This window comes from Caretta caretta, chromosome 2 (assembly GCF_965140235.1).
Source record: "Caretta caretta isolate rCarCar2 chromosome 2, rCarCar1.hap1, whole genome shotgun sequence".
In the NCBI taxonomy this organism is placed as follows: Eukaryota; Metazoa; Chordata; order Testudines; family Cheloniidae; genus Caretta; species Caretta caretta.
The window spans coordinates 47,473,310-48,050,025 of NC_134207.1; the positions used below are offsets into that span (position 1 = coordinate 47,473,310).

General features: G+C 41.3%; 2 protein-coding genes across 6 annotated transcripts; both read left to right on the forward strand.

Moving 5' to 3' along the window:
• Positions 1-182,696: 182,696 nt before the first annotated feature.
• On the forward strand, positions 182,697-434,072 carry MMP16 (matrix metallopeptidase 16). Of its 5 annotated transcripts, XM_048841148.2 has the most exons (12): positions 183,240-183,367; positions 230,395-230,508; positions 296,239-296,387; positions 302,649-302,663; positions 307,307-307,429; positions 333,257-333,561; positions 358,911-359,072; positions 364,637-364,854; positions 402,477-402,615; positions 412,134-412,284; positions 417,682-417,797; positions 422,327-434,072. In XM_048841148.2, exons 2-12 carry the CDS (start codon positions 230,452-230,454, stop codon positions 422,659-422,661), a joined length of 1,770 nt encoding a protein of 589 aa, XP_048697105.1. In that variant the 5' UTR covers positions 183,240-183,367; positions 230,395-230,451; the 3' UTR covers positions 422,662-434,072. The 5 variants fall into 5 exon arrangements, with proteins under 5 accessions (XP_048697108.1, XP_048697102.1, XP_048697103.1 ...); XM_048841145.2 differs by lacking the exon at positions 230,395-230,508 and having other exon boundaries at positions 182,698-183,367; XM_048841149.2 differs by lacking the exons at positions 183,240-183,367; positions 230,395-230,508 and adding an exon at positions 205,624-205,760.
• A 105,433-nt stretch (positions 434,073-539,505) lies between these two features.
• On the forward strand, positions 539,506-542,363 carry LOC125630998 (uncharacterized). The gene is made up of 4 exons (XM_048837190.2): positions 539,506-539,697; positions 539,829-539,936; positions 540,747-541,100; positions 541,764-542,363. Exons 3-4 carry the CDS (start codon positions 540,794-540,796, stop codon positions 542,069-542,071), a joined length of 615 nt encoding a protein of 204 aa, XP_048693147.2. The 5' UTR covers positions 539,506-539,697; positions 539,829-539,936; positions 540,747-540,793; the 3' UTR covers positions 542,072-542,363.
• Positions 542,364-576,716: the final 34,353 nt, after the last annotated feature.

A 576,716-nucleotide genomic window follows, 5' to 3' on the forward strand; every position in this document is an offset into this window, starting at 1 on the left:
CCTCTTGGTGCATAGGCAGGTGCAAGATAGGAAGCATTCCATACCTGCCCATCAGAAAGTCAATAGGTGTAAGGTTGGTGTAAATCCTCTATGATTTTATGATAGGTGTAAATCCTCTATGATTTTAAGAGGAGCTGTGAATTTATGGTCCCCTTTGCATAAAAGTCCAGGTTTTTGTATTCTAACGAAGGAACCACACTCAAACTTTGGTTCCTTAGCACCCCGCCGCTTGTCTGTGAAAGCCTTAGACTTTGCTTGGTTCTGTTCAACTGTTTTTCTCACATCATCCTTGTTTGGGGCATCAGGTTGTGCCTTTAACAATCCAGCAATGTTCAGTTTAGTATTCATCTGTTTCCCATGCAGTAACTCTGCGGGTGATCTTTGCGTTGTGGCAAAACTGGGTCAAGGTTTTTAGGGTGACTGGGCCATCTCTTTGTGAGAAATTCGCGTAGTTTTTGTTGAATTGGACACGCTGAACAAGCAGCTTGAAATTGTTCTCTTGTACCTGCAGTGAGAGTGCTTATAATAAGCGCAACCACTACATCCTCATCCTCCAGTGGACCATCTGGTGAAGGAAAGGCAGGTGAGAAAGGTAATCAGCAACCTCATTTTGGTTTCCAGGCTTATATTCCAGTTCATAATTGAAAGAGAGTAGTCTTGCAGACCATCAAGCAATATGGTATCCTGCTCTTCCCAGTCCTTTTGTGGTGGGCAACGTCGTCAAAGGGCTGTGGTCTGTGCGCAACTTGAACGTGCAGCCCCACAGGTAAGTTCTCCATTTTTCAGTAGCCCAGCCACAAGCAAGTGCTGCTTTTTCGACTGTAGAATATTTTCTCTCAGCATTACTTAGTGTCCTTGAAGCAAATGCAACAGTCCTCTCTATGTTGTCTTCATGCAGTTGTGTGAGAACAGCCCCAAGTCCATAATCAGAAGCATCAGTAGTTACAATTGTGGGCAATGCAGGACTGAATAGTGCAAGTACTGGACTATGTACAATCAAGTCTTTTACCATTTCGAAACTAGCTTGTGCATCCGTTGTCCACTCTAAAGTTGAACTTCTCCATATTAATTCCCATAATGGTTCAATGACAGAAGCATAATTGGGAATAAATTTTGCATACCAGGAAGTAAGAACCAAGAAGGAACGTAAGGTTTGCAAATCTGTTGGAGGAGGAGCATTTGAAATTGTCAGGATATGATCTGGATCAGGTTTTAGTCCAGCCTGTAAAATTGTATGCCCCAGAAAGGAGAGTTCAGTTTGTCTAAATTTGCATTTGGACATATTGAGCTGGAGGCCTGCTGTGCTGATACAGTTTAGTACAGACTGCAGGTTATTGTCATGCTCCTCAGAAGTATTTCCAAGCACAATAATATCATCCAGATAGCACTGAACTCCATGCTGATTCTTCAGAATCAATGACATCATTTTTTTGAAAGGCACTTGAGGCAGATGCGAGACAGTATGGAACACGTTTAAAACAAAATAGTCCCTCATGTGTAATAAATGCTGTGAGGTCTCTGCTATCTTCATGCAACATAACCTGGTGGTATGCACTCTGCAAATCAAGAGTAGAAAACACCTTTGCTCCACGGAGTTCTGCAAATACTTCTTCTATGTGAGGAAGAGGATGGCTGTCAATCACAATAGCTTTATTTGGCTCCCTTAAGTCCACACAAAGGCGAATGCCTCCACACTTCTTCTGCATCTCTACTATAGGTGAAACCCATTCCGAGGAGACTATCTCTTCAATAATGTCCTTTTGAACAAGTTTTCTAAGTTCCTCTGAAACAGCTTCCGTGACTGAAAATGGTAAGCACTGTAACTTCTGTCATACAGGCATCACATTATTCCGCATTTTAACTTTATGCAGAAACCCATAAGCACAGCTGAGTTTCTCCTCAACCTGGTGTTGGGTCCCAGCTGAAACTTGTGTGTACCGCAAGAGTGCTTTGCTGAGGAAGATCAATTTGTCCATTAACTACCCTGAGATTTAAAGCAGCCAATAAATCTCTGCCAAAGATAGGAGTGCCTTTGTGGACAAGGTAGAACTCTGCAATTACACAGCAATCACCAAAAGTAACTATTACTGGTAGGCAGCCATGTACTGGAATATGTTTTTTTTTTTTTTTTTTCAAATAGCACACCAAGTGAAGTTTGGGTTCAGTAAGAGGCACATCTTTAAAATAACGCAGATAGATGGAATCAGGTAGTATAGATACTGCTGAGCCGGTGTCCAACATTAGCTGAATAGAGTGTGGTTTGCCTGAGGGTATGGCGGAAACATTTACAGTGCTCATTATCTGTTCTGGAATATGTGCAGTAGTGATTTTGTCCACGCTCAGCATGGTAACATCTGGTATTGTAACTGTATGCACCTGTTGATTGAACTGGCTACTGCGACATACTTTAGCAAAATGTCCAATCTTTTTGCAATGATTGCACTGAGCAACTTTTGCCAGACATCCTGTGAGGCTTGCAAGGTGTTGAGGGGATCCACAGTGAAAACATGCTTTTACTGTATTTTGAATTTGCTGATTTGGTGGTTTTTCATTAGTTTTCCTCTTGCAATTGTGTGTCTGCAGTGGTAGTGAACTTTTCTGCAAAGGAGTCACAGCCTGAACTGTGCCTCCTGTATCCATGCTCATTATTTTGGCTTCAGCTGTAGCTGACTCAATCTAGGTAGCAATGGTTATTGCTTTTTCTGGTGTAAGTTGTGGTTCTAGAAGTAAGCGTTCTCTTACATGAAGCATGGTTGTTTTCTCAATGAGCTGGTCTATAATCATCTCATCTGCCATATTCCCAAAGTCACAAATTACAATCAGACTCCTCAGGGAAGCAATATACTTCATTATAGTTTCCCCTGCTTTCTGCTCATGCTGGCAAAATCTGTAGCGATTAGCTACTACATTCACTTTTGGCACAAAAAAATTCTTTAATGCAGTGAGTGCAGTCTCAGATTTTTCATCTGCAAGGGGAAAAATGTAAAATATATGCTGCCCTTCTGCTCCAAGGCAGCAGGTTAGCAGAGCACGCTTTCTTACTTCAGAAATCTCTGTAGTACTGATTGCAAGCAGATAAGTCTCAAACATATGGATCCAGGTAGTAAAAACAATTGGAGGCTCACCTGGGCTTTGCAGAAAGGGTGCAGGTGGATTCAGAGGCAGAAGATCCATTCTCGTCGTCAAAATATTGTATCAACCAGGTAAGGTACTAACAAGCTTCAACAGGACTTTATTTTCAAAGTGGAAACCTCTTTACCAAGCTGCTGCTGCTGCACCCTCTGTAGCTTTCTCCCAGCCTCTCAACTCCTCCCCCTCCTTCCTGTTTCCTGTCCTTTCAGACTCCCAACAGCCAGTGCCCCCAGTTCTAATAATTACAAGCAACATCTAAACACCACATTATTGTACGTGTAGGTAACAGTAAATAGGGAATTGTAGGAGAGAGTTGCTGGAGGCCAAATTTAGGCTAAGAGATTAAAGTCCAAGACCTCCATGGTAGCGTTCTCTGAAATGCGTCCAGTACCACCTGAAGGGCCAGGAACAGAAGCAGGACTGCAACATCTCAATGCATGGTTAAGGCAATCCTGTATGAAGGAGGCATTTAAGTTTATTAGGAACTGGAAAGGAGTGGCCTATCAGGAACAGATGATCTCCACTTAAACCAAAACAGATCCAGATTGCTGGCATATAAAGTTAAAAAGGTGGTAAAGGTATTTTTAAACTAAGGGCTAGGGAAAAGCCAACAGGTGCTGAGAGCACACGGTTCAGGCAGAAGCAATTCTTGCTCCAGTCCTAGGTGGAATGCAGGATCTGGTCCAAGTGGTGAATATAGCTGAACCACTCAGTAATAATGACCATAATATAATTATATTTAACATTCTTGCAGGGGGGGATACCAAAAAACTCACTACATTAACATTTTATTTTTAAAAGGGTAGCTACTCAAGAATGAGGACGCTTGTTAGACAGAAGTTAAAAGGAGCTGTCACAAGGTTTAAATGTCTGCAAGCAACATGGGAACTATTTGAAAACACCATAAAATTCTCAAACTAAACGTATACAAAAAGTCCATCAGAGGACCAAAAGAATGCCACCATAGCTAAACAGCGGAGTAATGGAGGCAGTTAGAGGCAAAATGTCATCTTTTAAAATTTGGAAATCAAATCCTAGTGAAGATAGTAGGAAGGGGCACAAACTGTAGCTGGTTTCATGGAAAACTATAATAAGGCAGGCCAAGAACAAATTGAGAAACAGCTTGCTAAAGATGAAAAAAAATTTTTTTAAGTACGTTAGAAGCAGGAAGCCAGCCAAACAGGGACTAGGGCAATTAGATGATCAAGGTGATAAAGGAGCACTCAAGGAAAACAAGGCCATTGCACAGAAGCTAATTCTTTACATCAGTCCTCACTACAGTGGATGTGAGGGAGATACACATGTCAGAGCTATTTTTTTTGGGCAAAAAATCTGAAGAATTGTCACACAGTGATGTGTCAAATAGAAGAGGTTTTAGAACAAGTTGATAAATTAAACAGTAATAAGTCCCCAGGACCAGATGGTATTCACCCCAGAGTTCTGAAGGAAATCAAATATGAAATTGCAGAACTACTAACTGTGCTATGTAACCTATCACATAAATTAGCTTCGACTGGAGGATAGCTAACATGACACCAATTTTTAAAAAAGGCTCCAGAGGCAATCCTGGCAATTACAGGCTGGTAAACCTAACTTCAGTACCAGGCAAATTGATTGAAATACAGTAAAAAACAGAATGATCAGACACACAGATCAGCATATGTTGAGGAAGAGTCAACATGGCTTTTGTAAAGAGGAATCACACCTCACCAATCTATTAGAATTCTTTGAGGGAGGTCAATAAATGTGGACAAAGGTGATCCAGTGGATTTCATGTATCTTGACTCTCAGAAAGGTTCTTAAGCAAACTAAGCATTCCTAGAATAAGAGGGAAGGTCCTCTTGGATCAGTAATAGGTTAATAGATAGGAAACAAAGGGTAGGAATAAATGGTCAGTTTTCAAAATTTGAGAGAGGTAAATAGTGGGGTCTCCCAAGGATCTGTACTGGGAACAGTGCTGTTCAATGCTCATAAATGATCTGGAAAAAGGGGTACACAGTGGGGTGGCAAAATTTGCAGATGATACAAAATTACTCAAAATAGTTCAGTCCAAAGCAGACTGTGAAGAATTACAGAGGGACCTCACAAAACTGGATGACTGGGCAATAAAATGGCAGATGAGATTTAATGTTGATAAATACAAAGTAATGCACATTAGAAAACATAATCCCAACTATACATATAAAATGATGGGGGTATAAATTGGCTGTTACCACTCAAGAAAGAGATCTTGGAGTCATTGTGGATAGTTCTCTGAAAACATCCACTCAATGTACAGCAGCAGCAGTCAAAAAAAAAAAAGAGACAATATCAGGAACTACAGTAAAAGCTGTTTTATCCGGCATGTTGGGAGAAGGGGGGGTGCTGGTAGGTGAAAAATGCTGGTTAACTAAGAGGGAGGGAGTTTGGGTGCAGGAGGGTATGCAGGGTGCCGTATCCAGGGGCCACTCACCTTGGGTGGCTCCCCACAAGCAGCGATCTGTCACGGCTGCTCCTAAGCGAAGACAGACCAGGCAGCTCTGTGCGCTGCCCCAGCTCGCAAGAGCCGCCCCCGCAGCTCCCACTGACCGCAGTTCCCAGCCAATGGGAGCTGCATTGCTAGTGCTCGGGGTGGGAAGGGGGCAGTGTGCAGAGATGCCTGCTGCGCCTCCGCCTAGGAGCAGCCAGGACAGGTCGCCGCTTGCAGGGAGCTGTCTGAGGTGAGAGGCCCCCAGATACGGCACACTGCACCCCTTCCTGCACCCCAAGCCTTCTCCCACACCCAGATTCCCTCCCAGAGCCCGCCCCAACTGGACTATAAACCGCAATTTCATTGAAGATCAGAAATGCCAGTTTATAGAGCTTTCTGGTTGGTGAAGTGCCGTATAAAACAGCTTTTACTGTATTTGGAAAGGGATGGATAGTTAGACAGAAAATATGTCACTATATAAATCCATGGTACACCCACGTCTTGAACACTGTGTGTAGTTCTGGTTACCCTATCTCAAAAAAAGATATATTAGAATTGGAAACAGTACAAAGAATGGCAAGAAAATGATTAGGGGTACGGAATAGCATCCCTATGAGGAGTGATTTAAAAGACTGGGACAATTCAGCTTGGAAAAGAAATGACTGACTGGGGATATGATATCGGTCTATACAATTATGAAAAGTGTGGAGAAAGTGAACAGGGAACTGTAATTTACTCCTTCACATAACACAAGAACCAGGGTTCATCCAATAAAATTAATAGGCAGCAGGTTTTAAAATAATATAAGGAAGTACTACTTCACACAGTGCACAGCAACCTGTGGGCCTCATTGCCAGAGGATGTTGTGAAGGCCAAAAATATAACTGGGTTCAAAAAGAATAAGATAATAGATAAGGTCCTGGAGGATAGGTCCATCAATGGTTATTAGCCAATATGGTCAGGAATGCAACCCTATGCTCTGGGTGTTCCTAAACCTCTGACTGCCAGAAGCTTGAGACTGGTTGACAGGGAATGGATCACTTGATAATTGCCCTGTTCTGTTCATTCCCTCTGAAGCATCTGGCACTGGCCACTGTTAGAAGACAGGATACCAAGCTAGATGAATGATTGGTCTGACCCAGTATGGCCATTCTTATGTTCTAAATTCCAGTACAGTAATCTTATAAGCTTTAAGCTATAGGCAATAAAGAGAAGTAATGTGTGACCGCTGAAGATGGATAGTCAAGTGCTATATTCCCAAGATGCTCAGTGGGCAAATCTAGTGGTAGTTTCAGTAACAAAACTTATATCCTACACAGGCCCTGTACATGGTACCTGCTGACCAAACTAGTCTAAGAACTGCATGAAAGGTTTCAACAACATGGAATAGTCAGACTAATTAAATCAGGGTCTTTTAAAAACTCTCTAATATGGTCATTGTACAAAAAATCATTCCTAAAAATTGCTAGTCCTGAACAAGTGTTCTATCAAGACATAGATCATATATCATTAGTGACAGGTTTCAGAGTAGCAGCCGTTTTAGCCTGTATCCGCAAAAAGAACAGGAGTACTTGTGGCACCTTAGAGACTAACAAATTTATTAGAGCATAAGCTTTTGTGGGCTACAGCCCACTTCATCAGATGCATAGAATGGAACATATAGTAATATATATATATACGTATACATGCAGTTAAGTTGGCAATTTTAGAATGCCAAATCAAGGTGGAGGAGGAGCTGGCCCTTTATGGGGTCTGGGGCTCATTGTCTCCTGTGTCAGGTTTAGTCCATCTCCCCAGCTGGAGGGAAAGAATGAAAGGACTATATGACTAGAGTGGGAGGGTGTCATGTAAGTAAGAAGCAAGCCTGCAGGGAGCAAGAATCAGCAAGGAAGGCTGGTGAGACTAAGCCTTGTAGGAGAAAAGTCTCTGCCGGGACAGGACAAAGAACCCTGCACTGAAGGTTGTGAACCAGCAGGAGGCTGGGTGAAAGATCTGAGGTGTTTTGAATTTTATATTAATAAACCAGGCTTCCTAAAGGGGAAGGTTCTTAAGGAAACACTTGTTCCATGAAGACTGGCTAACAGAGTGCGGGGAGTGGGGGGCAGCAGCAGAGTCTAAAGCCAGACCCACCATGATGGGCTACCCAAGGATAGTGTTCTGATAGATCTATCTGAATTGCAGTGAGTGGGCTGCTAGGCAAGCAACCCTTTTCATAAATTTGACATCAGAATAAGGGACTCAACTGCCTGTTTGCTTCAATTGTAGAGGAAATTAAACCACTGATGCTGGTGGGGAAAATGGAAATCCCTTCCCATGAAAAGTTTCGCAGTATTTATTTACTTGTGCCAAATCAGGACACAACACTAAAGTATCATTTTACATTGAATCAGCATTTTTGGTGTAAAATCATTCCATTGTAACATTTCTGGCCAGCTCTAAGAACTGCCAAGGGTCTCTTTACTTCCAAAGGAATATAACACACTAACTCAGTGATAGTCAGGTCCTTAAGGGTCTTGTTAAAGAAGGCTTGTCATAGAGCCTGGTGGGACCTTGCAGGTATAAATAAGTCAAAAAGCAGCCAGAGATTATTCTGAAAAATAATAAACATGTAGGAATATTGGTTAATTTTGGCATGTGGGGGTGAGAGGGAGAACAAACCAAACACACAGTGCTAAGATATCCCTTAGCCTAGACCACTGTTGATTTGACACTGCTCAGAGGCTGAGCTGTCTCAGGTCAGCGGCATGTTGTTTTCCTTTACAGTAAAAGAATGCATGGAGTGCCCAAGTACAAGAAGCATTAAACACATAGGGGAAAAAAATTCAGAGGATGTTTTTCTTTTACTGGTTTCATTTTCTATACCACAAAGCTTAGTGCTCCAGGCTTTATGGAAATAAGTGTTGGCTTAGTTCAGTGAGAAATACACTTAGCAAGTTAAAGAACCCCACTACTTTGAAGCAAATTAATTACTAGTGTTCCTACTGTACTGTAATAGGCTCAAGCCATATAGAATGTTTATAGAACAGAAGAATAAGAAGTTAGTTCCTGGTTCTTAACTTCTGTGATTTGTATGCCATTAAAAAGCCTATTTTGAGCCAGATGGAAGCTGCATATAGATACTGATCTGTGGCAAATGAGTCTCTGCCAAAATATGGTACAATCACACAGCCAAACTTTAAAGATAAGAATTATGGCCAAAATTTTCAAACCTGGGTGCCTAAAGTTAAGCTACTAAATCCAACAAAGCAGCTGAAAAGCAGAATTGTTCCGAGCAAGTAGTAAACAACTAATTTCTTAGGTGTCTATTTTTCCTGCAAATTGCAGAGTGTTATATTGCTGCTTCTGAGTTGACCGTATACTGTAGCAGCTGGCAAGTAACCAGCCCTGCAGAGTGAATAGCTATGTTTCAATTAGAATAATTTAAAAACTTTCCTGGCAGGTACTTAGACACTCCATGGAACTACAGTCCTATGTCTACATAATGCTGAAGATCCATCTGCAAAATATGCCATGTGTCACTTTCTTGATTTAAACTGGATAAGGAAGGGAATATATAAGAAAGCTGAAAAGAGAGGAAGGAGAGAGAGAGAGAAGATGTGGCATTTCATAATTTTTTGAAGGCAAAGCACGACTATCATTTACTTTGTGCCAGTAGGTTCCATACTTTCTCAGCTACAGTATAGTAAGCTCTCTCTCAAGTACGTTTGATTGCTAGCATCTATTTCAGTAACTTCCCCACAGGACTTCAAGTGCACCAACTCTTTCACAGAGTTGGTTGAAAACTCCAGAAAGTATTTTTTGCAAACAAACCATGTTTGACTATTTTCATGAAAATAGTCAACATTTTGAGATTTTTTTTTAAAAACGGACGCTCTGTAAGGTGGCTTTAAAAAAACCTGCAACATTTATAAACATTTTGAAAATGTTTGAATTGATTAAAATGTTTTCAAAAATCTTGCAAATCAGCTCTGATTCCACCCGTTGTGGATTCAGATTCCACCGTTTGTACAGTGACAAGGGAGAACACAGGACCTTTGGCTCTATTTGCACACTTTCGAGCAAATCTAACATTTCCTCTAGCAAAGGTCAATAGCTTACTTAGACAGTTGTTATTCATGGGACACGCTAATATTTGCAAGCTACTACCAGGTAGATAACTGAAATGGCTGTGATTAGTGTCACCAGCATTTACCAATGATTACCACCTCCATTTTTCCAAGATGATATTGTGTTTTTAAATGGTGCCCACCATACCAAGGCCCCAAACCTGCAAAGAGCTCTGCCCAGGCACAGGGGTTTGCCCACGCAGAGCTCCATCCAGAACTGGGGCCTTAATGCTCAAGTGACTAAGTCATACAAGACTCCAAGATGTTCCTCACCTCATTGCTGAAAGTGAACATATGCGGCAAGTGGAGGAAATTTCACTCAAGGATCTCTGCAGAATGGAGCAGCAATGTGCCCTTAGAAGAAACAAATGTGCAGAGAAGTTTTGTGCAATACTGGGCTTAAAATGCTGGTGGCTGACTGGAACCCACTTTTAGTTTCCAAAAACTAAATCTGTATGAATGCTCCCACTGGTGCTATTGCTGCTGGGAAACCTTTGGGAAAAAAGGCTTACTGTAGATAAGGACTAATTTTGTTTTCTTTTAAACTGTTAGGTTTTCTCTCTCCAACCTCTTAATTTCTCTTTCTCTTCAAAACATCTTCCTTTTCTGATCTGGCCACATCTATTGATTTTTTAAAAAAAACCTTCAGTTATTTTCACCTCCTTTCTCTGTCCCAGTCTCTCTCTGAACTCCTTGTACTTCAATATCTCTTCGACACTTTTTATCCCCTCCACTATTCTCCCGAATGGTCAAATCTTGTCTTCCATTGCCCAGTCCAGATTTTTCCAAACTTACCTTCCTCCACATTGATCTCCTCCATCAATCCTTCAGTTCTTCTCCTTCTCTTCATTCCCCCTCACTCCTGCTAGTATACCCTAAAACCTATTCTGCTTATACTGTCAAGGGCTGGGAGACAGTTGAATGATGCATCCAGTGTCTGCCACATTCTTCATGCTATCTCAGTTTTCCTTCTACCTGTTCTCCACTGTGTTGTACTCAGAGGCACCAAGAGGTAAACCAGATCTGGTATGGGTCATGAGAAAGGGCACCATCTACAACACAGCAGCAACTGAAACAGCAGTATCTAATAGATGGAAGAAGAAACTGAAGCAAAAACATTGCTCAGTTCCAGACAACCCACTGCCGCATGAGATTTTAAGCAGGTCTATGACAGAGTCTGCTAAGAGAACCACAATTAACTTCAAATGTGATGCTTGACAACATACACTAGAAAATCTGTACAACAGAACTCACCACTTAATTCCTCATTAGTTCTACTAACTCAGGTGGCTAGAATACAGTTAACTGTGTTGTGGAAAACGAGTCACACCATCTGTTTGGTTCATAGAATCATAGAATATAAGGGTTGGAAGGGACCCCAGAAGGTCATCTAGTCCAACCCCCTGCTCAAAGCAGGACCAATTCCCAGTTAAATCATCCCAGCCAGGGCTTTGTCAAGCCTGACCTTAAAAACCTCTAAGGAAGGAGATTCTACCACCTCCCTAGGTAACGCATTCCAGTGTTTCACCACCCTCATAGTGAAAAAGTTTTTCCTAATATCCAATCTAAACCTCCCCCACTGTAACTTGAGACCATTACTCCTCGTTCTGTCATCTGATACCATTGAGAACAGTCTAGAGCCATCCTCTTTGGAACTCCCTTTCAGGTAGTTGAAAACAGCTATCAAATCCCCCCTCATTCTTCTCTTCTGCAGGCTAATCAATCCCAGCTCCCTCAGCCTCTCCTCATAACTCATGTGTTCCAGACCCCTAATCATTTTTGTTGCCCTTCGCTGGACTCTCTCCAATTTATCCACATCCTTCTTGAAGTGTGGGGCCCAAAACTGGACACAGTACTCCAGATGAGGCCTCACCAATGTCGAATAGAGGGGAACGATCACGTCCCTCAATCTGCTCGCTATGCCCCTACTTATACATCCCAAAATGCCATTGGCCTTCTTGGCAACAAGGGCACACTGCTGACTCATATCCAGCTTCTCGTCCACTGTCACCCCTAGGTCCTTTTCCGCAGAACTGCTGCCTAGCCATTCGGTCCCTAGTCTGTAGCTGTGCATTGGGTTCTTCCGTCCTAAGTGCAGGACCCTGCACTTATCCTTATTGAACCTCATCAGATTTCTTTTGGCCCAATCCTCCAATTTGTCTAGGTCCTTCTGTATCCTATCCCTCCCCTCCAGCGTATCTACCACTCCTCCCAGTTTAGTATCATCCGCAAATTTGCTGAGAGTGCAATCCACACCATCCTCCAGATCATTTATGAAGATATTGAACAAAACCGGCCCCAGGACCGACCCTTGGGGCACTCCACTTGATACCGGCTGCCAACTAGACATGGAGCCATTGATCACTACCCGTTGAGCCCGACAATCTAGCCAGCTTTCTACCCACCTTGTAGTGCATTCATCCAGCCCATACTTCCTTAACTTGCTGACAAGAATACTGTGGGAGACCGTGTCAAAAGCTTTGCTAAAGTCAAGAAACAATACATCCATTGCTTTCCCTTCATCCACAGAACCAGTAATCTCATCATAGAAGGCGATTAGATTAGTCAGGCATGACCTTCCCTTGGTGAATCCATGCTGGCTGTTCCTGATCACTTTCCTCTCATGCAAGTGCTTCAGGATTGATTCTTTGAGGACCTGCTCCATGATTTTTCCAGGGATTGAAGTGAGGCTGACTGGCCTGTAGTTCCCAGGATCCTCCTTCTTCCCTTTTTTAAAGATTGGCACTACATTAGCCTTTTTCCAGTCATCCGGGACTTCCCCGGTTCGCCACGAGTTTTCAAAGATAATGGCCAATGGCTCTGCAATCACAGCCGCCAGTTCCTTCAGCACTCTCGGATGCAACTCGTCTGGCCCCATGGACTTGTGCACGTCCAGCTTTTCTAAAAAGTCCCTAACCACCTCTATCTCCACAGAGGGCTGGCCATCTCTTCCCCATTTTGTGATGCCCAGCGTAGCAGTCTGGGAGCTGACCTTGTTAGTGAAAACAGAGGCAAAAAAAGCATTGAGTACATTAGCTTTTTCCACATCCTCTGTCACTAGTTTGCCTCCCTCATTCAGTAAGGGGCCCACACATTCCTTGGCTTTCTTCTTGTTGCCAACATACCTGAAGAAACCCTTCTTGTTACTCTTGACATCTCTGGCTAGCTGCAGCTCCAGGTGCGATTTGGCCCTCCTGATTTCATTCCTACATGCCCGAGCAATATTTTTATACTCTTCCCTGGTCATATGTCCAACCTTCCACTTCTTGTAAGCTTCTTTTTTATGTTTAAGATCCGCTAAGATTTCACCATTAAGCCAAGCTGGTCGCCTGCCATATTTACTATTCTTTCGACTCATCGGGATGGTTTGTCCCTGTAACCTCAACAGGGATTCCTTGAAATACAGCCAGCTCTCCTGGACTCCTTTCCCCTTCAAGTTAGTCCCCCAGGGGATCCTGGCCATCCGTTCCCTGAGGGAGTCGAAGTCTGCTTTCCTGAAGTCCAGGGTCCGTATCGTGCTGCTTACCTTTCTTCCCTGTGTCAGGATCCTGAACTCAACCAACTCATGGTCACTGCCCCCCAGATTCCCATCCACTTTTGCTTCCCCCACTAATTCTACCCGGTTTGTGAGCAGCAGGTCAAGAAAAGCGCCCCCCCTAGTTGGCTCCTCGAGCACTTGCGCCAGGAAATTGTCCCCTACGCTTTCCAAAAACTTCCTGGATTGTCTATGCACCGCTGTATTGCTCTCCCAGCAGATATCAGGAAAATTAAAGTCACCCATGAGAATCAGGGCATGCGATCCAGTAGCTTCCGTGAGCTGCCGGAAGAAAGCCTCATCTACCTCATCCCCCTGGTCCGGTGGTCTATTGCAGACTCCCACCACTACATCACTCTTGTTGCACACACTTCTAAACTTAATCCAGAGACACTCAGGTTTTTCTGCAGTTTCGTACCGGAGCTCTGAGCAGTCATACTGCTCCCTTACATACAGTGCTACTCCCCCACCTTTTCTGCCCTGCCTGTCCTTCCTGAACAGTTTATAACCATCCATGACAGTACTCCAGTCATGTGAGTTATCCCACCAAGTCTCTGTTATTCCAATCACGTCATAGTTCCTTGACATCACCAGGACCTCCAGTTCTCCCTGCTTGTTTCCAAGGCTTTGTGCATTTGTATATAAGCACAAACAGTTCAAACAGTCTGAGGTCCTTTTATTTGAATACAAGCATGCAGGGAGAAGGAGACAGAGATGGTCACACGCAGTTACCACCCTGGTCTCTCTCTCTGTCCTGCCCCTATAATACCAGTCTTGTATAGTTTTTTTTCATTCAAGTCAAATGATACATTTCCTTAATTTTTTATTACTCAAGCATTGTTAATAAAGCCTTATAAGGAGCCAAAGTAAACAGTATCATATAACAGAACGCCACTAGCCATCACCTTCAGCCCCCAACTAAAACCTCTCCAACGCATCATCAATGATCTACAACCTATCATGAAAGACAACCCATCACTCTCACAGATCTTGGGAGACAGGCCAGTCCTTGCTTACAGACAGCCCCCAAACCTGAAGCAAATACTCACCAGCAACCACACACCACACAACAGAACCACTAACCCACGAATCTATCCTTGCAACAAAGCCCATTGCCAACTGTGTCCACATATCTATTCAGGGGACACCATCATAGGGCCTAATCACATCAGCCACACTATCAGAGGCTCGTTCACCTGCACATCTACCAATGTGATATATGCCATCATGTGCCAGCAATGCCCCTCTGCCATGTACATTGGTCAAACTGGACAATCTCTACGTAAAAGAATAAATGGACACAAATCAGACGTCAAGAATTATCACATTCAAAAACCAGTCGGAGAACACTTCAATCTCTTTGGTCACTCGATTACAGACCTAAAAGTGGCAATTCTTCAACAAAAAAACTTCAAAAACAGACTCCAATGAGAGACTGCTGAATTGGAATTAATTTGCAAACTGGATACAATTAACTTAGGTTTGAATAAAGACTGGGAGTGGATGGTTCATTACAAAAAGTAAAACCTTCCCCATGTTTATTTCCCCCCTCCCTGCCCCCCGTTCCTCAGATGTTCTTGTCAACTGCTGGAAATGGCCAACCTTGATTATCACTACAAAAGGTTCCCCCCCTCCCCCGCTCTCCTGCTGGTAATAGCTCACCTTACCTGATCACTCTCCTTACAGTGTGTATGGTAACACCCATTCTTTCATGTTCTCTGTGTATATAAATCTCCCCACTGTATTTCCCAATGAATGCATCTGATGAAGTGAGCTGTAGCTCACGAAAGCTTATGCTCAAATAAATTGATTAGTCTCTAAGGTGCCACAAGTCCTCCTTTTCTTTTTGAGTATCATAATTAGCACTGTGCTGGCGCACTTCATTATTATCAAGATCTGCAGTTTGCTTGTGGCAGTGTTTTGTCTAGGGGCTTTTGCAGGTTTGGGGGGGTTGCATATAGTGGACAGCTAGGGACTTGAGCTAGGCTAGAGGTTGGCCTAGTTTGTTATCTGGGTCAAAATACCACAGCCCAGCATATGTAAATGCTCTTAGCTTAAGCTAAGTCTTACAGGATGCAGGCCTGTAGGCCTCTTGCGTTACCGCTCTTGCCTATGCTGGATATAGTGCATAGATCTTGTCACAGAGTGGGATGGGGTCAGGTCAACAATACTTTCCCCCACAACTGCAAATGAATCTGTGATCATACTACCCTTGTACCTCATGAGATCATGCATCCGATGAAGTGAGCTGTAGCTCATGAAAGCTTATGCTCAAATAAATTTGTTAGTCTGTAAGGTGCCACAAGTCCTCCTTTTCTTTTTATCAGATTTATGGGAATCACTGCTTCTAAAGACAATCAACACAAGCATCAACAGACCAACCTAGTAGCCAAATAGCAGTGTTTTGCACTTCCATGCAGAAGACTCAAGCGCACTTCCCACTCTCAGTTGCTGGGGCTACAAATGCTGATCACCTTGTGGGCAGAAAAGACACAACTTGCAGCAGGTGTGTTCATGGATTCTAACGGGAGTCTCCTGCAGTAGTACACTGAGAACAAGGTGGCTGCACATAGAGCCACGAGGCTGAAGGCTGGTAGTGTAAAGGGGACATGAGTGATCATTTAAGAGAAAATACACTAGTGATCCAAGTCCCACCATCATATAGCCTGCTTTGCAGCACATGCTTTACTAGATTGTACCGTATATATGATTATTCACCATTCAAAGTCCCCTGCAATACCCAGGTAAAACAGAGTGAGTTAAGAAAAGAGTGCACAAGAGTACAAATTTAATTAAAAATCATGAAGGCTATTATTCTGAGACACATTTTCGTGAAGTAGAGTGACTCAGCTATGATAGTTATATAAATTGACGCCGGTAAAATTCTAATAATCAGTTTGAAGTCATCAGAAGTTTGTTATTTACTTCACTTGGACTAGGATTTTATTCAAAGAGTTAGTTTCAGAACAACTTAGTTAGCTTATGCAAGACTTAAAACATGTTATTCAATGAGGAATGACTATTACCATAATATTCAATGATTTCACAATAGAAATGTGCATAAATGAACACATCTAAAGGTGTTTTGCACCTCAGTGGACATTAACAGGAACTGTATTTGTGGTAAGCCCCTGGAGAAGGGGAAAAATCTTGGGGAGGAAGGGTTGAAAGGGAAAGCTTCATTGCATACTCACCCAAACAGGAGTTACTCCTGGGGGGATTTTGCATCACTGCACGTGCACAGAATTCATGTCCCCCACAGATTTCTTTGCTGCCCCACAGAAAAATGACTTCTGACAGGAAAGCAAAGGGAAGACTCAAGAGCAGTCACATGTCTTCCCTGGTAGTGCAGGCAGGTTGGTTCGGGTGCCCGAAGCAGCCGGTAGAGACGTAAATTACTACTTTGGGGGAGGCTGGGCAGTCATGCATGGGAGAGAGAGAGACACTGTGTCCCCTTCACTCACTGTTTCAGCATGCTCGGCATAGAGGGGCCAGGCTTTGGGATGTTTCTATGAAGGTATGTGTGGGGCAGGCTCTGCCCCCTCAGACAAAGCAGAATGTAGTAGCCTTCCTGCTTAGTGAATTGTTCCCATGGTCTCTGTGAATTCCCCCAGCAGCCTAAAACAGCTGTAGAAGTTTTAAGGCTCCTTTACATTGCCAGACTGGTGTAAAGGACAGCATGGCCTTATAAATGCTTACGGTGCTTTAGTGATTAGAACTGGTCTAAATTTTGGGACTGAAAAAAATTCCTATCAAAATGTGGTCCATGAACTGTTTTCTACTGACCTTCCTGGAGATGGTCAGTAGCCAGTATAAATTGTGAGTTTGATTCTCCAGCCCTCACTTTCGCTTCAGTTGCCTATGATGTAACACTGAGCATATTGCTGCATATATTTGTTGACTAATAACTAGAAATAAAGCATCAAACCTAGCTACGTTACTGTTAGGCAAGGGGGGTTGAGGATTTTCTCCAGTACTCCCCACTCCCATTCTCCATTCATTGTATTGTAGTTTAAATAGTTTACTGAATTAATTGAAACCAGAGTGGTTATACTATGTTATTTTGACAAATAAAATATGCAGAATTTTGAAGAATTTTGAAATATTGTTTGCAGAATTTTGAATTTTTTTGGTGCAGAATTCCCCCAGGAGTACTCTAGTCTAGTCCTCTACATAATTAAAGAACAGGAAATGTTCATTTTATATCTAAAGTGTTACTTAATAATCCATATAGTGTAAGATCTTTAAGCATTTCAACATCCTCTATCAAGAATGTAATGAAAATGGATTAAGGTCATGACTATGATGACTGCAAGGTTGTAGTTCATGTTTAGCTATGATATGGTGGGTGTTTGAGCAGTATGTTCTGAGTATGTAATGAGTCAGAGTTGTCTAGTTAAACAGTTGGAAACAATTCAGCATAACACATTTTTCCTCCTGCTAATTTGTCACAGGAAAACTTTGTCAAGCTCTCAAATCACAGTCCTGATCCCCAGAATAAGAATGGAACCACGGATTTTTTCATTTCCATTTCACAGTTTGCAGTGCCATATGCTTTACTGTGTTAGTTGAAGGATATCCTCTTCTACACCATGATCTGTCCATCTATACATATCTTTAAAGAGATCAGAGGCTTGACTTTATCCCCCCTTGCATCCTGTGTAGTCAACGGCAGCTGTGCAAAGGGGGTGCAAAATGCTACCATTCTGGCTTAGTAGAGTTTTACCCCCACTTCGAATGGATGGAACTGAACACACAAGGTGCAAGTGTAACTGCCTTCTGTTCAGGCTGTCAGGAAGGACTGTGTCAGGCCTCTAGTCCCAAAATAAAAAACTCGACCAGTTGGTTTCACTTAGACAGTATATACAATGGGAACAATTCATCTGGAAAACAGATTGAAATCCCTAGTTTAAGTAGCCTACTATAAAATATACTGAAAGCACTAAGAGGAAAGATAGTTGGTATGACTTAAAAGCTTTAAAAACAAGTTTGCTCACTATAATACACAGAGGAATAATTAGGCTCCTACTAAATCATCATTTGTAAGTATACCCTACAAGTCAATTCACACTTACTTGTGTAGTCATGCTACCAAGTATTCCAATGTGTGGGAAAAGTGGGTTGGACAACCTGCTTTCCTCAACCAGCCCCACCTCAAGTCTTGTGAAAAAGACAGAGAGATTCTCTACCCGCATCTTGGAACCAGAACTGATAACTTTCCTTTTCATTTTGTCCTTTCTTTCGTTGGCTGGTCCATTGCCTCTTTTCCCACTGCTATCAGCATTGTAGAAAGAACATGTGACTAATCCTAAAATGGGCTAGGACCAATGAACAATCTTCCCTGACTGACAAAAAAATCCTCTAAAATATCATACAAATGTAGGGCTGGAAGGGACCTCGGGATGTCATCTAGTTCAGTCGTCTGTGCTGAGGCAGGACCAAGTAAATCTAGATCAGGATATTAGCCTTTTTTTGCAACTGCATCTCATTGTTGACTCATTCAATTTGTAATTCACTATAACCCCCAGATCCTTTTCTGCAGTACTATAACCTAGCCAGTTACTCCCCATTTTGTAGTTCTGCATTTGATTTTTCTTCTCAAGTGAAGTACTTACTTGTCTTTATTGAATTTCATCTTTGTGAATTCAGACCAATTCTCCAATTCATTAAGGTCTTTTTCAATACTAATTCTGTCATCCAAAGTGCTTGCAACCCTACCCACCTTGCTGTCATGTGCAAATATTATAAGCATAATTTTCTCTCTGATATCCAAATCATTAATGACTATGATCCTTTCCTAATGGCTCACCATACATCAGAAGGCCACCCTCTGTTTTTGTCAGGCTCAGGAAAATATGCATTGGTTGGTTGCTCCATATGTGATATTAGAGAGTTTGTCAGTCAGCATAGATGGGTGCTGTGATGTCACTGCATAGAATGATAATGCTAAGAATTACAAGCAGTCACCGTTTCACCAGTCTGAGTATGCAAAGTATTTAGAATCAGAGAATCATAGAATATCAGGGTTGGAAGGAACCTCAGGAGGTCATCTAGTCCAACCCCCTGCTCAAAGCAGGACCAATCCCCAATTAAATCATCCCAGCCAGGGCTTTGTCAAGCCTGACCTTAAAAACTTCTAAGGAAGGAGATTCTACCACTTCCCTAGGTAACGCATTCCAGCGTTTCACCACCCTCCTAGTGAAAAAGTTTTTCCTAGTATCCAACCTAAACCTCCCCCACTGCAACTTGAGACCATTACTCCTTGTCCTGTCCTCTTCTACCACTGAGAATAGTCTAGAACCATCCTCTCTGGAACCACCTCTCAGGTAGTTGAAAGCAGCTATCGAATCCCCCCTCATTCTTCTCTTCTGCAGACTAAACAATCCCAGTTCCCTCAGCCTCTCCTCATAAGTCATGTGTTCCAGACCCCTAATAATTTTTGTTGCCCTTTGCTGGACTCTCTCCAATTTATCCACAGCCTTCTTGTAGTGTGGAGCCCAAAACTGGACACAGTACTCCAGATAAGGCCTCACCAATGTCGAATAGAGGGGAACGATCACGTCCCTCGATCTGCTCGCTATGCCCCTACTTATACATCCCAAAATGCCATTGGCCTTCTTGGCAACAAGGGCACACTGCTGACTCATATCCAGCTTCTCGTCCACTGTCACCCCTAGGTCCTTTTCCGCAGAACTGCTGCCTAGCCATTCGGTCCCTAGTCTGTAGCGGTGCATTGGGTTCTTCCGTCCTAAGTGCAGGACCCTGCACTTATCCTTATTGAACCTCATCAGATTTCTTTTGGCCCAATCCTCCAATTTGTCTAGGTCCCTCTGTGTCCTATCCCTGCCCTCCAGCGTATCTACCACTCCTCCCAGTTTAGTATCATCCGCAAATTTGCTGAGAGTGCAATCCACACCATCCTCCAGATCATTTATGAAGATATTGAACAGGACCGACCCCTGGGGCACTCCACTTGACACCGGCTGCCAACTAGACATGGAGCCATTGATCACTACCCATTGAGCCCGACAATCTAGCCAACTTTCTACCCACCTTATAGTGCATTCATCCAGCCCATACTTCTTTAACTTGCTGACAAGAATACTGTGGGAGACCGTGTCAAAAGCTTTGCTAAAGTCAAGAAACAATACATCCACTGTTTTCCCTTCATCCACAGAACCAGTAATCTCATCACAGAAGACGATTAGGTTAGTCAGGCATGACCTTCCCTTGGTGAATCCATGCTGACTGTTCCTGATCACTTTCCTCTCATGTAAGTGCTTCAGGATTGATTCTTTGAGGACCTGCTCCATGATTTTTCCGGGGACTGAGGTGAGGCTGACTGGCCTGTAGTTCCCAGGATCCTCCTTCTTCCCTTTTTAAAAGATTGGCACTACATTAGCCTTTTTCCAGTCATCTGGGACTTTCCCCCGTTCACCATGAGTTTTCAAAGATAATGACCAATGGCTCTGCAATCACAGCCGCCAATTCTTTTAGCACTCTCGGATGCAACTCGTCCGGCCCCATGGACTTGCGCACGTCCAGCTTTTCTAAATAGTCCCTAACCACCTCTTTTTCCATAGAGGGCTGGCCATCTACTCCCCATGCTGTGATGCCCAACGCAGCAGTCTGGGAGCTGACCTTGTTAGTGAAGACAGAGGCAAAAAAAGCATTGAGTACATTAGCTTTTTCCACATCCTCTGTCACTAGGTTGCCTCCCTCATTCAGTAAGGGGCCCACACTTTCCTTGGCTTTCTTCTTGTTGCCAACATACCTGAAGAAACCCTTCTTGTTACTCTTGACATCTCTTGCTAGCTGCAGCTCCAGGTGCGATTTGGCCCTCCTGATTTCATTCCTACATGCCCGAGCAATATTTTTATACTCTTCCCTGGTCATATGTCCAACCTTCCACTTCTTGTGAGCTTCTTTTTTATGTTTAAGATCCGCTAGGATTTCACCGTTAAGCCAAGCTGGTCGCCTGCCATATTTACTATTCTTTCGACTCATCGGGATGGTTTGTCCCTGTAACCTCAACAGGGATTCCTTGAAATACAGCCAGCTCTCCTGGACTTCTTTCCCCTTCATGTTAGTCCCCCAGGGGATCCTACCCATCCGTTCCCTGAGGGAGTCGAAGTCTGCTTTCCTGAAGTCCAGGGTACATATTCTGCTGCTTACCTTTCTTCCCTGTGTCAGGATCCTGAACTCAACCAACTCATGGTCACTGCCTCCCAGATTCCCATCCACTTTTGCTTCCCCCACTAATTCTTCCCGGTTTGTGAGCAGCAGGTCAAGAAAAGCTCCCCCCCTAGTTGGCTCCTCTAGCACTTGCACCAGGAAATTGTCCCCTACGCTTTCCAAAAACTTCCTGGATTGTCTATGCACCGCTGTATTGCTCTCCCAGCAGATATCAGGAAAATTAGTCACTCATGAGACTATGAAAGTCTCCCATGAGACCATGAGATTTCTACCTACAGTCTTCCAGGCACTCCCCTCAGGATCTCTGTGTGTATATATTTATGACATACAGGAAAATTCACATTTTAGGAACAGCCTGCCTTTTTTGTTTATCTTTATTCTAATTTTTTTACCACAACTCAGCCATCTTCTTCTTCTGGAGATTTAAGTTTGTCTCAATCTGATTTTCTTATCTTTGGTTACTTATTCTAAACGATTACCGCCCATGGTGTAAACACATCTTAAAAAGGGCAAATCATCCTTCCTAGTCTTCAGCTGGAGATTACATATACCTTTGAAACATCTGGTCATGTCCTTGCTCCTTGCAGATTGAACTACACAGCCACAAGTGAACCCACAAGAAGCTGTGTCATCACTGTCATTTACAAGAGACAGCCATAACCTCTGGTGTAAAGAAGTTCTGAGTTCCCCCCATTTTTAGATGATTCCCACAGTTTCTGAACCCCTTTCTGGTATCATAAATGTATACCATCTTTATTTATTCATGCCCTGGTGCCTCTCAGTAACATATACACCGCATGAAACACTCCAATATTTTAGTCAGATGGTAATACTGAGCCTAAAATTCTTTCTCAGGGGAGGATTTTCAAAAGCAGCTCAGTGATTTAATTGCTTTTGAAAATTCCAGTATGATTTTTATTCAGTCCTTACTCCGGCACATTCCTACCAAAGTTAGTGGGACAAAGGCCATGTCTATATGTACAGCACTGCAGTGGCCAGCTGTAGCATGTCTGGTGAAGACACTCTATGCCCACTGGAGAGAGCTCTCCAGTTGGCATAACAAAACCACCTCCGCAAGCGGCAGAAGCTATGTCAGCGGGAGAGCTTTCTCCCTCCGACACAGTGCTGTGCACACAAGCACTTATGTCAGTGTAATTTGTCTCTCAGGGAGGTGTTTTTTTCACATCCTTGAGCAACATAAGTTATGACGACATAGGCTGTGGTGTAGACATAGCCTGAGTAAATATGGAGTTAAAACAAGGCTCCTGTGTGCTCCTGCATGAGAATTAACTTTGAAATTTATGTATTTTCAGTTTCCTCCATCCTACAATGTAGAAAGTTTCTTTTGACTTATTCTGTTCTGGGGTTAAGCTGCCAAACACTCCAGCCCATGGAAGAAACTAGGGATTGCCCTCCTGTATGTGCCGATCTCCATGACCTCAGTGGATGTTAGGGATTTGTAGGAACCAAATGAAATTGGCACAGCTGGCCCTTTTCTTTGCTGCACCAACTGGCTTCTGCCATTTTGAACTGTAAGGGTCTAACAGGATTCCTGATTCCAAAAGAGCACCCTCTAACAGAAGCCACTAAAGTCAATAGAGATTGACTCCTGTGATGCAAGGAGGTTCCTTTGAAAAATCCCAACCTATAGTTAAGGGATTTAAGCACCCAAATCCCCGTAGTTTCTAAGGGATTTGGGTACCTAACTTGCAAAGCCTCCTTTGAAATCCCATTTGCAGTCTTCTATAACCCATGCCACCAGCTTTATGACAAGGGCCAAGAAATAGTTAACGGTCTTTTACCAGGAGTCCTGTGTGTCACCCCTTTATTACATGGTGTTAGAACAAAAACTAAATCTTCAGCAAAAAGGAAACCACCTCACTTTGGAAGGAAAACTGGCAGAGAGATGGAGGAAATGGTTGCAGCACTTCCAACTTTTTTTTTTTTTTAAGCAAATGGCATTGCAAAGTCAGAAAGGGTGACACCCTTCACACGGCTGCATGGGGCAGGCCACCAGACATTAGAGATCTACAATATTGTCCAATGGGAGCATGAAGGGGACTGCAAAGTGCTAGACAAAGCCATGATAACATTTCATGCACAGTGTAATCCACACAGGAACATCATATGGACTAATTAGCAACTATGTTATTTGTTGTATAACTGATCAACCAGGGCAAAACAAAGATACGGAAAACTTCCATTTCTTCCAAAAAAGTCAATAGTTGGAGGACTAGTGGAAACTCTGCTTCCCAAAAGAAAGTGTTAGCAAGGAGCAAAATAAATTAAATGCATCGATTCAAAATATACCAAGGCATACAGAGAAGAGTAAACAAATGGAAGAGGCAATTATAACAATGCAAAGGTGTCTAAGCCCTGATCTACACTACAAAGTTAGGTTGACACAGGGCAACTTATGTTGACCTATGTCAGTATCTTCACTAGCATTTCACTCCTGCCAGTGTAACTTGCCCACTACACCAACTTAGTAACTCCAGCTCCATAAGAGCCATAGAGTCCATGTCGATGTAGTTAGGTCGATGCAGTGTCAGTGTAGACAATGCGTTGCTTATATCGACTGTTGCTAGCTTTCAGAAGCCATCCCACAATGCCACACACTTGCAGTTCAATCAGTGCAAGCACTCCTGGTGAGGATGTGCACCACCGACACAAGGAGCAAAGTGTAGACACACACAAGTGATGTAATTACTGCGGCAGCTGTATGCCACTGCAAGTTAAGTCGACTTAATTTTGTAGTGTAGAGATGCCTTACAACAAGGAGAGCAGTGCCATGTACGTAATAAGAGCACACATCAATGCCTAGTCAAATAGGTAACTTTTCTGCTTAATGGAAATAGCAAATAATTGATTTTTTTTTAAAAAAGCCACCTAATGGATTTGAGGGGTCCATACTCAGTATTATTAGATCACCACAACACACCACACAACACTTTATTATGTTCTCTGCTTCCTCCACCTCAGTAGACCTGAAGTACTGCAGAGCAACTAGAAAGGTAATTGGTGGGCTTGGGGGACATGCCTCAGAGGTGGAACTTGTCTCGTGCAGACACCTCTCTTCTCGTGGAGGGAGCATGGGACCCTGAGTAAAGACCTCTTGGTTCAAGAGTAGCTGAGAAAATAAATTGTGCTTACAGCATTGCTAATTACTGTTAAAAAAACAAAAGCAAATGTAGCAACATCTACTTGGTCCATGCCAATCTTCATTCAAATAGTTAAAAATGTTTTCTGTAAATGAAAAATAAAAGTCCTACTACACAATGAAAGGAAAAGTTGCCTGGGGTCAATGTGTTTTACCATTTGTTACATGGCCTTTGGATCTCACTTTAATTTTAGACATTTGAATGTGAGAGCTAAACATATCTCCTCAAATAATCCTTGATTGTTTCCTGCCTCTTTCACTTGGGGCTTGTCTTCACGTGCCGCAGTACAGTGGCACAGCTGTGCTGCTGGAACACTTTAGTGAAGATGCTAGTAAACCAACGGGAGAGCTTCTCCAGTCGTTGTAGTTAATCCACATCCCTGAGAGGCAGTAGCTATGTGGGTGATAGAAGCTCTCCTGTCAACACAGCACTGTCTACGCTGGGGTTAGATCCGTATAACTACATTGCTTCAGGAATGTAGATTTTTCACACCCCTGAGTGATGTAATTATACTGATATAGCTTTGTAGTGTAGACCTGGCCTCAGTTTCAGATCCTCTCTCATTGTTTGCCCTCCAAGGTGAGCCCTACCTGAGTCACATTGCCTTGGAATAGTGCCTTGCTGCTATTAGAGAGAGAATAGTGCCTTGCTGCTATTAGAGAGAGAAGTTGTGTAATCAAGAAAAAATGTAAAGACTATTTGACTCCATGCTGGAGTTGGCTTCACCTAGTTCCCAGACATGCCAGTTTTATTTAGAAGCCGAGTGGTGGAAGATTTCTGTGCTCTGCACCAGTGCTTTCCTAAAAAAAGAGCCCTCAGGGGGCTGTCATGATGTAGTTTGTGGAAGGGTTCCTTGCTAGAATTGAGACTTCAGCACCTACTCACAGTTTTTAGCGTATTCAAGTCAGAAAGACGAGACCACTGGCTTCCTACAAAAATTGCTGCCATAGGCTACATGCTTTTAAACTAATGCATTTTTAACAGAACTGTGCTACTTAATATTTAGTTACACATAGCATGGTTTGTATCAGCATTAGTGAACAGCCACGCTGCCCTATGTAGTGATCCCGCCACATCTCAGACTAAGCAGGGTTGGGCCTGGTCAGTACTTGGATGGGCAGGTGACAAACACTTAGGACTTGATTCTCCAGGGGTCTTGCACCTTGTGCAGCCATTTATACCTACATGAAAGAAAACCTAAACAGAATGAGTGGACCTGATTCTGAGCTGCACCTCGCAGGAGATACAATGCAGGAGGGCACCAGCCCAGGATGGACACCTGTGCAACTCCTGAATTCTGAGCTATGGTAGGGATCTGCTCAGCTGCCTGGGGCTGTCGATCCTAACTTACAGTGGCTCCACACAGCTGCTTATTGTTTGGCACGGTAATTGCCCCTGGCCCCTGGAAGCACTCCCTTGTGTATCACCATTACAGCACTTTAGAATCATAGAATAGAATATAAGGGTTGGAAGGGACCCCAGAAGGTCATCTAGTCCAACCCCCTGCTCGAAGCAGGACCAATTCCCAGTTAAATCATCCCAGCCAGGGCTTTGTCAAGCCTGACCTTAAAAACCTCTAAGGAAGGAGATTCTACCACCTCCCTAGGTAACGCATTCCAGTGTTTCACCACCCTCTTAGTGAAAAAGTTTTTCCTAATATCCAATCTAAACCTCCCCCACTGCAGCTTGAGACCATTACTCCTCGTTCTGTCATCTGCTACCATTGAGAACAGTCTAGAGCCATCCTCTTTGGAACCCCCTTTCAGGTAGTTGAAAGCAGCTATCAAATCCCCCCTCATTCTTCTCTTCTGCAGGCTAATCAATCCCAGCTCCCTCAGCCTCTCCTCATAACTCATGTGTTCCAGACCCCTAATCATTTTTGTTGCCCTTCGCTGGACTCTCTCCAATTTATCCACATCCTTCTTGAAGTGTGGGGCCCAAAACTGGACACAGTACTCCAGATGAGGCCTCACCAATGTCGAATAGAGGGGAACGATCACGTCCCTCGATCTGCTCGCTATGCCCCTACTTATACATCCCAAAATGCCATTGGCCTTCTTGGCAACAAGGGCACACTGCTGACTCATATCCAGCTTCTCGTCCACTGTCACCCCTAGGTCCTTTTCCGCAGAACTGCTGCCTAGCCATTCGGTCCCTAGTCTGTAGCTGTGCATTGGGTTCTTCCGTCCTAAGTGCAGGACCCTGCACTTATCCTTATTGAACCTCATCAGATTTCTTTTGGCCCAATCCTCCAATTTGTCTAGGTCCTTCTGTATCCTATCCCTCCCCTCCAGCGTATCTACCACTCCTCCCAGTTTAGTATCATCCGCAAATTTGCTGAGAGTGCAATCCACACCATCCTCCAGATCATTTATGAAGATATTGAACAAAACCGGCCCCAGGACCGACCCTTGGGGCACTCCACTTGATACCGGCTGCCAACTAGACATGGAGCCATTGATAACTACCCGTTGAGCCCGACAATCTAGCCAGCTTTCTACCCACTTTATAGTGCATTCTTCCAGCCCATACTTCCTTAACTTGCTGACAAGAATACTGTGGGAGACCGTGTCAAAAGCTTTGCTAAAGTCAAGAAACAATACATCCACTGCTTTCCCTTCATCCACAGAACCAGTAACCTCATCATAAAAGGCGATTAGATTAGTCAGGCATGACCTTCCCTTGGTGAATCCATGCTGGCTGTTCCTGATCACTTTCCTCTCATGCAAGTGCTTCAGGATTGATTCTTTGAGGACCTGCTCCATGATTTTTCCAGGGACTGAGGTGAGGCTGACTGGCCTGTAGTTCCCAGGATCCTCCTTCTTCCCTTTTTTAAAGATTGGCACTACATTAGCCTTTTTCCAGTCATCCGGGACTTCCCCCGTTCGCCAAGAGTTTTCAAAGATAATGGCCAATGGCTCTGCAATCACAGCCGCCAATTCCTTCAGCACTCTCGGATGCAACTCGTCCGGCCCCATGGACTTGTGCACGTCCAGCTTTTCTAAATAGTCCCTAACCACCTCTATCTCCACAGAGGGCTGGCCATCTCTTCCCCATTTTGCGATGCCCAGCGCAGCAGTCTGGGAGCTGACCTTTTTAGTGAAAACGGAGGCAAAAAAAGCATATACTTTAGGGGAAGTATAGATTATAATAGCATAGCCCTTTTTAACAGCTGTGAATTAATTTACATTTGGTATCAAAATGTTTAATACAAGACTGAGGTGCAGTTTATAGCAATCAAAATCAGTTTATTTTAAGCATGACGGTTACAGATAGGAATGACAACCATTTCCTAGAAAAATCAATTTAACACACAATCTACCATTCCTGCTCTTCCATTAAGAAAGTGACAGTAAATGCAGCGTACTCATCATAAAGTTTCTTGGAAGCATTTCTCATTGTTTCCTTCTGTGTCTCCAATAGGTAAAATCAGTAAAGAGTTATTGTAGACAACTTTAAGTAAACACTGCCTGTTTCAGTTTCTCCCTCCCAGGCCTATATTCAGAGGTCTTCTCATGCCCTGATTCCTGGACATTTCTATATTACTGACTAACCAAAGGAGGCATTTTAAATAGGGTTGGCATCAGCTGATGGCTTCATTTATACAAAAATATGTTAATCACTAAAGCACTAACAAATGGATGTTTTCAGAAGGCTACCAAATATGTACAAATATAACCTTCACAGCCAGCTGTGTATTATTTTTTTCTTGTGCAGAGCCTGGGGATGAAAGGTACTTTATAAGTGTATGTACTGATGTTTTGTTTCAACCTTGAGCCAAACAAAATCAGCTGTATAGTATATGTGTGTGCTGATGAACTCACCTATTCACCATACAAGTATGACAGGGTAAGGACGGTAGTTTTAATATTGAAGAATAAATTCTGTACATCCTTGATACTCTACCTAAATTTCTATAATTATGTGTGTTAGACATGACAATTGAAGATTTGAAATATAAACCTTCCTGTAACCCAAATACTTAATTACCTAAAAGTAAAGAAACCAAGAGGATTTTAACGTTATGTTCATGCCTTAAAGTAAGAACAGTTTCTATAAGTGAAGATCCAACTGAAAGTTACAAGTCTGTTTAAAAACAAACACTAAAATATAATGTACATCAACTGTCCTCTCCCCCTCCCTCCCACATACAATGTATATGGCAACATCAGGGGCGCTAAAGATTAGAAGACAGGTACAGAACTTAGAACACTTTTATTACGAATTACATTTTAGGATACCTATACAGACATCCAGATTAACATTTCTTGGGGGATTAAGTTAATACCAGCAGTGTCACTCTGTGTCAAAGCACCTCAAAAGCACGTTATATCCTCTATGGAACAAACCAGTAAGGGGGATAATGGTCTACTACTGCTACCAGCTAATGGAATTACACCTTAGGTCAAGTAATGCAGGTCTACTGCAGTGATGAGGGTCCAGTTTTCAAATCCTGATGACAACCCATGCAATGGGATCATTAGACTATCAAATGGTAAGTAAGTTGAAAGAATAATTCATAGCAAATAGTTTATTGCAATTCTCATTTTACTTTCCCCCAAATGTCTGGAAGCAACTTTGGTAACTCTAAATACACTGAAGGAAAACCTAATAATCTTTATAAATACATTTTAGGATGGTAGCTTGTAGACAGTTCCAAAAATTTGCTAATCGGAATTTAAACTTCAAACTCAGTCGATTAGCTTTGATTTAATACATAGGTCACCTGGTATCATTTCTGTTCCCTGACTGCATGAGCATAATAGTTTCTGGTGCAAATACATTTATAAGTCCAAAATTCACTCCTGGCAAACATTATCTAAAATACAATTACAGTGCACTGCTTCTGCAAAGTTTCTAGCTAATAAGTGTCTGGTAGAATATTTGCAGGAAGCCAATGTAAAGAGGGACATGAGCACAGGGGAGGCAAATTCAGGTTTTTATTTGAATAAGTAGTCACTAAAAAAGTTGTGGCATTAATCTAGCTCTATTAGTAAGTGTAGGTTTTGTTTCCTTGCATTCTCTTTAAATTCTGCCTGACTCTTAAGGCAGAGCAACAGATAATAAGAGTTACCCCCACTTCCCACAAGTCTTCCCACTAATGCCTTGCCTTCCTACATGTTCTTATTTCAGTCTTTTCCAGTCCTGCACTCTGCTGGTCAGTTGTAACAAAACCATCACACACACACCACTACTAGAACTCTTGTATTCAAGTTCCAACCCCTTCCTTCTCCCCCCACCAAATTCTAGTAGGTCCAATATCTTCAGCGGGCATCATCATTCACACAATAGCAGCACATTACCCCATGATTCTCCCCTCCAACTCTCAAGCGAGAGGAAACTGACACCTCACCAATCTTTGCTGGCCGTCACCTTTGCACTGTAACCTGCACAGCACAAGAGCCAGGAAACGTGTTATCAGCTCATGCTGGTTCCAAAACAGCATTCAAGTTAACACCACCCATGTAACTACTGCTTTACTTTACTTCTATTTGCTGCCATTAGAGCATCTGCTTCTTCCTGCCTTTTGTGCCTCCATAAAATTGAAAGCGTGCCTTTTTTTTTTGGAGGCCATGGTTAGCACTGGTAAAGAAGATACATTGTTCTTGCCAGCTCTTGGGTTTCTCTTCCCTTCCATTTTGCCACAATCACATCTGACTTCAATTTCCTTTTCAGATTTTTGTGAACTCCATCTGGGGGCAGGGAAGGGGGGGGGGGCAGGGAGAGAACCTAAAGAGTTAAAACGTATAATGAAATTGATTTTCATCAATTCACTGTTGATAGTTTTTTTTTTACCATTTTCTGTTTTTTTCCATTATCCTGTTGGCTCCATAGCCACCTCCTAACTTTTCTGGTTGGCAGGGTGTACTCTGCTGATCATGTCATTAAGATTCAGATTGAGACCATATGTTTCAGAAAGCAGAATTCATCATTGACCTTTAGCCCTCCCCTCTGATGTGAAATACGCACTGTTTTCATACAAACCTCCCCACTATTTTCAGAGAGGCAAATAAATTTTACTGGTTTTCAGGGCATATTAACTGTAAAAGTCTCCACATATCTCTGCAACAAAAAAACTTACCATACATTACGCTTACACATTGATTTTGTTTATTGCATTTTGAGAAAAATTTCCTACAGGTGAATGCAAATTAAACAGAAGCCTGACTGTCACTACAGATCTCAGAAAGGATACCTGATATTAAGGTGTATTTTGACAGCTGTAAGTTAATATATCAGAAGTGAGAAACTGGGATATCATGAGAAATTCAGATCTTTGTTTTTAAAAGTGTATGGGCTAGATTCTCTGCGGCAGATATTAGTTGGCAGTTTTATTGAAATCAATGGTGTAATGATGATTTACACCAGCTAAGGATCTGGCCCACATGTTCTTAAAATATGGTTTTATCCTGAAGAGCAACTAAAATTGGTGTATACTTAACTGATCTGTGCCTGCTGCATACTGACAGTCACATCTACCTACTTCACTGATTAAAATAAGTTGTTACTGCTTTTTACTCTTGTTAACACTGCAGAAGCAACACCTATTGGAGACTGTAGCAATTTTTTATTCTGGTTCATGCAATATCAACAGAAATATTACCAAAGTTCCATTTCATGTTGGTGATGCAGGAGACAGAAGGTACCCAGACTGACTCACAGATTCCAGGTTGAATTTTCAGGGCTGGAATTGGAATACATTTTTTTTTTTAAACCAAGGAAATTTGATCTGGGTTTCATATGATTTAAATGTTGAACTAGTCCAAATGCAACTTTTGCAAAGTCACATTTCAGAGTAGGACCATGCTTTAATGTCGCCAAGGTTTGCTTCTTCCATTTGGACTATATTATAAAAATTGTGCTCTGCCTTTATACACTTTAATTACCTTAACAGACTTTTCTTTGGACTGCCTGAAAGTGTCTTAGTTCAACTTCCCTCTGCTCCACTTTATTTTCCAAATTCAACAAAACTTCTAATGCTAGCTCCAGCTGCCTGTTTATTACAGGACTAATTTTCAAGGCTAGTTATTTGCTTTTAAGTCTCTCAAAGGCCTTACCCTTTCTTATGCCATTGTGGTTGTTCCTTATACACAAAAAATCATGCACAGTTCCTGTATAAGATGATTTGTTGTGGATAACAGTAATTAGTTGGGTCACCCTGATTGCACTCATTTTGTGATACCATTTGGGTGACAGCCACTATGCACAAATAAAAGCAGGAGCAAAGCTGAGACAGAATTGGAACAAGGTCAGGTGCAGGGCAGCATCTAGGCCAGAGCAAGGCTGGATGGAGATCAGAGTCCAGGCTAGAGCAACACAGGAGCAGGGCTTGGAATATGGCCAACACAGCAAGAAAGAGAGCCCACAGCTACACTCACTGAACAGCCGCTAGCCCTTTGCTGTTGTTGGGCTTAGGAGCAAGCCATCTGACTGCCTTAGCCAATCCAATGGTTCTTCTGTGGCCCAGCTGCACGCATTGGACAGGGCCAGCACAGCTGCACGCCTTCATTTCTGACACAGTCTTTATGTCCAGGAAAGACTTGGACACCCCAGGTTACTATTATTCAGTGATCAAGTAGTTATGCCCAATGAAATATGTCTATATGTGGTCTAAAATAGTAATCAAAGACCTAGCCTAAGGGCCATTCCTACAAAACTTCAAATACTTAATTGGAGTAGCCATGAAGGCAAGTGGTCCTGAATCTTACTTTTAGATTGAAATTTTATAATCTACAGCAGTTGGTAGAGTGGGGAGAAACTTCTGCTTTACATTGTGCAAAATATTATGGTATCATCCCACAGAACTACCTTCATGCCAAAACAGGACAGTCGGGTTTTGGTGCACTCTATTCTGAACGATTTCTGTTGTGTTTGATTACTTTCCAGCTGCTCAGGGCTTGTTGGAGGAAAAACAAGATTGTCTGGGAGTTTGCCTAAGGACTGAGAGAAACTGAGTAAAGTCTTCAGAATTTGTTCCAATGGGAATTACAACAGTCCTTGGTGCAATCAGTGGGAGTTTGCTTGAGAAAGGACCTCAGGATTTGACTCATTGATAAAATGCACTAATTCTTCTTCTTGGCATATGCACAATGTTCCTTGAGTGGCATGTTCCTTGGTCCACTGGTTGGATCATTAGATTCCCTGGCCTGGGCTGGGTACTAATGGGGAGTGTGACATGAACATTGATCCATGCCCCCCATACAGTAATTGATTTAATGTAAAGTATTATTGGGGAGTCAACTGAAAAGTACATTGTTATTTCTAGGTCTTGTAGATTCCTTGGAGGAAGACAGAGTTTGTTCTAATGCAGATTTTCCTTGCGTCCCTGCAGAATTTCATTTCCATTCAAATAAATTTTATTTCAAACGTCTGTTATATATAATGATTATCTGGATGTTGTCCTTAACGTTTTATGTCATTGTATATTTTGTGGTTCTCGACTTAAGCAAAAAATATTGTTCAGATTTAATTTTATAGGCTTATGTATCACCACCATGTTTCAATTTAAATGGAACAGATTAGCAAGTCAAACAATAGGCCATTTCCCAGCACAAAGATAAGACTCTGCTGTATGCAAATATGTTTGCAAATGTGTCTCATAATCTTGGATTTGAGTTTTGGAAACCTGCAGTCAATCTCCTACTTACATCTGTGAACAAACATATAAGCAACTGGAGGGCTGTTTAGACTAAACAGATGGATAGTCCTAGTACGAACAGATTGCAGGAGAGGCAGAGTGTGGGATGCAGCATCACCCGCCGTGAACTGCAAAACTCATGCTGCCTGAGGAAAGGCATCCTTTCTATCCAGCAATTAAGGCTCCACATCTTGCCTTTCCTGGGATGGAGACAAATTCCCTCCTCCACCTTTCTATAAAGTAGTTTAATCAGCTGGATTCATTTGCATTTGGCATCTGTATTGAGGAAATGGCATCCTAATAGTTGCCAGCCTTCAGGGCATGCTACAGGCCCATCTCTTTTGGGGAGATAAGGGCACATTTAGGGCTGGTGTCTATAGGGAAAGGAGATAGTCGCTGGTCTTGATTTCATTGTGATTGTTCATTTTCTTTGGCTGGGGAGTGAGAAGGAGCTGCTGGCTTTAGATTAGATTTGATTGAATTTTTAATTCTTTGTAAAGGTTCCTTGAGCCCGAATGCTATTATGGGCAGACTATACCACCATCTAAACTGAACACACTGTACAGAAATGAGCAGGTAGTAATACCAGTCACCTTACAACTCATCTTCCTTGCTCATTGATTTGATCAGGTAGCTCTCCTCTTTGAATCTCTCCACAGCTCCATATCCACCATCATATCAAATTTTAAACTTCTCATTGTCTTCAAAATGCTGCATAATTCAGCCTTTTCCTACTTACCCTGTGTTTTCAAGTTCCATGTTGCTCCCCAGACACACACACTGGTGCTCCCGACCTTGCACACCTGCTTGCCAGCAGCTTCTCAGACAATCACATCAATGCTTTCTTGTAGACAGTCCCTATAATGCTTAGTATGACCACCTGAGCTCATCCAAAAGGTCCCTACCCTGACTATGTTTAAATTGCTCTTAAAAACACTAATTTAGTGGACTTGTGTATAAATTATACATAATTTGCTCATTCTTGTTTTAGGTCCTTTGTCCCTAAGGGCTGTCTACTTACTGGTCCTTAGATAGTGAGTTTCTTAGCACAGGAATTGTTTCTTTAGTGTTTTGAGAGCACCTACCATATAGTTATAATAGTATTAATCCTAACTCTGAATGCAGTTGAGTCTATGATATTTTAGTACAAATGTGTAGGGATTACATTCACATAATGTAGAAATTAAGCAACTTTTAGGGGTAAAGAATGTAGAGATGTTCAAAGGCTGGTCGGATACAGTATCGCAGAATAGTCTCGGGGTAGAGAGAAGGCCAGTTCTTAAAATGGTGTAAGCTGGCATATCTCCATGGAAGTCAGCAGAGCTATGCTGATTTATACCAGCTATGCATTTGGCCTCAATTTTGTGCAGGTTCTGAAAATGAGGCATGCATGATTTCTTCCCCAACTCTTTTCAGAAGTCCAAGTCATTTATCAGATCTAGCTACCTCCCTACATGTATACCTATCCGAAGTTATCTAGTTGTTCATAGCATACATATCACCAGGGCTGCTGAGCACTTAAAGAACTCTTTCTGATCTGTCCTGCTCAGCTGTGCACCCTCGCACTCACACAGTAACAACCCTAGATATAAAGGGATGACAAATCGGAAAACCAAGAATATCGCACTCCATTTAAAAAAAAGTCTTTCATATTTTATATTTCTAAAATATTCAAAGCTTTGTTTCAGCAGCAGCTTTCTGAGCATGCTATAATATCCCTTTAGCAAACCCTCTTTCATGCCATAAGGAATAAAGATTTAATCTGGAGGAAAAACCATATGCTATTATTTAAACATTGTTTCAGTCTTTCTAGTGAAAAGATGAATAATTGAAGGGACAAAGGCCATTATGTTTTGTACTTTTACTCTCCTTTTTTGAATATTGAAATCCTGGTGACATTTTTGACAGTGATGTCAAGGACAAATGAGAATAAATGTATTCTAATAATCAATAAATTCATTCAGTGTCACCATTAATATTGCTGTGTGAGTCATGCCGGTGTCTTTAATAATAATAAGGCCCTGATATTACAGTAGTGTGACATGAATGCAAACACTACCAAAAAAAAATGGTAGCACATTTACAGTCACTCACACAGACGTAACCATGTTTACACATAGGATACAAGGCAGGAGGGGAATAAAGCTCATAATGTGTGTTGATTTTTAAAAAAAATGATTAGATCTGTGGTTCCCAAACTTGTTCCACCACTTGTGCAGGGAAAGCCCCTGGCAGGCCGGGCCGGTTTCTGTACCTGCCGTGTCCGCAGGTTCAGCCGATCACAGCTCCCAGTGGCTGCGGTTCGCTGTTCCAGGCCAATGGGAGCTGCTGGAAGCGACGCAGGCCAAGGGACATACTGGCTGCCGCTTCCAGAAGCTCCCATTGGCCTGGAGCAGCGAACCACGGCCACTGGGAGCTGCGATTGGCCGAACCTGCGGACACGGCAGGTAAACAAACCGGCCCGGCTTGCCAGGGGCTTTCCCTGCATAAGTGGCGGAACAAGTTTGGGAACCACTGGATTAGATATTAGGGTTTTTTCATCTGTAATGTTACCAAGAGGGAAGAGATGGCACCATTATCTTCTTTTGCTTCACCAATTACCTATTTTTGTAAAAGGTTTAACTATTTGAATGTCTATACTGTGCCATGTATCTCGAATAGTCAGTGTATATTCAGTTAAAGGCAGTAGATCCTCCGTTATCTGCAATAAGCGCTATATTGAATTTTCAGTTCTGATGACAGTATAATATCAGTTGGGAGCAGCAGTCAGAGGAGATAGAAATTCAGACTCAAAGGAAATATAAGTGGGAACTTTGATATTTTGATTTTTCACATGAGAACCTCTTTATTTTGTACGTGATGATTTCTTTACATCATTGACATAACAAACTCCCCAAAATGAACTGCCCCCAAACCCAAATTCAAGAAAAAGCTGAATGAAAAATTACACAGAATGAAAAAAAGGATGCCAAAAGATAGGGCACTCTGTAAGAGAAATCTTGTGTCCCTTAATAATATAGCACAAACAGCAAAGCAGATGTCCAACAGTATGAAAGTTAATATTTGTTATGTTTCAGAGTAGCAGCCATGTTAGTCTGTATTCGTAAAAAGAAAAGGAGGACTTGTGGCACTTTAGAGACTAACAAATTTATTTGAGCATAAGCTTTCGTGAGCTACAGCTCACTTCATCGGGTGCATTCAGTGGAAAATACAGTGGCTGTAGCTCACGAAGCTTATGCTAAAATAAATTTGTTAGTCTCTAAGGTAGCACAAGTCCTCCTTTTCTTTTTGCGAATATTTGTTATGCTGCAGACACAAAACAGGACCCACAACTGTAAACTTCTAATGTCTCAGATCTTTATCTTCTCAACCTCCAGAATGCTAGCTCATAGGAGGATGTTATGGATTTTTAAATCAGGTTGCTCTGCTACTTTGTAAATATTAATTGTGTGTATATGTCAATGTAATGAACATGAAATGTGCCAGCCAAGCAGTCCTGGAGAATTAAGTCATTTATTTGTCCTTTGATCAAGCAGAGTGCTGGCAACGAAAATTTCTCCTCAATGATTTGCAATGTTCCTCAGCTCTCACCTGGCAGAACAATGTTTAGGAGTAGAGTAGTTTTGTATTTGTGATAAAGCCAGGACAAACAGCTACAAAAGGGGGGTAGTAATTAGTCCCAGGGGATTAAAAGGCCCCTCCTCTCCACTGAGGAGAGAGAACCCAGGGCAATAAGGTTCAGCTGGAAAAGGGGTTGCTAGGGAACTAATTAGGTTCAGCTGACTCCAACTACTTGGGACCTTTTTAAACCCTCCCCTGGGTGGTAGGAGGGGGAGTGAGGGAGTGAGAGGAGTAGGGAAGTTGCCAGTAGGCTGTTTGCAGCAAGACACCAGACCTTCCCAGCAGGGAGGCTGCACTCGCTCCCCAGAAGGGAAGGAAAACAAGCAGGAGGGACTGACTGAGGAGAGGAGTAGCAGGACCCTGTGCCACCTATAAGGATTTGCCTTGCCCCAAACCTGAGTCTTCAAGACTAAAAAGGACTGAGCCTACTGAGGCGAACAAGGTATTTTGCCACATATTGTTAACTCAGGAATGAGGATGGTCTCTGTATTTGTGCCTAGTACAATGCCAAGCCAGTTGTCAAGACTTAAATTACATGAAACAATAATTGTAGCTACAATAATAAATGATGAAGAATAGTTGAGGTTCCAACTGTCACCTCTGCTGAGCTTACCAACAAGAAAATTTGCCAGGTATTTACAACTGGAGAGTTCCAAACTGTATCATTTGCAGTGGAGTTCTTATAGTAGAAGAAGTCACATTATAACTATCCACTGCCCTCTTGCATAATACAGGCCATAGATTTTTCACCCAGTAATTTCTCCAGTCTAGGGAATTATTCTTCCCTGCTATGTAAATGAACATTATCAAGCCCATTAATTTGTGGCTTAAATAGAGTAGTTTTTTTTCTTTTCTTTTTTTTTTTTTAAAAAGAAACCTACTCTTGATTCAAAGACAAGAAGTTTAAGGGAGTTTTCAACATCCCTCAAACCCATTAACAATGTTTAACTATCCTCACTATTTAAAAGTTGCATCTTCTTTCAAGTTTCAGTTTTTCTAACTTCAACTTCCAAACATTGGAACTTGTTATGCCTTTGTTCCCTAGATTAAAAGGCCTCTAGTTACCTCAAATGAGATCGCCTGGATATTCTACTGTGTCCCAGTGGCTTGAGGATACCAGAACTGGATACAGTACTCCAAGAATGGTCTCACCAATAAGAGCGTAAGAATGGCCATTGTGTCGACCAATGGTCCATCTAGTGTAGTATTGTGTCTTCTGACAGTGGCCAGTGCCACGTGCTTCAAAGAGAATGAACAGAGCAGGGTAATTATCAAGAGATCTATCCTTTGTCATCCAGTTCCAGCTTCTGGCAGTCAGAGATCTTGGACACCCAGAGTATGGGACTGCAAGCATCTTGACTAATAATCATTGATGGACCTAACCCCCCTGAGTTATCTAATTCTTTTTGGAACCCAGTTATACTTTTGGCCTTCACAACATCCCCTACCAACAAATTCCACAGGTTGACAGTGTTGTGTGAAGTAGTACTTCCTTATATTATTTTTAAACCTTCTGCCTATTAATATTATTGATGAACTCTGGTTCTTGTGTTATATAAATGTTATTCCTGTAAATAACACTTCCCTATTCACTTTCTCCACACTAGTCATAATTTTATAGACCTCTGTCATATTCCTGCTCAGATGTCTCTTTTCCAAGATGAACAGTCCCAGTCTTTTTAATCTCTTCTCATATGGAAACTATTCTGCCCCCTGATCATTTTTGTTGCACTTCTCTGTACCTTTTCCAAGTCTAATGTATCTTTTTTTCAGGTGGGGTGACCAGAACTGCACGCAGTATTCAAGCTGTGGTCGTACCATTGATTTATAAAGTAGCATGATGATATTTTCTGTCTTATTATCTGACCCTTTCCTAATAGTTTCAAACATTCTGTTCGCTTTTTTGACCTGTTGTTCATTGAGCAGATTTTTTCAGAGAACTATCCCTGATGACTCCAAGATCTCTTTCTTGAGTGGTAACAGCTAATTTAGACCCCATCATTTTGTATGTATAGTTGGGATTATGTTTTCCAGTTTGAATTACTTTGCATTTACCAATATTGAATTTCATCTGCCATTTTGTTGCCCATTCAGGCTGTTTTGTGAGATCCCTTTGTAACTCTTTCCAGTCTGCTTTGGACTTAATTATCTTGAGTAATTTTATATCCTCGGCAAACTTTGCCACTTCACTGTTTGCCCCTTTTCCAGGTGATTTATGAATATGTTGAACAGCATAAGTCTCAATACAGATCTTTGGGGGATCCTGCTATTTACCGCTTTCCATTGTGAAAACTGACCATTACCCAATGCTCAATGCAGAGTTGATGTCACCTCCATACTCTTTTTTTGCTGGGGAGGTGGCATAACTGAGAGAAGACACAATGAATATAAATATTTTTTGTGTGCAGTCTTGATTGAGTAACTTAACACTTGCCAGTTCCATCTTGTTACCTGGTGTCTGGGCCTAAAATCAGGAAGGAAGCTTTTTTTCCTGGATGTCCTTGTTTCTTTCTTCCTTAAAGATCTAAGGCCCTATCCCTACTGTCAGAAATGGTTGTTATTACACTTCCCTTTCTAGACTTTTTGCAACACATCTTTGTAATATGTCTCAAAATGGATCTAGTTAACCTCTGGGCAAAAGTCACTGGGTCCACTAACACTTGGCCAGCTGGTATTCCCTGTTCTTGCATTTCTTATCCAGATCTGATTTTTTCAGGCTGTTTCATTCTTTGTTCAAAGGTCAAATGATTTATCAGTAACTGGTTATATCTTGCTTTTTGCATAATTTGCTTTAAATCTGGAGTAAACTCTTCAGTGCCATGAAGTTTTTCAGTAGTTGTCACTCACTTATCCATTTTAGTAGAAGTAGTTTTAAGTTTCTTATCCACTGAGATCATTGTATTTTGTAAGATCTGTGTTTCAGCGCATAACATATTTCAGAGAACATACATTTTACTGTGGTATCTGAAACAGTTTCCAATAGAAGTTTGTCAAACCTCATGGTATTAACTTTTGGCTTTCACAACTTGCCACTCATGTTCTTATCACAACACAACGTTTCATCAGGAAACTTACTTCCCCTAGATGAATTCAATTGCTGAGACATGGAACAAAAATTGGACCTGATTCACCACTACACATTCCAATTTATGCCAGTACAAAGCAAATGAAAAAGTCTACTGTTGTCAGAGGCAATGGGGTGGATATGCCAACTGCAGGGATATCCACCAGAGAAAGTACTAAAATGAGAGCTCTTTGCAGCCAAACACAATAATTTACTTTGAGAATGAGACCATTCAAGAGTAAGGAGTATGTCTTGGGAGAATCACAACAATAAAGAAACTTTTTGGGTGAAGAGAGGGCAAATTTTGCAGCCTAGCAATGATGTATATGTGCTTATGTGATCACTTCCTGTTTAATACTCCCAGCAGGAATTACTTTCTCTTCTTAAGCATTATACTTTAGTTCCTGTTAGCGCCTATCCTTCAATCCTAATTCATATGAATCAATGTACTTTCCCCTTCAGTAAGGACTCCAAGATCAGGCTCTCTCAATTCAACAATTTTCTAAATTATATTTCATTACATGGGGGAAGAGCCTTAAAAAATCCCTATTTTTTTAAAGTGGGGAGATTTAATGGGTACTGTGTTTTGCCCTTAAGATTCTTTTAAACTAGAGTTGTGTTCTTGTTTTAATATGAATTAAAAGCTTGTCAATTAACTCAAGTCAATTAACACAACTGTAAATGCTAGTCTAGACACTCCACAGTTTTGTCACACATCTACCCTAAATTTAGTCTCCAAACAGCGATCCGACATACCCATAGTCCCTTATCTCTCAGAGATACTGAGGTTCTTATGTGTTACACTGGTGCCATGGGCTCTTTTTCAATGTATTGTAGTATCTTCTCTCAAGCTGATAATATAAAACATAATTTAACACTCTTGATGTTTGGGCTCAACAAATCTTCATCTGTACTTTTGTTCTTAGTATATTTATTGCTTGGGCTTTCTTGTTGTTCCTGTATAATTTAGAGAAATTTTTATTAAGGGAGGCCATAACTTTTGGTTCAGAAAACAGTAAATAAGGAGAATTTCTCTGTATCGCTAACATGGTGTTTTAGATTTTTAGCTCATTTAAAATTAGCTTTCAGAGCATACTTTTATTTCCCAGATTACCACCAACCATTAAACAAATTGGAGGATTGGGCCAAAATAAATCTGAGGTTCAACAAGGACAAGTGTAGAGTCCTGCACTTAGTACATCAGATTCTTTCTTCCTGCTACAGGCTGGGGATCAACTGGCTAAGCAGCCATTCTGCAGAAAAGGACCTGGGGATTACAGTGGATGAGAAGCTGGATATGAGTCAACAGTGTACCCTCATTGCCAAGAAGGCCAATAGAATATTGGGCTATATTTGTAGGAGCATTGCCAGAAGATCGAGGAAAGTGATTATTCCGCTCTATTCGACACTGGTGAGGCCACACCTGCAGTATTGCGCCCAGTTTTGGTCCTCCCACTGCAGAAGGGACGTGGACAAATTGGAGAGAGTCCAGTGGAGGGCAATGAAAATGATTAGGGGGCTGGAGCACATTACTTACGAGGAGAGGCTGAGGGAACTGGGGTTATTTAGTCTGGAGAAGAGAAGAGTAAGGGGCGATTTGATAGCAGCTTTAAATTACCTGAAGGGGGGTTCCAAAGAGGATGGAGCTAGGCTGTTCTCAGTGGTTCCAGATGACAGAACAAGAAGCAATGGTCTCAAGTTGCAGTGGGGGAGGTCTAGGTTGGATATTAGGAAACACTATTTCACTAGTAGGGTGGTGAAGCACTGGAATGGGTTACCTAGGGAGGTGGTGGAATCTCTATCGTTAGAGGTTTTTAAAGCCCAGCTTGACAAAGCCCTGGCTGGGATGATTTAGTTGGTGTTGGTCCTGCTTTGAGCAGGAGATTGGACTAGATGACCTTCGATCATTCTAGTAGGAAAAAAAAAGAATTAAGCCAGACAGCTAAAATGTGAAGGGAGGGCTATTTCATGTTTGAAAAACATACTAACAAATTTTAAACAAAGAAATGGGAATGTAACCATTTCTTGCTGCAAGAAATAGCAAACACCTAAAAATCACAACTGCTAGTACGTAAGAACATAAGAATGGCCATACTGGGTCAGACCAAAAGTCCATCCAGCCCAGTATCCTGTCTGCCAACCGTGGCCAATGCCAGGTGCCCCAGAGGGAGTGAACCTAACAGGTAATGATCTAGCGATCTTTCTCCTGCCATCCATCTCCACCCTCTGACAAACAGAGGCTTGGGACACCATTCCTTACCCATCCTGGCTAATAGCCATTAATGGACTTAATCTCCATGAATTTATCCAGTTCTCTTTTTTTAATCTTAGTATTTTAACACTCTCTTTACTTTTGTATAGAGCAAAATCATACTTTATCAAAATCTTCTAAAGTTGCTGTCTGCTTCCTTCCAGGCACAAGAATCTCATTCTTCACTTGAAATTGCTATATCAACTGTTTGATCAGGGGGAAAAAATGCTAACACAACTTTTCCTGTGACTCTGAATTGCTAAGCTGTCACTTACTGGTGGATCAATACCTAGGATTGGCAGTGCTCTGTCGAGACCTGGTTTATTAATACATTATAGCCATAAAGCAATTTGAATATGTTACAATGGACAAAGATTACCTTCTGGATTTTCACATTTAGGCAGAGAGTTGGATAAAACATATAAATACCGTTGAGCATGAATGAGGCAGAAGAAGCTGCTGTGAGCTCCTTTTGTTAACAGAGCTGGCCATTAGGCCCAAGAAAGAAAATATAATCTTTCCTTTTTTGTAAAACAAGTTAAGTTTCTAGCCTTTTTCCTTGCAAAGATGGCCTTGAAAATGTGAATTGATGTAACCCAATTGTAAAGTGTGCAAAGGAACAAGCAGTTAGACTCCATTTCTGCAGCAGCATGCTGAGGAGCTGAATGATTCTTCCATCCACCCATTGTCTGCCAAGACAGAGCTTACACCAGTTCCAGATGATAAGAGGCCCTCTGCTGCTCTAACACCTAATGAGGCTGGGTAGCTGAGGACAAGTGAGCAGCAGCTGATTTGCTATAGATGCTACTCTGGGTATAGTGCAAAAATGGAGCAACTGTATCTGGCATGAGCTGTAATCATTGGTGCAGAGGTCTGTAACCTATGCAGGCAAAAAAGATCAACACTTGTGTTTCAGCATCCCATGTACTTACTGCAAGTATGTAAGCAAGAAGTATTGAGAAGGCACCAATATATAACAACTTTCCAAAATAGTGCCATCATGGTAACCAATGACTTACATGCACTTATTCTATTTCCAATATCAATAAGGATTATGTACATTTTTAAAAATTAAATGACAGTATTGCTGCGCACCTTGAGTGGGACAGTACTTCCTGAGCAAACTCTGTGAGCACCAGAGCCCACATAAGTAAAAATTGTCTCCGATGGATAAGTGAGGATAGGGAGGAGCCAGCAGATTTCCAATTGAGAGACGCCTAATGTGAGCTGTCAATTGGATTCAACATACTCTATTTTAAATGACAGAGTTAAGTAGATGCTTTGGTTGAGGCTTTCAAAGTAAGTGCAGGGGAGTTAGTCACACATCTTCACTTAAAATTAATCCACTATACTGCTTTGAAAATCTCAACCTTCACTAATACCAGCTGCTTTGGCAATTAGCCAAGGTGGTAAAGCCCTTCAGAAATAGAAAGTGTTAAATAATATTATCTGAATAGCTAAGATCAGCATAAATATGGCAGCCATTCTTTGTTAGATTTATCTTAATTGCCTGAGCTGTCTGATTACAGGCTTTCATTCTCTATTTAGAGAAGTTATAGTCCAAGGCAGACACTTCAGAAATATGATCTTGGGTCATACTGAGGGTCCATATAAAGGTTAACTTGGATATACAGAACTTGTTGAGAGGAGGCATTGTGGTCTAGTGGATGGCATACCAGCCTAGGACCCCCAAGAGCTGTGTTCTATTCCCAGGCCTGCAGAGTAACACTGAGCAGGTCACTTCCCTGCTGTGTGCCTCACTTTCCCCATTTGTAAAATAATTGGGATAAAGTGCTTTTGAGTTCTACTGACAAGAAGTGTACAACAAGATAAGTGCATTATGGAGAGCACAAATAGTATTCACTGATACATGACAGATTCCCCTTGGTTTCTTGGATTTACCTTTCTTAACTATGTTGGTGTGATGCTAAGCCTTAATTTGCTCCAATATCCAATCAGTTATGGGTTCTGGAGAGTCTCCCATCCATCCAGAAGATGTAGCCTTCTCTGTGGTGGGATTTGAGGCCTAAAGTGAATAAAACAGGGGTTCCAAAGCTTCACATCAGTCTGGAGTGCTCTGAACTAAACATGAAGAAGTCAACAATATTAAAAAGAAGTTCTTTGTATTAATGCTAGTTGTTGGGTTCCTCATACTGCAGTAGCTCCACTGGAATTACTTTGTGGTGAAACAATATAGTACTAAGACAAAGTTTGAGAGTACTGGAATGACAAGAAAGCAATTTTCAGTGTAGTGTACAAACAGTGATACATAATTCTCAGGATCATTTATTCTATTTTTATATGTATTCCACACAATAAGATAGGAAGTTTGATTTTATTTCAAAAGAGAAATGTGTAAAATGTTACTAGAGTTTACATAAAATACAGCATCATGGCTTACGAGGAAAATATAATACGCATAACAGGTAATAGAAGTCTGTCATCCTCTTACATTATTTATTTTAGTTACAACTATAAGGAGCTACTTATGAGCTTTTAGATGTATGTTTAATCTTTCTACTGATAATATTCACATCTAAGGTATCTGATATGCTTCTAACTTTTACCCTGGAAATAACAGAATGAAAAGTATCTGTATTTATGAATTCATCCTTTTGATCCATAGCTTCAAATTGCATATTTGCTATTATCTAAACAAGACAATAAAAGCCTTGCAAGAAAGTGCTGATTACTGTATAAAGGGACAGCAGCAAATTGTCAGTATTGTTGTCACTGCTGCCGTAGTCTGCTTTCTTGTTCTAAATCCCTTGGTGTGACTGCGGTTCTTCAGGCTACATGGTGTTTCAGAGAGAAGCAGGATGAAGTCTCCAGCTTTCAGAGAGAAGCTGGATGAAGTCTCTGGATTTCAAATCACAGCAATGCCACAGAAGAGTAAACAAACTGTAATTGACTCACTTATTTCACATTTAAAATTTCACCACAGCATGTTAATCTAGGGTACAATCCTTCTTTATGCGGAGGAGAGATGTGCAGTGCTGCATATGCAATATCAGTAGATGGGCAGCCAGCAAGTGCATTCAAAATCCAGAGTACCATGTTCCACACAGTGTACTGGAGTCTGTGCCTTCACTGTCTTCTTCCTGAGTGTAAAGTACCCCAAAGAGAGGATGCTGCAGGGAAGAGATTGAGTGTTTCTGGAATAATAATGCTGAGCTGTGTCCCACAATATGGTAACGAGGTGCATAAATGCCATTTCCCAGGAAAATCGGTATTCTTATGAGGAGCAGAAGTACAGGTGGGGCCAGGATGCTTCACCACCAACTGCCCAGAGTGTGCAGGGTCGTTGTGATTTAATAGCACAGTCCTATGTAAGAGACCCCTCAGATTCTTCTAATATACCCAGCTCCCTTCCCATCCCTTCTTTAGTGTTCTTTTGCGTATTTTCACCAATATGTTTTAAAACTTTCACATTATTTTAGCAGCAATCACTCCCAGAAATAAAGGCAGAAAGGAAAAAAAAAAACATGGACATCAATGGAGCTGTGCCAGTTTACACCAGCAGAGAAACTGGACCCTTGTTTACAGTAATTTGTAAGTGTGAATTTGAAAATAAGGGGCCAGATCCTTAGTCTTCTTGAGTCTCCTTTTGTGCTGCTTTCACAGGCAGCTGAGGATTTCTCCATATCTGGCTTTATGCCACCTGTTTTCCTGCTCTCATCAAGTGAAGGGGGCATGTTGGGGGCAACATAAACATTCTTTTCATGTAGTTTTTTAATGCAATTTCCTACTTTTTTTTTTTAAGGACGTGGAAAAAATCCAGAAATTCCATTTTGTCAACCCATCTGCAGGGTTGGAACCTTTAGATATAAAACACACACCTCTTCCAGTTGAGCTATTGCAGCAAGTGATAGCAAAATGTTGTCACCCTCCATGTAGAGACCAATCAATGGAGAGAGATGAGAGATACATTTTGCCAGTGGTTTTTACAGATATTTGCTGACAGCAGAGGAATATTAAGTCTCAGGAAATCTGGGTTCAATTCCAAGTTCTGAAGGGGAGTGTGTTTAGGCCCTTCCTCCCCGGCTCCTGTTTCTCCCCATCCTTGTCCGTCATCTCCTGACTCCACCTCCCATAGCTTCTCTCAGTCTCCTTTCACGTTTTTTTCCCCTGCTCCCTGGGGCACACTGAGAACACAGGATAGAGTCTCCCTGCTCTTAACTCCAGTACTCCATGCCACAGCAGACCCTGGCAGAAAGGGGAACCAACTACAGGGTAAGTCCTTCTCAGTCCTGGTCTCCTCAGGGTTTCAGCCCAAATGGTTAAAGTTTGGCAAAGTTATAAGCAATGAAAGTGGGGTCTTATAATGGAAAATGTTAGACTAACTAAACTGTAAGGGTTGCTACCAGCTCTACCTATTAATATGTATAGATGTTTGATACTTAGCTGGGAACTGTAATTCAATTAGAATTTTGTGGTAAAGAACAAAATTTTGAATCTTCATAATCAGCAGGTCACTGGCCCCTGGCCACTCCATGTCTTTCAAAAGCAGCAACAAAAGAAACAATATAAAATCCAAACTGGAACAAACAAACAGAAACTGAGTGGAACATGTTTATTGTGAGTATCCCGTCTATTTGTTTGCCAAACTTTGCTTTTAAAAGCAAGGCTCTGCCCTCTGGATGAAATTCATCCTTGTGCACAGGGCCAGCAGAAAGCTTATGAACCACTAAACACCCATTTAAGGGTTTGGGGTTTTTTTCAGTGCTTAAATGAAACATAAGAGATGCATTGGCTTTGGGGTGAATTTCACCCTCAGCTAATAGGTTAAGATTATAAAAGATTCTGAAAATGAAAAACACACAACACCAGAAGAAAGAGTTAGTTTTGCTCTCTAATCATGCATAGAGTATGTTACTATCCAAATATCAAATTTCTTATTCAGATCTTCTCTTGTGTTAACTATGATGCAGATTATCTGATTAAGTTATTAGCTCAAATATCCTCAAAATATATATTAATTTAGGATTGAAGGATATAGAATCAGACTCATAGACTTTAAGGCCAGAAGGGACCATCATGATCATCTAGTCTGAAGTCCTGCACATTGCAGGCCATGGAGTCTCACCTACCCACTTCTGTAATAGACTGCTAACCTTTGGCTGAGTTACTGAAATCCTCAAATCATGATTTAAAGATGTCAAGTTACAGAGAATCCACCACGTACACTAGTTTAAACCTGCAAGTGACCTGTGCCCCATGCTGCAAAGGAAGGCAAAAAAACCCCAGGCTCTCTGCCAATGGTGGTTAGGGACTATTTAGAAAAGCTGGACGTGCACAAGTCCATGGGGCCGGACGAGTTGCATCCGAGAGTGCTGAAGGAACTGGCGGCTGTGATTGCAGAGCCATTGGCCATTATCTTTGAAAACTCATGGCGAACCGGGGAAGTCCCGGATGACTGGAAAAAGGCTAATGTAGTGCCAATCTTTAAAAAAGGGAAGAAGGAGGATCCTGGGAACTACAGGCCAGTCAGCCTCACTTCAGTCCCTGGAAAAATCATGGAGCAGGTCCTCAAAGAATCAATCCTGAAGCACTTGCATGAGAGGAAAGTGATCAGGAACAGTCAGCATGGATTCACCAAGGGAAGGTCATGTCTGACTAATCTAATCGCCTTCTATGATGAGATTACTGGTTCTGTGGATGAAGGGAAAGCAGTGGATGTATTGTTTCTTGACTTTAGCAAAGCTTTTGACACAGTCTCCCACAGTATTCTTGTCAGCAAGTTAAGGAAGTATGGGCTGGATGAATGCACTACAAGGTGGGTAGAAAGCTGGCTAGATTGTCGGGCTCAACGGGTAGTTATCAATGGCTCCATGTCTAGTTGGCAGCCGGTATCAAGTGGAGTGCCCCAAGGGTCGGTCCTGGGGCCGGTTTTGTTCAATATCTTCATAAATGATCTGGAGGATGGTGTGGATTGCACTCTCAGCAAATTTGCGGATGATACTAAACTGGGAGGAGTGGTAGATACGCTGGAGGGGAGGGATAGGATACAGAAGGACCTAGACAAATTGGAGGATTGGGCCAAAAGAAATCTGATGAGGTTCAATAAGGATAAGTGCAGGGTCCTGCACTTAGGACGGAAGAACCCAATGCACCGCTACAGACTAGGGACCGAATGGCTAGGCAGCAGTTCTGCAGAAAAGGACCTAGGGGTGACAGTGGACGAGAAGCTGGATATGGGTCAGCAGTGTGCCCTTGTTGCCAAGAAGGCCAATGGCATTTTGGGATGTATAAGTAGGGGCATAGCGAGCAGATCGAGGGACGTGATCGTTCCCCTCTATTCGACATTGGTGAGGCCTCATCTGGAGTACTGTGTCCAGTTTTGGGCCCCACACTTCAAGAAGGATGTGGATAAATTGGAGAGAGTCCAGCGAAGGGCAACAAAAATGATTAGGGGTCTGGAACACATGAGTTATGAGGAGAGGCTGAGGGAGCTGGGATTGTTTAGCCTGCAGAAGAGAAGAATGAGGGGGGATTTGATAGCTGCTTTCAACTACCTGAAAGGGGGGTTCCAAAGAGGATGGCTCTAGACTGTTCTCAATGGTAGCAGATGACAGAACGAGGAGTAATGGTCTCAAGCTGCAGTGGGGGAGGTTTAGATTGGATATTAGGAAAAACTTTTTCACTAAGAGGGTGGTGAAACACTGGAATGCGTTACCTAGGGAGGTGGTAGAATCTCCTTCCTTAGAGGTTTTTAAGGTCAGGCTTGACAAAGCCCTGCTGGGATGATTTAACTGGGAATTGGTCCTGCTTCGAGCAGGGGGTTGGACTAGATGACCTTCTGGGGTCCCTTCCAACCCTTATATTCTATGATTCTATGATTCAATCTGACCTGGGGGAAAATTCCTTCCCGACCCTAAATATGGTGATCAGTTGAAACTTGAGCATGTTGGCAAGACCCACCAGGCAGAAATCAGGGAAAGAATTCTCTGTAGTAATCCAGAGCCCTCTCCACCTAGTATCCCATCTCCAGCATTGGGGATATTTTGTACTGGCAGTCACAGATGGTCCTCATGCCATTATAGGCATATTCATCAGTCCAACCCCTTCATACACTTATCAAGCTCAGTCTTGAAACAAATTAGGTTTTTTTGCCCTCACTGCTCCCCTTGGAAGGATGTTCCAGAATTTCACTCCTCTGTTGGTTAGAAACCTTTGTCTAATTTCCATTTGTTTGTTTTTTTTTGTCCATATTGGTGTTTAACATAAATAACTTCTTCCACCCTGGTATTTATCCCTCTGATGTATTTATAGAGCGCAATCATATCTGCCTTCAGCCTTTGTTTGGTTAGGCTAAACAAATCAAACTCTTGGAGTCTCTTCTCATAAGGTAAGCTTTCCATTCCTCTGATCATCCGAGTAGCCTTTCTATACACCTGTTCCAGTTTGAATTCATCTTTTTTAAACTTGGGAGACCAGAATTACAGAGTATTCCAGATGAGGTCTCACCAGTCCCTTGTATAATGGTAATAACTTTTCCCTATAGTTAGTGGAAATACCTTGCCTGATGCATTCTCAGACTGCATTAGCCTTTTTCACAGCCACCTCACATTGGCAGCTCATAGTTATCCTGTGATCAGCCAATACACCTTGCTCTTTCTTCTCCTCTGTTGCTTCCAACTGATAAAGCCCCAGCTTATAATAATAGTTCTTGTTAGTCCCTACATGCATGATTTTGCATTACTAAATTTCATCCTATTTCTTACTCCAATTTTCAAGGTCATCCAGATCTTCTTGTATTATATTCCAGTCCTCCTCCATATTGGCAATACCTCCAAACTTTGTCATCCACAAAATTTATTAGCTCACACCCACTTTTTGACCCAAGATCATCAATGAAAATGTTAAATGAGACTGGTTCCAAGATCAATCTCTGAAGAACTCCACTTCCACAACATTCATCCAGCAAATGAACTCCTTCCAGTATGACAGTGAATCTTTCAGTATGACCCATTATAGTCTCCCCTTTAACCAGTTCCTTATCCACCTTTCAATTCTCATATTAATTCCCACTATTTTCCAATTTAACTAATAATTGCCCATGTGGAACTGTATCAAATGCCTTACGGAAATTCAGATATATCAGACATATTTCATTTCCCTTTTCTAAAAACATCAGTTATCTTCTCAAAGAAAGAGATCAGGTTGCTCTGGCACAATCTACCTTTTGTAAAAACATGTTGCATTTTATCCCACTTAACATTTAACTCTATGTCCTTAACTATTTTCTCTTTCAAAGTTCGTTCCAAGTCATTGCATACCATTAAGGTCAAACTAAAAAGCCCGTAGTTTCCCAGATCACTTATTTCCTTTTCTTAAAAATAGGTACTGTATTAGCAATTCTCCAGTCATAGGCTATGAGCCCCAAGTGTATCGATTCATTAAAAATCTTTGCTAATGGCCATGTAGTTTCATGTGCCAGTTTCTTTAATGTTCTTGGATGGATATGATCCAGGGCATCCAGTTTGATCCCATTAAGCTGTTTGAGTTTGACTTCCACCATGGATGTGATCACTTCTGCTTCTATATCCTACCATTCCACTATTCCTAAGTATCTTATTACCCTTATTAAAAACTGAGACAAAGTATTTGTTTAGTATTATCTTTAATCTGCACCCCATCTTCAGTGATTAGCAGACCCACTTCTTCTTTCTTTCTTTTGTTTTTATTTATATGGCTATTGAACCTTTTACTGTTGATTTCAATTTCCTTTGCAAGGTCCAACTCTGCTTGGCTTTTGGCAGTTCTCAAATTTTCCCTACACTTTGCCGCTAAGAGGTAGCTTCTGATCATTGCTGTTCCTTCCGATCTTAAGAACATATGAATGGCCCTACTGGGTCAGACCAAAGGTCCATCTAGCCCAGTATCCTGTCTTCCAACAGTGGCCAGTGCCAGATGCCCCAGAGGGAATGAACAGAACAGGTAATCCTCAAGTGATCCATCCCCTGTCGCCCATTCCCAGCTTCTGGAAAACAGAGGCTAGGGAGCCATTTCTGCCCATCCTGGCTAATAGCCATTGATAGACCTATCCTCCATGAATTTACCTAGTTCTTTTTTTGAACCCTGTTATGGTCTTGGCCTTCACAACATCTTCTGGCAAGGAATTCCACAGGTTGACTGTGCGTTGTGTGAAGAAATATTTCCTTTATTTGTTTTAAACCTGCTGCCTATTCATTTCATTTGGTGACCCCTAGTTCTTGTGTTATGAGAAGTAGTAAACAACACTTCCTTATCTACTTTCTCTACTCCAGTCATGATTTTATAGACCTCAATCATATCTCCCCTTAGCTATCTCTTTTCCAAGCCGAAAAGTCCCAGTTTTATTAATCTCTCCTCATACAAAAGACGTTCCATATCCCTAATCATTTTTGTTGCCCTTTTCTGAATCTTTTCCAATTCCAGTATATCTTTTTTGAGATGGGGTGATCACATCTGCACACAGTATTCAGGATGTTGGTATACCATGGATTTATAGAGAGGCAACATGATATTTTCTGTCCTATTATCTATCCCTTTCTTAGTTATTCCCAGCATTCTGTTCACTTTGTTGACTGCCACTGCACATTGAGTGGATGTTTTCAGAGAACTATCCACAAGGACTCCAAGATCTCTTTCTTGAGTGGTAACAGCTAACTTATACCCCATCATTTTATATGTATAGTTGGGATTATGCTTTCCAATGTGCATTACTTTGCATTTATCAACATTAAATGTAATCTGCCATTTTGTTGCCCAGTCACCCAGTTTTGAGAGATCCCTTCACAATCTGCTTTGGACTTTAGCTATCTTGAGTAGTTTTGTATCATCTGTAAATTTTGCCACCTCACCGTTTACCCCTTTTTCCTGACCATTTATGAATATGTTGAATGGGACTGGTCCCAGAACAGACCCCTGGGGGATACCACTATTTACCTCTCTACATTCTGAAAACTGACCATTTATATCTACCCTTTGTTTCCTATCTTTTAACCAGTTACCAGTCCATGAGAGCACCTTCCCTCTTATTCTGTGGCAGAGTACTTTGCGTAAGAGCTTTGGTGAGGGACCTTGTCAAAGGCTTTCTGGAAATCTAAGTACACTATGTCCACCGGATCCCCTTGGTCCACATGCTCGTTGACCCCCTCAAAAAATTCTAGTAGATTGGTGAGGCATGATTTCCCGTACTAAAACCATGTTGACTCTTCCTCAACAAATTATGTTAATCTATATGTCTGACAATATTGTTCATTATTGTTATTTATCTTCCATTCCTTGTAGGCTTTCCACTTAATTACCTGTTTGTGATGCTTGGTCTGCAACCCTTCCCTATGAATTTTTTCCTCTTGCTTGGGATGCAGGCTTCAGCTAGCCTCTGCAACTTTGACTTAAAGTAATTCCAAGCCTCCTCCACATTCAAATCCTTGAAATCTTCAGTCCAGTGCATATCCCTAGATAATTCCATAAATTTTTTAAAGTTTGAAATCAAGGCTCCTAATTGCACACCTATTTTTGTTTATCTTTTCATTAGCTCATGATCACTGGAATCAAGAGTGTCCTCTAGAACCAATTCTTCTCTGAGGTCCTCACTACTCACCAATACTAAATCTAAAATGGCCTCACCTCTTGTTGGTTTGGTGACTTTTTGGTGAAAAAATCTGTCAGCTATCACATCCAGGAAAATCTGGGCCCGACCATTACTAGAAGCACTTGTCCTCCAATATGTATCTGGGAAATTAAAGTCTCCCATAATGATACAATTCACAGCAGTACTTTTCCATTAAAAATATTAGAAGTCTCTATTCATACCCAGTTTGAATCCTGGGGCTCTGTAGCATACCTCAAGCACTACCCCAGGGGTGCCTCTGGTATCTTCCTTCCCCAAAGTGATTTTGACCCAAACCAGTTCTGTTTCGTACATTCCATCACTTCTGATTTCTTTAGTCTGCCTCATCATTAATATCCAATACTACTCCACCACCTTCCCCTTTATTTCTGTCTCTCCTGAACAGCACTGTGATGGGGTGTATTTATCCTGCATGGCCCAACTGAGATAAACCGCGTAGTGGGTGGAAGAGGCCTTGCCCCCTCACTTCTGCTGCGCATGCTCCAACTGGAAACAGAATATAAAAGGTGTTGCTCAGCTCAGTGTTGGACTGAGGAAGAGGATGGATGCAGAGGAACCCCTGACTCTTCAGACCAAAGAGGTGGTGGACCCTGACTGCACCGGGGAGGGCCAGCCAACCACAAAGAATGATGGGGATGCTGAGCCATGGCCAGCCAAGGAGATGGCTGTGATGGGCTTTGCAGTAGGAAGTGACCCAGGGAATATGTAAGGAGCTAATACTTGAACTCCCATTAGGGAGTTTACCGGCCTCACAGGGCTCTGGGTCAGAACCTGGTGGAGTAAGTGTGTAGGGGTTCCCTTACCCTACCCTTCACTTGCTATTAGGCATGGCTGCAAGGGGCAATTGACTGACTGTTTGCTCTGCCCCATCCAGGGGACCAGAGCCTTTGAACAGCTATTTTTTTGCCCCTGCCAGGCAGCCAAGGGACTATAAATGGTCCATTTGTTTCACCCTGCTTGGGGCCCCCGAGTTCCTGTTGGTGATAGCTTGACTCCACAGGAAATCTCTGCTACTGTGTGACTGACCACTAAGCCATGCTACCCTGAGAGCAAGGGCAGCTTTAAGGATTCTGGCCACTAGCTCATGCTACCCTGAGAGCACGGGTAAATTTAAGGACTCTGGCCATTTGGCCACGCTACCCTAGAGACAGGGGACATCGTAATGACTCTCGCCACTTGATCTGTAGCTACCGCTTTAATTGTCTCCCTCAACTGACCCCCACAAGAGGGTGTATCTACCCCATGACAGTCACATACCCTTCCATCACTGTACTCCAGTCACGGGTACTATTCCACCATGTTTCTGTTATCCCTATAATATCTGGTTCCACTTTCTACACCAGTATATCTAGTTCCTCCATTTTGTTACCCAGGCCCCTTGTACAGACATGTTAATTATCTCTGCTTGGCTTCATCCAGATTCCTCACCTGATTAGGTAGTCATTCTACTGCCAGTATCACCTACCTGACTGTTAGTGTCATTGGTACTGTCTTTCCTCTTGATAACCATTCTCATGCCCTCTGCTGTTCCTTTCTCCATTGCCATATCTTCTCTTACTTGATTGGAATTGGGGTGGAGACTATATGAGCATCTCCCCTGAATTCCTAGTTTAAAGCTCTTTTAATCAGTTATGCCAACCTCCATCCCAGAAGTCTATTTCCCTCCCTACTCAGGTGGAGTCTAGCTCATGAGAACAGTCCTCTGCCCATGAATGGTGGTCATGGTGGACAGGGTTAACGGAATAGCCATGAGAATGATTAAAGGATTTAAAAAAAAAACATTTGTTATAGTGAGATCCTTGAGTCTGCCAATCTCTTTATCTTAACAAAGAGAAGGTTAAGGGATGACTTGATTATCGTCTATAAGCTACCTCCATGGGGAACAAATATTTAATAATGGCCTCTTCAATCTAGCAGAGAAAAGTATAGTATTATCCAATCTTTGGAAGTTGAAGCTAGATGAACTAAGACTGGAAATAAGGTGTAAATTTTTGACACGGAGGGTAATTAAATATTGGAACAGTTTTCCAAGGTGAATTCTCAATCACTGAACATTTTAAAATCAAGATTGGAAGTTTTTCTAAAAGATATCCTCTGGAATTATTTTGGGGAAGTTCTGTGGCCTGTATTATACAGGAGGTCAGACTAGATGATCACAATCGTCCCTGCTGGCATTGGAATCTATGAATCTGTAACTAGTATAGTAACATGTAGCTTTCATTCAGCCATACAATAAAGGCAACTAACCCACACTAAAATATCTAACAAGTAAACTCCTGGTATAACAAGTAGCAAAGGGAGAACCTCACAAAGCGGAGAATCAGGATTCAGTTTAGATAAATAGCCAAATGGTTTAAGGCTTATCTAAAGAGTATAAAAATGAATGGAACCTTTCCACGATCTCTTTGTATATCCCTCCCTGCTTGCCTCTTATCTTTGATGTGGGAAGGATTCAGCTTCCCTCTGGTGACTGCTGTACTCATCAAAAGATTCTGTTTACCTCCCATTGTGTTAAACCAACCTTACACCCAGTAATTAGGTTGAGAAAACCTAGTGGTGAATTAGGCGATGAGAGTTAGTGTCCAGTTCTTCATCCATCTTTGCTTTACTACCCTTCAACCTCTAATCTCCCTGTCACAGGGTGACACTGGCCCTTTAAAAGAGAGCAGGGCCAGTCCACCTGTGCCACATCAGAGAGTGCCTGGGCCATGTGAATGGGAGAGCTGCCTGACGGTCAATCTAATAAAGAGCAGGTGAAAGCTGTCTGGAGACAGGAGATGGTGTCTGGGGAAAGCTGTAGAGTCTAGGAAGATATCTACAAGCCTTTCCTGGAGAAAGGGATGAATTGTCCTGAAGCTAGTGAGGAGGCAGTCCTGCTGAACTTCAGACAGCCAATCCCAGAGAAGGTTTATAGAGGGTTGAAGGCTAAAAGCAGTAGAGGGAGATATGTGGTGGCTCTCTGAGCTGCAGGGCCAGAAAGGACTGAAGGCTGGGAAGGAGGCACAGTGAATGTGATGCTGACATACCTCTCATAGCAAGGCCCCATACCTCACTGAACATTTACAAATGCATAGCTGGAAACCAGTCTTGCTTACCTGTATGTTAGCATTATCAAAACAGATATTAGATGTTAAGTTGATAAAAATATGTTTAGACTTTTTGAAATGTTTGTAGGATGCTGCATGTACTGATCTCACTTATAACCTTTATAGCCCATGATATAAAGTTATATTGGATATTTGCACTGTAAACCTCTATAATTATATAACTAGGGCCCTACCCAATTCACCACCCATTTTGGTCAATTTCACAGTCTTAGAGTTTTAGAATTAATCAGTTTAACATTTTCAGATGTTTACATCTGAAATTCCAGGGTGTTGTAACCGTTGGGGTCCTGACCCAAAATGGGGCCGGGGGGTCGCAAAGCTGTTGTAGGGGGATCATAATATTGCCACTCTCACTTCTGTACTGCCTTCAGATCTGAGCTCTGAAAGCAGCAGCCAGAGAACTTCCTGCAACCAGGGGAGGTTCCTGGAGGTGAAGGTGGGTCTGATCTCCCCCATGCTGCTGGGAGCACCCCAGCCAGGGGCTCTTAGCTGCTTGTTGTGACTGGGCTGGGGTGGGACGGGACTTCCTCTTCCCTTGCATGGCTGCTCTTGGGGAGGTGTGGGGAGATTAGACCCACCTCTGGGTACCTCCCTGGACTGCAGGAAGCACTGCGGCTGTGCTGCCTCCAGAGTCCAGCTCTGAAGATAGTGCTGAACTGAAGGCAGCAGCCGCAGAGCTTCCTGCAGCCAGGGGAAGTACCGAGAGGTGGGTGTGATCTCCGCATAAGAGCAGGCATGTAGGGGAAGAGGAAGTCCTGTCCCTCCCCAGCCTGGCTGGGATTAGCAGCTGGAGCCTGGTGCACCCCAGCCCCGTCCTTCCCCCTTTCCTCCAATAGCTGGATTTCGTGGAAGAGGTCTGATTTCATGGTCCATGACATGTTTTTCACAGCCATGAATTTGGTAGGGCTGTATGTATAATTCACCAATCAGGAAGAGAAGCATTAATCAAGGTAAAATGCTCATCCTGTATAAGCTGGCCCATTGAAGGCTAATGAGGTATTGTGTAGCATCAAGGGACAAAGGCTCTGTTGACTGCAGTCCTAACTTCCTCCAGGATGAAGAGACCTATGCATGAACTCATCCCATCAGTTTGGACCCTGGGGTGAAGGGGATAAAAATCCCTGACAAGGAGAAACTGGATTATTTAGGCTGTCTGGACTCTGGGGGGCAAAGATTGCTAAACATAAGCAAGAGATCTCCATGCTGCTTAGCATGGGTTAGCCCTAAAAGACATTCAGTGCAGACAGATTGCTACAACTCTGTCACCTTTTGGAACCATAGGGTGTAACTGATTTATGTATTTATGCATGCTTGCTTTAACCTGTAAATAGCTCTGTCATTTCATTTTCCTAGTTAATAAATCCTTAGTTAGTTTACTATAGGATTGGCTATAAGTGTTATCTTTGGTGTGAGATCTGAGGTACAAATTGACCTGGGATAAGTGACTAGTCTCTTGGGACTGGAAGCAACCTGAATCTTTTGTGATCTTTGGTATATTGCAACTAGGGTGACCAGATGTCCCGATTTTATAGGGACAGTCCCAATTTTGGGGTCTTTTTCTTATATAGGCTCCTATTACCCCCTCACCCCCTGTCCCGATTTTTGATACTTGCTGTCTAGTCACCCTAATTGCAACCAAAGATCACTAGGTCCAGATTGCCTGGGAGGTAATAAGTTAACTCCACAAGGGTTATATATATAGATATATAGATATAGATATACTTGAAAAGTCTAAGAACTATTTCTAGGAACTCTGCAAGGGGAAACTGAGGTAGGTATGCATGTCATTGTCACAGTTTGTTTAGGAGGATGCTACAGGCAGGGGGCATCTTATGACACTCTCCCATTTTGAATTTATAGTAGGCATTTTCTTTTCCTTAAGCACGGCATTTGGCTCTTATCTTAACCTATTTATTTTAAGGCCATCTCTAACAGATCTCCGGATCATGCTGTCATCTCAGTTTATCTTCCACAGTCTCTGAAAGTCTTTCCTATTTTGGTATCATCTGCAAATGTTTATTTTTTAGATCCTCTGTGAAAAAAATTGCCCTTCGATATGACTTGTGGCACAAGTACATAACTTAATAAAACACATAAAATGTAAGTAACTCTACATCTTGTCAGTGGCAGAAGAAAAGATCATCCCACACAGATAAAGAAGTTCCCCTCTCACTTCATCATAGAATATCAGGGTTGGAAGGGACCTCAGGAGGTCATCTAGTCCAACCCCCTGCTCAAAGCAGGACCGATCCCCAACTAAATCATCCCAGCCAGGGCTTTGTCAAGCCTGACCTTAAAAACTTCTAAGGAAGGAGATTCCACCACCTCCCAAGGTAACGCATTCCAGTGTTTAACCACCCTCCTAGTGAAAAAGTTTTTCCTAATATCCAACCTAAATCTCCCCCACTCCATCTTGAGACCATTACTCCTTGTTCTGTCATCTGCTACCACTGAGAACAGTCTAGACCCATCCTCTTTGGAACCCCCTTTCAGGTAGTTAAAAGCAGCTATCAAATCCCCCCTCATTCTTTTCTTCCGTAGACTAAACATCCTCAGTTCCCTCAGCCTCTCCTCATAACTCATGTGTTTCAGTCCCCTAATCATTTTTGTTGCCCTCCGCTGGACTCTTTCCAATTTTTCCCCATCCTTCCTGTAGTGTGGGGCCCAAAACTGGACACAGTACTCCAGATGAGGCCTCACCAGTGTCGAATAGAGGGGAACGATCACATCCCTCGATCTGCTGGCAATGCCCCTACTTATACATCCCAAAATGCCATTGGCCTTCTTGGCAACAAGGGCACACTGCTGACTCATATCCAGCTTCTTGTCCACTGTAACCCCAGGTCCTTTTCTGCAGAACTGCTGCCTAGCCATTTGGTCCCTAGTCTGTAGCGGTGCATTGGATTCTTCCGTCTTAAGTGCAGGACTCTGCACTTGTCCTTGTTGAACCTCATCAGATTTCTTTTGGCCCAATCCTCCAATTTATCTAGGTCCCTCTGTATCCTATCCCTACCTTCCAGCGTATCTACCTCTCCTCCCAGTTTAGTGTCATCTGTCCTGCTTGTCATCCCTCTCTCGTATGCCATCGTACCCTGGAAGCCAAAAGACAGGACCTGATTCTGATCCCTCAGTTTCACCCGAATAACTTCATTGGAGTCACTCCTGATTTACACCATGTGTTTGAGAGAAGAATCAAACCCATAGGTTGAATATATCTTATTTTGTCCTCTGAATCACTAACAAAGATGACAGGAATATCAGTCCTAACCCAGAACCCTGTGTTTAATCAGCGTCTAATCTTTCCCCATTTGAGATTACTCTCTTTGTTACTGATTTATGAGAAAAGAAAAGGAGTACTTGTGGCACCTTAAAGACTAACAAATTTATTTGAGCATAAGCTTTCGTGAGCTACATGCATCCGATGAAGTGAGCTGTAGCTCACAAAAGCTTATGTTCAAATAAATTTGTTAGTCTCTAAGGTGCCACAAGTACTCCCTTTTCTTTTTGCAAATACAGACTAACATGGCTGCTACTCTGAAACCTGCTTTATGAGACACATTTGTATCCATACTCTGCATCCCTCTAATTTTAGATCTTAGCATAGAACTCTAATATAAAGTCTTTACCAAAGCGTAGATAAACTTAATTTACTGCATCACCTTTGTCCATCAAGATTGTAATTTTATCAAAGGAAACGATTGGCACTGTTTAGGATGGTCTGATTTTTATGAACATGTATTGCTTATGATACAAAATGTCCACATCTAAGTGCTTACATATTGATTCCTTTATTATTTATTCTAATAACTAATATAGTAGTAATAACTTACAAACCTTTTTATACTGTGGAAAACCATCATTTAGTCACTGATCTCACCCCAGGGGATTTTCATTACCAATTGTTTTAGAGGAACAGCATTCATTCATTTATTCTTATTACATTTTAACCAATTTTGCTTCTGGGTCTTTAGTTGGGTTTTTTATTATGCTGAATTTAGTCCTGCTGAAATGTGACAATACTGAACTAATCTGTTTATTCACTAAACGGGGACAGTTTGAGTGCAAACAATGCAAGTTTCTACACCAGAGATGGGCAAACTTTTTGGCCCAAGGGCCACATCGGGGAATAGAAATTGTATGGCGGGCCATGAATGCTCACAAAATTGGGGTTGGGGTATGGGATGGGGTAAGCACTCCAGGTGCGGGCTCTGGGTTGGGGCTGGGGAGTTTGGGGTGTAGGAGGGTGCTCTGGGCTGGGACCAAGGAGTTCGGAGGGTGAGAGGAGTATCAGTGCTGGGGTGGGGGTGCGGGAAGGGGTGGAGGTTCTGTCTGGGGGTGAGGACTCTGGGGTAGGGCTGGGGATGAGAGGTTTGGGATTCAGGAGGGTGCTCCGGGCTGGGATCAAGGGGTTTGGAGAGCAGGAGGGGGATCAGGGCTGGGGCAGGAGGTTGAGGCATGGGGAGAGACTCAGGGGTGCAGGCTCCGAGCAGTGCTTACCTCAAGCAACTCCCGGAAGCAGTGGCATGTCCCTTCTCCAGCTCCTATGCAGAGGTGCAGTCAGGCGGCTCTGCATGCTGCCCCATCTGTAGGCACCGCCCATGTAGCTCCCTTTGGAGCGCCGGAGGGGGCCATTGGAGCACATAGGAACCTGAGTGGGGCCATGCGGCCCCCGACCCAGCACCCCGGCTGGAGCGGGGCTGAGCCTCGTGATACGGCCCCCGAACCAGCGCCCTGGCCAGAATGGGGCAAGCCCCAGACTCCACTCCCAAGTGGGAACTTGCAGGCCGGCTTAAAACAGCTTGCAGGCCGGATCTGGCCCACGGGCCGTAGTTTGCCCATCCCTGTTCTCCATACTGCCCTCATCACTATGCCCCAGGCAGTTCTAGAGGATCCACCTCTGGGCATGAGAATGCTATCCAGTTTCCATGTCCTTGGCCTGACTCCAGAGACTGTCAATGGGATAGCCAGTCATGGTCCTTCTGGAGGTTGATTCTATGACACAGATAGCTATCCAATAAGAGCTTCATGGAGACTGCCGACTCATTTTACATCTGGCTGAGTGTCTGGTGTCCATCACTTACATTAATGAAAAGGGATTTATAAATCACTCAGATTTAAATACAAAATGCAATTATCTCCATATGACACACAGTCATTTTTCTTCTAGGCTCTATCAAATTCCTTAGTACTATTTATTTAGTTTATTAAGTACCAGCTCTGGGGTTTGAGATGTACAAGACCAAACGCAACCCGAGATACGTGTTTATAATCTGAGGCTCCCTTCCTATGAGCTGCTGAATCTCTCTCAAGAGCTGTACAGCACCCTCAACTCCCATTGACTTAAAAGATTGTTGAAGATATATGACAACCTCAGGCCCTAGGGTACAGATGCAGATAAGCAGGACATCCTGGAAGACTGAAAGGAAGGTATTTACTTTATTTCCACCCCCTTTTTTGTATTATTTTTCCTGGTACATAAAGTCATGTCTACATTCATGTGCACCATAAACAATTTATAAGTCAATCTAATAGTTGAGCTCCAAGTGAGAGAATTTTATATGATTTGACATGATTAGACATGACCATCCGCCAGCAATGCCATTAACACCCTTGCCCACAATCTTTGGCACCCAACACCACTTTACAGCTATGAAGAGTAGTGAGGTACAGGTATTTCATGGAGAAATCATGGGAAGCTGTTGGCTCCTGAGTACAAAAAGCATAATCCAACTCCCATTGAAATCAATGGGAACCTTTCCATTGACTTAATTAGGAGCTGGCATGGATTTTGCAAAGACAAGCTCTGAGTACTGAGATTTGGAAAAAAAATCCAACCTTTTTCTCATTTCTAGTCTCTACAGGGGCAATACCTGGACTTTTTTAAAGTCTATGAAAAAACCACTTCCCCAACCACACACACAAATTATAAAATTAGCATGAAAAATGTCAAGTAGATACATAATTTTCTGATATTTGGCCATCTCACTTCTCTCAGAAACTCACTAGGCACAAAATGAAATGCGTCAAAAACATCAAACATTGGATTAAACAGGGTATCAACACTATTTCATTGCTCTGTAGTTATCCAGGCAACGATAGGTCATTTGCTTATTGCACTAACCTGTGTAAAAAGTATAAAAAATATGGGTCTGTGTTGCCTCAGGCATTGCAAGTGAATCTTATGAGTTATTGAAAACCATAAATTTTATTTGCTAGTATCACTAAGGTCAGCTAGTTTGTGATAAGGTGGAGAATATTGAATCACTGCCTTTCTGAATCTTATAATAATATATGTGACCTCACTGTTCATTGTCATTTATAACCTCCATATGATTACTCTTATTTAATTTGCCCAGCATTTGTCTTTTATATGATTCAATAGTATAATTTTATTATATTTATTAAAGTGTGTTTGTGTATGTCAGTAATGACAGAATTCTGTCAAGTATTTAGCGTGCCTGGCATTCTGCAGTACTTCTGTGCTATTTTCTGTAGTAGAAGTTAGAGATTGTGACACTTAATTGGGCCCTGAAAGTATGCTGTAATGTGCTTGGGTATAGTCTAGTTTTCTCAGATTTGTGTTTGTGGTTGACTCATCCATATTCGATAATTGGTCTAATTAGCAGGGGTGGTAGGACCTGCACTGCATGGCTTGGCATTATGTGGCTCTTATTCTTTATTCAATTCATTTTTCTAGTTTGTACCTCTGCTGTATTGGTATCTGTATTTATATGGTATCTGTACTATATATTTATAGTATATTCTCCAGCTTTCTCTTTTTGCCCTTTTGTAGCCCTTTGTGCAACTGCCTTACTTTTCAATATTTCATTATGTCCTTGCCATTTAAGGATTTTTTTTTGCTGTCTTGTATGCTTTAGTCCTTTCCCTAATTACCATTTCACTTTCCTTGTTTCACCATGGAGCACTTTTCCTATCTTTCAGTAGTGCTGGTATCCTAGGAATAGCTAGGCTGGCTGTCTTTATGATTCCCTTTGTAACATTGCAATATAATTCTGCAGTATCTTCATGTGTATATTGCTCATTCACATTCCTCACTTTTGTTTCTACAGAGTTTTTCATTTGCTTTTTTTAGCTTCCAAATGGGGATATTATCCTCGTCTTTGGTATTTCCTTTTCCTTGATACATAATTAACGTCAGGAAATGGTCACTACCCATTGCCTCCTCTCTGTAAATTTCCCAGCTGTGTTTACTTGCTGTAGTGCTAGAAGCTATTCCCAGATCCAGGCAAGAGAGGCTTCTGGGTGCTACATTCAACCGGCTTGGTGCTCCATCAGTTAATATTACTAAATTATTGTCTTCCCAAAATTGCTCTAGACATCTTCTGTTTATATCATTTTTCTTACTTCCCCACAATCTGTTGCGACTATTCAGATAACTGCAGATAATGAACAGGCATGTGACATCTGCAATTAATTCTTTCCAGTCCATAGCCTCTAGTTTCCTGAATGGGTTATAAACATTATAAAGTCTTAGAGATGCAAAATTGTTTTGTATGCATGTCTCAATAGCTTTATAGTCAGAATTTATTTAGCTTTTTAACCTCTACCTTAAGGTAGTTCAGGTTCTTCTTAACAAAGGTGCAGACACTTCCATCCTTTCCTATTTCTCTGTCATGTCTACTATATATGCCATATCCCAGAATTTCATAGCCATTTGTTTTCTATTTGCCAAGTCTCTTATATGCATATTATATCAGGCTTTCCTTCTGTATATTTTTTCTTTAATTCTTGCCAATGCACTATAGAGCTACAGGCATTCCAGTTGAGGGTAGTCACCACCATTCTTTTAACCTTCAATATTTCCTTCCCGTAGGAAAGTATGAAGTTATTCACCTGATAGGTTGCTAGTCCATAGGTACTTTTCAGCTGTTTTAATTACAATTCTCATTTTCTGTTTTCTTTCCTGTTTGTTTGAGATGTACAATTTATTACTTCAATCATAAACTCAATGAATCTTTCTGTTTCTATAAGTAGTTTGTCACCTCCTTTTATCCCAATGTCGCTCATTACTTCCTTCCTATTAATTTGTTGCTGGCTATTCCTTTTCCCCTTATCAGATTTCCTTTTTTCCTCTTTTTTTTTTCCTTTTAGGTATTTCCTAGTAGCTTCTGCATATGAGATGTTGTTAGTAATTTTTTTTTTGGGGGGAGGGGTATTTCTCTATCGCTTTGCCTCAGTACATCCCCTACATCCACAGTTGCAGCATTTTAGTTCTGTCCCTTCCTCACAATTATCATATGAATGTTCACCTCAACACTTACTGTGCTGTATTTTCCCTTTGCAATTATTTGCTACATGACCAAATACTTGGCACCTGTAGCATCTCACAGGAGGAGGAATACAGGGCTTATAGCATGTCTGCACTTAAAAGTCTACACTTAAAATCCTCAGAGGTGTGGATTTTTCCCATCCTTGAACGATGTCGTTTTACCGATCTGATTTCCTAGTGTAGACCAGGCCTCAGTCTGGTAGCATTCTTCCCTTAAATGTGACCAGCACAGGTCTCGAACACTTGCTATTACAACATTCTGCTAATTAGCCTCCTAGGAGTTATCACCTTATCTTCAATCATTCCTTGCTTTATTTCTTCTTCTGACATTTCAATTGGCGTATGTCAAGGTTCCTCCCCCACTCTGAACTCTAGGGTACAGATGTGGGGACCTGCATGAAAAACCTCCTAAGCTTATCTTTACCAGCTTAGGTCAAAACTTCCCCAAGGTACAAAATATTACACCCGTTATCCTTGGAATGGCCGCTACCATCACCAAACTAATACTGGTTACTGGGGAAGAGCTGTTTGGACGCGTCCTTCCCCCCAAAATACTTCCCAAAACCTTGCACCCCACTTCCTGGACAAGGTTTGGTAAAAAGCCTCACCAATTTGCCTAGGTGACTACAGACCCAGACCCTTGGATCTTAAGGGCAATGAACAATCCTCCCAACACTTGCACCCCCCCTTTCCTGGGAAATGTTGGATAAAAAGCCTCACCAATTTGCATAGGTGACCACAGACCCAAACCCTTGGATCTGAGAACAATGAAAAAGCATTCAGTTTTTACAAGAAGACTTTTAATAAAAAATAGAAGTAAATAGAAATAAAGAAATCCCCCCTGTAAAATCAGGATGGTAGATATCTTACAGGGTAATTAGATTCAAAAACATAGAGAACCCCTCTAGGCAAAACCTTAAGTTACAAAAAAGATGCACAGACAGAAATAGTTATTCTATTCAGCACAATTCTTTTCTCAGCCATTTAAAGAAATCATAATCTAACACATACCTAGCTAGATTACTTACTAAAAGTTCTAAGACTCCATTCCTGTTCTGTCCCTGGCAAAGACCAGCATACAGACAGACCCAGACCCTTTGTTTCTCTCCCTCCTCCCAGCTTTTGAAAGTATCTTGTCTCCTCATTGGTCATTTTGGTCAGGTGCCAGCGAGGTTACCTTTAGCTTCTTAACCCTTTACAGGTGAGAGGAGCTTTCCCCTGGCCAGGAGGGATTTCAAAGGGGTTTACCCTTCCCTTTATATTTATGACAGCGTATATTACCCATCTTGTTCCTGTGAGGAATTTGGGTATCTGACAGCTTATTTTTATTGTACATAACATCTTTGTCTTAAGGAATTTCCCTATTTGTTTTTTGTTTTTACATTCCACTAACAAGGTTATTCCTTAGATCTTCCTATCTCCAGCACTTTTTTGACCCACTTTGCAGTCCTCAGGGGGTTGATATCCCCTATCTTTATGTCCTTACCTAAGGATTTTACTACTATTTAATTCTCCTCATTTCCCCTTCCTGTCCATTGGCACCAACAGCATGGGTGTTCCAGGGCTGGAGCACCCACGGAAAAAAATTTGCAGGTGTTTAGCACCCACCGGCAGCTAGCTCCTCCCACCCCCATCAGCACCTCCCACCTGCCGGCAGCCCCACAAATCAGCTCCTCCTTCTCCCTTCCAGGGGGAGACTCAGGGATGGGTCGTGCTCAGGGGAGGGGGCAGAACTGGCTAGGAAGAGGCAGGTCTGGGGCAGGGCCTTGAGGGAAGTGGTGGAGTGGGGGCGGGGCATAGGGAGGAACGGGGACAGGAAGAGGTGGGGCAGGGGTGTGGGTTTGGGGGAAGGGGTGGGGCGGGGCCTGGGGCTGAGCAGGGATTGAGCACCCTTGGGGAAAGGAGAAACCTGGCTCCTGTGTTCCTGCCCTCCTATTGGGTGGCCTTTGTTCTGGTTTCAGAAAATCTACCCTTTTCCTTTTCATGGTTTGCATCCAGTCTTCCTCAATGCTTTCCATAGCCTCATTGTCTAGCCTGATGTCCATTTCATTTGTTATCTCTTCCCTCTCACTCTGCCTAGCCTGTCAGCCAAAGCCTCAGCCAGCAACAGCTCAGCCAGCCCACAGTCTACCAATCCCTGGCTCAGCAACCCCAGCCCTATCACAGTCCCTCTCTCAGGGGCCGGAGCTGCCCAATCACAGTCAGCAGCCCTCCAGCCCCTTCTTCTTTGGTTCTGTGGTGCAGTAGACTCACTTCCTGAATCTATATGACCACCATGCACTGTACTTTGTATCTTTTTCATGACTAAGAGCTTGTACTTTTCCTGGTACTCTTAAGGAATTGCAGAAGAGCTTTTTTTATTGGCCCCATTTTCCTTGTATTCTTGATAGATACTGGAAGGAAAATTTCGGTTAACTTAAAACCTCTGAGTTTTCTATATAAACACCTCCTTTCACTGGTACAGTCTATTCACTCCCAGATGAGATGATCTGTTATTTCCTGAACCTTACATGTTATACATAATCCATCTCTATGCATGTTAAATAGAACTAAATTACTATTTAACCCACATTTCCCTGTAAAAATTCTAAATAGAGCCACTTCTCTCTTCCTGTCAGGGCCTTGGATTATATCAACATTTTCAACTGTTGGGCATAATTCTCAGAATTTTTTCCCCTTCGTTTCAATTGTCAACAGATCTTGCCCTTCCTTCCTTAGCTCATTTTTGATTAGGTGTTTAAATTTCAGTTTGCTAATGTGGGGATTCCTCAGTCAACTTCTTTGTGATTAATAGCGCTTTTTCCCTGTGGGTCCACCAATTTGTTGCCTGCTATCTCTCCATATGCTGGGAGCCATGCTGTTACTATGGTTATATCCAGTTGCACCAGTTCTATTGTTAGTAGTAATATTTCATTAATATCATTTCTGCTGTCATATTTACCACTGCAATTTGCTTGAAGTCCTAATAAGGAGTTGAGCAGGATGGCCACATCAGCTGACTGCACATTTAAAGCCCAGTTTAGTACTAGCATAATACTGTTAACTCAGTCATAAAGACAGCTATAAAGTTAGTTCGCCATATGGTTTTCTTGACTCTGAGTGAGGGCATGCAAAAAGCTGTTCCCACTCTCCCTGTTCCTTCCTCTTTGGGCCATCTGTATTTATTTGGAAACAGTGTCCCCACTTCTTCAAGATATAGAAGGTCAATATATTTGTGATATTTATCAGTCTTCTCCTTTTGTTTATTTAATCATATAATTTCATTATATAATTCCATGTCCATGGTTTTCCAGTGATAGAGCGTTTTCCCATAGATATGGATGTCGCTCTCTTTCAGTCCTTTCTTTTCATTTATTTTATCCACTTCTGTACCCTACTTACAGAGGGAATTTTTATTTTTTTGTCCTACCCAGCCTTCGCTTAATTCCCAAAAATCATTATATTTTAAGATTCATGTTGTCATTTTCACTCTTACCTAGTACTTGGGCCCAAAAGGTTAAATCTAGGAGCTACATTTTTGGAAGCAGCTAAACTATTCTGGCTGAAGCTTTCCAAAAAGTTTCAGCCTGAGGCAGACACACTTCATAGAAAAGTTCAGGCCAGATGGTGAAAATTTGTCAAAGATAGTACACAACTGAAAATGGGGTCTTATATTGGGAAGCGCCAGGCATTCTAAGTAATAGGCAATGCTACTGGCCCTACCTATAGTTAGACTTGAATGTGTTTAAAATTAAGGGGTTCCAGTCTCCACTCCAAATGGACATGCAATTCCCATTTATACTTATAGGGTGCTCTCCAGAGCTGCGAGTACTGAGCCTGACTTCAGTCACAATGCCATGAGTGGCAGGTATAACAGGCCAGGGAAGGCTAAGCCTAGCACAACTGCTGCAGACTCACTGCCAGACACCTGAGCCATGGTGGCCCTGTCCCTTCCCCTTCCTCGAGGCCCCTACTGCTTGCTGCTGCTGCCTGCCTACCACTGCTCACTGCATCCCTTCTCCTCCAGGGCACAGGAAGGAGCAGGGAATGTGGCGAACCAGCAGTGGGCAGGAGGGTCTGATGGGGGAGTGAGGTGGCTCAGCCACGTGCTGGGGCTGGCCTGGTGCAGGAAATGGGGCTGGCGCCTCGGCCTGGCCAGCAGCCCAGCCTGGTGGCTTGGCCTGGCCCACGGCTTGGCCCAGCGGCTCGGCCTGGGCAGCAGCTCAGCTTGGACTGGAGGCCCGGCCCGGCCGGCAGCTCAACCTGGCATGGCCGGGACCAGCAGCTGGGGGTGGGGCAGAGGCTCAGCCTGTGGCTCAGGGTGGTGGCTCAGCCCAGTGTGGCTGGAACCAGACTGGTGCTCGGGAGAGGAGTGGTCTGTTGTGGCTGGAGTGGACACACCGGGGCTCCCCTAATGGTGGGGGAGGGCCCCTTCAGGGCTTCTCCTGTTATGGGGGGTGGGTCCAGCATGCAAGGGGGCAGGCCCTCGGGCAGAAGGGGTGCAGCCAGCGAGCTAGCCTGTGCAAAGTGGGGATTCACCTGTTGCCCAGGCACGATCCCCTCCTTGACCCTCCTCTTCAACCGCACTGGCCTCATCAGATGACTGAATGTAAATGAGAGGCAGGGTGAGAAGGAAGCTGGAACCTCTGAAGAAGTCCTGGAGGAAGCCCTGGGAGATCAGGGAGGAAGAAGAGCCCATTGCTCCTCTAACCCCCAGACCTGGTTGAAGAAGCCCTCTCTGAGGAGCCGGAGCTACAGCAGGAACCAGAATCTGAGTTTGACAAGTTACAATATACCCCCACACTCCCTGGAAATATCCCCTCTTGCTCCAGTGACACATGCCTGAAGCCAGCCCCTCACCACATCCAACCGCACTCCATCCTAACATTGTACACGAGCAAGACACAGCTGTAAATCAAACATTTGATTGAAATCCCATGAACCACTGTAAAGCATTTAACAGAAGCTATAACAGAATATCAATGAGTGGTCCCTGTGACCGTGCACTTGTTGGCCAGCACTCTGACCAGCGATAGTCCCTGGGCCATGCCGATTGTGAGGAAAGGGAGGTGGTTCCAAAAGGGCCCAGGTAGGGAAAGAACAGTTCTCTGATATTTTATAGTTGTTCAGGACCCCAAACCACCCCTCTTCCCACCATCTTTCCTTCCCCTTGCAAACGGGAGCTGTGCGGAATGGGGATGGGGATTGCTGGGTGTGGGTCCGGGAAGGGAAAGGGAACCATTTGTCTGACGAAAGTCAAAGCAGTTCTTTTTCCCTGTGGCCACTTCAAATGTTTGTTACTGTTCCCAGTCCCTGGTGTGTGGTCTTTCCCTGTGCCAAGCCATTCTGCAGAAGCCAGGAGAAGCAGAGGTGGGTGGATGAAGCATCTGCTCCAGCTGTTCCACAGACACAATGCTGTGTCCCTTAGCAGCGGAGAGGTGACTGACTTGTGGGTGTTAATCCAAAACTTCAGGGAAGAAAATACACTTGTGATGCTATTCTTTGTTTCCCTGTCTCTTTCAATGCTGTTCGCTGGACACAGGAGCCTGTCAGGGTTCCTTCCCCACTCTGAACTCTAGGATACAGATGTGGGGACCCGCATGAAAGACCCCCAAGCTTATTCTTACCAGCTTAGGTTAAAAACTTCCCCAAGGTACAAACTTTGCCTTGGCCTTGAACAATATGCTGCCACCACCAAGCGTTTTAAACAAAGAACAGGGAAAGAGCCCACTTGGAGACATCTTCCCGCAAAAATATCCCCCCAAGCCCTACACACCCCCTTTCCTGGGGAGGCTTGAGAATAATATCCTAACCAATTGGTTACAAAATCATCAAAGACCCAAACCCCTGGATCTTGGAACAATGGAAAAAACAGTCAAGTTCTTAAAAGAAGGGTTTTATTAAAAAAAAGAAAGGTAAAAATAATCTCTGTAAAATCAGGATGGAAAATACTTTATAGGGTATTCAGATTCAAAACACAGAGGATCGCCCTCTGGGCAAAACCTTAAAGTTACAGAAAACAGGAATAAACCTCCCTCTTAACACAGGGAAAAATCACATAAAACAAAAGATAAACTAATCCGCCTTGCCTGGCTTACCTATACTGGTTGCAAATATTGGACACTTGGATTAGGATGGGTTGGAGAAGATGGATTTCTGTCTGGCCTCTCTCAGTCCCAAGAGAGAACAACCACGTAAACAATGAGCACAAAACAAAAGCCTTCCCCCTCCAAGATTTGAAAGTATCTTGTCCCCTAATTGGTCCTTTGGGTCAGGTGCCAGCCAGGTTAGCTGAGCTTCTTAACCCTTTACAGGTAACAGGATGTTGCCTCTGGCCAGGAGGGATTTTATAGCACTGTATACAGAAAGGTGGTTACCCTTCCCTTTATATTTATGACAGGGCTGGACTTTCTGGAGATGTAGTGGCGGTTTGTGGGTGGGTGGGCATTCTCTGTGGTTCTCTGTTCCTCTTCCATGGGTGGTCGATCTGCTATCTTAGAATTTCCCCTCAAATTGCCATGCAGTCCTCTAAGCATAATTCAGCAAAATTTTGATGTAGCAGAAATTCAAGCTTGTTCTTCTGGTTTAACATCAGGGCAAACGTGGTTGATCCACCTTTGTAGCTCACCAAATCCCTTCAGTCAGCAATATGTAGAAGGGTCACCATTAGCAAAAAACATCTCTCTGGCAAAGGTGGCCGGATGTTCTCTACTATACTGAAAAGCCACTTCTCTTTTCCATTCCAGTACCTTCAGGACTGCTCTGTTCTCCAAGTGGTGGCCAACCTTTAAAGAAGAAAAAGGATGACTGATAACTACTCTAGAAGGAGCCAGACTACACTCCAACCAACTCACTGATGCACTGTAAACCATTTTGACCCTTAACTCCTTCCTCACAGGCTGCAAAAAGTGGACTGACGAGAGGAGGTTGTAACAGTAGCATTCCTGCAATGCTAAAAATATATCAATATTGTGGCCTTCGGCAGCAGACTTGTGTTATATGCAGAGATTTCTTAGGTTCAAAGGAGAAATGAAGTATAATGCTAGCCATGTGTTTGACTTGTCAGGACATTCCCATGCCAACAGGGAACCCATTCCAATGGGAAGGCAGGAGCAGAGGAAGACACCAAACGACCCTGGAGGACCAGCTTTTTGACATAGACAGAAGGAATCAGGAGTAGTTGGACTTTTTTAGGGCAAGGGAGGATCGGGCTCTTAGGCAGAATGAGGCATGGAAAGACAGCAGAAAATGAGATCATGCCCACAAGGAATGGGAGTATGAATGGGGGAATAGGATCATACAGTCATGGAATCCCTGGTCCACATAAGGCGGGGGTGAAAGACTTTTGGGGCCCTCCCACAGTAATTTCCACTGTTCCTCTCCCAGAACAGGTAGCCACCACCTCCCCTGCATCCATCAGCTGCCACCCAGCCTGCTGCTGAGGCAATGAATCCCAACTCCTCTACTACTGGGAAGGAGCATGCTGGATGCCCAGCACCACATCCTTCTCAGTCACCCAAAACCCCTCTCTCAGGGGAACCCTCCGGAGCATCCAGGAAGGGAACAAGGAGTCCAATACAGTCCCTATAGCCTAGGGTGACCAGATAGCAACTGTGGAAAAAATGGGATGGGCGGGGGGGTAATAGGCACCTGTATAAGAAAAAGTCCCAAAAAACAGGACATCTGGTCACCCTATATATAGTCCAGCCCTTGTTTGGCCCCCAAACCCGTGCAGGACACATCTATGTTTGTTCCCCTCCACAATATTTTGGAGCAAGGGGGAGGGCCAGGGTGGAGAAATGTGACACAGAAAGTAATGTTTGCCCACTTCTGAGGGGATTTGGCCCTTTTTTGATTCATTTGTTCCTGTTACAAACCATTTATCTCTGCATTTGATGTATGCATGTAAATAAAAGTTACTGCTCACTTCACTTGTGTGTGCACCTTGTGTCAAGGTTCTTTCCCCACTCTGAACTCTAGGGTACAGACGTGGGGACCTGCTTGAAAAAAACCCCTAAGCTTATTTTTACCAGCTTAGGTTAAAACTTCCCCAAGATACAAACTATTTTACCTTTTGCCCTTGGACTTTATTGTTGCCACCACCAAGCATCTAACAATATATAACAGGGAAAGAGCCCGCTTGGAAACATCTTTCCCCGCAAAATCCTCCCAAATCCTACACCCCCTTTCCTGGGGAAGGCTTGATAAAAATCCTCACCAATTTGCATAGGTGTACACAGACCCAAACCCTTAGATCTTAAGAACAATGAAAAAGCAATCAGGTTCTTAAAAGAAGAATTTTAACAGAAGAAAAAGTAAAAGAATCACTTCTGTAAAAATCAGGATGGTAAATACCTTACAGGGTAATCAGATTCAAAACACAGAGAATCCCTCTAGGCAAAACCTTAAGTTACAAAAAGACACAAAAACAGGAATATCTATTCCATTCAGCACAGCTTATTTTATCAGCCATTTAAACAAAACAGAATCTAACGCATATCTAGCTAGATTATTTACTAAGTTCTAAGACTCCATTCCTTTTCTGTTCCCGGCAAAAGCATCACACAGAGAGAAAGTTTTTTTTCTCCCCCCCCCCCCCCCCAGCTTTGAAAGTATCTTGTCCCCTCATTGGTCATTTTGGTCAGGTGCCAGCGAGGATATCCTAGCTTCTTAACCCTTTACAGGTGAAAGGGTTTTTCCTCTGACCAGCAGGGATTTTAAAGGTGTTTAGCCTTCCCTTTACATTTATGACACCTTGTTTTCTGAGTATGAGCAAAGTGATACTTCCCTGAGGTTTGGAATGAGGTAGCAGGATTCACAGCACATGACTGTGATTTCTGCAAAAACCTGGAAAGGAAAAGAGAAGTGGCTTTTCAGTATTGTAGAGCACACCCCGCCACCTTTGCCAGAGAGATGTTCTTTGCTAATGGTGACCCCTCTACATATTGCCGAGTGAAGGGGTTTGGTGAGCTACAAAGGTGGATCAACCACATTTGCCCTGATGTTAAACCTGAAGAACCAGCTTGAATTTCTGCTACATCAAAAATTTGCTGAGAGATAACAGGGAGCCACCATTGTCAAATGCGTGACAGTGGTGTACAGTTCCAGCAACATGAGCAAGTCCATTCCTAGAGTGTCTCCTGTGACACACAGGACTCTGGGATATCGCCCCTTAAATGTTGGCACTGACAAAGCATACCAAAAAGGAGTGGTGTGGATGAGGGTATATGCCTGTGCACAGCACATACCTATGCCCAGCACAACATATGTGGACCCTCTGTGTGGGTATGGGGTACACAATCTAGCAGTACACAGATAAGTAACTGCAGTGCGGACATTAACCTTAGTCTCCCCCGATCAGATACTATATGTCCGGTTTATCATGATGGTCCTGGAAAATCTCTAGAAGTGAAAGTGAAATAGAAAGAGTATCTGACGTAGCATCTGCAGAATTCCCAAATGGCAGCAAGCCAGCTCCTGAGCATAATACTGCATGCTTCATAGTATTCTTGATGTATCACAGCAAATAGGCTTACCTCCTGCTCATGAATTACAGGGTAATCTTGTACAGACAGAAATTGAGGATGCTGAGATAAAATGCTCATTGAATCCTAAAACTGAGAAATTAATTTTAATTTCTGCTTTCTCATATCAGAAATAAAAGTCATTGAATTGCATAGTCTAGAAGTGGCAGACAATCTTAATATAACAGAGTGATATTGAAAACTTATTATATACCAAATATATCGGACATTTTAGCTGGTAAATGTGAGTTCTCACTTTAAAATCGAGATGATTATAAACTTAGAACTTGGATATTTTCAAGACTAAGGAATTAACTGTAAGTGCAGAGGTGATATTCAAAATAAACAAACATGAATAGTGCACTCTGTGGCTATATCTACATTATGGACCTTACAGCAGCACAGCTGTAAGGTCTCCCATATAGCCACTTTTTGCTGGCAGGAGACAGCTCTCCTGCCAGTGTAATTAAACCACCCCTAGCGAGCAGCATTAGCTATCTCAGCAGGAGAGCCTCTCTTGCTGACATAGCGCTGTCCACACCAGCAATTTTGCCAGTGAAATTTTTGTCGGTCAGTGATGTGTTTTTTTTAACACCTCTGACCAACAAAAGTTTTACCGACAAAAGTGGCAGTGTAGATGAAGCCTGTATATCTGCCTCTCTTTTTGGTCCCACTTGGATCTCTTTCCATGCACCATATTATTTCCTTCAGTAGCACTCTGGGTCTCCCCTTCATCATCAACATAGTCCATTCCTGATCTCTAATCAATAAATGTCCCTGACTTCTCTACAGCTGTGGTCCCACAAATCAATTGTACAAATCTACCTTTCCACTCCTGATATCTTCCCTTCTGTCTAGTCTCTTTGAGTCATACCATGCCAGATGCTCAGCTGATGTAAATGGGAGCAACCACATTTATTTTGGTGGAGCCATTTTTATTTACACTACCCAGGCATTTGGTCCCTAATTCAGCATGTCTCACTGCCAGCTCAGGTTCATGAACATGATTGTTGACCTCCTTATCTTTTTTCCAAAGCCTTCCCCTCTGCCTCGTTTTCAATTTCTGTTCACATCACCACCATTTTCCTGTCAGCCTCTTCAAAGTTCTGGTGTGGTGTGTCCCCACCACCCCCCCTTGCCTTTTTCCCACCTACCTGAAAGTCACCAGATACTTCTGTAACAGGGATATTTATATGTTACTGGACAGAAACTTTATACCGGTTGTTATAAATAAATGGTCCAATGTTTCTGAAGGCAACTAGTAACAGTAAAAGTCTATAATAACAAGCTTATTTGCGAGCTCCTGCTCCTATAATAGCTAGACTTGCTAGAACACAGCTGGTAAATGGCATTTAGGAACATAGGAATTACTTCAGTGTTGCCAACTCTTGTATTTTTCATAGTTCCCAAAGCCAGAAGGGACCATTCTGATCTAGTCTGACCTCCTGCATATCACAGGCCACAGAACTTTCCCAAAATAATTCCTAGAGCATATATTTTAGAAAAACATCCTATCTTAATTTTTAAAATTTTTGGTGATGAAGAAACCACCATGACCCTTGATAAATTGTTCCAATGGTTAATAACCCTCACTAACAAAAATTTACGCCCTATTTCCAGTCTGAATTTGTCTAGCTTCAACTTCAAGCTATTGGATCATGCTATATCTTTCTCTGCTAAATTGAAGAGCCCATTATTAAATACTTGTTCCCCATACAGGTACTTACAGACATAGTCACCCCTTAACCTTCTTTTTGTTAAGATGAATAGATTGTGCTTCTTGAGTCTATTACTATAAGGCAGGTTTTCTAATTCTTTAATCATTTTTGTGGCTCATCTCTGAACCCTTTCCAATTTATTACGATCCTTCTTGAATTATGGACACCAGACCTGGACGCAGTCCAGTAGCTGTCATACCACTGCTGAATACAGAGGTAAAATAGCCTTCTACTCCTACTCAAGATTCCTCTGTTATCCAAAGATTGCATTAACCCTTTGGGACCCAGGATCACACTGGGAGCTCATGTTCAATTGATTATCCTCTCTGACCCCCAAATCAGTTTCAGAGTCACTGTTTCCCAGGATAGAGTCCCCCATCCTGTAAGTATGGCCTACATTCTTTGTTCCTCAATGTGTATATTTACATTTAGCTGAATTAAAATACATATTGTTTACTGGAATTCAAAGTCGCAAGTGATCCAGATCATTCTGTTATCAGTGACTGCCTGTTTCATTATTTACCATTCCCCCAATTTTTGTGAGAGTGCAGATTTTGCCGTTCTGTAGAAGGACAGCAAATAAAGCCAAAGTCCCTAAGTACAAAGGAGTATCATTTGTAGCATTCTGGATGTGCATTTCCTATGGGCAGAAGCATGTATGTATTTCTGCACTTTCCTTACTGCATGATCCCCGCTGCACTTTCACTGCTTTCAAACCAACTTCCTTTCAAATTACTACCCATAACTCCTGTTCCCTTTACCCTAGCCTTTTCTTAGCTACATGATTTGGCTCCTAGTCAGCGGTATCCATTGTTCTGTTCAGTGAAATCACCTTTCCGAAGCAGACTGCTATGCTTCCCAACCCACTGTCCTTGAGCGCAGCTGTCAAATTAAGACTCTTTTAATATGTCATGTTTACTAGCTCAGTGGTCTTATTTTATTTTCAGGAACTATTATGTATACCTAATGGAATCCTGAAATGCCTGATTTAAACCCACCCCACAGTTTTCTGTCACAGCCATTATCCTTTCAGCAGAGAAGAAATAGATGAGGCTCATTACAGACTCAGTTGATACTGTTCCTTAATCATCCAGTGGGGTGGCTGTTGATTTATCCACAGCTATTTAAATTCCAGGCACACTCACTCATCAGGATCTAAGGACATGATCCTCCTCCTATTTAAGTTAGTGGGGGGGAAGCCCCATTCAGTGGTGCAGGATCAGGGCTTAAGCATATGACCTACAGCTCTCCTCACCTTGGGAGGTGAACAACTGGGACCTAGAAATGAACTGAGGGGATCAGTCTGGCAGTGCTGAGTATTAGGCCAGCCCTCGCCAATTTTCTATAAACAAAATATTACTTTCTTCGGTTACTACATTCAGAATGACTTTCCTGTAAGAGTATCCAGATTTGTCTCACAAAGTGTTCCATGTTCTTAAATTTGATGACAAAAATCTTATTGATATGTGTCAAACAATTATGCAGATGTTTAGAAACTGTGATCTTGAAATATTTTACTTCTAAAATATAAAAATATAGCTATCACAACTTGATTAATGGAGCCTTGCAAAATTGCCAGGAACATGCTGCAGGACCTTAGTTTGACAAAAGCCTCCAGAACATAGCTCTCTGCCAAGGCCAAAGTCTGGGACACAAACTATGAGGACTAGAACCAGAAGGGGCACATGCTCAAGATTAGCACTGGAAACTTAGAGCATTGTGAGAATCATTTCTGTAACATAAAAAACATTGGATACATTCTCAGTTTCAGGAGTCAGCATTGCTGAGGTCAATAATTTGCAATAATAAAGATCCAGATAGCACTCACTTTGTGTAAGTCACACACAAATTTGTGTCTAAAATAAGGGTCATCCATTGTAATAAGGGACAGGGCTAGAACAGTCACTACATTGGATTTATTTATATAACATCTTTAATTCCAAAGTGCTGACCAAAGATGTATTAAACTGCTTCAGAAAGCAAAACTAAGGGAAATGTAATGCAATAGCGAACAATAAAATTGACAAATAAACTCAGCCAAAGAGGATCTACATAAGATGTAAAATTGCTAGTATAGACTATGACATACATTATACTGTTGCTTTTGGAAAAGCAAAGGATGCTATTTGCATCGTCCATAAGGACGGAACATGCAATTGCTCATTTCATTGATTCAAATCTCCAGTGTTAACATTTATTTTAAGCAAATGTTGATGCTGCTTCTATTGTCCACCCTTGCATTCTAAAATTAGTTCTTTTCTCTGGTAGCAGAAATCAATATTACAGAGAAACTGCTTGTATAGTAAAGCTGGTAGCTTCTGAACTACTCTGGTAATGTATTTCACACACACCCCAAAATGTTTTAACACCCTTTCCATTGATGATTCACGCAAAAAGAGATAGATTTTAGTTATTTCAATTGAAATTGGAGTACTGGATATTGAATGCAATCAATAGTATTTATGCTCTAATAATATGAACATTTGGAAATTATACATTCTTTTTTTTAAAAAAATCAAGTTTTAAATGTCATAATGAGTGAAAGTATTTTTCTTTTTAGACTCTTATTTAGTTTTTAGACAGGTAAAATTTATATTTCACTTTTGAGGCCCAGAATTAAATGTAACCTTTCTGTCAGGTGGAGTTGGCAGCAACCAGGGCTGGGTTCAATATCTAGGGGTTCCTTTTCAACAATACGACACAGAACCAGCTCAAGCCCTCACCCAGTAACCTGGGAAAATTAAACAGCACCCCTTGGTGCCTCTGAGAGGCAATACTTCCCCTCGTGCTTAAAAGAAACTTTTAATAAAAGGATGGAAGTCACCCGGCATTAAATATGGAAAATGCTGCAAGCAAGATTAATTAACATAAAACCTTAAGCAAAAAATACCCACCCCAGAGTACGCTGGGCATTGTATTTTGCTTCAGATTCTTGAGTTCTACAACCAAAAGTTCCTTTAAAGTACCCCTCTCTGCTCCTTCACCACACCCCACTCAAAGTGTTTGTCCTTGGTCATTGAAGGCCCAGAGTTCAGAGGTGTGTCTGTGTGAGTTCACCTCCCATCCTGGTGTGGGGGAGAAGGCACCTTGCTTGCTCCACCATCCAACCACTTGCTCTGGTATCACCACCCTGCTCCACTCTGCCGGTCGCTCACCATTTCTTTGGCCACCCTACCAGCTGCTCGCCAGTCTTCTGGTCACCGTTCTGCTGGCTGCCCTGCCAGCTTCTCCTCTGACCACCCTGCCAGTCGTCACTGATGCAGACTGTCACCTTCTGCTGCCACCTGCTTCTCTACTGTGACCTCTGGAGGTCGATTGGTCTCCTGAGGGTCCAGCCATCTCTCAGTATTTTCAGCTCTTACTGGGGGAACTTCATTGCTGAAACAGCCTGGGCAGAAACACGGTCCTACAAGAAGTGATTTCAGCTCTAGTGATCACTTAACAAAACAAGAGACTCCTAATGGAGTCTTAATTAACTCTATCTTTGAACGGCAGGGAAGGGCAGGGTAAACCAGGCCTAGGACTCTTAAGCGGAGCCCACATCTCCTGGCAAGGACACCTGTCCCCACCCCTTCTCTCTCTCACAGGATACCACAGGGGTCTGGCATCCAAGCCGCCTGTATAGCAAGTTCAGTTCAGTTGAGGGTGACACCTCAGTCAGGACAGGCTAAGCACAGTTCTGCTGCCCTTTACTCATACTCAATAAGGGTAACAACATTTCATTACCCTGCATTCAGTACCGAAGCAATTTTTTAACTCAGTACCAGCCAAAATCAATTATTTTTGCAACACAGCTCTATCTGCTGGATACCTAGACCGAGTGGGTGTGTGCATGTAGATACAGTCCGGTCCTGAAGACTTTTTCCCCCCATCAGCTAGCTGTCAGGGAGAGCTCATTCAGATCCTGCTACATAAAAATCATACATTAAGACTAGAATAGGGCAATTTTTAAATATATAAATCAAAAAATCTCTTCCCAAATATTTTACCTGAATAAAAGAACTCTAAATTGTAGTTTTTTTCCTTAATAGTCTTCTTGAGCAAACTGGTTCATATGCTGCTTGGGATCATGATTTTGAATATTAGATGTATGCCTATTTCTATTCAGCATGAATTTTAAATATGACCAGAATTCAGAAATTCTTTTGTACACCACATGCAGTGGGATATAGTTCCTAAGGATGTTGACATCTCCTCCACATCCACAAAGTGGTCACCATTTGTAAATTCATAGAGTGAAAGACAGATTAAAGAAGTATGAGCCAGGTAAACCATGTGAAGTCAGGACCTACACAACTTTCTGTCATCTCCTCTTTTTCAACTATGGACATTCTTATATGTCCTAAGTTCACATACTCTACCTGACCCCTACTTTTTGGGTTAAAAGTCATGTTGCCTTTCCAGTAGATACAGTCTCAGTGAGACAACTGATGATGTAGTTATTTGTCCCTCAGCCCATGAATAGGTCAGGTTGATAAGAAGTACTTTTTCCTCTCTTTCTCCATTTCTTTTGTCCCTGGATCCATGCGGCATTCCTCCTATAAACTGGAGCTAATAGGCTAAAGTATGTCCTAGCTATTAAGAGCGATATCTGTGTGTATAGAAATGGCATCAGTTCCAGGACACCATTACATGCTATCATCAATCCCAGCATCCAAAAAAACAAAGCACAAAGAACTTCAGTAATGTCCTCAAAACCAACAACCTGAGGCCTCCACAATTTGCAAGCCTGGCTCCCCAATAGAGGGTTCTTCATGCCCTGTGGGCCATGTAGATATAACCTTCCTGTGATAGTTTATACTTTCTTGGAGTTAACATGCTCATTGTTCAGTTTGTTGGAATCTCTATGGTTACATTTTACTTATATGTAAGTGCGGGGTCATAAAGTTCCCTAAATTATTTATCAGAGGACAGATATCTAGCTTGGAAGGTGTATTTAGTGTAGAGCAATTATTTTCTTTAGATGATTTTAAAGCTTGTGATCCACTGTTTTGTAGGTGGTGTATGGGGCTTGATAATTCTCCTGATTATACTAGTGTTATCCTCCTAATTTTTATTCCAGTTAAAATGATAAGGAAAAATGACTGACAGTACTCTACATCCGTCAAGCAAAACGTAAGATCATAGATAAAGGAGAAGAAATTGAATTCCTCATATCCCTTACACTGATCTCTAAGTATAGCTATCACATATATAGATATTATGAGCTATGTCTTGCTTGATTAATTTATATTTGTCATTTTTCCCTCATCTTTTCCATTGGGGTATGTGTAGGTTTTATAGATATATATGGGGTGTGTGTGTGTGTATATATATATATATATATATATATATACATGCACAACATATATAAAAATGCACACACCCACGCTTTAAGATAGAACCTTTATCATAAGGTTTGTCAGGCAGAACTTTTAAGCTTACTACGGAGGAGTGGAAAGCCTAGTGTATTTCTCTGCAAAGGGCAGAAGTTAAGCTCCTATTCTGGAGTTAAATATTGAAATTGCTAACCAGAAAGATGGTATAAAAGAAAGCCAATGGGAAGCTAACACTTTTTTTTACTACATCTTTAACTAAATTATTCATCTTCTCAATCAAAGGAACATTACCTTTTGGCTGTAATACAACATCAGGTTCATGGCGGGGTGCCAAACTGTTTCTATAACTGTGAATTTACCTGCAATTAGCAAGTAGAGATTTTTTTTCTCACATGTTTGCAAAATAAAGACTACAGGAATGCAAGATTAGAACTTAGCTGCAGCTGTCTTACCTGTGTTCAAAATTTCCCTATGAATGCACTGCTTGAAATTGTTTGAAATAGCTGTATTTTTAACACTTTAATTAGCCTTTAATACTATGGATACAATTAAAACCTGTAAATCCTATACCGATCAGCCTTCACAGACTTCCTAACTACTAGATAAATTAGCAGGTGTCCTCAACATCTGTAAAGTAGCACATCACTTTTTAATCCTCCCCTCCCCCCACCATATTATAAACATTCTATGTAATTCCTCTCTATCCCATTTAGGGAAATGGAAGATGTGAAAAGAGAGCTCTGGGATGTTACATTTTTCTGCTTATGCTGTCCCATAAATAAATATGACATATTATTGACCTTTTGAACTGTGTGGCAATTGTTAACAAGAATGAGAGCTCGTTAGGAATGTGATTTTCACCCAAAATACTTCGCATTTGATGATAGCATTGCGAAGAGGTATCTTTTTCTCTGATTCTTTAAATACTCATTTGAGAAAAATGATAAAAGAAATACCTCACAAAAGTATAGGAAAGTGGCCACAATGGGTGGTAATTGTTCCATCCTTTGAATTACAGAATAATAAGGATTTTCATACTTAACTAAGGATCAGATCCGGAACACCTTACCCATGTAAAAATTCCCTATTCAAATAGTAAAAATTGGCAGAATTAGGTAGAAAAAGCCAGATTTTTAAAGCTTCCATTGAGAGTTAGATGCCCAAGTACCTTTAAAAATCTGGCTCTGAGTACATATTACAGTATATGGGCCAGATTGCTCTCAAGAGGCCTTTCCTCTTTTTGTATCCCACACACAAAGACCAGGCATAAGAACAATTTCTGCTCTCTGGGAGTATATGTCACCATTCAAAGGGTTACGTACTTGTGCTTACCACAGCAATGGGTGCAATAAAAGCATCAAAGATAGATAGTGTGCACGCTTGTACTATGCATTGGGGAGCTGAGAGAGAAATGGTGTTCCTAAATCACAGTCCCATCTGGAGTTCCCTGCACTGCAATCTTGAGTGTAACATTACAGTCTGGGCCCATGTATTTATATGGTAGCCTGCAACAGCTTCTAAGTTAGATGGGGCCTTCTGTGTCATCTTTTTCGCATTCCTAGTAGAGGATTCTATCATGCTATTAAAATAAATGCTAGGGCTGTCAAATGATTTTAAAAAATAATTGTAATTAATCACGAGATAAAAAATAGTTGTGATTAATCACAGTTTTAATTGCACTGTTAATAATAAAATACTAATTTAAATTCAGCATTGAAGCATGTCCTCTGGAATGGTGGCTGAAGCATGAAGGGGCATACGAATGTTTAGCATATCTGGCACATAAATACCTTGCAACGCTGGCCACAACAGTGCCATTTGAATGCCTGTTCTCACTTTCTGGTGACACGGTAAATAAGAAGCAGGCAGCATTATCTCCCATAAATATAAACAAACTTGTTTGTCTGAGCCATTGGCTGAACAAGAAGTAGGATTCAGTGAACTGGTAGGTTCTAAAGTTTTACATTGGTTTGTTTTTGAGTGCAGTTATGTAAGAAAATTATAATTCTACATGTGTTAGTTGCACTCTCATGGTAAAGAGACTGCACTACAGTACTTGTATGAGTTGAGCTGAAAAATACTATTTCTATTGGTTATCTTTTTATAGTATTTTTATTATACATATTTTCACTGAAAAGTGAGAACTGTACACTTTGTATTCTGTATTGTAATTGAAATCAATGATTTGAAAATGTAGAAAAAATCCAAAAATATTTATAATAAATGTAAATTGGCATTCAGTTATTGTTTAACAGTGAGATTAAAACTGCGATTAATCGTGACTATTTTTTAATCTATTTAATTTGTTTTGCGTTACTTGCTTGAGTTGACTGAGATTAATTGGTAGCTCTAATCAATTCAAACCTCTCCAATACATTAAAGGTGGGGCCGATCCTCCTGCCTTAATCCTGCCCCATTAGAGGTACGACAGTGTTCTAAAGTAGTGGATGATGGTTATGAGTCAGAAGAACTGCAATATTTTTATTGTTAATGCACTTAGCTTCTTCTGTGCTCTTTAAAGGGCTTTACGGAATTACACATTATGTATATTAATAATAGGAATCATTTCAATCTACCATTGGAAAGCATCCACTTTTGAAGAGGTACATGACAGACATTATAATTGTACCCATCAGGAAAGAGAATTGTGGTGGTATTCCAGGTTCCACTCACAGAGTAAATATCACCCATGTGACTTGCCAGAGTGTAATGCTCCTCCCAGTAGATTGTGGAAATGTTCAAAATATGTTTGGCTCCCACTCAGTGGGGCTTGAATATGCCCATGGGCTTTGCTAAACTCCTTGGGTTTCTTCTTGATTGGGGGTGTGAGTCTGGTGCGGGGGCGAGTCGTTGTGTCTTCCAAATGCTATCTACTGTGGCATGAAAAGGAGATGCCACTTGCAGTAAATTGCCTACATCTGTGATCCTTCCTCTCCTTTCTTAGAGGAGGGATGAAATAGTTAACAATATTGATATTTAAATTATCACTGGACAAGGTTAGCACCTCATTCCACTGAATGGGGGCAGTTCACACTCCTCAGAACAAGACAAATCATCCTATAGTATGTGCGGAACAGAGCAGTGTCTGTCATATACTTGGCACAAGAGTCATTGTGCCATTGCAGGATGGATTAGGTTAGGGTAGGCCTCCTTAAAGCAATGAAAGATCTTTATGGTGTCTTTGAGAACGACTATCAATGCATGCACTTACTACTGACTACAGCATACACACCGGGGAGCCGGCCACACCCCTAGCAGGCAGACCACATGCCCTTCGGTGTATGGTATGTAGGCTGGTGCATTAAGTCGACATATCCTTAGTAGTCTCCATATAGCTATAGGAGTATCCTTACCTGTGGATCGCATGAGGGAAAAGCCTTCCTATGCTCTCTCACTTCTGTTAGGCACCAGGGTAGCATAGGGCAACATTTCAGTCTGGGTATAGTTACTGACATACACACGCACTTGAATAACTTTGTCATAAACCTCTCTCGATCTGGGTAAATTAACCTGTGTTAAATTACATAAGATTGAGCTGCCAAGACTTTAACTACAACATACAGTCAAAACTGATTAATGATACCAGTCCATGCCAAAAAAACTAAGATCATTTGTTGTCTTTTATAAATAATATAGAAATTATTGCCATCTGCACAGAAGAAGAAACATGCTGTCTACAAAGAATTAGTAAAAGTTCCTAACAGATGAAGAGCTAATTGATCTTTAAATTATTCATAGAATTCCTCCGGGTTCTCATTTGCCCCAGGAGGTTCCCTCCCTGCTCTTATTATAATGCCTTTATCACGATTATAATTTCTTATGAAGCTGTAGCTTTTGTCTTGTGTTTGAATGAAGGATTGAGTCCATTAACATATCGATCTTTTTTAAAAAAGCAAAGATCTGACTAATATGATGACATATAGAAATCAACAAGAGTTTCTCAAGTTACTGTGATTTTGTAGTAATTACACTGGTATTGTCAAGAAAGTGAGGATAGATCCATCCGCATAATTATCGCAGTCAGCAAACCTGTATTTTCACTGACTTCATCCTATTCTTTATTAAAATTCCTGTTAGCCCTAAATAAAATAAATTCAGCTAGATGATTAATGAGCTCAGCCTTGGTCTGTGTGTAATTTTGTATGTATTTCTCCATCATGAGAATATTTATGTATTGTGTCTAATGCCATAAGTCATTTTTCCAGAAGGTCCCTTTTTATCTCAATATTTTAAAGCTATGACAGAGCTAATTATCTGTCTCTTGGAGATAACTGTAAGAATATTCCCAGACACCGTATCAAAAAAGAAAAGCTCCACCTGGCTTTCTGCTACTATGTTCACTAGCTTCCCTTCAGTGGATTTGTATTTGGTCATTTTTAGTTTTTGTAAAGACAAAGGAGTAGGTCCTCATCTGGGGTATATTGGTATAGCAGAATGAGAATGTGATTCATAGCATCAACATTCAATGATAACCTCATTGTTAAATTAAAGAAAATATTGTATCAGAAACTGTTATTGCAATGATGGCCAAGTTTTCCAAACAAGGTATCCAAACTATGTGCCAAATATGTGCAAGTGGAACTGCAGGGGAAAGCCCGTAAGAAAAAAGTTGTTTGTGCAAACACTGGTTTGTGTGAAAGTGTTGCACATCTTTACAGATGAACATATTGCTGGCACTACATCGCTTATATTTTTAAAACCTGTCCCTAACAGTAGATGATGATTAAAATTAGGCAATGCAATTAAATTCAAGACTGGGAGTCAACGCTGTATATACAACTCAATATTTTGTGCCTATGTATTATGACATCTTGTTTATCTCCTTATAAGATCTCTAACTATTCTGAGCCACCGCAGGACTTAAGCAAGATAAAGGGCCTGGTTCTCCTTTGGGATCCACCCACTGGGGCTTCCCCAGCCAGCACAGAGCCAGCATGGAGTCAGCATACAGACTTTATTCCAGTGCCAGTCCTGCCTTCTGCTATAGGACTATCATGGGGGTGAGCCGGGCAGGGACAGAGATGAGCATTCTGGAGGAATGGAGGAAAGTGTAGTTGATACACATTACACTCCATCTGTTCTTTGCTTCCCATCTTTGCCTCCCCACATCTCCTCACCTCTATTCTTATCCCATATGCAGATATGGAGCACCTTTGCTTTAGCTAAAGTGTTTAGCTTTAGTTTTGTCATTTTGTTAGATCCTTATGGCTGCATCCTCTGTTTTGTGTGGGTTTTTATATATACTATGGTGGTGCCTAGAAGTCCTGGCAAGGAATCAGAGCTTTGTTGTGTTAGGTGCTATATACATAAAACAAAGAGTCCTGGTCCCAAAGAGTTTTCAGTTTACACCAAGAGAGTGGAATTTTCACAAATGTTCAACATTGGCCTGACTCTGCTCCCATTGAAATCAATGGCAGTTTTATCACAGACTGAACTGGAGCAGAGTTAGACCAGTGATGAGTATTGCTGATGCATAGGTGCGCTGTGGGAAGTAAAGAGAATGGAGGGGCTCCTTCAAGCAACCATGCAACTGCAGGATAGGCCTCAAACCAAAACTCAAAGGAATCAGGCTACTGTGCCCACCAGAACATCAAAGTCCAACTGGAAAGTGGAGGGGCCATCTAAGGGACACAGTTGGGTTCCCAGATGAGCAGTCTGTAGATTGCAATGTGCAGCATGTAACAACTGGTGATGCATGCAGACCTTGTTCCTGCGCCTACTGAAGTCAATGGCATTTCTCCCAATGATTTCAATTGTGCAAGATCAAGCCCTAAAGAAGCAGCCAGATGTGCCCTACCACTTTCCCCCCTTCTTATCACTCAATGCTCCTGCTTCGTGCGAACAGAATATTTCTGGGAATGTGTACACAGCCAATACCACTCTGCTCTCCCCTGTCCACCTTCCCACAAGGTTCCAGATAATAAGGATGAACATTTTTCCCTTTGTTTGGCTTAACAAGAATATTTAATAAAATTAAATGTGGAATAGAAAACTGTTTCAAAACTCTTTATTTGGCATCACAACAGTTCATTTATTATGTCTCTATGTTGTTACACTGTTACAAATGTGTGAGAGAGCCTCCCAACAGAAAGGCAACATTCAGATAATGGAATGGCCTCTTCTGTAGATCCTATCAGTATCAGCAAACAGTTTGTGATGTGGAGTCTTAGGCCAGGTCAACACTACAGCTTATAGCTGTATAACTACCTCGCTCACGGGTGTGAAAAAACCACACCCTGGCCGATGTCATTATACCAACCTAACCCCCAGCTCCCGTGTATACAGGGCTATGTCGACAGGACAGCTTCTCCCATTGACATAGCTACCACCACTAGCTATGCTGATGGGAGAAACTCTCCTGTTAGTTTAAGAGCATCTTCACGTAAGCACTTCCGTGGCACAGCCACATCAGTGCAGCTGTGTCGATGCAGCCTTTTAAGTGTAGACCTGCCCCTATGCATATTGTTTGTATGAATGTCCAACACCCAGATACTACAGCTACATTTCAAAGGCAAATAACTTGAGTGAAGAACAAAAATTAATGACCTCAGCACAATACAGAACATGTGTTCACAAAAGCTGGAGGTTTCTATTTTTATTGGCTGTCTTTTTTTTTTCTTTGCAGTTGAAAAAAAATCAGAGGTGATTATTCTGGATTTTAAAACCAGCCTGGTTTAAACCATTTTTAACACAAGCCTTATTTCACATGTTTAACAGCTTATGTTTCAAGTTTCAGCCCAATGTGAATTTAAACAGCTGAACCATAAACCTGTTAGAGAAATGACATTTTAAAGGAAACTATTCCAATCTGCTCCTCCTTCTTTTCCCCTTTTGACACTTACCCAGCCCTCACGACTGCTACTCCTGTTCTCTAGGATACTCTCTATCCTCCTGGCTACTTTCTGGACTTTCACTGATGCTCCCAGGTTCCTTCTGACCCTGGTCAGGTCAACCAGCTACTCCTTAGCCATTTCTAAATTATGCTCATTCTGCTCTGCTGCTTCTCTGCTCTCATCCTGTGAGAAGCAATGCTGTCCAGTGATTAGTACAGGGTGCCCACTTGATGTTGGGAGACTTGTGGGCCTAATCCAGCTCCTTTGAAGTCAATGACAAAACCTCATTTGACTTCATGGGTGAAATCCTGCCTCTCTTGAACTTAATAGGAGTTTTACCATTAATTTTAACAGAGCTAGGATTTCAACCCAAAAGTATGGAATGGAGCCCAAGTGTTTTATTCTCAACTCAGCTACTGACTGACTGGGAGTGACGTGAGGGACTGATTCACTTACACTCTTTGGGACACATTTTTAAAGGAGTAGGTGCCCACTGGAGTTAGGTGCTTAGGTGCTTTTGAAAATCCCAGTAAGTGCCTATCTGCAGCTTTAGACATGTAAATATCTTTAAAGTCTTGCCTTTTGTGCCTCAGCCTCCTCACCTGTGACATAGGAATAGTAATACTCATCTCCCTTTTTAAAATGCTTTGGGATCTTCAGCTGAAAGGTGCTTTGTAAACTGGATTGCTTACTCTCTTTCTATCCATTCACATAAAATATGAGAGGTAAGAGGCATCCAGCTGAGTCCACAAAGAAAATATTATACTATATATGAAACGCTATGCACATTTCCATCAATATATACTGTGTTTCATATATAAAATCAAGAGGTCAGAAAGGATACCAAACATCAAAGTCCTGGATTTGAATCCCTAATCACACAGACACAACTTCAAAGGGCTGGTCACCTCATACATATGGATGATGTGCAACTCCTCACACCATATTTTATGGACAGTTGAAAACAGGAGCACGTTTGCTGGAAGGCCAGTAAAAACAATATTAGGACACACTCAAAGCTCACCTGAAAAGCTGGTCAAGTCAACCCAAACACATGGGACACTACTGCTGCGGACAGATCAGGATGGCAGCAGACCTGTTGAGAATAGCAGAACACAAAAAGCCAAAGAAGTCTGAGCAAAGAAAGCAGGCTGTGGCAAAAACATGCAGCCATGTCTGCCTGATGTGTGGACTCATCTGTAGATCCCTCATGAGTTTACATTCACACAAGAAGATGCACTGAAACAAAGTGACTCTCATACAATCAACTATGATGGGAAATACCAACAACAATATACTGGGATTCAAGGGCTTTCAGTCAGGCCCTGTGTGAAGGAATAATTAAATTTTGATTGGATTTTCATGTAACACACTGACATGCCATTCCATTTGCTGGGACTCATGCACTCATAATCTAGGAATCCAAAATACCATCCAAAATATCCATGATCCTGTTGCTGATGATTCTCCTGACCTGGTTTGCATCCAGGACTGGTGTTACCTTACTCCTCATACCCAGGCACATTATTCACCACATGCCCAGAACAAGGGAGGACAAATCTTGTGATGGACTAGCCATTCTATTCCCTTCTGGGTTCAAAGGGTTCCCAGGGGAACTAACAGAGATTCTGTCTGACGTGGTTAGGTTTCCATGACTTATTGTCTTAAGGCTTTCAACTTCTATTTGGCAATGTCTCTGACAGGATAGCCAAAAACCTATCAGAGCATTCCACCTCAAATTTCTCACAGTTTTCTCTGATCCCAGATACAGCTGGTCATATCCTGAACTTGATCCCTGGGCTGGATTTGAACATAAGAAATGCAAGACTATTCCTGAGCAGACAGTTTTATCCTGTTTTTACTGTTTATTTTGTTTGTAATTTGCTACATTGTCTCTCTGCATGGGCTCTTAGCAGGAGGGAGTTTGGCTGAGAAATATCAGAACAGCTTTGCAACTCTATTATTCTTTAGTGATAAGGGAGGCATGCTTCTTAATGTAGTGTTCCAACATATGTTTTCTTTGTGTGTGGTGCTTGTCCATATAATGTACCTAGATTTAAGTCTGCATGCTAATTTTATATCTATAGCTGGTCTAACTCTTCCCATCCTTTCACATATTCCTACCCCTATTGCCCCCCACATGTATTTTTCTGGTAAGTCGCCATTACTAAGGAAACAGCTTCATTTGTTGTTTTACTTTGACAGGGTGTGTGTGTGTGTGTGTGTGTGTGTGTGTGTGTGTGTGTGAAGGTTCTCTAGTATTAAACAAATATCTTCATAGAAGTGCAAGGAAAATACCTATTGGATCATCCTGTCCACCTCACTGCCAGTATACAATTGTTGCACACAGTACTTTCCCAGTTCCCTGTCCATTGTAACTCTGAATGGCTCCAGTAATGAGGCTTCCACCATTTGTTTTGCAGACTATTGCACAGCATAATTGATCTCACTGTCAGGGCATTTTCCTTTCAATATTCATACTAAAATGTCCCTTTCCTAATTTTAATATGCCTAGTGAAATCTCCATTTACTACACTAAATAATTCCTCTGGTCCTCGGTGTTTACTCCTTTCAAATATCTATAAACTGTTTTCATGCTCTTCCCTCTCTCAGTTGTGGTTTAGTTAATGTAAAATATAACTTTTATTTATCTTTAATACTTCTAGTACCCTACTCATTTTTGTTGTCTTCCTCTGCCCTCCTTCAATTTGACAGTGTGGTCATTGAAAAACAAATTCAAATTGGCTTGGAGATGAACTGAGAACTGGCTAAAGGCCGGTGATTCATTACTGCAAAAATCAACATCAGTGTATTGAGCTGGGGGAAGATGCTACTGAAATGCCAGAGGGGTTAATATTAGGTTCTGTCTTATTTAATTTCTTCATTAATGATCTGGAAAAGGGCTGGGGGGGGGGGGGGGAGTGTTGAAATTCACTGATGTAGAACCAGATAAAATGTGATCTTCTGAAATACTTCATAATTACAACAAGGCAAGGCAAGCACAAGATTTTTTTAGTTATGTTATTAAGATGCTCAAGAACAATGTCATTGTCTTGAACAATCGAAATGGCAGCACAAGCCTCATCAGGCATTGCTGAAAAACATTGAGACAGTTTTGGCACATGGTGTAGGTCAGGCCTAAATTAACTCTTGGTTTTATGTTTGTTTAACTCGACAAATCCAATATTAATACTGTATATAATATTGTTCAAAAAGGTTACAAACACAGTTAATTTGTAAGCAGGCAAAGAGCGCATCTTAAAAATCCAAACATATTTTTTCTACGTTTGTAACTCTAGTAATACACATTTTTACTCTAGGAGGCAGTGTGGACCAGTGGATCAGTCAGTGGAGGGGTAGCAAAGAATTCTAGCTGTCGTTTTGCCACTGATTATTATTAATCATGTTTAGGACAGTGGTCCCTAAGGAACAACCAATGTACAGTACCATTGTGCTAGATGCTGTACAAACACAGAATAGGAATCAGTCCCTGCCATGAAGAGCGTACGTTCTAAACAGACCAGACCAGCAGCTAGTGGACAAATGGATATAACACAAGGAAAGAGAACAATGGATGGCAGCAGATGTCATATTTGTTCCATGTTTTTCTTTAGTGGGGGTCAGTTGGAAGGGAATTAGCTAAATTGAATAGCAAGAGAAGGCAGGGGGGCATTTAAAGAAGGGGAAAGACTGGGGATGAAGGTATGAGGTCCAATGTGGAGTGAAGCTGGAGGTAAAGAGACTGTGAGGAAGGCGATGGCAGAGAGTTGGAGCAAACAGACAATCAGCACCGGGCCCTGAAAACTTTAGAAAATACTCTGAGTCATTTGGGCAGGATGTGTCACACTGTCATGCCTCAGTTTCCACACCTCTATAAAGCGATCCTATGACCATGTATTAACTATTGGCAAAGGTGTTTAGCGCCTGAGCTAGCAGTTTATTTATACAGGTAAATAAATAAAATGAATTAAAAAATCCCCACCAGAGCCTAACTTATTGTCTTCAAATTAAAACCAAAACGAAAAACTCTTGCACTCAGACTTTGTTTGCTCTTTATCCTCAAAGTATATTATAGCGAATGGTTTGTAATGAAAGACAAATATCACCTAACTCAAGCAACACAAACACTATTCTTATTATACTGCTTACTGAATGTACATTTCAGAACTCCTTCAACTGCCAATTTCCTTCCTTGAAGATTTCTCTGTGGATGGCAGAAGCAATGCATGGTGAGAGACTGAGCTTCACACAAATGTTTGAGTGAAGAATTTGTCTCTTGCCCCTAAACATGTAAAGGTATTAATTTTTTAAAAAACGACATTTACCAAAACAAAGGCTGAAAAGAGGATATTGGGTTTATTCTCCAAGTTTTTACACCTTGTAATTGAAATATCCCCTTTCACATTGTGTAATGCAAATAAAATACGAAATAAAAATAAAGGTAAGATAAACTTCAGAATACCTCTAGTCTGGACTTTTTAATAAGGTGATTAAGAAATTTGCACCAACTAGTTCCAGCAGAACTTGTCCGCCGGCAAAATCCTCAATCCCTCCCAATGAGGCTTCAGAGCGGGATAAGGTTGAAACAGCACTGCTGATGCTGAGAGAGAATTATAGTGATATAATTAATATCCACGGCAATGTTCCAAAATCTGTCAGCAATCTTTGTCATGGCTCACCATGAGATACTGATGGCAAGGCCTAAGACGTGTAATGGAGTCTCATTGAGCTGGCTTCGCCCATTTCTCTTGGGGAGATCCCAAAGCATTTGTGGTGAGCAGCATCTTTTTCTCACTGAGAACTCTCACCTCTGGGATGCTGCAAGTCTCAATCCAGTCCCTTCTCTAGGTGAAACAACTAGTTCAGATTTTGAGATTCTGGGACATCAGTGCCCACAATATACTGATAACACCCATCGCTACATCTTGTTCTGAAACATGGACAGCATCATCACTTACGCATTCCAGTGCCTTTGCGAGAAAAGTGCCAATACTGAAATGCCTCAAGGATAGTCTAGGTAATATAGAAGTGATGTTGCCAGGAAATGTGAATCAATTGGAGGAAAGACCAGGAGCTTTGACCTCACCTTCCATTGAAGATGTCTGCCCCTGATTGTCAAGACAATGTGCAGGTTCTGGGTCTTATTGGAGTCATTACTAATGCTAGGATAAGAGAATTGGTCAGAAGTACCTTTCTCTATAAGCTATCTGGGGACATAACAGCTTACCTCTGAGGCAAGACAGACTACTGTCATAAAAGCCCCCTCTGATCTCCCACAGTTTCCCCATTAATTTCTGAATATGCTTCCAGATCCTGGTGCCAGTCTTTAGGACACTCAAAGGCACAGGTTCTAGTTAGCATCAAAGACATGGCCCCCATAATACCTTTGACTGACAAGCACAGTGCTGCTGACAGAGCTCAGAGTGAAACTCCTAGAGTGTCTGAGGCCAAGTGTTCTCCCCAGCTGGCCATCAACAGTGGAACTCCAGATCTTACCATATGTAGGCTTCATCTCTTTATATTCATCTGTTTATTTGTTTCCTTCACACTATAACAACAACTGCAGAGTAGCCAGGCACACTTTCTTCATGAGACAAGCAAGTTAGATCATCCTCTCTTAGTGGCAGTAAAAGCAATGAAGAGATGGCTTTTGCCAGTTTTATTCTGGACCTCTAATCTTATATTCTTTATTTGTATAAAGAAAATGCATTGCCTTTTGCACTACGAGCTTTTACCAAATTGTTTTCAATTGCAGCAAACATGGTTCCATTAGTATTAAAATGTTGTAAACACCCACTAAAAGGTTTCTTCTTATCTTTATTTTACTTTTAGTATGACTTTACTAGTATCATTTCAGAGACAACACAGCACTGAGCCCTGGGGCTGTGTTTTCCCACTGATTTGACAGATAAAATTTATTATGTTTATAAAATACATCAGTATGTTCATAAAGCTTGTTAAGAGAAATAAAAGAATCTTTGTGTTACATAACATTGTCTTTCTTCAGCATTTTAATTTAAAGCAACTGCAGCAATAAAGGGGGAATGTATTTCCTTTTCTGTGTTTAACTTGCGAAACGTAGGCTGTGCGTACCAGACATGGGTTGCTCCATGAATTAATAAAAACAAACTTAATTTTCATTCCTTCTACTTATGAATAGTGCCAGTCTTATATTGAGAAGTCTGTGCTATTATGTGCTTAAGAAAATACACAAATTAACAGCGAGGCTGCGGGGGCGGACATTTCTAAAAGCTGTTTGAAATAGACTGCACGGTAAGGTACTAAGCTGTTGCTTTGTGTTTTATATTTTTAATTTATTTTTTAGTATCACATTTTATTTGAAGGGATTGCCTTCCAAAGCATAGTGTGGAAATTGTAATAGAATGGCAGATGCCTATATGGTGATTCTACTTTCCTGAAGACACAAAGGCCACCAACAAAAACATAGCAAAACTCCCAAGGTTCACCTCACCTAGAGGTCCTGAGTCTGACGTTATTGACACCAGGGCAATTTAAGAGTGACTCTATTGACTTCTTGGATTTGAACCTGTGTAAGTAAGACCAGAATCCATTTTTCTCTGTCATCACAGTCCTTTATATGTTCAAAAAAGGGCCTCCTGCCTTTAGGCAGTAGTAGACAGTATCTTCACTCCCTCTGATTAGCAGAAAAATGTCTCCAAATGTCAGAGAATGGGAAATGGACCGTTAGTGCTAGTGTCTAAAAGAGCTCATGTCTAAAATGTCTCTCATTCTTTTTAAAGTGAATTTAGTGCACATGGAAGGTGCCATCTTGATGATTCTGGAAATCCCTTGGCACAAAATAGATGCATTAGATGCCTGGGCAGTGACAATGGAAGTTTCTCGACTGTCTTGCCAATGTGCCTCAAGCCTGTTGCGTGGGGACTGTCTCTAGAGGTGAGAAATTATTGAAGTCTCAATGGCCATTTGACACTGGATCTCATTGCTACGAGTGTCCAAAGGGGGGTCAATTATTATAATCAAGATTTTTAATGTGAGCACCTGTCCACTAAGACAGAGACTGTAAAATGAACAGCCACCAGATGGTAACAAGTTGATCTATGTGAAAAACTTGCAGATGTGTTGAATGCTATGAAATGAGCTGTAATGCAAGCAGTACTTCTAGTAACTGCAAGAGATTAAATTAAAAACTAATTTTAATCTAGCTGAGGTACAGCAATGATATAATGAGTGGATTCCCAATCATAAACCGTTAGAATTTCAAAGTGTCCGACGCATGATGGCTCATATTGATTCTCCTCAGTGTCACTGGCTGGTTCACAGTTAAGGTACAGCCATACCACTGAAATGAGCTAAGATTATAAAGACGTCACATTATTTCTCATCTCCTATTAGTTCATATAAATATAGAAAACAAAAATGTATCCCTAGAATTTCCTTAGAATTCAAAAGTAGGAGACTTACAGACAGAAATATCTCTTAATCATTACACTTCTACCAAACAAAATATCTACCTCTTCTGTTCCTTTTGGGCCTAAGTTTCAGAGGAGCTGAGAACCGTCATTGCCTGTTGTCTCCATGGGAAGTATGGGTGCTCAAAACCTCTGAAATCAGGTCTCACTTGATTTATACAACTCATAGCTGGGTTGTGATCCTGCATTCCTTGTGTATCCAGAATTTCAACTGACTTCCAGATCACAACCATATACAGTGATATAGTTTGACTAAGTATTTGTCTGTGATAGAGATTAGAAGCATTTTGCTTTTGCTGATATACACTTTAGCTTCTTTGATGATCAATAGAAGAGGTAGAAAGCTAAAGACCAGACTGTGACCCAGGCTTTACTTCTGTACTGGCGGGCAAAGGAACAAACAGGAGTTATCTGCATTGTAGGTCAAATATGGATATAGAACAGCCACCTGTGGGGAGTAGCCAGAGCCCTGGTTCCTTTCCACGCAAGTCACCTGCCAGCACAGCTGAAATGAAGTAGAGGGAAACTAAGCTGCATTAGGGAATGGACTAGTGCAATTTACTTCCCCCATGCAGTAGGGGTGAAGAACGGACTGAGCTGTGACTCTCAGAGTTACAATTTAGTCCCTGCTCTGCTCCTGGGGCCTGGCAACTAGAAGTTGCTGCTTCCTTGTGGGGGACTGCAAGTTTCAAATCCCAGTCCTAAGAGAGCTCATCAAGGCCTGATATGAATGAAAGGAAAAGATGAATGAAAACTTTATTCCACATTTCCTCGAGATGCGAGAGGGAGGTCATTCTAAGATCTCTGCTACATACAAAATTTCCCCACTCCACCTCTCCTCCATGTCAAAACCTTTCCTGCTTTTTCCTCCACCTCCTCCCAAACCTTGGTTTTCCAGTCATCCCTACCAACTCTGCTTCTTGCTCCCTCACAACCTTCACAGCCACTGCTCCAACTACATCTCCATCAGCCTCATAGAGTGAAATCTCCTTGAGATTTTATTACTACAAAGCTCCAACAGAAGCTCATGAAAGGTTGTTTTCCATAGTGATCTGGAAATCATTGACTAGAATTCCATTCTGAATGCAATCCCTTCACTTAAAAAGATTTTCAGAAGCAGGAAGCATGACCAAAGCATAAATGGAGAAAGAATTTTTTCCAGCCCATCACTATAAGTTACTAATTGCCGTGTCCATCTTACGGTAAGTGCCAATAAAGATTGGATATTTACCAGTGGCAGTTGTTAAATTTACAGAGTAATTCAGTATTTCCTATGTGAAGTATAGGGAGTACCACAAATCCCACAATAAAGATAAAGACTGTGGTGGTAAATGTCCATTCATCATAGATTCATTAATTTCATAAACTCCAAGGCCAGAAGAGGTCATTGTGATCATCTAATCTGACTTCCTGTCTATGACATAGAACTTTCCCCAAATAATTCATTTTTAACTGGACCATATTTTTTTAAAAAATCCAATCTTGATTTAAAAATTGCCAGTGATGGAGAATCCACCACAGTCCTTGGTAAGTTGTTCCAATTGTTAAATACTCTTCCTGATAAAAATGTACAGCAGTATTTCTATTGGGAGCCTCTGTCATACGTTTGTAATATCGGAACAACATACAGAAGTAATAAATGAGCTGTTGTGATGCCAAATACAGAATTTCCCCAAAAAAGGGAAAATGTTCATCCTTACAATCTGTAACCTTGTGGGAAGGTGGAGTGGTGCGAGAATTGCATTAGCTCATTTTGCCACAGCATCACACTGGGCGCTCATCTTCAGCTGATTGTTATCCACAACCTTCAAATATTTGTCAGAGTCACTAATTCCCAGGATAAGGTCCCCCATTGTGACATATGCCCTCCATTCTTTGTTCCTAGATGTATACATTTAGCTATATTAAAACACATATTGTTTGCTTGCACCCAGTTTACCAAGCAATCCAGATTGTTCGGTATCAGTGACCTGTCCTCTTCATTATTAACCATTCCCCTAACCTTTGTAATATCTGCAAACTTTATCAGTGATGATTTTATGTTTTTTTGCAGGTCATTGATTAAAATGTTAAATAACTTAAGGCCAAAAACCTATCCCGGCAGGACTCCACTAGAAACACACCCACTCAAAGACAATTCCCCGTTCACATTATATTTTGAGACCTACCAGTTAGCCAGTTTTTAATCCATTTAATGGGTGCAATTTTATTGTTTTACCATCTTACTGGTGTGGTATACTTTCATTTTTAATGTTGCCCAAGCTATTTGCATATTTATAGGAAACAGAAAAAGGCCATATATATAAACTAGGCATAGTATGCCTGAAATTCTAGCCCAATTGAAATCAATGGGAGTTTTGCAATTGCCTTCTGAAGGCCAGGATTTCACAGAATTTATATTTGCTCTCTGCTTTATTAGGTGAAAACTATGTGCTACACAATATCTGAAACTGATAGTAAAGTGTACTAAAATTACCTAAATCACTTTAAGGTGCAACTTGCATTGTAAAAGGCAGAATAATCACTGCTTCATAGAGTCTGTGGCAAGAACAGGCCATTCGATCAAATATTGTATGCGCGTCTAAAGCTGCATGGAACTACATGGCACAAGTCATGGTGAATCCACTGAAGTTCTGCATATTACGACAGAGTCCTAAATCTATGACTAGGAATGCCAACATTGCAATATAAGTGCTCCCCATAGTAAATAGCAGTGTGATACGGTCTACAAACCCCACACAAAATACAAGTAGGAAGGGGTTTAGAATCCTCCCTGCCTGCAGACAGCACGATCAGCCCTGCCCTGGCTCAACTGTGAGAAATATCCTTTATAGAGACCGACAAGGTGGGTGAGGTAATCATTTTTATTTGACCAACTTCTGTTGGTGAAAGAGACAAGCTTTCAAGTTATAGAGAGTTCTTCTTCAGGTCACAAAGAGCTCCGTTTATCTTGAAATCTTGTTTCTCACAGACGGAAGTTGGTCTAATAAAAGATATTACCTCACCCACCTTGTCTTTCTAATAACCTGGGACTGACACATACAACAGTGCATACAAATTATGGAGAGACAAGCGCACAGCTGCTATAGCTAATGAATGCAAGCCTAATGAATGAGGGAGGAACAGGACAGGAAGGGAAGGGGCAAAAGAGCTTGGGATTTCAAAAGAGCATAGCACCAGGCTGCCTCTGAGAAACTTATAACCCCTTGGAAGTACCAGGGAGGTAGACAGAGATGAAAGTCCTGAGGACCAAGGGCTTTTTTTGACTCTTTTTTATTATGTTTTTGACTCTGCCTTTTGTTGTTGTTGTTGTTGTTGATTTGATTTAAACCACGGGTGCCTGGGTCCATGACCAACCCAGGATGCTTGAAGTGGGACTTGGCGTAAGGCAGCGTCCATCATTACTGACAAGCAGAAAGATGACAAATTATAGTCTATATTCTGAAAATTGTTTTTTCTTTTAATTTTGTGATGGTTAATGAGCTTGTTTGTTCATTTTTTTTCATTTCAAATAGTTACCAAAAGTGAAGTTACAAAGCTCACATTTCCTTCTCTGTCAGAAATGTAAAGAGCCAGTCTAGATGTGAGAGTGGATGTAAGTCAGTTAGTCAAAACTAGCTACCCAAAACACTCCTTTAAAGGCCTGAATCAAATTAAAAGTGTATAGGTGGACATATCTCTCATTGTTTTAGCTTGCTGATATGGATAGAATTGTTCATCATAGAAATAAAGGGCTGGAAGGGATCTTGAGAAGTCACCAAGTCCAGCCACCTACACTGAGGCAGGACCAGGTAAACACAGACCATCCCTGACACGTGTTTGTTCAAGTTGTACTTAAAATACCACCAGTGATGGGGATTCCACAACCTCCCTTGGAAGCCTGTTCCAGAATTTAACTATCCTTATACTCAGAAAGTTTTTCCTAATATCTAACCTAAATTTCCCTTGCTGCAGATTAAGCCCTTACTTCTTGTCCTAGCATCAGTGGACATGGAGAACAATTAATCACAGTTCTCTTTGTAACAGCCATTAATATATTTGAAGGCTGTTAACAGGTTCCCCACTCCCACCCCCAGTCTTTGTTCCTCAAGACTAAATATGCCAAGTTTTTTAGCCTTTCCGCATAGGTCAGGTTTTCTAAACCTTTTATCGTTTTTGCTGCTCTCCTCTGGACTCTCTCCAATTTGTCCACATCTTTCCCAAAGTGTGGCACCCAGAACTGAACACAATTGTCTAGCTGAGGCCTCACCAGTGCCAAGTAGAGCTTGGACAATTACTTCATGTATCTTACATACAACACTCCTATTAATAGACCCCAGAATAATATTAGCATTTTTTGCAACTGCATCACATTGTTGAGTCTCACGCAGTTTGTGATCCACTATAAGTCCCAGATCCTTTTCAGCAGTACTTCCACCTAGCCACTTATTCCCCGTTTTGTATTTGTGCATTTGGTTTTTTCTTCATAACTGAAGTACTTTGTGCTTGTGGTTTACTTTTTCTGTTTTGTTTGTTTTTAAAGAAATGAATAACCGTCTGCTAGCAGCAGTTTGTGCTCTGGCAGAATTTTAGAAAAGGAAGATGCCTCCTGAAAATACCTTGTGGTTCCGGAGTGTGTGGGACGGTCTCATAACGGAAAAGTTCCTGGATGATCTGACACAGCAGGAGAGTAGGCATGGCTACCATTTCTAGAATATGAAAATAAGACGAGAAACAAAGATTTGGAAATGGCAGACCTGAGCCAAATCCTCCTCTGGTGTTAACTGATGTAGTTCCATTGACATCAGTGGAGCTGCACAGATCATACAGGGTGAGGGTCTGGCCCATTATGTTTCTACTAATTATGGGCCTGGTACAAAACCCAGGGAAGTCAGTGGGAGTCTTTCCACTGCATTCAGTGGGCCCTGGATCAGGACCTAAGCCACTTGGGATATGTCTACACTGCAAGTGAAAGTGTGATTGCAGCACAGGCTAGCTTTAATCTAGCTAACATGGGTAACAGTAGTACTGTAGCCATGGTAGCATGGGCTTCAGTGTGAGCTAGCAACCAGAGTACAAGCCCACTGGGGAGCGTGGGTACATACTGCCATTGCTAGCCCTGCTGGAGCCCATGCTACCACATCTATGCTATTATTACCTGTGCTAGTGAGTTTAATGGTATAGACATACCCTGTGATAGCAGGTTGATATCTAGGAGGATACAAAGAAATTCCATGTCCTGCTGTAAGAAATTTCACTGTTTCAAAGTATGGTTTGCAATATTTTTCCTATATCTAACCAGAGTTTGAGGGCTTCCTGTATGCTGAATGTGATTCAGTTCCCAGCTCTGCAGGTTAAGTCAAAAATCCCAGTTTGATGTGTGCCAAGTTTCTTAATCTTTTTGAACCAAGCAAAGAGGTAATTTACTATGGAGTAATTTCCCTGGGGGAAAATTGGAAATCAGTAGAGAAAACACATAAAATGACCTTGTCGTAGTGGGTTGCCATATACCACTGCTGGAGATTTCTGAACTTTACAAGGTTTGCTGGTGTGAAAGGATCCCAGGATTGTAGACAACAAGACAAAGGATTAAACACCACAGGGACAGAACTAGGTGAATAAGGGTTTGTTTGGATTAATTTCAAGGATAAAAATAATAGCCGACCATGCCCTATTTTCCATGCCATATCCCAGTAGGGAAGTGTAAGTGCCCTCACACCAGCCATACACCTCTGGAGAATCACATGTACATTGAGGCAAGCTTCCTGGGCTCATTACACTGGGTGCTGGGCCAAGTTCTACCACCAGTGTGATTCAAAATGGCTGCTGTGCATTGGAGAATATGATCCTCTATGGGCTGTCTGTGTCAGCATTTGGATTTAGTAATATTAAAGGTCCACGTTTCTTTAAAAGAGTTTCAAGATGTGTAGTGAGACAATGTGGAGGAGGTAATACCTTCTATGGACCAGCTTCCATTGATGAAAAAGAAAAGCTTTCAAGCTATTCAGGGCTCTTCTTCAGATCTTGGAAAGGTATGCAAAAGGTATGTCTACACTGCAATTAGACACCTGAGGCTGGCCCATGCCAGCTGACTTGGACTTGCAGGGCTCAGGCTAAGAGGCTGTTTAATTGCTATATAGATATTCAGGCGTGGGCTGGATCCTGGGCTTTAGGACCCTGTGAGGTGGAAGGGTTCCAGAGCCTGGGCTACAGCTTGAGGCTGAATGTCTACACTGCAATTAAACCGCCCCTTAGCCTAAGCCCTGTGAGCCTGAGTCAGCTGCCATGGGCTAGCCACAGGTATCTAATTGCAATGTTGACATACCCATAGAGTCACAGTTAAATACAAGGTAGAGCAGGTTGTTTAGCATAAGTAGTTAAGCCGTATTCTAAGAGATCATTCAAGCTGAAGTGGCCTGGTCACATCTCTGCAGTTAGAGGCTAAAAAAAAAAAGATTCATTTTGTACCACTTTTATGGTCCTGATAACTGTTATAAACCCCTTTATGTCACTAACAATGGTATAAAGTTCAAGCATTACATAAACAACATTATACTGTGCTATGCAGTGGTGTTGTAGACGTGTCAGTCCCAGCATCTCATGGTGACAAGGTGGGTGAGGTAATAGCTTTTATTGGACCAACGTCTGTTGGTGAGAGAGACAAGCTTTTGATCTTACACAGAGCTCTTCGGAACCTGAAGAAGAGTTCTGTGTGGCTTGAAAGCTTGTCTGGTCCAATAAAAGATACTACCTTACCCACCTTGTCTATCTAATTATACTGCACTAGCAGATATCCCTAAACTCTTCCTACACCAATACCATTGTTCCATAATAACTAATATGCAGTACCATTAGCTCAATGTGAGAAAAGGCAGAAAGAACATGTGCACCTTAACAAAACAAGGCAATATGTGGCACAAACAAATATGGATGAGGTATAATATTTTATTTTCTCTGCTTTCAGAGGTCCTTAAAGTAAATGACAGTTTGGTAAGTAGAGGCTAATGGAGCTAATTGCTACTAATTAAATTCTCTCTCCTCTATTCTTTAAGTGAACCAAAGTCCTTTGTGGTAGGTGCTTTTCATTTCCCCCTGCTCTCCAGTAGCCCAATGGAGAGCAGCAAAGAGTGGCAAAGCAGGAAAGGAGGAACTAGCAGGAGGCAGTACCTTCAGTACAACACTATAGAGGGCAGTCAGGGAAGGATAGGCGTGTGGCCTTCTATCCCTAAGGACATGTCTACACACAGAAGTTGTAATGCTTTAACTATACCAGTGTACTTAAAGCGGTATGACACAGTTCTACCAGCATAAAAATTCTGGCAGGTATAGCTTATTTCTGTACGTGAAGGGCAATAAGCTGTATCATAATAAGGTACCTTTATACCAGTATAATTGCATCACCACTAGGGCTTTTACCAGTATAGCATTTTGGTAAAAATATCACACCCTAACTGGTACAGTTATAGCAGTGTGGACTAGGCCTTAGGGCATGGCTACACTTGCAGATGTGGAGCGCTGGGAGTTAAACCAGCCTTCAGAGTCTGCAGCAGGGAAAATGCTGCGAGTGTTTACACTCTTAGCTGGAAGCGCACTGGCATGGCCACATTAGCAGCTCTTGCAACGCCACAAAGAGCAGTGCATTGTGGTAGCTATCCCAGCGTTCAAGTGGCTGCAATGTGCTTTTCCAATGCGGGGGGTGGGGTAGAGTGTGACAGGGAGTGTGTGGGGGGAGAGAGAGTGGGTTTTTGGGGTGTCAGCAAGCTGTCTTGTAAGTTCACACCACCTTACCCCGTCCCCCACCTCTCTCTCACACTCACAGCAAGCCACATTCCACACTAATGGCTTGCTTCGTCTCGGAGCAGTACGACCGCTAGCCATTGTCATCTCCTGGGTGCTCGGCAGAAAACGGTGCAGTATGACTGCTGGCCATCGTCTTCTGCTAGCTGCAGATTAAAAGACTACACGGCCGGAAGGACTGAATCGCCATGAAACGAAACTTAAAAGGGAAATGACTTGGCTGAATCACTCCCATGTTTGCCCAGGCGCCCCTGACCTCATCGAGGTCGGTTAAAAGAGCACCCTGGACTACGTCGATGACAGCTACCAGTCATACTGCACTGTCTGCTGCCAAAAGGCAATAAACTGTTGCTGTGTAGCAATGCAGTACCGCGTCTGCCAGCACCCAGGAGACATACGGTGACAGTTAGCTGAGCGGGCTCCATGCTTGCCGTGGTATGGCGTCTGCACAGGTAACTCAAGAAAAAAGGCGCAAAACGATTGTCTGCCTTTGCTTTCATGGAGGGAGGGAGGGAAGGGGGGGGCCTGACGATATGTACCCAGAACCACCCGTGACAATGTTTTAGCCCCATCAGGCACTGGGATTTCTACCCAGAATTCAAATGGGCGGCGGAGACTGCGGGAACTGTGGGATAGCTACCCACAGTGCAACACTCCGGAAGTCGATGGTTGCCTCGGTACTGTGGACGCACTCCGCCGACTACATGTACTTAGAGCATTTGTGTGGGGACACACACATTCGACTGTATAAAAATGCTTTCTACAAAACCGACTTCTATAAATTCGACCTAATTTCGTAGTGTTGACATACCCTAAGTGTCTTGCCAATGTGGACGGGTCAGGAGTTAGGGCACCTGAGGCTGTTTTAATGCATTCTAACTTGCAAGTGTAGCCAAGCCCTTAGAGAGTTCCTTCATCCTCTGAAAGATGAGCTGGCTGCAGTGTTCCAAATGAAATGATTTTTTGCTGAAGCGTGAATTTTTTTCCAAAAATGGATTTATTTTTGAGAAACCTTAGTGTCCTTTTTGAAAAAAAATCACATAGATTTTCAGTTAAAATGATCAGTAACATTGAAACAGTTATCAAAATGGTTATCGGTATTTTTAATTGCCCAACAATCAGGCTGAGGAGTTTCAATGACACTTTGGTAAAAAAAAAAAAAATTTAAATTACCAAAAAAAATAGTGGGGAAAAAAGAAAAAAAAATGCGTCTGTCACCTGTAGAATGGAAACTACTTTGAAATTTCAAAGTTTTCCTGCCAGGTTGTTTTTTCATTTTGCCTCTGGCTCTGAGCTCAGGGCATGTTCATAGGCTGCCGGTGGGGTAGAATCAGAGTACCCCAGAGTCTTGGCATAGATGCATCCTCAGTGTGCAGCTCCACCTTCCCTTCAGGAGAAGCACACTGGGCCACAGTGAGAGAAAGCTGACGCAGAGCCAGCAAGGAGATGGCCAGCCCATGGTTTCAAGGAGGCAGCAGGTACTAAGGATCTGTGACCAGGGGAAAAGGGGAAGTGTATGTGTGTTGAAGGGGCTTGATCTGTAGTGAAAGGAGGCTCTAGGACAGACTGGGATATGGCAAAGAGGGTAGGTGTGAAAGAAGGACCAGAGGGTTTGTGGCTGCTGGCTTTTTTTTTTCAGGGGGGAGGCATGGGGCAGAGTGGTGGGGGGCAGTTTGCTCATCTTCAGAAGAAGCTGGAGAGCAGTGGTGGCAATTAGAGCAGACAAATTATTGGGGGAGGGGCCAGAACACCAAATTCATTAGTCATCTGATTGATTTTTCCTTGGAGATCAGACATGACTCTGTAAGTGTGTGGGTGGGAACATGGTGAGGGGGGCAGGATGGTCAGCCATCCTGTTTAAAGTTTCTATCTGATAGCCAAGCTCTCCACCACTACTTATTTTGGACACCAGCCCAGTTTACATTTGATTCATAGCTCAGGGGTTAGAAGGAAACTTTATCTTTGAGCAAGTTATTTATTCCAGAACTGATTGCTGCAGGATTTAGTGCACCTTCCTTGGAAGCAGCTGGTGTTGCTCACTGTCAGAGACAGCACACTGATCTAATCCATACTGGCAATTCCTGTATTCCATTCTTTTGTTCTGCCTGCATCAATTTCTTGTGTAGTTTCAGCTAGTTGTAAAACTTTCACTTCCTGCTCTAAATTGCTGTACTCCTGCAGCAATGGTGGCTGTTCTTATGTAATCCTTATGTCCTCCAGAGAAATGACGTGATGCTTGTTTAAGCTGTTTGGAAAGTGCTTTGAGATCCTTGAAGAAAAGGCTCTATAGAAATGCACAATGTTATTCACAGATTTGTGTAATTAAAACTAAAATTACTGTTATTGTTGGTGAGACCATGTGGGTGAGGTAATATCTTTTGTTGGACCAACTTCTGTAGGTGAGAGAGTCAAGCTTTTGAGCTTACACAGAGCTCTTCTGGACCCCGAAGAAGAGCTCTGTGTAAGATCGAAAGCTTGTCACTCTCACGAACGAAAGTTGGTCCAATTAAAGGTATTACTTCCCCCTTCCCCCTCCGCCCCCCCGCCCCGCCCCAGTCTCTCTGACATCCTGGAACCAACACAGCTACAACAACACTGCATAGTATTGTTGGTGTTACTTGTATTGCAGTCGTGCCTAGAAGGGATCAGGGCCCTATTTGCCAGACACTGTACACACACATAATGAAAAAACAGCCCCTTACCCAAGACCCTTACAATTTACATTTACAAATTATCCATTATAGCTGATCTACTAAAGAATCTATCTACACTGTCCAAAACAAACATTCCAGGTTCCAGGCAATTGTAAATATCCAGTGAAAAAAGAGCAGATTTTCTTTTTAAATTCTGATGCCAAGTTATGTCGCATGAAATTTAGAAAAAAGCCCATTAGTTCTAGACTAAACACATCCCTGCTATATTTTTTAACGCAAATTCATGTCAGCTAGTAGAAATGAAGTGGACACTAAATTGTCTGCAGTATTCATTATCTGGGGCACTGCAGACTAGACGCATTCTTTTGGAAAAACTGAAGCCATCTACATTCTAAAATTTGACTCCAAAGAAAACTGTGTGAAATGAGACCATTCAATAAAGACACATACCTTCAGAAGAAGAAAAAAATTGAGCCAAACAACATTTTGCAAATGGCAAAGAATATTACTCGTCTCCCTCTTGTTATGGATTCTGCCATGCATAAGTATGGATGGATTCATGAATATGCAAATTTTCAGCATTATGTTGGGTCCCACTGTGATTCCTGCACATAATTAGAAGCTCATCATTAATGATTTATGAGTGGCTGCCATGCTATCAGCGCTTAGAAATAAAAGGAAACTACTGTATGCATGTTTTTATTTATATTTTAGCGGCGTTATTGCTAATAGTAGTCAAGTTATGGAAGGCCTGCAAGCAAAACATTAGCTCTTCCCTCGCAAAAGAAAGGTTGTAACATATACAGAGACAAGGTGGGTGAAATAATATATTTTATTGGACCCAGTTCTGTTGGTGGAAGGGACAAGCTTTCAGGCTTCATAGAGCTCCCCCTCAGGTCTTGGTAAGGAGGAAGAGCTCCTTGACCTAAGGAAGAGCTCTGTGAAGTTGTTGTCCCTTCCACCAACAGAACTTGGTCCAATAAAAGATATTACCTCACCCCCCACCCCAGTCTCTCTTATATTGTAGGATTGACACGGCTACAGCACTGCAAACATAAAGTATATGAGACTTAGATGAATTGAACAGAAACAAAAGAGCAGCAGTGGTGGTGGAGGGGAAGGAAAAGAAGTTCTCTAACCACAGAAGTAAGTGATGGTGGCAGAGAGGACCCAAACAGCATCAGTGATTCAAATAAAAATTTCACAGTGCTGAGTAAAGAAAAATCTACTTTATTGTTTTCCCAGTGATTTAAGACAAAGGCTCAACTGCAGAGTAGAGTAGAGTAGCTGAGTGCAGAAGGAATTAATGTTTCTTTTCAAAATATTTTGTCTCATTTTTAGACCTTTCCAAAACAACTCCTTTATCTACATAGTGCAAAGTAAAGATGGATGTCGGGGAGGTTGGATTGTCTTCTCTTTACCCTGCCCCTAGACTCTCTTTCTAATTCCTTCACTTTTCTCTGGTTCTCGTCAGTTGAGTGGAGCTGGTTTGCACAGGAGCTGCCCAAGAATTTTTTCCCATGTGTCGGGAATTATCTGGCTGTTCCGGCCTGGCAGTATTGCATAATAGTGATACTCTGGGGCATAACGCCTGCTGGTGAGAGTTCAAAGGGGCCACTTTGCCCAGCGGCACTATCAGGGGCAGAGTCATGTAGCAGCAAGAGTCCAAGGGGGCACTTCTCCTCACGGTGCTATCAGACAGTCACCTATCAGTGAGTGTCCAAGGGGCCGCTTCGCCTAGCAGCACTATCAGGGGTAGACAGTTGGCACAGTTGGTCTTGTTGTTCCAGACTAAGCTCTGGTCCCACCAGTGTGGGACTTGGGTTCAGCTGAGGTCCCAGTTCTGGTTCTTGTGGGTACAGGATTATCAACAGATTTTCCTGGGCCTTCCAGGCCTTCAGGAGGTTAACATGGTATATCCGCATCTCCTTTTGCCACTCCGGTAGACAGATTTCATAGTCCACAGGCTCCACCTTCTGAATTACCTCTAAGGGATGTTGCCATAGGGCCAAGAGCTTTGATTCCAATGACAGGAACAACAGAAACCCTCTTGTCTCTTGGTTTGAACATCCGCAGTCAGGCCCCCGGATTGTACAGGTGCTCCTAGGTTTGTTGGGCTCTCAGAAGGTTCTCTATGGAGAATCCATCTGTGGTTAGATGTTGACAGATGTTTGGCTGCATGTGTGTTTTCCCTCTGTGTGCTGCCCCAGCCCTGCACAGACATCTGGCATGGCAGACCTTGAGCGAACTGTCCAATGACCACAAGATTCGTTAAGGGATGAAGGCACCCAGCCAGGTTTATTGTCAATGACTCAAAGTATTAGTATCCCACAGATGCTACCGGACCACTATTACATGTACACCCGTAACAATGGATGCAGCTCAGTCAGTGACGGGACTGTCCACTGCTCCCTAGGCTGGCATAGATACTCCCTCTGAGATACAGCTTTAAACCCCTATACAAACAAGTTAGTACTGCCCCTTTGACGTAGTTAGTTACTGCTCCCTGACATTGCTAGTTATTACTTACTATCTTGTACATGTTGGTTTGATTAAAACATTTTTATTACGTACTGTTATTCTGACCTTATCTTTTAGGAGGGGTCAGTGTGTTCCTGTTATTCTTGGGGAATGGTTTTGTACCATTTTTGATATTGGGATGTTTTGGTACCACTTGATAGCGGATGTGTTTGCGTGAGCACTCTGTGACTAGCACTTTTTAGGAAGGTGTATTTCTACAATATCAGCCCTGTTTTTGCTAAATTTTGTGAGCAGGTCCTGTCTCCTACCAGGCCTTTAATACAAGGGCTTATAGTCTCAGGCTTTCTTCCTACTACATTCCCCAATTTTTTTTTGTTTTTGTTTTAATGGGGAGGATGTTTACCCATTGTTTGGGAAAAGCATAATGCATGGACTGAAGATGACCCAGCGAGCTAAACACTGTTATTTTGACATTGTTATTTGCATGGATTTCAGTGTGCTATTGAAACGCTCTACCAGCCCATCAGGTTTGTGGATGGTATATGGATGCCTTGAAGGCCTAGCTCTTCAGTACTCTTTAATCAGCTTCGATGAGAAATTGAACCCCCCGTCCATCAGAATTTCTTTTGGGATCCCAAGCTTGGTGAAGACCTTCATGAGCTTGCCTGCTGTGGTGGGTGCTTTCATCATACACAGTGGGGTGGCCTCTGGATATCTGGTGATGATCACCAGAATGATTCAGAATCCAGATGCACATTTCTCCAGAAGTCCCACTAGGTCCAGCTCTATCTGCTCGACAGTACTCCCACTACAGGGAGTGGGATCAGGGAAGCCTTTGGTATCCCTTTGGATACTGTGAGTTGACATTCAGGGCATGAGGCGCAAAACTCTCCCACTTCTTGGTGGATGTCTAGCAACAACAAAAAATTGTAGCATTTTCTCTCACCCCAAGTGGCTGGTGCATGGTACTGAGTGGGCCAGGCATAGAAACTATCATCTCTGACACTTGTGCCTCCGTCTGCTTCTCTGGGTTCAGCCAGTGCCAGCAGTGGTCTCACAGACATTGAGCCACCACCCATGGGTGGGTTCTGGGAGGATACTCTCTGTCTGTACATCTTGGGGTTGATTACCAGTTGGTCGAGTATTGTCTCCTTCACTTTGGTGTAATCTAGTACTTCCACAGGGTCCAGGCTTAGGTATGCCGCTTGAAGGGGCCCAGTCAAGAACAGGGCCACCAAGGTAGCCCAATCCTCTGTTGGCCAGCACACCATGGTGGCTACTCACTCAAAGGTAACCAGGAAAGCCTTGGGGTCATCTCTGGCGCCCATTTTCGTGAGCCTTATGGGTAGTCCTGCAAGGATGGTGTTGCCTCCAGGCGCTGTTGGGCTGCCTGCTGTAGTTGGCTCTCCAGCACCCACTTTAGGAGATTCTCTGGATCAATGATTCCTTGTCTTTATAATCTTCTAAGTTCCCTGCTGATCCTTTTAACAGCACCCAGTCGTTGCCCGTGTTGTCCACCTTCAGTTGAGGGTTATCTCAGACTCCCAGGCCAGCAGTATCACTTAACAGCGATATTCCAGGGAGTAGTGCCTGCTGGTCAGAGTCCAAGGGCCCACTTCACCTAGCAGCAAGAGTCAGGAAAGTAGGGGAACCCATGCCCAGCCTGCTTCACCGGGTTCTGAACCAGAGCCCTTCAAAACAAGGTGCCCTGACACAGTACTCTGGTCCCAAAACCCCAAAGTGTGTTCCATGGTCTTGTTTCCTACCCTTGTCCCAGTCACTTTGGTTTCATGTCCAGGGTTGGATGTGCGATGTCTCCCGTGTGCTTTCTGTTTCCTCTCCAGTGGCTCCTCTGCCGGCTACAGAATGCTGTCCCTCTCAGCTCCCATGGTCAGCTGGCTTCCTGTGGTGCAGCTAGGTGGCTCAACCCGGTAACTGCTTGGAGTCCTTGCAACTTCCTGGCAGAAGGCTGCTGCACATGACCTCTCTCCTCCTCAGTCAGCCCAGACTGAGCTGAGCTACTCCCTTTTGAATGCTCCCATCACTGGGACCATGCCCAGCAGGAGTGAAGGGGGCATGGCCACTTGGGCCCAGAACTGTTCTTTAACCCTTGCTTTGCCAGTGCGGCATTGGTACACCCTGTCACACCATGACAATCACTATTAATCCTTGTGGAGCCATCCCTGCTGCAGCCAGTGGCTCCATAAGAATGGCCACACTGGGTCAGACCAAAGGTCCATCTAGCCCAGTATCCTGGCTTCCAACAGTGGCCAATGCCAGGTGCCCCAGAGGGAATGAACAGAACAGGTAATCATCAAGTGATCCATCCCCTGTCGCCCATTCCCAGCTTCTGGCAAACAGAGGCTAGGGACACCATCCCTGTCCATCCTGGCTAATATGCCATTGATGGACCTATCCTCTATGAATTTATCTTGTTCTTTCTTCAACCCTCTTATAGTCTTGGCCTTCACAACATCCTCTGGCAAAGAGTTCCACAGGTTGACTGTGCATTGTGTGAAGAAATACTTCCTTTTGTTTGTTTTAAACCTGCTGCCTATTCATTTCATTTGGTGACCCCTATTTCTTGTGTTATGAGAAGGAGTAAATAACACTTTCTTACTTACTTTCTCCACACCAGTCATGATTTTATAGACCTGTATCATATCTCCTCTTAGTCATCTCTTTTCCAAGCTGAAAGGTGCCAATCTTATTAATCTTTCCTCATATGGAAGCCATTCCATACCCCTAATAGTTTTTGTTGCCTTTTTCTGAACCTTTTCCAATTCCAATATATCTTTTTTGAGATCGGGACACATCTGCGCACAGTATTTAACATGTGGGCATACCACGGATTTATAGAGAGGCAATTTGATATTTTCTGTCTGATTATCTATCCCTTTCTTAATGATTCCAAACATTCAGTTAGCTTTTTTGATTGCCACTGCACATTGAGTGGATTTTTTAGAGAACTATCCATAATGAGCTAGTTTAGACCCCATCATTTTATATGTGTAGTTGGGATTATGTTTTCCAATGTGCATTACTTTGCATTTATCACATTTCATCTGCCATTTGGTTGCCCAGTCACCCAGTTTTGTGAGATCCCTTTGTAGCTCTTCGCAATCTGCTTTGGACTGAACTATCTTGAGTAGTTCTGTATCCGGGGCCGGTCTAGGTTTTTGGCCACCCCAAGCAAAAAATGTTTTGGCTGCCTCCCACCCCAGCCCTGGGCTCTCCACTACACCTCCCTGCTACCCCAGCCCTGGGCTCTCCCCCACCCAGCACCCCCTACGGCCCCATCTCTGGGTTTCCCCTCTTCCCTCCACCAATGCCCGCCCCCCCCTCCCAGCCCTGGGCTCTCACCCCCCTCACCCGCATCCCCTGCCGCCCCAGCCGTGGGTCACTGGTAACTTGCTCCCAGGGCAGGTCATAAGCATCCCACTCATGACACTAGCAGGGGCGGAGCCTGCATCCACCCGACTCCTTCCCGGTGCCCAGGTGGGCTCTGACTCCGCCCACTTCCCCTTCACCTCCAGCCGGTCCGGTGCTGGCAGGGTAGGGGTAAGCAGCGGGGCTCCCAGGCCGTGCCTCAACCCAGAGTCTCTCCAGCCAGGGCTCCCGCCTCCAGGACCAGCTGGGAATCGGGAGGGCAGAGCTGGGGAGACTGAGGAGCTGGGGCAGGGCAGCCCCAGAGGGAGTGGCCGGCGGGGAGCGGAGCCCCAGAGACCGAGACGCAGGCCCCACTCGGCAGAACCCCGGGCACTGGTTCCCTCTATGCCCCGCTGCTGCTGTTGCTCTTGGCTGTCCTGCTGCAGCCCCTGGATGGCTCGGGCCACTTTGCCCAGCCCCGGCTGCAGCGCTGTGGGGCAGCCACCCTGCGGCACTTGCAGGTGGCTCCGTGCGCCCCGCGGGGCGGCCGCCAGCCCGAGTGCCCTGCGCTCCCTGTGTTGGAGCCCACTGGATGGCTCAGCCACGGCCGGCGGCGCGAACCACAGCAGCCCCAGGGTGCCCCCTGCACATGACGCGCTGTGCTGCTGGACCCCAGTCCCGGGGCCACCTGCTGTGGCTCTTCCCCCTGGACTTCGGCGTCAGCTTGGGGGTCAGGACAGCATCTACCTGGGTGAATGCCCACAGGGCCGGTCCCCAGGCAAAAAAAAAAAAAAAAGGCTGGCTGGAATGCCACCCCTGCAAATATGCCGCCCCAAGCACCTGCTTGCTTTGCTGGTGCCTAGAGCTGGCCCTGTTTGTATCATCTGCAAATTTTGCCACCTCGCTGTTATTCATTTTTCAAGATCATTTATGAATATGTTGAATAGGACTGGTCCCTGTACAGACCCCTGGGGGACACCACTATTTACCTCTCTCCATTCTGAAAACTGACCATTTATGCCTACCCTTTGTTTCCTATCTTTTAACCTGTTACCGATCCATGAGAGGGCCTTCCCTCTCATCCCATGACAGTTTATTTTGCTTATGAGTCTTTGGTGAGGGACCTTGTCAAAGGCTTTCTGAAAATCTAAGTACCATATATCCACTGGATCGCCCTTGTCCAAATGCTTGTTGTCCCCCTCAATGAATTCTAGTAGATTGGTAAGGTGTGATTTCCCTTTACAAAAACCATGTTGACTCTTCCCCAACAAGTTATGTTCATCTATATATCTGACAATGCTGTTCCTTACAATAGTTTTAACCAGCTTGCTGGTACTGATGTGAGATTTAACGCCTGTAATTGTCAGGATCACCTCTGGAGCCCTTTTTAAAAATTAGCTATCCTCCAGCCATTTGGTACAGAAGCTGATTTAAATGAAAGGTTACAAACCACAGTTAGTAGTTCTACAATTTCACATTTGAGTTCCTTCAGAACTCTTGGGTGAATACCATCTGTCCTGGTGACTTATTACTGCTTAATTTATCAATTTGTTCCAAAACGTCCTCTAATATCATCTTGATCTGGGACAGTTCCTCAGATTTGTCACCTAAAAAGAATGGCTCAGATTTGGGAAGCTCCGTCACATCCTCAGCCATGAAGACTAATGTACAGAATTCATTTAGTTTCTCTGCAATGGCCTTGTCATCTTTGAGTGCTCCTTTAGCATCTTTATTGTCCAGTGGCACCACTGGTTGCTTAGCAGGCTTCCTGCTTCTGATGTACTTACTTCTTTTTTCTTTTTTTGCTATTACTTTTTGTGTTTTTGGCTGGCTGTTCTTCAAATTCTTTTTCAGTCTTCCTAATTATATTTTTACATGTCACTTGTCAGAATTTATGCTCCTTTCTCTTTTCCTCCCTAGGATTTAACTTCAACATTTTAAAGAATGCCTTTTTGCCTCTCACTGCTTCATTTACTTTGTTATTTAGCCAAGGTGGCCCTTTTTTGGTTTTCTTACAATGTCTTTTAATTTGGGATATACATTTAAGTTGAGCTTCTATTATGGTGTCTTTAAAAAGTTTCCATGCAGTTTGCAGGGATTTCACTTTTGGCACTGTACCTTTTAATTTCTGTTTTGCTAACGACCTCATTTTTGTGTTGTTCCCCTTTCTGAAATTAAATGATACAGTGTTGGGCTGCTGTGGTGTTTTCCCCACCACAGGGATGTTAAATTTAATTATATTATGGTCACTATTACCAAGTGGTCCAGCTATATTTACCTCTTGGACCAGATCCTGTGTTCCACTTAGGACTAAATCAAGAATTGCCTCTCCTCTTCTGAGTTCAAGGACTAGCTGCTCCAAGAAGCAGTCATTTAAGGTGTCAAGAAACTGTTCATCAGTTCCTACCATATTTTATCATCTTCCATCATCTCCTCCTTACTAGGACATAGAGCATCTCCATTAATATATCCTCCCTAAGGGATGTCTCTGTCTGAACCATGTGTTCCTCTGCACCTGTTGGCTTTCCCCCAGCCCTTAGTTTAAAAACTGCTCTACGACCTTTTTAATTTTAAGTGCCAGAAATCTGGTTCTATTTTGGTTTAGGGGGAGCCCATCCTTCCTGCATAGGCTCCATCTTTCCCAATAGTTTCCCCAGTTCCTAATAAATCTAAACCCCTCCTCCCTACACCATTGTCTCATCCACGCATTGAGACCCTGCAGTTCTGCCTGTCTAACTGGCCCTGTGCAGAAACTGGTAGCATTTCAGAGAATGCTACCATAGAGGTCCTGGACTTCAATCTCTTACCTAGCAGCCTAAATTTGGCCTCCAGGACCTCGCTCATGCCTTTCTCTATGTCTTTGGTACCTACATGTACCATGAACCACCAGCTCCATCCCAACACTACACATAAGTCTATCTAGATGTCTCGAGAGATCCGCAACCTTTGGAGCAGGCAGGCAAGTCACCATGTGGTTCTCCAAGTCATCGCAAACCCAGCTATCTATGTTTCTAATGATCGAATCGCCCATTACTAATACCTGCCTCTTCCTAATAACTGCAGTTCCCTCCTCCGGAGAGGTATCATCAGTGTGAGAGGTTACCACAACATGATCTGGGAGGATGGGCCCAACTATGGGATCATTTCCCTCTGCTCCAGTTGGATGTTTTCCTTCCCTGAGACTTTCATTCTCCTCAACAGCACAGATGCTGTCAGACTCGGGATGGGACCGTTCTACTGTGTCCCGGAAAGTCTCATCTCTGTACCTCTCTGTCTCCCTTAGCTCCTCCAGCTCATCCATCCTGGCCTCCAAAGCCCGTACATGGTCTCTGAGGGCCAGGAGTTCCTTGCACCAAATGCACACATACGCCACCTGCCCATAGGGACAGGTAATCATACATGCTGCATTGAGTTCAATAAACTGGAAAGCCCTCACTCACTTGCTGGGCTTCTGCCTGCATTCTCTTTTTATTACTGAAGCTTGTTTCTTGGTTGATGTTTTGGTTTTATCAGGGGGTGTTTAAGTTAAGTTTAAAGAATGTTAAGTGTATCTAGCCCCCCCACTCTCCCACTCCCCATCTAAACTCCCTTGCAAAAATCCGCTGTTAGTGGCTCTTGTTCGCTAGCTCCTCTGGTCACTTAGGAGCGGGCTTTTTAAAGCCCTGGTCTTCCTGAGTAGCCCTGGTCCCTGATTAAGAGTTGATGGGTGCTAAAGGGCTTAGGGATCAAAGCCTCATTAAGAAGCTCTCAGCCTTGCCTAGCAGATCGCTAGGCTCAGCAAACAAACAGACCACATGGTATAATTCAGTCAAGCAGCAAGCACACCACAAACACCGACACCCACACATGCACACACAAAACAAACTTACCCCAAGGGTCACATAATTGCTGCTCCTTCACCTGGGGAACTTCCTCGCAAAAATCCCCAGTTAGCTGCTCCTGTTCGCTAGCTCCAGCGTCTCAAGCAACAAGTTCATGTCACACTTGCCCTGGCAGAGCTGGTGAGAGGGGGTGTGGGGATATTATACCAAAGCCCTGAGCTCAGGGATGTCCCAAAAACATCAGTGGCATCTAGGAGGGAGTGGGGCCCCAGATTTCTCGTGACGGGCCTGTGCCATTCCCCATCTCTGACAGGGGATATGAGCTGCTGGAAATGAAGTGAGACCACACAGGCCCCCAGCAGTGAACCCTGGTGCTGGAGCCAGTCCCACAGCAGCAGTAAGGAGAAGCAGCCTTGGCCTTCCCACAGCTCAGTGTGCCTACTCAGGTTTGGCCCCACAGTCCTTCCATCATGCTGGAGGGATGGCAGCACCAAAACTGAGGGAGTGGCATTGTGACCTGGTGCACAGGACTTGCAATGCCACTCACTTAATTTTAGCCCCCACAGCCCCTCTGTCAAAACAGATGGCTGGTGTGGCCAAACTTGAGTGGGCAGTGGGGCACCCAGTGCTGCTTCTCTATGCCACTGCCAGTGGTATGCCTCCTGTGTACAGCTGTGGGCGCCACTGGGTTTGTACTTGCTTTCACTGTGACCCAGAGGTGTGCTTCTTCTGTTCAATTTCAACGGTCGATCAGGGTCTAAGGTCCCATGTCCACCCTCAGATTCAGGTCCTTCTGTTTGAATTATGGACAAGACTAAAATCACACAAACATCAAAATATATGAAAGTTTGATTCAGATAAATGTCCAAAAGTTTGGAACCTTCTCTAAAGTTTGTCCACTTTTTCTAAGGTCTATGGTTCCTTCTTCTGACTTTGCAACAGTATCCCAAGCTTTATTCTTCCATTAGGCCAACCAAGTAGGCACTATCTTCTGGTTCTTCATTATTGCCCCACTGCACTCCTTCTCTACCTTTCCTCGCCTCCGTGCTAACAAGAAGAGGCACACGTTAGATGCTCCAGAAAGAGCAAACTCTACTGTGCAGTCACCTCACTTCTTGTGGGGATAAATGAGACACTTCAAAGAAAGTTGTATTCCTCAATATAAACGGGTACATTTATTGTATGCGCTTGCTACTGAAAAAGTACTAACTTACCAAATACCTGTGCTTTAACAGTTCATAGCAGAGTTTTCTGCAATGTGACTGGGTTGCCTCTTCAGCACGCCCTTGTGACACATCAGGGGACAACTCACCCAGCTGTGGGTCTCCTCAGGTAGGTCACGGTCTCTCTGAGGTCTGAGATTGCAGGGCTTTGGCCAAAACACATTTCAGTCCTACCCTTTCTGGGGTGTTAAGATCTAAAGGAATCAGGAAAAAACAACAACCCACAACTCAAAACAGGATCACCCAACAAACCTTCAGTGGGATCCCACCCTTCTGTTCAGGGCTTGTCTCCAGACTGACTGCTTTCACTGATCCCCCAGTGTCTGATCATCCCTTTTAGCAGGCTCATCTGACCAGAAAGCGATTTCCCTCTCTGGGCTGCATCCAGACTTTTCTCCCATCAAGAGAAGCAGAGCTCCATTCTCATTCCTGATCAGCTCTGAACTAGGCTGGGTCTTCTCCTTTTAACTCCCCTCTCTGTGCCTCACCTTCGTGGCAGGTGCAGTTGCGTGAGGCCAGTTGGGACCACAACTTTTCATTAACCCTCTCACTGCCAATGAAGGGCTTATCTGCCCTATAACATACAAGGAAATAATCTAGCAGCTATCAGCATAGGGAAGTGGTCAATAGGATCGGTATACTAACTGCTGACTAGAGCTGGTTGAATTTTTTTTTCAATTAAAAATGGCCTTTTTTTCCAAAACTTCTCAGTGTTTCAATTAAAATTTTTTAAATTGTTCTTTTTTTAGAAGAAAGCTAAATTTTGTTTTTAAAAACAACAAAAAATAATTGTTTTTTGTCAAAATTTTTCACTGAAAATACCTGCCATTTTCCAACCAACTCTACACCTGGCCAAAAAGCCATTTTTAGAATAGCGGTTGGGGTGGTTTAACTTAGATAGCTCCACGTAATCTTTTGGCGTGCTTTCACCAGCACATGAGTATAAGGGCCCAAACCCAGATCACAGCCCCTTTTGTGCACTGTGTTACATTTTCAGCCTACATCACCCCTTCTACATCTCCAGTGATAAGAGGGAGTTAAGATGCATTTTCACTAAAAATAAAATGCAACAAAGCCAGTAAGTTCTACCTTCTAAGCTCTTCCAACCTTAGGCCCTGACCGTGCAACCATAGCTATGTAGAACAATCCCTCCAACCACGTGGAGTCCCACTGAAGGCCCATCTATACACAGGTGCAAGGTCTTTTGGTGTTTAATATAATAATGCTACCACTTCCACTATGGATGTATATGACCTGAGATTTCTAAGGATAAAACTGTTCTGCATTAAATCCTGACATAGTGTATCCTTTCCCAGTAAATCAAACTGCACAGTCTGGTGACATAGGACAAGCATTCCCACATGTGATATAGGGAAAATTCAATCTTCAGTTCTCTGCTGAATCATATAAAGCATGAAATGCAGTCATTTACACTGAAAATGATTCTTGTAAATTGATAACCACCATATTTTTCAGATTCATAAATACAGTATAGAAAGAGTGTAAAATTTGAAATGTAGTAGACAGTGGTTATTACTTTAGGCATCCTCGTTCTTTGCTATAAAAAAGTCAACATCATTTCTGTTCTCTGTCATTACAACAGATTGCCTTTGATTTCTACAACAGGTAATTCTCTTTCTGTTTATCTGAGGGAAGCATAGATACATTTTTCCACCTTTTGATTGTTCACTTTGCCATTAAAATTCTATCAGATGAGGTCTGGTGATGATCCTTGCATCAAAAGCTTATAATTGGACTTTCAAGGTATGTCTACACTGCAATTAAAAACCTGCAACTGGCCCATGCCAGCTGACTTGGGCTGTTGGGTCTCAGGGTAAGGGGCTGTTTAATTGCAATGAAGTTATTCAGGCTTGGGCTGCAGCCCAGGTTCTGTGTCCATCCCACCTTGCCGGGTCCTAGAGCCCACGCTTCACCCTGAGCCTGAACGTCTACACTGAATTAAACAGCCCGAGCGCTGTGAGCACAGGTCAGCTGGCACAGGCCAGCCATGGGTGTCTAATTGCAGTGTAGACATACCCTCAGTGAGTAGCAAGTTCTTTTCCTCTTAGGTGATTTTTGAACATGATGCCACAACAAAAGCTAGAGAGCTTGGACATATAACAAGTTGAATATCCCCAACCAAGAACAAAATCAATTACAAATAAATATAGACCTTTTCTTATACACCCTTGTAATCATATAGAAACATATTTATTAGAAATGGATCTGAGCTGCAAAGTCCAGACATGGGTGTTTGGCTTACTCCCATCTTTAATATTTATTTGATAAATTAAAACTATTTTTCTCTATATATTAATAGACAAAAAACTTTGTTGTGGAGTAGTGAGGACTGCTACAGACACAGTGTCTGATACAAACCCACAAACACAAGGAAATGAAAAGTTAAGCCACCTAACAGTACATACTTCTGCTGCTCCACCCACATACACATCGCCAAAGCCATCATACACCATAGATCAATCACTGCAGCTTTAACTCTGCACCCCTTTCACCTGCCTGCACATAACCCGTTTACCATTTTCAGAAAGGATTGTGTACAGAAGGTCAGTTAAAGGGAGTGATGGAAGGTGGGCAACCCCCATCAATCTTTCTGGTGTACACCCAGCCCAGTCAATCAGGATTGTGTGTGCCTGCTCACCATCAATCTGGTTTGGGTGAACAGTGATTAGCTTTTCCGCTACCACCAGAAAATGGCTAAAAATTAGCCTAAATCCAACACTGCATTTTTATAGCTATTATCCATTTCACCAGATCTACTAAAGAGTCATCTCTTTGCCAAGTTTTGTGTGAGAGACTCTTTTAAAAGATTTATTGGTCAACAAGGAACAGGGATTCCTATTGACAGTTTTCGGCCACAGCCTACATTCAAAGACTTTCCTATTAAAAATTTATGAAGAGAAACCAACCAAAAGCTACAGAGAAAATTCAGAGAGCTTAAAAAACAACTCTGTGGGAAATTTCCTACTAATTGGCCACCTGCTTATAGAGAAAAACAATTTATGCCCCATTTTTAAGGTCATTGTGGAACACTGCCTTAACTGTGGTGTCTCTACTTAGCACCTCCATAATGTCCAGAGGAGGCATAAATAAATGCAGACTCCATCATGTTTCCCATGTGCATGGGAACCTGACTATAACAGCTTAAGTGCCAATAGAAAAAGCTTAGTTACTAGGATCTTGGTTTGCTTTGGCTTCCAATTCATGACACAGGTCTTTTTGACATGTTTCTATTCCTACCAGGGAAGCAAAGCAAAGTTGAAATATTCACATCATCCAGCTCAGCAAGAGATTAGGTATGCATGGTCTCTGAGGCAGAACATGGTCTGAAGAAAGGAAGAGCTTGAGGGAGTCTAAAATGGGAACAGGAGGAGCTGCTGTTTGAGTTTCTGGAGCTTTCAACCTCCCTGACAGTGGGTGCAGCAGGAGCAGAATTTGATGCAAGAAGATCCACATCTTCTAAAGGACCATGTCTCCCAACTGGATCACATCAGCAGCAGATAAGTAATAGATTATCCATGTATTTTGGATAATAGCTCTCTTTCAGAAATCTTAAACTTGTCTAAAACCTAAAAAATTGCAGTGGGTATTGCTAATTTTAAAACTGGGATTTGTCCTGATTATTTTACATTTTTAATAAAGAGATACCATGGCTTTTCCAGTATGGGATGCAGGATCATCACTGTGTTCTATCCAGCAAAGTTTAGAGTGTTTATGGGCTCAAGACATTTGTTTTGCATACTCCTGGAGAAGCAGGGATATTTGTTCAAGAAAGAAAATCAGCAGTCTCAGAAGTTGTTTCAGAATCATTGCCTTGAGATTCAGTCTTGGACACAGATCAGTGTGTGTGTTGTGATGGGGTATACAAGCAGTGGTGAGCTGGAGCCGGTTCGCACCGGTTCTCTAGAACCAGTTGTTAAATTTAGAAGCCCTTTTAGAACCGGTTGTTCCGCGAGGGACAACCGGTTCTAAAAGGGCTTCTAAATTTAACCAGCCAAAAGTGGCGCACCCAAGGGGAAAATTTGGTGGGTACAAAGCACCCACTGGCAGCTCCCCGCCCCACCCTCAGCCCCAGTTCACCTCCACTCCACCGCCGCCTCCTCCCCTGAATGCACCACCCCGCTCTGCTTCTCCGCCCCTCCAGGCTTCCCGTGAATCAGCTGTTCGCACGGGAAGCTGGGGCAGGTTGAGAAGCAGGCCGCGGCTTCCCACTCAGGCCCAGGGAGGCGGAGGTGAGCTGGGGCGGGGGGGTGTGAGGAGGGCCTCCCATGCCGCAGCACGTAACCCGGGTGGGTGGGGGGGCAGATGTGCACAGGGGAACTGCTCCTCCCCCCAGCTCACCTCCGCCACCCTCAGCCTGAGCGGGAAGCCGCCGTCTGCTTCTCAGCCCTTCCCGGCTTCCCACCGAACAGCTGATTCGTGGGAAGCCGGGGATGGGGTGGCGGAGAAGCAGAGCGGGGCGGTGTGTTCAGGGGAGGAGGCGGAGCGGAGGTGAGGTGAGCTGGGGCGGGGCGAGGAGCTGCCAGTGGGTGCTCTGCACCCAACAAATTTTCCCCATGGGTGCTCCAGCCCCGGAGCACCAAGGGAGTCGGCGCCTAAGGCGCCACTTCTGATGTGATCAGTGCGGGAGCTGCCACTCCCCCTGCTCCCCCCCCAGCTACTCTCCCCCACCCCTAGGAGCCAGAGGAACTTGCCGGATGCTTCCTGGGAGCTGCCTCAGGTAAGCACCGCCGGGACTCCCCACCTCGCCCCCCGGCATGTGCCTCTGGCTCTTAGGGGTGGGGTGAGCACCCACTATGGTGGCCCACGAGACCCTCCTGCCCGGTTCTGGGGGCAGTCAGGGGACAGGTGAGGGGGGTGGATGGGGCAGGAGTCCGGGGGGGGGGTGTCAAGGAACACAGGGAGGTTGGATGGGGCAGGAGTCGCAGGGGGCAGGGGTGGGCAACGACCCCCTTGTGGGGTGAGGAGGGAACCCGTTAAGATTTTGTCAGCTCATCACTGTATACAAGCCTTACATTGCAAAGGGCTATGGAGCTGCTCTGGGCTCAGGCAGCCCCACCCTGCCACAGCAGCAAGGTGTGCACAGGCTGGAGGAGGGGCTTAAAAGGGGAGCAGCTGAGTGGCTCACTTATTGGCAGATCAGGGAAGAGAACAGACCTTCAGCCCCTGAGGAAAGGACTGACTGAAGGTAGGAGCTTCCCAGGTGGCTGCTCCCTGATGACCCCTCCTTGAGAGAAGGGAGGCCAGATTATGATGCACCTTGAGAAAGAATCATTCCCTTCTTTTTTCCTATTAGTTCAGGTTTTTTGCATTAAATCCCTTTGCTTTTTATTCCTGGAGTACCCTGGAAGGGGAGAAACTTTAAAGCGATCCGGCTGGTGGGCCAAGTTGCAGGAAGAAACAGACCACTGCAGAGGTGTCCCTTCCACTGGCAGGAGTTACTTGACAGAAAAAGAGTTGTTGTGCCATCTTTGACCATAAGCAGGCACTTGCGGTGAGTAAAACTCCTTCACTGTGTGCGTGTGTGCCCATGCGTGCATTACTTGCTGCTTTCATGTACTATTCCAAGACCAAAACTTTGGTTTTGTTATTTTGATCAAGAGAGCACTATCGTCACTGATCCTGCACCTGCATCCATATGAGGTCCCCTTGTGTCCCCCTGATGCCCCACTGACACCCACAGACACAGGATCTAGCACATGGATCCCACTGAAAGATCTGGATCTTCCATATAAATAATAAATGTCTGGATCTTCCTAGGTTTCTTAGATTTGGGGATTTCTACAGATTTTGTGGGGTTTTTTAAATACTGTTTATAGCAACTGCAGAATCTAATACCCTATTGGTCTGATCATAGATCTTTGGCAGACTGGTCTTTCAAAAGTGGCACAGAGCTGCCACCTGCTATATATGGTGTTGACTTGTGGGACCAGTACTGTGCAGTGGAAATTTTATCTGAAATTACATGAAAGATCCTTCCTTAAAATAGCTTTTACGATTGTTCTTCCTTGGGACTTCATGTACTAGATGCTGACTAACGTAACAACCACTCTTTTAATTTACTTTGTTCAAATATGGTGCAAAAGGGCTCCATGCAAGAGCACTAATGAGTAGTGTTTATAATATAGCTGAGTGAATGAGCTGCAATTCATAATTTATTCAGTTAATTCATACTTTCTGCTCATGGAATATTTGCAAGCAGATTTCAGTTCCCTCAAATTTATTTGTTAGAATTAAATAACATTTTTTAAACTTGCTTTTACCTTTGATCACAAACTGTTCTTGTAGCATATTTGATATTTATACTGGAGTGCCATTAATTGATTTGGTCAGATAAATCATATGGTATGGGTTTTATTTCCTGTCTGGTAAGCATTCAAGCAGTTTCAGAGGTGCTGGAACAATTTTTATAGTGGGGGTGCTGAGAGCCATTGAACCAAATTGTAAACCCTGTATATAATGGAAACCACTTCAAGTGAGGGGGTGCAGTAGCACCCCTAGTTCCAGCAGCTATGAGCAGTTCTGGTGCAAATATTCACACATGCAAATGTAGAAATTGCTTTCAGATTGTACTCACGCATGTGACTTTGAAATTCACGTTTCACAAACATTTTTGAAAGTAAAATTCATTCTCACAAACGCTTAAAAAAGAAAAAGGAAAGTGACATAAATGTAGTTTGAAGTAAATGTATTTAAAAATTCAACTAAAGATTCACAGAATAGTTTGCACTATTTGCTCTGCTCTGGTTTAGAACTGTCGAACTAAGAGCATTTTCATTTTTCTTTTTCCATAAACTATGAACTAAGTAAGGTCTGTGAACTGTCATTCCCCATAAGTCTCCTACATTTATTGAACCATTTAAAATTGTTTTCTGTGTGCTATATAATTGTATGTCTTTTTGTAATATTTAAAAATCAATAAAATGTAATATTTAAAAGAAAAGTCTTAGCATGAATTTTTCATGTGCAAATTCATCCATAATCTGATTGTTTTGAATATGACAGTCTAAGGCTTTGTCTAAATACTTGAATAGTTGACCATGTACATGCTTGCGCGTGTTCTCCGTGCCCTCAGAACCTCCACTTTGGCTGTGCTGGAGATGGATATAACATTATATACACATGTATACCCACATCCACACTGCCGCTTTTGTTATGTGACAATAGCACAAACGTTTCAGGAGGCAGTATCCCAGGGTTCTGTGCATTACAAGAGACTCTCTAGCTGGATCTGAGAAGATGGGGTTTTCAAACTGTGCCAAAGCTGTCGATGGCACCCACATGCAAATACTTAGCGCAAATACTTAGCGCATGAGTATGTGAAATGTTGTTGACTTCATCACAGTCAGTGCAATTAAACTAGTGAACAGACAGTGTTCTGAGCATTCAAGAAGGATCAGGCCTGTGAGTAGAGCTGTGCAAATAATGGATTTTTGAGGTCATTGGCAATGTTGGGGGAAAAAAAGTTCCTTTTTTGCCAAAAAGGAAGTTTTTAAAAATTTCCAGAAAATCAATATATTGGGGAGAAGTTCATTTTTGGTTGAACAAAACACTTTGCTTGACCCAAAATGAAATGTTGCATTTTTTAAAAGATTTCTTTAAAATAAAATTGAAGGAAATTTTGAAACAGTCATTGATAATCAAAAAGTTTCCTTTAGACAATTGCAAAATAATACATTTTGAATTTTGGGGGGATTTTTTTTTTCGTTTTTTTTAGCCAAAAACATTTGGTGAATTTGTCGTGAATTTGCTAAATGTTTTGATGTCACCAAAACTGCATTTTTTTTAACCGAAAAAATCATTTTGGCTGGAAAAAATTTGCACAGCTTTACTTGCGAGTTTGGATTCTTCAGACAGGTGGGCAGGACCCAAGTCACAGATCCCAGAACTCTCAGTACCATTAGCTATTCCAGGGATGGGAGTGATGGTAAGTCAGAATGATGCCAAAGAGAAGACTTACCCCCCGTGCTTCACATCGTTTAGGCACATTTCTCACGGGGCGAATCCCTCATGCTTGTGGATTTATTGAGCATGGTCGAGCCCTTCTTTTCTCAGCAGTTGAACACACACAAAAATTACCCTTCTACTGCTGGAAAGAGGACTCCCAATTAATGTTATTTAAGGGAGGAATTAAAAATATCAACACCACTTGATTAAGAAAATTCTTCTTCATCTTCCTCTTGTCCCATCAATCAGGGTTGGCAGCTTTTCTGCATCTCCAACTGTTCTTGTCAAATGTATCTTTTTTCATGTCCTCCTTCAGGGTCTCAGACCACCTTTGTCTAGGTCTTCCTCATGATCTTTGTCCTATGACTGCTAGTTCTTTTACTCTCTGGCCAGCATATCCCATATCTTGTTCTCTCACATGACCCAACCATCTCAGCTGATACTCCCTCAGTTTTTCTGGGATAGAGGCTACCTGCATTATGGCTCATACCATTCCATTGTGTAGCCTCAGTTCTCATCTCACCCAACATCTGCTGGAGCATTCTCATTTTGGTGGCATGAAGGTGTTGGTCTTTTCTCTTCCTCATTGGCTAGCATTTCAACCCATAAATCATGGCTAGCCTGAACATAATCTTATAGACTTTTCTCCTTAGTCTCCTTGGCATATTCTCATTGTAGAGAATTTGTGTAAACTCCCTCCATTTACACCAAGTGTTCTTCATGCAGTTCCTACCATCCACATTCACATTGCTGTCATGGCTCAACATTGAATCCAGGTATTTAAATTGTTGCACAGACGGTAACTCTGTGCCATCTGGCTGCTCGTTGTCCCTCTCAATGGAACATTGCATGTATTCCATCTTTGGTCAGCTGATTCATAAGCAATCTTATTCTAATGCAGCCATCCATAGTTCTAGGTCCCTTTCCAATCTGTATTTCTTTTTCTCAGCACAACATAATGACATCAGCAAAAGCAAGCTCTGAAGCCTCTCCTCTAATCTCCTGCGTCAAGGTGTCCATTACAATCACCACTAGGAATGGGCTTAGGGCTGATCCTTGATGTAGACCTACCCTCCCAGTGAATGACTCACTGTAGCCACAGCTGCTTCTCACTACAGTTGTGTTACCCCTTGTACATGTCCTTGGTAGTCTGAACATATGTCTCTGGCAGATTGTGTGACCATAGGCATCACAAGAACAATTCTCTAGTAAAAAGAAAAGGAGTACTTGTGGCACCTTAGAGACTAACCAATTTATTCTCTAAGGTGCCACAAGTACTCCTTTTCTTTTTGCGAATACAGACTAACACGGCTGTTACTCTGAAATTCTCTAGTAATTCTGTCATAAGTCTTCTCTAAATCCACAAACACTATATGCAGTTCCTTGTTTCTCCCTGTACTTCTCCTGCAATATACAAGCTGCTAACACTGCATCCATTGTGGCATAAACTTGAATTCGTTTTTGTTTACTTGATGACCTAGCTCCTCCCAAAGTCTTTTCTTGATAATTCTTTTGAGCTGTTCTCCCCATGTGACTCATGAACTTGATGGGTCAGTAAGTACTACATCTTTGCATTTCTCTGTTTTGTTTAAAGATAGGAAGAAATGTGTTCCTCCTCCATTCATTTGACATTTTTCCAGTTCAGAGGGTTAAGCTGAAAAAGTTCATCATCACCACTCCTTCATATACTAATGCTTTTAAATGCCTCAACTGGGACACTGTCATGTCCCACTGCCTTCTCCTATTTAATCCTCTTCAGTGCTGTCTGAGTCTCCACCATGGTGGCAGGTTTTATGAGGTTGTTGCTTACACATACTTCCCTCAACAGTTTCTTCACATTCTCTTCAATGAGCAGTTTCCAATAAAACCACTGCCACCCCCTAATTTTTTTCAGGGTCTTCCACCTCCACGCTGCCATTTCTATCTTTGGCACATTTCACAGCTCCTCTTATGCTTCTTTTTCCTAGTCTTGTCTAATCTATATATCCATTTCCCCCTTCCTTTGTTAGTAGTCCAGTGTATAGGGCTTGAAATGCCTGACCCTTAACTCCTGCAACTGTTCTTTTTTCCACTTTCTTTTCCAGCTTGTATTCCTCTAACTGTCCAACATTCTTTCTTTCTGCCATTGTTTAAACCTTTCCTTCTTCTTTACTGCCTACTGCACATCACTGGACTGTAACCACATCTCCTTGCCATGAAATGTCCCTCCTTTCATTTGGCCATGGGCAGCTTATGCACTTTTTATAAAATGTTTGGATATTTTCCCCAAAATCTTATTGGTATCGTCATGGTCAATTTGGTCATTCCCCAACCTCTGTAGTACTTCATCCTTAAATCTAAGACTAACTTCTCCACCAGGAGCCTCCCCTGCTTTTATCCTTTGTTGCACAACTCATATTTTGTCTTCCACTAGTCTTTTCAGACAGAAATCTACTACAAGCAATCTCTGTTCCTCTGCAATCTGCTCTCCTGGGATCACTTTAGCCTCTCATGTTTTTTAGATCTCTTACTCTAGTTAGAAAGCAATAGATCCAAGACCTGTAGATATCACTCTTGTGTGTAATGAAGTGCTCCTCCTTTATAAAGTACGTATTGACAACAATTAGGCCATGGGCTCTGGCTAACTCTAAGGAAGCTAAGATATCCTCACCAGCTTCATTTGTGGTTCCAAAGCCTAATCCTCCATAACAATCTTTGTGGCCCTCACTGTGTTTTCCCACCTGCCCATTGAGATCCCATCTGACAATCAAGTACTCAGCTTGTGGTACTTCACTTATCACTCGGTCTAGCACTATCTGGAATTCCACCTATTCATCAATCATACAACCAACCAGGAGCATTTATCCTCAAACATTAAATATTTGTAATCTGCCAAGTCCTAACCTAACTGTCATTAGCTGGTCATTCTTTCTTTGGATGTCTACTACCTTATCCTATAATATTTCTGCTGTGGTAATTCCTTCTCTGTTCCTACTTGCTACTGAGCATTATTTTGTAACCCTCCCTGGTATTCATGTATTTTGACCCCTTCCATTTTGTTTCTTGTATACACACAACATGCACTCTCCTTCTTTTCAACATCTTGGCTACTTCTCTTGATTTCCCAGTCACTGTTCCCACTTTCAAGGAAGCCAAATGTAGCTCTTTGGCTCACTTCTTTAGCTACATATGCCCAGAATGTGGTAGCCTCTTCCTACTTTCCATAGCTGTCACATGAAGTGGTCATTTGTTGCTTCCATGGGATGCCCTAGCATTATACTGGTAAACTCCCTGAAGACAAACTTATAGTGCATGTGTGATTGGCACAACTTTTACAAACAGCTGGGCATATCTGATGTTCTTGGCTAGAAATTGGAGTCTCTTCTCTGAGATGGACTGTCTACCATGTCTACCAAGCCCCACCTGCCCAGAGGAGTCTGGTTATAAGGCACCGTACACCCACCTTTCACATCCCCACTTTCAGTTCAGAACATATCCATGTTGAGAAGGCAAGTGGTAGGAGTTGTCATAAATATAAAGGGAAGGGTAAACACCTTTAAATCCCTCCTGGCCAGAGGAAAATCCCTTTCACCTGTAAAGGGTTAAGAAGCTAAGACAACCTCGCTGGCACCTGACCAAAATGACCAATGAGGAGACAAGATACTTTCAAAGCTGGGGCGGGGAGGGGACAAAGGTTCTCTCTGTCTGTGTAATGCTTTTGCCGGGACCAGAGCAAGAATGCAGGTCAGAACTCCTGTAAAGAGTTAGTAAGCAATCTAGTTAGAAATGCATTACATTTTCTTTTGTTTAAATGGCTGATAAAATAAGCTGTGCTGGATGGAATGTATATTCCTGTTTTTGTGTCTTTTTGTAACTTAAGGTTTTGCCTAGAGGGATTCTCTATGTTTTGAATCTGGTTACCCTGTAAGGTATTTACCATCCTGATTTTACAGAGGTAATTCTTTTACTTTTTCTTTTATTAAAATTCTTCTTTTAAGAACCTGATCGCTTTTTCCTTGTTCTTAAGATCCAAGGGTTTAGGTCTGTGTTCACCTATGCAAATTAGTGAGGATTTTTATCAAGCCTTCACCAGGATAGGGGGTGTAGTGCTTGGGGGGATATTTTGTGGGGGAGACATTTCCAAGTGGGCACTTCCCCTGTTCTTTGTATAACACTTTGGTGGTGGCAGCTTTTAACCTAAGCTGGTAAGAATAAGCTTAGGGGGTCTTTCGTGCAGATCCCCACATCTGTACCCTAGAGTTCAGAGTGGGGAAGGAACCTTGACAGGAATTTAGCTGTCAGAGGTTATATATTATGCCAGCTGCATGGGGCACTTCTAGGGAGTGCGAGCTAGTACTCAAACTCCCTTTAACGATGACAGCTTTTTTAGGAGGTTGATTTCTTGATTAAGAAAATTCCTTTAATTGCTGAGGTAAAAAGCTTGTGGGTAATTCATACTTAACTCTGTCAGTCACATTGAAGATGGCTACATGGTGTTACATTGTTCTCCTGCCACCGCTGTTTAATCCTGATGCATTTTTCTTCATGGTTAAATGATGGATTCTTCTGGTAACATTGAACCTGTTCTCACTATAAATATTTTAACAAAAATGACAGGGCAGCCTTCGGAATTTCTTCAGCAAATCTTTTTTCAGATATTATTTATTATTCCACTTGCTATAACACACAATCTCAGTGACAAGTTTCTTCTAATGTAATTATGTACATTAAGCAATTGTATCCATATGGCTGCATTTCCAGGATCCCTTTTCAAATGAAATGAGTCACAGCGTGTCACGACTGGAACATGGGTGGTCTGACCTAGTGGTCAGTGCAGGAGTCAGGAGTCAGGCTGGATGAGATACCAAGAAGTCAGAGAACTCAAGAAGTCAGAGTCTGAGACAAACCAGAGCGCAAAATCAAGAGTCAGATGTCAGGAGGCAGATAGGGTAGATTATCAGGAGATCATCAGCATATAACAGGAGAAGATATTGCAGGGGACACAGTCCAAAGCAGGAATAACTCAGCTACATGGATAACTTCCTGTTTCTATGCTTGGTTTAAATAGATGCTGGGAGCCAGTCAGGACCCCCCAGCTAGGGTTGCCAACCCTCCAGGATTGGCCTGGAGTCTCCATTAAATTAAAGATTAATCTTAAATTAAAGATTATGTCATGTGATAATCTCCAGGAATACATCCAATCAAAATTGGAAACCCTACCCCCCAGCATTCCACCAATCAGAGCCCAGGACTGGAGTCCTCTGTCAGAGTTCAGCTTCTATTCTGACCACTGTTAACAGGTCAGTGGGTGGCAGGCTGGAATTGACTCACTTCTAAGAGCCCTGTGCCCCAGGTTTTAAGACATGCAGTCGCTGACACAGTGGACCCTCTTAATTACAGGTGTTTTCAATTGCTTAAAACTTTGCCAGACTTTAACTGTTTGGGCTGAAAATTTCCATGCTAGGTGTCTACCTCAGGCTAAATTGTTTTGGAAAATTTTAGCCATAATGGTTCAGCCATTTCTCAGAACTGTATGTTGAAAAATACATTGTCATACTTGTTAAAAAAAAGTCAGCTTTTTCTTTGAACAGCTTTGGCACCTCCATGCTTTAAAGGAGACTTAAATAAGGCAGAAGAATACCCTGTGTATCAGGGGTGTGCCTTTTGCCATCCCTGTAAAAAAAACTGCCCAAATTTGGCCAAATTATAAGACTTTGAAAAATCACAGCTCTCACATACTCAGAGATGGCTTATAGGTTAGCTGATAAATTCCCTGAAGATTCCATCTGCACTTGGCATGCTCCATCCCAGGACTGAGCAGATTCCAACACTGCATGTTAAAATGATGCCAAATGGACTTTCTGGAGGTTTTTTTTCAGTTTACTTCATTTAAAAAACTCAGGACATTACATACAAAACCCTCTGTTAAAAGAACAGAGATTAAATGCGTTGGCCAAGGTCACACACGACATTTGTGGCAGAACCACGAATTAAACCTGGATCTCCTGAATCTCAGATTAGTGTCCTATCACTGGACCAGCCTTCCTTCCTCTTGGTGCAGTCCCTCCTTGTCAATGCATCTCCCCTCCCAATCCCCTGCCATTGTGTTCGCTAGCTGGTCCAGCATCACAGACTCCATCTCTGCTACTGGTGGTTGGCTCCATATTCTGGCCTGGGCACGGTAGCTCCTGGTTTACATTGTGTCCATGGGGCTTTAGAGAATGGTGCATTCATTCTGCTGTCTGGGGATCAGGCAGAGTCCTCTAATTGCCTGATCCATGCTGTCTTTTGGCAAAAATGCAGTAGTATTTCCATTCATCCTACCTGTTAAGGGTAAGGACCGAGGGAGGGACAGACACATCCTTGAGATGAATGCATGGCTTGCAGATAATGTTGATGGGAGGGCTTTGGCTTCCTCTAACATGGGATGCTGTTCCAGGAAGGAGGATTGCTGGGAAGAGATGGAATCTACCAGATGAAGGGGAAGAGCATCTTTAGACACAGACTCGTCACTCAAGTGAGAATGGCTTTAAATTAGGTTCAAAGGGGGCAGGTGACAAAAGCCCACAGGTGACCTATAAAAAAAAGCAACCTTAACAGAAAACTAAGTGGTGGGAGGGATACAGAAAATGACAATAGGGTCATAGGAGCAACAAGAGGATATCAGTGGAGGAATCAGCTCAAAATCTTAAATGTGGGTCTAGATGAAAAAAACATGCTTAAAGAGTGCTTATCAATTCTTCACTATCCAGCTGGAAGGACATATCTGCAGGGTTCTGTCCTGGGTCCAGTGACTATTAGTGACTTGGATAATGAAGTGGAGAACACCAAGATGGGAAGGGTTGCTAGCATTTTGGAGGGCATTTTGGAGGGCAGAATTAGCATTCACAAGGACCTACATAAATTGGAAAATTCGTCTGAAATCACAAGATGAAATTTAATAAAGACAAGTGCAAAGTACTACACTTAGAAGCAGAATAATTGCCTGGGCATTAATACTGCAGAAAAAAAGATGTGTGTTATAGTGGATCACAAATGGAATATGAGCCAACAATATGATGTGGTTGCAAAAAAGGCAAATATATTTCTGGTATATATCAACTGAAGCATTGTATGTAAGACACAGGAGGTAACTTCCCTGCTCTATTCAGCATTGGTGAGGCCTCAGCTTGAGTCCTGTGTCCATTTCTGAGTGCCATAGTTTAGGAAAGATGTGGACAAGTGGGAGAGAGTTCAGAGGAGAGCAACAAAAACGATAAAAGGTTTAGAAAACCTGACCTATGACAAAAGGTCATAGGCATGTTGAGTCTTGAGAAAAGAAGATGGAGCGAGGACCTGATAAGTCTTCAAACACGGGATGTTATAAGGGATGTTATAAAGAGGATCAATTGTTTTCCATGTCCAATGAAAGTAGAAGTAATGGGCTTAAGCTGTCACAAGGGAGACTTGGGTTAGATATTAGGAAAAACTTTCTAACTATAAGGATACTTTATTGCTGGAACAGGTTACAAAGGGAGGTTGGGAAATCCCCATGATTGTACAGTTTTTAGACCTAGACAACACCTATCAGAGATTGTCTAGGTAAACTTGCTCACGCCTCAGGATGGGAGGATGGACTATATGACCTATCAAAATCCCTTCCAGCCCAACATTCCTATGATTCTATGACAATTATTCAATCTAGAAAAATATAGATAGAATTAACTTTCTCTGGATGCTGTAAACTCCATGAAAAAGCAGTGCGCAGTTGTATTTCTCTGCAATGACTTATTCATATCAATGAAGAGAACATAAAGGATTTGGCTTTGGATTTTTAACAGTTACTTTCTTCATTTAATAAATGCACTTAGACACGATGAGCTATTGTAACTTACTATTTTGTCTGACAATGCTTTAGAAGTGTGAGATCAACTGAAAAATTCTCTGAAATTAGATGCCCATAGACGAGTGGTAAAGAATAAAATGCGTGTGGTTTAGTATTATATTTAATATCTTAATAGTAAATGTGTGTATATGTACACAATAGTATATGGGATATATGACAAGGAAATAATTGTTTCCAAATCTGCCCATGATTTAGTTATATCAAGAAGACTTTGTGGGATTATTAGACTAACAAAAGAGATACATCTGCTTCACAATGGCATACAGCATGCTATTGCTCACACACAATGCACATGCTCCCTAAGGGCTGACGGAGGAGCTCAACAATGAAATCCAGAAAATGGGACCAAAATTAGTCTTGGTGAAATGAAAAACTGTTACAAAAAGTTATACATGGGTAGAGCTAATCAGAGCTGTAGGTGTGAATATTAAAGTCTAAATAACATAGATGAATACTTATTGTTTGTAAAGTTATTTAGGCCATCAGAAATTACATTAAGCAAGTCAAAAGGGGAGTGTGGCTTAAATATACCGAGTCTTCAGGATATAAATGTAATTGTGAAGAGCAATCATTTAGTAAAAAAAGGGTCTAAAGCCAGTGAATCCTTACAGTAATGACATTGGTTCAGAAAGATTCCTTTACCAGGAAGTGAAGTAAAAAGATGCTCCTACCAAAGGAAAGAGTGATGTTATTAGAATTATTTTATTATAATGCATTTTATACAAGACAATGCCAGTGGATATAATAGTGATATATGACAGCTGCTTAGTCTGTCTGCATTACTACCTAATCCCATGCTGCTTCATGGTTATTTAATGAGAAGCAGGATTGGACTGTCCCAACAAACCCTGCAATATAACAAATACAATAATACTAATACTTTAAAAGTATAATTAATCATCATTATAGACTATATTTGCCACTGAATATATCAGTAAAAAAACCAAGATATAGCCCCAGTCTAGAGAGGGGATGGATTAAACACTGTTTCTAAATGCAATATAAGATCAGGAAAATGCATCATTATATCTTCTACTCATTATAGCATCACAGCAAGTACACAACGCTCCACTGTGGTAGAAATCCTCATAGCCAAAGAAAAGGGGCAAATTCTGTTCTCAGTTACACCAGTGCAAATCTGGCATTCATCAATTCAACCACTGAAGTTTCTCCAAATTTACATTGGTGTAATTGATAGCAGAATATTACCCTTTCACTTTAATTATGTCACATTCCTTCATGTTTCCAATTAGACCTTTTTCCTGACCTAAAATATGGAAAGCTTGCCTTGTAATAACCAGGGCTTTGTGAATTCTTTGTTATAATGGTAAATGTTCATAGGCAGTAGCAAGCCTTTCTCTGCTCCAGCTAGATGCTTGAGATAACAAAACATTAAACAGGAGCGCTCTCTCCCAACAATATTTGTTGTGCTTTCTCACTTGACATAAATGTCTCATGTTTAACAACTGCTACTGGTGGCTATTTGTGCTGGTAGTTCAGATCTTAAGGGAGCTCTGTGCCAACCCACCCTAGGAACTGGCACAAGACATGTACTGCAGATGTCTCAGAAGTGGCACATGTACAGCTAAGTGTAATTTGGGGGGGGGGGGGGGCGGGTAGCTCTGCAGTGCTAGCCAAAGGTTTGGGGAAGGAGGCCTCCTTTTCTCTACATGCCTCTTTTCTGGCCAGATTCACAGCTGGGATAAACAGGCACAATTCTATTGAAGGCAATGGAATTGCACCCATTTATGCCATGACTGAATGTTGCCCTTACTCGCAGTCTCATTACTACAACAGAGCAATTTGGAGTCAGTCATTGCCAGCCAAATATATATTTTACTATTGCCTCACTAATCTAGACTGAATTTCTGCCAAAATATCTATACCAGAGTTAACTGAATAAATATTACAATCAATTAATGTTTTAATCCTGAATCCTCCACTGAGGAAGCATCCCGCAGTACCAGCTTTCCCTTATAGATATTTTCTTATGGAAGACTTAGACTGAGCTGTCTTCCATATATCCTTACTGAGAGGCATGACCTATGGCTCTAGTCTGATTGGCTTCTCCTTTTTTCTCTTCATGCAAACCTGTTGCCTCAATGGCATATTTATTGCTGCTCTTGCAGATATATGAACTATCCCAAGCATAACCCGACCACAAATGGTAGAAAACTCACTTTCATCAATCTCTTGCTGTGTTCCTGGAACTATAACTGGCCTGGCCCAAGCTTCATAAGCTTATTATGTCAATGCCCAGGCTGTACAAAAACATCAGTTACACGGGGTACTAATCTGTTTATTCTGTACAGTAAGATGTACACTATTTTCACAATACAGCTTTCACAGGGGAAAATGGTTGTTTGCTACTCACTGATACTTTGCTATTGGAAAGGCCACTAATCTGTCTGGCCTAAGGATTCCAGTGTGTAAAATTGTCATTTCCTAGCAGGTGAGCAGATGATGCAGAAAGCGGAGACCTTTCAACAGCTCTGATAAGTTTATTTTGAGGAAATCCTTTGTTTCACAAATAAATATTAAAGCACCATGGATTGGCCTAATGACCAACTGGATGTCACTGTAGCCTGGCCACATGGAGGGCTCATCTTTGGGATTAATCCTTCATGGTTCTGCTGAGGATGGGGATTTTGTACAGCTGACTCATTTGGCCTCTTGAGGAAGATGCAGAGCCAGATCCTGGCCCCCGTTCCACTTGCTTTGTGCTGCTTTGGCAGCCAACAAGTGGAAAGCAGGTTTAACAAGCTAGTAAATGATTCCCTCAGCATAGAAAAATGAGTGATGAAGGGCCATCAAAGTCAGCTCTGTTCTACCCCTCTCTTCTGGCCCTGGTACAAGGGGCATGGATGGGAGAAAGGGGGTGTGGCTGAAAGTGCCCTGCTGTTTGGCAGTCTTGGACTTCTGGAACAGAAGCCCTTGGTGTTATGAGAGAACTGGATTTGATATAATATGTGCATCTTGAAGTGAGAACACCACAGAGTCAAAAAATCTGGCCTTGCTTAGACAGACAAAAGCAGCTGAAGTGTGTTAATAACAAGGACAGATTCATTGGGGGAGGAGGGAATGTGGAAAATTGACCTTGGTCTGGGTGCCTGTGGCTGTAAGGTTTTTTCTCTCTCTCTCTCTCTCTTTTTTTTTTTTTTTTTTTTGGAAGCTGCTTTGTTGTTAAGTAGAAATTATTATCTTTGCTGTTGCTACAGAAACTCTAGCCTATTAGAAGTTATTATGAGTGCTTTGTTTTGAGTTAAATATAAAAGAGTTCACTTATTATGTGCATTTGGAGAAGCTTGGGAGAGTGGTTTGGATTTTGTATGAGCAAGGAGTCTGGCATCACGCTCCCCAGTGGCTAGGAGAAAGGCTTGCCACAGAAACCCTACCGTTGAATCACTTGATACCACTTCAAACTTCAAGTAATTATTTTTGGGGTGCTTCAAGATTATTGCTAGTTTTGATGTGTGCTTTGTACTCAATAAAAACAAGGATTTTGGGGTCGAAGCACTCTTGTGTGTACCAATCATTTATCAGATAGAGGTGCTGTGTCCCCCACTGATTTATTTCCTGACATCACCTGAAAAACGGAGATTAGTTACCACAGCTTTGGGTTCAGATAAACTTGAGCAACACTGGGGACTATTGCACCTGGCATAATTTAGAGCAGCCCTAAAACCGCTTTACATTGTACCTCTTGAATAAACCACTACTTAGTGGTCAAAGATTAGGGAGAGAGCCTAGACTCTGATGGCTAGCATATACTCTTTTTCACACCACTGCCTTTTTCTCAAGGGACAGCACAACAGTCTAATCTGTTAGTCACAGAGGGAGTGCTTTATGCAACAGCTGCTACTGAGACACAGGAAAGAGGAGTGGGAAATATTGATAAGCCACTTGTTACCATAAGCCTGATTCTGTAGTGGCTTGGATGGAACCACAAAAACATTTTAAAATGACCTAAAGCAGTGTCCCTCTAGCTAAAACATTAGTACTTCTCTAAAACCTCTAGATGTGCAAGGCTAAAATCTCTTTCCCAATCATATAATTTTCCCGTTTCCAATCCTGTGTCTGATTGCAGCTGTTTAGAGGTTTGGAAAGTTAGAGTAAATCTTCGGGACATGGATTAGTGGGCACAGGTCCAGTGAGACAGTCAAAGGTGGGGAATACATGAATGTGTTAAATCACTCTACAAGCTGTCACATGGCTGTGCAATTTATCTGTCCTTCCCCATTATGTGCTAACATTGGGGGGGATGAAAGGGGAGGCAGCTGTCTTTATAGAATCAGACATTAAAAAGAAAGAGAAATCAAGTTTCACAAGACAAATAAAGGTATCCTCTCACATTTCAAGTAATGTATTATCCCAGCATATAACACCACAGGATCATGTGATAAAATAACTTAAAGTAGCACCATACTGATTCCCTAGTGAAACCTTCTCAAAGTTTGTAGGTGTGTGTGATGGGGCATACAAACCCCACACTGGACAACAAGGGATTAAGGAGCTACCCTGAGTTCAGCCAGCCCCACCCTGCTATACCTGCAAATCATACACAGGCTGGATGAGGAGCAGATCAGTAAGAAGCAAGTCATACTCAGCTGGAAGGGGAGCAGATGAGCTCACTTGTTGGCAGATTGGGGAAGAGAACAGACCTGCAGCCCTTAGGATAGGGCTAAATAAAGGCAGGAGCTTTCCAGACAGTCACTACCTGAGTGCCCCTTCTTGCTGATCCAGCTTGTTGTTTACAATAAGGCCTCAATAAAATTCTCAAGAAGGAAAAAGTTAACAAGGAACTATGAAATAATAAAACATGATGAAAACCCTTGAATAACCTTTAAACAGATCCAGGGAGTAACACTGAAGTCATGGGTACTACTCTGATAAGGACAACCAACAGTAAGGGTTTTCAGGCTCAAGGTGATGGATGCATATATGTACTGGTTTATGTATATCAATGACTGGGTCATAACCACACTTATTTATTGAGGCTCCGTTAGATTGATGGGGTTGCTCATTGTGAGGTTGCCGACAATGTGCCAACTTACCATGCAAGTCTTCCTTCCATGCAATGCGGGATCAAACTCTTAGGGCATTATCCTGCAAGGTGCTGGGTGCCTTCAATATCAATAAAATGGAGAGGCTGGTCTCTCTCCCTCATGTTCCCCATTTGTAACATTTGGATAATAGTACTCCTCTTTGTAAAGCACTTTGACATCCTTAAGTGAAAGGCAGTAAGTGCAAAATGTTATCATCTTTAACTAGAAACACAAAGGTGGTAAAGTACATTAGCGAGAGCAAATACACTAGGACAGCTCCTCAGAAGTGCCTGAGTAGAGCTCAGAGTGCCTAGGTGAGGAATTAGCGAGAAATATTTGCAGAAAGCCATTTTTCTGCCTCAGCCCTCGACACCCATCATAGTAGCCTCTGGGGACTGATTTGGACCCTGTGTAAGTTACAGCAGCCTCAGGATTGCTCTAACTAGTGCTAGTTAGAAGAGCCTTCATGATTATTCCACCAGTTGAGGTTCAGTAGAGCAACCCTTACAACACCCCTAGTATGCCTATACCAGGAGAGAAGATTCCGGCCTGAAGACTCCCTTACACAAGGGAAATCCTCACATGTCCCTTTGGGATAGCTTTAATTTCCCTTTGTGTAGCCAGAGTGACACAAAGGAGACCTAGTATGGGCAGAATCTGAATCTGTGTGTATAATACAAGTGCTCCAAGGTGGCTTCATCAGGTTGTGGAAGGAAATGAGATCATAACATAAAAGGAGGAGATGAGTAGGTATTACCTCAAGTGTGAGGACAGGCCCCACCTTTAGAAAATGCCTGAGTTATGCATGATGCCATTTAATCCTTAAAGTGAAGGGAGCATCAGTCATAGAGACTCTGGTCCAAGTTCATTCCCCATTGAATTCACATTGAAATCTGTGCATCTCTTTTACCTGAATACTCTTCTCAGAGAGGCATACTAAAATTAAAGTCCCAATTGTGCAAGCACTTATGCACATGCTTAACTTTAAGCATCTGAGTGGCCCCACAGAAGTTAATGGGACACTTACATGCTTAAAGTCAAGCAGATGTGTAAATCACTTGCAGGACAAGACCAAAATGTGCGTAGAGTTTTAGTGCGTGGTAGAGAAGTCCCCAGAGTGTGCCATGATTAATGCAACTCAAGTCAGAGGGTCCACATTCCTGGGAGAGATTGTTATTGAGGGGACACCCAGGGAACAAGAAATGTGCGGAGTTAGACTGGAAGCAACTCAGCCATATGTTCGGAGCAATGCACAGGGTTTAATAAAGTTCCACGTGTTTAACTTAACCTACATTCAGCTATAATCTTTGCTAATGAAACAGAATCAAAGCATCATGAACAAGATATGAGTAAATCAGAAAATAAAGATTAAAACATAATGAGTACAAGCCTGGCCCCACTAAAGTCAATGACAAAACTCTCACTGATTTCTGTGGACCCAGGATATCCATGATATTATAGACCCCTGTTGTACACAATGAGCTCATCTGCATTTCAATCCTATATTTTGTGAGTTGAGTAACAGATGGATAACCTGATGAGTAACCTGGTCTTCCTCTAATTTTGTCCGGTTTTTTTTTTGTTTTGCTGACTGACTAAAGCAACTTATTGAACATTCATTTACTCGTCTTTCAAGTTTCCCTGTGTTTCATATGTTGTTCTCAGAAGGTAGCCTCACTCTAGGACGTAGTGTACAATATTAAAACTGGGTGAATTAGTTTTTTAAAGAATAATAAACTTGCCAAAAAATGCATTTTGGGGGGGGCATCAAAATCATTAATGAATTCTGGTCAAATCTGGCAAATAATTTCATACAAAAAACCTTGATTTCTTTTTTGAAATATTGAAACATTTCTTTCTCAAATTTTCAAAATGAACTGTTTTGACATCTCATTCCAAAACACAATTTTCAGAATAAAATGTTCATTTAAAAATGTCATTTTGAGTCAACATTTTGAAAATTGAGCTTAAGCTCCTAAAACACTTATACATTTTTGAAAAAAAAAATCTCGAAACTTTATAGCTCCCAGTTATTCCTAGGGTTACTATTGGTATATATGTTCTTAATAAATATTTATTTATTAAACATTTTTAGAATAGTAGCTCCCAATACTCCTGTCAGGACTGAGGCCTTATTTTATTGGATGCTATACAAACATGAATCAAGAGACTATTCTTGTCCTCGAGGACTTAGAGTCTAAAAGCCACATAACCTTTCAGATGTTAAATTTCTGAATGAATGGAAACAGGCTTTATACAGTATTTTTGACACATACAATTTAAGTAAATGCATTGCTGAGAGCGGGGAATATTACAACAGTGAACCTTCAACTAGTTCTAATAATAAAATCTAGCCCATGATGAAAACAGCCAGTCAGTGTGGTAAATTCAATGATTATAATTTATAGTCAGCAAAATTGCGGCCTTTGTTTGTAGACAATACAGCCCAATTTTCTTCTTGGATTTTCTTCAGTGCACTACTGCCTGATTCAAGATCCCAGAAGATGTAACTTTTCCTGGACTGAGTAACTCTGAGTTTAATACAGAAATCCTCCACTTTTTCATATGCAAATAAGCTCTGTAATATTGCCATCTCCTTTGTTCTAGCTTTGGTACTGATACCATAAAAAATAGTAGTTTTTGTTCAACCTGTGAGATATCTTATTGCTTGGGCTGTTGTCAAAATTTCTGATTATCTCTAAATCTAAAGATGATGTACTACAGCGTCACAGTCCATAAAAGCTTTTGTGCATTGCTGTACCACCTTAGGTGAATCTCAAGGAAGGAACTGGGGTTTACTTCTAGATTTCACAAATCTGTTCCCTACCTTTTCTCCAGAAATGAGCTTGCCATGTTTGATAAAGTAGCTCTGAAAATGGCTTCTGCAGTTCAATATTTGCTCTAGTTCAGACCTTTTCAGGCTTGTAGATGTTGCTCTGTCACCATGGAGACCCCTGGTAGGCAGTGACTCTGTACTTAGGATCACATTCTAAAGTGCACTTAAAGTGGGGATATGATGGGGTATACAGAGGTTAATGAGAACATGTCCACTCAATCAGCCCCACCCTGTTACACCCAAGCAAGGTGTCAAGGCTCAAGGGAGGAGATTAAGAAGAAAAAGCCAAGCTCAGTGATGGCTGACTGGTAGAAGGAGTAGGCCTCTTGAGCTAGCCCTGTGAAGGAAGGTCTGGCTTGGACCAGAAACTAACTAGAAATGGCCTGGAAGGAACACCTGGGGCTAAAGCCTAACCAGAGACCCCTAAGTGTCAGAGCTGCCTTGGGGAGGAAGGCCTAGTGTAGAACCTTTTTGTTTCTTTTGTTCCTTAACTAGTTTGGATCCCCTTTGTTTTGGGACCTGCAGAAGAGTCAGCTGGGAAAAGACTGTGAAGGGCATAGCTGCAGGCCCCAGTAGGAAGCAGCCCAGAGACACAGCAGAAGGTCCAGATAAACAGATGTCTTCTGCTTAATACAGGATCCCTGGGCTGGAACCCAGTGTTGAGGGTGCACCTCGGTTTCCCCACTGGCCCACCTATTATGGGGGCATAAAGATCCCAGAGCCAAGAGCTGGCAGGCCCAAAAGCCTGAAGTTGAGCCAAACCTCTGGTGTGGTGCTGTCGAACTGATGGCGTGCTGGACTTGAGTTTCCCTGGAGGGGGAAGGACTAAAAGTGATCTGTCCAAAGAGCCAAGTCACAGAAAGAGGTCTGCCACTGCAGGCCAGAGTGGCATCACCAGGGAGCCCCAAAGGAGAAGGAGATTCACTATTCCACACCTACCCCTGAGGGGGCACACCTGTGGTGAGTAGACAGTTCCACGAGGGCAAACATTCTTCTTTTTCACTAAAAGTAGGTAGCCAATTAGCATGACAGTTCAGTTTGATTTTTAAGTTTTTTGAATTTTTGTTTGGTTTCTCTTCATACTTTTTTAATAAGAAATCATTCAACTTGAGCTCTGGCTGAAAATTGTCCATGACAGTACTACCTTTCCTTGACTTTTATCTTTTAAAAAATATTTATATTTCTACACAAAACTTGGTTGAAAGGAAGTTTATAAGGATAAAGGTTGAACTTGAAGGAATTTTTTACTGTTCATGTTGTAACTGAAACGTTATGCACTGTGCACACAAACTTGATTGTCTGGTAGGATAGGGAGGAATGCTGGATGTATACATGCCTGAATTGATGGGAGTGTGGTACACACACACAACCTGATTAACGGGGCCTGGGCAAGTGCAGACATGCTTGATATGGGTGAGTGCACATAAAGCCTTCTTGGTTAGGAGCTATGCATTGTTGTCAGGTTTTAGCCTACAACACAGAAGTACCCATGCACAGCTGATGATGGATAAAATACTTTCCATCACCAGCTGCACTCCTACCTCCCGCAAGTTCTCCCCCCCCCCCTTCGGTTTCCACTCTGAATTAACCTTTTAAAAAAACCTAAGGAAATTAATACACAAATATACTTTGCTGTGAAGTAGTTAGGGGTGCTACACACAGCATGCCTGATACAAACTTAAGCAAGGAAATGAAAAGTTAAGCCTTGTGTGATGGGGTATCCACCCCACACAGAATTGGAGGGGTTAAGATGGCCAGGCTGGCCAATTAACTCCCCAGAATACACCTGTAGGAGGAACTGGGGAGCAGGGAATTAACTGATTGCATGCAGACTCCCCTGTACAGGCACAGATGGGGCCTAGGCAGGCAGGCACTCCCTGAGTGGAGATAGCTTGGAGGTTGGCAAGCACAGAGAAAGGGGATACCAGGTAAGTAGGAAGAAGCTGAGGAAAACAGTAGCAAGGGGTAGGACTGTGCAGAGACCTTGGCTGTTCATTATAGGGTCCTTGGGCTGGAACCCACTGTAGAGGTGTGATGGGATCCCTGAGATGCAACCTGGACTGTGGGACTACTGAGTCCTCCAAACCCACCAGCCTGGGCAGTCTCTCACAATGTGATGCTTATGTCAAGCTCTGACAGGCACAGAATTTACACAGACATCCACAGACAGGGACACACCCAACTGAGTTACATAAATGATCTTCTAGCCACTCATGAACCATCAATAGAGAGGCTTCAGCTAATTCCCCCCAGCTCCAGCCCTATACACCAGACCATCTTACACTGGTCAGGCTTCTGACCAGTGTAAGCTCATTGCCTAGTTTGCCACTCTGACAAAATGGTAGTGGACGTACAGTAGCTCTTGTCTCCTGAGCTGAGATTCCCCAAGCACTTCAACTACAAACACACTGTTTTAGATAGAATATGAAACAGATTAACTACAGAAAGATAGATTTTTAAGTGGTTATAAGTATCAGGCCTAGAGATCAAAGTTGGTTACTTAAGAAAATAAAAAATAAATTCACAGTCTAAATTCTAACTTAAACAGACTAAGCAAGATTTGAATCAAATAGTCTCTCACCCTAAAAAGAAAAGGAGGACTTGTGGCACCTTAGAGACTAACCAATTTATCTGAGCATAAACTTTCGTGAGCTACAGCTCACTTCATCGGATGCATACTGTGGAAAGTTTAGAAGATCTTATTATATACACACAAAGCATGAAAAAATACCTCCTCCCACCCCACTCTCCTGCTGGTAATAGCTTATCCAAAGTGACCACTCACCCTAGCAGATATTATAATCATCTTATAGTTTCTCAATACACAGACTGGACCCCCCTTCCATCCTGGGACCAATCTCCATAGTTCGAAGTCCTTGTCTTCAAGACAATCTTCCAGGTGTTGAGATGGGGGGAGAGAGGCTCAGTGATGATGTTACTGTCGCTCTTTTATACTTTTTTCCAGCTGCTAGAACAGTAGTTCTAAACCTGTGTACCATTGTGGGCTGCATATGTGGCCCACAATATGTTATGTGGGCTGCATCCAATATTACCTGTATGTTCCTGAGAATGTCACATGGGCTACAGCTCTGTGCTGATTGGGCTGCAAGCAGCCTGCAGGCCACGGGTTGAGAACCACTGTGCTGGAAAGATTCTTGCTGTGATGTGGGTTAGTCTTCCCCCATGGCATACATGCCTTCTCCGAGAAGTCTCTGGAATTGTGGATTCTTTTCTTGCTGGGTCATCAGTGCCTGTCTGGCCCTCCTTTGTTGCAGCTGAAAGGCTGGCTGTGGGCATCTCCCAGCTGCACAACGTATTTCAGTAGCACATATAGTAGTACTTCATAACTTCACATACAATGAAAGTACATTCAATCCAATAGGGTATTATTCAACAGATCGAGATTTTTAAAATGATACCTCACAAGGCACACTTTGTACCAAACATATCACAGTGGTGAATGTGAGGGTTCCAGGGTGCTACTTTGAGGTACAGAGTGTCACAAGAGGGTGGGCCTGGATTCCCGTTCTAGCCACTGGGAAGTGGCAAGGGCGTTGGAGACGCCAGCCAGCCAGTGGGTCTGGAAGGGCTTTGATTTCCCAGAATGGGAGGACCTTAGTGATCTGGCTGGAGGGCCAAGCCGTGAAGAGGAGACCACAGTCTCTGGAGTGAGAGGGGCCACAGATCAAGCCAGGTCAGTGGAAGACACCGCCAGAGGGGGTGCACAATGCCTGGCAGAGCTAATTCCCAGGACGACCAGCAGGAGGCACCACTAGGGGTGAGTGAACCTGTGACACCACCTCATAGTACAGATCCTCTATTCCACCACCCACAAGCACACACCTTACCAACAATGGTAAAAGTTTTCCAGGTAGCTTTTCCAGGTAGTTTTCTGAGTAGCTGATAAGCCCAATTTGGGCCCTACCAAATTCACGGCCATGAAAAATGCATCACGGACTGTGAAATCTGGTCTCCCTCCATGAAATCTGGTCTTTTATCTGCTTTTAACCTATACTACACAGATTTCATGGGGGACACCAGCGTTTCTCAAATTGGGGGTTCTGACCCAAAAGGGAGTTGCAGGGCGGGTCGCAAGATTATTTTAGGGGGTTGCGGTATTACCACCCTTACCTCTGCACTGCTTTCAGAGTTGGGTGGCTGGAGAGCAGTGGATTTTGGTCAGGCATCCAGCTCTGAATTGGGCATCCTGCTAGCACCAGTGCAGAAGTAAGGGTGGCAATACCATACCCTGCCACCCTTACTGAGTTGCTGCTTTCAGAGCTGGGTGGCCGGAGAGTGGCAGCTGCTGACTGAGGGCCCAGCTCTGCAGGCAGCAGTACAGAAGTAAGGATGGTAATACCATACCAGGCCCTCCTTACTTCTGCGCTGCTGGCTGCTGCTGGCAGTGACTCTGTCTTCAGAGCTGGGGTCCCAGCCAGCAGCCGCTGCTCTCCAGCTACCCAGCTCTGAAGGCAGCACCACCATCAGCAGCAATGCAGAAGTAAGGGTAGCAGTACCACAGACCCCCCCGCCCCCCGCCTACAATAACCTTGCAACTGCTCAACAACCCCTTTTGGGGTCAGGACCCCTACAATTACAACATTGTGAAATTTCAGATTTACATATCGGAAATCATGAAATTTGCAATTTTTAAAATCCTATGACTGTGAAATTGCCCAAAATGCACTGTGCATTTGGTAGGGCCCTACCCATGTGCTCTGTCTATAATTTCCCAGCATCTAGGTTGCAAGTGAGAATAAGCCTCAAGGAAAAAAGCTGCATCTTATCTTTTGTTCTCCTTTCCTGCCTATGTGTGTTTGTCTTCTTTTGTCTTAAAGAAAACAGGATTGGATTGCAACAACTCAAGAACACCTGAACTTTCTTTTTACCTCTAAAAACAGTTAATACCATCTCTAAGTTCTTCTAAAAATATGATTTTCCCCTATAGAACATTCTACAGAATTCAAGGGAAAGAATAAGGGAAATGGTTCAAATGAAAACCTTACTTAATTATTTAAACTTCAAATGCTTTCACCGATTTTTTTTCCCCTGTGCATTTAAAATATGTTTAATAGTGATTGTTACAATCGAGTAAGCCAGTGATAATTTGACACAAAACCGCAGACCACAATTAACTGGTTAATATTGTACCATTGAACAAGGGTTTTATTAGCATGTAATCCATTGTTGGGCTGAAGACTCATCAGTACAACAGTGCAAAGGTGCCTGAAGGCTAGAAACTCACTTATTTTTAAGAAAAGCTGAGATTCTCATGACTCCAGGACCTAGAACTTTAAGAGAAACACTGTAGGTTGCAAGAGTTGGCAACACTACTTACAACTACCTTTGTTTGCATGTGAACACACACACACACACACACCTCTATGCTGTACTGTGTGTTCTTTGGCTATAGTTGAGTATATGTCTCGGCTTCAAGAATTTTATACTGTATGCAAGACACACACCAGTAATGATGACAACAGAGAAAGGTAACTGTAATGGAGTGAAGGATGAGGGTTAAATAGTTAAAGATTCTTTTATTTTCTGCTTCTTTTTGCAAATAGGAAACATTTGGCCTAGTCTTGAATAAGGGGAAGGGGGGCAAAATCACATTGGTGAACATCAGTTCAACCCAGGATTATTTATAATTCTAGAGTCTCCAAGATTTTCAGTCACCTATTAATTGGCCTTAGTAAAAGCATTAGAGATCAGGAGGAACACCAAACTCCTATATGAGGCACCTGTTTCTCAAACTATAACCTGAAAATTGGGGACAAAAAGACAGAGCACAACTGTCCAAACATATCCGTGTCACCATCCTGTAAAAGAAATCCATCCATCAGAGAGGTGTCTATATGAAATATTAGTAGAATTATATTAGTAGAATTTTTACTCCAATGCTCTGAAGAAGTGGGGTTTTTTACCCAAAAAGCTTATGCCCAAATAAATCTGTTAGTCTTTAAAGTGCCACTGGACTCCTTGTTGTTTTAGTAGACTTGAGGCACTTCTGAGTAGAAATGGGAGGCCCCTATGGTGCTGCTGCCAGTTTTCCACAGAAACCGTTCCAATATTCAGCCTTAGGCCTGAAATATCCATGAAAATCATCTGTTCTCTCTCACAAGCAGAGAGACAAGGGTATTACGCTACCTGCTGCCAACTTGAATTAATAACTAATGCAATGCCAGGGCAATTAAAACTCTTAACATTTTAATGTCTGCATTAAAAACACCCCATGATTTTATTAACCTCCCTCCATTTTCCCCTGAAAATAAACTCTTCCATGTCCCCATTTTTTTTTCACCAAAAGCTATGTATTACATATTATGGAGCCTATTTTGTAACACTGCATTACACCATTGTTCTGTTAGTGTAATTCCACTGATAACACAAAGGTGAATCAGACCCTATGTATTTACTACACATTACTCCGGCATCTTATTTATATTTTTGGATATAAACTGAATATACATGCAGATCACCTTGCCAGATATTGATCTGAGTGGCACGCAACTTGCAAGGATTTGGGATTCGCCATGATAAGGATGACTCCAATGTCTTACATTTTACCCTAAGTCTGAGATTTCATATGCTTTTTATTTCGCCTAAATGGTGTATTCTTTGAAACGTCCATGATTAGCTATTTCATTCTGTGCACTTATTAACCCACCCCCACAAATTAAATAAAAGTTCTCTACACATAAATGTAAAACAAAACTAAATGGTTTTGTCATACCAACCATAAGTAAAAATACAAGTATACAATATAAATCTGTTCTGCAGATGTGCCTAAAACTGTAAGGATATGTCTGTGTTCTTACATAGCCAAAACTTATACTAACCTTCATACGATAGCATTGTGGTAGTGATATGTTTTAGGTGAGAGTGGATTTTATGGATTTAAAGGTCAGAAGGGACCATTAAGTTATCTAATCTGACCTCCTGTATAACATAGACCACCGAATTTCACCCAGTGATTTCTGAAAGGCCAGTAACTTGTTTAACTGGAACATATCTTTTGGAAAGACATCAAATCTTAATTTAAAATGGCACAAAAATCCACCACAGCCCTTGGTAACCTCTCCCAATGATTAATTGCTCTCACTGCTAAACTGGTGTGTCTTATTTGCAGTTTGAATTTCATTATAAGCCTTTCAGGTGCTTAAAAATAACCTGGGCTGACATTTCACACTTTTTTTAAAGTCTAAATGGTATATGCTTTGAAACCTGTAGTAATTTATGTACAATTCTGTGTGGCTGTTTGAGTTATTCAAAACATCATTGTTGCTATTACTTATTATGATACCAAATTCTAGTTTTGGATACACTTGTGTAAACAGAGATTTCCATCAGTGTAGACTTAGCCTCTGTGTGGTTACCTATATACAGACAGATGTGCATATGAATACATACCTGTGAAAACACTTGTACCTATTTTAAAGAAAATGACCAAAGCATGGAATACTGACATGCATTCACTCACTTTTCCTCTTTTTTTTTTTTTTTTTTAGAAAAGACAAAGATTATGTGCGAAATCGTTAATGCCGAGCAGCTCCAACAAAGATCAGGGCCTCATTGGTATAAGCGCCACTGTGGTACGAGGTCCCTGTATCACCTTATATGCTCCACAGTTAGGGAAGAGGTAAAACATTTTCCTCAACTGTTTAGCTCCACAGATTTGCATGACAAGGTATGGCTTTTCCTCCTACAGACCTCCCAAGGTACATGGGATTGTGTGTTCTTGTGGTGTCAAGCCCAATTATCACCTTTTGTTTGGTAAGCCATTATTAGCATGTTGTAATACCATGTACTGCATAGATATCAGAGCTCACTTTAATACAGATCTTTTGCTTATCACTACAGTATTTGGTGTCACTTATTCCACCCACCTGTGTTTCTGCTCCAGATCTCTTATGCTTTTCACTTTAGCAAGAGTATTTCATGCCGCTTTTAGTAAAAGCTTCCTGAAAATATAGATAAACTGTGAAATATGCACTGCCCCAGTTAACCTTGACTGTAACCTACTTCACAGAGTCAAGGAGATTAAAGAAGATATTGCCCTTCTAAATCCATGCTGTCTATTTCCCATTAAGTTTCTGCTTCTCTGAGTAACTTCTGTTTATCCCATTGAAGTTCATATTTGGGAGCTATTGAGGTGAAGATAAGAGTAAAAACCTTCTTTAAGTCCTCCTCATACAAATTAAATTTAAGTGATATCTCCTGGAATTGCTGCTGAGTAAGTTCTTCCCTTATATGTCAAAGAGAAACTCTGCAAAATTGTATACTGTCCTAGTGACTGGGATGTTAGCCAACTGAATCTTTCATAGATGACCATTACAGCAGAAAGCACTTTACAGTGATGCCAGAACTGCGTGCTAGTTGCATATAATCTATTTAGGATGAAATGACATATATAAAAGGCTATGCACATGCCTTTGTATGTGAACACTTAAATAAATTAGCATTATACAGGAGTAACACAAGCCTACTAAAATCATGCAGGAAGAAAATGATTACAATAACAATGCTTTATATTCCAAACAAATTCTAGATCACAATTCTCCATCCTATTGTGTTTCCATAAGCGGCATAAATCTGTACCATGAGATATATTGAACATATTTGGGCACATCTAACATCAGTGTTTTGTTATTAGTAGGGCTGTATTTTTGCCATGAAGATATTTCAGAAAAGCAATAGTAATAGACAGGTGGTAGTGTAAAGGGGGACAGTTGCAGATATAAATTAAAAACACCAAAGGTCACAGACATCATTTTGGGACAGTTTACAAGAATCAGTGGGGTATGATCCGGAAGTAGGTAGTAGTAGCAAAAGATACTTGATGGTTAGTCACTGGTTTAACAGATCATACTTAGGGCTGGATCCTTCAATGGGACTTTTGATGGGCTTAAGGTCTGTACCAGCAGAACACGTTGCACCATCAGTGCCTTATTTAGAAGGATTGTGCCGAGATAAGAGACACGGCAGCCAGTGTTGTGAGAATGGGCTGGAAGAGTTGGAGAATGGGTTAGATCTGACTGATTTTTCTGGACACCAGTGCAGAAGATGTGGGAATGAACAGATTGGGTTCGTGGTCTGTGAGAGCATAGCAAGTAAATGGAAAGGTCTTGAAAGGGAATATAAGGTACTTTTCTAGTGCAGTTCATTTTACATGAATATTGCAGGGGGTGGGGGGTATGAATTCTGAAACCACAGAATCCATAGCAAAAGTGCAGACTTAGTTGCCAGTGAAAAATGGTACTTAAACTTTTATTTCAAATATTTATCAATTTTTTTTAAGGATATTGGGATTCTGATCTCACACCGGTGTAAATCAGGAATAACTTCCCTATAGACAGTGTATAAACACTGCCGTATGGGATCAAAATCTGGCCAATCGAAACTGACTGCTCACAGAATACCTAAATGTTGAATGGCTTTTATTGTTTCAGGTTCTGTGTGCTAAGTAATAACATAAGGGTTGCATGTTTTAACATTAAACTGGCTCTTTTTAAGATAGCTATTTATAGGGATGCTGCAGTTGCAGGCAGCAGCATATGCAAACACACTGATTTCCTAGCATCTCCTCCAAATGCTTTCCTCCTGAAACCTTTGTCCCAAGTTCCAAGCACGTTGCTATGCATAGAATAATGTCAGGTTTCAGAGTAACAGCCGTGTTAGTCTGTATCCGCAAAAAGAACAGGAGGACTTGTGGCACCTTAGAGACTAACAAATTTATTTGAGCATAAGCTTTCGAGAGCTACAGCTCACTTCATCGGATGCATTCAGTGGAAAATACAGTGGGGAGATTAATGTACAGGAGGACATGAAACAATGGGTGTTACCATACACACTGTAAGGAGAGTGATCAGGTAAGGTGACCTATTATCAGCAGGAGAGCGGGGGGGGGGGGCGGGGGTAAGAATCTTTTGTAGTGATAATCAAGGTGGGCCATTTCCATCACTTGACAAGAACCTTTATTATCACAACAAAAGGTTCCCCCCCAGCCCCTCCCATGGCTCTCCTGCTGGTAATAGCTCACCTTACCTGATCACTCCCCTTACAGTGGGTCTGGCAACACCCATTGTTTCATGTTCTCTGTGTATATACATCTCTCCACTGTATTTTCCACTGAATGCATCCGATGAAGTGAGCTGTAGCTCATGAAAGCTTATGCTCAAATAAATTTGTTAGTCTCTAAGGTGCCACAAGTCCTCCTGTTCTTTTTATAGAATAATGTGTGCATCAAGTATGATATTATAAGATGTAAGTATCACTCAAAGTAGCCGTGTTGTCTTTTGATGAGAAAATTATATTCAAGTACCATACCAATATTTGAGCTGATGTTAATTGGTGTTGCCAAGTCCCATGATTTTTTTTTTCTTAAAACCCCAGCGCCTGAGGCCAAGTGATTACATGAGACTCTCAGCTTTTAAATTGCTAGCCCTCAATGTACCTTCAAAGGCTTAAATGTACCTTCAAATATCAGGAGGCATAGAAAAATCCCCCAACTTCATTATGTTTAAAATGTCATGATCTCTTAAATTTTAACTTTTCATGATTTTAAGCCGGTCACAATGTTTTTGGGGTGACTCATGAATTTTGAATGCCTGAAGTTGGCAATGCTGCAGAATACTGGAGGTTGTTGCAGGGGCTTCTTCTTGTGCCTAGTAGAAGTGTGTTTAAATAAAAACCCTCAGAAGTTTTAGAAAATAGGGTCCTGTTCCCTCTAGGCTGTGCACGTGTGCGCGCGCACACATAGATCCTAAACCTCACACACACAGCAAAACACTGTGCCCACAAACATTTGTACAGAAGCACAACAATTTGCACAGAAGAAATTTTTTGCACACACGGCCTGTCAAAAATTAGAGGGAACATTGGTCCAGGTCAGGGGTGGGCAAATGTTTTGGCCCGAGAGCCACATATGGGTATGAAAATTGTATGGCGGGCCATGAATGCTCAACTGGGGGTTGGGGTGTAGGAGGGGGTGAGGGCTCTGGCTGGGGGTGTGGGCTCTGGGGTGGGGCTGGGGATGAGGCATTAGGGGTGCAGGAGGTTGCTCCGGGCTGGGACAGAGGGGTTCAGAGGCCAGGAGGGGGAATCAGGGCTGGGGCAGGGGGTTAGGGTGTGGGAGGGAGTCAGGGGTACAGGCTCCCGGCAGCACTTACCGCAAGCAGCTCCCAGCAGCCAGGGCCGGCTCCAGGCACCAGCATTCCAAGCAGGTGCTTGGGGCGGCAGTTAGAAAGGGGCAGCAGTGTTTCCGCGGCGGCAGCAATTCAGCGGCAGCTTCTCTGTTCCGCCAGCAGCAGCGACAAATCGGCGGCAGCTTCTCCCTTTTGCCATCTGCAGCAGCAGTTTTTTTCACTGCTTGGGGCGGCAAAAACTGTAGAGCCAGCCCTACCAGAAGCACAGCATGTCCCCCCTCCAGCTCCTACATGGAGGTGCAGCCAGGTGGCTCTGCACACTGCCCTGTCCGCAGGCACTGCCCCTGCAGCTCCCATTGGCCGCGGTTCCCAGCCAATGGGAGTTGTGGGGGCAGCACTTGGGGCTGCCCCCATGTGTAGAAGCCAAAGGGGAGCTGCTTCTGGGAGCCGCGCGGAGTAGGGCAAATCCCTACTCCCTGGCTGGAGCACTGGAGCAGGGCAAGCCCCAGATCTTGCTCCCTGATGGAAGCTCGAGGACCAGATTAAAACATCTGGAGGGCCAGATGTGGCCCCCGGGCCATAGTTTGCCCACCCCTGGTCTGGGTCCTCAGTTGGTTTTGAGCTGGTGTTGAGCCATATATAGAACTATGCCAATTTACACCAGCTGACGATCTGGCCCATATGTTCTGGCTAGCATTCTTCTCCCATGCTAATGGGAGAAGGGCTGTTAGTTCCCAAGATATGTGGGCACATCTTACTGTAATTACTCAGGCAAAGTCCCCACTGAGGTCAATAGGAATTTTGCCAGAATTACGACTGCTGGATCAGCCCTTTTTTTGAGCTACTTCTAGTCATACAGGTACTCCACTGTGTTCCCACACAAACACTAAAACTACCAGTTGGCGTACTTTGTAAAACACTTTGTGTTGCTTTGAATATGAAAGGTACTGAATAAAACCAAAGGTCGTTATATTCAACCTTTGAACAAGGAATTGTACAAAAACAAAGCCAAGAATGGAACCAAGGTCCTCAATATATCACAAGGCACAAGACATTTTAGATTTCATTCTCGTCCATTTATTAACTTGAGCTGACAAATTTCAGTCTCTGGACAAACAACTCAAAGAATGAATGACGCAGGGAAGAAAGGTAAGCAGCAGGATACGAACCCTGGACTTCAGGAAAGCAGACTTCGACTCCCTCAGGGAACGGATGGCCAGGATCCCCTGGGGGACTAACTTGAAGGGGAAAGGAGTCCAGGAGAGCTGGCTGTATTTCAAGGAATCCCTGCTGAGGTTACAGGGACAAACCATCCCGATGAGTCGAAAGAATAGTAAATATGGCAGGCGACCAGCTTGGCTTAATGGTGAAATCCTAGCGGATCTTAAACATAAAAAAGAGGCTTACAAGAAGTGGAAGGTTGGACATATGACCAGGGAAGAGTATAAAAATATTGCTCGGGCATGTAGGAATGATATCAGGAGGGCCAAATCGCACCAGGAGCTGCAGCTAGCGAGAGATGTCAAGAGTAACAAGAAGGGTTTCTTCAGGTATGTTGGCAACACGAAGAAAGCCAAGGAAAGTGTGGGCCCCTTACTGAATGAGGGAGGCAACCTAGTGACAGAGGATGTGGAAAAAGCTAATGTACTCAATGCTTTTTTTGCCTCTGTTTTCACTAACAAGGTCAGCTCCCAGACTGCTGCGCTGGGCATCGCAAAATGGGGAAGAGATGGCCAGCCCTCTCTGGAGATAGAGGTGGTTAGGGACTATTTAGAAAAGCTGGACGTGCACAAGTCCATGGGGCCGGACGAGTTGCATCCGAGAGTGCTGAAGGAATTGGCGGCTGTGATTGCAGAGCCATTGGCCATTATCTTTGAAAACTCGTGGCGAACGGGGGAAGTCCCGGATGACTGGAAAAAGGCTAATGTAGTGCCAATCTTTAAAAAAGGGAAGAAGGAGGATCCTGGGAACTACAGGCCAGTCAGCCTCACCTCAGTCCCTGGAAAAATCATGGAGCAGGTCCTCAAAGGATCAATCCTGAAGCACTTGCATGAGAGGAAAGTGATCAGGAACAGCCAGCATGGATTCACCAAGGGAAGGTCATGCCTGACTAATCTAATCACCTTTTATGATGAGATTACTGGTTCTGTGGATGAAGGGAAAGCAGTGGATGTATTGTTTCTTGACTTTAGCAAAGCTTTTGACATGGTCTCCCACAGTATTCTTGTCAGCAAGTTAAGGAAGTATGGGCTGGAAGAATGCACTATAAGGTGGGTAGAAACCTGGCTAGATTGTCGGGCTCAACGGGTAGTTATCAATGGCTCCATGTCTAGTTGGCAGCCGGTATCAAGTGGAGTGCCCCAAGGGTCGGTCCTGGGGCCGGTTTTGTTCAATATCTTCATAAATGATCTGGAGGATGGTGTGGATTGCACTCTCAGCAAATTTGCGGATGATACTAAACTGGGAGGAGTGGTAGATACGCTGGAGGGCAGGGATAGGACACAGAGGGACCTAGACAAATTGGAGGATTGGGCCAAAAGAAATCTGATGAGGTTCAACAAGGATAAGTGCAGGGTCCTGCACTTAGGACGGAAGAACCCAATACACAGCTACAGACTAGGGACCGAATGGCTAGGCAGCAGTTCTGCGGAAAAGGACCTAGGGGTGACAGTGGACGAGAAGCTGGATATGAGTCAGCAGTGTGCCCTTGTTGCCAAGAAGGCCAATGGCATTTTGGGATGTATAAGTAGGGGCATAGCGAGCAGCAAGGTTTACCCTGAAAGAGTGTAGCCACAGTTTTATAAAATGTGTCTTTTTAAATACCGCTGTCCCTTTTTTTTTCTCCACCAGCTGCATGTGTTTCAATGATCACAGGATCTTCTCCTTCCCAGAGGCTAGTGAAGCTTAGAAAGAAAAAAAACCGCACTCGAGATGAAATGTTCTCCGAGCTCATGGTGTCCTCCCACACTGACAGAGCACAGACGAATGCGTGGAGGCAAATAATGTCAGAGTGCAGGAAAGCACAAAATGACCGGGAGGAGAGGTGGCGAGCTGAAGAGAGTAAGTGACGGGCTGAAGAGAGTAAGTGGAGGGCTGAAGAGAGGGCTGAAGCTCAAATGTGGCAGCAGCGTGATGAGAGGAGGCAGGATTCAATGCTGAGGCTGCTGGAGGACTAAACCAGTATGCTCCAGTGTATGGTTGAGCTGCAGCAAAGGCAGCTGGAGCACAGACTGCCACTACAGCCCCTGTGTAACCAACCACCCTCCTCCCCAAGTTCCATAGCCTCCACACCCAGACGCCCAAGAACGCGGTGGGGGGGCCACCAGCCAACCAGCCACTCCGCCACAGAGGATTGCCCAAAAAAAAGAAGGCTGGCATTCAATAAATGTTAAAGTTGTAAACTTTTAAAGTGCTGTGTGGCATTTTCCTTCCCTCCTCCACCACCCCTCCTGGGCTACCTTGGTAGTCATCCCCCTATTTGTGTGATGAATGAATAAAGAATGCATGAATGTGAAGCAACAATGACTTTATTGCCTCTGCAAGCGGTGATCGAAGGGAGGAGGGGAGGGTGGTTAGCTTACAGGGAAGTAGAGTGAACCAAGGGGCGGGGGGTTTCATCAAGGAAAAACAAACAGAACTTTCACACCATAGCCTGGCCAGTCATGAAACTGGTTTTTAAAGCTTCTCTGATGCGTACCACGCCCTCCTGTGCTCTTCTAACCGCCCTGGTGTCTGGCTGCAGCCAGGTGATTTGCCTCAACCTCCCACCCCACCATAAACGTCTCCCCCTTACTCTCACAGATATTGTGGAGCACACAGCGAGCAGTAATAACAGTGGGAATATTGGTTTCGCTGAGGTCTAAGCGAGTCAGTAAACTGCGCCAGCGCGCCTTTAAACGTCCAAATGCACATTCTACCACCATTCTGCACTTGCTCAGCCTGTAGTTGAACAGCTCCTGACTACTGTCCAGGCTGCCTGTGTACGGCTTCATGAGCCATGGCATTAAGGGGTAGGCTGGGTCCCCAAGGATAACTATAGGCATTTCAACATCCCCAACAGTTATTTTCTGGTCTGGGAATAAAGTCCCTTCCTGCAGCTTTTGAAACAGACCAGAGTTCCTGAAGATGCGAGCGTCATGTACCTTTCCCGGCCATCCCACGTTGATGTTGGTGAAACGTCCCTTGTGATCCACCAGAGCTTGCAGCACTATTGAAAAGTACCCCTTGCGGTTTATGTACTCGCTTTGGTACTCCGGTGCCAAGATAGGGATATGGGTTCCGTCTATGGCCCCACCACAGTTAGGGAATCCCATTGCAGCAAAGCCATCCACTATGACCTGCATATTTCCCAGGGTCACTACCCTTGATATCAGCAGATCTTTGATTGCGTGGGCTACTTGCATCACAGCAGCCCCAACAGTAGATTTGCCCACTCCAAATTGATTCTCAGCTGACCGGTAGCTGTCTGGCTTGCAAGCTTCCACAGGGCTATCACCACTCGCTTCTCAACTGTGAGGGCTGCTCTCATCTTGGTATTCATGCGCTTCAGGGCAGGGGAAAGCTAGTCACAAAGTTCCATGAAAGTGCCCTTACACATGCGAAAGTTTCGCAGCCACTGGGAATCATCCCAGACCTGCAACACTATGCGATCCCACCAGTCTGTGCTTGTTTCCCCGAGCCCAGAATCGGCGTTCCACAGCATGAACCTGCCCCATTAGCACCATGATGCATGCATTGGCAGGGCCCATGCTTTTAGAGAAATCTGTGTCCATGTTCTGATCACTCATGTGACTGCGCTGACGTCGCCTCCTCGCCCGGTATCGCTCTGCCAGGTTCTGGTGCTGCATATACTGCTGGATAATGCGTGTGGTGTTTAATGTGCTCCTAATTGCCAAAGTAAGCTGAGCGGCCTCCATGCTTGCCTTGGTATGGCGTCCACACAGAAAAAAGGGGTGGAACGATTGTCTGCCGTTGCTCTGACGGAGGGAGGGGCGACTGACGACACGGCTTACAGGGTTGGCTTCAGGGAGCTAAAATCAACAAAGGGGGTGGCTTTACATCAAGGAGTATTTCAGGCAGGACTTTACGGAGGGTTCCAATAAGAAATGGTGCACCTAAGTTATTGTTCTTATTGGAACAAGGAGGTTAGCCTGGCCTCTGATTGATACATGACTAGATTTACCTCGCTGCACCTTCTCTGTGAGTGACTGCAGTGTGACCTAGAGGAATGAGTCCCCTAGATGGGGGAGAAGGCAAATGAGTACAAAACAAATCTGGTCTATTTCTTGTTTTGATCCACTCCATCTATCTTTTACATCTTTGGCTGGCAGCAGACAGTGCAGAAGGACTGCATACCATCCACATCTCATGGCTGCTCGGCAGAAGATGGTACAGTACGACTGCTAGCCATCCTCATCTCTTGCCTGCCCGGCAGAAGATGGTACAGTACGACTGCTAGCAGTCCGTATCGCCTGCCTGCTCACCATAAGACGGTTCAATAGGACTGACTGCAGGACTAAAGAGAATGACCTGGTCAAGTCACTCCAAATTTAGTCCCTGCGCCCATGTCTGCCCAGGCGCTCCCAGCCGACGTGGCCAGGAGCACCTCGGACACGATGAGAACGGCTACCAGTCATACTGCACCGTCTGCTGCCAGAAGGCAATGGGTTGCTGCTACTGTGTAGCAATGCCGTACCGCGTCTACCAGCACCCAGGAGACATACGGTGACGGTTACCTGAGCGGGCTCCATGCTTGCCGTGGTATGGCGTCTGCACAGGTAACTCAGGAAAAAAGGAGTGAAACGATTGTCTGCCCTTGCTTTCACGGAGGGAGGGAGGGAAGGGGGGCCTGACGATATGTACCCAGAGCCACCCACAACAATGTTTTAGCCCCATCAGGCATTGGGATCTCAACCCAGAATTCCAATGGACAGCGGAGACTGCAGGAACTGTGGGATAGCTATCCACAGTGCAATGCTCCGGAAGTCGACTCTAGCCTCGGTACTGTGGAAGCACTCCGCTGAGTTAATGCACTTAATGCACTTAGAGCATTTTCTGTGGGGACACACACACTTGAATATATAAAACCGATTTCTAAAAAAACGACTTCTATAAATTCGACCTTATTCCGTAGTGTAGACATACCCTAAGTTGTTCAAAATATTGTGAATACCTCAGTAGCAATATGCAATATTAAAATTAGTTCCATACAGCTATATTACAACTTAAATCTAGATTTAAAATAACCATTTAATGTGGACATGTGGTATGGTACTCAAGGAGAATCACCAACATTGTCAGCCTTTTAAAGGGGCACTGCTAATGGTTGTAACTCCATACCTATTACTCTATTATAAACTCTGCATCTCAAAACTGTTATTATTAATCATTATGACATGCCTTTGAATTTTTGAGGCTAATAAAGTTATTTTGGACCAAAGAATGTTCCATGCCCAAGTGTATTATTTGTATAATTCAATACCTGGTTGAAATCCCTCTGAAATTTATCAAGAGGCACTATTGTGTCTTTTCTACATGAAATAATGATAAAGGAATATCAAGACTGAAATAACCACTAGTTTTTATCTTGTTGTTCATTGTAGTTGTACATCTTTTCATAAGTTTTATATACCTGGGAGTGTGATTCTGAAACCAGTCCCATTTACAGGAGAGGAAATTTAAAACGTTCCAACTTTAAACTGCTTGATATTAAGTTGCCAGAAGTGTTCTAGTGTGCTTTCTCTTCAGCATAAATATTACACAGATATTTCTCCACCCCACCCCCTATAAAATTATATGGCATAAACCATCTACTATGATGGAGAACCTGGTAAATGTCTCCCTTCTGAAACTACCATAGATCTTCCATTTCTTGTAAGATTCTGATTAGTCTCCTAAAATGACAGTCGTCTGTGTGTTGGTGAAAACTGCGTATTATGTTTAGCGCCAGCCAATAACCAATTACATGGATTTGTAATTTATCACACAGATATCACCAGCGCGTATCATCTAGTTCCACACACAAAAATGTATTAATATAGAGTTAAGTTACTAATACATGCTGTCAACAGCAGGAGTACAAATTAGTTTGCTGGTTTGGGTTTTTTGACTTCATCATAAGATATATTTTTGTCTATAAATTTCCTTACTTTTAAAAAATTAAACATTTGTTTCATATAACAGTGAACTAAGAGAATCCTAAGGAGAATGCTACCATGCAATATTTCTAATGCTTTTGATACATACAATCTACTTTCAATTTCTTAAATTTTAACTTTTCAGGGTAGATTCACCACTGTATCAAAGCCCTATCAAGCAACCAGAGCCCAGCAGCCTGTTAAATTGAGTTTACAGCTTCTGTTCCAAATCCTGTCTGGAGTGCCCTCCTGCAGCAGGCCACAGCACAGCAATGGCATCTGCCTCAGTTTCTCTCCTTAAGAGTCCCCAGAAATTGTCCAAACAGTTTCCCAGTAAAAATACCCCAACGGGATTAATTTATTCCAAAAAAAAAAGCCCAGTACACATAAAACATAACCCAAGTCCCATAAAAATACGCCACAAAGAGCTAGAGTCCTGGCATCCCTCACCATGCCCCAGCTCTTTGTATGGCTCTGATATCCTTCACCACAGCTTTCAGACCTCTCTCGTCCTCCAGCTTCAATTCTGCAACCCTGAGAGCCAGCAGACATCTTCCTCTGCTGTTGTCGGCCTTCAGCTGTTTCCCTCCTTCTCTGGTTATGGCTCTCTGGCTCAGGAGGGTCAGCAAGCCAGTTCCTCCCCTGGCTTCCTAACCCCCAGTCCCTTTCAGCCTTCTGCACTGGCTTCAGCTCTTGAAACACAGCAAGCTAGCACCTCTGCTGGCTTCATATTTCCTCCTTTTTTCCAGAGTTTTCTGCAGCTTTCCCCAGAGACAATCTCCTGACTCCCAGGCAGCTTTCACTTGCCCTTTTTGCTCACTGATTCTCACAGACTGCTCTGACTTACCAAGTCCCCCTTCTCAGGGCCCTGATCCTTTATCGCTCCTGGTGTTGCCCTGCCTATTTAGCTGTCCAAACTGGGAGCACCTGTTCTGGCACATGAGAGCGGGTCCTGCTTCATTTACAGGGGTCAGCCATTCTCTTAAAATGGCCCTTACTTTACAATTGACTTACTGGTTTAGAAGGCTGTGTGAGCCCAGTACTATGTGAAGGGTGAGCAGTGTGACCCTAGGTCCTGAATCCCAATGTCTCTGTAGGTCAAGTGCTCCTCAGTTTTCTTTGAAGTGCTTTTTCAAGGCACAGCGAATCCAAGGTGGCATCTCTTGAGAGCAGGGAACCTTTAAAGAGTAGTAACTGTTGGACCAAGTAATTTACCAGTGAGAATTCTTGAAATATATGTCTAGTCTCCCTCATATTTCTGAGTCATTAAAAACAGCAGAATTGTTTAATGCAAATTAGCTGTACAGGAAGAGTGGTGAGTAGTTGAGTTACCTATGCTATCACAATGGCCCCACTCAAGGCTTACCAGAGCTGTTGACCTGAGCCTATCTGTAGGTTTATATGGGCCAGAACCACAAAGATACTTAGGCACATAAACCCCAGACTTAGGAGCCTATATCTGTTTTAGGCAACTAAGTCCCAGTTTTGGATCCACTGCAATCCACAGAACTCCCGCTGAACCCTGAAGGCACCTAAACTCACTCAGTGCCTAAGTTTTCAGGATAAAAGTTCCCTTGAATCCTAATTTTCAGTCTCTGGGCATGCGCACTGCTGCTTTCCTCTAGAGGTCCAAATGCCTGTCTCTTTCCTGAGCCCCAGAGCAATGCATGAACCAAGGAAGACAGGCAGCCTAACACCTAAGTCACATGCAGGGCAGGCATGATCTGGACTATAGACTCATTCTCTCTCACTCTCTCTCACCCTCTCTCTGACCCAGTGACTTTCACTGTGGATAAATACTTAAATAGACATTTGGCCAGAGAAAGAGTCAGAGTTTTCCCCCTGCTCTAATCACTCTAATCACTGTGGGAACCCTACATCTGATATCTGGGATATTGAGTGGTTAGAGAACTCTCCTGACCAGAGGGAGATTCTTGTTCAAATCCTTTTTCACCTTCTGGCAGAGTGGGAAGTTGAACCTGGGTCACTCCCAGGTAAGTGTAATAACCACTGGGCTAAAAGCTAAAAAAACACCACTTACACCTCCTCCTCTCCTGTTTTGTATGAAGTCAGGCGGGTGCCTAACTCATTCCCACAGGAAGCACATAAGCCACCTGACTCCAGTGTCTGGTTCCTGCTTGTGGATCACTAAGCAGAAATAGACTCTGCCCTGTGGCTTTGACTTAGACATCTATCTACATAAGCTGGATTATTGGCATCTCCTATTGGCTATCTTAGACAGCTGGCTTCTTCCCTAGCATGCTGGTTTTTGTGGATCACATTCTAAGGCACTTATCTCTCCCCATTCATTGTATAGGGAACCTATGCATCCAACCCAGGCTTGTGGTGTTCCAGTGATTTTTTTTACATCCTTGAAATATAGGAACCAAGATGCTCAGCATTACAACTCCTAAAGTCCATTTGTGGATCTGGGCCCATAGTCACAAAAAATAGAAAAAAATCCTTAAAACTTAGCTTAATTGCAACTAACTTCTTCAAATACACTCTATGCACAAGATTTCAGTTAATTTTAACTATATAGAAAGTTTGAAGTGTCTGCATTATTCCATTGTTACAATCATCTGGGACAAAGAAAACACTGACACAGATGCTAAGTTTCTTAAAGGACTGGATTTTTAAATTAATTTTAACTCATAACCCGATGAATGGATTTCCTTCTATGTTTTCCAAAATTCCTTTTGTACTCAAAGAGTAACTATCATAAGATAGGGAGCTTACACTGTATTTTTTCAAAACAGAAGTTGAATTGCTGTCTTAAGTACAAAATGGAACTCAGTCTTTACTATGGAGTCAAAAACAGTGCCTCTAATACTCAGAATCTTAATTCTGACTTTTCATTCCTACATTATTTAATAATTTAATGACCATGAGCACCTCAAAGTTAGAATCCCCATGTATGCTACACCAGACAGAGAGAACAGATTTCTTCTATATATTTAGATTTTGACTTAAAATAATATCAGATCAACAGTGCAATGCGCTGTACCAGACAAAATCTTAAATAGATATTATGAAGTGTAAAGGTAAACTATATATGCATGTGTATAATTATACTTTATATAACCAAATAAATGATTGGGTCAGCCTTAAAACTGTGTAATTTTTCAGTAGTTTGATGTGTGCTTTGCAGGTGTTTGGATTATTGAATGGAAGCAGAGTGTATTAAAGAAGATATCTGTGCTAGTATATTTACATAGATAGTAGTAAACTAATGCTTGGAAACTGATATCATGTTAGGTGTAAAAAGTTCCTGATTATTTTATGATTTCCTTGCTCTTGATGTTTCCAGTTTTGAGGAAATACACTTGAGCAACTTTAAATGAAGTTTTTGTGATAGAAGTTCCTACTTTTTAAAATGCAATTAGGGACACTGAGGATTCATGACTAGAAGGCTTGCATACAGGTTAGCCGGAGAGTGGGGTTGTGATCCATTCAAAGAATTATATTGTCATATGGTGAAAGTGTAACGGAGAAAACATTTTTTAAAAAAACAAAGCTGCATGCATGCTAAAAAGCTTACCGGAGGTCAGCCCAACTCCAACATCAGGCTCTGCTAGTGTCAGTCCTTCAAAATTCACAACTGCGTTTTCCCTGTGGTTACAAATTCATAACTGTCTAATATTCAGAACCAGAACTCAGCCTGGGCAGATCAGTTATTTCTTTATAGATCTCAGATCTTTGATCTTGTCTTCAGGAACAGGTAATGAGACACTCCTCAGGATGTAGCTTCATAAGGCTGAGTTTAGGCATAACTGGAGGAGGAAGAATTGTAATAACCTCTCCCTAGATATTTCCCGGAAATACACTTTATGCTAATTATCCCAAAAGTCCATTCTGGTCGGGTACATTTTCAACCTAGTCCTTTGAACTTCCAGGTCTCACATCACAGCCCCCCTGTAGAGAAGTTAAATGCAATCTGAGCCAACAACAAGATATAAACTTTGCATTTAATGCAAAGGAGCCCAAAGACACTTAAACTTCATCCAATAAGGTTGCCCAAGGATATGCAGAAAATTGAAATATTTGTCACATATCTCCCCATTAAATCTGCACATGCTTGTTGGTGAAAGCTTTAATCACTGCTTCAGCTTCCTCTTTCTAGAGCTCAATCAATTTATCACCAAATCCATTTGTCACATTAGCAGAAGCATCCAACTCATGTGACAAACAGACTTGATGACAAATTATCATAAGAACAGTCCTACTGGGTCAGACCAATAGTGCATCTAGCTGAGTGTGCTGTCTCCAACAATGTACAGAACAGGGCAGTTGGAGTGATCCATTGCTGTTTTTCCCCTCCCTGGCCCTGGCAGTCAGAGGTTTAGGATCATCCTAAGAATGGGGTGGCATCCCTGACCATCTTGCCAGTTATGGACCCATCCTCCAGGAACTTATCTAGTTCTGTTTTGAAGCCGGTTATACTTTTGGCCATCACAACATCCTACGGCAATGAGTTCCACTGGTTAATTGTGTGTTGTGTGAAAGAGTACTTCCTCTTCTTTGTGTTAAACCTACTGCCTATTCATTTTATTGGGTGACTCCTGGTTTTGTGTATTGTGTGAAATTGTAAATAACACGTCCCTATTCACTTTCCCACACCATTCATGATTCTGTAGACCTCTATCATGTCCTCCCATGTCATCTCTTTTCTAAGCTGAACACCCCTAACCTTTTTAATATCTGCTTGTAGAGAAGCTGCTCCATACCCTCTATCATCTTTGTTACTCTTTTCTGAACCTTCTGCAGTTCCACTATATTCTTTCTGAGCTGTGGTGACCAGAACTGCACACAGTATTCAAGATGTGGGCCCCCTATATATAGGGATACAGTGATATTTTCTGTCTTATTTTTGATCCCTTTCCTAATACTACCTAACATTCTGTTCAATGTTTTGACCATTTCTGCACACTAAGCTGAAGTTTTCAGAGGACTAGCGATGATGAATCCAAGATCTCTTTTTCTGAGTGATAACAGCTAATTATTTTTCAGTAAGAAAATCTACTTTCATACACCAGCTTCTGCCCTTCCAATATGGCTTGAGCAGAATTCTTTTAGCATTTCATGTTCTGTTGAAAAAGTCTTATCTAATTCAGAGCAGATTAATATGACTGATTTGACTTTTTTTAAGTAAGAAAAACAGGCCTAAAGAATCCAAGTGCATCCAGGGGTGTGCACAAGGGGGGGGGGGTGCGGGAGGGGAGCAGGGGCACAAACTCCTCTGTCTCCTGACAGCCCCTCTGGCACTGAGGCCACAGAGGGGGGAGCACAGAACGTACCCCTCCAAAGGTGGTCACATATTTATTCCTGTGCATGCCCCTGAATGCATCTGCCACACAGAGCTGTTGAACACACCAGCTGGTATTTGGGTTTTAAAGTACAAACTGCGTCTTCAACTTTCTCTTGCTGGCATAGTCCAGCTGTTGCTTATAGGCTTACCCAATCAGAGAACAGAAGTAAAACCCATGTGACTTATCTAGTACTAAAACCATTTGAAAATATTTTTGATGAATGCATTTGTGACTGTGGTCACTGGAGGGGTCACCCTGAGAATGCTCAATCCAGGCAAACTTCAAAGAATGGGGCAGACAATCCCCCAAACTGGTGGTTTGTTGTTATAATTAGATTCCCCAAGCCAGTCACAAAACCGCTTCTGTAGTACCTTCCTGGTTACCAAGAAGCTAAAATACAGTCCCCCTTAAGCAATTCGGGTTTTGTCTCCCACCCAGACAGCCAAGTCCAATATTATCAGGAAATACTTAAATTCTTATTCACCATATATATATAGTTCTACCAGCCCCAAGAGATCAGACACATTACCCACCAGGTTGACGAATGTTTCAGATTTTACACAAATACATGCTTACAGCAAATTCTTATTAAATAATCTAAGATTTAATTAAAAAGGAAAGAAAGAAAGAGTTACTGTGGTTAAACGATCATTTTACATGAAGATATCAATAAAGTTCTTAGGTTAGTTTCATAGTATAGATGGTTAGGTTGCTGATTTATAAAAGTCCTTCCAGAATCACTTCAATGGGCTATAATCCAATAGGCAGTCCATGTGTAGAGTTGTTTCAAATTCTTCTATGAGAATTTTCAGGGATATTCCAGAATAGGCCTAGAGATTTCAGTCTTGTGGTTTGAACTTCCCTTGACAAAGTTTAAGCAGATCTGAGATTAAAAGGATCAGGCCCTAGAGTTCTTTTATAGTTCTCTAGCAGGCTGTGATAGCCTCTTGACAGCAGACATGACAGCAGGCATTCCTTGGATGAAGAATAGGTAATATACATTGTTGCTTTGAAGTAAACTCTATTTCCTAGGCACACAGCAGTTACTAGTTGCATTCATTAGCATAAGGTAATTAACAATTGAAGCAGTTCATAGACAGTTTACTACTAAACTTCAAGGAAAAATATAGACAATATTATTACACCACGAGTTTAATGTAAATGTTAATATTCGTTTTGATCTCTGTGTCGATAGAATATAGTAACAAACAGAAACAGAAGTTTATCATCTACAAGCTAACTAGTTCACATTGATAAACTTCTAACAGATACAGGTAAACAGACATACAATTGGTATCTAATTTACTGACAATACAGGCTTACATTTTTAAAAAGTTATCAAAGCTGGGTAAAGTTGACTAAATATCTACAATAAATGGCCTTGTTTACCATTTCAATACTTTTCTAATGTGTTCTTAAAGGTTGATTTAGGGTCACTTAGCCTGCGGTTTGCTTAACCCTCACTGGATCAGTGTCACAGTATTCAAGTAATGAATTCAAATAAATCATGATCTACTTCTGCATATTCCTTAATCAGAAGCAAAGGATAAATTCACCTAATTAATTACTCTTTTTTTGCAGATAATTCACTTGACTGTAATATTTCAGGCTGCTTTTTCTTAATTTCTGTTAAATGCAGTGAAAAGTTGGTTTTCCTAGATTTTCTACTATTTCTCTTTCGTCTTGTTTGCATAATTTGTATATGGATTCATTATGTAAATGACATAATTTGCTGATCAGACTGGTGTGTTGTGTTTGTGTTTTGTAAAAGATTTAAATGCAGATATAATAGCACCAAAAACATCCAACTAGACATTCAGACTATGCATGTGGACAATTGTGCATTAGCTTTACAGAACAAAACAATTTAGCAGACTTGTGAAAAAGCCCCTAATATGTTATCCACAGGACTTTAATTTGCAGTCTTTAGTGGTGGTTGTTTCTACCTGAATAAAAACTGTAGGAATAGGCCCTAGATGTCCTATTAAAATATAACCTTTTCCAGGTGGAGTGAATACTGCAAATGACCAGAGTTGTGTTTCAGACCGCTCATGTTAACCACTTGAATGTATTAGCAATATACTGTATGCCTCATCCAAGTCAGTGGGAGTCTTTCTACTGACTTCAAAGGTTTTGGATTAGATCCTGAAGTTTGTTCTATGGTTCATTCCTTTGTTCTTTCCTCACTTCTAGATAAATATCTAAATACTCCAGCTTTCTCCTTCAAATCTTCCTCAAAGCAGCTGCTTCACTCGTGCTGTTTTCTTCTTGTCCCATCACTTCCTTACGGAATGGAATTAGCACCATATTTCATAAATGTCTACTCAGTTCTCGGTTCTCCTTTTGCCAAATTTCACAGAGCAATTGGATGAATCATCGCTCCTCTAGCCTGTCCTTGGTAGTCACAAACACACATTCTTTGGAATTTAGGGATGTCCTAAATGAGATACTGTATCCTTTTCAACCATTTGCTGAGTTCTCTGCATTTTCATGACTGCTGAGTGTGCCACTGGCAGGTTTTTCTAAATATCATTGTCACTATCGCTTTCCTGACACAGTATAGACCACAGCAGGATTCCATCACTAGCACAGTCTCTTCCTCCAGCTCTTGTGTTGGTTATTATATGCTGTTTATTATATTAATTGGGTATAATCCAAATCCCCACATCATTTAACTTCTTGTAGTGCTAGCTCCTAAAGCAAATAATCAGGCTTACTAATAAAGATGAGGAGTACTTGTGGCACCTTAGAGACTAACCAAAGTGTAGATCTACACTTCCCACAGTGTGCATCCGATGAAGTGAGCTGTAGCTCACGAAAGCTCATGCTCAAATAAATTGGTTAGTCTCTAAGGTGCCACAAGTACTCCTTTTCTTTTTGCGAATACAGACTAACACGGCTGTTACTCTGAAACTAATAAAGATGACATCATCACCATATTGTCAATTGCTGCATTTTTTTTCATGATTTCATTTTTATGATTATATTGTGAGATCATTTTGAACAACAAAGTAAATTTGCATTCTATATAATACGATCCATCGTCTACAGCCAAGCTCTGCGATACAACCGCATTTGCTCCAACCCCTCAGACAGAGACAAACACCTACAAGATCTCTGTCAAGCTTTCTTACAACTTGATAGCTCAGTGGTTTGAGCATTGGCCTGCTAAACCCAGGGTTGTGAGTTCAATCCTTGAGGGGGCCCATTTAGGGATCTGGGGCAAAAATTTGGGATTGGTCCTGCTTTGAGCAGGGTTTTGGACTAGATGACCTCCTGAGGTCCCTTCCAACCCTGATAGTCTATGATTCTATGAACCTGAAGCAAATACTCACCAACAACCACATACCACACAACAGAACCACTAACCCAGGAACTTATCCTTGCAACAAAGCCCGTTGCCAATTGTGCCCACATATCTATTCAGGGGACACCATCACAGGGCCTAATAACATCAGCCACACTATCAGAGGCTCGTTCACCTGCACATCCACCAATGTGATATATGCCATCATGTGCCAGCAATGCCCCTCTGCCATGTACATTGGTCAAACTGGACAGTCTCTACGTAAAAGAATAAATGTACACAAATCAGATGTCAAGAATTATAACATTCATAAACCAGTCAGAGAACACTTCAATCTCTCTGGTCACACAATCACAGACATGAAGGTCGCTATCTTAAAACAAAAAAACTTCAAATCCAGACTCCAGCGAGAAACTGCTGAATTGGAATTCATTTGCAAATTGGATACTATTAATTTAGGCTTAAATAGAGACTGGGAGTGGCTAAGTCATTATGCAAGGTAGCCTGTTTCCTCTTGTTTTTTCCTACCCCCCCCCCCAGATGTTCTGGTTTAACTTGGATTTAAACTTGGAGAGTGGTCAGTTTAGATGAGCTATTGCCAGCAGGAGAGTGAGTTTGTGTGTGTATGGGGGTTGGGGGGATGTGAGAAAACCTGGATCTATGCAGGAAATAGCCCGACTTGATTATGTAAAGAGTTGTCACTTTGGATGGGCTAGCACCAGCAGGAGAGTGAATTTGTGTGGGGGGGTGGAGGGTGAGAAAACCTGGATTTGTGCTGGAAATGGCCCACCTGTTGATCACTTTAGATAAGCTATTACCAGCAGGACAGTGGGGTGGGAGGAGGTATTGTTTCATATTCTCTGTGTGTATATAAAGTCTGCTGCAGTTTCCACGGTATACATCTGATGAAGTACTCCTTTTCTTTTTGCGAATACAGACTAACACGGCTGTTCCTCTGAAACCTGTCATAATTTCTTAATGTTTACTGAGTTGAACACACCATGCCTTTTTGATACGGAAAGAGATGTGTTTAAGAGTAGTTGAGCAGAGAATAGATCATTTTGCTGTATGCAGTTTCTTAGTAGTGGCTTGCTCTTTAGCAAATAATTCAGTCCTTCAATATCTTTGGGATTGTTCTATGCAAAACTCTGGAATTATAATTATGAAGAAATCCTGCATTTCTCCTGTCCATATACTTACAGCACTCTACAGGTTTTGTGCTACGAGAGCTAAGGAAATAGAGGACTCACATAGTTCCTTAAACATCAATCATTACATTTACCAATTTGTAGATGAACTTTATCTGTTTTTAAATGATGAAAATGGAGCCTGCAGTACTTGCATTTATCCTCAAAAAGTGGAATGTTGCAGTTTCAACAAGATTAACAATGTTATTGCCCTCTAGTGGGCTTCTTTATTTGCAATTGTGTAGTTATCCTGATATGAGAGGCTTTAAAAGCACATGCTTTGTGACACATAATTACAAGTGTGAACCAGAAAATATCCTTGATTTGAAAATATCCTATGATTTGATTTTAGTGGATTTTTTCTATGGTCACAAAACATATGTTATACTAAAGGAGGGAAACATTTATTTTACTATATCAAACAATGAATAAAGTCTGTTGTTCCCAAGGATTCAAAATCCACCCAACAGAGGCACCAGCCAAGCAATCAAACAGGATTGCATAAACCTCAAATAGTACAATTAGACTGAGTTGGTGATTGTCACTTGAATGCTACAATACATGTATTAATCAAACTCAATCATCCCTAGCCATTATTCATGCTTTACTGCAACTTCAATGCTTGGTTTAATGTTCCAAATTAGCCAGCATATAAAAGGGGCATGTCGTGTGTTGGGGATAGCAAGCAAGCCTCATATTTAATTCCATCAATCAAAAAGTGAGAGGAAGTATTGATAAAGAAAATAAAAGGAGCTATTGTCAAAAATATTTTGAAAAATTTTCAGGGCTTTTTGGATTACAGTAGAAAGGCTAAAGTTGAAAGGGCCAGATTTACAAAGATATTTAGGTGCCTAAAGTTGCAAATAGACATCTAGTGGGATTTTCAAAAGCACCTAAGCATGTTAGGTGTTTAATTCCTATTGGTATCAGTGGGATTTAGGCAGCTAACCGGCAGAGGCACATTTGTAAATCCCAATAGGCATGTGGCTGCATCTTTAGGCACCTATATACCCCTGTGAATCTGGTCCTTACACCAAAGAATATGACCTATATGTTTCATGTTTTAATTTGGATGAAGGAGTTAGAGTGTTTTGTGTTTTGATAAGATCTACCTTTTAAAAAAAAACAGAAAAATAACTTAATGGGAGTAAAGTGTAGCTTCACAAATACTGCATCTCTGAATGGGTTTTGAGTTTTGTTGTTGTTTTTTACCACTAAAGAGGACAGAGTATAATAATTTACCTCTTTTTAGGTGTGCTGTGGCTATTTTGACCAAAGACAAGGCTTCTTTCACGGTCATAAATAGCAAAACAAATGCCTATTGAATTATTAACTATTTCTCCAAACTGCTTAGCACATGATACAAGCAGGGCCACAACTCTGAGAAATTCTGATCTAGGTTACATTAGTGTAAATCCCAGTGCCCTTACTTTGAAGTAAATGGAACTATTCTGTATTTACACTGGTAAATAAGACCACAGTTTTGCTCTAAGAATGGAAAAAAAAGTCAAGAAACTAGACCCAGAGTATTTAATTTGCTTATACTTTATGAATAATATTTAAAACTTGTGAGTTTAAAGGCAGACAGAACCTCCATCACTCACTCACAAGGAATTAGAAACAAATTGCTGTATCCTGTATTTCTCACATTGCTGTAAATATACATTAAATCTGGCACAACAATAATTTATACCTCTTCTGCTTCAATCATTTGCATGTATAGTATGCTCAAAATCACATATTATTTTAAAGATTATGTTGAATCTCTTGTTTAAATTGTATTTGCAAATTGTTTAATTTGCCAACAATGATCTCACTTCTATATACTGGCTGTTGATTTTGGCAAAAATAACACTTATACTAGGGTCCTCAAATGAGGTAAATAGGACTGTGAAGGTTGAATCCTAGCCCCATTGAAGTTAATGGCAAAACTCCCACCTTATTTACTAAAGTACATCAAAATCTGATTTTTCAGACCACTTCAAATACTCACTTAAAGAGACATAGGAAGGCAACGGGCAATGCATAGGTTAAAGGGAACTTGCAGGGAGATGACTGTTCTCTGTCATTCTATTCTGGTCCATTTCTCCATTCTTGCATCAACATATTCCTGGTAATCTCCCTTTGAAAAATATGCCCCTTGAGCTGCCATCACGTAATGTGCAATGCTGAAATCACATCATTCTGATTGTTGACTTCATCCTCCCTTTCCCCATCTCTGTTACTTCATCTTTTCCTTGGCCTTTGCATCAAACCAGGATGTTTTCAGGATGGCATCATGTTTCCTCCATTCACTTTGATGTGTCACCCTCTCTTGCTTTGTACATGTAATCAAACTGATCTCTCTACATGTCAACAGAGCCACTCGATCTTCCTCCTTCAACCAGACTCACCACTTCTTTATTCCTTTTTCTACTTCTCTGTTGATTGTATATCACTTCCTTTTGTGCTCCTAGTTCCTTACTATGTATGGGCCAGTCTGTGACAGACTTTTGCATGGGTTTCATAATCACAGTACAGAGACTGCACCCGCCTTGCACCTGTGGGGTGCAAATTGCTCCCCCAAAATGGGGAGGAAACAGGCTTATTGCTTGGAGGGGGTGTGGAGCAAGCCAGATGCACAGGGAATGATGCATGAAAGTTGCAGTCTGACCCCCTCACTTCTCCTCCAGTCTCCCCCTTCCTCCTTTTTCATATCCTTTTATTTCCTTCCTCCATTTGAGGACATGTAAAATAGTCAATAGGTAACTTTTTGTTAAGACATGGCTTGCAGTAGTCCTATAGATTACCTATTCTGTCTACACAGGAAAAAAAGGAAATGCGGTAGCAAGTCTCTGAACCTGGGTCCACTGACTTTAGGCTTGTGGTGCAGGGCTAAAAATAGCAGTGAAGGCATTTGGGCTCTGGCTGGAGCCTGGGCTCTGAAACCCAGAAAATGGTGGGGTCTCAGATCCCAGACTCCAGCCCAAGCCACATGAGCACAAGTTTGGTTAACCTAGGCTCTGAGATTTGCTTTTGCACGGGCTTTCTTTTTTGTTTTGGCTTGATTTGGCTTTTTTGCTGTGTAGATAAGTCTTCTACAGACAACAGCCACAGTAATAGACTTCAGTAGTCTTCAATTATGTAAGCCTCAGGAAATATCCCAGTGCACCCTTGGGAATACATTGTCATCTGTACAAAATCTGTAACGTTTTAAAACTTCCTATTGATGACCAGTGAAATATTCAGTGTTACACAAAGCACTTGCATTAGATGTGCTGCTTGGTGTACGTAGGAGTCCTAAAAAACTTGATGATGAAATGGATAATAATCAGAAACATTTGAAAGCAGGGAAATCTAGGGTTCCAGTCTGGTCTAATACATTGACTAACAGCATCACCTCAAGCAACTCACTTGGCCAACTTGGGCCTGTGTCAGCAGTACTGTGAAACTGGGTAAAAACACAACTTTGAACAAAAAACAGATGCAGCAGCTGAATCACTTCTTAGAAAAGAAGAGAATTATTCCTTTTTGTTTCTGTCCAAACCAGAGCTGATGTCTCTGGCCCAAATGTCATAGATGCAGATGCAGTGATTTCTAGCTCTGTGTTTTTAATCTTTGATAAATCAACTTAAAGTTCATGCAGTTCAAGATTCCATGTGATCTCCTTGGCACTGTATCTTGGCACAATCCCACCGTAAATCCTTTTCCCGTAGTTCCATATGCAGAGGAGACCATCTGCACATGGATTCTTCCCTCCCCACAGGTGGATAAGCCACCTAACGGGCCCCATCTACAAAGGGAGGAGTTGGGGAGTCCTTGGATCAAATGACTGAGCAGGTTAGGGAGATGGCTGGGATACAAGGTGGTTGCATATCATCTCCCTTCTAGCTCCAGGGAGATTACAGGGATAAAGGAAAAGCCTTGGTTCTCACGCTATGGGGCTCCGGGAGAAGCTTGAGCCATGGGGAGAGGAGTTGCTGAGAAGTGCAGAGATGCAGCAGATGTTGCTGGCCTCCTCAGAATATTTGGAGGGGGAAATTCAACCCTTAAAGCCTAATCCCCAGTCCTGTATAATTAGTTGCATAAAGTGCTTTTGCTTTGCTTTCTTCTCTTCACTGCAGGCTCCTTCCTTGAGCTGAAGAAGTTCCCAACTATGTTGTATTGAGTTGTCATGACTAATAGTTCTGTTTTACGGGTTCAAAATTCACTTTTCATTAATATTCTCCAGAATTTACTTAAAATTAGCTCCTTCTGCCAAAAAAAAAAAAATCCTTCTAGTTCACTAGAATATTCATGGAAAGCAAACACAAACAGGAAATGAGCACAGCTGAAGTGAATATGTTTAAAAATTGAAGTGGTTATTTGTAAAAAACCTTTCCTCTGTTCACCAGCTCCAGTTAATGGAAGTTACTTGCATAAGTCCCATAGCAATATGAGAAGGAAACACAGCACAATGTCATGCTCCTTCATGTCTCATTTTGTGTGCTGTTTTAAACAGCAGGGTTGGATATTTTGCTCTGCACAACTACACTTTCTACTGCAAAACTTAAACCAAAGGTTCCCAGATTACACCATGAACCATCAATGGCAGTGGCACTGGGACACTTTTTAGAGTGGGGGTGCTGAAAGCCAGTGGTCCCCAAACTTTTTACTTTGCACCCCCCTTACTCCTGTCCACACCCCCTCTCCCCAGAGCTGAGGCCAGGACTGGATCATGGCTCTGGGAAGGTGGGGAGACGCAGACAGGGGTAAGAGGGCTGAGGCTGGGACCACAGCTGGGGCCAGGAGCAGAACCCCAGGAAAGGGGCTGGTGGCAGGCAGGAGCCCGGGTGCGGGGCTGGCAGCAGAGCCCTGAAGCAGGGCCAGCAGCATCAGGACCCTGGGCATGGGGTCGGCAGCTGGGACCCCACACAAAACCTGGGGGTGCTGCAGCACCCCCCGCACTCCTCATTCCCACACCTATGATCAATGGCTGGTGGTTCAGAGACAGCTGAGTGGTCATACGATGAGGGCTCCTTCTGTTTCCACCTACTAAATGCATTAAAAGAAAGCTCAAAAGGACATTATATATTTCCTAATAATTTTAGCAGTGAAGCAATTGCTTTATTGCCAGAGATTTTATTCAGTTGCTAACAGGAGTGGAAGTGGTCCCCAAAACAAATCTTTATTAACACATGGCTAGTGCTTTGAAAAGGTTTGGGATCCCCGGTTCATGCCATGAAAAGGTCAATGGGGCATCTTACAAGTGGTCACATTCTGAATTATAGTGTCTGCGGAAGGTGAACTTCACCCTTTCCCCCTCTAGTAGAGGCAGAGTTTGGGTGCTGTACAAGTGATGGTTATTATTACACCCAATCAACTAAGTAAGAAGTAAGATCACTTCTGAAAGCTACACATGCTGTACTTATCCAACAGTAACACCCCAACCATACTACTGTCATCATCTCACTCATACTAGCCAGCTCTTACCATCCCAGTCAAGTAAATTTTTAACCATTAAATGAAAAGCTTGTTTCCTGGAGCAAAAGAAAAATGTGTCCTCTAACAATCAACAAAATGAGGGAAGAAAGTATTAATATTTCAACCATTGCTCCCACTGAACAGTCAATGGGTGAGCATGCAAGGATACCCAGCATATGAAGATCTTTCCATCCAAAAATAAAACTAATATAGTTGGAGAAAACTTTAAATTGTAGTAAATAATCTTAAGGTATGAAGTGGACAATTTAAAATACGGCCCGAGTATATAATCCTCCTCCTTGAGATGTGGAAGAAATTACTATCTATATAAAGGCAGAGTTCTATATTTTAACGTAGATCAAAGACACATTTTGTTTGGGTTTTGACTTAATTAACACTTGGTTGTAATATATGAATAATTAACATTACATTTTACTTCTTTAAAAACTTGATGATAACATAATTTACACAGACGAGTTACGAGGCTTCCCCCCCTCATCCACTCTTCATGCATTATCCCAGATCTTCAGCCCACATTCTTCCCCACTTCCCCTTCCCCCCCCCCCACTACAGATACCAATCAAATACATGGAATTGACTGGTATCTGTAGTGCATGGAATGGGAATATTTTATCACCATAGCAACAAAATGCCTTGTTGGGGATCAGAGCACTCACCTAAAATGTGTGGAGCAAAAAGTTTACACAGATTTTGGGCGTGAAGCATCATAGCTCAGAAATATAAAATGTGAAGAACTGATTGTATTCTACTGAAGGGTCAGGAGAATGAAAATATCTGAGCAACCATTAAATTACTGTGATGCCCGCTGCCATGATCTCAAGTATCACCAAGTAGTTTGGTACCCAGAAAATGCATATCTGGTGTCTAATACTGTATTTTTTCAAAGTAATGGTTAAACAAATATGTGATATATGTTGGTGTACCATGTCACCTGTATTTATTATCCTCCTAAAAGGGAAAAGTTGGGGTCAAAAGTTGGGGTTAATATGGGGTCAAGAAACTGTATAGTCTGTTCAGAAAAAAGACTTTAATTTTGTTAAGTATCTTTAAAATGGCTAGTAAAAATGCTTCCTAAATGTATAACAGCTGCATTCTTGGACCTGAGATAATAAATAAATAAATTAGATTTAAGCACCAGATTCTACAGACTGTAAAGTTACTTGGTATACATATTAGTTTAACCGAAGGAAGAACGTAGCCCTCAAAATCATTATTGCATTCCTCACCATTTATATTTTTTACCTGCTCTTGTTGGATATTTCTGTGTGACATGCTGGCAATGTACGTGGTTGTGCTGTCCTATGGGAGACTATCCAGGTCAGTTCTAGACATGTAGACATTCAAATCAATGGAGCTATGACAATTTACACTACCTGAGGATCTGCCCTGTAAAATAGAATTTGACCCCTTTGGTAAATATATCTGGTTTTGGACCCAGTAGACCTGAGAAAATAATATGGAACAAATAAATTATTATATATGTTTCACCTCTTTTACTGTTCATGAACTATCTGTGAACAGATTGCAACATTATTGTGTGTATTTATTTCTCAAAATTATTTGCAAATGTCTTTAGCAAATTATTTTTAGTCTGGAAGTCCTTTGCAAAACAGTTTATTGGGAATGTTCAAATTTTGTACTGTGTTCTTTAATCACCTAATTCATTTGATTGATTTGAAGAATGTACCGAACAAATAAAGTACAGACCTTGAATTGCATATTTGATTGTAAAATTAGCAATTTGAAATGTGACCACGTACGCAATTTGAAAATAAACTCCCACTCTGTGAATACTTGAGTATTCAAGCTTATCATTTTTATTTTTGTGAATATTTCCACTAGTAAAGCTTGTTCACAACATTTTCAAAAGCCAAGATAAAAATGAACACAAGAACAGTCAAAGCAATTTTAAAAGAAAATTTTAACAAATATATTTTTTAGCATTTCCTCAGCTCTATTACTTAAATAACAAAAGAAGCACAAACTGTACAAAGAAAAATAAGAGTTCTTTGAAACCATTGTTTTGTGCATTCAATTCTATATTCATTTGTGTATTTTATAGACACAGAATATATATATAAACACACAGATTCTTTTAAGCACTATACATATTCCAACATCACGGACACATACACATGTCTGTGTGATGAGAAAGCAAGAAGTACATGACCTACAATCCTGAATTTCCCTTCACTTCTTGTCCAGCTCTCTGGTTATCTATAATGGAAACATAAAACTCTGCTCTTCCTAACAAAAGAAATGTGCGCTCTCTCTGCCCTATGCCCATGTGCGCGCACACACAGTTGGAACCTTCTTGATGTGTGCATTACAACTAAAGCAACTACTTTTGTGCTACTTTCCTGCTGAAATCCCCAGTGTCTATCTTTCCTAGTCAAGTCAGGGCCCATTCCTTCAAGGTCCAGAGCACTTCCTACAGGACACCATGCGCCTTCAATACCCCCCATTTTGTTAGCTAATAGAGCTAGTTAGGAATTTTCCTTCAGAATGATTTTCCAACAGAAAATATCCTTTTTGCAAAATTGGAAATTTCGTTGTGAGGAAATTTATTTTTTCCATCAGGAAAATCAAAATGACAGCTCCCCCTGGAAAGCTATTGTCAATTCCACCTTAAGTTGCTAATTTCATCTACAGTGCTCAGCCTCCTGGCTTTCCCCACAGAGAGAAAGTCAAATTGACTGACAGCCAGCAAGATGGAAAAATTCTATGTTGCTTCTCCCAAAATGGATTTTTTTTCTAAAAATCCCTTCCCATGAAAGTTTTTATTTTGAAATGTTTGTCTCAATTTGGGATGAATTTTTTCAAAAAAACATGAAATTTCAGAGGAAGAACTTTCCATTTTTCACCTGCCCTAGTCATTAAATAATTTACTGTAAATCCCCATTAAAATTAATGAGAAATAGGCAGCCAAATCCTCTAGGCAGCTTCAACAACCTTAGCCTAAAAGTATGGCTGCACTGTTTAGAAGCCTCTGTGAGGTTAAAGGTCATATGTTTATACTGCCTCTTCTTACCCAGGCCTAAGTGAAGGAAATATGCTTCAGTTCTTTATTGGGGTGTCTCTTGATGCTATGAGTGTGAAGTGTTGTCCACTCTTGCTATTTTATCATGAGTCTTGCAATATTGGGGGGGAGAGGAGGGTTGTTTTGATTTTTGTTGGTTGTGAGGCCTGATTTGTGATTTTTAGAACACTTGGGATGGCAGTACTTACTGTTTAAAAGTCCTCTGGTTTCCTAAGGTTGCTATTCATATTTGTAAGAGCGCCAGCTGCCTCCTAAGTACTCCCTCATGGCCAGAGGTCACTCAGCAGCATCCTGCCTTTGTTTTCCCCTCTTCAGAGCCCCTAATAACTCTCTCAGTCCAAAGGTAATAAAATCATTCCCTTTCTGGGGGTCCAATTTATTTAGTTCTCTGTGTACATGCTGTCCCTTCCGGCCTCCCAACCCAGTTCAGTGTCTCTCTCTCCCCTTAAGTAAGCAGTTCCTAGCCTTCCTTCCTAGAGCTGGGTCCTATCACAGTCACTCTCAGGCTTTTTCTGGCTGAAGTCCAGCCTCCTGGCTCTGACTACTCAACTCCTTTAAGATCAGGGTCTTCCTGGCAGGAGCCTTCCCCCTTCTTGGCAGCTTCCTGTTGCCCTTTATAGGGGAATTCGCTGTCTTCCATCCATGTTGTTACCATGGCACAGATGGGCTGGAGCAGTTCTTTCAGTGATCCTTGTGTAGTGTCTGCTTGGTGTGGAGTTCTTTTTTATTATTATTATTACTTTCTCTTTGTATATGGTAATATGTAATATTTTTGTAATTCTCTTTTATGTTTTATGTGAATCAAGGTGTTTTTCTTGTCACCTTTCTCTCTCTCATATAATGCCTATACGTATCCCATCATAAATCTAAATTGTGAGAATGTTAAAACTGACTGTTTAAGCTCTCAAAATTCAAAAACTTACAAAGTTGAAGCTTCAGAGTAGCAGCCGTGTTAGTCTGTATCCGCAAAAAGAAAAGGAGGACTTGTGGCACCTTAGAGACTAACAAATTTATTTGAGCATAAGCTTTCGTGAGCTACAGCTCACTTCATCGGATGCATTCAGTGGGAAATACAGTGGGGAGATTTATGTACACAGAGAACATGAAACAATGGGTGTTACCATACACACTGTAAGGAGAGTGATCAGGTAAGGTGAGCTATTACCAGCAGGAGAGCAGGGCAGGGGGGAGGCTTTTGTAGTGATAATCAAGGTGAGCCATTTCCAGCAGTTGACAAGAATGTCTGAGGAACAGCAGGCGGTGGGGGGGGGGGGAGGAGGGGGAGGAAATAAACATGGGGAAATAGTTGTACTTTGTGTAATGACCCATCCACTCCCAGTCTTTATTCAAGCCTAAGTTAATTGTATCCAGTTTTCAAATTAATTCCAATTCAGCAGTCTCTCGTTGGAGTATGTTTTTGAAGTTTTTTCGTTGAAGAATTGCAACTTTTAGGTCTGAAATTAATGCTGCTCCCTTGTACATATGTATTACTATACAGTCGTTGATTACATGATCACCTATTTCTCAAACAATACAATAAAAACACATAATTTTGGATCCATGCACTATGAACCCTCTATGTGAGAAGGCCTTTCCCTTGTCACTTGCAGGCCTATCTCTAGGAGATAGGTACCACTCTCTTAGGTGGGTTCTCTCCCTTGGTTCTTGCAGGTTGGCTTCTTCACATGTTTTTTTGCAAGTGGACTCTCTTCAAATTCATTTCCTGTTATTAATGGTGCTCTCTTCTTACCAGAACAGTGTGGAATCTTCTTTCTTTAAATAGTTCCTACATTGCTCCCAAATCTCTCACAAGTAGTCTGTAAATTAAGATGCTCTGACTCAGGAGCCCCAGGTATTCAGTGATTCTGAGTCCAGTGAGTTCACCTTTTGGGCTGCTTTTGCAGTAGAACTTTGCTCCAGAATTTAAGCTTGCGTTAGACAAAAGTGTTTTGCTGTCATGGTGGCAAGGATATCTGATGTTGCCCGATTGCAAGTGCAATCTGATGCACTGTCTTCCCAAATTTACAGCACAACAGCTCTGAAAGGTGCAAATCAAACCATTCATCTCATTAGCTATTAACTGAAATCTACTGATTTTGACTTAAATGTCAACTTTAACTACTTTATTGCTGTTCATTTTGGCAGAAGCATCCAGCTCAAGGACTCACACCATAATCCCCAAATAACTCTTTAGTAGCCAAATTTCAAAACTGTCCTGCTAGCTGTCAAAACCTCAGTTTCCACCAACAACTTCTTTTATGTTGTTATAGTGTCAATACAAAAACACTGAAAGCTGATAATGGGGGTGGGGGGGGGAGCGTACAATGAATTTAATTTGACAACAAAATAAACCACACAGGAGGAACTTAACATGGTAAGCTTGTTTGTTACTTTTTAATTGATTCATTAAAAAAAAGTCAATTTTAAAATTTAAATTAAGCTTCTGCAGAATTTCCATTCCTCTGAACCTGGGTGCCACAAAATGCAGGAAACATGCCTCAGAATTTAGGTGCATCTTGACACAAAGTTATAGGGGTCTTATCCTTGTCCCATGAAACCATGTATGGGACATCCCACCCTTTGTTTTTATCCTAAATAGCTGCCTATTTGCTTCTTTCTTGACCAACTGGCATCCTCTGGGAGATCTGTTGATGCTCTTAGAAGAGTTGTAGGAGTTTCTGTCCTTTCACAAATTGTTCTGCTGTGCAGGAATATCCTCTCAGGTCTCCTTGCTGTTCGCTCCTCAGCTTCTGTACGAGTCGCCTGTTGCTACTGAGCATTATTTATTTTTGTTTCTTTCTTTAGCTTTTAACAACACCTATCTCATACTCAAGGGGCCTCACATAAATTAAAGGGATGATATTCAACACAAACTATTAAGATTTTACAATCATTATTGAACTGGCATTACAGCATTACCACAAGCTGAGTGAGTAATCATTGTCACAATCCCAGTGCCATCTGGTTCATTTGTGAGTGCACAGGCATAAAGAGCCCTTGAGTTGAAGTCATGAATGTGGAGAAATTGTTGGGAGATCTGAGGTTTAAAAAGGAGTCTTTCCTGTGTTAGGAGCACCTATTTTTAGAGGTAAAATGCCACATAACAAAAGCTGAAGAGTGGAGATTATGCGGGGAGGGAAGAGGAACCAAGAGGAATAACTGTGTTTTAAAATTTAGAAAATAAAATTAAATGTGAGGATACATGCAGACGAGGTGAGTAGCACCTGACTTAGGAATATGAATGCACCACTGGGATTTCCATAGCTACACCCCATTTCTAACTCCATTCTAATAATTTTTAAAACATGTTTTCATGAAGTACTTAATTTTTACTGTTACCACATTTTTCCTTCAGAAATTTTTCCTTTGTTAATGTATCTTTTTCTCTATCTTTTATAGTGTGTTTTTCCCCAGTCCTAAATTTCAGCATTGTATAGTCATTTCCCTCTTTTTCTTCTCCCATCAGCCATCTTCTTCTTGCCTCCAAGAGGCTGTGGGGAAACACCTTTACTAGCTACTGAAATGGCCCTAAGCACCATAATGTCATTGATGGATTTTAGCCTCACAAACCACTGTGAGATAGGGGAAATACTCTCTCCATTTTGCAGATGGGGAAGTGAGACCTGGCATGGGCAAGTCTCTTAATCTAAGTCACAGAGGAAGTCTGGCTGAATTGGGAACTAAACCTGTTTCTGAATGAAACTTTCAAACCTGAAATAGCTTGAGTCATTCCTCTTTGGTCAGAGTTAGAGTTAGAGGTTCATGATGGGCAACAGTTCCTCTGCCTCTATAGCCCTCATCTTCTTCAATTTCTCCATGAAGTCTTGGTGGTGCTGGTGAGAACACAGCTGAAGTCTCAGCATTAATACTCTGCTCTACAGCTTCTGGACATAAGATGTAAACACCACCATATCCCAGCTATCTTGGTACTTTGCAGAGATCCTCATGTGGATGAAGAGCACATGGTGAAAGTCCAACATATGCAAGATAGATGTCTCTCTCTCTCACAATCGCACATAAATACACTGTTGTCCCCAAGCTCTCTCCCTTATATACACAAACACATTTTCTCTTGCCTCTTGCTCTGACGCAGATTCTTGTACCCTAGTCCCTTACAGCTCCCCCATTCTCTGCGAGGCACTCACACACATTCCTGTCTCCAGTTTGCAGTGTTCTGTTGTATATAGGTTCTTATTCTGTGCTCGTCATCGTAGTATCTGAGTGCCTTCCAGTAGCGCATTAAGCAGCTTGACTAACATCTGTCATGTGTTGGTGTTTTGCCCTCTTCACATGAGGAGAAGGATGTGCAGCTAAGTGCTTTTTTGTGGTAGCTGTTTGTTTTTTTGTTTTGTTTATATATATAGTTGTGATCCTTCTCCACCACACACACTTCTAGTGTTTGTTCCCCCATACAAACACTCCGGATGGTATTTCTCTCTTTGAAGATCTCCTTTGCCTTACACGCTCCTAGGCCTCTTCTACCCAAGCATACATACATACTCATGCACTCCTAGTCTGAACCATTCCAGATTTTTCAACCCTCATTCAATAAGGTTTAATTAAATAAACTTTATCTTCATCCCATAAAGTTTGTTTGGGATATTACAGGATATTGTCAGTCTGTCACACTCTGATAAGGATAATAGACAGCACTGGGCCAATAACATATCCTTGTGGGACCCCAGTAACCCCCATTTAATGACCATGCCCCATTAACATTTACATTCTGATCTCTATCATAGATTCCAAGGCCAGAAGGGAACACTGTGATCATGTACTCTGACCTCCTGTACAACACAAGCCATAGATCTTCTCCAAAATAATTCTTAGAGTATATATTTCAGAAAAAAATCCAATCTTCATTTAAAAATTTGGCAATGATGGACAATCCAGTGTGACCCCTGGCAATCAGTTCCAATGGTTAATTACTCTTTCTGTAAAAATGTTATGCCTTATTTTCAGTCTGAATTTGTTTAGCTTCAACTTCCAGCCGTTGGATCAGGTTATACCTTTCTCTGCTAGAAGAGCCCATTATCAAGTATTTGTTCCCCATGTAGGTACTTTTAGACTGTAATCAAGTCACCCCTTAACTTTCTATTTGTTAAGCTAAATAGACTGAGCTCCCTGAGTCAGTCACTAAAGGGCATGTTTTCCAATCCTTTAATTATTCTGGTGTCTTTTCTCAGAATCCTCTTCAATTTATCAACATCCGTCTTGAATTGAACTGGACTCAGTATTTCAGCAGTGGTTGCACCAGTGCCAAATGCAGAGGTAAAATAACTTCTCTACTTCTACTCAAGATACCCTTGTTTATGCATCCAAGGATCACTTTATTCCTTTTGGCCACACAGTCGCACTGGGAGCTCATCAGGAAGCTATACCCAGTTTTTAATCCATTTACTGTGCACTGCATTGCTTTTGTATAATGCTATTTTTTAAATCAGGATGTGTGGTCAAATATCTTATAAAAGTCTAAGTTTGTTATTGCAAGAGTTACCTTTATCAACCAAACTTGTGATCTCATTACCAAAAAAAAAAAAAAAAAAAAAAAATCAAGTTAATTTGACAGAACCAATTTTTCATAAAATCAGTCTTGTCTTGAGGTTGCTCATAATGAGAAGTGTATCCAGAGCTGTACAGCAAAGGTCTATAAAGAGGGCTGTGTAAAGGTAGTGTATAATGTGGGATATATAAAGATAATTATACTACAAGTGGACATTAGGGAATGTATAGAGAGCTTTATATGAAAGGTGCATATAGAGAATTGTGTAGAGGTGTTCTTAACAGGGAGGGGGCTGGGCAGTATATAAACAGAAGCTAACTTTGTCCCTCACATACAATTTGGTGTCACAGTATATTTGGCAAGCAGGGCAGTTGATGAAAACGGAGAAGTGGGCTCCAACACATTCCTATGAATTGAGGGACTTAAGGAATTTACAGATTTGTCAAACTTCATTGGGCAGGAGAGTTCCTAACTAGGGATTAATCGTGTGCGTGTGTGTGTGTTAAACTCACTCATCCCACTCCCTTTCTTGGAAATCTGTTCATTCAAACAGTTCTAGCAGCTTGTAAGAGAGCTCCTGCCTTAGAGGGGGGATCAGGTCCATTCCAGCACAGACAGACAGACAGCCTTCCAGGACTGTCTCCTTTAAGATGTCTGTGAGGAGGCTGACCCTGGAGGAGGAGTTATGTAGATTACAGATGAACATTCTGGAGTGGAGGAGAGAAGAGAGAGGAGAGGCACAAGCACAGGCAGGGCAGGGGAGCACAGGCAGCCAGGCAGCAAAGGCCTTGCCGAGCAGGAGGGGGAGGAGGAGGAGGACACAGAGGCGGCTGCTGTGCAAAGGGAAAAGCCTTGTAGGAGCTGCAGCTGTACTTGGACGCCACATTCCCCCCCCTTACGGGACCGAAGATGAGTAAGAGCTGACCCTGCTGCTGCTGCTGCTATCTGTGTTGTGGAGTGAAGTGTCTGTTTCTTCTCCTCCTCCTCCTCCTCCCCTGTTGTGGGTGAACCTGTCTTTAGGGTTCTCCACCAACACTGGGGACTGTTTGTTTGTGTGAGGGGACGGAGAGAGAGCGGAGGGAAAGAGGGCTCTTCCATCCACTGAGGCGCAGTTCACTATGCTCTTACTCGCATTCAGCGCTGGAAGCCGGTTGGATTTCGTACATCATCCCAGGGTGTTTTTCTTGCAAACCTTGCTTTGGATTTTATGTGCCCCCGTGTGCACAGCGGAGCAGTATTTCAATGTGGAGGTAAGATCAGCCGGGTGTATGTGTGAGTGTGTGTGTTTCCTCCCTCCTTCTCTTTCTTCCCAAGGCTGTTCCCCAATATTTGGGCTGCTTCAGTAAAACAGCTCCCCAGCCATGTCTCCGGAGCAGCCAAGACACACATGAACATTGGCTTTGCTTTCCTGCAGCAGCCAGCTCTCGGAGCCGAGTTCCCTTGCCTGATGGATGCCTGTTAGCCTGAGAATCCCCTTATCCTCGGCAGCCCAGAGCTAGACCACATCATTGTGGCCGGGATATACCTCTCTTCTAGGGAAGATACGAATCCCTAAACACAAGCCAGTGGCATAATAAAAGGCGCTAGGGTAGATCATACCCAGACAGCTCGGAGAAAGCTGCAGGGATACCTTTGACTTCAGATGTCTTCCTGGCTTTCTTTTTTTAAACAAAGGGGAAGAATGAATGAAAGAGAGTCGAATGTGGAAGAAGGGGGGGAGGGAAACTTGCTATGTTAGTATATTTCCATGTTAAATATTTAAGCACAAAAGCTGATCTTTTTCTCATTTAAGCATAACTGAATGCTTGTTACTAGAAATGGCTAAATAAATGCCATTTAGGTGCGACTAAAGTTGGAGGGTGGGGAGAGCCAAGAAGGAGATTTTTTTTTTTTAAAATGTAGAAAAGCGAATTAAAATGAATAGCTTCCCAGGCAGGGCTAACCCTAGGAATTTTGCTGCCATAGTGAGATTTCAGTGTATGCTCCCCATTTCCAACTCCTATTCTAATCCACTCCACTTTTCAGTTTTATTTTTTACATTATGCTTTCCATTAAGAAATATTGTTACTAACTACGTCTCCTTTGTGCATATTCTTCCTTCCTTTTTTTCTCCTTGCCTTTCATGGTGTATCTTTATGTATCCTTTTCTGCATAGTTCCCAGTTTGGTTTTCTTTAATCTGATTTTTCAGTACTGTATAATACTTCCCTCTCTTTTCTTCCCATCCACTCCGGTCCTTCACCTTCCTTTCTTTCTTGTCCTGTGTGTGTCTCCCTACTTTACACATTTCTTTCATTCTCTCACTCACACTATAATTCCATTCTTTTGTTATCTGCCCATACTTCTCACTTGCTTCTTTCCCATCCATCCCGCTTTCTGAACTTTCTGCAGCACCCATAGACCATACAGACCATTTGTTCCTGTCTCCAGACTGTCTCTCACCCACACACTTGTATTCCCTGAACTCTCTTTCTCTAGCACAAACATACTCTTGTCCCCAAATTCTTTGGGACAGGGATCATACTCTTGTCTCTCTCTCTCTCTCACTCTCTCTCTCTCACACACACACACACTTCCTCTTTCCCTTACACAAACTCTTGTTCCCCTAGCTCTCTCCCACTTGCACACGTTTCTGCCCAACATTGAAGAAATCTCCCTCAGACACCCCTCTGTCCCTGTACCATATCTCCTCAACCCCAGACACATCTGTACTTCCACAAAAAATCTCTTCCAGGGTAGACATTGGGTCTACCCCAAAAATCTCCCCCACAGACAGACGTGGTCTCCTTCCCCATCCATGTCCCCCTTCTCCCCCAACTCACTTGCTTCTAGTCTTCCCCTGCACACTGTTGGTCTATTCCTCCAGGATCTCCTCCCATACACAATACAGGTCTCTTTCTCTCTCCTCACCCAAGTTCTCTTCTCCTACACACCCACTTCTGGTCTCTTTCCATCCCAAGATTTTCCCACTGATCCAGTACTAGTCTCTCCCTCTCCACCACCAAAAGTTCCCCCCCACCACACATTCTCCTGGAGTCACTTTCCCAAGATCTCCCAACACACACTCGTGGTCTCCTCACATCAGTCTCTCCCCATGTAATCCTGGTCTCTCCATGCCATCATTAAGATTTCCTCCCCACTCAAAACTCCTGGTCTCTTTTGCTCTAAGATCTCTTCCTCTGCCATTTCTGATCGCTCCTCCTCACCACCAATATCTCCAACACACACACACACACACATACTTTTCTCTTTCCCCCAATATTTCCCTGCCTCTTGTATTAGATTGTAAATTCTTTGGGACAGGGATCATGTCTTTCCATCTTTTTGTAAAATGTGTAGCACAATGGAGCCATGATCCTGATTGTGGCCTTTGGAGGCTACTGCAATATAAATAATAACACTCACTTCTAGTAATTTTCTTCATTTCCCTCAGTATTTTTCCTCACATGCAATGCTGCTCTGTTTCCTTCCCCCCAGTGTTTCTCCCACCTTTCCAAGCTGACGTGCACATTTTGATTCTTCTCTCAACCATGTTCCCTGCTGTACTGATACTTTCTCAACTTCATTCTTTCATTTGTGAATATAAAAGGAATCACTGAGGAAGAGAGGGAGACAGCTTTTTGTACCCTTTCCTGTCTTCCCTTAGTGGCCCCCTGCTGGGGATATAAAAAATTTCAGCTACAGAAGGACTTCCATCTCCCTCTGTAGACTTCTTTGCTGGCCGCTGATCCTGCTGGAGAGATGAGCAGTAGATGGAGTTATGGTGCCAGGAGAGAGAGAGAGAGAATGTCGTAGTCTCGTGGGGCATGAAAGGGAGGCCAGCCACAGCATGTGGGAGGTTTTCAGGGGAAAGAGGAGAAGCCGATTTATTTTTTCCTCTCTTTTCTGTATGGAAAATAGCAGATTTTGAGGGGAAAGAACAGTACCACAAGGAAGAAAAGCCGAAGAGAGGGGGAAAGTGCTTGAACTCATGAGATGCCATTCAGGTTCTCTGTTCCTTTAGAGGTGTCCCGTCTCCCATCCCCTCTCTTTCCCCCTGAAAGAAAATGTGTTCCATGCTAGCACTTCCAAGGTATTTTCATTTCCTCACAGCTTTGCAGTTGTCTTTTATTGTAATATTGAAAGGTGCCACAGTCTCAAAGAAGAAGGGAATGTGAGGCAAAGGACTTGGCAACAATGTGGTGACACTGTGCCATACAATTCTGTGTGTCAGCATCAGACCCATAAAACACTTATGCTCTATAATAAATCAGTAAAATGGAATATGACAAATTCATTCCAAGATCCATTAAAATACACATAGAAATTAGGGTGCCTTAAAAAACTAGTGCCAGTTCTGTTGAATTCAGTTCTACTGAATATACGTATTTGGAAAACAGACTGTGATGTGATTATTTTTATACTAATTGAGGTTTCATGTGAATTTAGAATTTTATTTTTTGATTTTTATACTCTCTGATTATATTAAAATTTGGAGGAAATACTGATGAAAGCTATTCAGCATTGGAAAACATGGGATCAATCTATTTGCTATTGTAATTCTAACTCATATAGTCTAACATTTTAGGTGTTGAATAAAATTTGTATAGAAATGCTGGCTTTCTTGGCTTCCAACTTGAGTTTGTAAGACTGAGCCAAAACACGTCTCAAGGGATACTACTGAAGTTCAAAGAGATTAAATGTAGGTATCGTTCTCTAAGACCACAAAATAGGAACCTGAAGTTCATAATCGGCATGACAATTTTTTTTTAAATCATATTGGTTGTTTGTAAAACTTGTTCTTGCTAAACATCCAGATGGAAGTGGGTGAAGGTCCTGCTTCCAATGATAGCTGACGTGTAATTTCTGAAACATGAATGTCACTGATGACTTTCATATGGTACATATTGTTTTAATAGCTAGACATAGCTGAGTATGATGTAGGTCAGAGTGAGAAATGTAAATGACAGTCATTTATTTATTGTGTTAACCATAGTATTGCTCTCACACCTACACTCTCTGATGTCAATGAAAATTTTGCAAGGGATTTAGCTAAGGGAGGGCTGTAAATCCACCATTTATTTCAAGTATTCATGAGTGATTTGAGTAACAATATTTGAGATCTAGAATTCATGTAAGTCTAGTTTTAGGAAGTTTTAGCTTTTATTTTCATCGGTTCCTGGTCATCACTGGAGTTTTGGAGATCACTTTCTAAGGTGTCATCTGCATCAAAGGTTAGGATTAAGGTCCAGATTGTTCATTCCACATTACTCACATAAGTACTGCCATCAAAGTCTGAGGTCTACTTGTGTGAGTGATTGTTCACCAGAGGTTTTCAGCGTTTCCCTAAATTTTTAGTTCAGTCTTACTCTACAAGTCAGATGCATCAATGGGGTAGTAAATGGGATACTAGGTATTAACAAGATATTTAAAATTCAGATTTTTATGCTACTAATTGACAGATCTTTCAGTATAGAATTCCTGTAATGACCTGGCTGGATTTTCTCCTTTGAAAATCTATGTAGGGTAATGGAATTGCCAGACAAACAATTTTTTTTCCACTGGGTTCTTCATTGTGTGAACTGTTTCTTGCCTTATTAGATACTAAATACTTCTAGTGTTTATAGGCAATTTCCCTGTTAAAGACCACAAGCAGAACTCTAACACTCATAGGTAGTTACAAAGATTAAAGTGTAGAATGTGACCCTTAAACTTGTAATTTTGTTGATAACTATTTTCCTAAAGCTGACATTTTTCTATAGTTTAAGAATTTCTGTAATGATTTTTATTTATATTGCATTAAGAACAGTTTCATCTTTTTAATAGATGGCAGGGAGGGGGAATCAAAACCCATTGAAACAAATTACCTATATCAAAAGACAGGGTAGGAGCTATACAGCACATTCCTCTCCCCAACTCTCATCCTGCCTACCCTTACTCATGTAGAGTAGCCCCTATATATATATATATGCAACTATACATTTGAGTAAGGAGTACTGGGTGAAGAAGTGTTTGCAGGATCATGTCTAGTCTCCCTAAAAGCATCAGTGTTGGGGGAAATACTAGAGGGAAAAGTATGGCTCGTCATTTCTTTTCTAAAGCAGACTGTTATGCTATATTTTCCATCTTCTATTGCTAAATATATATGCTTGGGTCCCTAAGGGGATTTTAAAGTGAGTCCTATTTTAGTATGAGCAACACCTTAAAACAATACAACCTTCTTTCTCTCCTCCCCTCCTTTCAAGTAAGTGTGACAGTTAAATTGCTTATTGTGGAACAAAACACTGTGGAATCAAAACTTCAGAGAAATACTGTCTGGTAGCATTTTTCCACGGTAACAAGCAGCTGAGAACCTCTTTGTTTTCATTGTTAACAAACTTTACAATTAGTGTCCTACTCTTGCTGAATGGTGATACGTGACCTTTTCATCCCTACGTGTTGGGTTTTTCTAAACTTTAAAAAACTGATCATTTTAACTCTTCAACCTGTAATTGTAAGAGAATAAACAATTGGGAAGAAAAAATATCTGCCTCTTCACCTTTATATGTTTTTCAACTGGGAATACTTAATTAGAATTGCAAGTGCTATGCGGTATTGTAATGAGAGCGTGTTACAGAGCAAGCCCAGAAAATACATGTAAAGAAGGAGTTAAAGGTATTCCTTACATTACACACTGCCAGTTGTATTGAAAGGAACTTGACAGGCCCTTCATATTGTTTTTATGTACAAGCATTATACATTACATTCAAGTATTTTAAGGGCCCAGTCATGCACTCCTTACTCACTGAAGTTGTGGGTATATTTATAAAAGGATGCTGAAGGACCATTTGTTAATATTGACCGTGGGTGTAGCTAGCTGGATGAGGTATATCACTCAGTAGAGAATTTAGATATAATGTAATGTAGCCTGTACTTAATTAGAAAAAGCAGGTACAAAGAAATTTAGCTGTGAAGGCTTCTGACAAACAGATCTATACATCTAGCATTGTGCCACAGCATTAATATAAATGGATGTTAATCAGAAAGTTACAGCTCTGGTAGCTAACGGAAGGCTTTTCACGCTCTTCCATCATAAAAAGCAGATGGTACTATGCAATGAATTGGCCTTCCTTTCAGTGTGACTATGAAATATGCATGGAGATTATTGTTTGGATTATTGTATTGACTGCTATAATTCAAAACATAATTCCTGTGTTTAAGAATACCAACAGATTAATGTACTACTTGAGTGAAATATTATTTATTATTGGTATTACAGGAATATGGAGGGGCCCAGTCCTGGATCGATCCCCATTGTGTTAGGCAATATGCAAACACAAAACAAAGATGGTCCCTTTCCCAAGGAGTTTACACAATCCAAGTCATATGTTAGTTCTTTAGGGCTTCTATGGTTTAATGAGAGGGAACTGTTTAGAATTGGAATGAATCTCATCTACCATTGTTTAGTATTTGAACATCAAATCCATTAGTAGCTCTCAGTTTTATGAAAGAAGAGGTTTGATTAAATAAAGTATTTTGTGAACTTTGCAAGATAAACATAGCAAACTGCAGTGTATTTATCTTTTATTTCATAAGATCTTTATATAACAATTATTGAATTTATTGCCTTAAAAATTCAGCTTCCATCACCCAAGAGGCCATCCTACAGTAAAATATTATGAAATTAATACATTACCATCCATTGTTTTCTCAGAGTGGGTATATTATTTTTTAAGTGGTTTAAGATTTATGCCTCTCTTTGTCAATTTTATTTGAATCCATCTAAAAGGTCAGTGCTCTAGGCACCTTAATTCTGCTTATTCACTCAGCAAGGCTCAGTTGTAAGAGTTTATAAAGATAAAATGGTGAATTATATAGATTTCAAAACATTTTAATCTGTATCTGTCCTCTCAGTTTTAAAGTCTTTCCCCTTCTTTTACCTTAACTCATGATTGGTTTATGGTGTTAAAATCCTAGAAGACTTCTTCTTGATGTTGTTTGAAGGTACTTAATATAACCAATCTTTTTAATGCTCTTGTTTAATCATGAATGCGGTTGACCCCTCCATATTGGATTACAGTTTATTGCCTGGCCCATTTTCCATCTCCACTCCCTGCCATTCACCATAATGTGAGGGGGTGGGTTGACTATGCTTGGTTTGCTATCTCTGATGTGTCGCATGACAGATTTGGTTTCAGTTTGTATTAAGAAGACCTATATTGGAATTCCAAACATGATTTTGCTTGCTGCAGAAATGGATTTTAAAAATGATTATGGTTAGAGCTTTATTTTTTAAAGAGAGGTCATGCTATTTGGAACCTTTAGTTTATTTATTGGTTGCTTGGCAACTGTTCATTCATGCTACTGCTTATGACCATTCGTTATAAGCATATTTTACTGTAGAGTAATAACAATTACACTGTAACAGCTTATTTCAAGGAAGAATTACAATTGACAAACTGTAGAAATGGAAATACTTAGTTATATAATTTATCTGTTGATTGAAACTGTTGTGTACTGTTTCTGTGTACTGACAACAGCTGCTTTATACCACTCAAGAAGTGACTGCCTTTTAGTGATGGGTGAAGTAATTCTTTCATACCTCTTGGAGTGTTGTAAGGATTAATTAACTAATGGGCTTAATCTTAAATTTTTTTGCACACTCAAATCTCCCATTGATTCCACAGGCAGGTTTAATCGTTTGATCCTGCCAGGATCCTATTAATTTTAATGCATTGAGCATTAAAAAAGAGGCAGTCAGAAACCTTGCAGAATCGGGCCTCAGATTTCAAATATTGCAGGCTTGGGTCCGGTGTTTGAAAAGTACTTTAAAATCCTGAGCTGAAAAGCAGTAAATAAATTTTATTACTGCTACAGTGGAGGTGTGGCTGAAACAATGAGCCACAATATTTTCTGTAGAAGATTCAGTGGAAAACAATGAAAACTTTCATTACGGTGCATGATAACAGATGAATAAAACATGTGATTTTTGTATTGTGGAGGAAGATTATTTTTGAATAGTTTTCTGGTTGTTCTGTATGGGCCAGCTTGCGACTGGATCTCCCCCCCTCCCCACCCCCTTACGCACTCAGTCCCTGCATACTGTCAGGAACACAGGACTATTTCCTACATGTGCTCTAAAGGATGCCCAGCACACCAAAGCCACAGGGAGGAGGCGTGTTTGTCTCTTTCCTCACTACCCAGTTGGCCTGCAGACGGTGTAGCCTGTGCATCAGAGAGCTGGGAGAAGGATTGTGCCCTGAGGAATAATCCCTCCCTCTGATTCCCCTGGGAGGGTGCCACTGCATCCCATCCTTTCCTTAAGGGCTGTGCTTATATGGCACACACACTAACCCTAGATGCTGTAGGATAAGTCCATGTACCTCATCTGCAGTCCCATCAGCATTTTCCCTGATATGACACAGTTGATTCTGTTTCAGTAAGATGACTTCATTCATCTTTCTCCTCTCCCCTCCCCAATCTTCTAGCATTACAAAGTATCAGGCTAGTTTCACACCTTTGTGTAGAAGATTGTCCTCAGACAAATCTGCCCTTTCATGATTTCCTCACCTTCTGGAGGAAAAGTCGACTTCTTTGTTTCAGTGGTCCTGTTTGTTTTTGTTGGCCAACAAACACATCTCCGGCCTCCAGTGGGGGATGCAGGCTGACAATGGGAAAGATTCCTCTTCCAGTGAAATGGCAGCTAAGGGGCAAAGGGGAAATGACTTAGAACATGGATAGGTAATACAACAGAAAAACAAGCATCCCTTTTATGGAAGGGAACACCCTTCTTTGATAGGTCTCAATGGATTTTCATGCAATGTTCCAGGGAGAAATTGTCTTCACTTTTGTGCTGTGTCTTGTCCCTTGGGTGACAATCCTATTGTGCTGCCCTTCCCAGTTCTAGCTGTGGGTTGCTTGATGTGCTGTTAGAGGAGCTTTTTAACCCTCTGTCTTCTCCATGAAGCTGAAGCTGAGGTTGTTGTAGCAGTTTATTTACATGCCGTGGTTTGGATGTTGCACAAATCTATTGTGATGAAATTTCATTGTTAACTGTAAGTAAAATTAATGATCTGTCTACAAAATAAAACTATTATATTACAATTAGTTGATATCACCTTGATCCATCAGTCCGTTAGCCCTCACAGAGAGAGCGCCGATCACAACAAGTCATTCGTGTTGTTTTAGCTCAGTGGTTTTCAAATTGTGGGTCATGACCCAATACTGGGTCGCGGAATGTAACGCACCGGGTCATGAGGGTTCTGGTCAGCACCACCGACCGGGCCATTAAAAGTCTCATTGGTGCTGCTGCCCGGCTAAGGCAGGCTAGTCTCTACCTGTTCTGAAACTGTGCTGCCCCCCAGAAGTGGCCAGCAGCACGTCCGGCTCCTAGGCTGGCGGGCCACAGGGCTCTGTGCGCTGTCCCAACCTCGAGCACTGGCTCTGCACTCAAATTGGCCGGGAACCAGCCAATGGGCACTGGGAGGGGGACGGTGCCTGTGGGCGAGAGCCATGCAGAGCCGCTTGCACAACTCCGCCTCAGAGCCAGACCTGCTGCTGGCTGCTTCCAGGGTGCAGCACGGTCCGTGGTGCTAGGACAGGCAGGAAGCCTGCCTTAGCACCCCCGCTGCGCCGCTGACAGGAGCCGTCCGAGGTAAGCCCTGACCCAACCCTTTACACCAATCCCCTGCCTCAGCCCTGAGCCCCTGCCAAACCCTGAGCCCCTTACTGTACCCCAAACCCCTCATCCTGGCCCCACGCCAGAGCCTGCACCGCCAGCCCAGAGCCCCCTCCCACACCCTGAACCCCTCATTCCCGGCCCCACCCTGCAGCCCTCACCCCTGCACCTCAACCCTCTGCCCCAGCCCTGACCCCTCCCATGCCCCAAACCCCTCATCCCCAGTTCCGTTTGGTTGCGGGCATCAACAATTTTCTTCAGCTGGGTTGCCAGAAAATAAAGTTTTTTAAAACCACTGTTCTAGCCAGTCCTTCAGCCTCCCGCTGGCCAGGCTGTCAGTGGCACTGGACTCCCGATCAGTATAGTGCATCACAGCCCAGAACCGCCCTCTTCGGCCTGCCAAGTAGCTGGGATTACAGGCTTGCATGCCGAACCCAGTATTATAATTAGTAATAGTATTAAACTAGCTAAATATACAAAATGATTCAGGTCACTGCAGACAGGGCTGTTTCTCATTGCTTCTTTATAATTTGAAAAATGTGTTCTGTTTTTTAGTTTCCTGACTGACAGTGAAGTGCTGTATTCTGATGCTACTATAACTTCTTTCTACAACATAAATAAAATTATTTATTTTCCTCTGAATCTTCCATATGCTTTCAAATGGAAGAGGGGAGGCAGTGTTGTCCAGAGGTTAGTGCACTGTTCTAGGAGGCAGCAGATTTGGTTTTTATTCTCACTGTTCCATTCTGTGACTTGGGCAAGTCAATTTCCCTTTCTCTGTGCCTCAGTTTCTCCATATGTAAAGTGAGAACACTGTTGCTTCCCTTCCTTTTTAAAGTGCATGAAGACCTACAGCTGAAAAGTGCTATAAAAGAGCTAAGAATTCTTTCTTTCTTTCTTTCTTTCTTTCTTTCTTTCTTTCTTTCTACAAAAAAACAATAATAGTAATAATAATACAATAATTAATATGTAAATTATATTTAATTTTAGGTAGCTGTGCTAGAAGATTTCTACATATCTCTGTTAGGGGGCTTATTCCTTCACCCACTTACTTCCCTGGTCCTTCTCGCATGAACAGAGAGCAACAATACCCGAAGTCCAAAGGTGCAAACAATTCAATGTTTATTGGGGTGAACTTCCAGCAAGCATGATTCCAGTTTCCTTCCTTAGTATCCTCCTTCCCAGCTCTGACACCACAGAGCCTTACACCTGTGTCCCTGTTCCCATTCCTGCCCTTAGCCAAACATGATTCCAACTCCCTTACTCCCATTCCCTGTTCCCATTTCCCCCTTTAGCAAAACATGATTCCAATTTTCTTACCCCCATTCCCTGTTCCCATCTCACACACCCACATGCCCACCCACACCCACCCCCCTTTACTTCCTCATTGACTACAGATTATATAGTAAAATTTGAGTTCTGCTTAGCTATACCTTAACCAATCATTTTCCTGAAATTTAACTAACCAATCCTAACATATTGTAACATGATTATGTAACCAATTATATCCCACCACCTCAATTAGTTTACACCCAGCAAAATTAATTATACAGCAGACAGGAACAATCACAGAACCAGACAGAGATTATACAGACAAACAACAGCAAAGTGGGAACTATAATGACAAAACAATACAGAAGTGAGGATTTCACATCCCAGCTATTGATAAGTGAGTTCTTGCCAGACAGGATGCTATCACACTAAGTTTCCTTTTACATTTTCTAGGCACTTCCCTTTCTCTGGAGGTGATAGGAATACAATCCTGTCCTGATAGTGCCTAACAGCCCAATAGCACCTTATTTCAATGTGACTAGTTTGGAATGTGAGGATGTGACCGTTCGCTTCCCAGCTTATGGCTGCCTCTGCTGCTTAGCCAAAGGCCTTAGCCTAAGCACAGGGCCACAAACTGTCACAGTAAGAGAAGGCCCTTACACTGGCAGACAGTGATTTTGATTCTTTCTTTTATACCTCTATCACTAGCCAAGTGATAAGAATACACCTAAATTCTTAGAGTATAGGCCTTTACAGACAGGCCTGAATATCTATATCCTAACAATCTCAACAAGAATACCAAAACATAATTTCTTTTAATTAGGCAGTTTTCTCAAGAGCAAGTGGCAGAACAGAAAAAGCGACTACAATTTCCACAACAACATTCCAACCCACAAACATGTGCAAATTAGAGCTGTAACATAGTAGCAAATGCTTGCAACAAGCTTAAAGGGAACTTGCTTTACATCCTCCAGATTCCACATCCATAACAATCTAAAAGTCTCCTTTTTGGATTGAAACTTTTCGTGCTTAGTTTCAGCCCAGAGATGAATTTTACTGGGAACATTTGAGTAAAATCTGTTCAATTTCACTTTTGCATAATCCAAGGGTAAAAACAAATACTGGATCTGATCTAAAGCCCACTGAAATCAATGGAAAGACCCCTATTAGCATTAATGGACTTTGGAACAGATCTAAATTCTCCACTCTAAGAAAAATTGAAAACAATGTTATTTTAATTTCAATGTGGGTATGTATATGGCTTCATCTCTACAGTATCAGAGTGCCTCCGTATTAGTTTTGTTATTTATTTGGATTTTTATGAAATATAATACAAGAGAACCCTTTTAATGCTCTGGGCACCTTTGACAAAGTTTTTTTTTTTTAAATTCATTAATGAATACCCATGACTTTAGCCTACTATTTTATAGATGGAGAAGTGATGCGAGGAGAGGTTAAAGACTTGCCATGGTCACCTGGGATGTGAACCTAGTTTTCCTGAGTCCCAGTCCAATGACTTTAACATATGGCCACCTCCAATCCTGCATCTAATTTGATGTCTTGTTTTTAAATGGAAATGAAGTTGCAGATATAGATTTGTGCCACTGTGTATTCTGAAGAAAGTTTCATCTGATGAGGGTGATGCATCATGATTATTTCTTTTATAAACTAAATATAATTTATTAAATAAATATTAATAAGATAGACAACCCACTATCACCCCTCTTTCAAGAATCTTTTGGAAATTTTACATGTTTGCATGACACTATTGGTGTCACAACAATTGAATAGACACAAATTCTTGAGTGGTAACAGCTAATTTAGACACTTTCATTTTGTACATATAGTTGGGATTATTTTTTCCATTGTGCATTACTTTGCATTTTTCAACATTGAATTTCATCTGCCATTTCGTTGCCCGGTCACCCAGTTTAGTGAGATCCCTATGTAGCTCTTCGCCATCAGTTTTGGACTATCCTGAGTAATTTTGTATCGTCTTCAAATTTTGCCACCTCAGTGTTCACCAACTTTTCCAGATCATTTATGAATATGCTAAACAGCACACGTCCCAGTATAGATCTTTGGGGGACCCCACTGTTTACCTCTCACATTGTGAAAACTGACCATTTATTCCTACTCTTTGTTTCCTACCTTTTAACCTGCTACTGATCCATGAGAGGACCTTCCCTCTTATCCCATGACTGCTTATTTTGCTTAAAAGCCTTTAGTGAGCCTTGTCAATTGCTTTCTGAAAGTCCAACTACACTATATCAACTGAATCACCTTTGTCCACATGTTTGTTGATCCCCTCAAAGAATTGTAATAGATTGGTGAGGCATGATTCTCTTTTATAAAAGCAGTGTTGAGTCTTCCCCAAAATACTATGTTTATATATGTGTTTGATAATTCTGTTCTTTACTATGGTTTCAACCAGTTTGCTTAGTCCGGAAGTCAGGCTTCCTGACCTTTAATTGCTGGGATCATCTCCGGAGCTTTTTTAAAAAAATGGCATCATATTAGCTATCCTCCTGTCATCAGGTACAGAGCTGATTTAAGTGATAGGTTATATACCACAGTTAGTAATTCTGCAATTTCACGTTTGAGTTCCTTCAGAGCTCTGGGGTGAATCCCATCTGGGCATAGGGACTTATCACTGTTTAGCTTATCTGTTTGTTTCAAAACCTCCTCTAAAAAGAATGGCTTGGGTATGGTGATCTCCCTCACATCCTCTGCAGTGCTGACTGAGGCAAAGAATTAATTTAGCTTCTCCATAACGGCCTTGTCTTCCTTGAGTGCTCCTTTAGCACCTTGATCATCCAATGGCCCCACTGACTGTTTGGCAGGCCTCGTGCTTCTAATGTACTTAAAAATTGCTTTGCTATTTAGTGTTTGTATCCTTAGTTAATTGCTCTTCAAATTTTTTCTTGGCCCGCCTGCCTAATTTTACTTTTACACTTGACTTGCCAGAGTTTATGCGTCTTTCTATTTTCTTCACTAGGATTTGACTTCCAATTTTTAAAGGATGCCTTTTGCCTCTAATGGCCTCTTTTACTCTGCTGTTTAGCCATGCTGACAGTTTTTTCTTTGTGGTATACATTTTAGTTGGAGCCTCTATTGTGGTGTTTCTAGATAGACTCCATATAATTTGCAGGGATTTTTCCCTTGTGATTGTTCCTTTTAATTTCTATTTAACTAGCTTCCTCATTTTTGTTTAATTCCCCTTTTTGAAGTAAAATGCATCTGTAGTGGGTTTCTTTGGTCTTTTCCTCCTACACACATGTTAAATTTAATTACTTTATTGTTGCTATTACCGAGTGGTTCAGTTTTTTGAGCCAGAATTTGTGCACCATTTAGGATTACATCAAGAATTGCCTCTCCCCTTGTGGACTCCAGGACTAGCTACTCCAAAAAAAAAAAAGTCATTTATGGTGTCTAGAAATTTATCTTTGCATCTCTTTCTGAGGTGACATATATTCAATCAATAGGCATTTATATGTTTTGTCAGTATTCAGTTGCTTGCCTTCATGTGTTATATTTAAGTGGGGTTTTGTTATGTTTTACTACCTGTACTTTGTCACTAGCTCCTATCTGTACTTTACCATCTTTTTTCCCCTATCCTTTTTACTAGGATATATAATTTCCTCTTTAATAAATTCATTCTTTCGGGATGTCTCTGCCCAAACCGTGTGCTCCTCTGCACCTGGCATCTTTCCCTCAGCCCTTAGTTCAAAAATTCCGCTACAGTCTTTTTAATTTTACATGCCATCAGTCTAATTCCATTTTGGTTGAGGTAGAGCTCATCCTTCCTGTATAGGCTCCTCCTTTCCATAAATGGTCTCCAGTTCCCCAGTTGCTATGCGGCACCCTCTCATGCCCATGTACACAGCACTACCTGCATGTCCCCATCAGCACAAGGATGTCTGATGCTGGCTCCCTGCACTTGGGTGAATTTCACAGTCAAATCTTTACCTAAGGGTATAAAGGAGCCAGTGTTTCTCCTATTGAAATCAAAGAGACTTTTGCCATTGACTGCAATGGGATCAGGATTTTGTCTTAACTGACTTGCCCAAAGTCACAAAAGATGTCTGTGTCAAAACTGACAATAGAACTCAGGGCCCTTGTTAGGCGTATGCCTTAAAAAATGACTAGCCAACATCCAAAATTCTAAACATCTATGCATTGCCCCAGAGGGGGAGAGAACAGACAGGTAAGCATTTCAGTAAACATTAACTAATTAGAAAAAATATTTGAGAAGAATAAGCTCGTTACATGTCTGTTGCCTGATGGACAGTCCCCAAGAAGATAGAAAGGAAAATGGCATTTTAATCATTTTACTGGCTAAGAACCTGCAAGACTTAAAGATCATTAAATATTCACTATTTAGCAACAGGCCCATCAGAGAGTGAAAATGCATAAAACAAAAATACCCTACACCATTCAAAACATTTTCTCTATTTAATATGTAGAAACAATGCCTGTAATTGACTTTTTTAACTTCTAAAACAGTATACAAAGTCCCAAACAAAGTGCCAAAACAAAAAAGCAGTATATCTCTATGATGGTATGACATGGCTCAAGTAACTCCACGAGGATGTTGTCTACATTTTAAATTATTTTGAGGCTTATAAGTAGGCTGTCAATTAATTGCAGTTAAAGAAAAACAAATCAACAAGATTAAAAAAAAGTCACGATTAATCGAACAGATAATAACAGAATACCAATTTACATTTATTATAAATATTTTGAATGTTTCTCTACACTTTCAAATATATTTATTTCAATTACAACACAGAATACAAAGTGTACACTGCTCACTTTATATTATTGTTTTTATTACAAATATGTCCACTGTAAAAAAGATAGACAAAAGAAATAGTATTTTTCAGTTCCCCCATTACAAGTACTGTAGTGCACTCTCTTTATCATGAAAGTGAAACTTACAAATGTAGAATTCTTTTTTTTACATAACTGCACTCAAAAACAAAACAATGTAAAACGTTAGCGCCTACAAGTCCACTCAGTCTTACTTCTTGTTCAGCAAATCACTAAGACAAACAAGTTTGTTTACATTTGCGGGAGATAATGCTGCCTGCTTCTTATTTACAATGTGACCTGAAAGTGAGAACAGGCATTCATTCACATGGCACTGTTGTAGCTAATGTTGCGAGGTATTTACATGCCAGATATGCTAAACATTCGTATGCTCTTTCATGCTTTGACCTGTAGATTTTTTAAAATCTTTTTTACAGTGCAAATATTTATAATAAAATAATATGAAGTGAGCACTATATACTTTTGTATTTTGTGGTGTTATTCAAATTAATATATTTGAAAATGTAGAAAAACATGCAAAAATTTATAATAAATTTAAAATGGAATTCTGTTATTGTTTAACTGTGCAATTAAAACTGTGACTAATGGCAACTACATTTTAATCTTGCGAATAATTTGTGATGATTTTTTAATCATTTGACACCCCTACTTATAAGTATACATTTGATTTAATTAACTATATCTTTCATTTTTAATTATTTTATTAGCGTAAAATAATTTTGATTCAATATAAATTTAAATTTCGTAATTAATAGTGTCAGAGGTCACATTCGATTGCTGCTCATCTTATTCGAGTGCGTAGTTTCATTGATATCAGTTGGACAACTTGCTTTGAGACTGCAGAAACAGGATCTTAAACCCAACTGGGTCAAAATGAGGAGAATTATAGTTCATGTGATAACTCAAAATCCAGCATCTGAAAAAAACCTGAAGATGTTACTTGCTGTATTTGTCCTTTTGTTTTTACTCATGGACCTTATTTTGTGATTTCAGCACTGCCAGATTGTTCATAAGTAAACTCCGTGTTTTGCAAGACACAGTAACACTACTGAACCTTTTTTCTTGCAGAAAAGCTTCTTTCGTGATATTTAGCTCTTTCCTCTTGTTTTGTATTGGCAGGCTCATTGCACAGGGAAAACAGTATTTTAGCCCCTTTGTGAATAATCTAATCTTTATTTTTTGCTCCCAAAGAGAATTTGCTTTATGTCTCAGCTGTGAGATAAAGTTAGTCATAGTCCCTCACAGATTAATTGCTTAGATGTGTTTTTAATGGATATGAGAACATTTTTCTCTATTTGCAGGATTGTTTTTGAAAGAGACACTGTCGATGCAAAGTAGACCCAAAATTTTAGACTGTGTAAAAACATGTTTATTTTTTAAAAAAAGCTTCAGTGAAAAGAGTCATTTAAAAACAACTAAGCATGGTATTGCCCTCCCCGCACCCTCCCCACCCCCCCGGCCAGTCATTCAACAATCATGAGTCAGATCCTAGAAAAACATGAGATTGGCATCAAATCATGAGAGATAAAGGGTATTGGGAGCATTTTGTTTTCTGCTTTTTTTTTTAGCCTTCACATATCAGGTTTTCTCTACAACCATGAGGGATAACATTTTTTTTTTTTTTTAAATTTCAGTGAAAGCTGAGATTTTGATGTAATGGAATCACTCCTGAATCTGGGGCCTTAAGAAAAACAAGAAATATTGCAAGAGTCACAATAAAATCTCAGGTGCTGGCAACACTTTAAGCACATGCATGAAATATTTGTAACCTAAGCAATTCAGCATTGAGATCCTGAAAACAAATCTGACTATAAACAACAGCAAAACAGACTGAATTTGTTTTTTAATTGTCCAAACCAAGAGAAATGCAAGAGGTAAACAAACATCATGACGAAAAGCCCCCTGGGTTAAAAAAAATAACCTAGGGTGCTGTTAGTAATATTTATAGAAAATTGTTTGTTTGAGGTATATGATTTTAAAGTTGATAGTGTCCAATTAATGTCAAAAGGTAGAACCTTTGGGAGCATTTGTATAATTTCATGTACTCTTGAGAGCAGATACAGATATCTCCTTTTAACTCTTTAGAAATTGTAAAATTTGTTTTTTCCTTCGTTTGAAGTATACCACCCTTATTATCAGTCCTGCCATGACAGTACCAGCTCCATTTCAGATGATTCCTTAACAACATAGACCTCACTCCTGGCTCTCCAAATGCAGCACCAGTTCTGCTCCAGTCCCCCCTTTTCTGTGTTGATACTTTCTCGGGTGCTATTTTGGCACTATTAAAACTTGCCACTTCAAAAGCTTAAAGTGCTTCTTTTCAGTGCTGTCAAACACTGATTTTCAAAAAGCTTTCTGCTAACCACTGTAATTATACAATTTGCAAAGCCTTGTTAAAGTATTTAAAAATGGTCTGCCTGCTGGCCTGTACTCTACACTACTGTGAGAGAGACTGAGGTTTGATTCCCCGGTTCATCCTTTAATTCTCTGCACCAGCAGGGATTGGGAGTGTGGTGGAGACATTGTACTTAGCTCTTCTTACTCGCTGCGCCATCAGGGCTTGTGATTGCTTGGGGAGCTAGGGTTCACAGGTGTCTGGTTTTCAACCAGAATACCCGGTCGAAAAGGGACCCTGGCTGCTCCAGTCAGCACCGCTGACCGGGCCATTAAAAGTCTGGATGGCAGCGCAGTGGGGCTAAGGCAGTCTCTGTGTGACTCCCGGAAGCAGAGGCATGCCCCCCCTCTGACTCCTAAACGTAGGGGCAGCCAGGGGGTTCCGTGCACTGCCCCTGCCCCAAGCACTGGCTCTGCAGCTCGTATTGTCCAGGAACCTCAGCCTCATCTAGGAGCCGGACGGGAGACATTCTGCTGCTTCCAGGAGACATTCTGCTGCTTGAGGTAAGTGCCACCCAGAGCCTGCACCCCTGACTCCCACCCGCACCCCACCCCCCGCCCCAGCCTTGATCCCCCTCTCGCCCTCCGAACTCCTTGGTCCCAGCCCGGAGCACCCTTGTGCACCCCAAACCCCTCATCCCCAGCCCCACCCCAGAACCCATACCCCCAGCTGGAGCCCTCAACCCCTTTTACCCCCAACCCCCGACCCAGCCCTGATCCCCATCTCGTCCTCTGAACCCCTTGGTCCCAGCCTGGAGCACCCTCCTACACCCCAAACCCCTGATCCCCAGCCCCACACCCCCAGTCGGAGCCCTCACTGCCTCACACAGTCCAGAGCCCCCTCCCACACCCTGAACCCCTCATTTCTGGCCCCACCACAGAGCCTGAGGCAGCCTGGTGTAAGTGAGTGAGTCAGGCTGGGGAGAGCGAGTGACGGGGGGGGGGAATGGAATGAGCAGGGGGCGGGGACTCAGAGGGGGGTGGGGCAAAGGTGTTCGGTTTTGTGCAAGTAGAAAGTTGGCAACCCTAGGGGGAGTAGGGAGCAAGAAGTTGTTTCATTGCTCTGTAGCTAGGGCTGCGATCATGAATGCTGTTTATATTCATGTTCTACATTTAACCATCAACTAGAAACTGATTATATCTTACCAATGACTTTGACAGGAGTTGATTCAGATAATAATATAAACATTCTTCCAACCTACCTAAAAGATGGATATATATAGGTAATTTAAGCTAAAATAGAGATGGCTGAAAAATTTAGAAGAAACACTTTTCTGTTGGAAAATCCTGTTTTGTTGAAGCTGAACTGTTTCATGGAATATGTTGATTTCAATGAAATTTTCATTTACTTTCATTTTCATTTTCTTATTTTGTTTCATTCCAACTGATATAAAATAATCAACTATATCCATATTTAATATTTGAGATGATATAATGTTTTGACTTTGTTGAAACAAAACATTCCAGATCATTTTGATGTCACATCTAAATATTTCAGAATTTCTGCTCTGTGAAAAATTTCAACTATTTCATCGCACTTTGGGATGACAACAAATTTCAGAATGTTGGAATTTCCCACACAATATAAACTTGTTCTTTGAGCAGCTCTAGGCTATAATATTTGCAAAAAGAAAAGGAGTACTTGTGGCACCTTAGAGACTAACCAATTTATTTAAGCATGAGCTTTCGTGAGCCACAGCTTACTTCATCAGATGTGTACCGTGGAAACTGCAGCAGTCTTTATATACACACAGAGAATATGAAACAATACCTCCTCGTGTGTATATAAAGTCTGCTGCAGTTTCCACGGTACACATCTGATGAAGTGAGCTGTGGCTCACGAAAGCTCATGCTCAAATAAATTGGTTAGTCTCTAAGGTGCCACAAGTACTCCTTTTCTTTTTGCGAATACAGACTAACACGGCTGTTCCTCTGAAAGCTATAATATTTGTGGTTCTCTCCCTATGTATCTAACGTGAAACATTTCTTCTGTGTAGGAGATATAATTTTTCCCTTCAGTTTTCCCTTTTCCTTTTTCATTTGCCTTTTGAGAATTAAACAACTTGCAGTTACTCTGAGTATAGGAATAGGCGTTTATTTAGTTAACTGCCCAGGTAGTGCTTTTTGCAGATGGTTGTAAGAGGAGTACTCACACAGGTTGTTGATACAGGGGAGGGACTATTGACTCTTAACCACGTAATCAAAAGTTTGAAAACTCCCTTAATGATTGGTCTCTCGCAGGAACCATAAGATGGGCAAGGCCAGGTGATTGTCTATGAATGCCCTGGCTTTCATGTGGCATTCTGCTTGTCACCCAGAGGAGTTAACATCTTTAGGTATGATTCTTTGCTAGCCTTGATGGGGTCAGATTCAGCCTGTGAGCGGTATCCTTTAAGAGTGTCTCTAAAGAAGTTTCAGAGGAACAGCCGTGAGCTGTAGCTCACGAAAGCTCATGCTCAAATAAATTGGTTAGTCTCTAAGGTGCCACAAGTACTCCTTTTCTTTTTTCTAAAGAAGTTGGGATGAATTTAGTTCATGATGTCCTGTGTGGCTGGAGTGACCCTATCCCATTAGCTTCAGGAGGAGTCCATGCAGAATCCTTCCAAGGACAAACTGCTGAGCTTGAATTAATATGAAAACTAGATATCATTAACTTAGGTTTGAATAGAGACTGGGAGTGGCTGGGTCATTACACATATTGAATCTATTTCCTTAAGTTAAGTATCTTCACACCTTCTTGTCAACTGTCTAAATGGGCCATCTTGATTATTACTACAAAAGTTTTTTCTCCTGTTGATAATAGCTCATCTTAACTAATTAGCCTCTCACAGTTTGTATGGTAACTTCCAACTTATCTGTATGTGTGTGTATATATATGTATATCTTACTGTATGTTCCATTCTATGCATCCAATGAAGTGGGCTGTAGCCCACGAAAGCTTCTGCTCTAATAAATTTTTTAGTCTCTAAGGTGCCACAAGTACTCCTGTTCTTTTGGCGGATACAGGCTAACACGGCTGCTACTCTGAAACCTGTACAATTAGGTTGTCCCTTGGGTGCCCTGTAGAGCTTCTGGTTACTGCTGAATGTGGCTTTATGCTGAATGAACATGGTATTGAGGCATCTTTGAAAAAAGTCTGACTATGTTACATATAATATATTAAATAATAAAAATACCTTGTGCTGGTTTCCCATAGGACTGACCAGGTGTAGAAATGCTGATATATCACAAAGTAAGTTGTGCTTACTGCATTACTGACTCAACTGAAACCAGAACTACTGGAAATCTCATTTAAAAAATTGTTCTAAAGACATTTCCAGCACAATTTCTGAACCAAAGAGTTTGGATAAGCATCCATACCAGAGCTCAGCCTCAGTCCTTTCAAGGACTGCTCTTGTGATGACAAATATCAATCCCATGTCAAGCTGAGTCATATGCTGACAAGTTAACTTTCAAGCTAACTGTGATATATCAGAAGGTACAAAAATCAGTATCAAATCTACTGATTCTTGCTAACATTTGCCTAAGTTAACTAATCTGGCCCAGGTTCACCTCTCCTGCACAACAAGGCTTCTCAACTCCAGGAGATGGCAGGCACTTCTTTGACCTATTCACAGCTGAAGGCAGTTTTACCTTTCACCAGGACTCCATAAAGGTCCTGGCAGAAGAAGCTGCAGCAGCAGTGCACTGAACAGGTATATATTTAATGTGCTTTAACCACAAATCCTCTGTGGACCATGCCATCCGTTTTTGGAACAGTGTTTTCCCCCTCCCTCCATTATCTCATAGCAGAGGGAAGATTGCACCTTGGATCGTAACTCCATTGGAAAACTTTCCTCCCCCAGGACCTCCTGTTCTAGAGTCAGTGTGCAATGGCTCACTGACTCTGGCTGAAGTTTATCTGTAATCTAAACTTCAAAATCCTGCCATAGTTTTGTTGCCCTCTGGGACATCATTTCAGTTTCAAAAATGTCCTTCTTAAGGTCAAGTGACCAGAATCGCACACAGCATTCTACTTCTAGAGCCTGATACTCCATTGCCTTTCATCTTGTGTAGCCATTTACATCTGTGCAGACCGAGTGTAAAGGCAGTAGAGAATAAGACCTCTGATCTTATTACTTACTAGTGCTGTGTATTGTGACATACTACATTTTAGCTATATACATTCCATACAGTTCTTCTCTCTATGGTAACCCCTTGTTTGCATTTTCAGTTTTTCCAAAATCATGCCAATAATTTTAATGTAAAATAGATTGACAGTCATCCCCCCGAAAATCTTGTTTGTGTCTCTGATCTGCATTATGTTTCCCAGTGAGCTATTTCCTCTATGATTGTTTTCTTTTTAAAAGTGAGTTTAACATGTTTGAGAGCTGCAGGGTTAACCATACTGGATACTGAAGTCCTTATGTTCAGGATCGGCCCAGTACGAACAATGGAAATGAAAGCTTACCCACTGTGCCCTGCTAATGAGGTTCAAAAGTGACCTGGAGGAGCATACCTAATCTGAGGGTGAGTACATAGTTTAGAATTAAGACACATTCATTCTTTATCCTGAAATGTACTGAGACCACCATCTCATATCACATACCAGCAGACCTCTCCCATCCTTCAGCAGCAATGACATTGGGTCACTCCCAGATTTAGAACACATGCTTAGATGGAAAAAGCTCTTTATCCCGTTACCCGAGCCTTTCAGTTCCCCATCCAAAGACATTTGAATGTGTTCACACTGTTCTGGTTCGATCCTGCTCGGTGCTGCCCCTAATCCAGCAATGCATATGTTGAAGTGCTTGGCTAGATCAGGGCCAGAGTGCCCAGTTTCTTGCAGAATGAAGCCCAGTGTGCTTATTTTCTGTCATTAGTATAATTAGCCCTCTTTTGGTACCCTCCTGAGTTTCATATACTGTATAAACAAAAGCAGGACTAATGCCAGCCTTCTGTATCGCTTTGCTTGTTACCTCACTACAAGTTGAATGGCTTCCTTTTATTGGCACCCTCTGTTCCCTTTTCCTAATCCAATCCTTAATCCCTTTGAACAGTTTTTTCTCCAATAAAATGCTGTTTGACCTTGAGTGAAAATGTTGTTGTGTTGTACAGTGGTAAATGCATCTTTGAAATCAAGATAAATAAGGTTTTCTGTGGCTTTCTCTTGTTAGCCCTAAAGAACCACAACTGTTATAGGAAAGTAAGTGGGATTCTATTCTGGTCTGTGCATAATCAAGAGAATTGCAGAGCTAAATTCTTCCTGAAACCACATCTGTGCAACCACATGGAAGAAAATGTGCTAAATTGTGCTCAGCCCAGCAAGGACACATAGGAAAACAGAGGGTGCAACAGTAGGTTTGGGCTGAATCCCACTGAATAGCTGATGCATTACTCCCAGCTAACAACACTTCATTTTCTGGGAGGAGACTTGAACCACAAATTATTGAAGAAAGTACAAAGGATGTCAAATGAACAAACTGTAGGAATTGCTGAGAGAGATCTGAGGCCTAAAAGTTCCATGCTAGCCTGATAATCAGTAGCCATTTGCTGTAATTATAAGATAGTTTTGATGTTTCGTTTCCTTATTTGTTTAAGTGGAAAAGTTAATTTCATCACACCACACAGATGTGATTAGGGTGAAATTCACCCCAGTGCTGATGTAGAAGGCCTCCAGGTACTGTGGAGGGGTATGAGTAGTGGCTAGGCAGAGATGATCCCATGTTGGCTCCAAATAGACTAGTTTGGAGAGAAGCACGAGAGTCAGGCTGGGTGGGGGAAACTAGGGGAAGAGCCAAAGGACCTAAGCTTATGGTTATGACCCACTGGCCCCAAACCCCAACAACAGGGGCCAAGGATGGATAATGCCAGCTATTCCAGCCCATAGGCAGGTCATCAGCCATGGAAGGGCTGCAATGCAGCCCTGTGGCCTGTCCATGAATTGGAGGGGTAGATTCTGTGCCCTGCACCGACATGCACAACCCACACAGAGTTCCTTCCTCATGTGGAAGCCTGCCCAACCTTCTGCACAGGGGGGAGGGGAGTGATGCTGGTGCTGCCAGGCAGGAAGGCAGAAGAAACCATGCTGTCATGGGATACTTTGAGTGCTGAGCACACTGGCCCACTTCTGCAAAGCACCTATGGACATGCCTAAAGTTAAGCATGTTGTGTAACTGGCAGACCAAATGCCAGCTCATGAAAGGCTCCAGGCCTCACTGATCCTTGTAAATAACTCATTTCTTTTCTTAGTGAATAAATCTTTGTTGGTTTATTACAGTATTGGCTACAAGCCTTGTCTTTGGTGAGAGGTCTGGGGTGTAACTGACCTGGGATAAGTGACTGGTCCTTTGGGACTGGGAGTAACCTGAATATTGTTGTGATTTTTGGTGTAAGGGATCATCTGTGACAAAGACAGATGGCAAGATATATTGGAGTGTCCAAGGGAACTGTCTGTGATTGCATGTTAAGGCTGTTATAGTGCTTTAGTAGTTTACACTTGTTACTTGGTTGGTGAAATCTAAATATAGAACTTACAGCTAGTTTGGGGTTTGTGCCCTGTTCCTGGACCATCTGCCCTGAGGTTCACACTCATGCTCATGAGCCACTCCAGACAGCCTGACACATGTGAGAAGTTCCATTTATGTCATATCACTCTGCCTTTACAAATTAAAATGCCAACAATAAATAATTAGAATTAACAAAAAGTATAGTGTGGATGGGAAAAATCCTATGTGTTTTCAGGGTGCATGAAAGAGGCATCAAGTCACGTAGACCACTGCTGATAAGCACTCTCTAAAGCAGCAATGGACACTGGCTTTATTTCTGGTCACTACAGTAACAAAAAAGATACTCATAGAGGAAATTCAGTCCAATGCACGTGCAATATCTTTTATGTTGTGAATTCTATTTTTGGCTTATGTTACATTGCCAAATGGTGTATTACTGTCAACAAATACTCAATTTTTTAAAAGGGAAATTGAGTCTGAACATCAAATGAAAAATGTTCTGATGGGGAGATCTACTAGAATATGAAATAACTTCCCAAAGAAGAGGTGCAAGCCTACTAAACTAACCTAAACAATACACACAAGAATATATCATACCAAGAACAATCCTACATTGACAGGAGTGTGGATAAAATGTCCCACCAACGCCTTTCCCATCTCCAATTGCCTGTTGAAATTTTATAAACAAAATTCATCTCAAGGTATATTTCATTTACATATATATGCCAGGTGCACAAGATGAAGGATAAAACATGCTTTTACATTCCCCCCTGAAACAAGAAATATCTAATTTCAACCTTAAATTCAAAACTGTTCACTCCCAGAACTCCTCAGAATGGCCACTAAATCTCACCACCACTACAACAAAATGTAAACTGCACTTAGATCTCTGCTAGAGTTACTGCAGCGGTCTTCTCCTGGAAAGTTCTCTGCTTATTTGGGGGCATTCTCAGATCTTTTTCAGGGCACTCTTCAACTGGCTTTACTTGCTGTTGCTTCACCCCAGGGAGTTGAGGGTCCTTCTTCTCATTACATCCAGTCTCATTTTCTATCGCCCTTTTAGGTCCTTTTCATCAAGTGTCTCCCTTACACTGACTATCTGTATTGTGGATTGTTTTTCTGAAGGTGTATTAGCTTTCCTTTTTCCAGGACCAAACTCAGCTTGTTATTTCCTGCCTTGATAATGACATACAGCACACCATACGTAACAGTATCTTTCTGCCTACAGTAAAATATAGCCAGAGAGAGAGAAAGAGAGGCTTTACACTAGCTGTGCTTCACTTGTACTCTCCAAAGGAGAGTGTGCTCATTTCCCAGAATTAACTTTAATTCTTTAACAAAAAGTGATTTGTCAAAAAGAGAACAGGGATCATAGAACTCGACAATTCCATTTCATAGTCCCTGAAACTTACTGGATCAGAAATATAGCTACAGGAAAAAGGGTGAAAATATTGCACAGGAAAAAGGATGCATGTGGCAGGATGCATGATTTGTTTGAATACTGAGGGGGGTGGGTGGTCAAATCTACAAGATGATGTAATTAAGCTGTGCTGGTATCATGGCAAATAACTATTAATTAAGAACTAGATTGTGCCTTTAGTGTAGGCGCACTGCCCTAGGGAGTAGCTAGGGAAGGAATTGGGTCTCAGACTCAAAATCGCTTCCATGTGCCATCCGAAAAAGCAATCTCTATTGCCCCTGATCAGTAGCAGATTACTCCCCGTCACGCCCCATCTCCCCCCCCCCCCGGGTTGGCTTATACATTGGGCATAGAACCAAACATCCACCCACTCTTCTCTTCTCTAGGAGGAAATATTGGGTGTCAAGATTCAGAGAAAATGTGGTGGGGAATTGGGTGGAGAGTCTTACCCCCCTTCATGGTCAAGGAGGGGCTAACCACAAGCTAAACATATTTTTGCCATGTATAAACTACTTTACATTGTCAAAGTGCTTGGCAAACTTTAACTAAAAATCCTCCCAGTAATGGTAATCATACTGTGAAACAGCAGTATCTCCTGCAGTCCCTGCAGCATTTTATCACACATTTATGACACCCTTATGTATACTCACTAGAAAATATTAATAATCACTCCAGTCACAGTTTCCAGTCATTATTCCAGGATCCTGATTGTCCCTTCTCAATCCTCAGCGTATAGCCTTCACTGATCATCCATCTAGGCCTGTCTAGCTCTCCACTTCAGCATTCCTCCCGGTACAAGTGAATAACGCCACTCCATAATATTATGCGGAAATTTCACATGCCACAAGATTATTTGTCACTTTGCTATCAAATACAATTTTCCTTGGGTGCTTATTGAGTCCATCACACATGTACAGATGGGGAAACTGAGACAGAGAGGTTCATTAACTGGCAAGAGATCAGGGCCATCCTATATGGTCTCAAGGCTCTGCTCCCATATCCGAGTTCCCCTCATGCTGATCATGAGAGCACGTCAGCCATGTCCTGTGTCAACAGACAAAGGGGAATAAGGTCTACAGTCCTTCAAAGAGAATCTGACTTCATGATGACTTGGGCAGAGGAGGATCTGCAGTCAATTAGCTCCCTTCACATCGAAGGAAAAATCAATGGTACTGGTGACTGGCTCAGGAGGCAAAAATTAGATCATCCAGAATGGGAACTAGATCTGGAGATGTTCCATCTACTGGTAAAGGAATTTGGTCTCCCAGCAATAGATCTGTTTCCCTCCCACCTGAATCAGAGGATTTTAGTGTTCTTTTGCCTGTAGGTTCACAAAGCCAGGGAATAGACACCTTGTTGCAAAGATGGTCAAAGAGACTCATACAAGAATTCCCTTTTCCTATCCACACCAGAACACAATGAAAGATCAGGAGAGAAGCAGCACTGGTAGTTCTGGTAGTCCCGTTCTGGTCAAGGAGGCCTTGATGCTCTGACCTCCTTGATATGATTCTCAAACCTCCCATCTGCTTTCATTCTAGAAGGGATCTGATATTACAAGGGCCAATTATGCATCAGAATCCAGACAATCTGCACCTACCTGTCTGGGTCTTGAACAGAGTCACTTAAGCCAAAGTGATTATGCAGAAGAGGAAATAGCCACACTTTTAGCTTCCAGAAATAAATCTTCGAACTCAGTGGAGTCAGGGTCCTTGTTGAATTTTTATCCATTGGGGCCAGGGCAAGGGTCTTATCTCCCCTTCTGTATTGGTACCACAGATTCCTGAATTTCTTCAAGATGGACTCAGTCTAGGCCTGGCAGCTCAGACATTCATGGTACATCTACACTGGATCTGGGAGCCTCCCAGCCCAGTTAGACAGCATCACGTTTGCGGGGTTTGAGCTAGCAGGCTAATAGCAGTCTGGACACCATGGCTGAGGCTGCAGCTTGGGCTCTCAAGCCCACCTGACCTCCTAGGCCACTGGGGCTCTTGTAGCTCCAAGTACCAACAGGAGGTCCTCTTAGGGCAAGTCAACACTACAAAATGAAGTCGACCTAAGTTATGTTGACATACAGCCAGTGCAGGATTTGAATTGGTTTTACGTGTCCACACTATACTCCTTGTGTCAGCGGTGCATGTTCTAACCAGGAACACTTGCACTGATTTAACTGCCCATGTGGAACACTTTCTGAAAGGCAACAACAGTTGATGTAAGCAATGCAGTGTCTACATTGACACTGCATCGATCTAATTACAATGATTTAAGTGCTACACCTCTTGCTGTGGTGGAGTTATTAAGTCGGTGCCATGGGCAAGTCACATTGGTGGGAGCTATTGAATTAGTTTAGATGCTTACAGAGTAAGGTCGACATAAGCTGCCTTACATCGACCTAAATCTGTAGTGTCAACCAGGCCTTAATCCTGGGGCTCTTTCCCACAGTCGCCTTCCCGCACCTACTGCCTACCAGAACAGTTTCTCTCTGGGCCTACAGACTTCTTTCCCAGCTCAGCACCCAGATGATCAACTCTTCTTCTAGCTTGAAGAGGACACTTGAGGGCATATGCTCCTCAGGCTTAGGTTCTGGCAGCTGTTAGAGTTAAGGGAGTGGGGCTGGCTGGGTGAATGTATATGAGTCACAGAGGCTGCAGAATGGGCTGGGCCAGTGTGATTCAGAGTTCAAGTTTGATACCTTGAAACTGTGACACTATGTATTTGTAACTGCACCTGTATCTTCTTTGTGGTCCACTCCAGAAGTACTCAGACATTTTTTTAGGCCTCCAGCCATCACCTGTCTCGGCACTGGAACCTGTGTCACTCTCCCTTCTGATTGAGGGTTTTCAGGCTGCACAGCCTCTGCCATACACTGTGATATCCCCAAGAAATCAGTCTGTTTAATAGCCAGCACCTGTAATTTGCTTGTGAAGGCAGGTTGGTAATTGGTGGACACTGTTTTAGCTCCTGGAGAAAGAGGACCAGCAACTGTGGGTCACGGTCAGACCTGTTGGGGAAATCACAGTGAGGTCAAGATGGATTGCAAGCCAAAACCTAGAAGACCAGAAGGGAGAGAGATGTGCATGTCTGTATGGGAGAAGTGGCGGTTTGAGCCTGAAACCTTAAGTAAGTGTCCTGAAAGGAGGACATGAGGTAGGGGTCAGAGGTGCAGGTAACCCTGAAACTGTGACACACAGCACATCACTGCACTGGCAAAATACACATTAATAGCCCTGCTATTGAAATAGTAGGCTATTAATATCCTATAGAACCAGTTCCTTTTATAAGCAAATAGGTAAGAGAACTAGGGCGGTAATCATGAAAGAGGTGGTAATTTTGTAGAGTATTCTGGAACATGGTGCAGAATATGGTGAAGTTTAACTCTTGTTCTAGATGATCAAAGAATGTAGAACACCTTAAGGTTCTTGAAGTAGACTTGTAATATAGAAGTAATGTGTTATCCCTTTGTATGTTGCAAGAAAAGCAAAATGATCTTAGAAAAATGTTAGCATGAAGAAAGGACTTCAGGGTAAAAAGTTAAGTTAGAGTTTAATCAACCATGAGTACTTCAGCACAGGTTTTCTTTTTGGTCTTTGATAAAAGATATAAACATGCTATTGTTTAATTGTCATATGCTATTAACTCCTTGAGAAATAACAGGAAGTTTTGATGGTAAAAATTTCAAAAGCATCTTTTCATCTTTCATGTAATTTACTGCATATGTGAATATTATTTCTGTGAATATGACTATTGTTTTTTCAAGAATAACAACAGAATTTTGACTTAATATTTTTGAGCAAGTATGTATAAGACAAGTGTGGATGAGGTCAGTGTAAATAAGCTATCTTTTTTGTTACATTTTATTTTAATTTTGGAATTCTTTATTTGTGCAATCACTAATAGTTTTGTTTAAAGAATTGAAAGAGATGTGTTTGATTTCATATTGCATATTAAATAATATGATTATTAATCACAAATGCTCATATATAGGATGGTTTGATGGGTTGATATGTTTTGTTAGAAAAGCAGCAGTGAAAGCTTTTGTTAATAATATGGTTCTTAAATGTGCTTTTTGCACATTCCCCCCTGTAAAATAGTGCTTCTATCCGTGCAAATACAGCCTATCTCATGAGTAATTTGTCCTCAGTTAAGCCTCTTGTCTTGATTACAACGAAGGCCCTTTTATACACTTATTTTGTTTCTTTAAAAATAGACATACAGTACATTGGGAAAAGGGACAAGGCAGGCTGTTCAGTGTGCCATATTTTGTATAGGTCTCTTTAGCGGGAGGTCAATGTGTATGAAGCTGCCTGTGGGTCTCCATGGCGACCTTGGTCTTGGACAGTTGCCTGCAGAGTGGCCTGCTCACAAAACACCATGCCCTGATGAATTATTTAGCTCTACTGAGAAAAATATAGCAACAGGCTCCTAGCGAGTGACTGAGGAGAACAGTAAGGTGACATCAGTATGCTTAGGCTGATGTGTTCCGGGGTTCTCATCAGCTAACAGGATGATGAGTTTGCTTTTCTTTTATTAGAGCTTCACTGTTTGTGTTTATCTATGAAGTATCCCCATATTTTGTCAGTGAGAATGAATAGAAGACTGCATAATATTCATTCTGTTGCCTGTCAGTCTTCTTTCTTTGATATTAGTCTTATAATTATCTTGGAACGGTTTCAATGATTTTGTTGATCATCTTTTTTTATGATATGTCACCATAGACCGTGATTATACCAAATGATGAAGGCAGAGTTTTGTGTATCATACAGCATGGGGAGATCCAGAAATTAATAGTGCGCAATGTCACAGTCGGATGTTTGCGGGTTGTTTTTTTTTTAATAATTGTTTTATTATTTTCAAAAGGATTTTGTCCCAAATGCATATGCACAAGCTGAGGATTTGTTGAAGAATTTGCCTACAGTGAGTAGAGTTAAAATAAAACAAAATAGGAAAGATATGATTATTTCTAGCCTTATTCCCTCTTATAAGTAGTGCTGGGCAACATTTTTTGGACTCATGGTTTATTTGTCAAAACATGTAGATTGATTCAGCCGGAAGCTATTCATACATTTGACAGGAATTAATCAAATACTTTTGGCAAAAACATTTTTTTCCAGGATTTAGATGCCATTGGCAAAATGGCACCAGGAATAGGAGGTAATGGGGCCCACCTTATGACTGTTAGTCCAGTGGTTAACGTACTCACTGGGATGTGGAAAGCATAGCATTAATTCTATCATCTGCCTAATGCAGAGAAGAAATTTGAACATGGGTCTTCTAAGTCTCAGGAGAGACTGGGCTATGGAAGAATCTAGTGTGGGTCTGCCTTAATCTCTCCTGTTGAAGCTTTTATACCTTTATGAATAATAAACTAGTCCTTGGAGTTGAACTTGGCTTTCCCACATCCCAGGTGAGCACCTGGCCACTAGGCTGTTCTCAAAGTATGCTTATGGTCTCCTGACTATTCATTGTCATTCATTATGGCATTCATAGTCATTCATCATGACAATGAATAGTCAGTTGTTATGGGTTGAACAACGTGTCTCATTCAACCCCAAAGGAGTTTTTTTGATTTGCTGACTTTTTTAAAAATTTTCAGATTTGGTTTGAGTCAAATCAGTGGGTTTTCTTTTTAAAACTGCCGATGAACTGAAATAACAGTTATTCACTGAGCTTTCATTATTAGTATAGGGAATATCTGCTCAAACCAGTAACACGGGGGGGTGGGGGAGGAAGAGAGACGGAAGGTAATACATACATTTAACTGCATGTACTGTGTGCGTGAAGGCACTCGTGACTTGCGCACATATTTTGTGGATGCACTTTTTGAACTTTTGGGTCAGATTCAAAATGTTGTCTTATGCCGCGATTGTGCAAAGAATTACGTATGTCCATAAGCGTCTGCAGTACCCGGACATAGTTATCTCCAAGAGACTCAGAAAGCCAAAGTACAAAGGGAGTTGAGGGTTTACTTCCTTAGGGAAAAGTTATGTATTTTATGCTGCTGCTAAACAAATCCCTGTTTCATTTGCAAAAAGTGATCAGTGTTAAGGGTCGTTTTACCTTATCCCTCTATAATTTTACAGTAGTGATGTGACGGGTTGCAGGATCCGTCCCTGAAAAGATTATAAATTAGCTGTGAGAGAGACAGAGGGGGATACAGCCTTTGGGAAAGTAGCATTCTCTCGGTTGAATCCAGGCTCTGGTAGTTTGTTGCTTATGTCATTTTTTTTTTTGATTATATGCATTACCCTTGGAAGAAAGCCCTATTGACCGTTCTCTGTTCTGTTTCTGTTGTTCCAGTCCATCAGCTTACAAATGCATCTTGCTTTGCATCTTTGTATCTTTCTCAGTTTATTGTTCCTTGGTCCATAGACAAGTAGACTCTGGCTGAGGAGGAATTAAAAGTTAAGTGAGATCTAATATTATAAAAATGGGATAAAATGCATACAAATAAGATTATGGAACAGCAGTGCAATTATGTGTCGACATATATAATATACACAGTGCATATAAAGCATATACATTAAAAACAGCAGATGCACACTTCATGTAACCCTTCAAAATTCTGAAGTATTTACTTTATTTTCAGTAGGATCTTCCTGTCGATCATGTATGGCTTTCTATGAGCTGCAAGGTTTCCTTCAAACTCTGTATTCTTTTGCGTATTGAAACTGGTATCACTCTGCATTAGTGTGGTCATGTCAGAGAATCAGTCTATATATCAGTGTCAATTTCAATGTATGAATGTGAAAATGGTATTCTGAGCTGATTTTCCACCAGTTTAAGAATCTTCTTTCTTGATCATATAGAACAAAGAAACAATCTCCCCATTTTATATGATATGCATAACACTAACTAAAGTAAGGTCGTATCCATGGAAGGACATAAGGAGTAAGGAGCTCACCAAATCAGTATATTGATATGAAGTAAGTCAATCTAATAATCACACTCTGCATTTTGGTTCAATCATGGGCCATTAGTGAAAATAAAACATGCAGCAATTTGGTGAAGGAATTTTTTTAGCTCCTAAACACTTCAAGAAGTCACATATCAAAAATCTCTTTAGCATGTCTCACATCTCTGCAGACGCCAGCCTCAAATAAAAATCAAGTAATACACAGCCCAGTTATAAGCTAATAAATACAAGTCTTCGAGCAGCTTACAAAATAAGTGTGAAGATGCATGGTACATTTCAAGCACAGACAGTTAATGATACTGAAAAGAAATGTAATTTTTATTGGCTAAACATAATACAGTTGTTGAACACTACAGCACAGGAACACAAATATCTTCAACAAGCACACAAATATCTGACCTACAAGGAAACTAAAATTCCACTACTTTCTCTTCAATCATCCACAGGCACTGTCCCCTTGATTTTTTCGTTACTACTTAGCTTTTCAATTTGGGTTCTCTCCTTTTTATAGGAAATTTTCCCAGCATGCTCTGTTGTAGGAGCTGCCTTTTAAATCTGGAAGGGGCAAACAGATGGAGCTATAAGATGCTCTGAAAGCTAATTGTTGTAGCTTCCATATTCATTTGTTTTAGCCAGTAAGTACTTTCGGTCATTCTTGAGGAGATGGAGGATCTGCATATTTGCAAAGATTATATTTAATTTACAAAGTACTTTGGTAGCTTTATTGTCAGTGGTGGACACTGTCATCTTAAATTTAGCCTAGCATTTAAGTGTTATGCAAAAAATTTATATAAAACTTAAATCAAATTGAAATGCTTTCATACATTTTCTAGAATCCAGTGAAAACAATTGTTTGCAAAAGTAAAATACAATAAATATTTTACAGAAACTCAACTGCAACACTGAGAATCTGAATGTGAAAGTGACTTTATACACTGATGAAACTGGTTTGATTGAATTTCATTGAATAATCTGAGAAAAATCCAGAAGATAATCAAAGAGCCTAAAGGATAACAAATAGTCTGAGCTTTTAATATTCTGTAAATAATACAGTTAACAAAATATGTTTGTTCCAGCATATGTTTTTCAAGTTGGTGATATCTCTTTAACAGTCCTGAAGTGTTGCACCAATCTTTGGCAACAGACATTCAAGGCTGTTGACCTGGCAAAAGCCTCAGTCCAAAAGACATGAGCTGATATCACAGCAACCTCAATACTTTTGATTATTAACCAAGAAATAACCATGTTTATGGTATGGAGGATGACCGTCTCTTCCAACTCAAAGAGTTGGACAAACATGAAATTCTAAAAATTATTTCTGCAGATGAATAAGGTGGGTTTTTGGCTCTGGTGAATCAGCATTTCTGTTAGGAAGAAGAGAATATTTGAATAAAGTCTCCTGATGAAATCCTAGTCCTACTGAAGTCAATAGGAGATTTTCCCTTGATTTCAGTAGAGGCAGGACTTCACACTCCATGTTCAAGCAGCTCTCTATGTTAGGCACCTGTGAATCTTGATCATAATGCTTTTGTGAATATGTTGAATGTATTGCTAACTGGCTCATGTGTTTTTGGAAGTCAGGTGTGTGGCATCAGAAATTCTTACAGCCTTAAAATACTAATCATACTAATATTTTCATACAATGACAGTCAACCTGTGGAACTCCTTGCCAGAGGATGTTGTGAAGGCCAAGTCTATAATTCAAAAAAGGGTTAAAAAAAGAACTAGATAAGTTCATAGATAGGTCCAGGCTGGGCAGGGATTGTGTCCCTAGCCTCTGTTTGTCAGTAGCTGGGAATGGGCAACAGGGGTTGGATTACTTGGTGATTACCTGTTCTGTTAATTCCCTGGCATTTGCCACTGTCAGAAAACAGGATACTGGGCTAGATGGACTTTCGGTCTGACCCAGTGTGACCGTTCTTATTTTCTTATGTAATATACCAATAATTAAAAAGTGATGTGCAGACAGTTAAAAAGTATAATTTAGTATTGAATTACAATGTTTTCTACTTTTTCTCCTTTGTTCTCTTCTGTTGTTATTTTCAGCCCAAATATTTGGAACAAGAACAAAGGATAGTAATAAAAGAAACATGAGGTTTGCACATCGTTAGTTTTCAATTAAAGTTTAATTAAGAGTTACTATAGGATTCAATTACTTTTTTACTTGTTCTAAAGCAGACAAATTTTGGGCTCACTGTAAATTAAATAAATACATTCCTTTTCAAAAACACTCAAGTTACCTGTAAGATAAAGAGAAATTTCTGTTCAACATAATAGTTAAAAAACCAAATATCTAATTGTAGAGAACATTGTTTGGTGAATGTTTTCTCATCATGTATACACTTTCTGAAACAAAGAGCATTTCTGTAAGTCAGTATTTAAAAACTGTCAGTTCCTACCCAGATACAACTCTTATTTAATAAGAATGTTATACTGTTATATCTGCCACTTGCACCAGTGTGCACAAGAAGATAATTTTGCCCTAATTGACTTCTATGGGATTTGGCCCAATGTCCTTAAATTTAAGAGTGAATTGAAAGAAAATACGCTAATTAACATTTAACCAACTGCATGATCTCATAGCTTTGCTGAAGCAGAAGACTGCAATCCATAATTTAAGAGTATGTAATGTAGTCTCTTTAGTTTTAGGCAATTAAAAACAAGGTTATTTAAGAAATACATTGCATATTAGTCAAGCTAGCCTTTAAAAACCCAGTGCAGTTGGAATGTGGGAGAAAAAGTTTCTATTATAAATCATGACTCAAAAAGGGGCACTTAGAATTTTTATTTTTATGTGCAGTGAACCTTGTCTCCTTTAAAAGCTGATTAGCTTAATCCTCGTCTGGAATTTTCTATCAGATTGAGTTGAATATTTGCATAAATAAAATTGAGAAAAGGAAGCATAGAATTACTCTCATATCTCATTTAAGCTTCTGTAAAGACTGTAGAATTATTCCTTGAGGAGGATGAGCACATGAGGCAAAAGTTGCTGTGGGGTCAATTCGAGGATTAACATACAAAGTTTAAATTTATGTTACTGGTATTTAGAATGGAATCAAAGTTTAGGCCACATTCTGTACCACTGAACAGCCCAATGTTCAGTTGTGGTGGCCTAGGTCGAAAATAGTTGTGGCAATGCACTTTGTAGCATTCTGTTTACCGATCGTTGTCATTATGATAAATATTCTTATTAGCTATTTCCTAAACAGAAGTGTTAAAGTTTAAATTAATCCACATATCTCAGTTACTCATCACGATTAAACCTGAAATGGATAAATGTAGACTAACTGCAAGAATATTGATCACTAAAAAATGCATGTAAAGGTTTGGCTTGAAATTCCTTAAAGCTAAATGGTGTAAAGAATATAAATGATAAAAGGATATTACAGCAGAAGTTCCCAAGCTCTGGTTCATGGACCACACTGGTAGTGTGTAGAGTAAAGAAGTATGGGCTGGATGAATGCACTATAAGGTGGGTAGAAAGTTGGCTAGATTGTCGGGCTCAACGGGTAGTGATCAATGGCTCCATGTCTAGTTGGCAGCCGGTGTCAAGTGGAGTGCCCCAGGGGTCGGTCCTGGGGCCGGTTTTGTTCAATATCTTCATAAATGATCTGGAGGATGGTGTGGATTGCACTCTCAGCAAATTTGCGGATGATACTAAACTAGGAGGAGTGGTAGATACGCTGGAGGGCAGGGATAGGATACAGAGGGACCTAGACAAATTGGAGGATTGGGCCAAAAGAAATCTGATGAGGTTCAATAAGGATAAGTGCAGGGTCCTGCACTTAGGACGGAAGAACCCAATGCACCGCTACAGACTAGGGACTGAATGGCTAGGCAGCAGTTCTGCGGCAAAGGACCTAGGGGTGACAGTGGACGAGAAGCTGGATATGAGTCAGCAGTGTGCCCTTGTTGCCAAGAAGGCCAATGGCATTTTGGGATGTATAAGTAGGGGCATAGCGAGCAGATCGAGGGACGTGATCGTTCCCCTCTATTCGACATTGGTGAGGCCTCATCTGAAGTACTGTGTCCAGTTTTGGGCCCCACACTTCAAGAAGGATGTGGATAAATTGGAGAGAGTCCAGCGAAGGGCAACAAAAATGATTAGGGGTCTGGAACACATGACTTATGAGGAGAGGCTGAGGGAACTGGGATTGTTTAGTCTGCAGAAGAGAAGAATGAGGGGGGATTTGATAGCTGCTTTCAACTACCTGAGAGGTGGTTCCAGAGAGGATGGTTCTAGACTATTCTCAGTGGTAGAAGAGGACAGAACAAGGAGTAATGGTCTCAAGTTGCAGTGGGGGAGGTTTAGATTGGATATTAGGAAAAACTTTTTCACTAGGAGGATGGTGAAACACTGGAATGTGTTACCTAGGGAGGTGGTAGAATCTCCTTCCTTAGAAGTTTTTAAGGTCAGGCTTGACAAAGCCCTGGCTGGGATGATTTAATTGGGGATTGGTCCTGCTTTGAGCAGGGGGTTGGACTAGATGACCTCCTGAGGTCCCTTCCAACCCTGATATTCTATGATTCTATGATACTTGACAGTAGTCCACAGAGAGCAGACTGGACATCTGATGTTGACTCTCCTTGTTTCCAGCTGCTAGTTTGTATTCAGTTGTACAACTCCTCTTTACAGATATTTTGTATTCTTTGCTTTTTTGCATATATGTTTAGCTGTTAATGAGCATAATTGATGAGATGAAGGCTACTGGATTTGAATCCTTGAATAGGAAACTGAAATCATCAATTCAGAAGCCAGAGGTAATATGGGTAGCTGTCTTCTGTTTTTTCATTTTCTGCTTTGCCAGATATATCTGGAACTATTCTTCTTGCAGGACTTAACTTCTAGAAAGGCTTCTCTACGCTAAAATGCTGTATTGCTTTGACTTCACTAATATTGTTAAAGTGGTACAACCTTCTAGTATGGGCACAGTTATATAGGTATAAAGGTGCTTTATACCAGTATAGATATTCCTGTTTAGGAAGGGAAACAAGCTATATTAGTATAAGACACTTTTATACTGATTATCCATACCAGGGGCTGTACCAGAATAGCTGTTCTGATAGAAATGGCACAACCCCTTCCCCCGCCCCCCTCCACCACCCCACTGAAATAGTTACCCTGACGCAAAAGCTGTTGGCCTTGGGGTCTTCCCTGAGCACAATCTGCCAGTTGTGATGAAAAATGTGGTGCCCTGCAATAATCTGCAAAACATGTTAGTAAGATACCTAGGTTTTTATGTAAAGAAATATTTATTTCCTGTTGTGCAGAATTTGAGTGCAGAGTTGGCAATTGTTTGTTTCCATTCATGTGGTGTTTGCAGATCTTTGGTTTCATCTGAAAATATTTCTTCTGCATTCTGGGTTAGGGGGAAAGTCTAGATAATTTAGGGGCTGTTTGTAAATTGTTCCTCAATATATAGCCTCGTCCAGAAATATTGTTTGCAATTATTGTTGTTGTTGATAGTGTGTAAGTAGTAATAATATGATAATTAACTGTGTACTTAGCTTTTCAAATAGTTGTGTGCACATAAAGGAAACACTTTTTAAAAGAATTAGTCCAGCTCCCACTAGCGAAAGTACAACTTCTTCAGTGCAGATATCTGAGCCTGCCCTATTTGACCACTGACATCTGTGTGTGCAGTTGATGGAGTCTGACACTTCTGTGCACAGGTGATCACATTTACAAGTGGAAATCTCATATTGGAAAGTTATTTGTCTTTCAGCCCCTTGTGGATTGGGGGTTCAGTGTCCGGGGAACCTTGTTGGAGTTCTTTCTGTTCCTCACTCTCATTGTGGAGGGAGAACTTCTACTTGATTGGGGTGGCCACTTTGTCTCCATGAGAGAGGGGGTGAGTTGATGAACGCCAAAGTAAAATAGTCAATATTTGTCAAATGCTGGATTTCAGTATTCCTTGGCCTCCTATTATAACAGTAGCAATTCTAATATTGCATGATAGATATTTGTGAATTCAAAATTCACAGCTCTCATTTTGGCAGGAGTATTTGAATTCTTTCTGTTTTTAAGGTGTATATGAATTTTGCAAAGCTTATTGGACTCACATCTTCCACTCAGTTGTGGATTGTTACAGCCCCGATTCAGGAAAGTACTGAAGCAAGTGGTTAAAGTTTTGTCTCCAGAGGATTTAAGGAAAGGCTTAAAGCTCTGCAGGGCTTAAGTGCTTTGCTGAGATGGGGCTCATCAGTGCAGTTTGCACTCCATTTTTGTATCCGTGTGCTTTACCTCTAAAACGTTTGTTCCTTTTGTTGATTTCACAAACATCTTGTGATGAATTTATATGGTTTCATAAACTCTGATTTTCTCAAACATTTTTTTACATCACTGCTTATCAGCTAAAGTAGAGTTTAAAGGGAACATCTATTACTGTCTGCCTCACTCTGAATTGTGAATTCTGACAGCCCAGAATGAAAGATGTGCCTTACAAAACTGTTCCCTTTCATGGTAAGAAAGGTATATGAAAGGCTCAGTCCTGCAAACACTTAACTGTGGGCCATGATGCTTAGTACCATGTGCAAATATTGCACTGGTTAGTATAGTAAATGCTTGCAGGTCTGTTGTGGTCCATATTATGATTACAACAACCTTAATGCAAAGTAGCTCCACTGACATACAAGAGTTGGGAGGAGCTCTCTGCATTAGGTGCTTTACAGAGAATGGAGCTAGTAAGTGAATATTAGCACTAATCATAGTGGGAGCTCACTCCTGGATACATTCTTCCTTTTGGCTTTTCTGATGGGGATGCAAGGAGCCTCCTACCCTTTTGTGCCCATATACTGAGCTGGGCATACTGTAGTCCTTGTGCTCTCCTGCTCCTATCTATTCCAAATACTGGTTCTCTCCCAAAATCTGGTGCAAGCTGGGGGCAGGGTGTGGTGGATAGCTCTTGTCAGGTTCCTTTGTCAGCACTGAGAAATAAATTAATCTCTCACTTTTCTATTCTGTTCTATTCTAGTCTACATTGATTCTTATACAATACTTAACACAATATCCTTCAACAGTATGTTAAACTAACAGTGCAAACGTATTCCAATGATATCTCGTGAGAGAGACAGAGAAACAAGACAATCCAAGATGAAACTTTAAAGGGGCCTTCTCTCTATTCCTGTATGGAAGTTCCTGTGGAGCAGATGTGACAGTCACACTGCAACCTGTCATCTCAGTGTGACTCTGACACCTCAGAGAGCAGCTTCAGACTGTCCCATCTGCTCCATGGTAGGCTCCCTTAGATGAAAGGCGAGAGAGATTCTCCTCAGAATTTTAGCTCGTTTGTTTTTCTTCTCTTCAGTCTCACTGCAGCTTGTGTTCACACTCCACTCTCTGCCCTCTTTTGCCCTCCAATCTTTACTCTCCCTGTGTTCCTCTCATTCTCTCCCTCCTTCCATTCCTTTTATCTTCTCTGGTCCAGTCTTCATTTCCCTTCTCTTTCTTTCCCACTTCCCAGCAAGGGCTGGGGCCACAATCTGTCCTTCCTGTGGCACTTCATGTAGAGTAGGGAAAGGGTTTTAGGGATGCTCAGTCCAGTGGACTTCTGGGATCCTGGGAGTTTAGTGTGAAGCAATTCAGCCCCCATCTCTGTGCCCTCCAGACATTGAGTCTAGAAGGAAAATGTGCGGGGAGCAATTATTATGGTGATTGGCACTATAGAAAAACCTTAGATAGGAAAGAAAATACAGGAAACTTTGCCCAAGAAGCAACGGCTCTCCTGGCAGAGAAGATGTTGGAATTGCCTTCTTCAGTCCTTTTGAACTCAGATCAAGAGGGAGCAGGACTCAAGTTCACACTTTTTGAAAATGTGACTTAGGGCCCTAGATAAGTGGCTGAAACAGAGAAAATGTGGGTTGCTTATTTTACAGTGATCATGCATTTGCTGGCTAATTATGGTTGGGTTTGGCTTGGCATTCTAGAAAACTAAACTATGAAATGTATAGGAAAAGATAATTTGTGAGTCATTGTAACACCAAGTAAGTCACCAGTTGTTCGAACGAAGGAAATGTGTTCCTGGTTCATTGCTAGTGGTGAGTTATGGAGCAGCCATACTTTATGAAGAGAAGTAGAACTCAGAGAGGCAGCCGTGAAAGTAGCTAAGGACTGTTAACTGGTTCATACTATAGCAATAATAGATGATCCACCATATATGTATACAATATGTTTTTTTCCCCCATGCTTGTCTGCACACTGGTATGGTGTATATATCCTACCACTTTTCTGAAATGAAATAGTCTGCTACACATTAATAATCAAATTTGCTAGAATAGAATAACTCTCCTAGCCAAATAGAGCAGAAAGAGAATTCCTTGAATACATTCGTACCTCTCACCAGCAGTACTGCTCAGCTGTTGAAGATGATTGCTACATAAGAAGGGGAAGGGTGATATTTATGATTCTATAATTCTTACATTTCTCTTTTGGAAACAGTAGTTATAGAAAATAAATAATAAAAGGTTTTAATCAGAAAAATATAAAAATATATCTTTAATAATTACTTTATATTAATTCATAAGCATGGGAGGGCAGCATAGATGAGTTTTCTGAGTGCTGTGGTGAGTAGGTAAATGAGTGTAGGGGGATTAGAGGGAAAATTGCACAATAATTTTCTTTAACTCTTGCGAATTTTGAACAGAGCAAGCAAGATACATTTTGCTTTCTTTGAATTTTTTTAGGGTTGTTAATCTTCTGCAGAGTTTCTAAGGTTGGCAGAAGAAGATTTGTTCCAAAATCTTTGGGACCTTATGTGTATGTGATGTGAAGCCAAATAATTCCACATTACAGAAAATTTTGGGGGTATATTTTTCCTTTCAAAATAAAACCCTTAGAAATCACACTTTTTGAAAAAGTGTTAAAAGCACACACAGCTCAGGGGATGACAAAGTGAATGTTGCCTATTGGACATCAATTCTGCCCTCTTGTAAATACTCATTACCAAACAGTCTAATTGCATGATCTCGCATGCAATGTGATGTACATTTTTCTTGGAACCTGAGATACACATGTGCAGTATCTTGTCATATTTTTCATCCTTTCACTAATTTCTTTGTTAGAATGGTGCAAAGTCCAATGTCTTTACTGACAGACGTTTATATCCAACAAGCTCCCTCCGCTCTCAGGTAAGCATTTTAACATTTGAAAGCTAGATTGTGCCACTCCAGGAGCAGTGCAAGGAAGGAATCAGGAATGAGAAGCATGACTCTTTTTGCTCCCTTGCTCTTGCTCCAGAGGTGTTAATATTACAATACTCAGATGCACTGGACATCACACAAATGGGTGTGTAGTCAAGGCACCATCTCCTCCCATCACTCCTCATCCACCTGCTATTGGGGACGGAGTAACGGATATATACTTAAACCTGTGGATCCTAGGGTTGAGCCAGGCTGCACATGAGTGTGTGTGGTGGGACTGCAGGCTCTTACTCCTTCATGAGTGTGCAGCCGGCCCTTGGTCAGTGGTAGGAGTGGTCTGAAATTTTCGGACAAAACAAAGTTTAGTTGGAAAATTTCAGTTTGTCAAGCCTGAAATGATTAGCCTGAAACACCTGTGTTCAGCAAATTTTTGGTGCATCCCGAATCCTGGCGGGCTGTGGTAGAGTCAGGTGCTTTTATGGTCTGTGGCTTGGGCAGACACATCAGGGGACAGATTCTGTACTGGGGACTCCAGTGCCTCTAGGGCCTGTGGCTAAGGGGCAGACCATATGGCAAGTCTTCCAGGGTTTCCGGGACCCTTGCTGTGTAACCCAGGACCTGGAATCCCTTGGGAGACTCAGCTTGATCCCGGGTCGGAGCCTGGAAATCCTGGGCACCCTGACTCTAACCAGGGCTTGGCTCCTGGCTCCACAGCAGGGAGCTTGGAAGCCTTCAGAACCCCAACTCAAGTCAGGGCTTGCAGGCTAACTGCTGTAGAGCTGAGAAACATAAGTTCCTGGAATGGTGTCCCATGGTCTGTGGCTCCGAGATAGGAGTTCGTTTTCTTTTCTCCCAGTTCAGGCTCTGAAATTATAAATCAGTTATTCACCCAGCTCTGGTCAGCAGCAGCCATACATATGCTTTTTAATTAGCGGCACAACCTTCTTTAGGTGTGTGTTCAAAGCTGCAAACGTAGGCCCCAGCAGCTGCAAAGTCAAGCTTCAGTCTCATATAGGGATCTGTAAGTGTGGGCTCTTATGCCCATGCATATGGGACCTTTACTGAATGAGGTTCCTACATTGAAAATATTTGCTAATACATTTGTACTCTTACTACATTTTGCCATATTTAATCAGTGTTACTGTACATAATAGAACCTAGAAGGGAATATGAGAAAGTCTCTGGTGATATCACTGAATATGGGGCTTGTGTTTTGGATAACATATTTTTACATTTATTTTGCTATGATATTGTCTATTTGAACCTCCTGGATTATAAATCCTAATATACTCTGACTAACCCATCTGAAATATCCTGAGTAATTATTTTTGGACTTGCGCAGTTTTTCACTTATAGTGGAATTGTACAGTTTCTCTCTGTTATATATGAGACAGCATTGCTCTGTCATGTGGAACATTTCATGTTTGTCAATGCAGTAAAGCTATGACTGAAATATTGGTTGCCACTGAAGAATTTTTGCAAACTTTAATCTCAGAGGTTCCATTAGGTTGCTTCTTTGCTAATTATATCTGGAAATGGAGGCACATCTCATTCCATTTCAATGGTAAATTGAATGAATGGGTTCAGGATTTTAATCATGGTACGAGAAAGTAACACATTCTGTTTTTATAGATAAAGGGATATTTTGGGTGCTAGTTGGGGCTGTATATCAAAATAAAGCAGGTACAAACACAATAACAATCTATTCAGCTGTTTGAGAACTGCTCATTAGCTCTTTGTATGGGGGGAGGAAATGTGATGTAAAAATATTTAGGATCTGTCTTTAAAAGAATATTAAGCCTGTTTATTATTTTTAATAATAATAGGGCCAGATCCTGCAAAAACATAATACCAAACATAGTGCTCGCTAACATGAGTGTCCCTTGAGAAGTTGGTTCCATGAGCAGGGATAGCCTGCACCATAGTATTTTAGTCCATTTCTTGAATTTCCGGTTTCCTGACAGTAGAAACAGTTGCAGTGAGAGAAAGACAAGAGATAGCAACTATAACACAAAGAACAAAGCTGAATTATATGTCTGACTTGATTAATTCCTCCTGAACAGAAAAGATTTTCTAAAAATTAATGAAGCTGCTCTAGGCATCTTAATGGCATTTTGAAATCTGTTCTCCTATATGTATCACCTATTTAAGGAAACTTAAAGGGTGAAAATGTATTACTTCATTTTGCAGTTCTTATGAAGCCCTTACTTGAGCAAAACTCCCATTCATTTTAACAGGGTAAGTGGCAATTTTGCCTGAGTAAGGAAAGCATACTTTGGCTCATTATTTTACAGGAAAGAGTTGGTGGTAGACAATTGATCTGCTTCATGTTTAAAAGAGAAAAAATGCTTTATTAAAATGCATTGGGCACTGCTTAACATTTTCTGTCCAGTGTTTATAATTGTTTCACCTGCTTTCAAATGTAAATTGCAAGCACTTTGATGAATGGATTGAAAGGTTGTCTAGCATCACCAGAGCTTTTGTTTTTGAATTATCTGCTGAAAAGCTATTTTGTGATTTCCTAAAAAGAAACTCAACAATTAATAAAAAACATATATTCCTTTTTCTTCTACGGAAATACTAGCTCCAGGGTCAAATTGTGCCCTTAGCTAACTAAAGTAAGTCAAAGTGTAAATCTATTATCAGTGTCATTACTCTGGATTTATACTGGTGTAACTCAGGGCAGAATTTAGTCCATACATGGTCAACTTGGAGAAGAGCATTCTGATACCTGTGAAGATGAGCTACCTAGGTGCCTTTATTGATATGACATGGGAATTGAGTACTTATTGGAAGAAAGACTGTACTAGATTCAAGTCCTAGTCAGATTAACCCCAGGCAAACCTGTCCCTGAGGTAAAAATTATCACTTGCAGTACATGCTTTTCCTAGACCTGGTGTTTTCATATCTAGATCTCATTATGTGGGGTAGGTTCCTTACAAAGTTCCTTACAGGTTCCTTAATTGTTCATTCTGGTTGTGGACTTTAGAGGAGCTAGGAAATCAAGGTCTTTTCTTGTCCATTAATAAGAGACATTGATTTGGTAGCTATACAGAGAGAAAATGATGAAAGGAATCCCCCTGCTACACTGCATTTGGCTTACTGTGACTTGGGATGCAGATTTTGTATTTGCTAAGGGACATGCTCAGAGTGTGAAGGAGCTTACAGCCAAATGTCCCTAAGGGAAAGCAGACTTCATACTGACTTTCTGGAATTCTGGGCAGTCCATTTCATTCTGTTAAGATTCTTGAAAAAATGCCATACAAATATTTGATAGAAATGACAGAGAAATTGATCAAAATGACTATCACTTATCAGTAAAGGCCATGCAACACAAGACTTCCAGTACAGAAGCCCTTATGAGGCTCCCTTGGGAGGAGTAAAACTTAGACCTTTTACTGAGGTACATAAAGTCAGGGGACAGATTTAATTAATTCACCCTTAGAGAGTGATGGTTCTCATCTGATTTCAGAAATCTCTGAGTGAGAAATATTGGACAGCTCTGTGAGTGACTGGTGATATAATGATTTTAAATATTAATAAGTTCACAAAGCCCTTAGAAGAATCTACATTATTGACATTATGACTTCAATGGGAGTTGCGGGGTGCTCAGCAGTTTTAGTATATAAAGAGACCGGACACTTTTTTGGGAGCCTAACTTCAAGCACCTATTTAAAAAAAAATCTTAGGTGAACATATTTAAGAGAGGATTGGCCGGGTTCATGGGTGCATGGGTGTAGCAAGGAGGAATAAATGTCACACCTTCTGTGGTTGAATTTTGACCACTCTTCCTTCTGGAATTTCCAGGAGTACTGGACAAACTGCAGTCTCAAAACTACAAGATAGACTCTTGCTGCTGAGTGCTAGTGAAACCAAGGTCTTTGATTGAGTGGGTCCAGTCCATTTTTAACACAAATAACCAATGCCTCCCTGCAGGATTCCACAAAGTGGTTGTTGGGTCCTTGTGCCTCAGGAACCATGTGTTGTCATTGGCAGTCTCATTTCTCATCACTGAGTTTTGAACTTTCAGCTTTTGAGCCAGATGACTGAAGTGGTGGTGACCAGTGACAAAATATCTCTAGCGTCCCCGATCCCTACTAGTCTGCTTTAGGCATGGCCATGAGAGAGACATCTGCTGTTATCTTGTCCGGTTAGCTTCTCTGGTGATAAAGACCAGCTCTCCCACATTGATTCTATTATCATCTGTCAACATTCTTTGATACACTTGCCCATGAGATAACACAATTCACCTGTGAACTCTCGCAGTAATGGATGGGGTTGTTCTTCATTATCTCCATTCCTTTGAGAGAGGAAGAGAGAGATGGCTGCTAGAGAAAAGATGTTATGGGTTTCAGTGCATCAATAAGAAGGAATTCAAATATTTGGTATTATTAGACTCTGATGGTGCAGTCTCTCCTTTTCTGGTGCCTGTTTGAGATAGAGGTTCTCTTCTCTCCCTCTCGCTCACTTTCTTCCTCCAATAGTGGATTTCATTTGTGGTACTTCTGTTAACAGATTTTCATAGGAAACTAGGCAGGGATTGGTGGGTTGGGGGCGGGAGGGGAGAGCAGAAAGGGAAGGGAGTAGGTAGGTAGGCAGGCAGGCAGGGAAAAGGCACTCCACTGGAAGATCATCTGTTTTGGAGATTACATCTCTTCTCAGTTTGCCCTGGCCTGGGGTTGATGACCTTCAAAGTCCATCAATGCTCTCACCTTTTTGTTAATGGAAAGCTGATTGTGAAGGAATGCTGTATTCATAGGAACAGATTGAGTAACTTGCAGTTGTCTGGACTATTCCATTGTATTAAATAGAAATAATTCTGGAGATTGGTTTTGATGCAGCCAGTAGTTGACAGCATGTCGTTTACATTGATTTTAGTTGTGTTTTAATTAGGTAAATGCCCTCAGAAGCTTAGGCAATGGCTGTATGCTATAAACAAGACACAAAATAAAATGTTCTAGGAGCTTCCACTCATCAGGCTGGTTGACAAATATCAGTTTTAGGTTTTATGGAAAAACAATATATACTTATAACAAAAAGAGAACTTTGGAGATACCTCAAAATACACTTTGTATCGACATGCAGGCAGCATGTTGTACATTAAATCCATTATTTCCATCCCACCTTGTGAGTATATCATGAGGTTGCTCATGGTGAAATCACTTAATCATTTGTTTTATAACTTAGAATGACTGAGAGCAGAAGGCCTTATTACATCAGATAAAGTGTTGCTATGTACACCAGATGCCATGCCAATACAAGATACAGAATCTATTGGGACATCCTTCCATATGGTCTGTGGTAAGCTAAACTGATGCTGATGCCCACTGTATTTTGCATTTCTTTGTGAGTGAATGTAAATGTTAAACCTGAGTAATCATTTATTACAGATTTACAATTTATTACCTTTTTAGATGGCCAGATTAGCTATTGATTTTGGTTAATTCTCTTATTAAGATATTCCATACTATTCTTTCTTATATATCCCTTACATTCTAAAATATATGTGTATTTTAGCTGCAGAAAATAGCAGTCTTTTCTAAACAGTGTGTTTTTATTCCACGCTGATTATGTTTTGAGTTTTTATGTTCAATTGTTACTGTACATTTCATTTTCTCTGTCTTTCTTGAAAAGCTTGTTCTAGTACCATATAAATGACTGCAGCTGGAGAATTTAATTTAATTCTCTTGGATAGCTCTTCCCTGTTTGATTGTTTGAGGCTTCCAGAATTAACTGTTCATGTTTATTTTTGATTGTTCAGAATCTGATTACTAGAGAGGATTTTAAAAATTCTAAATTATGGGGAGTCAAAAATAGTTTGCTGTAGAATGTCCTTGGCTTTGCTATGCTTACCTTTTTATTTTCTTATAATTGTACTAGTTTGACCACATTGTCAAAAAGTTGTGATGACTTATCCAGCTCAGATAGTTTAGAGTTTTAAATGTCTTCCTGTTTTCTCTAAAACCTGTCTTTCATTCCCTCTGCAATGGCTGATGTAGGTGGAGAAAGCTATTTAATTAACCATGTTGCTATAAAAAAAATCTTTGTGCTTTGCTTGATTTCATTCATCTCATCAAAAATGACGAGTACTCTACTTTGTTATATATGCCAGGTCTACTGAGATTTCAAGGGGATGAGGGGAAGAGAAGGTTTGTAAATGACTCCCACAACTTCATTAATGTTCTAACCAGCAATTTCCCCCTGCCCCTCAGTTATTTATCTACAGCTTATTATTTTAAAGTTAAATATAATTGCCAAGTTTAGAAGAGTGCATTTTTGGTGTCATTTCTCACAAGTGGAGTGAATTTTTTTGGCTGGGAGAAGAGAGGTTATTTCCTCCAGGGTGGATATGAGTTTTGACAACTTCTCCCTTCCAGTGCTCTCATTTGGCCACATGCAGAAGGAAAATAGCCTGACCAAAGTATGCCTACTGAAATCAGACAACTTACTTGTCAGTGAAGAGATGACATTTATATCTTGATTCCAAAGGTCCGGGAAAGGTTTTGCCTTCTCTCCTTACAAAGACTTGGGCATCTTTTCTTTTTCATAATGGACACAGCCATCCCACTGTTACCTGATATCCTTGTTGTAAAAATTAAAAAACACTCACTATGGATTCCTAGTTTTTCTTTTTAGTTCCATTTCATATTCTCTATTTTTTCTTCTATGTCTATGTGCATGTTTCTTTACTCTTGTCCCAGTGTCCACACTATAAGGTGCCATCCTGCAGTATGCCTTCATACTTATCCTGTGCCACCCATGTGTCCTACCGTCCTACCTTCAGTTTCCCACTGATTCTCCACGCTTACTTCCCATTGTGCTCTGTTCCCTCCATTCTGTCCTTTCCATTGTGCCCCACCTGACAAGCAACCTCATTCTCTTTCACCTTTACAAAAGTATTCCCAGCTGAGAGAGTTCTGTTAACCTCAAAAATGAGAATTTGGGTTGTTGGTTCTTCAGTATTTGGTGTCCTTCTTGTTCCAGTTGACTCTAGGGATAACCGATGAAACAGGTTTCAAAGTACAACAGAGAAAAGGCTAAGAAAAGTAAGCCCATTATAGGGAGGGATAGCAAAATATACTTCACTGGTGAATTAGAACACTGATATGAAATTAAAACATGGAACATGCAAACTTCCACTGAGGTGAATTTACAGTGGAAAAACTCCATTGTGGTAAACTGTACTGTTTTAGAAATAAACTGAAATGGAAACATGCTTTTCTAAACATTTTCCAGGCCTATTATAGCATTAGAGAACCAGCCCTGCTTATCCCAGAACTCATCAGCTAAAGGCAGCTGTATTTGAACCTCTGACCTTAATTTTACTTGACTAGGCTAAACTGTGGCTGATGAGCTACTGAAGAAGTTTAATCCCACAGTCCCAGGTTGCTAAAGCTATTACTGTAGGATTTACCATTTGAAAAATATACTTTTCTATCTGTATCTGATTGCTGAGTCAAATACATACAGTTTAGAGATATACAGAAATTCTGTAAATGTGGTTAACTGCTTCACCAGGACAAATGAAACAGAGTCTGGGTCAGCTTCAGTTTCCTGGTAGAACAGCTAAATTACAGGGAAGATTTTATGTATGCAGTAGGGCTGTCAAACGATTAAAAAATTAATCATGATTAATCGCACAATTAATCATGCTTTTAGACAACAATAGAAAACCATTTATTTTAAATATTTTTGGATGTTTACTACATTTTCAAATATATTAATTTCAATTACAACACAGAATACAAAGTGCACGGTGTTCACTTTATATTTATTTTTGATTACAAATATTTGCATTGTAAAAACCAAAAAACAAAAATTTTTCCATTCACCTCATGCAAATACTGTAGTGTAATCTCTTTATCATGAAAGTTGAACTTAGAAATGATATAATTATGTACAAAAAAACCTGAATTCACAAATAAAACAATGTAAAATTTTAGAGCCAACAAGTCCACTCAGTCCTACTTCTTGGTCAGCCAATCACTCAGACAAACAAGGTTGGTTACAATTTGCAGGAGATAATGCTGCCTGCTTCTTGTTTACAATGTCACCTGAAAGTGAGAACAGGCATTCACAAGGCACTGTTGTAGCTGGCGTTGCAAGATATTTACATGCCAGATGCGGTAAAGATTCATATGTCCCTTCATGCTTCAACCACCTTTCCAGAAAACATGCGTCCATGCTGATGATGGGTTCTGCTTGATAACGATCCAAAGCAGTGCGGACTGATGCATGTTCATTTTCATCATCTGAGTCAGATGCCACCAGCAGAAGGTTCATTTTCTTTTTTGGTGGTTTGGGTTCTGTAATTTTTGCATCAGAGTGTTGCTCTTTTAAGACTTCTAAAAGCATGCTCCACACCTTGTCCCTCTCAGATTTTGGACGACACTTCAGATTCTTAAACCTTGGGTCGAGTGCTTTAGCTATTTTTAAAAATCTCACATTGGTACCCTCTTTGCGTTTTGTCAAATCTGCTGTGAAAGTGTTCTTAAAATGAATATGTGCTGGGTCATCATCGGAGACTGCTATAATATGACATAGATGCAGAATGCAGGTAAAACAGAAGAGGAGACATACAATTCTCCCCCCAAGGAGTACAGTCAAAAATTTAATTGACGCATTATTTTTCTAACGAGCATCATCAGCATGGAAGCATGTCCTCTGGAATGGTGGCCGAAACATGGAAGGGGCATACAAATGTGTAGCATATATGGCATGTAAATACCTTGCAATGCCGGCTACAAAAGTGCCATATGAACGCCTGTTCTCACTTTCAGGTGACATTGTAAATAAGAAGCAGGCAGCGATATGTCCTGTCAATGTAAACAAACTTGTTTGTCTTAGCAATTGGCAGAATAAGACGCTGGACTGAGTGGACTTGCAGGCTCTAAAGTTTTACACAGTTTTGTTTCTGAGTGCAATTATGTAATACAAAAAATCTTCATTTTACACTTTCATGATAAAGAGATTGCACTTCAGTACTTGTATGAGGTGAATTGAAAAATACTATTTCTTTTGTTTATCATTTTTACAGTGCATATATTTGTAATAAAAATGTAGAAAAACATTCAAAAATATTTAATAAATTTCAATTGGTATTCTATTGTTATATGTACGGTTAATCGTGATTAATTTTTTTGAGTTAATCGCGTGAGTTAACTGCGATTAATTGACAGCCCTAGTATGTAGCCATGTTGGTCCCAGGATGTTAGAGAGACAAGGTGCGTCAGGCATTATCTTTCATTGGACCAACTTCTGTTGGAGGGAGAGACAAGCTGTAGAGAGTTCTTCGTAGCTCAGAAGCTTGTGTCTCTCACAAAGGGAAATTTTATTCCATTTCTGAACATTATACTTTTTTTTATACAAACTCTACTTGAAAAATAAATATTACCACACTGGACAAGCACCAAAAATTCAGAAGTCATTTGAAAGGCATCTTTATCTTTAATTAAAGACGATAAGAGAATATGGAGTAAATTAGCACTTCCTGGGTTTGTCCTCAAGGCCATTCCCTTCCCCTCATTCAAATCTCTCCAGAAGACCCACCTCTATTGTGACTCCTACAACTATAAGATTGTGATTATAAGAGAACTTGAGATTGTCTGTATGTGTCATATAATTAAAAAAAAACCAGCCAACATTGTGTTACTAAAATTTTATATTATCAGGATGTAGCCAGTCACCACTTTGGCCTCCATGTTTGTTTGCTGTCCCCCTGTCTCCTACCTTTCGTCTATCTCTTTGGAATATGGGCTCTCTGGGGAAAGGACTGTGCCTTCTTTGTGTTTGTACAACACCTAGAGCATTGTGGGAACTCCTGTAAATCAATAATAATTTAGGGTCAGAATCCTAGCTGGTGTAAATGTTCATAGCTACATTGTCTTCAAGGGAGCTACTACAGTTCATACAAGTTGAGCCTCTGGCACCTAGTATTTCTCCAGAAATAAAATATTGTAGTTGACAAGTTAAATCTGACCTGCCTTTTAAATGTTGTCTTCTGTTGGGGTAAATTCTTCAGATTACCATTGTTTAAACCTGGTTTTTTCAGCCTATGTTGTTGTGGGCTTTTTTTAAAAAGCCACTATTTTTGTGGCTCTCTCCAAAATATTTTAGTCCCTCTCTTAGCTATGCAGGAACAGTTAAAAAGCAATCACTATTTCAAGAGCTAAGGTGATATTAATCAATGATGCTAGTGCACAAACAAAGATGTATTGGAAAGTCAAGGAACTGTACAAGCTGAAGTTATTCTTGTTGTTAAACAAATACAAACATGTAAGTTTCAACTCCATTCAAGACACAAGAAGATAAGTCAATGTTTTCCTGACAGAAGGGTGCAGCTCTCATTCTCCACATAGTGTCCGTGCTACCTGAACACATGTTGTTGTGCGACCTTCCATTCTTCCTTCAAATCTCTTCTCAATGCCCATTTCCTTCCACAGATTCCTTACAGGGACTATCTTTTCCATGGCAACATAATCAAATATAAGGCTGGGAATTTTCAAATGGGCCTAAGGAATTAGAGCCCATCTCCCATTGACTCTCACTGGGCACTTAACTCTCTAGTGCCCTTTGGAAGTCCTAGCCTAAATTAATTAAAACGGATAAAGGAGATAATACTTGCAATCTTACACATATCCAAGAAGAATCTTAAACAAACCACATGTCCCTAGTTCAGCACTTCTGTCTGGTGGGTCCAAAGCGTAGCTTTCATGAGGGCAACCAGTTGAGGGCTCATCAACCCACTCAACCATCCACTCAACATAGGACTTCTGTTTGTTTTTTGAAGAGAGCTAATTTTCAATTCCTCTCTCCTTCTACATCAGCTCCAAGATGCTTATTGCAGTCCTAGGTCTATGCAGGAAACTCCACAGAATCTGCACAAGGAGGGAGAGAGAGAGGGACCAGGAGTGTTTAGAGATGGGAGGGAGTCCAATTGAGGGAGTCCCTTCCCTGCCCAGGCAGGATTGTGCCTTATAGTGCATTTTTCTAGTAGTTTGGCCAACCTGCTTCTGTACCCTTCCTCAGATTGGCACAGGAGCATTCCTCTGAAGTAGGTTCAGCTCTCTTTTGTGCTCCTTTAATTTAGGGCTAACTGTCCTCAGGACTAGCTGGCCCATTGCACACTCAAATGTTGCAGTCCTCTGGCCAGTATAGCCATGTAAATGCTCACCAGGATTTGATCCATAAAAAGTTACGTTAGTCACCATGGAGCAATCTATGTTCTTTCATTTTGATTCCCCTTTTTTATTGGGGAAGTAAATTTTAACACCACCTAACCGTGTTTGCAGTGTTTAATCATACAAATAAATTCCTGCACCCTTCCCCAGCTCTTCCATCTCTCTGTAAAAGAGCTGATGAATGTGACTTTTTTGAAATGGCCTTTTAAAAAACTGATTACATTTCAACTTTAACTTTGTGTTATACTTTTACTTTTCCCAAACTTCTTTTCTAATATGTCCATCTTTGCCTGGTGGCTTAGGATGGGAGCACTGGAAGGAGAGACAGAGCTCAGGGTAAAGGTAGGTACAGAAAGCAACATATATCTCTGTTGAAAATGAAAAATGCTTCATTCTTGACTGGGCATGACTATGATACTGAACTGCTGAGGGCCCTCTTCAATTTTGAAGAGAGAAATTGAATAAAATACTTTGGTTCATGTACTGCTCTCTATAGTAGCACACGGATTGAAGGCTGTATGGGATGTTTGCAAGGGTAATAGAACAGTACTGTCCATTAACTGTACTAGTTACTATAATATGAGAAATGTAATTGTCCATTATGTTTATCTCCTTTGTGAGCTTGAAACATCACATGTAGAGGAGGAGTTAAAACTGAGCACCACAGGAGAAAAACTATAGGACTTAAGAGTGATCTCAAAGCAAACAGGGACATAAGATTTCAGTGGTGTTAGGGAATTCAGGCAGGCAAGCATTATTCATATAGCATGACTAGCATACACTGTAGTTCATGACAAAGAACAGGTGTCTGGCTTGGATAACTTGTAGTCTAAGAGTAAAAGTCCCTCCTCCCACATTAAATGCAAATACTGGGGTTTCGTACTGTGCAAGATGGAATTTAACCTACAGTTCTGTGAGCAGGTCAAGGGCTCTCTATGGCCACTGCTGTAGTCTGGAATTGCTGTTAAGGAGTCAGTCAGTTACTTGTTTTGTGTGATCACCAGTCATGTAGTCCCTTCCCAGCATTGCCCCCGCCTATTTGTGGCTAGCATGGAGTCCCTTTCTGTAGCGTGGAGCCTCTCTCTCTGCCTACACAAACAACTCCACCATAAAGCTTCAATGCAATGGATTTCCCTCTAAAGTCATCATGGGTACAAAAAGTACAGTTCAGATAACAAGCATAGAATGTTAAACAGTCATTGTAGTTGACATGATTTTTTTAAAGAATCTAAGATTTGTGCAAAGGAGAGGAGTTTTGTTCTTTACCCTTAAGCAAGCATGAAACTTGAGGCCTCTATTTGCCCCAGAGCAACCATAATTGAAGAGTAGCAGGGTGACCTATGTATTCATACATGAAACTACAAAGAATACCTTTCACATCCCTCTTGGATACCTTGGTATGTCCCACACTTGACACTGTTTGTAAAGCATGGCAAATTATAGGATCATTTTGTTTTCATATGTATTTTTATCATGCTTTGTGTTGTGTAATTTGGTTTTTGGGTCAGGGCTTATACAGTTTAGAAATCTAGTAAAGAAGCACAGAAGTGTTTACTTCCTCCAGTCTTCCGGAATTGAAAATTTTTATCTTAGGGAATATCAGAGAAGGATGCTTTTTACAAATCACTAAATAAAAGCATCTCAAGTGCTTTGGAAAATTTAATTTAGAATAATTAATACATCTTTGTGAGATAGCCTTGGAAAACTGACAAAAATTGTCCAGTTCAGGTACAAAATATGCTTGGTTCTTCCTACGATACTTTTCCCTGGATGATTGATGATCATGGGAAAACTATTATATTTTACTTCTTTATCAAAAATAATAAAAAAATGAGTAGCAATTTTCATAACTAGAATTATTCCCATTTTATAATTGGTAAACTGAGCTCAGTGTTTGATTTCTCTAAGGTCATATATAAAATATAAGGCAGAGTCAGCAGGGGTTCTAGTCTTCAAGATTGTGATCTAGCCCATTAAACATATGGGCCTGAATCTGGATTCATATGGCTATAATTCTGCAGTCAATGGCATAACAACTATGTAAAAATGATGCATCACAGTGGACAATTAGGCCCATCTCCTCTATTTCAATATGTTTTTAAAGGGTCTTCTTTGGAAACAGAGTGCATTTGGCTTTTGTTTAATCTAAATTCTTTGATAAGTAGTAATCCGACATTGAAGGAACTATTGCATTTGTGGTATGTACACAGTACAATCTTTCAAGCTGGCATTTCTCTATAGTGAACCACCATAATCTGGAAAATTTGAACACAGCAGTGTCTTCCTGATTTCCAGTATAGATTTATTATCAGAGTTGTGCAGTGAGGTTACATGAAAAATCTTACAGAGCATTTACTAATAACAAGTGTGAAAGAAATGAACAAAGTACTTTTTGTGTTGCTATTCAGTATATTGCCTAATTGCTGAATCACAAAATTCAGTAATTCACTGAATTTGCTTTCATTACTGCATATGTCACAGTATTGCACTTGGGCTGTTCACCATGCAGAACTCTGGGTCAAATATTACAGGCCTTGCTCAGTCCTTCTTAATGCAAAATGCCTCTAAAATTCAGTGGGAGTCTTGCCTGAGAAAGACTTGCAGAATCTTGCCCTTCGTGAGTAGAGGAGTTCTAGGTTTAAAACTGAAGTTAGACACCTGCATTCAGCAAAATACTTAAGTATGTGACTAACTTTAAACATGAGAGTAGTTCCATTGGCTTCAGTGGATTTCTCACATGCTTAGCTAATGTTTAAGTACCTGGAAAAATCAGGATCTTACTGGACAGGATAAATGAAGCCTACAGTATACACAGCTCTGGGGATTATTACTATACAGTTAATGAATATAATATTTTATTGGAAGTCTGTGTGGAGAAGTGTTTAAATTGCAACAAATATCAAATCTTGGAAAGCCAAGACAATTTTAAATAGTATTCTTAACAGAACAGTAATCATATGATTACACCTGTATGTGGTCTAAATAGCCCTATCATACTGAGAGGTCTCAAGCCTACATTCTAATTAAACTTCTGAAAATGTATGACAGTATGAAATAGCACTTTTTTTTTTTAACCTTGTCATCCTCTTGATCTGCTTAAAAAGACTGTGTAGCTGAAGGATGGTTTGGAGAATGCCAGGCTTATTTTTTAAATTAATTATTTTTCAGTTATTGACTCTGGACACTGCAGCATAGTGCTGTACCTTTAATTACATGGCCAGGGACTGCAAAATGCAGTTATTTGATTAGGTAATCAAGAATTTAACCTCTCATTATGTTAAGTATAGTGAAAGGTGGAGGTTCTTTCATGCAGTCAAACCGATTAGGTGCTGAAACCGAACTCTGTGTTAAAGTAGCTGACATTTTACCCTTAGATATTTCAAATGAATTATTTGATTTATATGTTGAAATGGCACTGCACAAAAACACATACAAAGATGTGGTCTCTGCCCTAGCTGCTTACAATCCGTCTACAGTTAATTTAAGGAGAGTTAAGAAACCTGTCCCTGAGCATTAATTTAAAAAAGTTTTTCGGGTGAGAGCCACTCTTAGCATTTTGGAGTGGCTCTACGAAAAATGTTATGCCCCTTTCCCCCCTTTTTCCCTAACCTAAACATACCAGCCTCCTGTCCATAGTGATCACCCCACTATGTACTGGGAAAGCATGAAGAAGCTGTTTTGAGGGTCTCCCAAATTGTCTCATTATGTAAGAGAGAGGCTATTTTCAGGTCCTCCCCAGTCTCCTGGTACCAGAGAACTGGAATCCAACTGCTTGTGTTGATGCTAACATGAACAAAGATTTTAAGGGTCAATTCTTCAAATAAGATGGGCATATGGGTCTTGTAGCTTCCTGGGTACTGGAGAGTTTGGGGTGAATTTTGGTGCAGTTTAGCATTAATGTAGCACTTTGCAAACATTAACCAATTAATCATCACCACCCATATAAGTATTAGTGTCCTCATTTTACATATGGGGAAATTGAGAAAAAGTTAAGTGAATCTGCCCGAAAGCTACAGCAAGAGCACATCAGTTCCTCATTTGCACCTTAACTGGAATGGTGATATACATCACCTGGGTCAAGATTACTGGGGATGATGTCAAAAGAAAACAGCTTGCTGTTTGAATCCCACACTTCGCTGCGGGGCTGGCAGTTAGGGAACCATCTTTTTTTGCTGGCCATGTTGTAAACTGAGAAAAGCTATTGAGAAACAACAAACACTGAGCCCCATGATGCCATTTTCACAATGATGCCTCTCAGAGTGGAACCTCCCTTCAGAATTGACTGCTGTCACCAATTTGAGAACTAACGTTTTATTATGCTACAGAAAAATGCAGTTGGCACGGTTGGGGTGACACGTCTCCCAGTGTATGAATTCCACTTTTGTTTTGTCAATGCCAGTTGTATTTGAACCTCTGCTTTGAATGCGATCTTGTGTCTGGCTTGCTGTAGCAGGAACATGACACCTGGTGGAAGGACTGTGTGAAAAGCTGTGCTGGAGCAATCAAGGGCCATCAGTATTGAATGACTCTTCCCCTCTTGGGCAATGTGGGCTGTAAGGGCTCGGCTACTGGTTTGGAATGATTAGGCCTGTGGCCGAATGTTGAGAGTGTGGGGTGGGGGTGGGGAGTGTTATAGCATGGCAAATCCCCAGCAGCAGAGCAGGGGCAGAAAAGGTGACAGAATTACTGTAAGAGAGACATACTCTCTAACCAAAGAGAGCCAGGACTTTTGTTGCCAGGACTTGGCCTCCCTTAAAGGACTTGGATGAATCCTAGTGACTTACAAAGGGATGTGAGGTCACACAGGAGAAATGCATTCATGAGTTTATTGTTCTCTGTAGATCTGCATCTCTCTTGTGCTTTTTAAAGATAACTCTGATACATAGATACTATATTTTTGCTAAGCCTGTGTTTCCTTCCTTTTACTGCCACATTGTCCCTGAAGGGGTTAACTAGAAACCAGAACTCCCACAGCCTGCTGGTTTATTGGGGGAATGTGTCTCAGCAACTGAGGGACTTGGGAAGGTTGAGGTATGGGTTCCAGAGCCTAGGTGGCTGGACAACAAGGCCCTTTTGCCCAAGAGAGGTGAACATGAGGTCTGCACCTCGGGAGGTGTGCCTGAGATCCAGAGCTAGGAACAGAGATCAGTCATTACCCAAACCCATGAAGCACAGCAGTGCGTGGGATTCAATGGTTGAATCCCATCACAATAGATTGGTGTCCATTGAGAGAGTGGGACTGGACCAGATTGTGCCACATTACTGGGTTGTGCCAACAATTTAATGGAGTTATAACAGGAATGAACCAACTTAAGATAGATGTGTGCCTGTTGATAAACATTGGAAGGAGAAAGCAGTGCTGTTTAGCTTCCTGAGACTACAGAGAAAATATCAGTCTTTTTCATTGTAAACAGCTGCATAGCACAAGAACAAGAGGACAATGGATGGAACTGAATGGCTGTAAATTTAGAACCAAGCAAAGGAGATGTAGCAGGCAGTATTTAATAAGTCAGTGGAATTCACAGGAGGTTATCATCCAAATTCTTTGTCTGGCTTTAAAAAAAGAAGGCTGGATAATTTTGACCGCCAATATTATTTGTAGCTATGCAACCTACAGTAACAGGGTGCAAACTGAGCACTGGCAGAAATTATGAATGGCATTTCCACAATTCACAGGTAGAAGTATTATATCTTCTACCTCCCACTAGAGCAACAAGTTATGACTGCTACCAAAGGCAAGAATGACCACATGTTGTAAATAGTTTCTGAGCTGTTTGGAAGTTGTCTTTGGACCAATGAACTCCCCTCACAGAGAACATGCAGGAGGGAAGCCATACTCTGTGTGGCTTGCTGTGGTGTTGGTGATACTTCATTCCTTCAGTGATTTGGGAAGGCAGGCCTGTTGGGGAAAGAATCATGGTTAACTGGAGATAAGAAAAAATCACAGGCCCCACCCTCAACCAGACCTGCAGAGCACTTGTTCTCCTTGTGTCCTTGAGGAAGACCTTTCCCTCTGACAGCTTGGCTGTGTCCTCTTCAAAACATATAGTTAAGTTCTTAGTGCTCTGAGTGTTGCTACCCCTTTGTGGGGAGTTAATACCAGAAATTAATGTGCTGTGACCAACAATAGTGGGTGCAGCAAGTCCCCTACCAAGGGGAGCAAGCTACATACAGTAGCTGCTCCCTGGTTCTAGCTTCTGCCCCGACACCCACAATATCTCTAGTGTACAGAGACATTTTGATGAACAAGGGTAAGGAGATAAACGTGCTGCAGAGCTACTTTACTCCTTCAGATAACTCCAGACAACATCCTTGGCCATTAGCTCTCCTCTGCTTTAAAAATGGTGCCAGTAACTGTTTATATGGGTTTTTCATACAGCAACAGGGGAGAGTTTTAAAAACAGGAAAATGTGATTATAGAGAGACACAAAAATTCATGCAGGATTTATGGGCAGGTATAGAACCTGCAACTATTGTTAACTCATATTTTGAAATTGACTATATGTCATGTTGCATGCAGTGGTGTTCTAGCCAGATTTGTCCCAGTAGATTAGAGAGGCAAGGTGGATGAGGTAATATCCTTTAATGGACCAGCTTCTCTCACCAACAGAAACTGGTCCAATAAAAGATATTACCCCGACCATCTTGTCCCACTATATGTCATGTTGACTGTGTCTCTTTAAAACAGAGATCACCATTATGGAAGCTATTGTAGACTCATTATTTTTCCTTCCACCATGGGAAAGGCTGGTTCCATTCTTGAAAGGGTTTTGACAATCAGCTAAACACACTGGAGTGTTTTTGAACAAGGTAACAATAGATTATACTAGGGGTGTTGCCATAGATATCAATGTTTCTCACTAAGCACAAGCAAAGGAGATTTACCATCAGTTGTAATTAAACAAAGCTAGAATTTAAAATGGCTTGTTGCTGTAGTAGGCTTAATTTATAAGAGCTGCAAATCACAGACTTGCTAAGTTTTTTTGCATTTTAAAAATCTTTCTCTCCCTTAAAGGGACACTATTAAGCTGAAATCTAGTCAACTTCTGTAGTGCATACTGTATTTTTAAAAAAAATCCTGTTTTAGGACAAGTAATTCCATGTTGAGAGAGCATGACCCAGTGGACAGAGCACTGGAATAAAAAAATCTGGGTTCTCTCTGCTTTACCTGCTGGGTCATTTCCCCTCTCGGTGCCTCTGTTTCCCCATTTGCAAAAGGAGAATAGCGATACCTTGTTTTATACAGCTGTTTGAAATCTATGGATGAAAAGGTCTATATTAAATATTGCTGTAATTTATTGCCTTCAGTGGTGTGTGGATCTGAAGCTCGGTTGTGGGTGGCAAGACTCAAATTCCAGGTTAAGATCTCAAAAAAAGCTTAATTAATTTATTACATTTTGTGTAGACAATTGTGTGGTGCTTGATTGGACAGAAGAGGATTGCAGAACGTTAAGATATTTTGAACTTGATTACAAAAATCAGTCTGTTAGTCTGAGAAAACTCCAAAACAGTTCGTGATCATTGTTCTGCTATACGAAAGACAAATCAGTCATAATATTTAAGGCACACACCAGGAAATATTACTTTGGGTGGCTCTCCTGTTAATCTGGTGTGTTTCATTGTTACATTGACAGGAATTCCATTATGTAATACACCATCATGGCTTATCAAAATGCCAACTACCAAAAAAAGGGAGGATATTTGTGTAGTTTATGAAAAATGTCAGTTTTCTAGTAAGAATAATATTTTGTTCAGATAATTACATTTATAATAGAATCATAGAAGATTAGGGTTGGAAGAGACATCAGGAGGTCATCTAGTCCAACGCCCTGCTCAAAGCAAGACCAACCCCAACTAAATCATTCCAGCCAGGGCTTTGTCAAGCCAGACCTTAAAAACCTCTAAGGATGGAGATTCCAGCACATCCCTAGGTAACCCACTTCAGTGCTCCCACCACCCTCCAAGTGAAATAGTTTTTCCTAATATCCAACCTAGACCTCCCGTGCTGCAACTTGAGACCATTGCTCCTTGTTCTGTCACCTGCCACCACTGAGAAAAGCCTAGCCCCGTCCTCTCTAGAACCCCCCTTCAGGTAGTTGAAGGCTGCTATCAAATCCCCCCTCACTCTTCTCTTCTGCAGACTAAATAAGCCCAGTTCCCTCAGACTCTCCTCATATATCATATGCCCCAGCCTCCTAATCATTTTCGTTGCCCTCGGCTGGACTCTCTCCAATTTGTCCACATCCTTTCTGTAGTGGGGGGCCCAAAACTGGATGCAGTACTCCAGATGTGGCCTCACCAGTGCTGAATAGAGGGGAATAATCCCTCAATCTGCTGGCCATGCTCCTACTAATGCAGCCCAATATGCCGTTAGCCTTTTTGGCAACAAGGGCACAGTGTTGACTCATATCCAGCTTCTCGTGTACTGTAATCCCCAGGTGTTTTTCTGCAGAACGGCTGCTTAGCCAGTTGATCCCCAACCTGTAGCAGTGCATGGGATTCTTACGTCCTAAGTGCAGGACTCTGCACTTGTCCTTGTTGAACCTCATCAGATTTCTTTTGGCCCAATCCTCCAATTTGTCTGTCACTCTGGACCCTATCCCTACCCTCCAGCCTATCTACCTCTGCCCCCATCTTAGTGTCATCTGTGAACTTGCTGAGGGTGCAATCCATCCCATCATCGAGATTATTAATGAAGATGTTGAACAAAACTGGCCCCAGGACCAACCCCTGGGGCACTCTGCTTGATACTGGCTGCCAACTAGATATCGAGCCATTGATAACTACCTGTTGAGCCTGACGATCTAGCCAGCTTTCTGTCCACCTTATAGTCCATGTATCCGGTCCATACTTTTTTAACTTGCTGGCAAGAATACTTTGGAAGACTGTATCAAAAGCTTTGCTAAAATCAAGATACATCATGTCCACCGTTTTCCCCACATCCACAGGACCAGTTATCTCATCATAGAAGTTATCGTGATGTACCAGCAATCAGGTTGGTTAGGCATGATTTACCCTTGGTGATTCCATGTTGACGGGTCCTGATCACATTCCTCTCCTCCAAGTGCTTCAAAATTGATTCCTTGAGGACCTGCTCTATGATTTTTCTAAGAATGAGGTGAGGCAGACCGGTCTGTAGTTTCTCGGATTCTCCTTCTTCCCTGTTTTAAAGATGGGCACTATATTTGCCTTTTTCCAATCGTCCAGGACCTCCCCCGATCGCCACGAGTTTTCAAAGATAATGGCCAATGGCTCTACAATCACATCAGCCAACTTTCTCAGAACTCTTGGATGCATTAGATCTGGCCCCATGGACTAGTGCATATCCAGCTTTTCTAAATAGTCCTTAACCTGCTTTTTCACCGCTGAGGGCTGCTCACCTCTCCCCCCCATACTGTGCTGCCCAATGCAGCAGTCTGGGAGCTGACCTTGTCTGTGAAGACCCAAAATCTTAGGGACAGATTATCTTGCTTGTTGTAGAGAAACCCATAGAAATGGCCTTGATGGGTCTGAAAACCAAAACTGGAGGGATTTTTTGGGGAATTGTCCTTTCTAATTGCAAAGAATTTGGATAGCATAAAGTGGGCAGGACAGCAGATTGGGCAGGAAACAAGACCTCCTAGTCCTGCAGATGCAGGGGATCCAAAGGGAATGGAAGCCCCTAGATCTCTGTAGGAAGTTACTAGATCTCTGTATAAATGGCTGTTGTACTGTTGAATAAGTTTAGGGTGCAAATGGTACAAGTCACTAATACCAGGTTCTTGTACTCAGATAGCTAAGTAAATTTATTATAGGAGATGAGATTCGTGAGTCGGACAAATGGATGAGTGAACATGGAAACTGTATTTAATACTCAGATACAATCAAGGAAATATAATTGCAATCACAGAAAAATCAGTATAAGTACGGTAAAATTGTTTCCTGCTGTGACGTTTCACTCCATATTCTTTATGAAAATATGCTTATGATATGAATATGACATAACTGACATATACTTTATGCAAGATGGCTCATGTGAGATACTATTGGTATGATTATGATTTACTGAATGTGATTATCCAATTTATATGCCTGTATCATTTGTGTATCTGAAGTTAGGAATATTAACTATGTATCTGTATTTCAAATGTGTTACTTTGCGTGTCACCCCCAACCAGCGCTTCAGGTACAACAATGCAAAACCAGACAGGGCTCATGGGCCGTAAGCAGAGACAATGGACTGTGAAAAAGCTTAGTCTTCTTGTGGACACTGGAGACAGCTTACGAGCAATGGCTGCCAGTGCCATACAGAGACATGAGTCCGAGTCACCTGGTACTGGATACCCCTCCTCCCCTTTTGGAATGCCAGTGGTTTTCTACTGTAAGAACAAGGTTTCCCGCCTTACACAAGAGCTGTATAAGGCAGGGGAATGACATCATTGTGGTTCTCCTCTGTCTTCCCACCCAAATAGACACAGGAAAAACACTGGGAAGAAAAAAATGAACTGAGGAGAGAAGGTTTGAACCCAAGTTGGAAGGGCATCTAGCTTGTGAGTAATAATACCTGAGGTCTCAAGAGGAAGACCAGTGCAGCTGCCTTTCAAGACTTTCTGTAATCTGCCTGCAACGATATCTAGGGTGAGAAATACTATCTGTAACCAATTTCTTTAGTGAAACTAGCTTAGTTAGTGTTTGGTTTCATTTGCTTAGTAATCTGCTTTGTTCTGTCTGTTATCTCTTTTATTCACTTAAAATCCACTGGTAGATAATAAACTCATTTCTTGTTTATAATAAAACCCAGTTTATGCAATTTCTAACTGGGGGGGGGGGGGAACAAGGAGTGTGCACATCTCTCTTCACACTGAGGAAGGGGGAGGATTTTTATGAGCTTGCGTTGCACAGATTTTTCTAAACAGCGCAAGACAGTATTATTTTGGGTTTATCTCCCAAAAAGGGGTGTGCATGTGAGTGCCAGGGGAGTCCTCTCACACAAAGCTGACTTCAGTCTGTGTCTGCAGCGGGGTGGCCCCTACTTGTGTGTATGCGCTGCCAGAGGTCGGAGAACCTAATTCAGGAAAGCAGGGAGAGGGAACTCAGGCTGATTGAGCAGGGGAGGCTCAGTGAAATCCCAGTACATCAGGTGGCATCCCAGAATGGGGGGGTCTAACCCGTCACACCGGCATTGTGCATAGGGAGGCCATCAGAAACAAAGTTGAAGAGGATAGTGAGTGGAGAATGAGTGGACAGTGACCATCTGGTTTCCACTTTCCTATTATTGTGATGTCACAACTAGGGGTTGGTCTGACCTTCCTTATATACCCTTTTTCTTTAAGCCTGCACACATCCAGGACCCCATATTTGATTTAGGTCTGATCCCCTGCACATGTTTGTTCCAGGGGACCATAATTAAGGTTCTGATTACTAGCATAAGCTATTTGTGTCATACATTCCTCAATGGTATTGATATGTAAATGTGGTTTCTCCATGGCTATGTACCCCTGAAGTCTCATAGAAATGCATTATTTCAACCTTCAACTGCCCTTTTGTGGCTTTCTTATTTATCACAAGATGCATATTGTTGGCCCTTTCTTACTGTTCTCCTCTGGAAACTGCACTGCCAGGACTGAGTCCACCATGTTTTCTTTTAGCAGCCATGGGGGCTGGGGGTGGGGAAGCTAGTGGGGAGTTAGTGATGATTTTAATATGTTTGCATGAGCTCAAAGACCGATTTTTGAGGAGAATGAGTATAATGGATAGCATGGCAATCAGTCTGGTTCATAGGTATGGCTGAAGTGTCATTATATGAATTTGACACTTATATGAATAAGTGCCATTATATGAATTTGCAAACTGGCAAATCTTGCATGACTGTTGCATGCCAAGGGATACGTGTGGCATTGGCTCTGGGCTTGCAGGCTGTGTAGCGGAGAATTCACAGAAAGGAATCTTGTCCACTGAAGGTGCCACATACCTGACAGAAGTAAACCCTCAAACAAAGCCTGGTTAGTTGGTCCATACTCATTGCAGATAGGCATGACCCAAAACTTTAAGTGGATGGCTGTAGTGGTCTTCAAAGGGCCTTATCATGATCCTTTTGAAATCAATGGCAAAGCTCCAATTAACTTGGATGGGAACAGAGTGAGGCCCTTACAGAGTGCTAGAATTTTGATAGCAACTATCTAGGCATTGATTAGCACACTGTCATGAATATGTTATAAGTGTTATCAGAATATGTCAAAAAGAAAACTTGCTTAGGAATGAGTAGTTACTTCTTACTATTTGGAGTAGAATCTCCAAATATTGTGTAAGGCATTACCTTTTTTAAACTTGTTTCTGATAGGCTGCTGATGGACCTAGCCTAGTTGCCAAATGGGGCTTTTTCCATTTAGAAAATGAGACTTGATCTTGTCTCTCCCATTTGAACCAGAGTTTAACAATAGAGTTTGTCTCTTTGACCATAAATAATACAGGCAAAGTCTCATACAACTAGATCTAGTGTTAATGAAAGCATAGTTTGACAAGCTGCCATATTAAATGAGAATTTAAATCAAATATAACCTCACAATTGCAATGAGATATAAACAGGAGTTATACAATGTTGTTCAAATTCACTCTTGCAGTAACTAGTGGAATGTTTTTTACTTTTCAGAAAAGAGGCTGTAGGCTCTTTTAGGTGCACTGCAAAGTCATTAGTGTGTGAAATTAGTATAATTAACTTCTAGACGTTTGCTAGCAGTTATTGATAAATTGGTTGCTGTGGACTCCTATTTATTTGAGTGTGAGGTTTACAGCATGTACACTTGCTCTTAATTATTCACCATTTTAAATTAACTTAACCAAAGCCAAATAAACAAAACAAGTTTTTTTCCCTTAAAAACATTTTATTTTTATGTAACATTTTGGGTTTTGTTGCTGGAGACCGGAGGTAGGGACAGATTTTTTACTCTTAGGGTTCTAAAAGCATCTCCATCTCTCTCATTTATATGACAATATAAAAAAGGTAAATTAAATTACTAAAAATAACTCTTCTGCCTAGACAGAAATACATAGGTGCAAATTAGTTTGAGAATTAAATATAAACCTTAGGGACATTAGGTGAACAAAGAACTAATTGAAGGCGGGGATTGATAGCCACATATCTACTTCATTAAAACAGACCCTCAAACCAAGCTGATGTAAGAAAATTAAAATGAACTATAGTAGGCCATTTTGTATGTTACCATTTGGCTCAAGTAAGTACAACCACATACCAGGGAATATGAGTGTGTGTTACAGAAATGACACAATTGTGAAGAAGGCTTAGCCAGTCTACGGCTATCTGCTTTCTGAGTTGCACTGGCCAGTTTCTGATTCCCCTAATGTGCTGCAGAAATGTTGAGCTGCTGTGACTCCTTTCTTCCCTTGTGCGCTTTCCACTCCACAGCCTTTGTAAGCTGGTGCTGAATTTAGCCCGGTATATCTGTGCCTCTTTAAGCAAAAAGAAGGATCTGGACAATAATAGAATATTTGCACTGTTGTCGTAGCCATGTTGGTCCTCAAGAGAAATCTGCACAATGCCTATAAGAAGGCAAGTATGGGAACTTAAATTCATAACTCTGCTAGATACTAAAATACATGGATTTAACGGGGACACTGGTGTTATGGTTCATTATAACAATTTGTAACACACCACACTGTCTGCTACATTGGTGGTGGGTGAACCCCTGGCTTGGGGAGGCTAGCCCCCAGCCCTGCTCCTTTCGACTGAGGCCCCGCTCTCTCCATGCCCAGAGGTGCTCAGCCCCCACTGTGGCCGCTGGCCCCTGCCCAGCATGCCCAACCCCCAGCCCCCCCCACAGTGGCCGCTGGCCCCTGCCCCAGGCTAGCGCCCCCAGTCCCACCCAGAGAGCCAGGCAGCACATCTTCATCCTCCCCCTGGCCACACTGCCCAGCCTGACCCCCAGCCAGCATGCCCTAGTCTCCCTGGGCCATGCCGCCAGACCTGACCCCTGGCCAGCATGCCTGAGCCACCCCGGGCCGCACCACTTGGTCAGACCCCTGGCTGACCGGCCCCCCCGCCCTTGAAGGTGCCCGCCAGCCGAGCTGCCAGCCCCAGCACTGGACAGATGGTGTGGCTGGAGCACCCCCAGCCGCAGTGTTGAGGGCGGACGGGCAGGCGGCGTGGCCGGAGCAGTGGGCGGGCAGTGCGGCCCCAGCACCGGGAGGACAGACAGCGTGGTGTGTCCCCCAGCCTGCCTGCCCCAGCCTTTGGCACAAAGGGAACAGCAGGCAGGATGGGGTCTGGGGGTGGAGCATGGGTGGGGACATGTCAGGCTGTTTGGGAAGGCAGAGGCTTCCTGTGCCCACGATAACCGCCCATGGTCTGCTACCTTTAATTGCCCACTTCAAACCCTATATGCATAACAATCTAATCCCCGATTGCCCACTTCACTTGTGACTGCCTCCCACATGTTACCTCTTCTGCTCAACCTCTGTCCCAACTTGTGTTGAGCTCAGACACTCTGTTCCTTTCTCTAGACCTGAAGAAGATCTCTGTGTACCTCGAAACCTTGTACCTTCCATAGGGTTGCCAGGCATCCAGTTTTTGACCGGAACGCCTGTTCGAAAAGTGAGCCTGGCGGTTCCAGGTTCCAGCCTGGCGGTTCCAGGCCTGGCATCACCGACCAGGCGGTTAAAAGTCCAGTTGGCGGCGCAGCAGGGGCCCAGAGCTAAGGCAGGCTCCCTGCCTGCCCTTACACCGCGTAGCTCCCAGGAAGCGGCTGCCAGGTCCCTGCGTCACCTAGGCGCATGGAGGAGCTAGGGAGACTTCACGTGCTGCCTGCGCCCCAAGTGCCGACTAAGCAGCTCCAATTGGCTGGGAACCAAAACCAGTGGGAGCTGGGGGGGCGGTGGCAGCAGGCCTGAGTCTCACTGTCCTCCCCCTCACCCCCCCGTGCCTAGGAATGCAGTGACTTGGCCTCCACTTCCTGGAACCGCAGTAAGCCCCGCCCCACACCCCCTCCCATACCCCAACCCCTGCCCCAGTCCAGAGTCCCCTCCATCACTCAAACTCCCTCCCAGAGCCCGCATCCTGCAACCCCTTCACACCTCAACCCCCTGCCCCAGCACCCGAAACCCCTCACCCCAGAGCCTGCACCCCCAGCCAGAACCCTCACCCCCTGTGCCCCAGACCAGTGAATGTGAGTGAGGGTAGGGGAGAGCAAGTGACAGAGGGATTGGGGATCGAGCGCGTGGGGGGCGGGGCCTCAGAGAAGGGGAGGGGCAGGGCAGGGGTGTTTGGTTTTGTGTGATTAGAAAGTTGGCAACCCTAACCTTCCACCAACAGACAAGTTGGCCCCAAAAAAGATATTACCTTATCTACCTCATCTCTCTAATAATAGAATGGTAATTTAATTCTTGTCTAGAATTTCTCTGGATAAACAGAAAAGTAATGTTAAGATCAACTGTCAGCCCCAAAGCAAGCTAATTGTTAAACAGTCTCCTTTAAGCAATACCTCCTCAACTGCACTATGTAGGTGACTAAACAGTCTTTGTTAGTGACTTAACCTCAAGTGCCTCGGTATAATTTCATGAACAAGTTTTTCTTCAGTATAGAGTGAATTTAAGGAATATATTGTTGAGTTTCTTCAGTGTTTGTTGGTAATAAGAAAAAGTTATGTTCTTTTCCAGAGTAGGAAGTAAAAACAGCTGACAGTCTGTGGTTCAAACAACATAGAGTAGTCCAGGGGTCGGCAACCTTTCAGAAGTGGTGTGCCGAGTCTTCATTTATTCACTCGAATTTAATGTTTTTGTGTGCCAGTAATACATTTTAATGTTTTTAGAAGGTCTTTCTCTATAAGTCTATATTATGTAACTAAACTGTTGTTGTATGTAAAGTAAACAAAGTTTTAAAAATGTTTATGAAGCTTCATTTAAAATTAAATTAAAATGCAGATCTTATCAGTTTAGTGCAGTGGTTCTTAACCTGGGGTGCGAGATGCCCTTTCTGGGAGTGTGAGACATGCAAGATTTTTTTAGAAGGTAATTCATCGAAAACACAAATTAAGCACAGGCACATAAGTACAACTACTTTGTTTCATCAAACCTATGTATTTATTAACATTATACATTTTTTAACGATTATTTTAATATACAAAAAAAAGTATTCAATTTTTTAAGCTAATTGTAGTGTAATTTTTGATAAGGGGTGAGAGAACATATTTTAAGAACTCCAGACCATCAGTGGGCTGAGCGGGGCTGAGTGTAGTGTATTAAATTGCTCCCCATAGGAATGTGCAACTTACGGTGTACTACTTACTGCTGCCAGTCCTGATGCTCTGAGCGGCATGGTAAGGGGACGGGGAACAGGGGTGGTTGGATAGGCATGGGAATCCTGGGGGGCCTGTCCGGGGTCGGGGTGTGGATAGGGGTCAGGGCAGTCAGGGGACAGGGAGCAGGGGGGCTTGGATGAGGTGGTGGGGTCCCAGGAGGGGGCGGTCAGGAGACAAGGAGCGGCGGGGGTAGGGGGTGGAGAGTTCTGAGGGGGGCAGTCAGGGGGCAGGGAGTCCCGGGAGGGGGTGGTCAGGGGACAAGGAGCAGGGGGTGGGGGTTGGATGGGTCAGGGCTTATGAGGGGGGCAGTCAGGGGGTGGGAAGTGGGCCGGCTGTTTGGGGAGACACAGTCTTCCCTTCTGTGGTGTAGTGTATTAAATGTCTCCCTGTAGGAAAGTGCTACTTACAGTGTACTACTTATGGCTGCCAGTCATGGTGCTCTGCAGGTAGCACATTCCTACCAGGAGAAATTTGATACACTACACTGGTGGACAGAACCCCAGACTGGCAGCAGGCTGAACGGCTCAGCCCGCCGCCGGTCAGGGGTTCTGTCCACCGGCTCCTGCCAGCCGGGGTCCCTGTTCACCCAGCAGGGTTCTGTTCACCCAGGCTGGCAGCAGTGTCTCAGTAAAACTCGGCTTGTGTGCCGCCTTTGGCACACGTGCTGCAGGTTGCTGACCCCTGGACTAGTAGAAACAGACCAGAGAGAACTTATTTTTTCAACATCAAGGGTGAGATAAAGTTGTTAGTTATGAAATCTAAGACTGATTCACCCTGATGTCTGACCCTTTATTCCCTTCTTTTGTTTAGAGTGGATTTCTCCTGAAACTTGTATAAGTCAGTACAGTACAAGCACTTTTTCCAGTGCCGTCCTCACCTCTTCTTTTCATTAGGTTTGCAACTACAGTTTGTTTTCAGACCTAGATTTCTTAGTAAATTAGAACATTAAAGCAAAGTGATGTATCTGTTTCCTGAGGAATGTAAAATCCTGTTGAAGCCAGTGAACCTTTTGACATTATGAGCTTTCTCCTGTTTTTAGGTGGCTAGGAGTGGAGTTTGCCTTCAGCTTCTTGGCTTGTCTAATGTGTGTGTGTGTGTGTGTGAGTCAAGATCCAGCAACTTGTTGACTGTTATTAACTGTTATTGACTATTATTTGACTTGTTATTAACTGTTTGACTGTTATTAACTCTTATTAACTTTTATTGACTGTTATTTGACTTGTTTTTAACAAAGACTGATGGCATTGCTCAGTGGCTAAAATTTCACGGCTCCCTCCCTTCCTCAATTTCTATTTGTTTTCCTCATCTCAGTGTGTTACCCAATATTAAGTTTTAATTATTATTTTAATTAATGAACATTTCTTCCCTCTTTCCTCCTAATTCAGTCCCCTGCGGGGAACTCTGTGTAATCCCAAATTTTGAGCCAAATTAAAGCCTCTTTGAAACTGTGGCCCCAAATCATGTAATCTGGTAAATATATCTTTACAATCTCGTAGGTAGCCAATCATATTGCTGGCTTCTTGTGCTATAATGAATCAAATCCAGGGTTCTTGAACTGACCTCTAAAGCCCTCATAGATTCGGCCTAAATTACCTCAAACCTCACCTCTTCTTCTGGAACCAACCACAGCTCACTACATCTAAGAGAACCCAGCTACAGACTGGAGGGAGCAGGAAACAGAGCCTTCTGAACAGCAGACTTAAGACCTTGGAATGCCCCACATGGGACATCAGGAAGAGCCTTTCCCTCACCATTTTTAGGCCATTCTGTAAGACACAGAAAACATAGTCTGACTCTCAATAATAAAAGACTTTAACTGAACCCAGAACAGGGCAGACAACTGAATTTAGCACCACTGGGGAAGTTTTAAATATTTCTAAGCACTTAATACTGGAGTGAGTGGCACTTTTGTAAATGTTTAGACTGCAATTAGATTGCTAAATCATTGACCATTTTTCAGTTACAGTGAGTAAAAGAAACTAGCTCTTAACAGTATAGCTTGCTTTATTAAGCTATTCCCTTATTGACTGAAGCATGCAATACATTTGTTTCATAAGCCAATCAGATTTGAACATGTACACTCTTGCCCACTTGAAATAGTCTCATGATACTGCAACAGCATCCATCAGATACAACGATTAAATGTATTTGATGTATTGGAAATAATGTCATTGTAATAGTTGTCACAGTATCAATATTTTCAATTAATGTCTCTGCTTTGCATCAGCATTTATGTAGCAGCAGGAAACTGATATCCTCTGCAAATGTTTTGTGCTATTGGCATTAAATTATTACTTAGGCCTAGTCTACACTAAAACCATAAGTCAACCCAGCTATGTTGCTCAGAGGTGTGAAAAATCCACACCAGGGAGCAATGTAGTTCAGCCAATCTAACCCCTGGTGTAAACAGTGCTAAGTCGATGGAAGAATTCTTCTGTTGGCTTAGCTATCCCCTCTCGAGGAGGAGGATTAAGTACACAGATGGGAGAGCCCCTCCTGTAGGTGTAGGCGGCGACTACACTGAAGCACCATAGCGGCGCAGCTGTAGCGTTTCACATGGAGACAAGCATACTTCTGGAGGTATCCTACGATCCAGTGTGAAAAATGTCCACAGTGCAGTAGGCCATGAAACAGTGCCAGGAACCCTTATGTCATACGCCATGGCCTTCCCTGGGATGTCTCTACTGACTAAGGCAAGTGGGATTTGGTCCTAACTGGTCTTAACTTCTGTGTACTTCCCAATGGTAATTTTACTGTAGCCAATTTGGTAAGGAATGAGGATGTTTTGTTTTTCATTGCAACCTTTGCAATCCATAATTTTCTCCTGCTACTATAGAAAATCAAAATTAAGATTCTTGTCATAATTCGGTCAAGGACCATGATTGACAGATGTTCACTTAATACCTTGTACTTTAAGGCAGTGACAAGGCACTTGGCATTCTGCTGCTGTTATGCAGCCAACTACCTAAAGCACTGACAAAATAACAAGTGAAGGAGGTTGAATCCTAAAAAAGGAAATCCAGTACTTAGATTTCTGTCTGTTCCTTTACTGCTACATTGTTTATTTACTTTGAGTAAAGATTTATGAGGATTTCATTACATTACATATGGTACTGTGTTCCATGCACTTTGTAAACATTTGATTGTTCTCCTTGGGTGATATTTTACTTTCTTTCTGATGTAAAAAAATATCATTGTCAATTGGGAAGGGAATACACATGCACAGTTGTGCATTTAGAGACTGATTTCCACACTCATTGAAGTTAATGGCAAAACTCCCATTCACTTTCATGTTTCAGGATTACATCCTTATATTTGATGGAGGGGGCGGGGGGGAGGAGGGGAGAGGAGGATTGCAAATGTGGTGTGTAGCATAAGGCATTATCCAAAGAGGCTCACATATCTAGTAGGCAGGGAACAGAGGCACTGAATGAGCTCAGATGGAGTCATTTGCTGGATTGCCCCTGTTTAGTGTACTAAAGTATTCCTCCATTGCACAAACTTTACAATAGTGTAACTCCATTGGCATTAATTGTTACTCCAGACCTGATCTACACCTGTGTAAATGAGAGGAGAATGAGGCTAGTTGTTTCATGCTGACTAATTCAGTAAGAATATATTGCATCATTTCATATTCAGAAGGATTTCTTTTGCAACAATACTTGCTAGGAACTCCCCCCCACCCACAAAAGCTTAAATTCTGCAAAGATCAATGACCACGAGAGAAGCTCCTGAATGAGCATTCTGACTTTGTTCAACTCTCTTGGAGGCATGTATGAAAGTATATGTTGTTATATTTTGTTGTTATGAATGATAAATGAATTTCCATACCCAACCCAATCTTCATTTGAAAATGCCGCACAAAGGGAAAGAAAAGTTAAAAGAAAAAGGAAGTTTAATGGCAGTAAGGAAAGATGTGTCAATAGTTATAGCAGTGTAACATTACATTCTGCCTAATTTGTTCTTACACAGTTGATGGATGATACGTGAAAGCCAGTTCTGTAAGAGTAGTTTTCTATTGGTAACAGTTAAAGTGATTTTGTAAAAGGCTTTGTTTACTTCTTGCAAAACAGTGACATTTTCCTCTTAATACTTTACTTTCTGCTGGTAACACTTTAATGGTTCTGAAAAATGAATATCAGGCCTCCAGGTAATGTTGTTTTTTAACAGAAATTCACTAATGCTGTAAGTTTAGACTTTGAAAGCATTTTAAGTATTCACTGTTTTGTAAATAATATAATCTACCACATGCAGAGCTTTTACTTCTATCCATTAAATATATATATATTTCCTGGCCCTATCAACAAGTTTTACTTGTGGCTGAAAATAACGAAGTGTGCAGTTTCCACTAAAATCAGTATTCATTGTGCTTCATTTATTAGCGTTGCTTTTGACTTCACTTTTGAGACCAAGTCTTCTTCACAAGAGTAGAATTTTCATAGTCAGTCTTATACTAGGGTCTGCTGTACGTCAGTGCATCAGTGAGTTGCACTGATGCCACACTAGATGACTGTCTCTTTGTTAGATTTATGTCTTAGTGTTTTCTTTTATATTTAATTATCTGTGATTATTATGATGTGATCTGGTACTAACACATGGAGGACAGCAATCTTATGTCTTGTTTTTACATGGTTCTATCCTCCTATGAATAATTTAAAGTTTAATTTCAGGAGTTCTCTCATAACTTAACCAAGTCGTTCTTCCATTAGGAAAATATTGTCTTCCAGGAAACCTGTAGGTGCTGCACAAAAATTGGGAGACTGATCATGGGCCAAATTTTGTTCTCAGTTATACTGATATAATCCAGAGTAATCTCAAGGATTTTAGTGTTTCCAGCTCAATAATTTTAATTCCAAATTTGGATATGTACATTAATGCTGACTTTGTAATTATGCCTTCATGCATCCCTGTTTCCTTCTGTTGCATTAATCCAATCTACATTTAACTGCATATCACACCAAGATTGAGATATTTACAAATGCGAAGTGAGAGCCTAAAATCAAAATCTAACATTTGACTGTCACAAATTAAATATAACTAATCTGAAAACATAACGCATCATGTATTATATGAGTATCATGTATTATATGAGTATGTATTTTATGATTATATATCAAATCTCTTTATATTGCATTTTTTTTTAAATAGCCATTTTCAAGATCCTCAGCTTGTCAACCCAACATTTTGCTCTCTTTTTCCATCACAATGTTTTTTCTGTTTTCCATGCAAGGAGGAGTTTAGAGCCCTTAAAGGACAAAACCAGAGAGGCAAGAGGAGAGAGATTTCACAATTCAGGAGAACAAGTGTGAAAGGAGATAAAGCACTGCCTTTTGGGGAACCGGTGCAGGAAGAGGTGCTTGTTTTGTGGCTCTCTTAAATCTCATGAGAGTGTGCACATCTAGGGCTGATCCAGTTCTCATTAAAACCAAGAGTATTTCTGTAGACATTACTGAAATATCTGAGTGCTACACAATCTTTAATGTATTTATCTTAACGGCATTCCCCCCGCCCCCCCCAAAAAAAAGTAGGGGAGCAGGGTGCTGGAACACTTTTTTTAGTCGGGATACTGAGAGCAATTAAACCAAACTGTAAACCCTGTACATAATGGAAACCACTTCAAGCCAGGGGGTGCAGCAGCACCCCCAGCACCCCTAGTTCCAGCATCTATGAAGGGAAGTGCTGATATCTTCATGTTACAAATGGGGAACTGAGACTGGAGGGAGACAAGGTGTGAATGCACAAAAAGACTTTGTTGTTGTGATTCTCAGCTTCATAATGCTGAACTTCTACTGTGATTCAAAAAGATGAGTTAAGTGCCTAGGCTCTTTGTACGAGGAATGAGGAAAGATAGTCACCTGAGATGGGCTCCACAAAAGCCAGCACACTAGGTGGGGAACTGCTTAAGTCAGGCAGTGGGAGATGCTAACCAGAGGTGGGGGTGCTAAACTCCACCTTTGTCTCTGAGATAGGTTCCTAAGTCCAGGGAGACACCTGTCTCTGCTTGGAATTCTCAGCTGCAAACCCTCTCTTGGCAGTAGGGGCCTATGTCATTTTAGCAAGGAGGAGCACCTCTTCTTAACTTTTAGCCCAGTGGTAAGTGGGATGAGGTTGACCCCCGAGTTCAAGTCCCTGATCCACCTGATGACAAAAAGGGATTAGACCAGGGACCTCTCAGCTTGGTCACCATTGGGTTATATATCAGATTTTCTGATGTGGGGCTCCCTCTGTCTCTCCTCCTGTTGACACTTTGGATAAATGATGAAAGAATCATTGGAGCTGGGGAACTGGATCCTGGGCGTCTCATAACCTCCCAGATGAGTGCGTGAGTTAACCACCAGGCTATAGAATCAGTCTCATGCTTGGGCTGTCTCTCCCAAATGACTCTTTGAGAGTGAGAGAGAGCGCACAAACACATCCCAGGTGAGTATCCTACCCACTGAGCTAAAAGCTATGAGGAAGGTTCTCCTTCTCCTTCTTGGTCCTTCTTCCCGTGCCCTCTCCCCAGCCTTTTTGTGTGAACTTGCCTAAGCATCCTCTGAGCACACCTACTGGATCAGACCCCACATGCAACTTAGGTAACCAAATACCTAACTTCCCCTGGTATGTGTATTATTCTGGGGCTTAGGTGGGAGATAGGCATCTGAGCACCAAGAGGGAGGCAGCAGTGTGTCCAAGGAAATTTTACTGCATATGCTCAGGTGCCAATCGAGTTTAGAGGCCTACAGGGTTCAGCAGGAGTTTTGTGCATTGCAGTGGTCCCAGAACTGGGGCTTAGGCATGTCACTAGTTTTGTGGCCATTCAGGCTTAAGTGACTTTCTCAAAGTCACAGAGGAAATTTTTGGTTGGGCAGGGATGTGAACCCAGGCCTTCCAAGCTATCACACTAACCTCTAGACCGACTTTCTTCTAGACAACCGCTCTGTGGATACATAAGCTGAGTAGGAGCTCTGAATGAACTCCTAAGCATTAGAATTAATTCACTCTTGTATACTTCCTATCAGTATCTGGAGTCAGTAAAATGTCATTTTGTTTGACTTGAATATAATATCCATTAAAGGCATATTTGTATTCTATCGTGCATTTTTAAAGTTATTTTACTAAAATGAAAGCTTATTGAATGATGATGTTGTATATAGTTATTGGTGTATAATTCCCTGTTTCTCAGAGTCGGTGTAGCTCTGCCAGGGGACCCTGGCACATAATGTAGTGCCAGTTTTCTGCAGAGATGATGGGATTTTGATTATATTTGATGGATGGTGTAACTTATATAAAATAGGTAGTTGTAGAGATGCACTAAATGAGGAAAGTCAGGTGGTTTAAGGGCTAAAGGGGCTCAGATCCACCCCAGATATATGGCACTAATTTGGATTATTATTATTATTATTTATTTATCTAATATTTATATTGTAGAAGTGCCTAAGGAAAGTGAGGCCCTATTGTACTAGGCACTCTGAAATAGAAGCTAGCTTCAACCTGATTCATAACGGGGCAGGAATTAATAGGCAATATACTTTAGTCTTAGGTTAAGTTGTGGTACGAACTGTGAGGGAGTTTGGTAAGTTAGAGTAGGGTTATGTTGGAGGATGGGGGTGCTTGTCACTGGATTTGTGAGGGGGCTTGGTAGCTTCTGAGCTTCTTCCTCTTCTCACCCCATTGGCTGCCTTGCCTCCCTTCCCACTATCTTAAAGATGACCTCTAAGTTCATCTGCCACTGTTCTGAGCCCTAATCCATCATTTTGATTGGTTGTGTCCTGGCACACAGTGGAGATGTCCCTAATCCTTACTTTGCATAATTTGGTAAGCCCCAGAATTTGGAATGATTCAAGTACCATTGTTTACTAAAGCAATTCAGTGGAGACATTGCTACTGCCCTGTCCAGGGAGATGTTGACCCAATGTTTCATAGAATCATAGAACTGGAAGGGACCTCGAGAGATCATCTAGTCGAGTCCATTGCACTCAAGGCAGGACTAAGTATTATCTAGACCATTCCTGACAGGTGTTTGTCCAATCTGTTCTTAAAAATCCCCAGTGATGGAGATTCCACAACCTCCCTTAGCAATTTATTCCAGTGTTTAACCACTCTGACAGGAAGTTTTTCCTGATGTCCAACCTAAACCACCCTTGCTGCAATTTAAGCTCATTGCTTCTTGTCCTATTCTCAGAGGTTAAGAAGAACAATTTTTGAAACAACCTTTTATGTACTTGAAAACTGTTATCATGTCCCCTCTCAGTCTTCTCTTTTCCAGGCTAAACAAACCCAATTTTTTCAATCTTCCCTCATAGGTCATGTTTTCTAGACCTTTCATCATTTTTGTTGCTTTTCTCTGGACTTTCTCCAATTTGTCCGCATCCTTCCTGAAATGTGGCGCCCAGAAGTGGACACGATACTCCAGTTGAGGCCTAATCAGCACGGAGTAGAATGAAAGAATTATTTCTCATGTCTTGCTTACAATACTCCTGCTAAAACATCCCAAAATGATATTTGCTTTCTTTGCAATGGCATTACACTGTTGACCCATATTTAGCTTGTGATCCACTATGACCCCTATATCTCTTTCTGCAGTACTCCTTCCAAGGCATTTCCCATTTTGTATGTGTGCAACTGATTGTTCCTCCCTAAGTGGAGTACTTTGCATTTGTCCTTATTGAATTCCATCCTATTTACTTCAGACCATTTCTCCAGTTTGTCCAGATCATTTTGAATATTAATCCTATCCTCCAAAGCACTTGCAGCCCCTCCCAGCTTGGTATTGTTTGCAAACTTTATAAATGTAGTCTGTTTGCCATTATCCAAATAATTGATGAAGATATTGAACAGAATCGGACCCAGAACCGATCCCCGCAGGACCCCACTTGTAATGCCCTTCCAGCACGACTGCGAACCACTGATAACTAGTCTCTGGGAATAATTTTCCAACCAGTTATGCACCCACCTTATAGTAGCTCCATCTAAGTCGTATTTCCCTAGTTTGTTTATGAGAAGCCCTGTGAGACAGTATCAAAAGTCAAGATATACCACATCTACCGCTTCCCCCCATTGACAAGGCTTGATACCCTGTCAAAGATGGCTATCAGGTTGCTTTGACATGATTTATTCTTGACAATTCCATGCTGACTGTTATTATCACCTCATTATCTTCTAGGTGTTTGCAAATTGATTGCTTCTTTCTTTCATTAAATAGTTTTTTTCATTACATAGTGGAGTGCTGCTAGGAATTGGAGTGGGGACGGACAAAGATACCAGAGTGATAGGCAGTATCATAGATAAGTACGTGGATGGGCAGACTGACTTGCTGGTTGATGATAAGGCAACAATAACTCGTCTCAGTAGGGATTGGTGAGGCCACCCATACAAAACTGTATCTGTTCTGCTGTGTGTCGCTTTTTAGTATTCCAGGCCACATCTTTAGAATGTAAACTTTTCAGGGCCATTCAGTACATGTATTCTTTGTATTGCACTATGCAATTTTATGGCATTGTATGCTTACATAACAGAAGGAGGGAAAGAACCAATTTTCTAGTGGCATTTGTTCTTTCCTTCTCTCTTTCTCATATTTTTTTTTGAGGGGGAGCAGGATGATGATTACATTTGTTGTTTTGGATTTGTGATGCAATAAAATCTTAATACAGAAAGCTTTATACCAGCTCACACCCCTTAGTAAAGGGGAACTACTGGTAATTTAATCAGTTATTTATTTGCTTCTTTTTTATCTTTAATTGAATCTAGCCAATCTCAATAAGACAGATGGGGGTTCTGTGAAGTTTTTCTTTGTCATTTTGCATGTTTGGCAATAAAGTAGAAATACAGTTAATATGTAACAAGGTTTGACACTCACTTTGGGGCATTCCAAAAATAGTAATAAAATATGATAGAGAAAAATAGAATAGAAAGCCCAGTACTTCTTTATCCAAATCCTGTATATTCATCTTACAACATGAAGATAAGGGACCATTCCAGTGATGCAAGTAAGGAGTAAATCCAGCATAAATAAGAGGAGGACCAGGCCTATTGTTAGGAGATTTGAGGTTTTATGGCCAGTTCTTTGCACATTAGATTTACAAAATATAAAGCAGGAATTTTTTAAAAAATAGAATTTTGTGTGTTTTCCCTTTAAAGTAGAACTTTAGTACCAATCTGATACAGAGAGCCTAATTCCTGGGCTGTGTCTAAACTGTGCTCATCACAGTTGGTGAGGGGGAACCATAAAAGGAGCACTTTAAACAAAGACTTAGTCATAAATTAGCAAGGCACAAATTAGGAGTTATCAGAGGTGGATAGGTGAGGGATAGGTAGGCAGATTTGTGAGTCCCCATTGTAGAGGTGATAGCTCAGCTTGTGCGAGAGAATGAGATGATGCTGATCTGGAGTATAGAAAAGCCGGGGGAGGGGGGAAAAAGGGTGGAAGAGAGGTCTGCATACAGAGCCCTAGGGGCGTCTGTCCAAGGTGGGAGGAGGCAATGTCTCCAAAGGACATAATGGAGCAGTCAGAGGGGTTAGAAGAGAACCACAGGAACATTCTGTCTCAGGAGCTCAGAAAGGAGAGAAGGAGGAGGGAGTAGTGAACAATGTCAAAGGCAGTAGATCAAAGAGAATTAGTAGAGAGAATACTGGTGAAGGGGAAGTCTTCAGTAACTTTGATGAGAGCAGTTTCTGTACAGTGCAGACGAAGGAAGTCAGATTGCGGGAGAGTTGAAGAGAGCGTTGAAAGAAAAGTTCAAAGGTATTGGGAACAGACCACTTTCTCAAGTGGCTTAAAGACAAAGGGGCTGAGGGAAATGGGACAGTGATAAAATGAGGCCCAGGGGTGCTGGAACAATTTTTATAGTGGGGGTGCTGAAGGTGGAAACCATGTATCTGGGTTAGGGTTGCCAAAATTCCAATTGCACAAAACCGAACACCCTAGCTCAGCCCCTCTACTAAGGCCATGCCCCTTGCCCCACCCCCTCTCCCAAGGCCCTGCCCCCTGCTCATATTATTCCCCCTCCATCGGTCACTCGCTCTCCCCCACCCTCGCTCACTTTCACTGGGCCCAGACGGGGGGTTGGGGTGCAGGAGGGGGTGAGGACTCTAACTGGGAGTGCGAGCTCTGGGGTGAGGTCACAAATGAGGGGTTCAGGGTGAGGGAGGGGGCTCTGGGCTGGGGTAGGGGGTTGTGGTGCAGGAGGGGGTGAGAGCTCCATCTGGGGGTGCGGTCTCTGGGGTGAGGCCAGGGATAAGGAGCTTGGGGTGCATGAGGGAGCTCCAGGCTGGGGCAGAGGGGTTCAGGGTGTGGGAAGGGGGGCTTTGGGCTGGGGCAGGGGGTTGCAGTGCAGGGTCGGTGAGGGATCTGGGAGTGCAGGCTCTGGCGTGAGGCCAGGGATGAGGGGTTAGGATGCAGGAGGGGGATCCAGGTTTGGGGGGTCTCAGGGCTGGGGCATGGGTTTGGGGCTTGGGGTCGGGACACAGGCTTACCTCGGGTGTCTCCCAGTCAGCGGCACAGTGCGGCTAAGGTAGGCTCCCGCCTGTCCTGACTCCGCGCTGCGTCCTGGAAGTGGCCAGCAGGTCCAGCTCCTAGGCAGAGGTGTGGCAGATGGCTCTTTGCACTGCTCTCACCCGCAGGTGCCGCCCCCACAGCTCCCATTGGCCGTGGTTCCTGGCCAATGGGAGTGCAGAGCTGGTGCTTGGGGCGGGGTCAGCGCGCACAGCCCTGTGGTCCCCCAGCCTGGGAGCTGGACCTGCTGGCCGCTTCCGGGGTGCAGTGCGGTGCCAGGATAGGTAGGGACTTGCCTGCCTTAGCTCTGCAGCACCGCTGACCGGAGCCACCGGGATCTGGTTTTGACCAGGTGTTCTGGTCAAAAACCGGACACCTGGTGTCCCAAATCTGGGTGGTCATTACTACTTCTAGCCAGGCTGTGCGGTAGCACTCCTAGTGCCAGCACCTATGCTGAGGCCTGGTCTACACTAGATAATTAGGTTGGTTTAACTACTTCAGTCTGGGATGTGAAAAAGAGATAGCAAGCAAAGAAATGGAGGTCGAAGAGGTCCTGAGCAACCCTGAGTGTAAAAACAAGAGTCTAAAATGTGGTACACACTTTTAAAATTGGTATTAGTATTTAAAATAGCTGGATTTAGGGGAAGGCTGATTATTTTTATTGAAAATGTGTTAAATATAGTTTAAATGCATAAAGAATCTCTGGTGAGGTGAGGTGCAATTGGCTTCAGCACATCACTGCATTTTTACTCCACATATGTAATCAGAGGACAGATGTGAAGCTGTTGAAGATTTCTCAAGCTGCACTGTCTGTCAGTGTGGCAGAATCATCACACAGCTGTTTTAGAGCTCTCTGTGAATTTTGATCTGCTGATGGCCTTCTTTGTGCTTTTATTTGAGAAAATCCATGCACATCTTTCTGTAATGATTTTTATTTTCATTTAAGACAGACATGTTTGTGAGAGTATATAGCTATACATGATCTATGCTCACACTTATCTGGTATATTACTGGGAAGCTGTGCAGGGGAACTCTTCCTAACAAGGGATCCTGAAGATGTCAGGACTCCACTTCCATTTGCTAGAGACCATGAACATTAAATTATAAGTTGCCTTCCACATAAATCATAACACCCCTGAAGAAGGGCCATGATGGCTGAAATATCATACTGATTTTCACACTGTTTAAGACTTAGTCATGAGCAAATCTCCTAAAGAGATTGGATCTGTGTTTGGAATGGAAAAAAATAAAAGTGCTGATATATTACTGTCTTCTTCTAGAGCTCTGATGAGCCTGCGATTTGCCGGCACTTCCCAGGCCTGCCTTTTCTGGAACTATGATGGACCCTTCTCTTTGCTTTCAGCTCCCCAATTTTTGCCGGGTAGACAAAATATTTATCCAAATGAATTAAGCAATATTTACTAACCTGGAAAATGTATATAAAACCAGAAACGATCTGACTGAAAGACAGCACCCTAAGCAGTGCATATTGTAAGGTCTGTGTAGGCTTTTTTGTGTACTCTGTGAAGGTGTAAGATGGAGAATTAGAAAGTGAGCTTGAGAGAGGTTTGAATGCTGGTACACTGCACCCCTGTGGGCATGTTGGCAAAAGTGGGCCACAATGATATACTGGTATATATTGGACCAGTTCAAGTTCTTGACTTGAATAAACCTCTAGATGTGTGGAAGTTTGTGAAAAGCTTATGTGAACTTTTATGGGTGTTCTTTCTCCATTCCCATCCCTCTTCTGTGTCTTCCATTCTACTCCGAATTCAATGACAGTCTTCTCTTCCTTCTCTACCTCTGACCCCACTCACCAAGTCCCTCTCCCACACCTCCAAAACCCTGTGAGATGGCCAGTGGAGAGGCCTTAGAACTGGCATTCTCCCTACTAGGATCTTTCTGCCTACTCTGCTCAGATATCATATATAGTGGAGTTTCTCTGGATGAGTGACATCCCCAAATCCATGTTTCCACTCCAACTTCAGAGAACCCACAAAATTCATGAGGCAGGAAGGCAGCAACCAGGTTAGCAGGGATTGCTATATATCCCAAGACTCTGAGGGATTTTTGAAAGAGATGGAGCCATGTTGGAGCTCAAGAAGGAACCAATTTGAAACAATGGTGAGCAAATCCAGTTTGTCTCCATCAAACCTTGGGCTAAGGTTTGCGTTGTTACTGGATTATATCACTGTCTCCTATTAAATTCCTTTATAAACTGGAAACATCAGTGGGGTATTCCTTTTGTTGGGTATTGTGGATTCTCCATTAGCTGACTTAAATCAGCTTATGGGCATTACAGATGTGAGCTTTCCTGGGACACACAGGCTGGATCAGTTTTGGCTTTCATGTTTCAAATGGTAGGAAATTGTGTATTATCTGGGATATGCAGTGAAATGTTACTTTCTGTCATCAAAGTGCCCTTCGCAAAATGTGCCTTTTTTATTATATTGAGGAAAAAGTAGATGCATTACACAATCATAAAAAGAAGTTCCTGCTATCATTGCAATTAGATAAATGTCAAACTAAAATCAAATCTCATCTGTCCTGTTCCATTGTCTGACTTTCTTTCTGCAGCTGTGTTAAAGTGATACTGTCAAGGTAGCTGGAATTTAGTCAGAAGCTGATCTACTTTGACACTTGTAATATCTGGAAGCTCCTGTCTTTTGAAAGTCAAAGATGAATTTGGTTTTTTTTTCAAATTAGAGATGTTTTGGTTTAAATCCCCAGCTGTGAGTAGGGCAGGGTTAGGACATCTTGAGGGATTCATGGGCAGAAATGGCTTTAAGCCATCTTGGCTTTGCACTGGGCTGGTCCCTAAACACAAGTGAGTGCAAGTCAGAGCACCTCATATGCTGCTCTGTTTGTCTGGGCCTCATTAGGAGAGCTGGGAATTACCAGGGTTCAGGGACAACCTGTCTGTGCTTCCTTTCACCTGACCACTCATCCTGGCTAAGGACACCAGTGGCCCTGGACAGAGACTTGTCCATGGATCACGCACTGGAGGGTAGCATTCACTGCACGTTTGAAGAGGGTTGCACAGCTGTTGTTCTCTGCAGGAAATCTAGGAAACATAAATTAGATAGTAAACCCTTTGCGACTGTGACCTTTTCTTCCTATGTGTTAATACAGCTCCTAGCACAACAGAGCCTGTCTAGGGCCTTTGGACAGCACTGTGGTATAAATAATTGAAACACAATGCAGTGCAGAACCACCCCACCTCTCGTAAAGGGTATGACCCTCGGCCCGTGCCGCTTCCCGCAGCCCCCATTGGCCGGGCACAGCGAACCACGGCCAGTGGGAGCTGCGATCGGCCCAACCTGCGGAACGTGGCAGGTAAACAAACTGGCCCGGCCCGCCAGGGGCTTTCCCTGAACAAGCGGTGTCCCAAGTTTGGGAAACACTGACCTAGAATAATATCCTCTGAAATATCATATCAAAGTGGAAGCAGCCAGAGAACTTCAGAAGACCTCAAAATAATTGTTAACAATAGTTAGCTTGCTAGCTAGATTTTTGCATGCTCAGTTCCCTACTTAATATCTGATTAGGGAAGAACTTTGCACAAATTGAAGAACTAAAATACACTCATAATTTTTTGTAGCAGGTCACCTTTAAGGTGATTTCCGTCCCTCCCCTCCTTTCTCCTCTCCTTCCATTAGTATTTAGAGATTCTTAAGCAATATGCATGCTAGAGTGTCTGGAGTAGCTCATGACGGAGAGTGCCAACGTCAGGGCAGACTGTCAAAAACAGGGCAGACACCCCAAATGGGTTGTATGTTCTATAATTAGATTGACCCAACGCAATGACGCATGTGAACTAGATCACTGTAACAGTCTTACCATGGAATCACAGACAGTCCCCTTGGGCTCTCCAGCCTATCACTTACACCAAAACTCACAAAATATTCATGTTGCTTCCAGCCCCAAGAGACCAGTCACTTACCCCAGATCAATTTGTATCTTAGATCTTATACCGGGGATTCTCAAACTGGGGGTCGTGACCCCTCAGGGGGTCATGAGATTATTACGTTGGGGGGTCGTGAGGTGTCAGCCTGCACCCCCAAACCCTGCTTTGCCGCTAGCATTTATAACAGTGTTAAATATAAAAAAAGTGTTTTTAATTTATAAGGGGGGTCTCACTCAGAAGGTTGCTGTGTGAAAGGGAAAGGAGTACTTGTGGCACCTTAGAGACTAACCAATTTATTTGAGCATCAGCTTTCGTGAGCTACAGCATCCGATGAAGTGAGCTGTAGCTCACGAAAGCTTATGCTCAAATAAATTGGTTAGTCTCTAAGGTGCCACAAGTACTCCTTTTCTTTTTGCGAATACAGACTAACACGGCTGTTACTCTGAAACCTGTGTGAAAGGGGTCACTAATACAAAAATTTGAGAACCAGTGTCTTATACCAAAGAAAATGCCTCTAGCCAATCCTGGAATAAATTAACTAAAGGTTTATTAACTGGGAAAAAGAATTAAGAGAGTTATTTACAGGTTAAAGCAAACATATATGCACAAATGAGTTTGTCTATGATTCAAAAGGTGACAGATGTAGTAATCTGTCACTACTGAATGCCTTTTTCAGGCTTAACCCAGGTCGGCCTGGGGAATCTCTGCTTTTTGTTTCTTAGCTCCAGCCCTTGTGAGAGTCCAAACAGGAAAGAGATGAAAAATCGTCATGTTAGCTATTTTTATTTCCCTCTTCCAGCATTCAGACAAGGCCTGGGACAAGGCCTTCTGTATGTACTTCTAGTGCTGGGGCAATCAACAAAGCTTTTTTGTCTTATAATGGTCCATTTAAATTTTGATAGCTCTCCTGGATGGGTGGAGAGGGATACTCTTACCATCTGAGTTCACAAGTTCAGAGCAGGCATTTTTACAATTATAAAACTAACTTATATTTGACCTTGTAGCATATAATACAGCCATTACAAGTGAGATTAATACAAGCAGCAATGTACAAGCATTTAGTAGTGTATAAACACTAAATACATTCTTATAAGACTAATACCTATTTTGAACAAAACTACTATACAGGTGAGCTGGTTTGGCTTCCAGCTATGAGTTTCTCAGTTCTTAGCTAACACCTACAGCCTTGGCCAGAGCTGGCACGGGTTTACCCACATCACATAGACACTCTGGAGAATGGCACTACAGATTGTATGTGGGAAAGGCAATTAAAAGAGGTCATAATAAGTATACTACAAGAAACTGGAGGTGAATTTTGCACCTTTTGTTCATTAGGCAGCACTGAAGCAGCTAATAGATTGAGAACATTTTTGAGGTTACCAAATCCGTCTTTGTACATATTCATTTAATGGGTTAGTTTTCTGTGAATATTTGTGATTGGTGTTTCTAACAATTACAGGTTTAGTTCCTATCACCATAGGATCTGGGCACCTTATCTGTTATCTGAATTACATTTTTAGCCTTTGAAATCAATGGGAGTTTTTACTCTGACTTTAGTAGAAGTAGTTCCCAGGTCCTTGTGCTGTAACTTTATTTAGCGGTGTTCTAGCACTCCTTTCTACCACCCTTAGTTTCTATACAGAGCTATCTATTTATTACATTTTTATGTTATACTTATCTCTATACTTCTATCAAATTGTCAACAACAAAAACCTCTCAGAATGCCCATATATTATCTGAGGGCTGTAGCTACCTGGCACATTTAGGGAAAACTGAACTCTGAGCTCAGAGGAGGTACAGCACGATGATGGTAATTCTACCTGGGTATCACAACACAGAGACGAGCCATAGAGACGGTCACAGTGTTCCTGCAAACCGGTGTGGCAGAATGCCTGATGAGGGCCACTGGGGATGCAGAGAAGGTCACATAACCTGTGAGGGATGACGCAACAGTTCCAGAATTAGATTAAGAGGCCAGTGACCGGGCTTGCAGGTTGTTTGATTATTCTAAAAGGTAGCTAGGGAAACCAGCAATTTAGTGCCTGTTTTTCAATCAAAGCTAAGATATATTTGCAAATAACTTCTAGCTTTCAAGTTGAGTCAGTGGTATAAGGAACACTATAAACTGATTTTTCACTCATTCAGTATTGCTCATGTTTCTGACAACTGCTGGTCAATGGCTTTTGAAAAGGTTTTATTCACAATGCTTAAGACCGTTGTCACCGTGGGGCGGAATGGGATGGTAAAAGTGAAATCAGTGTTGAAATATCCCAGTGCTGATCCTTGGTACTCAGGAAGTTGCCCTGGTACCTTGCGATAGGTCAGGCTAGAGGAAAGTATCCACCTAATCCAGGCAGCTGAATTCCATTGTTAAGAATGCTGCAAGCTAAGTTGTGCCTCTGCACTGACCTTAGTATGGCTGAACATGTGAGATTCTCAACACAGATGGCATTGCTCAGAGGTTCTTTGTCAGATTTGTTGTCACTGGGACTGTCTCTCTGAATATGGGATCAGTATAATATATTCTGGAAAAATATAAAATGAAAATCTAAGCTTCACCCTACACCATTATCTGAAAATAATTCTAAAAATAATAAATCTTACAAATACAAATAGCAAAGCTTATAAAAATGTGGTCAGTAAAATCAGAACCATCTTTCCAAAACACCTGTAATAGTTTATTAAATATTTAAAGCCAAATAACTATCAATTTTTCATCAAAATAAAAATCAAGAAGCTGATTCATAGCCTAGCTCAGTGTCACTCCTGTCAACCAGGTTTCACAAAAGCAAAACATCTGGTGAGGCCACTTTAATCCCAATTTTAATAATATCCAGTTTAGATAATAAACTTCTGACTTTCATGAGCATTACGCCTAAGCCTTTCCTCATGTGCAAGTCTGCAGGAATTTGTAACACACAAGGGAGGACATCTGGGTCTGGATTTAATATCATGTTTCCTCAGCTGAACAGTGAAAAAACAAAGTAAACTTAAGGGTTTGTAAAAACCAAATTGGTTTGCGATTCATTTAATTAATTGGAGCATAGTTAGCAACTGAAGCTTGGGCGTTAGTAGTAGTATCAATAGCATTACTTTGATACATTAAAGTGTGGCAGAGCACGGACCTCATGGTTTTCTTAAGTGTCTGCAGATTTTGTTCCAAAGAAAGAGAATATTGAAATGAAAACTGAGCTGTTGTTGCCAAGATCAGTTACAGTAAAATGATAGTATTTAAGATGTCACATGAATCTATGGGTCTTGTCATCGATAACAGGGCAAGAATAATGTCTGGTAAGAACTGTGCTCCTGGAGACTCCCTAACTGAATTTAAAGCTTCTTGCCTTGCTGTCAATTTGCTTCATTTTTTATCTAGTAAATAACTCCCACGTATATAACATAATAAAACTTGATGTCAAAGTAAATTGGAATGTGAACACATTTTATCAAACAAAAGGCATTTTTAACGCAATGGAGGCAAAAGAAGTACCCGTGAAGGATAGTGAGTTGATCACAAAATCAAGTGCTAATCATTAAAGTGTTTCCAAACTCAGAGAGAGCTAATTTAATAGTAGTAAAAATTAAAAAGCAAATGCATTGTGAAATTATGAACTGTCTGCTACTCAGCTGCAAGTAGAGTGAATCCTTGCCATGTAAAGTTCACTGGTTTAATCAAACAGTGTATCAGAATTCCATCAGTAATTCCAGTTGAAATATGGAAGTTTCCTGTTTTTTCTTCATGTTTCTTTTTATAATTTCATGTAAGTTGAACATGGTTCAACAACCTACAGTATTTTATGATCCTTCCAAACAGTAGTTTTCTCAAATGGATATTGTACTGTTCCAGAAATTATTTTCAGTGGGTAAAAGATTTGTTCATAACATAACTGAACCTCTGGGTGTTTGAAATAGTTAAACAGGTGGCACTCACCCATAAATGCTTATAAGTATTACCCATGCTCAATAATGCCTGACCCAGCAATCAGTTTTTAAAGAGGATCGCATTCCTTGATTTAATTGTTCAGAGTTTTGATTTTAAATATTAGGAATTTTAGACTATAATCTCATGCCTGGCTAAAAAGCCAATGTGCTCATGTGTGCGAGCCTACCATCAGATTGATCAGGATATGTGGCAGCATACATGTGCAGCTGAGATAATGGGTCTTAGTGACTCACATAGGAGCTTTTGAAAACTTTACCCCTCATTTTTTCATCCATATTATTATTCCTTGTATAGCATGGCACTTTACAAATCTAAGGAAGATGCCTCTGAAAACTTACCTTTTAAGGCTCAGGAGGCAGTGATGAAAGGAGGAGTTAGTTGGCTAGCAGCACAAGGATGAAGGGATCACTTGGTAGTATTCTATTCAGATTGTATTATTATGCCCATCATTGTGATGTTGGAACAGCTTTCTGAGTGTTTTAAAGGGCCTGTCTCTCTCTCAGCTTATACATGCACATGTGTATATATATACATCAAATAAAATATACTGTAGCGTATAATCCACTCCAAAGAACTTAGTCATTAAGAGGGACTTAACGGAAGAGTGGGTGATGGTGTATTAGGTAGGGTCAGGAGGGATCCAGACATTCAGCACCACATGAAAGAAGATACAAAGGCAGACTTCAGATGAATGACTTGGTTTGAACAAAGAGGGCATGAAGAAGAATGTAAGGAAATAGGATCCACAGTGTGCACAGCTTAGTCTAGTTGGCTGTATGTGGAGCTGAGAACCAGAACACGTTCCCTTCCAGTTTCTGCTGTGACACAGAGTGTGTGGCCTGGAGCACGTTCAATATTATTATTTTGTTGGCTCCTGCTATGTTCATGCTCAGCATTCATTTTCCTCTCCCCCCAATTCTGTTGTGGTTAGAGTATTAGTTAATAAAGAATCCATGAGCTGAGTTACAAAATAATAAATGATTGCATTGAGAAATTAATTTGAATAAACTTAATCAAAACTGTCTGAGCAGGGAAGAGATCATTCCAGTTCTGTCTGGTTCCACAGAAAATCCACCCCATCAAAGCTTTCTAGCAGGATATCAAATGACGACAATTATATCTTCAGAGGAAATTCAATCATCCACGGAAGGCATTACTTTGAATACTAGCATCATCTGAGTACCGCTGGCTTTTCCAAATTACTCTTTCCTGGGTATAAAATACATCGCCTTAAATTGCTCATTTCCTTTATAAGAGAAATGTGTAGTGTTGACTGAAGAGAGAACAAATAGTTCTGATTTGCATAAAATTAATATTGAAAGCAAAGATGAATTTTTTTTTAGAAAGTATCTAGATTCTTATGATGCATATAGTCTTAGAAAAGCCCTTTTAAGCTGTCCAGGAGTGACACTATCTGTACATGCATACAGTACATCCATAATGAAATTATTCATGTTTCCTACTATATTTCATTAGCTTGCAGCAGTGCAATGCAATCTGCTTTATGAAATTTTCTTAGGAAGAGGGTTAGGAGATGCTATATGGAAGAGACCAAGTTTCTATTTAGTATCAGAATCCTAACTCCAGCAGTGAAAAAAAGAGCAGATTATGCCAAAAGGTTAAAAACTCCATAATGTACCTGGCAAATCCAGTACAATGGTCCGTCTTAGAATATTTTTTCCAGTTTAAGGATTCTACCCATTTGAGAGAGAGTCCCCCTTATTTCTTATTAAGGAACATGGGATAAAAATTTCAAAAGTTGTCTAAAATCTAGATTTTTAAAGGGATTCAGGTGCCTAACTCCCTTTAAAAATCTGATCGTAAGTCTCATTTTCAAAAGTGACATGCATTTAGGAGCCTAATTGAAAATTAATGGGACTTAGACTCCTAAGTCAGTTAGGTGCTTTTGAAAATTTTACCAAGGCCAAATAGTGGCACCCATTAGCTGTCTATAAAATTCATTAATTTACATACCTCTATTATAACTTCTCTCACTCTTCTCCTTTAAAACAAATGTCTTACTGCAGGTAACAAAAAGTTTCAGTATAGTTTCTAGTACATGCCTAATTATTCCCTATGTGAAAATGTCACATTAAGCTTTCTCTTTCCTGCCAGGAGACTGACCTGCTAGTCTGGTAGATCTGAAGTAAGACATAACATTTTGTTTTTATTTTGTGCCACTGGCACAACATGCACACCTGGGTTTTGAAATAAACCCCACACTTTGGGATCAGTGTTGTTCTTGGTTAGGAGAACTCGTAGATTTGCCTTGATGTGATATTTAATAGAGCTGGTTGGCAGAGGGGGGAAAGGGCCAACATTTTCATCATGATTTTTGAAGAGGTTTTTTCGGTGTTTAGAAAATGTGGAAATTCAAAATTCTGAAATTTGAATAATTTAAACCATCTCTAAAGTTGGTCAAAAATGGGGGGAAATATCCCATAAAATTCTTGTCTACTTTTCTTTTTCATTTTTGTAACTTTAAAATTTCATTGAAATTGGAAAATAGTTTGATCAGCTCTATGAAACTTTTTTCCAGAGGCTGTTGTGAAGGCCAAGACTATAACGGTTCAAAAAAGAACTAGATAAATTCATGGAGGATAAGTCCATCAATGGCTATTAGCCAGGATGGGCAGGGATGGTGTCCCTAGCCGCTATTTACCAGAAGCTGGAAATGGGTGACATGGGATGGATCACTTGTTGATTACCTGTTCTGTTCATTCCCTCTGGGGTGCCTGTAGGGTTGCCAACTTTCTAATTGCACAAAACCGAAACCCTTGCCCCGTCCCTTCCCTGAGGCCCTGTCCTTGCCCTTTTACTTCTCCAAGGCGCCCCCCCCCCACTCATTTCATCCCGCCTCCCTCTGCTGCTCACTCTCTCCCACCCTCACTCACTTTCACCAGGCTGGAGCAGGGGGTTGGGGTGTGGGAGGGAATGAGGGCTCTGGCTGGAGATGTGGGCTCCAGGGTGGTGCCAGAAATTAGGAGTTCAGGGTAAGGGAGGGGATTCCGGGCTGGGGAAGGGGGTTGGTGTGCAGGAGGGGTGAGGGCTCCATCTGGGGGTTCAGAGTCTGGGGTGGGGCTGAGGATGAGGTGTTTGGGGTGCAGGAGGGGGCGCCAGGCTGTGGCAGGAGGTTGGGGAGCGGGACAGGGTGTGGGATGCAGGCTCTGGGAGGGATTTTGGATGTGGGAGGGGGCTAAGGGCTGGGGCAGGGGGTTGGGCTCAGATGAGTGGGTTTGAGGTGTGGGTTTGAGGTGTGGGCTTCAGCAGGTTGGTGCTTACATCAGGCTGCTTCCAGAAGCAGCCAGCATGTCCAACTCCCAGGAGGAGGGACCAGGGGGCTCTGCACATTGTCTGCACCTCTAGGTGCTACCCCCACAGCTCCCATTGGCTGCAGTTCCCAGGGCAGGGGCAGCGCGCAGAGCCCCTGTGGCTGCCCCTGTGCCTAGGAGCTGGACATACTGGCTGCTTCTGGGAGCCATGCACAGCCAGGGCAGTCAGGGAGCCTGCCTTTAGCCCTGCTGAGCTGCTGACCAAACTTTTAACAGCCTGGTCAACAGTGCTGACTGGAGCCACCAGAGTCCCTTTTCAACTGGGCTGTACAGGGAGATTTTGGCAAACCAGTAAAGTGCCTGAAACCACTATGGCTTATTGCTAAAAGCAGCCAAGTCAGCAGGCTGTAAATTGGCCATTCAGCAGTTTCAGTTTAACCAAGGCAGGAGGGGAGGAGGGGTTTTTGGGTGCCACAGAGAGGGCAGCTTGACCCCGTGTCCTTCCTAATAAGAATTGTGTTGAAGTTGCTGATACGTGCATCTTAGAAGAGCAGGATTTTTCCCCAGGAATGTCTATTGGGGCCTCAAGGCTGAAAACTCTGGAAAACCCCCCCACCTGGTTAATCGGTAATCAGAAGGAGCCTCTTGCTTGCCCACTGGAACTGTTTGCTTAACAAGTTTTCTTTAAGGGACATGTCATTCTATTACTAATGTATAAATAAGGGGGAAAAGTTTGAGGTGGTGGGGACTCTTCAGGACTGGACTCTCCCTCTGGATGCATCTTGTGTTCCCCACTAGCAGACAAGCTGCCGCTGTGCCACTCGAGAGCCACACTCAGCTTTGGTAATTATCAAGGGTTGGGGTGGTTTACTAACCTATTGCAGACTTCTGTATAAGTGCTTGAGACTAAGTAAAGTTTAGTAAACTCTTGTGTTGTCCTGTTTGTGCCAGTCATCCGTGTCTCCCCTGATCTATTTCCCAACCCCACCTCGCACAGAGTAAAAGTTACCAAGAGCCTTGGGTTGAAAGAATCCCGAGTAACAGGGTGTTCTGGTTGAAAACCAGATGCCTGACAACCCTAGGCACCTGGCATTGGCCACTGATGGCAGACAGGATACTGGGCTAGATGGACCTTTGGTTTGACCCAGTACTGTTCTTACGTTCTTATATAGGGAAATTCTTTGAAGAGGAATTCTGGAGAGGAATTTTTGTCAAATCTGAATATGATTTTTTGATGGTCCATTTTTGTTTTATAAATATACACAAAAAAGCTATAGATCAAAACTAGGATTTGTATATCAGTTTAAAGACCGGAAAGATCTATATTTACATAATGAGAATTTATAAAGTTACTGTCAAATCAACTTTCATAGAAAAGTTTTCTGGTTGTTGAATGAGTAAGAATAGAATTTTTGCTAATTTGCAGTCAACGTTGAGACATTGTAATGAACTATTTTTTGTGAATTAGAAGGGGAACAACAATGATATGTCATAAAGTACTTTATGCATTTATTTTGATAAATGTGGTTTGGTTTTAATTATTTATAATAATAACCCATCATGTGCTAATTAATTCAGTATAGTTTATAATGACAATGAAGTCTTAGTAATATTGAATCTTCATTGCTGAGAAGTAGGCTGACATTTATTTTGAAAGAATGATATAATGTGAAGTTTCGTAAAGGGCAGAATAATGAGTCTAGTTTGTTCGATGATGACCCTCAATACAAATGATGTTCAGTCTGATAAAGAAAGGGGCATGTTTTCAAAGTCTGGACCAAGTGGGAAACTACACAAGTGTGTACATGCTCATGTGCAGGCTAAATCATGTGTTTTAAGTGTGTAGTTAATCCCTATGTATGAATGCAGTGGGGTATAGCTGAACACCAGATGTGCACACATTTGTGTGGCTCCCTATTGCAGAAAACTAAAAATTTGGCCCAAAAGCTTCCTTAGCCCCCAACTCAGCCATCCTTCCGTGGTCAGCTAAACACTTAAGCAACTTTAGGCATGTGCTTAACTCCGCTTGACTTCAAAGGGATTTATGGAAGGATAGTCCAGTGGGAAATAGCTTTCTTAGGGTCTAGTCCCTTCTGCAGAGGCTGCTAATATTGGTTTGTTATCTTCCTGAGAGGTTTTTGGGTCAGTTGCGCATCTCAGCTCTGTAAAGAAGCATGTGATTTCACATGACGTCCTCCCTTCAGCAAGTGCTGTAATGTCAGGGAGGTCACCACAGCCCCAAGATGGGAGCTGACGCTATCAGGGCTCATGTGGGCCCAGCCCCCAAATTTACCTTCTTAGTGCGGCCTGGGAGTTTCAGTGCAGCGCGGACAGAGCAGCAGGGTGAGCTGTGTTTGACTTCCTATGTGACCTTGGACAAGTCACTTGGCCAACTCTCTGTGCCTCAGCTCCCCATCTGTAAAATGGGGATAACAATAACTTCCTACATCCCTACTGTAGGTGTTGTGAGAATAAATTCATTAAAGATTGTGAGATGCTCAGATATTATGGTAAAAGAAACCATATAAATACTGTTGATAACATAGGGATAGACTTAAACATATGCTTTAATGCTTTGCTGAATTGGGGCCCATGCTTCCACAAAATGCAGTCTGCCCTATCTTTTGTAGAAATTCAGTTCGGCACTTGAGTTTGTCTGTTTCAAAGTTAGCCAGGGTGCCTTTCAAGTACAGAGCAGTCACTCTGGAAGATTTTTGAGTGGCAAGAGTAGTTCCTTAAAGGTGCTACATCCTCACTGAATTTGAAGAGTCTGAGATCTAAGTTGACTTTTCACAATATAATCTTCCTTTGGCAAGAAGGTCAAAACAGTCTTTCTGAGCAGCTTCAGCTGTTTTTCCGGCACTGGTAGTTTTCAGATTTGGGAGGTCAAGATAGAAAGGTGAACATGAAAATTAGTGTGAAGGAACAATCTTTCCAAGGTTTTCTAACATAATGCTGGGTTCTGTTCCTACTGTACGGTGTCTGAAACATCTCAGAACCTTCACAAGAATGGGGAATTGAAAGTAATTTCAATATGTTTTGTAGTATAATAATGAGAAGTAAAATTTTTAGAAGGGTTAATGCATGTCTCTTATTATGAAGAGTTTCATGTACAGAACTTGACATTTCAGCTTCTGTAGGCACCCTATAGAAATAAATAAAATAAATAGCTTGTTCTGAACCTAAACACAAATGTATTTTGACATGACACAAACATTTTCAGTTATACTTTAGGAGCCACAGGATGTGTAGGCACACATCCCTGCAGCTTTCTAGCCCTGTGTGGGCAAGTAAAGCATTTGCACATGCACCCTGTGGGCCAACTCACCAGCTAATACATCACATATCGTTCACAAAAGCAGCAGAATTTCAGTCCCTTTCTTCATGGTTTTCTTTATTTAACAAACCAGTTCAGTGTCCACTTTAACTCCCCCAAACTCAGGTCATTCTGCATGGCATTTCCTACAGTTTCTCTCCATTAAACTTCCTCTCCTGCTTCTTGCAGCTACCTCCTCTCAGACCTTCTCCTGGGCTGATGCATCCCAGGTCCTTCCTCTGACCCCATCTCCATCCCTGAGTGGGCAAGTTCCTCTTATAGGATGTCCTGCCTTCAAGCTGTTACATGACCCTTGATCACCTTGAAACAGGCTCCTCGGACATGTGTGCACACATCAATAAAAATGGAAAAGAACAAATTTAAAACTGAAAAAGGAAACCCTTTTTTATATGAACATAATTAACCTCTGTAACTCATTGCCACAATATACCCAGTCCAAGAGCCTAGTAGGATGTTTAAAAAAAAGACTTGAAAATATTGTATCCATGGTTGTGTTAGAGTAAAAACATATGGGGGATAAAATCCCTGCCTCTTTAGGACAAAAGCCAACTATTAAATTATTGGGGCAAGGAAGAAATTTCCTCCATGGCCAAGTTATTCCCTAATTGTCCAGTAAGGGGTTTCAAACATCTTCCCCTGATACGGTCTCCCACAGAATTCTTGCCAGCAAGTTAAAGAAGTATGGGCTGGATGAATGGACTATAAGGTGGATAGAAACCTGGTTAGATCATCAGGCTCAACGGGTAGTGATCAATGGCTCCACTGGCAGCCGGTATCAAGCAAAGTGCCCCAAGGGTCAGTCGTGGGGCTGGTTTTGTTCAATATCTTCATTAATGATCTGGAAGATGACGTGAACTGCACCCTCAGCAAGTTTGCAGATGACACTAAACTGGGAGGAGTGGTAGATACACTGGAGGGTAGGGTTAGGATACAGAGGGACCTAGACAAATTGGATTGGGCCAAAAGAAATCTGATGAGGTTCAACAAGGACAAGTGCAGAGTCCTGCACTTAGGACGGAAGAATCCTATGCACGACTACAGACTTGGGACCGAATTGCTAGGCAGCAGTTCTTCAGAAAAGGATGTAGGGGTTACAGTGGACGAGAAGCTGGATATGAGTCAACAGTTTGCCCTTGTTGCCAAGAAGTCTAACAGCATTTTGGGCTGTATAAGTAGGGGCATTGCCAGCAAATCGAGGGAAGTGATCGTTCCCCTCTATTCGGCATTGGTGAGGCCTCATCTGGAGTACTGTGTCCAGTTTTGGGCCCCACACTACAAAAAGGATGTGGAAAAATTGGAAAGCATCCAGCAGAAGGCAACAAAAATTATTAGGGGTCTGGAGCACATGACTTATGAGGAGAAGCTGTGGGAACTGGGATTGGTTAGTCCGCAAAAGAGAAGAATGAGGGGGGGATTTGATAGCTGCTTTCAACTATCTGAAAGGGGGTTCCAAAGAGGATGGATCTAGACTGTTCTCAGTGGTAGCGGATGACAGAATAAGGAGTAATGGTCTCAAGTTGCAGTGGGGAAGTTTAGGATGGATATTAGGAAAAACTTTTTCACTAGGAGGGTGGTGAAGCACTGGAATGCGTTACCTAGGGTGGTGGTGGAATCTCTTTCCTTTGAGGTTTTTAAGGTCGGGCTTGACAAAGCCCTGGCTGGGATGATTTAGTTGGGGATTGGTCCTGCTTTGAGCAGGTTGTTGACTAGATGACCTCCTGCGGTCCCTTCCAACCTGATATTCTATGATTCTATGATTGCTTCTATGAGGAAGTGGTTACTGTCAGAGACAGAATACAGATGTGGACAGACCATCCCTGATATACTCCTTTGTGGCAGTTTTCATGTTTCATGCTCTTATTTATTCATTTTAAAATTATTATTTTATTAAAATAGAAACACAGACCTCCAAAACTCTCATCTCCCCTCATCTTGTGCTATAGGAATAATATTCCCAATACTGTCATGTACAGCCAATTAATGACTTTTGCAGTTATCAAATGCTTCAGCTTTTCTTTGTTTTTCAGTAATCTGTGAAAGCCGTTTGAGGCTGAGGCTAGAGTATGCTTCCACCATGAACATCCTCCCTTAGTTTAAATATTGATTCAGTGTGCTGGATACCTAGTAAAAACTAATATAAAAGTAATAATCTACCATGGGAAGCAAGTTTTAGAAGCAATCAAATGGTTGCTCCACAGATATGGTTTAAGCATGGCTGCACAGGACATTACTTCAGGGTGCACTCCAGGAGGAGTCCTACAGTAGGAGGAAGTCTGAAGGGCTTCCACTATCTGGAAGCATATCCCTAAAGCACAAAGTGCAGGTAGAACAGGCCGATCAAAAGACAAATTGCTTGCTCTGGTGGGAGGACAGTGAGAGGAGTATAGGGAGAAGGAGAATTGGTTAGATCAAGAAAGGTCACCTGGGAAAGGAAATATGTAAGAGAATCTCTGGAGAGAAGTGAGGGAACCAAAAAACCTTATTTCCATCTGGAATCTGATATGTCTTCAGAAATCCCTGTTGCTTGAGACTCTTCACAGCCAATGCAAGCCTAGTCATATCTCACTTTTTACCAATGGGACTGGAGGGAGAGGCATGTGCTGATATTTCTTTTCTAGAGACCGAGATTCCCAGGAATCATAATAGTGGACCTTGTGGAAAGCACAACTGAGGTGATTCAGTGATTCTGTAAACCACAATATAGACTGGAAAGGGAGAGGATGTTGAAAAATCTGGGAGAGTGATGTCTCTGGCCCTGCCCAAAGACTCCAGCTTTCAAAATTTCCTCTCACTAATACATGACTAATAAATATGAAGCTCCACCCTTAGGACAGGAGAAAGAGCTTTGTTTTTCTTCTCCCATGAAGCATCTCTTGGTTCATGTGAGAGGGAAGGGTCTCCACTACTGCTTCACCGGATCTTCTGGCTCCTGAGAGGAGCAAAAATGGAAAAGTCACTGCTACTCTCCCAACCTCCATATTTTTGGCTCTATCCCCCTGTGATTAATCCCAGTGTTTGTTGTTATTCATATGTATATATAAAAGACCCAGAGAATCAAATATTCAGCTCACACATTTATATTTAACAACGCTACCACTTTTCCAAAGCTGGTTTCTTATTTTCAAAGCCAAAATTGCAAAAGTTTGTGCATCTCTGTGTTAAACTCAATTCTCAGTGCACACATCAGGCAGTATACACACACAATGTGGGAGGGTGCACACATACAAGTCCTCAGCTTGTGCCTGTGTATCAGGAATTGTACACTAGCAAGTTGCGCCTATGCAAACATATATGTACCCTTTTGAAAAGATGGACCAAGCTGCTGGATGATAGGGCTGGCCCATCTCTAATTTGCCAGTGGTTTATAGGAGATCAAGTCAAAATGTCTTATGTTAAATTGAACACAAATGAGTATCTAATAAGATGTTGCTTGAAGTATTTAAACATAATGTTCACAGGATTAGCATGCTAATGACATTGCTACAAGAATACAGAACCTATTATGTTTAATCATTACAAATGCAGTTTCTAAAATGCATTAGATGGCATTGTTTTGCATATTATCTTCCTTAATTTTATGGAAGATCATGCTTCTTAGAAAAAAAATGTTTCTCTCATTCCCCTTTCATCATCTTTAAATGTAGCTGTATTTTTTGATCTAGAAAGATAATGCATGCACAGAGAAAAACACAATGCGTACATTGTTTTAAAATGAAATAATTTTACCCAAGTTTACTGTAAGGAAAACTATTGTCTCAGTTTTAATGATCCATTTTTTTCTAATTACAAATGCAGGTGTAAGTTCTACTCTTGCTGGACAGTGGGCACCTCTTGCTGAGCCTTACAAGATGCTGAGTCCCCTCAACTCCCATTGCAACCTCTGACAGTTGAGAAAGCTCAGCAATGTGCATGATCAGGCCACTAATTAACCTATGCAAAAATTGCACTACTGCATTTTAAATTGAAGTAATGATGACAGTAGCCCCATAGGGGAGCTAATAAGAGACAGTCTCCTGGTTTGCTTTGAAACAATTCCTGTGTATCCCTCCTTGTTTGCAGGAATCACCTTGTCACATCACCCACTGGCATGAATCTGCCATTCACCACTTTTACTTTCGTACTCCTGCCCTTTAACAATAACAACAAAAGGAATTTTGGAAAGTGACATCAAAAGGAGAATTGCAGATGCACTGAAATGCGTGTTGCCTTTCTATTAATTGTGGAAGGAATCCATACATCTGCTAAGTAAATGGGATTCAGTTACTTTTAAAGTGAACACATTTGATGGCTTGTAGGTTCATGAAAGTGAGGGTCTAGTACAGCTAGCCACAGTGGTCATACTCTGTCATCAGTCAATGGATGTTTTGTACCAGAATTGACTGTGGTCCATAGTACAGCAAGCAGGCTAGCAGGCAGCAGCTGTACAACCTTCTGCACATTGTTCTGTCCAGGTACTTCATCTGTAACATACTTTTTAATCTAGTCATGAAGCCAGTTGTGACACGTTTTATGGCGATTTTGAAGTATGGGCAAATGTCGAACAAGGCACTACGATGAATCACTAAACTCATTTTCATGTGTGACCTAAGTAGGATTTGAACCATGGTGAAATGCCAGTCTATTAACAAACTGTCATATTTACTGGACCAGAATTAACATGAAGGAAATGGAAACTGTTAAAGGGATGTAAAAATATCAATGTATTTATCTGGCATTGTCACCGTTGCTGTTTACAGTACAGAGCTACGGCATGTCTCCATGTAAATCACACATAAAGCAAAGAAAAATAAAACAAGGGTTACCTGTGGCGAATGTCAGTGAGAACGGTTGCAGGTAAGTATATAAATTCTTCTGCTGGAGCACTATAGTATTAGCATTCTTCCAATATTGGAGGCAAGGCTGCAAAGGTGGGGTAGGTGGGGATGGAGTAGTAGATTAGCCATTTTTCATACAAGCATCTCCTGGTGACTCCTGTAGTTTCTGATTAGAAATCCAATCATCACTTACCGCACGGCTGCAGATGGTGTCTGCCTGGGGAAAATGGGGTTCAGACTAGTTAAATGGAAGACATAAACTGCTCCCAAGATTGGGGGTTCCTTCCCCCAGGAAATCCGTAGGTTGGGGAGATTGCACTCCTTGCCTCCTCCGCTAACCCCCTAACGCCTCACCTAAAGAGGAAGATATGATGGAAACTCCCAAGACTTGCATAATTTTCTGTGGCCTCTTCTTACCCTCTCCTGTATTTCCATAGGAGGCTATGATTTGGTTATAGTGATATGCTTTACTTTCCTTATAAAATCCAAATCCATCTAACTTCTCCAGGCTTCTAAAGAAAAACAGGAGTAAAGTTTCTCAAAGGGACATTATAGCACTTAAAATATTATAATTTTATGAAATAATCAGAAAAAGCCTGATTCTAAACTACAAGAATGTGTTTAGCAGAATAATAGGCAGCTTTGAACCACAGCATCTCTAAAGTTTAGGTCTCAAACAGCTGACTTTTTTTGAGAAAAGAAGAGACAGGCAGAAATGAGAAATCTAAGTTTTAAAAGTAGTTTTAGTGTGAATTTATTGTAAAAGGCTATTTTGATCATGGGATTCAAAATTATTCCCTTACACAAGCTTGGAATTGGTTGCAAATATTATAGAATTTGAAGTTTTTCTATCACAAGCTTTTTAAAATACTGAACAGCAATTAATATAACCTTTTACTGTCTCTACATCCCCAAAGTATATATCTGAACTGAACCCTGAGCTGCTAGAATATGTATTGCAAGGAATGGGGACAGGATTACTTGTGGAAGAGGGGTGGAAGAGAAAGAAGTAGGGCCAGCTCCAGGCACCAGCGAAGGAAGTAGGTGCCTGAGGCAGCCAATAGAAAGGGGTGGCACTCTGTCTGTCATTGGGGCTGCACATCCAGGTCTTTGGCGGCAATTCGGCGGCAAGCCCTGCATTCCCTCTCTTCCTCTTCAGTGGCACTTAGGCGGTAGCTCAACCAGGCTTGTTTTTTTTTTTTTCCCTTCGTTGCTTGGGGCGGCAAAAAAGCTGGAGCTGGCCCTGGAAAGAAGAGAAGATAACTTCCATTTCAGTGAAGTACCTTGGGGCCCAATGCTGCTGTCATTGAAGTCAGTTTTGCTGTTGATTTCAGTGGGACTAAGTTTGGATTCTTTTTCTCTACAGTTGTAGAATTTTACATGTTGACTGTATGCGCCTGAGTGTGCAGTGTGGTATGGTATTTGTTAATTTGCTTTGGTCTGGTTTTTATTGTTTTGCAGATCTGATCTCTACTGGAATATGAGAACACTATTATTTGTATTTATATTTTAAGGATATATTTCTAGAATTCAAAATTTGTTTTTGCTTAGGTCTGTAAAAAGATAGAAAAAAAAATATGAGGAAACAAGAAATGAAATGAAAGTGCTATGGAGACCAACAAGAAAAAATGGGTTGACTAATACAAGTTTCATATAGATGTTTATCTTGTAATCCATAAATTTGCTGATGCAAACGTAAAGCCTTGGAAAGTGCAATAGTAGTTACTTTATCTAATAGTTTCAAATACCAAATGTCAGATGTGATTTAAATAATCATTTCCCCAAAGGAACTTTGCAGCTTGACCTTTTGATTTTATTACAATGGACTACCTTCCCATGAGCCTTTTTAAAGTAGCACACCACCATCTGTTGGTACATTATGTATGTATGTATTTCTTGTGTAAATGTCTTAGAACAAAGTTTCTACACTTTTATTAAGATAATTTGAAACCATCTATTGGGACATATACAAAAGACAGTTTTTTTCATCAATATCATATATATAGGTACATATCCAAATTACATTAGCAGGAATGCCAAATAGCCATGCAATGCAAATTTAATTCTATATCAGTAATGTATATAAAGTAGTTCCTATTTTTCTTATATAGACAATGAAGCTAAATTTTTATACAGGCAACAAAGATAGTTCTACCCCCACATAGCTGGCATAGGCAAAACTGATGGGTGCTTCTTTTGGGAAGTAATTGACAGGCTGCAGTGATCACTCACAGAGCTCAGAAAATTCTGCAGGATTTCCAATTAGCACAAGCACCTTCAGTCACTTCTTTTCTTCTTATGAGATGGTGGCAACAAATGCAGATTGTCTTCCTTTTTTTTCTTTTTTTTTTTTTGGTATGGTGTGGATGTATGTCTGTGATCATTTTTTATATCTTTTAATGTCTTTGTACAGTGGAATCTAAAATAGATGAGGTAAAAAAGAGAAGAAAGTGTTAAATTGTAGGAAGAAAGCAGCAAGCTGTATCAATCCCCTGCTTACCATTCGAGCCAATGACTTGGAAGAAACACCCCTCCTCACAAGTACTGTGGTGATGAGCACACTACAGATAAAGCCTGTGTATATAGATTAGATAGATTTAGACAGAAATATTCAGCTTGAAGGTGAGGTAGTGTAAATGTATGGGGATCAAAGAAATGCTAATACTAAGGCATGCTAGGGTTTATCCCCTCAACTTGCTGTAATCCTTTGTAGTGTAATGATGAGAAAGAAGCACTTTGAACTCTAGTTATTGCTGTACTAGAGACCTCATTAAATCACGATAGCAAGTATATGGCACTTTACACATTCCAAGCCCTTTACAAATCCTTGCAACCCTGTGAGGAGGGAAGTAGGTAAATATTATCCATGTTGTACAGACTGATGCACAGAAAGGTCAAGCAAATTTCCCAACCCAGACAGAGAGTCAGTGGCAGGATTGGTTCCTGACTGTCAGCCTCATGCTCACTCCTCTAGAACACACTGCATGTATGTCAACTATCCTGATCGGCCAGCAGTGCTCTGTGTCCTGGGCAGCTGAATGAGCTGTTCTGTCGTATATTCCTGCCATTAGATAGGCCTGTACAGAGCAGGCTTAGATGGTGGAGCATAGAAAGGCATAAAGACAGAAAGGATGTGCATGAAGTGGTACACAAATGGAGGACATCTGTCGGAGAGCACACAGAGACAGATGGATATCATTCACAGGAGAAGTGAGGCAAAGTAAGGGGGAGAGAGAAACAGGATTTCAATAGGGTGAGCTGTGAGGGATCTAAATGGGAAGAGGGGACCCTTAGCAGATGCCTGAGGCTAACTCCTGTGTGTGAAAGAAGGGGGAGAAGCCCATGTCCCCTCTGTAGAAAGTTCCCTGGAGAAAGGGGGTGCCCTACAGCCCCAGTATCTCCCTCTCTCAGGTAGGTCAAGATGGAGGTAGACCAGCCATTATCCTTCTGAGAATGCTTCTCCCCAGGACAATATCTATAGGTAAGGTGAGCCTGTTTTGGAGATGGAAGATTGTGAGGTTTTAGGGTGAGCCTGTTCAACTTTATATAAAGATCCAACGCACTGGGATGTTTAGCTGAGTAGAAGTTGACTGTATAACTTTGGAAGCTGCATTACAGAAACCATTGAGCAAAAACTTCAGAAAATGATTATGAAAATGCACAAATACTCTTTCATCATGAAAGAGGTAGGGACTATCTTTTATTTTGGGTTTGTTCAGACTAGCACAATAGGGCCCTTTCCCAATTAGAGCCTCCCTCCCCCCAAAATAATAAAATGGGACACTTATTCAGTTTCCTGATTTTCTGTGAATCATTTATTTAATCCTCATGGTAGGAGCAGACAGTTGCAGACCTAAGATTAGAGAGATGGGGAAACATTGTGACTATTCAGGAGCATGTTTGGTTTTGCTCCTAGAGTATAGGTTATCCCATTTCAAAGGACTTGGAGTGGTACTTTGCACATGTGTGGGTCATGACAGAAATAATAAAGGATTAGTGTACTCAATATGGGCTCTTCTCCTGGATAATTCTGTCCCAGTGTCTTTCCAGTTAAAATAAAATAAAAGGGTACTCTCATGGGATTGCTTTTTCATGTTGTTGGGTCAGCAGGAACACAGACTGCAAAGGATTTATTCTCAGGTAAATTCAGGAGCATATGTCCCTGAGCAGGGACATGATAACAGTTGTCAAATACATAAAAGGTTGTTACAAGGAGGAGGGAGAAAAAAATTTCTTCTTAGCCTCAGAGGATTGGATTAGAAGCAATGGTTTTAAATTGCAGCAAGGGAGGTTTAAGTTGGACATTAGGAAAAACTTCCTAACTGTCAGGGTGGTTAAGCACTGGAATAAATTGCTTGGGGAGGTTGTGGAATCTCCATCATTGGAGATTTTTAAGAACAGGTTAGACAAACACCTGTCAGGGATGGTCTAGATAATACTTAGTCCTGCCATGAGTGCAGAGGACTGGACTAGATGACCTTTTGAGGTCTCTTCCAGTCCTATGATTCTATGATTTCAGAGTTAAGTTTTGGTGTGAATAAAATTGTTATTGTATGGAATTATCTGGCTTCAGGACAGATTTTCATAGGCACATTGTCCTGTCCCACCAGATTTATCTTTGTTTCACCCTGGATATATTGTGCACAATAGCTCTTGCCTGTGGTTTGGCCATCTCACAGAAGATCTGGAGAGATATGACAGAGATATCGCAGCAGCCCTCAGTAAAAAGAATGTCATTAACTGTGTACATGGAAGTCTGACACCTCTAGGGACTTCTCTGTGGATTAATCAAATTAGGCATAAACAGGGTTCTGCAGGCTTTCTATGACTTAGTTATATAAGTTTCAAGAGCTTCTCTTCACCTTTTCCAGCATCTTACTTATCTGGCCAATTTCTTCCATACAGCACACTCCTCATAAAAGTATTCTCATTTTCTAAGAGGCTACAGAAAATCCAGCAAGCCATAAGGAGGATAACGTCTCTTAACATATGCTCTCTGAGGGAGTGTTTACATCTATTTGGACAGTTAGTTTCATATCTGGAGGTGGTTCCCTGGGCCTGGCTTCATAATAGACTTCTTCAGAGATTTCTGTTAGTGACTGGAGAGCATTGTCCTGAATAATTTGTGAAGTAGGTTCTCAGTCTTCAGTCAGTAATAAAGTAATAAATCCACTCTTGTTGTGGATAATTGAATCATGTCTCCCAAAGAAATTTCCTTCCAGGGCCAAGCTTTTGGTCATAATATGTCCCAACTGGTCCCAACCCGCTCTCTAGCTGGACAGCAGTCTGTTGCTGTTGGGTCCAACTGCTGAATCCCATGTGCTTCCAAGTACCCTGGGTCTGGGTAGTGACTGGGACTTTCAGTTGCACTCCTCAGTACAGCTCCCAGGTCTAAGAAGTGAGACCCCACAGTCCAGCTGTCCTGACCCTGGAACCAGTGCCACAGCCCTTCTGAACACTTTTACTCTTAAACAACAGTACAGTGTTAGATCTTAGGAGAGCAACTATTCTGAACATATCCCTCTTCATTGTGACTATCTCTGACAGTCCTGGGTTTGGTCTGAATCCTTGGACTAGGCAACCCGTGTGTCCTTCTTGGGGTAACTGTCTTGCTTCTGCTGAGGGAATGGCTTCTTGCTCGGAAAAGCCTTTGTCAGCTTTCTTGCCCAGGAAATTGTATTGGGGAGTTTCCAGGCTCTGGCCCCTAGCTCCCATACCTACCTAGTCAGCTTCTGGGTAGAAAGTCATTCAATGTAAATGGCTCCTGCTAGCTGCAGACCTATTGTTCCACTCCAGTGCTGCTGGCCCTTTATTGCTCTGTCACTGATTCCCAGACATAGGTGTCTCCACTGGGTGTCAGTTCCCTGCTTCAGGATGGATGATCTAATCCACAATGAAGGTTACAATCATAAATGACATTCATAAAACAACTTGAAATTCATAACATGACACAGACATATCCCCAAACTGTCACAATGATCGTTTGTACTGGCAGTGGGGCTCAGAAAGCAATCCAGTTTATTTCAGTATTTTCACTAGACAAGAACTCAGTCACCTTTTTTTCTGTCTGGAAAGAGAGGACATCTGTTAAATTTGCAGGCCAGCAGTTTGGTTCCTCCTTTGTTCCATCTAAACACTTGTTTTGACATCTTTGTACTAGCAGACAGAATTGTTGTTTGTGAACTTCTGAAGGTGGTTGTTTCCAATTAAGTTCTCTTCCACCCCAATATGAGGTTTCAAAGAAAGGGCTTGCTTATTAGATCCAGGTCAGTGGGTTCTGAGGAGTCAGGATTTCTTAGTTGTTAACTTGTTTCCTTTATCTCAGATTCCACCAAACACACCAGTCAGAGTTGTTGAGTTCATTTGTTAATTGCTATAGTTATTATCCATGTTTATAGATACTGTTAACAGGCTCGGATACCTTCTCCCACTGTTTATGTTGCTGTTATTTATGACATATTAACATGTTATCTTTGGTAAGCTTTAGAAATCATAGAAATGTAGGACTGGAAAGTACCTTGACAGGTTACCTAGTCTAGTCCCCTGCACTGAGGCAGGACTAGATATTATCTAGACCATCTCTGACAGGTCTTTCTCTAACCCAGTGGTGAGCAACCTGAGGCCCACATGCGGTGAATCAGGGTAATCTGATTGCGGGCCACCAGACATTTTGCTGACAGTGACCATCCTCAGGCATGGCCCCCTGCAGCTCCCAGTGGCTGCAGTTCTCCGTTCCCGGCCAATGAGAGCTGCGGGAAGTGGCAGCCAGCACATCCCTGCCCACTGCTTCCCACAGCTCCCATTGGCCGGGAACGGCAAACTGCGGCCACTGGGAGCTGCAGGGGACCGTGCCTGCGGAATGTCAATGTCTGCAAAATGTCTCGTGGCCCGCAATCAGATTACCCTGATGGGCCACATGCGGCCGGCAGGTTGCCCACCACTGGTCTAACCTGTTCTTAAAAACTCCAGGGATAGAGATTCCATAACCTCCCTAGATAATTTGTTCCAGTGTTTAACTACTTTTACAGTTAGGAAACTTTACCTAATGTCCAACCTAAATCTACTTCACTGCAATTTAAGCCTATGTCCTGTTCTCGATGGTTAAGGAGAACAATTTATCACCCTCCTCCTTATAACAACTTTTTACATGCTAGACGACTGTAGTCAGTCTTCTCTTCTCCAGACTAAACAAACCCGTTTTTTCCAATCTTTCCTCAGGGTCATGTTTTCTAGACCTTTAATTGTTTTTGTTGCTCTTCTCTGGACTTTCTCCCATTTGTCCACATCTTTCCTGAAGTGTGGTGCCCAGAACTGGACATGACACTCCAATGGAGGTTTATCACTGCTGAGTAGAGTGGAAGAATTATTTCTCATGTCTTGCTTACAACACTCCTGCTAAAACATTCCAAAATGATGTTTGCTTTTTTTGCAACAGTGTTACATTGTTGATCCATATTTAGTTTGTGATCCACTATCAACCCGAGATTCTTGTCTGCAGTACTATTTCTAGGAAGTCATTTCCCACTTTGTATGTGTGCAGTTGCTTGTTGCCTCCTAAGTGGAGTACTTTGCATTTATCCTTACTGAAGTTCAACCGTTTTAATGCAGACCATGTGTCTAGTTTATCAAGATCACGTTGAATTCTAATCCTGTCCTACAAAGCACTTGCAACCCCTCCCAGCTTGGTATTCTCCGCAAACTTTATAAGTATACTCTCTATGCCAAATCATTTATGAACATTTTGAACAGAACTGTGGGACCTCACTCAATATACCCTTCCAGCTCAATTGTGAACCATTGATAACTACTCTTTGAGTACAGTTTTCCAGCCCGTAGTACACCCATTTTATGGTAGGTTCATCTAGGATATATTGTGTTACTTTGTTTATGAGAAAGTCATGTGAGACAGTGTCAAAAGCCTTACTGAAGTTGAGATAGGATGATATCTACTGCTTCCTCCCATCCACAAGACTTGTTATCCTATCATCTGGGGAAGCTTCATACCGAATAGCTATGCTGCAGAAGGCATCCAAAATTTCGGTGCTCTTTGAAGGGCCCTGCTGTTTCTCAGGACATTAAAAAGAGGAAGAGCCCTTCAGTACAGGACTGGTGAAATCAGAAATATAGGGGGCGGGCTGAGCAGAAATTACCCTATACCAGGGGCGGGCAAACGTTTTGGCCTGAGGGCTGCATTGGGTTTCGGAAATTGTATGGAAGGCCGGTTAGAGGAGGAGGTCGTGGCCCTCCATCCCCCTCGCCCCGCGGGACTCATGCCCCATCCAACTCCTCCTCTCATTCCTGACTGCGCTCCCGGGACCCCTGCCCCATCCAACCACCCCTTCGCCCTGTCCCCGACTGCCCCCGGAACCCCATCCAGCCCCCACTCCTTCCTGACTGCCCCCCCGGGACCCCTGCCCACATTCAACCCCCTGTTCCCACCCCGACCCCTATCCACACCCCACCCTCTGACCACCACCCCAAATTCCCCTGCCCTCTATCCCCCTGCTCCTTGCTCCCTTACCTCACTGCCTGGTGTACCGGAGGCTGGCGGGCCATGCTGCCACCACCACCACACAGCACAAAGCACCGGGTCAGGCCAGGCTCTGCAGCTGTGAGGCCCCAGGAGCTCACAGCCCCGCCGCCCAGAGCATTGCGCCGGCAGCGAGGTGAGGCTGTGGGGGAGGGGGGAACAACGGGGAAGGGAGCACAGCAGTAGAGGGGCAGGGGGCTAGCCTCCCCAGCCAGGAGCTAAGGGGCCAGGCAGGAGGGTCCCGCAGGCCGGATGTGGCCCACGGGCCGTAGTTTGCCCACCTCTGCTCTATACTGTTCTCTGTAAACAATAGTTTCTGATCTGCCTCAACAGTTTGTCACTGAAAAATCGTCAGTGTTTGTTACAGCAGGTAGGCTTGTAATTAGAATACACCAATTTCCAGTTTACAACAGGCACTATTGGGGCAGCCCTAAGAAGGCCATGTAACGGTTGAAGGACAATAGTGTAACTCAAGAAACTCCATTGGTGTACATTTTCACATAGACATATGGTAACAGTTACAAAAGTGCCTACATGACTTAGGAGCCTGTGTCCCATTTTCAAAAGTGACATAGGCATTTAGGTGCCTAAATCCTATTATCTTTCAATGCGTCTCAGGTACGTAAATACCTTTGCCCCTTTTTGAAAATAAGAATTGCCTCCTAAGTCACTCATATAATTTGTTTAAAATTTGTGGGATTCTATTTTTTCATGTAAAATGCTTCAGCCCCAATGCTTTATTTCTTCTTAAAATAATCCCAGAATCATTTTGTTACAGCCCAATGCTTATTGGTAACCTAGTAGGAAACTAGTATGCATATGCAGTGGAGGGGGGGAAACTGGTTATGAAACACTTCAGGTTTCCAAGAGGTTATTGTGAACAGTGAGTAAAAAACATATATATGAAAACTACCCCATACAGTTTACTGCATGATGGGAAAGTTCTACCTGGAAAACTGTACTTGGGATAACATGCATCTTTTTATATTAATCTCATAAATGAGTGAAATCTATTACACACTTTGTCACTGTTAACTGGGTAACAGAGTTGATGCAGTCTTCACTGCAACCCCAGTCATTACATGTATGAGGAGTGTACTTCACTATTTTCTTATTTCATGATAGATGAGCTCCCTAGAGTATGAGATGGGTTCTGAAAGTGCACTTCCCTGACAACACTGCACTGGATTAGAACAAAGGATACATCTAATTTTAGTACTGGGGAAGGGCAGTCTCTGCTCCACAGGGTACAAATCCATATTTGGAATACCAGAGGAAGAAGCTGGTACTGTCTCAGGCAACAGTGAAGTGTTGTCAAGAATGATTTTTCTTTCACACTTTACTTAATTGGTTTGTTTTCATTTCCTACATAGTTCTCACTCTCTGCAAGTCTCTGTTTCCCCTGACCTGTTCTGTTCTGAGGTGATAAGTGTGAGCCCAGAAAATAACCTCATTCTTGGGTCTTCATAGTGTCACCATCAACTTTCTGCTTAGGGGAGTCGTACCTATTCCCTTTAAAGCCCATCCACTCTGTGTTTAATCTGCTGGAGACTATGCTCCCCATTTCTCTACCTCACATTTCACACTGCTCCTGCGGCCCCAGCCTAGGGAGTGAGAATCCAAGAATGAAAACAGATGTGGACCTCCTGTAGAAGGCATTGCAGCAGGTAGGATTTTCATTATTTGAAAACATTACCGGAAAGTCTTGAAATTCAGAGACCTGATCAACCAGAAGGTGTCCAGAGAGCAGAAGTGTATGAAGTAAATGAACTTTGGCCCAAAATGAGGAAGCTGGAGTCAAATGGGACCTGACAGTATAATCTCTTCCATTGCATGGAACATTGCTATTGGGCTAAGCCGCATTTGTGCTTTGAGTTGGTATGTTGAGGCAGCAGTGGGCAGGGCATATGCTAATAATGACTTGGTAGGACACCTCCCCTTTTTGTAGAGCCAGATGAGCACAGCATCATCCTTCTGATTGTACACAAACTGTGGATGTGGTAGGCAGGTACAGTTTAAGCCTACTTGAGTTAAGACTTCTGAGCTGCTGATAAACATGAGGATTTCATTTCAGTCATATATAATAGGCTTGTTCCTGTGTTGGCAATGACCCATGTCTTCATCTTTTATGGATGGTCGGTGGTTAATAAAGTTATCACCATCAATGATTTGGTGAACAATAAGGCTTTCAACTTGGCAAGTATAACCAAGACTTGGATGAATGACACAGTGAGACCTCTGCTGTTGCATTTTTATCCAGCCAGGCATATGGTCTAACATGAGGCCAAGTAGGACTGAGAAGGTGTGGCTGTACTTTTTTCATCTGATTCATTTGATATTGATATTGTTGACCACAAAGTGTTGCTACGTATCTGTGCTCCCTTGCAAGGGTGGATGGAGTTGCTCTAGGGTGGCTGCTTATGTGAGAGGTCGTAAAGGATAGTTCTTTCTCACATGTCCTAAGAGTTCTTTCATTCAGGGTGCCAGAGGATCTAGTCTTGTCACCCCAACTTTAGAAGGTTGGAAAAGGATCATAATTCAGTGATTAGGTGGAGAGAGAGAAGCCTGAAATTCATTTATGGTGGAGAAGCCCCAAATTCACTGATTAGAAAAGCTTGCTTGGAGGTAGAGCTGTGGATTAATGAATAAGATGAGTGAAGGGGAGAGCCTCGAATTCACAAATTGGGGCTGCAGCGAAAGAGCCCTCTATGCCTCAGTTCCCCATCTGTGAAATGGGGGTGATGGCACTTTCCTACCTCACAGGGATATTGTGAGGATAAATACATTAAAGATTGTGAGCATCTCAGATACTGTGGTGATGGAGGCCATGTAGGTACCTTGGGTATAGAGCAGTTGTTCTCAACCAGTGGTCCGAGGCCCTTTGAGGAGCTGTGAGAAGGTTTGGGGGGGGGGGCGGGGCAACAAGCAGGGCCAGCATTAGACTTGCTGGGGCCCAGGACAGAAAGCTGAAGTCTTGCTGCATGGGGTTGAAACCTGTGTCTTGAGCCCCACCAGTAATGAAGCTTTATGGGGCAGGGGGGAGGAGGGGGGGTCCCTGTGGCATGAGACCCCAGGCAGTTGCCGTGCTTGTTACCCCCTAACACCGACTCTGGCTTTTATATGCAGAAAACAAGTTATTGTGGTATAAGTGGGCCGTGGAGTTTTTATAGGATATTGGGGAAGGTGGAGCGACTCAGAAAGAGAAAGGTTGAGAACCCTTGGTATAGAGCAGGTGTTGGCAACCTTAGGCACACAGCCCATAGGGTAATCTGCTGGAGGGCTGCAAGACATTTTGTTTACATTGACCATCTGCAGGCATAGCCCCCTGCAGTTCCCAGTGGCTGTGGTTTGCCATTCCTGGCCAATGGGAGCTGTGGGAAACGACACGGGCTGCAGGGATGTGCTGGCCACCGCTTCCTGCACCTTCCATTGGCCACAAGACTCCTCTTCACGCAGGCTGAAGCCCCAGCAGGTGCACCCCAGCTCTTGAACTTCTGAAGATTGTCATATGTGGCTTGGAGGGTCAATCAGTTTAGCCACCCCTCCTATAAAGCCTTAAATGGTTTGGGACCTGCCCCTCCCCCAGGAGTAATCACCTCTGATCACGTACCATACTATCACAATTAGGAGCATCATAAGCATCTAAGCTAGATTCATGTTGATTTAGAAAGGAGGAGGCTGTTAGCAGGTTTTTCACCAGGAATCGGCGTTGACTCTGGTACTTCCTCATGCCCCTCCTCCCCACCCTTTTGCCTGTGAGAGTAAGGACTTGCTAACCTTCTTCGCATGTTTCAAACCCATCTTCTTCATGACTGTTTGAGAAGGAAATAAGAACAGTGTTATTGTGTATAAGAGCCATTGTAGATTTATTGTTATAGTGGGCAAATATTATTATGCACCACGTGGGTAGTCAATTATATCTGACATATGTGTGGTGGATTTTATAATTTGTCTGCTTTAAAAATTGGTAGAAGTGCCTAGAGCCAGGGACAAGTGCTTCAATTGTTACTTGAAATAAATAAATACTGTAAATAATTGAAGCTGGCACTTGCAGATAATAATGAGAACTGTCTCAAGAATATAAACTGCTCTTGGTCTTAAAACAGCAGAATCCTTAGTAAAGTTGGTGAGATAAAAGCCTCAAAGAATTTCTTCTTTACAAACTAACTTACATGGTTTATGTTTAGTGAATTAAAATCTTCATCAGATATGACATGGAGGCTAACTACTAGGTAATATTTTACTTAACTGTAATGTCTATGTAATAGGAACTGTACTTGTCATTGCAGGTATGGTTACAAAAGTATGGCTACCTTCCACCAACTGACCCCAGCATGTCGGTGTTACGCTCTGCAGAGACCATGCAATCAGCTATAGCTGCCATGCAGCAGTTCTATGGCATTAATATGACAGGAAAAGTGGACAGGAACACAATTGAGTAAGTAACTGGCACTGAAGTGCTCTCAACTTCTATATTTCAACAAAATAAAATAGGACTGTAGGAACTTGAAAGCACATGAACTGCAATGACTGGGATATCCAAAGAGTGCAGCAATTTCAAAGGGGGAATGGAAATGTCTTCATTTTTTCTGCTCTATTTCATACTGGCCAGTTGGCAAATTTCCCCTGTCAGCCCCTTGCCCTCTGCTTTTGAAGTGTGATTAAAAATAAAGGATTGGAGGGTTAACTGTGGGAACGGCTAATAGATAACACAGAAGGCGACACAGAAGCCAGCTGATCATGGATAAGAAAAATGTCAGAAAAAGTATCCTGGTGGGCATAAACATTTCAAGGTGACTCTCCCTTTGGTGGAAAATCGTCAGGGAAGATTCCTTTCTCTTCCTCAATGCAAAAATATTTCAGGCTGTCCACTGGTCCATTCATTTAATGGTTTCCAGTACCATAAACACATGTGATTATTTTAATATAAAATAGATCTTTTAGTTTTGCAAGCTCTCTGAAATGTGAGTGATGTGGAGCGTATAATGTATGATTTCCTTGCCATGTTGCATTTTATATTGGTGTACACAGCCTAACTTGGTGCAACACCGTGATTGAAATGTACAAAGACATAAAGCAATGTCAAAGAAAAAGAATAATCATAAAAGGATAGTAGTGCACGCTTAAGAAAACGAACCTGGACACTTGTAACAAATAAACTGCTTGCTTGCCTTTTCTCTGTGGAAACTTAACGGGGATTTTATTTCTTTTTTTAGATAAGTTACTTTGCTTGAATATCAAGAGAGGAAAAATATAGCACCATGGCAATATATCCACTGGTTATTACATGCAAATGAATCCATACTCTTATTCTAAAATTAACAAAAAGCTTTCTGAAAAGAATTCTTCTCTCTTGTGCCCAGCCCTCCCCCCAATGTGGCATATGTTGTTATTCTTTCACAGTAAAATAGCTGACAGGAATGATTTTTCAATCACTTGGCAGTTTAGGAAAGGGTCTACCTAAACTGCTGATGCCAAAGAAGGATGGAAAAATCATTGTATCCCAATAGCACATGCATTATTGCACTGAAAAGCAATAAAGCGAAGCAGTTTTTAGGGCAGCCCTAAGGGGAGATGAGGGGGTCAGACGTCCCTAGACTTAGGAATTTAAAAGACCTTGTAACAGATAATGCAGCAGGAAGAGAAACAGAAAGTGTATGCTACCTTGTGAAATAACCAGGTTCAGAAGCATGTTTTGGATTCAGCCTCCAGAGTAGTGATTACAGATAAGGTTCCTTGCGGAGCTGAAATGATTGAGCTTTGCAGGGAGAGTGTAGCTGCCCCAACCACTACTGGGTTTTTAAAAGCTGCATTTGTGGTGGTTTTGAGGAGCCCCTTTATTCTGCTGGAAGGAAAAGAATCTGTTGTGAGTTGGTGGCAAGGGAAGGATAGGACGTGGCAAAGTAGGGGAAAGGTAGTGGCCGTTCTCTGCTACTGGGTGTCGAGCAGCAGATATAAAGAGCTTCTGTCTGAACGAAAAATATTTGGAAATGCCCAGAAATTTCAAACGAAGCTAAACTAAAGTGGGCACGTTAGCTAGAAAATTGGCAAGCCTGTCTTATTTCCGTGCCACATGGGATACAAGTAAAGTTGTCTTACACAGCAGTTCTAATCTTTTGTTTTGTGTTCTCTTGTATACTTGACCATCTGTCTTCCTCAATGTACGTAGTAAAGCATGATGTGCTTGTTCACATCCAGAAGCACACTGTACAAACTCTGGAATGTTGTCTTTTTCTCCTAGGCACATGTAAGCCACTTGGGGTGAGTTCTGCATTCACTTGCACACTTGCATTTCCTCTGACTTCAACTAGGTTGCATGAGAGTAATTTGAAGGCAGAATCTGGCCCATCGGGCATTTATGTTGAGAGACGAGCATACATACAGGGCCAAAGCTGGCCCTCAGTTACATCCATTTGACATTTGAAATCAATGGAAGCTCCATCTATGTAACTAATAACAGAATTAGTCCTTTTAAATTATTCAGATATTGTAATATTTTGGAACAGTCTGATCTGGAGAGAGGAAACACTTTTTTTTCAGCTAGAAATATCTGACAATTTTACATTTCTTCCTTTGTGGATAATAAACCTGGTAATAAAAGTTTGGGAACCAACAGGCGACACTCACTGTACAAAATAAATACTGCAGTGAGGACCTAGTAGAAGCTCATGCTCAAATAAATTGGTTAGTCTCTAAGGTGCCACAAGTACTCCTTTTCTTTTTTGCGAATACAGACTAACACGACTGTTACTCTGAAACCAGTAGAAATAGAGTTTGTTCTCATCTTGTTGCACAGGGCTTTACCTGCCTATTTCCCATGCATTGAGAAGAGATTACCACTTAGTCATCAGAGGACAAACAATTAAAAGAGCTTAATACAGTTGCTTGACAGGAACCAACTTTGGGAATATTAGTAGAGAAATATATGCAGCAACAGCATCATCAAAAGTCTTTTGGGAGGACTTTGTTTTTGTATAAAACAAAATATCCCTTAAGGAATATTTGGCATACAAAAATATTATAGGAGTTCACCTGTCCCTTTTTACATGCTGTTTCCATAATGGCCTTGTTGATGTATTTTGGAATTTGTTTATCAGGGAACTTGAGAAACCTGATAACTGTTTTATAGATGGGGCCTGGGAGAAAGAGGTGGAAAAGAAAGAAATCATTGTAATGACATGCCAACAGGAAGGAGATTGTATCCAGTAAAAACATTGTTTGGCGTTTTCATTAGTATTTTACATGATGACATCCATATATTAATATCCTCAGTAAACACTTCATAGAAATGATGTTTTCAAAAGTTAACGCATTTGATCAGTTTTCTACATTTTCACTTGCCTGAAATAAATCAACGAAAGTCTAGCTTACTGTAGCAATCTATGGTAAAAAGAGTAGCTATGCCATTCTGCAGTCATCTGATGTACATTTCTGCCAAAACTGTATTAATTAAAACACAGATACCCTAGAATAAGTGCTCTAGTGTAGAACATTGCCTGCCCCAGTGATAGTATTATAGTTCACAAGTTTCTAAATAGAATGTGATGTTTGACGAAGTTCATGAAAGAAATGTTCTGTAATTTTTTTTAAGTCAAATAATGAGCATGCTTCCAGTAATACTCTTTTCAGGAGCTCTCTACAAGCCTGTTTCTGCAGAAACAATTAGGATATGGTGGAGTTCCACTTCTCTGTGGCCTCTGCTGCTTATATATTAATTGTCAGTTTTTAATACTTAGAAATGATAATGAGCAGAAATTTTGAGCTATTAAATCAAAAACAGTGGTTTGTTTTAGTAGCTGCCATAGCACTGGATATGAAAACAACATATGAGGATTAGCCATGCACATTTTCTGAGCTGAAGCCTTGAACTTGGTTTCCTAGACTAGTTGTGGATACGAGCTATTACAGAGGCAGCACACTCAGTCCCTGGCATGAATTGGAACATCTTACATCAATCTCCAGAGACTCCCTTTGTCTAACACAGGGAGGAAAGGGAACCACATCCATCTTTGCTGACTAAGGGCCTGATCCAGAGACTGCTGAAGTTAATGAAAAGATTTCCATTGACTAATGGACTTAAAATCAGACTCTTGTGGAAATGATGTAATGCCATGGTGGGGTCCTTGAGGTTGGGGGGCTGGGAAGGAAATAAAGGATAAGAGAAGGGAACCCTGAAGAAAAAAAATACCCTTCAGTGGGATCCTTAAACTGTCAATGGGTTGTTTTTGTTTTTTTTTCAGTTGCTGAATCTAACATTAGTCTTTGTAACTCTCTCTCTCCCAGTTTTGCCTCTTCTTGTTTTGGTAGCCAAGGTTGTTCCTTCTTTAAAAAAAATGGTCCAGATCATTCCTCTATTTCTTTCTGAAAAATGTAGATATTGATGCTCACATAAGATTATTTAAGATCAAAAAAAGTAACAACTGAGAGCACCTGTTAATAGGGCTGGCCAGAAAACAAGAATTCCATTAGTGGACATTTTTGAAGTTTTGAAATTTGTTTTTATTCCACCTCAGAACATAAATGCAACCTTTCAAAATTGTCCGTAAAAAAATGAGAGAGAGAGAGAAAGAGGAACTCTTTCCCCTCTTGGCAAATGATAGCCAATAGTCCATTGGTTAGACACTTACCTGCAAAGTAAGAGACCTGATGTTGGTCCTGTTGTACCTGATTTGGAACAGGGACTTGAATCATTGTTTCCCACAGCCCAGTGTCCTACCCACTAGGTTATAGACTCAGCCGGTCTCAATTTCTCCTGTTTGAACTGTTCCATTTTGTATAAATTAAATATTCATGTGGCCAGCACAAGAGAGACTGATTTTATAGCTTGGTGGTTAGGGAACTCTCTTTGGATATCTGCGATCTACGTTCAAAACTGTGTCTGTGAAAAGTTTTGGTTTTGACAAATTGGCATTTTCCAACTCAAAGTTTATTCAAAAAGTTGCTCACCATCCCTACTTGTGAAGCAAAGCCTATCTAGGGCTCTGTTTAGCTTGAATAATAATCATGGACATTTTCAGTACAAGGTTCTCTAGATTTACAAAGTTAGGGTGGAATTATATGGAGTCTGGGGCTGCTCAGGGTATATATTGCGTCATATTTGGCTCTCATTTACTCTGGATCCACCCTGGTGTAACTTCATTGACTTCAGTGGAGTTCCTCACTGTTTACATTGATGGACTGAGAGCAGAATTTGGTGTGCAGTATCCTGTAGCCAAAGCAAAGACTTCAGTCACAAGTGCTGTCAATCTGGCACCTTTCTTAAGTGTTGAATTCACTTAAAATAATACTCCAGAAGAGCTGTTACACAGATGAGTTCTACAGGTTCAAATATAAGTGTAAATAATGAACTAAGGAAAAAGACATTCCTAGAAAGCCTCCGTTTTCGTAAACAACAACAGTTGTTTCCCTTTTATTGCTTGAGAAAATATTTTATTGTTGAAAGTTCATTTCTATTTTTGTCAATTTATGCTGTTTCCAAATTGACCAGAAATGCATGAGTCAATGTGCTTTATAGTTGTCAGTTCACCTACTGATACATAGGGAGATTGGGGGAAAGAATATACCCCAAATACACAGATTTAATAACCATCAATTGTGTTATCCATGTGAAGCTTCCCTGCAATCAATGGGAGGATAGAGTTGTTGATATTCACTACATCATTTTAAGAATAAAAAAGCCCAGAGGAATTTGTATACCATAAAGTGTTTATAATCTGCATTTACTCTTGTGATAAAGAGGATGTGCACTGATGATTTGCATTTGGACTCTTGACATTGGACATTGAAGAAATCACTTAAAACTTTGAGGTACCAAAAATAGCTGAGCTGAGGGCTATGTTGTCAGTTTGCTAGGAGTCCAATCCTTAATGTGCACTAAAATAAGAAGATTGAAGCTCCTCTCAGGTTTAATACAGAGAGGTATGATTTGATACAAGGCTAGAGAGCCAACATGTGATGTGCAAAGGCCTCAGTTTGAATTAGACTGGGATTTATAGTCTGTGTGGGCCACACTTCTCCCTTTAACGTAAGGTTAGTGGTCGGAAACATGGTCTGATTATGAAGGTCATAATTTGGCCATTCCAATTTAAAAGGATACAAGCATAAAGTCTTTGACAGATTTATGACATTTTAAAACCTTATGTAGAAGTAATTACTTTAAAAAAAAGATGTAATAAATCATGGTGTTTGGGGATTTGGTAAATTATTTAGATTGTAAAAACCTGAAGTGAAATGATAGAATGCTGAAATTTGAATTCCCATTGGCTACGAGTTGGTCTTGTCTTTTATATTAAATCCCTCTCTTGAGTATAAAGCCTTTTAGAATGCTAACAAAATTCTCTCCAAGAATATTGAAACTTTTACATAACTTCAGAGCTCATTCCAATAATAGCTTTAAGGATTCATTTTCCAATTTACAGCTTTGGATATTTACAGTGTTTATCAGGCCAGTGTCTTTCAGGTGAGCCAACCCTGTTATTAAGTACGGATCTCCATCAGTTAAGCTGACTAATTTAAAACTGGGCATCTTTTCATTTAGGACTAATTCAACTGATTTCAAGACAGCAATGTTAACATACTCTGTTTCCAAGAGATTTCTTAATGTGTCCCAGAGCTTGATTTTTTCTGTGCAGTGTTTCTAACAAAATATTAATAGTTCTGTGGTTTTTGCTTTATTCCCTGCTTCTTTCATTTGACGTAGTGATACAACCTTAAGGTGAGAGAACTTGTCTTTTGTTACTTATATGTCTGCTTTTTACAATGTTTGTGTGGGTGTGTTTTCCTTTACATAGAGTAAATATGTCCTGTAATTTAAATGCATGGTAACTGCATGTTGATCTAACATCTACTCAGAATAAGTTTTATTGACAATGTGTATATATAAAAACATGCAAAACTCTGAGCCAGTTTTTAATCTCATTTACTCAGATGTAATTCCAAGGTAATTCCGTTGAGAAGAATGGTACTCCCCTTTATCTCCATTGTTGTGACTGAAATTTGAATCTGGCCCTCTGTTATTATTATTTTATTATTAGAACAAATTTTAGCTGGCAAATTACTGACCGTGACCAGAGTCCCAGGGGAGCCAGCTGAGGTCACTCAATCAGGGTGAACTGAAAGAATTGGGCAAGCAATCCCCAAAGCTGGTCCAATACTTAGATTGACCAAGCCAACACAAAATAGCTTCTATAATTACCCAGAAGACAAGAACACAGTTCCCTTGAGGTAACCCAGCTTTAGGCCTCCACCCAGACACTCAAGTCAAATATGATGAGGATTACTGAAAATCTTATTCATCATATAAAAAAGTTCTACCAATTCCAAAGGATCGGACACATCTCCCAGGTTAATGAATATTCCAGATCTTACCCAATACACGCTTACAGCAACTTCTTATTAACTGAACTAAAATTTATTTAAAATTTATTTAAAAAAAAGAGAGAGTATTGGTTATAAAATCAATATACATACAGATATGAGTACAATTCTTGAGATTCAGATTAATAGCAGAGATGGTGAGCTTTGTAGTTGCAAAGAGTTTTTTCATAATTAGTCCATGGGTATAGACCAATGTTCATATTCAGGGTATTCCAGCGTAGGACTGGGATCTCAGCCTTACAATTTAAGCTTCCCCTGCATGAAACATCAAGCATGTCTGAGATGACAGGATCAGGACCCAAGGGTCTTTTATACAGTTTTCTAGCAGCCACTTGACCATACAGTCTTGGGTGAACAATAGGCTTTTGATGTAACCTTCTGTTTCCTATATCTCACCAGTAATTAACTACATGGATTAACATAAAATAATTTATCCATTAAGCAGTTTATCACAAACTTTAACGAGATATATAAACAATGAGTCATCTAAATGTTACTATTCCATTTTGATCTCTGAATCAATAGCTATAGTGACAGACAGGAACTGTATGCTTACATGGCTAGCATTTAGGATATAAGTAAACACACACAATTAATATCACCTCTAATTCTCTAACAATACAGGTTTTCACTTCTAAATTCTAGCCTATCTAGCATAGAATGGCCCTCGTTACCATTTCTGACATGGCTCAACAGGTTGACTCTGGGTCAATTAGCCTGCAGGATGTTTAACCCTTTCTGGGCACATGTCACACTTTGTATAAGATTTGTTGCAATTATATGACAGTAATAGCAATAATGACTTGCATGGTTATATTTTAATCAGATAATGTCACACTGGCCCTCTGTTATTATTATTTATTATTAGAACAAATTTTAGCTGGCAGTCATAATAGACATGAGAAACCAGCTGTAATCCAGAAGAATAGTTCTGGATTACAGCTGGTTTCTCATGTCTTTAAACAACCTGGATTACACAAAGCAGATGTCAACAATTTGCAGGGATATATTATGACTGCCAGCTAAAATTTGTTCTAATAATAAAATAATAATAACAGAGGGCCAGTGTGACATTATCTGATTAAAATATAACCATGCAAGTCATTATTGCTATTACTGTCATATAATTGCAACAAATCTTATACAAAGTGTGACATGTGCCCAGAAAGGGTTAAACATCCTGCAGGCTAATTGACCCAGAGTCAACCTGTTGAGCCATGTCAGAAATGGTAACGAGGGCCATTCTATGCTAGATAGGCTAGAATTTAGAAGTGAAAACCTGTATTGTTAGAGAATTAGAGGTGATATTAATTGTGTGTGTTTACTTATATCCTAAATGCTAGCCATGTAAGCATACAGTTCCTGTCTGTCACTATAGCTATTGAAGAAGAATAGTTTAGCAGGTTGGGGGAAAGTAAAGGAGTACAGATTGTGTGGCTATCTTTGCAGAGGCTACAGAATCCTTCTGAAAATATTGATGATCATCAACTGCCTCACACGCAAGACATGAATCTGTAGTTAGGTTTAAGAAAATGAATTATATTTATTCTGTAATTTATCTATAATAGTAATTTTTAAACATGATGACCAAAACTTCAGGCTTGTTTGCCAGAAGTTAGGCACCGAAAGCAATATTTAGGCACCTAAATAGATGGTGATATCTACCTCTGAAAATCAGGCTGTCTAAATATGGTTTAGGTGTCTGACTTTAAGCAGCCAAGTTTGAAAATTTTGGCTCCTATACTTATGCTACATTATGGAGATGTAACCAGTCAAGGTCTTTGAAAAGATTGACCTGACCCTACAACCCTTACTGACATGAGTAGGCCCTGCACGTACTTCCATGTTTGAAGGATCATATCTTACAGGAGATGCCTGTACATATCAAGCAGCATATACAGATGATATTGATATGTCTCCTTTATGTGGTAAAAAGCATAAAAGCTAAACTTTTCAAACTGCCTAAAGTTAGGCACCTCAACTCATATGTAGTCACATAAATAATAGCTTGTATATATTTATACACATATATGCAAGACATATATATGCATGTCTCTGGTGTATATAATGCCTGACATGCATAGATGTGAATTTATGTGTATATAAATATCTAAAATGTGGAAGTTAGCATGACCTATGTTAGAGAAGAGCACCATATTCCATTTTCCTGTCTTTAAATATTTAGCTAATCTACCATATGATTTGCATTGTATTAAGGTGTGTAAAAATTAGAATGCACACTTAATTCCTTGAGCATAGGACTGAAAATTTACATCACTAGTACTGTTAAACCTCTGTCTGCAGTTTGTCTGACAAGATCTGTTTCATTTAGCACTTCAATGGTGTCATTGGAACACATCTATAAAAGTGCTCCTGATCACAATAGCATGCAGTGACAAACCCCAAAGACTTTTCTGTATCTCTCTCAGTTGTACTGCAGTAAGAGCTTCTGTAGGACAAATGAAAGTCTGTTTTTTATCTCTGTATGTTGGGGACTGATATAGTAAATGTAATTTAAATATTAATTTGATGATGGGTCAGGTGAATTTTGTCAGCCAATCAAAGGGTGGGGACATTAAAAATGCATATGTATATATGTATACTTACAGTATACATTATATATAGATAAATGCAATTTATAGAAAGGGTGGTTAAACTCTTGCCTGAAATGAAAATCTGTTCTCCAAGCTAATCAGAGTACAGCTTTTCAGTAATGGTATAGTAAGGACAATGGTATCAGAAAACAGCAGATAAAACTACAGCATCTACATCATTAATTATTTGTCATAATAGAAATCAAGTAAATGGACTAGAAAGTTGCCACAGAATGTCTTCCACTTAGAAAGTAAATGTCTTATTATGTGTGTGGCGGCATTGGACAATTACTTTGTGAGTGTTCAGTTCTATTGCATAATCTCTGTGGTCTGGATTCTGATACTTTTATTCATGGTAAATAACCCCTTACTCCACAAGTGAGAAACCATTCATTCAACTAGAGCATGAATATCAGAATCTGGTACTTTCTTATGTACACCTAAGTCATACCATCAAACCAAATCTATAACTCTGACATACACTTCTTAAAACTTAAAATATTTGAAACCCACCTTTCCAAGTAAACACCTTCCACAGAAACACTAGAGCTTCAACACACTTTCATGTTGCTCTCTGTTTTTCACCAGTTGGCACTAGCTGGTTGAACTCTTGTGGGACATAGCAAAAGTGGATCAGAGGCTTTGAAGTTAATGCTACACAGCACATTCAAAATGTTCAGGCAAATTGTTGAGTTTGAGATGCTACATTTACTATTTAAGGTGGCTCTTCTTCCTAATATAGAGGGGCAGTAGAGCAGTCAAATATTTAATGGGGAGCTCAATGAAATAGTTACTTTAACAGTCCCAGACTCTTGGATAAAATCCCCTTATGTTTTTGAAGTGGACCATTTGATGAAAGGGAATTGGGTTTGTCCAAACATAAAGACACTGTGGCAGAAAAGAAAGAATATGAAATGAAAAATTATGATTAAAGAATCAAGACTTTAAATCTTCATGTAAATATTTAACCTCACCTGTAGTCAATAATCTATAATATAGATCCTGGTTATCTCATTAGAGTCAGAATAAATTATTAATGCTAAAAGACTTGGCCAGTTGAGAGATGGCAAAGCGCTATTATGCAGTGATTGCAGGGAACACAAATTTAAAAATAATGGGAGAGGAATTTATATTTGAAAGGCATGGGAGGTGGCGAAGCTCTGTTGCCCCATGTTATTCTTCACCCCCCCCACCAACCATGTAACTTCTTTAGCCATGCGACTTCTCATATTTGTGATCATTATTGTGAGTAAATGTAAAAGCGAACAATGTATAACTTTTAAGGGGTGTTGATATTGCCGTCTGTTGGATAAGTCTGTTGCAATTTGCTTTCTGGCCTGAATATGGCTGATAAGGTAGTGTAACTGTGCAATACTGATTTTTGCAGTTGGATGAAGAAGCCTCGATGTGGTGTGCCTGACCAGAGAAGAGGTAACTCCAAGTTTAACATTCGTCGAAAACGATATGCATTAACAGGACAGAAATGGCAACACAAACATATCACTTACAGGTACAAAAAAATCAATAAACCTTTTGGTGATATCACTAAGCATTTTATTAAAAGAAAACAAATGTTTTTTTAAGATATTATTTTCTAAATGTGTACTATGCATTGTCCAGATGTTGATGTGTGGTATAAAAATATTGATTTCAGTATCCCTGGAGTAACTAATCACATGCTGCAAAAGCACAGAATGAGTTTCTTGGATTTAAATTGTCTGCATTTAAACAGAATGTTCTTTGAAGCTTGCAGCACCAAATTAACCTCCAATGTCCCCCCAACTGTACCTTTCAACCCACTTGGCAACTTCTCAGGAAAAGTCACTTTGAATGCAGGAACAGTCTAATGGAATTGGGGGCTCTAATTTAAATATGCAAATTAGGTCATTGGAGGGAGGCAGTAACTGCAAATGCAGGTGCCTGCAGGTCTATTTCAAAATATAAATGAATTTCATTAAATTTTGGTGAGTCAGTTACACAGCCGTCTCATGCTCACATAGTAATAGGCATGGGGGCATGTATGTATCAGTGAAACTCTCAATCTGACTTGCAATTTACAGGATGTGTTGCATGCTGTATCAAAGCTGACCTTGGCTTGGCAAATAAAATATATTATGCAAAAATATGTACCTGCTGTTAGTGCTGTCAGCCAAAAAGCGTCATGTGTACACAGTATGTGGCCCAAAAAATTGTCAGCAAAGCAGAGATTTGTATGTAGTCCTCTAGAAATTTATCATAATCTGTTCAGGATTATGGGATCTACCACGGCACTGAATGTTCTCTGGGATAAAATTCATTGACCAGCTATTTACAGTACTATATGATGCATAGATTTTAAGACCAGAATGGACCTTTATGATCATCTAGCCTGACCTCCTGCATAACATGAGTCATAGAATTTTACCCAGTAATTCCTTTATCAATCCCATATTTTCTGGTTGGATGGCTTTCAAAAAAGCATTCTCAATCTTGATTTAAAGACTTCAAGTGATGGGGGAATCCCCCATATCATCAGTGAGTTGTTCCAGTAGATAAGTAACTCGTGTTTTTATTGCTGAGTATTGTAGTCTATGGGAATTGAAGGTGCTTAGCACCTAGCAGGAGTATGTCTAAATATATTATTTTACATTTATCCACATTTTTAACTTCTTAATCTAGGGATTTAAATGGGAAGTGTGTGTGTGTGTGTGTGTTTAACATTCTTCCTCTTCATTTGTAATCCCAAATCTCAAATCAGTAGGCCTGGTTCTCCACCCTATTACACCATTTTGATACCACTGTTAAGTACTGCAACTGAAATATCATTCTGTTCTGCCACCCAAGACATTAATCATGAAAGCAGTACAAAGGGGGATCCCAAGATTAATCTGTTTGGTAACCCTCTAGTAACTTTTCTAGCTTGAAGAATTTATGGCTGTTCTTTGCTTCCTGCCCTTTTTCCAAAAATTTCACTCTGCTGTGTCACCTTATCATATGCCTCTGCCATTTAACATTAACCTCCAGATCAAACTTTGCCAGAAGTTTTCTAAAATTGAAGTTTTCTAAAATTTCAATACTCCACTGTTAGTAGCAAGCACTACTTTCCTTTCAAATGAAAATCAGCATGAGTTCACAGAACATAATTGCTATAGATTGGACATTCAAAAGTGTTCAGCTTCTGGGAGTTTTACTATTGACTTCAGTGGGAGCAGAATGAGGCCATCATCACGTCCTTGACATCTAAAAACATTGTAGTCCAAAGCTTGGCTAGGCTCCACATTGTGCTAATGTGGGTTTCTTCTTGAGATCCAGCCTCTGACCCACACGCAGCAGAACTGCATCAGTTCCAATGCTAAGAGGGCCCCTGACCCGCAGAGGTGAGGACTGGATTTACCCTTGTTAACTTTCTGGATAGTGGTTTCTAGATTATATCCTCAGGTGCTGTGTTTAAATCAAATATTTATGGTTTTTTTTAATTGTCAGATATTTTCTAATAGTAAAATATAATTGAGATCATATGTAGATGCATAGAAATGTAGGTCTGAAAGGGACCTCGAGAGATCATCTAGTCCAGTTCACTGAGGCAGGAACAAATGTACCTAGACCAGGGGTCGGCATCCTTTCAGAAGTCGTGTCCCGAGTCTTCATTTATTCACTCTAATTTAAGGTTTCGCGTGCCAGTAATACATTTTAACGTTTTTAGAAGGTCTCTTTCTATAAGTCTTTAATATATAACTAAACTATTGTTGTATGTAAAGTAAATAAGTTTTTTAAAATGTTTAAGAAGCTTCATTTAAAATTAAATTAAAATGCAGAGCCCCCCGGACTGGTGGCCAGGACCCGGGCAGTGTGAGTGCTGCTGAAAATCAGCTCGCGTACTGCCTTTGGCACACGTGCCATAGGTTGTCTACCCCGATTTAGACCATCCCTGACAGATGTTTGTCCAACCTGTTCCATTCCATAATCTCCCTTAAAATCCTATTTCCTTGCTTAAATATCCTTATAGTTAGAAAATTTTTCTAATGGCTAATCTATACCTCCCCTGCTGCAGATTAATTCCATTACTTCTTGTCCTATCTTAAAGGGACACAAAGATCAGTTGATCACTATCTCTTTTTAACAGCACTCAACATATTTGAAGACTGCTATCAGGTCCCCTCTCAGTCTTCTTTTCTCAAGTGTAAATGTGCCCAGTTTTTTTAACATTTCTTCATAGGTCAGGTTTTCTAACTATTTTTGTTGCTCTCCTCTGGACTCTCTCCAATTTGTCTACATCTTTCATAAAGTGTGGTGCCCAGAACTGGACACAGTATGCTAGCTGAGGCCTTGCCAATGCCAAGTAGAGCAGGACAATTACCTCAATTAACACAAGTGTCTTACATATGACACTTGTGTTAATACACCCCAGAAGGATATTACCCTTTTTTGCAACTGCATCACAATGTTGGCTCATATCAGGTTTGTGATCCACTATAACCTACCTGTCCTTTTCAGCACCAACTAGCCAGTTATTTCTCTTTTGTCATTTGCATTTGATTCTACTTCCCTAAGTGTAGTACTTTACACTTGTCATTATTGAATTCCATTTTGTTGATTTCAGACCAATTCTGCAATTTTTTCAAGGCCCTTTTGAATTCTAATCCTGTCATCCAAACTGTTTGCAACCCTTCCCATCTTGGTGTTACCTGCAAATCTAATAAACATAATCTCCACACCATTATCCAAGTCATTAATGAAAATATTGACTACTACTAGACCCAAGAAAGATTCCAGCAGGACCCACTAGATATGTCCTACCCAGTTTGACAGCTAACTATGGATAACTACTCTTTTGAGTATGGTTTTTCTACCAGTTGTGCACCCACTTTTATAGTTACTTCATCTAGACCACATTTCCCTAATTTATGTATGACAATGTTGTGTCAAAAGCCTTATTAAAATCAAGATATGTTGCATCTGCTGCTTTCCCCTAATCTACTATCCCAGTAAGCGTGTCAAAGAAGGAAATTAGGTTTGTTTGGCATGGTTTATTCTTGAAAAATCTTGTGTTGGTAATTACTTATCACCCTAATAACTCCTAAATTCATACAAATTGATGGTTTAAAAATTTGTTTTGGTATCTTTTTTCAAGTATTGAAGTTAGGCTGACTAATCTATAATTCACCAGGTCTTATTTTCTCCCCTTTTTAAAGATAGGAGCTATGTTTGCCGTTCTCCAGTCCTCAGGGATCTTACTCCAGGAGTTCTCTAAGATAATTGCTAGTGGTTCCAAGATTACTTCAGTTAGTTCCTTAAGTATTCTAAGGTGCATTTCATCAGGCCCTGCCAACTTCAATATGTATATTCTTTAACCTGCTCTTTCCCTATTTTGGCTTGAGTTCCTTCCCATTTCCTGGTAATATTAATTGTGCTAAGTATCTGGTTACAAGTTACCTTTTTAGTGAAGACTGATGCAAAATAGGCATTAAACACCCCCACCTTCTTGATAGTATCCATTTTTAGATCTTCTTCCCCACTAAGTATAGGACCTACACTTTCTTTCATCTTTCACTTGCTCCTAATATACTTATAGAACCTCTTCATATTGCCTTTTTTGTCCCTTGATAGGTTTAACTCATTTTGTACCTTAGCCTTTCTTCTTTTGTCCCTATGTGCTTGTGCTATTCTTTTGTGCTCCTCCTTAGTAATTTCTCTGTTTCACTTTTTATAGTATTCCTTTTTGATTTTTCTGGTCGTTAGAGCTGCTGATGGAACCATATTAGCCTCTTACTATTCTTCCTATCTTTCCTTTGCATTGAGATAATTTGCAGTTGTACTTTTAATATTGTCTCTTTAAGAAACTGCCAGGTCTCCTGAATTGCTTTTTTCCCTTAAATTACCTTCAAATGGGATCTTATCTACGAGTTATGAAGTTTTTAAAGTCTGCTTTTTTGAAATCCCATCGTCCTTATTCAACTGTTCTCACTCCTTCCTGTCTTTAGAATCACAAAATCTGTCATTTCATGATCACTTGCACCCAAATTGCCTTCCTCCATCAGATTCTCAACCAATTCCTCTGTTAGTCAGAATCCAGTCTAAAATGGCCGGCCTCACAGGTTACTTCCTCCACCTTCTGAAACAAGAAGTTGTCCCCAATACATCCCAAGAACTTATTGGACATGTTTACCTGTGTCTTTTGTCTTTCTTTCTGTATTTTCTCTTTGTCACTGTTATTTTGGCCCCAAGAACTTTAGGCCAAACTTTTGGAACTTTCTTCTGGCACCCATGTTGAATTTAAATAAATTAATGCAACTGGAAACAAGGAGCGGGGAAGACAAGCTCAGATAGGTAGGTTTGGAGAAGTAACAGTGGAAAATATTACTGGTATTATATCATTTTTGAACTTGTATACCACTAAAACAATTCTGCTTTTATCTACTATAATTTTAGACATCTAGGTGCTGCAGTTTACAAAAACTGATTGAGTGCAGTATCAGAAGGTGAATAGAATTGAGTCACTGCTGAATGGATCCTTTGGTCCATTCTACTGTAGAAGAGGAGCATTGGGGTGTCAAAGGGCTACTTTAGTTATTATACTTAAGTTGTCACTTAAGTTCACAGCTGATCCATTGCTTTGTCATGGCAGGATACCCTTTCAGTGGTGAATAAAAAATATCAATTCAGGCAGACAAAAAACTTGCATGAAAATGTATTAATTTGTAAATTTGCCTATTTTCAATTTTAAGTTCTTAAAATTGAAGCAGTTTCATAGAACTTTAGAAATGTTCAATGAAACTTGACACATTTTCAGTGAAACTTCATATGAATAATTTTGTCTCAGCATAGGTGTATCTTTTTTGCCAAATACCAAAATTTTGAACTGAGGTGGTATTAGACGCCAGTATCTCAGCTGTGCAAATAATTTTTAAAAACTGTCCGTGTTGAAGCATAATGGCGATTTTTTAACAACTCCAGAGGGAAAAATGGTTTCTGATCTTTCACATGGGCTGTTGAGGCTCAAATGATTGGCTGCCATAGGAACAGTGGTAGAACCACAATCTATTTCATAAAAAGAAAAGGAGTACTAGTGGCACTTTAGAGATTAACCAGTTTATTTGCGCATAAGCTTTTCGTGCATCCAATGAAGTGAGCTGTAGCTCACGAAAGCTTATGCTCAAATAAATTGATTAGTCTCTAAGGTGCCACAAGTACTCCTTTTCTTTTTGCAAATACAGACTAACGTGACTGCTACTCTGAAACCAATCTATTTCATGGGGTTCAGTTACGTCATTTCAGAAAGATGTTCTGAGCACCCACATTGTCTCCTGTGAACTTCTAAAGAAATAGAGACTGAGAGAAATAATGTGTGTGAACCAAATAGGATGCCTCTATCGAGATGAAGCCAGCCTCCCAGTCCTTCACAGTGTGGGGTTATTGGTATTTAGGAGATGGGTAAGGATGACACCACAAGAAAGGAAGATGATTCCTGCATTCACTGGCTAAGTGTATGCGTGTCAGTCCTTAGCACAGAATTGATATTTACCATTTTTATTAATTCTCCCCTTTTCTTCCTCTGTAACATAACTTTCCAATTACATAAATGTATTTACTGGACATTTTTAGTAATTCAGTTTCTATATGGATGATACAGTATATGTCCTGTGATGTATTATGCAACCCATGCCTGCTTGGTGTGGCACTCTGTCCCTGGCTAGACCAGGTAGAGATTGATGAGCCTGTTACAGGAGTAGCTAAAAGAGACGTGTCTCTTAGCTCAAGCAGTAGAAGCTCATGCATTAAACTCCAGAGATTCCCAGGTTTGATCCTAGCTGCCAATGACCAGGGTCAGTCTGTGTTACAGTAGTTTTGCCTTGTATATAATATTAATACATTCTGTAATCATAGTTCTTTGTACTGGTACCATATTTAAAATGTTGTGCTCAGCACTCAGAGGGATTTTACCCAAGAGAGAAATCAGTCCATTATGAACTGAGAAGTGTTGAACATGTTAGCTGGCAGGAGAGTATGTGTTTAAACTGAGAGTCCAGAGCAGTGTCTCTCAAACTTTCATAGAATCATAGAATATCAGAGTTGGAAGGGACCTCCGGAGGTCATCTAGTCCAACCCCCTGCTCAAAAGCAGGACCAATCCCCAATTAAATCATCCCAGCCAGGGCTTCCATACTACCATACCCCTTTGAGGAGTCTGATTTGTCTTGTGTACTCCAAGTTTCACCTAATTTAAAAACTACTTGCTTACAAAATCGGACATAAAAATACAGAAGTGTCGCATCACATTATTACTGAAAAATAGCTTATTTTCTCATTTTACCATATAATTATAAAATAAATAAATTGAAATATAAATACTATACTTACGTTTCAGTGTATAGTATATAGAGCAGTATAAACAAGTCATTGTATGAAAATTTAGTTTGTACTGTCTTTGCTAGTGCTTTTTATGTAGCTTGCTGTAAGTAAAACTGGGCAAATATCTAGATGAGTTGATGTACCCCCTGGAAGACCTCTATGAACTCCCAGGGATACATGTACCCCTGCTTGAGAACCACTGGTCCTGAGTGCTAGAAAACTATTTTCCCATTCCAAAGCAAGCCAGAGACTAATGTGGTACAACTTGATTTTGTCTCAGAGTTTGGGATTGTGTTATATAACCAGTGATTTAATGAACATGATACTGAGTCAGGGAAGAAGTCTGTGATACTTAGGGAGGATTTTTTTTTAATAGAATGTTCAGTTCACATGAAAATATTTTATGAGCTTGTCACAATAACAACCTCCACTTATGGCTTCAGGAAATAAACCATTTAACTTTTTGAACAAGATACCATGATGTAAATCAATGAGAATAAAACTGTCATCTTTATAATAATGACTATCAAGGTGGATTTGGTTAGAAAAACACATTAGAGAATTATTGACCATAAAATCTCCATAATCAGAAAGGTAATCTTACTATTCATAATTTGAACTCTAGCATTAGGAGTCAGACAAAGGGGAGTCTGCAAAGAGCCCTCAGCTTGTAGTAAATGTTTAGAAATGAAGTAGCAATATGCTAACCAAAAGGTAAAGATGTATTTTGAACAAAGCCTGTTATATAAAACTCAAGATTACTTTTTAAAGCAGGGTTACTCACAATTTTTTTAATATATTAAACACCATTCTGCAGCTCTGTTTTGTATTCCTGAGTTTAAAACAGTTTTTGATAGTTCTGCAAGATGTATCATTCAGTTCATCTTCAGGGTTTATTTAACTGATGTGGGTGGGTGAGGGACCTCATCCAACACCCATTAAAATCAATGGATCTTTCCACTGACTTCACTGGGCACTGGATCAGATCCCAGGTAAGCGACCCTCTTCTCTATCACTGATCCAGATTAATCAAAGAATCAATCCTGAAGCACTTGCATGAGAGGAAAGTGATCAGGAACAGCCAGCATGGATTCACCAAGGGAAGGTCATGCCTGACTAATCTAATCGCCTTCTATGATGAGATTACTGGTTCTGTGGATGAAGGGAAAGCAGTGGATGTATTGTTTCTTGACTTTAGCAAAGCTTTTGACACGGTCTCCCACAGTATTCTTGTCAGCAAGTTAAGGAAGTATGGGCTGGATGAATGCACTACAAGGTGGGTAGAAAGCTGGCTAGATTGTCGGGCTCAACGGGTAGTTATCAATGGCTCCATGTCTAGTTGGCAGCCGGTATCAAGTGGAGTGCCCCAAGGGTTGGTCCTGGGGCCGGTTTTGTTCAATATCTTCATAAATGATCTGGAGGATGGTGTGGATTGCACTCTCAGCAAATTTGCGGATGATACTAAACTGGGAGGAGTGGTAGATACGCTGGAGGGGAGGGATAGGATACAGAAGGACCTAGACAAATTGGAGGATTGGGCCAAAAGAAAGCTGATGAGGTTCAGTAAGGATAAGTGCAGGGTCCTGCACTTAGGACGGAAGAACCCAATGCACAGCTACAGACTAGGGACCGAATGGCTAGGCAGCAGTTCTGCGGAAAAGGACCTAGGGGTGACAGTGGACGAGAAGCTGGATATGAGTCAGCAGTGTGCCCTAGTTGCCAAGAAGGCCAATGGCATTTTGGGATGTATAAGTAGGGGCATAGCGAGCAGATCGAGGGACGTGATCGTTCCCCTCTATTCGACATTGGTGAGGCCTCATCTGGAGTACTGTGTCCAGTTTTGGGCCCCACACTTCAAGAAGGATGTGGATAAATTGGAGAGAATCCAGCGAAGGGCAACAAAAATGATTAGGGGTCTGGAACACATGAGTTATGAGGAGAGGCTGAGGGAGCTGGGATTGTTTAGCCTGCAGAAGAGAAGAATGAGGGGGGATTTGATAGCTGCTTTCAACTACCTGAAAGGGGGTTCCAAAGAGGATGGCTCTAGACTGTTCTCAATGGTAGCAGATGACAGAACGAGGAGTAATGGTCTCAAGCTGCAGTGGGGGAGGTTTAGATTGGATATTAGGAAAAACTTTTTCACTAAGAGGGTGGTGAAACACTGGAATGCGTTACCTAGGGAGGTGGTAGAATCTCCTTCCTTAGAGGTTTTTAAGGTCAGGCTTGACAAAGCCCTGGCTGGGATGATTTAACTGGGAATTGGTCCTGCTTCGAGCAGGGGGTTGGACTAGATGACCTTCTGGGGTCCCTTCCAACCCTTATATTCTATGATTCTATGATTCTAATTTCTTTCTGTGTGAGCTCTGCTCAGAATATGGCGGAAGGGAGGCATTTTATGCTGGCCAGTTATACCGCTTACTGACAGATGTGAGCTACCTTATGGCAGGGAAATTCTCCCCTGGCCAGTTTGCAACAGATTCTGCTACCTTGCATTGCCTGAGCAGCCCTAAATGGATGTAACGGGGGAGAGAATGTCATAGAATCATAGAATATAAGGGTTGGAAAGGACCCCAGAAGGTCATCTAGTCCAACCCCCTGCTCGAAGCAGGACCAAATCCCAGTTAAATCATCCCAGCCAGGGCTTTGTCAAACCTGACCTTAAAAACCTCTAAGGAAGGAGATTCTACCACCTCCCTAGGTAACGGGGGAGAGAATGTCATGCTAAATCTTCAGGAAACACCCTCTAACCGAAGAAATAGAGAAAGAGGCTATTGGGCTTGAAGTCTTTGAAAAGTAAACATTCCATGAAGCCCAACTGACATGCAGGAAAACAATCAAATATTTTGAATTTGCATAGAGACAGATTGCACTTAAATGTACAAAGCATAAATACATCAATTTATAGATGATGATTGCAGGGGGACTAATGCCTACATATTGACTTTTAATATACACCAGCAGTCAACAACAGACTGTAAGGATAAACTGTGCATTGTTTTCATTAAACATGACAGTATTATTTCAAACTCCAAATGAAAAAAGCAGGTCAAGATATGAGCAAAAATTAAAAGAAGATATGATGGGAAATGTTAACCACTGATTTTTTTCAGCGGTCCTGAAGTTGTGGGCACTTGTTAACTCTGGAAACCACTCCTGATAGACACTAGAAAAAGAGGACGCTGAGTTAGTACAGAGAATTGTTTCCCAGGTGTGTGGCTTTTGGTTCTTGTCCACATGCTCAGAGTTGAGCTGATTGCTATATTTGGGGAAGAAATTCCCCCTCCCGCCAGGTCAGATTGGTAGAGGCCCTGGGTTTTTTTTGCCTTCCTCTGAAGCATGGGGCATGGGACACTTGCCCATTTAGACTGATGTAAATGGTGGATTCTGTGTAACTTGAAGTCTTTAAAGCATGGTCCAAAGACTTCAGTAACTCAGCCAGACGTCAGAGGTCTATTACAGAGTGGGTGAGTGAGGTTCTGTGGCCGGCGGTGTGTACAAGGTCAGTCTAGATGATCATGACTGTACCGTCTGAACTTAACGTCTATAGATCTATTCCCTATAAACAACCAGCTGTAATTCAGTTGTATTCATTTATATCCTAAGAGTATTACTAAAACTTTCCAAACACATGTAGGGTATAGTGCCACATCTCATAATCACATTACTTTTACATGCATACATATTAATTGTTGTTGTTGTTTGGTGCCAGGTTGAGGACACCTCATTTGAAACCATTGGGACTACTTGAATAAGTGCTCGCTAGTGTGAATAAGGGTTCCACGCTCAGGTCCTAAGTATTTGAGGCTATCTAGTTTACTCTGTCACTGAGCATACTCTTTAAATAGTATAGAAAAAGAGCTTAGAGATACGCTATTGAGTAGTGATATCTTCATATGTGGAGAGAGTGATTAAGAGGTTATAAGGAAGGAGGTGTGACTACATATGTAGCTTTGAAGTTTCTCTGAAAGACAAAAATATAGTACTTGGAAAATGCCTTGTTTTCTAGTACCTCAGGGTCATGAACCTCTGTGTGGGCAAATAAACAGATTTTCAAACACTTGGGAATTCTTACATCCTTTGAAACTGATTACACGATCTGGGTATGTGCCAGGATGCAACAAAAAATACATTCTGGGACTAGATGAACAAAATTACTTGCCTGTGACTTTATGAGCATTTAGCCTTATGTGTGTTGTAAGAACTGAAGTGATCTTTTACAGCTACAGACACCTGTAAATTTATGCTATGCATTATTGTCATAGGACATGACAGTATTACTTCAGACTCTAAATGTAAAAGCATATCAAGACTCCAGAAAATAGAGATTTATAATAGAAATACTAATTATTCCCTATAGGAAAACTCCCATGAATTGTTATGCTATTATAGGGCCTGATCCTTAAGAACTAATGGGACTGCAATGAGATAACTCTTCGTGTTAAGCAGTATTAACATTCAGGAGGACCTGATCCTGCCACCAGTATACTGGTTAGTGTTATTTATGTGAGTAATCCCATGGAAGCCAATAAACTACTCACATGATTAAGGGCTCACCAGCATGAGAGCAGGTTGCACAATTTGGCCATTTATGATTATTTACTAGATAAGAATAGAATCCAAAAGAGAGAGAGTTTTCAAAACTCTTTTTGAATTTCTGGTCACTATTTCATTTCTACAGTTAATGAATGAGACTGTTTTCCCATTAGTGGAGGTTGAATTTTAATATATCCCACCAGGGTCATGGATTGTAACGTGAAGTAAGACTGAAAGAAACAGTGTTGCCACTAGAACGGTTTGGAAATCTAGCATTTTTAAATCGACTCTTAAATTTCTCCACAATTTTTAAAGAAATTAATAATATGTCTTAGAATAACTAAATTTTTGATTTTCAGTGTGTTTTAATGGTAAAGCTAATTCTTTCTGGCCCATTTTACACCAGAATTACCAAGATGGCCATTTCCTGTTGGATTGTTAATTACTGTTTGTTTTATTTAAGTTGGGGGTATTTTAGTGTGTTATTCTGAACCCCTCTCTGTTTTTACTCGGTGCTTACTTGGGCAAACTCCCTCTAAAGTCACTGTGATGTTTAAAGTCAGTGGAGGTTTTGCCTGTGAAGACAAAATAAAACTGAATGGACCTTAGGATTTGCCCTTTAGTGATTTCCTTTCTCTTCTAATGATTGAAATATACTTACTCCTTTATTCCTTATTCCTTTAATTACAATAACTACGTAATTTACTTGAGTTCTGTGGCTTACTCCAACTTCCAGGACCTCCAGCAGAGCTATGCCTATATCTCCAGGGCCCTTTTGTCATGTGTCTCCTGTTTATCAAGCCATTCTCCCTCTGTCTATAGAGAAACAATTCTTGTTTTCCAAGATCTCTCCTACATGGAGTTTTAAGTTTGAGTTCTCTTCCTGTGTACTTTTTCCATTAAATTATCTGATACCTATCTCCTCTTTCTTTACCTACTCTTTTTACACTGATGATTCACAGTTGTGTATATCGTTCAGTTTCTTTAATAACTTCTCCAGGTTCACTCTTGTTCCTGGCTTAACCAAACAAATCTATGGCTTTATTTAATTTTAATTCACCTCAAAATCTCAAAAGGAAAAAGAACCTTTTTATCGGGCAAGACAATTATGGCCAAACACAACTTTTTCCAAAATGCAGACCTCCCTTTTGTCTTAACTGTCTGTAATGCCTGTATCATTCTTACTTTAAAATTCATTTTTCCTCTCGCAGCTCCTGTCTCAAATCTTCCTATCTAAACTGCCATAACAACAAAGAAGTGTGCATGTTGCCACTGCCTTTACTTGGATATAGCTGAAGTCATCATCCATGTTTTCATCTCCTTGACTATTCCAACTTCCATCTCTGTGGCCTCCCCAAGTCCCAATTCAACATATTCCAGCATCTGTAGAATGCTGTTGCCTACCTTCTCACATCTACAAAGGTAAACACATGAGCCTCATCCTCAGGTAATTTCAATTACTCCTCATTTGAGTATCCAGTACAAAATTGCCCTTATTCTTTGTAAAAAACCCTCTGTGAACTTCTTGCAGACTACCTCATGAGTCATGCATTACATTCTCTGCACTCTTCATCTGCTTATCTACTGAGGACTTCTTCTCTTTACAAAAATCTCACCACTGTTGGCACAATTCCAACTTTCTCGAGCAACTTCCTCTGTATTTGTGTCTTCTAGAATGTCCACTTCCGCTCTTGTCAGAAAACAGGTTTTCTCTTCTTTCCGTGGACTCATAATTTATTTCTCCCTCTGATTTCATTTGTTTTTAACTTTGCAATTGCATTATTTGACTTTTTAGTGCATTTTGGGACATAGTGAATATGAAAAAGTCTATACAAAATGAAGTCTATACAAAATGAAGATAATATCGCTATGGCAATGCTACGCTGTAACATTTTCCTCTGTTTTCATCATATTGCTTAGAATGAGAACAAACCTCACCGTTTCCCAGTTCAAATGTGATACTCACTTCTCCCACCCTCCTTTCCTGCTAAGCAACATATAATACACAATTTTTTTTGAGATATATAATTAAACAAACACACACACACACAGCATTTCCCTCTGAGTGGAGGAATGGACAGCCCACCACACGACAGATACTTCTCTGTTATATCTGGTGTCGCTGGCATGCAGTAGCGCTCATGGGAGCCCTCCACCACCCCTCTGTCCAGAAGTGAGTGAGCAGGTCCATAACAGAGGAGCTGCAGAGGGCTCCCTGAAGGGCCGGCGACTCCTCAGTGATCCCTGCACCTGGCTGCGGTCCTGGTGGGGCAGAGTCCTGGCCGGGGCTCTCTGCTCTGCACTTTGAGTCTGCAGGGATTGGGTGTCACTGGCCCTCTGACAATGCAAGGGGCCTCCTGCACCCTGGCTATCATGGGAGTGAGTGTGCAAGGCAGAGTAGAGATCCCAGCCAGGACTGTGAGAAGGAAGAGGATGTACCCCCGGCTGTGTGAGAAGCCACCCTGCTGTTGAATGGCTACCGCCATCTTGATTATCCAAACTCATCCGAATAAAATCCATGTTCCCCATGGGGTTCGGATAATTGGGAGTATACTATACTAGCAAAAGTTTCTAGGGTCTACTAGGCCTAAGATACCACAGTGCTGGGCATAATATAAGAATCTGAATATCATAGAATAGTTATCAATTCCAATGTGCTGATTAAGCATAACTTCCCTAACCTTACAGCATATTGGTTACCTAAAATGAGATTTACTAAAAGGTGATGTTTGCCCTTTTTGTATTATAGCGGTGTTAGCAATAGAGGATCCATTGTTTTATACCTCAGCACTTCTAACCTGTTAATAAGGGGGTAAAATATACCCTGTATGCCCAGAAAGGTGATTCAGTTACACCATGCCGACAGTAAACTGTGAGCTATGGAAAAAGGTCTGATATCTGTACATCCAAGAGGATCCATGCATAACAGTCAATTAAGCTGATTATATTGTGGAAGAGCATAGCTAATTAATAAAGAAAAATGTTTCCTCTTTACCACGTCTTTTTTTTAAGTCAGCTGATTTCATCTAAAATTTACCGCCATAGTGAAACACTAGTTCTCACGTCTTTAATAATTACCTATCTCAGCAATCCTGAAATAATAAAATATTGGAACATAGATTCAATTTAAAAGTGTTATTCGTAAGTTTTACACATTTTAAACAAGCCAGTAAGTTATGGATTTCAGGGTTCATAAAACATCTGCTCAATAAAAGTATTTGTCTGTAATGTGTTTTGTTACTCTTGGGTTTGGATCCTGGAAACCTACCCTTTAATTGTTCCTTTCTTTCTCATTTTTAATGAGTTATCATCCTTTGAGAAGAAAAGGCAAAAGAATTATAGTCCCTATCCAATATGACAGTACTGTTGGTTGTGAAATAAGAAAACCACAAACAGTATCTCTGATCTAGGTTTAATCAGTTGATTCTGTAACTGTGTGAATCAAGATCACACTTCACTTGAAAAAGGATTTTAGGCTACAAAAAGTTATCAAAATGACACTAGAAAGACGCTTAAGCTAAAACTTAACCCAAACCAGTGACAGATTAATGAAGTAACTTGATGGAGAGTGTCTCTGGGGAAAGAGTGGCATAAAATGAAATCTGTATTTGACCAGAGGCAATCCATTCGTTTCAATAAGACAAGCAGTCAGACAGGAGAAGCAAAAAAAGGTATTCATCTCAGTTTAGCTTTGATTGATGGCAGAACCAATGAGAAGATAAGGTTTTAACAAGTTACCCAGATTAGCCCTTGTTTAAATTTCATTGTAAGTTAACCTTTTCATATCAAGTATGAATCTAGAATTGGTTGACGCTTATGATAGATTGAGGAGTGGAGTTTTTTACCCATTCAGACAAGTGTCCCACACTGTTATCCTGTGCTTTTCATGTCTTTAGAACAGAGTGTCCCAGCCCATGGTTTGCAGATCTCAGAGGAGATCTGTGTTTGGGGATGCTGTGGGCGGAGTCATGGAAAATCAAATAAAAATATAAATCTTTATGGGAAAAATCTGTAGAGTTAAAATTATTTTTAAAAATGGATACACCACCTCATCCCTGAGTAACTGGGGTTTGTCATAGCCCTGAGAACTCTAGCTAGTGATCCAGTGAGATCAGTACAGCAAGCCACTAGAGCCCCTGCTAATAAAATATTAAATCGGTATACTGAATTTAACCTAGGTAAAGCAGTACAAACCCCATTAAAAACGTCTGTTTATTACGTACAACAGGCACTACAAGTATCCATGCCCACAGATCATGATAAAACACGTCATTGAGCTGTGATAGCTTCACATGCACACATTACGGGCATCCTTCAGGCTTTGTTGGGACTCCCTTCTGGGATTGGGTTGGTTCAGAAAGATGGATGATCATTTAATAAAAAACTCAGTGGCAATTGGCATACGGACAGCGGGAAACTATTTTAACGATAGTGAAGGAAGAAAAAGAAAATGCCAAAGTATGATGGCAAATATATGACATCTGGCTTTATGCTGACTGATTTCAAATCATCAGGTGAGATATGTCCTGAAGAGCTAGTTACTGAGTGTATGATGCCCCCAAATTTGCTGCGACATTTAGAAAACTTCTGTTACTGAAGGATGAAGACGTTTGGTCTTTCTTTCTTTTTTTCTTGGGGCGGTGGCAGGGGGGGAGAAGAAAACCTGAGACCTTTCTAAAATCAACAAGATTCAATTACTCAGACTAGCAATGTCAACATGAAAGCCCTTTAGACATAGTATTTGATATCTGTGGAAATCATATAGCAATGAAAAGTCCATTCCACTGAAGAAAACTGTATTCTTTCATGGGCAAAAGACATGGATTCAGAAGTTCTAGTGCCTGAAGCAAGTAACAAATTGAAAATAGTGTTTGTGTCAAAAAAGAACAACAAGAAGAAAACACTGAGTTCTTCCCTATTATATATATATATATCAGAGACAAGGTGGATGAGGTAATATCTTTTATTGGACCAACTTTTGCTGGTGAAAGTGACAAGTTTTTGAGCTACACAGAACTCATTTTCACATCTGGGAAAGGTACTCAGAGTATCGCAACTAAGTACGAAATGGAACAGATTGTTTAGCATAAATAGCGCATATTGTGAGAGACTATTCAAGATGAAATGACCGATTAACGCCTCTCCAGTTATAGGACAAAAAAGGAGGGGTTAGTGGTTTACAGATTGTTGTAATATGCCATAAATCCAGGGTCTTTATTAAAACCATGATTTTTAGTGTCTAGCAAAGCTATGAATTTAAGCCCCCATGCTCATCTTTTGAAGGTGTTGTGCAGGTTACTTTTCAGGATGAGGCCTGAGAGGTCAGATATTGAATGATGGTTTTGTGATAAGTGTTGGCCCATGGGTGCCTTTTATTATTTTTCTGTGTGAGTTCATTTAAGAGCATAGTGATTGTCTTGTTTCACCACATAGTTGTTATTGGGGCATTTACTGACTGGGTGAGGTACACCACATGTTCTGATAGGCATCTGTAGGACCTATGGCTCTTGAAAGGTGTGTTGTGGGTAGTGCTGATCATCATACCAGTGGAGATATGTCTGTGGGGTTTGCATCTGTTGTTATGGCAGGGTCTGATGCCACTTTTGAGTTCATGTGGCCTGGTCTGTGGGGAGCTTGCTTCTGAGTATGATCTTGGTGAGCCTGGGAGTCGATTGAAGGCCAGAAGAGGGGGTTTGGGAAAGATTTCTTTCAGCAGGTGATCCCCATTGAGTATGGGTTATAATTCTTTAATGATAACCCTTTGGGTTCCAGTGCTGAGTGATAGGTGACAACTATGGGTGTGTGTTTGGAGGTTTTTCCCCCCCTGTATTGAAGCAGGTTCTCTTGGGGTATTTGGGTGCCCCGTTCCATGATGGGATATACTATTAGCTATATGGCCATGGATGTCTTGAGAACAACTTCTTTCAAAACTGACAAAAGGTGACTATATAGCAATTTACCTGTTGATCAAAAATTATGGGAACTGTGTATTTCCTCATTTTTTCCTCCTGTGGAACCTCTTTCATCAACAAGAAAGCCTCATCCATCACATGGAATTTTGACTGTGCTTATAATTGTGTCCCTTCTATGTGATTAAAGTTCCTGTTTCAAATCTTCATAGTTATTTCTGATTTAGTTACAGTTACAAAATGTCACCAGCTCAAGGTTAGAATTAGAATTTTCATAACTCTCTCCCCAGAACACATCTTATTCTGGAAGGAGATTGCCAGGTCTGAATGTTTGGAAAACCCTACTTTAAGAAAACCCTCAGTATACTATGGTGACATACAGTATAACTGCTCCCCCACTGGTATATTCCTAACCTACTGTTTGCTCCTGCATCTGTAAGTTTGGTACATTGTGAATAAGCTTTCTTGTACCTCTATGTGTGTAGTTGTCAACAGTCCCTCTCTTCTAGCGAGGGAAGGTGAGCAGTGGTTTTATGAGATATATACTTATAGCTCAGGTATTATGGGGCAGTCCTTAGGCCTTTTCACTTCTTAATTTGCTATTTCAGTGACATGTTCAAAATGAAGTCTTTTAAGAGATTATCATTGTTTGTATTGCAGTAACACCTAGACTGCAAGGGTTGGGGGCACCATTGTGCTAATGCGGTGTACTACTGCTATAATGAACTTGTTGCTTCCAATAGGACAACTGTTTTCCCAGTTAGTTTATTTGCCACCATAATACCTATAATGCAGACACATTTTTTTCCATGTCCCCTTCTGTTGCATATTTTAAGCAAGATTCTTGATATAACTACTCTGGATCTACACCAGTGTCAATGAGATGAAAATCTGCCCCTTTTTAATCAGTCATGGACACATTTACTAGTGTTACATACATTTTAAAATACACAATTATTATAGGAGTTTTCCAAAACACAGTAGCTATTAAAGAAAACTTCAAAAGACATTCTGTTATAAACAAATAGTTTATATTATTTTCTTCATATGCTATGTGTTTAAATGTAATTCACCCTTCTGCAAGGCTGTTTTGGAAACCAAGAATGTCTTTTGTTCTAGTGTGTGAAGTGTATGTTGTGGAAGAGCCATAAATAATGGACTTTTCTTGAATTTGAAAGGCAAGATTTGGAGAACTATCAGAAGTAACTTGATAGCTAAAGCCTGATGAAAAGGGTGCCTGAGGCTATTTAATCTTTGTGAAAGTGGCATAATACTACAGTGACTTGCACAATTTGTTGTTGAGTAATCAGTGCCAGTCCTTTGTAGAGTAATCACTATGAAATTAAAACGTGTAATGTAGTGCACAAAAATCTGTATTAAGATAACATTAAAGGTCTCACTCAAATTCACTTAGGCTGGGCATTTCAACTTTAAACTTTTCATTCTACACTTAACTTACACCATTGTGCCTAAGGTTTGCAGCAACCTGTATGTCTAGCGAAATTCCACAGACAACAGTGTGAATGGAGTGAAAATCTGACTTGGCAGCATTCTGAAGTTTAACATTAGTATTGTATGATCTATCACCAGATCAATGTTGGTTCACTATTCTGCTAACACTATACTTCCCCAAAGTATGCTAGAAAATGTAGTTATAATATAGCATATGAATAGAAGTTGCTTCTTAAAACCGAAAGCCTTGGACAGTTAAAAAAAAATGTTGGAAGTGCTGCTAGAAGCTCCATTGTTAAGGTTGTGTTAAGATTTGCAGTTAAAGCAGGACTAAAATCTGTTGTTGTTTTTTTAAATCCTTAATGATTTTTCAGCAAATTGATACACTCATTAATGGCTTGATCAAAACCCCCCTGAGGTCAGTGGAAAGCCCCCTCCACTTCACCTCCCCAATTGATTTTAATAGTCTTTGTTTCAGACCCAAACACCTCAGGACAAATTAATTTGCTATTAAGTTCTTTTGATCAATAATCTTTAAAGTGTAAAAAGCAAACCTTTTTCACAACATGCAAAAGTGCATTTCAGTGGAGTTCTGAAAAATGCTGCATACTCTTACAAAGAAAAACAACCTGTACTTTAAAAAAATCCAAATATTAACAACTCTGGAAATTAGTAGTTGAGGGATCCAGTCAATTCCCCACCACCATATAATTCATCCTCACTCATTTTTACCTCACCTGCCATACAACCCCCTCCCTCCCCCCCCCGAAGTTTAAATTTGCTCTCTAAAACTTACCAAAACAACAAATTGCTAGGAGATTTTAAATACCACTTCCTATTCAAGGGATTCTCTTCCCATATACTTTAACAATAACATTTAGTACAATGGTGTTGTACCAATAAAATAAAAACCAGCAGGATCTTATTAAAGGGAAAAAGGCAAAATACCACATTTATTGTGGATACAGAAAGAATCATAGTTAGTTATAGTTATAACATTCCATTCAATCTCATATTTATTCACACATTCATTCATTCATACACACACACACACACACACACACAGGTTCTGCAAGGTTGTTATCATAGTTACCAGCCTTAGAGTTGCTCATGCCAAGCCACTGGCTAGGTGGCCTGGACATGAGGAGGGAGCAGGGCCTTGTCAGATGCTCATCTGATGCTCCTGGAAGTTGGTTTGCAGAATCAGACCCCCCAAAGTTCTCACTTTTTAGAGTCTATTTTTATAGGAATTTCTTCCTATGCCAGTCTATGGGAATTGCTTCATCATGCTGTTGCTGAATCAATCAGCAGATAGCACATTCCTGACGGCTCCAAGATGTTATCTTGTTCTTTGGTTCTCCCATTCTTGAGGCTGTTGGGTGGATTCCAGTCTGCCCTCCGGGTGGGGTCCTCTGGTTATTTCCACTTGACGCCTTCTTCAGCCAATGGACACTGGATTCTTAGGCTGGCACCTCCCTGATCATTCAGTTATTATCCACACCAAGCATCCATCCACATACATCCTCTATCTCTATTTTAATCACAATTGTTAATACAACAAAAGGGTGGGGAGTCTCTGGGTGCTGTTTCTGTTGTTAGAGTATTGCTTTGAGTCTCTCTCTGTGAATTGCTTTGAGAATAGACTCTGTCTTAGAATGTACTAACACAATAAGCAGCTTGCAAGTTTCACACATAGAGGGAGAGAAACAGTACCGAAAACCAAGAGAGCTCTTAATTAGTAATACCCTGGAATTTAAACTATGGGGAATCAAACTCATTTGTGATTTTAATACAGAACTTCTTTAATATGATCCAACAATGGTGTTCAGTACAAAAAATCTTAATACAGCCTTGATCTTGCAATCAGCTCTGCAAAGGCCTAGGGATCCACTCAGACAGAGCGCATTTTATCATCAAGGTCTTTGTTAGTTGCTACAAGAAATAGTTAATATGATTAATAAATGCCAATCAAGATGGTTTTATGAAAAATATATCTTGTCAAACAAATCAGATTTCATTCCTTGAGGTGATTACAAATTTGGTTGATAAAGATAAGTGCGTAACTGTAACATATTTAGACTTTTGTAAAATGTTTGACTTATTACCACATAACATTCTGATTAAAAATTAGGAGTACATGATATCAATAGAACACACTTTAAATGGATTAAGAACTTACTAACTGACAGATCTAAAAAGTAGTTGTCAATAGGGAATCACTATTGAATGGGGGTGTTTCTTTTGGGGTTTCAGAGGGGTTAGTACTGGGTCCAGTGCTAGTCATCATTTTGATCAGTGTTCCAGAAGTAAACATAAAATCACTGCTGATAAAATTTGTGGATGACACAAAGATTGGTGGAGTGGTAAATAATGAGGACAGGGCAGTCCTACAAAGACATCTGTATCACTTGGTAAGCTGGCCCCATTCAAACAAAATGTGTTCTCACACATCAAGGAACCAGGAATGTACACTATAACTACAGAATGGAGGACTGTACCCTGCAAAGCAGTGACTCTAAAAAGGATTTAGGGTCAGAGCAAATAACTGAAGGTGAGCTCTCGGTGCAGTGCTCTGACAAAAAAGGCTAAGGTGATCTATCCATGTATAAACAGGTGAGTAGGAGTATTCAGGTGATTTTACCTCTGTATATGACATTGGAGAGACCATAATGGAAGGTGCAAAGGCTGAGGACTTGCATAACTGGCAGGGGTACGTTGTTTCAAATAGTCCTTTGACACTCATAACACTTCCTAAATTTACAGTAGTCACCTTTGAGGTTGCATACTACTCCACGAGAATACATAAACATTTGCCAGGCAACCCTGGCAACTACAGGCCGGTAAAATTAACTTCAGTACCAGGCAGTTTGGGTGAAACTATAGTAAAGAACAGAATCATCAGACACTTAGGCCTAGTGTACACTAAAAAGTTAGGTTGACCCAGCTGCATAACTCAGGGGTATGAAAAATCCACATCTCTGAGTGACATAGTTAAGCCAACATAACCCCCACTGTAGACAGCACTAGGCCGACAGAAGAATTCTTTCATTGACCTAGCTACCACCTCTCAGGGACTTGGACTACCTACAGTGAAGAGGGAACCCCTTCCATCAGCATAGGTAATGTCTACAATCAAATGCTACAGCAGTGCCGCTGTAGCATTTCAAGTGTAGACAAGCTATAGTTGAACACAATTTGTTATGGAAGAGTCAGAGGTTTTGTAAAGGGAAATTATGCCTCACCAATCTCTTAGAATTGTTTGAGGGGGTCAACAAGCATAAAAGAAGGTTGAGGGGAGATATGATTGCTCTCTATAAATATATCAGAGGGATAAATACTGGAGAGGGAGAGGAATTATTTAAGCTCAGTACCTATGTGGACACAAGAACAAATGGCTATAAACTGGCCACCAGGAAGTTTAGACTTGAAATTAGATGGAGGTTTCTAACCATCAGAGGAGTGAAGTTTTGGAATAGCCTTCCAAGGGAAGCAGTGGGGGCAAAAGATCTATCTGGCTTTAAGATTAAACTCAATAAATTTATGGAGGAGATGGTATGATGGGATAACATGATTTTGGTAATTAATTGATCTTTAAATATTCATGGTCAATAGGCCTAAAGGGCTGTGATGGGATGTTAGATGGGGTGGGATCTGAGTTACCCAGGAAAGAATTTTCTGTAGTATCTGGCTGGTGAATCTTGCTCATATGCTCAGGGTTTAGCTTATCGCCATATTTGGGGTCAGGAAGGAATTTTCCTCCAGGGCAGATTGGAAGGAGGTTTTTCGCCTTCCTCTGTAGCATGGGGCACGGGTCACTTGCTGCAGGATTCTCTGCTCCTTGAAGTCTTTAAACCATGATTTGAGGACTTCAATAGCTCAAACATAAGTGAGGTTTTTTGCAGGAGTGGGTGGGTGAGGTTCTAAGGCCTGCATTGTGCAGGAGGTCAGACTAGATGATCATAATGGTCCCTTCTGACCTTAGTATCTATGAATCTATGAATCTGGGCAAGGGTCATCCAGTTGATATAGTGTACTTGGACTTTCAGAAAGCCTTTGACAAGGCCCCACATCAAAGACTCCTATGCAAAATAATCAGTCATGGAATAAAAAGGATCTCATGGATCAGTAACTGGATGTTGTCCAGCATATTCATAAATGATCTGGAAAAGAAGGTAAACAGTGAGGTGGTGAAGTTTGCAGATGATACAAAATAACTCAAAATAGTTAAGTCCAAAGCTGACTGTGAAGAATTACAAAGGGATCTCAGCAAATTAGGTTACTGGGCAACAGAATGGCAGAAGAAATTCATTGATGATAAATGCAAAGTAATGCACATTGGAAAGTATAATCCCAAATATACATACAAAATGACGGGATCTAAATTAGCTTTTACCATTCAAGAAGGAGATCTTGGAATCATGGTGGAAAGTTCTCTGAAAACATCTGCTCAGTGGGCAGCCTTAGTCAAAAAGCTAACAGAATGTTAGGAGTAATTTGGAAAAGGATAGATAATAAGACAGAAAATATCATAATGCCAATATGTAAATCCATGGTATGCCCACATATTTAATACTGCATGCAGTTCTGATCACCCCATCTCACAAATATATATATATTAGAATTGGAAAAAGAGAAGGGCAACAAAAAATTTTAAAGGCAACAAAAATTATTAACAGTATGGAGCTGCTTCCATATGATGAGAGGTTAAAAAGATTGGTACTGTTCAGTTTGGAAAAGAGACAACTGAAAGGGAATATGATAGAGGTCTATAAAATCATGAATGAGGAGGAGAAGGTGAATAAGGAACTGTTATTTACCCCTTCACATAACACACAAACCAAGGATCACCCAATGAAATTAATAGGTAGCAGTTTTAAAACAAAAATAATGGGGTAATTTTTCACACAGTGCACAATCAACTTGTGGAACTCATTGCCAGGGGATGAAATAAGTCCATGGAGGATATGTCCATCAATGTCTATTAGCCAAGATGGTCAGGGATGCAACCCTCTGCTCTGTGTGTCCCTAAATCTCTAACTGCTAGAATCTGGGACTGGACGACAGGGGATGGATCACTCGATAACTGCCTTGTTCTGTTCACTCCCTTTGAAACATTTGGCACTGGCCATTGTCAGAAAACAGGATACTGGGCTAGATGGACCATTGGTCTGACCCAGTATGTCCATTCTTATGTTCTTACAATGATCTCTTACGACACTTAAACTGAAATCAATAAGTTTTGTCCAGGATATTGCAAGAAACTGCCATATCTGTTACTCAAACTGAAAAATGGTGGTTTCTCCATTTCTTGATGTTTTCAAATGAAGCCTGCATGGCTTTCTGGAAGATATGCTGTAGTCAGCCAAAGACAAGTTACTGGGTACAAAACATTTGTAAGTGGGTGAAATATAATGGGCTGTGATATGCACAAGGTCAGACTAGATGATCTACTGATCCCGTAAACTCTATGAACATATGAGTTTAGAAAACAGAAACTTGAAAGATCTATATACACTTGCTTAAACATACCACATCATAAAATCAAACACATTTCATAACACCAAAGACAGATCTTTCCAGTTTTATTGATAAAATATTTTTCTTCTCCATCAACACATCACACTGAGAACTTAATGTACTCTGAAATTATATTTCTTTTAAAATCTTTGCTGCGCATTTAATAAACCACATGTCAAATCAACAGTATTCATCCAAATGCAATAGTTCCAATACAGACACAAAAAAGGGTGCAAAGTAAGGCTTGAATGGCTGGTATATATCAGGTAAAAATGTGTTCTGAATAGCAGTGCGGAACTGGATTGATTCCAAATTGATTAGTTTGGGACTCTGTGTGTGTGTGTGTTTATTTATTTTAAATACGTATTTTTGGTAAAGATTCCATTGTAGCAAGGGGTGAAAGGAACATTAAATTCTTACTGGTATGGGGCCTCAGGCAGAAGGGGCGGGGCCTTGGGCAGAAGGGGCAGGGCCCCAGGCAGAAGGGGCAGGGCTGGGGGGGTCAACCTCCCCCACTGACCCCTCCACGCTGCCTGACCCCCATCACCTGGGCCTCCGGCAGCGATTTAAAAGGGTCCGGGTCTCCAGCCACTGCTGCGGTAGTGGCAGCATGGCTGGGACCCCCAGGCCCTTTTAAATTGCCGACCCTGGAGAAGCTGCCCTTTTTGCCCCCCCTCCTGTCGGCGCAGGAGGGGAGGCAAATGACATTAAAGTTCTGCTGTGGCAGCTCTTTAACATGGTCTGCCTCCGGGGTGGTACTGGCTTCTTACCGGTACGCCATACCGGCCCGTACTGGTCTGCTTTCACCCCTGATTGTAGCATACTTTCCACCATCACTCATTTTAATCAACATTGTTTGCGTCTTCTGCACATTTCTTATGGAAATTAAGATGGAGTACTTGCTTTTGATGAAATAGTTTAGAACAGTACGGATTCCTGAAGTAGTTCAAACTTTTCTGTCAAATTATTCTTCCTGTGGACTGTTTAATTTAACAGAAGGTCACTGTGTGCTTAATAAGACAGCAAAAGGACATCTTAACCTGTAATGAAATGGAAAAAAATGTTTCTAATTACGAATTAGTTGTGTCGTTCTGAATGTAGCAAGAATTGTTTTTAGGGCCTTTTAAGTTCTGGTTGGTGGGCACAGCATGGTATTATTCTGTTGTTAATTGTAACCACTAAGAAATTAAAACCTCATTTAAACTGGGAACATTTGCAGTTTTTGATCAGAATGACATGCAGTCCTTTGGCTGAGCTTGATTCTAATTGTGTTCCAAGAGATAAATGGCCAGTGGTTGATTAATCCAGTTACCCCACTGTTAAGCATTTTTTTCTTCATAAAATATTTTTAATGATATTAGAATAAGAATTGTGTACTGCTGAGAATCGAATAACTAACCCATAATGAGATCTAGCATAAAACACTGCACAGATCAATGTAGTAATTTCTCACCTATTTATTTAAAGCTATTTTTCTCTGAGGATATAATGCCTTACCAGCACTGTATATGTCTGTGTCTGCAGTAATCAGAGTAAAATGAACGTGAATTGTGTCACTGAGCACTATATCAGATTAATTTGTTTGTTTGTTTGTTTCAGCATAAAGAACGTCACTCCAAAAGTAGGCGATGCCGAAACCCGCAAAGCCATTCGCCGTGCCTTTGATGTGTGGCAGAATGTAACTCCTCTGACATTTGAAGAAGTTCCTTACATTGAATTAGAAAATGGCAAGAGGGACGTGGATATTACAATAATTTTTGCATCCGGTTTTCATGGAGACAGTTCTCCCTTTGACGGGGAGGGAGGATTTTTGGCCCATGCTTACTTCCCTGGGCCAGGAATTGGGGGAGACACTCATTTTGACTCAGACGAGCCATGGACTTTGGGAAATCCTAATCATGATGGTAAGAGCAGATTTTAGTTTAAAAATAGTGAATTCAAGTGTGGTGTGCATTTCTGCAATAAAAAAACAATTTCCATACTATCCTGGGGCACCGAAGTACCTGTCAGTGTTTCACTAATTCCACATTAGTGTAGAAATACGTCAATTAATATGTGGTCTGTTAGGGATCTTCGACATGAAATGATTTTTTGTAAATGTAAGTTACATAATTATTGTTCCTCTTTGGAGATAGATGAAATTCCTTTTAGGAGCTACTGAGTTCATCCAACCATTGAATTATTTATGTAATGTGCCCTTCATGTGCATTTTGTTTACCATACTATCTTTAATTAGGTTGAGGAAAAAATGAACATTTAATAGCAGGGATATTATGACAGAAAAATATCAGTTAACAACAGGGACCAATAGCTAATTAGAACCTACAACCTGGTCTGCTATTTTTTGCCATGATGATGCCATGCCTTGGTGCAAAATCAACCCTTGATTTGCCATTTCAGGAAAATAGTTCATTTATCCCCAGTGTCTACACATCCGTTCTTGAAATTCAAACTGGAAGTGCTTGAATACCTCATAAGCAGCTGAGAACCATTTAATGCTTCCTTAGTTGGGATGACTCATCAGATTAAGCTTTGTTAGTTTATTATAAGATTTAGTTAATTGGATGAGTATACCGGCTTCTTGTAAGAGGCCTGCGTTAAAGTTGGCCACAGGTTATTAAGATAATGAATTTGGTTGTCTTCAGTAGGACCTCTATCACTCACGAGGGAGGGGTTGGACAAACTATCTTTAGAAATCTTAATTTTGTCTGCAGAAACAATTAAATATCTGCTCAACTGAAGTGATAAATCCATTAACCCACAAGAAAAAAATAAAAGAAGCAATTAAGAACACAAATATAATGCTGCTCAGTTTGAGGGGAATTTCTGGCTTTAATTTTTTTTCCTTAGGGATTTTCCAAGTCAGAGCCTCAGTTTATTGTTAAACACCATTTTCACATAGGTGCTAGCAACAAGGCTTTAAGTTAATATTTCATTACTATGGATATAGGGTATGGTAATGCTTCTAATGGCACAGTTCTTTCAGTGTAGGAGGCTCAATGAGACAGCAATACATTGATCTAGACTGTGAAGTCCTTAACTAACAGAATGTCTACCAGAAACTTCATTTATATGTTGAAGGAAAACATAAATTCTTGACAATGCAGAAAAATCTGTGGGATTGTATTGCTGTATTTTACCCCCTTTATAATTTAAAATCTCTGCTCAGTTCAGCACGAACAGACACAGTTCAGTTAGGTAGAGCTAATAGTAAAGCTGTTGCAGACCTCAATTAAAATATTTTATATACCAGTGGTTCTCATGGGGGGCCATGAGCAGATTTCAGGGGGTCCGCCAAGCAGCTGGCATCAGACTTGCTAGGGCCCAGGGCAGAAAGCCAAAGCCCCACCACATGGGACTGCAGCCGGGGTCCCCGAGCTCCACCACCAGGAGCTGAAGCTGAAGCCTGAGAAACTTAGCTTTGTGGTGCCCCCTGTGGCATGGAGCCCCAGGCATTTTCCCTGCTTGCTACCCCCTAATGACGGCCCTGGCTTTTATATGTAGAAAAACAGTTGTTGTGGCACAAGTGGGCCATGGAGTTTTTTAGCATGGGGGGGAGGGGGGGCTCAGAAAGAAAAAAGTTGAGAACCCCTGGTATATACAGACTTCACTGAAGAACCTCCTGTTGTGTGCTTCCTTTTTGTCATCAATTTGGGCCCTCAGTAGAATCTGAGGATTGATATGCACTTGAAAGTTATTTTGAATTAAGGCAAAATGTGAATTTTAGGAGCAATAGCTGTGCCTGTAGTTTAATCCCATCAGGAAAAGGCACTCTTATTCTTGAATAAGAGCGTCCACATGGGGTCTGTTGCTGAATGACTGTTGTGGGTTAGCAGTTGTGGTTAATATCCCTATGTAAACAAACTCTAAGACTTTAAGAGATACATTTCAGTAAGGAGAAAAAAGTGGGAGAGGACTGGAGAGCAAAGGGTTAGCTGAGGTGTTTGAATACTATCCCTAAAAAGAAGTTTCTTATAAAAATTAATACTTTGACCACTTGGAGGGGAAGATTGTGACATCTGTATCAAGGGTAAACTATTATACCATGGTAGGTATCAGTGAAAATTAATATACTTTATTATATTATCCATTCACAATTTGCATTTTGTGCAGTTAATAGCCCATGTGCTTTTGTGTATCCATTTATATTTAAGGAGGGGATATTCCTGTTACAATGGAACATACTGTCAGGAACAAAACTGGCTGGTGATGTTAACCAGGATTCCACAGTATTGTGAGAAATGAAAGAGACAATTCTCTTAGAAAAATAAGAGTGCTTCCAAATTTTGTGGACTGCTGGATTGGTTGTTGAGGTGATATATAATGAAGTCTGAATACCTTGCCAGGACTCAGTGTCAGTGCGCTGAAAGGCAAAGGGATGAAAAGCATATTCTGGTGTTGAACCACAATTTATTCTTCATAGACAGCCTTTATGTTTTTAAGGTTCATTGCTTATATAGTAGTTTCTGTATGATGCAGTACAGTCATTATCTAGTATAGTCTATATAATTTAAAAATCTAATAAAAGAGCAGAGAACTTCAGTGACAGATTTTTGTAAAAAATCTACCCCCAAAATGCTGCACATATTACTTAGCTAAATGAGTTTTTCTCTCTCTCCTGTTCTACTGCTCTAGAGTGGTTTGGAAAAAAAAACAGAACAGCTTGGTTATTTAGCAAAAATGCAAATCAGGGACCCTCTTGATAAGTACCAAGCTCATTTTCCACAGTATATTGCACTGCTAATGAAGGCAATTTGAATTCTGTCTACCTCAAAAGAGATAAACAACTTCTTGGAGTGCTAGTAAAACCTTAATACATTGTTATCCTGTTTTCTATAAATTTTGTTTGGGTTACCCCTACTTTTGAAGCTCTTGAGTTAATGCAAAAACAACGAGAAAAATCAAGTTTTGTTAGAAACCAAAATCTGACCAGAAGGAAACATGTACAAATTAATTCTTTGCACCAGCGCTCTGACTGTGGTTATATTCTAATGTTACTTTATCCTGATTGTCACAATCATGGTTTTTTTTTCCTTTAATGTCCTGGTGTTCTGAGTTTTCTCATTATGCTCACTTTGTATGGGTTTATTAATGTCACAGTCTGAAATGACACATCCAAAGGAATATGACTTCCCTATATTTTAGTGCTGCTTATCTCCATTCTCACCCCAGTGGTATATCGCTATGGACCACAAAGCTAACAAGTCGCACATGTTGTGTGGAGCACTGCACTCTCAACCCTCCCCACACCTGCATTCTGAAGGAAGAACAGGAGAGACTCATGGAGCAAATGGGCTTTCCACTTAGATAAAGTCCTCCTCTCTCACAACTCAAGAGTAGCTGTGTCTCTAAGACCATTTGTTTCTATGGGACAATGCATTTGTGGAACAGATGGTTAAGGGAGAGGAATGGGAACAAGAGCAGTTTGTGTGTGTGGAGAGCCAAGGGGGCGGAGGGGGGAGCCAAGGGTAGAGATATGATTGTCTGTGTATTTTATATATTGGACTGTATCCTTCTCCACCCATCCTTCATGTGTCACTTGTTATTTTAGGCCTCCATTCTTCCAGGTGTTCCATGTGAGTGGGCCCTTTCATGTAGGTGCCCCATTTACTTCTGGTGTCTCTCTGTACAGTACCAGATCAGGGCCTTAGATTTCTTTAAGTTCTCTGAGCTGAGGACAGTGACTCCATGTATGTTTAATCCACACCCAGAGTAACGGGGCCCTAACCCTAATTAAACCTCTGCATACGGTTCTAAAACAAACATGAGTAATGGTGTAGAAGAAGATGATGGGCAAGACAGTGACAGAGAGAAGAAACATTGAAGGTAAAAAATAGAGTGGAGGTCAAATCAGAAAGTGTGTGTGTGTGGCGGGGGGGAAACTATGAGGCAAGATTTTTAAAGGGAAAAAAGATGAAACATGATTTAAAAATTAAACAAAAGGAAAATACCAAATACTGAAAAAGAATGGGATAAAGAAGTTGCAAAGGAAGAGTAAAGCAAAAGAGAGAGTAACCCCTCCCCGCCCCCATTCCATATGGATTTCGATGCTTTTAAAAAAAGAAATATGACTTTTTTGAGCCTTCTGCTGGAGAGAGATGGATCATTCTCATGACTCCATGCCATTTAGATGCTATATATCACCTCATTTTCCTAATGGAAAGTTTAGATACTGGACAATGGGTCCAAAACCAGAAAAAATATCTTTTCCAGAGTGTGGCACTGTTAGGGAAATATGGCATCAACATAGTGAGCATAATATAATAACATTTAACATTCCTGTGGTGGGAAGAACACCTCAACAGCCCAACACTGTGGCATTTAATTTCAGAAAGGGGAACTATGGAAAAATGAGTAGATTAGTTAAGCAGAAATTAAAAGGTACAGTGACTAGAGTGGAATCCCTGCAAGCTGCATGGACACTTTTCAAAGACACCCTAATAGAGGCTCAACTTAAATGTACACCCCAAATTAAAAAACACAGTAAAAGAACTAAAAAAAATAGTTGGCTTAACCACCATGTAAAAGAAGCAGTGAGAGATAAAAAGGCATCTTTTAAAAAGTGGAAGTCAAATCCTAGTGAGGTAAATAGAAAGGAGCATAAACACTGCCAAATTAAATGTAAAAATATAATAAGAAAAGCCAAAAAGGAGTTTGAACGACAGCTAGCCAAAAACTCAAAAGGTAATAACAAAATGTTTTTTAAGTACATCAGAAGCAGGAAGCCTGCTAAACAACCAGTGGGGCCCCTGGATGATCGAGATACACTTAAAGACGATAAAGTCATTGCAGAGAAACTAAATTAATTCTTTGCTTCAGTCTTCACGGCTGAGGACGTTAAGGAGATTCCCAAACCTGAGCCGTCTTTTGTAGGTGACAAATCTGAGGAATTGTCACAGATTGAAGTGTCACTAGAGGTGGTTTTGGAATTAATTGAGAAACTTGACAGTAACAAGTCACTGGAACCAGTTGGCATTCACCCAAGAGTTCTAAAAGAACTCAAATGTGAAATTGCGGAACGATTAACTATGTCCTTGTAACTTGTCCTTTAAATCAGCTACTGTACCCAATGACTGGAAGATAGCTAATGTAATGCCAATATTTAAAAAGGGCTCTAGAGGTGATCCTGGCAATTACAGACCAGTAAGTCTAACGTCAGTACCGGGCAAATTAGTTGAAACAATAGTAAAGAATAAAATCGTCAGAAACATAGAAGAACATAAATTATTGAGCAAAAGTCAACATGGTTTCTGTAAAGGGAGATCATGCCTTACTAATCTATTAGAGTTCTTTGAGAGGGTCAACAAACATGTGGACAAGGGGGATCCAGTGGACATAGTGTACTTAGATTTCCAGAAAGCCTTTGACAAGGTCCGACACCAAAGGCTCTTACATAAATTAAGTTGTCATGGGATAAGAGGAAAGATCCTTTCATGGATTGAGAATTGGTTAAAAAACCAATTTAAAATTGAGAATTGGTTAAAAGACCAATTTAAAAGTTAAAAGGTAGGAATAAATGGTAAATTTTCAGAATGGAGAGGGTAACTAGTGGTATTCCCCAAGGGTCAGTCCTAGGACCAAGCCTATTCAACTTATTCATACATGATCTGGAGAAAGGGGTAAACAGTGAAGTGGCAAAGTTTGCAGATGATACTAAACTGCTCAAGATAGTTAAGACCAAAGCAGACTGTGAAGAAATTCAAAAAGATCTCACAAAACTAAGTGATTGGGCAACAAAACGAGCAAATGAAATTTAATGTGGATAAATGTAAAGTAATGCACATTGGAAAAAATAACCCCAACTATACATACAGTATGATGGTGGCTAATTTAGCTATAACTAATCAGTAGAAAGATCTTGTTGTTATCGTGGATAGTTCTTTGAAGACTCCATGCAGTGTGCAGTGGCAGTCAAAAAAGCAAATGGGATGTTAGGAATCATTAAAAAAGGGATAGAGAATAAGATGGAGAGTATCTTATTACCCTTATATAAATCCATGGTATGCCCACATCTTGAATACTGCGTACAGATATGGTCCCCTCATCTCAAAAAAGATATACTGGCATTAGAAAAGGTTCAGAGATGGGCAACTAAAATGATTAGGGGTTTTGAACGGGTCCCATATGAGGAGAAATTAAAGAGGCTAGGACTTTTTAGCTTGGAAAAGAGGAGACTAAGGGGGGATATGATAGAGGTATATAAAATCATGAGTGGTGTGGAGAAAGTGAATAAGGAAAAGTTATTTACTATTTACTATTTATTATTTATTATTTCCCATAATATAAGAACTAGGGGTCACCAAATGAAATTAATGGGTAACAGGTTTAAAAGAAATAAAAGGAAGTTCTTCTTCATTCAGTATACAGTCAACCTGTGGAACTCCTTGCCTGAGGAAGTTGTGAAGGCTAGGGTTGAAAAGAGAACTGGATAAATTCATGGAGGCTAAGTCCATTAGTGGCTACTAGCCAGGATGGGTATGGAATGGTGTCCCTAGCCTCTGTCTGTCAGAGGGTGGAGATGGATGGCAGGAGAGAGATCACTTGCTTATTACCTGTTAGGTTCACTCCCTCTGGAGCACCTGGCATTGGCAACTCTTAGTAGACAGGATACTGGGCTGGATGGACCTTTGGTCTGACCCAGTATGGCTATTCTTATGTTCTTATTGTCAAAATCCCCAACAAGAGCCCATCTTAAAGAATTCATCTAATTATACAAATATCAAACTGCAGTCATGAAATTTAAAGTCACAAGACAAGAAAAAGAGGTGCCTTAAGAACTAAATTTTCCTGCTGCTGTCAGAAAAATCCTCTACTGTACACTGCTCCCTGTATTTATAGATTCATAGAAATGTAGGGCTGGAAGGGACCCCCAGAGGTCATCTAGTGGGTCTTCCTCCACCCTAATGTGAGGCAGAAACAAGTAAACCTAGACCGCCACTGATAGATGGTTTGTCCAACCTGTTCTTAAAAACCTCCAATGATGAGGATTCCACAACCTCCCTTGGAGGCCTACTCCAGAGCTTAACTATCCTTACAATTAGAAAGTCTTTTTTCCTGATGTCTAACCTAAATCTCCCTTGTTGCCAATTAAGCCAGTTACTTCTTGTCTTATCTTCAGTGGACATGGAGAACAATGAAAAATTGATCACCATCCTCTTTAACAGCCCTTAATACATTTGAAGATTTTTATCAGTCTTCACATTGAAACGGAAGATCACATATTTCTTGTTGGATGTCTTGTTTCTTGTTAGAAGGCTTTCCAGCAACACATCTTCCTCTGGCCACTGTTAAATCCATAGACTGGATGTTTCTGATGCACTGTGAGCCACAATAAATCAACACTGTTGAGGTCGCAGGAGATTACTTAGTAGAGCCACTAGAGAGCCAGTTCTGTAGTAGCTCTGCTGTGCTCGAGAATCACAAAGCCCCCTGTTCCTGACGCACCTCTGTGAGCACTATTCCATGATATTCCAATGCATGGGTATGGTCATACAAGCCAAGTGCTATGCCTGCAACACAGGAGATTTCATGTCCTTAAGATATGGAAGGATTAAGTTCTGTTCACCTACATAGTGCTGTCCGTGTAAACGAGGGGCGGACGGTCTTTACAAATCTGTGCCAAACATTTACTTAAAATTGTGAATTTGTCCCTCTTTGTCCCTAAGTTTACAAATAGCAAAATAAATTTAAAAAAGAAGAAGAGTGCATTCATGCAGTGGCACAACTTAAGACGGAGACCCACCTCTCAACTTTACCCGGTTAAGAGAATATAATATGTTGGCAAAGATAGTACTGAGAGTAGCTACGTCTTCCTCTAAACACACACATACACACTTGGAATAATGCAAATATTTTAAAATATTTCCATTAATCATCTCCAGATATTATTTTCAATGGTCACTAGGCTTGATTTCACTATCTAGGGCCCACAGTGACAAAAAGTCATTTGAAGGGAGAGGGATGTAGTGGTCCAAGAACCATTAAGTGCAGCCCAGAATGTGGGAGATGCTGGAGTGGTGATTGGGTCAGGAGCATAACCAGGACATACAAGAAATATGTTGGTTCAGCACATATTATAGGTAGCCTCTTCTGGTGGGGCTGTCATGATGACTAAGGTGCAGAAATAGCAGTTATAGGTAACAGATTCTGTGTATTTAAAATCATAGCCAAAAATGAATTTAAAGTATTCTTGACAGTATTTTTGTCAGTTTCTCTTCCTTACTGTTGTGACAAAGCTCTGTCCTTACCTCCGTGGGTCCCACATTTCCTGGTGGATTTCACTAGCCTCAGAGGGTCACTGTGACCCTCCACATAACCCTTCCCTCTCTAGAGACAAGGGTCACAGTCTACTGAGCCATTTTCATCATAAGCCAGCAAGGGAGGCGAGGAGAAGTTATCCTTCCTTGCACAGTCTCTGTTGTCTACCAGTCTCAGTGATTAATCAGGGGACAAAAGGGAGGGGGGGAGCCCGGGCCCATCCTCTACTCCGGGCTCCAGCCCAGGGACCCTAATAGTATCAGCTATGGTAGCTGACCTTTTAGAAACATGACATGTACAATTCCCTGGGCTACTTCCCCCACAGCAGCCCTCACTTCCTCAAGCTCCACTTCACCCTTACCTCAGGGCCTCCTTCCTTGTGCCTGATATGGTGTGTACTACTCAGCCTCTCCAACAGCACAACTTCCTCCCACAGCTCCTGACATGCACACCCACCTGACAAACTGGGAGGCTTTTAACTAGTTTCAGCTAGCCCCTGATTGGCTTCAGGTGTCCCAATCAACCTAGCATTCTCCCTGCCTTCTGGAAAGTTCTTAATTGGCCCCAGGTGTCTTAATTGACCTGGAGCAGCTGCCATTTCACTTATCCTGGTACCAGGGATTTGTTTAGCCTGGAGCTAATATATCTATCTCCCACTACTTTTCTATAGCCATCTGGCCTTGCCCCATCACACTATTCTCTTGCATCTTTTTTGAATCTTTTTTTCCATCTATCTCTTTTCTACCTTGATTGCATGTTTTCTTGTAAACATAATTCCTATTAAATAGGACAAGTTCTTAGGTAAAATCCTAAAGATAAATGTAAGCAAAAGAGAGATGAAGATGTTTATAGATCAGGACATCATGGATAAAGACTTATGCACCATGAAACTTCTAATAAAGAAACTTACATTAGAAATGCCTTTCTGGATACAATCCCATCACTAATTCACATTATCTTACATTTTTTGCCTTTTTAATTTATAGCTTTCCTCTCTTCAGCAATGTGAATTTGAATATTTTTTGTTCTCTGCCAGAAAAGAAAAGCCTCTAACTTTCAAACATAGGCTTTGTCTCTACTAGAAAAGTTGCACTGGTTTAATTAAGTTGATTTAAAATTGACCTAATTATACTGGTTCATATCCCTAATGTAGATGCACTTAAACTATTTTAAACCTTTGTTGAAATCAGTTTAATTTGCTTTGGTAAATTACCTAATTTATGTAAACCACTTTAAGTGCATACACCTTGCAGATGTGCACCAGTTTAACTAGGTCAATTTTAAATTGGTCTAGTCGCCCAAGGGTAGCTTTTTAATATAAACAAGGCCTTAGAAACCTTGCTCAGGGAAAACAGGGAAACCTTCCCTTCCTGTATTTTGTTAGCTGAACAGTGTTGGACAACAAGGTATAGTGCTTAAATGTCAGTTGCTGCCTGGAGACTTGTCTACATTAGCATTCCTACTGTTGGTAGCAATGATGGTAAACTGTAGGCAAAAGCTGAGCGCAGACGCCCTCAAATCTCTGCTTAGATCTATATGGTGGGTCTCAGCTCTCTTAATCTAGTCTCGCTGTGTGCAGTTCTTACCTGTGAAGAACCAGAATCTTGGAGTCAAAAGTTGAATATGTGGATCTGAGGAAAAAATTTTTGTCCTATTGCAGATTCACCAATACCATGACTGCAGTATAATGAAGCCCTGCAGAAGTCAGTTCATCCTTCAAGATACAGCTAGGATAATGAGAAGTAGCAACAGTGAAGACTTTTTAAACAGTAACAGTAGATAAGCAATAGATGTTTTGCTAACTGTTTGCATTGAAATAGAAGGAAAATATGTTTGCAACGGGCTTGCATTAGGAGAGAACATTTGCAATCTATATGTACATAAAGTTTGTCTTATGGGAAAACCTTTGCAGGGATTAGATTATTCCTTGTTAACTCTTCAGTTCTCTGAAAAATTATTGATCTTTTGCAAACTATTAGCCACAAAAATGAGTTGCCTATGCCCATGGTTTGTAGATTCGCAAGCGAAGTCTTTTCAGACATGATGTAAATACAATGGTCAAGTGAAACATACTTAGAATCTATTTAGTACATAGATTGCACACAGTCAGTTTACCCTGGGTAGTTGCTAGCAGCCAAGTGAAATTGATGAAAATCTTGATCTCTGAACTGCAGAGATCAGCTTCTAGTAAATTTCACTTAGCTGCCAGCATGGTTGACACAGTGAAGCAGATATGTGCTGCTGGAAACACAAACTAGTGGAGTTGAAAAAGAAGTCTCTTGAGGGGGCTTTCTGTCTCAGTAATGGTCATGTCATGTGCAGTGTTCAGTTATAATAAGAGCCAGGACCTCAGATTAATGGATGCTCTAAATTACAGTATCTGCACTCCTGATATTTCATATAGCATGCTGCTCTTACTTAATTGGTCCTTTTCTATATAGGTATTTATACCATACTTTGCAGCATAGTATCTGAGCAGCTTCCAGTAATGGGTTAAGCTATGTGTCTAACATCAGTTAAGAGTTTGTTCTCCCATCCTCTCCCCAAAGGGAGAGGTGTGCGCAATGGAGTGCTTTGCTTTGGGGTTTTGTTTTTATTATATACATACATGCACCTTGCTATATGTTTGTTAGAAAAGGCATGGTCAAAAAAATGTACCATACACTTAGAACAGAAGGTGTATATGGTGTAATACTAGACTATTGATGATACTGTACAAATGTGAAAAACAAAACTGGATATTATAGTAATGACATTTGATGATGATGATGATGCCAAGCTAATATTTCAATGAGCTGCTTACCAACAGAAAAATGACTTTGGAAGTTGCAGATGAAATGAGGGAGTTACTAGTTCTTTTCTCTTCATACCTTTCCCCAAAAATTCTCCTCTTCTTATCCTGCTGATAGTCACTATCCAATTCCGTCAAAGTTTGAACCCCTTCATGCCATGAGACAATATTTTCTGTCGCTAAAATTCAATTTTGGCAATAATTGCACCCATGAGACCTACATGATGGAAATGAAAATGCAAATCAGTCTCTCACACAGCAACTATAAGTTCTGCTGATGTACCCTCATAGAGTACAGGTTTCAGAGTAGCAGCCGTGTTAGTCTTTATCCGCAAAAAGAAAAGAAGTACTTGTGGCAGGTGCCACAAGTACTCCTTTCCTCATGGAGTAATCTATTCACAAGGTTCCTGAGTCTCCCCTTGGCTGGATTTTCCTACACATTGTGAACACAGCCTCCATTTATTCAGTGTCCAAATACCTTAAGATCTAACTTGAAACGGTGTCAGTGTCTGCTGCATAAAATTCCTCCTTGAGAATATTACCACTGGGATATAAAGCTATGCTTGCGAACAGAAACACCACTTCAGCCATTCAAGCAATGGAAAACTTGTTAAAAAAATTATGCTGGTCGGTTTGTGAGGACTCAGTCATTAGGCATAGGTCTGTACAGTCAGAAGAGGATCTGTCTGCTAGACTCTATTTACTGTCAGGAAGCCAGACGATGGAAAATATTAAGAGTTGGCAAGGTATGAGCTCATTTTTATTGATTTTTTTCCCCTTTCATGGAACGCTCTTCCAGCTTTGAGAAAAGTGCTTTTGTTTACATGTCATTTAAAAAAATCTGCTAAACACCAACAGTCAGCGAAGGCGGAGTCTTGTGGATGAATCTAGTACAGTATTCTAGATGTTTAGTTAGTTGTCTGCTTTTAACGTATCCCAGGGTCTGTCAATGTGCAACATCATACTCCTTGCTCCCTTCCTGGTCTAAAATGGAACATGTCAGGAATTAGATGGAACTTGTAATAATATAATTAAAGCAATAAAAAGGTAAACTGCTGTGGTCATCCCACACTAAGCATTTAGCCTTTTTAGCAGCCAAGTTGTATTTATGCAGATGCTTAATTGCCAAACAGAGATTGTCACTATCAGGGCAATGCACCAGAAAGGTAGAGAGACCTGACCCAACACTCTGAATGTTCTTTCTAGTCTCTGTGAGCAGATAACATATTTTTTCCAAATACTTCTTTGTCCCATAATTGGATGTACTATGGGGAAGAGGAGACTTCACCACCCTGCCTAGTAAAACTCTGTATTTTATTTAATCATATGCTAATACCTAGAAAAGTGGAAAGATTTATTTGGACCGTTTGGTAAATCAAAATTTTGGTTGAATCCAACCACGTTTCTATAATTTTGTTTGCTTTTCTCCAAAAATGTGTGTGACTGATTTTTGCTTGAAAAACCATTGGGGTAGGGGGTTTTATTCACGCAAATGAGACTGTTTTGAATGAATGAGCATATGTGACGTAAACAGGTGTTTTCATTAATATATTAATGATCTTACGTGGCCCTATACATACCCACAATTACGGTGTGAGAATGTAACAAGAGAAAAATGAATGTAAAATCTACTATATGCTGTTGTCATGGGCATGGCCTCTGAGCAGACTGAGCAGCCCCCCGTATTGATCTCTAGCTAGGTCTTTAAGGTGGTCTGGATGGCAAGGCCAATCTACTATACTGCCTATCAATAAAGGTAGCTTGTATCATACCTTTCCCTCAGTCCTAAAGGACCTAGCTAATTTGAAATCTGGGTTCATGTACAGGACAGAGGCAAATACAGTGCCCTGGCTAAGATGAAAAAGGAAAGGAAATTATTTTAAATGTTGTAACATTTTCTATCTTTCCTCATCTGAACACATTCCTGGAGGTTTCCTCACATGACATAATCTTAAATTAAAGATAAATCTTTAATTCATGGAGACTCCAGGCCATCCTGTAAGGTTGGCAACCCTAATTATTAGCTAAGGAAAGCTTGTGAAAGACCCAGATAAGTTGCTAAAAAAGTTCCTCTATAATTAGAACAAACTCATAACAATCATGATCAGTTCACAACTAAAAGACATGATACATAAATTGTTTAAAATGAATGGTTCAGGCAACTTTACTAGTAACTAAAAGATGGTTCAATCTAATGGGAGGGCACAAAAAAGGGAGAAACTATCTCTAGGAAACCCCAGATTGTTTCATCATGGGGGGAAGTGGCATTTGTTTCTGTTTGGAATGAGCATTAGGTTTAGCACCACAAACCCATAAATTCTCTGAGATCCCTGCAGGGCTCGAGCTTTCTGATTGATACCGGGTCTTGACTTTCAAGGGGCTCACCTTTCAAAAGTTCTGAGCACCTGCCTGACAATATCTAGTACTAAACCAGCAGTTTAGGAAGATCAGAGCAGGGAGATCAGAACAAGGTAGTTGAAAAACAACACTTTTCCCGCATTATTGCTGTTCCTTTCACGGTTTGCTAGTGTGCATGTTCTGAACTCCAGTTCAGATAATTGATGCTTGCACAGTACTTTTGAATATCAGGTTGTTTAGGCCCTGATCCTGCATTTTTAAAGTGAATAGGAGCTTTGCCACTGATTTAAATGAGTGTAGGATCAAGCCCTAATTTTGAAACCTAAATATAGACTTAGAAGCCGACATTTAGGCCTGACCCACACACAGATTTCGTACTAATAAAACTATTTAAGTTAGAGGCATGATTTTTACTTAAATAGTTTTATCAGTTCAACTGTAACCTATGCCTGCTTGTGTGGTGCTCTGCCACCCTCTAGTGACACCTAGACCATCTAGAGATGGATGAGTCTGCTATAGCAGTGGTTCTCAACCTTTCGAGACTACTGTACTCCTTTCAGGAGTCTGATTTGTCCTGCATACCCCAAGTTTCAACTACTTGCTTACAAAATCAGACAAAAAAAGATAAAAATGTCTCATAACACTATTACTGAAAAATTGCTTACTTTCTCATTTTTACCATATAATTATAAAATAAATTAATTGGAATATAAATATTGTACTCACATTTCAGTGTAAAGAATATAGAACAGTAAAAGGAAGTCATTGTCTGTGTGCAATTTTAGTTTGTACTGACTTAGCTAGTGCTTTTTATGTAGCCTGTTATAAAACTAGGCAAATATATAGATGAGTCAATGTACCCTCTGGAAGACCTCTGCGTACCCCCAGCGGTACGTATACCCCTGGTTGAGAACCATTGTGCTATCTTTGCTAAGAGCCATCTGGCTTTTAGCTCATGCAATAGAGACTCATACACTAAGCTTCTGAGGACCCAGGTTTGACCCCGCCCAATGGCAACTGGGGTCTTTCAGCATTACACAACCACTACTATGGACACAATTCTATTGATTTAAAGGTGCCTTATACCAGCATAGTTTATTCCCTTTCTCATATGGGAATGTGATATACTGGTTTAAGCCCCTTTATACTGGAAGATCTGCATCCACACTAAGGAGGTTGAACCACTTGAACTATATTAGCATAGTTAAAGTGATACAGCTTTTATGTATAGACATGCCCTTAGGTGCCTATTTTTCAGAATCTTAGCCTGTGTTATCCCCTTTTTTAATAGAATAATTTATGTATTACAGCATAAATGTATTACAGCATTTGTTTAAAAAAAACCTTCGTTTCATGAGCTCACATGTCTTTGGTAGGAGCAAATTTAGGATGTACATTTAACTAGATCACACCATTCAATACATTAATAAATTATAAAACAGTGAAAACAAAAGTAATAGGTTTGTCATCCAATCTATTTGTCTAGATTTTAGAATATTATAGATATTTGTACCATTTTATTTGAAGTCAGCAGACTTAGAAAATGTATCTATTTTTCAGACTCGAGTGTTTTTTAATGTTTTTTTTCTAAACACTTTGCCTGTTATGAAGCTAAATTCCAGGTTTTCCTATCTTTTGGCCAAGGGCAAAGAAAAATACAGACAATTCCATCATGACACTTTTTTAATATGAATTGAATAGGAAATTAAAGAAATATAGAACTGATGGAGGAAAAGGACTGATCATATTAAATGCCATAATATTTATTAGAGCATATTATTTTAACTTTAAAAAAATCTAGCTAATATGCAATTGGCAGTCAGATTTCATTACATAGAGTAGGTTTGAGAAACCCATGTCTGATGATTTGGGTGTTGTTTGAATTGAAGACTAACATAAGGAACAGTGGATGAAATTCAGTTCAGTGCATAGGACCAGCACAAGACTTGTGTGCATATTGAATTCCGCTTAGTTTCGGAGACTTTGGTGATCCCTTTGCCTTATACTGGTCCTCTGTGTAGGGGTGAATTTCACCCACTGTGAAGGTTGACAGCAGAAGTTTGACCTTTCTGCCAAAAATTGCATATATTTCTCCATATAGTAGGATTCATTGGATATTAAATGAAAAAAGTCATCCCTTTAAAACAAGGACTGCCAGAATCTTAACATCCCAGTACTTGAGTTGGGTGACCTAAAAACAAGACTAGATTTGTTGGCTTTGAAGTCAAAAGCTTGGTTTTAGCAGGGCCACAGGAACTCTTAAAGTATCTTGCATGCTCCCGTAGCCTTGTATTGATGGAACTGGAAATTTGTCCATTTCATTCCCATGAGTGATATTCAAAAACAGAACAGTGCAGGACAGCAGAGAATTGAGTGGTGCATGCTCTTTTCATATGTATGCCCATATCTTCAATCCCAGCATAAATTCATTCTCAGGGCCTTCAGAATGAAGTGTAAAACTCACTTATTTGGCTTAGCATTCTCACGGCAACAACTAAAACCAACAACAAAGAAGAGAGAAGATGGGGGAGAGTATAATTAGATACGATTGCTACAGTATTTGAAATACTTGTTGCACTGAGACTACTGCAAGAGGAGAGGTAACTTTATTTAGTTACTTAGTCATTTGTAATTTTATATGGGAGACCAGTGTGTTTCCAAGTCTTTTTTAAAGGCATGCACTTTAAAGTAATTTTGTTGAAAGGTGGGAATTCATGAAAATCTCCTTTGTTTTTTCTTGGTTCTCCCTCATAAATATGCAGACTTCTGATGAAAAAATTCAACCAGTTCTACTTTAAATCTGCAGTTTCTAAAGATATCCATTGCTATGCTGTATTGGAATAAAAGAAGTACCTTTAAAAACTATTCTTTGAAAAGATTTTATTACTAGCAGAATATAAATGGGACTTTAAAAGTTCAGTACTTACAGAGGAAGTTAGCCTCTGGACTATTTACAGCATGGTTGCAACTGATTCACAGGAAAACATATAAAATATAATGCTTTGTTGAACTAGTGATCTTCTGCATAGTGCACCTGCTAATCTTGGAAGTTTACAGTGACTGTGGATCTACGTCTCTTACAAGCACAATATACAAACAAAAATAGCATGAGTTAAACAGTAATGACCTTTGTTTGTGATGATCTATATAGTAAGCAATTTGACTCCAGATGATTGGGCTATATATGTGTGGCAGGTGGCTTATGTAGTATACATAAGCCAGAGCTGGTACTAGGAGCAGTTTGAAGGTTTGCCACCCCAATCGGGGTTCCTCGACACATTGAGACTAAGGCAAGTGCAATGCTTCCAGAGCTCCATAAATGCAGGGGGCACACAGCCACTGCTTCACCTCTGCTTTCACTCCCTCATGGCGTCAGCTCTGCTTCACCTCTCAGTTTCTGGGCAGGTTGATGTTGGTTTAGGGACCAATCTTACGAGTCCTTAGACTCTTGAGTGTGCAATGACTGTGATTGTAGAGAGACAACAGGAGAAGACCTTTGCATCAGTGCTTTGGGAAAATAAAAAATGAAGAAACAAATAAATACCACCGTGCTTGAACTATTTACTAGGCAGCACTGGAATGCTCTGCACTGTGTAATAAATGTAAGTAACGTGGTGGCAGGAAAGAGTGGAAGGATGGTCCACACTTTAGGACACTAGCCTTCCACTCAGAAGAGCCAAGTACACATGCACCTGGGAGAAGGTGAACTCCTTGCAAATGTCTACATCTTTTCATATGAAGCTTTACCAATCATACTAATGAGCTTTTCTAATAGATGCAGTCATGTGCAGAACCAACAGAACATTGGCAGACAGTTAAGAAATCACTTTAAAATATCTAGTGCATATGTGTAAAACATGTTTTTTTCCTAAACTCATATCGCTGTAACAAATCAAAAACAATCATCACTGAAAGGCACATCTGCAACATAGGAAATAATGTCTCTGCCAAATTTCTGGTATCTACTAGTGACGTGTTGGCCTGTTTTTAAAACAATAGTTATTTTTTTAATATATGCATGATGGGAAAAGTGTGGGGCGGGAGTCAGTTCACTCTTGTATTTTTTTCCCAATGGCTGAAACATTTTGACTCTCACTTTCCACAAAAATTTGCTCCAAGACTAATATTGAGGCTGCCAGATTTCACTGAGAGTGGCAAAAATTTGAGTTACAAATCATTGAAAACAGTATCTTAGATTGAAAACACTTGTGAAACCTTCATGATAGGTGTTTGTCTACCTATGTTTTACCAAAATAGTTTAATAAGCAATTGAAACAGTTTTGATCTGAGATTGAAGGGAGCAGAGCATGAAGTCAGCCACAAATGAGGTTGGAAGATGCAATGTTTAGGGATTTACAAAGCCTAAATCTTCGCATACTGACCCTTGTGGAAGAAAGAAGACTTGCAAGGGATCATTCAAGATGGGAGTCCTTTTCACGCCCCATCATGGCTACATCACAGCCATGTGAACCTGCTGCTTCTGCTTGTGCCACTCTTGTTTTATATGTAGGTCCACTCTGTGTGTGTGTGTGTATAGATAGATAGACAGACAGACAGACACATGTTTAATTTCTCAACGTTGAAAAGAGTCCAAAAGTTAATCTAATAAAGAGAGAGAACATCTGTGATATTATTGTCTGATGAAATAACCAGAAATATTAATACTGTAGATTTATAACATTTTTTCTGGTTGCTATGTAAAAGCAAGAATCCTATTGTGAGCTTTTCAGAAGCTAAACCAGCTGGAGTTCGGCAACTGTAATCTGATCATTCCATAGTGAGAATGAAGTGAACGATGAAAATTAAAGCAGTAAATATATCAAAATATAAGTTTCTGGTCAGCACACATCATATTTGCTGAAAAAGTTGCCAACCTGGGTTCACAGTGCTCTGAGTTTTAAACTTCTTCTTCAGTGTAGTAACACATTACTTGGGGTGTTGTTTGGTAAATACAGGGAATGCAGTAGAAGTCTGTTCTGTACAGATTTACTTTTCAGCACAGTGTGGATTTAATCTGAAATTATCAATGTAGGCATATGAAAAATAAGGCATTTCACTTAAAAATAGGGCTTCCTCTAGATTAGTGATCTCTTACCAGATAAGCTGCTTTTTCTGGTATTATTTTTTTTAGTTTTCAACTTCCTTTGGGTTTTAAAATAAAAAATTTGCACTAACTCCCAAAAGTGTAAAATTCCCACCCTCCCGCACCATGCAGAGGATCAATGCAAGACCTATGAACCACTTAAGTATTTAAAATAGAGTTTAGGTGGGATTTAAGTGATGTATAGTCCTTGAGCTCATCTCTATAGGGGTGACTTTCATCTACCAAAGAGAAGAGCAGGGCTAATGGTAGCCTTTTACACTAGACCAAGCCATCCTGCCAGGATAGCTCAGGAAAACTGGGGAAAGTTGAGGGCATGAAGAGAGGTTTACTGTTACTCCAAAAAGAAGTCCAGGTGATGAATTCAGGGACTGTTACACCAGCAAGCTCACTGCCTTCCTCAGCTAGTCTCTGGAGATTGGGTTGGTTAATAATCTGCTGCTCACACATTCACAAGCTTGTTTTATCACGTGGCTTGCAAAAATAATGGCTATTGGAACAAACAAAAAAGTTAGGCCCAAATCCCACACGGTGTTGGCAACTGAGGTAATATTATGAATAGTTTTTCATTTTGTTTTTTTAATCTGGAGTTTGGTCAGTAATTGTAAAGTAAAGCAGATTTAAAGCCTAAAATGTTATATAATTTCATACAAGAATATCCATGTAAAAATAAACATTTTGTCTCAACCACTCACTTAACATGTAACTGTGTGTGTACTGTTATGAAATTGCATGTACAATTTAATTACATTATCACTAGTTATAGGAAAACTTAGAGGCCTATGTACCGTTTCTTCTCAAGGTCCTGTAGTGGTTCACAGTGAAGTCAATGGCAAAATTCCAGTCAGTTGCAGTGAGAGCACGATGGGTCTCAGAGAAAAGTGCATTGGAAGGAAAAGTGTCAGTACTGTTAATCTGGGGGGCTTTCTTACTCAGAGCAGGAATATTTCCAGTCCCTGCAATGCTTATGAATAATATTATTGCTTTGGAGGGGAGAACATGTGCTATGCAGTCTTTCTCCAACCTCCAGCAAATACTTATACAATAGTTGAGCAGTGAACATCAAGTGGACAATCAGCAAGTGGACTGAAGTACTTGCTTCCAATTGATGCATGTCAGGAGTTAAGTGATTTGGGACACTCTTCTGAGATTGGCTGAGGCTAGAAACATTTGGAAAGTGATACTTGGCCTGGAGAAGAGGAAAGAGCAGAGCTTCTGTTATCCTTTTGCACTCTCATCAGCTAGTCAGCTAGTCACAGTGACTATGTGACTCTGGAAGTGACTGTCTGCTCGCAAAAGGGTGAATATGAAAGTAAAAACTGTTGCTACAGATTAGAAAAAAATGATTATATAGAGGAAAAAGAGGCCGATAACGAAGCCACTAATGAAAGTCCTATGATCTCCACTTAAGTCCTGTTTGCACTAGGGTAAAAACAATGAATCTTGACCTGGCTAAAATTCAGTTTTAAACTACTTTAGGAAATCTGTTGATAAAGTTTTATGGCAAAATGCAACATTTCTGATAATTTCTTGAAATGCATTGGGGACAACTTTTTGTTCCAGAAAGTGGAGGAAGTACCTAAAGGGGACATCCATTTTAGACTTTATTCTGACTAAAAGGGAGGAATTGCTAGCAAATATGAAGGAGGAAGGCACATTGGTGAAAGCAATCATGAAATGACAAATTTCATGATTCTAAGGAAAGGACGGAGGGAGGGCAGTAGAATAAGGACAATGTATTTCCAAAAAGCAGACTTTCACAAACTCAGAGCACTGGTAGGTAAGATCCCATGGGAAGAAAATCTAAGGGAAATTTAATTCAGGAGAGCAGGCAGTTTCTCCAGGAGCCAATATTAAAGACACAAATATAAACTATCCTGATGTGAAGGAAAGACCGAAATAATAGTAAAAGGCCAATATGTATCCATTGGGAGCTCTTTAATGATCAGAAAATCAAAAAGGAATCCTACAAAAAGTGGAAACTTGGACAAATTGCTAAGGAGGAGTACAAAAGAATGACATAATCACGTAGGAAAAAAATCAGAAAAGCTAAGGCACAAAATGAGTTACATAAAAGATATAGGGATGTAACGGGCAAGAAGTAGTTCCTTAAATACATTAGGAGTAAGAGAAAGACAAAGGAAAGGTATTGGTCCTCTCGTTAGCAAGGAAGGAGAGCTAATAACTGATGACAGCAAGAAAGCTGAGTTATTTAATGCCTATTTTGCTTCAGTCATAACTAAAAAGTTTAATGGTGACCACATACTGAACACAATTATTATTAACCACCAGGGTGAAGGAATGCAAGCCAAAATGGGCAGGGGGGGGAGGGAGGGAAGCAGGTTAAATACTGTTTAGATAAGTTTGATGTATTCAAGTCAGCAGAGCTTGATAAAATTCATCCTAGAGTACTTAAGGAACTAGCGGACACAATCTCAAAAACACTAGCAGTTATCTTTGCGAACTTCTGAGGATGGGTGAGGTCCCTGAGGACTGGAGAAGGGTAAACATAGTATCGATATTCAAAAAGGGGAACAGGGAGGACATGGGAAATTATAGACCAGTCAGCCTAATTTCAATACCTGAAAAGATAATGGAACAAATTATTAAACAATCAGCTTGTCAGCACCAAGAAGCTAATAGGTTTATAAGTAAGGTTAAGATTTTGTCACTGTTATTTTTTGTAAAAGTCATGAAGAGGGCACGGCAATAAACAAAAATTCACGGGAGCCCATGACCTGTCTGTGATTTTACTAAAAATAATTGGTGGCGAGGGTGGGTGAGGGTGGGGAATGTCATCTGGAGCCCCATGGGTGGGGACTGACAGCTCGAACCCCAATGCCTTTGTGGGGGGCACAGCCCCAGTTCCAGCCATGGGGGGAGCGGGGTACAGCCCCAGGTCCGGCCACAGCTGAAGCTGTGTGGAAAGGGTGCACAGCTCAGGCTCCAGCCACAACTGCAGCCACGGGACAGGGGCACACAGTCCCATCTACAGCCCTGGTGGCAGCTGTGGGGGTGGGGGAAGGATGACAGTGCACAGCCCCGGCTCCAGTCCTGGCTTCAGTCACTGGCAGCTGAAGCCAAAGAAATCCCAGAAGTCTGTTAAAGTCACAGTATCCGTGACTGCCGTGACCTGCATGACTAAATCGTATCCTTAGTTATAAGCAACAGCCTGCATGGACTTGTCAAGAACAAATCATGCCAAACCAACCTAATTCCCTTCTTTGCCTGACCTGCTGGGTACCGGGGAAGCTATAGCTGTGATATATCTTGATTTTAATAAGGCTTTTGACACAGTCCTACATGACATTCTCATAAGCTAACTAGGTGAATGGGGTCTAGATGAAATTACTATAAGGTGAGTGCAGAACTGGTTGAAAGACCATACTCAAAGTATAATTATCAATGGTTTGCTGTCAAACTGGGAGGGCATATCCAGTGAGGTCTTGCAGGGATCATCCTGAGTCCAGAACTATTCAATATTTTCATTAATGACTTGGATAATGGAGTGGGAACTATGCAGATAACACCAAGCTGGGAGGGTTTGTAAGCACTTTGAAGGACAGGATTAGCCTGGCCTTGACAAATTGGAGAATTGGTTTGAATTCAACAGAATCAGTAAAGAGAAGTGCAAAGTACTTCATGTAGGAAGGAAAAATCACCTGTACAACTAGAAGGGGAAAATAACTGGCTAGTTATTATTATATTATTACTATATTATTATACTATATATTACTATATTATTATAGTTATTATTATTGTAACTCGGTAAATTAACAAGATTCAGGAGGTAATTGTCCCACACTACTTGGCACTTATGAGGCCTCAGCTCAAGTACTGTGTCCAATTCTGAGTGCCACACTTTGGGAAAGATGTGGACAAAGTGAAGGGAGTCCAACGGAAAGCAACAAAAATGATCAACGGTTTTAGAAAACCTGACCTTTGAGGAAAGGTTAAAAAAACTGGCATGTTTAGTCTCAGGAAAAAAAAACCCTGAAGGTTAAGTGTTTTTATAAAGAGGATGGTGATCAGTTGTTCCCCAGACCCACTGAAGATAGGACAAGAAGCAATGGACTCAATCTGCTGCAAAGGAGATTTAAGAAAAGCTTTCTTACTACAATGGTAGTTAAGCTCTGGAATAGGTTTCCCGAGGAGGTTGTGGGAGCCCCATCTTTGAAAGTTTATAAAAACAACTTGAATAAACCCGTCGGGGATGGTCTGGGTTTACTTGGTCCTTCCACAGCTCAGGGGGCTGGACTAGATGACTTCTTGAGAGCCCTTTCAGACGTATATTTCTATGATTTTGTGATTCTATAATAGCTCCATATATCATGAAGGTATTTAGCGTTAAGTGTTCATATTGTCATGGGTACTCAGGATAAGGTTTATTTTTTACATGGCAGCAGTAGACAATATTTGAAAAACTGAAAGTGCTATCAACTTGATACTTAGAAATATTTCTTATTCATTCTAATTTGTGTGCATGTGTGTGGTTGGGGTTTTTTGTTTGTCTGTCTGTTTTTCTGTTTTTGCTATGTTGTTTTGAAAACCAGTATTGCATCTTGATTGGATTTCTTTGTAGAGATTCAGTATCTTTCTGATTTCCTTTTCCTTTGGCAGAAGAGAAAAGAAAGGTGGGGGGACGGGGACAGAGAAGAGCATTTTCTTTGGTATCACTCTTACTCCCCCATCCCTGTCCCTGAAGAAGACCTTTCACCAGTTCCATTGTGTGGTTGTTCTTTGCTGCAGTGTACCCCTCATTGCCTTCAGACTAGTCAGAAAGATAATGCTAACAGGTTCAGCAATAACATTCTTTCCCCCTCCATGATGTGAAACCCTTTCCTGTTAAAGAGGATTCCAAGAATAGCAGCTGGTATGACAGACTCTTGAAACCTGGAAATTTAGGAGGCAGTGTTGAATCACAGGTCTCTTTAGATGGAAAGCCACTAAGTTTGGGGATTAACCCCCCAGCAATGTTTTGGGCAGGTGGCAAAGACAAACTAAAAGGAACTTCTACTATTATTATTTTTTGCAGTGTAGTTGTAGCCATGGTGGTCCCAGGATATTAGTGAGAGAAGGCAGGTGAGGTAATATTTTTTATTGAACCAACTTCAGTTGGTGAGAGAGACAAATTTCTGAGCTACACTGAGTTGCTCAAAAGCTTGTCCCTTTCACCAACAAAAGTTGGTCCAATAAAATATATTACCTCTCTCACCTTGTCTCTCTGTTATTTATCATTTACATTGCAGTAGCATCTGGAAGATCTAGGCATTATACAAATATATGGAGAATCAGGAACCTGCTCCAAAGATCTTACACTCTGTGACAAGTGCTGACTCTGAGTATTTCCTTTCCCCTACCTGGGACTAGCTTGTCTAGGGACAATATGGCTCTTACATCTCACATTTACTCTGGCTCTCTTGGTGGTGGTGTTGCTACAAGAAGCCAGATACTAGGGACACTTTACACTACTACTTTACACAAGTAGTCTCATTGATTTCAGTGGGTCTATTTGCATGAAGTTTGCAGAATTAGGGCTTAAGTCTCTATTTTAAAAAGAAAGCTCATGAAGAAACACAGAGTAATTTTTTGAGTGGATGGGGGATTGGAGGGGGGGGGGGGAGAGATGATTAAACAATAAGCAATGTATAGTCCTAATACTGCAATATACTTTGTGGTGGAATTGCAGAATTAGGGCCCATATTTGTAGTTTTCAGCAAGGCTGCAATACTGGCAGAGATCGGCATTTCTAATTATTCCCAGCTCTTTGCAATAAAAATGGAACGTTGCTATGCAGAGGGAAAGACTTTAAGAAGTGAAATCAGTTCACACATCTCTAATTTCTTTTGTGGATTTTCAAAAATGCACAAACAAAACGTGAGCTTGCCCTGTTTGTTTTCTAGTAAATAACACTGTCTGAGTTAATCAAGGGGTGATATGCAACAAATCAATTAACTGATTTTAATCTTTTCTTTTTACTAAGTGAAAATACTGCATATAATTGTATTATTGAGACCTACCTAAAATAAAAAGCTCTAATTTTTATATAACCACTTACTTCTGTAAACAGATCATAATACCCCACTGTAAAATATATACATAGAGGTAGCATCCTGGTTTGAGAGAGATAATGGGACACCAACTCTTTCTTTATCTTCCTAATGATTTAACTTAGGATGATTCAGAAATGGACACCCATGTTCAGGTCATCAGCAGGGGTCCAACTGTAAGCAGTTGGGAGACTAAAATTCTCTGCAGGACTTATCCTAAGTAGGTAGTGTACAGTTTATGAAGTTTACCACTTATGGCAGCAATATTCTCCTTTTGAGCTCAAGCCTACTTCCCGATGCAAATGCTTTTATTCAGTCTCATTATAAGATTCAATTAGAATTTGAAATAGCATGCAAGCTAGCCATGACTATCAAGACTTGTGTACAGTAATATGTTTTTGCACTGTGTACTCTTTACAAGGCTATTTGAACAAAGATTAATACAGTCATTTGAATCCATAAAATGATCACCACATCTCTTTCATCACACAGTGATAATAATTCTTCACTTGTTTAAAAGAAAAAAGTCTACTACGGTTCTACAGTTCCCCTTATGTTTCATTTTCATATGTTGGCTCTTGATTTTTGTTGTAAAATCTGAACCCACTAAAATGTCATTCAGTGTCCAGGATTCTGTATTTGTATTACTTTATTGTTCATATTATTCTAAAGCATTTCCTCTTTTTGTTTCCATAGGAAATGATCTATTTTTAGTTGCAGTGCATGAACTGGGGCATGCTCTAGGCTTGGAGCATTCCAATGACCCTACTGCAATCATGGCTCCATTTTACCAGTATATGGAAACAGACAACTTCAAACTACCTAGTGATGATTTACAGGGCATTCAGAAGATATATGGTATGTCATTTTTTATTACACATATTAAATAGTTTGCTTAAGAACATATTTGAGGACAAATTATACATATATATATATATATATACACACTCTGTCAGCTGTAGTCCAGAGGCCTTGATTTCTTGCTGTGAGAAAGCCATGGATTTTGATGAAGCTCTCTTATTTAGTCCCACACTATTCACAGTTTGCCTTTAAATCTGCACTCCGCTGGAATGATAATCTTAAATATTTAAACTGCTAGTGAAGAATATCTATAAAGGAATCCCAAACTATTAAAATATTAAGAAACGCAGGCCTTAACCATAACCTGCTCATTTCCAAAGTGCTCTGTGGCACCAGCTTATATAACTGGAGGATTGGTTGGTTCTCAATATATCAGTTATAAAAATGTGCAGTTCCCTTGGTAAAGCAGTTTTGTGGTCCCACCACCCCCCATTCTTATTGCAATAAATATAGCAAATTGATTTCAAAAGCTTGTTATTAACAACCCAAGGTTTTGCACAACATGGCATAGCTGGGGTGGGGAGGAGAGGGAAAATCCTGCTCTTTAAAATATATATCAGATTTGGCTATTGTGGCCTAAAATGAAAGAAACATCCACTGTAAATAATTTCTCATTTTATTGTATTCAAAGAAAGAAACATAATTGGAAAGAAAAAAAAGCAGTTTACTCATTGCAGGTTTAAGGTAACACAGGACTCTCTCTGACATTTCCACAGGCAACTTTTGTAGTACATAAGTTTTAAAAAGCTTGACATACACAAAAAGAAAAGGAGTACTTGTGGCACCTTAGAGACTAACCAATTTATTTGAGCATGAGCTTTCGTGAGCTACAGCTCACTTCATCAGATGCATACCGTGGAAACTGCAGCAGACTTTATATATACACAGAGAATATGAAACAATACCTCCTCCCACCCCACTGTCCTGCTGGTAATAGCTTATCTAAAGTGATCAACAGGTGGGCCATTTCCAGCACAAATCCAGGTTTTCTCACCCTCCACCCCCCCACACAAATTCACTCTCCTGCTGGTGCTAGCCCATCCAAAGTGACAACTCTTTACATAGTCAAGTCGGGCTATTTCCTGCATAAATCCAGGTTTTCTCACATCCCCCCCACCCCCATACACACACAAACTCACTCTCCTGCTGGTAATAGCTCATCTAAACTGACCACTCTCCAAGTTTAAATCCAAGTTAAACCAGAACATCTGGGGGGGGGGGTAGGAAAAAACAAGAGGAAACAGGCTACCTTGCATAATGACTTAGCCACTCCCAGTCTCTATTTAAGCCTAAATTAATAGTATCCAATTTGCAAATGAATTCCAATTCAGCAGTTTCTCGCTGGAGTCTGGATTTGAAGTTTTTTTGTTTTAAGATAGCGACCTTCATGTCTGTGATTGCGTGACCAGAGAGATTGAAGTGTTCTCCGACTGGTTTATGAATGTTATAATTCTTGACATCTGATTTGTGTCCATTTATTCTTTTACGTAGAGACTGTCCAGTTTGCCCAATGTACATAGCAGAGGGGCATTGCTGGCACATGATGGCATATATCACATTGGTGGATGTGCAGGTGAACGAGCCTCTGATAGTGTGGCTGATGTTATTAGGCCTTGTGATGGTGTCCCCTGAATAGATATGTGGGCACAATTGGCAACGGGCTTTGTTGCAAGGATAAGTTCCTGGGTTAGTGGTTCTGTTGTGTGGTATGTGGTTTTTGGTGAGTATTTGCTTCAGGTTGCGGGGCTGTCTGTAGGCAAGGACTGGCCTGTCTCCCAAGACTTGTGAGAGTGTTGGGTCATCCTTTAGGATAGGTTGTAGATCCTTAATAATGCGTTGGAGGGGTTTTAGTTGGGGGCTGAAGGTGACCGCTAGTGGCGTTCTGTTATTTTCTTTCGTTTCTGTTATTTTCTTCTGGGAAGTTACCTACTACAGGGCAGGCCTAACAAAGAAAATAACAGAACGCCACTAGCGGTCACCTTCACCCCCCAACTAAAACCCCTCCAACGCATTATTAAGGATCTACAACCTATCCTAAAGGATGACCCAACACTCTCACAAGTCTTGGGAGACAGGCCAGTCCTTGCCTACAGACAGCCCCGCAACCTGAAGCAAATACTCACCAAAAACCACATACCACACAACAGAACCACTAACCCAGGAACTTATCCTTGCAACAAAGCCCGTTGCCAATTGTGCCCACATATCTATTCAGGGGACACCATCACAAGGCCTAATAACATCAGCCACACTATCAGAGGCTCGTTCACCTGCACATCCACCAATGTGATATATGCCATCATGTGCCAGCAATGCCCCTCTGCCATGTACATTGGTCAAACTGGACAGTCTCTACGTAAAAGAATAAATGGACACAAATCAGATGTCAAGAATTATAACATTCATAAACCAGTCGGAGAATACTTCAATCTCTCTGGTCACACAATCACAGACATGAAGGTCGCTATCTTAAAACAAAAAAACTTCAAATCCAGACTCCAGCGAGAAACTGCTGAATTGGAATTCATTTGCAAATTGGATACTATTAATTTAGGCTTAAATAGAGACTGGGAGTGGCTAAGTCATTATGCAAGGTAGCCTGTTTTTTCCTACCCCCCCCCCCCAGATGTTCTAGTTTAACTTGGATTTAAACTTGGAGAGTGGTCAGTTTAGATGAGCTATTACCAGCAGGAGAGTGAGTTTGTGTGTGTATGGGGGTGGGGGGGATGTGAGAAAACCTGGATTTATGCAGGAAATAGCCCGACTTGATTATGTAAAGAGTTGTCACTTTGGATGGGCTAGCACCAGCAGGAGAGTGAATTTGTGTGGGGTGGTGGAGGGTGAGAAAACCTGGATTTGTGCTGGAAATGGCCCACCTGTTGATCACTTTAGATAAGCTATTACCAGCAGGACAGTGGGGTGGGAGGAGGTATTGTTTCATATTCTCTGTGTATATATAAAGTCTGCTGCAGTTTCCACGGTATGCATCTGATGAAGTGAGCTGTAGCTCACGAAAGCTCATGCTCAGATAAATTGGTTAGTCTCTAAGGTGCCACAAGTACTCCTTTTCTTTTTGCGAATACAGACTAACAGGGCTGTTCCTCTGAAACTTGACATACACAGTTAACCATTAAAGAATCTGCTTTGCTAAATTAATGGAGCATTTACATTTACATTCTTATAGTGAAAAATCTGTTCTATCTGTATGTTAATGCTAAGTGACTGGTAGATATCATTTGCATGTGCAAACGATGTCATTTAAGTTCACTAATTTGTTTTGCATTCATTACTTTTCCAATTTAAATGTCTAAGTGGTAAGTGTTCTCTCTGGGTTAAACTGACTTTTAACAAGGTCACATTTCTTGCTGATCTTTTGCTGTTAGGAAAGCCGGATGAGTTCGTAAAGAATAATGGTGCACCTCTGATTAGAAACCAAATACATCTATGCTAAATATTATATTAAGTGATGTTATACTCTGGATGTTCCAGAAAGGGAACAAAGTGATTGGCTTGTTAAAATTTATTGTATATGGTTAACCGAAAAAAAGAGGTTGTTTTTCATGAACTCATAAGTTGGTAGTCTAGACAAGGACATTTTGCCCATATACTAAATAATAAGCTCTAACAGCTGTATGCTGACTTTATTGCTCCTGGGAAGTGATGCCTGACAGCACTACCAAATTGCATGTGGAAACTTTGGTTTGGATTTAGAATCATTCAAATATTATCCATTGCAAATTAATTTCTTTGCTGCCTGTACTAAAATCAAAAGGTGATTTGGACTGAATGTCTGAAAAAAATGTTACCCCTATGAAAGTAACTATGTTGAGCTACACTATTCATCACAGCCTAATTAACTGTAAATTATGAATGTCATGCTCCTTAAAATTATGAAGGAAATGTCTTATTAAATTTCACTGATGGTAGTTTGGGTTGCCTTAAATATTCAATCAGTAAACATTTATCCTAGTTAATTTACTTTCTTTGATCAAGTACTGGACATTCAAATTTCATTTATGTTAGATTTAATTTTGTCTCAGGTTGCAAAGATGCTCCTTAACCTACTGTCATGCAGATGAATTAAAGCAGACTGTTTTGTCATGTACAAATAGACACTGCAGTTAAACTGATCTAGATAGATAGCTACACAGAATGGGCAGACTTAAAAAGTGTGTCCTACTTCCAGAGATATTACTGGTCCTACAGAGATGTCATATATTTAAAATGGAAAATATCACTAGACCCAATAATATCTCTAGACCTGGAATGAAGTTTCTTAGGCTGCCCATTACACATAAGGGTTTTTAACAGCATGAACCTAGAATGACCATATTACTTACAAATAGTAAAACTAAGAATGGACTAATCAGATCATCCTAAATGAGTGCCATTAAAAGCTTTGTATTGCACCACATCATGATTTATTCAGTGTAAGTCAAATAGTTTATAGCACAGATATTTTAGAAATGTTACACAGAGGGTTTTTATTGTTATTATTTTGCACTATTTTTAAGTTTGGACAACCTTTTCAATCCATTTGCCTGTAAAATCAAATGTCAGGGTTGCCATGAGTCCAACTTTACAGGATTCATAGGGAAAAATATTAACAATTAATTTCAAACATTTCTTTAAAAAAATCTAAATATGCATTCTATATACATAAATGCCCAACATTTAAAGCCCAATCTCAAGACCTTCCACGGCTAGAAAGGTGCTTTGTGCCCCAACAGGAGCTGGGAAAATATCCTTTCCTGTGACCTTCTCTTTGTATCCCTGATGGTTCAAGCCTATCACTAGTTCAGAACTCAGTTTTACCTGGCTGGAAACTTAGGTCAGTATAGTTGGAGGGGTCGGGAGAGAAATTCCACCTCTGCGGTTAAGAAGGAAATATTTTTGAGTCTGGTTGGTTTATAAAACAAAAAGGCAGCTACAGAAGCAGCTCAGAAGCATTGAATATTAGAAGTAGTTCAAGAAAAGATAGATTAGTGAGAAGACAGCAGGTTAATTTGCAAAGGTGCATAATAAATGCAATTTATCACATGCCTGTATCATTAATCACATAACCACGACATGTGCTGTGTGTGTGGATGGATGGATGGATGGATGGATGTAGGTATTAGAATGTTCAAAAACATGGGTTGATGGTAGAATTATTAAATGCATTTGTCAGGACAAATTTCCCACATTTTACATAACCAATGAAAGTTTTGTTCTCACTAAAACAGTTCTATACACTGTTGTTCAAGCACAAACTGTTTACCATGTGTAATCTTAAATTGTGGTGGATTTTGTGGTCTGAAAGCTTGTTGGGGAATAAAGGAGGAAGGATATCAGAATTCCAGCAGTCATTTTTTTCTTCATAAGTACGTTGACTTTATGGATCCAAAGCACACGTTGTTATACTCTATCTTCACAGATCAGAATTTGGAAAAGAGCATATTACACCAGCTAAGCCATTCCTCTGCCAATGCAGGAGTATTCTTTGGGGTATATTTTTGTAGGGCTGTCTGCAGTCCAATTTACAGTGATCTAAACAATGTCCTGCTGCTGACATTTTTAAGGTCCACCTGACAAGATCCCACCACCAACAAGACCTCTGCCAACAGTGCCCCCGCATCGTTCTGTCCCTCCAGCAGACCCTCGGAAGAATGACAGGCAGCCTAAACCACCTCGGCCGCCCACTGCTGACAAACCTTCCTATCCTGGAGCCAAACCAAACATCTGTGATGGGAACTTCAACACTCTAGCTATTCTTCGCAGGGAAATGTTTGTTTTCAAGGTAGGACACTGTGAATTTTTTAGTGTTACATCAAGTGTCTGCATTTCTAATTTTTTCAGGAAACAAGCTTTCATTCATCATGACTCCACTTTCCCAGCCTTCTCACAGTTAGAAAGTTCAAGAAAAGAAACTAAAGAATAAACATACAAATGGCTTAAATGTCTAGCAGAGTATTGCTGTAATGTTCTATTTTTGGAATACATTCATGTCAGCAGAAGCTATAATGCCTCGAAATTTAAGGGTAAGTAAATGCAGCATCTTATGCACAGATTAAAAATACTGCATAATTCAAGGCATGAATAGAAGCTGATAGGAATGATTTTGTTGGGAACTTAGCCACCTCCAGTCACATTGCAGTTATTGTGTCTTCAGCACACACTTCTTTACAAGGACCTTGTAATTTAACGTTATAATTAGATCAGTCATTTATAAGGGATGTTTGTCATAGTGTAAAAAGAAAAGGAGTACTAGTGACACCTTAGAGATTAACCAATTTATTTGAGCATAAGCTTTCGTGAGCTACAGCTCACTTCATGTAGCTCACGAAAGCTTATGCTCAAATAAATTGGTTAATCTCTAAGGTGCCACTAGTACTCCTTTTCTTTTTGCGAATACAGACTAACATGGCTGCTACTCTGAAACCTGTCATAGTGTAGTGGTTCCTTTGATACATGTTTGAGTAAAGGTCTTTGCTATAAGAACTTCCTTGCAGATGTTTTATTGTTTATTTCAATTCATGATTTTATCTGGAGCTGCGTATATATGGTGCATCTCTCACCAACTGGACTAGCCTTTTCATGGAGTGGCTTCACTAAAGGTTCAAAGACGACAAATCTAAGCAAAGCCATTTGTTAGAAGAATGATCTAGCAGAGCACCTTGTATAATTTCCAAATTGCACTGCAGGCTACAGAAATAACAGAATCATTATTCAGTCTTTTAAGTAAATTAATTTGCTGACAGTTATTGTTGTGCAAATTGCCAGCAATAAGCGATAGGTAGTGTTAATGTAGTATATTATCTTGGAATCCACAGAGATGTCCTAAATTTGGCTGAACAATGGACTAGGTGAGATTTTTGTTTTGTAAATATATGTTATGACTCTTCTTGATTTCAAAATTATACCTAGTGAGAACAGGCGTTTTCCTCCATGAAGTTTTTCTGCCAAGCCCTAGGGGAAAACATTAGCAACAGGATTAATTTGTCCTATCAGATTGACCTTCTGGTCCACAAATCCAATATTTTACCATAGCTTTTGTCTGCTTTTCTTCTGTGCCCTGTCTTTGCAGAGATTGATAGAATACTCAACACATTTTCCCCTTATATACCTTCTCCAAAGAACCTTTTATCAGTATTCAACAGCCCTTGAATTGCTTTAAGACTTCTTTAAAAATAATTTACTTATATGCTGATTATTTTATGTTAATTCATTCAGATTATTGGGTTCTCTTCACAAGCAAAGGGCAAGAAATGAATTATTTTTCCATAAAAGACTGAGGATTTTGTCAGTCCTTCTGAAAAAAGGAAATAACCTATCATTTGAATATTTGGCTTCTCTTCAAACATTGTGTGCCTTTCTTTTGGAAGTGCTATACCATCAATCTTTGTGAATAAAACGAAAAGGTTAAGGAAGAATCTAATTTTCTGAAATACATTAAACAGGATATTAAAATACCTACTTCATCTCATATCATCCATCTCAAGAACAACAGAACGTACTCTCATTTATTGAGGACATGTGTCAATAAATACTGACTTGATCTACCACTAATACAGAATTGCCTGTCTAGCTAAGCCTGTACTTCCAGACAAATAGATTCAACGTAATCCCTAACTACTTTTTTCCTTTATATGTGAAAATAAAAGTTGTAGCAGTTAAGAGAAAATCATTTCAATTCAGTTTCATATACTAACTTAAAATCTTTTATTTACCATACATTATGAACTCAACTCATCATCATCATCAACGCAAAGATGGTTTTATGTTTCAGTAATAAGCAGATTTCTATTCACGCTACTGCGCCTCAGTGACAAAACATGATTAAAGCTCATTCCAACAATTCTAATAACCAGCAGAGTACATAGGTTCATATTTGAGGCCTGACTTTCCACAATGTATATGCAATTTTTACCTGCACAATGACAGGTGTAATATGCATAATTGTGCTTGCAAATTGCCAGTTAATAATTATCCAGTTGATCACTGGCAAACTAAAATCCGCATTTTTTTGGTGTACTCTCAGAATTGCTTATACAAATTGGATACACAGTTGCAGAACTTGAACACTTCTGAAAATTTGGCTTGATTGTTAGAAAGTTAAAAGTAGAACTGAGATGTAAAAGGAAACAGTCTGAGATTCACAGTGTATTTTCATAGGAAACTATAAGCAATATTAATTTCAAGAAACTTTTTTTTTTTAGTTCAGCTACTAGGATGTATTCAAGGGCATCAGAGTTTTTGTTCAAATTCATGATCTTTGTTTGCAATTTTTAAGACCATCTTAAAAACATCAGTTTCTAATTGGATATTTCCAGAGTGAAAGTTAATAAAACTATTTTTAAGAGAAAAGTACAATATAAAGATTTTTTTCTCACCCCTTTTTATTGAGTTTTATCATTACTTTTACAATATAACCATTCTGCCAACTAACAGTATTTGATAGATTTGTAAAGTTTTTAAAAGATGATTTCAAATAAGAGGAAGAGCTGCCCCTGCTCTGACTCGAACTATAAACACAAGAGCACAGCAGCTCACTTGTTTAAGACTTCCCACAGATCAGCAAATGTACTTAATTTTGTGGATGAACCTTTTTAGTAACAATGTTTAGATTTCTGGGGAGAGCAAATTACCATTCTTCAAATACACTACAATTAGAGCCACATAAATGTATAGTTCCACAAGGAAATCTCCTCAAAACACTAGGGAATCCCCATGCCCTTAGAACACCCCTGCCAGTTCTGATACATGGGGGAGAAGTTTGCTATCGAGAAAAAAGGAAAAACATGTTTTAGTTAAAGGAAGCATAGGAATAACATTTATAGTTGGCTTGAAATGTGCAGGAGATCAGACTACGTGATCACAATGGTCTCTTCTGACCTTAAAGTCTATGAGTCTATAGATGACATTTGCATTAAGTAGTTTCTTCATATGGACAAAGTCGATTTCTAACTTGTGGGAGTTGCTTAATCATTCTTGAAGAGCTACAAACAACAAATGGAATAGCAGAATTTTGAGCACCAACAGTTTTTATCCAGAAGCTCCTCTTAGACCCCACAATTATGCTGAATAGGATGAGTGTTTAGTTTTCACTCTTATTTTCAGTGTTTTATTTCAGCTAATTTTCCCTCCCTATTTAGTTATGCCTCCCACAGGGATGTAGCAAATGGCTGAAAAACAAAAGAAAACAAACTGGTACTTCTCTCATGGGGAAGCTGTGCCACTTGTCACACCATTGTCCCTCTGCCTTTAATGCAGAATCTCTCTGTCACTGTGTGTAGCACTCTGTATCTGCATTTCACAGTCTCATCTGCTCCTCAGTCTCAGCAGAAAGAATCCTCTGACAGTCAGCACATCTGGGGCTATCTGCTTCATTGAAAGGAACTTCATTTTCTCAAATCATTTGGCAAGATCCATTATTGCAGGTGGTTATTTTATAAATGTCCTTTACTTCCCCTGTTTTATATCATTCATTCTGCTTTTTTAGTCTTCTGAAGCAGAGAGCCAGAGTTTAAAGCTAGTCCAGTATTTCCGATCTGTGGGATCAATGATGATCAATCACTTCAGACAAACTATTTCATAGTTAAAAAACGTTTAAGAGGACAGATCTGTCCTGGTCTTGAAAGAGCTGTACCATTTCATTGCTTCCCAGGGATTCCAGATGGAGCCATCCCAGTCATTTTTTCTAACTATTGCTCAGGGGAATTTCACAGCTTTTGATTAATTCAACACCATGGTTATTCCTTACCAACAAGAGTGCCTACCAGCTCTGCCGCCATCATCCTCATCCTCATAATCAGTAGTGTGCTCACTGGCCTCTTCTCAGTTTCATGAGTTTTCACAAAATCCCTGGCTTTTGTAGCAGCTCAATCTGGAAATAGGTGGTTGTGGTTACCAGGAAAGGGCACACTAGGGTTACACTTATATTTTTGGACTTTGTCCTGCAAAGCATATAGGGGACATAGTCCTCTCCCCATCACTATGTGACAATGTTAAAGAATGGCAGAAGAAGCTGCAGAAAGTTCTGGAAAAGGAACTTGATCAGAATAAGGACCACACTATTATTTGTAATGCTATTCTGCCTCTCTCTGCTTCACTTCAGAACTTCTGGCTAGACAATTCTCCAGCCCTTTCTGCCTCACTTAATAAAACAGCTTTAAAGAAACAGTAAAATTATCCTTACATACTCCTACCTACTATAATAGTACCAGGTACCTTGAGAGAATCTGTAGTAAGTGGTTAAAAATTCTGCTATTCCATTTGTTGCTTGTGTCCGTTCAAGTGCAAGATAGGTGTAAATCCATTTAATTAGGGAGGGAGAGAAATATCATGTACTCCTAAGAAACTTATCTTCTGAAATTTTGATGTGGTGGATGGTAGAAGATAGATTTTAGGCTGGACTAAATGGGCCGTGTTTTATGATCTTATAATGCCTCCTTCACAACTTGTAGAAATATGTTTTCTGACTCTTCACATCCAGAGAAACATTGAAAAAAAGCATTTATAAAGTACAAACAATATTGTGATTGGTTTTCTGGTAATTAAGTGGTAGCTGTCATTACCCCTTGACATTAGTCTAGACCACAGTTGTATTCACATGAAACTATATGGATATAATTAAAATTCCATTTCAGAGTTGTGTATTTACATAGAGTACCCTATTAAACACAGATAAATAAAAAGAAAATCTGACTTCCAAGCTGTGGCTAACAAGTGAGGAATTCTGAAAGAAATCCGCCATGCATTATATATAGCCTTTGGTATTTTTGGGTAGTAACAGGAAAGAAAAGAGTATATGGGTGGGGAAACTAATATTAAACGGAAGAGACAAAGAAACAACAGCAATAAGAGAGTGAACCTGACTGTATGTGAGAGTGGAGATTTTTACAAAGGTCTCCAGGGTTGCCTGTGTAACTCTTTTGTGTCACGTGGCATTGTGAATGTCTGGACTGCCAATGGCAGCCTGGAAGGTTCAGCAGAGCGCACTTTGGGGTCCAGAAGGGAAAAAACATTGAATATTTCAGCCATGAAACAGTGAGAGCAAGAGGTCAGGATTAGTTAAAGCTGTAGACAGCAGACTCCTGTACACTACTTTTCCTTTTATTATATTAGAAAGAACACTCTGGTGGGTTAGCTCAGTAATGAAGAGGACAGCTGTAATTCAAGTAACCCTAGCTTCAATAGCATTGAGGAAGTGAAGTGCAAAACAAAACTCAGCAGGGACCTTAGCCTTTAGTTCATCTAAAGTAGGCGACCACTGGAAATTAAGAGACAAGGGATGTGCCAGAAATATTGGCATCAGAATAAATGGTAAGGGATCCAGGAAATAGAAGAATTGGGTGGAACTGCATTGGAATAATGATGGACAGCAGTTAATATTAATAATACTTATCACTTATATAGTTTTTTTTTTATTTGAAGATCTCACCCCGCTACCAGTATTACTCAAGCCTTTCCACACACATGTGAGACAGGTAAGGGATTGAGTGATCACTCTGCCCAGCAACAAAGCTATAGGCCAGGAAATGTGGGAGTATCCCATATCAAACTTCAGGGGGATTTAGGTAAGCAGACTGTAATTACCTGAGTTATGTTTTGGCCAGAACAATAAGGTTAAACCCCTACTCTTTATTTTTTAAAGTGTCATAGGATGGTCACACAAGTGGCCAGGAGTTCAGTTTTATGTCTATACCAGAGATGGCAACTCAAGCAATACCATACCAGGGTCACACTTTAGATTAAGGTTCTATTTATAAAACATTTTAAAAGGACTCATAAATGCTTAATAGATGTTATAAGAATGTCACAGTTAAGAGTGTATCTGTTATAGCTGTTTATAAGCAGCTTATTAACCTGTTGGACTCATTAACAATCTATAAAATTGATTAACCATGTATTAAAACATCTATTTATCAGTTATTAACCCTTTAAAAGATATTTATAAATGTAAACTTAACATGAACTGTGAACCTGTGTCTCCTAACACCGCAATGAAACATTGGTTTAATTCTGTTTCACAAGGGAGAGTACTACCTACAAAGGCAGTGAAACCACTTCCAGCAGCAGTAGCAACAGTGAGAAGATCATAGGAAGATTCACTGAGAAACTGAAAGGGCCCCCAATTTATGCTTTGGTGGAGTAGATTAATAAGGCCAGGGCCGGCTCTAGGCACCAGCAAAACAAGCAGGTGCTTGGGGTGGCACATTTCTAGGGGTCGCATTCCGGCGCCAGCCATGCCGCCCCTAGAAGTGTTCCTCCTCCACCCCAGCTCGCCTCTGCCTGTTCCCTTGAGCACGCCGTAGTCACTCCGCTTCTCCCCCCTCCCTCCCTCCCTTCCACGCGGCAAGCCTGGGAGGGAGGGAGGAGAAGCCGAGTGGCGGCACGCTCGGGGGAGGTGGTGGTGGTGCAGCGGAGGTGAGCTGGGGCGGGAAGCAGTTCCTCTACCCCCCCCCGTTACTTCCTGCACTTCTCCCCCCCTCGCTCACCTCTGCTCCTCCTGCTCCCCTGAACGCGCTGCTTCTCCCTCGCCTGAGAGGGAGGGGGGAGAAGCGGAGCGGTGGCATGTTCAGGGGAGCAGGTGGAGCAGAGGTGAGCTAGGGTGGAGGGTGGCGGGAGCGGGAGCCGCAGGAAGCAATGGGGGGAGGAAAGCGGCACGCCCGGGGGAGGAGGCGGGGCCGGGGATTTGGGGAAGGGGTTGGTAAGGGGTGGAGTTGGGGCAGAGCCGGGGGCAGGGCTGAAAAAAAGCAGGGGTGGCCAAAAATTACGTTGCTTGGGGCGGCAAAAATCCTGGAGCCGGCCCTGAACGAGGCATAGGACAGACCCTTTAAAAACGTTCACACTTAAGTCGTTCCGCTGAACTTAATGGAATTACTGAAGTGCTTAAAGAAACTCATATGTGTAAATGTTTGTAGGATTGGGGCTACTGTCCATAAAAGTCTTGTGAGTTAAAAATATGTATTGGTGTTAAACATGCACATTAGCAAGGCCTTGTTCCTTATTTAGTTTGAAGCTAATAAACCCCACTGAAGCAAATATCTGAGAATAGATCTTTATAAAATGTAACCCAAAATACCAGAAATTTATCATTTTCATAGAATTCATTTTTTTATTATTATTTTTGTGGAAGGGCTGGTGGGTCCTCTTTCCCAAACTCATTTTATCCTTGGGAGCACAGGAATACAGAAGGGCCCATTTTTTAATGTATTCCAAGGATTTTCTTTTTATTATACTGATTAAAAATTGAATTATGCACCTGAAAAAATAAGCATTGAAAATCAGAAATAATAAAGATGTAAAATCCAGAAGCCATAACTATAACTCCAGAATAAAGTAAGTGACGGGATGCAAATTCCAGACTCAAGCTGGGGGAGGGGGAAACGGTACATGTTATAAAGGTACATGTAGCTAGAATTATTCACATTGCTAGTCATTGTCATGTCTATTTTTTTTCTCCATTTCTCAAAGGGTCAGATCCAAAGCCTACTTAAATCAATGGAGGTAATCCCGTTGACTTCAGAGGGCTTTGGAGCAGGCTCAAACTGCATATTTTACACAATTCCGAATACGAGAGACAATAAAGCAGATATAATACAACAGAGTGCTATGGAAGAGTTAGAAAAAAGATTAAAATACAGACTAACTGATTTACATTGTGGGCTTGATCCTGCAACCACCACTCGTATGAGTCATTCAGATTTAGGTAATGCTTACATTTTAAGCAACCGATGGGCCTAATCACAGGACTAGAAGTTGCAGAATCAGTCCCTTACTTTTTATTCATCCTTTTACAGCTCTCTACTGGAATACAGTAATTAGCTAGCATAATTTATTCTTCACAAAATAACTTCCACAAAACTGGTGAAATTAACGAACAAACAACCTTTCTAGTTGAATACAGATCAAATTTAGCGGACAGAAGATGCTACATCCTTTGGAACTTGCCTTCTTTTAGGGACCTAAGGGAAAGGTTTTTTTCAACACTTTTAACTGAGTGAACTGATTAAAAATATTTTGTTGGCAGGAAAACAAAAAAGTGCATCATTGACAAAATAATTACAAAATCTCACAGCAAGGAATAATCTAAAATTACACTGAGACATATCTTCAATTTTGTACCACCAGCAAGTGTTATCTTGTAATATTAACAATACATTGTAATTGGGGCTACAGTCTAATGGAACCAAAGGGAATAATTGCAAAAACACTTCAAGCACAAGGCTTAATTAAAATTTCTTGTTGCACAAAATCATGGCCTTTCAACTAATTTAGGTAAACATTTTGGGAAACAATTGGAATTGCTGGTAATGTAAGCTTTATCCAACAGCGGTATTAATTGTTCTGAAAATATTTGTGTAACATGAAATTACAACTAAAGCTCTATATTCTAAACATTTTCATTTTTTGCATTTGCTCTTTATTGGGGCGGAGGGGGCATTTCAATGTGTTAGGCAATTGACAGTGCAGGTATTGTTCAACAGGGTTGAAAAGAGACTCAGTTAATGTATTCCTCTGAATTATTTATCTTCCTCTCCAGTCTCTCTCCCTTTGGAAGGATTTGGTGTCACACATGGTAACTTAGAGCAATATTTATATGTTTGTTCTTCAAATATTGAGTGTTATTATAAATCCTATTTCCACGTAGCAGAGAAACTTTATATATATTCACCCAAATGCTAGTGGTATGTGTGTGGTTTAAATGTTTTTAAAGCTTCATCCAGTTGGGAAATTGGTACCTCATGGATGGGGTAATCAAAAATACATGGTACCAATGATATGGACGCATAATCTTTCTGGAAAAAGGTGAAATCCTGGCCCCGTTGAAGTCAATGGCAAAACTTCCATTAACTTTACGGGAGCTGGATTGCACCCATTGTTTGCGAACATGTTTAGTGTGACTGGAGCAAACACCTTTTTGAACAACATGTATTAAGTAAAATAAAACTCAGTTTTTTGCATGTAATTTCTATGTTAAAACAAAAGCCAAGCAGTGTCAAGCATTGAAAAATTAGGAAATGCCAGTCTTATGGTTGCCACGCAACCTTAATTCTGTTCCCCCTTGGTGTCTAGCCTGTGTAGTCAACTGGTCATGGGACTTGTGTAAAATATTGGATGCATATAAACAAGGAGGCTTTCTTCCCCAGTGAGGTCTGGGTGAACTCTTTCTCCATGTGGTAGCCCATGAGGGGAATGGGATTCTCCGGCTATGTGCTGAGTGCAATGGTGTGGTTGGAGAGGGTGAAACCTGGCCCAACCTGGCTCTTTCACCCACCCTCACTGCTCCAAGTATTCTAGCAGCTCTCAAGCGTTCTCAGTAAAGTGTGCGATGGTGTGGTGGTGGTGCTGCTGTTTTGAAAGTGATGTGGGCCGAGCTCTTTAGAATGCTTGTGTTCCATTGGTGTTTTGAAATGCTACCAGCTCTATGTATAATTACATATCATTTGTAATATCAAGTACGTTGGTTCCAATGGTTGAACAAACTTTAAGTGTTTTCATCTTTAACCTAAAATCCTCCAGATTATTCATGAAATAGCCAATGTAGCTGGATGGTGGTACAATGTCTTTTGCAAAGCCAGCCAAACAACAGAATTAGGAACATGCAAACTTTAGATATGCCGTTCTGCTGTCATCTTTGATGAGATCATCACTGCTGCTAGTATAAGAACAAAGACATAAACAAAGCAGAAGTATTTATTTATTTATTTATTTATTTGCATTCATAAAGGTATCATCCCGTGCTCTGGTTGATAGATAAAAAAATTTTAAAAACCCAACTTTTTACATTGTTTCTAGGTGTCTGGTTGGTTTTGCAAAGAAGCCACTAATTTATTTTGCTAACTATGATGAGCTAGGTTTTCAAAAGTTTTTAAAGAAATCCACAGCTTTTCAGCTGGCTCAGTACTACCCCAAACTTGATCAAATAGCTGTCGAATCTGTATTTTTTTCTGGTCAACAACCATACAGTGTTCCAAATCATCCCGCACTGGATTCCTCACTGTCCTGTATGGCTGGATGAACCCATGCCATTTAGATGACTAACCCTTTTTGTTTTACAGATACAGTGTGTGTGTGTGTGTGAGAGAGAAGCATTCTTTATTAATATATTTTGGATTGTATATTTAATTATTGTTGTCTATCAAACCATCAAATCTGGTCATTGTTATTATGTAATTTGAAGAGCATACCTATTGTGGGCCCTCAGATAGCTAACTAGGTCAATGCAAAGGGTACAACTGCAGCTTTGTTCAGAGCTGTATTTGATGTGGAATTCTTCTTGGGACTGTTTTCTGTTTGTGACACGTACTCTGTGGTTTCGATCAGATTATATGGTGTCCTTGGAAATTGCTGGCCTCCTCTGAGCTCTGTTGCTTGCCCCTTTTTCCCAGTTAGAGATATTGCACAGCTTTCAGTTGTCCTTCAAAGTCTTTGAATGGTTTCTTCTTGCATTCTTGGGAGTGTTGTGTCAGCCCAGTTATTGTCACAAATATTCAATATATATTTAGATGTAAAGATATGTACGTATTTGTGTATATAGTAAAATATGAAACTCCTATTAACATCAGTAATATGAACATTAATATTAATAGCACATAATAATAATTATAATAGCAATTTCTAGGCTAAAAAGGCCGTTGTATAGAAAATAGTGAACACTGTGTTACCTGCATTTGTGAAAGTATATTTCCGAGTGCCCCTTCCGTAGTGTTCCATTAATGTCTCAATAACCAGATATATTTTCTATGTATAACTTGCTGCAGCCAAGGCCATTCTATAACAAATGGATTTACCACTTTCCCCATTGCCCTCCAGTAGGAGTTTGGGAAGGGATAAGTAGCTTTGAGCTCCTGCTGTGTTCTGCGAGTGGAGGCTGGCTGGGGCATTGTCAGTTTTTCTCCTTGATATCTTTGCCCAACCTTCATACTAGCTAAATCAGAATGATTGCGGTTTTCTCTACCTGTCTGCCCATATCATTTGTTTCACTTTTAGTGTGGTGCTTTACCTCCGGCATGAGAGATGAGCCTGCTACTTTCTTTATCCATTACTACAAATGTCTCTGAGTCATAACCCACTCTGTGATGACTCAGACACATTTGCAAGTCAAGTAGGCCTGAGGAGTGCAAACCTGTTCTATGTTTATATGAGCTTGTGTCTGTTACTTGGTCAAAGTCATTTTTTTTTTCAAATATAAAGACTGATTTGTAGTGGCAAATAGGCTGTGGGCCTGGGTGGCAAAAGTTCAGCCAAAGAGTGGGAGAAGACTGCACTGCAACGTAAGCTGCTTCACCAATGGTCCTAGACCCAGCTGGGGAAATTCAGAAAGTAGTTTTTTTCACTCAAGAAAGAGCTGTGATAAATGAAAGTTAATGTCCATGTGACACGTTACTGGTGCAGGGTTTACTGCAACAAACCTATGGAAGGAGCGCAGTGGGGCAGACCTTCTGATTCTCCAGAGGATTATCAGTGTGCCTTAGTTGGCAGCACTTTCATTTTTTATGAGAAAGAAGGTTTTTGTTATAGGTCCTTTACTAATATGGGCCCTGCCAGCACAGAGTAGTTCGAGGGAAAGTTGTGTAATTAGGGGCTGTGTATCTCTGAAAGCTTTTTTATGCTGATGTCCTTCTATCTTTTCTTTTCCTATCTTTATCTTTTCTGCACAGGTTTTCAAATCCTTTTGACACTTTTCATTGAGAGAGAAGGATAATCTCAGTATCCTGGCTAATCTTTTTCTCCCTAAAGAGGTTGTAATGTACTGTTTTATTTGAAGAAAGTACAACATAGGATATCACATTTGATTTGTGGAATGAAGGCCTAATTTATGAGACAAGGGTAATGACAGTAAGATTTATCTAGTTTTGAGACACGATTAAGAGGCAACATGATTGTTTTATTTAAACTAGCAATTAACATGAAGGTCTGAATCTAGTGTATGTGCAGCATGCCTCTGGTGGATTCATCACTGAATTTGGTCTGCTGGTTAGATCATTAGCTTCCCCAGCTTGGGCTGGGTACTGATCTGGAGTGCAACATGAATGCTGATCTGTACACACACACACACACACCCCAGGCCTGAATGTGATTATAGGATAAATTAGATCTCCCAGAAAGCTCCCCTGGAGGGGGATGTAATGGTTCAGGGGGTCTGTACACCATCAGCACCCAAAAATGGGAGGTGCAGATTGGGGAGAGGATAAGGCCAGATTCAGCACATAGCCCAGGAAGTTTGCAAGAGCAGGTCTCATATGCAGCCATAGCCAAAGATTAAAGCTGTCTTCCCATGGTGGAGCCCCAAAGGGTGGCAGTCTAAACACTACCCTGTTTCCCACTGAGGTGGTTGGGAACGGATGGGTCCATTTCACAACACCTTTTACCAGCAAAGCCCAGTAAAAAGGAGGAAAGGTGTACATCAAAGAGGTATGTATATAATTGATCTGAGGAGATGGTTTCTATAATGGTGAATATAGGTGAAATGGGCATCTTTTTGAAACGGTGAAGGAAAATAAGAATATTTGTAAACAAAAATTGAATAACTTCATTTGACTTGACTGATTAAAAGTGTACAACAAGGATCGGCAACCTTTGGCACGCAGCCCATCAGGGAAATCTGCTGGCGGCCGGGACGGTTTGTTTACCTGTAGCATCTGCATGTTCAGCCAATTGCAGCTCCCACTGGCCGCGGTTTGCCGCTCCAGGCCAATGGGGGCTGCGGGAAGTGGCTTAGGCCGAGGGATGTTTACATTAATTGTAGTTGCATGCTATTGATTTCATCTGTGTTAAACTTTTCCGTACAGGGTAACCTTTAGTCCCACCCCCACTTCACACTCCCATGGATGAGAACAGCTGCACAGTACTAGATCCCCTAGCTCCACCCTGTATGCTGCCACTGAGTGAGCTCCCAGACCCCTGCAGCCTGCTCTATTGTGTATTGCCCATGGGCAAAAGTTTCAAATATGGGCTGTTGCATATGCACATGAATATGCAATGTAAAATGTCCCACAAGAGATGCAGTTTCACAGAGAGATATTATTTAGGTTTCCAGTTACCCATTTTATGCCCATGTTCAAGCTTTGTGCTTGAACAAGTTGTGGCTTCATCATAGGCATCACTGTTAGATTATATTGGCCCTCAATATGTTTTATACCTTAGTAGGGCCCTTTGTTCAAGACCAGGAAAAAGTTTTCCCACTTTAATTGAGGAAGTGTTATATACTTCTAGTATAGATGTGCCCAGTTTGGCCACCTTTCCTCATGCTGAATGCCATTTTTTTCAAGGAATAGTCCCAGGTAAAGCTATGAAATCATGAATATGTATGTGTATAGGTGGCAGAACTGGGCTCAGCGAAATTTGCAGCATCTCTTATGTAAAAAGGCAATCACTGTGTTTGGAAATAAATAGTCAACTCCTCGGAAAACTCCTGATATTCATGTTGATGAAGTGTTGTATCTTGTACTGTAGGTGAATGAGCCATTATCTACAGAGCCTTAGAGGAAATGGGAACATTCCAGACACTCTGCTGCTAGCCTAGGTTTTCTGCCTTCAGAATGTCTCCGTTGTGTCTGTCTACTTGTTCATGTTGAATGGTCAGCGTGGGACAATTGAAGCATTTTATTGAGATTTAATCATTTAAATTATTTGAAAAAAACAAAGGTAGAAAGAAATATTTAATTACATTGTGGGGATGGAGAACACACACAACAAGCTAGTTACTAAAAAGAGAAGAAAGATTTACATAGCTGGCAAAAATAAAACTTGGGATAATTCTCACAGCTGGGACATTAGCAATAATGTGCTCTGATACCAACATGGTAAGTAGAGAAGTGATAGCACTGATGAGTACAGTGTCTGGCTGTGCTTCTGTAGGAAGGGAGAGAAATTATTTAAGCTCAGTACCAATGTGGACACAAGAACAAATGGATATAAACTGGCCACCAGGAAGTTTAGACTTAAAATTAGACGAAGGTTTCTAACCATCAGAGGAGTGAAGTTTTGGAATAGCCTTCCAAGGGAAGCAGTGGGGGCAAAAGATCTATCTGGCTTTAAGATTAAACTCGATAAGTTTATGGAGGAGATGGTATGATGGGATAACATGGTTTTGGTAATTAAATATTCATGGTCAATAGGCCTAAAGGGCTGTGATGGGATGTTAGATGGGGTGGGATCTGAGTTACCCAGGAAAGAATTTTCTGTAGTATCTGGCAGGTGAATCTTGTCCATATGCTCAGGGTTTAGCTGATCGCCATATTTGGGGTCGGGAAGGAATTTTCCTCCAGGGCAGATTGGAAGAGGCCCTGAAGGTTTTTTGCCTTCCTCTGTAGCATGGGACACGGGTCACTTGCTGGAGGATTGTCTACTCCTTGAAGTCTTTAAACCACGATTTGAGGACTTCAATAGCTCAGACATAGGTGAGAGGTTTTTTGCAGGAGTGGGTGGGTGAGATTCTGTGGCCTGTGTTGTGCAGGTTGTCAGACTAGATGATCATAATGGTCCCTTCTGACCTTAGTATCTATGAATCGATGAATCTATAAGTCTGTAATATTGTCAGACCTCAGAAACTAAGCAGTTAGGCTGAGTGAGTTCTTGTAGGCAAGACCTTTTGGGAAGAGCCAGGTGTGATTGGAAGTACTGTTGATGACGCAGTAGGTGACAATCTTCTGAATCAGGATTGAATCAGCATGTTGCTGGGGCCCATTGTACTGCTGAATGTGCTGACTTTCAAATAAAATGCAATATCCAATAGCACCTGCTCAAAGAAAGAAGCTGTGGCATGTTTTGCAGGTATTCTGTGTAACTAATATCCCCTTACAGTTTCAGCTGGATACAGCACTTTTACTTTCTCCCCTAAAATATTTTGTAATATTACTGGGGGGCCTGTATATCAGTGACCAGTGAAAATATTTCTACTGCAGTTTGTAAAACACTTTGGAATCTTTTTGGATAAAAAGTGCTGTAGTGTATAAATGTCATTGATACAGTCTATGTAGAAAAAATAACCAGCGAGGATAAGTGGAAATGTGTCAAAAACATTTTCAAAAGCTGAGATACAATTTGATAATGAAGAAGGTATCGACTAAATATTTTGAGTAACGTACAAGGTAAGGTTGAAATTACAAAGGTTGAATTACAATGGGCATTTGTTGTAGATTCCTGGTCTGGAGAAAAGGGAGGATAAAATATCCCAGGATTACTTATCAAGGAGAGCACACCTTTCAGAACATGTTCCTAAATGAATTAGTGGCAAGTAAAAAATTCTAAGTAGAGTTGATTGATTAATTTAGTAGAAAATAGTGAGTGATGTACCCTTCTACTTTGGAAGTGTTTGGATTATCATACATTTCTCTGGAAATATGCCACTGTTTAAAACATTAATTTCTCTGACATTCCTGTATAAAAAATGCCGGGAACATTTTCCTTAAAAAAGAAAGATTTTTAACGACCTCTTCTGGATGTTGTTCTAAGGATGTGATTTTCAGATTTATTATGCACATTACTTTGTGCATGTAATTTATACATCCAAATACCCAATATGAATAGGCAACTCAAGTATCTGTGCACACTTACAGCCAATCAGATGCCCAAATTTCCATATGCATCAGCAAATATCCAAATTGCACAGAGTACTTTATTGTATATGTTAGGCACAGCTAATGTAGGCTCAAGGTACCGTGTGCCTAATTTAGAAAATACACTTTGTTATATACAATATATTTAACAAAAGTAAAATCTCACACCCAAAATCCAATCTCTTATTCTGAAAAGATTATTTGGGTAGTGTCCTTTTAATCTTGCTGGTTCTCAACAAAATGAAAAAAACATACTGAACAAATAATCTTGTCTTGCAGATGTGACAGGTGTACAAACAAAAGATGATATATGGAATATTTTCTAAATATGTGTGGGTGTGCTGAGAGCTTAGTTGAAGAATTGCATATTTCCTGAATATTTTGTTTGCCAGAAGCTTTACAGTCATCTGTGTATTATATATAAATATAGGTGTCCTAGATGAAGTGTACATGATAATATACATATAGGGATTGCCATATGGTAGAAAATATAGTATTAGGATGGTTCATTCTGAATGTAAATGAAATAGAAATTTCTGATCGCTTTCTATTGGATCAGAACCCACTGTTACAGATGTGAAGAGTGCTATAGTAAAAATCCCCTGTTAACTGAAATAACTCGCATCCCAAGAATTTTAAATTCCAGACACAAACACAAAAAAGCAAGAACTTTTGAAAATCTGTGACTGCCATGGATAGCAGCTGATGGACATATGTTTACTCCCCAGCTAGTGCTAAATGCTGTCCATACAGATTTTATAAGATGTCCACATCATAGGCTCATCTAATAATACTCAGTAATTGTTATCCTAAAATTAGTAGTGGTGTTTCCTTTCCCAACCACGGGGTCTAAAGGGGAAAGAGATCAGTTTTCCTGGGGTAGGCCTGTTTCCTGCAGCAGGTGTTCTCCACCAGGCAGACTCTATGGATAGCATAGAAGCAGAAGAGTGTTTGGAGTAAGGAAGCCTAGCATTTTGACATCCATAAGGGTGTGGTCACTTTCACTATTTTCCCTGTGAAGTCAATTAATCAGTTTTTGTTTATTCACACAGTAACAAGGGCCTCCTGGTCTTTGCAGCTGCTGAGGTTATTCCCTATTTCTAAATGGAAGTAGTCTCTCCCTAATACTTCGGGGGTGCAGTCTTAGTGTTTGCTGAGTCCAATAAACATATACTTTCCAAGTATGCTTCTGGGAAAGTCATAATACAATATGGGTTTCCCCTCAGTTAATTATATATCACTCACCCAGGAAAGGATTTGAAAAGATTTATATCAGAATCCAAAGACGGCGGGGAAAGAGTGAAGCCCTTACATGCACCAGACAAGCAATTTGAAGTATGGGATGGAGCAAAAACTTTTGGGAGGCTGTGCTAATTATGCCATAACATAGCAGGTACCTAGTTACAATATAATTTCCTGTAATGACATGCTCATGCATTTCCAAAACTTTCATCTCGGGACTGAAATTTTCTAAACTCAATCTCTACTTGATGGCAGGGACGGATTTTCAATTAGGCACAGGGGCGCCGGTCTTCTAGGGACACTTAAAAGTTAAAAGGGGTCTGAAAGTTTCATTTTCTATGGAAAACACAAAAGCTGCTATAGGTGGGGGGCATGGGGAGGAATGAAGGTGCTGTGCCCAGGGGCGTGTAAATCCGGCTCTGCTTGTTTGTTTAGAAAAATACTAATAGATAAACAATTCATAAAACTGTTCAAAAAAACAAAACCTCTGCTGACCAGAAGCCAGATCTGCAGTTGGTGTGTGGGACCCATCACCGAGAGAGCATCTGCAGTCTTGCAGAGCTTTCATACTAGGGAAGGTTATGGATAGTTTTAGTGGGGCTGAGCTCCTGGCCATTTGGGCTAAAAGCGGGCCTACTTGCTGATATCCAGTGAGTCTTCACTATCCCTAGGGTTTCATTCTAATTCCTAAATCTCTTACACACTGCTGAGGGCTAAGCACCCGGAGTGTGAGAAAATTACAGAAGGAGGCGAGTGACACAGGGGAGAGAGCCAAATAAAAACTGAAATAAAAACAAAGAAAGCAACCTGATGACATGGAAGAGTGAGGTGGGATAGAGAACCACTGGAGAAAGCAGTGAGGAAGAACCAGGAAAGTGATGAAGAGAGATGAAGCGATGAGAGAATCAGCAAGCGAGGAGAGAGGACCAAAGAATGGGGTGGGGGGAGAGAAAGGGACACAGAGGCAATGAGAGAGACAACACAGAATGCAGGGCACAGGGAAGTGCACAGAACGGAGATAAGATACTGTTCTGGAAAGAAAACAGCCCACTTTTTAATGAAGAAAATAAGAGACAGAAGAGCAGAATGTAAATAAAAGGGGAGCGGGAAACAGAGAACAGGATGGTGAAAGGAACGTACAACCATGTATTTTGGACCCAATATTATATATCACTAGAATTAGAAAAACTGGAATGTGACAAGCATAATGTTTTATTGTGGTTACTATAAAGAGGTTTCCAGGGGATTGTTAAAAGTTTGGCTAATTGAGCATTCTTTGAAACTTGCTGTATAGAGAAGGCTCTCATGTTGAAACTTCAGTAATATTGTCTTCTATTACATCCTCGTCTTCCTAGCCTACAAAATAGAAATCAGCTATTCAGACTTTGGATGACCAGGAGTGTATGTTACCATTATGCCTCTTTTGGAGCTTATAAAAGAGATGTATACAAGAGATTTAAAATGCAAAAAATGCTTTCTTTTGTACTTATAAAGAAGCAGGCAGCCAAAGTGGAGATGGATTACCGCATTCCTTTTACAAAAAGCTTCACTTGTTTTCATTTTCCTTAGTCTTTGAACCCTGCTTTCCTTATCTCAGCTGCTCATATTTAAACCATATGTCTCTACAATTGCTCTCAAGAAGACTATAAATGTCCAGGTTAAGCAGTGATAAAGAATTTTGCATATATTTCAAATGTGCTAAGGAGGCAATATGGTCTAATGATTGGGTTATGGAACAGGGACCCCCAAAAGCCTGGGCTTCTAACGTAAACTAAGCTACTGAATTCCATTTCTGGCCTTGGAAAAACCATGTGATTCTCCTGTACCTCAGTCAACTCAGGTAGAAAAGCAGGTAAAAGAATGGACCTTGCTGATAATCCTATACTGCTCCTGAACAGGCCTTTCCTGGATAAAATCATTTAATAACATTTGTGCTTGAAGGAGCTATTTACCCCAATCATCTCTTGGTATATAAAACCAGTAGTTTCTCTGCTGCTTGTGTCATGTTAACACAAGTACAACACAAGATGGTTGCTAGGAATTTAAGTAAATCTATAACAGATAATGCATTTAATGTGTTCACATTTATAAGACTGCCTCAGTATCTGAGCCGTTTCTACTGCTGAATAGTCGTTTTCAGGCAGAAATGTAACTAATGCTATTAATAGACTGCAAGGGAAATAAATTCAGTGTTTGTGGGAGTTTATGGCAGGTTTCTGGATGTCGTATTTGCATCCTGTTTCCTTTTGAATGAATTTGGGCATTTAGCCCCTGCAGCTTAACGATCAGGATCAGATAACTAGATGCTGTGGTCTTCCTGAGAGGTGCTCAGTGCCCTGAATTCTCACCTCACAGGGCTTGCCCCTCATTTATTAACCTACCATACACATTCTGCTGTCTCAAACCTGTTGGAAGAGCTGTATTTTTTTTTCAACCTCCACAGTTTAGATACATCATGTGGAATCAACTGTACATTGATTTGTTAATGAACTGATACTAGTTACAGTTATATTAAAGTACATTAGAGTGTATAAATGAGTGATGGTACGTCCACCCTGCAGCTGAGAGTTGGCTTCCCTGCACTGGTAGATAGACATGCACTAGCTCTGCTCGAGCTGGTGCACTAAAACTAGCCATTTGGCCTGAGATAGCATGGGCAGCAGCTGAAGCTAGCCACCTGAGTACAAACCTGCCCAGACCACCTGGCTACATATTCCAGTACTTCACTTGAGCCTCTCTCCATGCTACCCCCAGCTACACTTCTATTTTTAGAGTGCGAACTTGAGCTGAGAGAGTACATTTCCCACACTGGGGCGCGTACTCCCAGCTGCAGTGTAGAAATACCCTCAGTGTGAAACAGCTTTACAATAAAGTGACTCAAAAAGGGTACCATGTACTCTTAAATTTCATTGTTGCCTAAATTGAATTAAATTGGGTGATATCTAGATTGTCACATGCATTTTATATGATAAAGCAAGGCCTGATCCTGATTTCATTGGCGTCAGTTGGTTCTTTGCTATTTACTTCCGTGGAAGTAGGAGCAGGCTTTAAATTCTGAATGAGATTAAAAAGAGAACCACAACACCCCCCCCCACACACACACACACCACCACCCAAAACAGTGAAATCCTCAAATAACGGAATTGTCTCATTATGTCGTCTATATTTAAGCCCTCTAGGCTGTTATGTTGTTCTCTTCTGCCCCATAAAAATTATTTTGCAGACTAGTTACTAAAAATTATTTTATTTCATATTCCTATTCCATGCTCTGTTGCCTTTTAGAATATAACGCTAAACGTTCAGAACTTCCAATATGGAAAATAGAAGTTATCAAAAGAAATGTCTGAGAGGCTGAAAGGATTAACAACAAAGCCTTAACACTACAGGTCTATAGGAGGGACTTGGGATAGCTCAGTGGTTTGAGCATTAGCTTGCTAAACCAAGGGTTGTGAGTTCTCAATCCTTGAGGGGCCCATTTAGGGTTCTGGAGCAAAAATTGGGGATTGGTCCTGCTTTGGAGGAGGAGGGGGTTAGACTAGATGACCTCCTAAGGTCCTTTCCAACTCTGATATTCTATGACCAAGACTACCACCACAGAAATCCTTTGGTGAAATTCCCATTAACTGTAGGATTATGAACATAAAGAGGAAAATTACACAGGGAAAAAAAATATGACCCTGAAAAAAAGGAGGCTGCTAGATTTTTAATTTACCATGCATCTGACGAAATGGGTATTCACCCACAAAAGCTTATGCTCCAATATGTCTGTTAGTCTATAAAGTGCCACAGGACTCTTTGCCTAATTTACCATTGTTTGCATTATATTAATAACCTTCGAGACTATCCTCACTCACAAAGTACAGGAAGCAATTCAATAATCACATTTTGCTCTGCAGGGGGATAAGGGCTTTCATTAGTCCCACTGGTGCCCTGAAAGCACAATCTCTGCAGGGGCTGTCTTCCAGGGGCTCCTCCATCCACAGCTGGGTTTTCTCCTATCCCCTTAAGGGAATAACGTAAAGAGCACAATGTATTAAGCCTTCAGCTTTGTTAACTTGCACTGGTTTCTCTTGCCTGTGTCAGATGGGGAGACTCCAGAAGAGTTCAGTCTGCTTCCTCAGCACAGTATGCCCCCTCCAGCCCTGCAAAGCCTAGGGGAGGAGCGTGCACGGGATCAGGGGAGTATGCTGCAGTGGCAAACTCCATCTTCCATTGGCATACGCTCCCCTGTGCTCACGGCAAGAGGTGGATGCTGGGGGAGCATGTGGTCGTGTATGAAATATATATGTTTATACATAAATAATATGGTTTGGAACTCAGCAGATGACTAATAGTAATATTATACAACAGTTCAGGACAGGAAGTGAAGAATGCTGCATGAGTTGATATTACTGCGGGAAGCTAAATACGCGGAATGAAATTACCCAAATTTGGCCAGGGCACTGGAGTGAAACCTCTGCTATTACAAAAACGCCAGGGGACCCTTAATAGCTGCAAATAATTAGTATCTGAGATTTGCATCTTACCTGAATGAAGCTACCTCTGGCAGCACTTTAACATCATGGTGGAGCACGGGCTCAGTCCTGACTCAGATGGAAGAGTATCCCTACTGAATCACAGCATTACTCCTGAGGTAGTCTGTGTTTTCCCTGAATATCTCACATCCAAGTAATCTTCAGAGCCTACCCTGCTTATTGTTTGAGTTTAGTATGTAGAGGACAAGCAGCATAGCTGCAAGACAATAAAAAAATTATGATATAAGCCATACAGCTTGTTGATGAGTAGGATCATGATTCGTTTTTTAATAAATATGTCGCTCAATTTTATATAATTGATCCAGTGGTAAACAGGATTAGTTGAAAACATCAGCCAAAAATAAACTGGTACAAGATTCTGTTTCTAGTTAACTGGTTTTGTTTATTTCATAACAAATAATTTCAAAGTTGATAATTGAAAGAACAAACGTTACCGTATTTTAGCACTAAAGTTTTGATGATCCAAATGTATTAAAATCCATTTTTGATTTAATGCTTTCCATGTATTATTTGGATGGAGACAACTTACTTCATTATTGATGGTTTATTACTCCTTGGCTGATATTTTCAGGATTATGCTGTTGTTGTCCCTGCAATCATATTGGCAACATACTTGGCAAAGCTTCCATTGACTTAGTTGGGTCCATTTTTGTGTGGCATCTTGTATTAGTATATTCAAGTGTGCTTCTGTCTGTTTGCTTCTGCTGGTAGGTATTCAAAATCATTATAATTTATTGGGATAGTCACATACTATTAATTATTAGTACATATATAGTGCATATATTAGTATATATATATTTATTATCATTGTAATACAAGAAATAAGTAATTTGCGTGGGAGATGGCTTGATGACTGCCTCCATCCTACTGTGCATATTCATAGCACCCCAGTGCAGCAGCACAAGACCTATGTGTAACACCGACAGACCCCAGTGGGCAGGACTGAACTGGGGAACCTCTGGAGCTTAGTGCATGAGCTTCTACAGCATGAGCTAAAAGCCAACTGCCTCTTAGCTAAGGTTGTAAAGCAGACTAATTTTATTTCTCTCTCAGTGCCACTAAATGGGACAAAACACCACACCCAGGAGGTGTGTGGGTTACATATGCACCACTGAAATTCACCTTAAGCTTTATTTTAAAGGGTGAACTTTATCCAGAGTGAACAAAAAGGGCTGTTGCAGTCAGCACATTTGGATTAGCCTCTAGATCATCAAAGGTGAAAAGCAGATATTGAACAAAATTAGTGGTAAAATCAAATGCACCCTCTCTCTCCCTTGATGCTGGTGTACTCTGTGCCTGTGAACTGGTCTTTTACGGTGGACCAAATATCATGCAAGTCACATGGAAGACCATCATAGAATGAAGAATATGCATCAGTCAAACAAAGACAAGGCCTTTTGTCTTCTTTTTCTCTGTGTTAAAACTAAGGCACTCCTCTCTGGAATTGAAAGACTAGCAAATCTGAGAGCATAATTTTAGCTTTCTGAGTCTTGAAAATCATTCTGTGTCCCGTTCACTGTGCTGGTAGTGAACACATTTTTCCTAATGTGGTATTAGGTAAATGTGCCCTCTGCTCCTGCGTAACAAGTATTTTTACTGAATGCCAGTAGCTACAAAAGTTGCTGCTCTAAAGATTTCCACCTGTCTTTCTGTGCCCCAAGTCTATGCACATGGTTTTAATGTCTATTGCATATGGTAGTTTTCCTATTACTGTAATCCAGGGTACAATTCATAGATAGACAGTTATATAGAGAGTTGATTAGGTATAAAAAATAAAGGGCAAATCTCCACAGATTTTACAGTACATTAATGTTTTACTGTTGCTGTTGGTTATTGGTAGAGGAGAAGGAGAAAATGATGTGCTGAAAGGCAAAAAAGCTCCATTAATTTGCCCTGAAAACTCAACTGGATTTTTTATTACAGAGGAATTGAAAGATCTGCAAATGGCTTTTATTTCTCCTCAGCATCAGCATTGTTATGAGTCTCTAAAGGAATGTGAAGGACAGTTTAGGGTCAGCATAAAGACTTATATTGAAATAAAATATTCATAGCAATACAGATTAGTGAGCTCATTTTTAAAAATGAGAAGATAGTGATATTTGTAGGTGGCAAATGGACATAGAGAAAAAGAAGAAAGCAAACTCTTCTCTTGCATTTGGAAATGTTTAAAAAAAGAGTTCAGTAAAGCTCTAGACTTAATGTTCATAAAGTTAAATAATAAGAAGAATGTGCCCTTCCTGTGATACCTCCTAAAAAGATAACATTTCACCTATGGTCTTTGAGACACTACCTTTTGCCTGTTCTAAGAATAGGAGGAAACTCAGGTATCTAATACCATTGTGTGGGAACTGTTGGGAAATACTGATTTTAGTGGTGAGCACTATAATCTAACACCTTTCATCTCACAGGTTTTCATAACTGTTGACAAACAATCCTCACAATACTCTAGAGAGGTAAGAATATGTTATTAATATACCCAATATATAGATAAAGAAATTGAGCCATACAGTGGTCAATTGACTTGCCTCAAATCACCTAACAGATCAGTGGCAGAACTGACAATAGAATCTTGTTTTACTGATTCATATTCCCTATTGCTAAGTATTAGGGCTCACAGAAACAGATTAAGGTTATTTAGTCCATCCTCTGCCAGTGCAGGATGATTAGCATATAATGTCTTTGTCTCAGTCTCCTTTTAAGTAACTACCCATAAGGCTTTACTCTCTTTCCTCAAAAGAATATTACAGACTTTAACCACCCTTATGGATAGGACATTTGCCCTAATGTCCAATTGCAATTTCTCATTCCTCAACTTCACCTTAAAATTTCTAATTATTCTTCTTGCTGTTTCTTGAGCCACCTTAAAGAATTTCTCTCCTATAATGCTGACACTCTTCCAATTCTAATATATATTATTCCCATTGCCACTTCCCTGATAAAATTTCAACTCTGGTTTTGTGTGATCTGGGATAACTGATCTCCCCAAATCAAATTGTACCTGATGCATTTTACTTAATTTCACAAAGTGATCACTCTATCTATGACCTATCAGTCCTCATCCTCAAAGGAAACCTCAAAGTATAACAATTTCAAAAGACAAGCCTGGGAGCTTGCATTCATAATTTTGCTAAGCACTAATAAATGTGGACTGTACAGAGATGCTGCATTTATGGGTTATTACAATCTATAATCCACTAACAGTGCTCCCTCAAGCTGTCTTCCTTGCCCCTTCCTTTCTCCCCTGCTTATGCTAAACAGTGTGTTCCACCTTGTAGTTAGCTGTGATGCTCTAGGTATGTCTACACTGTAATTAAGAACCTGTGGCTGGCAGGTGCCAGCTGACTCTGGCTCACAAAGCTTGGGCTAATGGGCTGTTTAATTGCAGTGTAGACTTTTGGGTTCAGGCTGGAGCTGGGGACCCAGGGAGGTGGGAGCATCCCAGAGCTTGGGCTGAAGCCTGAATGTTTACACCACATTTAAACATCCCCTTAGCCTGAGTCCCACAAGTCTGAGTCAGCTGGCCCTGGCCAGCCTCAGGTGCCTAATTGTAGTGCAAACATATCCACTGAGTACTTTTCCCAGACCTGAAGAAGAGCTCTGTGTAAGCTTGAAAGCTTGTCTCTCTGACCAGCAGAAGTTGGTTCTATAAAGATGGAAACTTTCTTTTAGTATTTGGGAGCTTTTCTAGACTACATTCGCATTTCTCAGGAGCAAATCACTTTCCCATTTCTCTATTACCTAAATCATACTGAAGACACTTTATGTGCATATTCTGCCTCTGTGTAAACTTTAAAACCACGAAACTTTGTCAGATAACTTTGTTTAAGCTAAAACGAATTGGGTATTTCCATTATTAATTTTGAGGCTATTACCTTCTGATGTGCTCATCAGAAACAGAACTCTGACCTTGGAGGAGCTGAAGTGCAGTGAAAGCAATTCCTTGTGTGTAAGAAAGTCAGTGTCCCTCCAAAGCTATGACATGCCTGGACCAGAAAGAGCCGTTTTGGGTGCAGAGAGGACTCAATGATCTGAAGGATAGAAAGAATAGATACATCTTGCTGCTTGCCACTGCAGCTTCCTCATATTGACAAAGAGATGTATCTGAGTTCACAAATACAAGAGAACATAAGTAGATTCTCATAGGATTTGTATTCTCTCAGAGAAAAATTAGTCTTAAGGAGTATCTGTCTATGCATGTGTGTGCACTTACACACACACACAATGTATTCCTTCTTCCCATGTTGCAATCCATGATACAAATGGTTCTGGTTGCGATTCTGCTCCCAGCAGCCAGCTCCAGCAGTAAACCATATTCCCTAAAGAGTTCTACCAGCAAGTCCCTTGCTTGTGGGCAATTTCTTGGGATCCAACTGAACTGAAAAATAAATAAAGCCAAGGTTAAGAAACTTTAAATGATTATGTATTTTGCCACAATCCTTGTTGTTTAAGGTCAGGCAACTGCAGATTAAACATAACTACCCTTGAAGTGCTGCTAAAGGAGAAATGGTCACTATAAAATAAATATTTTTACTATACATCAAGTGAGAGCAGCTTTATGTAATTGCACATTCTTTGTTTTTATTCTTGCAAATAAAAGAGAAGCATAATCCTAAAGCATCGGATTAGCATGATGTGTACACCCACTGTCTTTAGTTCACAACCAAATGTTGATGTAAATGCAGAGGTTTGAACAGAAAATTAGAGGCTTTCAGTGTCCTACTGTTGGAGTGTGTCAGTGAATCACTGCCATTGGTGATTAAAGAAGAAATACCTGGAGAGGTAAAATTGGATTCAAGTTCTTAGACTTTAGTGTGATACACTAGATGTGTGGTTTACTTCTGCACTGAGTGTTCTTTTCTTAGAGGGCAGTTGTCAGTAAGATTGATTAGATAGCTTCACAACTGGTAACGTGTAGGTAGATAGCTTTTACTAAAAAGCATAGACCTCAGTGTGCCAGTCACGTTCTCACATAAATGGACTGTAGGCATAGAGCTTGCTTTAATTGTGACACTTCACAGTCTAACTTGGCAATCCACTCTAACACGCTTTTTAGGCAAGTAAGAAGTTTTGTTTGAGTTTTTAAGTGTAAGCCTTGATCATTTAACAAGGGAAAGGCAAGGAAAACAGAGAGAGAAAGAGAAAGAGAGAGAGAGAGAACATGAATCATCACCTGATCCACATTGACGAGTTTTATTTTATTCTAAATAAACCAAGCTATCTGTCTATATCAAAGAAGAAAATTAAGCCACATGATACAATATAATTTGATGTTTTCTACTGTCTTTCATGTGAATGGTGTTTCAGAAAGCTTTAGAGTTCAATAATACATTTGTACCGTTGAATAATGTATAATAGCACAGGGAAAGATGTTAAGAGAAACAGGGGAAAAAATATGGGTCACATCCTCGGCTGGCATAAATTGGTGTAGCTCCACTGATGTCATTGAACTCAATGTTGCTATACCAATTTACACCAGTCAGAAGCTGGCCTGGTATGTTTACAATTGAGATTTGAAAAGAGAGACATACTCTTTGACGCAAAGAAGGTTGTTCCAGATGGTAGGCACAATAGGGGAAAAGATTGTTTTGCACCTGTAGTGGCCAGATGTAAGAAATGACATAACTGAGTCTAGTGCTGCTGTTAGATATGCAGAGGAGATGAAGAATGGAGCAAAGAGACAAGGCATATGAGATAGGTTAGAGCAAGACTCTAAAGAGGATTAAAGAACATGAAGAGCAATTTTGAACTAGATCTTGAAATGAATGTCCTGATAAAGAAGAAGGGAGTCAACAAAGGCCTGACATCACAAACAGCAAGTTAATGGCTTTCAGAGACTGTTGATGCCTACTTTAAATTGTGATAGTTGACTCTGAAATCAGGAGTCAAAAGCAGAAAACTAGCTGTGCAACTCACTAAGCAGCAAACATCTAGCTATTTAAAAGCAGTAGCCTCTGCTCCTAAATAGAATTAGCGAGATATTAAAAACTGGATCAAACATTTCAGGTAATATGAAGCAAGTTTTTTTTTTAAAATGTACTCAGTTAAGGACACCTCTTTTACATGGCAGCTCTTTAAAATAAGTCTAACACAGAATGGAGACATTTGTCTCTAATATCTGAGGGGAAAAGTTCTGTGCAGATCAAGTATTGATATTTATGAACAATAACACTCTGGATGTATTAAGTTCTAATTGACCATAGTGAATTATCTATTGAGAAAAAGACAGAAAGTGTGTATGTCTCGCATAGACTTATGACAAAAAATATAACCTCCTGGGGTTTGTGCAATTTTATATACTGTGCAAATGGTTGAAAACTGTCCTGCTTTTGCTATAATCATGTCTATTGTAATGATGTGCACCACGTTATAGCAAGATAATAGTCCTTTATTGCCTCACTAAATAACTTAGACAATAAATAGCCTAATATTTTCACTAGTAAAATAAAAAAGCCCTGGCTCAGTACAGTTTTCTGTGATTTAACAAGCTGATCTTAACTGTGGCATTTGTGATGACCAGGGAGGCAACTGCTCACTAGCCCTTTCAGCTAAAGAACCAGATCCAGATTAATCCTTTGTGTAATTCCTTTGGCTACAGTAGTATTACACCAGAAATGACTACGGCAGTGATGAAATGACAAAAGCCAGTAGCCAGTGCAAAATTAGACAAAAAAAAAATTATACCTGGCAAGTCCAGTCAGCTGTATTAGTACTTGAAAACTCAGGGAATATTGAGTGGAGTAAGGGGTACTCCTATCTTTTTAAAAAAAATAATAATGACATCAGTGGGAGTTTGCTGGAGAAGAACCTCAAGGCCAGGTCCTAAGAAGGTTATAATTAAGATTTTTATAAGTGATGTTCAATACAATTTACCTAATGGAAGGTAGTTTCAGGTGCCTAAATAGGTTGTCAGTGTTACTTTAAAGGCTTGGATTGCTCTTTATTTCTTGACCTTTACAAAAGTGTGCTATGTTGGGTAGAAAGCAGCGCACTGACCTTCTTGAACCAAGCTGTAAAATTAATAAGCTAGATAAGAGGACAAAACAATCTAGGGTAGTGGTAGGTTTGTTTTTGTTTTTTAAATATACTGCTATAAAGTAATGAAGTAGTGCTAATGAGTGCAAGTCCCCCCAGATATGGCAACAACTGGAGTCGTCCCTGTGCTGAACTCAGAAAGTCCCTCAGGAGTTTGGCAATTACTTATACTGCATTCTGTAGGCCAGTGGAAATTCTGTGACCCATCCTTCCCTTTTTGTCAGAAGCAAATGTTCAATTTGGCAAAGAACTATCACCCTTTTTTTGTTGACAACGGCCTATATGGATCCCAAGGGAATCTCATTTGAGTTAGACTGTCCCCTATAGTCTGGAAAGTGGTGCTGGACAGGACTGTGTTATTGCCTGGAGTTATCTATATTTCTCTTTATGTTTGAATCTTAAAAGAAAATAGAACATTGTCTGTCTGAGCCATGAGTCCACTGAATATTGCAAATTGCCACAGGATTCAGTCATCATCATCATAGTATTTAGCCCTTATGTTATTGTTATTATTATGGAAAAGGATTGTTTTCCCTTTCTATTATAACAGAAATTTATAGAAATTGTTGCAGTAGAGTCACCTTTCACCATTCTCCAACGTTTTGTCTGAATTTCTTCATACTTATTTTTTTAAACTCTGTTAAAATTAAAATACATTTGGAATTTTGTAAATTGTATCTCTTGGCAGCTTGATGCTACAGACTAAGTCCAAGCAAAAGGAAATTAGAGCTATGTAAAGTCCTCTCTAAAATGCATGACTGTGATTTACAAGATATGCTTTAGTGTACCAGCTGAAATTCTAGCTTTATTAGCTACCCTAAAACTTTATAAGCTTTGTCTGTAAAGGTATGTCCAAACTTTGCTAAATGTGAGGCTCCCATTGGGAAACTGCTGGAAGCCTGAGGACCTCACTGAGCCTGCAATCCAACAAAGCACTTAAGTACACACTTAATTCCATCTCTGTTTAGCAAAGCACTTTAAGCACTTGCTTAACCTGATGTGCTTTGCTTAATCTGAACCTATACCTGAATCGATACCCATTAAAGTCAATGGACCAATTTCTGGGAGAGCTAATGGAAGTTGGCTCAGGCCTGTAGTGTAAATACAATATTTTTCTAAGATTTATTTTTACTACTAAATTCAGATAAACAATCTGAAATATCTTGCTTGTGAGGCAAAATGACAAGGTGGGAAAATTCCATCCAGCAAATGTGGCAAAAGATATTAGAAATACAGCAATTCCAAACTGTTGCTGCTTGTTTGCTTCTTCTTCTTCTTCTTCTTCTTCTTTAATAACTGATCTCTGAGATATTGTCTGTGTTATGAGGGTTTTATAGATAATTTGGGCATGACGAAAAGCCATTTGGCCTGTTGAGACTTATCGTTACATCATTTGTCCCAGAACAGCACCTAGTCATTCTTAGATTGATGATGCCTCAGAAATCTTGCCCGCAAAACTATTCTAAGCATTTATTACTGTCAGAGTGAAAAAGTGCTTCCTAAAGTCTGTTTTGAGGATGTTTTTCCTTAACTTTTACTTACAATAAGCTTTCTTGTCTCAGCATTGTGCTATAATGAAAAAGTAACTGAAGCTGACATTCTCTGCACTGGCTTTCAGAACATATGCTTCAATTAGGTCTTCCTAGATACTTGTTTCTCTCAGTTACCATTTCATTTTTTTTTCCTTTTTCCTGTTCTCATATTGGAATTTAGGCAATCAATCCTAAAAATTGTTTTGTTGTCCTTCCTTAAGTGTCGTAATATATCTTACAGTATAAAGTGGCTAATGCTGAAAATAGTAGTCTAGTGTCAGACAAGCATAGTGAAACTATAATGTATAATAGTATTGCACGAGCAATGACACAGCTAGAAATTAGAAGGATTTTTTTGATAGAACTATTTCCAGCCAACCATAATTTTTTCAGAAGAAAACCTTTCATACTGAGAAATCTATTTGAGTAATTTTTGCTAGGTTAACTTCCTCCTATAAATCTGGGATTAACAGGATAACATAAAACTAGCCATATTGGGTCAGACCAATGGTCCACATAGTCCAGTGTGCTGTCTTCTGACAGTGGTCAGTGCCAGATGCTTCAGAGGGAGTAAACAGAGAAGGGCATTTATCAAGTGATCCATCCCCTGTCATCCAGTCCCAGCTTCTACCAGTAAGAGGTTTAGGGACGCCCAGAGCAGGGGGTTGTATCCCTGACCATTTTGGCTAATAGCCATTGATGGACCTATCCTCCATGAAATTATTTAATTATTTTTTGAATTCCATTATACTTTTCGCCTTCACAATATCCGCTGCCAATGAGTTCCTCAAGTTGACTGTGCACTGTGTGAAGTATTATTCCAATATTTTTGTTTTAAACCTGCTGTCTAGTAATTTCATTATGTGGCCCTTGGTTTGTGTGTTATGTGGAGTATGAGGGGTAAATAACAGTTCCTTATTCACTTTCTCCACACCATTCATGATTTTATAGACCTGTATCATATCACACCTCATTTGCCACTTTTCCAAGCTGAACAAACAATCCCACTGTTTTTAACCTCTCCTCATATGGAAGCTGATCCATACTCTTAATCATTTTTGTTGCCCTTCTCTATACGTTTCCCAATTCTAGTATATCTTTTTTGAGGTGGAATGATCAGAACTGCATGCAGTATTTAAGGTGTGGGTATACCATGGTTTTATATAGTGGCATTATGATACTTTCTGTTTTATTATGTATCCCTTTCCTAATGGATCCTAACACTTGGTTAGCTTGCTTGACTGCTGCTATACATGGAGCAGATGTTTTCCGAGGACTATCCACAATGACTCCAAGATCCCTTCCTTGACTGTTAATAGCTATTTTCGCCCCCAATATTTTGTGTGTACAATTGGAGTTATGTTTTCCAATGTGCATTACTTTGCACTTATAAACATTGAATTACATCTGCCATTTTGTTGCCCAGTTGCCCAGTTTGTGAAATCCCTTTGTAACTCTTCGCAGTCAGCTTTGGACTTAACTACCTGAGTAAATTTGTATCATCTGCAAACTTTGCCACCTCACTGTTGTCCAGATCTTTTATAAATATGGTGAACAGCACTAGGCCCAGTACAGATCCTTGGGGGAGGACCCCACTATTTACCTTTCTCCATTGTGAAAACTGATCGTTTATTCCTACCAGTTACTGATGCATGAGAGGTTATTTCCTCTTATGCCATGACTCATTATTTGCTGAAGAGCCTTTAGTGAGGGACCTTGTCAAAGACTTTCTGAAAGTCCAAAAGCATTATATCTACTAGATCACCCTTGTCCACATTTATTGACCCCCTCAAAGAATTTGAATGGATTGGTGAGGCATGATTTCCCTTTCCAAATGCCATGTTGATTATTTCCCAATATATTGTGGTCTTCTATGTGTCTGATAATTCTGTTCTTTACTATCATTTCAACTAATTTCCCTGGAACTGAAGTCACCTGTAGTGCCTTGTTATATTAACAGTCCTCCAGTCATCTGGAACAGAGGCTGATTTAAGCAATAGGTTACATATCAGTTAGTAGTAGTCTGTGGTAGGTTCTTGAGTATTCCCTCCCACCCCCAATAATGTTAAATTTAATTGCATTATGGTTGCTATTACCAAGTGGTTCTGCCATATTCACAGTTTGTACCAGATCCTGTGCACCACTTAAGTCTGAAGTAAGAAATGCCTCTCCTCTTGTGGATTCCAGGACCAGCTCTCCAAGAAGCACTCATTAATGGTGTCTAGAAATTTTATCTCAGCATCCTGTCCTGAAGTGGCAATTGCCCAGTCAATATGTGGATAGTTGAAATCCCCTGTTATTATTGAGTTTTCTGTTTTTGTAGTCTCTTTTATCTCCCTGATCATTTCACAGTCACCATCAGTATCCTAGTCAGGTGGTCAGTAGTATATTATTATTGCTATTCAAATATAGAATTTCTATCCATAGAGACTCTATGGTTCAGTTTGATTCATTTAAGATTTTTACTATATTTGACTCTATTCTTTCTTTCACACATAGTGCCACTTCCCCACCAGCATAATGTATGGTGTCATTCCTATATATTGCATAACCTGATATTTTGTTCAACATCTTTATTAATGATCTGGACGATGGGATAAATTTCACCCTCAGCAAGTTCACAGATGACACTAAACTGGGGAGAGGTAGATACGCTGGAGGATAGGGATAGGGTCTAAAGTGACCTAGACAAATTGGAGGATTGGGCCAAAAGAAATCGGATGAGGTTCAAAAAGGACAAGTGCAGAGTCCTGCCCTTAGGACAGAAGAATCCCATGCACCACTACAGGTTGGAGACCGACTGGCTAGGCAGCAGTTGTGCAGAAAAGGAACTGGGGATTACAGTGGATGAGAAGCTGGATATGAGTTAGCAGTGTGCCCTTGTTGCCAGGAAGGCTACTGGTATATTGGGCTGTATTAGTAGGAGCATTACCAGCAGATCGAGGGAAGTGATTATTCCTCTCTATTCGGCACTGGTGATGCCACATCTGGAGCATTGCGTCCAGTTTTGGGCCCCGCACTACAGAAAGGGTGTGGACAAATTGGACAGAGTCCAGCGGAGGGCAATGAAAATGATCAGGTGCACATGACTTACGAGGAGAGGCTGAGGGAACTGGGCTTGTTTAGTCTTCAGAAGAAAAGAGTGAGGGGGGATTTGATAGCAGCCTTCAACTACCTGAAGGGGGGTTCCAAAGAAGATGGAGCTCGGCTGTTGTCAGTGGTGGCAGGTGGCAGAACAAGGAGCAATGCAGTGGGGGAGATCTAGTTTGGATATTAGGAAACACTATTTCACTAGGAGGGTGGTGAAGCACTGGAATGGGTTACTTAGGGTGGTGGTGGAATCTCCATCCTTAGAGGTTCTTAAGGCCCAGCTTGACAAAGCTCTGGCTGGGATGATTTAGTTGGGGGTAGTCCTGCTTTGAGCAGGTGGTTGGACTAGATGACCTCCTGAGGTCTCTTCCAACCCTAATCTTCTATGATTCTATGATTACCATGTCCCATTGATTATCATCATTCTGCCAAGATTCTGTGATGCCTATTATATCCATATCCTCATTTAATACCAGGCACTCAAGTTCACCCATCTTAATATTTAGACTTCTAGCATTTGTATACAACACTTATAAGAACGTAAGAACACCCATACTGGGTCAGACCAAAGATCCATCTAGCTCAGTATCCTGTCTTCCAACAGTGGCCAATGTCAGGTGCCCCAGAGGGAATTAACAGAACAGGTAATCATCAAGTGATCCATTCCTTGTCTCTCATTCCCAGCTTTCTGGCAAACAGAGGCTAGGAACACCATCCCTGCCCATCCTGGCTAATAGCCATTGATGGAACTATGTTTCATGAATGTATCTAGTTCCTTTTTGAAACCTGTTATAGTCTTGGCATTCACAGCATCCTCTGGCAAGGAGTTCCACAGGTTGACTGTGTGTTGTGTGAAGAAATACTTCCTTTTGTTTGTTTTAAGCCAGCTGCCAATTAATTTCATTTGATGACCCCCTAGTTCTTGTGTTACGAAAAGAAGTAAATAATACTTCCTTATTTACTTTCTCCACACCAGTAATGGTTTCATAGACCTCAATCATATCCCCCCTTAGTCGTCTCTTTTCCAAGCTGAAAACTCCCAGTCTTATTAATCTCTCCTCATACAGAAGGTATTCCATACCCCTAATCATCTTTGTTGCCCTTTTCTGAACCTTTTCCAATTCCAATATATCTTTTTTGAGATGAGGTGACCACATCTGCATGCAGTATTCAAGATGTGGGCATACCATGGATTCTTTTAGAGGCAATATGGTATTTTCTGTCTTATTATCTATCCTTTCCTAATGATTCCCATCATTCTGTTCGCTTTTTTGACTGCCGCTGCACATTGAGTGGATGTTTTCAGAGAACTATCCACAGTGACTCCAAGATCTCTCTCTTGAGTGGTAACAGCTAATTTAGACCTCATCATTTTCTACGTATAGTTTACATGTATGCTTATAAAATTTGTCAATATTTAGCTGTCTGCATTCATGTGATGAAAGTGAGTGGGACTCATTTTCATTTGATTGTTTCTCTTCGGATACTATCTGCACATTATCAACTTTTATCTTCTCCTCTGTTCTAGGATATAGAGAATCCCCATTAGTAAATCCTCCCCTAAAGGATGTGTCTGTCCAAACCATGTGCTCCTTCACACCTGTCGGCTTTCCTTCAGCCCTTAGTTTAAAAACTTCTCTACAACCTTTTTTAATTTTATATGCCAGCAATCTGGTTGTTTTGGTTTAGGTGGAGCTCTTCTTTCCTGTGTGGGCTCTTCCTTTTACAAAAGTTTTCCCAGTTCCTAATAAACCTAAATCCCTCCTCCAAACACCACTCATTCAGTACCTGCAGTTTTGCCTATCTAACTGGCTCTGTGTATGGAACTGGAAGCATTTTGTCTTTAATCTCTTACCTAGTAACTTAAATTTGACCTCCAGGACCTCTCTCCTACCTTTCCCTATATCATTGGTACCTACATGTGTTATGACCACTGGCTCCTCTCCTGCATTGTACAATGAAACAACCCTTTCTATTCTGGATGCACTTAGGCAGTGTCTATGTAAGGTTAATATTTTCTTCACAAATTTGTGAATAGTTGCGTCGGTGGGAAAATGAACTAGAGAGAGATGTAACTTATGCTTGAGAAGGATGATGAATACAACCCATTGTATGCCTGCTCCAGCAAAAATATTAGTTTGGTTTCAAAGCTGCACCAGTTCCTAGAACACTACAGATCTGCTTTGCTTGACAGGCTGACCTATTCAGAGAGAATGTCTGGGCTGCCATGCAACAGAGATGTGACAGGATGCGATATTTTTCTGTTTTGTTTTGCGTTTTTTTCCCCAGTAATATTAATTCTGTATTATTTCTTATACCGTTGGGATTTCATAATAAAGGGTAAGAAGAGGGATAACCTTTACTTGTCCCAGGAAGGTGGTTCAGCATGTTCATTATTTCAGGGCTATCATCTGTCGTAGAGTAATTAGGTTTGCAGTCCACACACAAAAGGGGTAAGCACTTGATCAGAGCCCCTATCTCGGCATGTTGATATGGTTGCACTGGAAGAAGTTGTGGTTACAGTGTTGAAGAGATATAGCCAGGGCAGCTTTTCCTGCATTCCCCTCAGGCTGACAAAATAACTTCTATACATTCCCCAGCTTGGGCAGTGCACCCTCAGCCTGGCTCAGTCACTCAGCAGCCATAGTTTAGCCCAGTGGTTCTCCAATTTTAGCAACCCGAGGACCCCATTTTGATTTTAAAATTTTCCGCGACACCAAGCCCCCTGCTCAGCCCCAGGCCCCACCCCCACTTCACTCCAGCCCCAGTTGGAGAAACGCTGGTTTAGCCCATAAAGATATGCCATTGTAAACAATGAAAACACAAGAGAACTGAGAGTCTACGGTATTGACTCTGAAAAGTGTCAGATGGACATCCCTGGAGACTGAAGCCCTCTCTGCACAGAACAGATACAGCCTAGGAAGAATCACTGTGATCTGCCCCACCCCATCCTTACAATGGGCCTAAAGCAAAGCTCAGGGCAGTCAGTGGAATGAAGCCCGCCAATTCTTCATGGGAATTGAAGAATTCCCATGGGAAACAAAACCTTTCACCAGCTTGGATGCTGTTTATTATCACATATAGGGACAGAAAGTCTTTGCCACGTGATGATCCATGTGCTGTGAGTTGATGGTCTTAGTGCAATTCTTAGTGGAATGACTGCTAACAGGGAGGCCAGGGCCAACAGTTTTGATGGTAGATTTGCAATGTGGACACTAAGACTACAACATTCCAAATCTCCTATCACAAATTTTGATCCTGGTGTCCTTGTTCTCAGTCACTGCAGAGAAGAAGTGAATCACATTGCAGAATGAACTATCCACACAGCCCTGGAAATAGTCCATTCATACCAGGGCTCGCACACCATAACTGAGCCCAATCCAGTTAGAATTGGCGAGCTTCATTCCACTGACTGCCCTGAGCTTTGCTTTAGGCCCATTGTAAGGATGGGGTGGGGCAGATCACAGTGATTCTTCCTAGGCTGTATCTGTTCTGTGCAGAGAGGGCTTCAGTCTCCAGGGATGTCCATCTGACACTTTTCAGATTAATAATAAATTCACATCATGGGGAACATACAGATCTGGGTATCTGCGGTCTTGGAAGATGACATGAAATTGATTGTTTGCCAAATATATGATGAGGCTGCTGCCAGGCACTCACTCATATAACTTAATACAGGATTCGGAAATATGCAGTGAAATACTGAGGGCTCAAATCTGGCCTTGATTGTTCACTCAAACTAGGGGCTTTGAAAAGAAACAGACCAATAGGGTTTTTATTATAAACTCTTCCTAAACAAATGCCTGACAAAGGACTGGTTATGTTAAATTTACTGGGCTTTCCTACAGAACAACAAATTTAACTAGAGTGGACTTGGGTGTTTTATGCACATCTTACTTTTAGACATTGCAAATATATCAGATATTTTAAAATTAGTGGTGTAATTCAATGGAAACGTGGACCCCAAATCTGCTTTTAGCTACCCCATTGTAAGCCTAAAATAGTTCCATTGTGTTCTACCAGTGTAACTGAGTGGAATTTGAGCAGTGGTATTTTGCAGTACACACACTCTCCTACATTTCATTTTTAAGCAAAATGGACATCTGTTATAGGACTGTCAGCTCTTTGGTAAGAATTATCCCCAAATTTTTGCCTCTCTTTTGAATGCACCTTTGCTTTGTTTATTTTTGTTTTTAAGAAATCATTAGATCACTCTTTAAGAGGGACATTTTTTTCCTTCCTTTTCTCCTCTGAGGAAAAACTCAGTTCTGTGCTCCTTCAATATTAATACAAATATGGTTAGACACATAGGAAAGTTTGTTGTCCTAAACTGACATTGAATGGCTTTTCCATCTGTCAGAAACAGATCAACAAGGATAGAGGCCTCCAATGTGCTAAGAGATGCATTTGTTTGCTTTCCAGGATCAGTGGTTTTGGCGTGTTAGAAACAACAGGGTGATGGATGGATACCCCATGCAGATTACCTACTTCTGGAGGGGTTTACCTCCAAGTATCGATGCAGTCTATGAAAACAGCGAAGGGAATTTTGTTTTCTTTAAAGGTAAGAAGGGCAAGAAATCTAGGTGACATTTACAGGCCTGCTGACACCCCATAGAAACATTTTAAAACTTTCTTCTTATAGTGAAGTAAAATCTTATTTATTTTCACTAGTGGCTTGTCATACCCACTGCAAATTCAGAATGTAGAGAATTAGCAAATAAGTGAACAGATAAAAAAACAAGCATCTAACATACTTTGCACACTTGGCAACTATGGTTATTATTAATGATAATGCTTCATATTTGTAATTTTGGGGTATATTTTGTAAAACTAGTGAAATCTTACTAGTAAAGACCATACAGCAATGATCTGCTATTAAGTCTTTGCTCACACTTTGTATGTGTGAACTACAAGTTGTCTGGATTAAGAAAATATGAATGAATGAGATTCTTTACATTTTTTCTAGTTCTCTTTCTTCATCTCTCTTATTACTAGGGTATTTGCATATTTCTAAGTGGCATCTGTTCCTGCTGCATATATTTTATCATGTTATCTGTGCCACGTTCTAATTATTTGGTCTGGAAATTATGATGCTACAAATTTGAGGTGGGAAATGAATTATTAACAGATATCCCTGTTTCATGCAAATGTCCCTAGTCATTTTTTAAGAAGAGGAAAAATCCCAGAAAATAAGGTTATGTGGATTGAATTGTTGCTAAGCAATTTGGTTTTTTTTAAAGTTTTACTCCAGGCATCAGCTGTTCTTTAAAATGAAAGTTCTTAAATATGCATCTAATTTAGATTTAATGTGAAAATTATACTTTATGTTAGATAAATAGTAGTTTATCATTGGAACCTGTTCATTGGGAATGAAACCAATGTAAAATGTAATTACTTATAAGGTAAGAATTGTGAAAACAAAGGAGAATGTGATTTGAGAATGAGGAATCCAGTTGTGAAGCTATTAGAGTTAGCTATCTGGATTGTAACTGGCTCTGTCCTTTTTCATATAATTGTGCCTATGGAAAGGCAGAAGAACAATGCAGACATTTTCCCTGCCATTTTTTCAAAATATGAACAAAGTTATCAGGTCAAAAAATGGACCCACCTGTACTGTAGTAGAACTATGGTCACCTCTGGAGTGTGAAGGGGTAATTGTAATTGTGCAGAAATACTACACAACAGTTTAATACAGGCAATGAAGATGAATAGTGTGTTCACTTAATAAAAAGAACTTGCACCTTGTTTGAGATGTAGAAGTTACAGGTCTTTGTATTTACATTATTTACCATATGTTAACACACAACACATGCCTTTTATGTCTGCATGCATGCATGTGCTAAATTCTAGAGCCAGCTCATAAAATGTATACCATATGATAAACTGAATTTTATTTTCCACTTTAACCTTCTCAGTAACACTCTGCCTCCTAATCTTTCTCCATTATGAACAATGTTCAAAACCTCCAAGCAACAGTTGGCATTTTCTAAGATAAAGGTTGTACTGTACCACAAAAAAATTGTCATGCATCCCTCTACTCCCATCCTTCCGAATAAAGCACTTGTAGGAGGGTGTTATGACTGAACTAATCAGCGAGCAAGAGGCAAAGATCTGTCAGTCACAGGTAGTGTATAAGCACCAGTCTACCCATTTCTTCCTGGTTGTTTGCCTTTTGCATGCTGGAAGGGTAGAGCAACAGCTGTCTCCGAATTCACCCGCTGTGCTCTCTTTCATTCTGCCTTATTCATTCTTTTCCTATTCTAGCCCAATAAAAGATGAAGAAGCATAGAAGCAAGGATAAAGGGAAAGGGAGAAAAAAGCAGCACAAAAGAGACATCAACTCTCCCGTGTCTGCTCTCTCCAGGGCCCCAGTTACACAGAGAGTAAAGCAGCAGAAGAGAGAGATTTACCTCCTCTGCTTCCATCCAGGAACCAAGGAATCAGGGAGGAATCGACCAATGTGCTGCATATCAACTCCTCAACTCCTCCTCTCCCCACCTTTCGACCTAGCCATGTTGTTGTAGGGTGTTTGTTCTACCTAGGTTCCTGGTTAGGTGTTTTCTGTCTGGGTTTCTATAGGGTTGCCCATCACTGTGTTATTTAGAACCTCTCTCTATCAGTGGCCCAGTGGATTTCATAAGCCCAGCTATGAAAACCTAGAAAAAAACCTAGAAAAACCTAGAAAAAAAGATAATTTTTTGAGGTTTTGAGGGTTTGGTTTTATTTGTTCATACTCAGTCATCTCTCCCGCCAGCTGTGCAATTGGATTAATGGCACTAAGGCAATTCTACTTTAAAGAAGAAGAAATATAAGATAGGAACTAAATAAAAATCTTTAAAACAAGCTTACATTTTCTAGCAGACCTGTGCTGTTAAATACAAGGAACATGCAGATGATCTGTAACGGTGGTATGGTATGCAAGTGTTATTCTCATTCCTTTAGGACAATCTTCATAATTTATAGCTCTGCTATCCCAAATTCATACTAATAAATCCTATCACCACATCCGTATATTTTCTGTATTGTCTGTCTGTGGAGACCACTGATTTTAGGGGCATATTTAATAAATTATGGCTACTTGTAAAAAATTTGCTGCTTTTGTGGAATCAAGTCTCCCTTTCTCTGAAGAGCATTGAGACTTTTTGGTTTTCAATGTGAACTAGTTTTATGTCCCTTCAATTTACATTAATATTTATTTATACAAGGAAAAACATTTGTAAAAATTCAGTAGTACACTTGGAGAGTATGACCATAAAGCAATGCTTGTTGTTTTGGGGAGTTGAAGTCAGCTTTCTTTCTTGTGGCTCATAATGCACGCAAGGTATGTGGTGTAACATAGAAGGCTGCTTATAAAAAACAGATGCTTATATTCTTATTGTTAGTCAGTACTAACATCCATACTGAAGAATAATAATAAAATAACACCAGAAAGGTACATATATATTTTTAGAATGGCAAAAATGTAGATAGTAAAGTTTATTCTGTGTACCTTTTGGAATTTAAATAGTGTTAAAAATGAAACTGTCAAGACATCTGCATTGTTGAAACCTATCGCCAGCCAAATGTAGCAATGGCAAAGCTATTGTAAAATTCATACTACGACTTCCACCATAACTCTCAATAATTCTTATCCCACTACTTGACAGTTTCATTTTGAAAGCTGAAATTTACTTGTAGTGCGGCATGACGAAGCAGTAAATAGGGAAGTGACAGGGGCCAGCTAGATAAATAGGAGGACTTGGAAAAGCTTAGAGGAAAAAGGGAGGAGGACAAAACATACTGGGATTGAGGTCCAAAATATTTAAATATTGGGGAGAAGAGAGTTCCAGAATGTGAATGAGGAAGACAAAGAGACACGAGAGTAGGTTTTTTAATGGATTTTATTGCCATGAGTAGAGTTTTTCTTAATAATTATTATATTAAATACTTTAAATACTGTACACAGTACTTATAAAATGCACATACCATAATTCCATTTTTGCATAATAACGACATGAACAGAATACTCCACTTAGTTCTTGAGAACTCAAGAAACCTTCGATTAATTTACATCCTGATTATATACAAAAGGGGATGTAGTATAGTTGATATCTTCTGTGTGGTTGGTTGTAATGGTCAGTAGATAATTAAAAAGTCCAAAATAACCAATATTTACTATCAAAACCTCAGTATGCTACAGCAAACATATATACTCATTGTGTGTGTCCTGTATTTCTCACCAATTTTCAGAATGTCAACAATAAATTTTCAAAGACTTCAGGTAGTTACAATCACAGTCCATATTTTTCAAGTTGTTTCCCTGTGGTGTTGGGTATTTAGCTAATCATTATTGCAAAAAAACCAAAACATTTTGACTTTATCACATGCTTCATTCTCAGCCTGTGACCTTGCCATCCTGCTTGTTGTTATATTAGGGAATAGATGGTGAAAAATGAAACATTCAGAAGATTGACCGGACTTTATGAAACATGGTGATTTATTAAAATCTATGAGAATAATAAATCCACAAACCAGACCTGAAAGGAACAACTTTGTAAAACAAATGTAGTGCTTGCTGCTGCCAAGGAGATGCATCACTTGCATTATTATATGAGTGACCATGTATCTGGAAGAAGGATCAAACCATTATTGTTCAAATAATATCTGGTTTTCTTTCCTTATTTTTATTATAATCATCATGAATAAACAGGTCTTCAATACATTGTTCTTATAATTTATTAAAGAAACTAGATATAAACTAAATGAAAGCAAATAATGAGTAATGTGACTTAAGTCCTCATTTTGGATACATTTTTAAGACACTTCAAATTAGCTCGCTAAAACTAGAAATAGACGGAATTAATCCTAGTTACAATCAAGCTTCCTTTGCTCTGATCTGTAACTTAAATTCCCCTTAGTATTCAGTTCTGAGTGTGAAAGCTTCAGATTCTTGCTGAGACTCTCTGAACTGCAGTCCTCCTCCCACAAAATGCTTCCCTGACCAACAGTCAACCACTTTCCAATATCATTTCTCCATGTGAGGGAAGAACAACAACAACAAAAAGCTGCAGCCAGACAGAACACTTTAATAATGGTCACAGTTAAAGCGGACTAAACATATCTTAGAATGCAAATATTAAATGGTGTCTAGTTACAGCCAATAGCAGTCTTGCCTATAATTGCTAAAGTGCTCAGTGTCCTGCAGTCTCAGGTTTAAGTTCTCTCCAGTTACCCTCAACAATGAACTTGCTTAAATAAAAGTAAGAAATTTGCTAAGGAGGATTTAATTAAGAGTCTCAGTCTAGTCTTGCATTCCCGGTACACATTGCACTTTTTTCAAATGTGCTCCTGCTCCAACACCCCCTGGATATACGAAAGATATTGGGCTCAGTTATGCTGTCCTTTTATAATATTCATGTTCAGCCTGGTTATTTCAATGGTTGATCATGCATATGTGAGGGCAAAATTTGACTCATTGGATACAGCTGGCAAATATCATTTCCTAACAACTTCCTTTATTTTTACTCCTTGTGAGACATGGAAATAGTCAGTAATATTGCATACATTGTAGAACATGCCTCTTCATGCTGCCCAGCAACTGTCATTTTGAATGATCTTCTACAACAGAAATGACCTGGCACAGTATCGGTCATTGAACACCATCTGTTGTTTGCACCATAAGTACCAACTGGAAGGGTCCAAAAAGCATGATCCTTCTCTCAGTATTGAACTTCCAACTATGATGCCTTTCTGAAGCCATCTATTTATATACAGCCAAGTGAACCAGTAGTTTTGAGACTCAGAGGTATAATTCAGCTGAGAAGGAGAACTGTGAAATACTAAAGGTGTGACCACCTGAAATGAATGTCTGAAACCCTCAGGATAGAGCCTTATCTTCCCTAGGATTAAGTTTTGTAGAACACCCTAATTAAATTAAATGTAATGGCCTTTAGGTTATCACAGACCTAATCTTTTGTGCATTTCAAAGGATCACTCTTCATAGGCTAGCACTTCTTTATTTTCTGCACTTTACAAAGCTCCCTGTAGGTCTTCTCTGAACACTTTCTTCCTCCTGCCTGGCACATGCAATAACTGTGAAGAGGATCAGTGTTTCTCAATGTATAATGTCAAAGCTGGTGTCTTTGATTGCCTGTATCACATCACCTTCATGTCCTCATCTTCCAAATAAATACACATTAACAACCTATAGAAAAGAGAGTTGACCACACCTTCCTGTTTTACACTGAGCAGCAGCCCCTGCTTGAAATGGAAATGTAATCATGGCTTACTTCCTTCTAGGAAATTTCTAGAGAAGACACCAAATTATGCAGTTGACAGCTTGAACATCTGAACTCAAAAAGAGTTTTATTGTGGTTCTTGTCTTATTGCATATTGGAAAATTAAACATAAATTATCTTTATTATCTTTTTAATTCAGTAAAAAGTTCAAGTTTTATGATGAACATACAAGTGGGTTCACCACTCTTTTCCTTATGATTTCTTTTGTCACAAAGGTGCTAATAGCTGCTTTAGTATTTTTAAGGCCACATTAATGTACATAAAAAGAAAAGGAGTACTTGTGGCACCTTAGAGACTAAACAATTTATTTGAGCATAAGCTTTCGTGAGCTACAGCTCACTTCATTCTTATGCTCAAATAAATTGGTTAGTCTCTAAGGTGCCACAAGTACTCCTTTTCTTTTTGCGAATACAGATTAACACGGCTGTTACTCTGAAACCTGTCATTACTGTACATGGTCCTGATGAGTTTTCTACATTTTGCTTAAGAAGAGAGAGAGTCTGGTTATATGTGCGTAGGTCTCTCCACCAGACATGAAATGAAGGGAAGTCTTTCCATGAGAATCTTCTGTAAGACACCTTTCAGAAGGTCTTTCTTTTCATTACTGGAAGGCAGTATTAGGTTCGCAGTATAGGAGCACACCAGTGGAGAATATGAGAAAACTAGGTAGAATGACAGAAATTTCCTAGAGAAACTATAAATCTCATATAAAGAAAAGGAGTACTTGTGGCACCTTAGAGACTAACAAATTTATTTGAGCATAAACTTTTGTGAGCTGTAGCTGTAGCTCATGAAAGCTTATGTTCAAATAAATTTGTTAGTCTCTAAGGTGCCACAGGTACTCCTTTTCTTTTTGTGGATACAGACTAACACGGCTGCTACTCTTGAAACCTATAAATCTCATATGTTCACACTTCCTTCCTCTGGTCTGATACATTGGAAAATGTATTGAACCAGGCTTCTCCAAATGCCTTCTTGAGCACCACTACTGACCTGGGACTTTGTGTCACCTGAAGGATGCTAAAGAGTAGTGTTGGGGATAGGGCAGAAGATGGAAGGATAGGAAATTTGCATGTGAAAAAGGGATGGTTCTGAGATTTGCCAGGAAAAGTATCCTCAGGCAAGCTGGAATGCCTCTGCTTGATAGTGAGGGTGACAAGCAGCTGCAAAGACACTGATAAAAGATTTACTTTGCAAGCCCACATGGGAGGGATTAAAACTGTATCCCCTTTCCTAATTAAAAATGTGATGAAAAGGAAAGCATGCTGTAAATTGATGAGGTACAGGTGACAGGATAAAGCCTTCCTTTACTTTTTTTAAGACTTCCCTTATTTAATACCACAGAGGGATAACTAAAATATAAAACAAACTGTGAATACAGCTTTCTGGTTTTTCCATCCCAGTGACTCTGGCATAGACTTGATCCTAGGTCTGTGGGGCAAAGTTAAGTTTCCTCATAAAATATTTACATAAGAGAATGTCTAAGGATAGATAAGTGTTTGTGAAGCAGCCTGCCCAGCCACATAGCTCATACAATGAATAGTATGTACTGCCACTCTTATATCTGTCATGTGCCACTGGGCTATCTGTGTAGACGTGTAGTTAGGCAAATGCATTTTAAAATGTCTTTTCCATTGGCTGTCATAAATAAGGGTGTTTCTGGATATAGTGGGTTGGGAGAGACCCATTTTTGATTTACATTTTTTGGATCAGATTCACCACTGATTTATTCAAATTTACACTAGTGTTAATGGTCATGGTTGAAACTCCACTTATTGGCAACTTAGAAGTGATGAATAGGACTGTTATGACTTCAGAAAGGGAGACACTGATGGAAATAAAGTTCAACACAGGCAAGTCCATTGATGCACCAGCTCCGCTGAGAGGGTCTTATTGTGGGGAGCTGCAGTGAATTTCAGATGGGTTCTACCTGTTTTATGCCAGGTCCCTGATCATTGGTCTTCATTCTCTCTCTTTGTACGGGAAGGCCCAAGAGGTCTAATGATTTTCATTACCTTTCTCTGGACCTTTTCTATTATGCCAGTCTAAAGGATTGTCAAGTTGTTGACAGGCCTTCTAAGTAATAGTTACTCCTCTCAGAGATTAATATTGTTATTAGTAATAACATTTTTAGCAACATGCATGACCATAATGTTATATAGAGAGAGGATAAATACATGGTCCCTACCCAATGGAGCATACAATCTAGCATAAACACAATATGACATCACACAGGGACAGATGACATAAGACACAGGAAAAGGGAAGACACTGAACAAACTAAGGTTTTGGGATGTTACTAGTCCTAAGGTATGCATCATATTAGGACTCCTCCCCGACCTTTTAAAATTAACACAGATTGTATTAGGTTGCCATGAGAATATGAGCCATTATTGAAGTGACTGTGGTAAGAAATCTAGTGATCAACTAGTCTGACCTCCTGCATAACACAGGTCATAGAACTTCCCCTAAATTATTCCTACAGCATCTCTTCTGAAAAAAAAATCCAGTTTTGATTTTAAAATTGCCCATGATGGAGAATCCATCATGACTCTTGGTAAATTGTTCCAATGGTTACTTACCCATACCATTAAAAATGTACATCTTATTTCAAGTCTGAGTTTGTCTAGCTTCAGCTTCCAGCCATTGGATCATATTATGCCTTTCTCTGCTAGATTGAAGAGCCCTGTGTATAAACCCCACACTAGAAGTGAAAAGGTTAAGAAGCAATTCTGGGCCCAAAAGACCCTGCCCAGCCACACCTGCAGAAAATGCTCTAGCTAGAGGTAAAGTTTCAGAGGGAGCCAAAAAACTCAGAAGGGGCCTGACAAGGCAGGGAGAGGTGGCGGGGTTGTAGAAGTTGATCAGGAAAGAGAAATAAAGCTATCTGACAAAAAAGAAAAGGCAATTTTGTAGTGGAGGAAGTTAGTATCCTCCCTGGACCTTCTCCAGACTTCTATGACTTGGGAGAAGATTGAAAGGAAATAGATGCATGGAGGAAGCTGGAGTTGTAGACTGGTGGAAAAGATTGAATGGTGAGGAAAAGGAGCACAGATTATAATATTTTTAAAAGTGCTAATGTGTTTTAGGCACCCAAGTCACTTTCGTGCATCTGAAAATTTTTCTCAAAAGGTAAAATTTTCTTCCAATTTACTTCAGTGGCAAAACTCCCATTGAATTAAAGGGGGCCAGGATGTCCCCCAGAGTCTTTAGTGCCTCATTTCCTCTCTTTGCTTGCCCAATGGAAGAAAAGTGATAGATTTTATGTTCAAATATTTTCCTAAAATACTTTAAAAATGAACTAGTATATCATGTGTAAACATTTTAACTCTTTGTATCACAATAGAGCACATGGTAATAGGAGTATATGGTGTCTAGGAAAATCAGAATTTCTAGGGGTTATGCTTTTTTAAAAAAATATAAATTTTACTCTAAAATTCACCCAGCTGCCCTTGTGAAAAACAAATCTGTTGTGTAGTGTTGCTCTTGTAAAATGGATTACATTGCACCACCTCCCGAGGTGACTTCATTTTCAGTCTGAGTATGATTCTTATATGGATTGTCTGCACAATTTTCTGGGGTACTATTGAATAAAAAATGCTGTACAAATATAAGATGTCTGTCGGCCATACCTCATTTTATTTTGCAGTATCTTCACTAATAAAACATTTTCCAGTTGAATATATTTAGCAGAATCAGCATATTGCTTTATTCCTTTGAGTGTCTTTCTTATTTCCTTAGAGTATTTTAATTGTAATACTGAAAGCTCTGGAAGTTAACTTATATATCTGCTTTTGTTCAGGTAACCAGTTCTGGGTCTTCAAGGATACCACTCTCCAGCCAGGGTACCCTCATGATTTGATAACACTTGGAAGTGGAATTCCTCCCCATGGTATTGATTCAGCAATTTGGTGGGAGGACGTTGGGAAAACCTACTTCTTCAAAGGAGATAGGTTGGTAGAGGAATCCTAGAAGGAAGTTATTTGATTGATTAATGTCAGCCAAGACATATTTGTTGTTTCCTCATATTTCCCCAAAGAAACAATTTGATCCATTTAGACTATTAAATATGAAGTGTGGGTGAGATTCACCCCGGTACAGAGGGCCATCAACAAAACATATGCATTACTTAACGCCTATTGTGAGGACTTAAGTGGTGCCTTTACTTGTGCTATCCTTCTACAAAGGGCTGAGTTTCACTCTACATGTTTTCCTCTTCAGTGTCTGTAATTTATTTCACCAAAATGCTGGGGGGTTGGGGGTGGGACGGGGTTATTTGAAATCACTTCAATTTTGAGGCTTCTTTTCAGATTATTTTTCTCTGAGTTTTTATATTTTTCTTTGAATTTTCCAGGAGAAATTTTTGTTTTTGTATGAGCTCACTGAAATGTTGGGTCTCCTTTTTTGGTGGGCAAGCTTTTTTAAGAATCAGCAGGAAATTCAGAATTTCAACTAATTTAAACTTAAATATTCAAAGTAATGTAATTAAAATGTAATTTCAGTTTCTCAGTCATAGTTCTCTGATCTTCAATCTTAGCTTCCATTTTCCTCATGCTTCCCCCCCTTCATTTCTAATCCCTACCATGTAAGCAGGAAGGGCCTGATCCAAAGCCTGTTGAAGTTCATTAAAATGGCTTCTGTGCTACTGTTTAGAAATGAGGTTGGAAAGGGAAAAAAGTCAGAGAACTTCTTGAGCAGTTTAGGATCATGCTTTAATTGAATTACTGTTAAATAAATTTTACAGTCCCTTTACAGGAGGCGACATGTTCTTGTGGTTAATAAAGCACAGAACTGGGAGGTAGGAGATATGTGTTTTGTTCCAGATGTGAAACAGATTTGCTATGTGACTTTGGGCAGGTTATTTAACGACTCTGTGCCTGGCTTTTTACATCTATAAAATTAGGCTTAGAATATTTATCGAGAGGAGTAATTGTTTTGTGAAGCACTTTAAGTGATGTGACTTTGTAGACATACAACACATTACTATTATTAAAATTATATTTGTGTTTGTTGCTTTCTTTGAAGCATCTCGCTTCAAAAAACAAATTATTATAACTACTACTATTATTACTCTGTGTCATTTGGATTTCAGTATTTTAGGACATTAAAAGTGTTGTTGGGTATCTTAAGACATATGTTTTAATATGCTGTATAGCGTGTCAGTCATACTGCTGTTAACCATACTGGTGTTCTGTTTGTTTGTTTGTTTTGGTGGAACTAGGTTAACAGTATACTAAAGAACACCACAATTTTAAAAAAATATATAGATAATCTTCATATTTCTGGAGCATTCATGGGAAAGGACGCAGGCAACTGAACCAAATTTCTGGTGTTTGAAACATATGTTTTCTTTCAAACGTATTCCAAACAATCAGCCTCCACTGTGAACAAAACCAGTTCCACAATTTGCATCCTGTGACTGAGAAGATTTTTTATTTAAGCTTATTATCAGTCAATAGTTTTCTACCTGCATGTTTCTGGGAAAACATGTACATTAAGAGTCTTATGTGAGCTATACTTTCTTTCGGCTTTACTCAAAAGAGACATTACATAATAGATTTTCATGCATAGACAGCTAGTTCCAGTCAAGACCTTCCTAAAAATCCTGTTAGCAGTAACACAAACCAGAGAACTATCAAAGGAAACTTCTATTGATGGAGAAGTTTCTACTTAGAGCCATAACAAGCATAATGAGGCTCAGCAGGAAAGAAAATGCAGTACAGTATGTAAGGAGAAAATCAAAGAACATGAGCCTTGCAGAGATAATTGAGCTATTATAGGATATTGACCACCAGTGGGAATAAACCCATATCCCACTAAGCTTTTCAGTATGTATTGTTTATATCACAATTTTTTCTTAATGTAATGTTAGGGTTGAATTCTCCTGCTGGTTTTAATTATATATATAAGCCTGTTATAGTTTTGTTTCTGAACTAGGTACAACACAATATTGCTTCTTTTGTAGTATGATGTAGGAATGAAAAAACGGGCAAGAGGTTATACCAATGTCAAAATAGGAAGGTGTGTTTCTCCAAGTTATGTATTACAAGGAGCTCTAGGTTTTTGTCCTGACAGTAATATGTGGTGTATGTGCTGCATAAGAGAATCTAGACATAGTTTTAAAAGTCCCAAGACGGTGATATAAATAAAAGGTATGAAGGATGGTAGCTTATGAGGTCTTAAACATCAGCTATCAAATTTTTGACAACTTGAAGATTATTTTAAACCCAATTGTTAATAGAACATATGTACTAAAAAAAACATCTATAGAATAAGACATGTCCAAATTAACCTATGTGTGGGGAGACAGGGATTGCCATAAACAGGTATTCTTAAGTGAGCCAGGGAGATAAGGGAGATAGTGCTCCTGAATAATTGAATAAGAGAGCTAGGAGGAGAAAAAGCTTACAGCTCAATGATCTATTTCTTTTGTATTGGAATGCAACAGTGTCTGTTCAGATGATGACAGGCTCGCACCTTTTGACCCATGACCCTGTTTACAGTAACTCAGGTGTACAGTAACTCAGGTGTATTGTTTTTTTGCATTGTAAAGTTTAACTGTTTTTTCTTTTAAAAATCTTAACATTACTCGAAATGGCTGAATGCCTAAATAACCAGCATTATATAAAGTACGTTAGCAAATGTGCAGTTTTATTTTACCTTGTGCGTGTCTTTTCCCTTTTCGAATTCCATTAAGTGCACCCCCATAATTGCTAATCCACCATTCACTGAGGAGCCCCAGCCTGTCCTGTGTTATCAAGGCACCTGTAATTGGCACTGGTGGAGGGAGTCTGCCTATTGGAATTTGGGAAGTCTGGGTTTTCTTTCAGAGGTTCTGATTTTGTAAAAGAAAAAAACTTATTTTTAATTCCTGTTGGTGAAAAAAATCAAAATATTAAAATTTTAGAGAGCCACTGAGTATTGAGGAAGACCTGGACTGAACTATTCCTCACACTGTAGATAGATTCCCTGCTCCAATACAGACCTTAAGAGATAACTACAATCAACCCATACACAATGAGAGTTCCTAGCAATGTAGAAAAGTCAGCAATCACAGGGCTGCCAGGCCTACACCAGCTAGGTGCTCCAGCGGAACCTATTTTTGAAACCTATTTCAACCAGAGCACCTATTTTTGAAAGCTCAAGAGGACCGACCACCTATCTCAGACATCCTGGCAGGAAGGACAAGGAACCCAAGGAGGGGGAATACTAAAGAACAGAAGCAGTGAGAGAATTATGTAGTGAGGGAGGAGGAAGAAAAGCAGAGAGGACAACAAAGAATTCAGGGAAGAACAAGGAAAGATAAGCAAGAGGGGAAAAAAGAGGGTCAAGAAAAAATGAACATAGAATAAAGTGAAAAGGTCAGACAGCCAGTGATGATAGAAGGGAGGAGGGAGAGAATACAAAAAGGAAATTGCAATGTTAAACTCAGAGACACAGCAAGCCAAGGAAGAGAAAAGCAGATTGGTCAAAAAAAAATGGGGAAGAGAAAATGGAAAACTAAGGAATGCACCATTAAAATGGTGAAGGAAAAAAGGTTTGATGCACTTAATATTTTAGATGTGTGTTGATTATTTCTATATGTTGTTTCCCCTATTTATTATAGTGCTCTGAAGGATATCCAAAAGCTCTGTTAATATGAGGGGCAGAATGATGTTGCTAATGGGACTTGTTGGAGTCTGATTACTGGTGAATATGTAACTAGATTAAGGAATCAGGCTTTTAAAAATGTTTTATGACACAGTCAGAAAATTTATTTTTATGAACGCCAGTTATTTTCTTTTATAAGTTTTAAATTTGTCACCTTTTAATTTCACTGCCAAGTGAAAAAAAGCCTTACATTGAGAGTTTGAAAGAGCTCAGCCTGTTTAGTTATCAAAAAGAAGATTAAAAGGTGACTTGATGAGAGTGTATAAATACCTTCACAGGGAGAAAACACCAGGCACTAAAGGGCTCTTTAATTTAGCAGAGAAAGGCTTTACAAGAACCAATGGCTGGAAGCTGAAGCCAAACAAATTCAAATAAGAAATTATGTATATATTTTACCAGCGAGGGTATTAATCATGGGAACAAACTGCTAAGGAAAGTGGAGGGTTCTCTATTTCTTGATGTCTTTGAATCAAGACTGGATGCCTTTCTGGAAGATATGAAAAATGTATGGAAAGAATGTAATATTTAAATTATTCAAAAACATGGAATTTAAAAGAGAATCCTTTTTAATGTTTTTATTTAGTCAGTCTATAGAATTATATAGTTGGAATATAATACATTAAACTATATTTATATATATATAGGATGATTCTCTGTTAAACTGTAGGAACTTTGCATAAGATAATTTGATTTAGAAATAACAAGTTATGATCACTTACAAATGCTATAGTGTACTGAGCATGTGCAGTAAATCACTGAACTTTTCTTAATGATCATAGCATGCACAAAAGTGCCATGTTCCAAATGTTCAGGAGGGGATATTTGATCTTTTTCATAAACAGCAACTATTCAAAAGTAGGGAAGAGGAGTTCAGACCTGGGGATCCTACAGCAAGCTTTAATACATCCTAACAAGCTTAGATCTTTAAACAGAGGGAGGTCTACATAAAATAAGATGCCATTGTTGTTATGATATGATACAGTATTACCATGAAACCACATATTTTTATAACCAAAGATGCACACATACATTATTTTGTATTGCTGCCTCCAAACATACGCTGAATATTAACACTGCTCTGTCAGTGTAAATAAGATCAATTATTTATTCGTATTTCTCACAAGTTCAGATTGCCTTGAACTTGTGTGCTTCTGATTTCTACATTGAACTTTTTTCCTTCCGACCAAAGAGACACACAAAGTACGTAGCATTTTCTATTAATTTATTCATATTATATGATCATAGATTTAATGAAAGACTATTGTAGTGAATACACTAAAGAGTAGAGTTAAGCTTGCTGTGGGAGCTTTAACTCTGACTTCACTGGCTTTTGTATGATTAAGAATCAGTTGAAACACAATGTAGTTTTTTGCATATATTATATCTCTTTGTGTTGCTGTGAAGAGGCCCTAGGCACCAGAATTGCTCTGATCATAAATAAGGTGCATGTTGATTTAGTTGTCAAGCTGGAGAAGTCTTTTATCTTCGGTGTACATGCTTGAAACAGCTGTCCAATCAGCAAGCAGGATTACATTTCTTTGTTCCCGGGTAGTATTGCTAAACAGGAGAGCTCCGGTTGCCCCAGTTTCAGTTGTTAAACGCAGCACTTTGTTAGAAAGAAAACAGCATGCAATTAACATCTCAGCTATCTTTATAAATGCATATTTGGTTATCTATTTTTATTGTATTTTTTTATGTAGGTACTGGAGATACAGTGAAGAAATGAGGTCTATGGACCCTGGTTATCCCAAACCAATCACGATCTGGAAAGGTATCCCAGAATCTCCTCAGGGAGCCTTTGTCCACAAAGAAAATGGTATGCAAGCACTTTCCGAGCTTAGTCATTTCCGAACATCTGTTATCATGATGTAGAGATTTCTAGAAATTATTGGCTAATCAGGTTGGTGGGCTGGCTGACCTCTCATTATTTTGCAAACAGGGGATGTTTCATGCTGTGGAACTCATCTCTTCTTAAATCGTTGCATATAATTGTTTGATTAGTCTATTTTAAATCACAATGAGGGAGAGAAAAGATTCTTAATTTTTATGGAATAAGCTTTCATTTGGGTTTGGGGTATTCGTTTTGGTTTTGCAGGATTTTAGTACTTCATAAAATAAGTCTCTTATCCACATGCATCTGTTTGAATCTCCATGTTGTTAATGGTTCATATAGGATAAAAGCTTTTACATTCACTTTGCTGTACTGTAGTCCAGAACCAGGCTCTTTTGGTATGTGAATAGAAGTATCCTGAAGAATCTGTAAATCAAGGATGGCGTAAATGTATACAGCAGAGCTACAGCTCACAGAGACTTTGAAATTCAGCATGCCATGGTATTACCTGCACCAAGATGGAGTATCTCATCCTGCAACCCATAGTTTCTAACTGGCCGCACTTCCATATGAACGAGAGCAGCTGAAATCTGCTCCATTTTATGCAAATTAAGTGCTGCCCTCAGGCTAATGGCAATTTGCCAGCACAGCCCTCAGCTGCATGAAGTTAGATGTGTCCTTGATGTAAACAAAAATATGTGCTTGCAGTAACTTTTCATTGCTGCAAATATTCAAGTGTTACTACATGTGGGATTAATTTATTAGTGATGGAAGGTTGCGGTTTTTTGTTTGTTTGTTTTTTCAGACAGTGCACAAATTTCTTGCTATCTTATTTTCATTTCCCTTTAGTAGATAAATATAAAGCTTGCTTTCCTGGTGTAGTTCATTTCAGAGTCTTCATTTCTTCCTATAACTAGATGAACTAATTTGCTGGGGAAATATGCTAAATCACTTCCTTGCTTTGTCTCTGTTTCATCCATCAACAGAAACTCTCTCCTGATTCTGGCATTTGGCTAGATTTTTTTTGTTTTAAACAGGAAAGTAGGTCAGGCAGGATGACATTCTGCATATATCACACTCAATAGCTCGCTCTCTGTGTGTATACATATATACATAATGGGTTTAGTCTTTGCTCCCTTAAACAAATGATCATTTAGACTTGCTTCTTAATATTTGCTTATTTCATGGAACTATTATCATATTTTTTTCTGGATAGAGTAGACTCACCATCACATGTAAAGTGTCAGTGTTGTGCTCCGTGGATTATACATGTATCTCCTATTAGCAATGAAAGTTGTCTTCCCCTCACACACAGACAGATACGGTATGAAAGTGCTGCAGAGACAAAGCGCTTATCCCTGGAGCAGTGGGAGTTCTTTGAGTCACCCTGCGTCAAACCCTCTGCCCATCTCAAGAGTAGCACTGATGAACTTTCCCCTGGCATGCAACTGCCAGAAGAGCAGTGAAACATGGCATCAGTTCTTCAGGGAGGGGTAGGGAAAAAGAGGGAAAATAAGAGATGCTCAGGATTCTAGGAGAGCCTTAGAGGAGACCCGGAGGAAAGTCCCTGAAGACAGGATAACAGATATTTCTTTAAAGAGCATGATTACATTGGCGATTGCACATGGAGATAATGAAACTAGAAAAGATACAAAGAGAAAAACCACAGCTTAGTTTAAAAGAATTCTGATTACATTTTGCCCCAAACCATTTTCCTTCCACTGCTTAGATAAAGATTTGACATGAAATTTTACCAGATTGCTTTAGGGAGAAAACTTAGGAAGAATTTCTGCCACTTAACCCATATCATCTGAAAGAATTATCTTTTTTTATCCTCATTCTTTTAGTTTCTATTAAAAACGGAGTTGGGTTTGCTAGAGATGGCAGATGAGTGGCGCTAAATCCACTCCTCCAAAAAACTATACAAAACAACAACAATAAATTGAGTAGAATCACACCAAGATGGGGTGTGTAAAAGCTGGCAATCCCAGATCCTCTGCTGTTGCCAGCTCAGCACTTTGAATGTTTTCTGACTCATTTGATGATCTAGAAGCTCAGTAAGCCATGTGTGATGCTTGTGAAGCTTTCCCTGCTGCTTCTGCACTGTGGTCTTGTCTTCTAGTGCAGCAGCAGGAACCCTTATCAGGCAGGAGCAGACACGGCAAGCAGCAAACTTTCCTTCTCTGTTCCCACGTGGCCTGCATTCACAAGAACTGCTCAACCCCACGGAGTACATACAGTTGCTGCTCCTTCTGCCTCCTGTGCAACACAGCACCTCTGCCCCCAGAGATCCCTGCTGCATGGGTGAGGAGCCAGGCAGTAGCTGGAGAGAAGAGAGATTCAGAAGGATGGCAAAGAGTGGGGGCTGGATAGGTTCAAGCAATTAAGGACTGCAATTAAGGCCATGAGGACTGCAGCCAGTTAGTTTTCTGAGTGGTACATCTTTATTTTTCTGTTTAAGTTCTTTAGCCTTCTTGAGTAATAACTTTGCCAAGGCCTATAGCTTTGTCTGTCTTTGCAGACTGGTAGGTAGTATAAACTTGTCACCAGAATTTTCTGGAAGGGATATTAAACCTCAGGCATCAGGGCTTGAGCCATTCTCGATTAGAGATCAGGATGAGACCGAAAGTCAGGTCGGGGGGGGGGGGGCAGACTGTCGATAGGTGCATACTGCAGGGTTCTTACTCTTTCTTCTGAACCATCTGGTTCTGGGCACTGCCAGAGACAGGGTGCTAGATTGGATGCACCTAGGGTGTGACACAGCATGGCAATTCCTGAATCCCTGTGGTTTTATCCCCTCTCATTTGATCATGCAAGTCTATAAAGTTTGTTAATAACCATATTGTTTACCATTGCCAAAGGTGGAGTCTTATTAAGAGTCAACACGTGCAGTGCTTTTCAAAAAACACATTATTTTATGGAAGACATAAGTGTAGTTCCCTGTTGTAAACTATGGTTTAGACACCTGTAATTTTCCATTCGCTAATGAACACATTTGTTTGCTTCAAAGCTTAAACTACAGATTCCTTTCAGATCTTTTTAATCTATTGAAAATCTCACCGTTTGCAACTCAAATTTGATGGCACAGAATTAACAATAGTGATGTTTTATGCTTTGATCCAATGAGTGGAAGGCATTTCATGACCAAATGTCCTAACAGTTGTTTTGATATAGCTCACTATTTTTCTTTTTTTCAGCCAATCGTATACCTTTCTAGCTAGAGCTATAGATATGGAGATACTGATTCGCACATAGTCTTAGACAATAAAACTGAAGGGAACCATGTGCAATGTCAAATAATACTACTCAACTGTCTGCAGAATAATTAGAATTAAATAAATAGTGACTGCAAAAAGTTTTTTTTTAATTCCTCACATTGATAAATGTGCAGGTGGGAGGGAAAAAGGCTTTTGTGTGTAGTTCTGAATTGGAAAAGAACTAGACTAAAATGTCTTCTTCTGCACAAATGAAAGTGCCTGACCTTTGTTTGAGTAAGAGATTATTAATATTCTCTCTAATATCTGGTCCACTAATCTTTCCAGCAAGCATTATTAGTATGCCATTATTAGTATGACAAGTGATACCCAATCTGTCTTAGTGCTTGTAGTGGCCTTTAGCACTGTAGGAAAGAACATGAGGCTTATCAAGTAAAGCTCAGGAAACCTCCAACTGTATGCATTCAGGTCATAAACAATAGGAGGAAGTGCACCCATTGTGGTTTGTTTCATGCCAGATCAATGCCATTTTTCAGCTGAGATAGCAACATAATTTAGGTTTTTGGGAGGATACTAGGATTTCTTCATGTAGGTATATTTCATAATTTATATCGGATTGCATCTGAATGATCAAATACCAGTTCCCTGCAGAAAATGTGAAGCTGGGTACACCTGTTCTCTCTTGGTAAGGCTGCTGTTCGTTCATATAGTGTTTCCTCCATCTGAAGAACAGCAGCAAGGTAAAATGGCATTGAAGAGAATCAGTTCTCATTTCAGCCTGGTCTAGCACAGAGTTGGAATTCATTTAAACTGATCTCCCATCCTGAGAGGGACTCTGACTCCTTGAACTGTTGGGACTCAGCCCTGGCACTGTGGTATAATTCTAATTGTGGTCAAATATTCAATTAACGGATGACTCGTTCGGCCCCTAAATTCCTCAATTCTTTTTCTCTAGCATTTCTTCACAGTCACATTATTAGACTAAGACTAGATCCGAGTTTATTCATATGGGAAACTCGAGGTTTAAGGTTTTTTTAAAGACAAGAAGGAAGTGAAGTTCTGCCTTGGAGGCTAGTTTGGACAAGAGCTTTCTTAGGAGCCATATACTTAGTGCCAAGAAGATCTGAAAGTTTCCTACCCTGGTCTGCACCTGAATAACCTATATTACTTTAACTTTATAGATTCCTGTGCTCAGAAAATAGCTCAGTGTCATTTGGTGAATATTGGAGGCTGTTTAACTTCAGTCTTTATAAGCAGATTGTCGACATGACCATGAATAACTGCACTTTTGTTTCCCAGGCTTCACATATTTCTACAAAGGAAAGGAGTATTGGAAATTCAATAACCAGATGCTCAGGGTGGAACCTGGATATCCCAGATCCATCCTCAAGGATTTTATGGGTTGTGATGGACCAACAGACCGGGACAAAGACCGACACAGCCCTCAAGATGACGTGGACATTGTCATCAAACTGGACAACACAGCCAGCACTGTGAAAGCCATAGCCATTGTCATTCCCTGCATCCTGGCCTTGTGCCTCCTTGTCTTGGTTTACACTGTGTTCCAGTTCAAGAGGAAAGGAACACCCCGTCACATACTGTACTGCAAACGCTCTATGCAAGAGTGGGTGTGATGTAGGGGGTTTTTTGTCTCCCAGGAGTTTGTGGTAACTTGAGATTCAACATAAGAGCTGTTGTGTGGTTTCCTAGCTAGGAGCAGGAATCTGTCAGCCTGAATCAGAGCTGATCTTTAAAACCCAGGGGGTTGCCTGTCCTGCACATGAGTGGGGATTCACTCTACTGGGAAGCTTCCATGATAGACAGTATCTGCCGTTTCTTCAGTCCTTTGTCTTTCTTTGTCATTCAGTTCCAGGCCTTTCCTCTGCACGCTCAATACCCAATAAACTATCAGGATTAACGAACGAAGAGGAAAAAAGAAAAGAAAAACCCAATGTTTCTACTGTTTTTCCCCTAAAGCCTGTTCCCCTTTGAAAATAATTTTGCTGAAAGTAAACGTTTTGTTTTGTTTTTAATTAAAAACAACACAACAACCCACATTGAACTTTCAGGAAAGTGTGAAGACCCAAACAGCTTTGTCTCCAAAGAGGATTGCTTTCTGTCTGCAATGGATATAGTTGTATACTCCTACACACGATCTTTGTCAAGTGGGAGACCAGGATGACATGCAGGACTTCAGACTGTTCGGACAGCCATTTTCCAACAAACAAGGGGCCAAAATATCTGCAATATAGTAACAGCCTTAATGATACATTCATTTTGTGTTTTATACAGCTGTTCTGAGCTACGTCCTCAATGTTTTAACACATTTATATTCATTACTATATTTCAAATGGAACCTTTTTATTGTTTCTTTCTTTTGTTGATTTTCCTGCATCAATTTTTTTCCCAAGCTGTACCAGGCCAACTGCCCCAGGCCTTTCATAGGTCTGTCAGGAACACTCATTCCAAAGCATAGCGAAAAAAGCATGTTTCTGAAGTGGATTGCAATGAACTAAAGTGACAGTCATGTTATAGAGAAAATTGACACTAGCATTACATTGGTGTAACCCTTTGAGAACTATAGGATTAGCTTTTAGAGTCTGAAGGATGCTAATCTTGGTTGCCATGGAAGTATAGAACTGCAGAAGCGGTATGTGGAAATACAGGTTAATGAAATTCAGGTTTTTAAAACAGATATCCTGTAAGTGTAAGTAAGGGCTTTTAATTACTTGCATTATTGATAAAAAGCATTTATAACAAATGAACAGAAACAAAAATATATTTGCCAGCTACTTTCTGGTTCAATAAATACTTATTTTAATAACTTGTAGCACTCACATAGGATTTTTTGAACTGGCTATAGTTTTACTGCTTAGCCTTTTATCTTAGACATATTGAATTTCTGTTTTAAACTATGTTGCATGATAATTCAATTTGCCTTGGAACATGAATACATGAAGATAGTGTTACAGTTTGAAAGGAAAGTTAAAATGATGACTCTGATGTTGCATGAATATCGGGTGAATTACCTATTGCATGTTTAACATAGTTCTCAAAGGGTTAGTCAGATCTCTGGCATTTAGCTGTACATTAAATCACTGACAGAGCCAAGGGACCACCAAAGCATTTTGTCATTGTGTGTAATTTGTGCTAACAGCAGTATTGTCATCTTCATGTGACCTGCAGAGCAGGTTTGTATCAATATTTTTTTCCTAGAGAAAAGTCAGTAACTGACAGACCTCTTTATTGATTTTAGGAGCTGCTTCTTGCAGTGATAGGCTTTACAGTCATTGGGCTGTGAACTTATTAGAGATGGTCAGAATGAATGCACCCCATGAGTCAAGACACCTGGCTTTGTATGAAAGCCAGGATTTGAGGGGAGTCGCTTTTGAAATAATGAACAGCTTGCCTTGAATTCGATTATTGATCTGTTGACTGTCATTACCAAGTTAAACATTGTCTTCTGTGAAAAGCTTCACTGTCTGAATTTCCTTAAATTGCACTGTCCTATGTCTTCGCTCTTTGACCTTTAACTTGCAAACTGGCACAAACTGAAGATAATCTGGTGTTGCTAATCAGTTTGGATTAGTTTTTGTTTTTAAATGGCCTGATATTCATTATCCAAGATTACAGAAAAGCATTGAAGTGTTTTCTTAGGAAAGAAGTGACAGCAACAAAAAATTTTATGGTAGATCTGTAGATGGGCATTTTGCTATGTATACGTGCACACTCTAAAAATGAACTACAGTAGAAGTGAATTTTTATTTAACTTGAATACAATTTTCAATATAAAATTAGTAATTTCTACAAATAACTAGTTATTGGTGACAAAGTTATGAGAAAAGTACTTAAATACTTGAAACAGCCAGCATTGGCTTTTACATAAAACAAGATTTTTATACTAGATTCAACAGATTTCTTACTGATTTCCTAATATACATTACTGGATCATTTTTTAGAGAGTGTAGGTATATATATACATATAAATATATTATGATGATTATTATGATTATTTTGGTAATGGATAGCTTGACTGCCTTGAATTTATATTTGTATTGAGCCTAGCATGAAAAATTAGTATGCTTTTATGTTCAATTACATGATTTGATTTTGATTTGAAGACTTATTTTATGATCACGTGTGGCATGCTATAAAGCATCGCAAACTGTTATTTCTTAGAACACAAACAGAAATATATATACGTACGGCTAACAAAAAAGAACAGTTAGAAAAAAAGGTATAGTTTTACAGCAAATATGCAATGCAGATGGCATTTTGGAGATGTTTTGTAGAGGTACTGTATGGTAGAAGTGCACCAGTATCAGCCCATAGCATTTCTTCAGTAGATTCATTTCAGCTGTTGCTGAAAATGTAAAGAGTGAATTCACAACTACAGAGCATAGGATAATATTTACTACACATCAGCTCATTTAGGGAATTCAAAATACTATGCCTGCCTGTCATTTTTTTTTAATCCACGGGGTGACTTTTGTTGTCCACAAACAACTGTAAATTATGTTCTGCAACAGATAGAACAAAAGGACTCATGTTTTTGTTCTGATTTTGTCCCTTGGATAGTTGGTGGAAACCACTGACAAAATTATTTAACCTGCAGTTGATTTTCCTCTGCAACAAGAGAACCAGACAATTTGATATTATCCTTAAAACAGAACAGCATCTCATCGGTTTTCTTACTCACTTAACTATTTCACTTCATTTTCAAAGTCTCTCTCATGGCAGCTTTGACTTTTTGTGCAACTATTTCCCTGAGAATAATGAAGTGCTCAGCATGTTGACTGTTGTTCATTGATAAGGTAACAAAAAATGTTTGTATTTGGAGAATTTAACTTACAGTAATTACGCTGGAAGGTAAGTGTGATAATCTAGTGCTTGATATATGGTACATCATAGATACATGAATGCATAATAACTTGATTCTTAATCTATTTTCTTTTAGGTAAAAGTACACATATATTATATACAGAGAGAGGAAGAATAAAAAGAGTGTTGTATGGCATGTTCATGCCGTGCAGGTTAAGTTTGTGTCAGCATTTCTATGATTATGCGTTTCTATTTTCAATAGGTTATAACACAGCCATTAACATTTGCTTCAGGCTGAAAGATCTAGGAGCAGTTTATGTTCAGTCTAATTTCAAAAATGTATATTTGGTTGCTTTTAAATTATAGGAGTTCAAAATAAATGAGGTATTTTCCCAGGTTTAGTTTTGAACTCATATAAATCAAAAACACCTTATGATTTAAGAAAATGAAATTTGATAAACAGTTATTCCTCAGTAGAGTCTAATAATTGTTGGTGTCAACAAAGAATAGAATAAAACAGATCAACTATGTTTTGAACGTTTGGTTTCTGCTCATGTGCAGTAACTTTTTTCCTACTGTTTTTAATAATCCCATATTAGTATTGTCACAATCTACACTGTGAATATATACAATACTAAATATGGATTTCATCAGCCTCTTAAAATCTGGCAAGCTGATTATACAGATTTAGTGTAAGTCAAGAATAACAAAAAGCTATTTCCTATAGACAGAAAAACATTTAAATTAAATTTTATCAGAAAATAAATTTAACAGAATATGTATTTGTATATTTACTTGATAGGTTGAAATGGAGAGACTCAGATGGCTCCAGATGAGCCCTGTCAAATCCCCTGAATAAATGTAATACACATATTTTAACATCCTGTAAACGATTTTTCTTTTTCTTTTCTTTTTTTGGGAGTTGAGTTGGGGAGTAGGTTAAAAAAAAGATTAAGATTGTGAAACACTGATGAAAGCCAGGAAATTTCAAAATGGAGGACCAAACTTCTCTTGTCCCACAGCAGTATGTGTGTGGATCCCTTCCACCACCCGCCCATCCCAGAACCCCTGACATTATAATACTGTGGGTTAAGAATAGAGTGTAAGACTTAACTCGGAATTCCTTGGCTTTTGTTGGCTTATGATGCAGTCCTGATGTTAGTTAAATGCAGCTTTTGGTACTTAGTTAAATATATGGAATCAAATTCTGGCTTGTTGGTAGGAAAAAGTGCATAGAGCAGAAAAATAGGTGTGCCTATAAACAGTGGAACGTTACACTCTCATTCTAGCTTTTCACATTTGTATTATTGGTGGGGGCATGGCTTGAAAAGACACATAATCAAATAGTGAAGATCAAACAGAGCATGTTCCATTAATTATGTATTAAAGCAAGTAGGGACCCAAACTACCACACATATTCATAGAAGCACAAGTTGGAACCATGCAAAGAGGAACAGACTGAAGCACAAGGAAACAGCTTCCAGGATTCTTGTTTTGTTGTGGGTCCTATCTCCCATTCAAAGTCAGGCTCGACCCATCTGCTAGTTTGGCAGTGGCTCTAGAGGTGGAGGAAGCTATGCACAGCCAGAACCGCCTCAGTCATACAGGCAGTAGGAGAGGGGAAGGAGACAAGGCTGGGATCAGTATCTGCCTTTTATCTGTGCTTGTGGCCCTGTCTGCCTTTTGGCTGCTGTGCTTCCAGCCCCTTGAATGAATGATTGCAGCACCACAGTCACCATAGAATGGCACCTTCATCAGTGGAAGGTGCAAATGACCACCTGTCTAGTTGGGTGTTGAACTGTGCTGTAAAGCAAATAGTCCCTCTGTGTGTACTAAAGAACTGATAGAGCACAGATAGTGTAGTGATAAAAGCATGACTGACACCTCACTGTTGTAACACTCAACACTATTCGTTCATAGCACGCTGATTGTGGGGCCAAAATAGTGGTTATGTTATTTTGAGGTGAGGCTGATTACATGGAGCCATGTCAGGGGCAAAAACACAGCCAAAGTACCTCATATATACATAAAAGTAACAACCTCCGTATGCCCATGAAAGTCATCACAGTATCCCTCAAAGTTCTCATGACAAAATACCGTGGCAGTACATGATCATGCTCCTATTTCTCTAATCCACTCTTGTGCTTTGCCTACCAGCTGGCACAAAGAAACTGAGCTCATATAACAGTCATAATCAGCTTATCACCATCATAGACTGCAATGGCTGATCCCATGCAACAGCTGACCCTGGGGCCATCTAGTATCATACAATGTAGATTCCATATGGCACAATGTTATTTTATAGATGAATATGTAGAAGGAATAGCTCACTAATAAATAGGGTTCCAGATGTTTGAGTAACATTAAAACATGATCATTGCAAGTAGATGTTGTTCCAAAGTATTGATTAACACTATGCTAACCAAGGATACATGATATAAAATTCTTGTTTTCCTAACGTAGATAAGCTGTAGCATATCAGCCACCAATTGTCTTCATTTCATCAATGTTTATGTGTGCATTCACAGATGCTATGTATACTATATATCTCATCCCATAGTATATGACATATACAGTGTGTAGACGTGGTTGTAGACACCACTGTACACTGCTGTAATGTGTAGACAGTCAAGGGAATGCTACAGAATAATGAAACCTGTGCAAGTGATAGCTGCAGAAACACAGATGACATCCTAAAGAAAAAGCTATCCACAGTTCTCTATGTATGCACTATAGTGTGAATTGCCATCACAGCAAAAACCCATACATGATAAGTGTTACACAGTGTAGCCATTATTGATGATATACATCAGCCTTGCAGTCAGGCAGCATGAACTCATAAACCTATGCAGAATGACAGCATTCACAAACTATTATCATGGTGAGTGATCCATATTCACTGTGAAGCCCTGATTAGTCAACAATGACCCTAAACCCATTGAACCAGATGTCCCCATCAAACCACATACCACCTCCTTCATAATTGCTGCCCCATTCAGTCACCTGCAGTGGCGCATGGTCGCACACCAGCCAGTCTCTGTTTTTTCCCATATTCAGGGACAAACCTGAATTCACAATCTTAGTCACCTAGTCACCTCTCGCTGTTACAATAGTGCACAGTGATCAGTTGCCATATTTCATCATGTGATACAAGTGCAGACATAGTGATCGTGCTGAATCCATGACATGCCTCAAATGGTATGTTCATCAACATCCTTCTTCACATGTGGTTTACACAATACAGTTGTCAGTTACGGTTCCCTTTTGTTTCAACATGATGCCAAGGTCAGATAGTCACATAACAATTCTATACACAACTGGTCATTCACCCTCACCAGTATAAACCCACATTTATCAGTGACTTGGGTGAAGCACTTCATCTTTCACTCAGCAGGCAAAGCATAATGTATCCCTGCAAATTAGTACCATTCCCATAATGGTTAAGCACTTGCAAGCATTGGGGTGTGAAGTCATATAATAACAATTTTCTGCTTGTATTATCATTCCAGTGTGCTCACATAATGCAGCTCTTGTCCTGATGAGGCGCATTTGCCTATACTCCCATAAACCACGAGTTAGTATCCATGTGATGAACTGACAGTCACCCTAAAAACATACGTGCATGTCAAGCTAATTACTGTGCTATATGAACAAATTATGAATCCACTACTGCCATTACTATGCTCAGGTATGAGCTGTGGTAGAATAGTCAGCAATATAAAGTGATTGCTGATAGTGCTCTGAGTTTTCCAGTGTGTACCATTACATGAGATTTGGGCATATCCCAGCAAGCAGTATTATAGGACCGCATATCCTGACTAATAACTAGACAATCCCAAATCTATGCATGTGGTGAATCTGAATGCAAACGGTTATGCCCAGCATATGTGCTCTTCTTGGATACTGGCATAAGAACAGTGGATGCTCTTCTCGATTACATATTGGCACCACCAATAGATTTGATTCCCTTTTTGTCAGCTGTCTGGAGGTATACGTGGATAAATGCTTTCAGAGGAAGAATCTCTCGACGAGATACATTCAGTAGGCATTGCCAACAGCTGGTAGTGCTGCTGTGTTGCCATGATCATCTGCCGTTTTAACTGATCTTGTCAAACTCTGATATTCACTGCTACGTATGATACAGATTCTGGTTTTTATCAACATACCTGCCAGCTAACTACTGTATGCAGGTAAACAATTGCTACCAAATTATGACATGGCCATGTGCCAAAAGCTAGATGATACCCCTAGTATAACTCTACATGGCCATGTCCTGTCAGAGTTCATTGCTTGTCAATATCCATGGTGATCTGAAATATCAGACGGATATGAAGTTATACCCATGCAACCATCATCCTCATGTTGAGCATGCATGTTTAGTTAGGAAAGGAATCCAGTACTCAACAAGCCTGTAATGGTGTCAATCAGTTATACATCATTTACATTCATTCTTCATCTTTTCCTCTATATAATACATTTGATAAAACATCTTCTATTAACTAAGTGTCTATCACCCATTTACTACCATCTTTAGTGCATAGTTTTAGTGCCATGAGGCTATCTCCTCTCAATTCACCATTTACACATCTGAGTCGTAATGTAACTCAGTATTTCTGTTTTACTGTGTAAGGATGAAAACCATCGCATTGGATTATATCTGTGTCCGTGGTCTTTCACATTGCACAAGATACATGGGCTCTCACCTTCTTTGTATATGTTGGCTTTGCCAGAGGCATTCCTTGGCTCACAGTGAGGACAAATGCTGTTACCCAGCACCACCCACTTACATCTCTCATAAAGGAAATAATTAAAATTATTCATGAGGAGTTCCTTCCACCACTGCCAGTAACCACAGTTGAGTCAACCTCCTGATTAAAGGTTACTGAGAGATATAACAGTATATGCATAGGCACCTGACCACTGTTCATCTCAAGGAGGAGATACCAATAACAAACGAGAACAGGTCAGTCTCTATACCCACACCTGAAAGCAGTTTCACTGGAATAGAGGAGACCTAGGATTCTAGGTGCAGCCAGAATTGCCTTCAACCAGTCTCAGTAACCTTACTCCAAAAAGAATAGGCTAGAGAAAATGTGATAGAGAGATAATCAGTGTCAAAGGTTTCTTGTGCAAGGGCCTAGTGATGGCTTGTCTTAGTGACACTGGAACCCTGCCCTCTCAATCAGTAAAACCAAGTGAAAACCTACTGGAGATAACATAGCTTTCATCTTTCCTCATAGATATGGTAAAACCACTCTGAATCCAATCCAATTTGTCACAGTGAAAAGTACTCAACTCTATTTTCAGATGATGGCATTCTAGATTCACTTGCGTTTTCTGCCATGTGAAGAGCTCCACTGGATAAGACTTCTCAGATGTTATGATGGAAGAGAAGAAACACTTCTTTGCCTCCATGACAGCCACAGCGTATGATATGTTTCGGTGATAGGTAGAAGCATGGCTACAATTACTGGATGAATTGCTTGTTTCTCCATGTATGCTGATGCACGCCTCTGATCCATCATTTCTCTTCATTGTGAGTTTCCTACTGAAAAGGGTGGTGCCTAATGCTCTCCACTTTAGCTAGACTAGCAAGCAGTAACAAGTGAACTATGCGGACTGGGAGCAGGTGTTAAAATGTTGTCCATGTCTCATTGGTCACTCTGACACAGACACCCAGAGTTGCAATCAGTCACAAGGAAATCCACCCCTTTTGTGTCTATTGCTGATGTGATGGTGGCTACTATTATTTGAGTCATTCCACGTGCATACTTGAGGCATTTTGTGCACACCTTTCACTAAAATGACGTTAGACAACATCAACATCTTTTACACATCTAATTTTAGTATTTCAATCTTTCTTATCCACAGGGTTGATTTGCTGCATCCATATATTCACATGGACAGTCAAGTTTCCGGGGATTCAGGCATGATTTTTAAAGTCTCCCTCAACCATTGCCCATTGCTTCTTTCCTAAACTGTGGATAAAAATGTTTGCACAGCCTGCAGTAAGCATCACAAACTGCTTGCTCAGGTTATCATGTCTGGTTTTGTACATCTTTTGTGAATGGTGTTACAGCGGTAGTGTATTATCTTGGTGTCAGCCCATGTGCATTGTCCACACGTGTTCATGCTGTGATGGCTGAGCTGTCCAGGAGGCTGTATTTCAACAGTGCTAGCATTGTTCTGCACATACGCCCATCATTTCTATCATGCTACCAATACTTGGCAGCTGCAAACATTGTGATTTAACGTTTTCTCCTTCTAATGTTATTTTTCTTCTTGAGAGTAGGTAATCTACAGTTATACTATTGAGTTGTTGGGGTATTTTATTTCCGACACCTCAGTTCATTCACACATATCCACCAGCCTTGTATCATAATTTATTGAGCCAACATTATTAAATAGTGGGACCCTTTCCTAAGCATTGTGTTACTATCTTGTTTCCAATCTCCACTAACTCATACCTATTCATAGCACATTTATGCACAGGTCTCTGTAACATATGCTACCATGCACAGGGTTTAAAACCCTGGAAGTGTAAATTATGGCTTTCAGGGAGAGTCACGTGTTTGGACATTGTAGGTCTGTTGTGTGAGAGAGATGTGCTTGTTCACACAGAAGCCATTGCCGAGTGGTGCGAGGGGGATGTCTGCTCCTTGCCAGGTCTGTGGTTAGTGCTGTCAGTTGCTAAAGCATCTGATTCTGGGGCTGTTTTCCCTAGTATGTTGGCAAGCATACACTGATCAGGGTCCATTGTATCTGATGCGTCACACAGATCTTGTTTCAACTGTTCTTTCTCCTGAATGCCGTGCATCCTGCTTACTCTCCGTGCTTTGTGCCCTAGTAGCTGCAATAACTTAACTGCTGCTTCGGTTCGAGTGATTCTATGTTGGTTCTGATCTCAGTAGCCTTTTCAGATTTCCATCTAAATACCACTTCTTCCTGCCATTAGCTGTTCTCTATACTTGCTGTAGAAACTGATTTGGTCCCAATATGTGATGAAGTGCATATTACAACTTAGTGGCCCTTTCCACATTGCTGTGTGCTCGCTTTACTCCACCTTTGAGATAGAATACGATGTATGAATGGGGTTTTCATGTGCATTCATGGCATTTGGTGCAATACTTAGGCTTAGACTATGTTAGATGGGTTTTTAGGCGTGACATAATCCACATTTGGACAAACCAAAACTCTTTTCAAGCTTTGCACCCTGAACCACATACTGCAACTGGTCATGTGACTTTAGATAGCCCTACAAATAAGCCAGAATATAGGTGTAACGATCTCAGTGTGTGCTGCGCATTTTCCCACCTTATTCTGGTTTTGCTGCATAGCCCCACATGCATCTCATGCCAGAGTTTTGCTCATTATGTTCTGTATTGGCAACAAAATAACTGGAGCATTTTTACTTGCTTTCTCTAACTAACTTTCTTTTCATGATTGTTATTTTATTTTATTCTATTGCTCACACAGCATTCTATACCGTAATCTTTTTATAACGGACATATGTTATTCTTTCAGGTAGCGTCTACTGACAAACACAGAGTTTGTGTGCAAATGCAAGGCTGACTCAATGGTGCTAAAGTGTATTATGTCTGTCAGATATAATCAGGCAAAATTTTGTGGTGCTTAGACTGATTTTTTCATTGATTTTATTGATCAATACATTGGACAGTGTTTTATTATACACAAGTTGTTCTTTATTAGTAAATCAAGGCCTCATTGTGCATTGTTAAATAAAATGGGTGAATTACTCTATGTAACAGCTCACCAAGCTATTATCTCTTTAACTCCTTGTAACATTGCATCATTAAAGGTCAAGGGGTCATGATATTAATCTCATTGCTGTAGACCATTAACATAACTGAACATTTTCAACAAAGTACTTATGTTTACAACACTATAACCCTTTGACTGCTGCGGCAACCTTTAACCACAAAAAAAGTCACATGCTAGAATCATTATGGTTCTTGCCATGGCAATCAAAGAGTTAAGGGCTGTGCAGTGATTTGTTTTATATTTATTAATTTATATTTATTTTTGTTTTCATTTGAGGAGGGGGGGTTTGGGGTGGGGCAGTTCTTGTCTGCTGTAAGTGTCTTAACCAAGGGAAGGGTTAAAATGGCTTTTTATACTATTGCATCTTATGTACTTACCATTGTTTCATTGTGTTGTAATTAAAAAAAAATCTGTCAATAAATAAGAGAACAGGAAAAAAGAAGTTTCGTAAAGGCATTGTGGTTTTACTCAGTGTGTATAATTACTGCCATTTTCTAAGCTCCTCTTGTGTCAGGAGATATTGAGCCTTCCCCAATTCATACAGCAGAAAGATCTCAGTATTGCACCGGATGAGATGTGTGTGCATTCAAAAACATTCACTGTGGAAAGCAGGAACATATCAAAAACAAATTAGAAATAACATGAAGGTGCTTTGGTGCTTTTGCAGCATGACATGCCTGACAATCATAGACAGAGCTTTCTTGGGGGCTGGTCCAAGACTCTAAAGCAAACTGCCTCCAGAGCTCTGAACTATCTCAGACCTTTGCATTTGCTAGTATATAAACATAAGCATCATAACAAGAAATCCAACTATGAATTTCCACCTGCAGAGAGGGGAAGAGAGAGAGAGAAGGAAGAACCATATGTGACAGCTGCTAGGCCTGTCGCTCAGTACACGACTGGAAGGCACAAAAATGCTGCAGTTATGGATCCAGCATAAGAATTAGACTAGACTAGGCTAGAAGAGAGAGGAAAGCTTCACTGGTGGTCTGGGAACAGTTTGACAAGTAAAACATCAAAGTCATAAGAACATAAAAATGGCCATACTGGGTCAGACCAAAGATCCATCCAGCCCAGTATCCCGTCTACCAACAGTGGCCAATGCCAGGTGCCCCAGAGGGAGTGAACCTAACAGGTAATGATCTAGTGATCTCTCTCTCTCCTGCCATCCATCTCCACCCTCTGACAAACAGAGGCTGGGGACACCATTCTACCCATCCTGGCTAGTAGCCACTAATGGACTTAGCCTCCATGAATTTATCCAGTTCTCTTTTCAACCCTGTTATAGTCCTAACCTTCACAACCTCCTCAGGCAAGGAGTTCCAAAGGTTGACTGTGAGCTGTGTGAAGAAGAACTTCCTTTTGTTTGTTTTAAACCTGCTACCCATTAATTTCATTTGGTGGCCCCTCGTTCTTATATTATGGGAACAAGTAAATAACTTTTCCTTATTCACTTTCTCCACACCACTTATGACTTTATATACCTCTATCATATCCCCCCTTAGTCTCCTCTTCTCCAAGCTGAAAAGTCCTAGCCTCTTTAATCTTTCCTAATATGGGACCTGTTCCAAACCCCTAATCATTTTAGTTACCCTTTTCTGAACCTTTTCTAATGCCAGTATATATTTTTTTGAGATGAGGGGACCACATCTGTACGCAATATTCAAGATGTGGGCATACCATGGATTTATATAAGGGCAATAAGATACCCTCCATCTTATTCTCGATCCCTTTTTTGATGATTCCTAACATCCCGTTTGCTTTTTTGACTGCCACTGCACACTGCGTGGACGTCTTCAGAGAACTATCCATAATGACTCCAAGATCTTTCTCTTGATTAGTTGTAGCTAAATTAGCCCCCATCATATTATGTATAGTTGGGGTTATTTTTTCCAATGTGCATTACTTTACATTTATCCACATTAAATTTCATTTGCCGTTTTGTTGCCCAATCACTTAGTTTTGTGAGATCTTTTTGAAGTTCTTCACCATCTGCTTTGGTCTTAACTATCCTGAGCAGTTTAGTATCATCTGCAAACTTTGCCACCTCACCCTTTCTCCAGATCATTTATGAATAAATTGAATAGGCTTGGTCCTAGGTCTGACCCTTGGGGAACACCACTAGTTACCCCTCTCCATTCTGAAAATTTACCATTCCTACCCTTTGTTCCCTGTCTTTTAACCAGTTCTCAATCCATGACAGGATCTTCCCTCTTATCCCATGACAACTTAGTCTGAACAGAATGTTATGGAGATCATATAAATCAACTCTGAAGTTGCTGGAACTCAAATCTGTTAAAAACAAAATGTCCTTTAGCTAGTTTAGGACACTATCAGAAGAAGAAAACCTTATTAGTTACATGGCTAGTGATCCATAGTTGGCACACTATATCATGCTAAGGTTGCAAAACAGTTTCCAGTTTAATCCTATTTTATATGCTTATTACGTTCCAAAATAGTCATCTTTTAATGATGAAATTTGGCAGACTTGAGTATGCCTGCAGGTGGTATGGGATTTTATTTTAATGTTTGGGCAAAATCCCTTCAGATGTACTTGAGTTACAGTAGGGAGAATAAGAGAAATAATTTACCTATTGTGTAAAAAAAAAAAAATTCAAGCCATGCTTCTTGGAACAGAGCAAACAGAAAAAAAAAAGTTTGAGATTGCAAGAACACTTTCCCTTGTTCGGGATGAAAGCCGAGCTTGTTCTCAACTTTAGAGAAAAGTATTAAAAATAAAGCTATCACGAGACTGGAAACAAATCACTTCTGAACATGCTCAGTTGGCTTTTGTGAAGAGTTCAGCAAAGCCTAATGTGACCTTGCGCCCTTTGTGATATCAAAATCCTTCCTGGACTGACCTGGGGATTTGGGTGTTGTTCTTAAGATGTTGCTGGAGCAAGGTGCCTTTGGGTTATTGTAAGTGGCTCCATAAAAACAGAGTAAAATCCTCCCAACAATACCTTCCTTGAACATGACAGTAGATAATCAGTGATAAAATTAAGTAGCCTGTTATTTGATGTCACCTCTCTTCGCATTTTTGCTGCATCCTACAATATTTTGAAAATACTAAACTTTCTTTTTAAAATCTATGTTTTATTTTGTTACCAATGGTGCCACCATTATTCTGACCCTCCTACTCCTTCCCTGCTATTCTGAGTTACACTCAATGATTGTGTCTTGCCTTAATTAGATTGTAAGCTCTTCAGGGTAGAGACTGCATTTGTACAGGCCTAGCATAATGAGACCCCAGGCGCATTTGAGACCTGTGGGTACTACATGTTCAGTCAAAGAAAAAGAAAAACAAATTATTTGACTTGTAAACTAATTAATTTTATTAGCACTTACTTGTACCTGTCCCAACCTTCAAGTTGCCCTTTGTATATTTAAAAACACATACTTTTAAAACATACATTAAATAAATCTTTAAACCAATTTCACAGAACACCTTCTCAAACCAGCATGATCTCCCTCACAGACTTCATCACTACCACTATCAACCCCACTCAATTTTTCTCCCTTCTATCCAAGGAAATGCCTGCACACACTGACGGATCATCCAGCGTCCTAATCAAATCGAGGCTATGGTTGGTTTACTGAGGAAGAACCTGGATGATTTTATAGCTGCTTGCCTTCAGGTCTCAAGCAGTTTGGGTCCACTTCATGCTGAGCTATTAGAGGACAAGAAGTGATCTGGTATTTCATAATTGGCAGCTCACCGCCCAGTATCTAATTATTATTGTGTATGCTGATGAATGTTAAGAATGTATTTGAGGATGACAGTCATCTGGGATCCATTATCTCCCCTTTCCATCTCCAAACCTGATTTCAAGTCTATTGCCCAAGTCCACCAGCCTGTCTCAGTGGGCCTCACTCATGCTGTGAGCTGCTACTGCTGCACAGCCTGATATAGTATATGCCAACAGACTTGTGATGATCAGTGGCTTTAGTATGAGGTTACATGTCAGGAGGCAAAAGCACTCTCCTACTCTCACTGCTCTCCAGACGATGCCAGGATGTAGCCATCTAGCACTGGCAAAGGGCTGTTTGTTGGTTTTTGTTGAAAGCAAATTATTCAGCGCCTGCCACTGAAGAAGCAGCCCTCAGCTCCTAGGAGTCTTCAATCTTTTTGTGAATGGAAAGGCAGTCAAGCATCAATATTTAATAATAGGGCTTTAGCGTGCATGTGGGGCACTGTCCAGTGTTACTGAGAAAAGTTGGCCATTCCACGCTGCTACTGAGCTTTGTATGGACAACTGTGTGTGATTTCTTCAGGAATTGTTTTTTGGTTTTGTTTTTTTAAATTAAAGCTTAAGTCTCCCAATCAGGAAACAGAAACAACACCATAAGAATTAGGTGACCAGTCAGACTATGTGAATAATAAATTGTGATAATAAATATTTATAGAACAGTTTTCCAGCAACCCACGGGCTAAAATTTGTTCATACAAACAACTTGCTCGAACAATTACAAACCGTAACTAAATTAATAAAAACCACACCTGCTCATGAATAATTTCCAAAGAGGCTAAATTTATGGAGTAAATGATTTATTATTAGTTGCTCCTCCAGCTTTATGCAGCATCTAGTTGCACACTGGTGACTTCTCCTCAGGGGAAGCCTAAGACTGGGATGACAGGAGTGTTTTGCAGGTCAGATATTAAACGCAATGGCAAAACTGTGTGTGTTCCTGCCTGAGCTATGGCTCATTTAAGTGGGACACATTTTAACAAACACTGTATCCAATTCCAAATTTAAAAACCCATACAAGGCTGCGTGCTTTCCCCCGGTTACATTGGCTGTACAGTGTGGACAGTAGTGATAATGGGTTTTTGTTAGTAAACAGATCGGACATTGGATAATCCATAACATTGTGACAAAACGCCGTAACCTCCCATGTGTCTGGAATGCCCCGTAGGTGGCCAGTGCTGCCTGAAGGTGGTGGAGGAAGCAGGTGGTGGAGTCCAGAAAGGAGGATGGCTGTGGACTGATTCAATGCCTACCCTCCACAGCTCCGCCCCCTACGGAGCTTCAGCCAGGAGGTAAAGCTACTTCTGTCCTCAGTGGAAAACCTGAGGCAGGACAACAGAGGGAAAACCCCAAGGAGTGAGGAGGTTTTCAGGCTTAGGGAAGTGTAGTTTACCACTCTCCATACAACCTTCTGGATCACAGTGAGACTTACTGGAAAGACTTCTGTTTTCTTAAGCGGGCATTGGGTCAGGCCCAGAGTGTAGACCATTGTAACTTAAGTATCATGTTCCTGTGCATGTCTTCTGTTTTATTTGGTGTCCAAAATTTTGCTGTTATAAAAGCAGTCAATTACTAGGAGAGAGGAGTGGGTAACCTGTAAGGTAAAATAGCATCCAAGAAAGAAGAGCACTTCAAGAGCCCCTTTTTTTCAGAGATGTTTTAAATGAATTTTTGGTTGCTGGAAAGTTTCTAACCCAAGGTGGTCGTCTTTACTGCTGCACAGTTCAATATACTGATGTGAAGTTTGGTTTGAAACTCATTCATCCTTTCACGAGTCACTGTGAGAAACACCTCCTAAAGAGCATGCTTAATTGCCAAGCTGTTTGTGTAAAATTACTGTAATTAATCACAGTATTGATTATGTTTCTTCTGTTTTCCAGCATTCTTCTATTTTAAATGGTCCCCTGAAGAGACAGGTAGAGGCAACCTTGTTATCCATGACTTGCTAGTCTATTGTCTGATCATTGATAGAAGAGTACTCCTTTTCTTCTTGTGCAGTGTTTAATTCTGCCTGTTGCTCTGAGGTCTCTGGGTATTTGACACTTTAGTTTTTGATACAGAACAGGTTGTCCATACAATCACAACAGACATCTATGCGTGCATGTCCTCTGCTTTTACATTGGGAAACTGTAGCTTAGTCACACCTGGCATCATCCTTCTACATGTCCTTGCACATAGTCATTTCTATCAGGTTCCCCTTGGGTCATAGATTCAGGTTAGAAGATAATGAAACAGTGTTTTTTTCTGTTGGCCTCATTCATTTTGTAAGAAACTTCTATATTCACCACCTAGTGGCTTGCTCAGCTGGAGGCTGCCTGAATAAGGGGGTTTCTTCTTAGAATACAGCCTTTCAATGAAATAGAACTGGGGCTTCAAACTTGGAACTCCCCCAAATCTGCAGCCCTAGCAGTTTGTAGTAGTGCAACAGTCTACTGTAGTCAGTGAATCCCTGAAGAGCATGGGAGCAAAGGGACAACAGAAGCAGCTACTACACGAGCAGCATTAGAAGATCCTGCTTCATGCCTCATGATAATTGAGATAAAGGGAATGAGGAATGTCAGGAATACTAGTGGAATGCGGGGGTTAGGTGAAAGAGAGAATAACAGAAAGAGAGAGGAAGGAAGGAAGAAACCTCCACAAACATTTTTCAGTGCTAGGATATCAGTCATCTAGCTGCTTGCCTGAATACACTGGAACACTATGCTAATGCAACTCAGCTGGACATTGGGGTGAAATACTGGTCCCACTGAAGTCAATGGCAAAACTCCCACTGACTTTAATGGAGCCAGGATTTCACCCAGAGTCTCCTGTTCAACAGAGACAGGAAATGTTGTGATGTTTCCAGATGCAGCACTTCCTCCCAGTGCAGATGTGCTCTTTTCTCCACTGTTTGTTTGAATCAGTTGCAGTGTCCATTTGCAGACGTTGTTAATTAATTGCATTGTTGGGGCTTTAGCAGCAGTAAGGTCATGTTTGTCTTGGGGCCCTCCAAAATCTAGCTGTAAATACGAAGGTAAATACCATAATTATTAAGTAGGTTATAGTATGTCAACCTTACTTCTACACGCAGATGATGATGTCCTGAAAATTATTTGTGCAGTGAAGCTTCTTGTAAATATTACACTGAATTGCGCTCTTAGAAACGGTGCCCTTGGTACTGGCAAATTGATCTCAGTATTCAGATGTCTTCAGCCAATATACATATTGTCTCTTCACCTCACTTTAGCAACCTGTGCTATATCCTCTTCTTCTTTAAGGGCTTTCAAGGTTTTTCAGGGCCCAGACTGGGAAAGGACCATGCCTGGGTGGATGGGGGGAGGTACAATTGCTGCCCCTGAAATTTCTTGAGCATGGGAATCTCTTCCTCCTAGCTCCTCCTCGAGCGCAAATTACACCATAAGGTAGGGTTGCCAACTGTCTAATCACACAAATCCAAACACTGTTGCCACGCCCCTTTCCCATTCCTTCTCCAAGCCCCACCCCTTGTCTGATGCCCGCCCCACTCACTTCTTCCCCCTCCCTCCATTGCTTGTGCTCCTCCACCCTCACTCACTTTCACCGGGCTGCGGCAGGGGGTTAGCGTGAGGAAAGGGGTGCGGATTCTGGGCTGAGCTGAGGGGTTCGGAGTGCGGGAGGGGGCTGTGAGCTGGGGAGAGGGTTGGGGTGTGGGAGAGGGTGCGGGATGCAGGCTCTGGGACAGGGCTCAGTGCTGGGGCAGGGGATTGGGGTGCAGGAGGGGGTCAAGGGTGTGGGCTCTGGGAGGGAGTTTGGGTGCAGGAGGGGACTCAGGGCTGGGGCAGGGGAGTTGGGGTGTGGACTCTGGCCAGCAGTGCTTACCTCAGGCAGCTCCTGGTTGGTGGCACAGCAGGGCTAAGGTAAGCTCCCCGCCTGACCTGGCCTGTGCGTCTCCCCGAAGTGGCCAGCACGTCCCTGTGGCCCCGGGGTGGGAGGAGTCTCCAAGCAGTCGCACCGCCCCGAGTGCCGACTCTGCAGCTCCCATTGGCCGGGAATTGCGGCCAATGGGATCTGCGGGGGCAAAGCCTGCTTTAGGCCGGCTGTGCTGCTGACTGGGGCCAGGGGTCTCCGTGCACTGCCCCCTCCACATGCCACTCCCAGAAGCAGGCAGCACATCCCTGCAGCCCCTGCAGGGTGGGTCAGAGGGCTCCATGTGCTGCCCCGCCTGCAGGCACCACCCCTGCAGTTCCCATTGGCCACAGTTCCTGGCCAATGGGGACTATGGAGTCAGTGCTCAGGGTGGGGGCAGCGCGCAGAGACCCTGTTCCAGGGCATGCTGAGCCCTCTGATTCCCCCCTGCCCCAGGCAGCCTGCCTTAGCCCTCTGCACCACTGGACTTCTAGTGGCCTAAAAGCTCCCAGTTTGGCTTCAGTAGCTTCTGGGAGATAGAGTCCAATACTAGGAAACTCCGGGCGAAACCAGGAGGGTTGGCAACCCTACAGTAAGGGCAAGGTGGAACCTGGGTCATAAGCCTGCCTTCTTTCCACACCATCACGCAGAGCTGGACACATGTGAATGGGGGAGCATAAGGGGTGTAGGAATGAATATGCTCAGTGAGCACAACTCTTTGCATGGAGACAACCTAGGGCAGCGGGTTTCTGTACCACCTCCATCTTAACCTACACCTACAGCTTCGCTAGGCTCAAATAAAGAAATATAGCTATGTTGCATATCACCAATCCACTGCAATTGTGTGGACACATGAAGGAGAATACCGATCTTGCTGTAAAGTAATGGAACATGAAAATGCTACAGTGATAAACATTCTGCAAAAAACGGGGCAGGGTGGGCAAAGCATAGAATAGCACTATGTAGAAATAAAGCTTTTTAGCTTTGTTTCATAGTTGCAGGAAGATGTTCAGAGAGCAGACGCTGTTGTATGCCTCCCTTGAGTGAGACTTTGTACTCTATGCAATTTTCCCCCAGACGGGCTATTTATTAAATGAAAGTACATCCAGCAGTTAAAGAAGAAGGGGGGAAATATAATCTAGCCCAATGTTATTGGGAAAGTCAAAAAACGACTGAGTGTGAGATTGCTCAAAGCCTATGCCATGAAAGCGACATTGCCAAATGCCATAATGCCCTACTGGCCTTTGAAAACTCAAACTGGGAATTGTAATCTCATTTAAATGTTAATTAAAAGAATTGAATTTAAGTGGTTCAAAGAGACAAGAAATTGAAATTTCTAAAGATTAAATTATTCCATTGACCGGTCAGGGTGTGTGGAATTGTGCATTATGTATGAGTCTCTGTTGGCTTGGGCTAGAGAAGGTGCTCCTTAAGGAACTGAGATTCTAGTCACATCTCGCTCTAAATTATAGGGGCTTAATTATGTGTGCCTCTTTATCTATGGAAATATGCCTTTAATGGTATTACATGGAGGGTTCCTTTCCTTATATATTAAACTTATTATTTTAACATTGGAAATCAGGCTCCCTCCACTTATCTGTCCATTCAAACTCTGTTTATAGTGTTTATAGCAAAAGTCCTGGTCCACAGGCCATGCAGCCAGATTGTACGCTGGGGAGATTTCCTGGGCCTGGGGATTAAGAACCTTCCCTCCACATAGACTATGTGGCATTGAAGCTTCTCCACAGCTGTTCTGCAGCCTTGGGAGTGCAGTGAGAACTAGGAGAGGAAGGCTAGCCATGTGGTAAAGCACTCGACTAACTCTGGAAATAAGAAGACTTGAATTCAAGTCCCAGCACAGCCACAAAAGCCTTGTGTGAACTCAAGTAAATCACTTTATATCTATGTGTCTTTCTGCTTTATTCATCTTTGTCTGTCTAGAATGTAAGGTTTTGGGGGCAGGGATTGTCTCTTACTATGAGTCAGATTGGCATGCCCTTACTCCACAAGTAGTTCCACTGACTTCAGTGGAAACAGGCCTGCTATAAAGTAACATTCTATGAGACCATGGGTATCTAAAACTGTTCCCAGGTATATTTGAACATCTAGTCCCATGTATATTGTGTGTCCGGCACAAGGAGCGCCCCCCCACAGCCCCTGCCCCAGGTGCTACTGTAATAAAAATCAATAGTAATACATAGAGTGGCCTCCATATTATTTGCACATCCCTGACATGGGGTAATAGCAGGTGGATTCATTTAGTACCCAGTTCCCACCCCTCATGCAGCCCACCCCCATCCCCACCCCACCCCACCTAAACTGCAGCTGTACAGCTATGTGCAAGAGGTGTCTATCCTATGTGTTAGCTCTGTGAACCCTGTCTCCTTGGTACAGAGAACCACACCAGTTCCACTGGAGGAGGGTTGTTCTTCAGAGTTGTGAAGAACAAGGCAGGATTTTCCCCTAAATAAATACAAAATGTTTCAAGATAACATGATGTATAAAAATGTTGAACAGACCAGCTCCTCCCACCCAGCTTTACCAATGTCCTTCATTCTAGATGTGAATTTAAGAGCAAGATCCCCTTATGAGTTCAGTCCTTGACTTTTCAAAGAGACGCTGCAATGGGTTTAATAATGGTGGTACACTATGATCAGCATGGAATAAGCCACAAAAACATGTTGGCCCTTGGAAGCTTCCATGATAACAGTAGCATATTTTGCATGGGGGTGTCTTGAGTGTCTGCTTTAAACAGTTAAAGGCTGTTCAGTGATTTGACATGTTCTCATGGACAGATGCACTAAAAAGAGCCAAGAAAGACGCAGGTGGTGGGTGACACATTTTTAATCCTAAAAGAATGAATTTTGTCAACAAATTTGAAAGAGTCTTTCTTTGAGTGAAAGTGCAGCGTTTGTTCCAATGGTTCATATTTTTATCAGTACTTTGAATGAGGCCAAGAAAAATTGATTTTGTCAGTAGACTACATATTACATACAAAATAGAATAACAGTGAAATAAAAATCAAAACAAAATGAGTCTGTCCAAAGACACTGCTGACAAATAGCTCCAGCATTAGTTCCTTCTCCTCTCTTGTCAGCACTGGAGAATATAAAAAGACATGCATTTCTTGTCAATAACAGGCATCCCAAAAGTTTTAAATATTAAATGAGAAATAATGTAAGCATTTATTTAATTTAAAGATGGTTTATTTCCTGGACATGTATATATGCCTCCATGTTAACACCAAATAGACCAACACTACTGATTATCAAAACAAGACTTCTTGCATATGAAACCCTCATTCATTAACTGAATCCATTGTAATGATTTCAGTAATGGTCCCCAAAACACCCATTAAGGCTATATACTTGCAATTTTGAAACCAGTTAAAATATCATAGAATGGAAAAGGGGTGTGCTCAAATAGTTATGCACACAAGCAGTAGCTGATTTTGAAGGGGTAATGAGTCATACACACATAGTAAAGGGAGAATAGATAGATAATCCATATGCACCTATTTTGACCCTTTATGGCCCCAATTCAGCAAAAAAACATTTAAGCCGGTGATTAAATCTATCCCTATTCAGTAAAGCACTTATATGCTTAAGTGTTTTGCTGAATAGGGATGGACTGCTGAATTGTGACCCATTTGCCTTTGGTATTTGGTTGTACTGGAGAAGGATTAGTCAATAATACAAATCCATATCTGTATTCTACAATGCCTCTTAATCTTGACCATGAACCTGTAGTGTGATGTGATTTTATTCACAGAAAACTGATTTATCTAACTGCAGGAAATTATATGTCACTTGGAAGATTATACTACATCAAATGCTGTTTATCATCCTAGTGTTGCTAAAAGTTATATATATTAGAAACTTTAATTGAGTTTGGAATTTTTTTGTTTTCTTCTTAGTGTCATCACAAACTGTTATCTCTCAAAGATTGCATTTATTGTAAACATCACCCAGAGGTAATACAGTATTACACACTTTAGCAACTTTTGAGTTTGAGAGACAAGCGAAACATGCCAAATATCTGGTAAAGAACTGTGTTATATCCTCGCCAGATTCCATCTATAGGGTGCCTCTCATTGTGGTGTCTGAGTACTAAATGCAGAATTAGACCAAAGCATACATTTTTCCAATAAGGACAAAGAATCCACTGAACTTTGTTTCACTGACTTTTTTCCTGCAATGTTTTATTATTTTCACTTATTATTTATTTTATTAAAAAATGAGAAACATTGCCATTCTACTGTCATTGTGAATGAGAAGGTTTGCTCAGGAAGAGTAGCCTTGCTTTGTGGTCTGATTGTTTGGCTCTGGCTCATCCTGATCTTCATGGTGAGGAGGATAGCTGAGATCCCCATACCAAAAAGGCCCATTCCCCCAGGCCTTCTGACCCGTGAGAGTTTCAGCCAACAAATGTAGCTGTTACAGTGAGCCACAGAAGACGAAACAATCTCTAAAACTACTACGTCCTCTACATCCTATTGCACTAAGGGTTCAGGCTTGCAATGTGCTGGGAACCTCCTTTGAGGTATTAAGCACCCTCATTTCCCATTAATGTTGATTAAAGTCACTGGAAGTTGAGAACACTATAACTTTTTGTCAGGTTTCAGAGTAACAGCCGTGTTAGTCTGTATTCGCAAAAAGAAAAGGAGTACTTGTGGCACCTTAGAGACTAACCAATTTATTTGAGCATGAGCTTTCGTGAGCTACAGCTCACTTCATCGGATGCATATCGTGGAAACCGCAGCAGACTTTATATACACACAGAGAATATGAAACAATACCTCCTCCCACCCCACTGTCCTGCTGGTAATAGCTTATCTAAAGTGATCATCAGGTTGGGCCATTTCCAGCACAAATCCAGGTTTTCGCACCCTCCACCCCCCCACACAAATTCACTCTCCTGCTGGTGATAGCCCATCCAAAGTGACAACTCTTTACACAATGTGCATGATAATCAAGTTGGGCCATTTCCTGCACAAATCCAGGTTTTCTCACATCCCCCCCACCCCCATACACACACAAACTCACTCTCCTGCTGGTAATAGCTCATCCAAACTGACCACTCTCCAAGTTTAAATCCAAGTTAAACCAGAACATCTGGGGAGGGGTAGGAAAAAACAAGAGGAAATAGGCTACCTTGCATAATGACTTAGCCACTCCCAGTCTCTATTTAAGCCTAAATTAATAGTATCCAATTTGCAAATGAATTCCAATTCAGCAGTTTCTCGCTGGAGTCTGGATTTGAAGTTTTTTTGTTTTAAGATAGCGACCTTCATGTCTGTGATTGCGTGACCAGAGAGATTGAAGTGTTCTCCGACTGGTTTATGAATGTTATAATTCTTGACATCTGATTTGTGTCCATTTATTCTTTTACGTAGAGACTGTCCAGTTTGACCAATGTACATGGCAGAGGGGCATTGCTGGCACATGATGGCATATATCACATTGGTGGATGTGCAGGTGAACGAGCCTCTGATAGTGTGGCTGATGTTATTAGGCCCTGTGATGGTGTCCCCTGAATAGATATGTGGGCACAGTTGGCAACGGGCTTTGTTGCAAGGATAAGTTCCTGGGTTAGTGGTTCTGTTGTGTGGTATGTGGTTGTTGGTGAGTATTTGCTTCAGGTTGCGGGGCTGTCTGTAGGCAAGGACTGGCCTGTCTCCCAAGATTTGTGAGAGTGTTGGGTCATCCTTTAGGATAGGTTGTAGATCCTTAATAATGCGTTGGAGGGGTTTTAGTTGGGGGCTGAAGGTGACGGCTAGTGGCGTTCTGTTATTTTCTTTGTTAGGCCTGTCCTGTAGTAGGTAACTTCTGGGAACTCTTCTGGCTCTATCAATCTGTTTCTTTACTTCTGCAGGTGGGTATTGTAGTTGTAAGAAAGCTTGACAGAGATCTTGTAGGTGTTTGTCTCTGTCTGAGGGGTTGGAGCAAATGCGGTTGTATCGCAGAGCTTGGCTGTAGACGATGGATCGTGTGGTGTGGTCAGGGTGAAAGCTGGAGGCATGCAGGTAGGAATAGCGGTCAGTAGGTTTCCGGTATAGGGTGGTGTTTATGTGACCATTGTTTATTAGCACTGTAGTGTCCAGGAAGTGGATCTCTTGTGTGGACTGGACCAGGCTGAGGTTGGTGGTGGGATGGAAATTGTTGAAATCATGGTGGAATTCCTCAAGGGCTTCTTTTCCATGGGTCCAGATGATGAAGATGTCATCAATATAGCGCAAGTAGAGTAGGGGCTTTAGGGGACGAGAGCTGAGGAAGCGTTGTTCTAAATCAGCCATAAAAAAATCCATATAGGGTTTTAAAAATTAGTTCAGAGACCTTGAAATGGATCTGGAAACAAAATAGGTAGCCATTCTGTGCCATAAAAACCATTCCTTAAACCATGCCATTATCAATTTAAAAATAAAGCACAAATTGCAAACACAGATTTAAAAAGCTGCAATACTTGGAGATATTTACTAGTTTCTGCAAGCAATTCAAAGAAATATTCATAACCATACATGGATTGGGGTCTCGTAGAATAATAGAAAAAAAAATCCTTTCAGAGCCATTGTGAGCTATACTTTGGATAGATCTGGTGCTCCTAATATTCAAAATTAAAACTGTATAGTTTAAAGTTGTACTCAGGTAGAAGTGTGCAGCCAATTAATCTACTTTTGTGAAGTGCATGAAAAAAATTCCTTAATTTTTCGGCACTAATTCAAGATTCCATGGAAATGAAAAGTCTCTGGGCCTCTGGAACTCATCATAAATTTAATGGTGACACAGTTAACCTAACTTCCCCTGTTGGAGCACACTATATTAACAAATGTCTCCTAAGACTTCCTAGAATACACACCTCTGAGTTTTAAAATGAATGTTTTCAGACCCAACAGAACAGAGAACAAAGATCTCCTTTTACCATGGATGCTATTGAAAGACATTTCAGTTTTTCCGTCAACGCTAGAAGCAGCCAAGATATTTAGCCAGAGAAATTTATTTTTTTTCCTGTGCCTGTTAGCATCAGGATAGAAATTCTAATGAATCTATTGTCAGTAAACATAGGGTTTTTTCTTTTTCAGATTTGGAATATTAAGAGAGAAGTCAGTCATGCATGTGAATGTACCACTGTTCTTGGTCTGAAAAGCCTAAGTTTGTCAGTTAGGAGAAAAAAAATTTCTCAGCCTGCATTTTAGAGGCTGAACTCTGGACCTAAAAAAAGCATTCAGGCTACATTCATTTATTTCAATTCCAGTTTAAAGAGGTAAGCCTCTCTGAGGAGGTACCATTGCAAACCTCTCTGAAAAACAGCCAATTGTAGGCTACAATCCCTACCTTTCCTGAAGTTTGGTTTTATTAAGACAGATATTATAACACAAAGTTTAGCTCAAACCTTACACCCATCCTTGGCCAATCCTCCCTTTGCACTTTGTTTCCCCCATTCACCTTAGATCAGGATTGGTTGAAACATCTGCCTCAGAGTGTCCCACTTACTGTTCCAGAGCCAGATCAACAACTGCTAACTGGGTCAGGTATTTCAGGCAAAGATGGTCAGTCGGTAAGGAGGCTTCAAGAGTTACTCCCACTGCTTTTAGTGCAAATTATTTATATCCTGACCTGAAAGAATAGGACCTGAAGTTTCTGGGGTATTTTTGCATGTGATGATTTGTGGATCCTTTTGAATGCTTCTCTCCTCGAAGTTAGATTTAATTTCTAAATTTGCTCAGCAGACTGAATAGGGCTGTCCTTCAGGGAGACAGATGGCATCATCAAGATGACAGTACCAAATTTTAGCTTACGATGCAAGCTTGCTATGCTGTGTACATAGTTCTAGCCTCCATTTAGCTGAACCGGGCACAGCTCACAATACTGATTTTAAATCGCTGGCTGTAGTTGGTAATGGTGAAAGTCTTCTTACATAATCCAAAGTGACAGCTGAATGCAAGTTATGGAATGTTCTTCAGTAGCCTGAAGAATTTTACCTCATAACAAATATCAGAAGGATGAAAAATTTGTTTTGCACATAAAGCCTCTCTATTTACCTAATTGTAACAATAGGTTATGCTTTGTCATCCTGAAAAAAGTTAATCTAAATGCCAGGCCTATAAATCTGCCTGGGTCAGCCTCATCTATATGCATACTGATGACCTGGGTCTCATAATCCACAAATATGTAGGCAGGCCCTAAGGTGAATAGCATTCATGTGACAAAAAAGAACAGGAGTACTTGTGGCACCATAGAGACTAAGAAATTTATTAGAGCATAAGCTTTCATGGGCTACAGCCTACTTCACCGGATGCATAGAATGGAGCATATAGTAAGAAGATATATATATCCATACAGAGAAGTTGGAAGTTGAGAACACCTTTTTATTTGGAAAGGTGCAGATCTGCAATACAAGTTCAACCCTAATCTTTTGCACTTTAAATATAGAACTGACACAGAGGCACCTCATGTAAACCTAAAACTTTGCTTTTGGTTTACGTGAAATTTTGCTGTGATTGGCAACTAAGAACATCTGCCATCAGCTTTCAATTGCTTGGTGTCTTCATCCTACAGGTTAACTTTTTCTTTTGTTTGTTTGTTAAATGAATTACAGGAAATCCAACAAATATGTCAATTTGGTTTGAGACTGGAAGGAACAGGATAACTAATTTTAATGGGTCCTGAGTTGTCTGTTTAAAGCTGCCCTGGGGGGGATGACACATACATCAGCTGTGCATGTTCCCTCCAAACTGAGGAAAGCCAGAAAAACCAAGCGAAGTATAAATTAAAGGGATGTGAATCACTATGGCAGCGGAAAAGGATTTACAAACAACATAAAGAGGCTCGCTCATCGGCATTTGTGACACTGAGTCTCATGGCATGTGCTTTAAACTAGCTTAATTTGTATTTCTGAGAAAGTGGTGACTTCAAAACAGCTCAGGGCTTAGTTTAAAAAGGAATTTATCTCCTTGCATTATTTGTGAACCTAAGATAGGATGTCACAAAGTGTGAGCATGCTCAGAGACTGCAGTGGTGGGCAGCAGTAGAAAACCTTAAGATAGATATTGATTGATAACTTAAATGCCAAACAAATATCTAAAACCTGGTTTGCACTTTGCGTTACACAGTTTTAACCTGATTTCCATCCACACCTAACAAACATATAAACCATAGCATGAATGAGCAAATAATGATGCCCATGAGTAACTATGGAGGGTGGAGCATAGCTAGAACTAGCATTGCTCTTTACAAAAATATCTGCCAATACTGGACAGGGAAACCATGCCACATTCATAGCAGCCACACCCAGTTTGGAAATCAGCTGTGAGTCAAAGAGCACCAAAGCAGAATCTTGCCTGACACTGTTCTAGAAAACATTGTTGCTAACATAATTAAATCCACATAGCGTGGTCCTTGTGTCACACATATATGTTAATTTAGTAACGTGGACAACATTAAGAATCTGATTGTTTTAATAACAAGTTAGGCGCATAGATAAAGGGAGGTAGGCGCATGACTCCTACTGACTTTGTGCTTTTCAAAAGCACAATCTAAATGTGCATGTGCCATTACCGTGATTGCAGGTAGAGACTGGGTAATTGTTCATACAAGTGACTCACTATGATCATTTACAGAGTTATATGATTTGCACAGGCAATTGTGTTATGTGCCCAAGGTGCTGAAAAATCAGGCAATTAGGGTCAACAGGACTCCCATTGTAATTGTTGTATTGTGATTGGTCAGTACTGAAACAGACGAACAACAAACCATTTCATAGTAAACATAGTTTTCAAAATTGCATGTGCAAAACCACCTGGAATGTGTGCCGTGTAAGCATGAAGTGTGTTTATGAGGGAGGGTAGCCCAGATAATTCTTTTCAGCTTGGCTTTGTTCAACAACTTCTGTGTCTCTTGTTGCTTGTTTCTTTTCTTGTAATCACTACTTGGCACAAAGTTAAGAGGTTTGCCAGGTTTCTGACTTAAGAGAATATAATGAATCCGAAATAGGGGTGAAAATATTTCTTCTCAATTCTTCCCCGCTCTCTCCCGATGGTGCCATGGGACTGCATTCTAGTAATTTATGTGGCGTTCCCCCAAAGTTACATTGTTCCAAGTAAGATCCTTATCAGCCCCTCAGGTCCAGTTAGAACAGAAGAAGGCTTCTTTGTGAGGGTAAGATTCAGATAGCTACCCATAGTCTTCTAATGGCAGGTAGGGATTGCTAAGACCCTTAGGTATCCATCCAAGTATAGACTGAGCCCAGAACCACCCTTTGTTAACCTTTCCAAGTTGAGCCATAATGCATAATCATGACAGCAAATGGTACTTCATTATGTCGTGTAGAAGACAGACAGAAGTACCAAGAGTAATAAAGCCAAAACCATCTCTGACTCACCTCATCTTCCTCCCTGTCTCATCATAACCTTTGCTATTGGTCCCCTGACCAGAAAAAAAGTTGAAACCAGGAAATCTGTCTCTCCTTTTGGCTGCTAGAATCAACAATTCCAGACCCTAATAGTAAGTAATGTTAGTAAGTTCCTCTGGTTAAGAAACCTAGATAAGAAAATTCTTCCTACCATTGTTTCAAAGTCTTACACTTTGTCTGTAAGTAGCCATTCTTTGTGTCACTGCTTTTTCCAGTAATATCTTAGGGCCTGGTCATATTCCCACTGAACTGAATTGCAACACACAAACTTCTGGGGAGACAGGATCAAATTCTTTAACATCTGTTCTGTTTTATGAAATTCAGAAGGAGAGGAAGAATCCAGAGAGAGTTAGGGGCTTGAACCTGTAGTACCCTTGAAGTCCACAAGCAAATGATACAGTAAATTGGACTTGAAAATAATTTATATTTTTGCTTGGCATTATCCCTATGCTTGGGAAAGTAGCAGTTTAACATGATATTATGCATAAATATACATTATTGCTTTTATAACAGGTTATTTTTTAGAAGAGAGAGGAGTACTTCACTTCAAAGAATGTTTTTAGAGCTGAATTTAGGATTACAAAATGGTTGTAGCCGACATGTTTTAATGTTGTTTTTATTGGCACTATTTATATAGGAGTGTGTGAGTGATTGCATGTTTGATTATCTATGACTGTTCCTTTAAGATTAGAGAGATTGCTAGCTGTTCATGAAAAAATAAGGAATTGCTCCACCATTATGAAGTGTAACAAAAGGGCTGCAAAAGGTAAAGATGCCCTGAGTCAACATTAATTTACAGGATTGGAATTTTTTGGCATACAGCTTGTTTTTCCAGGGAGAGAATGTGTATAAAATGCTCTTTTGGTCCAATCCCATTCCTTTTGGCTTGATCCCTCTTTCTTTTCAGGTGCAAATCTTTTCACTGTAATGTAACATGAGTTGGGTAACATGGAATAACCTGAATTGAAGACTAACAGCTTCATGAAATTGAAATGAGAAAGGCATATTCCATGACACTGTCACTTAAATGGCACAGAAAATATGAGCTGACATCTGCATAAAGTATACCAGATTTAGAACACCCACAAAGGTACAGGATGTTCCGTTTGTTTTTCCCTGTGCTAACTGCAATAATGAGGGAGAGCTAGGTTTTTAGGATTATAGGCTAGAACAAACCTGTGGATTAGCTAGGTAAATGCAAAACAAAATGGTTCAAACACATTGCAGCTGCATATTATCGAAAAGAAGCCGACAATAAGCATTTCTGAGAAGCTGGAATGATTTTGCTTCCAGCATATTGGGAAAAGTTGTTACTTTGTGTCTATGGAAAGGGCAGATTGATCTCATCAGGTAAAGTAGTGAGTCGTAAATCAGAGCAGTTATGATACAACAAGGAAACGACTTAGACATATCAGCTCCATTCCTCTGGCAGCTAAACAGAGAGGGACAGATCCAGCAAGGAGGAGAAAACATGGAAAGGCCAAGGCCATGAAATGTCAAATACATTCAGACATCTGGGTTATAGTCAAATATATTTTCCCATCCTAAAAAGCTGAAAAAATATCCTTTGCAGATCATATCTCTAGGGTGGAAAATTGGCATCTCACCACAGAGTAGAGTAATCTCCAAGTCTAAAGTAAAGTCTGGGACTTTGTGATGTTATGGATTGTTGAGGAAGCCATTTATATTTGCCTTGCCTGAGTAGTCTCATTCATAAATCATTTAGCCTTCTATTAAATCAAAAACAATGTACCTGCACACTCTGAAGTTACCTAACTGCATTACAGCTATTATTTAGAGTGTGTCAACATTTTCCTTCTAAACAGAGATTTTCAGATGTTAGAGGATAACCTGCCCATTTAATGGGCATCTGCAACCAGGTCTTTTTTCCTTTTAAATGACTGCTTTTTTTAAAAAAATCCCCCTTCAATTCTCCCTTTAACCATAAAATATATACAGCTAAAAATCTAATAAGTGGTCGAGTGAACTGAGGCTTTATACTCAACTCAACAGCATTTCTTGACTTGTTTGTCTGGATGTAACTTGATAACTTTTGAATGCTGCATCCGATCAATTCCAATATTTCAGGGAATTTCTAGGTGTCAGCCCTAGACTCTCATTGATCTGGGAGAAAATCAGAAAACAGGAAGGGAGAAATGGGGGCTATATGGAGCCCCTCAGCTCTGATTAGCAGACTAAGCAGCTTCATCCAGTTATATATTTGTCTGTAAATCCAAGAACCAGTTGATGGCAGCCTTTGACACCTCCAGCATACCATTTTCCCATATTTAAGCTCTGTCTGTTGTCCCAATAAAGTTTAAAATGTTGATGCCCTGAATGATCTATCTCCCAGACAAAAAGGGAAAAAAATCATAAATTACAAATTGTAGGGGGAGTGGAGGCATGCAAGCAGCCTCTGGTGTGTCCAGGAACGTCGGCCTACCGAAGCAATGAACTGTGTAAAGTTCTAGACATGGGTAGGCTGAAAGGAACACTCCACAAGAGAAGTGGGGGACACACAGAGCCCCTGGCATGTACTGAAAGGAAAATGGGGGGCAAACAGAGATACTGGCATGGGGGGAATGGGGGACCCTGGTATGGAGTGGAGAGCACACACAGACACTGGCATGGGGGCAGGGGAAAACGGGCGCAAACAGATTCTCTAGCATTAGGAGAAGGAGGGGACTAGGGGGCATACAGAGCCCCTGGCATGTAGTGGAAGGAGGAATTGGGGGTGTGTGCAAAAACCTCCATGGGTAGGTGGAACTGGGGAGCTTGGTAGAGGGGAGGGAGGAATGGGGGGCACACAGAGCCCCTGACCCACAAGAAGGGAGTGGGTTGTTGCAAGTCCCTGAAGTAGAGATGTTACACTGGAAGCTTGTTGAGGGTGGGGGGACTGCAGGGGACACACGGGGAAAGGGGGAATGGGAGCACACAGAACTCTTAGCATGGGGGGAGAGAATGGGGCCACTGGTATGGGGGAAAGAGAAATCATTGGTGGGTTCAATGAGCTCAGCCTACAAAAGCATCTAAGTGTGCAGCCCCCTGGTAATAACAACAATGGGCCAAGTTCTAAGGCCTATTCAGTTTTTATGCAGGCCTTACTCTTGATTTCAGTGGGAGGTAGAACAGTTAAAGACTACGTGATTTGGCCCAGTTATAATACTTAATTAGAAAATAAACCAATGTGTTCAAAATTGAGTGCTTAAACCTATTTAGAAATACCCAAAGACATGACCTCAAGGACAGGTGCTCAGCACCTCTGAAAGTCAGGCCAGCAGTGCCAGCTGGTGCATGGTGAGAGGGTTGCTTTGTACCCCAGGAGCGCTATGAGGAAGCAGCCCCTGCCTTACCACACAAGATGGTAATTGTCCCTGGCACTGGGTGGGGGAGGCACAAGATGGAAGGCACTCTCAAATCTCTATTTTGTGCCGCTCCCTCATACACACCACCACCACAAGCACCCAGGCAGGAACCGTCATAATCTAGCATCCAAGAAGTTGGAGGGATGGGTATTATTAGTCTTTTGAGTTTTTGTTATGTTGGTATTTGGGAAGTTGGTAGAGTACATGTGAAAGGATCTGGGGAGAGAGTATCTGATTAGGGGGAATGTTAAATGGGTATAAGAGCTATTAATTATTATTATTATTAATTATTAGTTTTGTATTAGCATAGCACTTAGGAGCCCCAGTCATGAACCAGCACCTCAGTGTGCTGGGTGATGTACAAACACAGAACAGAAGGTTTACAATCTAGACGGTTTACAATCTAAGTATAACAATTGTGACAAAAATCTTAAATGGGATTTCAGGCATTTTTTCACCTACTAATGATATACAATCAAATGTTTGCAGTATTTGGCCAGCTCTACTATGTAATAACATTAGGTTGTGTTGATTGTGTGACTTCAGTATGTAGTAGTAAGGTAAAACTCCTTGACAACTAAGGGCCAAACTTTCACAATGCTGAATCCCCTCAATTCCCAATGACATCAATGGACATATTTTGGATTTGGTATCTAACCTTAACCCTTGCTTTCCCAAGGAACTTGTTTACTATCTATATGCAAATTGAACTAATCAGACTATCAGGTTTTAAATCGCATTGGTCCAGTTCAATACAGTGGATAGCGTCACGGGGTGGCTGGTCCTTTAAGAGAGTTAGTATCAGTGCCACCTGTGCTCAGTTATGAGCTTCCCCTGGGTCATGTGATAGCCCTGTATGTCACCTGATCTTTAGAAAAGAGGCAGGAAGGCAGGTGGACAAGTAACTCACTGAGGGAGACCTGCAGGGAGTACACAGACTCCTGCAGGAGACCTAGGGTTAGAGAGACCCTGGGAAGAGCTATCTATATAGGTCTGTCTGGGCAAGATAATGTAGAGGGATGTTCAATGGAGTTGACACTTCATTTATTTACGGGTCCAGACTGGGACTGTCAGCAATGGTGGGAGGACGTCCTCTTTCTTTGGCCCTCTGCCATCAGGGTAAGTGTACTGCAAGACCAGGAGGAGTCCAGAAGAGGAATTGTATCCAGTGAAGGTTGATATTCTGTAGCTCTGCAGGGATAATCCTTGAGCAAACAGGGGAAGAGTTTTGTAGTTTGAGAAGGCCTGGAAGATTTTTCCCATTGGATTCATTTGATTAACTCTGGAATGGGGGTGGGGGACAGTTGTGACTCAGTATTTCATAGAATTGTGCAGAAACCAAAGCCAGAAGGGACCATTACACCATCCAGTCTGACCTGTGTATCACAAGACATTCGGTTTCACCAGTTACCCCTCTATTAAGCCCAATAACTGGTGTGTGACTAAAGCATCTCTTCCAGAAAAGCATCCACTCTTGTGCTGAAGACATCAAGAGATGGAGAATCAACCACTTTACTTGGCAGGTTGTTTCAATGGCCAATTACCATCAATGAGAAACATCTGTACCTAATTTCTGATTGAATTTGGCTGGCTTCAGGTTCCAGCCACTGACTCTTGTTATGTCTTTCTCTGTTTAGTTAAAGAGGCCTTTAGTACCTAGTATTTTCTCCCCATGAAGGTGCTTACACACTAATCTAGTCACCTCTCAATCTTCTTTTTGATAAGCTAAATAAAGATTGATTTTCCATAAATCCATTTTGATTGGGATTACTTATATGACCCCACTTTAATTCTTTTTTTAATTGGGTCTCATATCAGCTGTTCTATTACTTAATTATATTTGCTGACAGCTTAGCCACCTCAGCAGAGCATCAACAGCTAGCTAAGAACTGGAGGTCTGGGTGTGATGGGGGGGGTGTCATTTGTAAAACAGATATGGAGTACAGGTTGATTGTGTCACAGGTTGTATGGGTTCCAAGTGGGTCAACTTGTGGAGTAGAAGTGCTATTCAGTATGAATGAGAGTACTGAATTCTGGCTCTTTAACTTTAGTATCTCTACGTTAGACCCTCAACTGACTGCTAGACACTGAACACCACTTTTTGGGTATTAATCTGTGGTATCTATAGAATGCAGGGTTTTATCAATTTATACTTCTAATGATATCACACAAAAAGATAAGAAAAATGGTGACATCTAAGATTGTTGAAAAGGTGAAGATATCTCTACTCAGATCTGAGGAGGTGTTGGAGTGTGTTGAGTACTTCAAATATTTTGGTAGCATGAATGTAAGGGATGCTAAAGATCACTTAGAGATCCAACAGAGAATCTGCTGCCCTAGCAACACTCAACTACCTTTGGACAAAGAAAGATATTACTATGAATTGTAAAATTAAATTACTTCAGCTTGTCTTCAGTATCTTGCTATATGCATGTGAGACACAGATGCTAAGGAAACAGGACATAAAGAAGCTTTCTGCCTTCAAATTGAAATGGTACATGTGTTTGCTGTGCATTAGCTATACATTGCACACAACTAAGAAAGAGGTAATCAACCAAATTTACAGCATAACCGGAGAGATACTTGATATCATCAAGAGAATTAGAAGAAGAAATCTTGAGTTTGTGGGAGATGTGGGTCAGATCAGTGGAGGAAGATGGCTGAAAAACATTTTCCAGGTGCCAGAGGCAAAGGGCAATGGTGGGGAGTTTTATCTGATGATTTGGCTGACTAGCAGGATGTGGTATGGTACACTTCTCGAGGCTGTATGAAGACCACAAAATGTGGAAGAAGATTGCTGGCCATTAACTCCCATGTATTGTATTTACTGTTCATTGTGATGTGACTTTATGGTACTTTGCCCTATGAGAATAAATAATGAGTAATACTTCATACATGTATTGATTTTTTCATATATATTAATGATCTTCTACATCTGTTTAAAAAAAGGCAGTCTTAACCTTTCCTAAAATGGAGCCACCAACTCTCCTCACTGTAAGATTTTTCTTACCTTAGAATCCATATATATTTTCAGAACCCATCTAGCTAAGCAGCTTCTCAAGTTGATTTGTTTAGCCATTGCAGGGCAGCAGCTGGTAGAATTTGGAAGAGAGACCTGTAATTAAGGAGAGAGGCAGTGAAAAATACTTTAAACAAAAAATGACCACATCCCTCCTTCAACTGTTGTTTGTGATGAGCAAACAAATCAGTCAAAAAGGAAACTCTGACCTTGATTCTCCCAGGTTTTGGTAACACGAGGCTGATGGTTACCAGGGCATTTAATTCGAAATAACTGGGTGTTGCCTGTACTATCTTCACTGATGCCTGGATAAGGCCACTGTATCTGAAGGCAAATCTTGTTCTTATTTCCCATCCAGCTTGCCACCTTTTGAATTTTCAAAGCAAACACTTGATAATTTTTGTTCCAGATGGCAGACAGTCCTTAAGAACGCATTACGAATAACTACAGCATGTTAGCAAAGTTCACAGCTAAAACGGACTGTACTCTTGCAGAACTGCATTCTGGAAAGATTTCTCAATGGGACTTTGGCGATTGTCTTCAGTGGCATCAGAACTTCACCCTGCATGTCATAGTGCAGACAAAGGTTAGTATATGCCATAGTGTGCTAGATTGAGAGTAGTTGGGCCGGGTCCATGAAATACGTAGGTGCCACTGAGATCCTGAAAACCAATACTTAGCTGCTGCCTAACCTGACAGGAGCCTGAAGTCTCTTGGAACCTCCCACCGTGCTGAAAAATCCTCCTTGGTGTCTGGGCGTATGCATAGCTTGTTCAGTCTTGACCCTGCCAAAGAGCTCGGCACCTGTCTCATGCATAAGCCCCAGCAGGATCCTCAAACTAAAAGTGTTGCCCTGCCTAGCTTGCTTGTGTGGCCTAATCCATTCAGAGCATGCTGAACCCACACAGAGTGGATTGTGGGGAATAAGCCACTATTGTAACTTTTAACTCAATGGTTAGGTCACTCATCCAGGACTCCTGTTTAATTCCCCTTTCAGGAGGGATTTGAAGTAGGCTTTCCTACCTCTTAAATGAGCATCCTAACTACTGGGCAATGGGACAGTCTGCCATGAGTCTTTCTCAGTCTCTTCTCTTGAAGCTGTTCCACTGTGAAATAGATAAATAACTAAATATGCATTGGGCCAGAAGCCTAGTCAGAATGACTCTATCATCCTGTAGTTATGGCACTCACCTGAGAAGTTGAAAACCCTAGTTCCAATCCCTTTTACACATGGAGGGGTGGAGGTGGGAACTGAAGTGAAAGTTTCCATATCCTGAATGAGTTCCCTAACCATCAGGCAAAAGGTTATGAGGGAGGATATTGCACCCCCCATCCTCCCTGAGCTGTTTTGTGTGGACTTAGGTGGCATGCATGACCACCTTTCTGTAACAAATGGCTGAGGCACCTGATCATCTCAAGGGAGATAGGCCCTTCACTCAGGATCACATGTAGGTGCCAACCTGCCTTGAGAGAGGTGGTGCTGGGACCCACTCCTCTTCTCACCCTCTGCTGTTGTATAACTTAGGCAGCTCCCCACTCAGCATGCTGGCTTTTGTAGATCCCACTCTTAGATGCCTATCTCTCTCCATGCATTGTATAGAGAGCCCAAGTGTCTAATTCATGGGTTGTGGATTTTACTGGGTGGCTAGGTACCTAAAAGTTAGGTACTGCAACACTAAGCATTGCAATGCCTAAGTCCTTTTGTGGATTTAGCCTTTTGTTCCTACTTGTAAATTTGTTTCTCATGACTATAAAATCCATCAACCTGAAGGTGGAAACTAACAAAGCTAGTCATGGCCACTGGCTAACGCAGCTCTGCTGGAAAGTTCTGGAAACGTGGACTTCCCCTAATATGTGGCTGAATTGCATCATATGCTGAGGAGAAATTTTAAGAGTTTCAAACATCCAGTAATAGAAACTTGAAATAATGTAATGCCTGATAAACTCTCCACAGAAGGGGGGGCACTCTGGGCTGATAAGTACTGTAGCTGTGAGAAGAAGTATACAGGTAAAAACGGAATTGCTTCTTTCTACCATTAGAAACCATCCTCCTGCAAGCAGAGACTGCAGGAATTAGTCAACAGCAGGAAAAGAAAAGATGAGAGAATATTAGGCACTATGGTAGCCTGGCAGTACAGAACCGAACAACAAAAGTCAGCGTGAAGATGTAATGACCCTTTTTTTTTTGAGTGGGTTGCCACTGCATTATAGATCCCATCACAGTATGCGCTCTCTCGCTCTCTCTCTCTCTCTCTGAAAAAGAGTGATTTTCAACACACCACAGGATCTAACATTGTTGCAGGTCGACACATCCAAATCTTGCTCTCATATGAACATTCTCAATTCCCCATATTGGCAGAAGAAGTTGCATAAATGTGCCTAAGGACATCATTTGGCCTAATGTTGTTACAATGGCAATAACTCTTCTTAACTTAATGCCATAGAGCCAATGATAGCTGGTATCTGTGCCCCAAAGCAGTATTTCTGACACCACTCAGAAATCATTTTTTAACTCCCAAATTAATTGATTTGCTGATTGATTCTATTTCTCAATACATAAATTCTGTGACTCTTTCCCTCAGCTTCTCTGCTGTACCTTTTAATAAAAGTCAGATGTTCAGTTCCCCTGCTCACCATTTGTCCCCACCAGTATCTGGTGAAGTGTTGCTCTCTCCCCTAGATGCCCTGACCTTTACAGAAATGAGATTGCAAAGATTGTAACTCTCCTTTTTAATGAGAATATCCTGGGCCATAAATGGGCCATAGACTCAGCTGGTGGAAACTGGCCCTCTATCTGCGTGACCTTTCAGTTACTTTTCAGTAGAGATTGTCTTTTATACAATCCCTTTTATTCTTATTCTCTTTTGACAGCTTTGATCTTGAAAATAGTGTAAAATAAATGTTATGAGCTTGATTCTTCCAGGATCTGAGTCCTCTCCCCTCCCCTTGAAGTTCAAGACCATTCAGCACTGTGTAGAATGAGACTCCCAGGTCTAAAGTCCTTTTTGACTGCACTGTACTTCAGGGAGGTTATGCTTGGCATGATTCTTCACTTCCAGTGAATGCTCATTATGGGAGTCCTCCTTAGGCAGGACAAATAGGAGGGTTTTTGTTTTTGTTTTTAATAACAACCCCATGTTTTATGCTGAAGATCAAAAAGGAAGCCTACATCATTGTGATGTAAACCTAAGCATCCATTAAAGGCTTGAAGCTGTCTCATAAGAATGAGCACTTATTATGGGGTTGGCTCATCTGGAATAGAAGCCTCTGACAATTATATAAAAAATGAGCTTACTACTTTGGCTGACTACAGGCTTTCCATTCAAAATCCTTACCAAAGAAGATCATATTTGAAACTTAATTGTCTTTACCAGTAGCTGTTTATGGAGTGTTATTGAGTCCTGGAAACTGTCTGTTTTCTTAGCTGTAGGCTGAGAGGAACCTGGAAAAAAAACATGTATATGTGAAAAGAACATTCCTGAGAGAGTGGTGAGAGCAAAAGACTTAGGGATCTCATTTGAACAAGCTCCAAACTATTCTGTCTTCACGGACAGTGAATATGCTGGAATATTCTTAAGGCTTTAGTCTAATGGCCTTTTTCTGGTTAAAAGCAGAGAAGCACTTTCCTGCATTGTCCCTATGCATCTTTCTAACTCAGACTATTTCTCTTCTTCAGAGAAGCGATTATTTCACATTCTTACACCACATGCCTGGTATAAGCAAATGCTATTCCGATAGAAGTCTCTGGTACAGGCTAATTGATGATTTACATAGTTGTGTGACACATGACTACTGAATTCCTTCAGTATTATGCTGGTCACTGAAATTAATAGTTAGATTGATGTAATCAATAGTGAATTGGGCCCAGGGACTAAAATTTGCCTGTAAAATTTGCCTGTAAAGCAAATTTATTCATAGGGCTAGAGAGTCATTGGAAATGTACTTGCAATTGAGTAACAAACTGGAAAACTCATTTCCATGTGACCATGTCCAGCTAGTTATCTAATAAGTCATTAGCATATGTAAAGGCTCAGTTTGTGTTTGCTGCTACAATAACTGCACACACAAATTAAGCAAACAATTGCATTTGCATTTAACCTGAGCACTAGACATACATTTTGGGTGCATGCAGTTGCATAAACAGAAAAGTTACTCAAAAGTAAGTAAAATAATCTGATGTTAAGATAGCGAAATATCAATTTTGGTAGCAGAAAAACTAAATGAAGTATAAAGTATGTCAGAATGGTTCCACCTCTGAAAGGGCCTAGTGACAAGAACATAGGCAAATACCATTAGCTGAAATATACTGAGAAAAGTAAATGACATGTATACAATGAGTGCCATACAATTATAATACTTAATAATACTAAAATGTTAGAATTACTTTGTTTTCTATTTGTGTATCATTTTTATATGCATTTCTGAAGCACCCACCATTAAACAATATGAGTGCTCTTAACATATGTTGGAGCAAAGACATAAGGAGACTGAAGGGAAAAGCTCAGACTTGCAGATAGAAGCAGGACCAAAGAACTCTGAGGGGAGACTGCTGGGTGAGGAAAGTGGACAGTGGAAGCATGTGACTAAGAGAACCAGGCAGAGGAAAAGACAGGGTAGTGAAGGAGAAATAGAGCTCAGGAACAGGTTTGTGGAGTTGGAAAATGAAGAAAGGGCACAGCAGGTGGTCACTGAAAGTGAGAGGGCAAGGAAGAAGAGAAGAGCAGCTAGTGCTATAGGAAGAGGGGAAGAGTCAATGAAGCTAACACCAAATATGAGCCCCAGGAGGATACAGGATGGGTTGCAGAGAATTGCAAGGGACAATAGGAATTGTGAGGACTTGCAGCCAGAGGGAACAGGGGACAGAGCGGAGAATCGCACCATCACCAGGAAAAGGCAGGTCTATGTGATTGGGGACTCCTTAATGAGAAGAATAGACAGGCCTGTAACAAGAGCTGATCCAGAGAACAGAAGGGTGTGCTGTCTGCCGGGTGCTAAGATACAGGAAGGGAAGAAAACGAAATAAGAAAAGATACAGCCGAGGGTAGGAGAATGGATATAAGGAGGAAGGGTAGTGTAGATACCAGTCTAATAGGTGATACTGGTGGTAGAATGTCTGTGCCCAATAAGGTAAAGAATGTGAGAGAAGGCAAACAGCAAAAATTACGATGTTTGTACACTCTGAGGAGCCTAGGTAACAAAATGGAGGAACTAGAGCTACTGGTGCAGGAAATGAAACCAGATATAGAGATAACAGAAACATGGTGGAATAGTAGTCATGACTGGACTACAGGTATTGAAGGGTATGTGCTGTTTAGGAAAGATAGAAATAAAGGCAAAGGTGGTGGAGTAGTATTGTATATCAATGATGAGGTAGACTGTAAAGAAATAAGAAGCGATGGAATGGATAAGACAGAGTCTGTCTGGGCAAAAATCACATTGTGGAAGAAAGCTACTAGAGCCTCCCCTGGGATAGTGCTTGGGGTGTACTACAGACCACCGGGATCCGATCTGGATATGGATAGAGACCTCTTTAATGTTTTTAATGAAGTAAATACAAATGGGAATTGTGTGATTATGGGAGACTTTAACTTCCCAGATGTAGACTGGAGTACAAGTGCTAGTAACGATATTAGGGCTCAGATTTTCCTGGATGTGATAGCTGATGGATTCCTTCACGAAGTAGTTGCTGAACCAACAAGAGGGGATGCTATTTTAGATTTGGTTTTGGTGAGTAGTGAGGACATCATAGAAGAAATGGTCGTAGGGGACAAGCTTGGTTCGAGCGATTATGAGCTAATTCAGTTCAAACTAAATGGAAGGATAAACAAAAAAAGATCTGTGACAAAGGTTTATTTCATTTCAAAAGGGCTAACTTTAAAAAAATTAAGGACATTAGTTAGGGAAGTGGATTAGACTGAAGAATTTGTGGATCTAAAGGCGGAGGAGGCCTGGAATTACTTGAAGTCAAAGCTGCAGAAACTATTAGAAGCCTGCATCCCAAGAAAGGGGAAAAAATCATAGGCAGAGTTGTAGACCAAGCTGGATGAGCAATCATCTCAGTGAGGTAATTAAGAAAAAGCAGAAAGCCTACAAGGAATGAAAGATGGGAGGGATTAGCAAGGAAAGCTACCTTATTGAGGTCAGAACATCTAGGGATAAAGTGAGGAAGGCCAAAAGCCATGTAGAGTTGGACCTTGCAAAGGGAATTAAAACCAATAGTAAAAGGTTCTATAGCCATATAAATAAGAAGAAAACAAAGAAAGAAGAAATGGAACCGCTAAACACTGAGGATGGAGTGGAGGTTAAGGATAATCTAGGCTTGGCCCAATAGCTAAACAAATACTTTGCTTCAGTCTTTAATGAGGAGCTTAGGGATAATGGTAGGATAACAAATGGGAATGAGGATATGGAGGTAGATATTACCACATCCAAGGTAGAAGCCAAACTCGAACAGCTTAATGGGACTAAATAGGGGGGCCCAGATAATCTTCATCCAAGAATATTAAAGGAACTGGCACATGAAATTGCAAGCCCATTAGCAAGAATTTTTAATGAATCTGTAAACTCAGGGGTTGTATTGTATGACTGGAGAATTGCTAACATAGTTCCTATTTTTAAAAAAGGGAAAAAAAGTGATCCAGGTAACTACAGCCCTGTTAGTTTGACATGTAGTATGCATGGTCTTGGAAAAAAATTTGAAGGAGAATTTAAGGACATTGAGGTCAATGGTAATTGGGGAAAAGTACAACATGGTTTTACAAAAGGTAGATCGTGCCAAACCAACCTGATCTCCTTCCTTGAGAAGGTAACAGATATTTTAGACAAGGAAATGCGGTGGATCTAATTTACCTCAATTTCAGTAAGGCATTTAATATGGTTCCACATGGGGAATTATTAGCTAAATTGGAAAAGATGGGGATCAACATGAAAATTGAAAGGTGGATAAGTAATTGGTTAAAAGGGAGACTACAATGGGTCACACTGAAAGGTAAACTGTCAGGCTGGAAGGAGATTACTAGTGGAGTTCCTCAGGGATCGGTTTTGGGACCAATCTTATTTAATCTTTTCATTACTGACCTTGGCACAAAAATTGGTAATTTGCTAATAAATTTTGCTGATGACACAAAACTGGGAGGTATTGCCAATACAGAGAAGGACTGGGATATCATACAGGAAGATCTGGATGACCTTGTAAACTGGAGTAATAGTAATAGGATGACATTTAATAGTGAAAAGTGCAAGGTCAGGCATTTAGGGATTAATAACAAAAAAAATTGTTATAAGCTGAGGACGCATCACTTGGAAGTAACAGAGGAAGAGAAGGATCCTGGAGTTTTGGTTGATCACAGCCGTGTTGTTTGGTTGACTATGAGCCGCCGATGTGATATGGCCGTGAAAAAAACTAATGTGGTCTTGGGATACATCAGGCGAGGTATTTCCAGTAGAGATAAGGAGGCGTTAGTACCATTATACAAGGCACTGGTGAGACCTCATCTGGAATGTTGTGTGCAGTTCTGGTCTCCCATGTTTAAGAAGGATGAATTCAAACTGGAACAGGTACAGAGAAGGGCTACTAGGATGATCTGAGGAATGGAAAACCTGTCTTATGAAAGGAGACTCAAAGAGCTTGGCTCGTTTAGCCTAACCAAAAGAAGGCTGAGGGGAGATATGATTGCTCTCTACAGATGTACCAGAGGAATCAATACCAGGGTGGAAGAGGACTTATTTAAGTTCAGTACCAATGTGGACACAAGAACAAACAGATATAAACTGGCCACCAGGAAGTTTAAACTTAAAATTAGACGAAGGTTTCTAACCATCAGAGGAGTGAAGTTCTGGAACAGCCTTCCAAGGGAAGCAGTGGGGGCAAAAGACATATCTGGCTTCAAGACTAAGCTTGATAAGTTTATGGGGGAGATGGTATGATGGGATAACCCAATTTTGGCAATTAATTAATCTCTGGCAATTAGCGGTAAATATGCCCAATGGCCTGTGATGGGATGTTAGATGGGGTGGGATCTGAGTTACCTCAGAGAATTCTTTCCTGGGTGTCTGGCTGGTGAGTCTTGCCCACATTCTCAGGGCTTAGCTGATCGCCATATTTGGGGTCAGGAGGGAATTTTCCTCCAGGGCAGACTGGCAGAGGCCCCAGGGGTTTTTTGCCTTCCTCTGCAGTGTGGAGCATGGGTCGCTTGTTGGAGGATTCTCTGCACCTTGAAGTCTTTAAAACACAGTTTGAGGACTTCAGTAGCTCAGACATAGGTTAGGGGTTTGTTATAGTAGTGGGTGGGTGAGATTCTATGGCCTGCATTGTGCAGGGGGTCAGACTAGATGATCATAATGGTCCCTTCTGACCTTAAAGTCTATGATATGTTTATCTAGTATGTGCCACCAAGCAGCAGCCTAGCTCTCCACACCATTTTCATACAGAGCTTCTTATATAGGATAAATCTTATTAATTGTAAAGCAAAAAGAGACAGATTGTCTTACACTTGCAGGGAGGGAGGGGAGGAATGGTCACTCTTGGCCTACAAAGGGGCCAGTCACAATTGCAGTCCTTGCTGTTTCCTGGGTTTAAGAACTTCTTCTTCAGCACCACTGAAGTGACAACAATCACAAAAGAGGGAATCAGAGATGCCAGGGAGTTGATCCCTCAGAGAAAAGGGAGGACACTCCTCAAACCTTTCCCAAAGTAGTGAATCTCTGCACCACTCCCAAAGTGTCCCTGTGCCTAACAAGCATCATCTAACTCTAAGGTATATGGTTGTTCTTTACTTCATTATTATAATTAAACTATAACTAAAAAAACCAAACAAACCTAAAACCTATAAAGACTCAGGATGGATCTCAAATAGACAAAAGAGTAAATATTTTGTCTAGTTTTCAGCAAAACTATGAGTAATCAGGTTAGTGAAATGGCAGTGTGAAACTATCCGAATGAACTCTTGTACCTAAGATTATAAAGTTTCAGGGACAATGTCCATGGAGTAATCCTACTTTATCATTTTAGATAAGCTTGCATTATTTGCCGTGGCACTGTCTCCTCGAGTTTTGCAGTTAGTGTATTTACTGGCTGCAGACGTAATTATAGCAGTTGCTGAACTTGCTGAGAATTGCCCTTCTTTTGGCGTATGTATATTGTTGCTTGTCTCTGGGTAAAATATTTATTTTGGATCTGTTCAAAAGAAAGCATTACCTCTCTGCCTCTGTGCAGCTTTCCGAAAATTCTCATGGTGAGAATCACTTTCCATCTTGAATATTTTATTCTGAATTGTAGCCGATTTAAAAACAAACCAACTTGCTGCTGTGGCAGCACCGTTTCTGAATGTTCCACCCGCCTTGGTGACAGCTCTCTTTCTATAAAGTGCCATCGCATCCATTTCTATCATCTTCTTAATGGGCTCTCAGTGTCAGAGAGAATAGTTTACTGTAGTTTCTATTCTGATTTAACAATCACTGCATCTAATGTTTTCAAATTAAACATTTCCTTAAAGTGGTAACACATTATTGAAGCTGCTTTACAGGCCCTGTCAGTGGGCTCCAGTGTTTGCTCGAAATAGAAATGATGTTCCTTCCCAGCAAGACGTTTACTACCAGTTGGAGGATCAATAATTCAAATTTGATTTTTTTTTATGCAGTTACTGTTTGAGGGTGAATTCTTTCCCAGTTCTGGGCTGCTCTTCCTCCTACCTCTCCCCTCTTCCTCACAAAAAATGTCTATTGATTCCAGTAGGATTTGCATATGCTAAAGGCAGGAGATTACTGTTATTATTGACCCAATACTTCAAATTGACTAGCGATTTTGGATGCCCAAAATGAGATATCATAAAGGGGCCTAATTTTCAGAAAATGCAGAGCACCTGCCGTCCAAAAATCAGGCCCCTTTAAGTTGTCCTGAGCTGAGCACCTGAAAACCGAGGTGCAGAAAATGAGTAGTCACTTCTGAACATGTATGCCAATCTTCATCTACCGCAATAGGCGGATGTGGCACTTTCTAGGCAAATGAAAAATAGCCCTTGCCTTGATGAGTTTACAGTCTAAACTGAGACATAGTTTGGTGAGCGACTACAGCGAGGCACAAGGGCAAGAGAGAGGAGGGTTACAACAGTAAGAAAATAGTTGCTGTGGTTTCCTTTGTTCGCTCTTGATGCTGTAACTGACTGTTTAAGCTTTTGGGGGCGTTTGTGTAAATTGGGGCAGGGAATTGAAGAGGGTGAGATTGGGTTTGTGGAAACAAAAGGAGACTGTAAGAGGGGAGGAAAGGGGAGATGGAGGCAAGGAGGAGGAGGAGAGTAGCCAGGCAGAGAACTGTAAGGGAGGGGATGATTCATAGATATTTAGGTCAGAAGGGACCATTATGATCATCTAGTCTGACCTCCTGCACAACGCTGGCCACAGAATCTCACCCACCCACTCCTGCAAAAAACCTCTCACCTATGTCTGAGCTATTGAAGTCCTCAAATCGTGGTTTAAAGACTTCAAGGAACAGACAATCCTCCAGCAAGTGACCCGTGCCCCATGCTACAGAGGAAGGCAAAAAACCTCCAGGGTCTCTTCCAATCTGCCCTGGAGGAAAATTCCTTCCCGACTGCAAATATGGCGATCAGCTGAACCCTGAGCACATGGGCAAGACTGGATGGAGGCAGCAATAAAGAAGAGGAGGCTGTGATGCTCAGGGAAGAGAAAAGAGTGAGGCGGCACAGCGGAGGATCTGTCACAGAGGGGCAGTAGGAGGAGATGAAGAAGTAATGCAGGAACTAATGGCAATAGATTAAACTCAATTGCCAAAGCCAAGATGTTGAATAGTTCAATATTTGTATAAATGTAGGTATTGTTAGGAATAGAGCTGTGTGAATAACTGACATCAGTTCACTGGTGCGACCCTGGCAGAAGCTCCTAGGCCTCAACTGAACAGTGACAAATGAAGAACTGGAAACAAGTTTGGCTCACCTGTGTGTAAGTATTGTTGAAACAGATCTTATGTTCATAAGGATGTGTTTAATGTTTAGACTTTATGAAATGCTTGTAGGATGCTGCAGGTGGTAATCTCACTTATAACATCTGTACCCCATGTTATAAGGTGATATTACATGTTTGTGTTGTAATCTTCTGTGATTGTGTAAGTCATTGAACAGGAAAGGAGCATTCAAATGCTGGCTTCCTACAGAAAAGGTTACATCCCGCCCACCAAGAAGTCCCATTGAAACTAAATGAGCCATTGTGAAACGTCTAAAAAGAAAGACTTTGTTGATTGCTCCCTGCAAATCCATGAAGAAGAGACGTGCAGGTGGACTCGTCCCATCAGCTTGAACTCTGGGGGAAGGGAATGAAAATCCCTGACAAGCAGGAACTGTCTTCATGCTGCTTGGTCTCTGAGGGGCATAAGCAAAAGATCCTTTGTGCTTGGCCTGGATTAGCCCTAACGGACATACAGAACTTGCTTATCATAGAAGCTTCTACCACCCTATGGATCCTAAGACTGTAACTCATTTGTATGTGTATGCCTACATGCTTTAACCTTGTAACTAACTCTGATTATATTATAAAGATTATATTAAAGCTTATAATCTTTAGTAATGTGTTATAGGATTGACTACAAGCATTGTCATTGGTGTGAAATCTAAGGTACAATTCACCTTGGGTAAGTGACTGGTCCTTGGGATTGAGAGTAACCTGAATATTGTTGTGACTTTTGGTGGAAGGGGCCATTTATCACAAAGGCAGTCTTGCCTAGGTGGCAAGATAAACTGGACTACCCAAGGGGACTGTCTGTGACTCTGTTAAGTCTGTTGTAGGCGCCCGAGGAGTTCATACTTGATGCTTGGTTGGTGAAATCTAAGTATAGACTGTACAGCCAGTTTGGAGTTTGTGCCCTGATTTGTAACAGTCTGCCCTGAGGTTGGTATTCACATGATTGAGCCACTCCAGGCAGCTTGACCACAGGCAATTCCTTTAAAAAAAATCATTTTTGTTAATGCAAAAATGATTTTTTTCCAAATTTTCAGTAAATTCAAAAGTTATATAAATAGTATTGGGTCAAACAAAATGGTTTATTTGACCCGAAAATGATTTTGAGTGGTTAACATTTTTGTATTTTCATTAACATTGAAGAAAATGTTGACACAAAAAGGGATTTCTAAATGAAAATTGAAATGTTTCCTTTTTGAAAATGTCAAAATGAAGTGTTTAAACTTCTTTGCAATTCTTTTTTTCTACATGAACAATTTGGCAAAACTGATATGAATTCACCAAACCCCTCCCCCCCCACTTTCTGGCTGCAAAATTTCACCCAACTGTAGTTAGGAGGTGGTTGACGCTGTGCCAGCTCTTTCCTCCAAATGATAGTTACTAAAGTGCAATGGCTTCTGGGAACTGGGTCTTTACAGGCCACCCCTGGAGGTTGCTGCAGATAACTGAGGCCAGTACCCTAGACTGTCAAGTGGTAGAATCAGTAGAACAATATTGGCAGACCCTGCTCTCTACCCTGTTCATGCTGCTGGAGCTCAGTGGCTTCTGGGAGATTTTATATTCCCCCCATGTGGACTCTGGAATTATTATTATTTTAAAGTTCTTGGTGTTCCAATTCCTAGATAGGACCCAGACACATTGTGTTAATAAAGTCAGGTACTTCTGGGTAGGAGGTCATTCTGTAGTTCCTGTCTGATACACATTTTCTGTTCCCTCTTGGCTCATGCTGCTAGAGGTTGGATGCTGGGCTGTGTGATTGGACAGGCTAATCCAGTGGGCTTAGTGCCCGGGAACAGCTCCCTGGTGAATCTAGTGGTGTGGGATTCTGTCCAGGGTGAATATCTAGAAATCTGCAATAGAAAACATTCAAAAACTTGACTGAACAAAGTGGGGGAAGCTTTCTGCTAATTTTTGTTTAGCACTACAGGCTGACTTCTTAATGGAAGAGTCTGTTCCATTTTGTACATTAACTGTACTTTTTAGTAGTAATTAGTCACTTCTTCTGTGACATATTGGGCCTAAACCAAAGGCTCTTGGTGTAAAATGGAATCAGATATACTTTGTCCTGTGAGTTTTATGACTAAGAAAAATGCAGCAAACATAAGTTTGCTCTGATATATGTAAGCATTTGAAAAAATATACCTAATTAGTCTAGGATGCTAAGTAATCTTATTTGCATAAACATTTATATATTCTGACCACGGTTTAAAATAAGCACTTTCTGAGCTATCTAGGCAAGAATATGCAAACAAACCACAAAAAAAAATGAGAATTATATTAACATTGGGGGGAAAGTCCATTATATAAAATATCTGCCAAATGAAATCAGATACATCTTGCCTCTGTAGACAGTAACCGAAGTTAGAGTTAATGAACAAAAACACTCTGTGACAGATAAAAGATTAATATACTTTGTAAACCAAAGTGAGCTGCATAAGATAAGTTTAGAGACTTTTTTTATCAAAATTTTAAAGTGCATCTGGAGCTCAACACATTGCAAGAAGTATTTTTCTATATCTTATAGAATGACATCAGAGACCAGAACAAATAAATGAATGGGTACAACAATCTATGTACAGCTTGAAAATTTCTACTGTTCTGCAGGGGATTTCCTGCCTGCAGGGTGAATTTCACTGGGTAACACAGAGTTCCTGTAGAAAGACAATAAAGACACTCCCTGCCTGCAGGAACTATATGCCTCCACGAGCATAATGGCTCTACTATTATGAGTATAGGTCAATTAGAATGTAGTTTAGAGTAACTTGGAAATAAATTTTCAAAGAATATTCAAATAATTTTGAAGAGCCTGAACCAATTCCGTTACTATTTAAAAATTAAAATCATAGTCGAGGTAGCAAGGAGTTCATGTAAAATACTTTTAACTGAAAAACTAAACATAGCGAAGAATTTAATCCAGAACTCTAAAATTCATTTTTCTGATCTGAGTGATGGGCTAAAGACTACCATCCAGAATTTAATCACTGATGTGTTATGAATGACAAGGAAAATATTTCCAAAACTAGGTTATATGGCAGGAATTGGCAAGCTTTGGCACACGGCCTGCCATGATAAGCCTTCTGGCGGGCCGGGCTGGTTTGTTTACCTGCCGCGTCCGCAGGTTCGGCTGATCATGGCTCCCACTGGTCATGGTTCGCAGCGCCAGGCCAATGGGAGCTGCAGGAAGCAGCACAGGCCAACTGATGTGCTGGCCACTGCTTCCCACAGCCCCCATTGCCCTAGGACGGCGAACCGCGGTCAGTGGGAGCTGCAATTGGCCGAACCTGCTGACATGGCAGGTCAACAAACAGGCCCAGACTGCCAGGGGCTTACCCTGGTGGGCCGCGTGCCAAAAGTTGCCAATCCCTGTTATATGGGCTCAATCCTGCTCCCAAGGATGTCAGGCTGAGCAAGATCAGACCCTATGTCCTTTTCCCAATAAATTTTGGGTATGTACGTAACATTATACACATGATTTTACAAATATCAGTTACAGTTTCTTAGCATGTCTGAAAAACTCTGCAGTGTGTAATATATGTATGTATGTATGTAAGGTACTGGCACAGAAATTGTTGTTGAAAAGGCAAAGAAGATTTTAGGCTTGTTTGAAAGCTAGATGTCATAGTTCGGTAGCTGGGGATGTGCTTCCTTTTGATCATTGCAGCCCACAGTGGTGCCTCATCACCTTTGATGTTGCTTCTGCAGGGGTATTGTCTTCTGTAATAGGATATTGGCATCTCCTTCCTTTCTTCCTCTTTAGTGATTTCTTACCTTGGTGCAGCAACAAACATGGTGCTGCTCAGTGAGACAGATTCCCATACTTTAGGCTGTATGCTGTTTTCCGTTCCTTCCATCAGCAATGCACAACACAAAAACCACACTGTGATAGGCTTGGGGGGAACCCCATCCTGTGTGGGGCAAGTGGGGGGGAGCATACATATCTTACGTCTACATCCCTCCCAGCCGGAGTCCATATGCTCACTCTTAGCAGCAGGGCAGTATGGCCTAGTGGCCGGAGTCCATACATTCACCCTTGTCACTAGGCAGTAAAGCCTAGGGGCCAGTGTCCATCTGCCCCTTTTCGCAGGGCAGTAAGGCCCAGCGGCCCAAGTCAATAACTTCACCCCCTTTTGCAGAGCAGTAAGGCCTAATGGCCAGAGTCAGGAAACCTGCACCTTCTCACAAGGCAGTAAGGCCTAGTGGCCCAAGTCAATAATTTAGCCCCTGCTTGCAGGGCATTAAGGTCTAGCAGCCTCTGTGCCCCCCAGCAAGGGGATCTGGGTCCTCCCTCTCCACTGTTTCCCAGCCCACGGCCCTGGTAGTGGCCATAGCATGGGCCACTGAGTCAGCGTGGAAAGGTTCCTACCGAAACACGCTGACTCAAGGCTTCAGCTTACTCACCGGTCTGCTGTCGGATTCCCCTGGGTTGCTTCCTGCCATTCATGGTCTGGGCCTCCCTGCTACCTCTAGGTTCTCTGGTCTGCCCTTCCTCCGAACCCTGCAAGGTCTCCGGGGTTGCCTTGGCATCTGCCTGGGCTGCAGCATCTCCAGCTCCTAGGGTCGCAGGCTTCTGCTGAGCCTTGGCTGGAGCAGACAGCATATGTAATTCCTCCATGGCAGCCAGCCCCAACTGACCCAAGCTGCTCCCTTTCATACTGGTTCACCTGGAGCATGCACAGTAGGGTGAAGGGGGTATGACTTCCTCAGTCCACAATGGAGGATTATCCCCTTCCCCTCCAATGTGGGGGTGAGTGCGCCCTGTCACACACAATTTTACACTATGAAGGCACAGAACAATGCCTCTCCCATGGGCTCTCTTTTCTGGCTGGCCTTGTTCTAATGAGGTGTCCACTGAGCTCCTGATGATCCTTACTGATGCACCCTGTATCCCTACCAGCACCAAACTTCTCTCTCATGAGGAGTTTGATTGACTACCAACAAATTCCTTCAGAAATGTTTGGAGAAGGGGGTCACAGGAGAAGAGAGGAGTCATGTGGTGCTAGAAGGCCAAATGGCTAATTGTCTCTGCTGGGGCTTTTTTTCTTGGAGTGTGCTATTAAATGATCATTTGAGCAGGTGTCAGGGAATGGCAGTGAATATTCTCCAACCCTATCAAAAAGCCTGCTTCAAATGATCCCCTCAGGAAAAGCTTTGAAATCTCCATTAGCAGGCTCACATCCACATTGAACGGGCGCGGTGACAGAATAGAGCTGTGAAGTATCCCTCACAAATGAACCTTAGGGGACAATGAACAATCACCCAGGAAGATCCTCTGGGTCCATTCAGAGAAAATACTCCATCTGCCTAAACACAATAATCCAGTTCCTGTCAGGCTCTGTCAGCAGCATCATGTGGTCAACAGTGCTGAAGGCAACTGATCCATCCTTGTAAAAGAACCAGATAGATAGACCTTTATCCATTGCATACAGGAAATCATTGACCGATAAGACTAGCATGACCACTTAGAGGAGTTTTTCCTCCTCCCTCTGCTTTTCTTGTGGGAAGGGAGAATCCAAGCCTTGATTTCTATTCAGCTCAAATGTTTTCAAAGTTGCCCTTAACAAAATGTTTGAGAAACCATTTCAGACTGCACATTCAAGACTCATTCATTGCTCTGAAAGGGGGGATGAGATTTACCAGGGGATGAGCACACTGCATGTTCCTAGATCAATAGTAGAGGTAGATTAATTTTTTAGAATGCACCATATTTTATATAACACATTTTTTAAAAGGAAACAAAAATTCATGAATTAACTTCGGCACATTTTCCAGATTTACAGATCCTAGCATGCAAATTTATCATCTTACATGACAGGGATAAATCATGCATGCAAGTTGTGCATCAAAGTCATGAAATAGGGTACAAGTGCAATAGAAAATAATGTATTAAAAAGTTTAACAAATGGAGAGGGCTCCACTTGGTCTAGGGCCGGCCCTGTCCACGAGGCTTCACCTGGGCTCAAGGATTTTCCTGAGTAGATCTGATTACAGGATTGGGACCTAATATTATGTATGTATGTACAGTATGTAACCCAGTATAATATGTAACCCAGCTGCATGTAATCTATATACAGCTGTTTCCTTTCAAAGTAAATATATTTTCTGAGGCTTGCATACTGATAACCTCTATCAACATGCTAGTGCTGTGCAATGTGAAAGAGGAGACAAATCCATATGGAAGTCTTGACATATTCTAATCCTGCTAAGGCTTTTTCAACAGCTTGAGAAAGCTGTATTTTACTGTGCACTTGTAATCTCAATTACTCTGTGCATATTTTTTGTAGTTTACATTCACTTCCAAGATATGTTTTTCCTTACAAATATCCTAGTCAACACTGCTGTGTTTCATAGTCTGAAGACCTTCAATATTAAGGAAAATATACTCCTGATCTAAAGTTAATCTAATATATCTTTGAGTTCTATTATCTGTCAGCTTTTGCAGGCAGCCTAATCAATGCCATACATTTGAATGGTGACAACTGTTTAATCCCTGCTTGAAAGGAACAATTCTTTTATGCCTTTAGTAACTTATTGTAGCTTGCTTCTCCACGCTGGCTACATGAGAGTTATGAATACTGTACAACTCTCATTTCCTCTCATCGTGTACTCAAGAACATTAGATACTTAACTAAAGTACCTCATTATTTGGGACTTCTTCCTATTTTCCCTTTTCAATGCACTGTTAATCATTTTTACCCCTTAAAGCACTGACAGACACTGTGCAGGAGATTTGCTACTGCAGCCAAGATCTGCTCAGCAAAACAGAGATGGGTATTGTCAATTATGGCTATGTGATTTTCTGCTCTGACCTCAGTGTAGGTTAGAGCAGCCTCTGGGCTGCTCTAATCTACACCAGCTATCAATGGTTTCTCAAAGGATCATTTACCAGCTGGGGATAGCTGGAGCATGATATGCTCTTGCTGCGCCTCCTCCTGCCCCGATGCATCCCTTGAAAAGGGGGTGGTGGAGTAGGAGCCATTTGCATCAATTCTGTATTTGCTGAAAAGTCCCCTGTGGCTAGGACATCTCAAGCCATGGAGAAGTGGATACTTTCCACTCTCTTTGCACTACCTAACTGGCACAAAAGGAGCAGATAAGGGGACTGAATAAGCCATCCAAAAATACAACCCTTGCTATAATTACAGAAGCAGTGCACCATATGTACGTCATAGTATAGTTATTGGCAACATTTTGCTGCATAATTTAGGTTTATCCTTGAACAGCCTGTTACTGCCAACTATTCTTTTCCCTATTAAAAGGGAAAATGTTACATGCTGCTCATGAACTCATGTCATAACAGTGTAATGGCATCACGACTCACCACCACTGGTGCCTCCTGCTGGTTGCTCCAGGAATTAGCTCTTGTCAGCTGTGGAGTGCCCTCTGTGGGCTGGTATCTTGCCAGTTGTCTGCTCTGCTGATTTTGGAACAGCCTTGCTCCCCGCTCGGTGGTGTCTGCTTCAGGACACTGCCCTCCGGCAGTGCCCACAACTCCATTCTCACCCCCTTCTGGCATGGGGGGTAACGACAGTCCTTCAGCTTGCACCTCCCTCCATGGCCAACCACAACCTCAAAGTCTAGCCCTCATCTCAGGGCAAGTTGCATTCTGTCTCGGCCACACTCCTCTGTGGCCAGGTGCAGTGTAAAGGGGGGGACCCAGGCCCACCCGCTACTCTGGGCCCCGACCCAGGGACCCTCTAGTGGCAGCCTCTCTGCCCTCCTCCACTCCCTCTTGTCAGTCTGTCTTCCCTGGGCCACTTCCCCTTTGGCCCCCGTGCACCTTCTCGACCCTTTTTAGCAGGGGCTGCAGCCTGGCAGGTAACTGTGCCAGAGCTGTCCTCTGCTCCCCAGAACCTGCTCAGCACTGCTCTGTCCAAGGTGCTACCTCCTTACCTTGGGAGCCAGTCCTCCTCCCTTGCTAGTCAGGGAGAGACTCTCTCTCCTTTGCTCGGCAGCCTTTATATAGGGCCCAGCCCAGCCCTGATTGACTCTCCACAGGCACTTGCTGATTGGCTGCTGGTCTGTGCAGCCTCTCTGGCCTGTTCCAGCCCTTTTTCTCATGGTGTGGGGCAGCCGTCCCACTACGAACAGCAATTATAGCCCTGGAGATAACACCTCAGGTGTTTGACCTTATCTAGACTTATATTATTGACTAATACGTTAATACTTCACGATCTTACACCATGATTGTATAAGTGAGCTTACACCTGACACTAAATTTCAGACGCCTGTTTGAAAGACTGTATTTATGTATATTTGTCATGCAGAGTTAATTTATCAATTCTTCTCTCAGATTTCTTTTCAATAATTTTGAGAAACAGCTCAGTAATCAGACAGTGCTGTAGCTATTGTTTCTGCATTCCAGTAATCAGAGAAGAAGGATATATTTTTTTTACTCAGACTGGTTGATACAGAATCATCATTTTCTCTTTTAAATCTACAGGTTTGCATCAAGCCCCGTGTGAACATTGTTAATATTAGAGATGACCTAAATCACAAAGGCCAGATCCCGATTGAACTAGCCCTAAAACTGAGTACCTTAAGGCTGGATCTGTTATAGGAATAAGAGCTAGTTACGAAACTCAGATTGTTATCCAAACTTACTGAAAGTCTGTGGGTATTCATATTCAAGAGTTTGGTTTGGGTCTATACTTGTTTGACAAGGGTTAAAGAGCTGATGTGGGCCCCAGAGGCCATGCCCCCTTGCCTCTGTTGGGCATGCTCCCAGTGGAGGGAGCATTTAATAAGGAACAAGTCAGCTCTGTCTAGGCTGACAGCGGAGGAGAGCAGTTGGGTACAGCAGCCGCCCACTGGGAAGCCACTAGGACTCCAAGTCGTTAGGATTGAGCTCATAGCCAAACCGCTAGAAGACCATTGACTGTGGAAGCTGAAGGCGACAACTCACCTTTGCCAGTGGAGAAGACTCAGGAGACGGCTCTGTGGGAGAACAATCCCAAGATGACGCTGGAGGGACTGGACCCAGAGAAGGAAGTGACCCAGGGGTATCAGGTCCTAGACCTTGGACAAGGGCTACTTTTCCAAAAGGCCCTGGGTTGGAACCCAGTGGAGTAGGATGGGCCTGGGTTCCCTGCCTCCCACATTCTCACCAGTGAGCAATGCTACCTTGAGCTATTTCTGCTAGGCAACATGACCTTTGAACTCTTTCCAGTGGGTGATACTACTCTGAGCTATTGCCTCGAGGCAAAGCAGCCTTTGGACTCTCACCAGTGAGCCACTACCCCAAGCCGTGCCTGCCAGGGAAACTAACCCTTGGACTCTCACCATTAGGTATTACACCCTGGAGTATCACCATTAGGCAATACTGCTGGCCCGGAGCACAAGCCAACCCTCCCAACAGAACTAGGTCATATAACATAGTGTGTACTCCTGTAGCCTGGAGGTTCAGGCAATTAATACTTTATACAAACTGGATTAATTTTATCTGTACTGTGCTCTTCAGTGATCTAGATTGCTCTGCCTATTCTTGTTATATATTGTGCCACCTTTAATGGTCTGTCTATTCCCTTGGCAGATCTAAAGTGATCTTTTTCACAACAAAATCACATCTTTTCCTCTTTCCTATAGCAAATTTGGAAACATTTAGCTCTCATTTATTTAGGGACAGACTGAGCACCTCACTCAGGTGAGCAGGAACTCACATAAATAGTTCTAATGACTCCATTGGGGTTACTCATGTGAGTAACTGCCCACTAGTGTGAGCAAGGCATTCACAGTCTGTTCCTTAAACTGCTTCACCAATATTTGCCTGTGCATACGTATGCATAGCTGTTGCCATTTTTTAAAGGTGTTCATTACATATTTCACTTAAATATAACAGGAAAAAAATGAACAATTTAATTTTGATCACAATATTACCTACGGTTCCTAAGAAACTAGAGATGATGTTGTGAGAGCTATATAACAATAGGTGTTCACATAGTTAGCAGTGACTATAGTAGCTGTGCGTGCATCTGCAGTGCATTTGTTAAATAGGACTATTTTCAAATAATAATAATAAAAAACCACTTTTTTCTCCAATCTAAGATGAGGTACTAGTTCTCCATGAGGATTATGCCCACAGTACATTTCAAGATCCAGTCTTCATCCATGTTTCTTATAACACAGTTTTAACATTTGTGGTTAGATTTTTTTACATGGAAAAAGTGTATTTTTTCCCCACACTTACAGACCTAAAAAACTACTAGAGACTCTCTTCAAACTTTTCCAAAAGCTGGTAGCATATGAGGCTGAATTTCAATGGGCAGTCTCCACTTGTGCTCATCAATTTTGCATGGCACATATATCTGCTCCCTTTTGTACGCTGTCACCTGTAAGCAGTGTGACAAAGCTCCAACCTTGTCTCAGTGGGTCCCACGCTTCCTGGTGGATTATGCTAGCCTCAGAGGCTCATTGTGACCCTCCACGTAACCCTTTTCTCCCTAGAGGCAAGGGTCACAGCCTACTGAGCCATTTTCATCATAAGCCAGCAAGGAAGGTGAGGAGACGCTATCCTCCCTCACACAGTCTCTGTTGTCTCCCAGTCTCAGTGATTAGTCAGGGAGGGGAGGGAGGAGACCAGGCCCACTCTCTACTCCGGACTCCAGCCCAGAGACCCTGATAGTAGCAGTTCTTGGTAGCTGACTTTTTTGGAACCAGGACAAGTAAAATTCCCTGGGCCACTTCCCCACAGCAGCCCCCACTTCCTCAATATCTACATCACTCTTACCTCAGGGCCTCCTTTCTTGTGCCTGATAAGGTCTGTACTGCTCCATTTCTCCAGCAGCATGGGTCCTTTCTACAGCTCCTGACACCCCCTGACTAAGTGGGGGGCTTTTAATGAGTTTCAGCCAGCCCCTGATTGGCTTCAGGTGTCCCAATCAACCTAGCTATCTCCACTGCTTTCTGGAAGGATCTTAATTGGCCCCAGGGGTCTTGATTAACCTGGAGCAACTGTCATTTGGTTATCATGGTAACAGGGATTTGTTTAGCCTGGGGCTAACGTACCTGTTTCTCACTACTTTTCTGTAGCCATCCGGCCTTGCCCTGTCACAGCAAGAGATGTTTTGCACACGTAAAAGTCCATTTCTCCAAATGCACAGTTAGGCATTAGAAGCTGTAAGCTATGCACTCAAGTGTTAGTACATCAACATGCATGGCCATGTGGGTGAAAAGTTGTATGCACACTAGCGGAGGGTGGTGTGAGGCCCCATTGAAAATTAGGCTGTAGGTGTGGAGAACATGCTCTGGAAATGTATGACAGTGAAGACACAGGAAGTTATACTAGAAACTAATTTGTAGCACACTGAAGTTTGTGGTACAATAATCAAGCAAAAATTCTTGAGATCAATGCACCTTTTTAAAAAAAACATATATACCCCACTGCTTAAGGATAAAAGAAAACTCTTTCCTTTTCATTGATGATACAAATAATGAAAAATGTATGGCTACTATTCTGTTAGTGTCTCCTTACCTCCTTCCTTCAGAGAAAAGCAACAAAAATGATGAAGGGGTTAGAAGGATTGATTTGGAAAGAACAAAAGAATTAAATATGCATAGCTTGTCCAAATAATGACTAAGGGAATAGTAATAACACTAGAAAATATACCTTGGAAAACAACTGTGTAGTGGCAGAGAGATGGACTAGATATATTGTTATTTATATTACAGTTGTGCCTTGAGGCCCAAACTGAGACTGGGACCCTATTTCGCTAATCACTGTACAAACACATAGTAAGAGACAGTACGCTAACAGCTTACAGTCTGAACAGATGAGACAAACAAAGGATGAGAGGGGAAACAACTTGCCCAAGGTCAGAGGGTAGTGACAAAGCCAGGAACAGAATTCTTATAGTCCAGAGCCCTATCGGATGGACCACACTGCCTAAGTTACATCATCCATTGCTATTGTGCCTTCCACGGCGGTCTAGTTTACATGCTGAATAGAGCAACTGCACTGTTTCAGAACCTTGCTCTAATTATGGTGCAGACTGTGGTCTGCCCATTTGTGGGTGTTCAAAGAGCCTCTCTTGAGGCAATTCAAACACAGGGGACTACAAAGGGGTAACACTGCTGCTGTCACTAGCCACCCTAAAAGGGTGAGGGACAATGATTGGCAGGTTTCAGAGTAATAGCCGTGTTAGTCTGTATTCGCAAAAAGAAAAGGAGTACTTGTGGCACCTTAGAGACTAACCAATTTATTTGAGCATAAGCTTTCGTGAGCTACAGCTCACTTCATCGGATGCATACCGTGGAAACCGCAGCAGACTTTATATACACACAGAGAATATGAAACAATACCTCCTCCCACCCCACTGTCCTGCTGGTAATAGCTTATCTAAAGTGATCATCAAGTTGGGCCATTTCCAGCACAAATCCAGGTTTTCTCACCCTCCACCCCCCCACACAAATTCACTCTCCTGCTGGTGATAGCCCATCCAAAGTGACAACTCTCTACACAATGTGCATGATAATCAAGTTGGGCCATTTCCTGCACAAATCCAGGTTCTCTCACCCCCTCACCCCCCTCCCAAAAACCACACACACAAACTCACTATCCCATGCACTATCCACACCAGTCAGCTCCACTGAGGAATATTAACTCAAATTACTCTGACCAATTCTCAGTTTTTCAGCGCAGAAGGATCTGCCTGTTAGTACCCTATTTTCAATAGCAACACTATTTTAGTCCTTAGAATGCTGAGGGATGAATATATTCAACTTTGGCACCTCAGCCCTTCTCTCCCACCAGCTGCGGACCAAGGTCCCTTCATGTTCCTTGCCTCTTCCACTCCTGAATAAAACAAAATACCACCCACCTTCCCAAGGACAAACCCTCATCTATCCCCTCTTCACTACACTGGCCCAAGAGCTCCGTGCTCACTGCACATCTGCCTTTGACAGCCAGCTCCATCTGGACTCTGTGCTGATTCATCTCTGCCATTTAACTTGACTCCAATATGCACAGGATTAGATTTTAAGCTTTTTATCTTTTCAATTAAGCATTCTCCCCACCCACTCCGATCCATGTCACAACCTCTCCTAAAGGAATAATAGATAGGTTGCCTATCACTAATCTGAATGTAATGCTTTTATGGTACAATAAAATCAGAAAGTAATTTCTGATCAGAACAGAAAGAATATTTTTAATTTCTCAGCCTGACAGATGTTTAAAGACAGCTTTGGAGTAAATACCAGTACCATCTGGATGACATGTCACCCTATCCAGATGGAAAAGTGCTACTTAATATTTGCTGTGGGCAGAGCAGTTTAAAATACCATAAAATTTCAAATTAAACAATGTTAGAAAATCCACTGAAAATAGAAATAACATAGTTCATCATTTCTAGCAATTTTTTTAAAATTAATCAGCATAAAAAACAGCAGAGTTTGCTATAGTAATAATGGGAGGATCTGTATTCCAAAATTTATCAAGAACACAGGATACATTATGTTTCCCTAACAGCTATTTAAATATGTAAAGTTAAAATATTGCTGAAAAAATCTAGGGTCAGTATTTTCTCTCCTCATTGCTGCCTCCTGTTTTTCTAATAGGAATGGAAATAATACTAGATAACAGTCCTTTGTAGATAAGAAAATCTACTATTTCATGGAAGGTAAGATTTGTAAATTAAATAGAATTTGGTTTCTATCCAAAGAGCTGTCCTTGACACTCAGCAAGAGAACATGTAAGTTTCTCAACTAAAGTCTTGACAATTCAATAATGTCTTATTGTTTAAATAAGAGTCTAACCTGTCATTTAACAACACTTGTAGTAATGGTGAACTGAAACCATTTAAAAGCCTTTGGAAGCTCTGTTCAGAGGCCTATGGGGGAAGAATAAATATTTTGCTACTCAAACTGTTGACATTGATAACCAGTGAACGCTGCAGTGTTTTTCTAACCAGACCCAGAATGCCCTAGAAAACAGTATTCCTAGGAATCACGGTCCAATATTGCTGTGCTTAATATTTTTTTTTTGAAATACAGATGAACCCACTGATAGTGGCAATGAACGAAGTGAAACTCTATTTACAGTGAGAATAAAGATCCTTAATTGTTTGTCAGCTACCAGGTGAAATTCTGGTTATAACAATTCCCAGTTTTCAGACAATTTGTAAATATAATCTCACTGCTGTGGTGTTACTGTGGGAGTTTAGCCCGATAGGTTGACCACGGGTAAGATTCTCTGGGTATATATTAACTATGTCTCTAATAAATACTGCTGTTAAGTTATTAGCAATGAATTATTATCAAGACTAGTGGATTACTTGAATATAAAACAGCATATGGTACCAGGAGTGAAGGAAGTGACAAAAAGAACTGGAAGACATTAAAAACAAACAAACAAAAATAAACCCCTGAGGTAAAAGTTACTCAGAAGTGAAAAACATATTTGAATGAAATAAACTGTATTAATTAAGAGTTCCCACATTTATGAGAATGTCAAGAAATGCTGCAGAAAACTGGAAAAGATTTAAACCAAAATTTGTTTTATTTTTGAGGGCATTTGGATCTACTTATATGGAAGATGAACAAAAGAGCACATCATTCTGAATATTTTTAGATACTGAAGCAATTTCATTATATTATTCATATTAACTTAATGTTAGAAAATGAGCTGACTGAGTTTGTCTTAAAAACATTTGAGGAATACCATTTACTCATATATGTATATTTATGAGTAAGTGTAACACTGTTCCAAAAAAAGTGAATATCATTCTGGGATGTATCAGCAGGGAATGTTATAAGCAAGACATGAGAAGTGATTTTTCTACTCTATTCTGATTTGATAAGGCCTCAACTGGTATATTGTGTCCAGTTCTGGATGCCACATTTCAGGAAAGATGTGGACAAATTGGAGAGCAACAAAAATTAATAAAGTTCTAGAAAACATGACCTATGAGGAAAGTTTTTTAAAAATCAGTTTGTTTAGTCTGGAGAAGAGAAGACTGTGGGGGAGACATGATAGCAGTTTTCAAGTACATAAAAGGTTGTTACACTGGGGAGCATTAAAAATTGTTCTCCTTAACTTCTGAGGAGAGGATAAAAAATAATGGGCTTAAAATGCAGCAAGGGCAAGTTGGACATTAACGGTCAGGTTGGTTAAGCATTGGAATAAATTCCATAGGGAGGTTGTGGAATCTCCATCATTGGAGATTTTTAAAAGCAGGTTATACAAACACCTGTTGGGGTGGTCTATATAATAATTAGTCCTGCCATGAATGGACTAGATGACCTCTCTCTCTCTCTCTCAAGGTCCCTTCCAGTCATATGATTTTATGATTCAATAACTTAGTCCTGCCTAGAGTGCAGGGGACTGGACCAGATGATCTATTGAGGTCCTACACTTTTATGATTCTAAGAGACTTTTGAATAATTTTCAACAGATCTAAAGATAAGAAGGCAGACATGTAATTTCCAGAATCTATCTGAGTCAATGATAACAGATCAAATGTTGATGGGTATAAAAGATACTAGTTTAAGAAAAAGACTGTTAGAAGAGACAGATCTAAATCTGGGGAAAGCTATGAGAATTTGCCAAACTGCTGAATTTAATCAACAAGGATAGCACATTTTAGAAAGAAAATAAACATGTGAATATAGACTTAATAAAGAAAAGTAAAAAACAAGTCTCTGAAGGAAAACAGAGTGAAAGTATTACAGTTAAAACATATAAGCATATGAAAGCATGCTCTAGATATGGAAGGAGGCACCAGCCTAGACAATGTCCAGCACATGGTCAAACCTGTCATATCATCAACAAACAGAACCATTTAGCAAAAGTTTGTAAACAGAGATGTCTGGAAAAACAGGAGCTTGGGAGACAGGCCAGTCCTCGCTTACACACAGCCCTCCAACCTGAAGGAAATACTCACCAGCAACTACACACCACACAACAAAAACAATAACCCAGGAACCAAATCCTGCAACAAACCCTGGTGCCAACTATGTCCACATATCTATTCAAGGGACACCAACGTAGGACCTAACCACATCAGCCACATCATCAGGGGCTTGTTCACCTGTACATCTGTGATATATGCCATCTTGTGCCAGCAATGTCCCTCTGCCATGTACATTGGCCAAACCGGACAGTCTCTATGCAAAAGAATAAATGAACACAAATCTGACATCAGGAATTATAACATTCAAAAACCAGTAGGAGAACACTTCAGTTTCCCTGGTCACTCAATAACAGATTTAAAAGTGGCAGTTCTTCAACAAAAAAACTTCAAAAACAGACTCCAACGAGAAACTGCAGAACTGGAATTAATTTGCAAACTGGACACCATCAAATTAGGCCTGAATAGAGACTGGGAGTGGATGGGTCACTACAGAAACTAAATCAATTTATTAGTCTCTAAGGTGCCACAAGTACTCCTCGTTGTTTTTATAAAAATGAATTTCCCCTTGCTAAATACTCACACCTTCTTGTCAACTGTTTGAAATGGGCCACCTTGTTTACATTGACCTCATTAACACTACAAAAGTGATTTCCATTCCTTCTTGTCAAATGTTGAGAATTGCCTACTTCCAACTTAAATTGAATTGGCTCATTAGCACTGACCCCCACACACGTGGTAGAGCAACTCCCATCTTTTCATATGCTGGGTATTTATACCTCCCTACTGTATGTTCCACTCCATGCATCTGATGAAGTGGGTTTTAGCCCACGAAAACTTATGCCCAAATAAATGTGTTAGTTTCTATAGTGCCACAGGACTCCTCGTTGTTTCTGCTGATACAGACTAACATGGCTACCACTCTGAAACCTATTATTTTATACCAAGGTCTTCAGTTTTCTTGAATATATGGTATAGGTTGTTTAGACTGAACATTTCTATATTTTTGACATATGTTATAGTTCTTTATTATTTTTCACATTTTCCTGAAATATCTACACCAGAAAACACAAGTGCCAAACAAGTTATTAATAACATTAAATCAATTTTTGCAAGGCATGGCATTCCCAGTACAGTAATGATTGATAACAGACCTCAGTTTCACAATTAAGAGTTTAAAAGTTTTGCTATAGCATAATTTTGAACATATTCCATCAAGTCCAGTTACCCAAAATCTAATGGGCTAGTTGAAAATGTGTTAAAATAGTAAAAAGATTACTAACGAAAGATGAAGAAACAAATACTGATTTATATTTGGCATTATTAAATTATAGAACATCACCATTCCATCAAGGTTTATCACTTGAACAGTTGTTATTTAACAAAAAGCTAAGAAACAGATTACCTATGTTTTTTCAAGAAGAATATAAGGAAAATAATAAGTATAAATATTAGTTGAGCTTGTATCAAAATAATAATTATTATAGAGGATGGCATAAACTACCTTATATGACCGAATGATAGAGTACCTATCTACAAAGATAGAAATTGGGCTCAGCAAGCCACTGTAACAAAAGTATTCTTATGATTCTTATCATGGTCAAGTATAAAAACAAAACTGGAGACATTTGCAATCTTTACCTGCAAGACCAGACTCAGCTGAAAGAAGAAATGATACAGTACAGCAACAAGAGCAGCAACAAAATGAAAATGACATAATTTCTCTAAATAGTAAGAATAACTTCAACAATACAGCAAATATAGAAGTTATACAGTCATTGCATCAAAGGAGACCTGTTAAAAGATGTATGTATGAACACATTTGTGCCAAAAAAAAGAGAAAAGAACAGAAGAGAAAAGAAAAGAAATGTGGATTTTCTATGGCTTTAAAAGAATGAAAAAAATATCTTCAGGGTGTAGGAGCTCACAGTGGGAGGAGGCAGCTGGTTTTAGGTTAAACGGTTAGATTGACTTGAGTTAAGATGCTCTGGGTATATGTTCATTATGTACCTATTAAAGACAGTCAAGTTACTAGCAATGAATTATTATTAAGACTAGTGGATTACTTGAATATAAAACAACACAACTGCAACATGGTTCCAGGGTATTGCTGGTTGAGTACTTAAACCCTTAGATCTCCAAGGGCAAGTACAGTCATCCATATGGTTCAGCTGAGGCTTGGGAGTGTTGGGAGCTAAGCTCCTCCTCCTCCTTTCCTTCACCTACAGTGGCACCTGTCAGACTCCATTCCTGAACCCATCCACTACCTCCCACCAACAAGAAGCAGAAGACCATGCCCTGCTACTGTGGAGTGCGGAACTTCACACTACTGGGTGCCATAGTTCTGGTCATCAGCTTGCCTTGGCACACAGCTAGTCTGGACTCCAGATCTCAAACTCTCTACCTCTAGCTTACTCTCATAGTGAGCACTGCCTGTCCCTTGCTAGTTCCTGGACTAAGGTAGTAGGTAGGCTCTCTGGCAGTGGGGCGAGGGGACATAGCTCACTAACAGTAGGGACAGGCCAGAAGAGAAGTAGTATTCCCAATGAGAGGGTCAAATTGAGGCAAAAGTCCTGCCTACAAGAAACATGAAATCCTTCCTCTTTCTGTCAGTTTTCCCTACTGACTCCCCTTTAACTCTAGAAACTGACCAGTGTTAAGAATGGTAAAGTAATATCTTTTATACTTCACCCATCTTGTCTCTCTAATATCCTGGGACCAACACAACTACAACAAAACTTCACACAGTGTTAAGAATGACATTACAAGGCCCTATCTGGGCTGGAGAAGGAAATATCCACAGAAAACACAAACTGACAAAGTGGCTGGTTTCTAGCTATCAACAGAAATCTTTGGTACCTATCCTCTAAACATTTATATTCATTGTCAAAGACTATTATGACCAGTGCCAGAACCTACATTAAGACATGCATGCTGAAAGAAAGCTCTGTCTGGCTTTTTAATAATCCAGTACATTAATTTTCAACAAAATCAGCGTTAAAAACCTTTTGATACTAAATGGCGCTTTCAAATGATTTATATAATTTCATAAATTATGCACTTATTTGTAGAATCAAAATATTCCAGAGAATTCAAGAGGCTCCCACTCTGAAAACTAACAGAACTACCAATGTGGGACTTAATGTTTACTGTGTCTATTAACTTCCATGTCAAATTTCCTCAGTTCAAAAGTTTTTTTTTCTAACAGGCCACCCTGATAACTCAGCCTTGAAATTCAAAGTCAAGCTGGATTCTTTCTTTCTTGCAAAGTCTTCTACAGATTCTGCAGGGGAAATCCACCACTTAGCTAAAAATCTGTGCATGCCCATTGCCTTTAGCTATATACTCTGGGCTCGTTGTGACTCTCTCTGTGTTTTTTGTTTTGTTTTGTTTTGTCTGTGAGATATATACAGTGGTATACATAATAATTTGCTTTAGAAAGTGTTCCAAGAATAGGTAGATACTATGTACTGATGATAGGTAAAAATATTATACCTTTGATTTAAATGCTGCAAAACACCATGGGATTGATTCTGTTTTCACAGTAGTGGATGTCAGAAGTAAATCCCTTGAAATCCGTGTAAAAGTGGGTGAATTGAAGGCAATTCAAGGCAGATAATACAACAGAGTGGAATTTGCTCATACAAAATGTCAGAGAGGTTGTAGCATTTTCTGGCATGTTGCAAACTTCTGTGGTGAGCCACACATCTTGTTTTCTGCTGTGCTTTGTCACAACCTCAAGCAGGTGACCCTAGCTCAGAGAAATAACCAGCATGATGAACCTTTCATTTCACAGAGAGGCTTGTGGTATGCTATGAAACACTGCAGTCTCTACTAGACACTGATGTGGGATATGATAAACTGAATTACTGAGTGAATCTTGTAACTGGTTTAGCAACTGGGGCATTAAAATTCCACCTGTCCTGAATGAGACTTCCTGCCCCACAGGGTGAATTCCACTGAATATTTTTGATTTCCTGTAGAAAAGACATTTCCTCCTGCAGGTGGAATTTTAAGGATCTTTCAATCCTGACCCACTGAGGTCAATGGCAAAATGCCTAGGATTAGATAGACAGAGTGGGTAAGTCTATACAAAGATTGCCCAGGTCAGCTGATTCAGTCTTGGGCTGTGGGGCTAAAAATTGTTGTGTTGGCATTTGGGCTCAGGCTGAAGCCTGAGCTCTTGGACCCACTCACCCCTCACAAGGTCCCAGAGTTCTGGTTCCAGCCTGAGCCCTAACATTGATACAGTGATTTTTCAGCCCTGGAGCCCTTGCGAGTCTGACACAGCTGACCCAGGCCAGCTGTGGGTTTTGTATCCCTGTGTAGACCTACTCAGTGAGGCATAAAGTGAAAGAATAAGAAACCCAGTTCTGAGCTGAAAATAAGCCCTATTGCAAAATACTTGGGTATGAAAACCCTTCTCATAGCCAGATCTGCAAATAGAGATTTATCAACAACAGGTATTGTATGTTGTAAATGTAGATTTTCCATATGCTGGCATGCATTGCCCTTTGGTGCTACATTGTTTTATCACACATAGAGGCAACTATAAGGCCTTTATGGGCCAAATTTATAAAGGACATCCATTTTGTGTACACACAAATGGGCATTTGCACAAGCAACCTGAATAATCTCTTTGGTACAGAGATTTGCCACTTATGTGATAGTGGCCTCTTCAATCTAGCAGGGAAAGTTATAGTGACTGGAAGTTGAAGTCTAGATTCAGACTAGAAATAAAGGGTGAATGTTTAACAGTGAGAGTTATTAACCATTGGAACAATTTACCAAGAGTTGTTGTGGATTCTCCATCACTGGCAATTTTTAAATCAAGATTGGATTGTTTTCTAAAAGTTCTGCTCTAGGAATTACATTGAGGAAGTTCTGTGTCCTGTGCAATGCAGGAGGGCAGATGAGATGATCACACTGGTCCCTTCTGGTGGGGAAACCCATACATCTATGATGTAATCCATTGTTTGCTTCATACACCCAAGCAAACTAAGGCAAACCAACAAAAACAGGGATAAGTTCTTAACATAAGCAGTACATCATCATCAGCCTTTACATTACAACAGAAATAAGTTGTCCAGTAGGTTTCAGTCACGGTACACATTTCTTATATTCTGTTTCTACCTTCCTCTCCCCTATCTTATTTATGTGAAAGACTTTCCAGAATTGCCTTTTCACCTGTCACTTTAATTCCATTCTCTCTGCATCCTGCTCTTCCAACCTTAACTCCAAGAAATGTAACATTTTCACTCAGTATTTTAGTATCATTATAAAGCTCCCTACGTCTTTTCTTGGCATGTGGCTTACAACTTGAAATGAGTATGAGACTGTTTTTAAAAGACTGTTTTGAAATTTCAGTTTTGAATAGCTTTTTACATTCTCCGGCATAAGCAATGGCTGGAAGAGAAATGGAGTTGTGATAGAACTTATTTTAACCCCTCTTTTTGTCCTTGTTTTTGTATAGATGTACAGTGAGAAAATCATTGTGCAGTGTGTCCATTGGGTACAGCTGTGGAATTAGAGTTCACTAGACTCATACAAAATGAGCACTTAGAGGTTGCCAGGAGAGGAGAAACCTATTCTCCATTTTCAATGAGGTTTGTATCCCTTTGGTCTGGCTTTGTCTTGGATTCCACTTAACCTAAAAATTCAAAAGAAAACACAGTCTAAGCCTTTCCCCTGAATTTCTACTAGTTCTGTATCAAACTGCAAGTCTTGCATGGACTCTATGTGACTCATTCAATTGACCCAGCTTTGCAAATGTTTGGACTACCTGGGTTCAGCTTTGAATTGATAATAAAACATACAACTGTTTCTCGTAGCTATAGTGAGTACTGTTGGGTCCCATTCCCAACTCTACCATTAATTTGCCAAGCTGTGGCCATGGGCGTGTCAACTAACATCTCTGTGCTTCACTTTTGCCAACTATTAAATGGGGGATAATGCGTGGGGTTGTGAGTCTTAGGCTATGTCTACACTACAGAGCTTACAGCAGCACAACTGTATCACTGCAGCTGCACCGCTGTAAGGTCTCCCGTGTAGCCACTCTATGCTGGTGGGAGAGAGCTCTCCTGTCTACGTAATTAAACCACCCCCAATGAGCAGGATCTCCCACTGACATAGCACTGTCCACACTAGCGCTTTTTTCAGTGAAACTTACGTCGGTCAGGGGTGTGTTTTTTCACACCCCTGACCGAAAAAAGTTTGACCGAAAAAAGTGCTAGTGTAGACATAGTCTTAGTTAATTTTTGTAACATGCTTTGAGACTATAGAGTGGAAAATACATACAGAATATACAGCAAGTTCATAGATTATTAGTAGAACTTCTTGAAAGAACATTTTCGCTATCCCATGTGGTTAGCTCTAACAGAGCTGCTATCTAGATGGATTTTATACTTAAACTAAATTAGACTCCAAATTAAACTAGGGAGATGCTTTTTATTAAAAATAAATAAATAAACCCATCTAAACTCTTTTTATTAAGTTCAGCTCATGTTTCTTTTCAGCGAGCATATAATCTTAAAGGCCAGCTGAATGGAATGTGGAAAAGATTTCCAAATCCTTCCTAGATTAATTCCCCTGATTTAATGCAGAATAGATTTCTGTTCATGATATAACTGAAGGAAATAGATTTGTCCATGAAATCACATGTCAATTCTGCTAGAAGCATTGGGGGAGTGAAAAAAAATTGGGGTGGAATTGTGAGACAACTTTTTGCTTTCTTAAAAATAACTATGATCCTCAGAATTTAATCATTGTTTAAACTTACATTGCTTTCCTTGTACTTTTTGCAAAAAATATTAAAAAGAAAAAATATTTGAACAAAACAACCCAAGAGAAAGATTGAGTAACTGTCCATTAAACAAGTAGACAATGGATAATAATTAGCAGATGAATATTTGCTTGCTCATGTAATTTTGATTCCATAACTATTGACTGACTCCTTTATTATTTAGAACTTGATTTCAACTTTCTGAGCTGCATGTGGTTCCAGGTGGATGTCTGCAGCCCTAGACGTAATAACAGCAATCATGTAATATATTGAAAAACCAGATGCACCTCAGACTGATCAAAGCTGTGATGGACTGTTTGCCAGAAAGATTCCAGAAGGATTTGTTTCCCTAGTTTAGTTGATGGAGAATTCAGATTTCCTGGTCTGATGTTACTTTAGAAATGCTTCAGCTAATACACCTCTCCAAATCAGGAGATTCCATGACACTATTGTACAGTAAATGTGGCTGGTAGATGCATGCAGTATGAGTTTCACGTTTTGAAGCAAGGCTTGCCAGATGTTATATCAACTACCAGGAGTGGAAATCTTCTGAGATAGAAAAATCTGCTTTATTAGACATGAGTATTAAAGCTGAGATAGATATCCAGTGCAGAAACATTTGGGACTGGGAGCTGATGCAAGTGAGATGCCATACAGTCAGTGGTGAGCTGGAGCCGGTTTGCACTGGTTTGCACGAAGCGGTTGTTAAATTTTGAACCAGTTTTAGAACTGGTTGCTAAAAATTGTTACGGCTCCCTGAGCTCCCGGCCGGGGAGGCTCCCCCAGCCCCTCCTCTGCCGTCCCCCCTCTCGCTGAGCCTCAGTTGCCGTGCCACGCCACCGGCGCCAGCGCCCTGGACCGCTCCTGGGCAGCTCTGCAGCTCCTGCCGCTTTGAGCAGCATGGTCAGGGGGTGGGGCGGTGAGCTCCAGCGGGCCGCGCGGCATCCATACACGCTGCCCTGAGCAGCGTGGTAAGGGGGCCGGGCCGGGGCTGGGAGGAGGAGTTGGATAAGGGGCAGGGAGTGGTGGGAGCATGCAGAGGTTCTGCAGGGGCGGTCAGGGGATGGGAAACGGGGGGGGGTTGGGTAGGCGTGGGAGTTCCGGGGGGGGGTCTGTCGGGCAGGGCCAGTGCAACCACTAGGCAGACTAGGCGGTCGCCAAGTGGTTAGGGGTGCCAAAAAGAGGTGCCCCCCCATTTTTTTAAACAGCGGAACACAAGGCTGCCGCTGCTCCCCGCCTCCTGGCTTCAGAGGGGCCACCCGTGGCACAGCCAGTCCCTCCACTGGGGGGAACAGCCGGTGGCGGAGCGGGGAAGGAGAGGGTCTAGCACTAGCAGCTGCGCCTTCTTCCCCGCGCTGCAGGCCGAGCCGAGCTCAGCCCGTGGCACGGGGAAGAAGGCGCAGCTGTGCTCTGCTCTTTGGGCGGAGAAGCTGGGTGTCTACTTCACTTGCAAGGTACCTAGCTGGGCCGCAGAGAGCCTCACGGTCCCACGGAGTGCCGGGGGGTGAGCAGGTCCAGTCCCTGGCCTGGGGAATGGTGTATGTGGGAGTAACCCGGGCACCCCTCCCCCAGCCAGTGCCACCCCCTCCAACACCCACCGACCAACTACTTTCTCCCCTGTGCACCCACCACCCCAACAACCTACCCCGTCCTGCCACTTTTGCCTCTGGGCAACCTCCACCCGGCAATGCCCCCGCAGCCAGCCAAGGTCACGTTCACCCCTGCATCAACCTCGGGACCCCCTCCCCCCAGCCTGCCATCTCCCTCCTGCCCACTTCTCCCTTGTGGAAACCCCTCCCTGCCACCTTCACCCCCCTACAACAACCTTGGTCACATACAAAGCCCCGCCTGCCAGCCCCTTGCAACAACCCCTTCCTGCCTACTTCTCCCTTGTGCCACTTCCTCCCTGCCACTGCTCCCCCTGCAGTGAGCCCAGTTTACCTCTGTGCAATCTCTTCTCTGCCACTACACCCCCGCCCCCTCCACCTCTTGGCACATCCCTTAAATCAGAACTTTTTATAGGGAACTGGTTGTTAAGATTTTGGCAGTTCATCACTGCATACAGGAAGAAACTCTTGAGTTGTAGTGATGATGTGATAAGTTTTGAACTAAATTTCTTTGTGTATATTGTTACAGAGAAATAGTTCCTAGGCCTCATTCCAGATGGATCCCCGTGGGTCATGTGCCATCAGTGGGTCACTTCATTAAAAGACATCTCTGAGGCATTTAGTTAAACTTGTGTAGTACACTATGCAAACATGATTTGCATCTTTGATTTTGCAGCTCAGATCATAATATAGGATCAGGTGTATTGGGCTGGGGAGGAAAAAACAGCCTGGTTGGTTTGACCCTGAGAAATGTGGAGTGGCCACAATACCTGTTGAGGTCAGTGTTAGTTGAGGGTAATGAGCCTCTCTCAGAGGAGGCTTAGCACGTCTCAGCACTGAGTCCGTAGCTTTGCAGAGCTTGTGCATAAATGTGACACTGCACTGGTGAAAACCAGGAGTTTTGTAGCATCAAGCAGAATTGGGGCAACATCTGTCATTTTCATTTCAATACAGTTGTTCTGTAAAGTGAAAAAAAAACCTTTAGGTTTTGTTCCCTATCGTGTTTCTTTATGATGTTTTAAAAGGCCGTTTTGGAGTGGGGACTGGGATTGAAGGTATGGGTTTGTTAGCTTCATTTGTATAACTTAAAAATGGTTAAAAAATGTCACATCTGGTCTGCCCTGGTTTTGCTGGGAGACTCCATGGAGGTCTCAAGTGAGGCCTAGGAGCTTTCCCAGCACTTCACTGAAGTGGAGAGAGTTTGGAGAAAAGATGCATTTGTTTAAGATTGAAAGTGTCCCTTAGGTGTTTGAGGTAAACAGTTGTTAAAAACTACAAACATCGCAAAAGGATTTTAAACAATCTGAATAAATCAGTTAATTTTCTAAAGCTAATCATGTTTTACTTACTTGGAATCTCTGATATCTTAAACTGACTAGTTTTACAGTCTTCCAGTTTCAGAAAGGTAGGACAGACAAGATCTGAAGTTCTAATGTAAAAATAAGCATGAAATTAAAAACAAAACAAAAAACCTTCCAAGCCTTCTGTATACAATGTAAAGAGACAAAAAGGGCAGAAATCCATATTTTCCCTCTTTAGGTTACTGGTAAAGAAAAGTTCATTAAAAAACCCAAACAAAAAAAGAACTTTTTCATAGTTTGCTGAATAGCACTTTCAGAAACACATGATACAAGCCATGATACTGCCATGGGAGGATCCAGAAACTATTTCCTGCTGCGACCAAGGGGATTTCTGGGTTTTCAGATAGAGGAATGAGAAGGTTTAGAATTGTGCATAAGCCCTAATGGGACAGGATGGCTTTTCCAGTATTGAACTCTATCCTGTATTATTAAATTAACATTACTTTGGAGTTTAAAAAGCAAAGACCAGTTGCCAGAAAAAATAAACAATGTGTATGCTAGTGTTAATGGCTTACTGGAAAATGTCTCTGTGTTCTGCAAAGGTCTGTCCATTATAATTTGAAGGCATATGAAAATATAATTAAGCTGAATTTCTCATTAATGGAATTGAGAGCAAATTAGGCCACCTTCAAGTTGCTAGACAGTGTGCTTCATTTGAAAATTGATGTATCTGCTCCACAAAAATGTGAGAGAGAGAGAGACAGAAAGAGATCTAGGAGTGAGGTAAGACTTTCATGCAGATTAAGCTGACTCTAACCATTAGGGAAATTGGTCAGCCTCTGAGGGAGCCACATTTTTAAAATACATTTTAGCAATAAGAATATCATAATTCTTTGCATTTTCACAGCACCTTTCATCAAATCATCATTATTTGTATTACGGGAGCACCTAGAGGCGCCAGCTGAAATTGGGGCCCCGTTAGGCATTCTATAAACACAATAAAAGACAGTCCATGCCCCAAACGGATAACAATCCAAGTAAACAAGACAGACCAAAGGGGTAGGGGAAATAGACACATAAAGCAGTGAAGTGACATGCCCAAGGTTACACAGAAGATCAGCCATTTATTATAACCCATGTTTAGAACCCTAGTCTAGTCTAGTCTTCTATCCACCAGAGCATGCTGCCTCTCAAAAGGATTCTGGCATTAAATTCACCTCAGTGCAAAGGGTTTGCCTAAGGCCCTGTGCACTGCTGAAAACACTAATACAGAGCAAAAGGAGTGCATAGGGTTTTGTGTAAACCGTCTGCCTTGGGATACATTCTACTGACTAATAAATTCAACTGGAGGTATCCCATAAAACTGAGCAAAGACTGCACAGAAAGCAGTGGGTCTACAAGCAGTGCCAGGAATTGTGGGATACATACGCAGAAGGTAATGTGCCAAAGCCACGGCAGTGCAATATCAGTATAAACAAGGGACAGAACTGAATGATAGCACATTCAATGAGAGCACATGACACAGCTCCAAGAATTCAAACACAATCACAGCTGGACACCTCCGATTAACTACAGTTATGGGTATTTCACTGATGGCCTTTTCTAATATAGACAGGGCCTCACATTAGTCCTGTGAGAGAGGTAACTATTTCATCCCTCTTCTGCAGATGGAAAAACTGAGGTACAGAGAGCTTTTGAGCCAGATTTTGACCCCTTAGGTATGTCCTTAGTTGGGCAATTACTGAAATCATAGAGACTTCAGACCTGACTGAGGATTACTCACATGAGGAAGGGTTCCAGGGTCAGTCCTGGTGTGACTTGCTCAGGATCACACACTATGAAGTGGCAGAGATGGGGTTAGAATCCAAGTTTCCTGCTACCAGGCCATATTGTCTCCTTTCTTTATTATTCTCACCTAAAGGGGATGTTTTTAATATTTGGGAAAGTTCCATCTAGCTGGAGTTTTTGTTGAAGTCCATAAGGAAAAAGGAGTTTTTCAGAGATTATGACACTTTTCAAACAGTTTTTGGAATTAAATGACTAATAAGAAGCTTCTTTTTAAATAGATCAAGATTTCCTATAAATGTCTGGCAATCCCTTGAGGACAAGTACCACTGACATTTGTGTGTGTATAAGTGCAGGACATTAGGGCGCAATGGGACAGCACAGGCCTACCCACCCCATTTTGGTGGTGAAAATGAGAACATATTGAGTTGAGTCCCTCATCTATATCTCATGTTTATACTTGGGCCAGTTTTTGTATCACTGGAATTACAATTTTCCTGAGTAAGTAAAAGAACAAAGAAGGAAAATGAACAACATCTGTCAAGTGCCCCGACTTGGAGAAAGAAAATGATGGGGAGATAAATGTTTTTAACTTGAACTGCAAAAGAAAAGCAGACTAAACCCAGACATTCATAGGACCCATAATACATAAAGTGAAAGGACTTATCTGCATTCATTTAAGAATGATGGAGAAATTAGGGGTTTTTTTATTCTATCTTTTAAAAACAGGTTTTAATGCAGTGTTTTGTACAGTGAATTCATCTCTTTACTTCTGTGTTTATCCAAGTGTTGGTTTTGTTTTCTTTCTTCAAGTTTCTCTATACCTGTTGGACATTTTACAAATCTCTCTCTCTCACTTTTTCCTCATATTTTCCCTCTCTTCACTTTACCAGTGCATAAAAACTTATTTCAAATGTTTGACAAGCATTTTTTTCATCCTCATTTTGTAGATCAGAAACAGAAGCAGCGTGTGCAGCAACTTGCTCAAGGTTCCATACTGAGTCACTGTCAGAAATAGGACCAGTAGCCCAGTCTCTTGACTCTGCAGCCAGTAGTTTGTGCTGCTTCCTGCCCCTTTTCAGATGTAGGTCTCACAAGGGGTTAGGGGGCTAGCCTGCAGCTTGGAAGGCCTGGGTTTAATTCTCTGTTCCACCACAGTCGTCTTGTGTGATCTTGGGCAGATTACTTAGGGCTTGTCTACACGGTGGGATGATGTGCTCAATGGTGTGATTTCTTAAGAGTACTAACATGTTGCGCATTAATTGGTCTGTGCAGACCCTTCTGGTCTGCTTTAACATACTGCTATTTGAAATGATACTACATTAAAGTGCACTGGGGAACCTTTAGTGCACACCAGCAAAATCTACATGGCCTAATTAACGCACATGTTAGTGAGCTTTAGAAGCCACACCCCCATTGAGCACATTACCCAACCAAGTAGACAAGCCCTTAGTCTCTCTGGCCCAGATTCTCCGAAGTATTAGGCATTTAACTCCCATTGATTTCAGTGGGAGTCAGAAGCCTAAATACCCTTGAGGATCTGTGCTTGAGTTCCCCATCTGTAAAATGGGGATAATAACACTTCCCTATCTCAAAGGGATATTCTGAGTACAAACACATTAATGATCATGGGGCATGCACACACTATGGTACTGGGGGGCCATGTAACTAACAAAGATAGACAGACATAATTTATAATAATGCCTGATACTGTGAACTATTCTATTGTTTTTCATTTATAATATTTTTCTCTTCCTTATGGCAGTGGGCTACACTTTCAATTAAGGTTTCATTTATAAATAATGTATAAAGAGCTAATACATGACTAATAGATATTTTAATACATTATTACTCAATTGTTATAGATTACTATAGAGCCCAGCAGGTCAATGGTGTATAGCAATTTACAACACCTTTTATTGTTGTGCTTATAACCATCAATAACACATATTACTCATGTCTGAAGTATGCTTGTGGCTCATGTATTAACCCTTTATAAACTATCTATAAATGAAAAGGAGTACTTATGGCACCTTAGAGACTAACAAATTTATTTGAGCATAAGCTTTCGTGAGCTACAGCTCACTTCATCGGATGCATCAGCTCACGAAAGCTTATGCTCAAATAAATTTGTTAGTCTCTAAGGTGCCACAAGTACTCCTGTTCTCTTTGCGAATACAGACTAACATGGCTGCTACTCTGAAACCTATCTATAAATGAAACTTAGTACAGAGATCACATGATATTGTTCTTATATTTTCTTTATAAAAATAGAAAATGTGTGGATTTTGCTATTTTCTTGTTTGATTTTCTATGATTGTTGCTAATAGGTGATGCAGTTTTGTGTTGTGGATTAGCAGAATACTGCCTTTTCTGTCCAGCACCTTTCCATAGCCCTACATTCCTTTGATTTTTAAATCTATAATTTTCAGAAGGCTTGACCAGCCATCTGTCTGCCATGTGTATAGTTTGCCCATCACTGTGCATACAAACACCACTGTAGTTGTAAATTGGTTATTGTAAGTGGTTATAGTAAATTTAAAAAAAAAATTTCGTCAGTAGATGTAACCTGACCAAGAAGAAGTTAATCAAATAGTTACCTCACATCTACAAACAGCAGCATTTCCTCTCTCATTTTCTTGAAAAATGAATTGAGGTGAGGGGCATAATGGTCAAAAATTTTCAATACCAAATGAAAAAGCCACATAAGTTAAAACAGAGCATGGAAAATCGGGCTTCCGGGGTGTGAAAGCTGGGAGAAGGATTCTGCAAAATCTGTGAATTAAACTGTCTATAGCTGTGACAGAGGGCATAGTTAGCTGCTAAGACTGAGAGGTAGGGTGTCCCACACACAAAAAGCTCACAGATTTCAGAAATCCAGAGAGCCTTCAGGAAAGCAGTATAGAAGTTTTCAGTGCTCACTGCGTCCTGTGGCTAGAATGGTGGCACAGAATGGCGGCCAATGTTGTGGCTTCCCATGGTGTGTGCTTTGTGGGTGTGTTTTAACTGGGAGGAAGGCTGCTTATGATTTTCTAGCTTACTTTTAGTTCGGATGGTAGTTAAGAGTTAAGAGCAAGGTGTTCACTGTGTTGTGAAAAGGGTTGGGTTGTTTTTTTTTAAATTACCCTGTTCCCTGAAGCCTGGCAGATGCTTGACCATGGTCTTGCATACAGTGCCTGATGGATTTCCTCTAGGAGCAGCAATCACTTTGCCCCTACTTTTGACACATCGTCCAGATCTGATCATGTTTGTGGCTGCCCTGTACCAGGGCTTGACCTTTGTCTGGTTTACACCACTCTTCTATGCCTTTTCTCCAGATGAAGGACATTTAGGCTCCTCATGTATAACTGTGGATGTTTGGACATTGAGGCTTTCCCATTTTGCTTAGTTACACCATTTTTGTGCCTAAATTATTTTTGCTTCACTGACGTATTTGGCTAAGTGCATGTATCTGCTACTATCATTTAATTTTTAATGGTACTTTTAAAGACACTTGAGAAGTGTTACTTCTGTATTTTGTGTGGCATTGGGAAGAAAACATTTTATCAATGTGCTTTGATAATGTAGCTTTTTGTTAAGAGGATTTTACTAAACCCAGCATTTTGAGACATTTAAAATCATGGGCATTCTGATCGCTTAACAAAAATCTTTGTACTTGTTTCTTTTATTGTAGGATATGCCTTCTGTGTCAAACAGTTTTTCACCAATGACTTCCAATCTGACTGTCTAACTAAAAGTATGTTGAGCTAGTGAGACATTTGAACAACAACTATGTATAGCTGGCAAATGATTACTCACCAGGTCCGAGAAACACAAGACCAAAAAACCATAGGAAAAGTAGCCAATGAAAATGAAATTAAAAAGAGAAACTTCAGCAAATATGACCAAAATAAATCCTTTCACAGCCTTCTGGATACAGTACTACTGTAGACTCTAGCTTATATTTATCCAGGTTTGGGCTACCTGGGCTACCATTGTGTCCTTTTCTGCGGGGAAATCAATTTTTTTCATACAAGGGGATTTCAGGGTTGCCCTTTTCTCACAGTTCAAATATTAATTTTGGTTCTGGGCCTTTGCATTATTTTATTGGTGACAGATGCTGATGCAAGAGAATTCATAATATATTATTTATATATTCGCAAGTTTGTCAGGCCCAGGCAAGTTTTAAAAAAAATCACTTCTGGGAAGAGGGATAGCTCAGTGGTTTGAGCATTGGCCTGCTAAACCCAGGGTTGTGAGTTCAATCCTTGAGGGGGCCATTTAGGGATCTGGAGCAAAAATTGGGGATTGGTCCTGCTTTGAGCAGGGGGTTGGACTAGATGATCTCCTGAGGTCCCTTCCAACCCTGATATTCTATGACAGTTCTTAGGCATAATGATTTTAGCTTCAATATTTCTTAAGTTCCTGCCATTTCCTCCTCTTCAGTGAAGAAGTCAATCTAAGAGAAAACTTCTTTCTGAACTTGAATGAATAACTTAGAGATGAGTCGGATAGTAATAAGATGGCCTTTCATCTACATCTAAACATAGAGTTCACTGAGAAATAGATCTTATCTTAGTCTATAGCAGAGTTAAAGAGATTGGAACAAAAGATCCATCGTAAAATAGCTACCATGAGAACAGGAGACAAATAATTATCCGATTCGTTCTGGTTGGAGCTCCTCCATGTTCATGAAATATAGAGAACTTTAACAAGCTTTAAAAGAACTTAACTATCACACAGAGCAAAGGCTATCCCAGCCTTAGAATAAGCCCTGGTCTACACTGGGGGGGGGGGAGGAATAGATCTAAGTTACGCAACTTCAGGTACGTGAATAACTTAGCTGAAGTCGACGTACTTAGATCAACTTACTGTGGTGTCTTCACCATGGTGAGTCGACTGCTGCCGCTTCTCCGTCGACTCTGCCTGCGCCCCTCGTGGCAGTGGAGTACAGGAGTCGACAGGAGAGCTCTCAGGGGTCGATTTATCGCATCTAGACATGACGTGATAAATTGATCCCCGCTGGATCGATCGCTGCCCGCCGATCCGGCGGGTAGTGTAGACATACCCTAAGGCAAGTGCCTTCCAGCACTGGGGTTTGGATTACAAAACAAATCTACAGTAAATGCTCCTTTTGGCCATTAGATGAGAAAAATCTCAGGATTGTCCATAAAAGAAACATACTCATAAATATATTAATTATATTACCAAAAATATATTTTCATCAATTTCACCCACTAGTGAAATATATCATGCTAAGAGTCCTCCAACTGCAGAATAATAGCTTAAGGCAAATTGATAAGACTCAGATATTTCCTCATCATTTTTTTTTTAATATCTATTCTCTGGTCTCTTTCAATGCTTGAAGAAAAGCCATTTGTATATTTCTCCCCTGAAGGGCTTCATGTTTCCATCCTTTCCCCTTTAATGGGGACTCCCAGAAACCTTGACATTACATTTTCTTAATGGTTTATTCTCATTAAATATTAGACTATTTATACATATAAAGTAATTGTGCAATGAATCAAGATGAAAGGATATAAATATTATATGGACATATTTCCTGTTCCCCTTTAAATCTCACAATAATGTTCAATATAGATAAAAGCAAATCAATATTCAAAACAGCTGAAAAGTTACAGAGAATAAAAACAAGAGGCTAGAATCTCTACTAAAACGGATTGTAATTCACTATAACTCCATGGACTTCTGTGGAGTGATTCCTAATTTACACCAGCATGAGTGAGAAGAGAATCATGTTGCACACAATATAATTCAAGCCTTCAGAGTTTGAATCTTGAACATACTTTATTTTCAAAAGCTCACTCTAAAATGTATCACTCTCTATCAAAAGCAGAGTAAGTAAGATTTCAATTTTTAATTTACCAAAATCCTATTTCTTTATATTTTTATCATGATTTGCAGGAATACCCTCTGATATGTGAATGGGGTTATCCCATGCTCAAAGGACGTATTAATTGTATGTTATACTGAGCCTCCCTTAAAGAAATACAACTATTTATTGGATTGCCAGACCTTATATATAGTATGCATGCTGCATGGACTTCTCTCTGTACATTGCTACAAATGTGTCATAATTAACCTTAGCATTACAGTATTTTCAAATTTATGTCTCTTAATACATTGTTCTTGAATTATTTTTTCGCAGTTAAAACAGAGATAATTGCAATTAATTTTAAACAGATCTCCCAAAATAATAGCACAGTGACTTTGAGAGTCAAACAAGAAAAAATCAGTGCTTTTTGTCATGATTTTTACTGCCGCCTGTTTCTTGCACTGTTCCAATACATAGCATTCCGTTTTACTTACATAAAACGTACTACACTGACAGTCAGCCCCACACGCTCCAAGTTTGTGTGCAAAAGTATTTTATCTTTAATCACTTTAGATGCTTACAATAATTGATTCTGTCATACTCCAAATACTTGAGCATCAAAGCTTTTAAACAAATAAGCCAATATGGATATAAATCACTGCCTCTGGGCTATTGTTTGTGAGGCAACAGAGGAGAGTGTCCAGTGCCTACACAAAATGGGGCCCTGATCCCCAATAATCAATGGTCTGCCTCCAGTCTACACAAACTGTTTAGTTTAGGAAAAGACCCCTCCACTGGATTCCTGTGTTTTATTAAATAGATTCTGTAAACTCTCCAGCTGCGGTGGGACTACTGGCCCCATGCAGAATCAGCAGATCTGGAAGCAGTGCTTCTTCTCAGCTTGACAGAATGTGCTTTTTATGACTCTGCTGATTCAGCACTGTGGGCTACAACCATTTCAAAAGAGTTAGGAGGAATTTGTCATTTTTTGACATTCCAGACTCAGATTAAAGTGTTTCTTAGATTACAGGGTTGAATCAAATAATTCTAGATGCCTGATCTGGTTTGAAGGCCTTATATGTGAGATCTCTGAATGTCAAGTTTTTATTCCCATCTTGTTTAATCAATGCTCTTTATCCTTATTTGTTCTCAGTTTTACATTTTTAGGTACAATGCTTTGCCCACGTTAACATACCTTGCATATTCATTTGAAGGGAATATTTGAGCAAATGAGATTCACTAGCAGCAAGCTCGTGGAAAGGAAAGATTACAACTGTCTCCTGTTCCCCAGGTAGTGATCGATCTATCGGGGATCGATTTATCGTGTCTAGTGCAGATGCAATAAATCAATTCCCGATTGCTCTACCGTTGACTCCTGTACTCCATCACGGCAAGAGGCGGAAGTGGAGTCGACGGGGGAGCGGAGGCAGTTGACTCCGCACCATGAGGATGCAAGGTAGATCGACCTAAGATATGTCGACTTCAGCTACGCTATTCTCGTAGCTGAAGTTGCGTATCTTAGGTCAGTCCCCACCTAGTGTAGACCAGGCCTGCAGTATAGAAAAGGCCTACGTTTTTCCAGCTCTTCTTCAGGCTGGAAAGTATACAGGGTATTTTTGAATGTAGGGTCCATGAGCTAGCTCTCTTACTTTCTCACAATCTCTCACACTCAGACTTCAGTTTCCACATTGATGACCCATCCAACCCTTTAGCTGCATGTTTCCTCATATACACCTCTTCTTTCAATCTGAAGCCCTGGTTCAACTCTCCCATTCACCAAGGGCCATTCACTTGACTTAGTCTTCACTAAACACTGCTCTCTATCTAATTGCTGTGTTGCTGATTTCCCCTTCTCTGACCATCACATGGTCTCTTTCAATATAACCCATCAGCTCCTTCCTTATGACCTGTCACCTGGCGTTTCTGTGATTTGCAGTCCATTAGCATTGATGATTTTTTGTCAGCTCTCAGCCCGCTCCTCCTTGTCTTCTCTTTCCTTTTTTCCATTGATATGGCTGATTATTCTCTCCATGGTTCACTCTTCTCTACCCTGGCCTCTTTTGCCCCTCTCTTCCATCACAAGGACCAACCTGCCCACTCCTAGTCCTTGCTCACACCTAATATATGTTTCTCCCACTCCTGCTCTTAGAATCATAGAATATTAGGGTTGGAAGAGACCTCAGGAGGTCATCTAGTCCAATCCCCTGCTCAAAGCAGGACCAACACCAACTAAATCATCCCAGCCAGAGCTTTATCAAGCCGGGCCTTAAAAACCTCTAGGGATGGAGATTCCACCACTGCCCTATTCCACTCTTGCATTGGAGTGTGTCTTTGGTGGTAATTCTATGACCAGGCTGACTTCCTTCACTACAGTTTTGTTCTCTGCTCCTTCAGGTTTGCCATGTCCCTAGCTTACCAATTCTACTTCTCCAATTTAATTGAATCCCACATTGTCAATATCAGCCACCCTCCTGCCCCCTTTGACCGGGGGCACTGGAACAATCTTCATGGTGGCGGTGCTGAGAGCCATTGAACCAAACTGTAAACCCTGTATATAATGTAAACCATTTCAAGCCAGGGGGTGCTGCAGCACCCCCTGCACTTCTAGTTCCGGCACCTGTGCCTTTGACTGACTTCTGAAACCCTCCCTTTGTTCTGCCTCCACTTCTTTCTCTGCACAGGATCTCACTGATCTTTTCCAAAAGAAAACTGACAAAATGTGACATGACCCTTCTTGTCCTCTGGGACTGCCTCCCTTCTCCTACAACTCTCAACTCCTCTTCCCTGTCACAGATGTAGAAAATGCTCATCTGCTTTCCTCGTCTAACCCCCAACCCCCAAACTTTCATCCCCTCTCTTACTATTCTCCTTAACCTCTCACTCTCCTCTGGCTCTTTCCCCTTATAATACAAGCATGCTTTGGTTTCTCTCTTCTTAAAAACACACACCCTTTGTCCTGTTTGTTTCTCCAACTGCCAACCCATCTGCCTTCCCTCTTTCATGTCTAAGTTCAATTATTGTACTGTCTGCAGTTGATATCTGGAGTTCCTTTTCTCCATTTCCCTCATAGACTTCCCTCTCTGGCTTCTGCCCCTTGCATTCCACTGAAACTGCTCTCCCCTAATTTCTAGCAACCTCTTCCTAGCTAAAGCTCAGAACCAATATTCCATCCTCATCCTTCTGGACTTGTCAGTCACCTTCAACACCATTGACCCTGCTCTTCTTCCTCAAGTCTTATCTGCCTTTGGTTTCTGTGACACTGTCGTCTCCTGGTTCTCCTCCTCCTTTCTCTCAAATTGCTCCTCTTCTCCTGATACACCTTACTTCTGAGTAATCTCATCCATAACAACAAATTCATCTACCATCTCTATGTTTATGATTCAGATGGCTATATATTTATTCCAGCCCTTTCTATCCAAACTAAAATCTTGGCCCATTTCTCTGACATCTCCTTGTGGATATCTAGCCATCAGCTTAAGCATGACATGGATAAAGCAGAGCTCTTAGTCTTCCTCCAGAAGCCCTCCCCATTACTTCCTTTCTCAGTTACCACCACCCCGACATTCACTTGGACCTGAACCTGGGTGTCACCTTCGACTCACACTGCTCTTTTGGTCCTCACATCCAGGCTATGTCTAAATCTTGCCTCTTATTTCTGTATAACATCTCCAAGATATGGCCTTTTCTATCTATCCAAACAGCTAAAACTCTCATCCAGGCTGGCGACATCTTGTGTCTCAATTAATGCAACATTCTTCTCTCTGGCCTTGACAAATGCCATCTTTCCACACTCATATCCATTCACAGTGCTTCAGCAAAGATCATCTTCCTAGCCCATCACTTCAACCATGTCACCTCTCTCTTTGCATCCCTCCATTGACTGCCCCTAGCATCAAATATTTGTAGTCACTTTCATGGCCCTTCACAGCTTATCCTTGTCCTATCTACCATCTCCTATTCATTCTCAACATGTAGCCCCTTGCCTACGATTGGCCCATGAAGCCGACCTCCAAAGGCCTCTTGTTAAATTTTTTAACAAGCACTGTTATGCTTTCTCCCATGCTGTCCTTCATGCTTAGAAGGCACTTCTCATAAACTTCCCCAAAGCGAATTCATTCTCTACCTTCAAAATCCTTCTTAAAACTCTCCTTTCCTGTGATACAACAAAAACTTGACAATGGTCACGCTCTGGTGTGCTGAGACCACTGCCTATCATGCTGATCAATATAGTCTCATTGTTTCCTTGTATTCCCCATCTGTCCATCTGTGTCCATTTGTTGTCTTTTGTTTTATATTTAAATTGTAAGCTCTTTGGGGCAGGGACTCTCTTATTCTGTGTTTGTATAGCACCTAACACAATGGAGTTCTGTTCCGTGACTGAGGCTCCTAGGCACTACAATAATACAAATAATAATCTATGAATCCAGGATATTAATTCTCTTGCTTATGTATTGCTGTGATTTACTGGTTATGCTGTATTCCAGTGGTGAGATATCTCATTAGCTTCTTGTGTGTACTACTGGGCCTAAGAGATGATTTTTCAAATACACAGTTGTACACTATCACCCAGATAATGGCAGCATCATTACCACAGTTTATCATGTTATTACAAGTTATAAACATTTTTATTTGTTTTCCTTCTAGAAAGGGAGAGATTTTGCTTGATTTTATGCTAGACATTCAAGTCACATCTTGTCTACTGTGCAAGACTGTATGGGTGACTGTAAATCTAGTAGCTTTTCGATATCAGAGATACCAAGAAAGTGAAAGATGCTTCATTCAGAGGAGGAGTGATTTATTTTTATTCAAACTGTTTAAAATTATGTGTTTGGGCTTGTACTTTTTAACATCTATTTAACAAAAAACCCTTAAGAGACTAATACTCTTTGTTACGGATTCAACATCTCTTCTCCTTCAATGAAGGCTTTAGAAAGCTCCCCTTCTACATTTATGAGTCATGCTTGAAGACCTCCAGTTAAAAAGACTTTCCATTCCTGGTATTTCATTTAAAATAAAGGCAGAAAAATCTTTTTGCTGGAAAGAAAACACCCCCCACCTCCCGCCACTTTCCAGTCTTTTGTCATATGTAATAGAAAAATGAAAAAGCAGGCAACACGCTACAACAATTAAATGTAGTAAAAGATGCAAAGGCAAAAAAAAATTCTTGAATTCATAGGCAATATCTGAGATGACTGCATTTCTCTTTGGGAAAACTTAAGTCATTTCAGGCCAACCAACATCCTACCAGGGTTACTGAATTAAGTTAAGTGATCTCAGTAGGGAATTTAGATCATTCTTGCCCCATTGTCTCACCCATTATCACAAATACAGGAGTTACTTTCAAAAATATATTAATAAAGTAGATCCCTTTTGTCCAACTGAACAAGCCAGATGAATCTGAAATGGCTTGTGGAAATTAAGGCAATATTTTGATTGATATGGCTGGGGGCAAGTGTTGGTGACTTTGAGTGACAGCTAGTCAAGTGATCTAAACAAAAGAACTGGTTGATGTATATTGGCAAAACTTTCTTTTCTTTTAAGGAAAAATAGCTTTTCAACTGAAATAAACATTGTTGCTTGGCTCAAAATTTTCAGTTTTCCCCTCCTGAAGATGGTGTGGGGGAAACAAAAACCTAAGTGGTTTTGTTTAGTTGAAAACCCCCAAAAAGGCAGCATTTAGCTTTACCTGTTTCTTATTTTATTTAATTGTAGAAACAAAACACATCTGAAGCATATAAAGAGTAGTTTATTCGGGACAGCATTTCAGATGAGAGATGTCAAGAGGAAAGGGTGTTTATGAGGCTAGAATCTCCCATTTGCTATTAGAAATAATTACTCAGCTTTCATAGTGGCAATGTTATTTAGTTATTTCTAAAGTCCTTTCTATCCAAAACAATGACATTCCAGCCAACAAAATATTTTTGTTTAGATTACAATTCCTTGGCTGCTCTGTGATCTGTAGGATTTCAAAGAATGCCCATTTCCAGGATAAATAAAATTTAGCTTGGAGCAACAGGCTAAATTTAATGTTATATCCATATATATCCCATTTGGTATTTGAATTACAAATGTCAACTTTGTAAATCCAGAATGTTTGTTTGAAGCAAGTAGATTGTTCAGTGATTCAAGTGCAGACTTCTCATTTATCTCCTGTTGTCTCTCCATGAAAATTTTCAAAGACAGTATCAAATGCAATTCATTCCCTAGCATGTTGCAATCTCTACCAGCATGTAGACTGTGTGAGAAGAACCCTAAAGGCCAAATTCTGCCATAACCTACATCTTGTGCAACCCTTTAAAGTCACTGAGGCTGCATGGGATGAAAGTCAAGGGAGAGTTTAAACCTAGAGTGGTCACTCTTAAAAACTTGCCAATTGTCTTAAATACCTAATATTTTTCTCTGAGAAGCTGCAGTATTCTAGCCATTATGTATAATGTAGTGCAGTACAGAATAGCATAGTTGGGGTTCCAAAATTTTTAAAAAACAAGATAGACCATATTGTAATAGATTACCTCATCTACTGCCTCTGTTCTCATTCACAATTATAGACATCCCTGTCACTATGTTTCCAATTGTAAGCAATTAGAATTACATGGGAAAATAATATCTGGAAAACTATTGGGGTATTTTTATTTACTTTTGACATCTAAACCTGATGTCTTAAAACTTTCAGTGACAAAACTTTGGCTAGCTGGACCTACACTTGGAACAGCGACTGACTGAATGGGCATGAGAACTGAACTATTCTCACACCCGCAGAGATGGTCCCTCCAGCACGGGCCTGAGGTCTGTTGATAGGGCCATGTGGAGAAGTTAGTACTGTATCTGTTCTGTGTATAAATTAGAGTTTGAGTTTGGACACAATGGTCATTATTTTCAAAAGTGGGTGGGTATTTTGGGTGCTTGAAGTTTTTGATGCACAGTTTATGAGACCTTACATGTGCTGAGCACTTTCTCGCAATGAGACAACTTAAAGGTGTCTCATGTTGGGAACCCAAAATTGGAGCACCCAAAATCACTAGTCACTTTTGAAAATCTTGACTTCATTGTTCAAAGCCATAGTCTGATTGTCTGGTTGGGCCTTTTGGATAATGCCACACCTCTCTGCCTACTCACATTGGGGCACAGTTGATACCCCATCATTGACAACAAAAAAAACTTCTAAAAATCTCTTACACGCAATATCAGAAATGGATGGGCAAAAAAATAATGGTCAGACCAACATAACTCAGGTTATTTCAGAGGGAGGGTGAAGGGTGGCAAGAGCAGCAGCTAGAGGAGGAAAAAAGGATAGAAGAGAAAAGGCAATAGTTTTAAACTGTCCTATCTACCCAAAGTACTAAGTCCTCCTTACAGCTTGGGAACTCCTGACACTTTTTTTAGATTAATATATGTAACTGCATTCAGTTTTTATTGTAGAAGATGAGTTGAACATGGCTGTTGGGTCATAAGCTGCTGTTGAAAGGGCAACCTAGATCACTAGGGAGAAGAAGAGGGAGATGAGATCTGCAACGAACAGCCCATGGAACCTTCAAACGAAGAAAAAAGTTAGACAACATTAATGAGCTATAAATCTATTCAAAATATTAGTGGAAAACCTTCTTATTTTTCTCTCTTGTCTCCAGTAATAAATAGAGAATGAGGAAGGTCTTGTGCTCAACTCAGTGGACCAGAGTCAGAAATTTGGGGTTCAGTTGCCAACTCCTTATAGACTGTCTCTGTGTCCTTGAGCAAGTCACTTGGTCCCTGAGTCAGGAAAGCATTCAAAACATGTGATTAAGTCCATCCTTATTCAGCAAAACACAAAAGCTCATGTCATTCAGTGAAGGACTAGGCTATTTTTCTATAGCCTGTTCTGTAAGATGACATTTATATTATTTTGATAGTCCTCACAGCTTCTGGACTGCTTTTCTCAGGTATTTATCAATAACTATAGGCAGATTGGCTTCCAAGTCCACTGGCAATTCACCTGCGAACATACAAGTCCTTAGACCCTTTGATTCTCATTTCCTAGTGAAAAAGAACTTCTTTCAAACACACATGGGTTATTTATTATGTTTTAAAATCTTCTCTAAAATGACATAGTACCCAGTCTAGGGATTCACAATTTCTTGCACCTGTACTCAAATCCTTGGTCTTCCTGCCTGAGATTGATTCTATCTTCATATCACTTGTATCTAAATTCTACTGCACCCTAGCAAGTTTTTAATGAACTAACTCCAAGCTTTGGGTCAGACCTGTCTTAATGCCTTCACTGACAGCCTTCTACTCATCATTTTTCAAATGAGTTCAGAAACGAGTAGTCTGCGGGAAAGAAAGAAGAATCTTTGTTTAGGTTCAGCTACAGTTATGGCATTTGAGTAGGAACAACTATCCTCAATCTACTCAGCAGAATCCTATGTCCTAGCTTGTCTGCATTGAGGACCTATCTTGTCAGATGTTGAACATTTCCATTGATCTATTGAGCACCCTCCACATCCATTGACCTCATGAGAGGTTCTCAGCACTTTCCGGGATCAAGTCTAAAACAATGACGCTGATACTTTGCACTTATGCAAAACTCATAGACATGCAAATCAAAGATATAAACAGGCATACTTTTTTTTTTAATCAGCTCCCCCCGGAAGAGCGGGGTCTTAACTTGATTGAACCCGCTAGCAGCCTGAGGCAATACCTATTCCCAATTATACTGCCATTTGATATAAACTGTGTTTACAAAGAACAGATGTTTCTAATACCTGTCATCTACATAATCCTCTATTTTATTATTTCGCGCTGAAACAATAAAATTAAACATACATTATTCAAGCATAATCACTTCTCTTCCCCCACCCCAAATGCCTTTGTTTCAATTCATGATTATCAGAGAAGTGAGGAGTCACCACAAATTATATTATATCACACTGAGATTGGAGAATATGGCTACATATAAAAATTGTCACGACTAATGGCAGAGCCATAATGGATTATGGCGTTAAGGCACTTGAACAGAAGGTCTAATGAACCTCTTATCCCATAAACTGGCAACAACTTTGCAGTTCATAAGATAAGGAGAGAGAATGTACAGGCTGTCACCAATGAGCCACACCAGCAATTGGATTATGGTGGCACAGGGCTTTGCTGACTAGAACCTCATATAATTGTCCCAGTTAATCTAGCTGTTGTTATTATTCATACATTTTAAACTTAAACTAAGCTTCAGACATTTATGACAACTCAGGCCACTATAGGTAAACATATGTGACAGGCAACATCTGCATTTTAGTTTCTCAACACAGTCACAGTTCAGGACTGTTAAAGAAGTTGGAGTCAATGTTTGTGTTCATACTGTATAAGAAAGTTGGTTTTGGACATGGTAGTAAACCGTGTAGAATTCCCTCATTATTTAAGTAGATTAAGCACCATGCAAAACAACATTACTGTCAGAGCAAAATAGCATATTCCAGGGAACTTATGAAAGATTTCAGTTTCAGTAGGCTCAGGGGCCTCTGAATGCATAGAGAAGCTTTACATACCTTTGCTTTATATGAGCTTTTTGGAAAGACATCTCAAGCTTTTAAAGAGAGCCATAGCTTTTTTTTGCAGATGCATCCTCTTCCTTAGAGGTGGTTGAAAGACCCTCTGACAATTTCATCTCTGTCCTTCTTACTGACATGCTGAAGAGAGACTCCCAGAAAAAATATTCTCAAAAAGAAAAGGAGGACTTGTGGCACCTTAGAGACTAACAAATTGATTTGAGCATAAGCTTTCATGAGCTACAGCTCACTTCAGCGGATGCATGCTGTAGCTCACAAAAGCTTATGCTCAAATAAATTGGTTAGTCTCTAAGGTGCCACAAGTACTCCTGTTCTTTTTGCGGATACAGACTAACACAGCTGCTACTCTGAAACCTGAAAAAATATTGTTTTCTGGGTAGTGACATAAGAAGCACAAATGAATAAGTCTGCAACTTTTTTCACTATGTAGATGTTCAAGGTCATGTAAAGTCCACAGAGCTAATGATCATTGACTAAAAAAGAAAAGGAGGACTTGAGGCACCTTAGAGACTAACAAATCTATTTGAGCATAAGCTTTCGTGAGCTACAGCTCACTTCATCGGATGCATGCCGTGGAAAATACAGTGGGGAGATTTATATACACAGAGAACATGAAACAATGGGTGTTACCGTACACACTGTAACAACAGTGATCAGGTAAGGTGAGCTATTACCAGCAGGAGTGCCGGGGGTGGGGGGGGGGAGAAAAACCTTTTGTAGTCCTTGACTGTAACCCAGGATTTTTTCAAATAAACAAACGAATGAACAAATCAAACCAATTCAATAAACAGTGGCAGTTGTTACAGGAAAATTGTAGATAGTAGATCCATAATTCAAAGGTAATCTACAACAGATTTTTTAAAAATTTGGGGTGTGCTCTTTGTTTCTATCTTGGCGAGCTATATAAAATGCCAGTGGGGCTTTTTTGTTTAGTGGGGTTTTTTTTATTTTTCTTGCTGTTTTACATTAGAAATAGTAGGACTGTGAAGTCTGTTTTTGCTGGAGGATCTCTTTGAGGGGCCACCTCAGAGCATGCTTGGTGTGAATATTAACAAGTTTATTGAAAGGGGGAAGGGAGAAATTGTAAAAAAAAAATTCTTTATCCACAATATTAAGGCATTGAAGTGAAATAGGTGTGAACAAAAATTAACAATAGATCAAAATTTTAAACAGCCTGACTAAAAATCCCTTAATCTCTCACTCATTCAAACTTAGAATCATAGAAGATTAGGGTCGGAAGAGACCTCAGGAGGTCATCTAGTCCAATCCCCTGCTCAAAGCAGGACCAACACCAACTAAATCATCCCAGCCAAGGATGATTTGTCAAGCTGGGCCTTAAAAACCTCTAAGGATGGAGTTTCCACCACCTCCCTAGGTAATCCATTCCAGTGTTTCACCACCCTCCTAATATCCAACCTAGACCTCCCCCACTGCAACTTGAGACCATTACTCCTCATTCTGTCATCTGCTACCATTGAGAACAGTCTAGAGCCATCCTCTTTGGAACCCCCTTTCAGGTAGTTGAAAGCAGCTATCAAATCCCCCCTCACTCTTCTCTTCTGCAGACTAAATAACCCCAGTTCCCTCAGCCTCTCCTCGTAAGTCATGTGCTCGAGCCCCGTAATCATTTTCATTGTCCTCCGCTGGACTCTCTCCAGTTTGTCCACAACCTTCATTCTCTTGGTCCTTGTGATGTCACACTAGTTCTTGAGACTCAAGTCACACAGAATCTTCTTTCAGAGCAGATAACACCTGAAACAAACAAAAATTCACCCTCCCTTCCCACCACTGTCACTGGCTGGCTACTCCCATTCCCCTTTAAAAACAAAACACAGACCTATCATAAAGAAGCCAAACAGTGCAAAACTCATTTTTATTCCTTTTAAGGTCACCTTTAAAAGTTCTGCTGCTTAACAAATGATGCTGCCAGGAAACAGTTATCACAGCATACAATCTGTTTTGAAGTTTATTTAGAAAGTTCAGCTCATGATGGTAAAATGATTATGTTTCGTATCAGTGTTAGGATTAGATATATTGCCTGCAAAAGTTTCAGTAGGTTTGGATGAAAGAACAGCAGAAAAAGATGTTTTTCAAATTAAATATTGTAGATGAATAAGCATGGGATAGAAGCTGTGTGGGCCAGTTTCTGGTATCCTCACTCACCTTTAACACTGCTTGATTTCAGTGGGACCATTCATATGCTTAAAATTAAGTACATGCTAATGTGCTTTACTTGATAGGGATAAGAGTGCTCAGCACTTTGCCAGACCAAACCCTGCCTTACTATTCAGGGCAAGTCAGAGTATCGGACTCTAGCCTATGCACTACTCATTTCAGAAGCACTATAACATTAATCTATTGTCATCAGTGACGAGCACTGGGCGCCAAGTATCTTTCTGTTTAGAAAACGGAAAAGGAAATATACTTCCCACTTAGCAGAAGTAAAACTTTCCAAACAAAGGAATTCCAAAGCTTTTACAAAATAAACACTCTAGTGGAATATCCATGTCACACTCACTTCCAGTTCAAATCACACCTTTTCAAGGATTGCTTCCATCCATACTTGAACTCAGGAATCATGCCATATGAAGGTCCACAGTGAAGCACTTTCAAAGTTAAAGCATGTGCATTCATCTTTACATTCACAACTTTACCTCTGTTCTCTTTTTGTCTACGATGCTACAGTCTTTGATTATGAAATCACATATTATATCTCAAATAATACACTGTAACATAATACCAGTGTTTTCCACAACCTCAAATACGTATGTGTCTCCAATATAAAGTGTGATCCTGTAAGTAATGCTTGTTCTCACCTACCCCACTCAGGGTCAGTTAATGTAGTCTCAGAGGTGAAAACAAGAAACACATTTTGGCAGCAAGGAAGATAATCTAATAAACTAATGAGCAACAGGGGAGTTGTTATTAGAAGGGGGTTTGAGACCACTAAAGCTTATAAGGACAAGCTTTAAGAAAACAGAGACACTAATGTTAGTGGAATAATGAAAAGATTGGTACAGTGTAGCAATAAGATTATTTTCTTTCTTTAAAAAAAAAGTGTCTTTCAACAGTTAGTATAGTACCACAAGGAGACTTATTGACTCTTATGCATTCACTGTGTACCTAAATGATGTAGAGGAAGATAAAACTATCATTAATATGGTCTCCATGTCTCCAGGTGAGATTAAAATAGGTGGACCAGCAAATTGTGTAGAAAAAAAGGGATGGAATCCAAAGAGATTTAAATGTATTAGGCATATGACCAGACCTATAGCTCATGACTTTCAATTTATGCAAGTTAAGAAATAGAGAGAATACATTTCATGGGTGTATGCTATAGAACAGAAAATGGGAGAGAAACTGTAGAGAGAAATAACTGGACCATGAAATTGTCAGTATGGCCCTGATAAAAAGACAAACAGAATACTGGGCTGTACAATGCAATAAATAAGTGACAAAAGATATAATTTTAACTTTCTCTAAGGGACTTGGAGAGTTGAGGTACATTTTTCAATTATGCCTAAATTACTTAGGTGCCTAAGTGTCGTTGAATGTAAATGGACTATATGACTATGTCTATATAGTGGGATGACTTTAAGGTACAAGACTATGGAAAACACATAAATGATAGAGAAAAGGTCAAAAGAGAAGGAAGAGGAAATGAGACAGCTTAGAGAAAGCTTTTTAAATCAGTTTCTCACACCAGTGGGTCACAACTCCTATGTGGTTCATCCATCTCTTTTTTTATTTTTTGGAAGGGTAGATCTTGCAGGAAAAAGGTGTCTGAAAACAAAACACATACAGTGGTGACAGGGAAATCTGACTAGGGATTCACTCACTCAATCAAGTTCAGCTTTCAGGTGGCTGAAATACATAGTGATGACGGACTGTGCAGCTATCAAAGTGCTTTCATGTGCCTGCATTGTGACGCTCACATTGATGTGCAATGCAGGGGGGATAGATATGTATGAGACTGCTGCACACCCAATCTTCACTATTTGCTTGATTGACTGACTGGCTGACTAGCTACTGTGTTTTGCCTCTTACCACTTAAAACACTCTCTGTGGTCTGATTGTCAGTGAGAGGGGGGTTATTTTTTTAGCAAAAGCAGTAATTTGCAGCAATCAGGGAAAGAAAAGCAGTTCCTGTAAACAGAGCTTGGAGATATAACCTTAAATATCTTGTTAGCTCTCACAAGTACTGGTCTGGAATACAACCAACAGCTGCACTGTGCAGTGTGCTGTAGTGAACAAGAGCAGAACAAAACCCCACAGCTTGAGCGAAGTGCTGAAAGGAAGTACTTTTCCTTTTATATTGCAAAACTGAATTTTCAGCACAGGCTTTCCTGAAGAATAAACACCACTTACATCTTGATGGTGAAGATTCTCTCGGTGGGTCATCAGCTGCATTGAATTGCATGTAACCATAAGAACATAAGAATGGCCCTACTGGGTCAGACCAAAGGTCCATCTAGCCCAGTATCCTGTCTTCCGACAGTGGCCAATGCCCTAGAGGGAATAAACAGAACAGGTAATCATCAAGTGATCCATCCTGTCGCTCATTCCCAGCTTCTGGCAAACAGAGGCTAGAGACACCATTCCTCCCCATCCTGGCAAATAGCCACATCTCTGGTAAAGCCTGTCTTTAGTAAGTAAATAGCCACTTGAAGTCCCACAGTTTGGAGGCATCTGGAGGCATGTGCAAACTCTGTTCTCTATCTTCCTTTGCCAGCAGTACCAGAAGGGAAGGAAAAAATTCCCTCTCTTTTAGCAGTAGGATTGGTGGTGATGAAGGAAAATGGTAACCTGGACCTTCCTTTCCCCTGTGGCACCATGGATTCTCACAAATTGTGAAGGCCAGCCAAGAACTATGCTCATCTAAGCATGCATAACAGTCCCACTGATAGCACTTACATGGGGTTTGAAATGCACTGATGTAGAACAGTATAACTTTCATGAGGTGGATCGGCAGATTGTGTGATGGAGGCAGGGAGAGTTGATTAGTTTGAATAGTCGAGGTTTTGAGTCATGAGGGAATTTTTCAATAGTGCTGGAACCCATGGCAGCAGCATGCCAGAGACCCTAAATACATCTCAGACTTTGTGGAAGAGAAGATAGGTGTGTCTAGATGTGAGTGTGTTAGAAAGAAAGACTCTTCCTGAGCTAGAAACAGACGGGCTAAACAACTGGACAATCCAACTGAAATACCAGATCAACCTGATAGCTGTGTGCTTATGATATTACTGGTATTTAAGTCAAAATGGTATTTCCAGACATTTTCAATGTTATGTTGGCTCTTCAGACTTTCATTACATCCTCTACAATCAAACTCCTCTCTCTGATGGCTCCCACAAGCTCCTGTTTCATCTGCAGCCTCTGCCCCCTTTCCAGTGACTTGCAGCATCCTTCTCTTTTCAGGCTCCTGCTGATGTGCTCACATCTCCTTTAACCTCAGTTCACTTTCCTGACTGACAGCTTATCCTCCCTGTTCCCTCTCTCTAGTCCTCCTTCAACAATGACTCCACGCTCCGTCCTCACTCCCCCTACAGCCTCCCTTCCAGAGCACTATCTCGTGGACTATGTCATTTCCCCCCTTTCTTGCCCTTTCCCCTCTTTTTCAGTGTAGTGTTATCTGTTTTTTTTGTTTCCCCTCTTTTTGTAGGTCCCCACGCCCTTTTCCCATCCCCATAAATTTCCCTGACTTTCTTTCCCCCCTACCCCACTATTCCCAGAGCAGCAGAAACCTGGGTTACAGTAGAGAATGGGATGAGTTATGTAGTTTTCCCCTCCCATGCTAACCTGCACCCTCTTTGTCAAATCTGGTCTGTTCACATTCAGGTTCGGAAACACTGAGTTAAAGGGTATATTATTTAGGGATGGCTGAAAGGTATGGTCCACAAAGGAATGGGGGACCAGAAGGAGAAGAGTTTGGGGTTGCAGCAAGGGGAGGGGGGTTATGGATGCAGGGATAAATGTGGATGGGTGGTAAGGGAGGGAAGAGAGGTTGGGGGCTCAGGTGAGGAAGGTGTGGTACCTCAAGCTATTCCTATGAACCCAAACCTCTATGCAGCCCTAGCTATGCCACAGCCTCTCACCCCCTTCACCCCTAGCTCTGCCAATGCACCCCAACCTTCCTGCATGCCAGGTCTGCTAGTGCACCCCAACGCTGCACCCCAACCTCCTGCATCAGCAGCTCTCCCAGTGCACCCCAACCTTCCTGCATGCCACAGTTCTGGTAATGAACCCCAACACTGACTCATGCATAAACCCCACACACATCCACCAATTCACTTGGATGGTGAGCTCTTTGGGACAGGGTCTGTCTCTGTTATTATAGTGGTGCAATAGTGCCACTGTAATTAAGGCTTCATCACAACTTCTGTTTAAAGGTCAACCTTTCTAAGTCCGAGCTTAGTCCTATTCCTTTGAAAGCTGTCTTAGCAAGGTGAAGGGTAGGGTTTGTGACCCAAATCCAAGGTAATATGGTCTAGGTGTTGTGGAGACTTAAGATCCCCTCCCACCCCCAAAAAGATATCGTTCAAAAAGTTTCTAGGTGGGTGCATTAGGCTATGTCTACACTACAGACCTCACAGTGGCACAGCTGTACTGCTGTAAGATCTCTCGTGTAGCTGCTCTATACCGACAAGAGCGAGCTCCCCCGTCGGCATAATTAATCCATCCCCAGTGAGTGGTGGTAACTGTGTTGGGGGGAGTATCTCTTGCTGATATAGTGCTATCCATACCGGTGCTTTTGTTGGTGACACTTATGTAGGTCAGGGGTGTGTTTTCAGACAAAAGTTTTACCGACAAAAGTGCTCGTGTAGACAAAAGCCCCAGAGATCAAACTATTGATGTGAAGCAGGTCAATGGTCTCAATCTGTATATTGCACCCACTAAATCTTTGAGGGACCCAACCTAAGAGTGGTATTTAAGACCATGTGCTCTTCTTTGCTTGCATAGACCTGTGGCCTAGACACAGTGCACGTGCGCCAATAAAGAAAAAGACGAGGTAAGGGTTTCTATGCAGCCACTTGATGCTGGCCTGGGTAATTTGAGGGAAAGTGCCGACAACAGTGTCCCAGTGAACACCCTGCCACTGATGTTTCTTCTCCAAATGTCTGTACAGCTGTGCAATAAAGATTTAGTAACATGTTGCTTGCTACGAGTGGCCTCTGTTATAATGTGTTTTTATTTTATGGGGAGGTTTATTGTGAACACCGAAGAATAGCCTGCAGCTGGTCTAAGCAACATTTTTGTTATATTGGGTGGGGAGGAGCTGGAAAGAAAGGATTCTGGTCGAGAGGTGAGGGCAGGGACAGGGGCTGTGGCTCTGGAGGGGGGTAGGAAATGAGGACAGGTGATAGGCAAGCCTTGGATTGGTTGTTTGAAGAAATCTGTGTTTTCCTTGCCCCAAGGGTGCAGAGGTGGAGGGAAGTGGCTACTTCCTGATCTCAGGGCAGGTTAATGTGGTGTCTCCAAAGATACATGGCATGACAGTTTGGAACTAACCGTGCAGACACCTTGATGGCTGAGGGGAAAGAAATATGTGCATTGCCAGCATTGCCAATGTGTGGATTCTGGACGATTCCTCGATCATGAAGTTGTAGAAGTTTGAAGGAGGACCAGGAGGCCTGTGGTCCATCATGACATGGGGATTGCTGACTACAGCTAAGTGGAGAGAGGTAGCCTGTGTTTGCATCATGTTTTGCCCATGCTTCTACATCTAACCCATGACTGAGGAGCTTGTGATCTACAAGACACTGTGATGAGTCACTTGGGCAGAAATGATCTGGACTTTATTCCTGGTGTACACCTCATACCATGTATGAGAGCTCCTTTGGATCATTTGAGAGATTTGTGTCCAGGAGCTGTGATAGTTTTCTCTGATTTGGCTGAGAGTCTGAGTAATTACTACAGCGACACTATGAAAGCTATTAACAAGTGTTGGAAGGACATTAATCAGGAAAATAGAGTGTTCATGGTTGACCAGAAAATGTGTACTGTATGGCATAGAAACATTACAAGCTCTGACACCTCACTCTTGGTGACAGAGGTCAGAGGAGCTTTCTCTCAAGTATAAACTGTCAGTATTTTGGATATGAAACCCTGTCGCTGATTTCTTTCACCAACCCTGCCACAAATGTCAGCATCCTACCATTGTGAAACACAACCAGGAACAACTTTCCATGGTTAGTCTCTAAGGTGCCACTAGTACTCCTTTTCTTTTTGCGAATACAGACTAACACGGCTGCTAATCTGAAACCTGTCATTGTAACATAGTTATTCCTCACTCCAGGCATTTCATGTGAGATGGAATATAGGAGGGGGAGAAGTAACAGCAATAGAAATATTTATATATCATAGAATAAGACTTCAGGGAGCTGCATGCCCTGCTTATGGTGGGAAGGGGGGGATAGGTACAGTAGAGGGAGCGGGGCCACGTTGGATGGATGAATGCAGTGAATGGGTCAGAGGCATGGCTAGGGAGGTGTGCTAAAGCAGGGCTGATGGTCCCAGGCTGACATGGGGATGGTGGGTTGGCTGGGTCAGGATATGTACAACTGTCTAAATAGCTGCTAACTCCTACCAATAACCTATAGTTTCTGGTTCAAAAAACTGGACGTTGAATGGTAAAAATCAACAGTAATGCAGATTTAAGGTTGCTTGGTGGTGGGTCGTTCCCTTGCTGAACACTGGCTTAAGCAAAACCAGCAAATGCACAGTGAAGATTGCTCATGCAGAGTTAACTCATCCCTCTTTTGGCAATGCCCCAATAGCACATATATCTTTAGTCTGCTAGTTGCTGAAATGTACAAGCGCTTCACCTTCTTTAAAAAAAGAAAAGGAGTACTTGTGGCACCTTAGAGACTAACCAATTTATTTGAGCATGAGCTTTCGTGAGCTACAACCCATTCACTCGCATCCACAGTATTCCATCTAACACGATTAAAAGACAAAAGGGGATTAACTCAGTGTTAATGTAATTTTTTGCCATTGTGTGTGTGTTTATATATATATACATACAGTACTGAACCAGACAAAAACACAGTACTTCTGTGAAGCAAAAAAAAAATGTCTTCTCCTTTTACTTCTTTTTCTGTTTCTTTCAGGAGGCAGAAACCCAGAAGTGACCATGTTCAGTCGACTGACCCTGCAGCTCACAGGGGCTTTCGGCACCACATCAAGTCACTGTCACTGGCTAAACAGAATTCTACCCAGTGAATGTAGTTCAGCTAACATTTCTCTGCTTAAAAAGTAAATTCAGAGTTGTTTTGCACTGTGGCAATTTGGTTACTGAGCGGAACAACCAAAGTGCTCCTGGTTCTATTGTCTAGGGGGGAACTAAAGATCTTTTAAATGTGTCTGAGATGCAAGTGTAACACAATGCCCTGGGGTAGGGAGGATTGAAATTGGCACCTTTGGAGCTACAAATATTAACCTCTACTCCCCAAGAAAAAATACAAAACTCTGTTAGCTCAAAGCTAGTAGTAGACTCATAAACCTCTCTGTGGGTTCATAGATTCCAAGGGCAGAAGGGACCATTGTGATCATCTAATGTGACCTCCCGTAAAAGACCATAGCACTATCTCACAATAATTCCCAGTGGCCCAGCTTTTAGAGGGGGCTAGAGAGCCCCACTAGATGGGTTACAAAAGGAAGGGCTGAAACACAGGTGCATGAGAAATTGGAGCAAATGGCAGCCAGTTCTGTTATTCAGGTTTTCAGGAAAATTCTGGACTAATGAGTTCAGGAGTTGTTCTCTAGAGACAAAATCCTGATCCATATTCACACAAAGTTCCTAAGGAAATCATTTTTTACAAATAAAATTAGTGCATCATCTCTCACAATGCATTTAGAAAGCTCATTTTAAAGGTCCAATCCTGCTCAGTCGACGATTGGCCATTAACTTCAAGAGCAGCAGGATCTGGACCTAAACTAGCAGAGGTGTGAGATCACCTCCAGCATGATAGCCTCCAGGAATGCCTAGGGGATGCTCCATCTAGGACTAAGGAAACCGATGGACAGTTTGGCCCAGTAATGGCAAACACATCCTGACTCGTAAGTGCACTGAGAATTGAAATGACTGATAACAGGACATTGTAAAACTGTGCTTTTTGAGAGTTTTATACATACATTTAAACACACACACAAAGTACATGGATAATAATAATGCAGGCAAAATATAGTGGAAAAAATCCACTCAGACCAAAGGAACCCCTTGAAGTTGAAAGGACTGAAGAAAAAAGAAATAATGAATTTAAAAAACGAAGCAGAATGTTTTTATACTAACGGACTCGGGGCAAAATGCAGCTTTGGATCAAGTGACCCAATTTCACTTTGAACACTAATATTTCCCATGTGATTTGCAGAGTTCTTATCTAAAAACACACGTGTAAATAAAGAATGAGATGTAGTAACCAAATCCTGCTGTCCTTGTGGTTTATGATGTCTGGGCCAAACTTGCTCTGACTTCAGTGAAAGTCTGTCTTGGGGAAAAGTTTCAGGTTCGACTCTGATCTTTTATATTTACACAGGTTTTACATTGATATAACTTGGACTAAAGAGACAGATCCTAACTCTCTGTTGCCACCGCTTTGTCACCAGCCTTCCTCTCTTTCAATACTCATAGCCTGAACATCCTAACAAGTCCCAGGCTTAACCAACCTGTTTAAACCCATGATGAAGCCAAGGGTTGTCAAGTCTCATCCTCGGCCTCATCCCAAGAACACTAGTCTCATTGTGAATCCAACTTTCTGTGGTATGGAAGATGAGTTGAAGCCTAATTTGCATGAGATGGTTATTAAAGGCACCAGAATTGATCAATAGCAGCTCCCTTGGTAGATGTGGGGATGCCTCGTAGCAGGCATTGAGACATCACTCTGGGGGCAGGGTCTGTTGCTTCAGCCCCCGTACTACAATCGAGCACCAGTGGAGGTGGCTGCTGTCCCCTTATTTTCCCTTGACGTTTCCACTAGAAATTATTTTGAGGAAGTTCTATTGTGTAGTGTGTTATACGGGAGGTCAGATTAGATATCACAATATGCCCTTCTGGCCTTGCAAGCTGTGAATCTATGAATCTTTAGTTGAACTAGTTTTCAATCTGTGACAGGAGTTAGCCTCTCATCCCAAGGTTACTGGGTCTCCTTTCTGAGAGAACTACTGCTCACTGTTTCTATAAAGTCCTAATGACTTATATTGGCAAGAAATCCCAGGGCTTCAGCTTCTCAAAGAATCCTAGGTTTGACAGGCACATGCAAGTTTGTCCCTATTATTTTTTTATTCATGTGGGTTGAGATTCTGTGTTGCGCCTTTGGCAGGCGCAATATAAAAAAAGCCCCAGCCCAGGGGTTTGGGGTGATAAAGGTAGCTGCACTCCCTATTCTGGGCTGTTCTGGGGACCAGTACAGGCCCTTATAAATTATAGCAGCCGGGAGCTGCTCTAAATTACAGTCCCCCCTCTGCAAGGGCTGCCTGTGTTGGGGGAGGAGCTCTCTGAAGCCCCTGGCAGCTCAGAATCTCCTGTAGCAACATAAAGTCAGAGGACTCCCTTCCTGCCCTCAACTTGCCCCCAACCCTGGCAAACCACTTACACTAGTACCTACAAGGGTGTCTGTGTGGGACAGATTACAGCTATCCTAGGCAGTGCCTGTGCTTGGGCTCCCATAGCCAGATATGGGCATTTATTGTTTCTATAAGCTGCTGCAGCAGTGTACAAGGACCTTGCCAACAGGTAGAATTGTTCCCCGGCTTTTAATCATACTCTCAACTAGCTTCTTGGTATGTAAGTGAAGATCCCTGGCCTATAATCCCAGAAGCACCTTTAACTCTTTTAAAAGAATAAGCACAGCACTGGCCAACTTCTAGTCCTTAGGAACTGTGCTAAATTTATTATTTTCATTAACTACTTTGCTTTTTAGTTCCTTCAGAGCTCTTGGTGGATGAATGCCATTCAGCCCTGATGATTTACTGCTATTATTCTTCTTGTATTCTGCTAACAACGCTTCTGAGATATTTCTATCTTTGTCCGTGCTGCTCCTGGATTTCCCATGAAAAATAATCTCTGAATAGGAATCTCTTCATCCCTAGGAGTCAAGACTAATATTACGTTTCTCTAGAGTTTATCTTCTTTAATTTCCCCTTTAGCCACTTGGTGAGCAAACAGACCCTCACGCTCACATCTGACTTATGTCTGCTGTACTTAATGAATGTCGGGGTATCTTAATATCTTTATCTGTTTCTTTTCCATATTTCCTCTTTGGCCTCTTTGCCTCCATCTTCATTGTTGGATAAGGTTTGTGGTTTTACATTTTTAAATACAAATAATATCAAATGTTAACTGACTTTTAAAAATGAAATTTAAACCTTGAGTCTGTTGAAATGAATAAAAATGATTTCACCTCCACTGAAGAGAAAGGTAAAATTGGATATTTTTTGAGGCAACAAAATCTTAAGTCACAAAGGTTAACAGAGTAGAGAACTTTAAATGTAGAGGTGGAAAGGGAATATCAGGATTATAATTATTAAGTCCCAAGGGCTGAAATGTTCTGAAATGTATTGCTTCCCGAACTGATTCTACGAGGTGCTGTATGCTTCCTGAAATCAGGATGTATAACACTTGGGAGGACTGGACCAATGACGCTTCCCTGTGCTCAGTATGCTTTGGAACCATCAGATAATTTATCTTGACAACATCTTCTTAAGGATGTAATTAGGATCCCCATTTTACAGATAAAGAAGCCAAGTCATAGATACTTAAAGTGATTCGTCCAAGGTCACTCAGTAAATCCGTGGCACAAGAATAGAGCCCAGGCCTCCTGACTTCCTTCTTGGCCTCTAAACATCAGATCATCTTTAGTCTAATGACTAGGGAAAGCAGGGTAGTAATTCCTGTCAAAAGTGAACTTCAGTTTGTTTCAAAAGCCGAATTTTTGCTCCATTTACCATAAGAAAAACCATCCCATTTAGTTCAGGGTGTTATCTGCTTACCTTGGGCCATGTCTACATGGTAGATTGGCACTGCTGCAATTGATGCAGTGGGTGTCGATTTAGCGGGTCTGGTGAAGACCTTCTAAGTCGATAGCAGAGTGCTCTCCTGTGGACTCCTTGAGAAGAGTAAGGTAAGTCTGCAGGAGAGCATCTCCTGTTGACACAACGCAGTGTAGACACCACCGTAAATCAATCTAAGCTACATCTACTTTAGTTACATTATTCACGTGACTGAAGTAGCGTAACTTAGGTTGACTTACTGCAGTAGTATAAATAAGACCTTAGTAAAGTGCATTCCACTTAGCAATTGCTTTTCTCTTTAAGGAATTTGTTCGCTCCAATATGGATTGTAGTTTTACATATGTAAACTGATGAATTACTTTAGTTTGATTTTGTTTAGAAGAAGAACAAGGATATCAGACCTTTGAAAGGCAATTTAAAATCAACGAAATTTATAGTAAAAGGAGACCTTTTAGAAGAAGATATGATTCATTGACTGTAGCAGATTGCTGACTCACTGGCCTAGTGCCTCCTGCTGGTCATCCGGGAATTAGCTCTCTCAGCCCTAGAGCGCCCTCTATAGGCCAGTGTCTCACCCTCTGTTACTTACCCCTCTGCAGTCCCTTTATCTCCACCACATATAGGCCCCACATCCCTCCTGGACCACGGTGCCCCTTACTTTGGGGTGCTGCCCCCTCATCCAGGGAATCCCACTCCCCTGAGCCCACCTAACTTCAGTGACCCACTGCCAGTCTACATCTAGCCCTGTCCCTCAGGAGCAAACTTCAGTCTGAAGTAGCCACTCATCATTGGCCAGGGGGTTGTACCGGCAGCCTTAGCACCTCCTTAGGCCTTCCTGTCAGGCCTCAGCCTGGGAGGTCGCCAGGCCTGAGCTCCCCAGCTCAGCCTGCCCCTTCCCCAGCACTGCTCTATCAAAGGTACCCTATGCTCCCAGGCAGCCCAGTCCTTCCCACCCCAAGGCTAGAGTGAGACTGCCTGCCTCCTAGCTCACAGCCCTTTTTATACCAGCCCGAGATTGACGGCTACCTGACTTCGCCTGATTGGCTCCTCGGTGCACCTCGTTCCCAGAGCTGGTATTAACCCCTTTCGCTCCAGAGCAGGGTGCTCGCCCCACTACATTGACTATAAGTAGTTCTTCAGTTAGCTGAGGCTTTATTGCTACTTGCTTCACTGTATACAAAGAGAATATTGTAGATACATGGTGTGATTATGTAAAAGGAAATCATTGGTTTCTAAGGAATAAAAAAGATAAATTTAGTAATAACCACAGCACAAATGCTGTATATTCCTGGATAGCTGTGGGTTTTGTTTTGCTTTTTAAATTGAGGCTGTGTGTGCCATTCTTACACTGTTTATACAAATAAACTCCTGAATCTGTAAATTAGAAATACCATTATCCATGTTTACTGAGATCTTTAACAAAGTGAAATTTGTACAATGTTGTAGAACTGCTCCCTACAGATGTTTTTAAACAAGCAGATTTTAAAATTTGAAGGAACCCATCTTATCAGACTGTTTTTTTTTTGTTTGTTTTAGAAATCAGTACTGGAAAATGTTTGTCAAACATGAGCTCATGGTTATTTAGAAAATTAATATGTGGTTGCAGCCAAATATATCTTTTGGGGCACATCCATAACTGAATACATCTATGAAATCAAACTACTAAAGGCTAGTCAGTAGTCAACAATGTTGTAGAAGCTTTCTTTCAGGCTAAAAGTTAATGCTGGCAGGGTCTGTTCCAAAGCCTTCCGAAGTTGATAATGTAGAGATATGTTTATAAAATATTGTGATTAGAGATGCCCCCTCATAAGGGACTGTGTTCTGAGTGTGGAATTTGGAGATGTGCCCTGGAGGTGGGGGTGGGGAACATCACATGGCTGTGTGCATCAGTTCACCAAAGACGCTCTCCAGTTCGTTTTATTAAAGTTTTATTCCTTTCTCATTCACTGGTTTGTTATTTAATGAATCTCAAGATCATTACAGATAAAAGTCTCTCAATTGTCTTCAATGGGCTTTGACCACTGAATTTTTGTAAAGCTCATGTCTTTCATCAGGACCATCAAGGGTGTCACAATTGTGCCAAACTTTGCCCCAAAGCATTTATAATAGCCAGCAAGGCCTGAGAAGTGCTTGTTTTTTGATGATCAGGATAGGGCTTGGACTTTGCTAACCAGCAGCCATAATTTTGCACCCCCCACTATATAGCCCAGATAAGTCACTTCCCAGTTATCCAGCCTACATTTGACAGGGTTGGCCATTAGTCCTACCTCGCTGAAAGCTTTCAGGACTGCAGTGATGTGCCATAAGTAGTCATTCCAACTGTGGCTCTAAAAGACGATATTGTTGATGTAAGGTACGGAGTATTGTTCATGGGGTTATGTAGCGGGGTGACTACCCCACTCCTGCCCTGAAGGGATTAAAGCAGCCTGGGAGAGGGCTGTGAATAGGAAAAGCAGGCTGATTGGGAAAGCAGCCACAGAGGGCTGTGGGCCAGAAGCAAAGACAGACACTCTCTCTAGCTTCCTAGAGAGAAGGACCTGGCTGCCTGGGAAGCTAAGAAGGGTACCTAGAGTGGAGTAGTGTTGGGGAAATGTAGAGGGAGCTGGGAAGCTCCAGCCAAGCAAACCCTGTGGCTGCAGGCCTAGTTAAGGACCCACAAAAGGTACTAGCAGGGTACCTGAAGTGGAGCAGTGCTGGGGAAGGGTAGACGGAGCTGGGGAGCTCCAGCCTAGCACAGCCCCCAGCTGCAGGTTGAGTGAAAGACCTATGAAACATGAAGCGGTTGGGGATGAATAGTGTTCTATTAAAGCATTCCATCAGTCTTTCCATCTCAGGGTCATAAAACAATGTCTTTAAGGCTTAACATACGGCACAACATCTTCATTAGTTGTGAAGTAAAGCTGATTCCCTGGTAGGTCAGTATTTTCTTCAGTATTCCTACCCAAGCAAACTTTTTCATCGGTTCAGGAGTGGTGGTCACTACAGTGGTTAAGCAAAGGGAGATGGCCTCACAGTATATGTGACATAATCTAGGATTACTGATATGTGGTGGTATCTAAATGCATTCTTTTCCAACAGTCCCATCAGGTGCATACTGATCCTCTTGAAGGGTACCCCAATGACCGGGGGAAGCACTAGTGAGGCCTTTGGGGTTTTCTTGTGTCCCACTGACACTCAGGGCACGACAAGCAGTAGTTTCTAATCTCTTCATGTACACATGGCCAGTAAGGCCTGACTGCTATCTTTCAAAGGTCTTCTCTCCCCAAGTATACATCACAAAGTCCTACATGAGCCACCACAATACATCCTGTGATGCTGGCAGACCAGGTGCCAACTCATACCAAGGCCCGGGGCCTCACTGAACACTGACAAATGCATAGCTGGAAACCAGTCTGGCTCACCTGTGGGTTAGTATAATTCAATAGACATTAGTGTTATAAGATTGTGTTTAGGCTTTATGGAATGCTTGTAGGATGCTGCATGTATTAATCCTACTTATAATATCTGTATCCCATGGTATAAGACAATATTTATGTGTTTGTTCTATAACTGTAAAATGTTTGTTCTGAAACTATGTAGCTCATCAAATGGGGGGAAAAAACTTCACCTAATACAAAAGGCTGGATTCCTACAAAAGGTATTGTCACCTTCCCATCAGGAAAGACTACTGAATCCAAATGAGCCATTGTAGAACAAAGACTGTTGATTTCTCCTCCCTCACCCTTCCCTAGCCATGAAGCGGTTATGTACAGAGGTTGGAATAAAAATCTCTGACCAGAAGGAATTAGGGTCTTTTTATTCTGTTTTGGACTCTAAGGGGCAAAGATTCCTTAACACAAGTAAGAGGTCCCTAGGACTGACCTGGGTTAGCCATAATGGACATATAAAGCTAGCACATTTCAGCAACTCTATCGCCATCTGAAGCCTAAGACTGTAACTCATTTGTATTCGTATGTTTATCTGTTTCAATCTTGTAAATAACTATAATTTCTTTTTCCTAGTTTATAAACCTTTAGTTAATTTATTACAGGATTGCCTACAAGTGTTGTCTTTCCTGCAAATTGACCTGTGGTGAATGACTGGTCCTTTGGTACTAGGAGTAACTTGAATATTCTGTGGTCTTTGGTGTAAATTGACCAACTATCACACAGTCAAGTTTGCCTGGGTGAAAAGATAGATTGAACTACCCATGGGGACAGTCTGTGACTCCATGTTAAGGCTGTTGCAGTGCCTGAGGAGTTTACTCTTGATTGTTAATTGGTGAAATCTACTTATAGAACCCACCATCAGTTTGGGGTTTGTTCCCTGCTTCTTAACAGTCAGCCCTGAGGTTGGCACTCTCACCTGTGAGTTGCTCCAGACACCATGACCCTTCCCTGTGGAATTTCTTCAGGACCAGGAGATGTACCCTCATTTCTCAGGTTTGGGGGTCCTTCGACACCTAGTACACCCTCTTCTCTCTCAGTTCAAACTGGGGCCACTGCTTCATCAGTTGTGGATTGATTATTTTGCCTGCCACATAGGTGAGTTGTTCGAACCCATGATCAGGGTTGAATCATCTTCTGTTTGCATACAAAGTCTATGCCTGATGCCAGATGGTCTATGTCCAGGGGGTGCAAGGCCCCCAGTTTTCCTGATTATGAGAAGGGGGGATGGAGAGGTTTGGTCCTGCTGGGAGGTTCCTTCACTGGCATATTCTGTCTCTCCAACTCCTGCTAATTCGTATGGTTCTTGTGACACGGGGGCTTCCGCACGAGGGTCAGTACTTTCAAGGGGTCGTTGCCCCATAATTTTAAGACCCGTGAAATACTTTCAATCATGGTCCAGAATCGTTGGATAAGCTAGAGTGGTAGCCCATAGTGAAAACCTCCTGTGTTAGTCCTGAGTGGTTTCCCATGGTTAACTATCTCATTCGTGGGCTGTGAATGTACAGCCCTGCGAATATACTGGAGGTAGACAGCAGACCCCAGAGGCATCCTTGGGGGACACTATCTGCTTCCTAATTAACAAATCTGGCTGCAGCCTGAGTCCATTAGTTCTGGCACTTCTACCCCATTGACCTGCAGTGGGATTAACATCTTGGCCAGATCTTTTTTCTGAGCTCTGGTATCAGCTGTCCATGCTTGCCCATAGTTACAGCCTAAAAAGGGGCAGTTGAAATGTACCTTGATTGTCTTAGGGGGAGTTGGGTGCTCGAGGAGGACTATTCCTCAGCATCAGGCTTTTCCCCAGCCCCTTGGGCCATATGGGGCCAGAGCGCTGTGGTGTTGTCATAGCTGCTGATTGTGAAGTGGGGCTAGATACATAGTTTCCCAGGGGCCACCCTCCTTGCATATCCAAACAATCTACAAGCAACGATCCCCTGGAACAAGCAGCTTCTGGTTTTGGAGTTTCAATGGCCGGGTCTGTGGCTGCCATATAACTTTTCTGTCAGCCTCACTGTGTCAGTCAATGTCTTGGGCCTATGCAGCAACACTCACTCTCATCCCCCGGTCAGGAGGATTTTGTAAATTGTTCTAGTACAAACGGCTTGGCCACCTGCTCCCAAGTGTGCTTTTCAGGTTGGAGCCATTGCCTACAATGTTCTTTAAGGCTCTGGGCCACTGCTTGAGGCCGGGCCCCAGTGGGTATCTTTCCAGGTGAAAGTGCTGTCGGTGGGTCTTGGCCCTGATATCAGAGATGTCTAAGATGGTCACGTGAGCCTGTGCATAGTCTTACGCAGCTGCAGTATAGCAGTGCTGACATGCAGCTTGGGCTGGTCCTGTCAGGTAAGCTGTCCGCACAATAGCCCTGTGTTCAGGTAACCACTGTGCCACCGTTGTGACCTGCTTAAAGGTGACGAAGAAGACTTCTGTGTCGTCTCCAAGCCTCCTCCTTGTACATTGCATCAGAATGTTTGCGTCTGCAGGAAGGCTCAGGAGCCCTGCTGCAAGGTTCATGTTTGCCCCCCTGTGGTTGTCAAAGGGTCACCATTTGCTGGACCAGGCACTGTGCTGCTTTTTCGGTTGCACAGCTAATCCACAAAAATGAGCTGCTGCTCTTGCTGTTGTTGCTGTGCAGCCATTTCCTGGAATAGCTGGTTCTGTTGCTTCTGCTGTTGGCCCACCTGTTGTTGTTGGCTGTCTCATCAGCCACTTCAACAATTTGTCTATATCCATCTCCATCTCCTTCCCCCTTGTGATTTTTTCTAAGCCTTACAGTGGTTCTGGGATGCTGCCTGCATTCTCCACCAAGCTGTGACAGGGGCTAGGCTTACCAGTGGTGTTGTCTACTGGTTAGTTTGCTGAGCTACCACTTTCCCCTGTTTCCAGTGCCTCAGGCCAGCAATCATTCCAACACCATGATGGCCTGCCTTTTGCTAGGTGATGATTCATCCCTGCAGCTGAGTCACCTATTCAGTTTGCCCCATTCTGCGGTAACAGAGTTCACAGTAAGTATGCTTCATTTTTCCTAAATCCTATTATCCGAACCACTGCTTTAGCCACATCCCTTCTTTGTCCTCCATATACCTCATGCTCAGGACAAGGAAGGGATTCAGACAATACATAGGTCAGGTAACATAGCAGAGACCTCCAGCGAGGACTGAAAGGAGGATGAGGAAAAGTCCCTGGCCGTGGGGGAGGCTGCATGGTTGGCTCATGCAGCAGCACTGGGAGCACTCTGTAGCTCCGCAGTCTTGGTAGTGATTGAGTGGGGCCATGACAGAAGAGCTGCAGCGGGGTCCCTGCACTGCCACAGGGCTTGTGACCCCCAATCCCTCCAGGTACAAGGTGCACAACAAAATTTAATAGTGTAATTTGCCAAATACCATTCAATCAATCCTCGGTAAGATGCCCCTTGGCCCAAGCAGTTAGCCAATATATTGGGTCTTACCAGTTTGTTTCTGTTAGAAGGAGAAATGGATGACATAACTCAGGTATTAGGTGCAATCCTGTTTATTTTAAAAGAATGTTCACAAAGTCCTGTTTCTCCAAACACAGTAGGAACAAACAGCAGCAGGTAGTTTCCTTGCTAACAATTTCCAAGTCTGCCCCCCTCCAGCCAGTCCTGTGCCCCAAGGAGTTCTGCTTCTGCTCCCGCTCACTGCCACACTGAATGCTTTTCTTGTTGTCTGCTGGGATTCTTGTGCTTTCTGACAACACAGCTCCAACCAAATCAATGTACCAGGCTGATCTGGAGTAACATCAACATAGAGCAAGGAAACTGAATGATATGAACAGCATTAGCCAGTTCCTACCTGTTTAAAAAATGCCCCTAATTTTTCTTGCACTAATGATTGTTCACTGTGTGCTATACCTCTGCCTGGCTGTTCTCGGGTAGTGCTGGGAGTCAATCCAAAATGGCTGTTTTAGAGGGATTGTGCTTGCTCTCGCTCTCCTTTTTTTAAAAGATGTAGGTTCCTTTTTGGCTTCCTTAACTAGTAATGAAAGTCATGCAGACTAAAAGCTCATGTGTTGATCTTTGTGTATGGAAAACATAATAATTATCATCAGAAAAGCATCTTTAAGCCTACTTTGGAGGTAGGATTTAGTTCCGTCTGTCAAGCTTTATACTCAGTCCATCTAGAACTGAGTCCTTTCCCCATTTGGTGGTTTTATTGGCTTATTCAATCTCACCCTGCTCTAGTGGGGTTCCAAGCATTCTGCAGGTTTCTGAAAGTTAACCAGTGGCAAACATTTGACCCTGACTTCTCCTTGACTGTAATCAGTTGCATCAGGTTGCTCATAGAAACTGCCGAGCTCTTTCACTATTTGCTGAAATTTAGTAATTGTGATTGCACCACTTGTGTTGCAAGGCACTTACAATACTCACGCTGAGGGATCTTTATGAATCAAGTTACCAAGCATTGTCCCTCATTTATTCCCCATACTCAATTTTTAGAAAAAGTTTTGTTTTGGATATAAAAATGGTTGGGTTGTTTTCGGTGTTCATTGAACAACAACAATGTGGCTTTACAGTGTTTCCTACCTCCACCCACTTTTTTTCTGGAAGGGTTTGTAAAGCACATCTGTGTTTTAGTTTCTTTGCTAATTTACTTTGCTGCAACATTTTCTTTCTTCTTGTCATTTGAATGCAGTGTTCTATAGCTTCTCAGTCTGGTTTTGTAGTTTCTCATAGCAATGAGAGAGAAATTTCCTCTGTGTTGTTTGCTTCCAAATATATTTTGCCTTTTTATTTTGTATAATGTTCTTGCAGAAGCAGGTTATTAAAGCTCCATTGGGAGTAATATAGGAGATGAGTTTCTAGTCTTTTGTTCATGAATACAGAGATGATTTTCATCACCGTATTACCTACACTTGAAGGAAGTGTATTTAATAAATGTTTGAGACCAAAAAATCCATTTTTCTACCTTTTCTTGCTACACGAGAATGAAAAACAAAACACTTTGGGGCTGGGTCTCTTCTCACTTACACTCACTTCTCACTAGTTTTACACCAGTGTTACTCCTGATTTACACGAAGGTAAGTGTGGAGAGTCAAGCCCTTTGTCTAATGATTGATGACAGATGGCTTCCCACTTTAGCTACAAAAGAAAGTGGGTAAAGTCTTTAGCTTTATTGCATGGGTAGATGGATTGAGAGCTCATTTAATTACTAAATTAAATTACTAAATTATGATGTTAGGTATAAGGTGGTAAGTAAAGGGTGGTGCATAAACTGTAACAGCCCATGGTAGCACCAGGAGCAATTCAGACAACACACAACTTGGAGTCTCAGTTCTTCCCAACCTACTCTTAGCTCCGGCCCACATCAGCAGTAAATTACTACCCATCCTGTGCATGTACATTTGCATAGCTAGCTATGGGTCTTTTTGGAGACTCAAAGTATACTTTATCCCATTATAGAAGATGATGTAATCTCATCACATGCATCAACACCTTTGTAGAATATACACATGTACTAGAGATGGCAAGATCCCCACTCCTGTTTCAGCTTTTAAAATTGCTGTCTGTCACTTATTGTCTTTATCATCCTAATAGTCGTCAAATTCCAAAACTCCATGTCTTTCATTTTGTGAGGTATGGAGGACAATTTGGCATATGCTAATCTTAACTCAGATCTGTAAGCTGTTTGGGGCAGGGACCATTCTTTCATTATGAGGATGTACAGCATCTAGCATAACAGGGTCCTGATTCAGGCCTTGAGAAATTACTACAATATTAAAAAAACTTATATTTTATCAATTTTAACCTACAGTTACCTAACTTGGCATCCAAACTTGTTTTGAAGTCAGATGAAATCTCTGACAGTCTTTAAAGCATAAGAACTGGCCTCGTTAGTTTCTTTTTTTGGGGCAGGTTCTGATTAGTTGGAGTGTGTGTGTGTGTGTGTGGTGTGTAGCTTCTTCTGGTCTCTCCCTGTGTGGGGTTTCCTTAAATTATTTCTCTCAGGAGACCTTGGCAGGTGGGAGCTTAGAACCAATGCTACTCACACCATTTGGGCATTCCACTTGACTCCCTGGCAAGATTATTGATCAGACAGCAGAAATCATTCAGGGATAATAAGGAACTGAGGCGAAGAAAAAAAAGTGGTGTCAGACAGGTATCACAAACATAATATGGTCATTACAAACCAGGAAATCATTGCTGATGACTTTACAAAGGATTTTTGTGGGACAAGGCAGGAATTATCAGTTAGGCCATAAGGATAGGGGGAAACTTTCCTGTTATTACCAGCATCAGCAAAAATTATTGCAAAGGGCTAGTATTAGAAAAGGAGTGCATATAGCAAGCTATGATAAAATCATATGCAATTGAACCAGGTTTTAAGAAGTATCCTATTTGATGGCATCTTTTTCATCAACCTCTAAGAGGCTGCAAAATCCTCCATCTTTTCCCTAGTTAATGGGGACAGTGAGAGAGAAGGAAGAAAAGCAGGTTATTAAAGAACAGAAGAAGCCGCCTATAATAAACAAAGCAAAACACAAACCTCCATCCAGAACACATGGTAGGATGATGGAGGCTGCAAAGGAAAGGATGGTACTAATGAGATGCCCACATTGCAGAAACAGATAAGCAAGCTCTATCATTACCCAGTGGAGCTTTGACTTTGGTTATTTCTCTAAAGAACTTCAGATGTGATGCTGAAAATAACCCTAGGAAAAAATGGTTGAGGTTTCCAGTAAATCTTGTCCATGCCAATAAAGATAATGATCAGGCAAATACATCTTTTGCTGGAAGAGCTGCAGGCTGCTTCTGCAGCCATTGTGGAGAAAATAGACATTCTGCCGAAATATACAAACAGCTTGAATATTTGGAGAAAAATACTGGAGACAAAATTAATAAAGACAATACAAAATGGAGAAATTCCCAGGGAAGCCAGCAAAGAGGCAGCCTGGGTTATTTGTATGGGAAGCTGCCTATCTTTGGTTTCTGTGGCTTGGTAGGGCAGGAGGGAATAGTGGGGATGGTGGTTAATTGCACACACTTATGTTTTTCTGTTGTTGTTTTTTTTAAAAAACAACAACAGTGGTTAAAGCAGAAGGAATAAAGAGAGTTGTGGAGGGAGAAAAGAAGAGGAGGTGCAGCTCCCACACTGCTTATAGCAGAGTAGGGAGAGCTGCCTTTCCATTCTACTTTCCCCTATTTGAATCCTGGTTTATAAGGGGGGTGATAGTGACATGAGAGAGCCGCTAAAGGAAGAGGTGGAGACCACTATAAAACAAGGATCATCATAATTATATATTTCAATGTTATAGGGATACATAATTAGGGACAAAGTCTGCTCCCTTTAGTCACACAATGTACAACCACTCCACCAGAGGAAGGATAATAAAAACCAGGGCTTTTACGTTGTAAAACACATTTTGTCAAATTTTGAAAGGTATTTAGGTGCCTAAGGCTTATTGATTTCAATAGGTGTCAGGCACCTAAATATCTTTAAAAATCTGGCCTTTCAAAACCATAAAGCACTATGCAAGTGCTAATTTGTATTGTCAGTCTTACTGTATTCACATTAAAGGGGCCTTGGCAGATGCTTGGTTGTGCACCACTGAAGTCAATGGGAGTTATGCCATTGACTTCAGTGGAAACAGGCTCAGTTCCCAAGTTATTCGTGGTACAAACTCATAACTTTGTTATTTGTAGAGGTTTAGAACTTTAGTGTGATGAGAGAGATCTGTAAAGCTGTCCAAATTTTGCCTTGTGTGTGTTCGTGTCTAGCAGTCCAAGGAGCTGGAAAATCTAACCCAGACAGAGTAGAAAGTGTGAGAAATCTTTTATTTTCCCCAGGCATTTGAGGCAGGGTCAGACTGAGGTTTGGAAAGGTTTTGTTGTGGGGCTTGTTTTGTTTTAGCGGCTTGTATATATTTTACACTGCATAGAGCAGGCTATTACATATTTGATAACAAAGACTTTATGTGCCTATCTGTTAATATATTCTGAAGGGAAAGAATGAAAGCAGTGCAGGAAAAGCCTTGCATTGTAATCCCCTCTTACTGATATTTTGCAAGACAAAACACTGGAAAAACTGAAAGAATGGTAGCATTGAGAGCCTGTTACAGCAAAACCTTTAGTTGAATATAAGTGAATGGAAGACCTCCCTATTTGGTGGAGTAACTAAAAAATAGATTAAAGACAGAAACAGACGGAAGAGTGAAATTATTATTGGATTGTAGTCAGTCAAAGAGTGTTATGATTGGCTATTGTCCCTGCCCCTGAGTAGACTCTAACGCTGGGATGCGTTCTTGCTGCCCAAAAGGTAAAGTCGCACAGATGTTCCTGTTACTGCTGCGTGGTTTTTGACAGTCACACAGGTCCTATCACAGAGCAGCAATGCTGCCACAGATACTGAAGGACAGGAATGGGTTCAGCCCCACTGAATAAAACTTTGAAGATCACTTCTTGGCTGTTGCTTTGAGAATGTCCGTCTAGCCGTACAAACCGATTCCTGCTGCTTGTTCCTCTGGCCCAAACCTGACAACGTGCTGAACACCTGCAGCTAGAACAGTAAGGAACCCAGCATCTCTCAGGGCTTGCTCCCCTATTTGAGGGAACTGTCCTTGGGTCCTAGCCAGGTCCCAGCTAAACCCCTCAATTACATTTACAACTGCTGAATGCTAACTGACAGTCTCCTGTCGGCATCATAACAGAAACCATTTAACTGCTTTTTTTTCCCCCAAGGAGTTTCAGGGGGCATGTTATTTCATTTTCTTTTCACCTACACCCATGCTGACATTAAGGGTGTGCAATGGGTTACAAAGAGAATTTCCAAGCAGTGAAAAAGGTCTGTAGAAACACGCATTTTGTTATCTCAGTGGATGAGCATGTCATCGTGAGGTTGTAATTTTTTAATTGCTTATCATGCTAGAGCAGTCAAGTGTCATATACATATCTCTGTATATTTAGGGTTTCTCTTCAAGTCCCAGCTGCTGTGGTTACACGAGCCTCTCAGCTTTTTTTTTTTATTTTTTAAAATGCTTCTAGCCCTCATGATTGCACAGGAAAGCTTAAAAAGATGACCAAGTGTGACCTAGGGGCTCAAAAACGAAAAGGTAAATAAACAGAACCCTAAATGTATTTTTTAAATCTCATGACTTTGTGTGGGCTTGACTTATGAATTTGAACACTTGGGATTAGCAATACTGAATTCAGCATAATCACAGAGCAGCATGTTTTAGAAGGGCTCAAAGAAACCAGAGTCACCAACAGTTTTTTTTTCCCCTTCCAAATTCAAATCCATTGCTCCTGAAGAGAGATGCACAAGACTATCTAGCACTCTTTCTGACAGAGTTTGTCAATATCACTCTGAAGACACATTTACCCTAAAGGATGCCACAGACTGGCCAATTTTTAGGAAGCTATATGTGGGCCCAGCAGGCCTTGCAAATAACCATAAGGTGTAAAAACTCTCATTGTCTGGGTGCCCCACCAAAAGTAGGCTAACCGGCCACTGCAGGAGCTAGAAAGATGAATAAGCCTCCTGAGCAAGACTGGAAAAAAAAGATATATATATAAATTCACAAATTAAACCAATTATCTAAAGATAGTGGCCCAGAGTCCAGCATGAGCTGGGCTCTGTCAATCCCCCAAACCAACTAGCCTATAGCTAGGTCTTCTCTTTCCTTTGAGAGCGATGGTCAGCCTCCACCAGCTCACCAAGCTATCAAACAACCTGTAGACTGACTTGGAGATACAAAACCCAATATGCCTCCAAGACTTCCCCTTCCCTAAGGGAAAACTGGCCAACTTTCACAATCCAAGTATTTGAATTCAAAGGGTTAAATTCAAAGTCACGGAGTTAACCTCCAAAGAGCTCCATGGAATTGACCTATGACCTTTCAGAAAGCACCTCTTTCTTCATAACTGCCTCCCTCAAGAACTACTCACCTCAAGAACTCTTCAGTTGCCAGCATTAGCGTGAAGTTTGAAGGAGGCAGGACTTTCTTAATTACAGGCCAAGGGCTTTAGAACTCAATGCTAAGGAGATAACTATGCTCACAAATCTTACTGTCCTTCGAATGGCCATAATAAATTATGCAGAAAAAAACAACCCCCCTTCCAACTGCCTTCTGAGAAGTAAGCAAGTGATTTTGTTTATTATCTCTTATTATTGCTAAAGAGATGAACACTGCTGTAAGAATCTAGATAGACTGATTGCTAGGATACATGTGGGCAGCTCCTATGAACCTAGTCAATAGGAGCTGCCCACATGCAGCAACTGCTGACTGACGTTTGCCCTGTGTCTAGTATATAAATGAAATACTGATCAATGCTTGTTGCAGAGAGGGTTCATCAAGATGTTAGCTGCACAAGATACATTTAAAATATTTTTTTCTTTTCTTTTCATTTTTTCCTTCTTAAATGCCATATTGAACTTTTTCCTTTTTTTCTGTCTGACATGCAGATTGCTTTCTATTGCAACTGACATTAATTAATTAATGTCCCTCTCATCCTTGTTCTTTGGGAAAACAGAAAAGTTCCTCTTGAGTACATTGGCAAGAGGAAGAAAAAGGAAAAAGAATAGTATCTTGCAATGAATTCGGATCTTTGGCTTCACATATTGTATTCACATTAATTCAATCCAAGAGGGAAGATAATCAACAGTATGCTTGTCATCATAAACATTAATGTTAGATGTGTTAGTCCAGTAGAGATCATCCATAACCACTGAAAGGATGTGTTGTGCTTTCACCTTTAATTTCAGATCCTGCTACCAGGTGTGTTAATTTTTAAAAGAAACAAAAAGGAGACAGAGAGAAGGACACATTTCGGGTTCAGAATGTTGCTATTACAAATTTTCATAGCCATGTGAAAATGTAATTCTTGAATCGGTGCTGTTAATTCAGATGAGATTGTGTAAGTTTAGATATCCTTTCCACTTTGGAAATACAAGCCAAGTAAAACAGATTACACATGCGACATGAAGTGGACAGGATTTGACTTAGCTGAGCTGGAGCCCAGTCTTTGTGTCTTGTAGAGATGGAGAGGGTGACTAAGGATCGCTTGTATCTATTCTGGAAGAAGACTCACCCTAATTTCTAAGCAAATCAATTGAGTTTGATTCACAATGTTGCTTGGAGGTTCCAAGGAAAATCTTTTGATGAAATTTGTAGACTTCTATGAAACACAGATCTGAACAGAAAAATAGAAAAAGAACCTTAATAAAATTAGGATGTTGTAATAAACACATCTAATTTCCCATGGACTGTCTATGCCAGGTTTTCAGTTTGACAAAGCCTTTTCAGTTCTCATGACACAGGTTCTGAGAATCAGCAAGTACTTCACATATGGTACATGACTGATAATAAAAGATTACTTTAAATGACCATACTAGAAACTGTACATAATGTGAAACTACCCAGCTGAAACAACCTTTAGTTTTTTGTTTTAAAAAGAACGTTGACCTAGCATCTTAACGGCAGCCACATCGTCTGTCTTTTACAGGGCTATTCGTATCGATCCTGATTTGTGGATGGCAATGTTAGGAAGTGGCTCTGAATAAAGGGTCATAATGGGAAAGGATGGAGCAAGATCAAGAAAAGTAATTAAGGATTGATGATCTCAGATTTGGGAAATTATAAAGGGTAGGAAAAATTGCAGTTCATTCTCTTTTACTCTCCTTTGTCTGGCCACTGACTATTTATACTGTAAGAGTTTTGACATAGGAACCTGTCTTATTCTGTGACTAATGTGCTTCACACTCCATCCATCCTAGGTTTTTGTATACCACCCATCACCACAGTATCTAACATCATACCTATCTTTAAAACAAGGAACAAAGAGGACCCAGGGACCAGTCAGCCTAACTTTGATGCCTCGAAAGGTATTGGAACAAATGATTAAATGATCAATTTGTAAGCACCCAGAGGATAATAGTCTTAAAAGGAATGGCCACCATGGATTTGTCAAGAACAAACCAGGCCAAGCAAACCTAATTTCCTTCTTTGACAAAGTTACTGGCCTAGTGGATGGGGCAAGCAGTAGGCGTGATATATCTTAATTTTAATATTGCTTTTCACACAGTTCCAGATAACAGTCGCATAAGAAAACTAGATAAATGTGGTCTAAATGGAATTACTATAAGGTGGGTACACAACTGTTTGAAAGGTTGGCTCAGAAAATAGTTGTCAATGGTTTGCTGTCAAACAGTGAGGGTGTATCTAATGGGGTCCCAAAGAGGTCAGTCCTGGGTCCAGTACTATTCAGTATTACCATTTGGATTTGAATAATAGAGTGGAGCTTATGCTTATAAAATCTGCAGATGACATCAAGCTGAGAGGGTTTGCAAGCATGTTGGAAGACAGGATTAAAATTTTAAAATTACCTTGACAAATTTGAGAATTGGTCTGAAATTAACAACATTAAATTTAATAACGACAAATGTAAAGTACTTCACGTAGGAAGGAAAAATTAAATGCACAGCTACAAAATAGGGAATAACTGGTTAGGTGGCAGTACTGCAGAAAAGGTTCCTTTCAGCCCTAAATTTATGTGATTCTAGCTCAAGCTCTTCCCAGGTAAATTAGATCTTCATGGGGACGATATAAAAATCACATTGAATTAATATGCCACCTGTTACTATGATAACCATTACTAACAGGTTTCACTGTGGTTTTATTGTTAAAATATCCAGTCTTCCTTGTCTGAGACTTGTGAGCTTCCACTCAACTTCAAGTAACTATGGGCTTGGCTACACTTGCGAGTTACAGCGCAATAAAGGAGCCCCGTTTCTACAAAGAGCTGGATGAGATATTTGGGGGCAACCTCACCTCCACTCCGAGTACCACCATGGACACTTCAAAGCCCAGTTCAACAAGACAGGAGGAGGAGAAGGAGCAGCAAAGTGGGAGTGAGGGTGCTGAGGTGGAGGAAGACACCCCGGAATCCCTAGATGCATGCAGCCAGGAGCTGTTCTCAAGCAAGGAGGAAGGTAGCCAGTCACAGTGGCCGGTGCTTGGGGAAGGACAAACACCAGAGGAGGTTCTCAGTAAGCGGCTTTTATTCTGGGAAAGAAGTTATTCAGTGCGGGCTCTTGGGGTGAGGGGGGTTAGGGCTGCATGCACACCTAGATGTGGAATAGCGTTGGTGTGCTCTCTCACATTGTGGTAATCGGCCTCAGTGATCTCTTCAAAGATCTCATCCAGAACTTGGGCAACGCACTTGGCAGGTTTCTCGGGAAAGCCACTCTGTTCCTTGTCCCAGTAAAGCTAACTTGTCCACACCACTGTGCCGTGAGGGGTGGGGGGACCATTGCTGCACACAAGTAAGTGCATATGGGCCATGGCAGAATCCACATTGCAGTCGAAGACCCTCCCTTACTTCCCAGGTCACCCTCATCTGCAAGATATCTTCCAGGATGAACTCCCATGGAAAATGTGGGGACAGTGTTCAGTATAGGGGGCCCCTGCCACTGTTGGCTCTCCCCAAGGCACAGAATCCCAGAGGACAGTACAGTCGTGAAACAATCAGTCACGCTTGACCCTGTGCTTACTCACCATTTTGGGGCTCCCGTGGGTTATGTGCACTCACTTTGGGACAGGCGAATTATGCTATTGTGCAGACTGTGCTTGCCCTTAAGTATGGGGGAATCACTGCTCTGTCTGGTGTGAACAATGCTGCCTCTGTGACCTGTTGCATTTTGCCTTTACAGATGCAACCTTGAGATCTCAGCCGTCAGTGTTATCACCGGCTGAAAAACTCCAAAGAATCAGAAAGAGGCCACGTAGAAGCAAGGAAGACATGTTGCATGAGGTAATGCAGCGTTCAAGTAATGAAAATCAAAAAGTGCAGGAGTGGCGGGACAGTGAAAGGAGGATCCGCCAGCAGAATGAGGTGCACCGGCACAAAAGCGCAGTGCTCTGGCAGCAAAGCACGGATTGGCTGATAAGCATAATGGAGCAGCAAGTGGACTTGATCCAGGCGCTCGTAGCCATGCAGGCGGAACACTACCGTGCCTGACCCCCCCTGCAGTCCTTGTCCCAAAACTTTCCCTTGTGCCCCCATGTCACCTCCAACCCACTTTCCCAAACATCCGGGTTCTTACTGCCACCAGCTGCCTCCAACACCTGTAGCTTCACCACCTAGCCCTGAAAACTACAACCCTTACCCACTGCACTTAACCCCCATCACCACACAGTATAGCCATCCTGAAGTGCAGCATTCATTGCTCAGAAAGGCTGAGTATGATAACAGGACATACACAAGTCTGTGATTGTACAGTTCCCCAACTCACCCCACGCCATCCCACCCCCTGGCGCTTTCTGTTTCCTAAGCAGTTGTGTTTCTTTTCAATAAATGAATTTTATTTTCAATAAATGGATTTTTGGCTTTGAAAACATTATTTATTATTGCATAAAGTAAAAGATACCTTAGCCCAGGAAAGAAACAGGCACTTCAAGTCACTGTAGCAAACACAGATTCCTACTAACATTGGAACCACTGCACTTCACTCCCTTGCAGGGCACCAGAGATTACTGGTGGCTTTCAGCCTCAAATTGCTCCCTCAAGGCATCCCTAATCCTTGCAGTTCTGCGCTGGGCCTTTCTAATAGCTCTGCTCTCTGGCTGTTCAAGTTCAGCCTCCAGGTGTTGAACCTCCAAGTTCCATGCCTGCGTGAATCGTTCATCCTTCCCTTCACAAATGTTATGGAGGGTACAGCACATGGATATAACCGTGGGGATGCGGTCATCAGCCAGGTCCAGCTTCCCATACAGAGAGCGCCAGCGGCCCTTTAAAATGGCCAAAAGCACACTCCAGTCACTCTGCACTGGCTCAGCCTGTTGAACCGCTCCTTGCTGCTGTCAAGGCTCCTTGTGTAGGTTTTCATGAGCCACGGTATTAAAGGGTAAGCGGGGTCTCCAAGGATCACAATGGGCATTTTGACTTCCCCTACGGTGATCATCTGGTCTGGGAAAAGACTCCCGGCTTGCAGCTTCCTGAACAGGCCAGTGCTCCGAACAGGCCAGTGTCATACACCTTTCCGGACCAGCCTGTGTTAATGTCAATGAAATGCCCACGGTGATCCACAAGTGCCTGGAGAACCATAGAAAAATACCCCTTCTGATTAACGTACTTGGAGGCTAAGTGGGCTGGTGCCAGAATTGGAGTGTGTGCCATCTATTGCCCCTCCGCAGTTAGGGAAACCCATTTGTGCAAAGCCATCCACAATGTCATGCACGTTACCTGGAGTCTTCTGAGCAGGATGCGATTAATGGCCCTGCAAACTTGCATCAACACGATTCCAACGGTCAATTTCCTCACTCCAGACTGGTTAGCAACCGATCGGTAGCTGTCTGGAGTTGCCTGCTTCCTGATTGCAATAGCCACCTGCTTCTCCACTGTCAAGGCAGCTCTCAATATCGTGTCCTTGTGCTGCAGGGTGGGGGCGAGCTCCTCACACCGTCCCATGAAAATGGCTTTTCTCATCCAAAAGTTCTGCAGCCACTGCTCGTCATCCCAGACTTGCATGACGATGTGATCCACCACTCAGTGCTTGTTTCCTGAGCCCAAAAGTGGCATTCCACAGTGGTGAGCAAATGTCTGTGTATGCCACAAGCAAACTCATGTCATATGCGTTACTCAATATCATCATCGCAGCCCTCACTGTCACTTTGGATCATAAGGAATAACTCGACTGCCAAACGTGACGTGCTGGGGCTCCATTCCCGCAGACCGAAAGGGAAGACAGAGCACCCAGTACAAAAAACGTTGAAAGATGGTGCCAAATGTGGACAGAAACACAGGGATTGCTGGGATGTGATCCGATGGATCATGGGGTGTTGGGACAGGACCCAGAATGCCCCGCACGCCCCGCCCCCTTCCCACAAGCCACAGCACCAGAATGGGAAGAGGGGCTCTGTGGGAGAACTGCCCATCATGCACTGCTCCCAATGCCGCTGCAAGTGCCGCAAATGTGGCCACGCCAGTGAGCTTGTTCCTGTGAGCATGGACAGAGTGCAGCACTTTTCCTAATGTGCTCTCCGAAGGTGGGTTTAACTCAAAGCGCTCTCTACACCTGCAAGTGTAGCCATGCCCTATGAATGGGAGAATGCCCCAGAGCCAGAGAAAAGGACAAGGGAGGAAAAAAAGAGAAAATTGTGGCAAGATGGCAGAGGGGGAATAAAGAGAAGTGAGTGGGATGAGACATACAATGGGAAGGAGAGGTAAGATTTAAGATAATGGTAATGTACAAAATATTATTTATTGTGGGATAGGGAGTGTAATGGGATGTCTGCCACACAAAAAGCCTGAGCAGGTTAAAAAGGGCCAGTTAACCTAGGGAGATGGTAGGTAAGAGCCCTTGGGAAACAAGTCTAAGGGGGAAAACAGTTCAAGAGAGTTGGAAGTTTTTCAAAGAGTTATTAAGGGCAAAAAAGAGCAAACTATCCCACTGCCTAAGAAAGATCTGAAGTATGGCGAGAGACCACCCTGGCTTAATCAGGAGACCTTCAATGATCTAAAACTCAAAAAAGAATCCTACAAAAAGTGGAAACTAAGTGAAATTACAAAGGATGGATATAAACAAATAACACAACTATGTAAGGACAAAATTAGAAAGGCCAATGCACAAGACAAGATTAAACTAGCTAGAGACATAAAGGGTAACAAGAAAACATTCTACAAATACATTAGCAGCAAGAGGAAGACCAAGGACAGGGTAGGCCTGTTACTCAATGCAGGGGGGGAGGACAATAACAGAAAATGTGGAAATAGCAGAAGTTCTACATGACTTTTTTTGTTTCAGTTTTCACCAAAAAGTTTATTAGCAATTGGACATCGCACTTAATGAATGCCTATGAAAATGAGCACCCAGAAATTAGCCTCTGAGGCTAAAATAGGGAAACAACAAGTTAAAAATTATTTAGACAAATTAGATGTCTTCAAGTCACCAGGACCTGATTAAATACACCCTAGAATACTCAAGGAGATGACTGAGGAGATATCTGAGCCATTAGCGATTATCTTCAAAAAGTCGTGGAAGACAAGGGAAACTACAGATGACTGGAAAAGGGCAAATATAGTGCCAATGTATAAAAAAGGGAATAAGGACAACCTTGGGGATTACAGACCAGCTAGCTTAACTTCAGTACCCAGAAAGATAATGGAGCAAATAATTCAGCAATCAATTTTCAGACACCTAGAAGATAATAAGGTAAAAAGTAACAGTCAGCATGGATTTGTCAAGACCAAAATTGTGTCAAATAGCTTTCTTTAACAGGGTAACAAGCCTGTGGTAGATGTGGTACATCTTGACTTTAGTAAGGCTTTTGATACTGTCTCGCATGACCATCTCATGAACAAACTAAGGAAATGCAACCTAGATGGAGCTGCTATAAGGTAGGTGCATAACTGGTTGGAAAACCGTTTTCAGAGAGTAGTTATCAGAGGTTCAGACAAGATGGAAGGACATATCATGTTGGGTCCTGCAGGGATTGGTTCTGGGTCCGGTTCTGTTCAATACCTTCATCAATGATTTAAATAATGACATAGACAGTACACATATAAAGTTTGTGGAGGATACTGAACTGGGAGGGGTTGCAAGTGCTTTGGAGGATAGGATTAACATTCAAAATGATCTGGACAAACTGGAGAAATGGTCTGAAGTAAATATGATGAAATTCAATAAGGACAAATGCAATGTAGTCAACTTAGGAAGGAACAATCAGTTGCACCACATACAAAATGTGAAATGACTGTCTAAGATAGAGTACTGCAGAAAGGGATCTGGTGGTCATAGTGGATCACAAGCTAAATATGAATCACTATAACACTATTGCAAAAAAAGCAAACAGCATTCTGGGATGTATTAGCAGGATTATTGTAAGCGAGACACGAGAAGTAATTCTTCCACTCTACTGAATGCTGATTAGGCCTCACCTGGACTATTGTGTCCAGTTCTGGGTGCTACATTTCAGGAAAGATGTGGATAAATTGGAAAAAGTTCAGCGAAGAGCAACAAAAATGATTAAAGGTCTAGAAAACATGATCTATGAGGGAAGATTGAAAAAACTGGGTTTGTTTAGTCAGGAGAAGAGAAGACTGAGGGGGGGCATGATAACAGTTTTCAAGCACATAAAAGGTTGTTACAAGGAGATGGGAGAAAATTTGTTCTTCTTAACCTCTGAGGATAGGACTAGAAGCAATGGGCTTAAACAGCAGCAAGGGCAGTTTACGTTGAACATTAGCAAAAAATTCCTAACTGTCAGGGTGGTTAAGTTCCCTAGGGAGGTTGTGGAATCTTCGTCATTGGACATTTTTTAAGAGCAGGTTAGACAAACATCTGTCAGGGATGGTCTAGATAATGCTTAGTCCTGCCTTAAGTGCAGGGGACTGAACTAGAAGACCTCTCAAGGTCTCTTCCAGTTCTATGATCCTATAGGCTGCACCTGAAGGAGAGACAGGGACTGATAAATTTGATTTAACTTTAAATTTAACTGATAAAATAATTGATGATGAAGCACAACTGGGCAAGGGCAGGCTGTGCTTTTATGAAACCCAGAAGGGGAGAACAGAAGGGGGCTGCAGGGAGGAGCTCTGCTCTCCCTTCCCAGAGAGAAAGAGGGTGTGGCTAGGGACAAGGAGGACTTCCAGGGGGGAAATAAGCCCTGGTATCCTGCCTTGGACTACAAAATCTTGCAAGAAGCTGAGAGGGGTGAAGAGGCCACTGGAAGTGGAGGAAGCTTGGACTGGTAAACCCAGAAGTGGACCAGAAACTAGATAAGTGAAGTATGAAGGAGCCCAAGAAATATTTGGGTCTGAGATTGAGTAGACTGTGGTCGCTAGAAGGAGAGTCGCTGGGCTCTAACTCAGAGTAGTGGGCTGGCCTGGTTCCCCTACAAATCACTGGGAAAGTGGCACTGGACCTGGTCAGAAGACTGCGTGATATGGCATAGACAGCTTGTACAACAGGACTCTGAGACCCCAGAAGAGGAGGACTGAATAGTGACCTGGCTGGTGGGCTAAGTCATGAAGAGAGAGCACTGGGAGTCCCAGAGAGAATGAGGCCATGGTGCAAGCAACCAATGGAAAGAGTGCCAGATGGTGTGAGAGTTAAACTCCAGACCCAGTCACAAGGAGGCACCCAGCAGTGAGTGAGACCTGTTACAAGGAGCTAATCTTGCTAAAGATGTCCAAGAATTGAAAGGGGGCAGGCTATGAAGAAGGTATAGGAAGGAAACTATATTTCAGTAGTGAATCAGAGTGGAGCAAGTTATAGTAGCCAGTCAGATTAGCTAAATAGTGATTAGCATATTAATATATGTTTACTGGAAATAACCATGCAATCTCTATGCAAATCAGACCCTCTGAGCTGAAGTGCAGGGAATTGCAGTGCTGAGAAATAAATGTATGAATATAGGTCAGTGACTAGATAGCTCCCTGAGCTCTGATTGGTTGAGACAATTCCTGTACAGTAATAATGCCCGAGAAACAGGGACGATCCCCACATTATCTGACTTGACTGCAATGGAATTGTCTCAGCCAATCAGAATATAGAGATGCCCACTGTCCCTGATGAATGTTTTTCTGACATACTTTCTGCCAGTAAATAACTCCAGTATTCAACACTTCTTAGCGGAGGAGACTCCAAGGGGCATATAGCAGGTAAGTAATACCCTGCTGGGGCCTTTCACACCAACAATCTAAGCATGAAAGAAGAAAGAGGAAATTTATGTTGGAAATTGTTATGTCTTTTTCAGAAATAGGTGACCTTTTGATTAAGCTATCCCTAGAATTAGATTATTTTGAGGGCTCATCTAGAAAGTGCCAAGTAAACATTATATAAAGGCATATTCTGAACAAAATGATTTTGTATTTAGACTGCAGTTTTTATAAGCAGCTTAGCTGTTAATCATACTAGGGAAAATAGGCCTAACACCATGCCTAATTCCAAGAACAATGTGTTCAGAACTGACTAAATGCAGAGCATTTAAGAGTTATTTTAGATTTATAAATGGCATCAAGTGTGATTTAATAGGGTGGAGGGGATCTTGACACTCTTAGAGAGAGATTAGAGCTTTCTCTAACCTTTTTGTAGGAAGTCTGTCACACACCACAGGACAGGGACTCAGCACAGGCTACTCCATCTGCATGAGAAACTGTCTTCCTTCAGGCATTCCTTTGCTGCACAAACAGGAAATTACATGTCTTACATTTCACTGAAAATAGATTCTTATTTAGAATGTGAGTATGATCCCATCATTGGTGAGATGCTGTGCAGGAAGTTATAAAATGCAGGAAAAGCATAGAGGGAAGTTCTTAACTAACAGCCACTAACACAACACATTAACAATCTCAAAGGTCTAAAAAGTCAGAACCTACACTTCCAAAAGAGGAAAAAGGCATACAGAGCACTCACTGTGGATTTTGAAGGATGATTGGATTCAGCCTACTGTAATATGTAATATATAATGAGTTGCACCACCCACCCACACTCTTTACTCAGAACAAGAACAACCCATGACTCTTTGAGTCACTCATTTATCCAGTTTGGCTCTTTGAACAGACTATGAATAAATAATCAGTCAAACAGTGGGTCTCTGCTCAAAATGTCTCTTCAAAAGGATGGATTTGAGATGGGTCATTTGCATTTCTTTCACCCTCAGGTATTTCCTGGGGGATCTGCTTCATACATATTATCCCAAAAAATCCTTTGTAGTTGATTGCAATAATCATGTCTTGAAGTTCCACGCAATCCCAGTACATAGATATTTGCATTTTCAATACAGTGGACTTCCAAAGTACTTAATGCAACAAGGTTTAACTTAATTCAGTAAGGGCTGTCCAGGATATTATCATATCTGTTACACAGACACTTTATATTTAGTGACAGTAAAGTAACATATTTCTACCGAGTGCTTTCTCCTATCTAGCCAGTCAGCGACACATCCTTTTTGCTTTCAGGTGTCTTGCATGTCATTTCCCTCTTCAAACTCTGTAAAATATTTGGGTCCTGACTGGTCTAGGAAAATAAGTCAAAATATGTTAGCTAATATGTTTTAAAACATATATTAAAATATTTTAGCTTACACATTTTTAAACACTAGCAAAGACAAGAGCTGGATGCAAGTATGGTATTCAGAAATTATTTGGGGCCCAAGGCGATTGAAAGAAGTCCTCTCTATTAAAGAGCAGAATTATCAGACACATAGATGAACACGATTTCTTGGGGAAGAGTCAACATGTTTTTTTTTTCTAAATGGAAATCATGCACCACCAATCTACTAGAATTCTTTGAGGAGATGAACAAGCATGTGGACAAGGGTGATCTAGTGGATATAGTGTACTTAGATTTTCAGAAAGCCTTTGACAAGGTCCCTCACCAAAGGCTTTTAAGCAAAGTAAGTTGTCATGGAAAAAGAGGGAAGGTCCTCTCGTGGATCAGTAACTGGTAAAAAGATAGGAAACAAAGGGTCAAAATAACTGGTCAGTTTTCAGAATGGAGAGAGATAAATAGTTGTGTCTCCCAGAGGTCTGTCCTGGGACCAATACTGTTCAACATATTCATAAATAGTTTGAAAAAAAGGGGTGAAGAGGTGGCAACATTTGCAGATTATACAAAACTACTCAAGATAGGTAAGTCCAAAGAAGCCTGTGAAGAGTTACAAAGGGACCTCAGCAAACTTGGTGACTGGGCAACAAAATGGCAGATGCAATTCAATGTTGATAAATGCAAAGTAAGGCACACTGGAAAACATAATCCCAACTATAGATATAAAATGATGGGGTCTAACTTAGCTGTTGCCACTCAAGAAGGAGATCTTGGACTCATTGTGAATAGTTCTCTGAAAAATCCACTCAATGGGCAGTGGCAGGAAATATCATATTGCCTCCATATAAATCCATGGTAGACCCACATCTTGAGTGTGCAGATCTAGATTTCCCATCTCAAAAAAGATATACGGGAATTGGAAAAGGTACAGAAAAGTGCAACAAAAATGATTAGGGGTATGGAACAGCTTCCATTAGGGTGACCAGATGTCCCGATTTTATAGGGACAGTCCTGATTTTTGGTCTTTTTCTTATATAGGCTCCTATTACCCCCACCCCCACTCCCTGTCCCGATTTTTCACATTTGTTGTCTGGTCACCGTAGCTTCCATATGAGGAGAGATTAATAAGACTGGGACTTTTCAGCTTGGAAAAGAGAGGACAAAGGGGGATATGATACAGGTCTATAAAATCATGACTGGTGTGGAGAAAGTAAATAAGGAAATAACACAAGAACTAGGAGTCACCAAATGAAATTAATAGGCAGTAGTTTTAACACAAACAAAAGGAAGTATTTCTTCACACAATGCACAGTCAACCTGTTGAACTCTTTGCCAGAGGATGTTGTGAAATCCAGGACTATTACAGGGTTCAAAAAAGAACGAGATAAGTTAATGGAAGATAGGTCCATCAATGGCCATTAGCCAGGATGGGCAGGAATGGTATCCCTAGCCTCCGTTTGCCAGAAGCTGGGAATGGGTGACAGGGGATGGATCACTTGATGATTATCTGTTCTGTTCATTCTCTCTGGGGCACCTGGCATTAGCCACTGTCGGAAGACGGGATACTGGGCTAGATGGACCTTTGATCTGACTCAATATGACCCTTCTTATGTCCTTTATTCAGTCATGAAGCTCCCAATTGCCTCTATATAACAGAAAATAAGCTTCTGCAGTTCTCTTCTCCCAGACTTCCTGTCTGGAAACCACTTAAATGTGCAGTTCCCAATACCACAGCAACCAGTTATCAAGTTTTAAAGGTGTCCTGGCTATATGATAATGTAAAAAAAAAAAAAAGGTTTGTTAAAATGTGTGCTACCACATTTTTAAAGGTTTCAGAGTAGCAGCCGGGTTAGTCTGTATTTGCAAAAAGAAAAGGAGTACTTGTGGCACTTTAGAGACTAACAAATTTATTTGAGCATAAGCTTTCGTGAGCTACAGCTCCTTTTCTTTTCACATTTTTAAACATGATCTGATACCGTACTCTAGCTGGGGCCTTTGTATTTTCAAGGGTTTGTCATGCCCTGTCTATTGCATGTTCTCGGGTTTGTATTCACTGCTGTTAAACAGTTTCAGTACCTGCTTTCTTTTTTCAAATTCGGATCTTAACAAGAAACCATTCCTCCACTCCAATTCCCCACTCCTTTGTGCTGGCCTTAATGACCATGCTTTTGCATGCTAATTGTCTTGCTTAGTCTGCTTTTAACGATGCAAGGCTTATGTAATTATTATAATTTATTTTTAGCATTAATTGTGGTCTTTCGCATATGACTCATGCACAGGTTAACTATTCTGTCACATTCCTTCCTTTTCTGTGAAAGGGAGTCACAGACAAGGACACAGCATGAAACACTTGAGCTAGGTAATGGGAGAGGTTGTTGCATAAATGCTGACCTTCTACAGGAGAGATCCAGGAGACTGTTAATATGTCCAGATTTCAGCTTGTGGTACAACCAGAACTTTATCAGATCCCTACAAAATCTTAAAAGGTTCATCATATCATGGCCCTGAACATGAGAGATGATGTTAGTTTAATGCTCTACTCTTTTATGGCAGCATATAAATACTTTTATTTAGTTTGGGAAAACATGTCTGGTTTATTATGATTATATTTTTCCTGACACACATTTTTGGAAAACTTATGCAGGCTTCAAAAAGTCCTAAAGGTTTTTGAGATTCATTAAATGGATCTAGTTCTTCCCATCTCTTTGTTATGTAGTTTTAACTGCTTGTCTTGTGGACGTGGTTCTCTGCAGTTCTAGGTTATGTAATATCATTAAGTAGAAAGCTTCATTTTTCTTCATTACTCCTGTCTAGTTCATGAGGACAGGGGAAACATCAATAATAACATATCATTGTTATCGTAGACTTGCATTCTGACCAGGGGTATTCAGTTACTACATTCCTCATTTATGTCCCAATCCTGCAAAGCTGGACTCAGAAGGAACTGCTTGAATGGATCACTTTGCTGGATCAGACATATCTATATAATAAGATGCCAGGATTATCACTCTGTCTGTGTGTCACTCTGAAGCCTAGAATGTCTCTTGAGTCGGTATGAAGCAATGGAAAGAGTTACAAGCATGGTTGCGGGCTCTTTTTGTTTAAAATAAAGTTCAGAATCACTGGGATTCACAGTCTGTTACCATCCAACTTTTACGTTTTCAGCCATTTTGACTTTACAAATGACACCCATGTAATGCACAGCTACAGTAAGGCATGTATCCATGCCATGCCAGGCACCCTAGACCATTGTGATATCAGAGATAACTGAACCACTCACTATCTTATTCTGCAGCTAATTTTCATGCAACGATTTCATTGGTTGCATGAGGGAGAGTGAACAGATTGTGGATTACTCGGCCTAACTGCCACACCGAAGTTAAAGCAAAGGTTTTCAGCTTCAAGGAGGTATTTAAGTTAGCTGAGCTCAGATGCATTAGAATTTCCCTTGTGGTCACATTTTTCTATGATGCACAATGTAAACAAAAGTAGCTAGCCTCTTCTGTAATATCTGAAGGTAAAAAAAAATTAAAGGGAAGTAATGTATTTCTAAGTGGTTCAATTAGCAATTCAGGGAAAAACATATTATAGACTAAACATATTCTGTGAAGTAGCTCTCCCTTAGAACCAAAGCCATTTGTAAAACAGATATATGTAGGTAACAAAAATACCCCAAACCCATACCTCCCTGGTGGAGATTTTGACACTCCATGTTTTAATGGTGTTCAAACACCCCTTCCCACCCCACCACAGCATGTCAGTATTCACATGTAGGACAAAATCAGAGATCAATAAGGAAGGCAGACAAAAAAAATATCAGTTCAGGAAGCTCAAAATGGTTACATGAACCTGCAATTACGATGTATTTATCCATACGTGTATAGTTACCATGGCAGATATTGTATATAGCAAGGAAACACCTTCCTTAACAGGAATTTGTACAAGTAATAATGGAGAATCTGGATAAATTAAACACTGAAAATTAACCTGCTTTGAGGTTTAAAAATTTGAGTTAACTTCTGAACTGAGGGCTTCTCTACACTTACCAAAGGATTGACCCTGCGACAATGGATGTATCGGCGGACGATTTAGTGGGTCTAGTGAAGACCCGCTAAATTGACTGCCGATCGTTCTCCCCTCGACTCCTGTACTCTGATTGAGAAGAGTAAGGGGAGTCGATGGGAGTGCGTCTCCCATCAATGTTGCATAGTGTGGACCTTGTGGTAAACAGAATTAAGCTATGTCAATTTGACTTACGCTATTGACATAACTCCATATACGTAGCTTAGATCAACTTTTCCCTTTGCATCCCATGAAGTGAGCTGTAGCTCACGAAAACTTATGCTCAAATAAATTTGTTAGTCTCTAAGGTGCTACAAGTCCTCCTTTTCTTTTTTCCCTTTAGTGTAGGCAAGACCTTAATGTGTTGAAATATGATACCATGACAGTCTGTGCTTGGGTTTTACAGTTTAATTCTGAACAGGAAGTACCAGAAAACTACTGGCCATCTTTTCAAAGAAAGAAATAGGTCTATATTGAGAGTTTGTAAAGTGACCAAGCACCTCTTTTGTAGTCCTCTTCCTAAGAGGTTTAATAATTAAAATAATATGCAGCTTCTTGCACCCTATTACTAATGATTTCAGTAGAGCTGCAACTACACATGGAACTTTTGCAAAACAGATTAACACATGTGTCTGGTACTGAACAGCTTAAGTCACAGGTCACTCTGTAGGATGCATTGGAAAATAGCCTTTGCACAAGGGAGTTAATAGATGGAAACCTCTCCCAGGCTACAAAACACCAACACAGCTACTCCTCAGCCAGTACTACAGCCCACAAATCCACATGCCACTCTATAGCCCTTCTCCAAGTGTTCCCTGATCTGTTCCCAACATCTCATTGCACGGATGCTAGAGATTGCACCAGGATGGCCTGAGCCCAAGACAGCACTCCCATCCACCTTCCTTTACCCCCCCCCCCCCCCATCTTCTTCTGACGTTACACCCAGACTTGGCCAGTCTGGGAGATGTGTGTGAGTATGAAAGTGAGTTAGGGCTTGGGGCATTAACACTTTCTTTCTTCCCCCGAGACACGTGGGAGCGTTCCCAACACTCTCTGCTGTTATTTTATTATTTTATTAATAAAGCTTTAAAATTTAGACACTTGGTGTGCCTCGTCACCTCCTCCCCAGAAAGATCCTGTGGCCCCAGCCTGATCAACTGTGGACTCGGGCAGATTGGTAATGATAATCCATCACAGTTTTGGCAAAAAACTCCCTAAAAAGAGGGGGCCATTATATTGTAACACTTGTCCTATGAACTTTGGTGGAGTCAGGGTAAGTAAGGAAGTTTTCTCCAAGAGAGACAAAACACACAGTCAACCTGTGGAACTCCTTGCCAGAGGATTTTGTGAAGGCCAAGACACTAACAGAGTTCAAAAATGAACTAGATATGTTCATGGAGGATAGGTCCATCAATGGCTATTAGCCCGGGTGGACAGGGATGGTGTCCCTAGCCTCTGTTTGCCAGAAGCTGGGAATGGGCGAGAGGATCACCTGATGATTACCTGTTCTGTTCATTCCCTCTGAAGCATATAGCATTAGCCACTGTCAGAGGACAGGATACTGGGCTAGATGGACCATTGGTCTGACCCAGTTTGGCTCTTCTTATGTACCTATGTTTAAAACAAAAAAGGACAAGAATTTTAAGACATGGACTAACAGTTTAGGTGGACAAAGGTCTGTAGAAAATATTGAGGAAAATAAGGAAGGAAGGATTTCTGGAGAAACTGGCCTTAAAAAGGGATACAGCAGAGTAGAGAGGGTTGTTTGGTGGACAAGGTTAACCCCCCCATCTTTGTACGATCTCTGCCTTCACCAGCAGCACTGAAATAAGGCACCTAAAATCATTCAGTCACAGAAATGTAGGACCAGAAGTTACCTCAAAAGGTCAACTAGTCCATTCACCCTTGCTGATGCAGGACCAAGCATACCTAGACCCAGGCTTTTAAAGATAAATGTGGGGCCCTAGTGCATCACGTTCCGTGAGGCCCTATCCTTTCCCATTTCACCGCAGTTTAAGACATTGGGGGTCACCTGATCTCAGGACGCCAGTACAATTGCCCCCCCCCCATCCTCCACTCTCATCAGTTGTGCCTAAAATGGTCTTAAAAATCTTCAGTGATGGGATTGCACCACCTCCCTTGATAACCTATTCTAGTATATAACTATTCTTATAGTTAGAAAGTTTTTCTTAATTTATATCTATATACATAGGCACCAACTCCATAGGTGCTGTAGGGCTGCACCCATGGAAAAAAATAATGGGTGCTCAGGACCCACCAGCAGCCCCATGGATCAGCTTATACCCCTCCCCCCCCAGCCCTCCCACCTGCTGGCAGACTCCGCCGATCAGCTCCTCCTCTTCCCTCCTGTCTGCCACAATTGGCTGTTCAGCAGCATGCAGGAAGTGCTGGAGGAGGGGAGAAGCAGGGGGCAGGAAGAGGTGGGAGAGGGTAGAACAGGGTGGGAAGGAGGCAGGGGCAGGAAGAGGTGGGATGGAGGTGGAGTGGGAGCAGGAAGAGGTGAGTCAGGGTGGGGGCTTGCAGGAAGGGATGGAGTGAAGACAGGGCTTGGGGTGGAGCGAGGGTCAAGCACACCCCAGGAAGTGGGCTCCTCTGTACATATGTATATGTGTGTGTGTTTGTTTGTGTAATATATATATATGTTCAGCCAGACAGTTTTATGAAAAATTATAGTATTAAGACCAGAGGAAAACTGTTAAGATTTAATAAACATCATGCAGTGATGACTATTTCAGTTGTATATCAAAAGGAAAACAACCATTAACTAGTTCTCCTTGGAATGGCACCTATAAATTCTATCAATTGAAACAAGCCAGCTACTAAAGAGCTTGTGAAAGGTACCGTTTTTCTTCAATCATCATCACAATGCTCCTGTGCTTTAGACTTTCAAAATCATCTGGTGGAACTCCAGAATAAGTTGTTTTTATTTTAAGACTTGCCCCTTACAGATAATTGTGGCTATAGCACGGCGTAAAATCTAAAAGCCACATACTGGGATGAAGAAAGGTAGGAAGCGTGGTGCAGGGGAAACATGGGGCTGGAGCATACATTGCTACTGCTATAGATCCTGACAGTACACCTGTTGAAGTCACTGAAAAAAAATTCAGCTGATTTAATGCAAGCAGAATCTGGCCCTTACAGTCCGGTTCTAATCTGGGAAGCGATTATATTAAAAATTATTTGATAGATGTGATTCCTGGAGAAAAATCTCCCCTGCACAGAGAGTGGTCACAAGGTTTATGCACCACTTAAGTCCCACTGAAGCTCCTTGAGGCATTGTGCTGGCTTTCTACAGTGGGATGATTTTCATCTACTGTATTTCAGCCTTCTGAATGAAGTCTGCTGATTTTACTGCTTGTGGGCCAGATTCCAATCTTATTTGTATCCAGAGTAACTTAACTGATTTAAATGGAGTTACCTCAGTGAAACTGTGATCTGAATCATGACTTACACATTCTTACTTTATAGCCAACAACAGCTAAGAGACTTAGAAATGGATTGTGTTCCACTTTGTGTATGATTAATGGCTTGTATACTGAAGTTCTAAATAATCATGCTTGTGTAAACCCAGTGAAGACAATAGGATTTGTCCATATGTTAGTGACGACATCATTTGAAGGAATTGACATTGGTTCTAGTGTAAATTAGGACATCATTCAGCCTGCCAAATTTTCAGTGTGATATCACTAAAATGAACCATTCACTACCTTTGATACCTGAAGTAACTAGAAATACCACTTTACAAAAACTATGTGGTGTTGGTTGCAAGTGTTGTGTTTTTAATCTAACCTATACTACAAAACACAAATATGCTATCTAATATTGTGGTATACAGCTTACTATTTAATGGTGCCCTGTCAATAAAAATATGCCAAAAATGTGTATGGAGTATCCACAGCCAGCTTGTATTAAAATCAAATCATTTAATCATTATTTCACTACTGTAGTGTCAATATGCAGTTGGAATATTACTTTCATACCCCTGGAGCTGAGTGAGGGGTTTAATAGCTTTATCCATGGCTGTTTTTAATTGTTCCTTTTAATTTAAAGAGTTTATTTGGAACTTTGCAAGTTCCCAATTAAACTTTCATGGGAAAATATATAAAAGTCTCTCTGGTGCTTGTTCCTGTGGGATGGAGGCATAGAACATTTAAGATTTTTTAAAAAACATATCTAATCTTTTTACCCCTCTTTTCTACTTCTTTATTCAAATTTTCTTCCTCGCTCTCTTCTGTTTTCTATCTTTCCCCTTCTTCCACTATCTATTAGATCATTTCCTCTATTCTTGTATTGCCTCTTCCATTTCTTTTACCCCTTTCTCACTCTCCCTTTTTGTTGTTGTTTTGAAGATGCATATTAACGAATTTTAACCAGCGTAGCCGAGCAGAGCAGCATTTGCTGCCATAGGAATAGTGATGGTTAGTTCTATGGCTATGCCTTTAATTCTGTAGAATTTGTTGTAACATCACAGTTAATTAAGAGCCTTTGTTAGAACAAGTAAAACTGTCTTCCATTTTTTTTTCATTGCCCTTTGAAAACAATTGGAGCTGCTCATGGAATAATGGTACCTATAAAAATGAAAGAGACCGCTATTATTTTAGGGGTTTTTGTTTCATTTTGCAGCTACTGCTATTTTACTTAATGTCACTTAGAGAATGATTAAAATAAGAGAGAATGTATCAGCAGAGAAACCAGTGCAAAAGTAGCTAAGAGGAACAGTTACTGAAGTTTCTATAGACAGGGAAAGGAGCCTGGAGGAGAAGATTTGATCCAGACAACAAATTTCAAATTGTAGATAGCTAGTCACAGAGCAAAATTAAAAGAGCAGGATGGAGAGGAACCAAAAAGACAAAGAGTTCCCTGAAGCACTAGAGTGTCTGCTCACGTAATGGGTTACATTTGCCTAATGGCTTGGCTTGAATTTCTTTTTTCAATTTCAGACATTACACCATTGATCAATCTTTTAGTGGAATTTCAGCGTCACTTGATTCAGGTTCCAGCTGAACCCTCACCTTTTACCGAACACATTTCCTTATCTGATTGTACTATATCCCGTTCTCTTACTAACTGAAAGTGGTAGGGAGGAATGGGGAAAGAAAGATAAAAAATGGGATATGCCAGTAGGACTTTTACAGTTTAATGGACTTTCACTTTACTGTTTAATTCTGTTGCTGAGCAGATCAATCACCAGTGGGACAATTGTGTTGTCAATTATGGGCTTGAGCCTTAAGAAGTGAATCTGAGAGCCAGGACACCTGGAATCTAATCCCTATTCTGCCAGGAACTCATTGTGACCTCAAACAAGTTCCTTATATCAGCTTATTCAAACCCAAGGGCCTAAAACTGTGAATTACGCAAAACTGAATTCAGGCCACTTTAGTTCAGAATGAGAGTGTTCACAAGGGGGTTCAATGTGGTTTAACAATCCACTTCAGATTCACACTTTTAATTAATTTGGATTAATTTTCCTGGGATGTCCTCATGTAGATAAGGCCTAAATGAAAAGCCTGAATTTCGTCATGCCAATAGGAGCTGCTGGTACTTCGAAAAGTGGGACAATTATTTAGGTACTAAATATGAATTTGATTGCCATACTTTAGGCATCCAAGTTTGAAAATGTTGGCCTTATCTTCTACATGCCACAATTATCACATCTGTATAATGGGGATATTAACTAATTCACCTTATTAGTGAAGTACATGGAGATCTATGGGTGATTAGTGCTTTTACCTGAAAAGGATGCCATTTAAAAGGAATCCCTTTGTAATCAAATCATATAGGTTCAAACCCCACCTTCCTTGTTCAGGTAAAGCTCCCATTAACTAGGATGAAATCTCAACTATTTAAGGAGTGAATAAGGCCTGCAGGATTTGACTCACTCAGTCTAGTTACAATAAAGTATGGGTCAAGTTAGTGGGAAATGGAGCCTTTCACCTTTCATTCACTGCTTCCAGTTTGACTCAGAGCCCCCACAGCTGACAATTGTTCTAATCTAGCACTCAGCTCTGGCAGGTGCTCAGTGGTTTATGTAAGATACACACCATGGGTGGGTGGTCTACAGCTCTGACCAAACATGTGTCTACATCACAACAAGCTGCCATCATCACTGTCACCGATTAGTACCCTTTCTGGCTGTCTCTGGCCAAGGATTGAATTGTCATGGAGAAATGAAATACCCTCTCGCCCCTCTGTTACAATTAAAACACATACACTCAGGTTGTATGCGTAGGGTTGACAGGCATTCAGTTTTCGTCCTGAATGCCCGCTCAAAAAGGGAGCCTGGCAGTGCTGACCACATGGTTAAAAGTCTGGTTGGCGGCGCAGTGTGGACCCGGGGAGCTCCCAACCTGCCCTGGTTCCGCACGGCTCCCAGGAAGTGGCTGCCAGGTCCCTGTGGCCCCTAAGTGTATGGGCAACCACGGTGGCACCGCATGCTGCCCCGGCCCGAGCGCAGTTCCACAGCTCCCATTGGCCGGGAACCACGATCAATGGGAGCTGTGGGTGTGGCACCTGTGGGCATGAGGGCAGTACATGGAGCCACCCTGGCTGCCCACATGCCTAGGGGCTGCAGGGTCCTGGCAGCCACTTCCTGGGAGCCACAGTAAGCACCGCTGGGTCCCCGCACCATCTCCTGCATCCCAACCCCCTGCCCCAGCCTGGAGTCCCCTCCTGCACCCAATCTCCCTCCCAGAGACCACACCCTGCAATCCCTACCCCCACCCTAACACCCTTCCCCAGCCCGGACCCCACTCGTGCACCCCAAACCCCTCATCCCCAGCCCCACTCCAGAGCCCACACCCCCAGCTGCAGCCCACACCCCCTCGCACACTCGGAATCCCTGGGCTCCATCCCAGGGCCCCCTCCTGCACCACTAACCCATCTTCTGCAGCTGCACCCCAGAGCCCACCTCTAGCTGGAGTCCTCACCCCCCTCTCACACCCCAACCATGTGTCCCAGCTCAGACCCCCACCTGCACCCCAAGCCCCTCATCCCACACCCCACCCCAAAGCCTGCACTCCCAGCCAGAGCCCTCACCCCACTCCCACACCCCAGCCTCCTGACCCAGCCGGGTGAAAGTGACTGAGGGTCAGGGAGAGTGAGCGACAGAAGGAAGGGGAATGGAGCGAGCTGGGGGGCAGGGCCTTGGTGAAGGGGCAGGGCAGACGGCAGGGCAGGAGTGTTTGGTTTTGTCCAACTAGAAATTTGGCGACCCTATTGCATGGGAAAGCTTTCAGTTCCACTGTCTGGGTTGTACTCATTTTGTGGGAGGGTAAAATTCCCCCCCCCCGTGCAGAGGGGCCAGCACAAGGCTCATGCACCACTTAATTTCCACTTGAATCCTCCAAATAGGACTTAAGTGGTGCATAGGCTTGTGTTGGGCCTGTAGTTACAGAGGGTGATAGTTTCCAGGTCTGTCAGTTTGGCACTTTTTCCCCCAACAGTAACTTCACTGCTAAGAAAATGATTTACTTATTCCTGTTGTAGCAATTCCAAACTTTCCTTCTAATCCTTCATCTTTTTTATGTCCAGATTAGCAAGTGGCTGCCCTTCGTTCTGAGCTTTACCTGCTCTTAGAGCTTGGTCTCTCTCTGTGAAAGGAAACAGTTTCTCTCGCTACAGGTAGCTTGCTTCTTTCCTTGGGCCTGACCCTGAGAGGTGTGGAGCTATTGCAACTCTCACTGAAGTTCTGTATCAGCTGCAGTTGGTGGACTGTGGAGCATTTGAAAGGTCTAATAAAACTGTATTCCATCTCACTTAACATCTTAGCATCTTATTAGGACAATGGTAATACACGCAAAGGAATAAATAAGGTGGAGCCTAAGAGCTTAAAGGAGTAAAGAAAATACAATGGAATCTACTTATTGTGGCAAATTGCCAGCACTACTTTGATGGGTCTCGTGGTTTCTCTTCTTGGGATGGGTTCAGGGCACCGTTTCTCACCCCTGAACTGGGGTATTAACAACCCCACTAGTGTCCTAGAGGAGGAGAGTGGAGAGGGAGCGAGCCGGGCCCACCCTCTACTCCGGGTCCCAGCCGAGGGGCCCTAGGGAAAGCGGTAAACCACTTGAACTAGCGGTTCCTTCCCCTGGGCTACTTCCCTCTCCTGCCCTTCAGTTTGTGGGGCTTCCTGCCCTCCCTCTGCACAAACCAGGTGTCCCTTTATCTAGGGTCTTGGTCTTCTTAGCCCACCACAGCACTTCTCCAAACTCACCTCTGCTTCCTTCCAAACTGCTCTCTGCTCCAACACCAATCCACTCCACTTCAACTCCTTCCCTTGTCTGATTGAAGTAGGGGGGTTTTATCAGGAGACTGGTTCAGGTGCTCTAATTGGCTTCAGGTGCTTTAATTAATCTATAGCAAACTTTCTTCCCTCTACAGGGAAGAAGGCTCCCTTCTCACACTCTCCTGCTGCCCTCTGGCCTGGGCTTTCCTTGCTTTTCACCCCTGTTTCAGTCCCCCCCTACCCCCCAGACCGGGCCAGGTGCTTTTTCTTCGTTTTGGTTTTTTTTGCTGTTTTTTTTTTGCTGCCGTTCGAGTGCTGGTCGGCTGCCAGCTTGCCTGCCAGCCCGCCCACGCCTGCCCTCGGATACTGCTATTGCTTCAGCTGAAACCCCTGGAGGAGGGGGGGAGGACTGCCGACACGCTCCCCGGAGGAGGGGAGTGGAAGCCCCCAGACCCAACCATTTTGCTGCTTGTTTGTGGACCCATAATTAACCGACAAGTTATTTTTTTTCTTCTTATGTGCTTGGCATTTTTGGAATGCTGCACAAAGCCCGGGAGAGAAGACAGACGACAGAGACATCACCCAGGGAAGCTACAAATCATCGTGGAGGGGGCCGTAAGACTGAGTAACTTTTGAACTGTACTCTCGTGTGGGGGGAGTTTGACTGTGTCTTAACTGCGTTTGTAGGGGCACAGGGGGTGTGGCATGGAGCTGCCCCCCCGATCCATCGGTGCCCCCCCCAACACTACTACAACGGTCACGGCTCCCCCGCCGTCCGTCCCTGCTGGCAACTTGCCATCTGCCTCTGGATTCAGCTGCTTGCTCTGAATTTCGTCATCCGGACCAGACACAACAGCTGACCAAACGAGACTCTTTGGACAAACGCCCGTGGGTCCACATTCCCCCCCCCCCCCGCCCCTTGACTGCCCACCCCACAGTTTGCCCCTACTACCTGACCCCAACTCCTGTTTCCTCCCCCTGTCCAGTCTGACCCATTTCCCCCCCCCCCACTTGCAGCCCAGCAGAAGTGGTTAATCTGCTTCCCCCTCCCCACTCCTCCTTCTGGTGCCTCCCCGTCTTTCCCTGCTCACAATGGCGGGGAATGAGAGGGGTGAGGCCACTCTAACAACCTCAGCTGCCCCTCCCCCACCTACCCCCCTACCCAACCCCCAAGCCTCCCCCCCACTGCTGCCAAAACACCTGCCACCACCCCCGCTGGGGCATCAGCAGCAGGAGCCACCGGGGCAACTACTGCTGCTGCTACACCTACTGCCCCCCCAGATTCTAGGAGAGCCCCCCCAGTTGGCCAGAAAGGCCAGGGTGTGAAAAAGGGAAAGGGCCCCGCTACAACCACCAAGCCCTTCATGGCACGGGCTACCCCCACCGCTGTGGCCTCGTCATCGACCATGGCGTCTCTCCCCGCTGTTGCCTCCACCAGCTCTGCGAGCGTCCCTCCCCCAACCCCCAGGGCATATGCCCAGGCGGTAGCAGCCCCCCCCAAGGCCTGCCACCTCGTCATCTCGCCCACCCACCACTTCCGCTACCACCAATAGCGGCCGGGGCCCCTTCCCCACCATGACCAGGAAGCACGGCATCCGTTGCCTCCTGGTGCCCGCCTCGCCTCATGTGGAGACATACGTGCAGGCGTTGGCAAGGGTGGTAGGACCCACGGCTATTGTGGCAGCCTCCAAAATGTACGGGAAGGTCGTCTTTTTCTTAGCATCGGAGGCTGCCGCCCAGGAGGCGGTGGAGAAGGGCCTGGTGGTGGGGGGGTGTTCGTTCCCCTGGAACCGCTAGAGGACCTGGTCGTCCGCCTAGTCCTAACCTCCATCCCTCCTTTTCTACCCAATGCCGCCCTGTTACCCACTCTCTCCACCCTGGGGAAACCCATTTCTGTCATCAGCCCTCTCCCGTTGGGCTGCAAGGACCCCACCCTCCATCATGTCCTCTCGTTCCACCGGCAAGTGCAGCTTGTACCGCTGCCAGCGGCGCGTGACGGAGAGGCGCTCAAGGGGTCCTTCCTAGTCCCCTACCAGCGAGCCCGCTATTGGGTCTTTTACTCCACGGGAGAGGCCCGGTGCTACCTCTGCCGATCAGTGGGGCATGTCCAAAGAGACTGCCCCTTGGCCCGGCAGGGAGGGGCACCCAAGACCCCCGAGACCCGGCAGGACATCGACTCCGTCGTTGCCGACGCCCCTGGCTGCCCGGTACCTTAAACCACCTCTCCTCCTGCTCGATCCACCGCTGCTCCTGCCCAGGCCCAAGAGACACCTCCCCTACAACGCCCAGACGAGCGAGGGAGTCCCGCCCTTGCTGTTAACAATCCAGCAGAGCCTATGGAGGAGGATGCAGCAAAGATATTACCTGGCATAGGGGAGGGCCCGCCCAAGGAGAACCACACCCCCATGCTGCCTCACCGTTACCCCCCCGAGCTCCTGAACCATCGCCTCTGCCCCCCAACACGACCCCTGCTAATCAGCCCCCAGACAATGCTATGGAGGGCTGGACCCTAGTCCAGGGAAAGCGAGGCAAGCGGAAGGCTCGAGCTCCGCTGCACCCATCCGATGCGGACGCCCCCCGGAAGACCAGGAAGGGAGGCACTGGCACTGAGCCTTCTGCTATGCCCACGAGTGAGATCCATCTGCCGGTGTCGGGAGGGGAAGACAAAATAGCACTGGAAGGTAGAATCTCCCCTCCACAGGAGACCCTCCCCTCCGAGACCCCTGAGGAAGCCCCTTCTGCCCGAATATCACCCGAACCCCCCCGCGAACCCCGAAGCGACCGTCGTAGCGGGCGCCAGAGGGGTGACCCCCGGGGTGGCGGAAGGCGACATCTCCTCCGTGTATGAGGAGATCGGGGCCCTAGGTTTGACCCCAGTCACCCAGGGAGAGGATGACCTACTGCTGGCCAGCCTCAATCTGGGCAACCTCACCCCAGTCCCCCTTTCCCCATTCTCCCTCCCCCTAATCGCCTTCCCGGGCGGGCACCCTACAGAAGGTGGTCCACCACCTGATGCCGTGGCTGCCAAATCCACCACAGAGCCTGCGCCTAGCATCACTGGGAGCCCCCTCCCCGCCCCCTTAACCCTCAAATCTGCTCGGGAGGTGCCACCTTTCAGCTGCTTGCCTCCCGAAGCCCAGAGCCTCGCCCCTGCCCCTGCCCCCGCCCCCACCCCTGCCCCTGCCCAATCCACCTCCTCCTGCAATGCTATTGCCACCCCTGGGTTTATTTCTTTCCCGTTTTTTGTGGATTCCCCCCAAGGAGCAGCCTTTGTATTTTCCTGCCGCGACCCATTAGGAGCTGCAATTTTCCCTCCGCCATCCCCTTCTACCCCAAGGCTTAAGACGGACCTAATAACTTTAGCCTGTCAGACACCGCGTCGGTGGTCTGCACCCTGCCTGCCCGCCTCAGCGGACCACGAGGCTGCATCAAGAGCCCCACCAGGGAATAACCTGGAAATTGCAAGCCCACCCCCCCATTAACTGCGAAAAGCATTGCAAGTGTTTTTAGAAGACATCCATGGCTCCCGCTACAGGGTACAGTTAGCTCTCCAGCTATGGGGGGACTTTGATCAAATCCTCCAGGCCACAAGAGCCCTTATAAAGGAGGGTAGAGGGAAAGGAAGGCACGGTGCCGTGGCCTACGGGCGGGCCCGCAGCTTCCGTGACGATTTACTCACTTACGGGATGGGTCACGGATTGTTGTGCGACCCGCCGGGGGCCGCGAACACCCCCGCCAACAAGGAACCCCCACCCCTCCCAGCCCCCCACATGATGCCTCTCATTATTGCAACTTTGAACACCAGGGGCTGTAGGATGGCTCTCCGCAGGTCCCAGGTGCTCTCTTACCTTTGGGAAGGGGGGTACTCTGTGGTTTTCCTGCAGGAGACCCATACGGATCCGACCGCCAAGGACAGCTGGCGGCTGGAGTGGGGAGACGGGGTCTACTTTAGCCACTTCACGATTTGACAAGCTGGAGTGGCGACCCTGTTCTCCCCCAACCTACGGCCCGAGGTGCTAGGGGTCACTGAGGCCATGCTGGGCCACCTGCTGCATCTCCGAGTCCGTATGGAGGGGCTCATGGTCAACTTCGTTAGCATCTATGCCCCGACAACGAGCCCGAAGCGGCCACAATTCTATCAGCGGGTGTCTGACTTCCTCAGCACCCGAGATTCTCACGAGTGCTTAGTCCTGGGAGGGGACTTTAACACCACCCTTGAGGAACAGGACCGCTCAGGGGCCGAGCTGAGCCCGGCCACTGTGAACGTTCTCCAAAAAATAGTCGAACATCACTTCCTAGTAGACGTCTGGCGTGACCACCACCCAGATGACATTTCCACGTTCACCTTTGTTCAGGTGGAGGCCCATCGGTCACACCACTCTCAGTTGGACTGTATTTATTTATCCCGTTTCCATCTTTCACAAGGCCACTCCTCCAACATTCGGCCGGCCCCATTTTCCGATCATCATCTAGCCACCATAACAGCCTCCCTCCATGCAGAGAGGCCAGGGCCGGCCTATTGGCACTTTAACAACAGCCTGTTGGAGGATGAGGGCTTTGTGACATTCTTCTGGGAGTTTTGGCTGCCCTGGCGAGAGCAGCGTGCCTTTCCCTCGGCGCGGCGAAGGTGGGATCTAGGAAAGGTGCACGCCAAGCTCTTCTGCCGTGACTACACCCGGGGCACCAGCCGACGGAGAAATGCGGCGATAGAGCAGTTGGAACGGGAGGTCTTAGAGATGGAGAAGCGTCTAGCCGCCAGCCCCGAGGATCCGTTCCTCTGCGGAGCGTGCCGGGAGAAGCGGGAGGAGCTCCAGGCCCTCGAGGACCATCGGGCCCGAGGTGCCTTTGTTCAATCCCACATCCGCCTCCTTCGGGAGATGGATTGCGGCTCCCGTTTCTTCTATGCCCTGGAGAAAATGAGGAGGGCCAAGAAACACATCACCTGCCTTCTAGCAGAAGACGGCACCCCCCTCACGGATCCGGGGGAAATGTGTGGGAGGGCCCGTGACTTCTACACAAGCCTTTTCTCCCCGGATCTGACTGATCCTGGCGCTTGCAGGGTGCTCTGGGAGGAACTCCCCACTGTCAGTGTGGGTGACCGAGACTGACTAGAGCTGCCTCTCACCCTGGCCGAGTTCTCCGAAGCCCTCCGTCACATGCCCACCAATAAATCTCCGGGCATGGACGGGCTGACCGTGGAGCTCTACCATGCATTCTGGGACATCCTTGGCCCAGACCTAGCCACTGTCTGGGCCGAGTCTTTGCAGGGCGGGGTCCTCCCTCTTTTGTGCAGGCGAGCGGTGCTCGCCTTGTTGCCAAAGAAAGGGGACCTCCACGATTTACGAAACTGGCGTCCCGTCTGGCTCCTTAGCACGGACTACAAAATCATAGTGAAAGCAATCTCGCTGTGGCTAGGGTCCATGATGGTGGATGTGATCCACCCAGACCAGACCTATACTGTCCCGGGCCGCAGCATTTTTGACAACCTATTTCTAGTCCAAGACCTTTTGGAACTCGGGCGTAGAGACAGTCTGTCATTCATCCTCCTGTCTCTTGATCAGGAGAAGGCGTTCGATAGAGTGGACCATGGGTACCTCCTGGGCACTCTGCAGGCGTTTGGATTCGAACCTCAGTTAGTGAGTTTTCTCCGGGTGTTGTATGCTTCTGCGGAGTGTCTGGTTAGGCTCAACTGGACCCTGACCGAACTGGTCAGCTTCGGGCGAGGAGTACGGCAAGGGTGCCCCCTCTCGGGCCAGCTGTATGCTCTGGCTATCGAGCCCTTCCTCTGTCTCCTCTGAAGGAGGTTGACAGGGTTGGTGCTATGGGAGCCGGAGCTGCAGCTGGTCCTGTTGGCGTACGCCGATGACGTGCTCCTCGTGATCCAGGACCCGGGCGACTTGGCGCAGGTGGAGGCTTGCCAGGACATCTATTCAGCAGCCTCCTCCGCCCAAGTCAACTGGGTCAAGAGCTCCCTCCCACCTGCGCTTCAGACCATTCGGTGGAGCGCGGGTCCACTGCTCTACCTAGGTGTTCACCTTTCTGCCACGCACCCTTCTCCGCCGGAGAACTGGCAAAATTTAGAAGGCGGGGTGATAGAGCGGCTCCGGAAATGGACGAGGCTATTCCGATGTCTCTGCCTCCGAGGGAGGGCACTGGTGCTTAACCAACTAGTCCTGTCCACGCTCTGGTACCGGCTCAACACCCTGGTCCCGGCCCTGGGTTTCCTGACCAACCTCCGGACATGGATTCTAGAGTTCTTTTGGTCAGGAATGCACTGAGCCCCTAGATTCATAGATATTTTTATTTTAGGTCAGCAGGGGCCATTATGATCATCTAGTCTGACCTCCTGCACAACGCAGGCCACAGAATTTCACCCACCACTCCTACAAAAAAAAACCTCACACCTATATCTGTGCTATTGAAGTCTTCAAATCGTAGTTTAAAGACTTCAAGGAGCAGAGAATCCTCCAGCAAGTGACCCATCCCCCATGCTACAGAGGCGAAAAACCTCCAGGGCCTTCCAATCTGCCCTGGAGGAAAATTCCTTCCCGACTCCAGATATGGCGATCAGCTAAACCCTGAGCATATGGGCAAGATTCATCAGCCAGATACTACAGAAAATTCTTTCCTGGGTAACTCAGATCTTACCCCATCTAATAACCCATCACAGGCCACTGGGCCTATTTACCATGAATATTTAATTACCAAAACCATGTTATCCCATCATACCATCTCCTCCATAAACTTATCGAGTTTAATCTTAAAGCCAGATAGATCTTTTGCCCCCCTGTTGAGGTTCTTCATCTACCCCTGAAGGAAGGAGGGCAGGGGCTGAAGTGTCTGCACACTCAGGTCCGTGTCTTCCGCCTCCAGGCCCTGCAGAGGCTCCTTTATAGTGCAGGTAGTTCGACGTGGAGCATACTGGCGCACGCCTTCCTGTGCTGCTTCCAAGGGCTCCGATACGACCGGCAGCTCTTTTATCTCTGTCCGAGAGGTTTTCCACGAGACCTCTCCAGGCTGCCGGTCTTCTACCAGGACCTCCTCCGGACCTGGAAACTGTTTTCAATGACCAGGTCTGTGGCGGCCGCCGTGGGAGCAGATCTCCTCGCGGAGACCCTGCTACACAACCCCCAGCTCCGTGTGCAGGTGGTGGAGTCCCACTCGGTGCATCAGAGTTTGGTCCTGGCAGAAGTCACAAGAGTCGGAGACCTCCTTGACTACGACCGGGGAGACTGGTTGGATCCCCTGACACTTGCTCAGTGCATGGGGCACTCCAGACCTTGTACTCCCCCACGCGTACTTCAGGAGGTGAAGGCCGCCTTGACGCCCACTGCTCGGGCTTATCTCAACCGAGCCCTGCGCAAGGGTGCACCCCGCCCACCCTCTACCCCAGGCTCGTTGGACCTTTCAATTGGACCCCTACCCCATAGATCCCAACAAACCCCTCACCCTTTCACTGCGAACCGGCTGCATGAACTGCAGCCGGTCAGTTTTCAGATCGCGCCACGGAAATATCTATACACACTCATGCTTCACACCCTTTACGCCCACACCCTGGTGTCCCTCCCCGATACAAAGTGGCGGGACCTCCTGCCACCTTTGGAGGGTGAGCAGCCCCAGTGGGCCAGCCTGTATTCCACCTTGGTCCCGAGGCCCGAAGGGGACATTATTTGGCGGCTCCTTCATGGAGCTGTGAGCACAGGCGTGTTTTTGACGTGGTTCACCCTCATCCCGGATACTTGCCCTTTTTGCAACGTGAGGGAAACCCTGGCGCACATATATTTAGAGTGTGCCAGGCTGCAGCCCCTTTTCCAGCTCCTCATGAATATTTTATTATGCTTTTGGCAACACTTTTCCCCTCACCTTTTTATCTACACACTCCCCATCCGTGGCTCCACAAAGTCGCGGGATCTCCTGGTTAATCTCCTCCTAGCCCTAGCTAAAACAGCCATCTATAAAACCAGAGAGGGGAGGCTGGCCAATGAAGCGTCCTGCGACTGTAGGGCCATTTTCCGATCCTCAGTACATTCACATATCCGGGCGGAGTTCCTCTGGGCGGCGTCCACCAACTCCCTTGAAGCTTTCGAGGAGCAGTGGGCGCTGTCCGGGGTTTTCTGCTCAGTGACCCCGTCCGGTTCCCTCCATCTGACCCTTTGATTGAGGGGAAGAGTGAGAGACCCCAGCCCCAGCTGTTGCCGCTGTGGATACCATCATTACTGTCACCTAGGAGGGGTCCTATCACATGTGGGTGTATGTCCCCCCCCCATCCCCAAACCGCCCACCCCGCAGCCGTGCCCATCTTGTCGGGCACTCACAGGAGAGGAATAATCGGTGACACTGGGCGTGGCACTAGGTAACTCGAGGGGGTGGAAGACCATGAGTGTCGAGGAAGCCCCCCCGCTCTAGGCCACCAGGTAACTCAGGAGGGTGGAAGACCACGAGTGTCGAGGAAGCCCCCCCGCTCTGGGCCCAGGCTAGCCTGAACACTTCTCCCTCCTGAAGGCTGCTGTGTTATACCTTGCGTTTGCTTTTGTTTTGTTGCATAGTTTTGCTTTTTCCTTTTTGGTGATTCTTTGTAAGTGTTACACAAATAAAATTCTTTTCTGTTTCCAAAAAAAAAAAAAAAAAAACCACTCTCCTGCTGCCCTCTGGCCATGCTGTATCACATTATATTAAACCTGGATACAGCAAAACTCCCTTTATAGTAAACTGGAGTAGAAATCACAAATTGCTTCAGTGGATTTCAATAGACCTTCATCCTGAAAAGAGATCGGTTTCAATCTGGTTGCTAATCTCCTTGAAATGTTCGACTTCACAACAACCTGGCAGATTGCATTTTCTGCATTCGAGAGATTCTCTCACCTCCTCTTCCTCTTTCAGCTGAAGCAGATTGTATGGAAGAGGTGGCTGAAGAAGGGTGACACCAAAATAAAATCGGCCTAAATTTCAGACATACTGAGTACCCACCGTTCTCAGGGACTGTTCCCTTCAGCTGTTTGTTTTTTTGCACTGTGAAATCTATCACTTAAGTCAGATGGGGCCTGATTTTAGGCACCTTTTTTAAAGCTACAGATAGGCATGTAGTGAGACTTTCAAAAAAGCAATGGATGTTAGGCAGTTTTGAACTTTCCAGGAGGCACTAATTTTAGGGGCTAAAATACCTTTAAACATCTAGCTCACGTTATTATTTCTGCTCCATGATTGGATGACTGAGACTTCTTAAAAAAGAGAATATCAAATAGAGAACAATAGACCTCTGATATGAATTTTCAGAAAACGTTTTTTCATGTTAAATTCACAAAACTTTCAGGATTTGCAAACATTTTCACAAATATCAGTGGTTTTCTGAATGCTTATGAATAGCAATGAATGTGAACCCATGACCAAACTAGTGCTTTTATTCATGAAAATATTAGCAAACCAGTTGTTTTACTGGTTTCAGAGTAGCAACCGTGTTAGTCTGTATTCGCAAAAAGAAAAGGAGTACTTGTGGCACCTTAGAGACTAACCAATTTATTTGAGCATGAGCTTTCGTGAGCTACAGCTCACTTCATCGGATGCATAAAGTGGAAAATGCAGTGAGGATGTTTTATACACACAGGCCATAAAAAAATAGGGATCAAAAGATTATAAACTTTCTACTTCCGAGGTATATATATTAGACTCTGTAAAAGTAATGAACAACACCCAGTTAGCAAGAGAGTGTGGATCATCTCCATTAAAAGAATATCTTGTATTTGATTGAACCAGATGGACTTCGTTTCTATTTGGTGGCATTTCCAGAGCTATTTTGGGTACAGTAGGGTGTCATTGCACAGGTCCTTAACTTGTAGTTATGTGAAGCAATTATGGAAAGAATATAGGGTGGTATTTTCAAAGGAGCCTAAGGACATTAGGTGCCAAACTCCCACTGAACTTCAATGGGAGTCTGGGACCTAACTCACTTCCATGCCTTTGAAAATCCCAGCTGAACGAGTGGTATTTAACATACAGATACTAACTAGAATTACTGTCCATTATGTTGATAAGTTTATTCCCAAGCAGCTGTAGCAGCAGCCTATATTCATAGGTGACAAAAATATTTCTACCCCATTCTAGGCAAGAGTCTGCTCCTATTAAGTTAATTGCAAAACTCCCAAGGCCTGCAGTGGATGGAGAATGAGATGCTAATCTTCTAACTTCTCTCTTCCTTTCTTCTCACCTTCCCTCCCACACTCTTGTTTATTGTGGGGATCTTTGCTTATGAATATTGCCCCATACCTTTATCTGATATCACATGGCTTCGCCGAATAAAGTATATGAAATATCTTTTCAGCTTAACAAATATTCCTGTTATCAACACGTTGATCATTCCTCCTGTATGACAGGGACAAACTCACTTCACAGATCTCTTTGAAGGTGTTAGCTATTTGAGACAAACATGAGTGATCTGTCTGAGCACAAATGTGAAAGGCCAGTCCATTCCTCTTTTAAATTCAATAGTGATAGCTAACTCCATTCAACTTTTCATTGCCTGGACATGGGCACTCACATTTCCTGACAAAAAGGTATTTGCAAATCAAAAAGCAACTTTTAAAACTATACCCATTTGCATTAACAAATTTATATTATTATTATCATCAGACAAAAATACTTTCTTAAGCTACACTTAATATGATAAATGGATTAAGTCAGTTTAGGAGACAATGTACCTTTAAGTTCCCTTGTAAATATGAATGTAGGTATGAATATCTATTTGCATATAAAAATAAACTATGGAAATCAGAAACTGAAGTTGTATAATTATTTCTGAACCTATTTTAATGCCCAATTCATTCATAAAGACTATTAAGAAGAATTCTCATTGACCAGCACCCAGACAAACTTAATTCTCCCCCAATAACAAAATACTCACAATAACAGCAAAGTTTAAAAGACCCTTATCCATTCATTGTAGAGCTTTATCTTGGAAATTTGCAAAATGTTTTAATTACTATGATAATTATTATGAATTGTTATTCTGTAAAGGTCATAAAAAGTCTGGCCTTTCAAACAGCCTAAACAAACCATAGAATCAAAAGTTGTTTAATAATTCAAGACCTCCTGAATATCATAGATCCATCCATCTTACCTACCTGTGAGATATAAATGGCCATGAGCACCTCTTTTTTCATTGTGTAAAACAATTTTTGCACCTTTGACAGATAAATAATTTTGATCCTTTTTTGTAACTTATGTAATTTTGAGATGTCACTCTAAGATTAGATAGGCTTCTGAAGTCATTAGGCAAGTATGCATTTGTGATGGTGCATATCAGCACTACTGACGTGGCATTGCAGGGTATCTCACAGACAACAGATGACTTCTGGGAACTCGGAACCATGCTGAAGAAGACTGTCCAAGTGATCTCTTCTGAGATCCATCCAGTCCTATAAGTGAAGGAAGACAGAAGGCAGAAGATTCTGGAAGTAAACCATTGGCTAGGTAAGTAGTATAGGATGGAGGGTGTTGGTTTGTGGAACATTTGTCCACCTTTTATCGGTAAAGGGGTCTGTATAGTCTGGATGGCCTCTACCACAATAGAAGGAGAAGCAATCTCCTCGGGGACAGGCTGGATAGAGAAGTCAGGAAAGCTTTAAATTAATAGCAAAGGGGGGGAGTAAAAGGAGGGAAGATTTGAGCACTCAGCACAAAATTGAGACGTTGACACCAAAATTAGTCAAGGAACGAAAGGACATTAAGAGAAGAAATTCTTGAATTGCCAATACATCAGTGCTAGGAGCCAGGTAACAAACCAGAGGAATTAGTATTATTGAAACCTGATGGGATGATTCACATTACTGGAATGTTAAAATCAATGGTTATAACCTATTTAGGAAGATTTGAGTGGACAAAAGGGGAAAGGGAGTGGCACTCTATGTCAAAAATGGAATTACCTATTTCCAAGTCACTGATAACTCAGAAAAAAATATCTTGAATGCTTATGTATCAATGTCCTAACAGATATAACACAAGATGGAATATTACTTGGTGTCTGCCACAGAGGACCAAGTCATCCCACAGAACAGGATGGCCCGCTCCTTACACACCTATCTATAATGTATAGGAAAAAAATCAGCATGATTCTGTGGGATTCCAATTTGAGTGAAGTGTGCTGGTGGTCTCCTGCTGCCAGTACTAAAGCTTCCTTGCAATTTCTAAACATTAGAGATGACAATTCCCTAACTCAAAGTGATGCATTCAAAATGGGGGGAAATTTTATTGACTTTCTCTTAGCAGACTGTATCATAGAACTAAAAATTAATGGTCGTTAAGGTACAAGTGATCATGACTTGATCATGTATATAATGTGCAAGCAGAATAAAGTCTGGTACCTCCCTCTCCACTCGGTCCCAGCCCAGGCTCTCATGTGAAGCTGATCTCTGAACAGGGACCTCCTCGCAGAGAATCTATGTCCCCTGCCCTGGGCTACTTTCTACTGCTGTCCTTTAAGTTTGGGGTATGGCCCCTATAGTACTGTTTGTAGGGCTTGACATAGGTAACATTCCCTCATGAACCTTGGGCAGTGTCCTGCTGCAGCTTCAGATTCCTCCGCATAGGGCAGCTGTCAGTTTCACGGAGACTTACCCCACAACATCTCTATAGTTCAGTCACCGATGCTGGGTGCTGCTCAGTCTCTTCTGCTGTCTCCCTTGTCCAGGGTTGCTGTGCTTCTTCACTGGTGACTGTCCCAGCTGTCAGGCTCCTAGTGATTCTCCCCTCAGGTAAGAAGGCAGCTAGCTCCTACTTCTTCACCAGTCAGCCCTGAACTGAGCCCGGTTGTCTCTTTTTCTTCTCTCTCCAAGCTTGGCATTGGCTGAAGGTATAATGGGGCAGGGCTAGCTGGACTCATAGGCTCTCTTTAACCCCTTCCATGCTGGTGTGGTGTTTCTCAGCTTTAACATACACACATATTATATCTATATCTAGATACTTGGTGATTTAACATGGCCAGTTTCACAAAGCTGAAAACAATTATGAGCCAAATCAGCTGGCAAGAAGAATTTAATCAGAAAAATTAGAATGTTAATTGGGAATCATTTAAAAACACCTTACTAGAGCCAAAAAAGCAGCAATCAAGGAAGAAGGCTGTACTGGCTAAAAAACCAAAATGGTTTAGAGGGGAAGTGAAGGCACCTATAAAAGGTAAAAATTAATATATAACAAATGGAAATATAGGGAAGTTAATAGGAATGAATATAAATCAGAAATTAGAAATTGTAGAAAATTGATAAGGAAAGTAAAGAACGGAAGGAGAAATCTATGGACAGCAGACTTAAGGCCAAAAAGAAGGAATTTTTAAAATATATTAGGAACAATAAGGATCCTGATAATGGTATTGGTCCATTACTAGATGAAAATAGTAAAATTCCCAGTAATAATTCAGAAAAGACAGAAGTATTTAATAAATATTTCTGTTCTGAATTTGGGGGGGGAAAGATGATATAGTTTAATCATATGTTGACCATAACACTCTTTCCATTCCACTAGTACCTCTGGAGCAAGTGGGAGCAAGTTAAACAGAATCTTTTAAAGTCAGATATTTTAAAATCAGCAGGTCCAGATAAATTATATCTAAGAGTTTTAAAAGACCTGGCTGAAGAGTTCGCTGGGCCAGTGATGTTGATTTTCAGTTTGTCTTGCAGCACTAGGGAAGTTCCAAAACACTGGAAAAAATCTAATGTTGTGTCAAGTTTCAAAAAAGGGTAAATGGGATGACCTGGCTAATTATAGACCTGTCAGCCTGACATCAATACCAAGCAAAGTAATGGAATGACTGTTACAAGATTCGATTAATAAAGAATTAAAGGAGGGTAATTAATTAATGCAAATCAGCCTGGTTTTATGGAAAATAGATCCTGTCAAACTAACTTGACATCTTTTTTTGATGAGAATACAAGTCTGGCTGTTAAAGGTAAAAGTGTTAACATACTCCTGTAAGGCATTTGACGTGGTACCACATAATATTTTGATTATAAATACTAGAATGATGTAAAATGAACATGGTGCAAAGTAAATGGATTACAAACTGGCTCACTGATAGGGCTCAAAATGTAAATGAGTAATCATCATCAAGCAGGTCTTTTTCCAAGGGGGTGCCGCAGGGATCAATTCTTGGCACTGCACTATTTAACATTTGTAACAATTACCTGGAAAAGAACAAAATCATCATGGATAAAGTTTGCAGATGACACAAAAATTGGGGAGTGGTAAATAGAGAATAGGACAGGTCAGTGACTCACAGCAATCTGGATTGCTTAGTAAATGGGGGTAAACAAACAATACATATTTTTATACAACTAAATGTAAATGAATACATCTAGGAACACAGACTGGGGGACTCTATCCTGGGAAGCAGTGATTCTGAACAAGATTTGGGGGTCATGATGGCTAATCAGCTGAACATGAGCTCCCAGTGTGATGCTGTGGCCAAAAGAGCTAATGTGATCCTGAGACATATAAACATAGGAATCTCAAGTAACAATATAGAGAGGTTATTTTACCTCTGTATCTGGCACTGGTGTGACCACTGCTGGAATACTGTGGCCTGTTCTGGTGACCACAATTCAAGAGGGATGTTGATAAATTGGAGGGTTCAGAGAAAAGCCATGAGAAGGATTCGAAAACATATCTTATAGTGATAAATTATATAGATTGAGCTCCTTGAGTCTAACAAAAAAGGCTACTGGTGACTTGATTACAGTCTATAAGTATCTACACAGTGAACAAATATTTAGCAATGGGCTCTTCAGTCTAGCAGAGAAAGGTATAACATATCCAATGGCTGGACATTGAAGCTAGATGAATTCAGACTGGAAATAAGGCATATATGTTTAATGGTGAGAGTAGTTAAGCACGGGAACAATTTTAAATAAACAAATAAATTTTAAATAAACAAACAAGGTTTGTGGTGGATTCTCCATCACTTAAAATGTTTAAATCGAAACTGGATGTCTTTCTAAAAGATCTGCTCTAGGAATTGTTTTGGGGAAGTTCTATGGCCTGTGTTATACAAGAGGTTAGACTAGATGATCACAATAGTCTCTACTGGTCTTGGAATCTATGAATCCTACAATTCTGAAAAATCACATGCTTACATTAACCACAGAAAAATCACAACCAATGTCGTCTTCTTTATTATTTATATAGTGCTAGCTGTGTTCCAGGGTCAACATTTTCAAATGCTTCTGTTTAAAGTTAGGCAACTAAATCCATATTAGGACACCTAAATATGTATTCTATTTTTTCCCCAAGGTGCTGATCAGCCATAAAGCCATTGAGAGGTGGAA

What these genes read in the sequence shown, in the direction of transcription:
- MMP16 (XM_048841145.2), top strand. Translation starts at nt 183,236, where the DNA reads ATGCTCTTACTCGCATTCAGCGCTGGAAGCCGGTTGGATTTCGTACAT. An exon ending in GGGCATTCAGAAGATATATG is followed by an intron (nt 359,073 to 364,636) that starts GTATGTCATTTT and finishes GACATTTTTAAG; the next exon opens with GTCCACCTGACAAGATCCCA. An exon ending in GGGAAATGTTTGTTTTCAAG is followed by an intron (nt 364,855 to 402,476) that starts GTAGGACACTGT and finishes TTTGCTTTCCAG; the next exon opens with GATCAGTGGTTTTGGCGTGT.
- LOC125630998 (XM_048837190.2), top strand. Translation starts at nt 540,794, where the DNA reads ATGGGCTTGGCTACACTTGCGAGTTACAGCGCAATAAAGGAGCCCCGT. An exon ending in AACACCAGAGGAGGTTCTCA is followed by an intron (nt 541,101 to 541,763) that starts GTAAGCGGCTTT and finishes TTGCCTTTACAG; the next exon opens with ATGCAACCTTGAGATCTCAG.